Source organism: Anser anser (genome assembly GCF_964211835.1).
Source record: "Anser anser genome assembly, chromosome: Z".
In the NCBI taxonomy this organism is placed as follows: Eukaryota; Metazoa; Chordata; class Aves; order Anseriformes; family Anatidae; genus Anser; species Anser anser.
This window is the reverse complement of record NC_139723.1, coordinates 47,520,359-48,088,747: the sequence shown is the minus strand read 5'-3', so window position 1 is coordinate 48,088,747 and position 568,389 is coordinate 47,520,359. Positions and strand designations below refer to the sequence as shown.

Here is a 568,389-nt window from a genome sequence, read left to right as displayed (position 1 = left end):
TATTTCAGTTAAATAGAACAGGCAGTTTACATGAGACAGGCTTCCTGAAATTTCTGAGGGGAATATCTTGACTTTCATGGAAAATAGCATGTAGCATCAAGAAGTGTAGCTTTTAAAATATGTGATAAATTTGACAAGCATGTGATCACCACCACCTATAGCAATTGCAGATTTTTTGGGAGGAGCATCAATGGCACTGTTATTTAGAAGATATTGCTTTGGCAGGCAGGCCTTCATAAACATTTAAATATTTCTGTAAAAAGCACTGAAAATATAAGATTCATTCCTGGTTTGTATTTTTGTATTTTTGTTCCCAGCTCCTTGTGGTCAGAATGAAACAAGAGAAGATGGTAAAATAATCCAGCTGCCTCCCTGCAAAACAGGAGCATGGATTGTTCCTGCCATCATGGCCTGTTACCTCTTGGTTGCAAACATTCTTTTGGTGAACCTTCTGATTGCTGTTTTCAAGTGAGTGACACATTGCAAAGGATGGAGTTGGGGGTGGTAGGCGTTATTCATGGTCTAAGAAGGCAGCTAATCTGAAGACTTTGGCTGAAAGCCATTTTTAGAGTATGTGCAGGTGAGAAGATATAAAGTAGTAGCTTGTCTCCAGAGAGTGAGGGAAATGCCAGTTTTTTTACGTTATCTCATTTCCAAGGACAGACATCCAATGCGACTGAGAGTAGAAAATCCAAAAATTTGACGTTCAGTTATGATATTATTCACTCCTAATATAGAAGACAAGAATAAAAATACTTGCCTGTCTTACTGGGTTTGTTGAAAAACTAAGTGGTTGCACAGAGCAAGAATAAAGAGTAGTAACATTTTAAATGACTGATTGCCACTGTGCATCACTGAAGAACAAACTTACTAGCTGTTTTCTTTTGTTCTTCCTTTTTTTATATGACAAGGAAAAGTTTGCCACTATTAGTGAAATGTGTGTAATTAGGGTGCTGTCATATCATTTTTGGCAAAGTACTCAAAAACATTTTAATCTGATGTTATTTTCTCTTCTTGCCTCCTAGCAATACATTTTTTGAAGTCAAATCCATATCCAACCAAGTATGGAAGTTTCAAAGGTATCAACTAATCATGACATTTCATGAAAGGCCAGTTCTTCCACCACCTCTGATCATTTTCAGCCATATGACTATGATATTCCAACACCTCTGCTGTAGATGGCGGAAACACGAAAGTGACCCAGATGAGAGAGACTACGGACTAAGTAAGCCTTAATTTACAGAGTGGGACTTTCCAATTCTCTTTGTAATATCTGTTTTTGACATGAATGAAGGCTAAGCCCAGCACTTTGATAACCTTTTCAACAGAGAACTATTAACTGCAAGCTCCCACCTGATCACTTAGTTTTACTTCCATTCCTTAACACTCAGTTCTCCTCAGAGCATTAATGAGGCAATGTTGTTCCTGGATGTTTTGGGTTGTTTCTCTCTTCAAAACAAAGAGTTTTGTTTTGCTGTTGCTTGAAGACTGTTGTTACTGGAATTCTTACAGTTCTTTGAAGTTCCAGATCTTTAATTTTATTGCAGAAAACACAGAGATAGCATTCCTATTTTTTGAGCAAATAGCACATATGTCCCCTCAACACACTTTATGCCTAGATAAGATGAGAGATGGTGAGGAGTAATTGTTTTGTAGACACATGTTCTCTCCTTGACATTGATTCAAAGTGGAGGAGTGGTTTCTCCAGACACTTTAATAAGAACTCCCATAAGCATGATGGAAAACCTGACAGATTATTTTGATAACACTTTCTCCGCTCTTCCTTATCTAGTTCTTCAAAGTAGAAAAACTCCACCTCCCCCAGTGTATATGACAGAAGTAGGGAGCTAGCAGATGTGCATCTCTTCCCAACTCAAACCCATGCCACAGCCCACTTCTCCGCAAGAAAGGAGCTGGAGTCCTGTGATGGCATGAGAGATGCAAGTGCTCTCCTCCTAGTCACATCACACTGTGTCTGACATAGCCTTTGCTGCTGCCTGCAGATTTCATCTCTTGCCACGTCAAGCAGACCCTCTGTACTCTCCTACTTCTTTCTTACTAGTCTCCAAATATGACTAAATTTGTATTAGGTTACAGGTGAGGTTTGGCTCCCACTGTCTCTCCAGGTCCTGACCAACAGCTGTGTTTAGGTCTCATGTAATCAAAACGCATTCATGTTTGTACAGCATTTGCCTGCTTAAGTGTTGCTATCTCCAGAATCACTTATAATTGAAGCCACTAATTTGGAAATTAGATGCATCTCTTTGCTTTCATACCAAAATGCCAGATAAAATTGAAGCCTAATTTTGAAAGTTCAGTCTGTGAATTCTGCTATAAGAAAAGTGTACCTAATTTCACATGTTAATGCTTTGCCAAATTCACATTTTTTCCATTGTTTCTACAGAACTTTTCATAACTGAGGATGAATTGAAAAAAGTCCATGATTTTGAAGAGCAGTGTATAGAAGAATATTTTAGAGAGAAGGATGACAGATTTAATTCCTCCAATGATGAAAGAATCCGTGTCACTTCAGAAAGGTGCAGTTTGCTCTCTCATAGATCTAGAAATATGTTTTTGTTGCCTTTCTCACCCTTCCTTTCTTTTTCTTGAAAAGGGAAACATTTGAGGTAATTTTAAGTAAATCTTAATGAAAAAGTAGAGTGATGCAAGAGTGAATTTCTTTTCTTTTTTTTTTTTTCTTCACTAAAGCAAATGTTCCTCAAAATTTTGAAAACTTTGGATCATCCAACCAGTTACAATTGTATGCAAATAAAATAGTGAGGAAAATACAATTCCTCTTTGCATTTCACTTTCTGAAGCAGAACTTAGAGGCACAAGTGGTCAGAACACAGTGGGAGAGTGAATGAGAGTTCCTCAATAAAAACTAGAGCTTTAGCACTGACCTGATAACCATTTAGATAAAGAAAGAGCTTTACTTTGGGATGGTCTTGCTAGGTAGACTAGTTTCATTGAGAGCAACAGGGATCTTGCCATTAATTTCAAAGGAACTAGACATTTCACTTAGAATGATAACAAGCACAGAGGACTAAGATAATATATGAGTTTAGTCCACGTTTCTAGTCTTCAAATTTAACAGTCCTAAACTTAATGAATCTGTTAATCTCCAATACATGCTTTCATCATATAGCAGCTGAGCAACAGAGGTAAATTTTGAGTACAGAGCTTGTTGTTCGATGCACAGCACTGTTGCGAATAAATATTCTAGGGTGATATCCTGTCAAATACTCATGAAACTTAAGAACCACTGAATATTCTGTACACTGAATACTATGCTTTAACATGAATGCATGTAAAAGAAATCAGGAGAGTCATCGCTGTAATTGAGTACATGGGCATAACACTCTTCTATTTAATGTAAACTTCCGGCACAGCTCCTGATGCAGTTATGCATAAAATGTTTCGTGTAGGCAAGAAAATGTGCTTTTAATTTGTTTTTGAACTAAATCTATCCCAGAGCAGGATTAGCAAATATAATATCCTTTAATCATCTGTGTTCCTGAAAATAGTACTCTCAAGACACATATTTTAGAAAAGGGTGTTAGAAGGGAAGTGTGGTAAAGCATGGAATAGCTTCTTCACAAGGGATGGCCCGGTAATCCTCAAATAAAACTCTATTCTGTCTGGAAGGGAAAAATCAGAATGAAACCACAGAGGCCTATATAATTCTGCATGCAAGGAGAGGGTGAGTAGAAATCAATTGTTTGCTGTCTCTCCCAAAACAAGAACTAGGAGAGCAACAGATAAATCTAACAGGAGACTGTTCAAAATAAATAAAAACAAATGTTCTTTTCATGCAGTAAATACTAGAATAGAGTGAATTCTTGAAAGATTATGAGGTCAAAAAAAAGCTGATGATGACAGGTAAAAATCGACACTAGTGAAAACAGAGACTAGATAAGCTTATGGAAGAGAAATCCTGTCAGGACTACTAAATACATAGAAATCATTTTACTCCTAAGCTGAAGGTGGTTGAAGACTGGAGACTGAAGAATTACTTATGTTTCAAAGAAAGACAGCAGGCTAAATTGAACTGTGGTCCAAGGTTTCCTGTGTTCTGATACTCCAGAGATCAGAAAACTAACCTGGAAATGGTAGTTGTAAGTTCAAATCTCTGTTTGCTCATAGCTTTATTTTTGGTGGCCAAGGAAAGAAGAAGTCTGTATAAATAAGTGACCCTGCTGGGACCTCCCCTACATTAGGCAAATACTCTACGTACTGAAAAAATGAATTTGTAATAGTCTACTGAATTTATAATAGTCTTTGCTCTCTGTTTTGCTCCTGTTTTATAGGAAAGGAGTCCTTCTCTTTATTTTAAGTTAATGACTTAAAGCATTTCATTCCAGAGGAGGGTTTGTGATTATGAATCCTAAATGAAGACAAACACCTGAGCCTCACAGAGAAATAATTATTTAAACGTACATTTTCCTTAGTCAATAGTGTATAACCAGCAAGTCCCAGCTCTGTATGGAAGGCCATTTGTGAGGATAGGATAGGATTTGTGAGGATAGGTTACAGAGTCTACTTCCAAACCTAAACACAAGAAAGTTGGATATTCCACTACTATGACTTCCAGCAGTGAAGTCCTATCTCTTAACAGCTCTCCTCTAAACCCACTACAATACTCTACCCAGACAAGGCAAGTTTGAAAGCATTAGATTAAATATGCTCAGATCTGGGCTTTATAAGTATCCTAAATCTTGCTCACTAAGAACTACATTCCCAGGTCTGTCATTTGGTCTGCAATTATGGTCAGACTTGTGTCCCTTGAAATGCTCAGGATCTAAAATACCAAACTTCTTTTTCCCAAATTGTGGAACATTTAAATATTTAAAACCCAGCTTTGTACTTCATAGGTTCTATATATAAATGACTTTGTACAATTAGCAAGATGTAAAGCAAAGAAAACAGAGAAGATGCAATACTACAGTTTCTCTTCCAATGTCCAGTCATTAACCTGTAGTACTACATCAAGCACAGTATGTACATTATAGCCATGAGATCACCACCCTAGCCGTCTGGCCGATTAACTCAACTTTGCATGGTGTAAAATCAACCCAGAATATCCTGAGAATGTGTGTGGAGTTTCCCTTTGCACTGAAGACCTTCCTTTTCCAGAAAGCTGAGGATGCTGTTTAGCTGGAGGAGAAAGAAGAACTGGGATGAGGCCTGTGTGATGCATATCCACCTGGACTGCTCAGAGCCTTCCCTCTCCTCCAGGCATCTGTGATGCACTTAGCTCACAAGAATGTTTTCACCTCTTAAACATCCCCTTGAACATCTTCTACTTGCAGTTGGATCTACCAGAACGCCCCAAGGACTACTGTGGTGGTTTTACCATGCTAGGCAGCTGAACACCACAACCGGTCTCTCACTCCCCCTCCTTAGATGAGGAGGGGAAGAAGTAAAGGAAAGAACAACTCATGGGTTGAGATAAGGATAATTTAATTAAAGGGAAAAAAATAATTATTAAGGAAAGATTATTATTAAACAATTTAACTAAAGAGAAAAAGGGAAAGGGGAAAGGGAGGGGGAAAAAAAAAAAAAGTAAAGGCTATGTGGAAGTGCAGAGGAAAGAGATTACTCTCTACTTCCCACAAATGAGCGATGCTTGACCACGTCCTTGAAGCAGGGCCTCAACGCACGTAGCGGGTGTTCAGGAGGACAGACATTTTCGCAACGAGAGCCCACCCCTCCCCTCTTCTTCCTTTTTCCATCTTTTATTGCTGAGTGTGACATCATATGGCATGGAATATCCCTTTGGTTGGTTTAGGTCAGCTGCCCTGGTGCTGTTTCTTTCTCACTTTTTTGCCCACCCCCTAGAAGGGTTAGAGGGAGTCCTGATGCTGTGCCAGCACTGCTCAGCAGCAGACACAACACTGGTGTGATACCACTGCTGTTCTAGCTACAAGTGCAGAGCACAGCACTGTATGGGCTGCTGCAGGGAAAGTTAACATCCCAGCCAGACCCAGTACAACTACTTGAAGGAAAAGCAGCTGCAAAAGCAGGGTGCAAAGCCCAGTAATCCTGGAAGAAGGAATAGAAGTCTAGCACTGAAAGGACAATAGGAGATGGGAACAAAGTCTTGCCTTGAAGTTCAGCCTATATTGGTCCCAGAGGCAGGAAGGAGTTCAGGAAAGCAAAAGAACAAGAGATGTTGTTTCCTGATGTGTTGAACTGTACGTAAACCAGCAACTTCAGCCATGGTCTGAGTGGCTGTTCTGGATCAGGATCACAGTGCCTTGCCTGACTCCCCTAAAAGAAGAAGCAGTTTATACTCTCACATTGGAATAGTTCACCCTGACATCTTGTGTGGCCTCAGTGGGTTCAGTCTTACCATTCTCACTGCAAAAAACATCACAGAGGTATCCACAGTTGTTGTTACCACACAGAATGCCTCCTTTACCTGATCGTTTCTACATTCAGAAATCAAAAACATGAAACAACTCTTGATGTCTGTCCTTTTCTCTTTGCTAGGATCTAGCACAGGCACATGGAAGTAGGTCTGAGTTAATGATACAGATCAGAGGAAGTGATTATGGTGAGAAATACAAAGCAGTCCAAAGCTGTAAGGTGTTTTCTATAAGTGCATTTATGACAAAGGCAAATCTTAGTGAATCTTCTGGAGACCAGGGAGGAAAGTAGATTTGGACTCTACTTTCAAGACTCTTGGCCATATGGCCAAGTCTTGACCCAATAAAAACCTCTTGTTGATTCCAAAGGGAGGAGGGTCACATCCTAATAGTATTTAAAAATCAGATAAACTGGTTGGAGTAGACATTATGATGTCATCTCTGGAGTTCATAACTATAGTACCTTAACACTTTACAGTCTTCAGTGCAATTGCATTAACAGTGTCTGAGAATGAAGACATAGCTGTTATCCTGGTTTCAGAGAGATCAAAATGAAGTGCACAGAAAAGGGTCAATACTGACCTTACCAGATCAGGCCATATGTTCAAAGTGGGGCTAGGAAAGGTCTGTTAATCTCACTGCATCTCTCTTTAGTCAGAAAGAGTTTGGTGGTCTTAGGATCCAGACAGGAAGGCAGCCAGGACAACACAATATCCTTAACCTGCAAAAAACACAACACTTGGAAAAACTGGCTGTCCACTTAACACCAGAGATACCTTACCAAAAAATATCAGGCACAGTACCAATTGCCTATTACAAGCTTGCGAATTGCTTCCAGAAAAGTAAAAGCATTCTACAGTCACCTATAACAAGCAATGTGGATCCCCTCTTTAAGGGACTTTCAGCGTCTACAGTCTTTGCAACAGCTGAAAATGATTTTGCAGACATAAAGGATGCCTAAAAAATGGACAGAGCTCCACAAAGAGACTTGTGAACCCAATTCTAAAATTCATTTAATGGTTTGATTCAGTTAAGAGGTCTACTTCTGAAAAGAGTACCTTACTCCCATTAAATCATTGCTTCAATTAAATTATAGATGAACAGCTGTGCAGAGGTTAAAAATGACTATAACCAAAGAGAATGCCAGCAAAATCCTTCATCTTTCAAACCATAATTTAAAAGGTTGGTCATAGATAATATAACACCTTTGTCAGATTCCCAGCTCTGAGCTTGTATTTTTCCCCAGTTACTGAATAGTCTCTTCAGCTGGTCTGTGTTTTTCTATTAGAATTTTTTAAGCTTCAGCAAAACACACTCAATGCACATTTTAGATTTAGCCTTCTCTTTTTCTGTTCTCATGCCCATCTGCTAAGATGGCTTGGCACCCCCTCATACATGAGATAAATCTTGCTGTAAGGAAAGATACAGGTGCAATAGAGGCATCATACTAGGATATTGTGAGATTTTCCAAAAGGTTTATACTATCTCCAGCAAATATATATATTTGCTATGTATTTGGATATATATTATATGTATATATCCAGCGATACTATCTATAGCAAAAAAAAATAATTAAAAGAGAACATATGCAAGGCAAGGCACATGTGAGACAAGGAGGTGATCTGAAACAGCCAGTATGGCTTCACCAAGGGCAAATTTTGCCTGACCAATCTGGTGGCCTTCTATGATGGAGTGACTGCATCACTTGACAAGGGAAGACCAACCGATGTCATCTACTTGGACTTCTGCAAGGCCTTTGACACAGTCCCACATGACATCCTAATCACTAAATTGGAGAGATATGGACTGGATGGGTGGACCATGCAGTGGATAAGGAGTTGGCTTGAAGGTCACCCCCAAAGAGTAGTGGTCAATGGTTCTATGTTCAGGTGGAGGCCAGTGATGAGTGGTGTCCTTCAGGGGTCTGTCTTGGGACTGGTGCTGTTTAATATATTTTTCAACGATATAGACAGTGGGATTGAGCGCACCCTCAGCAAGTTTGCAGATGACACCAAGCTGAGTGGTGCAGTCAATACAACAGAAGGAAGGGAAGCCATCCAAAGGGACCTGGACAGGCTGCAAAAGTGGGCCCATGTGAACCTAATGAAGCTCAACAAGTCCAAGTGCAAAGTGCTGCACCTGGGTCAGAGCAATCCCAGACATGAGCATAGACTGGGAGAAGAACTCATTGAGAGCAGCCCTGCAGAGAAGGACTTGGGGATTCTGGTGGACAAAAGGCTTGACATGACCCAGCAGTGCATGCTTGCAGCCCAGAAGGCCAACTGCATCCTGGACTGCATCAACAGAAGGGTGGCCAGCAGGTGGAGGGAGGTGATTGTGCCCCCAGCAGGCTGAGGGAGGTGATTGTGCCCCTCTGCTCTGTCCCTGTGAGGCCCCACCTAGAGTGCTAGTCCAAGTCTGGGGCCCCCAGCACAAGGATGTGGGGCTGTTAGAACGGGTCCAGAGGAGGGCCATGAAGTTGATCAGAGGGCTGGAGCATCTCTCCTGTGAAGGCTGAGAGAGCTGGGGCTGTTCAGCCTGGTGAAGAGAAGGCTCTGGGAAGCTCTGCAGCTTTTCAGTACTTAGAGGGGGCTTACAGGAAAAGATGGAGAGCAACTTTTTGCTCAGGCAGAAAATGAGAGAACAAGGGGGAATCGTTTTAAACTAAGAGGGGAGGTTTAGATTGGATGTTAGGAGGAAATTCTTCTCTCAGAGGGTGTTGAGGCACTGGAACACGTTGCCCGGAGAAGGAGTGGATGCCTCTCCCTAGACGAGTTCAAGACCAGGTTGGATGGAGCATTGAGCAACCTGATCTAGTGGGAGGTGTTGTCAAGGCTGTTGGAACTAGGTGATCTTTAAGGTCCCTTGCAACCCAAGCTGTTTTATGATATGATTCTATGAAAAACTTATTTTTATTTCTTACGTTGAAATAGTCTTTTAATTCAAAACTATTCCTGAAGGAAACACAGCTCTGGCTGTCTTTTCACTGAGTGTAATATCATCTAACACAGGGCAATATAAATTTGCATTTATTGAAACATTTTAAGGACCAGATTATGACTGTATTTCTCCAGAGCCTATCTCCTTATGTCCTCAGTGTTTAGCTGATGGGATTTTATCACATTTCTAGTGGGAATACTCACAGAGCATGGTGCTATTGTGTGTGCTGAATGATTACAGAATTGAGCATAAAATATTGAGAATATCCCTAGTTAAAAGTATAAATATTTGTTGGAAAGGTCCAGGAGTGGACGTGTCATATGTAAAACAAAAGATGACTAAAGTCAGCTAATAGCTTTGAAATTGGAGGAGACTACTAATACTCAAGATTTCTTCCTTCTTTCCTTCCGTCCTTCCTTCCTTCCTTCCTTCCTTCCTTCCTTCCTTCCTTCCTGGGATTCATCCAGTATAAACACATGCATGTACCTCTCAGTTTTGTACCTCACAGTACATCTGTGGTTACCCTTTATTTCTGAACCCAGGCTGCACTCTCCTTACCTTGTTACATTTCTAAATAAATTTCCCACCACTATCAATGTGATCAAATTTGGGGCTTCTTCCATGGCAACCACCAGTCCAAGCAACCCAGAATCCTCTCTTTGTCTTGGCCAGCAATACCACTGGCTTTACATCTTGTGTCGGGCTCTGTTAATATCCAGGCAAAACACTTTTCTTTAGCTCAAATAGACCACGGGGTTACTCAGGATTTTCAGCATGTGTAACTGTACTCGAACTGTCAAGCTGTATCTGTCATCATCATCAAGAAGCTATTATGGAATCTGAGTGAGTGACCAGGTACTCAGTTATTAGCTGATAAATTTTTCAAAAGTATAATTTCTTTGATAAAATAGCAGTTTAAATAACTAATAACATGAGGGAAAATTCAACTGCTTCTTATACAAACTGCTCTCTTACTATGAAATTATATCCTGTGCTTGTAATAACATTAGTCTGTTTTGTTAGAGGAGGTTGACAGAAGAAATAGACTAGTGGCTAAATAATAATAAGCTGAGTAGAAGGAGATTGCTTGAAACTACAGGTTTATTTCTTTGCAGGGGTCTTAGCTTATTTGATCTTTCATCTGCTGAAGTCTGATGACAGTAATACAGTTGCTGATTCATGGAACACTTCAAATCTATAGATTGGAGTTTTTTACTTGTACTTTCAAAATTCATGGTCTTCAACGCAATAAGCCCGTATTTCTTGGGAATACGAGCCTTGCTGCAGGGTGTGGTGCCACTCTCTTCCTTCTCCTCTCTTGTACGGATGGATGGTGGCTGCTCAACACCACATGGTAGTCAGACTTCACTCCCTAAACTTCTGTTTCACCCCCTAAACTTCTGTGACATACCAGATATTAATGCTGCCCAATACTCATTCACTGCCTAAAATCTGATTTCCTTTTGGACAAGCAGGAGTGTTTGTGGTGTTTCCAGTTTCAAATCACTTGTCCTGTTGGAAATTTATCTACCAGTAGTAGAGTATGATATTTATCCCATCAGAAATCCCAGCTATGGTTGACAGAGTGCATATTAACTTTTGAGTATGATTTGCAGTAACAAACAGAGAATGAGAGACTTGAGAAAAGTGTGGAAAACCTGTCGTTTGGTATTTGTCACTTCACTGCTCATTTTCCAGTGTCAATAGGGAGAGGGAAACCCAGAAGTGCAACCCTAAAATAAGGCATATGTAAGTAAACAAACTACATAAATATGCAGCTTTTAATATCTCTTTGGCAGATAATGGAATTCCCTGGTCTCCAGGGACTACTACCAGAGAAATATAATTATAAGGAATTACATATGTGCTAAAGGCAATCTTATTTTATGAAATCGGAAAACTCCGTACAAAAGCAGTAGAGAAGTTTTTAGAAGTTTAGAGAAGTTTTAGAAGTTTTTAGGCCAGCAAACAGAAATGATTAAAAGCCACTGGCATAAATTAGTACACAGTTCACTTTACAGATGAAAACATTTTAAAATGAGCTAAATCAATCCTGTATATAGAACAGTTACACTGAAGTTTAAATTAAGCTCACACATTCAATTATTAGCCATTAGTACTTACTTATATATTATGATAGGGAGCTAATAAGTATCTTCATGGCCCATCATTTCAATCCCTAAACTACTAACACAGACTACAAAAGGTACAAACACAGGAACAGAACAGTCTTGATATGTGTACCCTGTTGTACACTACATTTTATTTGATCGGTGCTCACTCCTTGCAGTTTTCTTATATACATGTTACCTACATTCTGTACTATGCTGATAATCTTTTTCTATGTATCTGAGGCCCAAACAGCAGTAGCTGGTACAAATATGGGGGGAACACCAAAAGAATAATGTGGGATATTTCCCACCTTCTATAGTACATTACCCACTTCCATGACTTCATTTAATTCAGGAGTTAACTACAATAGTTCTGCCTGTAGTACAACTGAGAGCAATATCATGTGGCATGTGCGGGAAGTTTTATTCATTTGTAACCACCTAATTAGAAGTTTTGGCAGCAGAGAGGTAGCAAATCGTAATAACATTTCTGTAATAGCCCCTGTCCCTGGGATAGAGCATACCTAAAATCCCCTCTGTGTTATAATCAACAAGGAGCAGACACTGACTGGTTAACTTACTGGAGCAATTTCCTGAGCAAGCAGTATCCTTTGGTTGCTGAACCTCTTTTAGCAATGTTTGATGCACACGAGGTGCACATTGATTTTGAATGTTGAGACCTATTTATTTCCATTTGTTTCAATGACCTATTGGCTGAACATCACTGCTTTGTGGAAATCAACCCATTTTATTTTCCCTTCTTTAAGGGTAGAGAACATGGCCATGCGACTGGAAGAAGTAAATGAGCGAGAGCACTGCATGAAGGCTTCTCTGCAGACTGTTGACATCAGGCTTGCTCAGCTGGAAGATATGATAGGACGAATGGTGACAGCCTTAGAAAAACTGACTGGCATAGAGAGAGGTGAGACAACCAAGATACGATCCAGGACCTCATCTGACTGTACAGATGCAGCCTACATTGTGAGGCAGAGTAGCTTCAATAGTCAGGAAGGAAATACTTACAAGCTTCAAGAGAGCATAGATCCTACAGGAGAGGAGTCCATGTCCCCAACATCTCCTACAATCACACCCCGCATGCGAAGCCACTCTTTCTATGCAACAAATATGAAGGACAAGTGTGGGTTGGAAAAGTTTGAAAGCATTTTTAAGGAAAGGTCTCCAAGCCTGCACCGGGCTAGCAGTTCCCACTCGATAGCAAAAGAAGGAAAGGTTCCCTTAGCCCCTACCAGCACTTTGTCAATTGCCCCAGACTCCAGAAGGCCTTCGTCTTGTATAGACATCTATGTTTCTGCAATGGATGAGATGCATTCTGACACAGAGCCTCTTGACAGCTCCATAAATATTCTTGGTACTGTAGATGCAGCCCTACAGGCTCACATAGCCTCTTCCATTTTAGCTAACAGTGCGTATATTAGCAGTACACCTAGTGAAAAGATTTCTGGCAGGAGTCTTGATTATGAGGAAACATCTGGAATAGAAACAAGAGCATTTTCTTCAGACTATTCACAAATCACAGATTGCCAAATCCCCTGGGATTCGGACCCTCCCTTGTACCACACTTTAGAACGATCCAAAAGCAGTCGTTATCTGGCTACAACTCCGTTCATTCTGGAGGAAACACCAATTGTGAAATCTCACAGTTTTATGTTCTCACCATCTCGAAGCTACTTCAGCAGTCTTGGCGTCCCAGTCAAAACAGCAGAGTACACAAGTATTACAGACTGCATAGACACAAGGTGTGTGAGCGCTCCCCAGACCATCGCAGAGAGGGCCAGTTTTCCTGGAAGCCTTGGGGGCAAGGTGGAAGACTTGGGATGCTGCCACCCAGAGAGAGAAGCAGAACTAAGCCACCCAAGCTCTGATCATGAAGATATTGAGTCCAAAGACAAGAAGGGAATCCCCTTATCTCCTCAAGATGGCAATGCCACAAGAACTCTGACCAACAGCATCCCACTTCCAAAAATAGAGAGGGCCAACAGCTACTCTGCAGAGGAGTCCAACATGCTGTATGCACAGCACACACGGAAGAGCTATTCAATCAGTGATAAACTTGACAGACAGCGAAATGCAACGAGCCTGCGGAACCCCTTCCAGAGGAGCAAGTCCTCGAGGCCAGAGAGCAAAGGAGACAACATGTCTATGAGGAGACTATCGAGAACAGGAGCCTTCCGTAGCTTTGAAAGCAAGCACAGTTAGGCCCAGACAAAGCTTGCAGGCAGGATCATCTGCTCTCCAGTCCATTTTCCTTAGAAGAATTAACACACCTCATATCATTCCATGTCAACTCCAGCTGGCATCAGCCACCGGTCAAGGGAGCACATTTGTCAGTCTCAGCAGCTCCTGCTGAGCTACTGCATCTTGACCCAGTTGACATTTGCACTTAAGGAAAAAGGGAGGGATGAAATATTTATGAACACCTCAGTAAACAACAAGAAAAAAAAAAAGCCCCCTTTATGAAGTCTCAAGTAATAACTGAGTTCAGAAATCTGCCTTTTACTAGAAGACATCCTAAGATCTATTATTCACAAGTTTTTAGGACACAGGAATTAACTGGCAAAAAGAGATGTACAAATTAGATGTTCTAAACTTCAATCATGACTTCCTTTTCATCTGTTTCACCATTGTGATGACTGATGAAAAGCATTTGTTATTTCTGTAGGAACTGGCAGCAAATAAACCTAGTCTCCCAAATACCTTACTTCCCTCCTCTTGTGTAAATGAAGAAAGATGAACAAGATAACAACCATAAAGTTCACTTGTCTCTTTTTGCATCAACTTATAGTGTCACAAAAAAAAATAATAATAAAAATTAAAATTAAAAAAAAAAAAGCAGAAAGGGAACAGAAATACCTTTTGTAGTGCAACTTAAATGGAGGAAGAATTTATGTTAAAATATCAGGTGATTTCCTGTATAAAATAGGCATTCTAGATTCTAGGACAGCTGAGCAAGCTTAGGATGAATGTAATTAAGCGGAATAGCATATATTTATTTTTTTACCACATTTGTCATCAATATGTTGTCTCATTAAATCAAAGGATGTGATGGAACAGTAAGAATGGGGTGATCAGAGCAGAGCACAGCAATACTGTCAGGTTCTCACTGCTCTGTTTAATTAATTGTACAGACTGGAGAGGTTTACCCATGCGGTTGCCACCAGGCTCTTCTTGCTGTTCCATTTGAGCTGCCAATTTCTCTCACCTAAAACTATACACTTTTTTTTCTTTTTTTTTTTAATGATGACGTTGCTGTATTCGAACATTTCAAACTATATAAAATTTATCAAGATTTACCTGGTCTAAATCCAGATTAACCAAATTAGGCTGAGGTTGCTTAAATGAAAGCATTCTTGGCAGAATACTGTAAAACACTAAAAGGTATGTAGTACATGTTTTTAAGGTAAGTTAAAGAACCAGAATGAAACCGGAATTGTCTGTTAACAACAAATTACATCAGTTGCAAGTATGCTTCCACTGTTCACTGTTCAGCAACATATTACACAACACGCATTTTAGTGGGAGAAAGCATATTTGATCTGTAATATAGTTGTGGGTTTTGTTTAAAGACAATAGACTCCACTGACCTCACTCACATACTTTCTAAGGGTCCACAGTATCAACAGGAATTTCAAACTTATTAAGAAAAGATATCACTGTGGTCAGAGGAGAAAGGGTGTGCAGAAGACAGGAAAATGTTAGCAAAGCATAAAAAGCAACTGGACTAAATTTCACATCCTCTATGAAGGGACTTTTAAGCTTGACAAGAGTGAACCTAGTGCTATTAAAAATTAAAACATCTCTACAATGACCAACATCTGTGTAGAATCAGGTCCTTTTTGTTATTAAATAAGAGCACATGCAAGTGGGGTACATGCTTCCCATTTATTTAAATGGGAATTATCTTCCAAACCTCTAAGGCAGCTTTGAAAATGTAGGCTGACATTTTCTCACTAGGATCTCGCACTGGGAGACACTAAGGATCGTGTGAGAGTAAAGTCTGTAAGGCAACAAATGCAGACATAAAAATAATCATCTGGCTCAAGACAAGAGGCAAAGAAGGTGAATACCTTCAGGTACTGAGTCACTGCGTTGGAAAGTTCATTACATAGAGAACTGCAACATGAGAACTGCTAAGCACAATGTGTTTCGTGCTTCCTGCACCAATGTGTTCCTTTCTTTATCCTATTTGACCAAGCTTTCAGTGAGCTAAACTCCACCAAGACACCATGTTTATGCAATTGCCTTGCAGTCCATGTGCAGCATTATGGTCACATGGCAACACCAAGAAAGGTCAGAAACCTTTCTGTGCATTATGAAGCATGCTTGTAATAGGCTGATTGTTGAACAACAGCAAAAAGCCCAGGGACAAAGGAACTTGTGTTTAACAATCTGCTTCAAATGTGCCAACTTTTGTTAGCAGCCTTTTACTAAGGCTTCTCCAAATCTATCTGTCCTTGATGAGTATAGGGGGATCTTCTTGCTCTGTTTTCTTTGTTACTTTTACGAATGTCTTCTAAAACTATTCGTGGACTCTTCCACCTCCACCATATTTCTGGCCTACTCTAGAGGAACTTCAAATTCATTAGAAATTTGTCAACAGTGATTAGTTCGAGGCATAGGGCTCTCCTCTGGGGTAGATTTTATCGCTTAGTTTGTCAGGGTAAAGGAATTTGCCAAACCCAGAAGCTGTATAAACATTTAAGATACAGCACTTTATTGATCTGGAACACACATTCCAGGTAAAAGGAAACAGGACACTTTATTTACCTCTTAAAATTTGCCATTATATATAAAATGTAAATTCAGATGTTAAAAGTGTGATTGCAAGATGTCAGAACACTTCTTTTCCTGAATGTTTCCCATTTATTCTACAATGTGGTTTCTATAGAATATATTATGATGGATGTTATGTTATTTCATCGTCATCTCTTTTTTATGTATTGCATCAAACTTCTCCTTTCTGAATTTGGTGGTAAGACACCCATTTCTTGCAATGGGACCAGATTGCCCCCTCCCAATGTACTATGACCATTTAGTGACAGTAAAAGTCTTATCATCCATCATCATGTACCTATAGCTTGTGCCATATGACATATTCTGTATCAAGGGATAGCGCTTATGAATTATATATCTACACATATATACATATCTCCCATGTATAAACCAGTATAGTTGTGACATGTGATAATATTAGTGAACGTTACAGGACAATTTTAATATCACATTATAAGGTCTTGTTTGTAAATCTGTAACATTCAATAAAATAGCACATGTTGCATCAAGCATTAAGTTCCACTATCCAGTTATTAGCATACATATGGAATATGCATTTCTGGTCACAGTGTGTGAGTTAGGTATATTTCACACATTTCTCTGTATAGCTCCACTTAAATGTCTGTATGAGCTGATGTGTAAACCTCTAATGAGCCACTGTGGGTTGTTACAGGTGAGCTGTGGTAGTGTGAAAGATGAACTGGCATGTTATGCAAAAGATTATAAGATGAATGAACTTTAATAATATTTTGAAACTCAACTGAACTTAGTTGTTTGTTTACATATGCTGGCCAACTGAGGAAGCAGTGTACAGTATTTTATAAATATTTTCCTATAGTAATCTGTTCTGTTGTTACCAGTTTAAGTGATGCTATTCTACAGTTGGGGTATACACTTGTCCTAGGTATTGGATTATAGCACATTATTCTTTCACAATAATCGTGTGGTATGACTGAAATGGTTTCTCTTCCTTACAGTCCAGTCTTTTTTTGTGTCAACGAAAATGCATGCATTGTTCCATGAGTTTCTTTGGACTGCTATGAAACTTAACATTTTGCTATTGCCTGCCTGTAAAGACGAATCCAGTTAGGAATGAATTCAAGCTTTTGGATGTTTACATTATTTCCATTATGTTTGATCTTTAGCAAAGTAAGTGACTTTTTTATTATTTTTAAATGACAATTGTATTTTATGAAATTGAAATATTCAACACAAAATGCGAACCTACAGCAGTCCTCAGACATTTGGCTCTCTTTTTTGGAAGAGATAAGGTGCTACATTATTGTTCTTAGCACAAGTGCCAGTTAATAAATGGCAGTGTGGGGATAATTTAAAAATATAATGAACACCCAAAATATCCATTCATGCACATAAGAAAAGCCCTCTGGGTTCCAAATATAGACCGCTTTTTTTCATTTTCCATTTATAGATTTTTGGTAAAAAAAAAAAAAAAAATGATTTGTACCTTTTGTGGAATGGATAGCCTTTTGTCAGGGGATAAATATCTTAGTTAGGTATATTTTTTGTAAGAGAAGAAAATGATTTGTTTCCTAGAAACTGTCAGCATGTGGAAAATGCAACTACACATTTAACTACTAAAAAAATGTGCTGGTAGCAGCACACAGCCTTAGTCCAATGACTGCAGTCGGAACAAACAAGTATCTTTGTCCTGGGAACAGAATTTGTCAAAGGTATTAGTTTAGAGTGAGCCAGTGAAACAAAATTATCTATAAACTCATGGTGCAAATTTTTAAAACAAGCATAAATGTCTTGTTATGTTGCTCAGGTTATACAGTTAAGAGGATTTGATAATCACCAGAAGGGAAAATGTGAGCTTGTCATTCCTGGATTTCCCTAGGAATACTTAGGTAGTTGTGAGTCTCCCCCCTGCTTCAAAATAATAGTATATTTGCATTTTTGCACAAATATTCACAATTGTTTCAAAAAAGACAACATTTTCAGTTCTGTTAAATGATGTCATGTATAGATCACCTTCTTCAAAAGAAATAGGAAAGCTTTATAGCATTAATTTTCCCTCATCCACTTTAAACAACAGCATAGTCCAAACTGGGCAGAAGTAAAGCATTGAGGTGTCTGCTTATATAAGGAAACACTGCATTACTCTGGATGGTATTCACTGGCCTTGCCACACTTTTGCATAGAAACACTAGTGCTGAATGTGGAGGGACCAACTGTCTGCACCCCAGTAAGAGTTATGCAGGTTTATAGCTAATCACAGGGTCAACACTATAGGTAATATGATTTTCTCTTCTGCAATATTGACTACAGTTATGGTCTTATCACTGCTGATGCAAATCTGATGAAAAAAAAAATTCTAAGGAGTTACTCTGACATTTGTCAGAGAATGGATTTATTCTGCTATCTCTATATTACTTTGAGTCATGGCACAGCTTATCCTAAGTCATCATCAGGTGGCCAGTCTAATGACTGAGCCATTGAGCCAGAGCAGTTGTGAAAGTCTCTAACCTATTTATTTTTGCTATATGCTTTCAGATCTATCATAGAGCCACAGAGTACTTATTTCAAAAAAAAGGGATTAAGAAAAATGTTTGATTATGAAATTGCTGCTGTTTCTGCTGCAGGGAAGTGATAAGTCTTGTTTATTGTAGTATTTGGTAGGGAGGGGGAGGGGGGCAGAAGTGGGAATTGGCTGTGAAATACAATTTTATGCCTTCACAAGAGTAAATTATATTAAAGTTATATTCTTCTTCCACCACTGCAGTTGTTGTACATGAGGAGAGTCTATATGCTGCTACTGCTGTCTGGAACAGTGTTTGCAATATACTATACTAATAGCTATTTAATCGTTTATTATTTGGGTTATCATTTGTAAGTGTATAACAATCATTTATAAAGGGAGAAAAAATGATTAAAATGTCATTTTAAACAAATTCCTACTAATATGAAGCTTTTCAAGTATGATTTGTCTAAATGTATATCACTAGGGAAAATGGTATTTTCCAAAGGTCTACTGGATTCACAATGCACTTTTAGACTGTGTTTAGATATGTAATAAAAAGCAGAAGTTGGCAATTACTACAGTAGAACTTTCTGAAATTTCTGTAACAATTGTTTTGCAATAAAAGAAAAGACGTAGTTCAAAACATCTGTACTTACTGGTACATTTATTCATGGTCATTTACTTCAGAGCAATAAAACAGCAGTGTGATGGAAACTGCTTTTCTCTAAGACCTCCCAATGCTCTAGTTCTAACTTAACAGCTTTAAAAAAAAGAAAAAAAAATGGTTTGCTGCCTTGCACACGGACACTTTGAATGTTCTAAGTTACTTCTACCTCTGAGATGGGCTGTCATTCAGGTATCCCTTCTCCTGGTCATTATCAGACCCAAGTTTGAACCCAGACAGACAGACATCTTGATGTCTTTGTTGAAAAGAAGTGATAGTTTCTTTTATTTACAGCTACCACTTCAGCAAGCTGGGAGATGTAAGTATTGATTGCAGGTCCACTCTAAGTTGCTTCCACACAGTCGTGAAGAAACACACTCATTTGTATGGCACACTACCCAGATGGGTGGCATCATTGGCTCTTGTAGCTAAAGAAGGTTCATTGAAAACAACAGAAACCAAGGAAGCCACAAGTACCCATGACCTCCTCTGAACTTGTATCTCAGCTTCTTCAAGAAAAGTCATTACCTCTGTCTTCATGCTGCTCTACAACCAGCCCTGGTATTTCTTCACAAAAATGCTGGAAAAAAGAGGCACTCACACAAAGTAAGTCAAGGTCAGGATCTGCTCCTTCGGCAAGTGACTCTTCACTGGGATAATATGTATTTTAACTAAAAGCAAAAGAGACACAGGAAACAAATATCCCATTGAACACAAATGTATCAGATACTCAGGGTAGTTCTGCACAAATCAGTCACACTTCAGGAGGGGAATGGTTCAGAAAGGTGTTCTTTATTTCAGATTTCTCAGAAGGAAATGATAAATTCCTTAATCAGATTTTATCTAATCCTTTCTCCTAGAGTGCCATTCAGTAAAGACTGTAGGAGCTTTGAAGCCTTACACACACACATATGCACACAGATCTGTGCAAGACAGTTTCTTTCCAGGTAACACTATGCACCTGGTCCCTCCTGAGATTTTTCACAGGAAAAACCTTCATCTGAATTCAGACAGTTAGTATATGCCTGTAGAAAGTGATGACTTGATTTTAAAGCCCACAAGCCGCACTCCTATTGCTTATAGGGCAGTGGCCTGGTATCTTTTACTCTAGTTAACACATAATGGCAAAGAACTCCATTTGAAGTTGACCGTGACATTCAACCCTGATTTGTTATCCTCACAACTGAATACAGCAAAAACTTAGGGTATAGAAATGCTTCTACATCTTCACAGTCTTTGCATATCAACCTCAAATTTGACCCTGTTTATATTTCTGGAACAACAATGAAAAAAATTATAAAATTCCAAAATTTTGTGATTATGAAATTTTCAAATAATTGATTGCAGCATGAGTAGTTGCAGAATTTTATGAAACAATAATGACAATTAGTATCTAAGGGAAGGTTACTGTAGTATGGTCGTGCAAAATAACAATAGCAGCCCATGAACAGATATCCAACTGCAAATACAGGCAACTGCTGCAGAGAGCTAAGGGTGGGTTAAGATCTATGAAAAAAATGGCCTTTGCTAGTGTGCATTTCAAAACAAGAAGTTTGACAGCTATTCAGACAGCTAGAGAAACATACCTTAGACAGAGATAGAGATACCTTAGATAAAGAGCCTACCACCTTCAAAAACTTATTTTTTTTGCCACACCTTTCCTTATAACATAAACGGATAGCCAAATGTTAAACAGTCTCATGCACATCATTGAAGCAGCTGTGAAAGACACAGAATTATCCTCACAAAATATTCTGGTGATTTTGGTTCTCAGTGTGTAAAGCTAGAATTTTTTTTTAACAACCTCGGGAAAAAAAAAAAAAAAAAAAACATGCTGAGGTTCTGAAACATTAGCTGAAAATGTTAACAAATAATCTACTTTTCCTTTATTTGAAAGATTACAAAAATTCAACTGCCAAGCACTATCTGTTAATGAAAATTTTGAAATTTAATATACATCTTTTGCCAAAAATCAAATCTTCTGGAAATATCAGTAAAAATAGTAAATATGGTTGAATTAAAAAAAAAAAAAACAAAAAACAGTCCTTAAAAATAGGAGTCACACTCAAACTTGAGTTCTAACCCACAGCTGCTGAACTACAGTAACTGTATTATAATCTAGGGGCAGGAGAAAGGAAACAGTCTACTTAACAGAAAATATGAACAATGAACTCTAAAATTCACATCAGTCATGCTATGTAGCTAGAACCTGCTTCTTCCCATAGAGGATGTTTCAGGAACTACACATTATCTCTGAAAATAGTAATAGGGTTAGTTCATGAGTAACCCATTTCTACAATGCTATTTTACTAATACTGTAGTATGTTCATCAGAGAATCATAACTTAGGCATATAACTTAGAGCTACAATGATTAATTTGTGCTTATTACTGAATGAACAGTCCCCTTCTCAGTGGGGCTGTTGAGTGGCTTTTGATAAATATCTGAAAAGACGTTCTGTCTGTTTGCTCCAGTCTTATCTAAGGGATGGTGAATAGCTGCCCTGTTGCAGGAGCGGGCCAAAGATTAAGAAAATGTGACCTGTTTCCCAGTTCCCATGAAGTTCATTTTCTTCCTGAAGCATTTTGGCTTTCTAACCAGAACAGACTGCCTTCATCTCCACCCCAGACAGACAGGAGTGGCAGCAGACATCTTGGAAAGGGCATCACAATGTAATTCCCTTTCTCTTTCCCTTTCCTTTTCCTCACTATGTAGAGCCATAGCTAGGGTCTTCATTACCACTGCAGTCCTTTAAACATTTATCCCTAACTTTTATATGCTTGCTTGATTTATCAATAAGTCTAGAAAATAAACTAAGACTACCTTAGTCCAAACAATCCCTTCTAAAATATCTGGGTCTTTTCAGGCCATAAGGCACAGTGGACATTGATGGGAAAACAAGTTCTTCTCAATAACAGCAACTGATGCTACTCACTGGCCACTGATTAAAAAAAAAAAAAAAAACCTTAATCTATGTCTCAATTTTGTTTGAGACAGTGGAGGAAACAGTGCTGTGCAGCACCTGAGCAGTTTCAGCATGGGGCCTTAGTTCTAGGCTAAGTAGAGGTTGGAAACCAGAGGATTTTCTGTGCTCCTGTTCTCTCCTGTTCCTTCCCTTCTGAGATGTGGTGGAACTACATCAGTAAGTGAACTATAACATACAGGTCCATGCTAGGTAAGTCTTAACAAATAATTTTAGTCCAAAATGAAGGTCAAGGGTGTGATTAAAAAACTAAACAAAACAACAAAAAAAAAGTACTTTAACAGTACAAATCCTATAGCAAACAGACAAACAAGCAAATAAAATAAAAATCAAGTGCAGAGCAACAACTTATGGATCAAAAAGGGCTCAATATGAAGCAGACACTGAAGATTCAGTTTTACTGAGAAGTTAGTTCTGGGTGCACCAGGAAGTTAGCCATGCATTTTTTCAGTTCAGATGAGGTTGCACAGAATAATTATACACTAAAAAACTATTAATTAAAAAATGAAGACAACCAACATGAAGAGTTACTGTACTGTTGAAATTTGGCACTGGAATTTCTTTTTTACATGAACATTTTCCAGAGTGTACACTATGATAGAAAATATTGTACAGCATGTATTATTTGTTTAAACTGTCCTAATAATGTTTTCATGTTGCAGAAATGGCTAAGACTTTTGCCTGGCCTTTATTAAAAAAATATATATATATATATCCGTTTCTTTCTCTGCTGGTGGAGTTAACACCATAATCAAAATGTTATATTTTATCATGTTTTAAGAGAAACGCTAGTTCGACACAAATGAGGCAAAGCACTTGCAGCGGAGGCTGAGGTGCAGATGGAAATGAGCAGCCCAGTTGTGAGGAAGGTCAGTGTTATGCAGTGCTGTGCAAGAACCAGGTCCCACACCCCGATGGCTACGGGACACTCGGGGGTGACCACTACACCTCGTAACGAGGTGTTAAGGGCAAGCAGGTCCAGCTGACTCGCCAGTTTACTCTCCTATGCTGAGTAGAGCCTAGGATCCAAGTTGCATTAACAGCAACATGTCATGTGAAGTACTGCTGTCTGCAAATCTGGATAGCTTCCTAATTCGAAAGGGGCAAATTGGCTTGCTCCACCTGTGTCTAAAGTTATGTACACTGGAAGCTAGCAGCCTTCAAGAGCAGGATGGAGGAAAGCGTGTGTCCTGCATGGTAAAGCACAGGCACTCACAGCATTTCAAACCTTTCTCCGCTGGTTTTTCCCCCCTCCCAAGACGCGAGGGTCCCTGCTCGCCGCACCGTCCCGACAGCGGCTCTGGGACACGGTGACATTTCTGTCCCAGTGGCCGCTGGATGTCACTGTTTCTCATCCGAGAGGCACCCACGCTGACAGCATTTCTGTGACTCGAAATAAGGGAACTGAGGGCCTTAGGGACAAAGGAAAGAGCGAGATTCACAGCTTGCCCCAGGACAGCCGCTTGAAGCATCCCTTATTGAAGGCCCAGGCGGTGCAGGAGCCACGGGGGACCAGCAGTGCCCAGGCAGGCCCCGGCTGTAACCAAAACTGACCAAGCCACCCTGAACTTTGGTTGGCATGTACTACCAATTAGGACTGTGAACACGGGTAGGTTGAAGTGGGAAGCCCTCTGAAATAAATCCTTGGGGCTCTGTTGTAGGTAGACCTGGCACTATGCTAACAAGTGGTTTTTGGAGGAAGAAGCAGAGTGCCTGATCTATTTGTGTTACCCACAATCACAATTTCTCTAAGTCCAACATGAAAAGAATTGCATAAATAGCATAACTCCTTATGTGGAAAGTATCTGCAGTTTGAAACTTAATCATATATGGGGATGGTAATATTATTTCTTATAAATGGAAATGTCAGGCAACTTTAGTCATGTTTTAATTGTTCAGAATGTTGCTAAACATTGTAATTGTTAAGATTGAAGTTTTCTGGTATGATTCCTGGCTGGAGGTAAAGGTAACCAGGGAAACAAATGAAAAACAAACAAACAACAAAAAACTTACTCATACTAAACACAAACAAATGAAAAAATAAACAATCAAAAAAAAAATCTGAATTTTGCATGTATACTTTAAAATCAATGAGTAACAATGTGGAGTTTTTTTATTACTATTATTTTTCATTTTATTTTATTTTAACAGATATAACCTACAGATATTTTGTACCCATGCAGAACTGATGACGACTTACTTACACCTGCAGCACTGGGATATTGGATGCCTTTTTGGAACCAGCCACCAAAAGCAGAAACAGGAGGATTCTCACTACAATTCTTTATTAAATTATTTCCCATAACAGAGTTCTGCACAGCAGACACTGGAGAGTGTGATATTAAAAAAAAAAAAAAAATCACATAATAGTACACCACTTTAGACACAAAACCTTCCATGACAAAAACCTGCTCTGGCTTTACAGTGGGCCTGGGCGCAGAAAGCCTGGAGGGAGGAAGGTTGTCTGTGTGAAGAGCTTTTTCCATTAAGGGGCTTTTGCACATCTATCAAGGTGAGGAGCATCAGAAAGTCAACTGTATTGTACTGACCACACACCAGGCAACTGGCTGCTATCTTAGACTGTGGCACACTGTCTTTGGGAGTTGTTAATCAGAAAACAACATTCCTGAAGAACTTCAAGGTGATGTGATAATTATTGTGTCCTTCTCATTTTCTGAATTTTTGGGTTGGTTTGTTTGTGTGCCATAGGGCTGATCACACAGGACAGATAGAAATCAGTGGGAACCCTCTGAACATGCAGAGGACTCTATAACAACAAATCTCCTGAAAAATCAGGTCCCTAATTAGAACCTCAGTCCCCCTGACAGAGCAATTCTGCATCTGTCCTTCTGTTCCCTTAGACAAGTAGGAAAAAATGTGTTCATGCTATGTTCACCCTTCGCTACCAAGAACACTTCTTTTTGCAATATTCATACAGGAAAATTGGGTACAATCTCTCCTCTAAGTCCTCTCAACAGACAAATCCTATTCTCCCGCCTCCCCAGGGAGCAGTTAATGACTTTTCCATCTGTGAGTATTCCTGGGCAAACCACCCTCAGCCAGGAGACTGTTTGAAGCTGCTCATTGAGCCATAGGGCTCCAAAGCTCAGAGCAAAGCTAGGTTAAGAGCAAAGCTAGGTTAAGGCATTCCCCCAGTGCAGTTTGAAGAGTGTCAGGCAGAGAAAGGATCATAAAATGTGGGAAATCTTTCAAAGTTCAGAGTGCTTTTTATATGCTGTATAATAGAAGGGGACACTGATGACATAACCAGCTGTTTCTCTTGCTCCCTGTTTTATTAGGCATGTTCTGAGTTGACCTATTTTAAGCCTCCTGGGCTTGGAGAGCAAAAGAAAAAGGCAGAGAGAGGGGGAAACCTGTTTAATGATTCCAAAAGAGGTTTCATACATCAGCTAAGCCCACGGCTGTTTGGCAAAATCATGCGTAGAAAGTACGGGGTATGTATCTCCCAAGGGACTATGGGAAAATGTGGGCCGTTAGAAACTTTAAGCACCTACTGCATTAGGCAGGAGCTGAGCATCTATCGATCTAGCTTCAAGTGGCCATACCATTATGCTGTTTTGGTGATCTGGTGCTAAGCCACCATATCCTTGTTTCACATCCGCCAACAGAAATATCACACAGGGGAAAGCACTGGAAATTGTGAAAAATAACATTAAAGATATTAATCCCCTACTGTGGCAATGTCACAACTTCAGTCAGTCAATTAATCTGGAACTTAGGATGGATCTTCTGCTACCTTCTTTCTACTCCTTCCTATTTAATGTAGTGCAAAAGCTGATACAGAGGAAATCCAATGACTGCCGCCTTCACACAAGCGTCTCAAAGTGTCTCAGCAATCACAAGACTCCCAGGTTTGTTTCTCTCACGGCTCTGAACAGCATAGGACCACCTATACCACAACTGCTATTGCACTAAAAATTAAAAAAAAAAAAATAACAACAACAACAACAACAATAATAATAAAGTAAGACTACCCATGATTTTAAAAATATATATACCTTGGCAATCTCTGCCTGGTCTGTTCTTCTGAAACCTCTGAAGCCAGATCTAAGCTCTACCCACTCCATCTCAAAAAATAAAAAATAAACAGTACTAAATGAACATTCAGAAATATTAAGCAACCTCTGTTACATTGCTGTGAACCAGCTCATGTTCCCACTGTGGTAAGTAGAGCAGCCATAGCTCAATGGAAATGGGAGCAGAGTGAGCATGTCCAAGCCAGGAGTAACTATGTGTATATGAATAATAAATAAACCTTGCTGAAAGTGACCACCTGACAGGAATGTAAAGATCGAAAGGAGTATTTTTACTACTCAAATAAAACAAAACTTTGAGAAATAAACTTATCATTAAATAAAGAAAAAGTCATGGAGCGAAAGGAACATCAGTGTTCATGTTTTCTGAACAGAGCATCAAAAATGCAAACACACGGAGAAACAGATACTGAGAAGACTGAAGTCTCACATTGGCTAAGCCCAAACTGGTCAACTGCCTTCTCCATTGAAGCAACCAAGTTACCCAGACTGCATGCTTAAATGACTAGAAGCAAAACTTGATACAACAAATGAAACCACCCTGAGCCAGCAATACATAGTGTGATGGGTGGTGATGGCTCTCTGCTCCAAGTAAAGGAGTGTCTAAAATCACGTGAGTAATAGCTGCCTCAAATTTTGCCTTAATAGGATGTATCAGCTTTACATTTCTTATGTCTTTCTACAGAAAATAAAATAAAAATATTTATTTCTGCCCACTTGTCATATATGCTGGTTGTTCATAAACCCTGTAGGCTGCAATGATTCATCAGAATTTACATAGTAGCTGCATGAAAGGTTTTTTATCCCTTCTTCAATAACACAGGGCAACTTAACAGCTCTGAATTTCTGTGTAAAAGCTATTGTTAAGAGTATCAGGCCAAAACACTGCCCTAGCTGCCAGCACTACAGTCCTAGTAATCAGGGCTGTAAGAAACGGATTTATAATTGGCTTTTATTCCTGTTACAGCAGCACGCTCCAGAAACATACTACTTTTGCTGCCATTAGTATTGATAGCCACCTTTCCAAACCTCCTAAAGCCTACCTGTGCACAAAAATGGTAGTGATTCATAGCAAATGATTAGTCAGAGCTGCAATCAATGAAAAGTTAAGGACATAAGCCCCCTTCATTCAGCATTTCCATGTGATTTCCCCAGCCCAGTCTTGGAAATAAAAGAACTAGAACACTTACCCATTGACACCTGCTATCCCATGGCTGCCGCACACACAGATAGCACAGAGAGTCAGACTGCACTTGGTGAGGCCACCTCTGATGCAGGGGTGAACTCAGCCTGCCAGCTGCCACCTTTTCTCCTGGCAGCTTTGGGTGACGCAGGAGCTGGGGCAGGCTTCGGGTGAAATTGCAGCTATAGCTGTGCACCACACACTGCAATAATTTCAGCTAGCTGTAGCAATGGTTAAGTACAAGAGAAGCCATGATTATCTACCATCTTCCAACAAGGACAAGCTGAATCATCCCAGACCAGTGGTTCACCTGCTAGCAGCGGGCACTGCGTGGTACAAGGAGGTACTAAATTGTGATTAAGCAAGCTTCGGGGCTTCAACAGGTGAGGTGCTGAGTTCACAGGCCATTTGCTATAAAACGAATGGTTATTGTTGTTGTAAATGAGGGCATAACAAATGCCACAGTTGGCTTTCAGAGGGGCAGTGCCGTTAAAATATATAAATAAAAATCTTCCAAACCAAAGGCCCAAGGCAGAAATAGCAATCTGTAACAAAAGAGTTAAGTACTTGTTAAAGAGGAAATTTGAATAAACCCTAATTTAAAGGTACTCCCTGAGAGCAATACACTAACTTGCAGTTGCAATTGGAGTCCCACGGCTTCAGGTACCTGTCTGTGGGTACAGGCAATCCTTGCAGCTGGCTTCCCACCATGTTGTTGATTAAGATGCATTCACTTCTTCCAGAGCCACTAATGTGCACCACCACTTGTGGCATCACAGGGCCTCATTAAGCAGATTGCTGATTATCTTTTTTTGGCATAGATTTACTTGGATTTTGATGCACAGGAGTACAATTGTGCTGAGTGAGTGCTTCACAGGCCACTGACAGTGCCCTAACTGTTGTCATCTGCACCAGTGTCTGGTCCATGTACGGTCCTGTGAGTTTTCTGAGCTATGTACCTTTTTCTGTACAGACTGTAGATTATGAACACCAGCTGAAAGGGTCATGCCACTCACAGATCCCGCCGTTCTTCCCTGCAATTTTCTGGTCAAATATTCTGCAGTGCCCCCAACCCAGACCTTCTCTCTCTCCTGTAAAAGCACTGACACATCCATGTACTTCTGCAGGCACCTTAACTGCTTTTGTAGAAGAAAAAAATATATAAACAATCAAACAAACAAGATTTGAATAATGTCATAAAATTGATCATACATCTTGAAAACTTTCACTTTATTTTTTCAAAAAAGCACTGGAAAATGGGCAAATAACTAAAAGACAGGAAGAGCAATGCCCTATATAGTCTTACAAGAAAAAAGAAATCTCAAACAAGCTTTACATGATTGTAACATTTGAGGTCCATATTTTTCAATAATACAATAAATGGTCTTGATGAAATTCACATCTGTTAGTGAACATGAAGTTGTATTAGTCTTCTCAGATCTACTATCTGCCTGAACTATCTGTCAAATATTTAGAAAATGCTTTCTTTGTTTTTGATTATTCACCAGCAGTTCTTTCTCTCTGACCAGATAATAAGAGACCAGGACATTTTAGGTACTCTGACAAACTGGAGTATATCTAAATCCTTTTTTGGGGGGAAATTATTTCTTGTACACATGAATTTGAAGCATGTCTTGTAAAGAGTTTGCAATTAGCACTTGAACCACTGCTTCAATTAAGGCTTCAAGGAAAATTCACTTCTTAGTACACTTGAAACACACAGGTATTTAGGTGGCAGGAAAAAGCCAGTCTTCTCCCCACTCAAGTCTAGACAATAAGAAGATAATATTTCTACTTCTATTTAATCAGTCTGTGACTCAGGATCAAACATTCAAAGATGTTTAGCACCTAAATATGTTTAGCACAAAGATGTTTAGTACCTTCATGGGTGCTTTAATATCAGAATAATTAAAGAGCTGAGCTTTGCTCCTTCAGCCAGTATTTTTGTAATTTAGTTATCAAAGTTATTCAAAAGGGTCACACACTCACCAAAGTTACTTAAATTGTAAGCAGATATTTATTGACATTCGTCAGCTATCCGTCTAGCTCACTATGGGGTCTGCACAACAAGCCTGTTTCAATACAAGCAGGTCACTGGTTCCTGCACAACTCTCAGGTCTCTTAAAATTCTAACTGGTAAAATGAACACTATAATTTCTTTCATTATATTTTGAAGGTACAGGGAACTCTAGTAACAATCCTCAGTTTCTTTATATCCTATAATAAAAAGCAGGATTAATGTTGCAAAGCCCTAAAATCTTAACAAAATAAAGGTCATCTATGCATTCTCTTTCTGCACAAAGTGATAAATTTATTTACATATTCAAATACTATTGTATTCTTCCTCCCCAGGATTGGTTTAAATTGGTGAGCATCTACGTTGTTTTCTCACCAATCCATGCCTTATGCTCCTACTTTTTAAGATCAACTTTCAATTTCATTTTGGGGGTTTCTGTAATAGTCGTTGCTAAATTAACAAATGTTTTTACATACTTATGAATTAATTTATTTCTGCAATAACTCTGACGTGACTAAGTGTCGATAATCTCAGTTTACAAAACGGTTTGTAATGGTGGAAACTCAATTTGAAAAATTTGCCATCTAACATGTTTTATACTGAACGTTATCCATTTGAGATAATCTTGATAGATTTTTTACAGCTGTGAGCATACGCTGCCTTCGAAAATAGCCTCAGGTCAGGTATCTGGAAAATGAGAGACATTTAGTGGCAGTCAGAATTCTAATTGAAATAACTTAACCAAAATCCATTAGAACTTTGTGGCAAAAATGGTGACAAAGCCCCGTCCTTCAGTGAACATTTCTCCTTCATATTTTCTTTTCTATTCCTTCATGGCAATGACCATTGACTTGAAGCTTTCCACTGGGAAGTATTTTGTGACAGAAAATACCATAACTTAGGATGCAGAAAAGCTACGGAAGCCAAAACAATCCTTCTTCAACAGCCCACCTAAAACCAGAAAATTTTCCTCCCTGTCTGAGCATACTGACATCTGCCTGCTCAGCTGCCAAGGCTGAGCTCCCCCTCTGCCTCCTCCACCTCTTTGTGAAGCAGGCAAAGGAAGAGAGGATTCACAGTCCCCTACCTAATGGCACCAGGGCTGAAAGGGCTTTGTCATCATCAGTGTGTGCCTGCAGGAAGAATCAAAATTAAACTCAGGCAACCAGCAAGCCAAAATACTATTTCTGTTCCTTGGTAACTAAATTATTTATTAAAAAAAAAAAAAAAAAAAAAAGAAAGATAAAAAAAAAAAAGATAACAGATAACTGATAAGTCTCATTCCCATTTGAGAAGAAATTTTTTTTCAAAAAAAAATAATAATAATAAAAAAACACCAAAGTACGAATATATTTTTCCATGTATAAGGGGTTGTTAGATACTAATTGTCTTTCTACAGACTTTGGAAAGAAACAAAATCTGATTCCTACAGAAAAAAAAAAAATATTTATTCCTTTGTACCACACACCTTTTTATTGATTATTCATCCCCAAAGAAATTCCATCCTGTGCACTGAGTAAAAATTCTGTGGATAGGATGGTATGTAGTCATATAATTACAGACTGCTGAACACACAAGCCTCAGGGGTCTAATTGAGGTTGAATGGGCACCTGCAAAGGCAACCTTTCTCAACTTCTGAATGTGCAACTTCCAAAGATTAATATTAGCAGCTTGGGACCTTAAACTGTTTGCAGTTTTCCTAAAAGAAAAGAACAACCCACCCATTCTGCCCCACCAGGTACTCCTCGTGTATTTGTACTAGACCATAGTGGAGCTGGAGCTTCTAATGTGGCAGCTCTGTGCTTGAACTGAAGGAGTGAGGGGTGGCAGCCGGTGTCACCCACAGGGCTGGCAGCCAGGAGCACAGGGACTAAGTCATTCCCATTCCCCAGCCAGCCACAGAGGGGGTGCCCGCTCCCCACCAACAGTGTCCCAGTGCCTGCCCCAGGGCAGCTCCCAGCCTACCACTTCCCGCCCCTGCGCACCATACATCCTTGTCCCTGTGTCTTCCCTCTCAGATGCCAGAGATGGCCTGACAGCTGAAAGATGGTTTCCTCAGCAAAAATACTGTTTCTGAGCTTCTAGCAGTTTACATGAATTGCTAAATAGTGAAGGCTCTCCATGATGCCAAAAATATGAAAGGGAATATGCCTAAGAGGTCTCTTGTCTACCTTTAACTTCACAAGAGTTATATTTCATTTCTCTTCAGTGGTACTAATCCTGACTTACTAGGTTAAAAAAGACAAGAATTAGACCGGCATTTAACTTATGCAATACACAGACTCCATAAGGTGATTGATAACTCAAAATTTAGTTTTTGAACTATTATAATTAATTTTTAAGACTCAGTAGCTCCTGAATGCCCCTTTACCCTTGCACTGCTGTGAAAGACCCACGTAAAAGCTAACACACTACCCTGAGGAAAAAGTCAAAGGGAAATTAATCTACATGCTACACCTTACACAGAAATGTTAACAAAGCAGCACAGCTGCTTGAGCAGCTGAAAGAGTCATGTCTTTTATCTGCAGAAATATGGAAAAGTGTGTCAGAAGGAAAATCTGACTTTCAAGTTGTTTGTGACCTCTTTAATTTATAACCTGGTTTAAAATAATAGCCTGTACTGAAAGCATCTGATCTTATCCATCAGCAGAACGGGGGGCTGCACCTTCCTCCAGGTTACTGCTCTGCAAAATTATGAACTTCAGTAAAAAACACCACAGTGGGTATGGAGAGAGTTTAACTCTAACCTTCAAGCAATCCACAACCTCACAGACTCCAAAATCCAAATGGGCACAGTGGGCAACTATCTGTTGAACTGAGAAAAATTTGACTCACTGCCAACACAAGCTCTCAGCAGTGACTAACAGTGACTAATAGAGGACAGGAATATATGTTGTGGATGTAGCTAATACACTTTACTCTAGATAACACGTTTGTTTTTTATGTCATAGAATCATAAAATCATAGAATCATTTAGGTTGGAAAAGACCTTCAAAATCATGAAGTCCAACCAGCCACCTGACCTACCAGGTCATAGAATCACAGAATGGTTTGGGCTGAAAGGGACCTTAAAGGTCATCCAGTTCCAACCCCCTCCCATGGACAGGGACACCTCCCACCAGAGCAGGCTGCCCAAAGCCCCATCCAGCCTGGCCTGAAATACGTCCAGGGATGGGGCATCCACAGCTTCTCTGGGCAACCTGTTCCAGTGCCTCTGCACCCTCTGAGTGGAGAGGCATTTCTTGTGAATATCTCATGTAAACCTACACTCTTTTAGTTTAAAGCTGTTACCCCTTGTCCTATCACTACACTCCATCAGTCAACAATATCCCTTAGTGCCATGTCCATATGTCTCTTAAATACCTCCAGGAATGAGGAATCCACCACTGCTCTGGGCAGCCCATTCCAATGTTTGACCACACTCTCCATGAAAAAAATCCTCCTAATGTCCAAGCTAAACCTCTGCCATTGCAACCTGAGATTTTCCTTACATCCTGTCACTTGTCATGTGAGAAAAGAGACCAAGTCTTCTTGCTGGGACCTCCTTTCAGGTAGTTGTATAGAGCAAAGAGGTGTCCCTTCAGGCCCCTCTTCTCCAGACTGAAAAATAAACATTTCCCTCAGTCACTCATAAGTTCCATCTTCTAGTTCCATCATGAGTTCTGTTTTCGGTTCTTTTCTGCACATACTCACACAACTCAATATCCTTCTTGCAGTGAGGGGCGCAAAACTGAGCACAATATTTGTGGTGCAGTCTCACCAGTGCCAGGTACAAGAGAACAACCATTTCCCTAGTCCTGCTGGCCACCCTATCCCTGATGCAGGTCAGGATGCTGTTGGTTTTCTTGTCCACCTGGGCACCCAGCTGGCTCACACTCAGCCAGCTCTCAGCCAGTGCCCCCAGGTCTTTTTCTGCCAGGCAGCTTTCTGGCCACTCTTCCCCAGGCTTAAACTGCTGCTCAGGGTTGTTATGACCCAAGTGCAGGACCCATCACTTAACCCTATTGATTGATCTGTGGCTGGACACGGCCCAGCAATCCAGCCTATCCAGATCCCTCTGCAAAACCTTCCTGCCTTCAAGCAGGTCAACATTCCTGCACAACTTGGTGTCATCCGCAAACTTACTGAGGGTGCACTTGATCCCCTCATCCAGCTAATTGATAAAAATGTTAAAAGGAACTGGGCCCTTTACCGAGCCCTGGGGAATGGCACTGCTGGCCAGCTGCCAGCTGAGTTGAACTCCATTCTCTATGACCGTTTGAGCCCACCACTTCTTCACCCAGCAAACTGTACACCTGCCCAAGCCATGAAGAGGCTGTTTCTCCAGGACAGCACTGTAGGAAATGATGCCAAACACTTTACTAAAATCCAGGTAAGCAACATCTACAGCCTTTCCCTCATCTACTAAGCAGGGGAGGGGGTTGTCATAAAAGTGGGTTGGTGAGCACTTCTGCCAGCTCCTTCAGTACCTTTGGATAAATCCCATCTGGCCTCATAGGCTTACGAATGTTCAAGTAATGTAGTTGGTCACTTACAGTTTTCCATTGGATTATAGGAGTTTCATCCTGCTCCATGTCACTGCTGTACATCTCTGGGGGATGTTTACCCTGAGAACAATTGTCCTTACTAATAAAGACCAAGGCATTACCAATAAAAACTGAAATGCCCCTGCCTGTCCTCTGTTTCTCCAGTCAGTCAAAAAGCCAGCCTCCCTCACATGCTGCCTTTTATCCCTGGGAAGGACTCCACCAGAAATCTTGCAAAGCCCTGTGCAAGGCTAAATGCCCACAGAAAACTCAGCCAGCTGGGTTGCTGGTGGGGTGGTATGGTGCTGTCAGGTTGCTTCCTTGTACTTGTCTCCTTGTTTCCTACCCACCCTTGTAATATAAGCTCCCAGCCACCTCAGGCTCCCAGATGCTGTGCTAGTGCAAGCACAGAACAACCACAGCAGCTGCATCCAGCAAGGTAGCAAAAAGCAGCTGGGGACACAGCTGCACTGCTCCCAGAGAGGGCTCTACCAGCGGTGTAAGTCCCTGCAGTGCTTATTATCCATAGCTGTGTGAATGACATTGTATCTTGTTTTTGTCTTCATGTGGTATTTAAATAGGCAAGGATTTCTATTCTCCCTGTTTGTCAGCCCTCAGAGGAGCTTAGTACAGACTGTCCTGTTTGAGTGATACAGGAGAAACTTGGGAATTTAAAAGGGAAACCTTAACAGCGACAGGAAAAACAAAACAAAATAAAACAAAACAAAACAAACAAGCAAAAAAATCAAAGTTAGGATAGATCCATCTGTTCTTTTTCAGGCATACTTTGTCACTCGTTCAGTTTACTGAGTATATCTGTTTCATAGAAGAGTTTTCTCTATCATAGGGCAAGACTGTTAAGGAGGTCTTAATGACTTTTCTTTGTTCTTAAAAAAAAAAATACAAAATTAGCTTTATTTTCAAGGACAAACTTCCTTTTATCTGCAACTGCAAATAATTATAAACTTATTGGACAGCACAATTCAGCAGAAATGAAGAAAAATGGACAGTCACTCTTCTACCTTCTATTCAAAACTTCTGTGAGGTTGCCAGAAAAATGTCTTTGAAACTTCTTCCACCTACGATCACTGAAAAAGCAGGACACAAATCTAGTAGCCAGACTTGTAAACTATCACTACTTTAACATCTGGCTTGGCCAAATTAAATCTAAAATAAATAAATAAATAAATAAAACTACTTCTTTGTGATCTACAACCAAAAGAGAAGGAAAATAGCTCCAGGTGATTAGAAAATTATTATTTTACACATATGGCTCTGCTAAACAAGTCAAAGATTATAAACACCCTAAGTCAATCATCTTTAGTTCAAAGTCCACTCGACATTGCAGATCCATGGTATGGCTTGTAGAAATTCATAAGCTGACTAACTCTTAGCCAGGAATTTCAAAATTAGGCATCTAAATTCATATTCAGACATTTGAGTGAGTTTCCTGAATTTCAACACCCGTACCACCACCACCAGTATCAGTTCCTACTGACTGTTGCAGCCTCTTCTCAGGATGAAGAACTTGTCACAAGAAAATTCTGCTTTGCCAGACTTGTTAAGTCTGGTTTCATGTACATTTCACAGAATATACGTTATATATTCAACAAACCTGGCAGAAAAGAAAAATGTCCTTATACTTGTATCCAGGAGTTTCAGAAAAAATCATGATGATACATGTATTCATATGGAAACATTTATGTCAGAATGTCTGCCAAGAAAATGTTATTTACTAAGGTTTTTTAGAGTAAAATTTGAACTTTTAGGCCATCAATGATACCAACAGAAGCCTACTTAGCTGTTTTATCAAAAAAAAAAAATTGCTAATTTAACATTTAAATACAAATACAACCATTCAAATATAGGGTTACAACCTCCGATATTTTAGTGTTATTGATTTGTCACTTCAAATATGTGTAACATTTTGAAAAGCAATAAATGTATGTCAGGTAATTCAACACAAAATTTCAGAAAAACAGCCTTTTCTCTGATACATATCCAGATACCTTCATTACTAAATACACATATATTCCTAAAATACTCATCTATACTCAAATCACAGACTACATTCCCAATATGAGTCATATCCTCTGCATGTGAAAAAGCTACCCAAAAGTAGGCCCACCTCCAACTCAACTCCTTTTAAACAAGCAAAAATCAAAGCACTCCTTTTTGGCATCCAGATCATCCAGGGATGGGATGCCCTCAGCATCCAATGGTTTTCTCCTTCTACCAGAAACTTCTGCAACCATTCCCATTTTACCACCATGGCCTGCAAAACCTCTCCACAACACACCATTGTAATACATCCTGAGATAGCAATGGGGTCTGTTTGCCTTCCCACTCTGGACTAGAAAGACGTTTTGTTCAATGTATTTGCCTTTTCAATGAGCTCTTACCACTTTCATTCAACTAAATGAAAGCCACTTAACTACACAGAGAAATCAAATTCCATCCTACCAAAATCAAAGTTAGCCTTGCAGATTTCCACCAAACTGAATCTCAAATCAGACGTTTATTTTCTAAGTCCGTAGATAGCAAAAACCCACCACAGTAGGTATTCTTAAAGCACTTTGAGCTAAAAAGCTTCAGATCTCACAGGTAAAACCTTTGATCTCAACAGTTAAAAACACAGTCCAGAAGCTTGGAGTGCAGCAGAATCCAGAATTTCTATGTGTGGTCTAGCCTTTTTCTCCTACCCTAGGCACTAAACCCAGGTTTGAATGTATTTGGGGATCAGAACTTGAACCCTATTTTTGACTGTCCTTCTCCAGATGTAATTTGGTCTTAGGTACATTTGTGTATCATGCTTCCTCAGGGCGAACTGTAATGCTGCTTGGCCTCCTGAGAAGGGAGGGAGGGAGGGAGGGAGGGAGGAAGCAAGGAAGGAAGGAAGGAAGGAAGGAAGGAAGGAAGGAAGGAAGGAAGGAAGGGAGGGAGGGAGGGAGGGAGGAAGGAAGGAAGGAAGGAAGGAAGGAAGGAAGGAAGGAAGGAAGGAAGGAAGGAAGGAAGGAAGGAAGGAAGGAAGGAAGGAAGGAAGGAAGGAAGGAAGGAAGGAAGGAAGGAAGGAAGGAAGGAAGGAAGGAAGGGAGGGAGGGAGGGAGGGAGGGAGGGAGGAAGGAAGGGAGGAAGGAAGGAAAGAAGGAAGGAAGGGAGGGAGGGAGGGAGGGAGGGAGGGAGGGAGGCAGGCTAGGCCTGACATGACAAACAGTAACAGATTAACAGATTTAAACTAAAAGAGGGTAGATTTAGATTAGACATTAGAAAGAAATTCTTTTTCTTGAAGGTGGTGAGGCACTGGCACAGGCTGCCCAGAGAAGCTGTGGATGCCCCATCCCTGGAGGTGTTCAAGGCCAGGCTGGACGGGGTTTTGAGCAACCTGTTCTGGTGGGAGGTGTCCCTGCCTGTTTCCTGGGAGGCTGGAACAGGGTGATCTTTAAGGTCCTTTCCAGCCTAAACCATTCTCTAATTCTATGGTTCTATGTTAAAGTCGTCAGTTATAGGTTCTCAAAAGTATACCTGCATGTAGATATAGAGATAGGGATGTTTTCCACATATATATGAAAAAACCTAGGTGCACATAGATGTGTATGTGTACAGGCACATGTATTTAACATCCTAATACACGTATTACAATATAATACATGCATTCCCTATTACTGACATGAAATTTCACACTGTTAGGTCTTGATGAATCTTGATTCTTTGGCTTATCCAACTGTAGTGGGTTTACGTGGCAAGGTTTTGGTAGCAGGGGGCCATAGGGGTGGCTTCTGTGAGAAGGATCTAGAAGCTGCCCCATGTTTGGTAAGGGCCCCACTGCTGACCAAAGCTGAGCCAATAAGCAATGTTTTGCGCCTCTGTAACAGCATATTTAAGACGGGAAAAAAAAAACGCTGCGCCACACAGCAGCTGGGAGAGTGAGAGGAGTGAGGAACAGCCTTGCAGGCGCCAAGGCCAGTGAAGAAGGAGGGGGAGAGGTGCTCCAGGCACGGAAGCGGAAGTCCCCTGCGGCCTGTGGTGAGGACCATGGTGAAGCAGGCTGTCCCCCTGCAGCCCATGGAGTACCATGGTGGAGCAGGGTTCCACACTGCAGCCCGTGGAGGAGACCACGGTGGAGCAGGTGGACCTGCACTGACGGAGGCTGCGGCCTGTGGAAGACCCCTGCTGGAGCAGATTCCGGGCCAGAGCTGTAGCCTGTGGAGAGGAGACCACGCAGGAGCAGGTGACCTGGCAGGAGCTGCTGCCGATGGGGGATCCAGGTTGGAGCAGTTTGCTCCTGAGGGATGGACCCCGTGGTAGGGACCCATATCTGGAGCAGCTCTTGAAGAGCTGCTGCCTGTGGGCAGCCCACGCAGGATCAGTTCAGCAAGGACTGCATCCCGTGGGAGGGACCCCACAGCACAGGGCACGAGAGTGACCGAGACAGAGCGGCGGAGAAGAAGTGCTATAGACTGACCATAACCCCATTCCCCCTTCCCCTGCGCCACTCGGGGGGAGGAGGTGGAAGAGGGTGGATGGGGGGAAGGTGCTTTTGGTTTCTTTCCTTTGTTTCTCACTTCTCTAGCTTGTTAGTAATTAGCAATAAATCTTACTGCCTCCCTATGCTGAGTCTGTTTGGCCCGTCACGATAATTACTGTGCAATTTCCCTGTCCTTATCTCAACCCTTGAGCCCTTTTCATTATATTTTCTCCCTGTTCTTCTTTGAGGAGGGGGAGTGAGAGAATGGTTGTGGTGGAGCTCGGCCACCCACCCGATTAAAACCACGACAGCAACCACAACCCAAGGTGGAGGGGGAGGAGTTGTAGACAGCTATCAGGCTCTGACTTGGGCCTACAGCAGACAAGCTTGCAAAGGATGAAAAAGCCAGGAAAGGCCAGGAAAAGCAGAGAAGCACTCAGTTACTGATTGAAGTGCTGGAACCCCACAAGGAGGGAGGCAGGAGCTGACAGAACAGAGCTATGCTGGTGGAGGAAGGACGTGGTGCTCTCGTCTTCAAGTCGCATCAAAGCAGGCTGCACTGTGTGCATTCCTCCAGGATTCCCAGTATCTGAGTTCACCCTGACCACAATGCCGCTGTCTGGGGACTGCTGACAATATACATCTGCTTCCTCTCCAGACACAGATGAAAGACTGTAAAAAAATAAAAAAAAAAATAAAAAATTATTACCTTTTCATTATTTTACATCGGTGAACCTGTAGATAGAGACAGAAGGCAAGAGCAAACATTGTTCATCTAGACTTTTCCACAGTTTTCATTGCTTTCTGGTTATTTTTTTATCTATGCTCTAATACATGGAGGGCAGCATCACCCTCCACCTCCCTGGCTGCTCTGGAGAGCATCAGTTGTCATCACCATAATGATGACTAACTCCAAGTCTTCTGTCAGATTGTCTGCCTTGTGCTGACTGACAGCAGCACAATGACTGAGGAAGTGCTCATCCCACCTGGCTGGAGGTCCTGCCTGTAGAAAAAGTAATAGGCTATTGTGAACTGTCATTATCAAATGAATTGACGATAATGCCCTCCACTCCTCATCTTGCATGGTAACATTAGTTCACAGTCAACAGTGGAGCTATTCTTTTTTTGTGTCAACTCAGTAATGCACAGTAATGCACCAAAAACAACTGAAAATGGAGAAAAATAAGTTTTCTGCAACTTCCAAACTGGAAAAGAACATGACAAAATTGCTGGAAATGGTCATAACACTTTCCGTTATTGCCCGATAAGGTGGTACTGAAAGAAAATGATTCAGAATTAAATCTTCCACACTGCTGCATGCTGCAAGCCCAGAGCTTTTGGAGACCTATAATCTGTTCCCATGGGTGTGCAGAGAAAATTGCAAACTGCTGGAAGGGATTATTCAAAAAATAGTGGTGACTCCTGCCACCCATGCACAAGAATTCACTTGCAGAAGGTACATTGCCTTTGAAACAGTCACATGCCGGGTCACCCCAATGAATAAGGCTAAGTCTTCTGAATTTCAACTGCTATCAAATGGATTAATTAGGGATTAAATTAGTTTGTAGTGTAGCCAATGGCCAGGTCAAAGCAAAATTATTGTGACAAATGGCCATGGTTCTGTGAAGATTATTAGGCCTTTGCAGGTTTTGTGGAAACTGAGATTCTAAGAGGAAAGCACTGAAACACCAAGTCCATGCAATTGTCCTTGCTTCTGTGTGCACAGAAGCTCATGAAGGCAGACCAGAAGTGTAAAGAAACATACCATCCCATCTCCCAGTACAGAAGTGATCACAGTCTCCCTGATGGAAAAAAAAAAAAAAAAAGACCTCATTGCAAGTAGTAGAAGTACAAAGAACGTAATGAAACAAATGTTTTGCAAGGGCATGACCCTGTTTTCATAAACTACAAAGAGGCACCAATAAAAAATAAATAAATAAATAAATAAATAAAAGTTAAAAAGATGCAGCTAGTGGGAAAATCTTGAAGTCTAAAATAATAATAATAATAACAGTTCTTAATGAATTCTACAGCAGACAGAGTTAAAGTGGAACTTCCTGCAGAGCAGTGTCTCCAAACACAATGTAACTACAGTCCAGATTACCAAGGACACACGTCACATAATGTTAGAATATAAAAGCCAGCTTGTTTCACAAAGTGGTGTAAAAAGCTAAAAAAAAAAAAAGTAGTCTTTTAGTCTTTGTGCCAAGTCCATAGCTCTGTTATGCACGCTGACCTGCTCTGTAACATACGGAAAGCCAGGAAGCTTTCATAGGAGCCAGGGAGCAGTGTCAGGAGATAGGTAGATAAGCTGAATTAGCAACCAGTAAATAGATAGGTGTGTTTTAAACCATACTTTTTTGTGTGTGTGCGGGGCTTGCATTCAACACTGTGTAGTAACGGGAACCCAAATTTATGGCCTGTAGCCCAATGTGTCTCACCAAAGAGCCTCATTCATCCTACGGATTTGTTCCAGGTAGGTCACTTCAAACACACATGAGACAGGGGAAAAAAAGGCTGACCTACCTCTGTTAGCCATATCTCCAGTTCCTCTCCTTCCCACACCCCACGGTCTGTGGGCTCGGTCAGGTCACTGTCCTAATCTGGACAAAAAATAACTCAGAAAAGAGCACTTCTTAGACAGATCAACTCCCTGATCCAAGTTGTTGTGGTTTAACCCGGCTGGCAGCTAAACACCACACAGCCGTTCGCTCACCCTCCCCCCTCCCTCTCTGGGGTGGGGGAGAGAAACGGGAAAGTGAAGCCTGTGAGTTGAGATAAAGACAGTTTATTAAGACATAATAATAATAATAATAATAATAATAATGGTAATAGTACTACTAATAATAATGTGCACAAAACAAGTGATGCACACTGCAATTGCTCACCACCCGCTGACCGATGCCCAGCCTATCCCCGAGCAGCCGGCCCCCCACCCCGGCCAGCCACCCCTATATATTGTTTAGCATGATGGCAGATGGTATGGAATACCCCTTTGGCCATTTTGGGCCAGCTGTCCTGGGTCTGTCCCCTCCCAACTCCTGCTGCACCCCCAGCCTGCCCACTGGCAGGACAGAGAGAGAAGCTGAAAAGTCCTAGGCTTGGTGTAAGCACTGCTCTGCATCAATTAAAACATCAGCATGTTATCTGCTCTCTTCTCATCCTAATCCAAAACATAGCACCCTACCAGCTACTAGGAGGAAAATTAACTCTGTCCTAACTGAAACCAGGACACAAGTCACCGTTGAGCTGCACAGATGCTAGTGCTGTAGCTGAAGGGGGAAAAGACCGTTGTGTTTTGGGAACATCCGGCACACGGATCAGTTAAAGGTGACCACCATCACAAAAAGCTCAGGAGGTCTCCTGCAAAGTATACCCATCCACTTCCCTCCCTGTGAAACCACTCTGCTCTGCTGCCCAGTAACAACTGCCCACAGCTGTCCGTCATCCTGGTCCACAGCCTGAGCAAAGCAGCTCACCCCCATTTCACAGAAAGGAAGTGACCTTGGATTACTTTTGCATGGGTCTTGGATAGCTACATCACAGCAGCCTGGCAAAGCACAGTGGGAGAGGGCTAATGTAGCTCTGAAGTGCTGCAGATAAGATAAAATGCACCAGGCTGTGAAGCAGCCACATTAACTGCCAAGGAGCAGAGCAGTGTTAGGTGCTAGCACCTGAGAAAATAAGAAGGAAGGGCAGTTTTGAGATGAGACAAGAGAAAGAGAGGGAAAAGAGTATCATGGGGACATGGGACAAGGACATGTTTCCTGTGGAGGAAAGAGAACAAGGAAGACATAATGCCTCCACCCTGCCTACCCTTCTTCTGACCCATGGGCTGCACCAGCTGCCAATGCACAGCTGGGGAGCAGATGGCAAAGGGCACAGTGCAGACCAAAATGGGGCTGCGGGTTCACCAATTTTTGGAGCTATGCTTTGAGTATGTGCTACCTGGGAATTTGTTCTTGCACTGTCAGGGGGCATCTTCCAGGAGGCAGCCTACCCAAGTTTCAGAGGGGGCATGGTATAGCTTTCCTTGCAATACACAGGGAATTAACTTCAAAGTGAGACTGGAGGGGACTTTTTTGCATGTTTCCACATCTGAGAGTTAAGATTACCTTATGTTTTGGGGAAAAAAAGTTATAGCTCGCTGGGGTTGAACAGCAAACCACAAAAGGGTGCATCATCTAGCTATTGAGCAGGCTACAAAAAATATTCTTAAAGGATTTGATGAGGTGCTTAATGGAGTGGAACACACCACGGATATAACACATTGTAGTGATATAAATCCCAGTTTGCTGCCAAAAAAAATATATGCAGATGGTATCTAGTCAGTACTGAGAAATAAATTAGAAGCTAGTTAAACTGGACTAGGTGGTGAGATTAGCTACTGCGAAGAACACAGACATTGAGTGAGCGGGTTAACTCTGTGATCTCCATATGAAAGAAAATTAGAGAAAGGCAGAAAGTCTCTCAAAAGCAATGAATGTGTGAGATTTGCATGAAATACAAGAAATTATACAAAGGAGCTAACAAAGTCTCCTGAGATTCCTGATTCATTTTGATCCAAGATTGGCACGGGGCTGGCTGCACTAAACAAGAAGAATGCCCAAGTGTGCTGCTAATCCAGTCACTCCTTTCAACAATCCTTTTATAAGGACAGCCCGTGGCAGTGCAGTCCCTGGAGCACACCAGTGACAGCAAGGCTCTTCAGGGTGCTGGCGTGCTCACCTGTTGCAGGCTGAAACTCCTCGGTTTATTTATTCCTCTACACCTTCCTTTCACGGGCTCCTTTGGTCCCGGCAGCCCCCCGCAGCCTGGCCTGAGAACTGGACCACAGTGACACAAAACTTCTGAGAGACACCGGCTTTGAAGGTGTACTCTCAAAAAAAAAAAAAAATAGTCGTCTGTGGGGGAGAGGTGAGGTGTCCGTCAAACCTTTGGCCTCTTCTCTCTCAGGTGGAGCCAGACACACTTTCAATTTCCTTTGGGAAAGGAACTAAAGTGTGGCATTCAGGGCAGGGGGAGAGGTGCAGCAAAGCAAAGGGACGTGCTCGTTTAACAATGACATACAGTCAAAGAAACAATAGTGCCATAAATCTATTTCTGTGAATGTGGGTTTGCCTTGTCTTTTTTTTACATCTTTCCTCAAAGTATATTTATTTATTGATGCTGATTGGCTTTGTTTGTTTTTTTGCTTGTTTTGGTGGTGGTGGTGGTGGTTTTTTTTAACTTAAAAAAAAAAAACAAAACTAAATACTTAAGATGAAACAAACCCTTTGGGAACTTCCTCCCTTCCACCCCTCTTGCTTTTTTTAAAACTGGCTCCCCCTCCCTTCCTCCCCCCCTGCTCCCCCCCCCCCCCCAGCCGTATATCTGCGTGGTTCCTGAAACAAAGTGGGCTGGAGAAGTTCAACCTCAGTTCACGGGAGGGAACATTCTGTACTCTGCACAACAGTCAGGGCTGCTGTAAAACAAGATCAACAACATGATCTCAGCCGCGGCGCTACGAGAGGGACATTGGCAATATCTGAGCCATCCAGCGATCGCTCCGTGTACAGACAACACATGCTCGAGCGCTCAGGCACATGCATGTGGAGCAGGGATCGAGCCCGGTGGATTCCTCCATATTCCAGCCCAGGGTGCAAATAGATTATTTTTACCCTCGATCAGAAATGGTGGGGGGGGAATCCTTCACTTCTACACCACACCCCCCCGCTGGGTTTAATTATAGCAAAAGCATTTCCAAGGAAACCAGCCTGCCCGTCCCACTTCTCAGCTCCCTCAAACATGACTTGGCCGGGGAATGGAGAAAGTGTATGTGTGTGTCACCAGCACCCGGACCCCTGGACGGCAGCCCCGATCTGCTCCTGGCTTCACCTTGGCGCTGGCTTTGAGGGAACTCAGAGGATAAACTGGGAGCACCTCCTGCCCTGCCAGGCTGTGGGTTGGGGCAGCAAGCAGAGCCCTCGCTGCCAGGCCTCCTCCCGGCCACGAGGAGTGCGACCTCCTCATCTCCCAGCCTGCAGCTGGTTAACAGGATCTGTAACAGGAATGCACACATATCTGGCTGGAATTGGAGTAGTAAAGGAGAGTGTAGGCTTGGGGATGTTTTCAGCTGTGTGCTGATGTCCTCCGCTGACCTGTATATGTAAATCACAGTGATTCATTACTTCAGCAGTCACTGGATCATGTTATGCTTTAAATATAGAAAAGTAAGAATTGTACTATACCCTCATCATCTAATCTGGCTTTTTCTCCTTTTTCTGAAGAAATACAGAGGTGGGAGAAGCTGCAAAGGCCAGAAGCATTCTACGTACATAACAGCCTTGAGGCTTATTCTTGCATAATCACTTGTAATGAATCCTGGGTCTGAAAAAAAAAAAAAAAAAAAACACTAACAAATCCCAAATACACTTTTTTCTGACAGCTGGTTCCTAGCACAAGGGCACAGCAGTGAAATGAAACCCGAGGTCACTCGTGAAGGCTGAGATGGAGGAAAGGCCCTGAAGAGGGAACGTTTGTTCTTTCCTAGAATGGAGAGAACAACCTGAGGGTAAAGTTTCCTGAGAGCGGAAGGCAGCCAAGGAGGAACCCCAGGGGTCTGCAGTGCCTCTGGGGGCCCAGTGCCATGCCACAGGCTGAGAGCATTGGGGCACGGGGCGCTGGAGCAGTGGTGCTGGGTGCCTCCAGCCAGCTGGGCGGTACAAGGGGCTCTTCATCTTGGACGGAGGACAGGGCGCTCTGCCAGACATCGTTGTCTCCAGATTTACCATAGGCTTACCAGAGTTGTTGGTAGGTTAAAATAAATAAATAAATAAATAAATAAATAAATATTAATAATAAAAATAAATTAAAATTAAAAAAAAAAAAAGCATGCGTTACTCATTCTTAATATTTCTTTCCCTAAAAAACATGCATGTCCGGTCCAAACCTGTCATTTCTTCATTTTTCTCCTCCAGGACTGAACCTCTGGCTTATTGGTGCAGGGGTTTCAGAAAGGGTAGGGAAAAACTATGAAATGAATCATGAAATTCACAGCCAAAAGAAAATATACAAAGTCCAACTCAAGCATTGGCATTCTCATTTAGTGAACAGGCCTTGGACATTTTTACCATTTTATTGTACGTACATTATTTTTACATTGTGCTATTTTTATAACTGTCATGCTGAAAGCTGAAAACAACTGGATTCCCACAAATCAAGAGAGAAGTTTATAAGGAAACACATAGTTTACTATTTTCTGCAAAGCTGCAGAATTTTTGCATAACCTCCAGAGCAAATTCCTGCCATCTTTTGTATGTTCATTCCATGTTTCATCTGATATCATTATTTATTTTAAACTGTCGCCCTTTCTTCCCCTCGCTGACTGTCATATGTCTCCACAAATTTCTGCAAATATACTAAAGTTCTTTGATCATTTTAAGACAGAAAAATATTCCCCCTCAACTCATCCATGCTTCCCTCCTCAGCTGAATGGATTAAAGTCTCTATGCATATTGCCACTGCATTAGTATCCAGTTTTTCATAATTAATCTCCGGGTGTAACCATGTCTTTATTTCAGCTTCAAAGGAATGATTTCACAAGTGTTTTTTTTCTGTATCTTTTATTATTCACAGTTAATATGCTGCCCCAATTCTGCAGATGCTTGTGAAATACAAGAACGGTTTTCTAAATATTTATTATGTGTAGGAAAAAAAAAAAAGGCAATGAACGTGAAAGACAAGTACCTTCTCTTAAAATACTTTAAATTGTCAGTTTCACATAAAATAAATCGAAGAGACTGATACTTACCATACTACAGCAAACCCTCTTCATCATGTATGTGTGCACACAATACACACGCACACGTGTTTTCCATGAACCTGCACAGTGGCTGGGATAGCCTTAGCAGTGCTGCAAACAGAAAATAAATTTGTAGCCTACAGTAGACAAAGAAGGCCTCTGCATTTCATCATTTTTATTTTCTAATTCTGGCTTTCATTTTCGATGGTTCCTAAAACATTTGATATGCTGTATATTCCACTGTTGTTTCCTACAATTCTCATGTTGAGCTTTGAAGGCACAGGCAAAGCTGTTGCACGTTTGGCTCTCACCCTGAAATGCAGCTGGAACTGTTTCCCAACCTAGAAACTGCAAGGTGTGAATATACATGTAACTCAACAACCCAACTGCAAAGCAGGGAGGCGATGATAGCGTGGCATAGTAAATGAAAGGGAGTGTATGAGGCTGAATCACAGAGAAAGCTAAAAGTGAGCAAGGGTGTTTGAACTTGTTGTAGCTTGAAACAGCAAACCAGTGGAGAAACCCATGAACAAACTGAATTTTCCAGAAGTATGCTTGCACTGCCATGCACTGAATGGACTGGAGTAGAAGATAAAGGTAGAAGAAAGGCGAAAAAATTGGTGGTCACCCACAAAGCAACATTAGGACTTGTGTCGAAGCATTAGCAATAAGAGCAAATGTTGAGACTGGAGAACGCCCAGTCCTTTTCTCTATGAGGTGCAGACAAATGTTGCAACTCACCCTTCATCTGACAAACGAAAACTGGGAGAATATCTTCTTCTCGAGCATCTTATGTTGTAGGTATTTTATTTCCAGTCTTCCACCCATAAATCTCTGCTTAAGTAAATTATCCTTGGGCTTGCCTTTCCTGCTGGTGGGGTATAATCCTCCATTTTCCCTATGCTCATGGCTGAGCTCCCAGACACCAGATCCCTTCTTTTGGCAGTCTGTTACCATAGAGACAAATCAAAAGAAATATATAAGCATCTATCATGTCACAGTGCTAGAGAACACCCCTTGCCAACATCAGCATAAAGGAAAGGTATGGCTGTTATTCTCCCCAGTATAGATGCATGCCGTCATAACAGGTACTCCAAACATCCTCTGTTGATCTGCGTTTTCCAACAGGGACAGATGCAGCTGCAGTGGTGAAAGGGGAGGCCATGCAACAGTACGGTCTTTAAAGATGGAAATCAATCAGAGTCAACATGGTAGGGAAGACTGCAGGGATGCACAAGTACCATCTGGTAACACAGGAGCACGTGTTGTACTGGCCAGTGCTAATTAGGGGTTCAAGTTAGGTTTAAAGCCCTCTTAAAGTCAATGGCTTGGCCAGCTCTTTCTCTCACGACATAGATGCTGAGCTACACGGTGTTAATAAGCAGTTTACTGAGATCTTTTATCAGTAAATCTGCCCTCACACCCACTATTCAGGATCTTTCCCCATTATGAACAAATGCTCCCTCAGGACAACTACTTCTCTTCTTCCAGTTTTTATAGTCTAAGGACATCCTCCTCTTGGAATAAAAACTCTGAGAAATAGGTCTTGAGCAATTTATGTAAGTTATGATTATTTTTACCTCAATATTCATACTGTAGACAGGAAACAAATATTTGACAATCATCTGGAGCTGGTAAACATATCCAAATACTAACACACTCCAGTATTTATATATATAAATATATATATATATTATTTATATATATATTTTTATATATTTATATATATTATATTTATATATATATATTTATGTATATATATAAATATTTGGAAGAAATAATTTGCTATAAGGGTGGTGAGGCACAGGAACAGGTTGCCCAGAGAATTTGTGGATGCCCCATCCCTGGAAGCGTTCAGGGCTGGATTGGCCTTGCTCAGCAATTTCCTTGATCCTTAGAAGCTGTAGGAATTTGTTCAGCTGCATACTAAAAATATGGCAGGAGTTAGCTTTGACTTCTTCTATTCTGTTTCAGGGAGATCCACATGCTAGCCACAGGAGTAGAAGTAAGCATGTGAATGCTGCCACAGCAGCTACAGACTCCCCTTGCTCTTTTGCAATGACTGTGCCAGAATAGCTTGCAGTCAAAGTTTTATGAATGGCAGAAAGGTGTGAGGACAGGCACACATTTGCACTTGTGTGCTTGTGCATATGTCTGTGTACACATGCAGAAATATGACATACAGGTCAGAAACATTCAGCTGTTTTTAACCCTCCTGTTAGCACCATCTATTCCCAGCCATATAACCTGGCATTCCCATTTCCTCACCTCTTCGGCTACAGACTAAAACTGCATTTGCCCCAGGAGAACGAAAACTCTGGTTATATCAAAGATTTAATAAATAAATAAATAAAACAGATAAATAAATAAATAAAAGATGAGAAGTGAAGTAGAAATATTTGAGTATTAGAGACAGCTCTAAATTTTTTCATAAGGTGTGCTATATTCGGTCTGTCTGAGCAGACAGGAAGCTTATCGGCTACACTGCCTGTAGATAAGTAGACTGTTATCAATAAAAGTTTGTGGTTTTTTCTGGGAGATGTTTATGGGAGGGGTACCTTGTAATCAAGCTTTTTTTTTTTCCTCTCAGCTCTCTGCAATGTGAATCCCAAACTCAGCACTTCCTGCACAACCAAAAGCAAAATAGGTTATCAGTGTGTCAGATTTTGTCAGTATGTCTCTGTTACATATTTATTAAAGATCTATAAATACACAGTTATGTGGAAAGGTTATATGTTTTACAATCATAGTAACCATATGCAAATAGTTAAAATATTTGGTGACTCAGGTATCAGGTCACAGGCATTTTATCTCAGCTATTTATAATATGCTCAAGCCAATTCTTTATCATTTCCAACCCCACTGTAAGCAGTAACAGAGAACAGGGTTTCTGTTCATCAGCCAACATCCATACACTTTAGGTGTGGATGAAACAAAGATAAAGCACTAATTATTTTTTGTTTTCTTTTCCAAGTATAAATCCCTTGCTAGAGAAGAGCAACACTTTTACGTAGTTGTAACACTTGTTTGACAGTAACAAATGGCAGTTTATAGTGGTAGCTATCTGCACAAAGCTTCACGCATATCAAACACCCCAGTCTTCTCCAGGAACAGTGAAGACTCATTGTTGCTGCTACTGGTTTCACAGTTTCATCAAGAGCTTCATTATCAGGCTGATGGCTTAAAAAGGAGTGGTAAAATGAAGCGGGATGGATGTACGTGTACCACACTGTAGGCATAGGCTGAGAACACATGGGGTGGAGAGGGGGAAATGACCCAACACACAAACACACACACACACACCCCAAAAACAAACAAACAACAACAACAAAAAAAAAAACAGAAAAAAAAAAAGGAAAAAAAAAAAGGAAAAAAAAAAAGGAAAAAAAAAAGAGCATGAGCGTCAGAAGGTTAGGAGTTAAAAGTTGCTCTCTCCCCTGCCAAAGGCAGCCTGTTAGCACTGCAGAACCAGCCATATGCACACATCAGGAAAGAGAAGTGTTAAAACAATTTGAGCATCAAAATTGCATGCAATTTTTCAGTAAAAAGTGTCTTCTAGCAATACCAGTTTGATGAGTTCAATGGGGCTGATCAGCAATCAAACAAAATACTTTCAGAGAGTACACACGCCCTTTAGAAAAATAACTTGAATAATTCAAAAAGTTGCATTGTTCCTTATTGTTCAGAATAAAACTATTTGGAATTAGAAATCTGTAGATTTAGGAAATGTTGTTCAGCTGTCATTGAAGAAGAACTGTCCATACAAGGCAGCTAAAAAGTTGCCATCATCAAAGAAAGATTGGATAATTGAAATCTCCTGTTCAAAATCCAGTATAAACAGTTACTCTCTGAATGTATTACTGCAACTGCATAAAAGGCATTCCTCAGTTCTTGCCCTACGTTTCTGTGTTGCTTGAAAATTGACTTTTCTTCACTGCTGTGAAGAAGTAACTACTTTCAGCAAGGGATGAAATGAAGATTCCCTTGTCTGGCTCTTGAATTATTAGGAGATTCCTCAGGAGGGCACCATACAAAATGAATATCATGATCATCTCATAGTTCTTTCCTATCATGCATTTTGTTAGCAAATAAAAATATCTGCCTGCAACAGCAGAGGACTGACGCTTTTAACTCCATACATCAGCCCCCTACCAGCACTAACTACTACTGCCAACTACACTCACCCAGGATGTAATGGAGTTCATCACATCATGGGTTACTTCACTTTGAGTGACTATCTCTTGGACACTAGAATAAAGTAACTCAAGAAGATCACTTTCTGCTGACACTATAATTTACTGCATGTTTTCAAAGAGAAATAAGAAAATTGATATTAAATTGATGTATTACTTCTGAAGGTTACATTAATTTCTTATTTTGATAGATCAATTAGCATCACAGAAGCACAGAATGGTGAGGTTGGAAGGGACCTTTGGAGGTCATCTGGTCCGACCCACCTGCTGAGCAGGATCACCTAAAACACAAGATGGCCTCCAGGCAGGTTTTTTAGTATCTCCAGAGAAGGAAACTCCACAGCCTCTCTGGGCAAACTGTTCCAGTGCTCTGTCACCCTCACAGCAAAGAAGTGACCCTCATATTCATCCGGAGCCTCCTGTGCTTCAGTTTGTGCCCATTGCTTCTCGTCCCGTTGCTGGGCATCAACCAAAAGAGTCTGGTCCCATCACTTTGACACCTTCCCTTAAAATATTTGTATACATTGATAAGATCCCCTCTCAGACTCCTCTTCTACAGGCTGGACAGTCCCGTCTCTCTCAGCCTTTTCTCAAAAAAGAGATGTTCCTGTCCCCTCATTATCTTTACAGCCCTCCACTGGACTCTCTCCAGTACGTCCATGTCCCTCCTGTACTGGGAGCCCAGAAGTGGACATAGTACTCCATGTGTAGTCTCACCATGGCTGAGTAGAGTGGAATCAGTCAGTGAAACAAAACGTTTGTGATAAATAAATTAATCCGGGGGAGTTCCATGCCTACTGGCCTCTTTCAGCAAGTGTAAGGTTTTATTTTATTTATTGATTACATTAGGAATGTCCTGGTAGCTGACAGAATACCTCAGGAGTTTAATCTGGAGAAGTATACCCCTTTTTCTATTTTCCTAGGAGACTTTTTCACTGTACGCTCTTTCTGGGGAAAATAAAGAAATAAATAAAGAATGATGTTTATTACTTGCATCACCTAAAAATAAATTGCACTGCAAATCCATTGTGCAACACTGAAGAAAAGGATGAAAACATGAGATACTTGGCATGTTAAGTCAATTCAAAGTATTGTACCACATTTTTACAATGCTACAAATCATCCTGGACAGCACTGAAAACACCAGCCACTCACAGTGCAGTAGGACAAACAACCTATGGGAAGATATCAAGTGATCAGCAGACATGGTGACTACAGAAAAACTGCCAGGAATGTACATGGCAGGCTTTAAGAGAACTCTTGAGCGAGCTGTTCCCAAAGGGAGGACATGAACCATCACTAAGAGGATCTGCATTCCCGCAAACCTAGAGGACCAGAGGGCACTGTATATGTGATAATCCAGATAAGACAGGTAGTGTTTGTCATTGTTCCGGTGTTCACCACTGGTAGGAAGAGAAATATTGTCTTGAACTGGTGTCATGCTTTATCAGAGTGTTTCTACATTTTTTACATTCTTGCAGGACAGATTACTCCACTGTGAAATAATATTATCTATTAAATGTAGCAATCACTTTGAAACTATCGGACTGAGACGGAAGATCATTATAATAACAAAATGCCTTTTTGTTTGTTTGTTTTGTTTTAAATCATCTCTACAAGAACAGTGGATTGGAATCCTCTAAAAAATAAGGCTTTTATCTCAACATAGTAAGTACTACAAAATAAGGATGCTCTGTTATCTCCTATATACAAATTTCTCAATGGCAACTACTTATGCTCAGGGTCTCTAACAATTCTGTAAGATAAAACACAGTTTTAATCTGTTGGAAAGAATGAATCCTTTCTATATCCACTCTGTCCCCAATACTTACTTCATAAAGTGCATTTATTTTATAAGCTAAAAGGGGAAGAAGGTAATTAGGGAAATTCCAGCTGCTACCTTCAGCAACTTGAGCAGCAGATTAAATTAGCTCTCAGATTGTGTCCTTATTGGCACCTGCTGAGTATTATTGTTCTCTGTGGACCTTCTCTGTACAGCAGATTGAAAGTCAGCAAACCCTAATACATAAAAAAGGAAGAAAAGTCTTAGTGTTGGTCTTTTTTACACACGCTGATGGGAATTCAAAGTTACAATTCCCAATCACTTTTTTGTCATCGGAAATAGGGGCTGCAATAGAAGAAGATAGGCACTGAAATCAACAGCTGTGATTCTTAACAAGCACAGAGAGTAGGCTTCTCAAAGTTGTACATCCATGTAAATCTCCTGCCTAGAATAGTCAGTTGACTCCTGGGAGGAAAAATCAAGATTTATTCATTTCTGCAGAAATACCAGAACTTCTGTTGTCACTTAATAGCCATTGCTGCTTTGAGAGAAATAGAGTAGTAAATATTTTGTTTGTTTTGTTGATGAAATGTGTGCTGAAATTCTCAAAACAGCTGCTGGTGTAAACATTAATAGGCAAATTGAATTTCAGTCCACCGTCTTGCACAAAAAACAGTGTGATGGATACTAAAAGGAACATCATAGTTATTTAATGTCTTTTGCACAGGTAAATGTTTACCGACATTAACCTTCATCATTTGATCTTATACTGAATTCCAGGCAGGACGAGTTATGGATCTGAATGAAGCTCCTGACAGATCCAGCATTGTGAGCAATAAGTTCCTTGTACATGCAACTGCTGGGGGTAGCTTAACACCCACTGCATACCACCAAGTACCACTTGCTGTACGCAGATGACTACTTAATTAGTAAGCTAGGTCATTTAGATTAATATTTATAAAGAACTTCATGCGAAATGCTGGCAGCAGCTAAGTGATAATTTTATTGTAATTTTCTTGCAAGCAGTGGAAACGTGCTTAAATGTCTTTGGGCTTTCGGGTGCTGGAAGTCAAACGAGACAGACAAAATGTATGTTTTCACTATAATCCATCAGAAAACATTCGATATTTTCAATTCAGTGTTACCAGTTCTGGCTGGTGTGACTTCTGGTGTCACTAGCTAAACTAACTAATCTAACTAAACTAAACTAGCTAAATATATATGGACTTCTGACTCGCATACATTCGTGACAGGAGGTTCTCAGTCAGGTTGAAACACAAAAAGGTGAGGGGAGCTCCAAAAATTAAGAAAGCCTAAATAATAGATTTCTTCTCTCTCTCTACCCAACTCCTTCAAACAATAAGAAAGGGTATTTCATGCTAGCTTTACATTTGCAGCAGCAGTAGATGTTCCTTGGTCAGCATCAGTGAGGAAATAAGAACTTAATCACAGCGAAGGTTGGCTGAGTAGACAAGGCCAGCAGATGGCCTTGGTACTGGGAGCACTGTGTGATTAGTCCTAAAAGGTTCCCTTACTGCTGTCTTGTTGCCTCACCTGAAAAATAATCCTCTGCAGCCTTTACACTCTTTGATTTTGAGTGTCAGTAGCATTAACTGAACAGCGTAAAGTTACCCAAAATTGGCATTTTGACTGCTACACTCATTCTAAGATTTGTTCTCTTTTGTATCCTAAGGAAGAAGTAGAAAAGATGGTTTAGAGTCAGCTAGATTGACCTAAGGGTGGCCTGGCTACCCTTCAGAGTAGCAAAAGTTACTTGAAATGCCGAACAGCGTGTAACTAAACTCAGAGTCCTGCACTCTGACTTTCTCATGGAGTTCAGAGCCCTTAGCAAGATACGTCATCTCTCTGACTCAGTATTGCTATTTGTACCAAAAAAAAAAAAGGAAAAAAGTAGTACTCACCTTAATGCTCTATTATGAGTGCTAATTACTGTTCTTACTAGATTTCAAACAAGTGAAATGCACAGAAATAGTTGCACAGCTATAAAAATATCTACGTTAAAGAGGAGGAACACACACTCATAAGAGAATCATGTCCTTTCCCACTTTCTCGCCTCAGAAATCAAAGACCTATTAGATCATGTGTCTCTCCAAGTTCTTTTAGTGCAAGCTCAGTCAACTAGCTTTCCTTACAAGTTATAATTAAATCCAACTAACTGATAACTCTGTTCATCTCTTTTCCTGTAGCTGTACAGTTTTTTTCTCTACACATTGAACTACACAAATCTGCAGTGCTGCCATGCACGACAATCCACCATGGTGAAGTCGCAGACACAAAAACCTATGTATTTGAGCATGGAGCTTGTTACATTTGTGAAGTCAGAAGTCTTCCGGTGTTGGAGGCACTCATATTTGAGAAAATTAGGTGGAAATTATTTGACAGCTCTGGAAAAAAAAAAAAAAATCTCTCTGCTGTGTGCATCAGTGTAACTGCAGTGACAACTTTCTAAGCCCTGAACCTTTGCTTTGACAAGAGCCTGCTTTGCGAATGACTGAGGCAGCGGTGATGCATCATGTGACAATATCTATGCACTTTTCATAGACGTGTGGGGGTTGGAGCTCTGAGGTGGGCACTTCAGGCTCTGTACATCATGTGAAAGAGGAACTGTACATCTCAGGCTGTGCTACAAAGCCTTGCTCTAGTGCTGCTTGTGCTACGGAGCAGAAATTAGGCAGCTAAGTCAGCAGAGTGAACATGACCTAATATCCCCTTTAACCCAGCAGGATTTACCAGCTTATATTCAGCACTGTGACGACTGCCCACACCGGAGCTGACTTGCAGTCAGCCATCTCAGAATCAAGGGCAGGGCATGATTTTGTCTGCCCTGCAACAGTAGCCTTGGAGAGGCTCTCAGAGCAACCAGTGCACCGAGCAGAGCAACCAAGAAGAAAATTAGCCTCTAGCCATGGTTTTCTCCAGAAATTAGGAATCTCACCCAGCTAAACTGGGGACAGGCTTTGCCCAGCACGCAGTTTACAACCAGCCCCCCCACCCTGATGTGCTCTGAGGCTGTGGCTGACCCCAGCAGCTAAGGGAGCTGCTGTTTCCTGAGGGGATTCACATCCGCAGTTCCCACCTTGAAACCCAGTGCTCAGGCGCCTGGGCTGGGCTGGGTAAGGCGGTCTCCACCCTTCCTTATAAAACCCATCGACTGTGTATGAGAGGGTGAACCTCGTCGTCAGGACCTTGACTTGGGATTGGGCAAGGCCTGAACTCGAGGCTCTGCTCTCAGGGCTCCTGGGCATTTTGCAATCAAACGTGAAGTTGTCACAGCGCCTCCAACCTGCATATGGCCAGAGGCCTGGAAAATGTTTGAAGAAGGATGTCAAACTCTTCCCCAGGCCACTGCTACGGGCAGCATGTTTCGCCTGGTAGGTTTGATACAGCTGCCTTGGTGTTCTTAGCAGGGTCTGAAATCTAGGCAGATGTACAAACCAAAAGTTTATGTCTCGGGGTGTGCACGAGAGCAGAGTATTGGGGAAAATCAAGAGAAGTTAGGGTTTAAGCTCTCTTGGCACTAGAAACCACCAGGCCTTTGCAAATTCGAATTGGAGTAAAATCCAAGCGTCCGTATGCTTCTCTAGGTGCCTAAAACCTCATTTGACTCTCTAAATAAATAAATAAATAACACTACCTATGCTGATCTTCCACACACTTCAGAATAATTCAGTCAAGTCTCTAAAGTTGATTTTAAAGTAAAACTGACTAAAAGAGATTTTGCCTAAAACTCAGTAGAGGTTAACTTTAAAACAGTGGCATAAAAAGAAAGAGTGTGACCACGAAAGTAAATGGGTGACTTAAGTACAAAAGCATTTGTCAGTCTAAACTAACAATCCAATATTTTCTCCAGTTTAGGGCTATAATAGCATTTTTCACATTCTGGGGAAAATGTAACTGTTGAGATAACCTTAATGAGTAAGACAATGTTCTTAACTGATTACTACTAAAAAAAAGCTTGTGTTGGTACAACAAGACCACAAAACAGGATCTTCTGGCATATGTTTTTTTAGAATATAACTTTTTGAGGCAAAACTTTCTGGAATGGGATATCTTGTTTTAGAAAAACAAAGGGACTAAGAGGTTGGGCTTAGGGCACCAGAAACCTTTTTAGTCTCTCCCTTGTGATTAGAGATGATTTCTGATAATGTGGGACATATGTGCAAGCACAGGCACATTCGTTTTGCATTTCTCTTGAAGATTGTGAGTTGATATCTGAAAGACTGTGTCATAAGTAAATCCTGAAAGCTGACAAAGCAGTAGGGGAATGAGCCGTAGAACACTGCAGAGCCCACCAGACCCCTCCACTGGTACAAGTGAACACATGGGGATCAGTATAAGGACGTTACTCAGCAGTAGTCAAAATTGTGAAAGGAAATTAACGTGTTCAGACTCTTTGCTTTACCTGTCATGTGTTCCCAGACACCAGCTCTGAACCTGCACGGACTGGCCCATACACCGCTGAGGCCCCGGCATGAGAGAGACACAGACCTGTGAAGGCAGGCCCAGAGGAGGGCCACGAGGATGATAAGAGGTCTGGAGCACCTCTCCTGTGGAGACAGGCAGAGGGAGTCGGGGTTGTTCAGCCTGGAGAAGAGAAGGCTCTGAGGAGACCTTACAGCAGCCTTCTGGTATCTACAGGAAAGAGGGAGAAAGGCTTTTTTACCAGGGCCTGTAGTGACGATGGCTTTAAACTAAAAGGGAGTATATTTTGACTGGATATAAGGAAGAAACTCTTTACTGTGAAGGTGGTGAGGCACTGAAACAGAGAAGCTGTGGATGCCCCATCCCTGGACGTATTTCAGGCCAGGCTGGATGGGGCTTTGGGCAGCGTGGTCTGGTGGGAGGTGTCCCTGCCCGTGGCAGGGGGTTGGAACTGGGTGGTCCTTAAGGGTCCTTCCAGCCCAAACCGTTCTGAGATCCTACCCAACTATCAGATCCCAGAAGCACAGAATGGTTAGGGCTGGAAGGGACCTCTGGAGGTCACCTGCTCCAACGCCCTCCTCAAGCAGGTTGCCCAGGACCACATCCAGGAGGCTCTTAAAGGTCTCCACGAAGGGAGCCTGCACAGCCTCTGTGGGCAACCTGTGGCAGTGCCCGGTCACCCGCACAGCAAAGTGATGTTTAGTCAGAACCTCTCATGGTCCAGTCTGTGCCCACTGCCTCTTGTCCTGGCGCTGGGCACTATCGGAAAGAGCCTGGATGCATCTTCCCTACACCCTCCCTTCAGATATCTATACTGACTTAGATATCTCTGAGCATCTTTTGTCCAGGCTGAACAGTCCCAGCTCTCGGCTTCTCCTCACAGGAGAGGTGCTCCAGGCTCTGCAGAACCTTCACAGCCCTTTGCCGGACTCTCTGCAGTGTCCCTCTCGTACCGGGGAGCCCAGAACTGGACACAGCGCTCCAGGTGAGGCCTCACCAGGGCCGTGCAGAGGGGAAAGGGAAAGGTCACCTCCCTTGGCCTGCTGGCACCATTCCTCCTAACGCAGCCCAGGGTGTCGCTGGCCTTCTTTGCTGCAGCAGCACGTTGCTGGCTCACGTTCAGCCTGGTGTCCAGCAGGACCACCAGAGCCCTTTCTGCAGAGCTGCTTTCTGGGTCTTTGTTTTGTCCGGAAGGAATTTCTGCTGGGGATGAATTAAACATCCTAAGGAAACCTCTCACCACTGAACTGTGTGATGCCACCAGCAGCGGCAATTACAACATTACTGTAAATTTATTTACAAGTACTCCTGCCGTCACTGCACCCGGCGTGGCTTCCCAACGCCACGGTTCGGAAAGCTCCGGATCCAGCCCGCGCCGATGCCTCAGGACTCCCGCTGCTGGAGGGAGGCACTGCAGCCACAGCAGCACGGCAGTGGGAGACTGCAACAGATCCTCGCTTCCCGAGGAGAGTCAGCCGGGGAGAAAAACACACACGGCTTCGGCTCCAACCGTAATGCTGCAGAAGCCTCACGTAAGCCCAGACAAGCCTCCCAAACACGCATTTCGTTCCCGATACAAAACACCACTCACGGGGACGGAAAGGAGACAAATCTCCGCACGTAGCTGGAAACCCAGCGTTACACTGGAAAACGCCTGAAAAGTGATTTTGATCCCCGGGATAAGGGAGCACGGGCACTGCCCAGCCTGCCTCCCTGCCTCCCCCCCACGACCCCCAGAGCCCCCTTGGACGAGCAGCGCTGCCCCGTAGGACGTACCCCGTGAGAAGGCACCAGCGCTGCAGGCTGGTCGAGAATTAATGGTCTGGGGAGCCGTGCATGCGCCAGGGCCACCGGTGGTGGCTCTGCCCACATCGGGTGCAGGGGCAGCCCTGGCAGCCTGGCGGCGCTGGGCGAAGCCGGGGCAGCGGGAATCGAACCCGCGGCCCCCGGAGCGGCCGGGACGGGGCGGGCAGGGGGGAGCCGGGGCGCGGGGGTGCGGAGCCCGGGGGGGTCCGGGGGGGTCGCCCCCAGCAGACACCCGCAGACACCCGCACACACACCCGCACACGGAGCCGTGCGGGCGCGGGGGCGGACACGTTAGCGGAGGCGGCCGCGCTGCCTGTGACATCGCGGGGGAGGGCGTGAGATGGAGGCGGCGGGCGGGGGGACGGGGGAGGGGGGGACGGGGAGGGAAGGGAGGGGGGGAGCGGCGGAGGGCATCTGAGGTGAGGCGGGGAGGGGCCGGCGGGACGCCCCTCCCCCCGGGGGCGGTGTGGGGGGGAGGGGAAGGAGGGGAGGGGGCTGAGCACCCCCACCACGGCTCCCGCCCTCCTGGTGCCGGGATCTGGGCGCGCCCCCACGAAAAAAAAATAAAAAATAAAAAAAAAAGAAAGGAAAAAAATGAAACGAAACGGAATAAAATGAAAGAAAGTAAAATGAAATAAAGCAAAATGAAAAAATGAAATGAAATGAAATGAAATGAAATAAATAAAATAAAATAAAATAAAATAAAATAAAATAAAATAAAATAAAATAAAATAAAATAAAATAAAATAAAATAGTGAAATGTAATAAATAAAATAAAATGAAATAAAGTGAAATGAAATGAAATAAAATGAAATAAAATAAAAAATATAAATAGATATATTATATATAATATATGTAATATTATATTATTATATATTACAATATATATATATAAATAGAACACTGACTCGCAGACGTATGTAATGAAAAATCGTAAAATTTACGGAAAAGATCCCCCTCCCCCCCCCCCCCCGGGTGCGGGACGATGACAAAGGACTGCGCTGGCGGGGGCGCCCCCGGCCGCAGCCCGGCCGCCACATGTCACACGCGCGTGTCCCGCGTGCACGCCCCGCGCCCTGCACGCGCCCCGACCCCAAAGCCCAGACCCCAAAACCCGGCGGGACGGGGCTGGGCGCGGGGAGGGGGCAGGGGGGAGCACACAGCGGGGGGCACGGGGCCGGGGCCCCCGTCGGGGCTGGGGGGCTGGGGGCGGGGGGCGGGGGCGGCCCCGATGTAGGGCAGGCGGCGGGGCTGCGGTGCCGGAGCGCGATGTTCCCGCAGCGCGGGGATTTCTGAGAACTGGGGCTGTGTCCTCGGCTGAACCCGGCGCGCCGCCTCCCCCGCCCGCCGCCGAGCCTTAAAGCGGCGATGCCGCCGCCGCGCCGCACGTACGCCTGCAGCCCGCAGTGCGCAGCGGGGCCGGCGGCCGAGGAGCCGGGAGAGGGGCTCCGGGCGGCCGCAGCGGGAGCGGGGCGGCCGGAGGGGCGAGGAGGGCCGGCAGGGCCCGAGCTGTCCTCGCCCTGTGCTGCGTGTTGTGCCCCGGCTGGCTGCGTGCCCAGCCCCCCTCAGCACCACCACCATCAACACCGTCCTCACCAGTACCATCATCACCAGTACCATCATCACCAGTACCATCATCACCAGTACCATCATCACCAGTACCATCACCGTCACCACCGTAACCGCCGTCATCGCCGTCATCACCAGTACCATCGTCACCACAACCACCATCACCACCATCCATCATCGCCACCACCGTCACCATTACTACCACCACCACCAGTACCATCACCACCACGACCACCAGTACCATCATCACTACCACTACCGTCACCACCACCATTATCATCAGCATCATCACCACCACCCCCGTCACCACCACTGGCATCACCACCACCACTGTCATCACCAACACCACCCATCATCACCACCATCACCACCACCGTCATCACCAGTACCACCATCACCACCGTCATCACCGTCACCGCCAGCATCACCACCATCACCACCTCCGCCACCGCCATCACCAGTACCACCCCGCCCCCCGTTACCATCATCTCCAACATCACCACCCTCCTCCCCAACCTCACCATCACCCCCCCACCACCACCATTACACCAAGCGTTTCATCGCCCTGCCCGGGGCGCGCTCAGCCACCGGCGCTTCCCGCTCAGCACCATCCCGCAGATGCCCGTCCCTGCCGCTAACACGGGACCTGCGAGGCCCCACCACCGTACGGCAGCAGGGACGAGACCACCGCCGGGCGCTGCCCCGGTGCCGCCCGGCAGAACGGGCCGGGGCCGGGGCCGGGCTGGGCCCGCTTGGTGCGGCCCTGGGGGGGGCAGCGCCGTGCCCGGCCCCGACGGGGCGCACGGGAGGGGGGCGTGGCGGGGGCGTGGCCACCGGGCGGCTTCCCCGCGCGCCGCGCGCCCCCTCGCAGCCCGCCTGCGATTGGCGGAGGGCCGCGCAGTGACGTCAGCCGGCTCACTTCCCATTGGCCGCCCGGTTGCTGGGACGGCCGGGCTCCCGGCCGGCCGCTCAACCCGCCCGGCTCCGCGCCGGGGGCGCCATCGCCGCTTTAAGGCGGCGCGGCGGGGCGCGCGGGCTCGCACGCGGCAGGCGCAGGCGGCGCGGCGATTGGCGGGCGGGCCGGCGGGCGGGCACGCCCCCTGCCAAAAGGCGCCCGCGAGCGGCGGGGCGGGGAGGGGCCGGGCCGGGGCGGGGGCGGGGGCGGGGGCGGGGGGGGGAGAAGGTAAACACGGCGTCCGGCCCTGCCCGCTGACCAATCGGGGGGGCGGGCGGGGGGCTCCGAACCTGACGTGATGGGACGCGGCGCGGCCGTTCCCCGGCACGAGCGTGCGGGGCGCGGGGCGGGCGGCGCCAGGCGGGCGCTCTGCTCTCGGCTCCCCCCGCGCAGCCCCGGCCCCGCCGGGCCGCCGCCGCCGCCGCCGCTCCCTTCTGCCGCCGCCGCCCGCCCCCCGCCCCGCCGCCCTGTCCCGCTCGGCGCAGGACGCCCCGCCCCCGGCGCCCGACGGCGGGCAGCGGCGGGGAGCGGCGCCGGGAGCAGCGGCTGAGGGCCCCGGGCCCCCCGCGGGGCGCGGCCGCGGCATGTCGGCCGTGGCCTACGTGGACTTCGTGGCGGCGCAGTGCCTCGTGTCCATCTCCAACCGCGCCGCCGCCGCCGGGAGCAGCGCCGGGAGCGGCAGCGGCGGCGGCGCCGGCAGCGGCGGCGGCGCCGGCAGCGGGGCCGCCCCGCGGCTGAAGGCGGCGGGCGAGGGGGAGGCGGGCGCCCGGGACCCGCGGGACGCCTGGCAGGACTACTGCGCCCTGCTGGCCATCGCCAAGAGCCTGCTGGAGCTGAACAAGTACCGGCCGCTGCCCGCCCCCTCGGTCTGCAGCGACAGCCTCGAGAGCCCCGACGACGACGCGGGCTCCGACAGCGACGCGGCCACCGAGCCGGGCTCCAGCCCGCCCCGCAGCCCCGCGCCCGGGCCGCCCCCGCGGGCGGCAGCCTCCGCCGCCGCCTCCGCCGCCGCCGGCAAGGGGAAGCTGTCGGCCGAGAAGCGGCACAAGTGCCCGTACAGCGGCTGCGGCAAGGTGTACGGCAAGTCCTCCCACCTGAAGGCGCACTACCGGGTGCACACAGGTCAGCCGCGCCGGGCGGGGCGGCCGCGGGGAGCCGCGTGTCCTCGGGTGAACCCTGCCGGCAGCGCCGCGCCGCCTCCCGCCCCGCCCCCCGCCCCCGCCCGCCCCTTTCCGCCCGCTCCTTTCTTCCCTCATTTATTTTTATTTATTTTATTTTATTTTTTTATTTTGATCTCACTCCGACCCCTCCCCGGGCAGCACCGCGGGCAGGGGTCCCCGCGGGGGAGAACGTGGGGGGAGGGGGGGGGGGCGTGACACCCCCCCCCAGGCGGGTCTGCGGCAGCGGGGGGACAGGGACCGGGGGTGTGGGGAAATGGGTGTGGGGACCCGGGGGCTTTGGGAAATGGGGTGCCCGGGGGCCGCAGCGAAGCCCCGCCGGGGGGCGGCCCCGCTCCCGCAGCGCCCCGCGCCCGGCCGGTGCCCTTGGCACGCCCCCGCCGGGGATGCGGGGAGGGGGCGGGGAGGCACCGGGGACACCCGGTACCGGGGGCAGGCGGGGTCCGCGGGTGTTGTCCCGGCGGAGCGGTCCCATCCCGGCTCGTCCCCCCGCCGCCGTCGGGAACGGGCGCCCCGGGTGCCCCGGAGGGTGTGTCGGGGCGGCAGCCCGGCCGTAAGGCGTATCTGCCGCGGCCGTGGTCGTGGTCGGTCGTGGGCTTTTTTAAAAAAAAAAATATATATATATATATCATTTTTCGGCGTTCTTCAGCCCTTCGGTGCGAGGGGCTGAGTTCAGCAAACAGCACCGCGTGTCCGAGCCGCGGCTGGAGGCAGGGCGCAGCGCGCCGGGCTGCCCGAAAGCCGCTCCCCGTGGACGGGAGGGAGGCAGAGAGGGTCGGGGGAAGAAGCCCCTCGGCGGGGCTTATCTCGGTGCTTCGCACGGGTCTGTCTGGTCCTTTTCCGGACTGGCCTGAAGCACAAAGCGAACCTGCCCCCGAAGGGAGGGACGCGCCGCGAGGCAGCGCGAGGCGAACCCGGGCGCTGGGCGAGCTCCGGCTCGGCTCTGCCTCGGTGGGACGGGACCTGGGGCTGGCCGCCTGCCCCTGCCCCTGCCCCGCCGGTGTGGACCTGCCGCGGTCGGGAGGGGGATTGCCGCGGGCGGCTCGGCCGCCGAGCCGTGCCGTAAGGCGGTCCTGGCTGTGGCGGTGAGCCCGGAAAGGAGGCGGCCCGCGGTGCCCCGTGCCCGACCCCGGGACCTGTGCCAGGGCTTGCTGAGTTGTCAGCTCGGGGATTGAGCTCCGGTGCTCTTTCGGAGGCTGGATGTAACCGACGCCTCGCAAAAATTTGGCTCGCGAGTGACAAACGAAATGGGCTAGTATCGGTTCCACCTACTACCCAGCGCTCAGGTACCCACCCCGATCCGAAATAGACGTCGGCCGGGGTAGCGTTCTGGGTGCCGACGTGCAAATTAACGTACAGCACAGCCCACACGGCTTGCGGTAAGCGGCAGCGTTACAACAGGTACCTCTGGGGCGCGGGGGGCCTGAGCTCCGGGCGCGAGACGCCTGACTCGGGCACGCGAACGTGCCGCCGTGGTAGCCCTGTGTGATTAAGGGCACTGCAAACATGCAGCGGTAATAAACTTTCAGAGCTTCCTAATGTGAGCAGTTAATTGGAGCTAACCGAAATGCTGAATGATACCGCTAATGCTAATTATCGTTATAGATGGCAGAACAATTCCTTAGCAACAGTGGGGCTTGATTGGATCGCCAGAGTTATTCATAGCGGTGTTTTTGCAGAGCACTAATACTCCCTCCTTCCTCAGTACCGTTTTCTTCCCTTTTTGTATCAAGTTATTTCTGTCATTTCTGAGCCTTTTGAATCACTTCCATCGGGCAACCAAACTGCTTTCTTGCTGCTTTGCAGCCCTTGGTCGAAGTACGTGCACAGCCACTGGTAGAGGCTTCCTGGTCTTCAGTTGTTAATACTTACCCCTCAATCTCTTGATCTCGACTTACTGTTTCTGTTCGCACCCACGAGCGTGCTTGTGGCAACACCTGCCTGTACTCGTGGATACTCACTAAGCGGGTTGGAAAGCGCTGGTCTGTGTTGTGTAATGCTGGAACCTAAAAGCTCATTGGAACAACTTTGGTAAGCTAATGGAAAGTGAGACATGAAATACCAAATGAAGGTGGAAGAGTAGAAGACCAAAGACTTGATGCCCAGAGGTTGGAGGTCTGGATCTTATTAATCACACTTTAAACTTGCTGGTTCAGAGGCACCCCCACATCAGAAATGAAAAGTATCCATCTTTGTTTTCTTGAAGTTTGGGCCCTTGAGTGTAGTTCAGTTTCCAGAAGACCCAGGTTGGCCATCCATCAGAAGTTGCTTGCCGTGCTGACTTTAACAAGGAAGTCTGCTGACGGCACCGTGCATCCTACCTAGGTCGCCGAAACGAAGAAATTACCAAATTGCCTTGCCTGTCTCATCACTGCTATGCAAAAGTAGCTTGGAAGTTGTTACTTAAATTCCGAGGTCCTGAGCAGGAGCGCTGGTCCAGCTGAGTGTTTTGTGCAGGCCGCCTCCAGCAGCAGCTCTGAGGTGCATGGCACTTCATGTAGAAAAGCGTGGTGGTGACCCTGCCAGCTCACAAGCCAAAGCTGTTTGTCAGGAAGGCAGGTGGAGGAGTAGATCTACAAAGTGACCTTACCTTGGTCCCTGAAGTATCCATCCCGTCCCTCCTGGGACAGTGCTGTGGGAGCACGGGACATGCAAACTCAGCTGAAGTTTGCATGCAGTGGCAGGGATTACAGGAGCGTTGTCTCCGCATGAGAGGGGGTATGACCACGCCTTGCAGGTGTTCCTTTGGGGGCCTCCAGAGCAGAGGAAAAGGCCCAGGCTCATCGTCAAGATGTGAACAAGACCAGAGCCCTGGAAGCAATGCAGAGGCCAGGAGAAAACAGACGTCTGTGCCACACAAGAAAGCAATGAATAGCAGCAGATAGACAGAAGGTTACCTTGAAAATTCAGGGTCTTCTCGGAATAGCTTGATTCAGAGGTTTGGTTATGGTTGGTAATGTGCAGCATTATTATGAGCCTCAAAAATGAAGGGAGGCAGTAGGAAGCTTAGCGGAGAAGGATGTGAAGGGAGCCTTTCCTTAGGCAATGCGGAAAGGCAGGCGAGAGCAAACAAGCCACCTCGGTCAGAAGGGCAGGGCAGGGAGCGTGGAGCAAAGAGCGAGATACTGAAAGGCAGAAGCAGAAAAACTGTCAGGAGAAGCTTAATTTAAGGAACATACGTTTGCTTACAGCGTGAATGCAACCAGTTAAAGGGCTTGTGGCTGCCGAGAACAGGCCCTCCTGGTTAGGAGCAGAGAGGGTACCATGAAGCTGGTTCATGCGGTGCCTCTTACGGGACCCACGGGAGTTCACTTGCCTGGGGAGGTGAATCCCAAACGCTTCTCAACATTTGGTGTCGTGGTTTGAAGAGAAATTCACGTTTACACCAGTTGCCTCTAATGAAGAGGTTAGGCACTCAAAAACCAGCAGTCGTGCGTGAAGTCCTGCCTTGTCAGCCAGGCTTTTTGTCCAGCTTTTCCACCGTGGAGACCAGGTCCGAACCACACAAAGAGTTTCCTGACATCAGGCAGTTGGTAGACCCCGGAGCTCCCCTGGCTCTTGGCTCTAGTGGAGATTCAGCAGCAGGTTGTGGGCAGAGGCGTGGGGCCATGGGTCGGCGTTTGGCAAAGCGAAGCTCAGGAGCTGTCCTGGTAGAAAGGGGAGATGAGCGCTGCAGCTGCCTCGTGCTGTGATCTGGATGCGATGGTGTCGATCCAGCCCCCGTATCAGCTTGGTTTTGACTGTGCTGCTTTGTTAGTTGTGTTCTAGATTATCGCTAGCTTGACAGACTGTACGGATGATGATAGGTTGACAATCCTCTGCCTGCCGAGCGCTTTTTTGGGTGTTTTATGGGAGCGTAATCTGAAATTTAGCATTTTAAGCCCCTCTTTCCCAGCTCATGCAATGTCACGTTGCCAGTTCCTTTTAAAAAAAGACTGAAGAGCAGGAAAGTGGAGCCAGCAGGACACTTTTGCCAAAACCAGACCTCCATCTGAAACCCCCGTTCTCAAGGGTTCACAAAATGTGTAAATTGCTAGAGCTCTGCTAGGCAGACTTCCAGGTCTTGGAGAAACATGACTGTACTGACTGGAAGCCCTGCCAGCCGAGTAAGGTAGGCATAGATCCTCAAGATTAAGTTCAATGTTTGCTCAGTTGTTTTTATTTTCCCAGTTTTAAAAATACAAACACTTAGCAAGCGTGTGTGTCACGGTGTGAAAGCACCCCAGAAAGGTGTGTACGGGTTACATCAAACCAAAAGTGAAGATTTAAAGATGTGTAGGACAGAAGCAGTGAGCAGGACAGGACTCCCGTTTCTGGAGGGATGTGTTGGGAAGGCAGCTCTGCCGGGTTGTGCGCACTGTTGCTGTGCACGCTGTGGCATTGACGGCCCTGCGGTAGGTGTCAGCTGCTTCTGTTAGCTTGCACGTCTCGCAGTCCTGGCGGCGTGGATCCGTGTGGGAACAACCATTCCCCACCATGGGCGGCCGTGCTTCTGCACCGTGCTGTCGTTCCTCGCCTCGCCGAGCCCCCAGGCCCGTGGCTGGAGGAGCAGGGAGGAGGCAGGCAAAGGCCGAAAGGCCGGACTGATGGCAAGGCAGCTTCCAGTAACGTGCATTTGTGATGCGTAGTTCATCGTCCAGCGTCGAGCAAGGGCGAACAGCCGGGGAATGCTGGCTATAAATGCCTCAACCTGAGGGAAGAGTCAGCTGAATTATTGGCTAATAAATTCACACTAGATTAATGAGAATTACCTTCCCGAATGCATGTGAAGACGAGACCAGTGACACGCTCGGTTTAGTCAGGGTGTGCGCTAAGCACAGTGGCTGTGTGCATTGCCGGCCTCCAGCACTGCCCTCAGCAGCACGCGAGCAGTTTGGAAAGGCAGCCACCACAAAACTTCCCTCCCACGTGTCTCCGGAGAGCAGTGAGCGAGACGGGCTCGTGTCCACCTGGCCCCGACAGACCCTACAGACAGGTTGGCCGTGGGTGCTTTGGTCCAGCCCCACAGACGGTTGCAGCGCTGGTCTCTGAAGAGCCAGGTCGCCCAGTGGAGGCCAAAGAGAGTCCTTCGTCTGCCACCTGAGGGCACGGGGAGAGGCAGGGAGCCCCAGCTGTGCGCGGGGCCCTCATGCCAGCACGCCAGTAATTGGTGCCCGGCTGGAGAGGGGGGCTTCTCCAGGGCACAAACCTCCTCCTGACGCAAAGTGCCCGTGCCAAGCTGTTCCTTTCTGTGCTAGGGGGGAGGAGCGGGGAAAGTCCACAGTACTGCGGTATCCAGCAGCTCGGTAGCTGAGGGAATGGCTGTGGTCACTGGAAGACACGTTCCCAGGTCCCCGCTCTGCTGGCGTTCGGAGAGAGGCCGCTCTGACTGGGGAGAGTTTCTGCTCCTTCCTCTGTCAGAGCTGTTCCCCCTTAGCAAGTACTTAATCGCTCCGACAGGACAGCAGCCCAAGTCCAGTGCTCTGCAATCCCAGCTAAGTGCCCTGAGCACCAGAGCAGGAGTTGGTCTCCCTCCATTGCTCAGTTAATGTTTAAGTATTACTGTGAGATGCAGGAAGTTCAAATGGAGGTAAGATAGAAAAGGGTAAGAGTCAGAAGCTTATTCCAAGTACCCAGGAGTCTACTGCTGAGGACACTCCTCTCAGCTATGAGAAGTGTGTGTTTAACTCTCTGGTGAGACCTGAAGAGGTCTCTCACATCCCAGGTACCCTCCCTGACTGACAGATACAAGGAGGTACAATCGCAGAAAGCAAGACTTGTAGGAAGGGGGTGCTGGCAGGGAGGCTGCAGGGGCGTACCCCTTACACCTGGTGCTGTTATAAGGTGTATCGGTGGCAGGACTGCATCTTGCTGGGCTGTAGGCACGAGCTAGGGCGCTCAGCAGTGGTGGGTTTTAGCAGGTGGTTTTGCATCTGCTCTTTTGAAAGAGACTCAGGCACCTGCAGATACAAGCAGTTGTTGAGTGGTGGTTTTGAGGATGTCACAGCAGTGTAAAAACATGCTGAAAGCAGCATTTTAACACCCGAATTGTCCTGTGGTGTGCAGTCCTGGTGCACCCCTTGGTGCAACCCCTCTGTCCATCGTCTATCCTGTAGGCAGCGTCTGATCTTCTTGCCAGACTGGCTGGCCATGGTCGAAGTGTTCCAGGAACCCTTGTTCTGCACCTAGTGTCCTCTCTGCTGGACTTGCTCTGTGCTGTTTCTCACCAGCATCTCTACCCTGTGATTGCTCTGTGTTTTAACACTCCAGTTCTGGAATACCCGTCTTGGAAAAGCAAAAAGGCAGTTTGAAAGTCTGTCAGCCCAGAATTGGGAGTACAGATGTCTGTAAGAGCCATCTTCGTCAGAACACCTTGCGAGAGGACACTTGGTCAGAATCCAGTGTCTCACTGGAAATTGCTCCTTCAGGTACGTGGGGCAAGCAATGACACTCGAGGAAAAAAGAGGCCTGAAATACAGCTGTCTTGTGGCAAAAAGGAGAGACTGCCCTTACTGTTTTTTTTTTTCCTGCAATAAGCTGGACCATGTTCTTGACACTTATTCTTCTACAGGACCTGTGGTACTTCAGGAGACACTGAGACACTCAGGAGTGGTGGCTGAGTGGGGTCACAGAAGAGGGCTGTGGAGAGAAGAGTTATCGTTGTTGTATCTGAGTCAAGAATTGATGTTCAGGACCAGATCTTCCCAGGGTACCAAGATTGCTTTGGAAAGTTCAAACTCCAGCAGCCACAGGGGTTCAGGAGGATCTCAGAAGATGAAAGTATAGATTTATTTTTTTTTTAATTTGAATCATAAGGAGTTGATCATGCCCACTGAAGCTGTGGGAATGCTTTTTTTTTTTCCCCTATTTTTTCTTCTGCCTTCCTGCAAATGGCAGTCCTGTTTTCCTAAGTAGTTTTGCTCTTGCCTGATGGAAAAAAGAAAAATCATTCTTTGAGCTTTCTTTGTTTGTGTGCTTTCCCTTCTCAGTCTTTCCCCCCTCATCTCTGACAGGACGGGTCAGCCCTGCTGTCATGCCGTATGGCTGGGCTTTTGGGCAGGTGCCACAGGCAGAGGTGGGTGTTGCTGTGGCAGGAGATGTTGGCTAGCCGTGCCGTGTCCTGTGGCCAGAGAGAGAGTGGGAGTCAAGCACAGGCACCACATCCCAAAAGTCGAACTTGGACCCATTATTCAGTTTTGGTACGTTAGTGTAGGTGCTGCTTTGAATAGCTGGCAGAGCAGTCCTACCATGTTCCCAGTGGTCTCCTCTTTAATATGCAGGTCAGTCAGGGGTGTCTAATTAGCTGTCCATTCCTGCAGGTGTAGCTACAGTCCATTTGGCTTTCTAATTAATATGTGAAGCAGTATCATCATCATTATTTGATGGCAAACTGTTCTGTGTTCGCTAGCGTAGATCCCAGGCTCTACTCATGGCTGCATCTAACTTCATTTCTGTCAGCCAGAAAAACAATACAAGGCCAGCAAAGCGTTCATCTTGGCCAGACTTCCATCCGCACCAACAGCAGTCTCTGAGTGTCTTCCATAAAGTCAGTGCTCAAAGCGATTTAGTAATTCTCTTAAAATTAGTACTTCATCACAGAAACTCAGTTTGCTCCGCTCCTAGGACATGCCCTGTTAAAAGCCAAGAGAATAGCTCAAGTGTATGACAATCAACTTTGTCTTCAGCTTTGTCAAAAAAACGCAGCACTTTTTTTTTCCCCTGGGACAGAAAAGACACTCCAGACCTTCTCTATCACTCGTTTGCCTGAATGAAGTCATCTTTTCTAAAGCCAATACAAACTGCAGCTCCTAATCTCAGTCATCCATCCACATCTAAATCAGCACTTTTAGTGAGAAGGCAAACAACAAGTCAGGATACCAGTACCTATCTGCCCTGTTAATGAGTCTGCTAATGCCCGCTCCATGTTCTTTCTTTCAGAAACTCTTCCTGTACAAGACTACCATGTGGGAAAATCTGGAATGTCTCTGGGCAGGGCAAAAAGCTAAATAGTTTTCCATCTAGTCAGAATAAAATGGAAAAAGAATAACATTGAGTTGCCTCGGGTTTTACAAATCAGCCTAGATAGAGAGTTTAAACTCTCAAAAAGAAGTGAACCACATGCAGTGGAGAGTGGGGAGGATGAACGGAGAGAGAAGACTGGGTGAAGCAAGAGAGCACAGTTCGAAAGGATCTGCAACGGCCTTCACATTTATGTGGGATTTAAAGCAAGTCAGGGCTCAGGAGCAGGGAAGGCCTGTGAACAGCCAACATCAGCTTGTGCTGTTGTGCCATCTCAGTGTAAACTGTGCCTCCCGCTGCACCCCTGGTGTCAAACAGGACAAAGAACGGGAATGCTGCAGATGAGTCGATTCCTGTAAACCAGTTTGTTTCAGTGGTTAAATCTGTAAGCTGCCGTGGATACGTCTGGTGAAGAGAATTATTTACACTTTTTATCTCTGCGGTCAGATTCTATTGCACACAGTTTTAATGTCTTGTGATCCATCAATGGCCTTTCCTTCACCGATTGATAGAAATTCCCTCTCAGGCATGTCTTAAAATCAAAGTAGCATACTGCCACCAAAGGCAGCAGTGCATAATAGCACCCTGTTTTAATGGTTCGTTTTGCTCATTTCAAGCCTTGGCGATACTGCTCCCAAAACTAAGGGGGAAAAATCATATGGAAAAAATACTTCTGGCTTGCTTAGACATGGCACAGAAAGGGACGTCCCCAGGTGGAGGCAGCACTATGGGCATCACAGCTCTGTGTTGTGACAGCACGCCTCTGCACTTGTGTGCTCCTCTGCTGCTTTAAGAAATAGCATGTCAAATATAACCAGCAACTGCAAGGTCCAGCTCTGCTGAGTGCACTGTCATCGCGTGCCATCAGGCATCTCTGTGTTGCCTAAAAACCCTTCCAAATTTGTGCTCCACCACTGTGCTGCATCTGTTCAGTTGGTCGCTGAAGCACCATCTCTCTGGGCTCATGCAATGGGTTATGGCTTTGTAACCGAGGAGAACAGATCTTCAGGCTCGGAGACAAACACCCAGGGCCTGGAGAAGTCTCTCTCTTCCCCCTCGTCTCTCTGCTCTTTGAGTTTTAACACTTCCTGGTGTCACGGATTATGCCTGGCCTACTTTCTTTTTTTTTTTTTTTTTTTTTTCATGTGTGCGTTTCCAAAGCGTTTGTGACAGCCTCCTGGAGCTCGTACCGCTGAGGTGATGAGATCACTTTCCATCGCTGTACTCGGTGGCAGAAGGTGGCCTGCTGTGGGTTCCCATTCTCGCATGCTTCAGGAAGTGTGACAGTCCGTGTCCTTTGGTGACAGCCACTGCGCACAGCACCCCGAGCACCAAGCATGCCTCCACCGGGCAAGGCCCTGCGGCCTTCAGGCCTCCATGGCTGGGGTTTTCTGCAGGGAAGCTGTTTCCCCCTGCTCCCTGGGGGGCAATGATCTTGTCTGGGCACTGCAGTGCTGCGAACCGATGTGAGGGATCCCGGGTGAGTGCTGCCTCAGCCCATAGCCTCGTGGATGCCTCGCACCTCAACCGTTTCCCCACGGCAGGTGAAGTGGTTGTGCCGGGCAGCGATGGCGGAGGTCACACCGCTCCCCGTGCGTTTCAGGAGGAACCAGAAAGCAGGCTCTGTTTTTAATTCCCTTCTGCGAGTATTGAAAATAAAACACTGCTTTCGAGCAACTGGTTTGCATACTACAGTGCCTAACAAGTAGACACTGAGCACCAAAGATCCATGTTACCCAGCCTAGGTACTCAGTCTCTCTCTTGGTCTCTATGAGTTAGGCACTTTGGCAGGCTGAAGAGCTGTCCCGAGGCAGATGATGGGAATGCAGCTTCTGGGGAAGGGTCAAGATGCCTGAGCTGCCTCCAGTGCTCTGGATGGAGCTATATATGAGATGCCTCCACACATGCATGATGTACAGCACTTCTCCCACGTCCCCTAGGGATCTGGAAAGCTTTCTGCACCTCCCACTGCTGCCTGCTTCATGAAGCCGTGACAGAAACCATGAGATAGACAGCAAAAGAGTAGTACCAGTGAAATGCTTGCCTGGGAGGCCGAGTGCAGGCACTGGGCAGAGCAAAGGCAGATGAGATCTGTGAGACCATCACATGGCGCCTGCTGGTGCTGCACTGCCTCGTAGCTATGGCCATGGCCCTCGTGCACGTGTGAGTGAATGCACAGCTTTAGTTTCATTCACAAAGGCAGTGGTTGTTCAGAAAGGCTTCCAGCCATGTTTAAAGGAATACAGCAGGAAGTCTGTACTTAAAATAATAAAATAAAGCTCCATGGGTCAGGATAGCTTGCAGCTCCGTCTCCTCCGGGTTAACATGCAGGTACGGCTGGCATTGTGCTACTTTTGCTTTCTCCTTCCCTGACCAAGGGCAAGCACCGCCGCCAGGTGAGGAGAGAAAACGTGCAAGAAGCAGTTGTGCTGTGGCTGGCCTGGCCTGAGAGGCTGCTTTGATGCATGCGGTCTTGCTCATCTGCCTAAAATTGAACCAAAAGCTTGTCAGTATGGGACAGAGCAGTCTGCCTGGCAAGGAGCACCACATAATAGGAAGCTTAAGCCATTACAGTGTCTGCTTTATTTCGGAGACTTTCACTAGGCCTTCAGGGCTGGTTGTGTGGCATAATCTCAGCACATCTGTCCCGCTGTCATCCTCCTTGGTGTGGCGTCTCTTGGATGCCAGCAGACTAGCCCCCTGGCCCCCGCCCCACACCCCCATTCTCCTCCCAAGAGCTCTGCTGTACTTTCTGCTCATGGTCGTCTTCCTGGCTGCTGGACTGTTCATCCCAGTCTTCAGTCTTTTGTCCAGGCTGTTGTGTCTGGGGAGTTTTCCAAGCACACTTCCTTGTAAATAACTCCTTTTCTTGCAATCTGCAAATGTTAAGTGAGCTTGTGTGTTGTGCCAAATTGCACCGTACCAGGAAGTACCGGAGCTCTTGAATTTCTTTCCAACTCTTCCAAGCTGGAAATCTCCTGGGATAGTTTCTGTATTTCATGGTTGACTATAAATAGCTGTCACATAGCTGTCATTTATATTCCCTTCAGGAGGCTCTTGAGAAAAGGAATTAAGGCATCAAATGGCTCTGGTACATGATGTATCCTGAGCTTTTTTGATTTCCTTCTGTGACATGGAGTAGTCAGCTTTGCAGGTTGGGCGGTACTGGGCCCGTGGCTGTGCGCAAGGTCCAGGCAGCCCGCAGGGCTGAGCCGCAGGGATCTGGGGTGCCAGGAGGATGATGGTATCATTTGCTCCTCACACCCTTGGTTTTAAAACAAAGGTGTTCTAGGTTAAGGCATTTGGTTTGGCTCTTCACCACCACAGCAAACGTTTCTACTGATAGAGCTGCAAATAACATCACAGTTTTCCTGTCCTCAGATTGGACATGTAGGAGATTGAGGGGAGACCACCACCTGCTGGGGCAGCCCAGGGGAAGGGAGGAGGGGGGGGGGCAGAGGACCTCTGCCGGCAGGCACAGCCTTTCTGCTCTGCAGATTTGCAGCCCCAAGGCTGCAGTGCTCTCCCAGTTCTCTACCCCCTCTCGTCCCTTCCCAGGCAGGTAGTACTTCTTGTAGGTGAGTTTTTTTTTGGCTGCTTTTCTAATGGTTGTGGACGATTTTATCCAGTAGAATGGAAGCGCCAGAGGAGTAATAATGGTGTACTCCTCTCAAACTACCATAGTGCGTTTGACATAAAAAGTGTGGAGGCACGGGCAGGGCTCATCCACTGGGGTCGTGTAAGGCTTGGTGCGGTTGGAGGGTTTTTTGGCTTGAGGGTGGTGAGGCTGAAACCTGCCAAGCGAGTCGGCAGCAGCTCGGCAGACCCCGGCGCCCTGGCATAAAGCAAGAGCCATGTCCCTTCGGCAGCACGCTGCCCCCCTCCCTAAACACCTTGTTGTCCTTTCCTCCCCGCAGGCGAGCGTCCGTTCCCCTGCACGTGGCCCGACTGCCTTAAAAAGTTCTCCCGCTCCGACGAGCTGACCCGGCACTACCGCACCCACACCGGCGAGAAGCAGTTTCGGTGCCCTCTCTGCGAGAAGCGCTTCATGCGGAGCGACCACCTGACGAAGCATGCCCGCCGCCACACCGAGTTTCACCCCAGCATGATCAAGCGATCCAAAAAGTCCAGCTCTGGCTCCTTGTGAATGCAGGGCCGGCCCGGGGAGCGGAGCAGGGGGTGCAAGGTGCGTCCGGCAACTGGGGATCAAGCATTTGTAGCCGGTGTTCAGAACATAAGCACCTTGTGCTTCCCACTCACGCTCTCCCCCTCGCTGGGAGCAGCCGTCTTGATGAAGGGGATTCCGGGCAGAAGGACGGGACCACCGCCTTCTGCCATTCGGCGCATTGAGACTGGCGAACGTACGTCTCACGGGATGGTCCGGCCAGTGACACCACCGTAGCGTGACTCTGAGGTCTTTGTGATTGCTGTGTCATGAACATGTTTTGTTGAACAATGTAATGCTGCTTGTGTTTTAGAGTCTGTCGAGTAAAACCACTTTCCGAGTCACATAAGTAATTCTCAGATATAAAATCCATAGCACATTGTAGAAGTGGGTTTACTTCTATATTTCAGAATGATCCTTCATTTAAAAAGACTGTTAAGAGAAACATTACATGTTACTAATAGCATCTGATTGATACACTGAAATAAGGTGAATTTATACTCAAGAAGACCCATTAAAGCAAACGGGTCTTTTTAATTTTTCTTTGTATTAACTATACTTTTGAATATAAGCTGCACTTTTCCAGTAAAAACATGTATAATTCAAGCAGATACTTAAAGCAAAAAACACCAACACAACCACTCAGTCATTTTCTGACCATATGTGTATTTAGCTCTGTTATTCAGTTACCTGGAAAAATACAAGTCAGCCTACAAAACGTGGCGGGGGGGACGAGGGCAGAAACATACGTCTCTCAATTGATCTATATTTTCATTTGTCAATAAATACAGTACTGTACTAGAGAAATGCCAGTAACAGTTCGTTATTCTGCTGTGTTTTGTTTGACTGGATGGATTACAGCAGCTACCATCTTTATAAACTGCTGACATATATATATTATAAACTTTTTTACAAGTTTTTTCTCTTCATACACTTGCCTTAAAGATTTATTCTCTTCATACACGTGCCTAACTCCTGCCACATCCAATGGGAGTTCCGTGTGCTTATGGAGAGAGTAGACCTTTCCTTAAGAGCGCTAATGGAAACAGTTAAATTTATTGTAAAGAGCACTTCAGAAGGGCTCCCGTATCTCTTGATCACTGTTTCTGTAGAGTATGAGGGAAAACCATGAGCTAATTGGAAATACAACACACAAGGTGTGTCACAATATTCCTTCTGGCATCAGCTTCCCTAAGTACCTTGCAGTCATACCTGTGTCATGCATGACACACCAAATACCGATCAAGGCAATATTATGTTTAACTTAAAGCTATGTTTTGCTCTCTAAAAGGAGCAAAAAGATGACTGAAGTTGAACTTCCAAGTCATGGTCATTATGTATTTCATCTTTTTTCACGTTAAAACCATGCACCATACCAGGTTATCAGTGATTTTTTTTTCCCTTCCTAGCTACCTATAAGGGGATAATTATGTTTACACATTTCTTCCAGAAGCATTCTTCTGCTGTTCTGTTTTTACTCTTTCCTCCAGAAGAGGAAGGGGAGGTGCAGCCCTACTCTAGAGACCTAGGGCCCAATTCATCTCAGGAGTAATCACACTGAAATCCGAAGTGTTTCCACTGCAGATGAATTTAGGTCATCCTGTAAAATTCTGTACATAAAGATCCTGTTAGTACAGCTGCAGTTACCGTATCTTATTGTTTTAACTGATAAAAAGCTTGCTTCCTAGAAACAAATGTTAAAAAAAAAATGAGCTCAGAGAGTAGAGTATTTTCTTCTACAGTTGTATAAGGCTTTCAGCATTAGAAATCAGTTTGCATATAGTGTTTTTACCTGTGTAGTTCTTGATAAATTCTGTCTATGTGAAGAGAACTGCTTTTAAGGCATTAGGGATATTGAGCAGTCTGTGGAGTAAAAAGGGATGTGTTTTCTTCAGTGAAGACATCAGGAAACCAAGCACACTTTCTACCTCCGTTTCAGCTTTGTGAAACTTTTATTTTAGAAACCAAACTTTAATTTCTGGTGTTCAAATTGAGTTCCTAACAAAAAATAGGTAGCCTCAGTATTTCTACTGATATAGAAATACAGAAATTGTTCCGCTTACCAGTACTGTTAATGCTGCCTTGTTAAGCAGGGTTAGGGCCACGTGTAGCCCAGTGAGAGTGAACGGAGCATGCATATTCATCTTCCTTCTTCTCTGTGAAGATCACAATAACCTTTTTGAGTCTGTCCTACAGTCTGGATTGTTGCCATTTTGTAGGACAAATGCAGTACTGGGAATAGTAAGGCCTGGTCCTGTGAAGTACAAAACACCCTCACGTGCTGTCAACCACAATGGGAAGCCACAGTTGATAAGCAGCTCCTAAATCAATAGATAAATGGTTTGGTCACAGCTACTGGGATTAACCTACATGTGGAAGCAAATGGCCAGATTCATGGATCCCAGCTTCAATACTTGGGGTAGAATGCGCATCTATCATCATTAATTCTTCTATTTCTAAAAGAATTAACAGGCAGGGAGTTACCTTGGTCCACGGAACAAAGGGACATACAAACTCATGTCGTTATCACTGGTGACAAGATCTTGTTTCTGAAAAAAACCTTCCTAAGCCGTAACCAATTTACTCTAATGTATGCTGTATTTCAGCATAGGACAGACGGGACTAATGTGATTCTTTAACCACTAACAGAATACGTGGGGAATGATCAGGTTTAGAGATTTCGGTTTATTGTATTGATCATTTGGGTATTTTAGTTTTTCTTCTACTAAAAGCAAACAACGGATCTAATACATGAAACAAACTCTAGGTTAGTTTTCTGCATCTTCAAGTTAAGTTTCAAAGAGTGCTGCAAATGTTGGAAAAGAAAAGGAAAAATCGGGTTCTCTAATACCGTTCATACTTGTTGTACTATTTTGGAAATATTTAATAGTGCTGAAGTTAGGACAGCTCCTCTCCTTGGTTAAGAAAGCCCATTACTGTAGTGAAGTCACGGCTTTAAAGGTATAGCTATACATATTTCGACATACTACTTTTTCAAAACAGTTTCTCATAACCTTTATGACAGATCTGTTTTCAGTTTGCAGATGGACTTAGTTCAACATACACCAGACTGGACACATTCTTCAAAATGCTGTTTTACAGATTCATGATCTGTAACACTGTAAGATACAAACTTCCAACAGTTTAATCGGTTTTATTTTTGTACAGTATTCGTATCCTTTATAAGTTATTTTGCTGTCCTGTTTTGTAAATCATATGAAATTGTAAAAAAAAGAAAAGGAAAAAAAAAGTAGGCATAGATGTTTTTGTACATATGTATATATATATTGTCAAAATAAAAAAAATGAGTTAAAAAAACAAAGGTTGTTTTGAATGATTGGAGTCAAAGAGTGATCACGTAAACCAATCAATATAAACCAACCAAGTAATCATCCAGTTTAGATAATTATTTTAAAAAATTCTGCTGCACACAGTGAAATCCCTGAGCTAAGCGGCATATGGACTAGTTTCAAAGGTCCCGGCTTTGCTTGTCATTATTAAGCATAGGTCTTGTTTCTGTACTTTTCCCCAGTATTTTCAGAGAGATTCCTTCTCCCACTACTGCAGCGACAGAGACAGCTTGCGGTGGAGAAAGAGGGTCCCTGCACGCATTTGCCGCAGCACCTACGAGGTTTCCCACTGCTCAGTAGCTTTTGAGCTCAGACTGGTGTTCTCCCTTGCACCACACAGCTGCTCCGTGAGCTAACGATGCTGCAGCCTGTACACCCAGCGCCACTGCCTTGAGACTTCCAAAGGTCTGTGGGAGTTCACTGAGGCAAGGAAATAAAAACACCATAGCCGTGCAGCCTCCAACGGCCGGAAAGGCAAGGAGCCCTCCACCAAAACACTCATTGATGTTTACAGTCAGGACTAGCAAGAAGCAACTCCTTACACAAACTAACTTAACTTGGTGCGTGAGCACTTAAACCTGGCACCTGGGAACCACACTAGGGTGTAACTGCAAGATGGGTCCCTGGAACCAAGGGAACATGTAACCTGTGGCACCGTGGGCAGAGACAGAGGGGTAGATGTGTGCCCTCTGCATCTAGAACTAAAATCGCAGGCACATTTGGCTTCGATACTGCATTGGAACTTTCTGTCCTTGGCTGGACAGCCAAAAGACAAGCACAACAAACTCACCACAGTTTTCTTTTTTTAGTTTGTCATTGCTTCTAGGAATAAAGGACAGAGGGCTCATTCCCCTGAGCTTATTCCACTGCATTCCCATCATAAAGGATGTTCCATGTGTTTTTTAGTCTTCACCTTAAAGTATTTAATATTTGCCCTTGGTGCTCTAGTTGGAAAAGCTACCAAAATCTTCCAAGTGTAGACAATGCCATAGCCTGAGGAGCACGTTTCCAACTGTTGAGATCTAGTACACTATACAGAATAGTCTTTCCAGGAATGATGTAAATCTTGGCTGGAATAGGCAAGGTATGCAAAGACTGGAAGCGCCTCCATGGATGCTGACTGTAAGATTTCAGCAGTGACATGTGGAAGTGTGACCCTAAACACAGCCCAACTGAATCGTAGAGTACAATTATTTCTACAAGGAGAATTTTTACTACTTTCTGCTGAAGAGAGAAGAAAGGAAACATGCCATTCAGTATCATGGAAGTCCAGTTAAATGTCTGCAGAGTGGTTCAGAAAAGGTTCACATGCAACCTGCCTGCTAGGGTGACCAGGCTGACTTTCTTCTCCGTGGGAGTCTAAAACAATGTTGTTCGGCACTCACTCATTCAGGGCTAAGGAGTCAGGCAGGTTTCCTTTCTGCATCAGACCTCCATGAGAGCCGCTATTTCCTCAAGGGCTTTTGCTTTGGAAGCAAAATCTCTTCCAGCTTGAGCTCCTCACACCTGCCAGCCACATCTGACAAATTACATCAACAACAAAGCAAAGTTGCCATTGTCAGAACAATGTACTTACTTACCAAAGCCCTCTTTAATGGACTGCCTTAAACAAGCAAGGGAAGCTTTCCCAATGACAAGAATTTTGCAATTACAGTGTTTTCAGTGTCATGTTGTCCTCAACTGAGAAATCACGTCCCTTAAATTATCTCCCCAAGCACTTCCACAGGTAGTACAGAACTCTTCTCATTTCAACCAGGGATCTTCTTGACTGGCATCAGTTCTAATCCATAACAAACCCTTTTTTTCTGTATCATTATACACTTTTCCCACTTTATACATCTGTATATGGAGCCCATGTATTTCTTTAAGGGTGAGAGTGAGCAGAGCGTCCCTGCTGCATTCAGCTTGCATTTGTGAAGTTGCTGTTTTTCTAACCAGCCTGTTGCCCTCAGTTTACAACTAATTTACAACTGATAAACATCCTATTGCTTTCCACATCAAAAGCCATCCATCCCTCTTTCAGTATTGTCTGCTACCATTTAGGTGATACCCTGTTAATGAAATCAACACCTAGAAGACTGCACTGCTGAACAGAAGGTACAAAGGTAATGGAGTATATACGCCACAGGACTACAAAAAGCATCTAGTAGATGAGATCAACTTACCATCCCAACATCCAAAAAAAGCCCCGTAGGAATTCAGAAGGCACAGAAAAAGAAAGCGAAGTGCACAGACAGTAACAGAGCCCTCCTAACACTCTGCTGAAAAGGAGCAAAAAATTGTCTTAGTCTTTCCAAATGGCCTTTTCTTCTTCTGGCTAATGGGCAGAGGTTGGAAAGACATCAGGTGAAGTTCCAGGAGAGATAAGAAGGAGGAAGGTGTAAGTTAACCCAGTTCCCTGCAGAAACAACATTCAACATTTTGTATTCTTCTGCTGTTAACCACTGCTTCGGTGGTTTCTGACAGTGTTTCCAAGCAAAAAACACTTCAGAGAACCCAAGAAAAGGTGTGCATAACTCCTCTGTCAAGAAACACAGGGCCAGGGAAAACCACAATTATGTTATTAGCCTATGCAATGTTGATGGTAAATCACTGCATCCATTTTACTGAACCACAGAAAGACAATCTTACCTAGAAGCAAAGCTACATTCAGCTTCTACATTCAATGAATCATTTTTCACAGGGCTATCATTTTTCAACTGCTATACTTCAACTGGGAAAGCCTTACTGTAAACTCGTTCAAGCTGAAATAAAAGGAGATTCTCTCAATATAACATACTATGATAGTTTTTCATGAGAACAGCGATTTAAGGCATACTGAAGCTTGGGGAACTGTATGCACTCTGGAGCCTGTACCACTTTCATTACACCGACATCAAACCAGTGCATTACATACAGCAGAGAGTATTTTAAACACAAGGAGAATTCTGAACATAAAAATCCTTCATGAACAGCACAATCAGACTCAGAAGCAGACAGAAAGTGGATCCACATAGGGGCCCACAGGAAACCATTGCATCATTGGCTTTTTACCTAAGCAGACCTGTAAATATCATTGCAGCAGCACAGAGTGGGACTGATACTGTTTATGGTACCTGAGAGCAAGTCCCTTTCCATGCTCTCTACTGATCATCTGCTTTGGATTTACCCCGTGTTCTCAGTTTGTAATTCTTGGCGATCGAGGAGGGAGGAAAAGGAGAAACACATACACAAAAAAGAAAAAACAAAATATTTTGTCATCCATGAAGATAATACACAGACAAACTACTACTAACAGAGTGCAGTCACAATCAAGCAGCACAACTTTTTAAAGCTTTAGTTAGCAACTGGTGAAGGAGGGGAACTAGTTGACATGTGGAAGGTCGCCTCACAGAATTTCTTCCTGGAATCCCGTTTGTTCCTTGACTCTTCTTATGACCCCAGAGGACAGTAATTGCTCTTCAGTTGAAAACACTAGTTCTCCAGTTCTCCCAAAGACACCTGCCTCTTTTATGCTACCTATTGCATAGTGCTGTATGTCAAGTATCTGCTAAATAATATTGAGTTTAGATTTGCTCCTGCTCTAGCTTGTTTCCTCTGCTTGCCTTTCCCTCACTAATATCCTTATTTTCACCAGTCTTTTCTTTCTTAGGTGATTTCTCCACAGATGTCTAATAATATGCCTTCCCTCTTTAAATTATTTGGTTCTGATTACTTTGAAGCATATATTCACTTTGAGCCATCCATACTGCATGTTACCTGTATCGTCATCTGCTCTGTTCTTTTCCAAAGTTCCTGCATTTCCTTGATATCTTCTGCAACCATCTTCTCAGTTAGCATCTGTTCCTTTCTCCTTGCTTCTACCAAAGCCAACTTTGCCCACTGCCATGCATAGTTACTTATCCTCAACAAAGTTACTTCTGTAATTCTTTTTCGGCTTACTTGCAATGTTCTCATCTTCATGCTTCACAAAAGACTGTCAGTTCTCAAACAGGTGTCTTGCTTTTCTCCAAGTATGCACTGGAAATATATGCCAAGATTTGATGTAGCTCCAGATGCAACAGTTGATGCAAACCATTTGCGATACTAAAATCTAGCCAATGACACATATAATGTCATCGTTTGGGACTAACATACACTGTCAACAAAACATTGGATTTAATGGAGACAAGTGATCAACAGAAGCGATACCAGACAACTAGAAAATTACTTTGGGAGCAACTGTGTAGCAGAATAGTGAAGAAAAGCTGGTGAATTTGGTGGAAACCAGAGAGATGGGAATGGCTGGGGATCATGCTGATGGGAAAGGGCTAAGCCACAAGAGATGATGGCTGGCAGGCTGCTATAGTGCTGGTTATCACCTTTTCAGCCTTCTGCCTCTGTTCTTCCTTCTTGCCATTATTTTTCCACATTTTCCCTGCTGGGTTTCAATATTGCTACAGTGGCACCTGAAAAAAAAATTCAGCAGCTAAACACATTTGTTTCTTGAACCCATCTCCTCTCTCCATTTACCAGTTCAGCCTTGCCAATGACTAGCATGTTAGTAAATGACTTGCCAATGACTAACATGGAAGTAAAATGAAGTTTAAGTTCAGTAACTACTCCTAAATCACCCCATGCCTACAAAACCAACTTTTATCCAGGCTGTGCAGATATGCAAAGGACAGGTAGATAAATGAGCCACACAGGAGAAACTTGATTTTTAGCACACGTAATCTATGAATGCAATGGAAGAGAAATATTCCTGCCATTTCCCAATGTTCAGGCTGGGACAAGGGATTTTTCTTAGAACAGAGATGGATTTAATTCTCTTCCCCATCTCCTTCCTCCCCAGATTATGATGTACTGAATCCTGGCTTTAATCTGGTTTAGCAAGGCATTGGGAAAATGCTTCTGTAACAAAAAGTTCTAGGAAAACTTATTTTGGACATTATGTTTCTGTGAGTCAGAACCTAAGAGAGTAATTTTGGCTCAGAGTTATTTACAGTGAAGCTGGACTGCCAAGGTTCCCCCCTTGCTGTGATGTAGGCTCTCCCTAGACACCTCCCATCAGGTATTGTGCCAGTCAGACCAGATGAAACTACAGAGCACCTTTCAAGAATCAGGCCAACTAAAGCCAGAGGAGAAGACAGGGAACTGATGCACAGAACATCAAAACTTCCATAAAATTACAAAATATTTTGATGTATTTACTGGGATACTGCTGAGTCAATATAGCCCTTCAGTTCAGTGTGGTGCTCCTTTCCCAGCACAGGCACTGTTAAACACAGTGGATGCAGTGACAAGAGTGGGAATTTGCTTTGTCTGGGAATCGCATTAGCCACTCCCTGGGAACAGCCACAGAACCCCTGCTCAGCTTAGCAAACAGTGAGTATCTTTAACTACAGATCTACCTCCCCCATTTCCTTCCCCCCAACGTTAATCAAACACTAAGCATGGGAATGCATCAACACTATGACATCTTCACGTCATGCACATGTTTGTAAAAATAAAACAATATATTTCACAACTTACACATCTGCTTGCTCTAACACTTTGCTTTCAAGAAGACAAAGGAATGGCACAGGAATTAGTCAAGGAAGGTGAAAATTAAGACATACTACTAAGAGATGCTCACATAATTAACATGCCTTGCTAAGGGAACAAACAAGAAACTGCAGGCTCATGGAGGAAACCCAAGTCAATTTCCACAAACAAGAAGAAGCAGAGTTTGAAGATAGCCCAGAAGCTTCTAGGAATGGCGCATCAGCCAGAGAACATAGTAACTACAGAGGGCACTTGGCATAAACCATAAACAAGAGCCTCCCATAGAGTTAATTACAAGTAGTGTTAATTCTGAATAAAGTTAGCTATCAGGCCTAGAGCAGATGTATATTCTGGCCTCTAGTGAGCCCCTGCCATACTTGTCAGTAAGCACGCTGCAACACAGACCAGTTCTGTGTCTCTCACCACGTCTCACTAACTCCAGAGACCATAGAATAGAAGTTCTCAGATAGCAACAGCCTTAACACATTTAATTTTTCTTCCAATAAAAACAAGTATCAAGAAAGCATTGTAGTTATGCAAGGGTCCCTCTACGTTCTTGTCTGCTACTCCATTCAGCTACACAATCGTTCCTAGTTAACAACAACATACATGCACAAGTGACAATTTCAGTCAGGAAATACAGTACTAAAAGCTGATTCATAGAAGCTTTTCATTATTTTGTTTCTCAAAATTGTTTTATTTCTCCCAGCAAGTTACAATTTCCACGCCACTTCTCTTTATCTCGATACTTGAGCAGACACAAATGCCAGACTGGTAAAGATCCTTTTCCATAATCATCCACATAGTCTTCAGCTGGACTAAACAACAGGAAGGAGTACAAATTTTTGGAGAAAGCCCATTTTATACTTCAGCTGAAAGGACCATTTAGTGACTTTCCATTTCTACATTTTTGAGATACTGTCTAGTCATCAGGAAAAGCTAGATACTACATGTATATTTAACCTACACTCCTACCCATCTCCTCTTCCTCAGTTATACTGAAATTAATTTTACCTATTTTTATAGCAAGAGGGCCTGAGGAACTGAATAGCAGCAAAGCAAGAACAGCAAAAAAGCTGACAGCAATGAAGCTTATACATACAATATACTTAGACAGCCCAATACATAGGTAAGGAATGCTAACAAAGGCTATTGCTACCCTAAATCACTTAGTGTGGATTAGCATCCAGTCCAAAAAACATTTTGATAAGCCAGAGGAGCTCTGTACATGGACAAGGATGCAGCCGTCACATGAAGGAGCAGGGTACCAAGTGGAACATGTGTATGGGAGGCACACAGCCTCTACAGCCTGTTTGCAAATGACACTGGCTATACTGTACGTATATACAAATACGTTTTATAGGTCTTTTTTAAAGCCTTTAGCTAGCAGAGCTCCTGGATAACGATGCTCTATTGGTCAGTAACATGACAGTATTGTATGGTTTTGCTGCTTGTTACAATGTCTGGACAAAAGCAGTATGAACGACAGTGTCGTATTAGGACTGTAGCCAGATAATGTCGAAACTAGAACCTCTGGTCAGTAGTGACACATATCTAAGGAAGAAGCAAACACACAAGCCTGTCATTCTCTTCACTTTTGCAGTGAGGCAGGCACATATCCAGAAAGTGGGATTTTTGAGACAGGATCTGAAGTAACATTCTCTTGAAGGAAGTTAGATTTGCATTTCATACTTCACTTAGCCTGAAACATGAGAAAGGAACACAACTCTAGGAAGAAAACCCATGAACTTCTACGATGACAACATTAAGAATTGATAATCAGTGTTGTCTAGCCACAGATGAACCAAAGTCCTAACTCGTGTGCATGTAAGTAGTTTCATCTAATCAAACATTGAAAAACAAATTGCACTTTTCATATAGCAATCCTCACAGGATAAATGGAAGATATTTACATTTAATAATAATAGTAATTAAAAAAATAACCTTAAAAGTTTGGGGTTAGGAGAAACCAAGCATTCTGAAGATCAAAGAATACATTTAAATCTTAAATCTTTAGATCTTAAAATAAAGTGGACATATAGGCCTTATAGCCTCAATTAAGTCAAGGATACTCCACCAGCCCACTCAATATCTGGACTAGAGCCTGAGTTTCCACACTTGTTTACTACTTCTGTCAAATATTTTTGTAAGGACACTAATCCTCCTGGAGCTAATTCCAGGAACTCATTTCACAGTAGGAGCTTCACTGATCAACAGCAGCCAGTCTTTTGGCCAGTGATGTAGGAGTATGCAGTTCTTCCCTTAAAGACTCCTTTATTCAAAAATAAGAATTACTTACTTTTAATACATGAAACCCTTCATATTCTAGCTTAAGTTTTGCAGCGGGTAACTTTATTTCTAACATCTTATTCTCATGTAAAAAGCCTGACATCGATTTCACTGGTAAAGTTTGCTGGGCAGGATGCCGTTAAGAAAAACTCCCACTCAAATAAAGCGGACACTGAATTATGTCTTAAGTTCTATTGAGGGCTACTCTCCCACTGAAAAGGAGGATACTGTACATTTTCAGATGTTGTCCTGGGACTCTTACTTTTATGTACATTTTAGATAACAATCATAGTTTCCATTTCTTTACAGATCACACTCTTCACAATTCAGTGTTAAATTTATTTTTTAATACTTATCTAAATAGCCAGGACTTTATTTTAGGTATTCAATGGTCTATTGATAATATCTACTTAACTATTAAAGAGCTGTATTCAACATTCTATTGATAACATCTACTTTCAAATATTTAACAGCTATAGAGAAAACTCCACTAATGAATTTTAAAGCTATGTGTTAAAAAGCTATTATGTGTACTATCACTCCAACGCAGCTAAAGACTTGTAAAAAGCCTCCTGGTCACCTATGACCAAAAATATATCCAGTTTTACTTTAAAAAGTTAGACATTGCTTAGCTTTACCTCTGCAAGATAACTATCTCATTGTTTAATTATTAAAGTTAACACCTGGCTCTCTGTCACAGCCTCCATGCCATAGAAAAATAAAGATCTTATCCTTCCAGAAAAACAAAATGGAACACTGGCTAAAAAATAATCACAATAATAAAGTGTATTACTATAATTATAATATATTCCTTATATCAAATTCAGGTATGTTTTCACAAAACAAAAAAACAATACACAGCCACTTACAAACCGCTCTCTTCCTATACATCTTCTGCTTCATTAAAAAAGTTTTCCTTTCAATAGGAAAAGTTTGGAGAACAGTCTTAACTGTGTTAGGGGAACACAGTTTAATAAAAGCAAACTCCAGGTTTAGAAAAAACCAGACTTCGGTTTAATCCAATATAACCTAGAAGAATTAACTGTATTTTTGATGTAATATTACTGATAAAACAGCAAAATACAAGAAACTCCCTTTTTATTTAAAGATATTATTTAGAAAAAGTAGGTTCTTTGAAGAAATAAACTATTACAAAAGACTTGAAAAAAACATGCACTTCAAATCCATTGTGTTTTTACACAAGCTTTAAGAATCAAAGCTCTCAATCATCGATTTTTTTTTTACAGGTTCTCATCTTTCACAATTTCTGTGAGTCTTGAAAGCCTGATGTTCCAAAATATTCTACAAGAATTATATATTTCATATATACATGTACATACGTATATATGTATCTGTATGTATTTATATATGTGTATCACTGTTCATCCATCCTCCCAAGTCGCCGCCGCTGCCTACAGAAAGACTTTAAGTTCCATTTGTTTGCTTCCAACATATAAGGTCCATTGTAGACAAACAACACTGTCATCTTGTCATTATAAGTGAGATTCTGTAGGAGCTGCGGAAAAAACACAAAACCCAAAGTCAAAATTGCTAGAAAAGATGATGTTGCCCGTTATCTAAAAGAAGTTAAGAAGGTTAACATCAAGCCTATTGAAAGGTCAATACTGCAGGATCAATTTCATAACCTTTCTGGCAGATGGTGTGTAATTTGTTCCCAGATGCCCCCAAAGAAAATGTATTCATCCTTCAGGTAGTTTCCATGTTTCGCTATTCTTACTATGACAAAGTGTTTCTTCGTGCCTAATCTATACCTTCTTGCTGCAAATGACATCATAACTATTTTGCCCAATCCACTACAGGCAGAGAATATTGGTTGCTTTTGCTTTTTTTCTGCCAGGGCTAAGCAGAGCAGGAGGGGAGAATTACTTGGGGACAGTTATTACAGATTATCTCTCTCTTCAGCCTCACACTCCTCCGAGCCAAGCAATTTCCATTACTTGGAACTCAAAACTTTCAACACTTTTTACAAGTTAGTGACATCTTCTGAAATATCTCCAGCCAGTGTTCTGTTTTTTTGATGTGTAGCAACCAAAGCTGGACACCTACCATAGTTCAACTTTTGTCAGTGACAAGCCCAGGAGACTGACAGACTTCCTACATCTTACAAGCTGTAAGGCTGTCTTCAGCACTAAGGGTAACTTTTAGCAATTAACTTATAACTCAACTCGTCACCCACAGTAATTCCTCTCTCCAAAGTAATTTATACCTTAGACCAGATACTGTTGTTAATTATTTAAATCACAAGTCCAATGTTTATGTGTGCTGAAGTACATCCTGTTTTCAAATACAATTATCTAATCTAAGATTATTTGGAATTCTAATCTTGCTCTCCAGCAGACACACGTTCACTCCCTGTATGGTGGTTATTTGTATCAAAAAAATGCTGCTTTTCAAACCCGGGACTCACTTCTGAGGAATGCATTCAGTTCATCTACTCATTCTGACAGTGAATCACAACTACTCAGAAAAAAACTTCTGTAAACAACTCTACTGCATATTAATCTATGTCCCTTCTCTTCCGTAGTTCTCATAAAAAATAGCTGGAAAAGGTGTAAACATACTGAAACACATTGAAAAAAACAAGACTATTTTTCCTGTGTACAACAGATACACATAAAAATAACACAGCTTTGTATGGTAATTCATCATTTTTTTTAGTATGACATTAAGTACTTACTTTCTATGAAGTAATTATATATAGCTTAGGCTCAGGAACTGCAGGTAAGCCACTGAAAGTGCTGGTGCAGATTCCAGCCTTCTCCTCAGCCTGTTCTGCACAGCCTTTTAATCATCCTTGGATGAGGCCCATCTGAACCACCTTGTTTGCTAAAATCTTTACATGAAGTGCTATTTCAGTACTATTCTTTGCAGTAGGCCACTACAACTTTACCATGTTAACTGTGTGCATGGTTAACTCCTACTTGTGGAGGATCTTTCTGGAAAAAGTTATTAGATTATGCAAAAAAAAAGGTATTATCTTCAGTCAGTTCTTCATAAAGCCATCTCTTGCTGCTGAATAGGGGTCCAACATATTCCTTGATCTTCCTCTTATCAAGAGCATTAAATGGTTATTTTATTTTTATTTTTTTTTAAAGCCTGTGAAGCTTCTTACTACTTGTTTCTTGTTTTTGCTCTGATTTGTCTGTCTGGCTCTCCACACCCAATTTTCCTCCTTACCAATTAAAGCACTGATTTGACAGCAACCACAACCCTTAAAAGAGACTCTGAACTCCTAGACAGTCATCTTCTAAGGCCCCATTTTGGATATTTTCAATACCCAAATGACTCTATTGTTTCTTAAAAGTAGGAAAAAGGAAAGAAAAGCAGAGCTGGTGATAAGGAGACAAATCACAAAGAGACGAAAGTTGACAGATATACAAAACAAGACAAAAATAACCAAGAAGAAATAATGAAACTGTGTGGAGGTAAATAAACTGCAGCATCAGAAGGAATAATCGCAAGCATCACCTTCCTGCTTTCAGTCAGGTAAATGCTGTAAGTGGCTTTTCACAGGTCTTTCAACTGCTCTTTAAAGAAAAGTATAGCACATACCACCAGATTTTCTACATTGCAGTAGTAAAGTAGGAGATGTAAGAAAAGTGATACCGTAAAGCATACAAGTAATGATCATTTGCCTCCTTGGTGTACAAATAATTTTTTGTGGTTCTAGCTGTCTTGCATCAAGTTGAATGTAACATCAACCTCCATTAAAGGTGCAGCTGAACTGCCACCCAACTTACTAGTCCCTTCAAGCTACATCATCCAAACTCACTAAGTCAACTAAATTTTTTGTTGTTGTTGTTTTAACATACTACATGCATGATTATGCACTGGCAACTCCTGACTGAAAAATCCTCTTGAAGCCATTCTCCATGGAACACAGCACTGACCCTTTCTAAGCTTATAAGCCTCTAACAATCAACTTCTTGACAGTTTTCTTCCATTCCCTTGAGACTCCTCTAGTTCTTCCTATGCCAGCAAAACTAGCCTCTTCCACAATGGTTACTTGATGTGTTTGGAAATTGTCTCTGCTATAGTTACAATTCTTTGTGAGATAGAGTCATTACATTTGATAGCCTTGTTATATTGTATCCCTATCCACTGGTCCTTAACTTGCAATTCTTCCACACAAGCCACAATTCCAGAATGCATTTAAAATGGCATAAGCCTTGGCATAGGTTGTATTAATTCCTGGTAGGACCATCCTTACGATAGGCAAATTATGTTTCAGTTATCCATTTAATACTATGGTCTGGCATAAAACAAGTCAGACTTAAGTTATATTGTGCTTACAGGGATTCCACCACAGAAAACTCAAATGGCATTCACAGAAACTTTCATTTTTCAGCCACATACCTTCGGTGTAATAAGGAAGTACTGAGATGTGCTTTCTTTACAAGCAGTTTTCACAACCATTTCAAAAACTCTTCTCTCATTCACTGGATCCATTCCCTAAGAGAAAAAAAAAAGGCTGTATTCTCCACGATTTCATTAGCTTCTATATAATACGTGATTATTTACTGCACTAGATCCTTACCTGATTTATTTCATCTACAACCCTAAAAGGACATCTGTTGAGTTCCTGTAGAGCCATCAGGTACAACATAGTTGAAACGCTTTTCTCACCTCCACTCTGATGATAGGGAGTCAGTTCTTGAAGTCCAGTGCTGCTATGAAATTTAACTCTTATGCGAATCCCATACTTGTCGTACTCTTCCTATAAAAGTCAGTATCTGTTAAATTCAGCTGCTCTGTATTACAGCTTATTTGACAATGACATGCAAATGAAATGTGAAATGTTCTACAAGAGTTTACAAACAGCACAAATTCAGCTTAATATCGATATATTCTTTCTGCTTCATACAGTTTCTTTAACTTACATTTATTCTTGCTAGAGAGTTCTTCTACACAACTCTCACAACTCTGTCACTAAACAAGTGATTTGTTCATTTCCGAATTGCTTGTAAGAAAGACTTCGTGCACAATAAGGACACAGACAAGAAAAAAATAGTCTTTGCTTGAAAAAGGAGAAATCAATGACCCTATAAATTCCATTTTTAAAGAAAAATAAAACATCAGGGTGCATGATGCTATCTACCTAAACAGTGAGGTGAAAACCTATACCCACACATGTACGTATTTGGCTATGACCCCATCTAATGTTGTCCAAGTGCAAGCAGTGTAAGTAAATCCATCCAAATCTCTGCTCCAAAGTAAGATGGGAAGCTATTTTTCCTCCACTAGCAGACTGAGATACAAAGCCCCCAACAAAATGCACCATGACAGAAACTTCCCTTTCATTCACAGTCCAGAAAACAACACGAGGCTTCTGACTGGCATCTTCAAGAGAAAATTGACCCCGTCAACAGTTTGAGTTAATGAGACATGGGTGTGGGGGATAACACGTGGTTCAAAAGAAGGCCCATCCAATTAAATCTATTCATGATTTGAGGAAAAAATATCTTTGGGAGTACCTGCTAATCTTTCAGAAGTGAAAAGCAGTTGAAAGCAGTTTTCACCTGCTAATCTTCAGAGATCCCCACTGCAGAAAGTCTACAATGACTGCTTATGAAGTCTACTTATGTAGACTGTTCAGTCTACATAAGGCATGTTCCTTATCTGTACCTATCACATTAACACGGCCTACAGGGAACATTCAAAAGTTTCAGGAATTTGAGTTCTAAGAGGTCTACCTGTATTCACTATGGAAGCATAAATTCTGTACCTGGAAGTCACCGACTCCTGTTCTCATAATAGTACACAGCAGTGATGCTTAAAGTAGAAAAAAGGAGTGGAGGTGACTCACTGATGGTTACTTGCGGAATACATCTAGTATTAGAAAAGACAGGTGAGGTAAAGAGACAATGAGGAGCCCTTCTCACAGAAGCCAGCACACGCCAGATTGGTTTAGATCACCACATACCACAGATATCAAAAGGCATACAGAACCTAAGTGACCCAGCAGAGAAGAGTCACATTGTAGGGCTGGCTTCTGTGAAGCATAAGATCTAAAAACTGCTAAGAAGGAAACCACACCCTCTTAAAACTTCATCTTAAAACTGTCTTAATGAACTTGAAGCCTGTAGGAACAATGTTTAGCTTCTTTGATACCTTCAGATTTTGCTTTAGGATACATAATGCATAGATGAGATAGCATCTAACATTTGAGAGGATTTATTGTTTACATGCTAATCTGCTAAATCTGAACAACAACAACAGCTTTTGGTGTTCTTGGTGTTTTACTGTATCTGCAGGCCGACAAGCATCTTCAGGACTGAGATTGAGATGTGTAAGTTATACTGGTATTTACTTTCATGTACTACGAATCTCTGGTGCTGCTGGCGTACCGATACTGTAGAAACATGGAACTGTGAGGCTGAGGTCAACCCATATGTACTTTGGGAGAGACTGAAGGTGACTTGGCATAGCTGCATACCCACAACTGCAGTAGTGCAAGCTTTTTCCAATTTTTGGAGACAGGTCACCTTTCTTACCCTCCATGTTTTTTCCCCTGCTGGCAATCAGTTGGCACTTCAAAGACAAATTGAAGCCCTGCCTTGAGGAAGAGTGCTATGTGACTGACAGACATGCTGGAACAAAGCAATACTTACTGCAACAACTCAAACCATTTACAAATTCTTTTTCATTACCATTCCAATCTCTCCCACTATGGAAGAAATCTCTTCTCTAGCATTTAATGCAGCCTAGCAGAAGAGTAATTAGCTTCTCAGATTTGCAGATTGTACTTCCAATAGCTATGCCTGAGAGTCAGGAACGTAAGCGGGTAAATCAAGGGGCATAATTTCAAAACACTCAAATGCCGCTGCACTGACCTTCCTGAAGGTGGTATTTTGCTAAGGAGAGCTAATATGAGGCTCTCCTAATCAGTGGAGATAACAGCACTATTGCTTAGATGGTCTTGCTCCATCTTAGAAGGATTTGGTACTTGACTATCAGGAGCAGTCTCAACAGACCCACAGTCTTACTTGCTTAGGATCAAGACCTGTTATCACAGTGGAGGGAAAAATATGCGTAAGTGCACAATTTAGTTCCTGTTTGTTCTCTAACAGATACTTACAGAGCTTTTGCTGTACTCTTTGGAAAGTAACTGAGCTTCCTGTAGAACACCAAGAACACAACCATTTGAAGAAAGGAGAAATAAAAACCAAGACCTAAGGTCTCCAAGGCCCACTATATTTTCAGATGCACTGGCACAGGCTGAAAGTAGGATGGGGAAGTGTACAAGGTTCATTTTGGAGGCTTTGCTAGCCTGTAAGATCAGCCCTCCACTGCTTTACCGTTTTTCTGTGTACTCTCTCCCAACTTAGTTTTACACAAAAGACAGTATTTGCGTAATAGATTTGACTCTGAAATCAAAAGCCCATGTTTTAATGTCCTACTGTTTCTTAATACTAGTTTCTACGTTAACATTTTAATGCACTGTTCATGTAAAGAGCTTTCCCTGTTACTATTCTGTCCCCAGTAATAACTACCACTTAAAATATTTTAAAAGCTGCTTGAGTAATTTACAGAAAAAAAAAAACCTGTCAGCTATCAGTGTTATGGAACGTACGCATTACTTAAAAGTCTTCAAGATCATCATTACGGATGATCAGTTTAAAACAAAATAACCAACTTCTCTTCAGCCCACTGTGTAGAGCATCATTCCCCAAGGCACTACTGGTAATTCCCTCAGAGGTAAACTGTTCTTGTAACCGTTACTAGTGGTGTAACAGGCACCTTCAAGTGATTGCTACTGCCCCAGAACAGCCAAAATGCCAACAGACTTGACTAGAAACTACAGGTAAAACCAAATTATTACAATATTAATAGCAGCTTTTAGCTACTAAATGGTAATAAAACAGCACAAATTACTCAAAAAAAGGTAGAACTAAACCACTAACGTAACAAATGTGAATTACAGCTAAAGTAAACACAATGCTTCTAACTGTGCCTTGTAACAGGAAAAAATCAGAACTAAAATGCACACTTTCATCTAATACAAGAAAAAGAAGGAAACATGGACAATGATTTGAAATTTCAGATCATGATTCACTCAAGCAGTTGCTGCTTCTCTTGAAGAGTATTGCTCTGGCAGAAAGAGTAAGCATTTCCAAAAATGTAAAGTCTAAAAGGGCATTCCCAAAATCAATCTTTCATGAAAAGATGAAAAACAGCAATTTAGTGTTAGAAGAAGTTGAGTAGTTTATTCAGTTATAAGAAGCTTCCAAAAGTCAATGAGTTAAACTCCTATGCAACTGGACAAAGGCTCATTTTCCTTTAGTCAAACCAATCAGGCAGTTCTAGCACAAAGTGTATGCAACAGTTACAAAAATGAAGAACTTCTAATGAACATCTTTCCTACAATCCAAATGACAATTTGTTATTTTATCTATACCAATATATAAGATGTATGAAGACATGAATTCAATATTCTATATGAAAACTAAGTCATACCTCATTTTCCACATGAAGATCAACTTCACCAACACACTGCATAGAGCTAAAGAAGTTACTGAACTTCTCATTAATTTTCTCAATCAGGCTTTTCAAAGGGTTTAGCCACCTCTCTTTGATCTAGAAGTAGAAACATCCATGTAAAATTATTTTTAGTAAGCAAATTTTTCTTCAGAAATAGCAATTAGCATTAAAAATATGTAATTCTAGAAGCTACTACTTCACTTTACACTCAAGAGAACTTAGAATGTTACCGTTTATTTTTGTACGTGTTCTGTTCTAATGAAGATATTCTGAAACAGAAATACTAATTTCAGCTATTACCTGTGAAATGTTTCGCTTATAGTTATCCAATTCCTTTTTCTTTTCCTCTAGATCTTCCTTCAGTTGTTGTATTTCATGAGTTTGCTTACTGTACTCTTCAACAATCTGCCAGAATAAAAAAAAAGCAGTCACCAACCACGTTTCACAATTCTAACCTTGATTGTGAAAATATCACACTATACTGATCCTGTTCAAATACTATTATAGGATTATTGCACTGTACACTAAACAAAACCTGTTTCTAGCTTTAAGGCAGAAAAACTGAAGTATTTCTTATTTCAGGTTACGACAACTTTTTTTTCTTTAAAAGGCACAGAACACACTGTTCTTTTGGAAGAACCTACTTAAAATTCTAATAGATGCAGAATCTGGCATTTACAGAACATTGTTCCTGCTGTCTAGCTTATTATACCAAGAGATCTAGTACAGAGTGGGAAGCAAGTACAATACGGGTGGAGGGGGAGGAAAGGAGGGCGTAGAGAAAGCAGTGAACATACCGAAGCATTCAGGCCTGTGAAACAGGAGGCCCTGGATTTCTCTTCATTCAGAAGAGCATCTATTTCCTCCAATGTGTTCGGAATAGTCTGAAAAGCCTACAAGAGAAAAGATGCATGTGTTTTACAGCAATGCTAATGAAGAACTCAAGTTTGCTGAAAAGAAATCCAATAAGCCAGAAAATGCTTACTTTTATTCAGGATGTCACATGTTCAAAATTTAACACAGCAACATTCCTTCACAAGCTATCCAGGACAGAGAACTCTGCCTACAGTGATACTACAGATACATAAGCAATTGCTCTGTGCTTTCCTATTCTGTGTAGGTACAGATACTCAGACATGGCGTAAGCCAGGGCTATTCTAGTTAAGCCATATAAATACTTCTAGACTTTAGGAAGATTTCCAGGTAGGTAAGAAGATAGCCCAGATTTCAATATTTTTGTGTTACTCCATTAAAACAAGAAATTAGAAGAATATAGCCTTGAATTACTTTTACAAATACAAATATATGCATTTCAATTGAAATTTCAGATCAAGTTTTCTGTCCCCTATGCACAGAACTGACAGTGAGGGGATATCCCGTCTTTTATAATCTAAATACTGAAAGGTGCTTTTAAAGGTTAAATGACAAGATGCGAGCCAATTCTAAAAGAAATAGAAATGATCCTTTGCTAGTACCCTTACAGTATTAAATTTAAATATTCTTTGCTGGAAGAATTAGAATGGTATGTGGATCATCCAAAATTTAAGAGAAATAGGGAGATTTATTTTTGTACATACAGTTTGAAATTCTTTTGGAAGATGCTGATCCGGACTCATTTTGCACATCTGTCGAGCTTTTCTCAGCAATTCCCTGCAGTTTTCCGTAAGAACCCGCTTTTTCTCATCCAGCTCACGAAAATTTTGCTATTAGAAAAGATATTCAAAATACACATCTTTTTTACTTTAAATTTCCTATTGCTTTCCATTATGGTCTCTGATTTTGCATTACACTTCACTGACTCCTTAAGAATGTGCTGAACATCTAAATGTTACAAATCATTTTCACACAGTTGAACTTCAGTTCCAACCAGAGTTGACAAGAGCATATAAGCAACAAATGACATCCGAATCAAGGAATGTAGGTGAAATCATACTACTTAATGACAGAAAACTCATCATTTTCAACACACAGAACTCCTTCCGCCTTTCTGTTCAATGTCAACAAATGTCAAAGTAAACTGATGGAAAGCATGCTTTAGTAACACCACTACATTTATTTTTTTCCTGTAGATGTAGACTTTTGTAGGTTCAACATATGTCTAAAACCAGACAATTTTACAGCAAATTTGCTATAAGGCAAAACACGAGTACTGCGAGCCTTATTTGTTATTAGCTCCCATTTAACTGTATTTATCTACATGGTAGAGATTATCTGAAATTGTACAGTGTAAACTTTGTAATTACAATCAGAAGTTCTCCTTTGCTGTTTTACATTCTACCTCCTGTCATACAGTTTGCAAAATATAAAACAGGAACATCCACAATTTTTAAACCAACACTGAAAAAAAAAGTGAAAAACAGCTTCTGCTGTTGAACAGCTGTCTTGAAACTAAACTCCTTGGAATTCACTACAGGTAAATGGACAGCCAAGTCCTACGACTTTTGTAATGCAATTCTCCCACAACAGTAGTTATCTTTCAGGACAGTGCTTTATGAACGTGTCATATTTTCTGTATTGTATTTTATCTCAAAACAGCAGAATCCAGGCAAAAAAACTTGGAGAGATAAAAGTTTCACCGACCTCCCTCTGCACATGCAGCCTGGGCCTCAGGCCTGCCACTTCAATACATGGAGCAGGACAAGCTTGGGAGTAACTGCTTGTTAGTGATGCTCAGGTGAGTACTCAGATGCAGAAAGCTAGGAGCTGCCAACAACTCAGAAGTGAAAAGGAGTAGGTACCATGAGACTGGAACTTTACTCCGAGTTGTTTTACCATGCCTTTACTCAGTGACTGACTACACATGCAATGTACCTTTTAATAGGCAGTTACACTGTGGGCACGCACCATTTTCACTTTTTTAGAGACACAAAATCCTAACTTAAAAATCCATATGTATACAATATTTTGCTTCAGAACTTACTTCTAACAGTTTGGTACGTTTAATTTTATTCCTAAAATTTGGAGTGCTTTATCTCCCCAGCTTTTATTGTTTTGTGTTTTAGCTAAATATGGGAGCCCTCCAGTGGCAAAAAAAATGACATGTTCATCTGGAGATTATACAGTTGGAAGTTTATTCCTTATTTTTAAAATACAGGATACAGCCACTGTGTTAAAGTTTTCAGAAAGGTTAAAAAAAGCACCATTTACTTTCCTCCCACTTCTGTAAAGTCCATGCTAGAGAATGAGGGAAATGTCACACAGGCAAAAAGGGCTGGCATTGGAGCTACACTGATAAACCAAGGATAAGTGGAGGATGGCCCTCATTTTGGTCACAGCCAATATCTTATGTCTTCTGAACTAACACAAACAAAACTGTACACCACAACACTTATTTTCCATTACATACCTGCATGTGACCTGTAATACACTCAAAGAAATATTTTAGGAACATTTTAGAAGTTTCTGAATTAAAACTAGCCCATATCTTTGGCCCTAGAAATTTAAAAGCCAACTGACTTCATCTGAAATGTGTTTGACCTCTTAATAATGAAAGCAAAGGATCCAGTGAAAGGATCCACAAGTTGTGCTTTATTACACAGGAAACATCAATTTCATACTCAAGCATTTGATCATTCGCAGAGACAAAGTCAGTTCTGAAAAAATCTGAAGTGAGGAATCTCAGTTTTCAATTGCACATATTGCTCCCACTTGAAATCCTGCAGAGCTACATGAAACAAGATTTTGAGTTGAACTCTACGCACTGAAAATCTGAAATATATTCAACATTGAACAGGCCTAATTGAAGTCTGAGGCAAGTAAGTTTTTACAGGGCGTGAAAAGGAAAACATGTTTAGGCAGAAGAAAACCTTGACATTCAACAGAAAGACCGGAAAGCAATAGACATGTGGTTATGAAGCTAGAATAAAAGCAATGACAGCTCATCAGGAAGGCAAGTCTCAATTTTTGTTCAGTTTTGCCAGCTTGTTGTCATAGGCCTATGCTAAATCTAAGTTAAATAATAAAAAAAAAACCACAAGCATTGAATCCTGCTCCCTCCTATATACTCAGAAGTGCACTGCAATGTAAAGGTTCCTGTCCACTTTTGGAAGGTGCCTCAACAAAACCCATGTAAAAATATAACTAAGTAGAAAGAATTACTACTTTGAACAGAGAGGCTACCTTGAAAGACAATGTAGCCCACACAAAGCTTCAAATTTGCTTCAGCCAACAGCATACCAACGTGGAAAGAACTGTATCCTGGTCCTTCAGGAAAATACCACACTAGCGCAGGGCTGTGATTACAACTTATTGAAAGGCATTTACCAAGCAGCAGAACCCACTTACATTCTGTGTTTTGTATTGTGTTGCACTTACCAGTAATGCAATTGGTTTTGTGAAAAATGAGAAGCTGGTTAAAGAAAACAGTCACCAGCACCCAATGTTTTCTCATGCAGTAGTGTTTGAACACATGCCTGGTGACAGTACTTAATTATTTAAAGTTTGCAAATTTATACACAGGAAAACAGAACTTGCATTTTCTTAAAACTTGGCTTAAGGAACAAATGCTGCAATGTACATACTGAGTACTAATACCAATTATTTAAATTTACACCAAATGAACCTAAAAAGTTAGCAAGCTATCAAAGCAAGTCAATTTGCAACACTCTTTCTAACAATCACCATAAACATGCAGGCAACTATGCCAACTATTTAATAAGCAGATGGAGCTAACAATTCTCCCTAATGTTCAATATAGGTCACAAAACACAGATTTGCTTCTTAGTCTCATTAAATAGATTAAATACAACAAGTTGTTAAACTAACACCAAGGTTCCCACTTGAACTACAGTAACAAAATAAATGCCCCAGAAATCTGTTGCTGCTAACTTGATTTGTTCAAAAACATGTACTGTTTTGGCCTTTACACCTAAGTGGTTAAAAAGACACCCATTAAGCAACAAACATGCTGCTCTCTCCATGGTATTCCAGTGTCAAGCCCTCACAAAAGGAACATATGTGATCTTCTAGATGTAATGGGGGGGAGGGGGGGGTTGTGCTTTCTTCAAATCTTAATCAGATATTTACTTATATATTACAGAGACTCAAAATTGCTTGGGAGATAAACACCATAAATAAGTGCTAAGTTTCACAGTTTCTTTGGCTGATACCCACCATTTCAATTTTAATAAATGCATTATAATCAGCACATGACCTAAGAAAGCGTCTGATGATCAAATAGAGAATTAATAGCATTTAAATTTAAAAGCATAAAAAGCATTTAAAAGCATAACATTTAAATTTCAATTTAGTTTCACTTCCCAGATTTTGTTCAACATACTTATTTCTATTTCTGTTTGGGTCCCTACTTTTTGCAGGTTTATTTTATAAAAACATAAAGCAAATGTTAGCAAGACTTCTACACAGTGTTGTGATGGCATCCTCAAGGACAGCTTTGGAGCAAGACTACCTTAACGCAGAATTGATGTAGAAAAAACATCACAGCCAGCCACTAAGACATTAGAGTGAAGCAGACAGAAAATGAGAAAAAAACAGTGTGCACAACATACATAGCTCACAATGCAATACAAGAAAGAGAACCTTTTAAAAAAAGGGGGGCTGAAGATTTAATTGAAAGCACGTGGGGATGCTTGGCTTTGAACTTCTCTGTAAGAGAAAACTTACGATGTATTTGAATCCTCAAAGTTTTCCTCCAGAGCAGTTACATTTTTTCAAGTTCTAATACAGAGATTACTGATTTTAGGGTTTTGTTACTGTTGTGTTTTAATGTTCCTAAAATCAAGTAAAGCAACCATCAAAAATACAAGCTCTGATACAGCATTTCCTCTACTTAATTGGCTGAATATAATGCAGTAACAATGACTAAGGGAACCTCAACTGACCCAACCACCTTTTCACTAAGAAAGGAAGCAATTTTCGTTTAACTAAGAATTACCAGAATGTTCATCTTACACGTCCTGTATATTTATCTGACCAGACACCTACCTATGCACCAACCCAAAGCTAATCTCTAAAGGGTGAAAAAGATGGGGACAGACAGAACAAAAAATATTAAATAAATTTACCAGTGATGACACAGACTGTTCCCATATGGTTCATGGATTTGTAAAACATTCTTACTACTTACTGAGCTCCAGCGATGTAGCAATTTGCATTGGATTTTCATAGTCTGAATAACACCTGCATTGCATGAGAGGCCTGATGCAACCCGTGACTTTCCAAGCAACATACTGGACTTGTCTCCGCTTTCCAGACACTTTTTGCTCAAGTTCTCTTTTTTCTAATTGTCCTGCAAGTGATGATACCTATACCTCCAAGCAGTTTTCTAAATATATCCCAAGGTCATTTTTTCTAAAAGTGCTTTCAAAAAACAAATGAAAATCATTCACCTTTTGAATTGTTTTCCAACTTAACTGCAATTAATTTGTCTATCAACCTGAATTAGCATTAAACTACTGTTCACCTGAGTCTCTCGAGATAAGGAACAAACCTACCATCCTGCAGTTTTAGTTTTTTTCTCTAGTATGTTGAAAAATTGTGTTTACTAAACAAATACACAAACTGACCTCTAAACACTAATCCACTAGAAAGAACCACATCCTCTGTAAGAGTACTTTTTCCTGGGGAACCAGTTCCTCAAACTTTTTTTAAACCAGAATACAGCATAGCTGCCTAATACGATTAATCAAAGGACGAGTTATCACCTCTTCTCTGTCCACCAAGAGGCATTTAATTACAGTATGAGAAAGTCAGTTATGAAAGAAAGCTTAAAGTAGCTCTGCTGGACCCTAACACAGTTCTTTCTTGACTCTGCTCCTACCATGTGGATTGAGTACTGTTCTCTATGATAGGCTCAGAAGAAAGAGAACAGTTCCAAAAAACAGCTAGGCTTTTTACCCTGGCTAAGCATTAAAGTTAAAAGATTGAGGGAGGACATGATGACTGTTTATCATGTTTTCATGGCAGTTTAGACATCTTAATTGAAGAAGGAAAACCTCCTTTTCAGCTTTAAATGAAGATGCTGAAGTAATGAATCAAACCACTGAAATCAAGGCTAAGTATTTAACAATATTAATGCCCATTCCTAAAGAATGACACAGAAGCATGTTCTTCTACCCTATAAAGGCTTCCATAGAAGATATTTTCACAGTAGATATCCAATCATTCATAGAAATAGTTACCTCTGAAGCTCTTAGCTGCATACTTGCTGCTTTATACTCTGATTCTAGTCTGTTCTTCTCAGCATCCACCGCAGTGCTCTGAAGAACCAAATCTGTTTTGAGGATGTTCAGTGATACACAATGCTGCATAGGAAAACAGAAAATGTCTTTTTTTAACCTCCCCAGGAGAAACTCAAAAATAATATAATTACTATCAAGCTTCAGAAACCATGCATTTTTTTTTTAGTGATAGCATACAATCCCGTACTGTGTTCACCTTTTTGAAACAGTTATTTTTCAGATTTAATACAAAAAAGAAAGGTGACTTTTTGGTGACTCAAACTCTTCAAGGCGGAGTCCACCCACATTTTTAATCTGTAGGCATACAGATATCACTTGCAACTAAACAATTTTATACCAAAAAAGCATATACTGTCTCCCTACACCACGTACTTCCATACGAAGTGCCAGAAAAGGTAAAGCCATCTCAATTCTTTCTCAGAGACAAAATCCAACAGGTGGATTTTGACGGATTTCACGCGTCATACCCAGAGATAGAAAGAAAATCAAGAAATAAGCACGTAAAATACATGCCTCTCTCACTGGCAACGCAAGAGTGAGTGAATGCGAAGTACGTGGCAGGAACTGTGACATTCTCCCTTCATGTTCTTTTACCCATGAATATAAGGACATGGTCTTCACACAATCAAAATCTACTAAGTATCATAAAAGCTCTGGATGCCCCTCGGTTAGTACAGTAATCATTTAGAAGGGGTCCTTGAGCGTCGTAACTTGAACAAATGCACAAGTATAGATGGAGGCTCTGTTTTGGAAGTTTTATAACAGACTTTAGTGAGCCCCACTCTCTGGTTAGGCAACTTTGACATTAAAATGATCATTTCTGTAAGTGAGCTAGCCTTGGAAATGGTCTGGAAGACTTCAAAATCACCAACCTTTTCTTGCCTATGTAAAGAATAGCTTCAACCCTGAAAGTATAAAGCACTGAGAACCCAGGCTCAACTTTTTTTAAAAAAAATAATCAGCATATTAGAAAGGACCCCCCTCTCTTAAGGTAAGGGCACACGGAGTTTCCACTGCAGACCTATGGGACCTGCAGGATGAATATTTCAGTGTTAGCTTCCAAACGTAATAGTGAGCCAATATATGAGATCTTTACTACTTGTCATTTCAACACAAAGTTTCTACAGTGTGAACTTATTCTATGTCTAAGTTTCCTTGTTTCCAATCCACTTAAATACTTTTTAAATTATCAGATAAGCCAACTGAAAAGAGTTTTAATTAAAGATGATGAAAAATAGAAGTCTATTCAAGACAACAGCAGAAGAGAACTATATGCAAAATTTAAGCCAGAATTTGAAACAGTGGAACAACTCTGTTTCTGTCAACTGGTTGTAAAGAATTGACTTGCTCCAGGTCTACTCTGCCTTGTATATTTCTATAATTACACATGCAGACTATCACTCTTGTTGACTGCTCCATATAACCCGCAGAACCTCTTTAAAAAACAGCTCATAGTGCTACCATGCAAACACAAAAATCCCATAAACATTTTAAATTTCCTTCTGTGGCAGAAGTGAGTATGCTGTAAACATAAGAATAAAAAAAACTTTTGTCACCTTAAAAGCCTACAGCTAGCACAACTACAAAAACTATGGAACAAAACTGAAAGATGCCCATAAACTTGGAAGCATGCATGAAGTTTGGTTTGGGAATGAACAGAAATGCCTGGGTTTCAATAATTTTAATAAACCATATGCCGAAACATTTTTCTTGAAACAGAGCATTTTAATCTCTTCTGTAGGCGCTAGCACATATTTCCTAGAGCACACAAGCTGTAAAGATTAGGCTGATACACAAAATGATACAAAAATGCCTTTTGTGGTCAATAACTAGTTCAAGCAAATACCATCCATTCTGCCCTACACCCTGGTATACTAGGAAATAATACAGTATGTGTCAAATACAGTTTCTCATACCAGGGAAAAGAGACAATACACTCCTTCAGACAGGTTTTACAGCAGTCAATAAATTACTTCAATTGCCTTTACAACAGCAAAACCCTTGTACAGTTTACATACTGGGAAATGGGCAATAAACATAAAAGTGTCAAAACCCTTTTAACATGGCAGATGTTTTCTGCCATTCTTTGGCATTTTCAAAGTTGCTATGGCTAGCTGACTGAAAAAGATGCTCTCTCAGACACTCCAATCATTGCTGTCCAGGGCTATCAAACAAACAATCCATTTGGAATTTTTTTTTAAAATAAATAAATACCATCAACTGAAGAGTACTGAAATCGTCATCATTTCAGAGGGAATATTCAATTCTTTTCAGGAGTAAGCAAGAAAACATTTCAACATTAGAAAGACATGGCAAAAGAATACCATACAAGATCAAAGTTGTAGCCAGAATGGCACCATTTCTTGCCAAGTGCAAAGCCACAAGCAGATTCCCTTAGAACTAGAAGTAATTGTTTCTTGCTCCTGAGTTATTCAGGAAACAAACTAATGTAATTCACCTTCTGGCAATTCCTGTTATTCAGGCTTACAAGGTAAGTAACAATGTAAAGTAACAATTAAACACACAGGGTTTACTTTTTTTAAATTTTGAACTCAAAAAAAAACAAAAACAATTAACTCATGACACTAGAGCCTGAGAGTACTTTCCTGATTCTAGCCCTCCTTCACAGTCATGCGTCCTTACAGTTTCAAGACAGTTTTTTCATATGGGTAAAGGAAGAGTTCACATTTTCCTTAGTTTTAGCAGTAAGGCAGACTTTTAGCAGACTAATGACTATTCTTTTTCCAATAAAAACAACAATCTAAAAAAGTAGTTTATTAACTATGTGGAAGAAACAGCTCACATGAACAAGCAGTATTGTGAAAAAGCATAGACTGAAATGATTACGCAGTTCGTTCCTGTATTTAGTGAATCAGTCCACACAAGACTTGTCACCAACAAATAAACAGGTACAAGTTCATTAAAGCTTTAAAAGAAGTTTATCTTCAAGTAAGGTAGCTTGTAACCATTTACAGTAACGCATCCAAATGTTGCATAACTCCTTCTTACGTGAATTAGAATCTTCACACTGGTGGATCATATATCATGAAAAAACACGTACCTTTATGAGATGCATTAATTCAGAAACAAGTCTTGCTTTCTGAATATTTATTTCTTTGATCTTTACATTTGCCTGTTGAGATTCGTCTTCTAGGTTGATAGCATCTTGTTCCAGCTGTTTTATACTATGGGAGGAACCAATACATGATTAATCCTAATTAAAATAAATTGCAGAAAAATACCAGAAATCTTAATCTTGTATGTAATAAACCAGCACAAAGCAAGAATAGGAATTCGCATTTCTAAACATTCCAAACACATTAGACGCATTCCCTATACATGAACTTTATACCTAAGAAACTCAGAACACAAAAATTTTCATAATCAGAGAAACTCAGATTTAAGTTATTAAGGGCATCTCTCAGCAACCATATGGTTTCTATAAATTTCAGACTTAAAAAAAATGTCAGTGCAAGGATGACATTCTTCCTCTGCTACTACTTGCTCACAATGATACAGCATACAAGAGTTAGAGGTTTACTTAATTCTTTCTACACATACTAGTAAGTAAAAACTGCACCCTCAGCTTTCTGCACTTACTGCAGAAAATTAGAATTTTCACTCATTTTAAATACCCAAACTGCATAATTATGAAGAACTTCAAGTGAAATAATCATGCTGTTCAGGTAGCTGCAGGGCTCCAAATGGAGACATTCAGAAAAAGGCCAAACACATCAAGACAATAATCCAGAAAACTACAAACCAGTCTTCTCACTTTGATCCCTGGGAAAATGCTGGAGCAAGGTCCCCTTCAAAAACACTCCTGGCAGCATGAGAAGGTTATCAAGAACAGTCAACAAACACTAAACACTAACCAAGGGTATATACCTGATTGTCTTCTATGATGAAATGACCATATTTTGGATGACAGGAGATGAAGGGAATGTCATTTATCTCAATCTAGGCACACTTTCTGTTAGGCTGTATAATAAAAGCTCACCTGCACACCCACAAAGGAGTACAGAGAGATGATGGCAGACGGGGGAAGCTCAAATAATGCCCTATCTTGGCTACTCCCAGGCCCATCATAGAAGTCTTTCATCTGCCTATCAAAGGCCCATCTCCACAAGCCCCAAGGATCGAAGAGACACCCCAGCTGGCATGAACCCAAATTAAAGATGAGGAGGAAAGGATATCCTGTTCCAGGACAGCCTCAACCCCAATGTCCAGGTGTGAAAACCCATCAGGATGAGTCAATGTCTGAGCACTCCCTTGACTGTGACAAGTTCATGCCTATGGTTATGGCGCACATCATATGGTGCAGCAGAAAGCGTTTCACAGTTGCACAGGACTTATTACGGGATATCGAGGGGAGAAACTGAAGGCAGGGAAAGCAATGGATCTAAGTGACTTGGGGAGGATGAAGTGTGGAAAAATAGAGGGATATGGGCACCAAGGGGCCAGTTACACATGAACAGTTGGCTGGTTGATACACTTGCACAGTCATGTCCCAATTGCCCACTCAGCACAGTCTGCTCTTTCTTATCATTAAATTCCACTTGTCACTTTTCCTCGGTTGAGGGACTATTTGTTTGGCATTCACATGTGCATATGGGGACCTAAGTGCAAGCAGCTACTGTCAGGATCACAAGTCAGAGGACCTGATCATCTGTGGTGCCAGCAGCTATGGAGACCAGAGTGCATGGACTTTAATACCAGCCACAGGTGTAGCACCACAGGTTGGGGGCCCACAAGTTCATGGTGCTAGCACCTGGCACATAAGCGAGCATTTGGTCCTTAGCGAAGATCCAGCCAGACTAGCTGGCAACTAGGTGAAGTGGCCGGGGAGTCAAGGCCAGCTGCCAGAGAGACCATGGGGCCAGGCGTCTCCAGTGGTAAAACCCGCACTTACATATGCAGATCTAAGGATGAGATGACACGAATGTTGATAAGCTTCTAACCAAATTAATAAGGTCTACAACGAAATGACTAGCCTCATGGATGAAGGGAGAGCAGTGGTTATTGTCTACCTGGACTTGAGTAAGGCCTTTGACCTGCTGGCAGTACCTTGCCTAAGGCAGCCAAGAATACTGTTAACCTTCTTGGCAAGGGCACACTGCTGGCCAGCAAAATCCTTCCCTGGCATATGCTGCTCAGTACTGGCCTCCATGTATCTATGCTATGTGCCCTCCTCACTGCCCCAAGGATCTTAAAGCTGCCTTTGCCTTTCATACTACCAACAAGTCTCTTCTGGTGTGCCAAGGTAAGTGCTACCAAGCGAGAAGGCTATGGCAATCTCTAAGTAAATGAATGCATGCAATGACTTCTCACTGGAATCCCATTATTAATTATTTAGGATATTGTTATATGGCTTCTCAACTATCTTAATCCTTATTTCTAAGCACCCTCTTGATCTTGATTATGACCTATATCTGACGCTTAAGTACTTTTTTAATATTAAAAGCACGCTTCAGTAAGTGGAAGACAATATACATTCGTTATTAAAATTGTTCTCATTTCACACATAACACAATTTGTTTCCTACCTATCATACTTCACAGCAATTTTTGATTCCAACTGTCTCCTTCTGTTTCCTCTCTCCAAGAGCTCCTTCTTCTGTTGCCTGAGCTCATTGTCTCTGCGTTCCAGATGTTTCTGTCTCTCAAACAATGTTGTCAACTGCGTATCTAATGACTGTAACTTGCAATTGATACCCTGAAATAAGAGAAAACACATTAGCATTCTTGTTATAAACGTACCATACTAACACATGGAAGCAGGCTACACTTATTGCACAATAAAATGGGTAGCAGTTCACATCATACACAATCTGAAAACAAATTCCTACCTGCTGCTGTTTTTCCAGCTGCTGTCTTTCATCTGTATCCACCGAATTAGTGAGAAACTGGGCTGCTCTCAAACACACATTAGTAGAGAAGGTTAGGTTTGTATAAGCAGATACTTTAACAGTGTATTTTTCTTCTGCTGTGTACAGTTGCCTAAGTTTGGTTTCTTGTATGACCTAAAAAATGAAAAATATTCATTGGACAAAAATGTTAATTAAAGCAAATGTTTTTCAGAGCAAGCAAGGAATAAACTAGATGAAATCCAGAGTAAAGAATGTCAGCTTATGCAAAATTCTGATTTGCTAACAAGTTTTTGCAAAAATCTGATGTAATATTTAATGCATCATTATACTTGTAATTCATAACAGTCAGCAAAGAACTTTTAAGATCATACAGCCTATGCTACCATAAACAATCAAACAGCTTCCAATTATTCTGATGGATAAGTTACTTCTAACCCTATTAGGTGCTTTTATGGATTTCTCTAACAATATTACAAAAACGGGCTTTGGTGAAACCTATTAACGTTTGCACTTGTGCATTTGTTCATTGTACCATAAATGAGCATTGTACTAGGTGTAAATGCATGCAAACATAGCCTGTGTACCTAACAACTAAAAGCCCTAAAAAATGAATAGAGGAAACCATAAGGTGACCTGTAAAGCATGAACTTCAGTTAAGCAAGGATATTTGTAGGAAAAAACTATGGGGGATAAAAATACTTGAATAACTGTTTTTAAATGACTCGTGTCAAACAGGGTATTATAAATAACCAAATGTTTACCATAACACAAGGTAACACAGTACTTCAAAAGAATGTAGAGTGCCCAGTAAACCAAGAGCAAAAAGAGACTTCATAAGACAAAAATAAATTTGACTAATGCTACTTTCAGATTATATACAAAGCACCTCCAATGTTGTTTTCACTTGGCTCCAGGACACTGCAAACTGTTTTTATTTTGCTTTACAGCTTATACCATGGTTGATGACATTTCCAGCATAGTCCTCTTCCACATGTTCAGCTCTATAAAAATTGGTCTCCTTTTAAACTAAAACTTTCTGAGAAGTATAAAATACAATGTTGAAACACTGTATTTCTCAATCAAAAGTAGTAAAAGCAGAATAAAACTTCACACAGCTTGACTGAGAAAATGCCATGTGCAACACATTCCGAATATTAGCTTACCTTTCCTGCTGTATCAGTGATTTCACACTTGCTCGCTAAGCTGAGGAAAGGACAGAGTACCTAAACCAAGTAATTCTGAATGGTCTACCTAATGTAACTCTCAGACCTGTTACATAGGTACCTGCTTCATCAGGTAATAAATGGAAAACAGTGGAAGAAGTGACATTCTAAATAGGAAATTCTAAATAGGAAATGCTTAGAAAAAGCATGAAGAGAAAGGTGTTTTTTTTTTTTTTATCTAGGTCTCCCTCTACTTTTAGTTTCTTCCTCATTCTTAGCGCTTGAGAAACAAAAAAAGACAGGAAGGAGCAACAGCTATCCCAACAAAACAGGTAGGAATTGTTCTCTATTTAAAGAGACTGTTCCCTGAGACTTAAAAATACAACTTTCACTGTTCTCAGAGAGCCCAAGTAATTCCTTTTCCACTTCGAGAGTTCATTCTTTATACAAGATAGAAAACAGGAGTCCAGCATGGACAGATAAGTGAATAAGGATTAAAGTTGAAAACAGTCACGTATGTTACCCATTACAATCCAGTAATTATGAGCTTGGAAGACTATGTAAGAGTAAGGTAGGGAAATTACTCTGAATCTGAAGCCTTTTTATCTTATTTATCATATCAATTCTGACTGAAGTTGCACAGCTGTGGCAGCCAGAACCTGAACATCAGATGTAGAAGAAGTAAGAAAGAAGCATCTTCCTAATCATTGCTTTAAAACCCCATTGCAAGGGTGGAAGGGGAAGAGGTCAGGCCAAACCACAACTCTCCACCCACCCACCCATTTTCTTTCCAGGTCAGGTCTGTTATGTACTATTAACTGATTAGAATTTTGCCCACAATATTTCAGACACTTAAAGTAGAAGTTATTATAATAAGAACAACTTCATATAACTGACTTGGAACAACACCCAGGTGGAGGACATTGAGCTTTCTGCAAAGTAATGCAGTAAGCTTATTGGATTTGTTAAAATGTCTTGCAGTATCATGAACTGTTCTCGCTTGTGAACTCCAAATAAAAGGACAACACATTTTTTGTTATACCCACATTAGCTTGCCAAAGAATTCCTGAAGTAAAACTCTTGGTTGACAGGTGTGTTTGTGCTATTTAGTACATCTCACCTTTCCGATCATGTTTCTGGTCTTCTCTGTTCCCACAGGGACATCATGAATACGATACTGGGAGCAAAGATAACTCATCACAGGAAGTGGAGCATCAAACAACTCTCGTAAATATGAAAAAAATCCATATTGACTAAAGAGGAGAAAAAAAGCAAGCATCACTAAAAAGAATTAAAAGCAAGCTGAATTTACTAAAGGGTCAGAAAAGTCCCAATAATCCCAAATTGAATTGGTAAGAATTTTATTTGCATGGAAAAACCATAATACATAGCAATGACACCAAAACACTACATTTAAAACCCTTCCCCACTGATATCATCTGATACGTACTGTAATTCTTCAATAGGTCTTGAAGGTAAGTTTCCAGCACATGATACAGCAGGTGCACACACAGCATTCACTCTTAATTTCTGATGATCACGTATCTAAATATAGATTAGATTACATTATTTGGTTAAAAAGAACAGAAAAATTTGCTATGTGAAGACCATATATTATTCTTAAGAAGGATTTCACTAACTCAGAATTATTTTAAACTACTTAAACCTATGAAAGAACCTACAAAAATCTCCTCCTGTTCAAGAATGACTATGATCTCCAAAAGCTTATTTTTATATGTAAAAATACTACACATTATTTATAATAAAATCATTCAAATCCAACGCCATGTGCTGAATCTTAATAGCTAAGCTAGGTGGTAGTCTGTATGGATGTACTAAGACAGACCCCTCTTTCAGGCTGCATGGCCGTTTTGCACAGACAATGGCAGATCGCTGGCCACAGAGGCTCTGATCTTAATAGGGCAGAAAAGATTTGAGTATACACACGAAAGATAAGTTTAGCTACCTAAAGCAGCCCAGAACTTCAGACAAAAACAGCTCACATAAAAATGACTAGCTTCTGAGAAGAGCCAATAGGTCTTCAATAACTGCAGAGTAGTTTGTCATTAATCAAACTATTCTGTGCAGAGTAGCTAGGAAGCACTATGACAGTTAGTGTCCTGTCTTGTGATTTTTTTTTTCCTCCTACGTCATCCGTCTGGCTCTCAATGGGCACAATTTCCCCACGGCTCCAGGAAAGAGCAGCATTAGAAAAATAATATGCCTGATTTGTTGCTTGGACCACTATCTTCAAGAAAGATATTCTCTTGTCATTTTAGTCAGGAGGCACTGGAAATACTTGGTACTTAATTATCAGCTTCCTGCTCTTGTCATTTCCTTTTATCAGTACTTTTTCGCCTCTTCAGTGATTATTACATTGTCAAGGAAGACAAAAGCTTTTTCTAAAGAGAAACATTTTCCTAATATTTCTGCATCCCTCCGGTTGGTATAGGTTTTGAAAAACATCTTACTTATTACTTAATCTAGATTACATATGAATTTTTGAATATTCTGTATTAGCTACTGCAGTGATCTTATCAATGTTTAATAACTCAGACTCAGTACCTTCCTGCAATCCTAAACCCCTCTATTAATTTGAAAGAAAAACTAATCAAACTTTATACCATGCTTTCTTTCCCAACTTAGGTCTGTAGGAGAATGCTCCTAATGAAAGGGGCTACTGCAACCAGCAGCAAAGGTGGACGGACGGATGTCTACTAGCCAACATGGCACAAACACACAGCAAGTGGATGCCTTTTCCAAAAAAGGTTCCAGATGTTGAGTTTAATCATGCTTGGAAGAGCAGAAAAAGCCTCATGCCTCTCATCATGGGCATATTCCAAACTAGCTGAAGCATCCAGATGCTTTCAAGGATGCTTCAAGTACAATAAATACAGATTGTACTTCTATGCAGCTAACACAAAAAGAGTAGTAGACTCCACAGTATGTCTCCTAATTATTATTCAATCAACTTTTAAAATTACTGCCTACTTGCCTCCACAAGAAACACTTCCATATCTTCTTGACTCTCAAAAACGAAAGCCTTCATGTCATTGGCCGAAATGTGATTTTCAATATATTTAGCGTGTCTAGTGTCTTTCAAATTGATCTGCTCACATATGAAAAAAAATCAGAAAAGGTAATGATAAGAGACTGTTTTAATACAATTGAACTTAACAACCCTTCCCACCCAAGCACTCAGATGATATCTAAGCCTACAGTTAATGAAAACAAAGAAAATATTTAAATATCTTGAAAGCATATTCCTGATCTTTCTGCAATCAATTTTCTCTGGATGGAACCTACACTATCTCACATCATTGTGTTTAGTTTTGAGCATTCCTGGAGTTGCCACTGTCTCTAACACACTGCCTTCCTCTTCTCTCCAGCTAATAATTGCAGCCACCACCATTTCTTGTCTGGTGGCTCTGCTCCAGCACTAGTAAAGATATCATATTGGTTAGAAGCAACTAGGCTAACAAGTCAAATACAGAGAACTCCATGCTTCACAAATTATTCACATGCAGTTCTCTTTGACAAATATGAATAAAGAATTGTGAAGCCCCAGAAAGACAAAGATTGTCTTTGAATTCTTAAATAAAAAAGTTAAAAAATAATTTAAAGATAAAATATGAATGAATCTTTTAATATCTGAATAAAATGTTAATATTAGAATTCTGCAGTAACTCACCAGTATTTAAGACGTTATATCCGTGATAAATGAAGACAAAATTACACAGAACCACACAATTTAATAACCTCAAGACAGCCAAAGGCTGGATAAACTTACTAGCAATTTGAAAACTAAAATTTATAAGTAAATGAGACTAATTTACAATACAAGTTCAGACATTAGTGGATGTTATAGATATATATAATGAGGCCTTAAAGTAAAAGCAAAGGCCATCATATTAACGTATCTGCAAAATTGATTTGATGTGATCTTACAAAAAGAATTGGAATATCTGGTAGTAAGAGAAAATACTAGGAGTAGGCTTTTCCTGTGCTTGTAGCTGGTTGTGCAGAGCACACCACAAAACATCTGAGGAGCACAGTGATATGGTGAAATATTTGCTGAGCAGATTGTGCTTTAAGGGGGAGCACTCAGTTGCAACTAGCACTATATTTTTAGGAAGCCACTTAAACCTAAGTAATTAGATATACTTTTGAGGAAATCTGCAGCACGCACCTTAAGAAAGAACTTCTTACTGGGGAGGGAGAGGGAAGGTGTGACCTCATCTTACTCAAAATTAAGTATCATTACACTACATAAGGAACGAAAAATACACAGAGTTCACCATACCAATACATACTGCATGCAATTGGCGGCTAATTTTAAGGTGTCTTGAAAGTTCTGAACTAATTCTCAAAGTCTTGCAAGCATAAATAGAAATTTAATTGTTTAGTGATATAGATGTAAGTTTTCTTACCACAAGCATAATGGGCTCACAAACTGTTCTTTTAAACTTGTCTTTGTTCTTTCTTAGCCACATAAGGGCAGAGTGTGTATCTTGAGATTTCCCTTTAAGAGTCTCTTCTTTCATACTCATTATATTATTAAGCTGTCCAATGCGATCAATTATTCCTGTGATTTAAGACAGTTTCTTAAACAGAGTCCATAGTGAGAATACATTACAATCAGTATTTTCCAATATTTATTGACTATGTTACCACAGGTATAGGGCTAATGGGAGAATATAAGAATTCAGAGTTTCTATTCCCACATTCAAAATCCCACTTACTTATTCTAAAGGAATTTTAATTACTCAAACTTAGACTCTAGAATAAAATGATAATTATCCAAAGCATAATGAAATGTGTTAGTATTTATTCATATTAAAGAACATAAGAATTTAGTCCTAAAAGCATCTCTCTTCAATTCATGTTCTACTGTTATATTTAGAACCAGTAATACCCCAAGAGGAAAGAAACAGTGGGACTAGCAACACGAAATTTCTGAGCGATATTTCATGTTTGCAGAAAAATGAACATGTGACAGTAGACTGTGTAGGAAAGCATTTGGTACTGAAGAGAAGCAGAGGTTGAATACCTTCTACGCCTCTTGAAATAAAATAGATAGCCTCTCTTCCTCTAGGTCACTTGGTCTTTCCCCAGGACACTTTAAAGTAATTTACTGAAATTAACATTAGCTGAAGTTCATCCAAAAAGGACAAACCAGCATCAATAGCTAATATACTGCCATAGAGATCATTTTAAGCAATACATCTACAAAACAAGCTTTTCCCCCCCTTCATCCTCCAAGTACACACTTCCATTTACAAACAAAACTGGCAAACCAGTTTCTTTACTCAAGGACCAAGGGAAACTAACTTCTTGTAAGAGTAGTTTTAATGTCAATTGCTACTTTTGAATTTAAGTGTTCTTATTTTTAAAGATGGTTTTGTTACTTTTAATAAAACAGTCAAGAGGGCTACTAAAGTAGCTATCTACAACGTTGAGGCTTGAGGTAAACGTCTCAAATTATTTTACTATAGCAGGACAACAAGCAGATGCTGTAGGAACAGTCTTAAAATTACATCAACAAAGAAAAACAAGTAACTTACTTTTCTTTTCCCGTTCTTGGTTATTTTTCTCTGTTGTTACATCACTAATATCGCTCTCAATGTTTGCCCTTTCTCCTTGTAAATGTTTCAGTTCCGTATTAACAGCATCAATTTGTGGCTGAAGATTCTCACAGTCGTTCACTGTACTGAGTTCATCGTTCCATTCCTCTATCATCTTATGAGCACTTATTATTTTCTTCCGTCTATCCATTTCTTCATCTTTTTTCATTCTGAAAGCTTGATTAATTTCTTCAATCTAAGAATTTTGAATATTTTCAACATTAAGAGAGCTTAGTACGCAGTATTATGACAAATAACTAGTATATCACTGAGACAGGTATTAAATAGAGATGTAACCATGCACTAAAACTGTATGTTCTAGTTCCAATAGCCCTATGACAATTTAAAAGCTGAAAAGATTTTGTTAAGATTTAAGAAAATTTAATCTAAACTAAAATCAAAATTTTAAATCATTTTTGAAGTTCCTTTATTTCTACAAAAGCAGAAGCTTAAAGCATAATATCTTTAACATATTTGAAGGCTAGTCTAGGTTACATAAAGCCTACATCACAAAACACAGTGTGCAACTTGAATTCTGCGCCTTGATATGTAACTTAGAAATTTCTTGACAGACTACTTAGGTGAAGAACAGCAATTCTTTGCAACAGATTTTTGCAGCATCTTCTTTAAAAATGCTGGATGTATGCATTTAGTTAACAGAAGCAATAACCAAAGCCTCTTACAGAGTATTTGAGGGAGTTTTTAATACTGTGTGCATTATTGTACTACCAAGTCTGTAACTTTTCAAGAAAAGCCTGTAAAATATTGCACATATACATACAGTCCATTCTAAAAGTTCATTGCATCAAGGTAACTGATTTTATGTATCGCACAACTGTCTAATAGCAATATGTGTTCGAGTAATAGGCATTTGATTCTCAGGAGATTCTGTTCTGCCCAGAAGGCGCAAAGATTCATTGTATACTACAAGTGAAGTATAAAAATGCTGCTAGTGCTTGCAGAAAAGTCTCCCTGACCTCTGACTGAAGAGTAGACAAAAAAAAGTTTTACTGCAGAATTTACGGAGTAGAATTCTACCCGTACACAGGATGTGCCACAGCCAGTACCAAATTAATGTATTAAACAAAAAAACACCAAAAAAATCAAACATCAAGACTTACTTGCTTATCTTTCATCTCCAAAGCATCTTTCTTTTGTTTACATTTTTGAGAAGCCTCCTTGATTTCACCAGCCTGCATTCAACAACATATTTAAATTAGATAGTAATAAAATGTGGAATAAATCCTTAGTTATGTATATACTTAAAATTCCTTCAAGTTTGACTGATTTTTACAGATCAAGCTATAAGTGAATTTTTATGACTGACAAAGACAAGCTCATCATCTTATTATTACTCTTCTATCTGTAACAGATCCGTTTTCAGCAATTTTTACAGAACTGAACATAATCTGTTCACAATCACTAAAGATCAGCTATGGATCTGCAAACTCAGGCACAACAGAGGAAGTATCCTAACCTAACCTTAATTAAAATAACTCCACCTTTGATTTAAACAAACAAAAAAAGTTACATTCAGACCCTTAAACTGAAAAAGGTTGCTGTCTTTTTTTCCAAATCGACTTTATAAATCAAAGTTTCTACTTAGAGACAAATTTACAGTAGGGAAGGCTTAAATCCTTAGGCACAGGACAGCAAAAACCATTTATCATAGCCATCCTGCTTCTGAAGTGCATTGCGCTAAAGCTATATTCTACACAGCTGAGAAATTGTTGACTAATGAATAGGATAGGAAGGGACTTACAAGGATCATAAGGTCCAACTGCCGGACTACTTCAGGGCTAAACAAAAGTTAGAGCACATAAACGATAGCACTGTCCAAATACCTCTTGAACACTGACAAGCATGGGACATCAACCACCTCTTTAGGAAGCCTGTTCCAGTGTTTGACCACCCTCAAAGTAAATAACTTTTTCCTAACATCCAGTCTGAACGTCCCCTGGTGCAGCTTTGTGCCATTCCCACATGTTCTGTCACTGGTTATCAGGTAGAAGAGACCAGCACCTCCCTCTCCACTTCCCATATTCAGAAGTTGTGGACAGCAATGAGGTTGCCTCTCATCTTTCTTTTCTCCAGACCAGGAAAGCTAAGAGTCCTCAACCTCCCCTCACAGGACATGCCTTCCAGCCCTCTTACTAGCTGTGCTGCCCTCCTCTGAGGCTTTCAAGGACCTTAACATCCTTTCTGTATTGTGGAGCCCAGAACAGCACACAATACTCAAGGTAAGGCTGTACCAACACTAAATATAGTGGGAGAATCATCATTTTTGACCTAGTGGCTATGTTGTGTTTAAGGTACCCCACAATGTAGTTTGCCCTCCTGGCTGCCAGGGCACACTGCTGGCTCACGTTGAGCCCACTGTCGACCAGCAGCCCCAGATCATGCTGTGCTGCTCTCCCACCACTCGCCTCCCAGTCTGTACTTGTGACAGGTGTTACTCCAGTCCAGGTGCTGCACCCAGCATTCACCTTTGTAGTATTTCATGCCATTGCTGATTGTGCAGTACTCCAACATATCCAGATCCCACTGTAAGGCCTGTTGTTCCTCCAGGGAGCCAACAGCACCTCACAGTTTACTACCACCAGAAAACATTCTAAGGATACATTCACCTCCTGCATCCGGATCACTGATAAGAATGCTGGACATGACTGGCCCCAGAACTGAGCCCTGGGGAACACCACTAGTGACTGGCTGAGAGCAGCCTCATTCACTACAGCCTTTTGAACTCTGACATTCAGTCAATTCATCACCAGTGTGGCATGAACCTGTTCAACTCACGGTTGGACCATTTTTCCAGAAGAATGCTGTGAGGAATAGTATCAAAGGCCTTACTAAAATCCAGGAAGATTACACCCACCCCCTTCCCTTCATCCACCACCTGAATGACCTTACCATAGAAGGAGATCAAATTACTAGGTAGGGCTTTCCTTTCATGAACCCATTTTGTCTACACCCAATAATAGCTTTGTTCTTTATATGCCTTTCAATGACACCCAGGCCAATCTTCTTCATAACTCTTCCAGGGACTGAGGTTAGACTAACAAGCCTGTAAGTTTCCTGGGCCTTCTCTCACGCCCTTCTTGTAGATGGGTATAACAGTGGCTAGCTTCCAGTCAGCAGGGACCTCCCCAGACTCTCAAGACCTTTTATAAACTGTTGACAGGGGTCCAGCTATAACACCTACTAATATCCTTCAGTACTTTGAGGTGAATCCTGTCATGCCCCATGGACTTAGGAACATCCAGCTGATACAGGCACCATTGCCTCTACTCTTTGTCTATTCCCAGATTCCAGAGAGCTTTAGAACAATACAGGTTGGTAGGAACTCCTGGAAGTCAAGTCACCCTGTGCAATCCCTTGCTCAAAGCAGGTCTTACTAAACCGTGTTACTAAGGCACATGTCCACTTGAGTACTGAAAGCCTCCAATGACAACAGACTTAGTTACTTATTTGGACAATCTCTTTCACCATCCCCCAACCCCCCAAACCTTCCCGAATTTCAAATTGTCTCTGTTACTTGTCATAGCAAGAGGAATAGGAGCAGTGAAGGCCCATTTGTCTCAAGAGGCTACCTAGGAAGTGCAATGAGAGGAGAAGAAATGAACTTAGCAACCTTCAGACTCCTCACGTTACCTCATTGCCACATCACAAGTCTTGAGTTGTGGTGTGGCTAAAATTAACAGGTTTAAAAGATTCTCAGTTGGAAAAAGTTAGAAAAAGCTACTAATTGCAAGTTGCATAATCAAATAGAATTATGATTATACAGAGGAAGCGTGCTGTGCTTTCTGTACAAATTCAACTCCTTCCCTAAACCAAAAAGGCTGAAGGATGGGAAGCCTGTGGGTAAATTCCAGTGCAGACAGGGAAATAAAAACAGCACTCCAGCTGGAAGAAATTTCTTCCTACAAAATAAATCACACTGAAAAGCTAAGATGCACAGAGAACAGGAAATAAAATTGTGCAGATTCTTTTCCATCTCACAACATGAAAGGTGAACACAACTTAAAGGCCTTGACTCTGCAGTTGTTTGCGCAGAGACAAGATGGAACACTGCACCTTGGTCCTGCAGTTGACCGCAATACAGTACTGACTCCACGGTGCTGTCTGAAAACACCTCAGGCAGGCACTACGAAGAAGAAAACCTTTCCTGGGAAATTGATGCAAAATGTTCACAGAAAAATTTTGAAGTGTCTCAAAGTCAGGAGAGTATTAAAGAACTGGAATCCAGTTTTTCAATTATCATTACATGTTCAGTTATCATATATTTATATGTACTAACTTACTGAATAGATTAACAACTATCATCTTCTTTAAAGTTTTTGCGGTACAACCAAAAAACTCTGCTTTATACTACAAAATACTACCCAAATTGCATTGCATAATCCACACTTTTCAAAGGTCCAAGAGCCTGGAGCAGAAACTATTCTAGTATTCTCTCACACAATTTTATCAATCTCTTCCTCCAAAATGGGCAGATTTATTTTCTTCAGAATCTGCACATCCCACCCACCCTAAGCACAAAATTTTACTCACACTTCTTAATCTAACCAAAAACTTACAAGGGTTTTAACACAGAAACAACAGAAATAGTCATGCACTCTCTGGGTACTTTAATTTCTTTCCAGATTTAGCACTGCCTTTACTTTCATACTACGGGAAATCTGTAACACCATGACCAGCTTTCTGCCAACAAAATGCGAACAAAACATACCGAAGAGGGATTTTTGCTCTCACATGCCTATCTTCAAGCCAAGAGTAAGATCCCAAGAAGTAGTCAGGATTACAGTTATTTGATAACAAAAATAAGCCTGGACCAAAGGGCCTGGACATAGTCACATTCTTACAGGTCTGTGTCTGAAAGAGTCAACTTCAAACACTAAACTGCTTTCCCTTAATGCCCAACTAAATGTTTACTTAAAAACAAACAGACAAAAAACTTCTACACAAATAAAGTTATACTGCTTTCATAATAAAATCACTCAACTCATGCCGGCTGATAGTATAATTATCCCTGAAATACTCAAATTCTTGCATCTATAAGGACTAAATTTTAAGCTATAATGAATTCAAGCACTGTCTTTAAAGAAGTGAAGAGTTTCTGAAGAACTAGCAATTGAAGTAATTTGAAGGTATGTGCTTAAAGCCATTGAGGTTTTGCCTTGGGTTAAAACTAGTGACAGCACTGGCAGCACACACCCTCTTTCAAAAGAAACTAGAAAGCAATATTAGAATATCTCAGTAAGTCTTCTATAGATAATTTACTTCAAATGTCACATCTCTCCTTCTTTGCATCTTTTTGGCTTCTGGAATTCTGTAGAACAAAATGCACCTAATACATTCTCTGAGCCCAAAAGAAGTGTGACTTCAGAATAAAGCTAACCTTGTGAATGTGTAGTATATAGCACTCCACAGGTTTATATTCAGTAGAAACAAGTTGATTCAAGACTTAGTCAATCAAGAGTATGAGTTAATCAGGTAGCACATTCCCCCAGTTCCACTTTTACAGTTCTGTAGTGAACAGCCTATGTAAGAACACTCTTTGCAAGTTAAAGCTAAAATGTTCACTATTTTTCCACAGGCTTCTGATACAAACAGAGCGTAACTTCTAAATGAGTATAGACCAATACCTCTAGGAACTGTGGAAGCAGCAGTTTGCAGCAGAACTCCTTCTTGTTCTAAACATATATATATATAAGCATTAGTATAACATTAGTTAAAAATGAGATACGACTAAAACATAACACAATAACACTAAGCCATGAAAACAAAGCACAAAGGCCCTTTCCACATTATGAAAATCAATTGAAGCTTCCAGCCATCAACTTTCCTCTAAGGAAGACCACCTACTTTTTAAAAACAAAAAACAACAGCAACGAACAATAAAAAAAAGCCACACCCAAAATCACCACTTCAATGAAACCAACTTTAAGAAGTTTGTGTATTTTTTATAACAGTATAATAAACTCTTGCAGCACTGTAGAGCTCAGAACCCAAGTCTGGCTACAACTGTTCTTAGTAAGATTTTTGAGAAGTGGTACTGGTGTGAACAACAATCTGTTTTTTGCTTGGTTGCGATTTTGGGGTTTTTCATTTGTTTTGTCTTTCAGAGAAAGCACATGGAGAGTGTAGTAACTCACAGTGCACTAAATGATATACAAGTAAAGTTTCAGGCTGATTCTACAAGCTGCATCATGATAGCAGTGTCACAGGTACCTTCACACCAAGTTATCTGATTTGAATTAGTTATCTTGAAATAGAACTCACTACAGTAAATATTCTCATGTTATCAGATAACTTTGATTATTCATCAAAAAATTTTTACAGCCTATGCATACAATGACTCCTGCAGTCTGAACAGTACATGATAGTTAAGTCCTGCAGGGAATTACAGTACCTTTATTGACATTTTCCACACCTGTAGAGAGAACAGCTATTCAAAGCCAGATACCAAGCTGTAAAGCATAGGCAGGCTACCCATTTAAATTCTTCAATGCATAATGTTCACAACTGATGGAGGATTACTGCATACTAAAAAGTAAATATATAAATACGCTACTTACAAAAGTAGATTAAACATTAGAAAAAAGCCCTTAGGCCAGAAAAGTTGCAAATTAGCTTAAATTAACCACACAAACTGACCACATTTTCTTAAGATACTCAGTTCGCAAATTCTCCAACTTGGTGTAAGTTTTGCAAAGAAACTACAGAACAGATGAAAACACAGGACTAATTTAATGCTGTTACCTAACTTCAGGAAACGGTAACATGATAACTCTGAAGATACCAAGTGTTCCTGCTCACCTAATACAAAGACAGTGGACTTTCAGAGTGGCTACTTAAGGTTTATTAAGAAACACAATCCTTAAGTTTTATTGCTTTTAGTGGAACACCAATGTGCAGAACTCAGTGAGAACCAAGGGCAAGAGAACTTCAGAAAAACTTCTAAAACATATTACGGTACATTAGAAAGAAAGATGATACTCTTACACTTTGCAAATCTGAACAAAGAACACCTGAATATTATAACTGAACTTAAATTACCTACCATACATCTTATTTTCCTATCCAGACTCTTAAAAGATCCTTCAATTTCTTCCATTTTTTTCATCAGTGGAGACTGCATTTCTTTCAGACTCTTCAGTTCTTCCCTGGCCTGGTCTCGGATTTGTTTCACTTCCTCGTGCTGCTTACGAACAGTTTCATATTCCTTGGAAAAGTTGCAAGTAAAATAATTAAAGACTTCTGTCTTCCTTTCCAGTATTTTATACTGCTTTAACATTTTATGTAATTGAACACAGGTTTTAAGAGAAAAATCTCATTCAGAAACTAGTATTAGCGTGACTACTTAAGTAATCCTCCTGTTATTACCATGAGCAGAAGATACAGAGATCATTCAATCCCCACTGAACAGGGCACACATTCAGTGGTTCTAAAGTAACAGACAATGGAAGTAGAAGAAGATATGACCAACAACTTTGCCTTTAAACCCATCTTGGATCAGCGTGGAAAAAGTAATTTAGCCCCTTCTGTCTATACTTTGAGCATTAATTAGGCAGAAGTCCTCAAGCTAAGGAGCAAGAAACCACGGAAAACTTCAGGAGAAAGAAAAGGAAGAAGTTACACGGATCAGAGCTAGGAACAGCTATAACACTGAAGTAAACTGAAGGGGAGAAGGGAAGAACAAAACTTTTGGGAAGAAAAAAAAACACACGCATATAAATCCTCCACCATACACTACAATAACAAGTCAGTATCTATGGAGCCCTGAATTATTCCAAGCTTTAAAACAACACAAAACCAACAAAAAAAAGGGATGGCCTGCAAGCTCCACCCATTTTGCGCTATCAACCCAGTACAGGGGTAAACATAACAAGGCTTTGGTAGCAGGAGATGGGGGGGAGGGCTGTAGAAACCTGCAGACACCAAAATGTGTGCAGAAAGAGGACAGGAGGTGCAGCAGAGCAGCAGTTCCCCTGCGGCCTGTGAAGGGAGAGGCCCCTGGTGGAGCAGGCTGTCCCTCTGCAGCCCATGGGTCCCACACGGAGCAGATCTCCACGCTGCAGCCCATGGAGGAGCCCCCGGTGGAGCAGGTGGAGGTGGCCTGGAGGAGGCTGCGGCCCATGGAGAGCCCCCGCAGGAGCAGGCCCCGGGCCGGAGCTGCAGCCCGTGGAGAGGAGCCCACGCGGGAGCAGGGGGTCTGGGGGGAGCTGCCACCCATGCTGGAGCAGTCAATTCCTGAAGGACTGACCTGATGGTACAGACCCATATTGGATTGGTTATTGAAGAACTGCAGCCTGTGGGAAGCCCACATAAAATCAATTCAGGAAGGACAGCATGCTGTGGGAGGGACACCAGGCTGGAGCAGGGAAGACAGTGAGGAGGAAGGAGTGGCAGAGACAAGGTGTTAAGTACTGACCACAACCCCCATTTCCCTGAGCTGCTCAGGAAGAGAGAGGAAAAGTATTTTTAGTTTGCTTGTAGTTTCTCACTGCTCTCATCTGTTAGCAACAGGCAATAAATTACATTAATCTCTCTACACTGAGTTTGCTTTGCCTGTGATGGTGAGTGATCTCCCTGTTCTTATCTCAACCCATGAGCCTTTTTTTCACCATATTTTCTTCCCGTCGTTTTTAGGAGGAGTGAGAGAGCTGTGTGATTGAGTTAGCTGCCCATCAGTGTGAAACCAACACAACCACTTTTTCCTAGTTAGTAATTTAATCACCACACTTGTAAACATAAAAAAAATAATCACAAATATATCTATTTAGGCAACTGTCAAAATTCTTTCTTTATAATATCTTTTCTTATAAAGCAGAAAAGCATTTGAAGAAAGATACAATAATCCAATTTAAGATTAAGAAATCCCTTCAACACGACATAGTTTTAGTATTGCAGTTGTAAAAAAAAAACAAAACATGTCAGGTAAGAGAAACACTAAAAATAAAATTAAAACTTACCACCCAAGGTCTTTTTCTCTCAAGCATCTCAATTAGGTCTAGATGGCGCTTGCGTTCATGGTATCTCTCGACATCTTGTTTGTATCGTTCAACCCTCTGTTTCATTTTCTCCAATGAGTTAGTTTTGTCTTTGCACAAATTCTGTAAGAATAAACATTTCATAATTTACAGCATCTACTCTATGAAAACACTTTTCAGAAATTATCCATACTTGGACCCCTTGCTACAAGATGGACATCAAGGTACTAGAGCGTGTCCAAAGGAGGGCAACAAAGCTGCTAAAGGGTCTACAGAACAAGTTTTACAAGGAGCAGCTGAGGGAGTTGGGGTTGTTTAGCGTGCAGAAGAGGAAGCTCAGGGGAAACCTTATTGTGCTCTACAGTTACCTTACAGAAGGCTATAGCAAGGTGGGGGTTGGTCTCTCCTTCTCCTAAGCACCAAGTGGTTTGACAAGAGGAAAAGGCCTTAAGTTGCACCAGGGTAGGTCTAGGTTGGATATTAGGAAAAATTTCTTTGCTGAAAGGGCTGTGAAGCATTGGAACAGGCTGCCCAGGGAAATGGTTGAGTCACCATCCCTGGAGGTCTTCGAAAACCGTGTAGATGTGGTGCTTAGGGACGTGGTTTAATGGTAGATTTGGCAGTGCCAGGTTAAAGGCTGCACCATCTAAAGATGATCTTAGAGGTCTTTTCCAACCTAAATGATTCCATGATTCTACAAATAACTATGCAGAAATTTAACATTACAGAGGACATTTTAGTACAGCAGTAATTACAGAAGTGGTTCTGGTTCTTAATCCAATCAGAAGAGCTGTCCAGCGTTTTCAAGTAACTATATCACACACTTTGCTGTTTAAATTCAGTTTGTTTTCACAGAATCTTAACATGAATAAAACCTTTTAAAATAAATAAAAATAATAATTTCATCCCTACAGCTCATGGACTGATTAATCTAGAAGTTTCTAAACAACCATGACTGATTTTGCTAAATACAAGTTGTAAAAATACTTCTGAAAGGTCTTGTACAGATCTGTAACAGAAATATTAAGGTTGGTATTTGAATGTAGTACGTATGAATGGAAATGCATGCGTTTGCACAAATATAAGAAACAGCAGAACAAAGAATTAAAATGGCCTGCACTGATAACAACAGTCACTGTTCCCAGAACAGTGCTCCCAAGACACCATTGCCAGCAGTAACATCTCTGTAGAGATTACAAAGCCGGCCCACTAGCAAGTTCATAGCACAGGTGAGCGTCAGGGAAAGATCCTGCACGCTAACATAAGGACAAGGTTGCAGCATACTGCTTACAATTATTTTCTTTTCTGTTAGTATGTGGCTATTCCAAACCAGGAAAAAGAAGTAACAGGCAAAAATCTCATCCATAATTTATAGAAAGCAAGGGAACACCTCCTAACAGTTGACAACTCTTAAAGGGCAAAAAAAGATATGTTCAGATAGCAGTTACTGCCAGTAAAGAATCACAGGAAAGTTATGAGGATGTGATAGAAGGCATCTGTTGTACTGTGTCCAGAACACTTGCACCCATGTGTCTTAGTGCTTGCAAGCTGGAGAATGAATGAGATCTGAGAGAAGATATGTGCTACTGGGCAAAATCTACTTACCACAACTTCATAAACAAACAAGTGTGTAAGAACTCACATAAAATTTTATTATGTAAATTCTCTGTCTGTACAATGTGCATGTTTACCTCTAGTTCTCTTTCTTTTTCTCTGAAGTTTTTCAGTTCACAGTGAAATTTGTACATTTCTGGAGGACCAATGGATTTTTCAGTGGCTTCAAGCAATTCAACCTTACTCAGTCTTGCAAATTCTCCAACTCTGTCCTATAAAATAAAGGAGTTTTAACAATACAGTTTTAGTTGGAATAGTGTAGGACAGTAATACTGGATTTAAATAGTCTCACAAACATCACCTGACATACCGTTCTTTGATAGTTCTGACATAATTAAGCATAGGACAATCACCTCTGGAAAAGGCAACCCAACTCTCTTTAATATTTGTAAAATTTCATACAAGGTTTCCCTGGAGCTGTTCTGGCATGATTTGAGCTTAAACCTTAGCTCTTGGCTTTTTCAGCAGCTCTTGAGGGTATCTGTTGAGGACAGAGGTTAGTTCATTGTTTCTGAATTGGCTATCATTCTTCTGAATGAACCAGCTCAGTTCAGAGAATTTACTTTTTTCAGCCTTTCTTCATGAATGCACTTCTCCTTGAAGAGGATAATAAATGCATGACTGGCTAGGCTCATGATCCCCATGAGCTGGAAAGGTCTTCAGAAACAACCTACCAACAAATTTGTTTTTAAGGGTGTAACTGTGACCCAACATAGCTATCTGCACAGAAACCCTAACCTTCCCAAGCATGGATTCGGCTATCAAAGCAGCATCTGGCATTCATTAGTCTTCTCCTTCCTTCATGAGCTATTTTCCATCAGGATAATCTTATTTTTTTACAAAATTTAATTCTGTATACCTTTAAGTCCTACCTTACGCTCAAGAAACTGTTTGAGCCACTGGAGTTGATAAGAAGGCTCTAGCAGTAGTCTCTGTTGCAACTACAAGGTAATTTAATAGGGCTACTTCCTGGATCTCAGAGAAAGAAATCCAGATAACTCTTTGCCTTCGCTTGCCAATTACAGGATCTAGTGATGAGGAACTGACTGGATATAACTAAAAAGCACATGCAGACAATGACTGGGGAAGGCAGGGATGCAGGAACCATGGATGCAGGAACCATACCTAAAGGCATAGAGATGGTGCTAGATCTCAAAACCTTATTTATCTAAATTTCCCTACAGATTTGTTGCAGCATTAGTGGCAGGACAGAGAGATAATACTGATAGCATTGCTACCCAAACAACATCAGCAGCTTCCCTTTCAGTCTCAACAGACAGCATGTACAAAACTGTCCAGTTAAGAAACCCTAAAGGCCACAAAGTTCCTTTCTTCTTTCAACATCCCACCAGTATGGCTACATTCCCACACTCATCCTTTGTGTGGTCCCATTAAATTGCTGAAATGACGCAGGATTTGGAAATAAACTACAAAACCCTCTCACTGAAACTGCAATACCTCTCAAAATTCTTTCATACCTGAGGAAGAAACTGGCACAAATTGTCCACCTGGATGTTTAAGGCTGCGATCTGTTCCTCTACTGTTTTCAGAGTTGCTGGTTTTCTGTTGATAAACCATGCTGATGTGTTGTTCACCACTTGAATTTCACGTGTGATAATGATATTGTCAGGTGTCTTAGACCTGATTAACAAAAAAAGTATTTACGTTTTTTGAGAGCATACAAGGGTCACCAGATGTCAGAATAAATTAGTTACCATGTTAAAAACTTATTTGATACTTAAATATTTAAAAACTGAACAGCAGAGACAGATTCACATTGTTTCACATAATGTACAATATTTTAATGATGAATGAACCCCACCATGTCTCCTGTGCAACACTGATAACATCACAAATATCTGCAAATCTTAACTCAGAGGTAGCTATTTATATATATATGCTATATTCTTGCTGAATGCATGAATCATTTAAAAGTTGTTACACATGAAAGAGTTTATATATAAAAGTATTTTTAATTTGAAAGAGTAAGCTTTAAACTTGGTATGCAGGAGCTGTACCAGCAACAAGTTCTTAAAGTTAAAAATATTCATGTACAGAACTCAATCAGTAAGCTGTGTATACATATTCCACCTGAAAATACGAACAACATCATACTGAGTGAAAAATAATAATTTCTTTTTCTGCTTTTAAAGAACAGTAAAAACACATCAATTGCCCACAATTTACTTTATATACAATTTGATCAAGGTGGCCAACTTTTATACAAATTAAGGATCTAAATCATTTTATTAGCTCTACATTCTATCTAGTTTAGGCACAGATCAGGTTAAGGCTTATCAAGACAACCTGTGCTATGGCACTGCTATCGCAGTTTCAAGTTAGGATCTCTACCCAAAAGCAGCTACTGAGGAACTCTGTAAGGATAGTTTCTCTTTAGTTTAGCACTAAATACTGGAACCATGTAGTATTAACCCTGTAACTGTAAAATAAATGCAAGTTACTAACCTAATTTTACAGACTAACTCCAAATGGTATTTCAGTTTCTCTGTCTTGTATAAGCTTACCTAGAAGACTTTATTACCCAGAGTTAGTCAGATCTACATTTTTTTTCCCTTCAGTAACATTTGCAGTAAGAAAGCAGAGGAACCCCTCACGTCAGGGGTATCAGTACAAGAAAGCAAAGACAGAACTTTTTTTTTTAGTTTAGACTCTGACTTTTTTTTTTTTAATCCTTTTTAAATATACACAATCTTTTTCCATGTATTCTTTTTGCACCAAGACAAGGTAAAACACTTCAGAAAGTGAAATCAGGACAAACTATTGCTGCTTTTTTTTTTTGAGTGATTTTTTAAAAACTTAAAATTGTGAAGTTCCAGGGAAACAACAACAACGAAGAAAAAACAGATCAGCAGTTTAAAGAAAGATCTCTGTACACTCCGTACAGATTTTGTTCTACAGTTTTGTGAGCAACTGTGTGGGGAAATAATCCAATTAAAAATGAATAAGAAGATATAATTTTACTACTTACAGTTCAATTTCTACCACACCTTTCAGGCACCCCTGCTTTACAAAAAGACTAACCTACAAAATGAATTACAGAAATTATTATTGCAAAATAACTCTGTATTAAGATGTCATCTCTTACAAAAATACATATTTGTATTATAGAGTTGCAGTAATTGTGTATTTTATTGAAAACTGACAATAACAACAAAATATTATTTTGTCTACTATCCCGCAATAAAGGAAGATGGTATTAACTTCCTCATTAACTAGCAGCATTAGAACTTCCTCCACAGATTAACAGTTCCTCATCAATTTTACCTTAAAAGTTCATACTCATTGGATAATAGTATATTAGCATGAAAATACCATCCAGGCAATTTCCATACTTAAGATTTTCTCAAGACAGAGCTGTAATCACAGAATATGTAGTGATCATTTAGGTAACCAGATTTACAGCTCCAAAGAACTACCGAAATATGTTCCACCTAATCAGAATATCCATGGAAATAAAAGCAAAAGCTTAAAAAAAAAGAGACTACACAAATACACTTCCTCCTATAATATCACTATATAATCTTTTGGGAACAAAAAACAACAGATGCAATGAAAAAATACTATTAGCACAACCCAAAATCATTTAAGTCATTACATTAAGCCATTAATGGCTGCATGCCCCTATAAAAACTCTGTCACATCAAGAATATGTTATTTCTGTGGCTAGCATTTTCCTACGCAGCATCTAGTCTACTCCAGGTTCTTGTACAATTCAGGTGTTTCCATTTAATAATTCAGCCAAAACAGGTGTAGCTAAGTAGTAGCTAAGTAGTAGCTAAGTAGTAGCTAAGTAGTAGCTAAGTAGTAGCTAAGTAGTAGCTAAGTAGTAGCTAAGTAGTAGCTAAGTAGTAGCTAAGTAGTAGCTAAGTAGTAGCTAAGTAGTAGCTAAGTAGTAGCTAAGTAGTAGCTAAGTAGTAGCTAAGTAGTAGCTAAGTAGTAGCTAAGTAGTAGCTAAGTAGTAGCTAAGTAGTAGCTAAGTAGTAGCTAAGTAGTAGCTAAGTAGTAGCTAAGTAGTAGCTAAGTAGTAGCTAAGTAGTAGCTAAGTAGTAGCTAAGTAGTAGCTAAGTAGTAGCTAAGTAGTAGCTAAGTAGTAGCTAAGTAGTAGCTAAGTAGTAGCTAAGTAGTAGCTAAGTAGTAGCTAAGTAGTAGCTAAGTAGTAGCTAAGTAGTAGCTAAGTAGTAGCTAAGTAGTAGCTAAGTAGTAGCTAAGTAGTAGCTAAGTAGTAGCTAAGTAGTAGCTAAGTAGTAGCTAAGTAGTAGCTAAGTAGTAGCTAAGTAGTAGCTAAGTAGTAGCTAAGTAGTAGCTAAGTAGTAGCTAAGTAGTAGCTAAGTAGTAGCTAAGTAGTAGCTAAGTAGTAGCTAAGTAAAGTAAAGTAAGGCCACCACTTTGATAAAAGCCTTTGTCCCTGGAGCAGGCTATTCTACAATTCCCACACCTTATATTCTTACAAAAGAAAGCAAATCAAGAAAAACTTCATCCATCCCTCCCCCTGGACAAGGCTCTCGATAAAATTCACATTAAACATGAGAATTAAGGAAGTTTATAGTCACCTTGTCAGCTCGCCCTATGAAGGAAGGTTTTCCAGCCAGTCCCAGACAGATGGCACAAACAATGCTTGACTTTCCTGTTCCATTAGCACCTACAATCATGTTCAAGTTGGGGCCTGGATGTACTTCACAGATGTCGTAAGTTCTGGAAAACACAGTATTTTCTTGAACACCATACACAGTAAGTCACCTCAAAACCACTTTTTGACTATACTAAATATGACAGATTATGATTTTATCAAATCTAGACTCATTCCTCAACCATTACCATCAACCATTAAACCTCGAGAGTGAAAACTGGCACTCCATTAAAACACTTGGGAATAAGTTCCTACCTGCCAGAGCATTTACAACAGCATTCTTCACAACAAATGGTTATAAAGAATGAAATCCAGACAAACATACAAAAAGAAAAAAGACAATTCCTATTGACTTTGCTAGGGCTCCATATTATCTGACATTAAAACCAACCACACACAAACAAAAGAGACCACAGTGAGTCCAGTCAAGCCTGTCGAATTTGATGCCAGTTGCCGCCTGCACTGCAGTCAAAGGAGATTCAAGTCGAAACCATATGATGCAAAGAGGTTTTGAGCTCTAAAAGAAGCCTGTGGATTCCGTGGTACCTCGTATCGATAGGCTGGACATCGCGCACTAGCGTGTTACTTACAAGAACCTGAGACGTCAGCCGGGAATCAGTGATTTATACTTTTTAACCCGTATCAGACACTAGCTTTCAGCATGTGCATACAGCACGCTTAGTAATAGCAAGCGCAGAAGAAATACCAAGGCCTAGCATGTAAATTCAGGCAAACTAATAACACTGGTATAACCCGAAACACCGTATGTTTATAATAAACCCCACTGTTCGTTGTTTTGTCCACACACTGCACCATGCAGAGAGGGAGTTGGTGGGCACTAACACCAAAAAAATAAGTCTTAACAATAGGACAATTCGTGTGCTACTGGAAAAGAACGTATTTGAGTGCCTAATCCTGAGACTGAAAACAAAGGTGTTTTAGGTTCGTTGGCCCGGGATTTATGCTAACCAAAGCTGCCCGCTGCCTGCAAGGCTGACGAGAACCTCTCAGCACACTAGCCGCAAGAAAACGAACTGAAAGCTTCTACCGGTAGCACAACAGCTCCCCCCCAAAAAATATACATATATTAAATATATACACATGTATTATACATATATACTATATATCGCCAAGGGGCGAGGAGAGCCCAAAGCCCAGGCAGCGGGCCGGGATCAAGGCGCCGCCTTCCCAGACGCGGAGCCTCCCGCCACCGTCCCCTCACGGCTCAACGGCCGGCCCAACGGCCCCCCCCGCAGCCGCTAACCGCCGCGGGAGGCGGTGAACCCTCCGCCCCCGACCTCTGTCGCCGCTCTGTCGCGACAGCCGGGCGGGCGGCGCGCGCCCGGCGCCCACTCACAGGAAGTTCTCCATTAAGATCCTGACGATGGAGCCCTCCATGAAGCGGGACCGCTGCCTGGCGGCCCGCGGCGTTCCGGCGGAGCCCAGTTGCGAGGCGCCCGCGTCCCAGCCCCCGCGCACCGCCACCGCCGCCATCTTGGGACGCGGCCCCGCGCGCCGCGCGTCCCTTGTCGGGCAGGGAACGGGAGCCGGGACTGTCGCCCTGGGGCAACGGGAGCGCTCATTGGCGGGGTAAGCCGCCGCGAGGCCTCTTATTGGTCCGCAGCGCGCCGGGTTGGTGCCTATTGGCTGGGAGGGAACGGGGCGGTACAAGGGGGGCCCTTCCCTGAGTGCTTTCGCATTCAGAGAAGGAGGGGAGGAGGCGGGGCGATGGTAAGCCCCGCCCACCCGCGCTGCCCGCGCTTTCCCGCCGCGCGCCCGCAAGATGGCGGCACAGCCGGAGGGCCGAGGGGCAGCCTCAGCTCGCGGGGGGGGCCGGTGGGCTTTGGCAGGCAGCAGGGTGGCCGCTCAGCGCCGCTGGAGGGCGGAGACAAAATAAAATAAAAAATAAAAAATAAAATAAACAAAATAAAATAAAAAATAAAATAAAAAATAAATAAAAATTAAAAATTAAAAAATATAAAAAATAAAAATAAAATAAAAAACTAAAATAAAATAAAAATAATATTTTTAATAATAAAATAAAAATAAAATAAAAAATTAAAAATATAAAAATAAAAAATAAAAAATAAAAAAATAAAAGTAAAAAATGAAATGAAAATTTAAAAAAATAAATAAAATTAAAAATAAAAATAAAATAAAAATAAAATAAAACTTGTGCTCATGTGGAACTGGGCAGACAAATCAGAGCACCGATACACAGGTTGTCAGTGAAGCTGACCTGCCTAGGATGAGGGGGAGCAACTTGGCAACCCGCAGGACTCTCCGTCAGGTTCATATCCAGAAGGGCCGGTGTACAAGCACAACGAACAGCAGCACATGCTAGTAATATGCCGTGTGGCTGGGGAAGGATAACAAAATTGAGAATATTTCTGTGCCATTCATAAGATTTGTGATAATCAATAGCTTTGTGATTCTGTGTAACAGTGTAAAAAGAGTTGTAAACCTGTAACACTGTTATATTTCCTTATTATATTATTTGTTGATTTATTAATTTCTGGTAATGTTCTGTATAATAAATACTGCCTCTTAAATCAGTTACGTCTCGAGCTCGCAGTCTAGCGGGGTAGAGTTGGACCCAGGAATGAGCAGTTAAGGCTGAAAGAGAAGGAGGCATAAGAATAAAGAACAATTTCAGCATAACTCCTGTCAGATTCTGCTGAAGAGATCTGCTTTTCCCAAAGTTTGTCACGGAGCATTTTCAAGGGTCTGATGAGCGTGGATGCTAGTAAGAGCTAGAAAAAAAGAGACTCTGAAGGCCACAAGGTAGACAGTGCTCGGGGCTAAGAGTTCTTGAAAGAACAGAGGGAAGATTTAAGGGCCAATACAGAACGTCAGAGCAGTGAGCTGGAACACAGTACTCAGTGGTGAGAAGTATATGCAGTTAGCTAGCAATGAGAGCAAAATGCTGATGATATTCACAAAGACCATGTGCAAGCTGGAAAAAAAAGGGCATTGGGTGGGTGGGAGTGGCGCAGGAGATGGACAGGAGAAGGGCAGAGAAAACATGCAGGGATATGGGGATAAAACAGCAAGGAGATGAATACAGACCAGAGTGACATAAAGGAATATTTAAGGTTTCTTCATTCATTCCTAAGTAACTAAGAAACTTGGAAAAACAAACTGATGGTTTCTTGCTTTGCTTTGTTTTGTTTTGTTTTTCCAAAGGAAATGTTAAGATTAAGTAAAATTTACATCTCATGTCTAGTGTTTGTCTGAGGGAGGATGAGACTGTTTCAAAGTGTGAAGGGTAGAAGATTCTGACAGTGTGCCATGTTGCATGAAAAGTGTGCTGTCCTTTGTCCTTAGCATTTTACCCTACATGGTAGTCCTTTTGGAGCAGTGGGTCTCTTGAGTGCTGGTACTCACACTTATGAGCTGTGTTCAGATCTAGACTGATAAAATACCAGGTCTTTTAGTGCTTAGCTTGAGCTGTCCAACTGAAGCTTCATGACTGCAAGCTTGGATTTACGTTAGGTTTATGTTGATGTGATAAAATATTCGTCCAGAGTACAGTTTTGTATATGTTGGTATAAAGCTAGAATAACAGTGATATTTTATGTTGTTATTCTGGATTTCTATTGGTGCAACTGAGATGAGAATTTGGTTCTCTTTTCAGAAGGATAATCGCAAAATGTCAACTAATGGAAAATATTTAAAGAATAAAAAGAGTATTAAACACAAGGACATTAAAAGGCCTTTTCCTCTGCTCTCAAGTTCAGTTCCACAGCAGCACAAAGCTATGTTTAGAGCAAATATGAGCCTTTTAGTGTCTGAGGTGTTATAGTTGCTTTTGAAGGCTTTCTTTTCATAGTTGTTCTATGGACTGTGCCATCACTGTGCTCAAAGCAATTACTTGTAGGTTCTCCAATCACTTTTGAAGAAATTTTCAGACAGTGAATAGGCCTAGTGCAGAACAGACTCAGAACTGCTCTTTGCCATGCTGTGATCCCTGTACAGCTACTGCCACAGTGAGAGGGGAACAAACAGCACACAAAAACATGGATCCTGGGCAGAAATTAGGAGCACAGGGAGTTTCCTAATTGAGAGGAGCTGATGGAATGTTTTTTATATCACCATAAAACCGAAGTTTGCCAGCAGAGAAAATTTAGTACATCTTTCCTGTTTGTCAGGTGCTTTAAAACCCTTCTTTTCAAGGGACTAGTCTGAGAATTTGCTATTCTATGGACTGATATTCACTAGGCACTAAAGTAATTCAAAGCCACCTTTCAAATCCTCCCTCTGTCCTTCAGTTCTTACAGAAGCTGAAGTTGAGTGGAAAGGTGCTGTTGTTCCCTAGTGGAGGAATTTTTAGAGTTTTTATTTGCAGTCAGGATAGTGCTTCACACCTCAGGGATAAATGTTACCCTCAGTGATACCAACAAAGTCATCGTACCAGTGAGGTTCCTAGAGAACTACTATGAGCAGAATAGAGTAATTTGCTTATGTTCTTGTCCATATCAGTCTAAATCTAATTACTTTGGTGGAATGAAGCCAAGCTGCATAATGTTGTTAGAGATAGGAGTACAATGGTTATATCTTGTGCTTCATTTCAGTTATAGAGAAGTCCCACCAAATGTATGGAGAAGCAGCAAGCATGGTGGTTTTAACCACTTAATTTTCACCTCTTTTCTGTTTAAATAATTTGATCTGCATTTGGTTGATACCAAAACGTAAGCTTTACAGAACAACTGTAAAACTGTATTAACCCTTAGGAAAGAGCCCATTGATTCTGGTTGATTTTTTTTTCAAACTATAATAGCAAGAATGATGTTTGGTAACCAGCAGGTAGCTAGGATAGGCAGTTAACATGTCAGTTCCTTGGGGCTCTTTCTCAGTCTCTAGGAAATAATAAACTGCCTATGTCAGTCAATAAGTAAACATAGATGTTATTACTGAATGTATGTAATTGAACAACCTCTTTAATTGTTTGTGCCACCAAAATGAAAAACCTAACAGTGATGCAAAGGGTTAGATCTTGTTTTTTTCTAAATGTACAGCTGAATGTAACAGGGTGAAGCCAATATAAAGCATTCATAGAATCATTAAGGTTGGAAAAGACCTCAAAGATCATCTGGTCCAACCGTCCCCCTACCACCAATGTCACCCACTAAACCATATCCCTAAGCACCATGTCCAACTTTTCCTTGAACACCCCCAGGGACGGTGACACCACCACCTCTCCGAGCAACCTGTTCCAATGCCTGACTGCTCTTTCTGAAAAGAAATATCTCCTAATTTTCAACCTAAGCCTCCCCTGATGCAACATGAGGTCATTCCCTCTAGTCTTATTACTAGTTACCCGTGAGAAGAGGCTGATACCCAGCTCCCCTCACCTTCCTTTCAGGTAGCTGTAGAGAGCAATAAGGTCTCCCCTGAGCCTCCTCTTCTCCAGACCAAACAACCCCAGCTCCCTCAGCTGCTCCTTATGGGACTTGTGCTCCAGGCCCTTCACCAGCTTCGTAGCCCTGCTCTGGGCACGCTCCAGGGCCTCAATGTCCTTCTTGTACTGAGGGGCCCAAAACTGAACACAGTACTCGAGGTGCGGCCTCACCAGAGCAGAGTACAGGGGGACGATCACCTCCCAATTCCTGCTGGCTACACTGTTTTATAAAAGCCAGGATGCCTTTGGCCTTCGTGATGACCTGGGCACACTGCCAGCTTATGTTCAGGTGAGCATTGACCCCCAGATCCTTTTCCTCTGCACAGCTTTCCAGCCACTCTGCCCCAAGCCTGTAGTGCTGCATGGGGTTGTTTTGACCAAAGTGCAGGACCCGGCACTTAGCCATGTTGAACCTCATCCCATTGGCCTCTGCCCATCGATCCAACCTGTCCAGGTCCCTCTGCAGGGCCTCCCTACCCTCTGGCAGATTGACACTTCCCCCCAGCTTGGTGTCATCTGCAAACTTACTGAGGGTGCACTCAATTCCCTCATCCAAATCATCAATAAAGATATTAAAGACTATGGGCCCCAACACTGACCCCTGGGGAGCAGCACTTGTGTCCAGTTACCAGCTGAAGAAAGCTCCATTCACCACGACTCTCTGGGCCCGGCTATCCAGCCAGCTGGCAACCACATCGGCCAGCTCCCTCAGCACCCTTGGGTGGATCCCATCTGGCCCCATGGACTTTTGACAGTGGACGTGGAGCAGCAGGACTCTAACTGTTTCCACCTGAATCGTGGGGGATTTATCCTGCTCCCCATCCCAGACTTCTATATCAGGAGGCTGAATACCCTGAGAACAACGTGAAACCTGATCTAGCATGTCCCAGGTGCTGTTGATTCTTAGAGCCCATTAGAAATGCTGCATCCTTTGTTCTGAAAGTATCAAAGGCTGTTCCTATTTTTCAGGGCTCACATCTTGCAGAAACTGCTTGAATGCTGTGGCCGTAAGAATCACCTGTATGAGTCAATACTGGTGCTTCCTTCTGCTTTCTGTCAGATGTCTTACATGATGTGACCCATTTTCTTCATATTCAAATTAATGAATGTAGGCTGTTATATTAGGTTCAGTTGTTTCTCATTTTACCAATAACTAGAGTCTGAAGCAGACAATTTTCAAAGTTATATTTTATTAGGAAGTTTTAATAGTTTCAAAACAAAACCTTAAACACAAACACATTAAAAAAATCCTAAAAATTAACAAGTTGTGTGAATTCAGTATCTTATCAATATAATTGCAAGGCATTTGTGGTTGGGTAAAGTGTAAGTACATTCTCTGTGCGCGTACAAACGAATTTATTTAGAAAAGAAGATTTGTATGCCAGAAAACATATGGTTTCAAAGGGTTTTGTTTCATGTAGTTCAAAATGGCAATAGGTTACACTGAATTATACTGGAATACTAAAGGTGAGCTTATTATTGGTAAGGATGACAAAGATATTTGTTATAGTAAAAGAATACAAAAACACAAAATATTGCCTGCAAAGTGTTAGAGTTTCCCAGAAGGAATTGTCTCATTAATAATTGCACTTAACCTGTAGGATATTAGTAGCATCTAATACAATTATCTTTATTACTTAAAAATATTTATAATTTCCTTAACAAAAATCCATTCTGTACCCAACACAAAACATTCACTGAATGCAGATTTAAGATAACACAATATTGGGTTTTAATTGTGTACCTTTACTTTCCCCTTTTTACCTATATACCAGACAGATTTACACACAAAAATAAAGCACTAAAATACTGTGTTGAACGATCTGTGCAAAATGAGAAGCATTTATATAATAATTGATACCTCATGCAGAAGAGAAAAAAATAACAACAACAACAACAACAAAAAACAGTCTAAGAAGCCCTGAGTCAATAATTTCATTGCAAAGGCGAGGAACATGAGTGCTCTGAGTTCTTCCCATACATTGTTGCATATCCAAACCAGTCCAGTATTTACTTAAAACACATTTAAAATAGGCAGTTTGTGCAGTTCCTCATGTAAAAACATTCTATGCACTCCATTCCTTTCAGCAGACTGTATTGTATTTAATACTCAATTTCATTTAAGCTGTCGGGATAGCCTGATGAGAATTGAATTTCTTCCACTTCTAGAATAAAAAAAAAGGGGGGGAGAGAAATACTGTAATTTTTTTTATTTTTATCATACATAAAAAGACATAACAGAGAGTATAATTATCTTGTTGGATTTAAATGGAACTGCCATACAGCTAAAAGTGCTGTAAGATTTTTACTGGTATGAATTCTGAAGGATGGTCTCACATCTTAGTAAAAACTAGAAATTCTGTACTAACACAGCAGCGTGATATTAAATGAAGATCCATCCACTGGGGATTCAAGGGAAGACATATCACCTGTATAAGTACAAAAAATACTATGTGACTTGCTAGATGTCTCCTAGGAAAAGTAAAGTTTAAGCTTACCTAAACAGGGTCCTGCTTGGAAAAGAATATCATCAATAGCCATGTCACTTCTTATCGACACCCCACGGATTGCTTCAAAAATAATCTGTAAAGATAAGACATAGCTTTTCATGGATCCCATGCCTCAAAAGAAGAGCTGAAAAAGAAAACCAACCATGCAGTCTATTCAAGGATCCAGTGTGTCCTGAAAGCCTGCTTCTTGGAAAAAAAAAAAAAAGTTTTATACTCCATCACTGGATTGATTTCTTTGGTCAGAGAATTTGGAGATGTATTCTGCTGAAGGGAACAGATTTGCTTTCACAGTTTGATATGACATTGCTGTGTTATAGACCACTGGTAAGTTTACTCCAATGATTTAGTGTGTCTATCTTGCTTTTTGGCCTAAATATATTGCCAGGTGTTGCCCAAGTGAAGCAAGACTTGAGGAGGAAAAAAAAAATACAGTATTCTGTTGTGGTCTTACTGATGAAGCTAAACTTGCTTTTCAGTAAGAGTTATTTTTTTTAAATTAATTTCCAGAGTCTTAAGGCAAAGTGAAAAAAATAAATACATCTTTGGTTAGTGATCATTGCAGTTTTCTAGCCAGTGCTGTTTCAGTCAATAGCAGTTTAGCTTTCTCTTTGACAGAAACAGAAGCAGGCTTTGGCTCTGGCAATACTGAGATTCTCACACTGTTGAAATCAAAGGCAGAGCTCTAAATTTGCATCGTTCCTTGCCTTTTTTGCCACCTCAGAAAGATCAGCCTGCAAGATGCAGGTTTTTTTATCACAGCTTATTGATAATATCAAAATTAGACAAGGCTTTAGACAGCAGAAGGAAAAAAAATGCACAAGTGACCTAAATAAAAACTACCACTACTTGCAAGAAGTAATGAGAAAATAGAATTTAAATAACTTAAAAAATAATAATTTTGAATTAATGAATTCATGAACTATGTTCAACTGACTTTACCGGGTGGGTTGCTGAACACTGGAACAGGCTTCCTGGAGAGGTGGTTGATGCCCCATGCCTGTCAGAATTCAAGAGGCACTTGAGTAATGCCCTCAATACTATGCTTAACTTTTGGTTAGCCCTGATGTGGTCTAGAGGATCTCTGAAGGTCCCTTCCAACTGAACTATTCTATTCTATTCTATTCTATTCTATTCTATTCTATTCTATTCTATTCTATTCTATTCTATTCTATTCTATTCTATTCTATTCTATTCTATTCTATTCTAAATTCCATTCCATCCCATTTGTAATAAATTATGCATTACTTCAGCTTGTTGAGATGTCCATTTAGTGCTGCGTGTATTTTTTTATGCAACCCAAAACTTGGCTTCTAGCACATATTCAGCTTAATCACCATTTTGACTGCACTGTGTTTGTTTTTTCTTACCTGGTAGGTTCTATCACTTTCATATTCTATCAGTGCCCTTAGCCATGAGATGCTTTGTTCCCCTGTCCTCCTCCATAACGGAATCTCTTCATCATCACCTTCTTTTTTCAGATAAACACTTAATAATCCAGTCCCAGCTCCATACATGTGATAGAAAAATGTCAAGCACTGTTTTCCAGAGACCCCTCTTAGTGATCTTGAAATTAGGTATGCTCTCTGTCCATAGACCATGTCGGATGCCTCTATGTACATGTAGTATCCTTAAAAAGACATAAAATTATTAGCAAAATAAAATACATTCTCTCGATCTGTTCATTATGCTCAACATGCTCACTATATACAAACCTATGACTGAAACTCTTGATAAGGAATATTTCATTGTAAATGACATATTTGTTTTTTATATTTGTAAACTGCAGTATTAGTGATATTATAATAGCTGTGTATTGTTATTGTAATGTTTGTGAATGCTAATATAGGAACACTTTAAAAAAAATATGTATATCTGATGAAATACATAATAGAAAGTAATGCAAAGTAAGAAAAAAGAATGACATTTATTCTTAAATCAGGAATGCACTCTGACTCTGACTCTGGTCTATTTGCAGATCTGGAAAGACGGTTGCACGTACATCTGAGGGTACAGCTTAGGCTATGTTTAGAGCCACTACTATTAACAAAGCAAATGAACTAAAGTACCTCTTTTAAATCACATATGACATCATTGACATTTCTGTTCTGTGACACAAGTGAGGAAAACAAGATTATCTAGAATCCATCAATGAACAAGAGATTGTCATGAACTCAGATCTGTGGAAAAATCAGTCATTAACTAGTGGTGGAAAAATTATTTCCCCCACCTCCCTGAGATCCATCATTTAGAGATTTCCAACTGGAGTAAGCTCTATCAGAAGGCTGAGAAACATCCCCACATCCCATCTGCTGCACATATCAGCTGTTTTGTGCTGTGAAACATACGCCCCACGAGCAGGTGGTGATCCAGCAGCCCCTGATACAGTCCCATCGCTCCCTGTTTGTCGTGTTGGAGTGGGAAAGCTGCCCTTCTGCCACTGTGAGTACAGGAAGTGAGATGGTTTCCAGGAGAGTGAGGGGATTTCTGAGGATCAGTGAGGCAGGAGAAAGCCCGAGAGCAGCCAGAGCAGCTGGTAGATGTGTCTCTCAGGACATTCAAAGCCCTATTACCTAAACAAACCCATGCTGAAGTCATCCTCTCTAGCCAGGGATGCAGTTTGGTGGTCTACAGCACTAAAGAGAAAGAGTGATATAAGGATGATTATCTACAGCTGCAGATCTGTAAAGGAAAGATCATTTGGTGCAGTCTGTTGGAGAATTCCGGAGGCTTTTTATTCCAAATCTAGTGCAAGTGACTGCAAGAATTTTGTATTCACTATGCTTGAAAGTTACTTCAGTTAAACATCAAAACCTACAGCTTACACTGCAGCATAATAAAGTAACTTGCCTTTAGCTTTTAGGCCTGAATCATATTATAAATTTATTGGAAAGATTAGATCAGCTCTTGATTTTGTGAATTCAAATCCACATTACTTCTCAACACACTTTGCTGCAAACAGATGTGTGTTACCAGGAATAAATATTTACATTGCTGTAAACATATTTTCCTGTCACAGGCCAGGCTTAAAGGATTCTCTTGCTTCACCAGAAACACAAACTGTCAGTCTCAGATCTCAGAATACTTAGCAAAGTACATAAACTGAAAATGGATCTGAAGACAGTTTGTCTTAGAAATTAAGAAACACATGCTAAAATTCCATTCCTTTTCTTTGGCAAGAAACTCTTTTAAGCGTTACTTCTATGAGGAGAGGGATATTGTCCTTGGAAACATGAGAATCAAAAAACTGAGTATTTGAAAGAGGAAAAAAATGATATTACCTAGGGAATGTCCACAGGGAAAAAAAAAAAAAGGCAGCAAATAAACCTGAATGTTGAATCTTACTATACAATTGAGCTTAGTTTCTTACCAAAATAATCTGCATTTTTAGTGTGATGTACTCCTTTTAGATTTTATTATGGAGAAGAGTCTGGCAGATAGTACAGAGAGAGCCTACAGATGCCTCTCCAATATTGTCACCCACATTTCAAAAAACCCCTCTCAAATAAACTTTAAAAAACACTAGGAAAAATCCTCACTTATTTCAAGGCTGGTTATCATACACCTAGTTGATGCAGAAAAACTGGACAATAAGGGTAACAAAGAGACAATTTGTCATCTAGTTAACTTCCTAAATATAAGTTTTTCAAATATTGCATTTACACCTCTTCTTTACTTCTAAATAGAAAATGGACAAGAATTTAAATTATCCCTTTTGAAAATCATTCCACAGCACAAAGGTATCATTATTGGGAAAAAGTTCTTGATTTGTACATAGACTAAATTTTTTATTTGCATAACTTAGCTGATAGAGCTGGTCAGAATTTGCTCAGGTTTGTAAGAAATGCTTCTTGTTTTTTATTTCAGAACATGTAAGAGGAATTTCAAGCTTTAAAACTCCCTTATCTCTGAAGGCTATTCATATTTCTACCTAGAATCTGCACCTTTTAGAACTGACAGTGGAAGAAAGTAATTTCTTTGCAGCCTGATATTTCGTTCTTAAATGAAATATTCCAATCTGCACTCTCAATTTCATGTGCAGGATTTTGGCCGTACAGTCCCACACACCACAAATTTGTCTTTGCAACTAATCTCCATGCTCTGGATGCAGCTATTCCATAAATTTTACTAGGGAGTAAGAAATAAACTTTTTGCTGAATGTGCATAAAGCCATGCTTTTAGATAAAGTGATCAGAAACTGAGCAAAACATGTATTTCCTTAGCTAGAAAGAAAATCCTTTTCCACAATATGTTGAATTAAGCTTGCACAGAGCAAGATTTCATATGCACAGCTGGAATAACTATGCTTGATAATGCTTATTCACAATGCTCAATCACAGTTGACATACAATAATAGTGAATAATAATAATAGTTTTTGGTGAGCCTTTTAAACAGGTCAACTGCTTTAATGATCCAGCTAAAAATTTTAGCAGACTGCATTGGATTGCTACCATGTGTAAGCTAGCTTGTCTGCAAATGACTTTGTTGAATGGCTTGTTGAATGAATACTGTCCCTTGTGAATGAGGGCAAATCTAAAGGCACCAAAAATATTTTTAAACCCATATAGGCATTTAAAGTTCACAAGCCTTAGGGCAGTTTCATTTGTTATACCGGAGTCAGTGGAATTGATGTGGAGGTCTTCTGTAGGAACCCAAGTGCCCAACACAGCAATGCAATTCATCATTTCCAAAAGTCAGTAGATACTATGGTTGGGAGAGTTGCAGGGGGGGTGCAATTTGGATGCAGTTTTGTGTGAGTCGATTCATGGTAATGGGAGCCCCACTCACCTACATCCTTCATGGAATAAAATGGCACAAGTGGTGTGATGGAACAGATTTTCAAGGTAAAAGGTCTGCAGGACTGCTTTTGTATTATTCATGTTTTGTTCTAAGTTCAAATAGGAAGTTGTTTATGTGGAAGAACTGAGCTCCCACCCATTTGCATTTTTGTTTTAGGGAATATTTGCAGAATCTAAGGGCTTGGGAGAGGGCTTTTCTGCAGGGCCCAGGGAGTCACCCTGTCCTTTTTCTCCCAAGGGAAAGGGCTACTCTGGGATGTGAAGATTGGATTCTTCACTTGGCCCGCACACAATTTTGATTAAACACCACATTCTCAAACTATTGGTGGTTCTCTAAGAAACTTACTTACTTCATTTGATTAGTAATTGTTCTGAACAGGAGGGTAAAAAATTTTTCTGTGTTCTAGGTTATCATGTCAAAGTATTTTGATTAACTCTTAATAACTGTTCTGAAAGTTCAATGTGAAGATTAACTCACCTACCCCGGTAGTGTGGTCTCCTTTTGGTCCAGTGTAAGAGGTGGGAGTTGGGCCCCTTCTCCTGTGCCAACTTCCACGACCTCTCTTCTTCTGGGTAAACATACACTCATCTTTTTCAAAAGTACACTTTCCAGGAGAGGGTGGCAATAGATCTATAATGAGATGTCATTGTTTAAAACTGTAAATATATTAGACAGATGTATAGAGAGATTACACAAACAATACATTGCATATGTTCACCTGCTGAGATCATTTATATCTACCTAGCAACACTTATGGCTGTCACAAGCCTGTAAAATTTAGCTTAAAACTGAAGTACATGATTTCATTTCATTTTCTTCACAACGTTGAGAAAATCTGTGCCTTAGTCTAGCTCACTAACATCTACTAACATTCTTTAAAACATCTCGTATAGTTTATTGTAGTTCTGACTCCGCAAAGGGCTCTACCAGCCTTGTATTCTTCACTACTGTAGCACCCAAGGAAGTTTAATGAGCTCCAGCACGTGCAACATGCATATTAATAGATCTTGTCAAATATTGGTGTCTTCATGATCTGAAATGAAATACCACATTTAGCTCTCCTGTGTTGCCTTGGCATCTGATTCCACTATCACATACAACAGACTGCTACAATTTGAGTTTTTACGACAGGAGTAGACACCATAGAAATGTGTTCACCTTTTAAAAAGGAGGAAGCCTTTGAGCATCTCTCACTCAGGAGCTGATTTTCTGCTGCCATCAGTGACAATAGTCACTGTATGATTATATGACCAAAGTCAAGTCATAGTCCTAGTATGACTATACATTCAAATACCAGTTCTTCACCCTTCATTCATTTACAAACCCCTTAAGAACTACAGAGAGGCAAAATCAGCAACTTTTGGAAATACTTTAGAAAAATGGCAATTTGCTTTATATGTGTGACTTGTCTCTCTCTGTTCAGTAATGGCTAGCTGCCTGAATGCATGAAATCCAGCCTGAAGAAGTCATAAAATACTTATTATTACATGGCAATATAAATGGCATGGTAAATCTGCCTCATCACCATTTCAAAGGCATGGTTTTGTTCCAAAAAATAATGGGATTATAGATCATGCCTGTCTTATGAGAATGGCTTCCAAATTAAGATACAATCATTGCACTGTCAAACCTCAAAAAGCCCCAGAAGAGAGAGTTTGGGTGAGTTCAGAGAGGTTAGCCTGTGCATGTCAGAGTGTAAAGTCTCAGAAACACTGAATTCCTCCCACTATGGGAGGGAGAGTTAGGCTTGTCTTATCTGTGTACATTTCAGAGCTGCAGCTCAGATAAGGGACTGTATCTTGGCCTCACACAACTGTACTTCTGGACAAAAAGAACAATGCTGTGTTTTGAAAATGTTGCTTTTGAGTCTATCCCCAGTTCTTTTATAAATGGGTGTGCCCCACAAGTAATGAGCCCTGATACACAACCGTACTGAAGTCAGTGAAGTTAATTAGGAGTTAGCCAGTACCCCTGAGAACAAAACCTGGTCCTCACTCTATGTATGATACTCCAAAAATAGGATTAATGCAATACATATTGGAAAAAGAAAATACACCACAGTGGAACGAAGTCAGCTGCTGGAAAGGTTTGGAAAATGAAGGTATAAGATGTGCCCTTATTAAAAGGGGAACGGGGGGTAGCAGCTGTTGAACAACAAATACACATGGTCTTACCAGCAGACTGGCAGCTTCCCAGGCTCAGAGTTATATCATCCAGTGCCACAAGTCCACAGTCCCAGAAGCTTTTGCACCAACTCACAAAGACAACCTGCAATATATGAAGGAAGTTTCATATATCTCCAACAAAAGCTGGCAATGCTACGAGCCTGAAATTTTAGATTTTTCCAACTACGCTACTGATTTAACATCTACAGTATAGAAATGATGAATTAACTTTGATTTGGCACATACTAATACTGCCAATGACTGACATTTAAATCCAGTGGGTTTTAGATGTTTTCATTAAATAGAAAGTGTTTTCTCATTTTTATAGGCAAATGATGTATCTCTGTATGTAGCTGCCATTTTACTAGGAAAGTGTATTTTTTAGTGCATGTCAAAGAATAACTCACTAAAGTTGTTTTTTGTTTTTGTTTTTTTACTTCACCAACAAAACAACACTAAGAGTTAAGTGTCCTCAGCCAACCCATCCGTACAACCAGGAAGTTTTATCTATGAAAAAATAAATTTCAAAGAGTAGTGCAGTGTGATGGCCAACAGGAATGGCCCAGGCAAAGTGCAAGCAAAGAACAAGGGAAAGATGAAACTACTGCATAAAATGGGCTTCTTCAGAAATGATGCAAGGCCATGATGTCATAAGGCAGGAGACTGAAAATGCTAGGCATCATTCACAGTGTTTATCTGGCTTTTAAGAACATTAAGAACAGAGCCCAAGGTGTTTTATTTGACTACACATTAATTCTGCCATGGAAAATCCAAGTCACTCTCAGGATGGCAAAATAAAATACAAAGAAACCACTGAAACCGTAAGATTCCCAGCTGCTGTCCCAAGGTTGACACAGAGCTGTTTGAATTACACAAGACACAATAAGCTTTATTTTGTGAAAATATACTGCTGACAGTTTTCTATGCGTTAACTACTGCAAACAACTGTCTGTCCATTCAGGTTATGACCATGATTTGTGTGGAGCTTTTGAAAACAATTCTTTTGTGATGAGGTCTGAGCTAGTGACTAGTGACAGGTAAATATCACTTCTAAAATTTAATATTCTGGAACAACTGTAAACACCTTGGTTACATATTTGAGGTTGAATGCTGATTGAGAGTTTCATGCTGATAGAAAAAGATTTTTAAGAGTACTTAATGCACTATCTGTTATATCCTCTATTACCAGTGACAGGAACATCTTCAATGTAGTCATTATACAGTAATTTTCTAGATTGTTTTGCTTAGTTGTATTTATTTATCTATCTGCTTATAAAACAGCCTTTTAAGAATGTGTGGGTTATGCTGCCCAGCATGGAGCAATTTTCAAAACCATTTTACATTCCAATCATCCATACCATTCATTCCAAACTATTTTACATACCAATCCTGGTAACAGGGATTATCAATCTTGCAAAATGTTAGAGGTACAGACTTGTCAGTTGCCTCTTCATAGCACGCACAGGTGCTCAGTGTATAGTAGCCTAAGAGTGGTCTTAGATGTTTTTCTGTAGAGCTGCTATCTCAGTCTTAAGGTTTACCAGGGCAAAAATTGTTTCCTAATTTGTATGGCCATTCTCAAGAAACAGATGCAATTTTTTTAAAAAGTGGTAGCATTTCTTGGAATAAAGAATACAATAAATACTGACGTTGAGTGGACGTCATTCCCTGTATTTTTAATAAATGCATTCTGGTGAACATTTGTAATAAACTAAAGACATTATAGTTCTAAAACCAAGAATATTCAGAAAACCACACATGAAAGGGTGAGGTCAGTTCTCGTTTGTGAAACAACATTTCCGCACTGTGGTATCATGTTCTAAGCAATGTTTTCCGATTGACATCACTGGGACCAAGATCAAGTTCTTTATTCTTAAATTGCAATAATTTGTTCCATACAAGGTATGCAATTACCCATTGGATCCTGCAGAAAGCACTACATTTTAAAAGCATCACAACAATGTAAGATGGTCGGACAAAGGCCATTGAACAAGTTTCCTTTCTGCAAAGGATCGACCGGTTTCTGTGACACTTGTAAACTCGTTCAGTTTTGTCATCTGCAGCTTTAGCATTACTGATTCTCTGCTTGCTTTTTGTGGTACTGGGTGACATATCGTCATGAGCAGACTTTATAATTGCACGGGGTGGGGGAGGTGTGGGGGGGTGCTCCAGTATGCAGAATTTCCAATATGAGCTATAGCATTATATACTGTAATTGTTCATTTTCCTCTTGGCTTATTTTGTTATGTTCTTGATTTACTTTAAGCAATGGGGTAGAAGATATTTTTCTTCACAGGTCATCTATTCACTCTTCTTTTGTCCTAAATGTCCCATTTTTTGTCTTATATATGACTATTTTGGGGTATTTGAACTTTACTTACCAAAATTACATCAATTTGGATTGCACTCAGACAGTATTTTTCACCCTATGTCAGAACTCAATCCTTTCTACATTCTCGACAGCCCTAGTGTCTCATGGTGCTTTACATTTGCTCTTGTTTTGAATGAAAATATTTCCTAGGTCAATTGTTCCAAAAGAAATTTTTATGAAGTTATCTCATGCCTTGGAGAAGAAAACAGCGGGATCTTTGTGCTCAGCTCACACTTTTTTTCAAAAACCATGACAAATGAACAATATGCTAATTGTTTCAAACTAGGTAACAAATCTTTCTGGACTAGCATGCTATCTTGCAGGCTAAATTAAAAAGATCGTGAAATGCAGGCAGTTCTACTGAAACTGCCTGAATACTGAAAAATAAAACGTATTTTTCTCTCATGTCTCTTTTTCAATAAACAGACATAGCCAGAGCATTAGTTTCCTTCCATATCATTGCTCTGATTTCTGGAGGATGATTTGTTTATTTTCCAGTGCTTAATCAATGTTCCTGGCCTGCAGCCTCAAAGATAACAGTGAGCAGGTCTTATCATTTATCCTAGATTATATATATCAGCAATGAGTAACACCAAATGAGAACTGGTAGATTTCACTTCTCCTATAACCTGCTATTGGGTTGTGCCTCAGACATTGAGTCACGTAGAACGGACTTCTCATCCTTACCTCTCTGCACCTTTACGAGTTGATGTGAGCTGAATGTATGCATATGAAGTGTGTATCAGTGTGTATCTGCTTTTGAAGGAGAGAGGAGTAGGACATGAGAAGTACAGAGAGAGGAATAGGGAAGTTTGTAAATAGCAGCTTGAGGGTAGTGGATTGAAAACAGAAAACAGGAGAAAAGAAGATGTCCCTAGATCCCTAAGGGTCCAGTACATTTTCTTTCCTGCTTGTTTATCCCAGAAAGTATAGCTGTTGCTCAATTAAAGAGCAGGAGCAGCTAAAAATAATAATAATTTTTTTAAAAAAAAAGGGGACAACAGCCAAATCTGGTGTCTCAACAGCAGGCTATGCCTCTGCAGCAAATTAATTTACCTGACTTTATCTCACTGAATATTACTATGTTTAATCTATGTACTGTATATCTGCCTCGACTCAAAACTCATTCTGGCAGTTAGACGCATATTTAAGACAAATATTTTTGAAAACCCTTCCTGTCCAAGGCCAAACGGGTTGCAGAAACAAACAATGAAAGAGAAACATACTAAGAGAACAAGATGAGGCCACAGGCTTCAATATTTATTGTAGTTATTGCTACATCTATATTCAATGGATTGCACTGTCTAGTAGAGAATACTGCCTGCATAGTGATGTATATAGGACACTGATATCATGCACTGTCCTCCAGATCCTTCCTAGATTTCCAGTAATGTTCTATTATAGCTCTATTTCAATGAAATTGGTTCCTTGGCTCTTTTTGTTAGAGGCAAAGGTTCTTGCTTTTAGGCTGAATAGTCTTCAGGTGGTGTGTCACAGTAATATCACAATATTAAGTACCCAGAACAAAAGTAGAGAAAAAAAAAAAAGAATATCAATTAAGTACCAAATTTAATTGTGTAATATTTAATGCAACATATTCCCTTGCTTAGCTACTGTGAAGTTGCAGGCCACTTAGGAAAAACTTTCTAATGCATTCTGAGTAAGTTTTACAGTTGTTTACAATATATAATTTCCATAACTGTATATCAAACACCACAGACAGCAAGGTACACATTTTGCAAGTATTAATGCTACAGTTTACAGACCCTAATATTGTTATTTCCAGTGACTGTTCTTTAAGACGTTTTTTGTTTTAGACGTCAGAGAAGGTAGGACAGAGAAGGGTCAATATATAAAATGCAGCTAATTCAAACAAAATAATCAACCTTTATTTGACACAAGTAAGAGATTTTCAGAGGAACAGTTGAGGACCAGGACGTCAGCCCTCCTTCACCTGGTACCTAGCTGGAAAACTGTATCCTTCCATACTGTTGACTTGGCCATGGTGATACAGGTTTTTATGGTATTCAAGACAACATTAGTCATTTACCAGTGACTTTTGTGGACAAGTGGGAGACACACTTTTATCAGTAGTAAAGAGAAATCTCAGAATTAATTAATTTAATTAATACAGGCTTTAAAAGACTACTCGTTTCATTGAGCATTTAGAGGAAAAAGTGAGAAGGTCCAAGAACACTCATACCAAGCCCTAGGATGGTGGAGAGTGGGGTGATAATGGATGTTTAGGGAAAACAGTAGAAGAAACAAATCAACCATAAAGGAGATGCCCTCCCCTTCCGGCGCCGCCTTCCCAGGTGCCCTTGAACAATAGGTTTGAGGCCCTGGAGCTGGAGAGACCGGTGGGTGAGGATGAGGTAGGAAGCCTACCCGGGAGGATGCCTGAGGTGAGGAAGTTGACTCCACGCCTCAGGACTGCCTCCACCAAGAAAGAAAGAAGGGTGATTGTTGTGGGCGGCTCCCTCCTCAGGGGAACGGAGGGCCCTATTTGTCGGCCTGACCCCACACATAGGGAAGTCTGCTGCCTCCCTGGGGCCAGGGTCAGAGACGTTACCAGGAAGCTTCCAAACCTGGTTCGCCCCTCTGACTATTACCCGCTTTTGATAGTCCAGGCTGGCAGCGATGATGTTGAAAAGAGAAGCCTCAGGGCCATCAAACAGGACTATAGGGGGCTGGGACGATTGGTGGAGGGAGCGGGAGTGCAGGTGGTGTTTTCGTCCATCCCTACGGGGGAAGGGAGAGGCACGGAGAGGACATGGAAAGCTCATGTGGTTAATAGGTGGCTCAGAGGCTGGTGCCAGCATAGAAATTTTGGGTTTTTTCACCATGGGGAGCTTTACTCGGCACCCGGCCTGATGGCCCCAGATGGGTCTCTATCTCCAAGGGGAAAATGGATCCTAGGCCAGGAGCTGGCGGGGCTCATAGAGAGAGCTTTAAACTAGGTAAGAAGGGGGACGGGGCTCAAACAAGGCTTGTCGGAGCTGTGCCGGGGGAAACAATGGCTAGGCCGGGGAAGAAGGCGATGGCCCAGCTGAAGTGCATCTACACTAATGCACGCAGCATGGGTAACAAACAGGAGGAGCTGGAAGCCACTGTGCAGCAGGCAGGCTACGACTTGGTTGCCATCACGGAGACGTGGTGGGACCGCTCCCACGACTGGAGTGCTGCAATGCCTGGCTATCGGCTCTTCAGGAGGGACAGGCAGCACAGAAGGGGTGGTGGCGTGGCTCTCTACATTAGAGAATCTTTTGATGTTGTGGAACTCCAGGCTGGGAATGATAAGGTTGAATCCCTGTGGGTTAGGATCCGCGGGAAGGCCGGCAAGGCTAGCATCCTGGTGGGGGTCTGTTATAGACCGCCGAACCAGGATGAGGAGACGGATGAGGAGTTTTATAGGCAACTGACAGAAGTTGCAAAATCGTCGGCGCTTGTCCTCGTGGGGGACTTCAACTTCCCGGACATATCCTGGAAACACAACACGGCACAGAGAAAGCAGTCTAGGAGGTTTCTGGAGAGCGTGGGAGATAGCTTCCTGACGCAGCTGGTCAGTGAACCTACCAGGGGTGGTGCCCCGCTAGACCTCCTCTTCACAAACAGAGAAGGACTGGTGGGAGATGTGGTGGTCGGAAGCTGTCTGGGGCAGAGTGACCACGAAATGGTAGAGTTCTCTATTCTTGGCGAGGCCAGGAAGGGGACCAGTAAAACTGCTGTCTTGGACTTCCAGAGGGCTGACTTTGAGCTGCTCAGGACGCTGGTTGGCCGAGTCCCTTGGGAGGCGGTTCTGAAGGGCAGAGGAGTCCAGGAAGGCTGGGCGCTCCTCAAGAAGGAAATCGTGATGGCACAGGAGCGGTCCGTCCCCACGTGCCCAAAGATGAGCCGGCGTGGAAGAAGACCGGCCTGGCTCAACAGAGAGTTGCGGCTGGAGCTTAGCAGAAAAAAGAGGGTTTATAATCTTTGGAAAAAAGGGCGGGCCACTGAGGAGGACTACAAGGATGTAGCGAGGCTGTGCAGGGAGAAAATTAGAAAGGCCAAAGCTCATCTGGAGCTCAATCTGGCTACTGCCGTTAAAGACAACAAAAAATCCTTTTACAAATACATCAACGCGAAACGGAGGACTAGGGAGAATCTCCATCCTTTACTGGATGCGAGGGGAAACCTAGTTACTAATGATGAGGAAAAGGCTGAGGTGCTTAATGCCGCCTTTGCCTCAGTCTTTAGCGGCAATACCGGTTGTTCTCCGGACACCCAGTGCCCTGAGCTGGTGGAAGGGGATGGGGAGCTGGATGTGGCCTTCGCTATCCATGAGGAAATGGTTGGCGACCTGCTACGGAGCTTGGATGTGCGCAAGTCGATGGGGCCGGATGGGATCCACCCAAGGGTACTGAGAGAACTGGCGGAGGAGCTGGCTGAGCCGCTTTCCATCATTTATCGGCAGTCCTGGCTATCGGGGGAGGTCCCGGTTGACTGGCGGCTAGCCAATGTGACGCCCATCTATAAGAAAGGCCGGAGGGCAGACCCGGGGAACTATAGGCCTGTCAGTTTGACCTCAGTGCCGGGGAAGCTCATGGAGCAGATTATCTTGAGGGTCATCACGCGGCACTTGCAGGGCAAGCAGGCGATCAGGCCCAGTCAGCATGGGTTTATGAAAGGCAGGTCCTGCTTGACGAACCTGATCTCCTTCTATGACCAAGTGACGCGCTTGGTGGATGAGGGAAAGGCTGTGGACGTGGTCTACCTTGACCTCAGTAAGGCTTTTGACACCGTTCCCCACAACATTCTCCTCAAGAAACTGGCTGCTCGGGGCTTGGACTGGCGTACGCTTCGCTGGGTTAGAAACTGGCTGGATGGCCGGGCCCAGAGAGTTGTGGTGAATGGAGTCAAATCTGGTTGGAGGCCGGTCACTAGTGGAGTCCCCCAGGGCTCGGTACTGGGCCCGGTCCTCTTTAATATCTTTATTGATGATCTGGATGAGGGCGTCCAGTGCACCCTCAGTAAGTTTGCAGATGACACCAAGCTAAGTGCGTGTGTCGATCTGCTCGAGGGCAGGAAGGCTCTGCAGGAGGATCTGGATAGGCTGGAGCGATGGGCTGAGGTCAACTGCATGAAGTTCAACAAGGCCAAGTGCCGGGTCCTGCACCTGGGCTGCAACAACCCCAAGCAGAGCTACAGGCTGGGAGATGAGTGGCTGGAAAGCTGCCTGGCCGAGAAGGACCTGGGAGTATTGGTGGATAGTCGGCTGAATATGAGCCAGCAGTGTGCCCAGGTGGCCAAGAAGGCCAACGGCATCCTGGCCTGCATAAGAAGCAGTGTGGCCAGCAGGTCGAGGGAAGTGATTGTGCCCCTGTACTCGGCTCTGGTGAGGCCGCACCTCGAGTACTGTGTTCAGTTTTGGGCCCCTCGCTACAGGAAGGACATGGACGTGCTCGAGCGAGTCCAGAGAAGGGCGACCAAGCTGGTGAGGGGTCTGGAGAACAAGTCTTACGAGGAGCGGCTGAGGGAGCTGGGCTTGTTCAGCCTGGAGAAGAGGAGGCTCAGGGGCGACCTCATCGCTCTCTACAGTTACCTGAAAGGAGGCTGTAGAGAGGTGGGGGTTGGTCTATTCTCCCACGTGCCTAGTGACAGGACGAGGGGGAATGGGCTAAAGTTGCGACAGGGGAGTTTTAGGTTGGATGTTAGGAAGTACTTCTTTACCGAAAGGGTTATTAAGCATTGGAACGGGCTGCCCAGGGAGGTGGTGGAGTCACCATCCCTGGAGGTCTTTAAAAGACGTTTAGATGTAGAGCTTAGGGATATGGTTTAGTGGAGTACTTAGTGTTAGGTCGGAGGTTGGACTCGATGATCTTGAGGTCTCTTCCAACCTAGAGAAATCTGTGAATCTGTGAATAAAGGAATTTGTCTCCTACTGTAACATGCTCAGCTCCTGGAGATCTGAAGAATTTGCTGAACTGGAGGTCACACCGATACCACCCTGTTTACTGGTCACTGCAATGTCTATTTTCCATGAATTTGCCCAATCCCTTCTGAAATGCAGGTATACTACTAGCCTCCACGGCATCCTGTGGTAAGGGACTTCATTGTCTAGTTGTTCCTGAAAAAGTCCTTCCTTTTGTTTTTTGTTTTTGTTTTTGTTTTTTTAAATAAATATTGAAGTGCAACACTCAGTCTATTTCACTTTCTCACAACTGTAACTAAAATTAGTTATGGCAAAGGGCTGAAAACAAACAGATGAACTCATAGAAAGAGGATGAGAAAAAAAAAAAAGACATTAAAGAAAAGCACACTAAAGAGGAAGAAAAATAGACTGAAAGAATAAAAGCCGAGGAAGTGCTGCCACAACTGCTCTGAGGAAAGTAGGGTAGATGGGTTATGATGCCAGCTACCCTCTTGAGGATTTCTATCTTAACTCTTTGGGTGGTATTCAGACACTACAGTGGTGGATAGCATCATACAAATCTGTATGAACGGAGGAAAAACAACATGAGATTTTTGCTTTATAAAATCAGGGGATCAGAATGTTGAATCAATCCAGCAGAAATAAACAGAACTGATGTGAGCAGACCAAACGGCACTCAAACCTTTATTTTAATCTAGGCATTAGAGATTTATTCCGTAGTTTCATAGAAGCAAAATCTTTCCATGGTTGCTTATGCACGCATAAATGCACACAAGCACACACACACAATATTAAAAAGAAAACTCATGTTCCATGGTGCATGTGAGCATCTCCAAGTTACACATGGCATAAGCAAATTGGTCTTTCAGTTAGCACTGACCTTTCCCTGCCGTGTATTAGCCTGGTAGATCAGATTCAGTTCATTCAGTGAGATGGAAAGAATCTACATATTTCAGAGTCAGATTTTTACACTGTCCTTAAAGATACTTATACAATAAGACAAGGAGGGTTTCATTTATTTTAATAAATGATAGGACAATCTTATTTTGTATTATCTGTCTCACATTTATTTGCTGGATATAGAGAGTATAAACATACTTTTTACGTGTAGGACTATAGGTACATACACTCACTTAAACAGAGTGTCTCAAATGCAGAGGGAAAAATTGGAATTTAAATTTCCTGCCTTCTCACTAGCTTCATATAAAATATATATTTGCAGTATTTACATATATAAATATGCAAATATATGTATATATGTATTATTATATAAAAGTATATATAAATATAAACATTTATGACTTACTCAGTTGGATCATACCCACCTAACCTTTTCAAAGTGGTATTTTGAAAGTGTAATATAAAAGCCTGTTGGCCAGCTTCAAATTTCCTGCTCAAAGAACTCAAGCCAACACTCTGTGCCAGACTGAAGTTAGCTAATTCCAAAAGAACTTGCAAAAACCATTACACGAACCAAAGGGTGAAAGTCTGAGACTTTTTACTGGCCTGACACACACAAAAAAAAAATACATTATCGAAATTAAAACTTATCAGATGGATTTTAAAGTATTGTTTTCAAAGCTTTGAGTGTAATATTCATAGTGAGAAGAAAGATGAAAGACATACACATTCAAGTATTTTAGAAAAATTGTCTTCTGGCTGCAAAATCTTTATGACCTCCAGGACTCTCCAGCCAAAGGAACATAACGTCTGCCTTGCTGACCTAGCGGGCCATTAAGGAGCAGCCAGGAGACTGTTTGCTCTTTCCACAGACACTGAGCCAACCTACAAGTCACCAGTAACCAAGAACTTAATCAGCCAAACTACTGTGCATGCCTACAGCTTCTTATCATTTATATCCCAATTTGATGCACCTCAGAAAACAATGTGATAGTTACATCAACCATCCCAGAGAAAATGCCGTAGCTCCACCTTATTTTAGGAACACCTCGCTCCATTAAAAGACTGTATTTTCACTTGTTTATAACATTGCCAAGTTGCAATGATTTTAGCTCAGACTTTCCATTCTGGGTGCTTGCTTAAAACTTCCAAAACAGTTCCATCGTTTCCAAGAACAGGGCTAGGAAAAAAGGCATTATTTTGCCCCTATTTTAAAAATTCTTTGAAAAGCTTGGTCACTCCGAGACTTTGGAGTAGGACAATGAAATGTTTCTGGGTTTGGTCTTTGTACCAGAATTGTGCTTTTTGTCAATTCATTACTTTTTGAAAACCTAAAATTTGTAAGAACTTGTACAGGCAGGGGAAAGAGAGTGGGACATGGACAGGATCTGAGGAACTGACTGGAGCTGAGGAGCCAGAAGTAAGATGGGGAATATGAGTGGGGTGTTGCTGCCTACAGGGCAGGACAGAAAAGACAAAGATGCACCCATGAGGCACCAAGAGACACAAGTACAGGTTAGAGGAGACAGGACAAGAGATATCGAGCTTCACTGAGCAGATAAGGGCCTTGGATTCACCATCTCTCCCTCCAGAACCTGCAGTGTAATCCCTGAGCTGCTGTCTCACACCACTCCTTACAGTCAGTCAAGTGTGCTCTGATGCACTTTGACCAGCTGCCTATACTGAAGATGGCAAATGACTATCCCTTGCCAGCTATTTCATTAGGTCCTTGGCAGATATCTTTACAGATATCTAAGTGAATGCTTACATAATGCCACACCATGCTCTTTCACTTCCTTCTGCCAGTTTTCAAAAAAAAAAAAAAAGGAAACAACATAATTAAGCATGAAATGACTTTTTAAAGTATTTAAGTGGAAGAGATGGGCATGAGATTGCAAGGAAAAGACAGAATCAGGCTCACTGTGCAACTTAATTCAAGCATATTTGTGAATATTACAAGCAGACAACCCATAACTACACCAGTTTTTCACCCTCACCTTATGGCAAGAAAGCACACACTCAAACTTTGGCATAATTTGTATTTTTCATGTGATCTTCTCATACTTAAAATAATATACTGATACGTTTTCCTATGTATATTTCATGCATGTACTTTTTCATGCATATAGTTTTTCATGCATATTTGCCTCTGCTTCAGAACATTGCCCATTGTCTTCCATGTACTAATTGTCTAACGAAGACTTAATAAACTAATCATAAATATACATATGCAACCATCATGGAAACCATAAAACAGTCAATCCATTATACAAAGTTCAAGACATTACAGCTTGTTCATGATTGATTATGTACCAATGGCCTCTATTACATATTTAAAGCTGCAACTTAATCCCTATTCTAAATCTAATTTAATCTTCCAAGCCAGGAAAAAAAAAAAATTGTAAGGTAATAGGTTTCAATCAATGTTAAGGCTTACTCCTCCCCCAAATACATAGTTACTTGGCTAAGGGATGTCTGAATTGTGAAATGCTGAACACAGTAGTCTTCGAAAGCCTAATAAATCTCACTTTTTGTGATATTTAAAGAATGCAAACTCAACAAGGATATTTTGCAACTTGTTTCTATGGAAAAGAGGGCCTTCTCACCGCAAGACCTAAAGTGGTACAGTCAGTACAACAGCAGGAAGGGAAGCCATCCAAAAGGACCTGCACAAGCTTGATAAGTGGGCCCACGTGAACCTAATGAAGCTCAAGTCCACGTGCAAGGTGCTGCACCTGGGTCAGGGCAATCCCAGACATGAGCACAGACTGGGAGAAGAACTCACTGAGAGCAGCCCTGCAGAGAAGGACCTGGGGGTTCTTTTGGATGAAAAGCTCGACATGAGCCAGCAGTGTGTGCTTGCAGCCCAGCAGGCCAACTGCGTCCCGGGCTGCATCAGCAGAGGGGTGGGCAGCAGGGGAGGGAGGGGATTGTGCCCCTCTGCTCTGCCCTTGTGAGGCCCCACCTGGAGTGCTGCGTCCAGGTCTGGGGCCCACAGCGCAAGAAGGACGTGGGGCTGTTAGAGTGGGTCCAGAGGAGGGCCACAAAGATGATCAGAGGGCTGGAGCACATCTCCTGTGAAGAAAGGCTGAGAGAGCTGGGGATGTTCAGCCTGGAGAAGAGAAGGCTCCAGGGAGACCTCATTGAAGCTGTTCAGTACTTAAAGGGGGCTTATAAAAAAGAGGAGGGCAACTTTTTCCTCAGGCAGATAGCGATAGGACAAGGGGGAATGGTTTTAAACTAAAAGAGGGGAGATTTAGATTAGAGGTTAGGAGGAAACTTTCACTCAAAGGTTCGTGAGGCACTGGAGCAGGTTGCCCACAGAAGCTGTGGATGCCCCATCCCTGGAGGTGTTCAAAGCCAAGCTGGGGCTTTGAGCAACATGATCTTGTTGGCATTGTCCCTGCCCATGGCAGGGGACTTGGAACTGGATGAACTTAATGTCCCTTCCTACCCAAGCCATTCTGTGATTCTATGAAACCACTGAAGGTTTTTGAGAATTGTCAGAGGTCAACTTAACCCCCCTTCTGCAGAGCACAGGGTTCGTAGAGCCCCTTTAGGCTCAGAAACAGAAATTATATTCCCTTGACTTCTCTCCTGTACCACTCTCCCCATCTATTACTGCCCACAGGCAGACTGGTAGCTACAGACGTGAAAGCTGAATTTCAAGAAAAGTTTTACAAGCTTTCCATCCTAGGCAAGCTTCTTTACAAGTTTTTTAGATACACTAATTTCTAGGAAAACATAAAAATAGTTCTTCATAAATCCACACTGGAAGAGATTTTCCATGCAAATGTCAGATGCTAAAAAAAAAAAACTGCCACCTCTGCGGCTATAAAACCATTTGTAAGCAGTCATGTTGAGCTGTCATCACTACTCATACATTGTGTTACACTGCTCAAGCTACTGAGCCTTTTTAGAAGTAATAAAAATATATGGAAACAGGAGATGGCAAAAGTATATTATAAACTTGCCTTTTTGACCAGTATCTTTTCATGTTTTAAGAAAAAGAAATATATTTTTCTGCAAATATTTTGGGTTGATATAAGAGAGTTTTCTATTGCTCACTTGCTTGGCAGTAATAAAATTCAGAAATTGCTTCTTTCTATACGAGTTGAAAGGACATTAGAAATTAATGTAAGTCTTATGTGTAAAAAATATAGACATAAGATTTTTTTATTATTATTTAACATATGTCTAGAGAAAACTACCCAACAATTAGGACTGAAATTTTCTGTGTATATTTCCTTTTTAACACATTCTAGCAACTTTTCTTTTTACAGTGCATTTACTTCCAGACAAAACTTTTTTTTTTTTTTTTCCCCCCAAGGAGTTAAACTAAATAATTCCTGTCATTTCAAAAATTACTTTATTGTGGGGAAAAATGCTTAAGATGCTTATCTATAATTTAGAAATACTTTTATTTGAAGAGGTACTAATCACAGAATCACAGAATGGCTGAGGTTGGAAGGGACCTCTGAAGATCATCTAGTCCAACCCCCTTGCTGAGCAGGATCACCTGGAGCACATTGCACAGGATGGCATCCAGGTGGGTTTTGAATATCTCCAGATAAGGAGACTCCACAACCTCTCTGGGCAACCTGTGCCAGTGCTCTGTCACTCTCACAGTAAAGAAGTGCCCCCTCATATTCAGCTAGAACTTCCTGTGCTTCAAGCAGCTAACAAAAGCTTTCATTCATAAGCAATATAGCATTATCACATTCTGTAAAAAAAAAAAAAAAAAAAGCTGGATTTATCTCAGTGTCCTCAGGTAGTGATCTATCTGGTCCTCCTCTGATGACTCAGAGATAGTAAAAAAACATTACAGAAATCGGGATAACTGCAGAAGTAGCTCCTATGCAAACTTGAGCAAGTCACCTGAGAAAAGCAAGTCTTTGTAAGAAGAGTGGAGATGAGGAATAATAGGAGTTTGAAGACTTATTCAGGAGCTGATATGAAATATATCATTATTAACGTGGTGAGCTATTAAAATGACCTCTCCAACCAGACACTGCAAATACTTTATTGCTCTAAATTACACTGACTTCTGGTTTTATATTTTAACCTACTAGCTTGCTTTAGGAAAGTAGGATCAACGCCCCATTTTGACCAGAACTTTGACTGTCACTGAGTTTTTTAAATAATTACAATCTGTAATTCACTAAGGTAATTGGAATCACACAGGAAATAAACAAACAGAAATATATAAACATATAGAGCACTGAGAAACCAACATACAACGAGCTGTCGTTCCATGTCCTCCAGTGAACTCTCTGTGAATACTGTGGCTGTGCTTCAGGGCACCATCCTGTGCCCCATGCAAAGCCCCTTTACTGGGGCTCACTTGAGAGCTAGAGTGCAAAGAAGGCTCCTCCCCACTCTACTGCCCAGGGACCTTTATTTCACTTTGCAGGTATGGCTCACTCAGGATTAGTCACGGGATAAGAGAGCTCCCTGAAAGGAAAAGGCAAGGAAAACCTCCATCTATAACTCTGCAGATGTGAAGAGCTGGCTCTTACCTTGCAAGGCATAGGCTTTTTGAAGGAGATTTCAGCTTGAGTCCAAACTCCCTTTGGAGAGTCCAACACAGACCAGATTTTCTCTTGAACCACGTGATTCTCCTCAAAAATATAAACAGTGAGGGTGCCGCTCATTTTGAAAAAACCATACAAGGCATAATAAAAACGTAGGCAAAACTGCAGGTTTCCTGGCAGGGTTGGGCCGTACAGTCGTCCAATGTACCCAGGCTGTGATGTAAACTTGGTGTTTGCCAGCAAGTAATAACCTGCAAGACATTGCAATTATTGAGTATTTCCAATAGACAATTAGCACAGCTTATTTGCTATTAAAGCAGCTTCCATTACTGCAGCAGACTTCGGATGTAAAAGCAAATTCTACTGGCAGGAAACAGGTATTGAAAGGAAATAAGATTTTTTCTAAAAACATCCCTGCTATTTCAAACTAAACTGGCACACAGCTAAGTTACTAGAAATAAGTACTCTTCAAATACACATGGAAATATTCTCTGGCCTGCTGGAACCCTCACTATTTCAAAGGTACTGTTCTGAGAACACAGAATGAGGAATGGGGCACCAAGCACATTATTCCCCGCAATGAGTATGAAAGAGATGAAGCTTTAGCACACACAAGTAATAACCACAAATATTCTACATAAGGGGATGTGTGAGAAGCACTACATCAGTGCAAAAGACATTTTCAGAGCTTATTAGCAGGCCTTTCACTATGTGGTTTCACTACGCAAAATTTGACATTTTTCCTTAAAAATGCCAACTGCCCTATGCCTGGAAGAGCTAAGATCCCCATCTCTCCTCTATATGAAAAGCAATTCATTGAGCTACTATCATATTTGCTTGCATGTTTTTGTGGAGTCATGTCGTTAGTGACTGCAGATCAGTGCAGCCTGGTGACAGTACTCTGATTTATGTCCCTGTGTGGCCATTCAACATGACATTGCCCCTGCACACGCAGGGCCACGCACAGTCTGAGTCCCAGCTAGGGCTCAGCAGCCTGCACTGATCTTTCACAGCAGGGATTTACAGCGAGGCAGTCTAACCAGTGTGCCAATGATGTTATCTAACTGAGTGAAAATTTATGCAACAGGTTAAGCTTTATGCAGTTTGATTCTTCTAGGGAAAAGTTTTGATTTACCAAACCCAGTAGTGTGATCTCCTACTCTATACACATTGCGCTTCACTTTCACTCTGCTCCATCCTGGGCCATCCTTGTGATCCTGGTAAAAATTACACAGATCTTCCTCAAAATTGCAGCTTGCCTCTGCAGGATTGAAGGAAATTCCTAAAAGATAAATGCATATGTTCTGTTAGGAAAATTGCAGTATAGCAAGCACAGGCATTTGAAGCACAAGTATGTCAAAGTATACTGTTTCATCTTTCTTTGCATTACAGAAGACAAGAACATATAAAGATGTTACACATACACGATGCAAAGTCACACTAACATCAAGCTATCAATTTTCTATCACAAGTGGATGTTATTATTATTAGCATCAACAACTTCATTGACCAAAACTTCTTTTTTTTAAAAAAAAAAAAGGAAATAACTTACCGCTGTAATATACACCTCTGTGTTTGAATACAAGAAAAATGAAGATCTCTTGCTTGTTAAAAACCTCTCTACTCAAAATAATTTCAGATGGAAATGGGAAATAAGTCTGATGAGTAACCAGCAGTTAAATGTATTTCAACAAAATAACAAGCAAATGATTGGCATTCATTTGTCAAAAATCAGAATTGAGGCAGAAAATACTACAAAATATCACATAGCTCACTCCATGTAATCCCTCTTGAAGCTTACAATGGGAAACACAGATAAGCACACAGTTCCTATCCATGGCATGCTGCAAACTTAAATCAGTATTTTTGTTGCAAAACAAAGCAAAAATAGAACAAGCATTGAGGAGTTAATGAAACAACTATATTTACTAAGTGAAGTGTAGTGGATTTATAACATATATAATATAAAAATATAATATATAAATGGCATAACATAACATGCAGTGCAGGTAAAGCTAGCAGAGACTTAAAGCAGATAAAAAAGGGAAAAAAAATCTCTTCTCACTCAGACACTTTAAAACACTAGCCAAAAATTCAAACTTGTGGCCAAAAAGAATGGATGGGCTCAGTGGGAAACCACTAATCTACTTTTGACTATAGCTTAGCACTAGCAGTAGAAGGCAAGCAACCAGTACACAGTGAATTAAGAGGCTGCATTCACAGATGACAAAGTCCTTGGTGCCACATGCCTCTTCAGCAGAGGTCATGTGGACCTAGCTGATTTCTGCTGCTGTCAGAACCTAATAAAATCTGAAAGATGTGACTGTATCTGAGACAAATGATACCACCCAGAACAGTGGAGACAGGAAGGCAAGGCTCCTGTTTTGGTTCTGAAGAACACCTCAGAACATGTGGCATGGTGGAAGATATTCCCTGCGCTGGCAAACATGGAAAGCCCAGGACATTTGCTTCCTCGTATCTTGGGAAACCCCTCTCTCTTTCTGAGGCAGGTCTGCATGTGGTAACTTGTTTTAGCACTGGGGAGATGCAAATTCAGCATTCAGTCCAGCAAAGTGGTTGCATATACCTGAGGCAAGGTAACTGGAAAGGAAGCGTTAGGGATTGGTTTCTAGATCAACTGATCAAGTGAATGGCCTTAGTCTTTATCTGCCTTACACTGCTGTTTTGTCACTAGGAGGAAGAAAAGCCCAATGGCATTGCTCAGCTAAGGAGGCAGCATCTTCACATCACTACAAAATATTGCAAGTACTGACACAGGCACGTCAAAGGGACAGAGCGAAGGGAGAAAATAAGGATGGTAGATAGCAATAAGAACTCATACCTGTCTGATTGCTGCAGTAAGACGGAGAGAAGGCAATGTCATCAAGGGCAACATAACCTCCCTTGGCACTATTGAAAGCAACTTCAAATACTACCTGGAAATAATAAATATTTGTTATTCATTTACCATCTACACAACAATGATTTTGTTGCACACTGTCATATTACAGAATTCTGACCAGATCTCCCAGACAGACTTCATGCACCTCAGATAGAACTACAGGTGTTGGGACAAATTGAATTATATCACTTACTCATTATATAAATCCGGGTCTGGCCCTTGCACCAGATCTTTGTCCATTTAAGGTCAAGGAAAAATCAAGGAGAACAGAGCTTTTCTGCTGCTTTATGAAACATTTTAAAGATGAAGTCAGGCTACTCTGTGGATAGTATTCCAAGCTAGTATTCAGGGTTATCACCTTTTATTGACCATAACTCCAATGCTGCCTCATTATGACTGTATCTAGCATCTATCTTAATCAAGAGCTAGAACAAAACTGCATGGATTGTCCTGCATGAATTGTTGTTGTCACATTAACTTTTCACTAAACATCCTCAGACACTGAAACCTATGCCTTGGAATCAGCTGGCAAGGAAGTTTTCCTTTTAAAAATTCAGTTAAGAACCAGAAAAGCTATCTTTGTATTTTGTTTACAAGAAAATCAAACAGTGTGTGTACTTTGGCACTCCCAAGGGAAATTGTTTCCTCTAGTAAGTGGAGGACAGTCCATAACTCTTGAGGAAGTGTGCTAAAATTTATCTGAAGTATCAAAGCACTGAGATACAGGAAAACTTTGAGAAAAGGCCTGAATCACAAGACAACCCCAGGGACAAAACAAGGATATAAGGACAAATGCTTCCAGATTGAGATTCTCTCCACTGATAGCAATGTCTGTGATGTGTTGCCTACAGATGGGAGCCAAACTAGAAGAGCTGTGTAAGAAACCTGAAACATTTCCTTAAGCCGGATGAAAAAAGAGAAGGATCCTCATGAAGCAACTGAAAAAAATATATGCAAAGTTTAATCTTATTTCTGTAAAATTATATCTAAAATAATGAGAATGATGGATTACATAAAAATTCCTGGAGCAGAATAAACACATAGTTTTCCCAGTATCTTGTTTTCAGCAGAGGTCACCTACAGAAAGAACTGTATACGATGACAAGCATCCACTTCTTCTGTCACACCTCATTCCCAATGGTTTCTTTTCTTCCATGTATTTGTCTAATCAGCTTTTGAATCAGCACAGTAATGGTATCTACAGTGTGTTGTGGAATTGATTTCTACAATTTAGACGTGCTATGTATGAAAAAAATCCCCCCTTTAGTTTATTTTTGGAACAACAATCTAAATTATGAGAAGCAGTGAACAGTCAAACTTTTCTGTGTCATGATTTTTATAAACTTCTACCGTATTCTACTTTAGTCATGTTTTTTGAAGGCTGAGAACTCTTACTTTCTTCATGTAAATTGGTTATCCCCATCTCCCTCTTGTTATTCTAAGGATATTCATTGCTAACTGAAAGGATTGGAGTTGTGAACTCTCCTGAAGGCAGGGATAACCTGAGCATTAATTCATTTAGTAGTATGACATCCCATGGTTTGCTGTATATTCCTATAAAATAACTTCCAGCATTCCAGGTGGCCAGTAAGAAGTGAGGTAATGTTTTCATAAAACCAACCACACTAACTCCAAGGTCTAAGTGATCATTAACGAATTTACAGCCAGTGATGCTGTAGTGGCCACGAAATAATGGCGCCAGGTATGTGAGAGGAGTGAGGGAGGAAGGCAAGTAGCAGGGCCAGGCCCTGGGCTTCAGCAGAGCAGATTTTGGCTCATTCAGGTACTGATAGGTGGGATGCCACTGGAGGCAGCTCTGAAGGGTAAACGAGCCCAGGAAAGCTGCTCTGCCTTTGATTGTTTTGTTGTTTTTTTTTTTTACATACACACGCACTGACACATTAAGACAGTTCCTCTAGTAAAGAAAGGCTGTAGTGTAGGAATTCCTTCACAGGACACACCTGCAAAAGATGCATTTGTTTTTTCTGCTGTGGTTCAGTATTCATGCCCTTCCTATATTTCACCTTGATTGGACCACCAGATACTTAAACATATTTTCAACTTCCAGTGTTGCTAAAGGCTTTGTAGTTCATTTCACTGATGTAGAATGACATTCCCACGCATTCTTTTCTGCCCGCCAGAGCATGTGGTCTCTTCTGTTTTTCCCATTTGCACACAACTCCTGTTTTTTGAAGATTTTTTTAAAATCTTCTCTCTTCACTTCATTGTTTAATCACTCCAATTTTCTGACCCTTTTAATCTTTTTTCTTTATATATAATTTGTTCTTAGCTTCAAATATGGTGTTTTAAAATTATGACCATTACATCAGCAAACGTTATACATCTTCTTCTGTTCCTATTGTTCTGGGTTGAAGTGTACTTTGCTATCAGATCTCATCTCATTTCCCATACCATTTGAAGTCTGACTGTTTCAACAGATGACTTGGTCACTGACATTACTGTGTATGAACCAAATATGTAACATTTAATAAAAATTAGCTTTACCCCTAATATTTTCTGAAAATCTGTATGTTTACACTGAATTGATGAATAAATTATGTAGAGTTAAAGCAAATACAGTTGACTCTGGCTTCTCTGTAATCTTAGTATTATATATCTATATATCTATAGCATATACAGACATAGGAATATCTGTGCTATATATATAAATACATATGCATAATGTGTATAATATATATATTATATGTAAGTATATATAATATGCATAAATAGCCCACTGTTTATTCCAAACTTCTTAGATATTTATATAAGTATTATATATACTATATATAAAATATATACATATACACACACACTGTTTATTCCAGTCTTCTAAGGTATTTGTTTTTCAGTAAACATTAGGGAGTAAAAAAATCTGCTTCTTTCTGTAATTTGGTCATTAATTATAACTACCATAGAGAGCTAGCTTTCACATCTAAGGGCTATTGCACTATTAAGACCCAAGTTTGGACTCTGTCTCATAAAAGCAAAAACAGATTATATAAGGCAGATAAAACATTTAGAACATTTTTAAAAGTTTTTCTTCTACAGTGTGAGGCATGCATAATTTTATGATACTCAGCATCTTCAAAAACAAATTATCAATTCACAGAAATATGGGACTGAAAGGACTATGACATTATTTGGTAGGAACCGAAAGATCTCACATTAGTAGGACTCTACAACCTCCCATGACAGTCGCTTCAAGCAGTTAACCACCTGACTTCATCTTTATTGAAAAACAGCAGTATGAAAAGTGATTTTTCCTTGACCTTTATACAGTGGACTAAGGAAAAAACAAAGGGAAAGACAGATCAGGAGCATCGTTACTAGCATCTTTCAGATACTGGAAGGCCACTGGAATGTTCCCAACTTGGTCTGAGTCAGCACTGATGTCTGACGAAACCTGCAATTCATATCTGGACTGGATAGGAATGATTGTTTTACCTCCATGGGGTACGGTGCGCTGAAGTCAACCTCTGCTAACTCCCAGCCTGCAGACAAGGCACTGTCTGTTTTCCAGATCTCTTCATAAAAGCCATTCATATCTCTCAAGTAAAGGGTAAAAACAATGCTGCTCTCCTGCTTAAGTTGATAATAAAAAGATAAGCAGCCGGACATTGGGGCTGTGGTCTTTGGTGAGATTAGCTGCGCCACTTCCTGAAAATGTTTGACGTAAACAGAGTCCACATACATGTAGTGACCTAAAAGTATAAAAGAAACGTGGCATGAGGACACCCTTTAATGGACACCACTTAAAACAAATTGCAAGAGGTGGGCAGGGACAAGGTATGTATCACTGTGGCTTGGAAAACGAGTAATTCAAATATATATTTTTTTCTCCCTTCGTTCTATGTACAGCCCAAAGTTGTTTGGCTGATACCACGGGCAAAACAGCTCAGCTCTTCTTAAGTCTTTAATCAAAACCTTCACATCAAAGAAAGTAATAAACTCTCTGAATTTTGAGATTCATTCATAAATGGAAAAAAAAAAGTTACAACTGAGCAAATTCTCTGCCTCTCAACAGCTTGGTATGGTATTTAGTTTATCCAAGTGCAGCTTTTACTGAGGTAAACTAAGTAAATGAACAAGAATATGAGCTATGTGTTTCCTCACAGGTTTTATTCAGCACATCATTCATTTAAAGTAACAAATGAATTGGAAAAAAACCTTGTAATTCTGCACATTTCACTGCCTGTATAAAGCTGTTTGATCTACCTAAAACTTGGTTTCTAAATGTTTTATATTTACTGAATGGATTGTTATTATTTTTTTCCACAAAATCCTTAAAAAAATACTTTTAAGAAAGATTCTTTAACAGAAATACGCAATGCAGATGAGTAAACACCCTTCCCCTCAACAGACAATATGATATACTAGGCAGGATTTTCAAAGGGAACAGATTCTCAGACTGCGATTTTGGGAGAGCTATCTTAATATAAGCAGGATATGTGCACGTTCATGAATATCCTGTGCAATTGTAGTTTTTCCTTTTCTACAGTCAAGAACACAGGATCAAACAGTACCCATTGATCAATGGAAAAATGGTTCTTCACATGAAGAAAACTCATAGGAGAATGAAGTGCTAATTGGCAGGATGCTTCAGCCTGGACATTGCAATCTCTGACGTTAGGTTTGTATCTGCTTCTATATACACAACTACAGCCAATTATCTAACAGTGTTCTCAGTCCTGGATATTTCACTTCTCGTTTCACTCCAGTGGAACAAGGGGAAAGGGTTCCCTTGGCTGTGGGTCTCCTCCAGCTTGCCCACTGTCAGGGGACTGGTGACACTGCAGTGGAACTTGCCTGAGAAGTTCTGGGCTTCATTTTCTTCTGCAATTTCCATATATCAATTAAAGTTTTCCTTACAAATGGCTGCTGTATCTTCATAACACACTTCTTGCAAAATGAAAGTTCTTCTGTGAACTTTTGGTTCTTGGAGTCTTCTCAGTCAATGGTCATCAGTGAGGGTTTGGTGTGAACAAGAAATAGTGTGGCTACGAGAAAACAGATCACTCCCAGCTGCCAGCTTTTGCTGTCTCATACAGTACTTTCTAATACGTAGAACCACTGTCTACAGTGTTTGAAGTTGTGGCAAGTTCAACTTCCATCAAAATTTTACCAGTATTTAAGTGACTTGGGGTTACGCAGGGCTAGGCTGACACTCTGTACTCAACTCACACAATTGTGAAATAAAATAAAAAGGCACAGCGGCATGAGTTAAGGAAAGAGTACCGACCCCACTTTTCAGGATGCAATTCCTTGCACCATCAAAAACTCCACATTGTCTGAGATGCACGTTGTGTTGCAGCAAGCCAGATCTCTTGAATCATCTGCTATGGTATTTTATACAACAAAAACTACATCAAAGACTAAGATATCCACTAGACTTTCTCCACGATGATTTAAAGTGTTCTCTCAGCAAGGTGGCCAGAACAAGTATTTCACATAGGGACAGTGCTAAAAAAAAAAAAAACTTTAAGCCAGTGTGCTGGACAGCACTAACGGCATCCCATTTGACTGAAAGAAACACCACTCCTAAACCCTGTGCAATTTAAAATGAGATTTCCCAAACATGTTTCAATCCCTTAGCTTTCCTACTCACTTCCAATGGCCACTGAGAAGAAAATCCCTGCCAGATGCACAGGCCAGTGGTACCAGTTTTTGACATACTGTGGCCCATACTTTTATACAAGCCACCGTAAGACGGATTCTCCCTCCCTCCCCTGCACCATACAAAATTTTATCACAGAACATCCTGAGTGGGAAGAGACCCACGAGGATCATCAAGTACAGCTCCAGGCTCCACACAGAACCATGCAAAAACCAGACCATGTGTCTAAGAGTGTTGTCCAAAGGCTTCTTGAACTCCAGCAGGCTCGGTGCCATGACCACTGCCCTGGGGAGCCTGTCCCAGTGCCCGACAGCCCTCTGGGTGCAGAACCTTTCCCTAACCCCCAGCCTGACCCTCCCCTGTCCCAGCTCCATGCCGTTCCCTCGGGTCCTGTCGCTGTCCCCAGAGAGCAGAGCTCAGCGCCTGCCCCTCCGCTCCCCTCGTGAGGGAGCTGCAGGCCGCCATGAGGCCTCCCCTCAGCCTGCTCTGCTCTGGGCTGAGCAAACCAAGGGACCTCAGCTGCTCCTCATATCTCTTTCCCTATAGACCTTTCACCATCTTTGTAGCCCTCCTTTGGACACTCTGATAGCTTTATGTTGCTCTCATACTGTGTCACCCACAACTGCACACAGCCCTTGAGGTGAGGCCGCACCAGCGCAGAGCAGAGCAGGACAATCCTTTCCCTCGACCAGCTGGCAGTGCTGCGCCTGATGCACCCCAGGGTACAGCTGGCCCTTTTGTCTGCCAGGGCACTCTGCTGGCCCATGTTCAACTTGCCACCAACCAGAACCCCCAGATCCCTTTCCGTGGGGCTGCTCTCCAGCCTCCCGTTCCCTAATCTGTATGTATAGCCAGGGTTGCCTCATCCCAGATGCACAATTCAGCACTTGGTCTTGTTAAATTATATGCAGTTGTTGATTACCTCTGGTCTGTCAAGATCTCCCTGCAATTCCTTTCTACCCTAGAGGGAATCAACAGCTCCTCCTAATTTAGCGTCATCTGCAAACTTACTTAGAATGCATTTGAGTTATGCGTCCAGATTATTTATGAAAACATTGAAGAGAACTGGCCCTAAAATGGAGCCCTGGGGAACCCCACTAGTGATTAGTTGCCAGCCTGATGTAGCCCCATGCACTATAACCCTTTCAGCCTGATCCATCAGCCAGTTGTTCACCCATCACATTATGTATTTGTCTAGCTGTATGCTAGACATTTGGTCCAGAAGCATACTGTGAGAAACAGTACTGAAATCTTTGCTGAAATCCAAAATATTACTTACTGACTTCCCTTGGTCAGCTAGATGGGTAACCTTGTCATAAAAGAAAATTACGTTTGTTAAAAAGGACTTTCCCCTCATGAACCCATGTTGTGTAAAAATAATGACTATACTGTCTTTCAAGTGATTTTCAGTACTCCCAGAATAATCTTCTCCATCATTTTAACAGGCACTGAAGTGAGACTGACAGACCGGTAATTACCAGGTCTTCTTTCTTACCCTTCTTGAAAACTGGGACAACATTTGCCAGCTTTCAGTGGACTGGGATCTCTCCAGACCCCCATGACCATTACAAAAATAATTGGGAGAGGTCTCACAATGACCTCAGGCAGATCTCTGAGTATCCTGGGATGAATAGAGCCCTATAGACTTCAGGGCATTCAGCTGGAGCATCCAGCTCCTTCTCCTTATTTTGAAGCAGAGAGAAAGGCATAGGAACCATATTATAAAGCATATGGGAAATTTTGTGTGACCTTCTGCAAGTTCTCTCCATCTCTTTCTGACCTCTATTTACACATAAGTCATTCTTTCTTCCCCCACCTAATGCCAGGATAAAAGAAATAACATATAAGTATACATAAACAGTATAAGAGTCTTATATGAATCCACTATATTTCTGTTTTACATTTGTTGCTTACCCAATTCACTGTTAAGTGTGTGGTCTTTGGGAAGGATGGACTGGGAATTGCGAATGTTTCCTCCACCAACAAACCAGTTCACATTGGGGTTCCAGCGGTTCACAAAGCCACAAAGATGATTTTCTTCAAAGTCACACTCTACAATTGCAAACACCGGTTCAATGCACACATTTTCACTACAGAAACTAAAAGAAAGGCTAAGCATTGGGCTTGTTTTACATATGGTGGTGCAGAGAATACCTACATTTATAAGACTGGACGCATTGCGTAACAGCTTATAACAAATAAAAGCAAACTAAGGCACAGTTCCTGATCACTGCTATCCTCATTTCTGTCCTGATTAGTCCAATCTCTCTGTTCATTACATCTGCCGTAATTCAGAACCAAATACAATAGATTTACAATATACCACCTTCTGTACTGAAGAGTTGGAGCAGAACACCGACTTGCAAAGCAGGGATGGCTGGAAGTAAAACAGGATTTCCTAGTGGTGATAAAGTTGCTTTGTTTCTTTTACAGAGCCAAAGGTTTTTAACTGTTTGGTTGGGCTCCACCAGAGCTTCCCAGAAATGGAAAGGTCTCCCAGCATCCCAGCCACTGACACTTTTTTTAACTTAGCAGGTTTTGGCAAATGTCATGAGAAAATAACAATGAGTGTAAATATTGACACTCTGTGGCCTTAAAGGTGCCTCTGTAAGGAAATGTGAGGCAGCAGACAGCAGACATAATGTTGCAGCTCTTATGCTTAATGTTTGCAGAAGTCTATTTTTGTGAAAATATAACACTTGGTCCTGTTCAAACAATAAATAGTTTAAGAACAGAATGGGTTACTGAAATTCCATATGAATTTATGTGAAATGTGTATATATACTAGAGAGATAGGTAAATACATACACGTTTTAGTGTGCACAGTCTTAAATTAAAAACAATGAAATATCTGTATCAAATGTGACAGTCAGCTTTTCATTAAGAGAATACCCCTTGCCTTCTTCATAAACTAGAATCTTTAACTCAGTTTTAAAACAGCCAATGAGGCATTTTGTGCTATGCAGAGAATATGAAAGCTGAGCAGACAGTACTTACCAATGCAATACCCAGGAGTTATTTTAATTTCAAAGATGGCTATACTGGCAGATTTATCTTGTCCCATTTCACCTTCTAGTACAATCTGCACAATATAAATCAAATTGTAGACTTTAGGATGTCAGAATGACCATTATCAACTTAAACATTTAAACCAGATAAACAGGTGAACTAACAGAACATATGTAGGGACCTCATCACTCTTACAGTCAGCAGAGGTACTTTTGCTGAAAGGCTTGACGGAATTATTAAAGACAGTTAATACCCTTCTCTGTGGAAAAAAAGGCACATGGAAAGACAATGAAATGAGGTCAAAATAGCCTGCATTTCATATCATCATTGCAAATAGATGGCTTTATATTCCTCGTCTTTGGCTATACAGGAATTTACTGTGAGAGACACATCATAAGAGGATTCGGGTAGAAATACTCTCCCCTAAGCTTCTGATCCTTGCTTCTTCCAGAAGGGCACAGAGGACAGCAATGAGAGAGCACATCTGCAGAACTAAGGCCTGGCAGGTCACGTATCTCCCATGAGACAACTGCAGCTATGTCAGGCTGCCAAGAAGTATCTTTGCTGCTTTGGTTCAGTCAGCTGTGCTTTCCAGTGAGACAGCTGATGCCTTTGCTTCGAAGAGTATTAACTGCCTGACTCAAAACAGCATTAATCACTGATTTTATGGATAGAAGGGGACAAGTGACTCACATGCTGCTAGCCCACATCAGTTTTAACCCAGAGATTTTAGAAGAAGCACTCAGCATCCCATCAGTATGGAGCGCATTTCTCTTCCGTCCAGGAAGTGTATACAGAAGACCACATATTCCATGGAGTCAGAATAGGAAGAGTAAGGCCAAGAGTGGAAATGCTTGAGAATTAATCCATACACCATAATGCATACACAAGAAAGCTTGTGGTATCTTCCGAAATTGGGCTTACCTTGTACTTCTTTGTGCTGTTTGTTAAATCTAAACTAGCTATGAGCCAGCTATCTGAAGGCTCCTTGGCTGACCACATCAAACGATCAAAGCTCTCTCCTTCTTGCCTTAGATACAGGTTGAGCCTGGCATGATCAGATGAAGTCCCTGAAGTAGTTGCTATCTGATAAATCAGTCTGATGCAGCTCCACTCTTCAGAATATAGGTCAGGACTGAAAAGCACTGCTTTCTCACCCTCATAAGATGTGTCCACAGAAATGTAATGTCCTAGGAACAAAGACAGACACACATCAGAATTTTTATTTAAGTATTGCCCTCCAAAACAGGTAGCTGTAGACAAACCATTTGATTAGACATTCTTAAGCAGCAAAACCAACAGGTATAACTATATTGATTCAAAAACAGTGGTCAATGTAAAGTTACATTCAAATGTATCAAATGTCAATGGGAGTATTTCAAAATTAATCTCCAGATGGATATTTTAGGAGCAGGGCCTAAAATATCAGTTCCTCTATAAAAACAAATGAAAGGAAGTGATGAAAGGCTAAAAAGGCACAAAGAGGCTAAAATATGCCAAAGAAACAATATGTAGGAAAACTTGACAATGATAAATAAATCACAGTAGAATGGATGCCTGTTTGTAGAGAGTTTGTTAACACATCAAAACCAAGATCAGCAGTGTGCAACGGCATACAGTAATCATAGGAAGCTGGAAAACAGTGCCAGAAATAAGTGAAACAGAGAGAGAAACAGAATTTCAAGGGGAAAAAAAAAAAAAAAAAAAAAGGAAGAGGAAGGGAAGGAGAAGAGAAGGGGAAGGGAAGGAGAAGAGAAGGGGAGGGAAGGGAAGGGGAGGGAAGCTAGGACATGTATAGCTAGAACATTATCCCAGAGATGATCTGAAAAACAATCCTCCTAACCTCACAGAAATGTATATCAGATAAATCAGAACTGATACCAGTTCTTAACAGCTACACTGCATGCAAGAGTTGCAAGACCTCTTGAGGACTGTGTCATGCCAGTCCTTCACACAGCAGGGCATCACACCTACACTCTTTTCTCTCCTTAAGGCATATATTTCTTCAATTTTATTTTACTTGACCACAGAGACCATTTTTGGTTCCTACATATGTGTAAGCATTTGCTTAACTTACACACACGAAGAATTAGAGTGATGTGATACATATTGTTTGCCTTTGAGGCACACCCTCCTCTCATGAATCCTGCCTGAACCCTCCAACTCAACAAAACCACCCTGGGGTTTCTTCCTAGGAGCTCTCCTATTGCCTCTCAGATTCACAAGGTATTTTCTCTGTTGTGAAAAAAATCGTAAGCATGGACAGTCACCACCCCGCAAGGCAAACTGCAGGCACAGATTTGGTCTATGCAGTTCCCAAAGTCCTCTCCCCACTGCACTCACGAAGATGCCAGGAGCTCTGACAACCCCTGGTTCCTTGAGCAGTGTATGCTACAGCATCCCACTTTATCTGCTCCCTCTCTTACCTGAGGACACTGCATAGGAAATGACCTAACGCTTTGTACGGTGCATTTTTGTTTAGCAGATGTAAGATAAATGATCGCTACTTACTTATGGGATAAATGTAGCCCTAAGCAGTATAAGGGGCTGTGTGGACACAGAAAAGCTGCATTTTCTTTCCCTTTTTAGGTAATGGAATGTTTATTTTTGCCTCTTACCAGAACTTCTTCTTATATCTGCTGTGCCTGGTTTTAGTCTCTTGAAGGAAAACACAAAATCACTGGTCAAGTGCAAGTAACTCATTACTGCAACAGCATATCAAAGAAAAAATAAATAAATAAATACATATTTAGAAATAGGCACCTAATGCGCCTTCCGAATACTTCATCTGCCACTAACTGCAATCTGAGTGTATAAAACATCCGCCTGCACACAGCTATCAAGTTAGTCCACAAAAGATTTATTTGCATTTATTTGCTGGCATGATCTAGTCCAGGACATGCATGCTTTTTCATGAGGGTGGATGATACAGGGAGATTACTAAGGCTCTACCAGAAGTCAAATGCTTCTCACACGACACTTGTTTTACATTGATTTAAGTGGCATTATCCGATTCAGACACAAAATCTGTGTTTTTAAGCTAGTCTGAATTTGGATCATTTTGCCTGCAAAGAAACCTGTAATTCAGAATCCATGCCTGGCAATTTCAGTTTAGATTTCAACCCTATTTTTGTCTAGACATCATGAGAAACCCCACAGGAAACAGAACATTCTTATAATATTCACCTTTTTTTCAGAAATAAATTAGTGTTGACATAGAAAAACATTCCCATGAATACCTCAAATTACCAGCTGTGAGGTTCAAATGGCTGCCTGGCTTTAAGGCTTAATTATAAGTAGACTTATGTTCTTCTACAGAAGTAGTCATTTCAAAAAAAAAAAGAAAACCTCTTAAAGTTTCCAGTCAGGATTGGTCTGAACCCCCACTGATATGAAAGTAAAGATCATTAACTCTTTTTAATCAGAATCTCTTGGCTCTTTTTGTTTTAAAGATTATTTTAACTTATTGATTAAAGTCTCCAGAAAAAGTGTTCTCACCCCCAATTTACTAATCCTTTTAGCCTGTTCTGGAAAGATCAGAGTGTGATTGGCTCCACTGAAATCAATGGGACCACTGATAGAGAATTTTAAGTGTATGTTAAAATGCTTTGCTAATGAGGATCAGAGAGCCTGGCACTTTGCAGAATCAAGCACAGAAAATGCTAATGGTAAACTTCTTACAAATGAATGCTGCCATTGACTAAGTGGCCTTTAAACTAAATTGTGTTTCAATAATAGCAACGATGTGCCGTTGCTGCAGAAGGGAAGGTCTCACAATGCAGACCTCAAGAACTGACACAGAGCGATTGTGAGAGCAAATCAATGCAAAGAGAGGGCTCCTTGGAGTAAAGAAGCAGATAACTTTCCACACTTGTCTGTGGGAGTAACAGAAGGATATTTAGCAGTCTATGGAGAACTCGATGAATGCACACTGATGTACTCAGAAATCTCATTAAAAATGCAACATGCAGCTTCATTTGCAGCATGTCATAACGGATTTGTGGGTTTTTTTTCCTCAAAATCCTCCTCCTTCCAATCACCTACAGTCACTTAGTTGAATTCACTCAGGAGTTGTCAGAAGAGGGCTACTTTTCAAAACCACAGAAAGTCACAAAATGCTGGGAAAAGTCTGATGACGCAGAAACACAAACATATGATTTCTTGCAATTTCTGTCAATGACTTGCTTAGGGGGTAGATACAGCCCTAATCAGTATAAGTAGTTATGTAAATACAGGAAAGCTGCACTTGCTTTCCTAGTTTATGGAATGGCTTTTTTTTTTTTTTTGTCGTTATGGTAAAGACACCTTACAAGCTATTTTACAGGTGACAACAGACAGGGACGGCTACCTACGTTTAACTGCTGGCAGTTAGCAATTACCTGGTGATGGCAAACATGTACAGCTGAGAGAAGAGTTGGGAGAAAGGGGACTCTCGGATGTATTTCTCTGGTGATGCACTCACTGTTCCAGCTGGCAAGTAATGCACTTTTCAACCCAGGTTTCTGTAGTGACTGCTTACCTACTGTGTAACTTGTCTGCTTTCTGCCTGGCAGCTGAATCAAACTCTGTACAGGACCAAGCATGTGCTCATTTTACATTTCTGCTTGTCCAAGCAAAATATTGAGCCCCGGGGGGGCTTAGGACCCAATACTGCAAACCCATCCTCAGTGTGACTATGCATTGCAACTGTAAGACTTGCAAAATGAGACCTTTAAAATCTTTCTGTGTGCAAGTCTCTGATCTTGATGCTGTAATAAGTAGTTCCTTACAAAATCTCTCAATTACAGTTGGTTATATTGTAACTCTATGAATCATTCACTCAGATTTTCCTAATCTATATTTAACCTTTTATTTATTTATTTACTTACTTACTTACTAAATGGCCATCTCTACATCAGTCAGCAGCAATTATATCAATGGCTATACCAATGGGGGTTGGTGCGAGACCAACAATACTACTTTTTCCCCCAGTTCAGTAAGGAAATGACAGTGATTGCTCTCCCTGTAAATAACACAAACAAGGCACAAAGCCAGACACTGGCTAATAAACTAAACCAAATCCCATTAAGAAAAAAAAAGGAGGGGGGGCGGAACTAAAATCACCAGCTAGCTTTTCACATTTAGAAGCAAAACCACAGAAATTTTACACCCTTCATGGGGCTTATGTCTGACACAGCTGTTTGCTCAGTTCAGCAACAGTGAAGCTTTACAAGAAAAATGTATATAAACAGCAAGTTCCAAGAGAAACATTATTAAGGAAAATATGAAGCAGAAAAAGTCTGGAAATTTGCATTTGATTAGACACTTATTTATAGACAAAATTTGCAAGAAATGCCAGTTATGTTTGGATTTCCTCTGTACTTTCCCTATCGAAACAGAAAAGAATATTACCAGGGATTCTTACAACAAAAACTGATACTTCTTTGGAATATCAGTGTCTGGATTTTGGGGAGTGCCTTTAGGGTGTTTTGCTTGTTTGTTTGTTGTTGCTGTTTTTTTTTTATATTCTACTCCAAGAAAAAAAAAATGGAAGCAAAACAGTTTGTTTTTTAGGACCTATTATTCCTTACTATATCACCAGGAAAATTGGTTAAAAATATTAATCATAAAAACATAAATTATATTAATGATAATTTTGCAAATTAAGTTTGTAATTGGAGGCTATCCTTGGGTGCAGATTATGTTTAGATGACAGTTCAGACTTTGAGGTAAGAACACAGAAATTCTCCCATATATTTGAATGAAATTTTGGTTGAAAAGGAGAAGGCTTGTGGATATTGGATACAAAAGCCTCAGACTAAACACACTGCTTTTGGGTCAATTCCTTGTCGATATAAAGGAAACTTTTCAACTAACATGGGCATTTTTTGCTGACCTGGCAGTTGTCTTGAAAAACAGAAGCATGTGGATCATTGTTAAATTTGTTTAACCTATGAAAAGCTGAGATTTTCTGAAGAAAACTTTTCCTCTCCCCAGGAAGAGTTACCATGCATTTTGGTAAGGCTCTTTGGAGAAAAGTGGAAGAGAGGAGCTTTTCAATTTTTTTTAGGTAGTGTCCTGGGAAAGCAAAAAATGGCATGAGTAAGTGAGCTTTCAATAGGAGGAAAAACTTTTCTTCTGCAATCCTATGAAAAAAGTCAAAGAAACCTCCAGACTGATCAAGCACACAAAAGCCTTGGTCAGGGTGTTACCCTACAGCAGTCTCCAGTGAGCAAGGCCTCTCGCGTGACCAGCATCGCTGGGCAGTGTCAGCAGCAGTTCAACACAGGCTGCTGCAGAAAGCAGCACTGCTCACCATCGCTGCCCAGCCAGGGGAGGAGGAGGAGGAGGAGAAGGAGGAGGAGGAGGAGAATGAGAAGGTGAAGGAGGAAGAGGAGGTCTGTCCATCTGTCTCATGTCCCTGGCCTCGGCCACAGCAGTCAGATGAGGCAGAGCAGCAGCAGGGGCAGTGCTTGACCAATTCTTCTTGGTCCCCAGAGGATTTGCACAGCAGTTTCTGGCCCAGGTGGACAGAAGCTCACACAGCGTGCACCGGGCAGAGCAGCAAAGCCAGCCCATGTTCACAAAGGTATAAGTTCAGTCCCAAAATGTCTGAAACATCTGTGATTAAAGCTAATTGACAAGGCAGAACATAACCGGTATTTCCATTACTGCTAAGCCACAGTGGAGTTCATTTCTGGTAAGCTGTTAGATTCGCACCAGAAGAAATGCACTGTTCCACTGGGACCTATTGCTGTAGGAAAAAACTTTTTGGTCTTTAAACATCCTTGTCTCATCTGCGGTTTCTTAAAAGCAGTTCTATGAAAACAGCTGAGGGAAAGAGATGCAGGAGGTGGTCTGTGTTTGCTGTCTGCAGTGACTGATGTCCAGCATTCACCACAAAACTGGACAACATAGGCTGTACTCATGCACAGCTGCTGTCAGGGGATTCCCCCTCTTGTGTGTCCGTAGGGGCACCTTAAGACTAAGGCTGCTGCTTTCCTGCAGCAACCTGTGGTCCTGCCTGGCCACTGGCACCCCTCTTGTTGCTCATCAGGGAGGACACTTGAGGAGGACCCCCTTAAATTTACCTCTGTACTATTCCACTTCTTCAGGAGGAACTATGGAGTTTCCAGGCAAATTTTACACAAAACAAGAGCATTTTGTAGGAAAGCACAACCTGGGGTTATAAGCAGACAGGTAGCTCTTCCCAGCAGCCACACACCTTCCTCCACTGCACCGACAACCCTGATGGCAGGAGCCCTGGCAGCAGGAGCTGCCCCCAGCAGCTCTCTCCAGGCACAAGCTCATTCTGCTTTACAGACTGAATCTGTCTCTGGGAAGAGAAACTGATTACTGGGACCTTTGGTGGTCAAGGGTACCAAAGCAGTCAGAGAAATGGTGTGTTCAACCCAGGGGAAAGAAGTTTCTGAAGGCTTGTTACTGACGCTGTTTCCATGCAGAGGGCTTGGAAAGGGGGAAAGGGGCTAACTACCAGCCCCTTATACTGCACTGTCCTTTGCTTCTCCAGAAAGTGCACAAAGGCAGCTGTTAGTGAGCCTGTCATAAAAGGTCAGAGTAGTACAATGGCCCTGAAGCCCTCTGTGCTTTTGGGATCTGGTCACAGCTACTACCATACTGGCAATGCCTTCTCATCTTGATCCATCAGCATGGCTGCGAGCTCCTGGCAGGGGTTCAGCTTGTGCTGCTGTTTTCTGTTTTTAATTTAGAGCAGTTGCTCCACTACAGTAGTGTCACTGGGGATGCTTTAACTGCAAGAGTTTTTGGCCACAGATGGGTTGTCTCCTCACCCTCCCTCTTCGAGTCCCAAGATCCTGACATCATGTACCAATTACACCAGATTTTCTGTTTGTTCCAAGCACAACCATGTAGGCTTGTTTTCTCTCACAGTGACCTCACAGACGCTTATACACTTTTCAAGTATTCTTTCTGCTTGTTCCAAACACAACCATGTAGTCTTGTGAACAATCCACCAATTCCAGTGAGCAATTGTTCAAACCGCTCACATCTCCCTTTCACATTGTACATTATATCATTTTGACACCTCTTTAACTGCTGACATAAAGAGTCCCAGATTATAGTCTAGTATTTCTGCCTTTACTTGCAACAGCTCTTTCAAAAGAGCTGTGTGATTCTTATTAGCTGGTACACTTGAGCAGAACACAAGTAAGATTTAGGTACAAGATACTCTGCTGTGAATTTCCGAACTGTAAAGAATTATTTTAGAAAAGCCTTTCCTTTATTCTTTGGCACCCTAAACCGGTTTCCATTGTTCCATAGGTAATATCAGAGATAAGAACCAGGTAAAGCAGAAATCATCAGGCAAGTGTTTGCTGACAGCGCTCATCTCCCTCATTACGAGTTCCGCCCCTTTCATCCATCATGTTTCCCCAGGATCAAACACAGAGGAAAGCGCTGCAACAGCTCCTTCAGCCCAGCTGTTTCTTCTGGCAGAGCGTAGTGCGGGGCTGCCTTCCTTCAGAAAAAGAGGATGAAATCTTGCTCCTACAGTATTCCCTTGAGTTATGCTGCTTATTTACGTTGTTGATGTGTGCCATGGATGCTTTGGGGTGTGCCCATGGCATATCACTAGCTCTGCTCTGTGTTAAGCACTGCCCACAGCCAACTGACTGACCCCCAGTCCACGCTGCAGTGGCTCCTTTTTGAAGGAAAAGCCATCAGATTTGCAGCCCAGACCAAGCTGTTGGCTCATAGCCCACAGGGCAAGCAACAGGACGACAGCAGTGGCCCAGGAAGAGAGAGGACGAGCAAGCCTCGGGGCTGGAGCCTGTCAGAGAGCAGAGCAGGGCCTGCCCAGGCTGGCTTGGATATTGTGGGGTCAGGGTGAGCAGTGGGGTCCCAGGCCAGGCCACGTCACATCACTGCCCCTGGGGAAAGGAAAAAACCCATCCGGCAGCCTCCTGGAGTGTGTCTGCAAACCACAGGGGTGCGCTCAGTAAGAGATTATAAAAGCAAAGCTTTTCTACTGCACAGATCTGCGCTCTCAGCATCTGCCAAATCACTTGGCCTACTACATTACCCCAAAAAATAGCTCATCTGCCTAAATACTTGCCTGTTTCTCCCAGCTACATCAGATCAACTAATAAAATGTAACCTTTGCCCACAGCCTTGTACCTCCAAGAGAAGTTGTAAATGTGCTCGGCCTAGACAAATTACATTTACTCTGATGTTCACCCAGGCGCTTGCTTTTGCAAAGACTGAAATATTATTTAGTTTTGAAATATTTGAAATATTTGTTTGGTCTCACTGGCTTCAAAAGTTGAACTCCTGTGAGTTCAGTTTCCTGCTTTCTGTAAGCTTAGTGTTTTTATAGTTCTTGTGTATTCCAGGATCATTAGGACAACTGGCAGGCTCCTGGTGGAGTGATCATTGCTCTCACATCAAAACACACAAACAGTACTACTAACAGACCAGGTTTGTATCTAGATCCAGGCCTTGAAATAGCTGGCTACAGGAACTGCCTAAAGGTATGCTAATCAGATCCCGATGGGTGCTAACAGTAACCTGGTAGAAGGGTGCCCAAGCAAGCCAGCCTAGCTACACCATCACTTTTGAAAAGCTGCTGACAGTCACTGGCTCCTGACTTGTTTATTGTTGGCAGCCCCTTAGTTGCTGCCATGTTTACTCAATGGCTACTCTCAAGTAATCCACTCTAAGTGAGAAAGCAGCCTCAGTGACTCATTTTCTGTCTCAGTAAGACTCATCCTGGACTGGGAGCATATAACAGTGAAGATTCAGCATCTGCAACCACAAAACCTGCAGCCAAGGAACATATCTATTGACCTTGAACATAACAAACACCAGGACCACTGCTAATACTTCCTGAAGCTCTGCAAAACTGCATCCAGTGGTTATCCACTTCAAAGATCAATATCTGGGGCTTCAGTTTACCAGGGATGCATCTATTCCTACAGTCCTGTACACGAATCCTGTCTGGCAGTCAGCTGGTTGCAGTTGAGGTTGTTTGTGAATGTGTACAGACTGACTGAGCCAAAATCCACAAAATCAGAGAACGAGAGTTTTCAAGGGATTATCAAAATAGCTTCAGGTTAGATAACTGTGATCCCTAGAGCACACGCACATTTTACATAAATGGAAACTAGTTGTACAGTTAATCCTGAAATACACATTTGCCATTTGAACTTTAACTATAACCTGCTGTACAATTACATTCCTTGGGTATCAAATCCCCTATGTCCAGAGATGTTTAACAATGTATTTTTCATTCAAATATAGTGCATGGGGGTTCTGGTCACAATCCTGCTCCTGCAAGGGAGCTCCTTTCCAAGAACTTGAGCAATGGCTTCTGGCTGAGTACCCTGAAACAGAAACTGTTAAAACTGGGAAAATTAAGCTAGAGGTGGATTTAACAGCCCAGGAAGACTGGAATTCAACCTGTCAGTGCTACTGCAATCTTTGGTTGTTTTTGTTTTTTTTTGGTTGGTTGGTTGTTGTTTTTTTTTTGTTTGTTTGTTTGGTTTGGTTTGGTTTTGAGTTTGTTTTGTTTTTGTTTGTTTGTTTGTATGTATGTTTGTTTGTTTTTTCCTCTTCAATTATTACTCTCTATTCCTTTTTGTTAAGGGAATGGCTTTAAAAATACGAAACACTACACATCAAAAGGCATGACTGAAAGCTTGCCATGTTTTTTTTCCAGAAACTTGGATGCATTTATGAACCCCAGAATGACTTTCCAAATTTTACAGGGATTATAGACAATAGTACATTTATAAATTCCCTGTTGGTCTCAAAATTCAGAGGATCCCAGAACATTTTCCAGGATGGTGTGGTCCTCTGTGGCAGGGGCTGGTGCACTATGACTCCCTCCCTTTTGCCTCTGTGGTTCCAGTACCACTAGAAGGAGACTCAGTCAGAGAGCTTTGGCTCCCAGTGAGACTTTTGGATTATCCAGAATCACATTCATAAGCATCAGTTGGTACCAAAATCAAAAGAAACTTCCTTGTGTAAACTCCAGTATGAAGGGAACAGGAAGAAAATGGATGCCAATGAATGTTCAGGAATTTAGGAGATTAAGAAAACAGAGCCAGTGTTTTGCTTTCCACAAGGTATCTAATTACTGACCCTAGCCAATAAGGGTTTGCTACATTTTTTTGTTTCTTGTGCTTTGTATTTTAATTAAAACAGCTAATCAAATTCTTCATTGGGACTGCATCCAACTGAGTGAATCACCTGATATCTGAAGTCCTCTCAGGCCACCAGTCATCATGCAGAATCCGCACAGGACCCTGCCATCTGTCTGACCCCCTCCACTTCTCACACATTTGTCATGTCATGGTGGCCCCTGTGCTTCCTCTCACTCGGTGATGACCAAGAAGTGAATTCTTTCCACCAGTCCCTTCTCATGCTCCCCCAGCTGCCCAGGGGCACCTGTCATCACAGATGCTCAGGCTTTATTCTTGACAGAGGCCCCAAATATTTCCCTTTCTTTCTAGATGACTTTGGAAGTGAAATGATGAAACTTTTGATGAATTTTAGCACATGCTTACTGCAACTTCATTCCATGAATAGCCAGTATTAATTATTCTGAGGCACTTGTTTGCAAGGGTATTTAGCATATGTCATTTGAGCTGTAATACACATTTATCAAGACAGAAATAACACTTGAGAGATATACTGGTCATTGGAAAAAAATCAGTCTGGTCCTGCCAGTTCACAACACCATTTCCTTCAGGATAGCCTCACTGAATCTTATTTCGCAGCAAAAGTGAGTAAAAGTTTGGCAAAACTTTCCAAAGTATTGGAGTATATGGGTCCTCGTTAGAATTTTATTTTCCTCTAGCAGACAATTAAAGCTATTAGGCCTCATTCTACCTACTCGACACCTTAAGTATCCTAGGGTGGTCACACAGATTAGTGAAGTTGAGGTGATCCATAAAACACTATTCAGGTGACCCTACCTTGGTGCACCTAGGCTACCAAACCTCACTAGACACTGAGCACCACTCACAGGGAAAAGTTCTCTTGCATGTGTGCACCTGATTTATAGCTCAAAACATAATAAAAGAACCCTGACTGGCTCCCACAGATCCAACCCTGCATCCACCCACCCTGGTAGAACCTGACTGTGGTCACAGATGGACACCTGAGAAAGAATTAAGTGCAAAACAAGCTTATTTAGATACTTCTGCCTGTGCCCTCCCAGTCTCGGCCACTTTTTAGTTCGGAAGACTTGCTGAGCTGGTTGTGGTATCAACTGTATCAACAGATGAGTCTCTGCTCAACTTAGCAGCATGTGCTCTGTACACATTCTAAATCAAAATAAACCGTGTATATAATAAACTCTACAGAAATTATTTTGCTCTATGTGCCAAACTTTGTGTGGTCTTTTTAAAAGCAGCCCATAGTCTAGTTTTACTAAGAAAGCCAATTTCTGAGTGTTGTATTTGCCATAAAATGTAGTTCAGAAGTCACTTGAGACAAGGAGAATATTGGAATATTTGAAGGTGTTAGAAAAGTTCATAAGCAAATGCAAATAAACACATTCATCACCAGTCCCAACACATTTTCTGTATTTTTTACGATCTCCCCAGGAACAGTGAATTCTGTACTGGAAAAGTATTTTATGCAAACAGAATACATTTTGGGGGAAAATGAAGCCAAGAGCTAGCATCTGGCACATGCGAGTGCTCCAATACATTGCTTTCTGCTCTTGACAACGCCGGCTGGAGCTCTGGTGTGTCTGGCTGGTCACTGACAGTGACTCACTCCTTTGTTTCTGATGTCAAGAAACAGATTTTCAAGTCTCAAACTGTCCCAGCAGCTGATCCCAAAAGGGAAAGAGATTTTGCCTGTTGCCCTGCAGAGTCGGAAACTTGTGCTGCCTGCAGAGAAAGCTCATTGTTTATTGTAGAATTTTGTAGCTGTGCTTGCCTAAGAAGTATCAATGGGAATCTTGGGGATTATGGAGGCAATTTACTAATTATTAAATGTTAACAAGTGATGAGACTAACTCCGTAATTTTCGTTTCAGGTTCAACTTCACATATACGGAAAACCCTGCTGCAGGCCATCTCTCAAAAGTGAAGGTGTGGAATTGTCTTTTCCAGTCACTGTTCCAAGCTATAAACCCAAATAACATTGACAGCTGCTCCACAACTCACATACAAGAAATATTTGTCAACATGTTATCAACTTCCTTACGCTGTGCCCAGACTCTCCCTTTACTGTGGAGCAAGAGAAAAGACCATTTCCACAGCACAGTGGGGGTGAAATTCCCACTTTTTCTGCTCCTTCTCCAAACCTCAAAAACTCAGATTAAACTAGGCCACAAGAACAGCTGCTTGCCAAGTTTTATCTTGGAAAACAAGGAAAATATTTATGGCTGTTGGGAACTTGGAAAAAAAAAAAGACAACTTTTCAATGTGTGATACTGAAGTAACCCCAAGTACTGAGCCAGAATTCGTATAACTGGAGTGTTCTGAAAGAGGAAAACACAAGGTCTCACACACCAGCCTTCAAAGTCTGGTCTCTAACACTACCAAGAGGCTGATCTAAGCTGACCTAGTATATGGCAGCGATCTAGGGCCAAAACTCTTCACATTCAGAATTTAGGTAGATGTTATTTCATAAGACTACTGCAAATACGCACTTTTTTTTTTCAGTTAAAAAGTGTTAATGAAGGGGGGAAATGAATAAGGTACATTATGTAAATAGTTAACTAACTTTTCTGTAGTGCACACTAGATTTTTAAGAAGGAAAAAATGTACAAAAAGCTTTAGAGAGCAATGGATACAGCATGCAACACACACACACATACAAGCAGGGCTATTCATATACATGGCTATTTCCTTGCTTTTAAAAGTGTTCTACTTTCTTTTCCACAGAAATTTATTTTCATAGGATTTTAAAAATCTGCTTGAAAAAAAGAAAAAAAAAAAGGAATTAGAGTTTGCAATACCTTTACATTTTGCAAATAAAGGAATTGTTTCCTTGTTATGGCTCAGACTCTTTGTATCAGAGAAAAGCAAAGTATAGGACTATTAACAGTCAGGAAACTGGCCTCAAGGAATACCCATGGTTGTCCTTGCAACCCTCTGGGGAGGAAAATGGCTCTGCTTTCCAGCTGTTCTCAGGAAAATGCAGACTGGTTCCAACAGGGGAAGCATACAAGGAATATTAAACCTGCCTTCCTCCTCTACATCTCTGTGCCACGTGAAACCCAGTTAGGAGAGAATTAAACTCGCAGTGCCTCACTGAAAACAAATCTAACTGTGTAACTTAGCATCCACACAGCTATGTCATGACGGAATAAACATGTAGGTACTTCTTTGTATCTCCCTGCGTAAGTACCTCAGTAATATACGAGGGCTTAATTTCTGTATCAGTTACAAGAGCAGAAAGGTAAAGGTATCAACTCAAAGTTTTGTTTATCACTGCCCAAGGGACTGCTGATGGACCACTGGATAGGAACTATTAGCACAAGCTAAATTACCTCTTGCATTAAGCTGTGTCCGCCTGCCACTGGGTGCCATAAGAAAATAATATATGGCAAAGAGGTCTGCAAATATGCAGGTCAGTGGCAGATGGAAGGCAGGCAGCTAACAAAATGCTCTGCACCTCTGTATAGATCTCTTGGCATTTAGCACTTTTTCTTTGGCATGGAGGAAATGTGTCACAAGAAGCTGCTGGCAATCCCGTATGGACAGGAAAGGAGTCCTTCAGTGCAGGATCTGAGGCAGACATGCATTCCCTGCTGACTAATTCTCGTGGTTGCCACAACTGATGATGGCACTCCCCAGTAGGCACACAACTACAGCAGACAGTGAGAGAGTTTGCTGTTGCTGGTGTGATCTGCCCAAATGCAGCTTCTCCCATCAGGGCAATTATCTTCTTTACTGGTTTGCTGAATCCCCAGGAGACAGAAAATTCTTCACATCTAAATTTCCTGTTTCTTCTAGGCACATTTTCCCTCTGAAATGTATATCCTTTCTTTTCAGGAAAAAAAAAAAAAAAGGGACAATAAAATAGTTTAGAAAATCCTCCTTATTGAAAAACAAATATGGAGCACTTTTTAAAAGATAATAGCCCGCCTTTTGGGAGTGCAAGATTGAGTTTCTGGCTACATCACTTGAGATTAACCAAACCGGGCACACTTTGACACTGGTTGCTTACTATTATCATTTATTTCTCTTGTGGAAGCAATGATGAAGAAGATTCCATCGCTTGAATTTTCAAATAAAATCAAACCTCACCTTTCTGAATGCCCTTCCACAACAGCTCAGGCAGAGATAGCCACTAGAACTCATCATCAGGATGGCCTTTTAATAAACATTAATTGAAAAGGTGAAGTATACTCTCTGCTCCAGGAAAGCCAAAACTTTGATATCAGTTTGTATATTGTGCATTGGCACAAGCGCTGCCGTAAAATTACAATTGTTGGCAGCAACACACGGAAACCCGGGCAACAAACCATGCAAACAGACAATAATCTGAGTAACGAAGTATGTAAACAAACACAAAGCGATTTCCACTTCAACCAAGCTGTACTTATCAGACAGACCTGTTTTACTGCACTTCTGTGCCAGCTGTGAAAGAAAAAAGGTGGCATACCTGAGTACAAAAACATAAAATTCAGAGGCTATTCAAGATAAGTTAAACATTTATTATGATATTCATAACTAGCCAGCCTTAGTTAACCTCTGAAAATTGTCAGATATTGAGTACAATCTTTGATGTTAAGTATAAACTTAGTTGCACAGTAAGCTGCTAGAGCAGGGGAAAATAGCAATTAATATAGAGTACTTCACTACAGTCTGCATTTCAAAATCAATTAATTTAATTAATGCTAGTTAAAAACTCAAAATATGTGTGACCACTGTAAACAACCACAAGGTCAGCTATTAGGAGTAATACTTATGTCATTAATTTGACCAGGGAATGAGTTCACATACTTAACTCCAGAATAGCAGTCTGGAGTTCAACATCCCATTTCAAGCTCATTTCTGATGGTTGCAGAAGATGTCACAGAGTGGATCCATCCTCTCCCTGCCCTCAGATTATTGCTCTTTGGCTCTGTGTGCTTGCAGACACCAGGCTATATTATAAACTAAAGATGGTGGGCAGCAGATGCAACTGGACTGGACTTGACATTTCATAGCTTATAAAATTCTCTCAACTTTCTGGTAAAATTTTAAGTTTTGTCCTTTGGCAACTCACATCCACAAAATGTTGAAGGAGCTAAAGAAATTGTAAAGCAGAGCCATGGCTGTAGATTAAGTTTAAAAACTTCATGGTGGATACCAATTCCTATTTGACCTGAACTTCTTCTTCAGCGTCCCTCTCAATGTATTTACTATAATCTAAACATCTAACACATTCAAGACTTGGGACAATGCCTGTCGCTCTAGACCCTCATCAGTGCCCCTGCAGGGCTCTATTTCTTGTGGCTTTCAGGTAGCCCAACGGATAACAGTGACCATAGGAGCACTAATGGAAACCCTACAGCAGGTTTCCCATATACATCACATAACCCCCTCAGCAACACGTGAGTAGAATCACCAGTAAAATGTACAGGGAGAACTGACTTCACCCAGACCCACCATACAGGTACAGCTTGCAAGTATATCTTTGCAGAAGATCTGACAGGCTGCCTTCTTCCATCAGCCTAGAGAAAAGCATTATTATAAGCACCATTCAGACGACCACCTTCCCCTCTCAGGGAGTTTCTTGTTCAATATGGGTCATACAGATGCTGTACAAACTAGGATGGTACAAGCACCAAATTAGGAAAGGCCTCAAGAGGGAACTTCATCTAGTGCAGTTGTCCAGCAGGCAGCAATACCATTTTCCATCAAGTTTCAAAGATTTAGTTTTGTTTTCTTTCCATAGAACAATTTGAATATTTTCAAACCATGGACTTAGTCTGAAACTTCCACTGCTCTGGGCTTCCACAGCTTAAGCTCTTCCTTTGTCTTGCACTTTCTCCCTCTCTTACAAGTAGGAAATTTCTCTCAAGAATAGTGGATTAACTTGCGAGTTGACTAATGGCACAGCACTGAATAACTAACAGAAAATTCAAAATGATCCGTCATAAAGAAATAACACAAAAACTAAACAAGTCTGGAAAGGCTATCAGAAGATCTAGCTGACCCAGCACAGGAGGAGATTATTGGGATTCCTCTGCTAGTTAAGGGCGATTGATCATTTTAACTATTTTTGGCTTCAACACCCATCAGCTGTGAAGTCTACTCCAAATTCGTGAGTGTGTTTTCATACAAAAACAAACACTGATTGCAACTCTTTGCTTCTTACCTACATGTGGTGGTCCAAGCTACACATACCACTCATCTTATTTCCATATATGACAACTTTGCTGTGCAAAGTTCTCTCTTCTTTTTCAAACAAACTACAGTTACTGCCCTAATAACTCTCCAGTTTGACACTTAGTTTAAAATAAGCAGTAGAAGTGGCTATATTTAGAGAACAATCTGGTATTGATATAAATCCTCTCATGTTTCCACTTAAGTACACAAGGATATTATTGGCTAGGAAAGAAATCCCTCTGCAAAAGGCCTCACAAGAATTAAAATTCAAAGCAATGACTAAATAGGATCTAGTTAAGATTCATGCATTTAAACTCCTGCTGCATGTTACTAAACATCAACTAATCTTATACAAAGCAAAAGCTTACATCAGCATTGCCTCGCTATAGCTATATGTATGCATATTTCGTATGTTACAAGTCATCCTACTTGAAATACTAAAGCAACAGCTTAAAATGAAGCTTTCATACAGTTATATATAAGTTTTCAAGGATGCATATGAAGACACTAATAACTGGATTTCTAACAGTAAGTACTGCGATGATGAATATGCAACTGCACATTCAGATGCAAGCCAGTATACTGACACAGACCTGTAATTAGACATTCCTCACACTGACAGAGTTTATCATTTTATATGCCCTGGACCTTTTCTTGTCTCCAAGACATATCTCTAGTGGATAAAGATCAAGTGAACTGTTTTTTTCTTGAATGTATTTATTGTTGCTATGTTAAGTATACTTTAAAAATCTGTGAACCTAGATGCTTGTATTCCCAGTTTGCATTTGTGTATGTGTATGCACACTAGCACTCAAGGCACCCTTTTCCTCCCCTTATGAAGACTTAGGAATTTAAACAACCAGAGATGAGTTTTACACTTAGGAAGACTGTAACCATAAATCTTCTGCTTACTGGGTGGGCTCAAATTTGTTCACAGCAATAGAATTATATTGTTGCCCAAGCCATGTCCCAAAGCCTGAGCAGTACTAAAAGCTCCACATTTTCTTGCTGCCTGTTTTGAATATCTTCCCCACTGAATTCTTAAGGAGAGCACCAAATTACAGGGCTCTAGAATAGAAAATCATAGAGTCACAGAGTCATAGAACAGTTTGGGTAGGAAGGGACGTTAAAGACCACCCAGTTCCAATCCCCTGCCATGGGCAGGGACACCTCCCACCAGACCAAGTTGCCCAAAGCTCCACCCAGCCTGGCCTTGAACACCTCCAGGGATGGGGCATCCACAGCTTCTCTGGGCAACCTGTTCCACTGCCTCACCACCATCACAGTAAAGAACGTCTTCATTATCACTGGAGCTTTCTCTTCTCCAGGCTGAACAACCCCAACTCCTTTAGCCTGTCTTCACAGGAGAGGTGTTCCAGCCCCTTGATCATCCTCATGGCCCACCCACTCCAACAAGTCTATGTCTTTCTTATGCTGGGGCCTCAGAGCTGAATGCAGTACTACACATGGGGTCCCCAATGACACTTAGTGTAAAGTAGAGGCAAGAGATAAAAACAATAGCATTATCCCAGCTCTGGTACAAATTTCCACTGTTTTTCTGCTGTAATCATGCAGAACAAAACTGCCTACCACCTGACGCTTGGGCACTCAGCTATGGTTTTTCTTGGATGAAATGGATGTCTCAGTCTCTACGACACTAAGTTAGTGAAGCACGGCTTGAGGCTTTTGTCTTTAAGCCCCTCTGGTTTTCTGGTTTGAGTCCCTACTTAAAAATTTAAAATTTTTGTGACTGCTTGACATAAGTGTGTACATGTTTAAGGCAGGAAATATACTTTCTGTATGCTTGGCATCCAGCATGTGGGGGAAGGAGAAAAGAACAGACTCGCTAAGAGCAAAAACAGTGATAAATAATGATAATAAATAAATACTGATAATGCAAATTAGCTTGGGGATAGATGGCCAAGGAAAATAAAGGCCTCTATTTCCAGAGCAGATGCAAGACAGACAGCACAGACAGCTACATCTGCTTCATCGCTTGCTTGAACCTATGCTCATCTGCTGGGAGCAACCCATAGCTCCTACCCACCCATTCATCTGCCTCCCTGCTGTATCCACTAAACATAGATGCCAATTAATGTCCAGGGACGTAATGCCAGCACCAAGCCTGTCGGAGTTTAAGAAGCGTTTGGACTGTGCTCTCAGTCATATGGTCTGAATTCTGATTTTTTCTCTCATGTGTCCTTAAATGAACTCAGCTCACTTTGACTAAACAGCTATGAGATGGCACTTTCAGTCAAGGTGTTTCATTTGCAGAAAGATCTACAAAGGCCGATTATATGCAACAGAAGTATTTTGCTAAACCTTCCTCAGCATAACAACTATGTCTAAAAGAGTACACAACAAAGACCAAGAAGTCTTCAAATGGAAATTACTAAAAAGTAGGAAATGATGAAGAACAGACCCTTCTGCAAAATGCAGCAGAATGCTGCATTTAGCTTATCTGTTTCCCATGAAATCTTGCAGTCATGCATTAGAGAAACTCAGCTACATGATAATCAATCCTGAAAAATACCAATAAGGAAAAAATTATCCACATCCTGTTAGTAACAATTGAGAGATCTCTTATCCAACAGGGTACCTGGAAAGAACTTTAATTCTCTCTCTCAAATGAGGTTGCAGACTTTATACACATGTACATATACTCTGTTTAATTCTTACCTTTAAAAGTACCAGAAATTCTCACATTCCCTGATGTGTATGGAGTTCTCTGCACACAAAACATGACTACAGATGGGCTTTTCTTATCTTTCACTTGAAAAAGTGAAGATACCACAGAGTCACAGAATGATAAAGGCTGGCAGGGATCTCTGTTGCCCAGGACCATGTCCAGGTGGCTTTTGAAGATCTCCAAGGAGGGAAAATGCAGTCTCTCTGGGAAACCTGTTCCAGTCCTCAGTCACCTGCATAGTAAAGTGTTTCCTGATGTTGACACGAAAGCACGTTTCAGTTTATGTCCATTGTGTGCTGTCCATGGGCACCAATAGAAAGTACCTGGCTCCGTCTTCTAGGCAGTCTCCCTTCATGTATTTCTATACACTAAAAAGGTCTGCCCTGAGCCTTCACTTCTCCAGGCTGAACAGTCGCGTATCTCTCAGCCTTTCCTCATACGAGAGATGCTCCAGTACCTTCATCAACTTTGTGGCCCATCATTGGAGTCTCTCCAGTATGTCCATGTCTCTCTTGTGGTGGGGAGCCCAGAACTGGGTGCAGTACTCCAGCCGTGGCCTCACCAGTGCTGAGGAGATTATTTCCCTCAACATCCTGGCAGCGTTCCTCCTAATGCTGCCCAAAATACCACTGGCTTTTTTTGCCACAAGAACACACTGCTGGCTCATGGCCAACTTGATACAGCAGGATCCACAGGCTCTTTTCTGCAAAGTTGTCTTCCAGCTTGTCAGTAGTGACATGCACTGGTGCCTGGGGTTGTTCCTCCGCATGTGCATGAAGTTCCCCTTATGGAACCTCATGAGATTCTTGTCAGCCCATTTCTCCAGACTGTTGAGGTCCCTGTGGAAGGTATCACAACCCTCTCACATATCAGCCACTGCTCCCAGTTTTGTGTCACCAGCACACTTGTTGAGGGTGCACTCTAACTCATCATCTAGATCATTAATGAAGCCAATAGAGTTAGTCGCAGTATTGATCCCTCAGCTATAGCTCTAGTTACTGGCCTCCAGATGGACATTGTGCCACTGACCACCACCCTCTGAGCTTGGCCATTCAGCCAGTTTTCAATCCACCTTACTGTCTGCTCATCACCCAACCCATACTTCATCGGCTTCTCTGTGAAGAACTCCTCTGTGAAGAACTGTGAAGATACTTAAAGTCAAACAACAACAGCGACAAAACAAAAAAATAAAAACCAGAGAACTTCCAGGTGCAAAAATATGCAGTATGTGCTAAAAGTATTCAAAAAGTTTCAAATTAAGACTGGAAGCCCTCTTTCCCTGTTCTTCAGTTTCTCATTGCATAGAATGCCACAGCCTCAGCAGCTAAGTTTCCAGTTAATTCATCATCAAAAGAAGCCGGGACTTCATATTTCTAAACTGGTTACAACTAAAGTGCCTTAGTACACCAAGACAGAAATCATTTTTCTCCACTTTGAAAACAGTTGTGAAGTATGCCTTTGACCGTTTCTACTGTTCACCTGCGGCACACATCCAGTGAACGAGCAGCCATGCCACAAGGCAGATCTACTTCTACATCCCCCACACCTTGGCTGCAGCTCTTGTTGCTTTCCCCGTAATATAGAATTATTGAATCACAGAAATCATTCAGGTTGGAAAAAGACCTCTAAGATCAAGTCCAACCTTTAACCTAGCACTGCCAAGTCTACCACTAAACCATGTCCCTAGGCACTACACCTATATATCTTTTGAATACCTCCAAGGATGGTGATTCAACTATATCCCTAAAGCAACTACACCTCTAAGAATATAGTCTTGCAAATATCAACAGCACTAAAAACAATAATAGTAATCTCTGTTGCCTCAGAGAGAGTTTTAAATACAGAACACAATGATTATTTCTACCCTCCCTTATGAGAGGGTACATTTCTTTAACAGAAAATGAAGCAGATTTTCCTGCTGTCTTTTCCTATTGTATTTTCCTCCATTCAGATTTTCTAGATTAGCCCTTAGCACCCAACTCTGTATTTATGCATATTCTCTACAGTACGTATCTGAACTTCAGCAAACCAAGATATTTCTGAAACAGAAAAAGCATATCAGCAGCAGCTCAAAAATCCAAATGCTAGCCAAAGTTTTCTGGCTGGGATGATGTTATACCCAGTCATAGCAATAAAGCTGTGCCATCCAAGATCTGCCAACATCTGAAACAGGAAACAGAGTCAGGGAAAAGTCAGAATGTTATTTATAACTCCCCGAGAAAGTCAGCATTATTGATTTCCAAAGAAAATATGCCACAAACCTTATCATTCTTTTACAATATATACATATATAAAGAAAGGAAAAAATAAGGCAGAACTCATGGGTTTTAAATCTGACAGGCTCAGGCACATTCTCTCTCCTGAGGGGAGGAGATTCCTGTGAGGTTTAGTGGTATGGCACAATAGCCACATAAACAGAGAAAAATATCTATTGTCCACTCAGACTTTCCACAATATTTCTCAAACATATCTTAACCCCATCCCATGCAATGAAGAGTTTGTGTTCCTCCTGTTATAGCTCCTGGGTCTACGGTTTCCTTCCACCCTGCTATTCTCAGATTATGCCCAGAAGAACTGATGACTTCTCTGCAACACACTGGAAAATAATTAGAGTACTTCAGTTTATCACAGCACAAAAAAAACATGAAATATGTTCCCAAAGGACTTCCCAGAGCTCCCAATACCCATGAAGATTTTAACTCAGTAGTGACTTTGTTTTATGGCTATCTATATGAATATGAGACTAGCCTGGATTCTCATAGCCAGGCACCAACCTCATCATCTACCTCAGGAGTGAAGAGAGAGCCATAAAATCCCAATGGCATCCTTTCCATATTTCACAGCCCCCTATTCCAAACAGTATTCATCCTGCCTGCTGACAACAACCTTATTCAGTGGGTTTCTCAAATCATGCTCATGATAGCTACTGAAATGAAAATAAAACAAAAAACAACAACAACAAAAACTCTACATGTTCCAGGCTGGAAGAAATACAGCTCAGCAACTGTAAAATGGGCCTATGAAAGGAGACACATTCTCATTGCAAGATCTACTAGTGAATCAGAGAGTGACACTGGAAAGTTTAGTTTATCCATCTCTACATCTGATGTAGAGATGAGTAAGTGTTCACCATGACTAAGTGCTCTTAAAAGCTTTTTGAAGCACTTAGAGCTTTATTGAAGTGTTTACATAGTTAATCTAAATTTTGTTCTTAGATACAGTGTATTAAAACATGATCTTTAGAGTTATTATCAGAAAACAATGAAATACCCTGCTTATTCACAGAGCGAGTAGGAGGACTGTCTGGCCTCCTTGCCTTCTAGACCTGACTTTTTACCACAAATACATCTCCTTAAAAACTGAATATGATATCATTCACACTGTGACACCGTTGTCACACAGAAGTTTGCTTTGACCTCTGTCCAACCTGAGTGCTAGACAAGGCAGCAGTCATACCCTCAAATCAGTTTTGGTCAATTGTTGTGATGTAACAGCAAAAAATTAAGAATCGGTGGAGAATGACTTCCTTTGAAAACTACATCTCACTATGGGTTTCTGTACAACAGATGTAATCTGCCCTTTTCTGAAGCTCTTCCAACATTTTTAATACGAAATACTGTTTAAGGTCCAGCAAATGTGAAGAAACACCTGCAGTCATAATAGATTCTCTTTAAGTATTTTAACTGTTTGCTAATTAAAAACTGGGAAGTCTGTGTTTTCTAAAAGACTTTGATTTCAAATGGAAATCTAATTGCTATGATTCATGGATCTTTTCATACTAGGACTTGTAAGCTTTTCAGAACAGAACAACATGTTAGCAACATGCAGCTCACACTTTATCAGAGAATACATCTATTTAAAACAGCTTCCACAGTACACCAACACAATTACCCAAATTACAGGAGTTGTCTAATAAGCTGACCTTGAGCCATGTCTGCCAAAAGAAAATGTGTTGCAGGAACAGCTACATAGTCTAGGGAGAAATAATCTGTTTATCAAAGAGCATTTTTAAGGTGGCATGCACTATATTGTTACATAATATTTTAGGAATCTTTGTCTTTATTATCATTCAAGAAAGAGCTATAATAATCAGACTTGAATCTTTGGCTGACTGGAACCATGGGGAGATACAGGGCAAATGATGATCACTCTCTTAAATGAGAGTAATAAAATATGTTCAAATGATACAGAGGCTTCAAAGCAATCAAAGCATTGTATGAAGTTACATGGATGACTACACTGCCCTTTTATCTGGCCTTCTGTTACACTACTGTTACAAAGTTATATTAAGACAATGAAAACTGAAAGATTAAAGGAAAATATCCATTTTTAAGCATATATTCTTCAGATGTGACCTTCTTGAGAAGGTTTGACCTTGTCTGATAGATTTAATCAGTCATCCAAATAGCATTGCCTGTACTGCTCTTGCAAATGGTGGCTGAGGATGAAAAATCTCAGAATATAATACTACAGAACTGCAAAAAAAGGATGAAAAGTAGAAAGGAAGGCAGACAGGAAGGCAGGCGGGAAGGAAGGAAGGGGGGATGAAGGCAGGAAGGGAGGAAGGAAGGCAGGAAGGAGGGAAGGAGGGAAGGCAGGAAGGAGGGAAGGCCAAAAAGCAGGAAGGCAGGAAGGCAGGAAGGCAGGAAGGAAGGAAAGAAGGAAGGGGAACAAGACAAGTAACTGTCACTTCATTTGGCTTATTTTTTCAACAAGTTTTTAAAGTTTCCCACTCAATATCATTCTGTATATGACTATTAGAACATTTTCAGGATGATTCTGTTACAATTCTGCACAGAATCTAAACCATACAGAAAGTGAACAAGTTTTTTTTTGTTCCTAGTAGAAATGCTTCTGAAAAATCTGTGGTAATCCTTCCATGCAAGTACAAATTTTTTTCCTCACTCACTACAGATCTTGACCCTTGTTGACTTCATAATTTATTGTGGAATTTGAGAGTTCTGAAAATACTTCCCCTTCTGTCCAAAAAATGAACTGGCAAATGGTTGGCTTTCCTCTTCTTTTTCAAGATAATTACCTATGTAGAGTAATAAGCTCAATGACCACAAAGCGGTTTATACTGCCTGTCAGCAGTTTCACTGATTGCCTGTATATAAAAACTCATGCCATGCATGCAGCCTGAAATTGCAAGAAAGAAACTTTAGTTCAAATTGTTTAAATCTTACATTTTTTCAGAAAACTGAAAACATTTCTAGCTGTTTTCAGCAAATGATTTTACAGATTTGTGCATGTATTTTGTCAGTTTCAACAATATGTACAAGGTCAATATCCATCCAGTTTCACAGAATCTCAGAATTGTAGGGGACCTCAGGAGATCATCAGGTCCAACCCCCCTGCCAAAGCAGGTTCCCTAGAACAGGTTGTCCAGGCAGGTGTCCAGACGGGCCTTGAATATCTCCAGAGAAGGAGACTCCACAACCTCCCTGGGCAGCCTGTTCCAGTGCTCCATCACCCTCACTGTGAAGAAGTTCTTTCGCATGTTGGTGTGGAACTTCCTGTGATCCATTTTGTAGCCATTGCCTCTTGTCCTGTCCCCACAAACCACTGAAAAGAGGTTGGCCAAATCCCTCTGTCTCCCACACTTACAATATTTGTAAACATTGATAAGATACCCTCTCAGTCTTCTCAAGGCTGAACAGACCCAGGTCTCGTAGCCTTTCCTCATAGGGAAGATGCTCCAGGCCCCGTATCATCTTTGTGGCCCTCCGCTGGACTCTCCAGGAGATCCCTGTCTTTTTTGTACCGGGGAGCCCAGAACGGGACACAATACTCCAGCTGTGGCCTCACCAGGTCTGAGCAGTGGGGGAGGATCACCTCCCATGACCTGCTGGCAACACTCTTCTGAATGCAGCCCAGGATACCGCTGGCCTTCTTGGCCACCAGGGCACACTGCTGGCTCATGGTCAACGTGTCGTCCACCAGGACCCACAGGTCCTTCTATTTCCTATCCAGTTTATTACAGAAGCTGAAAATATATTGTTTAAATATTCTTAAAATATATTATATTATATATATAATTATTATATATATATTAATAAATTGAAATTGTATTTTATTAATATATTTAATTAATATAGTAAGATCTAATATTGCTAGTAATGGAGAACAAAAACACACAAAGGTAGACGAATTTCCTATTACTGGTCTCTATCCTTCCCCATCAGTCAGCCACAGCAGCTGTGACTTCAGGCAGGAAGTCATGCCTCACACTCCAATGTTCAAATGAGACAAGCCCAGATCCTGCAGCCTCTCGAACAGACTCTGGGCATGGTCACCTTGCCTACACACACAAGCTGCAGTGGTGTGACACTGGTCTCTCTGGGCAGGTTGTGCAACCGACACACACACTTGCATTGTAACTTAAAGCTAGCCCAGGTAACGTCCGAATGAGCTGGTCTTATATGGATTGGCTGCTGGTTTATGTTGCTGCATTGGTGGTAGAGAACCATACAAGTTGTCCCATCCTAGTAGTGAATTACAAACCTTCTTACTCAAAGGGAATCAGTTTTCCTCTGGGTTGCATGCCAATTATTTTTTGACAGAGTTGCTTTGACCTACATCACCTCTCCTAAACATTCTTTTGACCTCATCCAGTTTTTTGTCTCTCTTTTTTTTTCCAAATTCTAGTGGTATATTTTACCTATTTTCAGTTGTTTCCAAGCTAATTAAAGTCTAGCCCATTGTCAGCAGTTGCAGGTATATTCATTAAACAAGATTTTTTTAACAGCTGTCCTCCCTCTCTTGTCCTCCACAGCTCGGTGTAAAATACACTAAAATAGTTCGTTGATTCTCTAAGTGCTGAATCACTAACAGCTGTAAGCGAAAATACACTTCTGAAGACATTTCTGTCCTGTGGAGGAGGAGGAATGCTTTGAAACTCATCTCTCATGCAGTGATTCACTGATAACAACTTAGGATTTGTTTGTTCTCCCATGAAAATGGAAAGCCAAAACTTATCAAAAGTCTCATGCACAGCCAGCTGATGATGAAGACCTCCATGAATGTGAAGTACACTTGGCCATCTTTTTCCACAAGATGATCAAAAAGCATACTAATAACCCTTATTTGGACATAGTCCAACATAAATGCTATTACTCAGAAGCCAAGGACAGGAAGCTATACCTGGGCGAGCAAAATGTCCTATTCATGTCTGAAGACAAGGGTGAGGCTGGAACAAGGCTGAATCCTACTCATATATAGTACTATTAATCTGCTGTTGACAGACTGAGCAAGAGATAGGACAAAAAAAAAGAGAGAGAGAGAGCTGTTAAGAGAAGAATAGCAGCTGAGCAGTCAAAGTGAAACGCACAGGAAACACAGCACCAAAGGTAAAGGAGAAATAAGAAGAATGGGAGAGTCTGAATGTCGCAGAAGTATGTGAAAGTGTCCTCTTTTTTTTCCCTCAGCAGTGACTGGAAAGGAGAGTTGTCACTCAAAATGCAATTATTTTGGCCATAAAGACAAACATTTAAATTATCAGGTCAAGAGAAAACAGACCATGTGCCAGGCCTTCGGGCTTCTCCGCTCTGCAAAGTGGCATTCAGTGAAGAGATGCCCAGGCTACAAAAATGGGGGACCCAAAACAACAAGCTCACATGGCAGGGTGGATTCACCAGCTGAAAACCTTGCCAGTGAGCTAGCATATGGTATGCCATCCTGGTGCTGCTGCAGCTAGGTACAAGCTGGTGCAAGTCTCCCTAAATTACCCTACTTTACTCCCAGTTACACAGTTATCGTGAACTTGTCTCATCTGAGGATTGCATAAAGGCAGAGATATTACAGAGACACCTTAACATTTCATACTGCCCCATGTACAGGAAAGTACTGCAGGTAGATGTAAAGAAAACTGAGACTACTGACGAGCCAATGTATCTGCCAGTGGGTTTGTCGCTGAGCAAGAGGTAGTACATATCAGACATGAACTGTGTTTGCTGTGCAGCAACATCTAGGACCACTACTAATGACCTGTTTCATTACTCCATGTGTTACATCCAAATGATGTGGCATTCAGGATAACAGAGCTTAGGTCAGAAAAGGTCAGTTTTAAGTCATATGGCACAGCTGTGAATGCAAGCTATTTAAATGGTATGCGTGCCGTGTTTAGATTAGAGATTCTGTACGCTACTGCTCTCGTGCCTGGGTTACTTGATGCCCTGGAAGAGTGGTCTGCCGCTTGAAATTATTTTCCATCTCAAAACCATTTTAAAGTGTATCTAAATGACAAGTACGTCCCAAAAGGTAGTGTCAGTTTCCTGACACTGTTGCTCAAGATGTTGCTAGCTAACCTGCTTACTGTAAACCATTACCTGACTGATGCTCATTTAAAGTATATCACAGAAACAGAGCCTTGGACTGGTGCAGCAAAATGCAGGCATAATTTATGGAGAAGAAAACCAGGCAATTTTTAAATATGTTGTAATTTATTACATCCCTTTTCTGAATGAAAACTTCTCTTTTAGGGATGGGACCCTTTGGAGTACCACAGAAAGAGAAAATGTTATTCTAAAACTCTGAAGTGCATGTTATTAAAAATATATCCATGGAAACATGAGATTTGAAGTAATTTACACTTCCAGAATTTAAAAAGGAAAGCAACACACGTTATTTAGAGCAGTCAATGAGCCTAAGAGATGAATTATGGCTATATCAACTACCAGTCACAGCCTCAGCAGCTCAGTACCGCATAGCTCACTATACATCAACAGTGAAAGTTGTTTGACAACACTGCACAGAAGAGCAATGGTGATAAGGAGACAACTGTACAAAAACTACTGACACTACTACTAAAATAGCTCCAGGTCCACTGCAGCTGGCAGCGCATGGGCACATTTAACAAAGATCACATGCTTTTCAGAGCACTTTGCTGGGATAAAAAGGCTCTCTTCCCTGTAGTTTGCAGGGGTAACAGACACATTTCTTACCTAACGCTTAAATCTAGGCAAACAGATGTAGCACAACAAACCCTCTGAGGGCAAATTTGAGCTGACAGCCCAAATACACATTAATTCTTGCACTATTAAAATGGTCCCCATTAAAATAAAGGACGATTGAGAACAAAATATACCCACAGACACAGGTACACAAAATACTGCACAGCTATTCTTGGTAAAAATATAAACAGACCATCCAGAGTCACAAAAGAGATGTGCCGTGGTTATTGTGTCTAATGAAACTTATTTACAATATTGCCGTGAGCAGGATGTTCTTACAGTCAGGTTATGGCTTGCTCTGCGCTGGACAGAGGTGGGACAAAAGTAAAAAAGGCCCAGCCCAGCCCTGCAGAATGGCTGGGACAGGCTGGAGACCGTGTTTCCTGCTCCCATTTCAAGCAGCTTTACTTACTACTCTGCTCTGGTTTATTGCCTATTACATATGTTATCTTTGTTTTAAAGCACAATAAAAGAAAGTAGTCTTATGCTTGGTAAAGAGGATCATTACATTTACAAAAGACATGTGCATTATGAAATAGTACCTGATCTGGTTAAACAAAATCTCAAGATCATTTGATGAGATCCTACCTCATGAAGCTTTACACTATGCATTAAAATTAACTATGTCTTTCCCTCACAACTCATCTCTAATTCTGACACATCCACTGCTGACACAGAAGTAAGTGTCTGTGGAAGCTGGCCACTACACTTCTGCAAAGCTCTGTGCCCCAGCATAACTGGGCACGAACTCATTCTAAATTTACCCATGGATGTTTGTGGTGAGTGGCATGGTATTCCAGCTGTCCTAAAATAGCACAGTGGTGATGAATACAGATCTGCTTTCTAAGTTTCTCATCACTTAATTGACTCCAACGAGTTTTTTCACTGTCTTATACCTAGTTTTTATTATTGTTATTATTTTTTTTTTTTGATACATAAACTTCCTGTTCAGAGGACTCATGAATTAAGAAATATTTATTCTAGAATGGGATCATACCTACTTCTCTGAAGCTAAAGTGGCCCATTGACATCTTGGTTTATCTATGCTACTAAGTGACGTAAAGTCTTCAGAGTTTATTGCTCCATCCATCATACCTGCACACATTCATCTTCTGCTCATCAGGTTTCAGATGCATGCTCTACATGATGCAGCCCTTTTCCAGAGCAGCCACATCACATGCTTCTTGTGTAGCTGTTATCCTACAAACACCTCCCTCATGAAGCACACCATGTTTGCATGGGATTTCCCCATTCTTCCCACAATGTACACTGAAAGCAGAACTAGCACATTAGGAAACATGCTGCCACAAGCATGATGCTATATTTACCCAGCCTGGGCTCTGGACCTCAGCTGGGCATGCCTCTCAGTCATAGGTAAGATTGCAAGAAATCTGTATCCTCAGCTATTTCTAATTTTTTACATTTTCCTTTGCGCAGTGATTGTCTGCTAAAAACTTTTACCATTCTAAAATGTGAATACTGGAGAGGTTGGCAGATGACTGACTCAAAAAGCTAACGCCTAAAGACAGTATCTTGGTGGTCAGACTTGAAGGCCCTTTTCCTGAATTCAGAGCCACATGAGAGAGCATGAGCTTACAGAGGGTTTCAGTGAAGCAGAAGTTTATGGGAACACAGATCCATTGGACAGATATTAAGGGAAGATGTCCTAATCATTTCTTGTGTAGCTGGTATCCTACAAACACCCCCTTTGTTAGGGCCCAATTCAGCAGTTCTGAGTAAAACAGAAGAGCTATCCATTTTAGCATTGAGCATTTTTGTTTTGATTTTCTTTTTTCACTTACACAAAAATGGACCCTTAAAAGTCAGTCAACTACAGGTGTCAAAGCTTCAGCTAAAAAAAAAAAAAAAAACTTTCCAATTATATAAACTATACTATTAAACAAACAAAGGTCTCTTTCCCCATTACTACCAGAATACTAAAGAGAAGCCAGAGATATTTATAAAAAAAACTAGTCCAACCTTAGAAACCTGCTGGTTTTAGTGGGAATGCACAGCTGTAAACAAAAGCAAAATTCAGCCTCCTACTTCCTACCTGTGCCTGGCCGTTCAGAAGATACTGGCTTCCTTGGCAACAGGGCAAAAAACTTTCAAGTATGGAGTGGAAATTTCTGGGCAGGATTTTAGTTATATTTACATCATCTTGACAGTTTGGCACAGGACCACACTACTGAGAGATTTATAAGATGAAAGAATTTACACTGCAAGTCAGATAATCCCTAGAAGAGATTTGCTCTGTATATAACTATATTCCAAATCATATTTTAAAATTATAAAACAATTTTGAAGCAATGCGAGGAGACGTGGAACAATTCAAAGCTAAGCTGCCACTCCTATCCTCAACTTCCTCTGTTGTACCAGCAGATTGCCACACGCACATACACTGACCTGCAAATACCAGAGCCTGGCACTACAAAAGAAGCACAATTTTACTAAGTAAAAGAGTAAAAGAGACTTGGTTTGCACACCTGCCACATAGATCTGCATCGTTTAGATTTACAGTTATGTGAATGCATTTCCAAAGAGGATAATACTTTGTGTGCCAAACGTTTGCATGGAATGACATACTATGATTAAATATCAGACTGCAGAAAAAGGGTTTATAATGGAAATACTGACAGTATACAGATTAGGAGTGCTGGTATGCCACATGTCCTCCCAGAGCATGACAGTTCAGTTATATCTCTCTGAAAAACAAGATCTACAGTGACAGAAGCTTAGCAGTAGTATTAGCCTCTGGTATGCTGATGGTCAAACGCAAGAAGCAAACTACAACAACCAAAGTACGGTTCTGCAGGCCAAAAAATGCCGGCTGTTGATGATCCAAACCTCTGACAAAATTTCCCTGTTTTCTGAAGCACTGTAGCATGAATGGGCACAACACTGTGCTCACTTATCTCTGTAGATACTGCTCCCAGCGTCCCACAGCCCCATGGAGCTGAACCAGTACCCTGACCGTGTGGCTTCCCATTAATCATGAGCGGTGCTGCTGCCGAGCCGGGTGGCTTGAACGGGCATGAGGTTAACAGGCACAGCAGGGAAAGCAGAGATGGGCACTAAATTTTCAGTAGTATCCTCAAAAGTGCAGGAAAACCTACGTATCTTTAAATAAACGAGAAGACAAGAATTATTTTAACGGGAAATTGAGACATCTTCACAGCCTGTTCTCAGTTGGCACTCTCTGGGCATTCCCAAACACTAATGACTAATGATTAGGGTGACTTGCTTTGCGTATGTGGGAACTTTAAAAAAAAAAAAAAGGCACAAAAAAAGCTCATTATAAACTGAGTGACAAGTAGAATGACCAGTCTGGACCATCCTGCTTTGAATGGCGCACTGACAAGGAGTGATGGAGGGTGTCAACCTCTTTGGTACCTGTACTCACCTCTACGTTATTCTTGGTGCTTGCTTTGGAGCTTAGGAACGTTTGAAGCCCATAGTTCCTTTTACTGTGTGAATGCAACTTTCACTTTATGTATGACATTATGGCCATAAAATAATCAAAAGCAATTAAAAAAAAAAAAAACAATGCCCAGTTATAACAACATTGTGTTTATATTTGTTTATCTTGTTTGCTCACATTGGTTCTGTCAAAAGTAGGAGCCTACACTAAAAACTTACCAGGTAAGAGCTACAGTTGCAAGGAAATTCTGAATATCACCTGAAATTTGTTCCTTTGAATGGCAGGCAGTCTCAATAAAGTCTAATACAACTTGAAATGGTAATGCATGTTTCCTATTGAACTGTAGGTACCATAAAGTGGATTAAAGCCTTAATACAGTAAAGATACTCTTCATGCAGGTTGCCTTTTGCCCTGAAAATGCACCCACTTCTACAGCAGAGCCCAAGATACACTTAGGGAAAAAGCGGTGCTGCTCAGCAGGAATTTGACAGATGTGTGGGGTTTGGAGGTGGCAGGGTTTTGTGTTTTGTTTTGTTTTGTTTTGTTTTGTGGTGTTTTTTTTTGGTCTTTGATAAGCCTCCTATTCCCGACAGGGACCGAGAGCCGAGGCAGGGCTGTTTCAGAGGCATCCCGCGGAGAGCGGCGGCGGAACCTGCGCGGGGCGGCGCGCACCTCCGCGGGGCGCACGGCGACACGGGGCGAGCGGGGACCCGGGGCTTCCCCGGGGGGGCTTCCCCGCTCCGGCCCCGGCAGCGGGATGCCGGCAGCGCCCCGAGGGGGAGGTCAGCGTGCCGGGGTGCCAGCGGCGCCCTTACCTTCGCCGTGCAGCGCCCAGGGCAGATGCGCGAAGTCCCACTCGTATCCGCAGGCGCTGTCCTCAAAGGCGCACGACCCGGGCGAGAGCAGGGCGGCCCCCGCCAGCCGCAGAGCTGCAAAGGGACAAAGCCAGCCCCGGTCACGGCACGGCCGGCTCGGGGGTTGGGGGGGCTCGGGCTCCGCTCCTCCCCGCCCCCCCACCCCCCCCCGCGGGCAGCGCCCCCCAGACCCCTGCCCGGCCGCCGCTTACCGTGCGCGGCGAGGAGGCAGAGCCGCAGCATCTTCGGCGCCGGGGGAGCCGGGGCTGGCGGCGGCGGCGGGGCGGGAGCGCGGCGGGGCGGGGAACGAGCGGGGCGGCGGCGGGACCCAGCCCCGGATCGGGGCGGGGGGGGCTCGGGTCGTGTCGGGGACGGGGGCGCCGCAGCCCCCGGGGGCGACCCGCTGGGTGGGAGCGAGCTCCGAGGAGGGGGGGGGCGGTCCCGGTTTTCGGGCACCGCGAGCGGAGCCCGGCTGTGCCTCGCTTTCCTCCCCCGCCGGGTATTTATGCCGCTCGGTGCGGTGCCCCCTCGCACCCGTCTGCGGAGGACAAAGCGGCTCCCACCCCCTGTGCCGCCCCGGCCCGCCCTGCCCCTCTGCTGCCCCGCAGGGCTGGCCGCCCCTTCTGGTACCCCGCTCCTCTGGGACCTCCGCCTCTGGGCTGTCCCCGTCGGGGAAAAGTTTCCTCCTCGCCGCCACCCCGAATTTCCCCTCTCTGGCGTGCGCCCCGCGGCTCTCACCTGCACCCGGGCACGCACCGCTGGGCACGGGAACGGCGCAGGGCACACACACACACGGGGCTTTTCTTCAGCCCTCGTGGAAAATGCGCTGTCTGCACTGCAGCCTGCACAGGCTGCTTCAGTTACGTGGCTTTTACTTTTCTTATTGTTGGCAAATTCCGGCGTGCAACGCCGGTTTTAAAAGGCTCCTAGCAAAGGCACACGAACCCGGTAAAAATATCTCTTGCAACCGGTGATCCCTAAATGCATCCCTAAATAACTGTCATGTAGCCTCTAATACACTTGTCATAAAACCATTCCTGAATCCCATGCGGTATCTAGAACCTTTCCCCTTAAATTGACAGGGGCACTGCCTCCCCGTAACCGTGCTAACAGCCTCGGTGGTGATATCTTGCACAATCGCTCCAGCCCTCACACAGTTCATACCTGGTCTGAGAAGGGTTTTGGCTGACAGACTTTTTTGTTATTATTATTTGTAATATCAGATTACCCACATACGTAGTCTACCTCTTGAATAATCCCTCTCAAATGTGTTCTGTTTTAAAGGCGTGCTTTTGTACCCAGAAGAACAGACTTTGTGCTCTCATGGGTAGGACACGCCTGCTTGCTTTGGGGAATGGCAGAGAAAGGTTCATGGCCCATTTCATAACAAACATAATGATACTCAATATTTTTTGTGCATGCAAGATGCAGGTATCTAACTTTCAGTCCTTCCATTGTAAGGGGACTGGAGCAGCACCTTGGGGATAACCATTCACAGTTTAATTTTGATATTGCTGGGTATTAATTAGTGCAATCCCTTCAGTTTCCCACAGACAATTTAATAGTGCCTGCATCCCTCATTCATTTGTTCACACAGTGGAACTCTCAGGTGTTTTTTTTGCTCAACTAGCTGGGTAACACAGCATTTCCTGCACAATTCACCTTCCAAAAACTCTTTGTCCCCTTTCCTTTCCTTTCCTGTAGGGGCCAGGACGGTGGCAGCGCCCTGGGTTCCTCTGCTGTGACATTTACCTGTACGCTTTGTGGTATTCACAGTATTTCTGTAACACAGCATTCACAGTTGTTTGTTTAGCTTTGCCTAGAAGCCAAAGATATAAACTTTCTCCATCCCTTCAATCAAGTTTCTCTGCCAGACAGAGGCCGTGTGTGTGCAGACCTGAGCGCCCACAATAAAATCAGGAAGTTGTGATTTCCAGTGAAACACTTCCCACCTGAGCAGCAACCCAGCCACAGAGTGTGGAAGTGGTCTGTCCGGAAACAGACTGTGAATGCCCACACAAACATGTTCTCTGCTCCTCCCAGGGACACATGCCAGGCCTCCCTGGAAACACTGTGAAATGAAAATCGTTGTCAAAAATATCTGGCACAGGCTTCTTCCAGAATGCTTCATCTCAGGTAGTAGAAAAACCTTCCCACTTTGAAATTCACTCAATTCATGTGGGTCTTTAATAAAACCATTGGTCTTGACCAGAACAGGTAATCTCTTTTTTTTAATATACATATCTTTTTATTTTATTTTTTTCTCTTTGACCTGTGGTTTCCAGATCAAGGAGCCTTCCAGCTTCTCCTAGTTCCTATTTCAGGGAAAGTACAGGGGTATAAGCAACTCAGAAGAGAGGGCTCCCCCAGCTCTGCTCTGAATTTTGGTGAAAGCTGCATTATCCCCTTGAAAAAGTTCACAAAATCTTCCTCTATTTTCAGGGTTCCCCATTCCATCTCCTCCTTCAAGGGATGAAGCCTTGATGAGATCCAGGACTTGGACCATTCTAACTCAATTTATGCCCTGCTTTTAGCATGTTTTGTATTTTCAGGTTTGTTTTTATACATTTCAGGCTCCTTGGGTAGTTTCTTGCAGCATGGTCTTCATCAGACTCCAGGCACGAGCTGATCTTTTCTCAGGGATTTGACAAATCCCAAAAGTGGCCCTTCAGGCACAAGATCATCATAAACATGATGTGTTTTCTGTCTTCCTTTACATTCTCCATCTAAAAACCTAACATTCCCATAATTCATCCTTTTTGCTGTGTGCAGAACATCAAAACTTCTTAGACAAATTAAGTGCTTCAGAACCAAGTGCTTCAGAAACGTCAGCTTTCTTTATTTCTTTTATTTTCAAGGCTCTGTTCTTCACGCATGTATAATTAAGGACTCTTTTCCTTGTTTTCATGGTGTTCCCTCTTTCCTATAACTTCCACCTGCCCCAATCCCTATTTTCTATTTCTTAGTCTATTTTTATTCCTGATAGTCTAGACAAAAGACCCTGTTAGGATGTAGAGAAATCCTTTTGGTTCCATGCTTTCCATCTTCCATGAATTAGATTTTTGTCTGAAAAATAAGTACAGGTAGAGATAGGTCTAAAGCTGCCAGTTTTTGCAGCAAGTTAGCTCCTCCAGAGTTGAAATGGTGCCTGTGTAGGTGAAATGAGTTGAAATGGTGCCAGCTTTTTCAGTCATCTCTTTTTCTCTTGTGCCTTATCATCTCTACCTTGGTGTGAGCCAAGCCCCACAAACACACGAACTTAAAAGCAAGGAGTTTATAGGCTAAAATCTAAATGAAACAATAACAACAACAAAAAAGAAACAAATTCCACAAGACAAAATGTAGCACCTTACAACTTTTTCCAGCTGGCTGGAAAAATTATGTGGCTTCTCATCAGAATTAAGTCTATAGGACTACAGCAAAATGGTCGTTTGTTCAGAAATATAACTAACTAATCACAAAAATGAAACTGTCAAAGATTTTTCACAGTATTATATACAAAGATTTTTTTTCCTATTTTTAACAGAAGGAAGCACCACGTTTCTTTAGCCTTTTTACATTTTTGATCTGTTACAGCTGCCAGTTGTATAACAGTGATGTCTCACTTGAGATGACCAAAGCATTTTCCGACTGCTGCAGGAAAAACAAAACCTGACACACTGCATGCCATTACGTTTTGTTATAAGGCAGCAGCAACAGATTCAAAATGACTTCTCAAGGGATAAACACAGAAACTCCATGCTTGAAGTAAGAAAATTGAAAGAAATACCTTGCTTATTGTGATTATTTTTTTCTTCCTCTGTTCCAGCACTGTTGTTGCCAGTTTCCTATAACACTAATTGTTCAGTTAAGACTGACTATTTTCTCTCAGTTGTAACCATTGCAAGTGCTACAACAAAGATCAGTTACCTAGGTTTGACTGTGACACAGCTCTCTTCCCAAATCTCCATTAGCTCTCCTCTCTCCTCCTGTTAAACATAAACTGCAGGTTTTCATTTTCAAAGCCTTTCATAGTCTCCTTCTCCCAGAAAGATTTTTCCTCCACTTTGACATCAGCTTCTACACCCTCTCACATGTAAGAAGGTCTCCATAATCATCCACATTGTTTCTTGTTTATACTTCTTCACGTTCCTCCTTAAAAGACAGTTGTTTTTTTGTTTTGTTTTGTTTTGTTCTGTTTTTTTTTTTTTTTTTTTTTTTTGTTTTTGTGATACCTATAAAAGATTGACAACAGGAAACTGTTGTGCTGAGACCAACATAAGTCGTGCAGGGTAGTTGCATTATATTTACTGTCTCTGTCTCTGTTTATCTACCATCCCTTTTCTTAGGCAGAAAACATTTGGGAGAGGCAAAGATTTTTTTTCAGGGTGCAGTTTAATAGAGGTACTGATCTTTGATGATGTTTCCCAATCGTTATGGTAACACTCAAACAATAAGAAATAACAAAGAAATCAGGATCACTTCATTTGTTACATTGCAAGTACTGAAATTCTACATTATTTGTCCATCCAGCCTGTAGACAAAGCAAACTTTGCAAATCTTACTAGTGGCATACAAAAATGTTTAATATACTGACTTGCATTTTAATAGCACTCTCTTGCCTTCTCTGTAAGAAGACCGTACCTAGGATTTATCTAGACAAAGCCATACACAATTCTGATTTAGGTTTCACTCCCGGGCCAAACTCTCATAACCAAAATCTTCAGAGATTTGAATGATCCCATTTCTGGCATATCTGCTGCAAAGTGTCTTTGACAGATGGCTGACTGATATCTCTGTCTAATCTTTTAGAATAAATGGATTTATTCTTGATTCAAAGAGCACCAAGCTCAAGCAAGACAAGTGGTTCTCTCAGCATACATTTTAACAAAATATTCTGAAGCCAGATAAACACACCTAACATGAATTAACTGCAATATCAAGTCAGCTGGTTAGCTAAATGTCTCCAACGGCTTTGAAAGATGCCCATATTTAAACTTTATATACATATAGAACCGTGTATAGTGCATTATGCAGTATACACCAATTTTGAGGAGCTCATTGCCCAAATAGGCAGCTGATGCTGGTGACTCACCACTATCAGTACTCACCAAGAGCTTCTCACCTGATTTCCCCACCAGTCTTGCAGATGGTGTGGTTCTTATCAGGAATAGCAGAGCCACACTTCCCACAGCTCTTCAGCCACCAAAGTTTATGTCCCCCTGTATTAAACTGGTTATTAATCTGGCAACTCCAGGTTGCTGCAAGCTCTCAGGAGCCTGGGAAGTATCAGGAGAAGTGTGTGATGGCAGTGGTGGGTGTGGACGGGCTGTTCTGAAGGGCAAAGGGAGAAGGTGAGCAGAAATGTAAATAGGGATTTTTATTCGGAAGGCAAAGGGATATGTGGTAGATACAGATTTTGTGGAGTGATTTGAGAAAATATTTAAAGCAATGAGAGCAATGGTTAGGTCAGATATTTTGGGGGGGGGGGTTAAATTAGATTTACAGATTAATTTAGAGGACTTGGAGGAGAACGATAGAGAATTTCTGCAAGTCTAGTTAAGTGAAATAGTGACAGGTAAAATGCATCAAAATCTAGCATCAAAATCTAGCCAAGGGTCTTAAGAAAGTCAATATTAAAATGACATAAAAATTCCTGAAACTGGTGCAAACCCTCAGAGTGTCCCATTGGGCTTTTACTTCCAAGAAATGTGTGGAAGAGGACAGAATATTTTCCTCTATAATGAATTCATAAAAGCAGTTTGCACCTTATTAACTCAGATTTCCTGAAGTCCCACCCTGTCCTCTCCTGCTGCTAAATGAATTAGGTTGCCCTCTTCATGTCAGGGAGGAGTGTAATCCTGTATATGTTAACCAGACTCCCTCACAAGTGAGAACAAATATCAGAAGTGCCATTAATCATTATATATGAGTGCTTGAGGTGTACAGAAGCCCTCTACAATGGCAGGGTTTAATTCCTTTGGCACTTCCCCAGCTCACTCCTCACCAGCTTGCAAAGTGTCAGGCAGGCCACATTTGTGCTTGTTGCATTTTAAGACAGGGAATGCAGAAACACACAATAAGGCAGAAGGCCAATTACATCTTGGTAAATCATATTATTAAGTGAGCTCGCTTTAAGGGCTAATTTAATTCACAGGCCTCAATTTGCCTTACTTTAATTTGACTCCTTTTGTACTTCCAGATTAACACCAGAGGAGCAGAAGGACGATGATTGCATTCTAAGCTTTTCCATATTTTCTGCACCCCTAGCTACAGATACTCTCCTCCGCAGTGTTTGTTTTGAAATCCTGGAAAATACACTTTGTAAAAAGATCTCACCAAATGCCCAGGCACATCCAAACTTTCCACTGGATCTCAGACATTGGACACCGGTACTGTTTTGAGTTGGAACAGGATATCAGGGCTGGACAAGGAAATGAGGTCTTGTCAAGCAGTTCAGTGTTCATATTTCAGTCTCCTCACACACATGTGTTACTGTTATTAATATGCTCTAATGTACTATAATCACACATGGCACTTCGCAAGCCAAATTAGACAGAAAGCCTGGCATCTACTTCCTTTCATATTTATCTTCAGTATGAAAAATGCCAGTAGTTTGAGCTAAGGTCATCTAATCCAATTATGCCACGACAATTAAACTGTGTAACTGCTGTGGTGTATCTGCAATGCCTTGTGCCCATTGTCCCCAGTGTTTCACAGTGCAAATTGGTTCTGATCTGGCTTATGAGCCAGTTTCTGCAACTGCTGTCTTCTCCCTTCTCTGGAAGAACCTCATGCCGTAGGAATATTTCCTCTGGTTTTCACTGGGTTTCTCACAGACTAAGGCACAACTCCACATAAGGGTCTAGGTCTGTCTTTGTTAGGATGTGACTGCAATGTACCACAGGGCAGCGTGAACAGAGCCGTGCGGTCATACCCAGTTCAGTGTCGATATCTGGCTTATTGCAGCCCTTGCATACAGCACACTTCTTGTTCCAGGGGCTTAGTCCTGGTTAGCCCCTATGGCCAGAGCTATGTCATAAATCAAGCAGAAAGTGCTCAAAGTTTTGCTTCCCTGTGAAGGCAATTCACTACGTAGATGCAGTAAGATGAATAAGGAATCCCCTTTTGTGCTGCTTAGTAAGTGATGACAGATAGTGGGGATAGTGACTAATGGGAGTATACATATGCAATATTTTTCTGGTTCCTAACAGAAAACCAAAATGAGGTTGGGCAGAGGGTACTAGTATCCAGTGACCGTGCTGGTTATTTCTGCTGCCGTAGAGCATATGTGCCATTTGGGGAAGTAGAAAGATGAGCAGGAAAATGTCCTGACAGTTTTATTTGGTTTTTCTGATTGCTGTGATGTTGCACTACTGGCAACAAACTGCAACTTCCAACTGAAGTAGTGGGGAAAGCTCCTGCCACTGCCATCTGTAGTATGAGCCATATGCATACATCAGAACAGCAGATACATCTCCATGCTTTTTAGACTAGATTAGAGAGGAATTTTTTTCTTCTGTTCTGTTGGACTGGTTCTGTGTAAAGTTTTGGAGGGCTCTGCTCTGAGCAACCTGGTATGGTTTAGTACTAACAAAGTACATGTTTTTGGCAAGTTGTTCTGGAATATTGTGTCTTCATTCAGTATATTTACTCTTCCCTGTTGCTTCCAGTGATTAATGCCCCAAAATCTCATGCAGAGACCACGGAGCTGCTGCTACTTGGTTTGCTGGAGGTTGGTAACTGGTCTTATTGAGTAGAGTAACAGAGGCACCTGAGGTTTTTAAGGACCTTGTGGTCGATCTGGTGCTGATTCATCAGCAAGCACTTCTGGGACTCAGCACAGGAACTGTCCTGTGGCTGAGCTCAGCAAGATCAGCTGGTCCTGAAGCTGGTCATGCAGAACCATGAGAACAGACCAGAGGGGATCATTCTGCTGTGTGTATGGAGTCAGCATCAATCTGCACTGCTGTATTTAGGTAAGTATTTAGCTAGCCACTGAATTGAGCAATTAAAAAAATAATAATAAAATTAAATTAACAATTCTTCAGTTTGCAGGTTGTCAATAGTATGGAAAAGAACAGGAGGCCAGTCTCAGAAAAGGTAAGCCTGGGCATGAGGTCACAGAACACTAAAGCAGGCTCTTCCTTTGTGGGTGACAATGAAAAGACTCCAGGATCCCTCTGTCACATTAGAAGCAGCAACCTACTTTATTTGATTGTTAGTGTTTAATACATTTCCTAGGCCTTATTTAATTCCCTGTAAAGGAAAGCCAGCTGCTATAAGTAAGCAGGCTCTAGCTGCACATCACCATGATTTCATGAAGAGGAGTAAAAGAAACAGTCAAGAACGACATCTTCATGTGAAGTTATAAAACAAACTAAATCCCAGTGATTTGTTTCTCTGTTTGTAAAAACTCTACTGGCATCAGCAAACTTCAACTTTCTTTGCAGAAGAAAAAAAAAAAAACACATATACTGGAGAAATAAACTGAGCATAAAAAGCTCAGTTTTACAGCTAATTAACTTTTTATAATAGCTATCAGGTCTTCTGTCTGTTTTTTTAAACCAGTGGGTTAGCAGATATCCTACAGTCCTTAAACATCGGCTACGAGCCTTGCTAGTGGTCTGGTAGCCAACTGTTGGCCTCTGAAGGCCGAGGGCATTGAACATGACTTTCAGCTGCTAACTGTCCTTTTCCATCAACACAAAGAGTGCCAGCCACTGTGACTTTTCAGCTGGTAAAAATGGTCAGGTGGAGGGGTCTGAAGAGGATATCCATGCTTGATACATGCCAGAGGATACATTTTTCCAAGAATTACTTCTCTACCTTCATGCTTTGGGGCTTGTGACTCACTTGTGGAAGAGAGGAAGCCAGTAGGTACAGGACAGAAGGAGTGCAAAGTGAGATGGGCAACCTCGTGGTTGTAGTTACTTCAGATAATCCTGCTGGAAACCATCCTTTCCACACACACACATGTCTGAAGGAGTTTCCTCACATAAATCAAAGGTACTTTGCCTGTAGACAGAAGATATCACAGGAGAAGATTTGGCTTCACAGGGCAAAGAGTGGACCTTATGTGGTGCAGCTCTCCTGCTGCTCTGCTAAAGATAATCATGAAATAATATTATCCATTTTCCATATCCAAAGTTGGTTTTGGTTCTGGTCAAAACCACATAGTAACATTAAAAACAACCAGTTCACCAGGTGTTTGGTTTTATGGACTCAGGCCAGAAGTTGGTGAGTCTTGATTAGAAGAGCACGTGTTCTAGACTATTCTGTTTTCTTTAGGCCGATCAAGTCTTGTTATCACCCTCTTCTATACCTGGCTTCTCCATAAGCCCTGTGGAATTTACAAATGTCAGTCTGAGCTACAACCTTGTGGTTAGACAAGCTGATTAGGCTGTTGCAAAATTTATTGTTATATACAAAGCAAAATCTACTACGACAAACCTACAGAGTAGCCTAACTCCCTCAGACTAACCCCCTCAAACCTACAGAGTAGCCTAACTCCCTCTCCCACACTAGAAATCCATTAAGTCTCATCATCCATTATCAGTTCCATTATTTTATTTTATTTTATTTTATTTTATTTTATTTTATTTTATTTTATTTTATTTTATTTATTTTATTATTTTATTTTTTCCATACAGGGGCAGTGTTTGGCCAGTGCTAGTCAAAGACCAAGAGCCCCCCTGTTCCAGAGGCTGGCGAATAGAACTGTTTTGAGGTAAGCACGATGATTTTGTTATTAACTTTAAGACAGGAACACAAAGAATGGAAAATACTAATGGGATTTCTAAAGAGGATATGGGGCTCCAGTAAACAGAAGGAGAAACAACATAAATCATATTCCTAAAACCTTCCTTCTAGTGCATTATCCATTCACTTCAGTGAAAATATCTCTGAGATAGGATGTGGTATATATTGTTCTGTGTATAACTCCAAGTACATCTTTTTTTAAATGGATTTGTTTTCAGATAAATGAACAAAAGCAAAACATTGGCTTAATTCAGTTTAAAGAGTTTGAAAGTGCATAGGAGCAAAGTTTCCCCTAATTCTAACCCAACAGCTGTCTTCCAGCTTTTCATCTTTCCCTGCTCTCAGCCCTGGCTGGGGCCAGAGACAACACAAAATTAGAAAGTGAACTCTGTTTTTTGAATCATTCAATAACATTTTGAATGTGTCTTCTGATTTATATTCTTCAAGTACCAATATACTTCTATGGTGAATCATATCTTTGAACCCCTTTAAGGTTAGGTATGTTACTGAATGGTATCTCAGCTATTCAAACAAGAACAATAATAAACACTTCCATTAAAGCTGTACTGTAAGAGTCAAATTATTGAAGGTCATTCACAACCTGCCTGGATGCCATCCTGTGCAATGTGCTCTGGGTGATCCTGCTCAGCAGGGGGTTGGACTAGGTGATCTTCAAAGGTCCCTTCCAACCCCTGCCAATTCTGTGATTCTGATTCTGCGAGATTAAAAGAAACTCTTTGCTGCTTAAGGTCAGCGATCAGGGTAACGATGGTTTCATCACCCTTTTCCAGCTGGGTGTGTTTGATATGCACACTGTTGCAGCATAACATTAGGGTTGGAGCTAGGGAAGCCAGTATATTTTTGGTTGGAGTAAATCTATCTCCACCCAAAGAACTGCAGGAAGATGTGCTCAGGATGGAGCTGTAGCTCATCACACATTTTGAACTAGGAAGGTTTATCACCTACTCTGCAGAAGAGCAGGGTTAAGATTAGGCTTAGGGCTAGGGAATTTAAAAAACCTTGGAGCTGAAATGCCAACAACATCCTGCTCAGCCCAGAGAGCTGGAATGACAGCTGGACTCAGAACAGGCATGTAGCTCAGTCTACATCTGGAGTCAGGAACTGGTCGTATATCCTGCAAGGAAAGCTGAGCTGTAATGTCAGGGGTAAAGTTAAGTGGCTGAGTGCCACTGTATGATCCTTGGAGTGATGTGTAATTAAAGAAAATAAACTATTCTTTCCAATAGTCTACATGTAGTCTACTCTGAGAATTTAAAAAATTCTAAAAAAAAAAAAAGGTATTTTTTGTTTAAATTACATATAAATTAAATTATTCACATGCCATTATTGTCTTTGGACATTACAGAATGAATCAGGTGAGAGACAATGAGTATTTTGTAAGAGTCCAGAATGAACAAAATACTATGAACAGAATTCTCTGCTAATTTGTATCAGATGCTACACTATAGGTGTAAATGAAAGCAAAATTACCCCCCTTAACAGCTAAATAACATGATCAATCATTTATAGATAAGTAAACTCTTAAATCTTATATGATTTATAAATAAGTACCTCTTACTTGTAGACATGAACAAACCAAGAAGCCACTGACAATTTCAGAAAACCTTTTGAATGGATGAAGTCTCTTTTCCTTATTGTTTATGTTCCTATCACAATCCATAGTTAAGATTTCTTTGAGATACCAGCTGTAAAAGAAGCTGGAGAATGCCCACGTGCTCAAATGCAACTTCATCATCCAGAGGACTGCATAATGGAAAAAAATGGAGGTTGCCATGGTAAAATATTATTTGTGTACAAATAAATGCCCTGCGGTCAGTTTCTCCCTCAGATGACAGTGCTTTTGCAGAACTTGGAAGAAAACAGAGGAGAAAGCCAAATATGAGGAGATGTGCAGAAATGGAAAATGGAAAAAAAAAAAAAAAAAAGGAAATGAGACAGAAAAGGATGATTTGTTCAATATTGTTTAAAACCTTTAGATCCTATTTTTTCAGACTTTTTGAAGTCTGAAATAATCCTTTGACATCTGCATAATCCTTACATTGCTGTAACGTAGCTTCCCAAGGACTTCTTCATAAGGCTGTCACTGGAGTAACAAATCTGCCTGGCGGGGGCAAAGTAACTGCCCAAAACAGTGCAGAAATCCTGCAAGGGAGGGTTGCCATGTTCATGAGCCTCCAGCAGATGTTCAGGAACTTTGTACAGCTCAGTAGCTCAGCTCCTGTGTCAGTAGTCTTCTGCTTCCTGAGTCAGCAAAGCTTTGGCAGATACGATGTCTGTGCTGTATCCTTGGATTTTGGAGTCCTAGAGCTGGTAGGTACTGCACTCACCTGGCTGCCAGGCTAAGATTTTGTGTGGCTTGAAGTAATCTGTCTCTTACCTGGGTATCTCCTCCTGCTTTTCCCAGAGCATTCTCTTTGCCAGCTCTAGCACCAACTCTCCTTTTGAAATATACTGAGCAGAGCGAGGACATATGTAAAAAGGGAAGACATGGTCTTAGCAACAACTGTTACAAATGCAATATTGAATAGTAAGTGTATGACAGAAAAGCACAAAATAAAGCATATAGCACTTTTCCAAGGGGGCTATGGCTGAAGTTTTACAAATTCATGTCAAAGTGAATAATAGTCTATCTGACTGCAACAGGAAAGGAATACTTACTTACTCTGGAGATCATCGATTATGACCAAAAAAAATAAAAATAAAAAAGTGCAGCTTCACTTCTGCAAACATTATGAATGAGGCAGCTCCAGCTGCTCCCTGGTTTCTAGTTTGATGCATACCATCAATGTACAGAACACAAGGCAAATTTACACCTAAAGCTGTACAGGCAAGTATTGCCACGGGGTTCCCCCCCACCTGTTCAAGTTACATGCCAGCATTTCAACAGATTGCATACAACAAAGAAAAATCTCTGTAATGTATCACTTACTTTGATTACAGGTCACAACTTGCTACTTACCTAACGAAAAACCTGAATGGCAGCACAGCAGTGCTCCTGCACAACCCACCGACACTGACATTCTGCTAGCTCCACCAGGAAAGCTACCCCTTTGTTTTCGTGCTGCAGTGATTTGTTTTGATCTGTGAATTTTGCAGCACTGAAGCAGCATCAAAAGATCTTTAAGAAGGCAGCTATTTCAATGGCATGAGAAGGGGAATTCATGGAATAAGAAAGGAGAGGGAAAAAAGAGGTGGTTAGTTATTGTTTGGAATAATCCATTTCATTTCTGAGCAAGAAGAAAGCATGCTAGTGAACGCAGATATTTATATTTTCATCTCTGTTTAAACATTGAAGGCCTGATTGGGGCTTTATGTCCAAGTTTTGTACTTCAGCACAGTTATTCCTGATTTACCCCGCTGTTGGTGTGAGGAGAGTGAGGATCCTCAGCTTGAGACATTGTATAGTCCAAGATGAGTGGGCTGTAATCCAAATAACAGCTGTAAATATCTTAAACCTTAGAGGTATAGAAAAATCTTTATATGTTCTGATCCTTAAAAGCTGGTCATCCCCCGTTCACCTTCCAACCAGGAAGCCCTTCCAGTTTAAAAATCTGCAAGGATAAAATTGCATTCCTTAGGTTAAAAAATTTTTTCCCCAGGAATTACTTAGATGCAACTGTCGGACATTATGAATTCTCACTATTTCTGACTCACACTGATCAAATCTAAACAAAAAAAAGACAGCCAAAAAAAAAATCTAGAAACTTTAGAGGCTCTCCTTCCTGTTTTTAAAGCTAGCAAACAGATGAGGTTATTTCTTCTAAACTTCTTCACTCGGACAAAAAAAGCAAAGCCAAAATTACACCCCTTCTTGTGGCTGCGGCTTGCACTGTCAGCTGGTTTGATCGACGTCTGCAAACAATCTGTGCCTGCACGCTGGGCATCTCACTCCAGGCCAAAACGATCAGATGTGCAGGGAGCGCTCTTTGCACCAAACGCTGCGTTTTGTTTTCCTTTTGTGGCAAACACGTTTCAGTTGCCAGCAAGATGACAGCTCTGTGGCTTCCTTGCAGCCATGGAGAGACAAAAGCAGCAATGGTTACAGTCTATAGTAAGGTCCAAAGGGGAAAGTGACTAATAATGACACTGGGTATGATATTGCCACAACAGTGTGTTGTCATGGACTGAGTCCTATGGTTGGCTTACAAAGTATGTTTATTTCTCTTTGAATTGTGCTCTGCTCTGATTAGGACTATCCCATTCTTTATTTCCAGCATCATGACAAGATGGATTCAGCATCTGGCAAGCTGCCAGATTCCGTATTTCCATTAGTTTCTAGACATGAATTGTTTCCTGATCTTCTTCTGAGACATGCTGTGTGCTTCACTAAACTTCGTGCCTAGCCGGCAGGCTCTTTATCTTGTTTCCCCTGTATCACCCCATGGCTAAAGCTCACTCACAGATTTATGGTTATGATGTGCCATTTTCTGTTACCAGCAAGGGAACAAACCAGAATAAATGATGAGTTATAAAGTTATAGTTGAATCAACAAGAGCTGGTCTTCAGCAGAGATCCAGAGCAGGGGTCCCACTCAGATTTGACATAGCTACCATTTCATCAGCTTCTCCAACATGACTGTGGGCCATCTACTGCTTGTACATGCTCCACCTTTGCCAAACACTGGAGCACTTAATTCTTTGTCCAGACCCAGCGGTATGAAAAGGGAGAATTGGGCTCTGTTAGCATAAATACAGCGCAGTAACTTTCATCTCCTAATTAACTCTCCATTGACTTCCTTTGTACAGATGTGGCCTTATCTAAGAGTCTGGAAAAGGTCACCCTCAGTGACCAGTGGCTGGTTGGTCCTAACAGCGTGAATCGATGGTGCACATCACTCCAAGTTGTATGAGAGCTGACTGTCACCCAAATCACCCTCCACAGATCAGAGAATCCATGGGGTGAAAGGGCCGTAGCAGTGTTCCCTCTGTTCAAGTGTGACACGCTGGAGAAGACAGCAAGCAGGAGCCTGTACTGCTGCTGCTTGTGCTGCACTGTGCACAGAAAGCAAAAGAAAGGAAAGCCAGCTTGTGGGTCATCAGCATTAAATTTATCTCTCGCATACCAGGCCTTCTGTCAGAGCAGAATCAATATTAAATCCCGTTTCGTTCCTCCTTCATGTCTTCTACCTGCCTTTTGTGGCTGTGGCTGCAGATAGACCCCATTCAGCCACAGGTGGAAGCAGTACGTGCTGAAGCACTTTAGGTCAGGCCTCTCAGACTATCCCAGCAGAAGCTTTCCCAGGCAGAAGGGGAGGAGCACGTGCTGGGAAAGCTCATTAGAGTATGGTAGCCATTACATAGAAAATAGTTGAAATAGAAAATAGCATGAGGTGAATCTTTTTTTTTTTTTTTTTTTGGCAAATTATTCTTTTAATATGTCCTGGTTCCAGTTAGGACAGAGTTAAGTAGCTCATAGTAGCTGGTAGGGTGCTATGTTTTGGATTAGGATGAGAAGAGCGCTGATAACATGCTGATGTTTTAATTGTTGCAGAGCAGTGCTTACACCAAGCCAAGGACTTTTCAGCTTCTCGCTCTGTCCTGCCAGCGAGCAGGCTGGGGGTGCAGCAGGAGCTGGGAGGGGACAGACCCAGGACAGCTGACCCAAACTGGCCAAAGGGGTATTCCATACCATCTGGCGTCATGCTAAACAATATATAGGGGTGGCTGGCCGGGGTGGGGGGGCCGGCTGCTCGGGAATAGGCTGGGCATTGGTCAGCGGGTGGTGAGCAATTGCATTGTGCATCACTTGTTTTCTTACACATTATTATTATTGATACTATTATCATTATCACTATTATTATTATTATTGTTATTATTATATTCCTGTCTTAATAAACTGTCTTTATCTCAACTCACCGGCTTCACTTTCCCGTTTCTCTCCCCCATCCCAGAGAGGGAGGGGGGAGGGTGAGCGAACGGCTGTGTGGTGTTTAGCTGCCAGCCGGGTTAAACCACAACAAATAAATAAAAATTTGCTGGCCAAGCACTTGTGTCTTTGCAAAAACAACTAGGTATTGCGGGCACCACTAACCTTCCAAGTTTGGTGACTGCCAAGCTGGGTTTTTAGTGTTGTCCTGGGAAATGAAGTATCTCAGCTCATCCTTCTGATCTGAACCGGGATCATCCATGCCCTGGAGGAATGCCTTAGCCACTGGGACGTGGAGTATTTTGGATCTAAGCACCTCTCAGTCTGTTGCCTCTCCTCACAGGTTAAGATCTCCAGCCCTTGGCTATCTTCATCCCTCTCTGCTGTACTAGCTCCAGTTCACTGGTGTCTGTCCTGGGGGAGATACAATCAGACACAGCATGATGGACGTGGTCAAACAAGAGCTGAGTAAAGGGACACTATGCTCCAGGAGGTGGGGTCTTCCCTCATTTCCAGTGACATTTAAGAGTCATCCAAGGGAAGGTCTTTGTTCAAGACCATGGACTGGGTTCAAAAACTTTTGGATTTGACCTTCAGGATTTGAACTTCAGCCTGAACTTCAGGATTTGTCACTTCTGGGTTACTGCACACAGATAGGGTGTGGACACTTCCTCCTCCTCTGTTTTGCTAATCCAGCCTTCTGTTTCTGCTTTTCCTGTGTTTGTATAAAAATACCCCAAAGCAAAGATATTAAATTTTGATCAAATCAGTAATCTTATTCAGTTAAAAAAAAAAATCAAATCAAATCAAATAAAGAACAAGTTCTCCATTTTGGGAGTGCGGGAAGTGGGTGGGAGAGGTCATTAAAAAAATGCAACCCATGGGACCTCTGTTTGCCAGCTCTGTGGAAAAGAGTTTGGTGACTGGAGACCTTGCTAAATAGACTGTGAAGCTCTGTAAGACCCCCTGAAAATCCTTTCTGATTTTCAGAAAACAGTAGTAGAGCTAATTTCCATCACCCTTCAAGTTCCTCCTCCTGTTCTCTCCATCTGTGGCAGCAGTCTCTGCGAGAGCCTGGAGTGCACCTTGCTGTACACTTGCAAAGCAGTTTCCATACCTCTCACATACCCTGTCATGCACCTGCTTCACACTCAAAATGAGTACTTACACTGTATAACTTAGTGCCTTTCATTAAACAATGGAGTAATTGGAACCCACTGTGCTAAAGTTCCTGCCAAATTAGTCAGGAAGCATCATGTAGCAACTCATGAATTTCCCAAAATTTCCTTTAATCAAATTATTACAAAGAACTTCAAATAGCTATGTTAAACAACTGTGTCTTGAAGCTGATGTTGCTATAATCTTAAACAGATCACCCTTTAAAATTTGTTAATCAATTAGGTTTCCTCCTTGCAACTTCTTTATGAATAAGCTTTTTGAAAGCTTGCTGTGAAGTCTGTTTTGGAATATATTATGATTTTGATGGCAGATTCATATCACAGAATCACAGAAGTTGGCAGGCACCTCTGGAGGTTATCTACTCCAGCCACTCAAGCAGGGTCAACTACAGCAGGCTGGCCAGGATGGTGTCCAGTTGCGTTTTGAATAACTCCAAGAACTGAGACTGCACAGTCTGTCTGGGCAACTTGCTCCAGTGTTTAGACATCCAAACAACAAAAAGGGTCTTTTTCTTCTGTTTAAGTGGAATTTCCCATGTTTCTGCTCACATCCATTTCCTCTTGTCTTATCGTTGACCAACATCAGAAGTCTGACACGGATTTCTTTACTCCTCCCATCAGGTAGTCATGCATACTGAAGCCCACCATCTTAGTCACTGCAGCCAGGCTGCTCCCAACTTCCACACTCCTGACCTTATTTTCTTTGGAAATATGAGGTGCAGCAGAGCTCCTCCCCTCCCTGGTTCCACAGTCTCTCTGTGTTGCCATCAGTGTGGTCCAGAAAGCTCCTGGAGTGCCCGTGCCCTGTGGTGTTGACCCCCCAGCAGATACCAGGTGGTTGGAGTCCCACATGATGACCAGGGCCTGCAAAAGCGATGCTTCTTCCAGGCATCTGAGGGAGTCCTCATCTGCTTTTTTTTTCCTGAGCATATGTTCTACAGCAGAAACCAGCCCGCAGCATCACTCATTTGTGTCTGATGTCCCAAGGTACAGCTCCACACTTTCCTGCTGCTCTCTTGTATAAGGGGAAACTCCATCTCTTCACACACCTGGCTGCCTTTCATAATGACCCTGTATCCGTGCATCGCAGCACTCCAGACGTGAGCTCACTCAGTACATCCCTGCAACTGCAATGATACCATTGCCCTGCAGCTACACACAGACCTCTAACTCCTCCTGTCTTATCCCCATGCTGCAGTGGATTATTAAATGGTAAAGCTGAAAAAAAAAATCTCATTTTGTGAAAAACATGAAAAAAAATCTTGTGAAAAAATTTCTTGTGAAAAAAATCTCATTTTAAACTCCTTATTATTTATTCTTATTATTTATTATTATTTAAAATCCTTGTTATTTACAAGCCTTCAAGAAATAAAATATCATAACCAACAAGCAAACAGCTGTGATTTTCCCCCAGCTTAATTCAAAGACTTCTGGAAGCACTAGGCATTATACAGAAAGAGGTCTGCTCGCACAGGCAGGTGAGGGGGACAGAAGAGGAAGATGAGACTGGCTGCAGAAGTGAAGACATTCAAGCATGTGCCGCAGCTATTTTTTGTAAAGTGCAATCACATGTAGCAGCCTCACTTTCCCTTGTGTTATTAATTGGCACATTGTGATGTTTGTAAAGAAGATTGGCTTTTGAAGAGATACAAAAACTGAGATATTTCTGCCCTGATGGAAAAGATGCAGCTTGCAAGAGAAACCTGCGCCACAACGGCAGCAACTGTGGGCAAAAGCAGATGGAGAATAACCCCAATTGGCATTGTTCCCTACATAGATCCAGCAGAAGTTTATTCTAGATAACCACAGGGGCCAATCAACAATGCCAGGTTTCAAAAAATCAGCAGGCCTTGGTTATCTCTGTAGTGTACCAGCCTCATGTTTGCAGCCACCTAATCCGTCAGAGCTTTTGCAATCAACCTCAACTGCCAGTGCTGTTTGCTATTGTATTTGCTATTATACAGCATCATTCCATTTCCTGGTACTCCATTAATTTTGTACTTCATACAGCTATGTTATTCACTTCAAAAACTGTCTTATGTTCTTTAATAATATATTATGATGCTACTTAAAATTTGGGAATGGCAGTTACAGACAGCTCTATAACCAAAAAGGCAATCTATAAACAAAATGCCAGTGACTGGTTTGTTTCATTGGAGATCCTGGAAAGCGGGTATGCACAACACAATATAATGTATTTTATTAATTCTTATTCAGCAAAGCCCCAATACAGAAGCTAGAAAGAAAGCCAGCATCTAAAGAATGAATGTTATCTTTTTTTTTTTTTCTTTTCTTTTTTCCATATCCAATATTGAGGTCAACTCCCACGTTTAGATAAGTGTGTTCAACATTCAGAACAAGTGCATTTTAATTTGCAGTTTTGCATACATTCAGAATGCCAAAACCTAGCAAATTCTAAGCTAAAGGTGTCTGGTCTTAACTGCAGCTAATGTTTCTGTGACTGAAGTTAAAACCAGCAGGAGAATCATTAGGTATATATATAACCCATATATTTTTATGGCTATGTAGCATGTGTTTAAGTGGGTAGAAAATGTTCAGGTAGAGATTTTCTCTCCCGCTAGGCCAACTGGTACAGTTGAAAAACTTAAATTTTTATTGTCCTGCCTGTGTCCTTAGACCACCTTAGCTACAGCACTGTTGCTCTAGATCATCTTGTGGATGCAGAGTTAGAATAGACATTAGAGCACAGGGAAAAGTCAGCACTTTCAAATTTCAGGGATTCCTATTGATATTATCTCTGCCTTGGATTATCATGGACTGATAATTTTTATTTGTGGTTTAAGATTTGAACAGCCTCTAGATGGCATGTGACCAAGTGTGACAGATGGAAAAAAAAAAAAAAGTCTTCCGAGCCTTTTTAACGCTGCAGTTTAATAAAAACACTCATACAGCAAATGATATTTTCCTGTTTTCAGTAACAAACTGAGCTCACTATCAGAAAGGCAGCCTGTGGCCTTTTTCCAGGAGCTTCCTTACTCATAAAGGACTGCTAATACAGCCACTAAATTCTTGGAATCTGAAAAAGATATTGGTTATCTCTAAGTAGCTTCAGAGGCACGCATTGCATTACCTTATTATTGCAGGCATATCTGTGAATTTGAAAACACTTGATACCCTGTTACTTTGTTATATAAGTAAATATGGCTTATTTTGAAACCGCTTAGGGTGTTTGGTGTCTCTATATCCAATTATTTTAGTACTATCTCTAGGAGAGTAAATCACCCACTGCTAGAGGAAGTGATATGGCACTTGTGTTAGCCTTGTTTTCTCTTTATGTTAGGTACATCCATTTAAGGGATTATTTCAATAGCCTCTTTGTATTTCATAGTTACTCTTCCAATAATGAAATTATTTGTAAAAAAGAGGTTTAAATAAGTGAGGAATTGTTGTTGTTGCTGCTTTTTAATTTTTATTAAGTTTACATTTTGTGGACAACACCATTTTCATTTGCACTGATGAAAACAAAGATCCTTACAAATTTATGAGGTCCTAACTCCTCAAGAAAACTAACTTATATGCAAAAACAAAACAAAACAAACAGAAAAAGGGATTTAGGGCACACCACACATTGCAAAAGACTTTTGGGTTTTAAAACATTTAATGTTCGTGTATCTGAGGGCAAGCACCAAGGGCCTGAAGATTAAACCCCAAAAGGTATTTTGGGTGGCCACCTCCTGTCTGTGCCCTCTGCATGCCTGTGTGCCCCTGGCCCCATTGCTCTGGGGACAGTGCCTGCCTGGCCCCATGTCTCTTTTTCTTGTCCCACACCTCTCTGCCTGGTATGGTATAGCCATCATGTCACATGCACATGGAGCAACACCTTGCACTGCTCCACCTTGGTGGGCAAAGCCACTGGCCATGTCACTTTCACAAGCACACCAGAACTTCCCTTATTCCGGCTTGCAGCAGGCAGCCAAACAGCCACGTGAGTCAACCAGCAAGAAGGGAAGCAGGGCCGGAGCAAGGACCACAGAAACTGTCTGGTAAGGAATTAATCACTTTATTTTCTTACATAAGTTGTTGGGCCCTGACAGCACGGAGTGACAGGGGCTCAACGGCGTGAGGTGCTGGAGGTGAAGAGGAGTCCCTGTACATCCCTGCTCAACGGGAAGTCTTCAGAAAGGACAGGGCAGCAGTGCAAGCGAGAAGAGCAACAACAAACAAACAAACAAAAAACAGCAGAAACAACAGAAAAAGAATGGTTTCAGTGTAATCAAAACACCACAGGAACAAATTCCATTTAAAAATAAAAGGCTTGGATTAACTACTCATGCTTCTATATGTCATCTTACCTCCATGCACAATTATCTGCCTGTTAGATGGGCTGAAGGCTATGTGCTCAACCTGACCAGGAATAACACAGCCCATTCCTGCTGTTAACACAGGCGTAGAAAATGTCACAACGGGACCTGTTTTTGCATCAAAGTCTCAACACACTGGATTCTCCTTCCCTAAAATCAGACACTTTCAAGTCACGGACTGAATATGCATCATGAATTCCTGTTGTGTTATGTGTATGTATATTAAAGGAGACACCATGGTAATCATTCGACACAGTAATCAGCACTGTAAACACTTGCAGACTTTGGTCTGTAGAGTCTGTAGAATCAGAGACAAAATATGCCAAAGGAAGGAGTGAGTTAAAGTAAAAGTGAACTGTGTTTAATGGTGTAATGCCATGCAAAGATACTGACAAGTCTGAGCTGAGCTGAACTGAAAAGATCATGGCTAGCTTAGTATTTGGCATGGATGTGGCAGCAGTAAAGTGAAATGGTTATGAAAAGCTACAGTGAGTATGCAAAGTGAGTTTATTTCTACTGAGACAAGCTGTCTCATTTTGAAGAAGCCAGAAATTCAATGGAAAAGACATGTGCAAATCTATGCCAAAAGGTATGCCATGATCAACAAAGTCTTCCTGCCTGGAGTCCTCAGGTTCAGTGTTGCCAGGAGATTTTCATTATTGCTGCAGACAGCTTCACACACAACACGAGTGTGAAAACAGCAGCTGCTCTTTCCTCCAGGCTCTTGGGGAAATTTGGTACCCTTTGGAACATAAGATCATTTTTGTATTAAAGGCATTATGCAAAAAAAAAAAAAAAAAAAGCACAATTCTTCATTGAAATCATTTATGCCTAAGACCTACCTACTCTAGTTTTCTTCAGACAGAGGAATTCCCAATCAACAAGCAGAGCAGAGACTTATGTGGAGAGAAAACATGAAAGCATCTGGTTTAAGGACAGACATATAGCATGTGAGTCTTCATAAATGTTTATAAATGTAAACCACATACAGATTCTAATTCTGATCTCCCATATACTTATGAAAACTAGGAGAAAGCCTTCCCGAGCCAGTGTAACTACTTTTCATGAGGAAATCCGGGAGAATTTAAGAAGAAAGTACAAGTAGAGTGGTGTAAAACAGCTGGTGAACATAAGGGCTGTCGAATTTAGACCACGAACTCATTACAGCAGGAATTGCTTCTTTGTTTGTGGCTGGTGTCTTATTCCTTAATTGCCAGTGTTATTACCAAATGCAAGTAGAACTGAAAGCTCTGATTTTTGCTAATTCAAAGCAGAAATAAACCGTATGAGTCTCTTAGAATTGGAAACTGAAGTTTATGAGCCTAAGTAACAGAAACCCTATTACAACATGTCAAGCACTAGTCAGTCAGTCACATTTAACTTTGCTATGGTCATACATTGCGTCCAATGCTACATTTTTACATAATATCCTGCTTTTGAAAATGTTATTAGTCATTCATGTATCTCTGTGTATAATTTTATGAAGATTCAAAGACTCTTGATGAGCATAAATGAGAAATACATCAGTGTTTCAATAAGCATACTTTGAAAATGTTGGCACAGGAAGAATTAAGTAGTCATCCTACTTCAGTCTGTCTTACAGTGATATATCTCCTTGCCTCTGTTTGTAATGCTCTCTGAATGTTATTAACTAAGTCTTTCCACAGTTCCAGTGTGGCAAAACATCACATCAAATGCCGTAAGTGGAAAATGAAGGTCATAAAAGGCCAGAGAATAATAGAATATCAACTCGTATTTGATTTCTGTAGTAGCCACAAAGAAAATGGTAAAATGACAAAACAAAACAGGATCAGATCTTAATTTCAAAAACTGATGATTCATTTTAATTTAAAAAATACATGTGATTAGTGATTGAGCTATGCACCTACTGAAGGAAGAAACAGACTTTCTGTATCTGCTAATGGAAACAGGTGAAGGACTTCGGTCACCTAGAAATGCTGCAAACTGAAAAGATGTACAACCACGAAAGCTACATGGGAAACGAAGAAAACATTAATTTATATTGTACTTTGCCTTGTTCACCGCTATTTGACACTAAAGAGAGAAAAGCAGTCCCAACTGCACCAAAAACTTTGTTAGCCACTAGTACATCTAAACACAATGTTGTGGTTTAACCCGGCTGGCAGCTAAACACCACACAGCCGTTCGCTCACCCTACCCCCTCCCTCTCTGGGATGGGGGAGAGAAACGGGAAAGTGAAGCCAGTGAGTTGAGATAAAGACAGCTTATTAAGACAGGAAAATAATAATAACAATAATAATAATAATAATAATAATAGTATTACTAACAATAATATGTACGAAACAAGTGATGCACAATGCAATTGCTCACCACCCGCTGACCGATGCCCAGCCTATTCCCGAGCAGCCGGCCCCCCCACCCCGGCCAGCCACCCCTATATATTGTTTAGCATGACGTCAGATGGTATGGAATACCCCTTTGGCCAGTTTGGGTCAGCTGTCCTGGGTCTGTCCCCTCCCAGCTCCTGCTGCACCCCCAGCCTGCTCGCTGGCAGGACAGAGCAAGAAGCCGAAAAGTCCTTGGCCTGGTGTAAACACTGCTCTGCAACAATTAAAACATCAGCATGTTATCAGCGCTCTTCTCATCCTAATCCAAAACATAGCACCCTACCAGCTACTAGGAGGAAAATTAACTCTGTCCTAACTGAAACCAGGACACACAATAATAAAGATTTGTTATTATTATTATTTTTCCCTCTGGCATCCAGTGGAGGTGTCTCTTAAACAAAAGCTGCCAGGACCTCTTAACAGCTCATTGAGTTGTTTGCCACATTTCTGATGGAAAAACTGGTCAAGAGTTTAGGAAGAAACAGCTGTGGGGGGAAAATTTTAAAGTGTGAATGCCCATTAAGAAACCACACTTTCTTTTCAGATCAGCCATACTTTGCCAACACACCCAGATGGCCACATCTCTTTCTCTCTGCTCAGCAAAACTAGGCAAAGGAAGAACCTGGCTCAGTATGCTATTTCTTCTGTATCACAAAATCTGTCTGGGTCATGAGTAATGGAATCAGCGAACAACCCAGAGGCTATTTGTTTTGAAAACACTGTTAAATGCTGTCTTCATTTTTTAAAGAATTTTACCAAACTGAAAGTGCACCTCTCACTATAAATCACAAGCAGCAGCATTAACATCATCAGAGCTACATCATGAAAAAATCACACAAGATCAGAATTAGATCCAGTAAATTTAAGCTAATGACTACCTAAGGGCCAAACAGAGACTTATGCAATTGCTACAAAGACACTGAAAATGAAAAAAAAAAAAAAAAAAAGAGATCCTACCATAGACATCTGTGATTAAAAATGATGCTTTGAGCAGCATGCTTTGAGAATTGTCTCCAAAGAAGGATGAAAAGGATGAATAGGGAAATTTATCCATGATTATTTTGAAAGACATCTTAACTCACCTCATCCTTAACATCACAGCAGAAAATAAAGGTTTCTAGTTTCAAACCAGCATTTTTGAAATACATTAATATGTGAATAGGTTATTTTCTTTACAACTGTCTACTTTCATTTCTAAACAGGTTTGAGCTTCAAAATTTCTAATATACCTTAAAGCAACAACAACAACAAAAACATAACACAGAATAAAATTTCTCCTCCTTTCTCTGTATAGATTTATATTCACATTCACATTCAGAGTTTCGCTTCAGCTGAAGGCAAAGCAGCCTCTAGCTCAGTGGTATGCAGACTTAAACCCAGTTCCTGTTCCTATGCACAGTGCCTTAAATTTTCTTTGTGACCAAAGCTGTTCTGGAGGTAAGGGGTTGAATTCCAGTTCAATCCAATCAACAAATGATAGCAAACCCCTGTGAAATCAAGGCAGGCAGAATAACACAAACACACACCACAACAGGTCTTTTAGTCAGAAGCACTAATCTGTCCAAAAAGCAGCCTTGCATATTTTTCCCTTGGCTTCCAATCAGTTTGAGGACAGCTGCAGCAGCAATTAACCACTTCTGACACGCGTGTCTTCAGGGGAACCACATATTTGCAGCAGGAACCTCTGTCCTCCTCTGCCTTAACCAGCTGCTACTGACTGGGGAGCTCCGGCACCCCGCTACATTCAGGCGGTGTCCCGAAGGCAGAGTTTTGATTTTTTGAGTTTTTGCATCTGGTAAGCTTTCCTGCGTTAAAAGAATCTGCAGGGTGTCTGCAGCTGAGGGCAACTTGCACTCAAACTATCCATTTGTAGAGAGTGACTATGCCAGCTTCAGACGTAGATTTAACATTGTGGGTTTTGCAAGCCTTTGAAGCTAACCCCAGAACAATTGTCAGCATTTATAGTGGTGATTTCTAACATGCCACTGGGGATTGCTTCATAATCACAAAGAAAAGAAAAAGAACCACAAAAGCAAAAGCCCTGCCAGAAAAGTAGACTAAATCAGGCAGATGGTTAATATTAACTGAAAGGACATCCAGATTTGTGATTTTCTTTTTCCTTAACAGCAATATCAACAAACAAGTTAAGAAAGCTCCTAATATTCCTTCAATTAACCACTGAAACACTTAATCTTGTAATCTGTAGGAGATTTCTCAGCACCAGCTTTGCCGGTCGTACCAACAGTGCAAGTGGGTTCCAGAGATTTCTTCTTTTTAAATAAGCAAAATTTTTATACCCACTAAAGATACAGGCAACCCGTGTTCTCCGTCTTTGATCATTTTTCAGATGAAGAATACTTTTAGGCATTAACCTTATACCAGAGGACATGGATTATCTGTTCCTCTGTGATTTACATACAGCTGCACGAGAAAAGGAGCGAGGCAGTCCAAGCAGTAACTAAAACAACTGCTCCAGTGTTCAGAGAAACCACTAAACTCTCTTGTCACAGAACATATCTTAGGAGAAAATTGCAAAAGGCCTATTTTTCTACCCCAGATAAAAAGTGAAGAGAGCAAAGGAAAGGAGGATTCAGCTATGGACCTGACTGTCTACTATAATTATGTTATAAAAATAAGAATGTGGTTCTCCCCTACAACCCAAAAACAGACCAAAGATGTTACCCCATCCCCCTACTCAGGGTCACACCAAGGCAGATCTAAAGGAGACTTACTTCTAAACTTAGCAAGACCTCTGCCACAGCTATGACTGCGTCTCCAGTCCCTGGCGACTGCTTTGGGAACAGAACCACAGCCTCTAGGTCGGTTTGGTGAGGAATGGCTTTTATCCAGCCTGCTCAGGGCTGGCAGCCTATGGACCAGCACAACTGCCTCCAGAGCACAACGCTGGCCTGAGCCTGCCCTGCTCCATCTCTGTGGTCCCAATCATAACTATTACTTTCTGGTGACTTCTTAGTTCAAAGTACAAAACCAAAAGGCCATGTGCACACCCTGCCACTGCTGAATTACTGAAACATCACACTAGTGATGTGGTGTCCACATCCTAGCAGAGCACGCAAATGCATGCACTAACCTCCTGGGACTGCATGTGCTAAGGCATGTGCTAAGACATGTGCCCCATCTCAGAACAAACTAGCATATGTACATCCTGAATGATGAACCACAGGATAAGGTCCCTGCTGCAAAGCAGGCAGTATGATAAACTGCTTTTGTTTCTCCCATACTAGTGTACACTCTAACCAACCAACCAAACAAACAAACAAATAAACAAACAAACAAAAAAAAAACACTAGAATTTGTGGCCACTAGGCTGTTATCTCCAGGGATCCAGGGATAGGAGCCATGTATCCATCTTCTTGGGTGGCTTCCACAGTCATATACTATAATCAGGTTCAATTATGGAATTATTTCCTACAAAAGCAACCACTTCTCATGGTTTATTCAGCCTTTTGGGCCAGTACATGAGACAACTCAGATTCCTGTGTCCCGGGCAGAAAAGAAACTTGCAGAAGAAATGGGAGAAGTTTTAGGCAGATAGGATTTCTTGGAAATTCTTTCTACATATAGTAGGTCACAACATAGGCAAAATGTGTCATCAGAAAGTTATTACTAGGCCAAGAGCAACCCTCTGAAAGTCTTTGGACCATTTATGTGAAAAACTTTCAAAATATCTTAAGGTAACACTTAAACACCAGATCAAACAAGTACATAGATAAACAAAAGAAGAGGGAAAACCCTTTATTTTTTTCATACAAGAAGCTTTGCCTATGCAGCAGATGGAGATACAGGCTCCTACTGTCCAAACCAGTAAAGCATCCCAGAAGTTACAGCTTCATAAAATACCACTTCGCTGGAGTCACACATTCATCTCCATGCAACAGCCCAGTATAAACCATCAGGTGCCTGGGAGGTGCAAAACCCCTGGTGCCTCAGCCTCAGCAGGGCAGGGGGATGCACTGTAGGCCCATGGACCACCAGACAGAAGAATTTTTTCTTGCTGGGTTTCTTTGTCAAAGTCTGAATTACAACAGTGCATTAAGATGACAGGTCCATGCTGAAATGGTCAATGTCTGTAAGAACACCTCACCCACATGATAAATTACTTCAGCAAAAGAGAGGCAGCCAGGCTACACTTCTTTTTTTCCTACTCAGATGCTGGTCTCTGTAGTTCTGGTCTATTCTACATGCCATGAAGGGCACAGCCCCAGTATAATCACAGCAGGAAAGGCTTGCTCCCATGCAAGAGCCCATTGATGCTCTTTCTGCATGGAGCAGCAGGAAGGCGTGTTCTCCACACCAGCATCTCATAGGAAACATGCCCTGCTGAGTCAGCCGTCCCAGTATTCACCAGGAGAGACATTCACGCTGATTCATACTAATTGATACAGCTGTGAAAAATACCAGATATCAGGATTTTGAAATCTTTATTTGCCACTATTTCCAGATGTCAGAGTAATTGTTATCTTAGACACTAGTGGTATCTGAGATGCCTGCAGCGAGGTTATGGTGACCCACATAAACACTCTCTGCTCACATTCCTGTGGTCCAGGGCTGTAGATGAGTTCTATTAGCAGATAATTCCTAGATTTAGTAAAAGTTTATTTGTTTCTAATTGTACTTGAAACTCTAGCTAAAGTATCTTCAAGACCTTGACAAACTCAGGCATGAACCAGTAAGCCATAAGAACAATAAAGTGTTCTTCGCTGTCATACCACAGTTCATTTTGAAGAAACATTTTTACAGCTTGTTCCTTTGTTCAAGTTTTCCCTGCACACTTAAAGCTATTCTTCAGTTGTTTTAAAAAGAAGGTTACTGCAGTAACAACCACTTCAGTTCAACTCTTCCCTGAACTATTGGGGGGAGGTGGGAGGGGAATAATGGAGACTCAAAAGGGGTAAATCACCACTGTAGTGTTTTGATCTGCACCATTTGTGTCATATAACACAAACGTAGCTTAACAGCTACAGCATATCCCTTTAAGAGAAAAGCTTTGGCTTTCAAATCACAATGCTTTCTAGAGTAAGAAGTAACAAGGAGCAGCACTGGGATTTCCTGTCTGCAAAATGCCCAGATTGAACAAACTCAGTTTACAAATGCACGATGCTTAGCTACCTACCCACCTCATACATCTGTGAGGGTTCTTTCTGCCTCGTGTGCCATTGCCACAAACACTTCAATTTCAACACAAAATGAAACACACAATAGGAATCGTCCAGTAGAATAGAAGAGAAGGGTAAGAATGGACACAGAGGTGGCTTTCAGAAGTTCTGTCTGCCTAGGGCTCTTCTGGAAAGGCTATTGCTGCATGTGCTATCAGTGTAACATGGGAGTCAGGGTGAAAAAGTCCTTCTACACCTTCTCTATGAGCTGCAAAGAGCAAAGAATGGAGTAGGAGACAATAACACTTTTGGTTAGAAACATTATTTGTGTCCTCTTAGCTGCATTCAGAGTGGTGGAACTGCTATTATTAATATTTTCCAGTTTAATAGGAATTGCTCCAACTCTTCATATTCATTAGCCTAAGAGCAAAATAAATGTTAAACCAGATTACAGCTTAAGCAAATAACTGAATTTTTAGTGTTTATTTTTAGTGAAAAGCTGCAGCTAGGGTAAGAATCTATTTGCAACATTTTTCCACTTTTTTAACTAAAAAAAAAAAAGTCATAGCTAACACATGAGTCTAAAATGAGAATTTGGCCCTACTTCAATATCCAAATTTAGAACTTGTCCTCTATATGAGGATAGCTTGGATAAAACAGTAAATTTTTGAAAAATGTTATAATTACTTGTACATAGTTAGAGACAGAGCTAAATTTTGTGTAAAGATAACTTGTAATTTTAGCAGCAAAATTCCTTTTTGCACTTTCTTGTTCCCATATAAAAATTCTTCTGAGTTCCTTCAGTTTAAATAACTATGCTCTTTGGACTTTTTCTCAGCTGAAATACAAAAAAATCATAAAAAATCACTGTCATTGAAAATTTGCAAACAGACCACTGTTTTTCCCTTTAGAACTCTACATGTTTTTTTTTTTCTAGTGGGGAAAAAAGAGAAAAGAGTGTGTGAGGTCAGCAAAAGCACTGAAAATTTAAAATAGTGAGAATGGTAAACTGAAATTTGAAACGAAAAGAGAGAGAGAGACTGTGTCCAAATAATAGTTGAAATTCATATTCATTTTTAAATCTGTCCACTGGAAAAAAAAAAAAAATCAAGTCTGAGCCATTACTATCTCATGGAAAATGCCGAAGTCATCAAAACCACACTTTGCTGGGGTGCATTGGTAGGTAATGTATTGAAGAAAAAAGAAGCATTGTGCAACTATTATAAGATGCCTCAAAATCTGTGAGGACCACACCACCGACAAAGCGAATAAGAGGCAGCCTGGACTCACTCCAACAGGTCCGTGTCATTCTTACGCTGGGATCCCCAGAGCTGGGCACAGTACTCCAGGTGGGGTCTCACAAGAATGTACAGACGGGAATAATCACCTCCCTCAATCCGTCAGCTTCCCTTCTTTTGATATAGCCCAGGATACCATTGGCTTTCTTTTTGGGCTGCAAACACACATTTCTGGCTTGTGTTGAGATTTTCATCCAACAGTATCCCCGCCCCACCTCGGTCCTTCTCTGCAGGGCTGCTCTCTATCTATGCTCCACCCAACCTGTATTCATGTTTAGGATTGCCCTGACCCAGATGCAGGACCTTGCACTTGGCCTTGTTGAAGTCCATGAGGTTCACACAGGCCCACCCCTCAAGCCTGTCCAGGTCCCTCTGGATGGCAACCCTTTCATACAGCTTGTCGACTGCACCACAGAGCTTGGTGTCATCAGCAAACTTACTGAGGGTGCACTCAATCCCACTGTCCATGTCATTGACAAAGATGCTAAACAGTGCCGGTCCCAGTACAGACCTGAGGTACACCACTCCTCACTGGTCTCCATCTGGACATTGAGCCATTAACCACAACTCTTTGAGTGCAACCATTCAGCCAATTCCTTACCCACCAAACTGTTCACCCATCAAATCCATGCTTCTCCAATTTAGAGACAAGGACATCATGAGGGACAGTGTCAAATGCACAAGTCTAGGTAGATATCAGTTGGTCTTCACTTATCCACCAATGTTATTTCCCCATTGTAGAAGGACAACAAATTTGTCAGTCAAGATATGCCCTTAGTGAAACCATCTCCGTTTTCTATGCCTTGGAAGAGGTTTTGAAAATATGAAATGTTACTGCATGGAAAAAAATAAAACAAACAACAAAAAAAACACCTTTGCCCAGAGGCAAACACTCTAAAACCTTCTAGATAAAAGGAGTTCATATACAGATATTCATGTAACAGTTAACCTACAGAAGCAAAATATGTATCTGTGATTTCCCCTTTTTAGGCAACAACCACTCAAAGAAAGGATACCTAGCAGCTTTCTTGCAGCTGAGAACTTCCATTGGGACTTATCTTTATTGCTCTCTACAACTACCTGAAAGGAAGGTGTGGGGAGATGGGGGTCAGCCTCTTCTCGCAGATAACTAGTGATAGGACTAGAGGGAATGGCCTCAAGTTGCACCAGAGGAGGTTTAGGTTAGAAATTAGGAGACATTTCTTCTCAGAGAGAGTGGTAAGGCATTGGAATCGGTTGCCCAGGCAGTTGATGGTGTCACCATCCCTCCGGGTGTTTAAGGAAAGGTTGGACCTGGTGCTTAGGGACATGGTTTAGTGGGTGACATTGGTAGTAGGGTGATGGTTGGACCAGATGATCTTGAAGGTCTCTTCCAACCTTAATGATTCTATGATCTTCAAGTAACCAACATGTAGGAATTGTGTGTCACTAACAGCTAATAGGTTATCCTGTGTCTCCACATTTCACTCCTAAATTGAACTCGAAAGCAGCATTATGTTCTCACAGTATGGCTAGTGATTGAGATACTCCAATTCAGACAGCACAGCCAAGCTACTTGTGCCTTTTCAGCCCCTCCCTTAGCATACCTATATATTATAAATTAAAATACCCCTTATTGCTCTCTGTGACTGGAACTGCAGTGAAGCATTAGTTCTAAAGCCTAGTGGTTGCTGTAAATAACATCCGACTTTGTAATTCTCAGAGAACCAGAGCCAGAGCCTACAAATTTTCCTAGGAAAAAGGAAAATGACAAAAAGGCCTCTGACTCTCTTTTCCCCAGCATCAGTCCATAATTACATTATTCCTTTCTACCCAATTAGTAGGGTGACAGCTCAGAGAAATCCCTAAAGCCATACTTTAGTTTCGGAAAAGTTACAAGATCAAGTTCAACCATCATTCCCTTTTCCAGGGCAGGAGAAAACAAACAAATATACAAACTGCTTTAGACCAGAAGATTTCTCTTCAGCCATTCCCAATTTCACAGGATTGAGTAAGACCATTTGCCAACTCTTTGTTCTAAACAAGGAGGAGAAAGACTGGCTTATGGCTTCCTGGCAATATAGTCACAAGTGAATCAATTACATCAAGTTTTAAGTGAAATGTTGCAAGTAAAATTCCCTTAATCACAAACAGAAGAAAAATGATAGCAAGCCTAAGAAGTCTTCATTCTTCTTTGCCACCCTATTCTGTCCCTCTCCTCCCATTTAAAAAGAAAGATTTTCTAAACTAGGAATAGGGACAAAGGTATCTACAGATGTAGATAAGGCCTGATGCAAATACTCCAAGAGATTTTGTTAATGAATAAATCCTAAGGCTCAACAGAGACACCTTTCAAAAAAGGCTCAAAATAGACCTTTCAAGATCACGCTATGGTAACATTTACTATTTGTTATCTTAGGCCCTCGTCTGTGGGGATAAAACCCCACTTTTCAAGTCAAGGAGGGGCTTTCCTTGACTGAGAGCAAGGTCCTGAGGTGCACTCAGGAATACAGTGCATTCAATAAAGTGCTTTCCTTAAGAATTTTTATAATTTTGTGACTATTAGACCAAAAAGGTGACAGCTAAGTGGTCTTTTAGGATAGGCTGCTACAGGCAGTGATCAAAAATTAAAGAAAGTGTGAGACTTGGGTTATCTAGTTCTTTTTTGAAACACCTGATTCACTGAATCAAATATAATCACAAGTAACACATACTGCTTGTGATAAATCTGTTCTCATGGCAATAGTAAATGACCCATATAGAAGCACAGCTGACCAGAACTGAGAAACTAAATAATTTACTGTGCACTAGATTAAAAATGAAATATTTCAGAAAATTCAGTGCAGGTGAACCTCTTTAAATGACAGTTAATTATAATTCATTAGCCTTTACTTTGCTTAATTTTTATGCCTATTACATGTCCATTTATCATATCATCAACAATTGTATCATCAACAATTTCATCATCTGTCATTACTAAAACAGTAACTGAAAGATCAAAAAACTGACAATTGATATGCTAGCATGAATATTCTGATGTGATTAAGCTCTAAATACATGGAAGAGAAATTAAGCCCATGAAGTAACAATGGTAGGAAATCTGCAACTACTGTACCCATAGCAACTTAGCCTTCATTGACAACCAAGAGGAAGATTTAAATAATTATATACCAATCCTTTGCAATATTCTCTCAAAACTACCAATCTATTTTTATCTCTCAACTTTGGTCTTCAAGGAAGACATATGAAAAGATGCGGCTGTTAAACAAATTCATTCTGCTGAAACAAAACACACTGATTCAGGCAAGACACTTTTATTTTATGATCTTTTACAATCTTTCCAAACCTCATCCATCCTCTGCTGACTTCTCTGTTTTACAGATGCTAATTATAGATTTCTTTTGCTCCAAGAGGAATAACAGACTTCAGCTCTCTCCCTCATGGCACTCCATGTTTCCAAAATTTTCTGCTCATTTTACATTTTTCACAGAAATCCAGCCACCTGATTAATATAATTAGTAACTCAATTTCATCACCTTCATAATGAAATAAAGATTATGTAAAACTGCAGTCACAAGGAATACCTGTCCCTGAAGTACCATGGTCATCAATAGGTTTAAAGAAATGTTGAAAACACACCATATGTGCTATTCTAAATTATTTTAGCTAGGATTTTGCTACATCTTTGTTAGACCAGATGTGTCTGAAAACTTTATTTTGCTCCCTAAATACGTTATGCAATTCTGCAAAAGCTAAAATCTACTCTTTTTAAATTTTGCTATTATGAAAGTTGACTCAAGAAAGAGATAGCATGCTTAAATTACCTGCTCTAATTAACAGCAAATAACACCTGAATTACCTGTTCTAATTAGAGACACAATCTGTATACAATCATCGTTTCCCATTTGTCCTTAGATCACTACAGCTAAAACGCTTTCATTAAAAGAGCCATCATTCTCTTAAATATAATCACAGCCTTGATGACACCTCTTTAGCTATGAATTGCCAAAGTGAACAACTAAGTCAGCATTTTCAAAAGCACTGTCATGATATGCAGTTAATCCCACTGAAGCCTTTATAGGAGATCAATTTACTTTAAAGGAAAAATAAGGCCAATACCGAAAACTCTGAAATATCTTTGCCTTTCATAACTAAGTCCCAATGAAATCAAAAGAGTTAGGCAGGTAGGAACTTTCAGGAGGTGAAAATGAGTAGTTAACATATTTCTTCCTTCTGCTCTATATCATTCTTGAGCAATGACTATGTAAGATCTGGCTCTCAAGTGGCCATTCATCTTTTTGAAAGAGGTTATTTTACACAAGAACAGAAACATCAGCTGTCTCTCCTAGTGTGTTCGGTTCATCACTATGAATTATGAATGGTAGTTCCATTCACAGGGTGCTCCAACAGAATTAGGATATTGCATCTCTGTGAACGAAGAAAGGGAGGGACGGGAAGAATGAGAAAAGCACACGGCTTTTCCCCCATGTTGTACTTGACATGCACTATAGGCATTATGCACACTCAGTTTTACACATTTTCTCCTTTTCTATACTGCTGGCAAAGCAGACTGTAACCAGCTTAAAACTTTACAAAATGATCTAAAAAACAGGATACAGCTCTGAAAGTAGTGTTTGCCACAATGAGTCAAATGTAAGTATAACAGGAGCTATTTATGAAAATACGAATGGCTTATTACATAAGGCCCCAGAGCATCCTCTGAGTCCAGATGTAGCTTTGCATCCAGATTCCATAGAACTTTTGTTTTCTCACTTTTCTGGATCCAACCCCCCAAAGAAAGATTAATATATATATATACATATATAACATATATTCTGTATCTAAGAGTTTATTTTCAAGGTATGACCATGACAAATATATGACAGTTTACATTCTTCAGTTTTCCTGAGATAATAATTTATTGTTCATCTGGAGGTATAAAACAGTTAAGTATGTGTCTATGCTAATTTACCAAGACTTGCTTTCTTCTATATCTAGAAGAATATTTTAGAGCAATAGTTGCAAGGTTTTGTCAGTACTTTGTTTAGTCTCCAAAAAGTTGTCAACAGAAGCTGTTACACATTTTATCAATAACCTCTAGTTGATCTATGAAAAATAATGTATAGTTCAAACACCATCAGTTTTGCTTACATAGAGAGACAGTAAAAGAAGTATGAAAATAAGTGAGGATAAAGCAAAGAGTGTTCCATCTATTCTTGCTTTATTTTTTCTTTCAGTAACAATTCCTTTTTATAGCTGGGCTAGTTATAAAGCATAGTAAATACCATGAGAAGGATATACACCATGCACAAATTTACCAAGTGTGACTACCATTGTAATTCAACTGTAAGAAATTCCAAACTAATAAGATGTTTAAAATTAAATCTAATTCTCTCTCTCTTTTTTTTTTGACAGTTACATAAGCAATGGAAGAAAATATTTCATACAAGTGGTATGTCTAAAGGTAACTGGACAGACAGCATGCAGCAACAGAAATGACTAAAAATCTTCCACTTAATGTGTTACACTCTTTTTGTGAAAACTTAAATCAAGTGTCTATGCTTAGAAGAACTCTAGCAACTCAGTACAATCACATACAGAGCTCTCTAGGTTTCATCTAATTGCATTGCTTCACTGTAGCTTCATACACAAAATACTGCAATAAAAAAAGAACTGAACAAAAAGAAAAAGTAAAAGAAAGAAAACCCAAGAGATTAAAAGAAGCAAAAACAAGACGGCTATGCAGTTCTACAAAAATGCATTTTGAAAATTCTTTCCTAATAAGATTTGTGGCTGCCCTGCAGCTGGAGAAACCTAACAAGACATTTTCTTGCTGGGTTTTACAGATGGATGTGGCCACACATAGCCTAGACTCGTGGGTATCCATTTAGGTTAAAACAGCAACCATTCACGGGTTTTGTAACATTTTCTACAGTTCTCTGTAGTTTTCTAATGATGGGACATTCAAGGTTGACTATATTCTAATTAACAAGACCATGAAATGTTGACATTTTCATTCATTGACATTTACTCAAATGAGACCATTTTTTTATTTATGTCTGCAGATCCTCAACTAAGATAGATCTTTGCAACTCTGCTGAGTTCAGTGAAATAATTTCTATGCCATTTGAAGATACTGTATCAATATGTCATAACATTTTTAAGAGATAGCCATCAATGCTCTTATCAAATATGTATCCCTCAAATTTAACTCAGTGGTATAAATATAATTCCCAAAGGAATATTTAACCAATTTGGGGTTTAACTCTGAAGAAGTGAAAAAAGAAACACAGAACAGTTGAGGTGGGCAGGGACCTCTGGAAGACATCTGGTCCAACTACCTACTCAAGCAAGGGCTACCTAGAGCAAGCTGCCCACAACCATGTTTTGAAGAACTTCAAGGAGGAAAAATCCACAATCTCTCTGGGTGTGGAATCCACAACCTCTGCAACCTGCACCGGTTCTTGGTTGCCTCCACAGTGAAGTGTTTCCTTATGCTCAGATGGAACCTATTGTGTTCCAGTTTGTGCCCATTGTTTCTTGCCTTGTCACTGGGCACCATTACCAAAAGCCTGGCTCCATCATCTCAACAGTTTCTCTTTGGGTATTTATATATGTTGATAAGATCCTCTCTGAGCCTTCTCTTCCCCAGGCTGAACAGTCCCAGCTCTCTCAGCCTTCCTTCACAGGGGAGATGTTCCAGTCCCTTCATCATCTTCATGCTCTTTACTGGACTCTGCCCAGCAGCTCCTTGTCTTTCTTGTACTGGGGAGCTGGACCCAGTACTCCAAGTGTGGCCTTACCGGCACACTACATCAAGCTTTAAAAGTTTGAGACTTTGTTTATAAGGCAGTGCACAAGTACATTTGAACAACTAGGCCAAGACAGTGCAAAACATTTGCCACTTAGACTTTCAAATGAACACCAACAAGACACTTACTGGCCTCATGTCAATACCTGGAGTACACTTGATTGGACATAAACCATACTTTACGGTTAGTAGATGTTTGTATGAAATAAGAACGCAGCGCTGGAGAAACTTTCCTCCCTCTCCTCACAATTATCAGACAAAACTCTTGATGTGGTTTGCTGGATTCACTTTCCCAGTTGTACATTCTCTTGTGAGTTGTAGAAGATCTGTAATTCCACATAGATTTAGTCTTGCTTATCTATTTTTGATTTGACAGTTAGCTTACCACAAGATGAGGAAACCTAAACAACTGAAATGCTCAAAGGGGTAAGAGAAAAAGTGCAGTTAGATAGAAAGTACGTCTGGGATACTACTGAGAACAAGATCAAGTATCTGACCTTCTTAATTAATGTCAGACTCTTTGCTTCTGGTGGTATTAGGTCAACAAAATATATTTACCACCATCTGCTGTACTAGAGGGAAGTGCTTTAAACAAGAGTATGCAAGAGCCTGGACAGTCTAAAAAATATCCTCCCATATTTCTCTACTGAACAATCACATAGGAGAGGACAAGAGGGACAGTTCTTATTTTGCTCAGTGTTTCAATGACATGGGGAATCACTGGTCATTCATTTCTTTGTGCACACAGGAAACAATGCAATCACACTCATTACAGCATGTTTCACTATTTAAAAAATCTCTGAATAGTGATCCTATCCACTAAGAATAATTTTAATTTCTATTTCCCAGCTATAGAGATGATCTAGTTGAAGAATTGTGTGAAAACACATTGTCTGTGGAAGGTTTATCACAAACACCCAAAAGAAGTCCAATGGTACTTTCTCTCCTCCATTTCTACAGCTGTGTTGGATTTATTATCCATTGCTACTCACCTGGAAATCAATGAATACACGAAACTCAGTATAATTAAGCTGATTAAGCTTTCTATGCTTGTGGGAAAGTGGGTGGTGATAAGTCTATTCCATTAGCTACAGTCTTTGGGGACATTTAATTATTTGTTACTAAAAATATTATAAGTGACTTTTGCCAAAATCACCCTTCTTTCTAACTTGTTTTATCACTATTTCTGTTAGCATGATGATCAACAACAAATTTATTTTTCAGAGAGTTGCCCGTACATCATTTATCAGTGGCAAATTAGCAGTCCCTGAGAAAGCAGCATGCATTTTTAGAAGCAAACATTAGTGTTCTTTGGAAGAGAAATGACATTCAGATGCAACATCAAGATGCATTTGAGCAATGTTACTAACTGTTTCCTGGCCTGGATTTATTTAAGCATGAATTATTTGGAGGTGATGGGGAAGTGGGAAAGGAAAGAAGGAAGAAGAAGAAGGTAAAGTGTTAGAGGTAAGTCACCAACATGACGTTAGCGGCAGTAGAGGATTGTCCAGTGTAGATACCTGAACTGTGCAAATGAGTTTCAAAAAAAAAAAAAAAAAAAAAACTTTCAAAATTCAGTAGATTGAGCAACACCCTTTAGATTGAGAACCACTTAAATGACTCATTTTAGCAAGACATATATATATACTGACTCACCAGTAGTGCCTTAAAGAGGCTTATATTACCTACATCAGTGATACCATGAAGTCACAACCCTGCATACAAATGGTCTCATGTGGGTAAGGAGCAATCACATGAGTGATGCCCCTGCTCTTCGGAGTGGGGTATCCCAAACATCGGCAAAACATTCAGAACGACACTTCTGGATATGTGGAATAGAACAAAATGTTAAAAAATAGTCTTAGAGTTAACTAATTACTTCTGAGGATTTAAAATGTATGCATGTATTTAAAATGTATTTTAAATGTATATAATGTTCCATTAAAAGTTTAAATGATACTGCATACAAAATGCCCCCAACAAAGTTGCCCCCGAACAAGTTAGAAATCCCAGCTTTTCTGCAAAGTGTTAAACAGTCATAACTGTATGCATTAACTACTTCAAAGTTAAGACAGTGCTTTCAGACTTAAAGACTGTACCCATTAATTTATTTATTTTTTTTTTAATTATAACTGTATTTTCATACTCTTGTAGTAGTATACAGCAGTACCTCTTTCAGACTAGCAGAAGTTTTTGGCAGTATTATAGGCAGTCATGCAGTCACACTTCAATATTATGTTATTTGAACATTCAATAAGTTATGCAAAAAGTACACTGACAGAAGTTTACCAAAATGGGATATATTGTTTCAAGGTGAAAGATCCCACTTTTATTTGTTAAATGCAGTATAAGGTACTAAGACATCTCTGACAAGAGTTGCACTAGAGCATCTGATTGTTGAAGCCCAGTTATGAAATTTGGGTTTTCCTCAAACTATATCTGCAAAAAAAACATTGAAGGCAGATGTAACAAAGAAGTGAAATAAGTACACGGACCCTCTCTGCAAGCTACATCTCGTGCTCTAGCACCTCAGTTTTCAGTTAAACTGCTTTTCTATTTTGTACCTATGCTTTTTAGCATAAGTATCTGAGGGAATCAGTTTGAATATCAACATGATTTTACAGCTTTTTGCTAGTCTTGGAAGTGAAATTTATACATGCTGATAACCAAATACAGATGAAAAAGCAGTTCTGTGTTGAACTTTTCTGTAATATTTAACTCTCCCCCCCCAAAAAAAAAAAAATCAGCACAGTATCTGCCACCATACATATCCCTAATGTTCCTTACCTGAAGGAAGGAAAATTAAAACCATGATTATTTTCAATGGATCATGATGACATCCTGAGAAACAACTCCAGTGCCTGTCACAGGCAGTCCTGTCGCCCTGAATTATTAGCAATAAAGTATTAGTGCTCCCCCTTGTGTCCGAGTACAGACTTACTGTGTTCAGAAGTGATTCTCTCGTAGTCGTTATATCAAATAATTTTGTAGCAGCCACGGTTAAACTCATATGAAAAACATATGAAGTGCAAGCAGTTTCTACCATAAACTCTCTTCGGTTTTTGTTGTTGTTGTTTGTTTTGTTTTTGTTTTTGTTTTCCCTCAGACTATATGAAAACAGCATTTAGCACTTTCAGGGCAAGATCTGAGTTTTGAGTGACTGCTTATGAAAATAAGCAGAGAGGAGTTACTCTGAAAACTGCAATCTCATAATATAGTTAAGCTGAAGTTTTAAAAGGTTTGAAAAATGTGGGTAAGAACTAAAATACATCGGTTTTCTACAGTTGCAGTAAGAACAGCTGCCCTCAGTGGAACACAGGCACATAATTTCTTCTTTTTCTTGTTTAGAAATGGCAGCATGTTACTGAAATTTAACAAAGAAGGAATGCCACTTATATACTATCTCTGTTTGAGCTGGACTTGAGCAAGATTTAACCTCTCCCTTCTGCAAAGAATGCTAAATACTTTTTCTGTGAGTCAAACGATTTCATATGAAACTGGGCGTTGTCAGCCCTACCTGAGAAATGAAATCAAAACAATTGTGCCACAATCTCAAGTAATGGTTAAACAAAACAAAAGAGTTCTTTCACAACATTTTACCACCACTCACACTTTAAAGCATATTTTCTTAGCATAGGAATAGGAAGATGCTTGATGCGAAGTTTTGCCATGAAGAACAACAATGTATTAATATAATCAACTGATATTCTATATTTCAGACAAATAAATTTAAATAAGGCTAACACAATTCCATAATCCTGTAGTTTAAATGCTAGTCTTCAGTAAAGAATGATAGTGCTGCTAGATCAGTAGAGTGATTTTAAGCAGCAATTTAAAGCTTTTTTTTTTAATTGTAAAAACTCTTCGCATCAAGTAGCACTAGCTGTGTTTTGTGTTCATTTCATGCAAATGTAGTCTAATATGGAATCCAACACTTTAAAAGCTCTCACACCTATTGTAGATTTACTGATACTCTTTGTATTCATCAAAAATTACTGTTCTATATGACAGCTATACATTTAAAGTGAACATATGCAAAAGCATGCCGTTAAATGATATTAGTGCAAAACAGTAAACAGGTCAGGATCTATTCTCACATGTAGCTGAATTTAGTTTGCACCCATCTGAGTGGAAATGGAAATTGGTTTTCTGCAGGCAAAGTGGAGGATGGGTTATGAAATCCCAAAGTACATGGAACTGTAATCTGTTCTCCTTGATTTTATTCTAACGTGTGCTTGTCAGTTTGGGGCAGTGGGAGGGAAGATTTGCTAGAAAATGCTTCAGAGATGGTCCAGGCCTGACATTTTTTATGCTAACATATTTCAGATATAAGAATATTTCTAAAAACATCATCACACAATACAACCTTGTTGGCAACTGAATAATGATAAATAGTTTATTTAAAGATGTCCGACAAAAACCCAAAACATATAGATGATTATACAGAATCAAAACACATTTTAATTCACATGTGATGCGCTGAAGTGTTTTGGTTTGATTATTAAAAGGGTAGCTAATTGAACTGTACCAGCTTTTGATGCTTAGTTCACCAAGCTTAGGAGATTCCACAGAGTAACCTGGATCAAAAAAAACAGGAACTACTCTTAGGATGTTGTCTTGGAAACTGCCCCATAACCAACTGCAGTTTCTTGGAGGTTGATTTCTATACAAATACCTTTGTTTATCTAAAAAAGTGTTTAGGATAATGGTGTTTTCTCTCTCTCCATACTATATTTTCTGGGTAGAGAAACCTGCTTGGACAGCATAGAGCAATGTAGACCTCTTCTTCATTTTGTTCTACTGGCGTTTATATGTGTCAACAGGTTGTTATAAATGAAGATACAACTCAATCTGAATTTAGTAATATTTATAAAAGGCAAGTAAACAGCGCTGGGTGCGCAGGGAGTCTGCACTCTACCAACACACACACACAACCATCCAACTTTCTACATATATAGAACATTGCTTTTACATATTCATAAGAAACCCGAGTACGCCTATACATATGTATGACCTATCCCCGCTTCCTATTATAATTATCTCATCCAGACACCTGGGGCGGCTTTGACCGGCTCCCTCTTCTTCTGCGCATGCTCTGCCCTCCACAAGGTTCCCAAAGTAACAAAATGTGATCGACACCAACCCATGCGAGGCCGTCTTTTCCCGCGTTTCAGTAACCCTTGAAACCACACTAATAATATGATTATCATATAACATTAAAAAACAAATTTTAACAGTTTACTCAGTGTTTTTCACTGTTCTATATCAGTAACTGCTACTTCTTTATTGGTGACATAACTTCATTATACGTGTGTTACATCCCATATTGAGGACAGGCTCCCTTCTTATAACATTCGCCCCACAGCAGTGCTTTTCCACTCACTCTTCATTGGTCAACTTTGCCCGGCAACCAGCAAACCCCCAGCAACTTCCATGCCTTAAGGGTGGGAGAACCAGCAACCCAGTCGGCAAGGTGTCTCCTGAATCACCCTTCTTTGTTCCCTCTAAACTCTTTACATTCCTGATGGCCTCATCGTTAAGAGTCTGATGTTATCACCAGCCAACCATGGGGCTTGTCGACCCCCATGGCCACACTCCCACATCTCCCCCTTTATTAACGTCAACAATCTTCTAGATATGAATTATTACTCCGTATATCACAATCCCTCCTCTTCTTTTGAATGTCATTAATTCGTCTCTTGGCTTCGAATTTGGCCAAGGCCAATTGAATCTCCGTTGGTTTTAGGGTCTTATTATGAGCCTTTACAACCATAAGAGAGTCTCTGTCTTCTTGAGGACTTTCCACCGGGATTGTGGTAAACTGCATTCCTTGGATTATTCTCCATACAAGGAGTGTAATACACAGAATTAAGCACAGGATTGTTAGTAGTCCCAGGAACAACCCTCCAATTATAATTCCCAGTCTTTCTCCTTGAGCCAGGAGTAATAGGAAGAAACTGGGCCTAATTGTTCCCAATATGCATGATACCGTCCAATTTTTAGTTAATTTAGTATACACTAGCTTACCACAGATTCAATAATACCTATCGGGCGGCAGCCACCCATTTGGTATTTGGTTACCGTCTGTCCAATTTTTCAGGTTTCCCGGCATTTCTTGAGGACTTCCCCAGGAGGTCCAATTTAATATTGTCTTATTCCATTCATATCCTCCTTCACAGACTAAATCCCCTACTGATTGTTTCCCATTCTGGTTTTGCCAGCAGGTTCACCCAATTATGCTTGTTTGTAATACCCATTGTGTCATTATATTACCCTTTGCCGGTTTCCAAATTTCTGGGTCCGAAATGTTTGCTTCCATCGACTCCCAAGGCCAGCATTCCCCTTGATTAGTTCCTCCACAGACTAAACAGTTTGTTACATTCAATGCCTCCGCAATATTCTCTGCAAGATTTACAAACAAGTTTTTAGCAATGGTTGGAATCTCATATTTAGTTCCCGTTTCAATTTCATGGTAAAATGACTGGAATAATAATCGCTTTGTGGCAGATTCCCTAGCTCTTTCGATAACCCTTGTATCTATGATAGCCCCAGGATCTTTTCCCTTTCCTCCAATTGCAATTCCACATTGGGTTTCTCTCCTCTGCTTTAACTCACCCGGGTTATAAATAGTAAGGTTCACTGGATTACAGTCTCTTGAACTACATTCTTTCTTTATTTCTCCCTTTTTAAGATAGGCCTTTAATCCAGTGCACAAAGGAGGTTCCTTCTGCCATGTACCCCAGAATACACAGCTCCAGTCCCCGGGCGCATGCCCACAGAAATAATGACTTTTGTTGACCTCTCCACCACTACTGATACCTGGAAAACACCATGTCAACCTCGCCCTATTTTTTGGACATATATTTTTCTTGTTCACTGTAATATTTCACCCAACTCATTGTTCCACAGGGTGTATAATAATCGTCACTAGCAGCATCACACACATCAAATTCAATTGATAATGGCTTACTAAAACTTGTGGTGATGCGACTTTTCCCAATTAACCATCCTCCTTCGTTATTAGTTCTTACCTCTATCCACCATTGATAGGGGACCTCTTTGGGATCATAACAGGCTATCTATTACTTTCATTACATCGAGCATACTCTGTTTGGTTTACATAGCATGGGTTTAATTCATCCCCTTTACAGGCATAGATAGTATGATATACTAGTGTTCGTTCCTGAATTCTTCCTCTCCGGGTGTTAACAATACATTCACTACAATTCTGAGAATGTCCCTGGACCAATAGAATTATGCATGTAATTAGGAGAGGTCCGGTAAAGGCCATGCTACCCGGCGGTTATTACCCTAAGGGGTTGCAGCCCTTGGTAAACCTTCTTGAGCCACGGTACTGGTCCCTTCTCCGGTCTTGCCCTCTCCCTGATGCCTTTTAGGAAATGGTCCAGGCTTACACACCCGATGGCTCTCCTACCTGTGTTCAACTTTTCCACGAGTTAGCAGGGGCTCGATTCAAAGTAGATAACCAATCCTCTAGGTATATTTCCCACCTAGTATTTTAAATTTTCGGGACCAGGGTAATTCAAGATGTTTCAGGTATTACACATACTATCTTACCTCTACCAGAGGTGGCACTACCCCTACGGGGTTTTGGGATCCCCAAATCCTTCTATTAGGGCGTTTATATGAGTTTCCAATGATCGCTAATATTCTAATCAATACAAGTTTTAATATACATACAATTAGCATCCAAAGGGTAGCTATGCCCCGATATACTTCAAGTTCTTTTAAGCTTAACTTTCAGATCTCCAGGAGTAGACTCAACCTTCCAGGTTCCTGTTACAGGTCCCCAAAAGATATAGCCCCTGACACCCCTAGTCTTCCTTAAACATTTTTTCATCCTGTTTCTTTTTTCTACAATTCCTCTGAAGATGTCCCTTTTTGCCACAATAGTAACAGATAGGGATTCTGTCTTGTCCTTTCCGTTTGTCCTTCGGTTCTCTTTCACCCTGCTTTTTCCCTGATCCTTCCCTGCTTTCCCGTCCACTTGGTTTTTGACTTTCCCTTATCGCTGCCACAAAAATCTTTGCTTTTGCCTTCTGTTTTTCCTCATCTCTCCTCACATAGACCTTCTGCGCTTCCCTCAATAATTCTTCTAATCCTTTTTCCTGCCAATCATCAAGTTTTTCCAATTTCTTTCGGATGTCTTCCCAGGATTTTGCTACAAACTGGGTTCTCAACAGCGCCCCTCCTACAGGGGATTCAGGATCTATCCCCGAGTACATCTGAAGGCTTCTTCTCAGCCTTTCTAACCATTCAGTTGGAGATTCGTCTCTATGCTGATACTCGTTAAAAGCTTTATTTATATTTTGTCCCCTTGGAACTGATTCCTTTATCCCTTGTGTCATTATGGTCCTAAGATCCCTCATATTTTGCCTCCCCTGAGCAGCCTGATGATCCCAGTTAGGGTTGGTATTTGGCCATTTCACATCCCCCGGAGCGCCTTCCTGATTTTGTCTTTCCCACAGTCTCATTCCTGCTTGTCTGATCATTCCTCTTTCCTCCGTAGTGAAGAGGATCCCTAATATGGACTGCATTTCTTCCCAGGTATATGTGTTCGGACATAAGAACTGGTCTAATCTTTCGGCAACTCCTAAAGGGTCATCCAAAAGGCTTCCCATTTCCTTCTTAAAATTTCTTACATCTGACGTGTTCAAAGGAACTGCCACAAACCCTATTCCCCCCTGGTTCCCTCCAAGGGGTACCTCCCTCAAAGGGTTGAATATTTGGGTTGGGGGAAATGAGTTTGAGGCTCCTATCCATAGAGCCGCATAATCAGTTTCTTCTTGGTTAAAAGGCTCCTTAGAGTTAACATAGAGGTTCAATGCCTGACATACCCAGTCCTCAAAGGATCCGAAAACTGGCCAAAAAACATGTGGCCTTAAAGGTTCCTTTGGCCATTTTATCATACAAAATTGAGCCATTTTCTCTTTATCTTTTCCTTTCCTCAATTCCCAATCATCCCAATATTTTAACATTATCCCTAATGGGCTTTCTGGTGGAGTGTCCAGGCTCTTTGAGCCTCTCAGGTCTGAGAGTCTACTTTTCTGCTGACGCATCCTGGAACCTTCAAAGAAGTTCCGAACCCCTAGAACCCTTAAAAAGGTTCCGAATCCCTGGAACCCTTAAAGAGGTTCCAAATCCCTGGCTGTGCCTGTGTCTAGAGGTGTCTTGCAACTGGCTGACCCACCCACGAATTCTTCAAGCAATCGCTTCGGTCCTTCACCGGCCGAGTCCCTCACGGGAGATCGGAACCACGGTTAGAAGACCTCCACACTCGCTTCGGAACTAAGTTCCGTCTCAGTCACACCCTTACACACAGTCACACAGCCGAATCCCACCCCAACCGAACGGTATACTCATAAATCCCCTTCGTTCGGGTCTTCGCGCGCAGAATTACGGGTCACGAAAGGAGAGCTCCTGGTTCTTTACTTGCCTCTTATGTTCAAAATCTTGTTGGACTCTAGCGCCGCTATCGGCAAGGGCCACTAGGTGGGGCGCCTCCCTTTACCGGTCGCAGATCCAAAGTACAAGAAGATCACGTCGGGTTCACCAATTTGTTAAAAATGAAGATACAACTCAATCTGAATTTAGTAATATTTATAAAAGGCAAGTAAACAGCGCTGGGTGCGCAGGGAGTCTGCGCTCTACCAACACGCACACACGACCGTCCAACTTTCTACATATATAGAACATTGCTTTTACATATTCATAAGAAACCCGAGTACGCCTATACATATGTATGACCTATCCCGCTTCCTATTATAATTATTCCGTCCAGACCGCAGGGGCGGCTTCGACCGGCTCCCTCTTCTTCTGAGCATGCTGTGCCCTCCACAAGGTTCATCATCGTTAAGGGTCTGATGTTATCATCAACCAACCATGGGGCTTGTCGACCCCCAAGGCCACACTCCCACATCTCCCCCTTCTTTATTAACATCAACAATCTTCTTGACACGAATTATTACTCCATATATCACAAGGTCCAACCCAGAAAGTACACAACAGTGTTTGCTGTACTTGAAAACCCTTGTTTTCTGTATACACCACATGATTATTCACAGATTTAATACATTTTTAGCCTTATATATAAAGAGGAAATGGTACTTAGTTGAATGAAAGTGAATGTGGATTTAACCTTCTCAATGAAAACTGCACATTTAAGTGTATGTCTGCTAAATAAACTGAACCTAAAGGCCGCAAGATGCATGTTTCGTTAATCAAAGTTACAAGCATGTTACAGATGTGCACACTGAAATTTCTGAGCTATAACAAAAGAGAAGGAGCAATTTCTTACAGCACTTGTCTTTCCTTCTGTTATATAAGACCATCACAAATTCTTTGAATCCAAAGGAGTCTTATTTACATCCTAGTCTTCGGGGTCAACCTCTTCATGCCTTAAAAAAAAAAAAAAAAAAAGTACAACTCACATTTTTTGGAAAGACAATGTGAAGCATTCTCCACTTTCAGAACCAAGAAATCTTATATTTAATCCTGTTGTCTTACTCCCTCTCCTGCTATTACCTTTAGTTCAGATGAGGTTTGCAGTTACATCTCATTGCACTTGAAAGATGATGAATAATCTTTCTGCTTCGTCTTCAGAGAAAACAAAACATTTAGTGACCATACTAAACAGGATTTTGCACATTAGTGGAAGAATCATCAAATCTATTTCCTTATCACTAAACTAATACAGAACTAAACAGCAACAAAGCTAGCTAAAACGTATGCAGTCATAGCATATTGCCAGAACTAAGTCCTTTTTTATCTACATTAATGTTCACGTAGAAGAGTTTCTCTCTAGCAATATGCTTTAAACATTCTCCAGATTAATGATTACCATTAAGTGAGGTGCAGCACACAGCAGCCTCCTCCAGCTGCTCTGGCCCAGAACCATTCCTGCCTGCTGCTGGGGTCCAGCCCCATGACTGTGGACTCGCACACTCATCCCTCAGGCTCACCATATCTGCAAGTCCCCCTGGGCATACCAGCACACCCCTGAGGCCCCACTACTTGCTGACTGGTCCAGCTTAAAGTGTGCTGGTGAATACACACGCACACACCCCAGGCTGGGGAAGATGCATGCGCTCGGCACCCCACCAGAAGCACCAGGCCCGCGGGCTGTAACCTGTGGCCCTGCTCCAGCCAGTGGTGCAGAGCCCCCTCACTCACCTTGCTCACTGGTTTGGGAATGTAAACCCACCTTGCCCCATGGCTGGGGGTAGGGAACCCCACTCGCCCTGGTAGCTGGCACCACAGTCTGTAGGGCACCTGCACCCCTGGTCTGACTCCAGCAGCTGGCACTGGCATCACTTGCACACACACAGGTCCCACCAGGAGCTGGCATGCAGTCTTTCGGCATGCACACCCACAGGATAGAGTGCAAATATGCAGAGAGAAAAGATTTAATGAGGAGACATAAGACAAATTCTGGTGAAAAGGCACAGCCAGACAAGTGCGCTGAGCAGCCCTGTTTCACACATGACCGTCCCTTTTATACCCTTTTCTACTTACTCTCCTTCTACATACTCTTACCTTCTCATATTCACCACCTCAAAGCGACCTATCTAAGAATCCCTAATAATATGATTCTGAATGTCAGTCATCAACAGCACTGTGAAATATAACTGAAAAAGATGCAAACTGCAAGATGCAGCAGCTGGAGCTGTCAAAAATGATGACAAATTCCAAGAATCCATTTTTTCTTCCCAGTCTCCAAAAGAAAAGCATGGCATCATTCATTCATTCACACTTTGTGGGTATCTTGCCATCAGCTTAATTAAAACTGTAATTTCACTGCTTAGAATACAGAGGAACAAATAAGTCCCTGATTCAAAGAAAACTTCAGTCTTGATATCAGCTCCCTATTTCTAGAAATCCATGTTAATAAATTCATAATGCAATATGGCATTCTAAGTTGCAAGTACAGGACTGAGTATTGCAGAATCTGAAGGCTTCGGAGGTGACAGCTGATATTCTCAATAGCCATGTGCTTATAAGGGTTTTTGCATTATCTAGCCTGATTGAAGTGTTTGAGACTTGCATTCATCACCCTTAAACGAAATTGGTTGTTCTTTTCTGTCAGATCAATATGCTTTGAAAGCTTAAAAGGGAAACCTTGGCCTGTAGGGAGGAGAGAGGGGGACTTAAATAAATGAATAAATAAATAAATAATCATGTTATAAACTTTATTTGTAATCACTGACAAGCAAGTTCCTGAACCACAAGTATTTAGTTTGCATATAACATAGTTTTCTTCCACTCTTGAGCATTTGATCTGAACAGCATTATCTGACTTCTGAGAGCTGTGGATTCACAAGTTTAACCCTCAAAGTTAAAAAAGGATCTTTCACCCGGAACAGGAGAGGTGGTCCACATATTTGTGGACCTCACAAGGTCTTCAACCTATTTGGTAACTGCATTAGAGGTCAAATTTCATTTTAATATTGCAGTTATTTTGGACATTTTATTAAAACAGTTCAAGAAGCCAAATCAAATGAAGTATTCTGTGCCTAAAAGACAATATTCTGAGTACTGTGTCCAGTTTGGGGGTCCAGAGAATAAGTAAGACATTGAAATACTACAGAGAGACCAGTAGAGACCATCAAGCTAGTCAAGGACCTGGAACAAGTGTTGTGTGAGCAGAAGCTGTGAGAGCTGAGTTTATTCAACAATAAGGAGAAAAATCTACCAGGCAGCCCTACTACTGTCTTTAAGTACCTAACAGGAGTATATCAAGAAAATGGAGTAAAGCTCATCTTGGAAGAGCACCATGGTAGGATGGGAAGTAAAGGACAAAGGAAGATTAGGGAAAATGCTATTAATTGGGGCAGAGGGTCTGGTGACAAAGAACAGAGACAAGAATGATGAACTCAATGTCCTCTTTGCCTTGGACTTGCCCTCAGAAATCCCAGGCCCCAGGGGCCTATAAGAAAGTCTGGAGCAAGAAAGAAGACCTTTGTGGAAGAGGGTCAGTTTAAGGAGCTTTTAAATGGATTCAACATACTCAAGTCCATGGGTCCTGACAGGATGCACCCATGAAAGCTGAGCGAGCTGACCCTTGTCATCATAAGATTAATCTTAGTTATCTTTGAAAGGTCACGAGAACTGGGAGAGACTCCTGTGGCCTAGAAGAGAACTAGTGTCACTTATGCCTTGAAGGAGGTCAAGAAAGAGGACCCAAAAAAGTAGACTGGTCAGCCTCAGCTCAATCACAAGAAAACTGACAGGGCAAATAATTCTGGAAACTATTTCCAAAGATATAAAGGGCAGGAAGGTGACTGGGAGCAATCGGGATGGATTCACAGAGGGCAAATCCTGCCTGACCAACATGATAACCTTCAAAATTAGATGAGTGGGTTTGTAGGGCACAAAGATGATTAGGGGACTGGAGCATCTCTCAGATGAGAAGAGGCTGAGAAAGCTGAGACTGTTCAGCCTGAAGAACAACCCCCCTGAGCAAGGAAGTAGACTAGGTAATCTCCAGAGGTCCCTTCCAAACTAAAATTGTGACGCCACAATTCTAAGTGCTCATCCTCCTATACTCCTGCATGCATAATGTTTTTTTTCTGAATAAAATATTACACAAGATTTCAAGAATTGTGCCTTGGCCTTCATGGTTTCAATAAATAATATTTGCCTTCATATTTTTCCTTAGGTCACCTAAGATGCTGTTGTTATTCATGCTTTGTTAGATGCATCTATCACTCTGAAACACACCCAAACCTAGAAACATAAGAGCAGACAGTGAAATTCCAGAAGCATTTCCATTTATTACTTTGTTTAAGTGGTGTTAAAAAAGTGCCAGAAAAGAAGTCTTGTGACAATTCCCTAATAACAGCAGTTAAACATCCCCACTCGCTTCTCTCATTGGGTCACCTGATTTCTACCTGCTAAGAGCAGAGCTTTTATCCTGAAATCAGTCTGGTATCCCAGATAATGAGATACTTGATAACTTTGGACAGTCACATCAGTCACTTCTGTAAACACAAAAGCCCTAGCATATTCATGTTAAATATTTACAAATGCTACTTTCTCTGAACTTGCATAACTTTACTGCTGACTGACATGTCACAATGAATTGTTAACTTGCAGTATCATGACATTAATAATTCAGAAATTCCTGAACTCTGACATCAAAAATCATAGTGAGACACGAGAATTTATTCTTCACATGCTTTGTCTAATTCGCAAATTCTCCTTTGTGTACAGGAGAACCTGAACTGCTGTTTTACAGCCATCCTTATGAAAGAAGAGCAAAGTTGTTTGTGTTTAAAAACAAATTAAAAATGTATTTAACAAAGGTAGGATTGAGGAACTCAGCTGCATGCAGAACCTCACTTTTAATTCTGTGTGTCTGATGACATTGCAACTGATCTAGAGAATGTCAATAACATTAGTTAAATTTCACCCAAATTAATTTTACCCATTAATTAAATTTCACTCCACCAAAAAAAAAGGTAAACAGGTAAAGTTACCAAACTGTTCATTAATGATCCATTCCTAGCTATGCTTTCACTTTTTTCTTTTTAAATGGCTTTAACAAAAGCAAAGCAAAACAAAACAGAAACACTGCATGAGCTTTTAACAGTGCAAAGGATGTCTGACAACTTTGCTAATGACTTGGGTGAACAAGAACTGTTTTTTGCCCACCAAAATTTATATAAATAGGTACACACACTGACTTACCAGAAGGGGACAAAAAGCTAGGAGTGGAGGATGATGCGAAGTTTCACATTTCAGAAATTGTGTGCAACTAAAAACAGCCAATATCCAATAATGGACACAACGTAACCTCAATGGTATAACCTTTCTTGTTCCTCCCAGCAAATACTAAACTGCTAACCTTCCTGAAAATGAGAAATCAGAGACTACAGCTCACATATGCAGAGACGTCAAAGAATTTATATGGGTTCAAGGGAAGACTTGAGAATTTTTTAGTGAGATCTTTTGAGGGTTACTTAGAAAACAAATCAGGGAGGAGCAGCTGGTACTCCTGGAAGACTGTGTTGTCATACAGAGGGACCTGGACAGGCTGGAGGGATGGGCTGAGAGGAACCTCATGAAGTTCAACAAGGGCAAGTGCAGGGTCCTGCACCTGGGCAGGAGCAACCTGAAGCACCAGTACAGGCTTGGGGCTGACCTGCCGGAGAGCAGCTCTGCAGAGAGGGACCTGGGAGTCATGGTGGAGAGCCGCCTGACCATGAGCCAGCAATGTGCCCTTGTGGCCAAGAAGGCCAGCGGTATCCTGGGCTGCATTCAGAAGAGTGTTGCCAGCAGGTCAAGGGAGGTGATCCTCCCCCTCTACTCAGCCCTGGTGTGGCCACAGCTGGAGTATTGTGTCCAGTTCTGGGCTCCCCAGTACAAGAGGGACATGGAGCTACTGGAGGGAGTTCAGAGGAGGGCTACCAAAAGGATGAGGGGACTGGAGCACCTGTTGTACAAGGACAGGCTGAGAGAGCTGGGCCTGTTTAGCTTGGAGAAGAGAAGGCTGAGAGGGGATCTTATCAATGTCTACAAATATCTGAAGGTAGGGTGTCGAGAGGATGGGGCCAGACTTTTTTCAGTGGTGCCCAGCAATGGGATGAGAAGCAAGAGGCACAAACTGAAACACACGAAGTTCCATCTGAATATGATGGGTTTACTGTGAGGGTGACAGAGCACTGCAACAGGCTGTGTAGTCTCTCTCCCTGCAGATATTCAAAACCCACCTGGACATCATCTTGTGCAATGTGCTCTAGGTGATGATGTTTGAGCAGGGAGGTTGGACTGGATGACCTCCAGAGGTCTCTTCCAACCTCAACCATTCTGTGATTCTGTGATGCTGTGACTTTTTGATTAGTCTTCCCTAGGTATCCAGTTGTGTCCTCTGAGCAGTGACATACTATTGGAACTAGTCTGAACCACCAGAGTCACTTGTGTGTCTTGAAGATTTCCAGCTTTGTGGGGCAAAAACATGATTTAGTCTCATCACTGGAGAGGCTTAAGTCAGATTCCTACTTACTACCCACAACAACAACTCCAGCTCCCCATAAAAGGTAGAAGAGGTAAACAATTTCAGAGAATAATTGATCTCATCATGTCAATACTTTAACTGTTGGAGGAGGGTACTGACTTGTGAACAGTATTTCTAAGAAAAAAGAAAAAAAATAATAATAATAATGCCACAGGTTTCCAGCACATGCTCCAGAGACATTAATCACCAGCAAAATCCCATCTTAATCAGCAACATGACCCTTGTCAACACAGCAATGCAAACACCTTGTCGTGTTTCAGGGGCAGGGCTGTATCATCTGATCTTTCATTTTCAAGCACAACAGGAAAAAAAGAGAAGATAAACTGATGGGTATATTCTGAATCTATGGTAACTTTATTCTTTTTTCACAGTCTGGATGTGAGACAGCATGTGTTTGCACTGAATCACGTAACTAAAAGCATTCACCCATAATTTTCATTTTATTAAAGCCAGAAAACATAGCCTTTCAAAATCTAAAAAAAAAATCAAAAGCTTTCAAAATCTACAGCCTTGTGAAAGGGCTTCTGGAAAAACATTCTGGTCTCTGTCAATATTAATTGGGTGGAACTCATCCATAGGAAGTATTTCAATCAAGAAACTCAGCTCGTACTTTCTTGTTAGCAGCAGGGTTCCCTAGGTAACTCTAAGAGCATTCAGCCATTAAAATAAAGATAGAAATAGAAAAATATCAGAAGAAAATAAAGCAGGGTATCAGGTTCAAAAAGTCAAAGAAGTTCTCATTCTTTCCAATCTTTCAGAAAAGTTTTAATAAACAAGGTTCCTGATCACATAGTGAATCCATGATATTGTAAGTTAAAAACAATAACAACAACAAAAGTTTTCTACATACTAGTTAGCTGAATTGTCATTAAAAGCATTAACAACTGAAATTCACATATAGTCAGAATACAGATATTTATTCTTGATAGGATAACAGATTATGATTTGAAATACTGATGTTCAAACAAGGATACTAGGCCAGAATGCAATGCAAGACAACACCAAGAAACAAAATGTTGAAAGCAATGCTGTACCCATTACACTTGGGGATAATACACCAGGCCATTCTCCAGTGAATGTATGATTGTCATATACATGAAAACTGACAGAAGTGTCCTTAGTTAGCCTTTTTTAACTTAAATTTTCCTTGTGGTATGTGCATTAAAGGAACCAACCATATATATCTGTGACTTATTGGAAGTTTGGTCTCAGTAGACAGCACCATTTTAAATACTATACAACAGAAATAAGAAAAATATTTAATAAATAAGAAGAGGTAAAATTTAAGGATTAGATTAAGCAGAGCAAAATATTTGAATTTGGGAAGATGAAAGAAAAAGGTGTTTCCTTTGGAATATATCTAGCCAGTTCTCTGAATGCTTATGTCCTCCCATATATTTACCATTAAGAAGGACTGCAACTGGAAAAAAATAATGCAACAGCTGAAAAATAAATTAAGAAAGAAGGTGAGTTGACTGCTAGTACCAGTTTGGACTAATAGAACAAATTAAGTGGCATTGGTATAGGCTAGCATTAGGGTTTGTGAGTAAGGCAAGGATTCAGACTGACAATAGTTAATACATAAATTCAGAATAAAAAGTCCAGTTAAGCTAGTTGCTGCTGTTACCATCATTCAGTGGGCTATGGTAATACACGGTTCAACTATGAGGGAAAATTATATACTATGTGAGCAAAACCTGTGGGGCTAGCCTGGTGTCTTGACAGCTTGTACCAAAACAGATCACTACACCTACATTTAACTTAAGATGCAATCATCACAGGAAGACAAGGAATAGCAAAACGTTCATGAGATAAGCTGACAGTTGCAAGAAGCATGAGTCACCAGGACATTATAAATGTTGCTGTCAGTTTGCCTCACATCTTAAGACCACTGGCAATATGACTATTGTTTGTGTTTATATGGTGAGGGGGCAGTCACATTGGTTCAGAGAAAGGTCAGAGCTGTAATCTGCATTATGCGTTGTGCTAGATGAAGCCTGCAAGCTAGCTTTTTTCAGTCACAACTGTAATACACAAGAGTGAGAGCAACTGATGAGCATCCTGATGGATGGACCCCGTGGTACGGAGCCATGTGGGAGCAGTGCTTGAAGAGCTGCTGCCTGTGGGCAGCCCCCGCAGGCTCAGTTCGGGAAGGACGGCATCCCGTGGGAGGGACCCCACGGGGAGCAGGGGCAGAGATGGACCGTGAGGTAGCGGCGGAGACAAAGCGTTTGGGACTGACCGTAGTCCCCATTCCCCATTCCCCAGCACTGCTTGGGGGGAGGAGGTAGAAAAGGGTGGATGAGGAGAAGGTATTTTTAGTTTGCTTTATTTTCTTGTTTCTCCCTGTTCTAGTCTGCTAGTGAGAGGCGATAAATTTTATTAATTTCCCTATGCTGCGTCTGTTTTGCCCATGATGATAATTGTTGAGTGATCTCCCTGTCCTTATCTCAACCCTTAAGCACTTTCCATCATATCTTCTTCCCCTGTTCCTTTGAGGAGGAGGAGTGAGAGAGTGGTTGTAGTGGAGTTTAGCTGCCCAGCTGGGTACAACCACCACAGTCACAGAGGTGGATTGAGGTAAAAAACTTGGAAGGCTCTTAAATCACAGAATCACAGAATGTTTGGGGTTGGAGGAGACCTATGGAGGCCATATGATTCCTTGCCCCTGCTCAAGCAGGGACACCTCAAGCAGGCTTCCCAGGCCTATGTCCAGGCAGCTTTTGAAGATCTCCAAGGAGGGAGACTCCACAGCCTCTCTGGGCAGCCTGTGCCAGTGCTCCACCACCTGCACAGTGAAATGCTTTCTGATGTTCAGAGGGAACCTCCTGTGTTCTACTTGGTGCCCCTTACTTCTTGTCCTGTCACTGGGCACCACTGAAAAGAGCCTGGCTCCGTCTTCTTTGCACCCAGTGTGAATACAGGCACTCATTACTGTGTAATGAGCAAACTAAAAACAGTATAGTTGTTGGGGATACATAGAACCTGACGAGTTTTTGAAAACTGACATGACAGACTAACTTCTTTGAATGGACATGGCCAGTGTACTTAAGACTTTAGCCATTATCAACAGCAGTGTGTAAAGTGCCATCTGACCAATGGTAAGATTTCAGGCAACTTGTATATGTTATTCAATGTGTAATGGTGAAGTAGAAATAAATTTTGAAATAATTTGGTATCTGACAGGCCTGAAACGTTAGCCATGGCTTGCTGTCTGATAACACACATTCTATAAGAAACAGTTATAACAATTATTACTTTTTTTTTTTTTTTCCTTCGGAAGAGGAAAAAAAGTAACAAACATAACAACAAAAAGCAGTTCTTATTACAAGGTATCTTCAGAGTTTGAGAAGGACAGATGTAAGGGGAAGAAAAGCATGTGTTACAATCATTTCTAAATATATCTGTGAGAAAGCATCCCTGCTATCTTTCCCTTCACACCTTGAATCCTCACGCTGAAGTCAAGGTGTTACTCGCCTGTACCAGCTGCTTTGTGGTCAGAATCCTAGCACCAGTTTGAAGGTGTGAATAAAAATTAAAAAATTAAAAAAAAAAAATGTTCTGTTTGCAGTATTTACACCTACAGAGGTTCTATTAACACAAGCTGAAGATATTATAGACATATCACAAGAAGGGAAGGGCATATACATGCTTTGTTTGCTTGAAGAGAAAGCAGAACAACAGCTGTACACAACAGGGTTAGTGTTTTATCCAGGCAGACACTTCCCACTCCTACACATGCGCGCCACCTCACCTGCAAGCACTCGAACTTCACTTTATCCTGTGTGGTCAGCAACTCCTTGTGCACAACCAGTGACATATGACAGTTTTGGGGAGAAAACAAGATACCCATATCAAGTTATGCTCAGCTTTCCTCTTTAAAGAGAGGCTACTAGATCTCTGCTGTTCATTCTGGGCCCTGGAAGCCATGACCAAGGCAAAAAGCCAGCCCTAGTTTTTCGGTTACTTACTGATGTTTTGGACACAGACTTCCACAAAAGAATACCTTTGACAGCCACCCAAGCACCCTTAACTCTCCCATTAAGAATAAGCCCTTTCAACTGGGGGTAGCCAGAGCACCCTGAAAGTAACAGCTGAAGAAGCACTGCCAGAGTGGTGCCTGTCAGAGGGGTGCCTGAGGGGGCCGGGGCAGGAGAGAGCAGCAAGGCCACACGGAGCCCTCTCGCATCCCCACAGCAGATGGCTGTAATCCTCACATTTATTTGCTGAGGATAGTGGCAAAATCTTTCATATAGTTGCCATTTTTAAAATTACTGCACAAGGTTATACCTTTAGTTTATAACACCTAAGAGAAATAACATATCACACAAATAATGTACGTATCATTTTAATCACAAAGTAGTTTCAAACATTCAAAAACATATATCTCATAATTAAACAGTAGTATACCCAATTAATGTTATACAAAAATATTAAATAAAGAATAGATTAGAAAGCTTATTAAAATGTCAGTTTTTCCAATTTTTTGGTGTTTCTATTAACACAGTGTATCACCTTCCTTCTCCCTCCACCAAGAGTAAGTGCTAAACAACTCTGTCCTCGTATAGAACTGAACACTATTCTTAGTAACTGTGGTAAGTCTATAGGTGTTAGATGATGAAATGGAACTAGCACAAATTATTTTGCATTTCTGAAGCGTTCTGCTCCTCTGTGACCTCTTTCTATGTCACCGAAATGAAGTATTTCCTCCGTTCTTGTCAGTATAGACATAATGCTTTTCTTCTTTCTTAAGTACCAAAGTCCATCTTTCAGATTTCTATGTTATAGTCTATAATATCTTTTATAGAATAGGAGATTTTTTTTTTGAGTAAGAAAATCTATTCAGTCTAATAAAAAATGCATACTAAATCACTGTAAAAAGTAAATTTTTGTACTTTGTTTTTGCATGCAGTCCTTATCCAGCAGTCCACTACACACACATCGACATGAGTAAGGAATTTCTTCCTTGTCCCTTCAGTTTCCAGATGAAGGCTCCAAGTCTCTTCAGTTTAAACCAGTCAAGCCCACCTGCCACTGATTTACATACTTTCACTTATTGCAAGACTGTTGTGAAGAATAGTAATATTACGTATTAAAATATGTAAATATACAACAAAGTGAAGTCAGGAAGTCACAGAATTCCATTCTCTATCATCTGTATCCTAAACAGAAATTAATGCTTTTACATATAAAAATTAGTGCTCTTACATATAAGGAAATATTCTGAGACTGACTTCTGACTTTCCCTAAAAAATAAGAAAACATTCTCAAAAGCAGTCAAATGTGGCCTCTGGCAGTAAGGAAGAATGTTTCAAGATGATCTAGGCACAAGATAATACATGCTCATTTATAAAACCAAGCAATCATCCCACCTTCATGCTACAATAGGAGGGAAAACAAAAAAAATAGTCATATATATTACTTGTCTGCATCAGTCCTTAAAAATCATAAGTAAAATCATGATGAAAGCAGAGGTAGACTGTACAGTTATCTAGGTAGAGAAACAGTTTCAACATGAGTTTGCTGATATGGAAAACTATATAAAGATATCTCATCTTTGTCTTAGCTAACATTGGACTAACGGTATGTATAATAGTACACACCCAGCACTAAAACAGTTGTTATTCCTTCACAGAACTTAAAACAAATAAATCACATTTAAAAAGAGGAAAAATGTGGTTACAGACTTATCTTAATTGATTCTGTTGATTGCGCGTGATTAGCTGATTCAAGTGTATATTTGAATCAATTGCCACCATTTTGCAGCAGACAGGGTAGGTGTACTCAAACCACTTGGCAGCACACATATATATATACAAGTGCTGCTGGAACAGCTCCAGATTAAAAGTAGATCTAAGTGAAAATAAATGCAGTTTGATTTTCAGAAAAAAAAAAAAAACATCACTTGGCATATTAGAAACACTTTCATCGCATTAAATATGTATTAATAAAACACAAGTATATGTTTTAGTAATTTAACATTTCCTGCCTAAGGTTACTCTAGAATTAAAATCAATTTAGCTTCAACTGTTACATGGATTAATATTATTCAACAAAAGAGAGTAGACAGTTTAGTATGCATGAGCACCTTTTCTTGGCGCTTCAAATACATTTAATTTAGTAAGAATGGGGAAAAAATTAATGTGGAGAAACACAGAAAACCTAATAGCCTCAATTTAATTTCATTAAATCAAAATTATAGAAAGTATGGGATGTTTCTGAGAAACCTTTTATTCAGATTTTTCTGCACATTTCAGTGTGAGGTTTGCTCCCCTTTTCTAGCCATTCCTTTTCTCTTTCATCCAGCTGAGGGCCATGTCTGCACTGTCCCTCTACAATGCCATTTCAACTAGCCCACTGATACATTGATCACATTATGAACTGAGCCACACCACAGTTCCTACAGTGTTTAAGAAACGATTATAATAAAACACAATTTATTGTAGCTGAAGAATTATATTGGCATATTAAATTTTGACTCAGCAATAACTTAGGACAAATTTTTCATACGAATTATCTGGTTTTGTTGCAAGGAAGAAGCAATTGACAATATTTGAGTACCACTGTAACACAGTTACAATCTGACCTCCAGTGTAAACTAATAACTAGCTAATGTAAGAAAACAACGAACAACAAACTTTCTCCACATGTATTACAAAGAAAGTAATACTTTTTATTATTTCTCAGGCACTGCACTAGGTTGTTTTGTGTTTTGTTGTTTTTGCTTTCTTTTCTTTTGTTTTGAATCTAAAAATATGTATTTTTAAAAGGAAAATCCATGTAATTTTTAGAAATTCTGTTGTGGGGACTAAAATTTCCAACTGTCAGTATCACATCACAAACTGATATTTTAAGATTTTGGTCAAAAATGTTACAATGTGTTAAATTAAAAAAAAATAATAAAAAAAGAATTAGTCACTTATCAAAGTTGATATTTCAGGTTGCACATCAATAATCTCTTTTTGGTCATTAACTGTTTGTCTGCCAACTTTTGCGATGCTCTACAAAAAGCTCCTTTCTCCATAAAAGGAGAGTTCAGGTGTGTCTTGCATTTATAAGCTATTTCAATAGCTAGAACCTATTTTGTTTCCAAGTCCAAGAATGAGAATGCTTAGAACTGTTCAGAGTGACCATGTCCATCCATGTGACAAGTTCCCGAATGCTTAGGATTAAAAACCAACATCATCTTTGCAGAAAAATGAAATTAAGGTTATCCATTTCAAACAAGTAAAGCAGGAAAGCTAGGAAAAAACAGTCAAACAAAAACAAGGCAGGCATAAACCCAAATAAAACATGCAATGTGACTTTAACAGCCTTTATTAACCCATAAAAACTGCTTCTTTCCCATGTAGTTTCTCTAAAATGTGCTGCTTCATTCAGCACCAGAACTCTATTGGTGGAACAAAAAATGACGCTACATTCTAAAGAAGGTATTTGCCCTTACAGATGTCAGCTTCACAAAGTTTTCCATTTGAGAGATTTTTCCAAAATTGTTTCCTATCAGTATTGCTATAACAGATAATGATGTAATCTCCTGCCTCTGTAACCTCTCCTTTTATCAAGGCTGAGAAGACTACTCAAATGATAAGTGTCCTGAAGCACACTGCTGGATATATTTGAAAATGAGGGGCGGGGGGAAGGAAAAAAAAAAAAAAAAAAAGGATGTAAGGAAAAAAAAAGTGAGAACATACACTGTTTCAGTATTAACAAACAATTACATTACCAAGATTCAGAAATATACAGGAATGTTGAGGGACATTTTCAATCAAAAATAATGTCAGGCACTGAGAACTAAGTATATTTCCTGTGTTACTATTAAAATGGAGAAGGACTTTCTATCAGGGAATGAAGTGATAATAGGAGGGGTAATGGCTTTAAACTAAAAGACACGAGATTTAGATTAGATATTAGGAAGAAATTCTTCACTGTGAGGGTGGTGAGGCACTGGCACAGGCTGCCCAGAGAAGCTGTGGATGCCTCATCCCTGGAAGTGTTCAAGGCCACGTTGGATGGGGCTTTGGGCAACCTGTTCTAGTGGGCAGCATCCCCACTAGATCATGCCCAGGTGATCTTCAAAGTCCATTGTAACCCAGCCCATTTCGAGATTCATTCTATGATTCTAAATCCTTCAAAATAAAACAATTCAAAAAAAAAAAAAAAATCCCGGGAAACTGGATCATCCTTGTTCACAAGTTGTTTTTTTTTTTTTTTTTAATGTTTGCAGTTTTCTCAGCTCAGACAGAGAAAATTTAATTTAAATCTATATTATCTCTTTGCATATTACCATTTTCTCTTTCACACGTTTGACTGGAAGGCCCGAGTTTCAAAAGCTGTAAGGGAAATAACAGTTTTAAATAGTGAATAAAGTGGGCTAATCACTGAAAACCTGATTTAACAAGACATAATTTTAAGCAATACAGCATCCACTAGTCACCCAAAATGGACATAAGCAAGTGTATGTCAAACCAAGGGGACTTCCCAAACAGGCTGGTACACCACCTCTGTTAATCTCCGTTCAAGTAGTGCCAGAGAGAGTAACTGGCAGGCTTGTCAGGGAACGATGGACAGGGTTGAGGAGCAAAGTGCCTGGGGTGATGTGACAGGAGAGAATCCCCCAAATCAACAAAATAGGGTTCACCTCCAGCATTTGCACGTACTTAAGTGCCCACAATGCACCATTACGGAGAAATCCTCAGGGCAGTTTGTGGGAGATCAGGATGGTGCAAGCTAGCAACCTGCGTGCAGCTGCAAGGCTAGGGTCTTTCTGGGACCACAGAGATGTGGTGGGATGGCTCCCATGGTGAGGGCTGCAGTGAAGGGACACAGGCTCTTCAGGAGAGACAGGTTGGGAAGATGAGGAGGTAGAGTTGCCCTTTCTCGTGAGAGGAAGAATACTACAGCAGGCTTAAAGAGACATCCATAAAAACTTAAAATATTATTTCAGGGAGTATGTGGAAAGCAACATAAAACACAGTAAGCTATCTTTCAGCAATTGCTGCAGAAGATGTCTCTGACATTCATTTTAGCTTTTAACCCTGCACTTCCATCAGTGTCTTGCGTCGCTTGGGGTTCCCTGCACTCCTCAGCATCCGTATTTGTCACATCCGAACATATATGGTACTGTTTAACTACTGAAAAAACAAGCATCAGCATGAAACGTATGTCTGCTTTAGGTAAAGATTAACTTATTTACAAACCCAGCAAAAACCTGGCAACCTGAGCATGTGAGAACACATTCAGCGTTTCTCTAGGGGACATCCACCTTCCTCTTCTACACATTTCCTTGACAGAGCTCCTTTTCTACACAGAGTCTTTCCCTCCTCTTTTTTGCCCTGGAGAAGGGCATACACTGCCAGGGCCTCCTGGCGGTGGTGCGGACGATGGTGAGGACGGAGCAAGCTTGAAAACGAGAGAGAACTTAAATAACGCACAGCTAGCGTTTTGTAAAACGGCTTGTTGGGGAGCAAGGCATTATTTTTCAAACAATGAAATACCGCAGCTAAGGCATTTTTCGCACAACCATCGGACACCTCAGTTATGTTTCAGTTACAATCTGTTCTTCACGCTTCGTGCCCTCGGCCGAAAAGGACGCGGCCACGGACCCGCCGGCGGCGCCTCAGCGGCCGGGGCCGAGCCGAGCCGGGCCCCTCAGGGCGGCGCCGGCCCCTCCGCCGCCACCGGCCGCCGGGGGGCGCCGAGCCGGGGCCGCCCCAGCCGCACGGAGGCCCCGCGTTGCCGGCCGACCCGGAAGAGCTCGGCTCGGCTCGGCACGGCCCGGCACGGCCCGGCTCGGCTCGGCTGGGCTCGGCGGCGGAGGCGGAAGATGGCCGAGTCGCCGGAGGAGGTGGCGGTGCTGGTGCAGCGGGTGGTGAAGGACATCCGCAACGCCTTCGCGCGGAACCCGCACATGTGAGCGGCGCCGCCGGGCCGGGAGCGGGCACGGGGACGGGGCCGGGGACGGCGACGGGGCCGCGGAGGGTCCGGAGCTGCCCTCCCGGCTCCGGGGGAGCCGCAGCGGCTGCCTGTGGCCGGGCTGCCCGGGGAGGGCCGGGTGTGCTCAGCGGGCGGTTCTCGGCACGGCGGGGCCGGCGCTGCGAGCCCGGCTCGTACGGAGCCAGCCCCGAGCCCCCGGTTGAGGTGGTGGCAGCCCCGAGCCCCCGGCCGAGGTGCCTCTCCCACCCCGGCTTCTCCTCCCGTCCTTTGTTTCGAGACACACGGCGTGTAAGGGGAGCGACTTTCTGCCCGGCCAGCCTCCATGTTAGCTACGGCAAGTGAGACAGCAGATCGCGGGGAGCAGCTTTGTGACTCCGACGTGTGTGTCAAGAAAGGGCTGCAGTCCCTGGGGTGGCGGCCTGGTAGTCTGCCCCAGAAAATGGCACGCCGAGCAGTTACTTAGGAGCCCTGCGTGTGCTTTTTTAATTTGCTCGAGGGAGAGGATCAGGACGAGCATCCTCACGCTTCTCTAAAAGTAGCTAACCACTTGGGTAGGTGGCCAGGTTTTAAAATACAGCATATGGGTGCTGCCTAAAAAAGAACTGCGTTTTGCCATGGAGTTTCATTTTTAGGTTGTGAGCCGTAATATGCTGTAAACAGACAGTATTTGTGAATGAACGCTGTGAGCCTTTCTAGTCCCTACTCGTTCTCCAAAATTCTTTAGCGATGGCAAACTCGGAGACCGTGTTTTGGAAGAATATGCTGCTGTTGCTGTTTTCTTTCATACAATCCAGGGGGTGAAAGTAGGTTATAAGAGTCATGTGCGCCGAGACCGATGCGCTGTGTCATGCTTGGAGTGAGGAAGCACGGGCTGGTGTACCGCTCACCTGAGGTGGAGCAGGGGGAATTCAGCCGGCCAGGCTTCTGGGCCACAGCGCCCGTGTGGATAAAACAGGCTCCAGGCCCTTGGCTCCAGGCCTTCTGCCTCTGGAGCAGCGGATTGCAGCCCCGATGGTCAGGCGTCCTCATAGGTCCGACACCCTGCCTTCCTCCTGTGGGCCAGGACGTTCGTGATCCTTTGCAGTCCCTGTCAGACTTTATCGTCTTCAACTGAGTGTCCCGTTTGTGTCACAGATCCAGTTTTGAATTCTTTAAATCTGGCTGCACAGAAAATAAGTGGCTTGCCCAGTGCACAGTGTTCGTTTAGGACCTCATACTTTTGTCCCCGACTCTAATCGCTATTACAGCATTTGTTGTCCCATGTCTTTGACTCTTTGTTCACTTGCCCCCGTTGCTTCTGTTGGAATGGATGCTTTGTTCTGGCAGGCTCCCCATTTTCTAGGGTTTAAAGGGGGCGTTGTCTCTGGTCAACAATAAAAGCATGTAAAAAATCAATTTTGGGCTAACTAGAACATTGTTCTTTCTCTTTTATTTATTTGTTTTGAATTAGATTTGGAGCAAGCTTGCATAAGGCTATGAAGTTTACTGGAAGATACTTTTACCCAGTCCCTACAAGCACAGGTTCCAATAAAATCATTGGCATGAGTTGTCCCACTGGAACTGGTGGATTGCCAACACTGAACAGATCAGTGCATGTCTTCTTTTTGAACTTTGCTTTTCTGTGCACGTGAGGTCAAACAGAATATAAGATTCGCTTGTCAAAAAAGTACGTGAGTTTTATGGGTGTAATTGGAAAGCTGAACTCTTAGATGGTAGCCCAACATTTGTGTGTGAAATCAGAGGATGCTTTCTAGTTTGCTGACAATGATCTATATCACTTTAGCTCAGATCACTTTTTCTGTCTCAATTCACTACGTTCTTACTGTGTTTGTTTAAACAACACGCTTCGCTTTATTAGATTTGAAACTCTAAATCAAGGCATCTTTCGGTATGATTGCAAATTTCTCTGCTGGGGGCTGAGAAAGAAACTTGCTTTGTTAAGTCCTTGCTGATACGAAATTTGTCTTGCTGCTGGCAGAGCTCAGCAGATGGTTGCACCTAACTTCTCCAGTCTCGATGCAGGTTGAAGAAGCTCTGTAATGACTGAGGCCTTCAGTGACAACCTCAGTTAAATCATTCACTGAGTTCTAGCAGCTTCCATTGTGTGTTTTAGGAATGTGAGTTACTGTGATACATTGATAACCCGTAAATCCAAAGGTAGTTCATGCGTTTTTTGGAGCATGACCGTAGTACTTGCTTTTAGGAAAATAAATCCATGCACACCAAAAAAAAAATCATAAAATTCAACAGACAATAATGGAAAACCAGGGAATCTAGGGAGTGAAATATTACTTTCACAGTAGGTGGTGCTTCAGGTGCTAGCAAAGAACAGCAGCCCTCGATTGCTGTTTCCTTCAGTGTTGTGAGCAGCTTGTATCTTGACCTAAATGTGTGCATCCTCCGTCCTGCAGCTGGTTTGTGCAGTCATGTCAATATGACCGAGCTGTGCCCACGCCTGGGCCGGATCGATGGCTGCATTCATCAGGGGTAAGTGCCAGGTCCTGCTCTGGGGTCACAGCAACCCCAGAAGGAGCTGATGGTTGGTTCTTTTCCAACCTGGATGATCCTGGATGATCCTACAGTTCTGTGACCGGAGGCTGTCTGCAGAAGATTAAGGGTATTTCAGTCATTTACTTTTACAAGCGCTAATTGGGTGACTGGTGCCTGCGCGTGAGTCCTGCTGCAGAAGCGTTTTTTGGGGTGTGCGATGGAGCAAAGGCTGCAGGTGTTCTCAAGCAGTATCTGTTGGACTGACAAAATGAACGGCCTGCCCTGTTACTTGTTCCTTTTGCGGACCAGGGGGGCCTTCAGGAGCAGCCAGCTGGAATAGGTGGTGGTTTGTATGAATTGTTTTGGCCGTAAGTTAGGCACCCTGTTGTGGATAAGTCTGTTCTTCTGGTATTTTAAAGTATAAATTCTGTTCCTTCTCAGGAACTGAAAGCCACATATGGTTTCTGAACCACCCAGGTCATCAGAAGCAATACCAGGGTGTTGTAGACAACATCTCTACCAGATGACAAGTCCTGGTTTGCGTCTTGGGAAAAATGAGCAGTTACCAGACACACCATTTCTTGTGTTGCATTGTATCTTCACAATTTTCGTTGTGCCATGGTATGGCCCCCTGCCTCTTGGCTTGCTGAGCATGACCCCAGAGTTGGGGTGTTTGGCTTGTCAGCTCCGTGCAAACCTTACCTATCTGTCATCGTGGCATCTTCAACGCAGTGTTGTGAAATTTAGCTTTCCCAAATCAGACCTTTTTTGCTTGGTAAGAACAGAAGGTGTGGGTGTGTGGTTCTCTTTGTTTTTTGTTTTTGTTTTTTCCCCTTGCTGTTTACCTTTGGTGTACTGTCTATAGGCATCAGCTGGCAAATTTTATTGGTTATTCACAGAATTAATTAGCAAAGCTGCAGGTAACTATCTTTCTTGTAGCTGAGGCCCTGTGTGTCCCAGTATGCAAGGCCAGGCAAAGTTTGGCCAAGGACTAGGTTTAAGATTCATAAATGAAATGGAGCCAGCAGGAAGTACCAACTTCAGTCTATAAGGCACCTTCTTGAAAGCAGCAGTCTGGAATGACGTTGTAGGTCTAATCTGACTAGCTTTGTGAAAAGCTTAACTTGTTTTTTCAGTGGAGCAGCAAGCATGAAAATCTTCCTTTTGATATTTACTGCTTGCGGTGTAGTGGGTAGTAAAATATAGTTTTCCTCTTCTGTTCCCAGGTGACGAGATGGGTAGGGGACCTGGCTGTGCGTTTGGAGACAGAGCCAAGCTATTTGGGGATGTCTTCCCTCAGGTTGCTTGTGCTCTTTGTGGCTTGTTGCAGTCTGACAGAATAAATCAGTTTTCTGAAAAAGCAGATATACTTGTTCTTTAACAAGCACGTGGTGTCACTTTTGCTTTTAGACACTGAACTAAATCAGTGCATTCAGATTATCTAGTAACAAAATTAGTTTAAGGTAACTGAGTTAAGGTTACAGGGTCGGAGCGTATCTGTAGGCCTTGTACTGAGAAATTTTAAGGTGGTTCTGAAAACTACAGCAGTTTTTTTTTCCTGTCTGAGACCTGAGGAGCTCCCTTCTCAGCAACAGACATTTTTCTGTGAAACAGGGCATAATGGTGAAATCGTTCATAATAGCAAGTATAAAATAATGTTGCTTTCGGTCCAGGTGAGTGTGAAAAATTGACAGTCTGTTTGTTTTTAAGAAGCTGTTAAAGCCACTCTTCCAACACCCATGTATGCTAAAAGCTGAGGAAAAAGGGAAAAAAATGTTGCCCCTTGAAACCAAAAAGCTTTTAGATACTGCAGCTGTGTTTGCTGGTATGAATTTTTGTGGCCATGTTTTATTTATTTGACTTTTTTTTTTCTAGAGGCTTGGTTAATGTTGGTAATGTGAAAATACAAAGCAGGGACCTTGCCCATTCAAGATTTTTGGGAAAACTTAGTGTAGCTTTTCTGAATGTGTTCAGAAAAGTGAGAATCACCAGAAGGAATCTTCCTAGATAGCATTTTAAAGATTTTGAATTCGTTCTTGTTCATGCAGTCATGGTTATTACATTGAGGCTGTTCAGCATGTCTTAAAATGTCCCTGTTTTTCTGTTGCTACAGCACTGGGGAGCTAAAATAAAATTTTGTAGAGGCTCTTAACCAAAACCACAGCTAGCTTTTATATTGTGTCTAAATAAATTTTGTGGTGATAAAATATGTTTAGGCTTTTTTTCTCTCCCCCCTCAACTTAAATCTTTATTCGCACTTTAAAACATGTTTGAATAATTTATTTACTGAGTTAATTTGCTACATAATTGTGCAGAGGTTGTCTTTCTCAAAACACATTTTATAATACCTGAAGTCTAGGAAGAAACAGGAGGATGAGTTGAGAATAATGAGCACAGACCTCTGCAACGTCAGGGAAAAAGGTGATGAATGGGCAGGAAGCACTGCTTTTTGAGAAAAATAATTGGCAAATACTGGAACTAAGTTTAATTATATTTCTTTCTGTATTTTTTTTTTTAAGAGATGAAATTGGATTAATACCCTGTCCTGAAGCCAGATATAACCGGAGCCCTATAGTCCTGGTAGAAAACAAGCTTGGTGTGGAGAGCTGGTGTGTCAAGTTTCTTTTGCCATATGTCCACAATAAACTTCTACTCTACAGACAAAGAAAACAATGGCTGAACAAAGATGGTAAGTTACCCAGTTGGAGAATAGTATCTTACCTGATTCTTAACACACATTTTTTATTTACCTTTTTTGGACACTACACTGCCCCTTCTTGAAGGCAGTTTAACCTGTTCTGAAAGAACTGAGTGCAGCTCTCAGGCTTTATGTTGTGCTTCATGGCGACACGAACGAGTTGTATTGTTGCTTGGTTGAAAATGCAAATCCTTCCTCTCTTGCCACACTGGAAGGTTTAGAGAGAAGTGAGTTACTCCCATTTCTGTGTATAGAAGGAATTATGCCCTGAGACAGAAGGGCAGTTATGGAGATGTGTGGATTTAAAGAAAGAAGTGCAATATTTTTTGGACTTAGGGGTACCAGGAATCCTGTGTCCAAACAACTTGGTAATTGTAAAACTCTATTCCCTTTTTCTTTTTTTGTTGTTGTTGTTCTGTTTTTTAATATGTTTTACTTTCATGAAAAGTACTTTTGTATGTATTGTCTATTTTGAATGTAGTGTTTTTTTTCTTTTTTTTTTTTAAGAATTATAAACAAGTGTGACATGGGATATACGACTCTTTACAAAGTAACTTATTTTGTTTAAAACAAGAATGAAAAAGGGTGACTGTAGTTTAGGAAACTAATTTTTCTGCTTATGGCTTTAGATCTCTTCTAAATGGCAGACAGCTTAAAAATTTTTCTTCCTGTATGCTTCTCTCAGTTGGATTCAAATTTACTGGCACACTGCTCATTTTAGGCAGGTTCTTGTGCTTTCTTGTGGTGACACCGTCTGTCTGGTGCATTCCTGTCTGTCCAGCAGGAATGGCAAGGGTGTTCTGACTGTTCAGAAAGCGTTCCTGCTTTCCTCACAGTTGAAGCATCTCAGAATCTCTTCTCTCAAAACACAGGTCATAAAGTTATGCATCAGAAAATACTGGACCACTGTGAAGTTTAGATAAGTGCCTGTTTGTCTATTGAATCTTGTTTGATTTTCTTCCTTTGAAGAGTAACTCTCTTCTCCTTTGTTTCTTTAATTATGAAAGCCAATGTCACATGTTTGAGAAGAGATGACCAACGGTATTTTTACGTCTTCTGAGTAACTCCTGTAAAACATAATCAGGACCTTACCTTGTTAGTAGCATGCTTAGAAGCAATGTACAGCTTACAGCATTTAGCATGCTGTACCCTTAAAAGAGTCTCACATATGATAGGAAATTCTAGTGGAAACTGAACTGCAGTGGTGGAGGAAATGAAGGCAGAAGTCTTTCCCAGACAGACCTACATAATTGTTTTTAACATAGGTTAAGCAGGCATACTATATCAAGAGACGTTACCTTTTCTATATTTTCTTGAAATGTAATATCCTCAAGGATTTGCCTCTGAATTCTTTTTTCGTAAATAAGACTTCATAGTGAGAATTTGGCAAGGTAGTTGTTTTCTTTTGAATGTAGCAGAAGTATAGATTTATTGCTGCTGCAAACTCAATTGCGTATTCTCTCAATATTTGTAATAAACAGTGATTGCAAATACAGTCTCCTGTTACCTCTTCTGTATTGTTTGAGTTACCATAAGCCATTTTAGATAGAACGAAGAAGAAGAACAGGGTCCTGATTAAGGTGTATGATTTTGTTGGTAATAGAAGATGAAATATACATTTATCTAATGAATATTGCTGAATATGTGTTACATTTGCGATGTACTGTGCCTGGGCTGCGCTTGGAAGGGACAAAATATATGTGCAAAGATAGCATGAGTGAATGCACCAATTCATGATGAGGAGTAAGGAGGAAGACTAAAAGAATGCGAAATTGCAAGACATCTAGATAACTGGGGCCCCTCGGACCCTGGGAACTGGATCAAACCAACCTTATGGTTTGGACTGAGACCAAGGGCTCAGAGAGCATGCGTAAGAAGAAAAGGTAAAAAAAGTTCAACTCTGATGAAGACATCTTACTTCATCCCAACAACCACCCGGACGACCACCAGAGAGTGATAGCAAGTGCAGAAGGACTGATAAGATAATTAGCATATGAAGCGGGGCTAGGTGGAGCTAGGAAATGAATATGCATAGATGTGTTGTAAAACTTAATGCATATGTAATATTTTAGGAGATAAAAGAGAACTGAGTGAACAAATTGGAGGAAGGTAGATTTGGGCAGGCATGCCCCTAACTTCCATCACCTCATAAAAGCACCTTCATATAATCACTTTGTAGATTATGTGTCTTCATGAATGCTAACAATTTCATCTGATATTCTTCTGGCAGGATCCTAGAAGAAGCCAGTTCTTTATAATCAGTCCTTAATAACTTTCTGAGAGATTTTTAATTTCATCATGGCTTCTTTTGAAAGCTTGAAGGTTTCTTGGGATCCAGGATCAAGAGTACTTCTTGCTATTGTTCTAGTTTAGAAGTCCCAATTTCATAATATGTTTTTATCGTTTCTCCAAATTGTTTTAATATATGTATGTAATTATTTGTGTATGACAACAAGACAGTTGTCTGAAATTGTTACACATTTTCTCTTTATGCAGAGTATCATTGTGCATATTCCCAGAATATCCTTACTTCCCATAAACCTGCATTTCCACTTCTATAACAGTGGAATTTTTTCTTCTTCTAAATTCTTCTAATTTCTTTCCTTCTAAAACAGTGGAATCCTTTTTTCTTCTGAAAAGCGCATTAGTGTGATACACGTACAAAAATAAAAATCTGGATACAGTCATATTTGCAAAGAAAACAAGCTAAAAATATAGAGTCATTCTTTTCCTCTTGCATCTGGGGAAACTTTTAATGTACAGAATGATACCTATTTTGTGAGCATCTGTGATGCTGTATTTTGATTAAAACGTATCCAGCAGAAAGTGCTTTTAAAATTTTAAATAAAAGACATGTTGATTTTTGTTATTGACACAAAGAAAACTATCTGGCAACTACTACCTATGTGTGCCAGATCTCTCACATGACATTGCATGGAAAAACTCAGAGGTTACTAAAATTGTGTCATTTGAAATCTCTGGCTCAGAATTCCTATTTCGTGAAATCTACATGTGCTGTTACAGAAAACGTCAAAGTAAATTGGACTGAAAGAAATGGTTATTGCTTGGAGATTTTCCTTTTGTATGCTTCTTTCCTGTGATTATGTTCAGGATACAGTGATTTTTTTATTTTTTTTTCAAACACTTCTATAAAACAGACAAAATGGTAGATAAGCTAGTGCTTAAATTGTGTATGTCTTGGTGCTGTTTCAAGCCTTGGGCAATACCAGAATAGTCACATTAATGGGAAATCATGACTGTAGGACAAACAAACTATATTCTTCTACGTGGAGTTATGTAGTCTTTGAAAATGGTTTCTAAAAAGAATTTGAAAGATCGATACAGGCTGTAATAAATTTCATTTAACATATCCTATCTGTCATAGACTATATAATGATGGTATCTAGTAATTACTGAAACAATTAATAAAATTCAGCACTCAAAAGTTCAGATTTTTTAATGTCTAAGTTCAGCAGCTCTGTGTTGTCTATAATGATGTTCTTTGTCACAGTACTCTTGTTTCTCTCCATTTCATCTTATCCTGCATTTTGCAGTCCCATTTACCTTTCACTTCTATAGCTAATACCTTTTCCTCCTATAGCAAATAAAAAAGGTCCTGAAGGCAGATCTCCTTTATTATTGCGCAGTCCTGGTGCCTTGATGCTTTTGTGATTGAGCAGAAGCATTGGACCCTTTAGAAACAGCCTGCAGACTTGTTTGCAAAGTGATAAGCAGCTGAAAATGAAATGCATGATAAGTGTCAGTCAACCTAGATTTGGTGGTTGAAACTCTTCACAATATGTTTTAAAAATTGTACTAAGCCAGCAATTTGCTGGCAGTTTAGTTTAAATATAAGAAAGCAAGACTAAGATGGGTGTGGCTCTCTCGTCTAGGGGAAAAGCAAATACTAGAATTTTGTGTGGGGTTCCTTCTTTTGTGTTTGTGTTGTTGTTTTTAACAAACACCAGTTGGAGAGAAGGTTGGTTGAATGGGGTAGCAATGCAGTTACTTAAATAAAGGAGAATCATTTTCTGAGAATCATTGGTTTGTGTTTAGCAGCTAAGGTGGTAATTGCTGGATTTGTTCCTTCAAGAAACTCTCAATTACCCTATAGTAGGTATGTGAATTTGACATAAAGAAGATTTATGTTACCTTGCATAACATAGTGAGAAGTGATTATTAGCTGTTGGCCCGTTGCATTTTGAAAGGCAGGAAGTTTTCTATGTTTGTATTGTTTATGACTTGAGGTAATAATAACAGAATAATTAGTGTTTAATTGTGTTTATTGATGACACGTACAATCTGTAGACTTCCGTAAAAGGTAGAATAACTGCTAATATATTAAGAAGGTTAAATGGAAAGTGTAAATGAAACAACCACAGCTCACAATTTTACTTTATATTTCTTCTTACACATCTGCTTTTGATTTGCTGAGTGTTGCCAATGCGACTTTTTGAGTGTACAATTAAAACCATAGCCAGCAAAACACTTACTAGGTGTTAAATTTTACATATGTGAGTAATCCTGAATATTTTATTGTGGACACCTGCAATTTATCCGTGTAAAATTAAATAGGTGTTAAATAGGTGTTGAAGTACTTTACTGTCTCAGAGGTTGAATAAGTCAAAGAAAAAGCTGTGTACGTTTAGGCATCATATTAAGAAAAGTGTTTGCACATCTTAGATGCGTTTCATACCCCAGCAACAAACAGGTCTTTAAACAAAAAATTTTAATTAAGAGAAAAAAAAAAAAAAGGAAAAAAAAAAGAAACCTGAAAAAAACAATTCAGCTTAATTCTTTGAGGTAATTTTTAAAATATCACCGTAACAGCTCAGTTAAAAATTGTCACAGTGCACTAAAGAGGACTTTTTTTTTTGCTTGCATAACATATAGATATACAAATATCTGTATATATATATAACTTATATATAATATATATATAAATATATAACATAACTATAGGTAGGAGCATCATGAGGAGCACAGATTTGCTCTGTCAGACATAAGTGAACAAGTAGGTATGCAGTTATAAACAAACATATTCTACTTTTTCACACAGTTAAATAACAACTGACCTCTCTGAGAAACATCTTGGTTAAAATACAAATTAAGTAATTTTCCTGCCCATCTCTGAGAGCATATGATGTGTTTGAATCTGTCTATCTAGTTATTTATATCTCTATATAGATATATCTGTGTATCTATCTATCCATATGTCTGTATACCATCTATCTAGTTAGATAGACAGGTAGCAGTCAGAAATTCCCAGCTGCAGACTTCTTAGATAAGAGTAGGTAACAATACAGAAGTCCATTATTTCAAATAGCCAAAAGGGAAGATATGGCTGATTTTGCTCCCTCTTAAATTGTCATTTTTTCTGGAATGAGATATAGCAGTGTTTTGCAGAGGCAGGCATCCACAGATACAGCAGCCATGGGAGGAGAGAAATTAAGGACAGGTGGGGGCGAAGGGATTTCAGAGAGATCACTGCTCTTTGTGAACCATTGCTAATTTTTGTGTTTTTTTCCTATACTCATTTTAGAGCTGATAGATATCACGTGTACGCTGCTGCTACTGAACCCAGACTTCACCACAGCTTGGAACGTGAGGTAGGTTGCCCTGAGCAAATGACATAAGAAAGACCTGGGCCTTAATATGCAAGTCAGCCATAAGGTCTGCTTTAAGTGGTAATTAATGACACAGCAACAGCTTCTCAGCTAAGGAGTGCTGAAGGAATGTTGAACATCTCTTTTATCCTGTATGCCTCACAGATAATTTCATACTGGTTTTGGTTTTTGTTTTTTTCATGCAGACAAAGTTTACGTTGCTGCATGTGAATACAGGAGTTAGGTTTTTTGTTTTTTTTTTGGATAGAAGTCCCATTTAAACTGCCACTTCTCTTTTTGTCCATCGCTTGAGGCAGGCTTCAACTGAGTTGTAAACCTGAGATGGACATACCCTTTTTGCTGAATCACATAGCGCCCAACAGACGTTTGCTGTCTGATTTCATTGTTCCCATGTTACCATTCGTTCAGTATTATACCTGAGTCCTTCTGAGCTAACTGTTCAATTTACTACCATTACCAGTGCAGCTCATCAAAGCCGAATAGCCCTTAATAGATATATACTGCAAGAGAAGGGGAGGAAGTTGTATTCATAGCGTTGTGAAGCAGATCATTTTGTGTAAATCCTGCAGGTGGGGGAATATTCTTCTGCATCCCAGGTAAGATATGACGCAGTCTAAAAGGAATAGTTTAAGAGTGGTTAGAGGGCTGGCAGGAAGTTGTTAATGTCCAGGAGGGCTCTTGTTTAAAACAAAAAAAAAAACAAAACCAAAAACACTCTTTGTAGTTAAACAAAGTAGTAGTTTAATTTCAGTAGGAAAAAAATGAACAAAATGACCTAGAAAAGCGATGGCTGTGGGTTGCTGTCAGCCCTATATATTACAAATTCAGATTTTTTTTTTTTAATTGATGATTCAGTTCTGAAGGATTCTGCTGGGATCTGTAACTCTCTAGCATCTTGGGTGTAAGAAAGGCAGGTGGAAGTGGTAGCAAAGGGCTTAGTGTCTTGAAAATGTATACCCCCAAGTAGCTTTCAAGTAACAAAATGGAATTATCAGCATGTATAAACACTAGAGCTATTAGAGTAATGTAATCTTGTATATAAAACTGAATTCAGGTTTTTGCTTTGTCTTTTTTTTTTGATGCAAATGTGTCCATCCTTAACAGTCTGTGCATTTTTTTTCTGCCTGATAGCTGAAAGAGTTTGTTTGTACATACATGAGAGGGGTAGTTTAAAATTGCAAATAGAATAACAATGTTAAGGAATGTAGATGAAGATCATCTCTTTTATGGCCTTTATGGTTTACCACAGTGTGCAAAAAACTTGAGAGGATGTCTGTGCTCCCCTAATTTTTCGTGCGGTGGCCTGGTTAGTGGTTTGTCTTTGAAGCACTGTGTCACATTCGGAGAGAAGCTGATGTCATACCAGCCATTCAGTAGCTCAGGAATTTGCCTCTGAGTGCCCTAGATGAGGTTTTGATGTGCTGAATATAAACCTTCCTTGGTTTAGGCTGCTGCTGGGCATTGGCCCTTTCAAAGGGTAGATGCTTGATGGCAAAACCCAAGCCAAAGCACAACACTTCAGCCTCCCTACTATGCTGTGTAATTCCTATTTCAGCATGCTACAGATCAAGGCAGACAGACATGGATGATATATGCAGTCACAGAGTAGAAGACAGGCTATGTTCTGCACAGATACCGGAGATAAATTTGTACTGTGGATTATTGTAAGCTGGGAACTAATTGTGTGGGACTTGCACTCTGCTTGCAGAACATGATGGATCAGCCGTGGGATGATTGTTTTCATCTTGCAGAGGATGTTTTTTGTGCCAGATTCATCGTATGCTCTTGACACACAAATTCCCTGTTTTATTTGGAGAGGAAAAAAAGCATCATAGATTCGGAGAAGCCTAAAATAAAAAGAATAAGAGTTATTTACTGAATAGCAGCCCATTCCGCAGAGTATTTTGTGTACAATCTAATAACTTTATCATTTTAGGCTGAGATAATCCATGTTTCTTACATTGTATTCTCTGCTGAGAGCTTCAGAAGTAGTGATTGACCCAACAGTGTTGAGTGTGGAGAGAATGTGGTTGTTTGAGAGTAGGAAAAGGAAATCTCTTCCTTGGAGAGGAGACAGGACTTCGCAGAACAAGAAGAGAAGTGGTGATATGGAAGGCTAATGAGTATTTGAGCTCAAATGACCATCATAGAAAGTTGCAAGTCATTAGTGAAGGACAGGAGAACATAAAACTTTAAATATGCTATCTGCTAGGAACAGGTAATATAATATGTCTGTCTTGACTTTGGAGCTATTCTAAACGGTGTAATGTGCCTGCACAGGTTAGTCTTTTATTTATTTATTAGATTTATTCATTATTAGAAGAAACTGGGAAGCTACAGAATGGCAGAGCCTATAACCTAAGCAGGGAGAACTGATCAAGAGCCAATTGTGTGGTGTAGGAGTGCATGGTAAAGAATAGGAGATGTGTCATTTCTTAGAACTTATAGGGAAATTCCTGTCGTACAGAATGAGCAAAGAGGCATTTGCAGTTACTAATCATAACTTATTTTATGTTTTTAGAAGTTGAAAAATCTTTCAAGCTACTATGACCAAAATCGTTATGTAAGTTATTACGAAGGAAATCGTCATAGGCATCATTGTTGTTGATATCATTGCTTACATGTATGATTGATCAAATGTCAAAAGGCATCAGATAACAAGAAGCTCTGAAAGTTCAAATATTTTCCCATGAGATATCAGTGACTTCAAAGATGTCATTAAAACATGAGGCAAGTGAAGAGCATTTCAGTTTATCCCTTACAGGAGTTAGAATTCTGAAGGTTGAAGAACTAACAATGGTTCATGTGGCAAAACGTGAGCTGGAAGTTGTATATCCTAAATGTGACATTTGCTTAAAGAGACTGATAGAGGTTTATTTGGAGTTTATAATACCTTAGTCATACGTATGGTTGAAGTCCCTTACTTATGAATGAGTGTATCTATTGAATGTAAATCTGTGAAGCTAAAAACTGTTTTTCTACCACAGCAGAAAAATTAAATCTTGCCTGTGATGTTCCTCAACTTTGTAAAACTCAGAACAAATTTAAGAGTAAATACGTTTGAGCCTATTTATTTACAGTTAAAACTTTAGGATAGAAAGGGCAATTTCCCCATGAGGAGTCTGTATACTGGGAGGTTGCTGTCCTGGTAATCCATAACTAATCTAAACCTGTACATATTGCTTTTTTTTTTTTTTAAGTGCTGGACTGATCTAGACTGCTCTTTCTCTGTCTATGTACATGTTTTTTTACCAAAATGTCGCCTTTTGCATAGCAATAATAGACCAGTTCTTCCACCTGCCAGAGTGTTGCCATTCTATGTTATGTTTCACACCACAGAGATGTTTTGCTTGGTATGTAGGAGTTGTTTTCATAGTGTATTTCTTTCCCATCCCACCACTTCTTTTTTTTCTTTTCCTATGCCCTTCACCGACTAGCACTCCTCTTGTTTAACCTGGTGCCATGCATATGATTGTGGTAAACAACACGTCGTTTAAAAACAAACAAATGAACTAAAAGCCAAAATTGCTACAGCTTTATGCATGCTGAGATCCTGGAAGAGGCATGTTTCCTGAAATCAAATGGTAATTTTGGATCTTACCGTATCTTAACTTCAAAGCAGCTATCTAATAAGTAGATTGGAGAATAGGAGATGGAGGCTAATGTTCTTGGAGTGACAGGGTGATGTCTACACCTGTCACCCAGTGACAGGGTGATGTCTACAAACATGCTTGAGAGGGGCAGGAAGAGTTGTAAATCTGGAAAGGCAAACAGGGTGTGGAGCAGGGAATTCTGTGCAAAGATGGCAAAAAAGGTAAAATACAGACTTTCACTCTGCTGTGTCTGTATAGAGGGTGCTCTGGGAAGGCTTTTGTTAGCTGAACAGTAAGTTTTGTTAGGGCAAATCCTTTTTTTTTTTTTTTTTTTAACCAGAAGGTGTTTTACATATGAGTAATTGTAGTAATTTCTGCCTTTCTGGTAAGTTTGAAAAATACTTTACACACACAGAATATTTCTCCCTTCCTTCTAAATTTAGGAATCAGTGATACTGTACCTTGAGACATACTTAAAAATTGCGTGTGAAAATAAAATGGGGGGGGGGGGGAAGCTGTATGGAAGAGTGACTGTATTTTCAGATATACAGAATAATCTAAAGGCCTACTTTCAAGAAAGATATTTCATCATATATGTAACTCTATTGGCAGTCCTTGAATCAAAAAAAAAAAGAAGCAACTTTTGTTATTAAGACTCTTTTAGAGTGTGCGGATAAAAGCAACATTACTGTTAACAGGCATTACATGTAGCCCAAACTCCTTGGCTTTCTGATTAGTAATAGAAAATGTGGTAGAGGCCACACTCAAAAATACAGTTGATTCAGTGGTTTTTGGTGGTGGTTGTTGTTAGAATTGAGAACCAACAGATTGAATGTATTAAAGTTCTTTGATTTGGATTTATTTTGTTGGGCCTGGCTGAATAGTGGTGCCTCTATATAGTAAGCGGAATGGGTCAATCCACCAAAGCCTTTTAATTTGACAGTGAAATTGTACTTTAATGCAAACAAAATGCCATGCTGTTTGTTATTGGGATTTGTGTTTTGTTTTCAGGTTACATCTTTTATTCATACAAATTTATTTTATCTTTTGTAGGAAAGAATTAATACTATCTGGCACTTTAAATCCACTTAAAGATTTGCATCTTGGAAAACTGGCGTTAACCAAGTTTCCAAAGAGTCCAGAAACATGGATTCATAGGTTTGTTTCCCTTGCCTTCTGTTGCTACCCCAAACTTAAACATTCTTCCTAGGTGTTTTTTGTTTTGTTTTGTTTTTTCTTCTGTGATTGGGTTAAGCAGAGTGCTAGATGTAAGAGGACAACTAGAAATACAGCAGATTCTTTGAGCCAGTCACTGTAAAATTCAGTGCTTTAGCTTTTGAAGATGCTTCGCTCATTCTACACTTAGAACTACAATCATATGCAATATGATATACACAAAATATACAATCATATGCCAATATATGGCATATTTTTAATGAGCTTTGGAGATGGGATCATTTTTTTCCTAAGGGTTTATCATGTCTTGCAGCACCTAAAATTCTCATCCTGAGAATTTTGTTTCCATCAGTAGTAACTATTTGAGCACTGTGGGTTACTGTCCCCTAGCCCCCCAGCCTATAACTCTATTGTTTGTCTACAGACACTTTGGAAAGAGAAGAATCTATAAAAGCTAATCTCTGTAACTGAAGGTGTCTTCCTTTCCATTTCTTTTCTAGTCTTTTTTGGTTTGGTGAATATGTTTTTATCATTTCTAATTTACGCAATGCCATTAAATCACCTATGCTAAATATTAAGACACCAGACCACATTTTTGAAAAATGTAACTCCAGAATTACTGAAACACAGAGCTAACCATTTTAGTCATGACTGAGTGTATGTAAAATTCCTGTAGCACAGCTGAGTGAAGTATAGACACATTGCTCAATTTTGTGATAAAATTTCTTGGTATGTGTGTTATTTTTTTTTTTTTACATTTTTATTCATCCTTTTACAAACAATTTTCAAGAGATTTGAATGGAAAACATTAGAAAGCAGTTCATAATGTTTGCATTTCACATGCCCAGTATTGAGACAACCGTGAAGTTAATATCCTATGAGGGGATTCATATTCTATCAAAAACATATACAAGTTTCAGTCTTAAAAGTAACATGGATTTTGGGATGAGGGAGTTGTTGGTAAACTCTTTTTTTTGAGTGGATGTGCTCAAAATTCTTGAAGTTTACACAGAATGCAATACATGGAATATTACTAGGTGTTACTTACTTTATAGGGTATTATTACCTCACTTAGTTTCTGTTAATTTCTTAGTGGTATTGATTTAGCAACAACATTAATGAGTTTCTGCAGTGTTGATTTTTAATTTTGTTACCCTTCAATGGCTTTTCAGCATCTTCATTCTAACTACTCATGCTGCTTGATTGCTTTGTTTGAAGCAAAAGGACTAGATGGATATAATGGAAGAACACCCCGCAGTTTGTCATGGTTTAGCCCTTCCTCTGTGGTAGCTAGCAGTGGAAAACTAATTTTAGCATGTAACTAGTGCTGAGCTTGGTGCCATACATATCGTTATGAGGACCAACATACTTTTATGAAACTAGTCAGAAGTTTGACTACAAGCTAAGTTGTAAGGTTCTTAGTATTTATTTACATCTTAGAATTAATGAAAATGTCTGTCTCTAATGCAATCATAAATTAGGAATATTTTTATTAGTATTATAATTTGTTGTTCTTTCTTGTGTTTGCTCAGAATAAAAAAGTAGTTTCAAGAATGATTGAGATTTTCCCATTTCTTGCATATCTGGTGACTGAAGTTAAAAAATAGTAGATGGTAATGTTTAGATTACAGTTGTTCATATTGTCTTCCAATAGTTTAAATCTTGTTTAAAATAACTAAGAAAAAGGCACAGTTTAAATAAATACAAATGAATAAGAATGTTATAAACATTCTTCAAACGAGACAAAAAGAAAACGGATTACTCTTTTTTCTGAGTATTATGTTTTTTACAGCTGCTATTTTATGTATGATGGAACTGCAAAGGAGAATTCTCAATTTATTTATTTTTTTTTAGCTGACACTGTCATGAAGTAATTATTAATTGCTTTTGTGACTGATGTGAGTCAGTACAAAATAGAAAAAATCCACTGCACAAACTGAAATGTGTCCAGCTTTCCAGACCACTCATTTCCACGTGGTCTCATTGGCATTCTCTTGACGCTGCTGCATGAATATCTGCCATCATTTTCAGTTCTCTGTAGAGACTGCAAATGTACGTTTTCTGTAGCATTGAGGACACCTCTCAAAATACAGTCGTCATCTAAAAATACTACTAAAGCCAGTCCAAAATAAAATTGAAAAGCCATTTAGGAATCTGTATGTGTCTCAGTGACTTCAGATCAAATATGTTTTATTCAATAGTAAAGACATTTGTTTCAGTTAAGCCCATAGCCACTGAAACCTTCAGTCTTTTGCATTTTCTTTCTGCTAGTGATGTACAAAAACTGATTTTGCTTGCAATGTACAGTACTGAGAAGTGTAAAAGATGCACAAGAAGCACAATTAATATCTTTATTGAGTCACATTTTTCTGCCTAATTTTTTAAACTTTATTTTAGTGCTATACGAGCCTCTGAAAGGAACTCATGAGAAACCATATGCAGACCTTGAATTGTTTTCCTTATTTGCTGTTTCTTTTTGTTTTCTTCCGGTAAGTAGCCATGGCTACTTACAGTAAGCAAACAGACAAATACAGCTAAAGTTAAATTATATTGGAATATGATCATAAAGTCATAGTTCTCAGTATGGGAGCAGTTCAGGTGGTTGTGTTTGCTACGTTTTCTTATTCAGCCTCTAATTACAGCATAATTCAGATAATAGAAATTTCAGAAAAGCTTGATTGATTTATATAAATGCAAAAAAAATGTTTTTCTCTAAAAATTGGTCTCTCGTCATTAACACTGTACATCGTTTAACCAGACGATGGGTGCTGCAACATCTAATTCAGGAAAACTCCTTGCCCACTCTTGTGAATAAAGGAAACTTGGGAGCAGCACCTGTGGAGAGAATTCATCGACTAGTGCAGGAGGAAATGAATGTCTGCTCTGAAGCTGCTGGGAGATACCCAAGTAACTACAATGCCTGGTCCCATCGCATCTGGGTTTTACAGCATGTGGGAAAGCTGACTGTCAAGGTATAACGCAATAGTGAATAAAGTCTTAAATTTCCTTGTTTAAAAAAAAGAACTGTTTTGCCAAGCAGATCCTCTGACATGGGTGGATAGTGTCATATTAAGTGAGTATAGACAGCTAAGCATGTTCTTAAAAAACAGGCAAAACACTGCAATACATACTGGTTTGCATTTTTCTTGCCAGCATAGTCAAGTTATGCTCTGCAGAAAGAACAGATTTTTCCTGTACATGTACAGGAAAAATTTTCCATGTACAACGTTCTGTTCGTTTGTTGGTATTTAGTGTTGGTGAACACGTAGAGGATAGGTAGGACTACGTGAGCTAAAACAAAGAAGGAACAAAAAATGTTTCATAACACTAATCTTGAATTTCCTAATAGAAAAAAAGACAACACACGATGGATATTATTTTGATAGTGTAACATGATGTCTTATTTTCCTACACTTACTCTCCTTCTCTGTCAGGTCAGAATATTGATGTATTGAGTTAAGACAGCAGAAATTACAGAGAACGCATAGTAGTTCCAATAGCTAGTTTCTTCAACTCCAACAGCATCTTTTGGCAGCCATGCTTTTGGCATCTTATCAGGCCATTCCAGCTCCAGCAGTCTTATGTGGTGGTGAATATTTGATAGCACATGGTAGTATTTAAAACTTTGAGACCTATGGAAAATTGAATTAATTCAATGTGACACAATCTAAAATTATATGGGTGGTTTTGTAATATTGTGGTTCCTAAAATGACAGGTGAATTGACTGTGAATTGTAGGCAGATACAGTGACACATCATTTGCATTTCTAACAGCACTCACAGTATTTTACTGTAAATCTGTAGCAGAAGTAAGGGAGGAATTTAGAGAAGGAGGTTGAGTCTGTAGAGCTCTTACTGTTAAGTCTTATGGGCCAGCTATTGCTAGCAGTGGATGTTGTTTTGCTTGTTTCCTGTTAATTGTCACCTGAGAAAATTTAAAAATAGCTGTGTCAGATCAGTAGTAGGTAGCAAGTATGTTCCAGGCTCCTTGAGGGAGACAACACAGAATTTATTCATCTACCAAGTAAGATGTGAAAAGATAGGTACGGAAAAATCAGTGATACAGGATTGGGATAGCCTGGAGGTTAGAAATTAAGGTTAAAGAAATAATAGGAAATAGGCACTTTCACGTAAATCTTTGATAGCTTTTTTAAAAGCTTGGGGGAGAAGGAGGCAAAAAATGGTAGCACTATTAATTAAGACTCAGTAATTTTATGCTTTAGTTGACAGTAGTTCAAAGATTGGGTTAAAACCTTAAATGTTTTTTGCACCTGCTTTTCCTTAATAATTAAAATAAACACAGATAGTTGCATCTTGCTAGAGTTCTTCTCAGAGTTGGAATTTTTGTGGTGGTTTTATTCATTGGCAGTTGTCAATGTTTTCTGTGACAAGTCACAAGTGTGCCAGTGCAGGAAAATGCTGAAATCTGTTAGATCACTCCCAACTCTGTTTGCCTTGGCAGCCATCCCAGTTTCCCTATTGGTCTTTTCTTTAGCCTTGTTACTAAGGTAGTGATAGTTTTCTCTGGTTTTGCCCAACTGGCTTTCATAGCCTTTGGCAAAATTTCACCAGGGCTGCTGATCGTCTAAGTGGGTTTAACCCATTGAGAAAATCTCCATATTGAATCTAGGTATTTTTCATGGCAACACTGATGCTCTCTTCAGAGACAACACTCTTTAGATGGCCTAGCATTAGATGTTTCAGATGCAAGAAAAGTAGGAAAGTGTGGAACAAGAAAGATACAAAGAATCTTGAGATAAAATTTGTATCTATGTAGATTTAAAAGGTAGAGTTAGAAAGTGATTATTTGCAAGATGTGTCATGAGAGGGGGAAAAAAAGGAACAGTAAAAGTGGATGTTACAGAATTTTACAATATAAATGTGTTTTTTTCTTGCTTGAGGTTTCATTTTGTATGTTCAGCCAGTTGTGTGCTTAAGAATGATAAATTTCATTGAGATTTGAGGCTGAAACTGTGCTGAAAAAACAGCAGATAAAACAGATATTGTGGTTCTTTAGCCATTTAGTTCTTGCAAGATTGCCTCAAGTTAGAGGTCACTGTTTTATTTAGTGCCGTATTTCTGCTATGATGAAAACTTTGCCAGTAGTATTAGGTTATTCTTAATGCAGTGTACAAGAAAATAGATTCCCAGAAATATAATGTATATGTTGTATTATCACTGAAATAATACTTTGCAAAACCAATTTATCATTTATGAATTTATGTTGGCTAACTTTGGAGGTTTTGGGGGCTGGAGGCTGTTTGGTGCTTTTTTTCTTTTTTACCTTTGGTTTTGTAAACCTAATGATTCTGCAGACAAACTCAATTCAAGCTCAGGAAAAAATATATGAAATGCTAGAGAGGAAAGTTTGAAACTCTAAGAAGATTTTGTCACAAAATATGGATGTTTCTTTATTCTTGCACTAGACGTTAAAAATACTGTTTTGTTTGAATATAGAAATCTCAGTTCGTTTTTTCTGCAGAACTTGAACCATAGTAGCAAGTTTACAGTGTATTTGAATAGTCTTCATTAATATTCATTACAGATCTTTCAAGAACAGATTGTTCCAAGCCCATCTTATCTTTCTGGTATTGGAATACATAACTCAGAAAAGGAGGAGAAAGCTTGACTTCAGTTTTTTCCCTTGACAGTGCAATTAGCTAATGGGGAAAAACATTAACTCCAAGTACCTAGTAATAGATGAGTGTGTAATTAGTTGGAGAACAAGTGTAAGAGAATAGTATCAGTATAGTCTGTTAAAATTCAAACCCATCATGGTGCATTAGTGTGCAAGGACAAAAATAGGATATTATTCAGGAACTGTGGACAAATTTTAATTTTCCTTAGACAGAAATAATCAACTTCGTAATTAGAGGGTGGAGAGTGACTGTTCAGGTAAAAAAAAAAAAAAAAAAGTAAATGAAAAATACACAAAATAATTTTTTCCTGTAGTCATCCCCAGTAAGGCCTTGGATTTTCCTTAGATGACTGGAACTCCAAAAATGCTTGTCTTTTGTGTGAGAGGACATTGGCATATTTATGTGGTTGTCGTTAGGAAGTTTTTTCCCCAGACACAGTCCCTTTTCATTTCCCCAGTGTACCAGACCAAGGAGGAAGTTTTGAGTTGCATTTTATGGTTGGTAAGCACATTAAAAAAGAAAGAGGGTCAGGGAGGGTGTAAGAGGGAGTGCAAACCCAGAGGTCGAGGCAAAGGTCGGCATGTGCGTCCTGTTCTGGAGCAGGGTGCCAATTCCATTGTACTCGGCTTACCCTATATGATAAAAGAGGTTTTCAAGAATGGAGGGGGAGGTGTTTTCATGTTATTTCCAAAGAATGGCAAAGGAGTTGCTCTGTTTGGTGTTGAAGTGGAGAAAATTGAGTTGTTAAGAAAAATTCCCAGCTAAAATTCATCTGGGAGAGAAAAAAAAACACCTCCAGTTGTTTGAAGCATCTTCCACTGTTACTCTGATGTTCCTGGAAGAGACACCCTTAGTTTTGTTGTAGATCTCAAGAGGTTTAATAGAGCTCTTCAGTCTTGCTTTTCTGAACAAGATTTTCTGTTTCAGATAAGGAATGATGCTAGGGATCATTCTGTTTACTCTGCTTTATTTGAGGAATTAAAATATTCAATTATAATGTTCCTTGGTATCTTTGTAGCTCATGAACGTGTCAGTTAAATTAATCAGATTAACCTGAGATATAAGCTCTTCATAATGTGCCTAGTATCAGTTGCAGCTGAATGAAGGCTGGTCTGATTTTTCTGATTTCACTATTAAACCTTATGTTGTTTTTAATAGGATATTACATTTTTAATGTTCAGAAATTTAGATCAGTTAAGTTCGGTTCAGCTGAACAGAGAGAAATTAATCAAGTTTCAAGTGGAGAACTGGGAATGGGGACTATTAGCCCCCTTAAGAATTCCAAGCCTGGAATAGAATCCAAACCTTTATAGAATCATAGAATATCCCGAGTTGGAAGGGGCCCAAGAGGATCTAACTGCTGGCCTCACACAGGACCACCCAAAACTCAGTCCATGTGTCTGACAGCGTTGTCCAAAGGCTTCTTGAACTCCGGCAGGCTCAGTGCTGTGCCCACTGCCCTGGGGAGCCTGTCCCAGTGCCTGACAGCCCTCTGGGTGCAGAACCTTTCCCTAACACCCAGCCTGACCCTCCCCTGTCCCAGCTCCATGCAGTTCCCTCGGGTCCTGTCGCTGTCCCCAGAGAGCAGAGCTCAGCGCCTGCCCCTCCGCTCCCCTCGTGAGGGAGCTGCAGGCCGCCATGAGGCCTCCCCTCAGCCTGCTCTGCTCGGGGCTGAGCAAACCAAGGGGCCTCAGTCACTTCTCATACGTCTTGTCTTCCAGACCCTTCACCATCTTTGTAGCCATCCTTTGGACACTCTCTGATAGCTTTATGTTGCTCTCATATTGTGTCACCTAAAACTGCACACAGCCCTTGAGGTGAGGCCGCACCAGCGCAGAGCAGAGCAGGACCATCCCTTCCCTCGACCAGCTGGCAGTGCTGCGCCTGATGCACCCCACGGTACAGTTGGCCCTTTCGTTTGCCAGGGCACGCTGCTGGCTCATGTTCAACTTGCCACCAACCAGAACCCCCAGATCCCTTTCCGTGGGGCTGCTCTCCAGCCTCTCTGTACGTCCAACCAGGGCTGCTCCATCCCAGGTGCAGAATCTGCCACTTGCTCTTGGAAAACTTCAAATTGTTGGTGATTGCCCAGCCCTCTAATTAGTCAAGATCTCTTTGCAAGGCCTGTCCACCCTGGAGGGATTCAACACCTCCTCCTAATTCCATATCACCTGCAAACTTTGATGGTATGTATTTGAGTCCTATCTGCCAGTCATTTATGAAAACACTGAAGAGAACTGGCCCCAGAACGGAGCCCTGGGGAACCCTACTAGTGCCCGTCTGCCAGCCTGATGTAGCCCCATGCACTCCAACCCTTTCAGCCCCACCTGTCAGCCAGTTGTCCACTCATGGTATTATATTCTTGTCTAGCTGTATGCTGGACATTTAGACCCAAAGCATACTGTGAGAAACAGGACTGAAATCTTTGCTGAAATCCAAAATACTACATTTCCTGACTTCCCTTGGTCAACTAGGTGGGTAACCTTATCATAAAAGGAAATTACATTAATTAAACAGGACTTTCCCCTCATAAGCCCGTGTTGGGTTCACTGCACTACAGTGACTACATTGTCTTTGAAGTGTTTTTCAGTAACTCCCAGAATAATCTTCTCCCATCGTTTTACCAGCCACTGAAGTGAGATTGACAGGCTGGTAATTACCAGGGTTTTCTTCCCCACCTCAGTGGACTTTGAGGGGACTGGGACCTCTCCAGATTCCCAAGACTATTAAAAAAGTAATTGAGAGAGGTCTCACGATGACATCTGCCATCTCTCTAAGTACCCTGGGATGAATCCCATTGGATCTCATAGAGTTATATGCATCCATGTAGAGTAGCAAATCCCACACAAGTTGGGGTGGGCTGGAAGTTTATCATTAATACAGTTGTGATCCTCCAGCTCAGGGCTCTGGGGATCTCAGGGCCCATCACTGGTGTTGAAGACAGAGATGAAGAAGGCATTAAATGTCTCTGTTTTGCTTATGTCTCTATTTGTGAGGTTACCATCGTCATCAAGTAATGGACCTTATCAGTGCTATTATTTAAAAGTGCATTTCAGTTTGCTGATTTATAAGGTGCAGCTGGTCTGTCTTTTCCAGACCTACCTCAGGTAGAAGGTGATATTTGCATTGTTTGTATTTGCTCTCTTGTCTTTTAGAATAGGTGCACCACAAAAGAGGTGTATTGCTAACTTTGTGCATATCTTTTGTTTTCCTTCTGGGAGGCTGTGCCTCCTGTGCTGCATGAGGAAAAAGACAGACTTGTGCCTATGCAACCTGCTTTGCATCAGTCAGCCCTCTCAAATGGTGGAGGTAGCTTAGAAAGAGTGTTTAAGGCTAGATAAACCATTAAGGTTATATACAGTTCTTCAAAAGTAAGTGAAAAAGGTACAGCTTTAAGTTCTTTGAGAGTTTAAATTCCAGAGAGGGAGCAATGCAAGGCAAGTATGTAACCATTTCTTCTAGTAAGAGAAAATAAAGTGAAAGAAGTTTTGTCCAGTAGTCAAACTCACCTACCTAGAAATGAAAAAAAGTCCACAAATTAAAATTCTTAGGTGTCAGCTATGTTATAAGAACAATTGCAGTCATTAATTTAAGTTGTTTTGAAAGCCTGTCTGTGACTTCACCAATTAGCTATTTTAAGTCAAGCATCTTAATTATAGACAAATAGTCTTCTATGCCATAAGCTCTAAGATTTAGAACACGTCAGTGGTCAGCATTCTGTTTTGAAAAATTGAAGTGTAAATTACTTTGAATCTTTTTTCCTTTTTTAATCTCAAATACCCATCATTCACTAGGCAAAAATAAAATAATTCTAATGAATAATATCCATGTAGTTTGATGTACCCTCTACCTAGTATTTATTCCTAGCCATTTTGAGGTTTTAACAACTGCTTATTTCTTGTCATAAGAGTTTTGTTGTTGTTGTTTTCTTTTTTGTTGCTGTTTGTTTCTTTGTTTTCCTGATCCTGTGGGTTGCTGTGACACCTATCTTTTCAGAGTTTGAAATAAGTATAATTTCTTTAGGGGAATACCTGTCAGCACACAAGGGAAAAGGTTCTGTGGTTATTTTGTTTTTCTGTGTTTGTTCTTAAATTAAACACATTTTTCTGTGTTTGTTCTTAAACCACACTGACAATAATCTGTGAAAACACTGGAAGAGAGGGTTGCCCTCAACACAGAAGCAATGGTGGTAAATTCCTCTTTTATACTGGTTGATGACTGTTGCTGCTTTTTGTTTCAGATTCTCCTTGATGAACTTACTTCCACTAAATATTGGGTATCCATGCATGTCTCAGACCACAGTGGATTTCATTATCGCCAGTTCTTACTCAAATCCTTGATAAGCAGAACTGTGAATGATGATAATACACTGGTACAAAATCAAATGGTAAATGAGCAAAACCCTAGTCTTCAAAAGGAGGAAGAAGGTGAAGGGGCAGAAGCTGCCTGTGCGGAGGAGCAGAGCGTGGATATCCCCCACTATTTAGAGGAGGAGTTGGATCTCTGCACTGATCTGATTGACACTTACCCAGGGCATGAAACCTTGTGGTGTCACAGGTAAGAGGACTTTGTCGACGGAGTATCTTTCTGATTGTTGGGTTGTTCCTTGCCTGATATTTCCAGACAAGTAGTTTTTCTGATTTTTAAAGGTACCACTCAACAGAAGATTTCTAAGCTACCATGTCTTGAGTCTTTGGAAAACATTCAGGAGAATAATCAAAGCTCTTCAATGGAAAATTTGATTGGGTTAAATTTCTTGTTGGCATAAGCTCTGCCTGTCCGTATAGTTTGTGCAAAAGACGCAAGATGCTATTAGCTGGTCTTATCATACACAAAAGGTATAAAGGGCAAAAGATGAAGCAAAAGATGGCTGAAGGATCATCTGCAGAACTTCTGCTTTGCTAGCCATGCGTATATGCCTAACAAGGTAACAGCAGGTTTGCCAAAGTGACACTGAGACTTTTTTTTTATATGCTAAGCAAAATGAATGAATATGTATCATTTTAGTTTTTATCTGCGCTGTGTTAACTAGCAGGCTTGGCTTACTTGGAAAGCACAGTGGCAAAGCTGCACAGGGTGTTTGTGTGCTGTTACAGTAATGAGAGCTAAAGATATATATGCTGTATGAGTTGATCTGGTACCCTTCCTAAGTACAATATCCCTTATTTTTCTTAAAATCTAAGATCGGTTGTTTACAGGATTGTATTCCTACTGTTTAGTAATAACAGAAGATCATTTGTGGGGTTTGAGGGAGACCAGCTGTTACATACATGCAATTATATGCATGCAACAGTTGCTTTCCGTAGTTAAATTTCTGCTGGTTTCTTCAACAAGTCTTGTCTAGGCTGAACAGAGAGGCTGTGTTGAAATTTCTACAATTTGATAAAGAGTTGGGCTCTCTAACCATGAGATCTGACAAGATATGAGAATCCGTACATGATGCATGTCTGTGAAGTTCCTAGATTAAAATCATTCTGGAGATACAGAAGCTGTCTTTTTGTTCAGCTTTGGCACAGCTACAACACAGGCATGTGTCCCTTTCCATTGCCTGTGCGCTTTATCTTCATTCCTGCATAAAGTTACTTAATGCGCAATGCCTCAGATGAGCTTGTTTTGTACAGTCTGACTGTGACAGCAGATTTTGTGCAGTGACACCTATTTGCAAGGGAAAGAGGTGAACTTTACATGTCCTTTGACGGTGCATGAGGAATGACTTGCTGGATGGTAATGCAAATTTTATTATTGAGATAGGCATAGAAAAGTACAATGGTTCCTTTACAGTCATTCAGCTTGAGGTTATCACACTCTTTCTGCTTTCAATAAGCAGCTTTCCTGTGTGTTTGTGGAGAAATGTGGTGGGGTGGCAAATAAACTGGTTCAAGAGCAAGAGCATATTGTTTTCAGTGTATGACTTTTTTTTTCTTTTTCTTTCTTTCTTTTCCTCTGAAGAAGGCGTGTGTTCTACCTTCAGCACCACCTAGGCAACAGACTTCCTCTTGTGAGTGCGGTTGTGTCATCTGTGGACAGCAGTGATGAAGCTTTTCAAAATTCACACCCCTGTCCTGCAACACGTCACATGGCACAAGCTATGGATGTTGATGGTTTGAGTGAATCCAGCAGCAAACAAGGTTATACTCAAGAAACAAAACGGCTGAAGCGTGGTCCTTTGCAGGACTGTATTGGGCCAGAAACAGAATACCGGTTCATTGATAAAGTTTTATCAACTTGCAGAGATGCGGACCAAGCCAGGTTTGCTACTGCTTATAGGAAATGGCTAGTTACTTTTTTAGGTCAGTGAAGGAAGTGTTTAAAGCCTTCAGGGTTGTTCTTTTAGTGCAATATTCTCTTTTCAGACACAAACGCATGTCTTCATTGCAAGCGTTAGCTAACCATGTGTTTCTCACTCTTTTAATGGTCAGTCCTAAAATTGATACTCAGAGTAGAAGTTTGTCACTTTATTTATTAAAGAACTGGCATACCTTTTTACTAAGCAACTACAGTTTGTCGTTCTTTAACCTTTTAAGAAGTCACTCTTTTTCTACCTGTGTGCCAGCTTCCTACCATGCCATTGTCTTATTTTTTAACTTCTGCATTAAGGTGGACTCTGAATCATGTGGCTTTTAAGAAAAAAAAAAAAGTCTGCTTTTGAAACAGAGTGTCTGGAAAAAGAATAAGAGGATTTGTCAGTACCAGCTTAACCTGTTTCCAGGTTTTTCCTCTTTACTATACTGGATCGTGCTAAAACTGTATTGGATTCAGACTATATTCAGTGAGTGCTATTACGTTTGTATTAGCTACCTTTGGCAGAACACCAGACTGCAGTGTTTCTTCCTTGAGGAAGTAATGGTGTTGGAGTCATACCTTTTATTATTGTAACTTTTTTCCCCCATTAGTTGTCACAAGTTTGATAAGAAAGTATATGAAATTGAAATTTTGAAAAGCAGATGCATGAAAATTAACTATTTTCTGTCACAAGCACACACACACAGTCAGAGCTATATTTGGAAATATTTTTCATAGAACAGACTTCTTTACCTTCATTTCCTACTTTGTATTTATTTATTTATTTTACCTCAACAATCCAGAATTAATGACACTTGATATACATTTCTGAATGTATTACGTACACTACAGAATATCAGCCTGCTAAGTCACAAATTGATAACTTGTACTTAACCAACACCATACAAATCCAAAAGATGGTGGACTAAAAAGTAATTCTGCTGACTGGTTGTTGAGACTGTACAATTCAAAAAAAGACAGCAGGAGGGAGCTGTCTCTTCACTTTTGTTCTTCTGCAGGGCTTCAGTGGTTTGTTTTGTTTCTGTTTTTTTTTTTTTTTTTTTTTTCCCCCTTTGGAACCCTCTTTCATTGCACTTCTCCAACCGTAGGACCTCTGTTTACATAACTATAAATTTTAAGGGGATTTGATATACATTTCTGTTCTGGTGGAATTAAACATGAATGGTTTATTTTGTTGTTTCTTTAGGAGTTGTCTATATAAGGGATTTTTAAGGGGAGAAATATTGTACAACTGTAGAGGTTTGTACAATGGCAACGTCGCCTCTGTTCCAAACAGAGAATATTCACTGAGGGTATTAGATTTTCAAGCTAGAGTCTTCGCCAAAATTGCTGTATATTTCTCCTGCCCAAAGTGCCTCCTGACTACAATAAGTTTTAAGCTGCTGTTTCTGTTGGGCGGAGAGAGAGAGCACAAACAAGGGACTGAAAGATAGGTAGCCTGCTCAAAAAAGTTATCACCTGAAAAGAAAAAAGGCACTTGAGATGTGGAATTCGAACAGTCCTAAATAATTTGGTGGATAGAGGTTACTCATGCATTTCAGAATAAAAATTGACTTCCTCTGGTCTTAAAGAGGATGTTCATAATCCATTTCAGCCACAAAGTAGCAAACAGAGACATTTCTAAATATGTGCTCTTCCGTTTGTAGTACCTAGATACATCTGACTTAGGCTTGAGGATCTGCATGGCAAAGCTTTGTCTCTGTCAGTGTCTACATCTTCCTCTGTAAAGGCAGGGAAATTATGGCTGTTTGTTTTGAGATGATCTGAGATGCCATCTTGGTTGATGGTTTTAGTTGCAGAATAATGTAGCTGATGTGTGAAAGAGGTGTGGGAATGGCTTGAGAGGGTTATTAGGTCATAAGATGTTTTCTGTGTGACCACTGAAAAGTGGGTACATTCAGGTACAAACTAGAGTCAACCCAACTCTAGCAAGAAGCTACACCCATCCCAGAAGATACGATATGTTTTGCGTATGAAAGATACACTAAGGCATGTGCAGTAGCCTGGGTCAGCTTGATTACAGATATCCCATTAACGACTAGTATGAACTTGCAAAGTGTGACATCATCTGGCAGTCTATTAAGGACCATATTTGTGGTCCTTGGTTAGTTAGACAGTAACTTAGTTGCATTTTCTTTGTTTACCTTTGCAAAAATTACCTCCTCATAAGAACAGAAGCAGACAGAAGATTGAGAAGTGGGAGCAGGATAAGAAATGTTTCTGAAACTGTGGGAGGGAAGAAATGCGCCCTTCTTGCACTGGAGTGATTGAGGCTTTTAGAGGAACTTGCAAGATTTATGCCAGACCCTGACTTGAAACCCATAGTATATTTCTTCCAGCCTATAATCTGGAGTCTTGGCTTTCTTGGAGCTAAATCATGGAAGTACTGTGCTATTGAATTTGACAGTCTTCCTGACATAAACGCTTAAGATCAAACAACTGCCCTCAAATGAATCTGTGCAGTTCCTATTTTTGTCAGCAGGAGTTATGCATGCTTGTATGAAGACAAGATTTGGTCCTACATAACTGAATAGAGTTTCATTGTGCTTTTGTGCTTGGAAGATGTTCTGAGAGCTCTGATTAGAGATGGTGCTCATATTTTTATTACTTGCACAGAACACTGGTGACTGTAGAACGAATCCAAAGTGTGAATTTTTAAAACCTATACCTGATGGAAAAATTCCTTTTTTTTTTTTAATCCAATGAGAATTGCTGCTTTTAGAAATGTTTTCAGAATAGACTGCCACACAGAAAAGTAAACAATGGAAATGAATTTGATTGAAACAAGTCATGTTTTCCATTTGGAAAGACATGCAAACAGTAAGCTGACAAAAAAAAAAGGCTTTAATTTTTTTCACTGTAACAATGTAAGTTATAGGGATGAATAAAATAGATAGCTAAATTATTTCTTGTTGTCAGTGTCTTGAAGCCTCCTACATGAAATGAATGAAGAGATACTTCCAGCAAATTGTATTAAACTCACAATGGTATAATGTTCTGGAACTATGATCTTTGGGACACACCTATTTGGCCATTCAATATTAGTTCAGAGTCCCATTTGGGCATGACTTACAGCAAGAAAAGTAGCTCCAGGGCATTGGCAGTTAACATGGATAGAGGTTACTGTGTAAAGATCCTTCAGATAATGCATTTCAGTCACTTTGTATTTCAGAGGTCAGAGCATTTTAATGTTAATCTTCTCTATTTCATGGAGCAAATGTCCAACAGAAACTGCAGAACACAAGGCTCTAACTCTCTATTGTAAGTTCCTTCAGTTATAAAATCAAACCTTGTACATCTTCAAACATCTTCATATAGAATTCAGCATCTTTACTGAACTTATCTTCTACTGTAGTAGGTCACTTGCATTGATGCACGTTCTTTTTGTTCACTGGATTAATCCTTCTAGAAATTTATTTGTGCTAGAAAGAAAGGGTTTTGAGGAACAAATATAATTTGAAACTGCAGAAATTAGAATGGAAGGAATCACGGTTTTAATGGGTTGAATTTGCTGCTGCTACATACATTAGCTATTATTTCACTGGCATTTGGTATCTTGTGTGTTACAGTCACTGGAGCAACATGTGCAGCATTAAAAATAGCTACAATAAACCTGTATAATGTTAATGTTGGAGCACATCACTATAGCTGCTCTGATTAATATTTGTTAATCTACTTAAACCTGCATATTAGAGTTTTGTTGACTTCTTACATTCTTTATACAATCAAATCCTTGTGTCATTTAAATATGGGGAAAAGTAAATAGTTTACACAGTTTAATTAACTTATATAGAACTTATTTTAAGACAAATAAGCAAAGTGATAATATGGTAAGAAAGCTTAGAATCTGTTCTACAATCAAAATTTCTGGCATTTCTAGTTTTGTGCTAGTCCTACTTCACTAGAACATGTAGCTAGTCTTTATGGATAGGATCGAATTTTTTACTAAGTAGATAATTAATTTTTAAGCAGTATTGTCTAATATTGATGAGCAGAAACAAAGGATCTTGGAGAAGCTTGTCTGTCTAGCCAGACTTGGCAAGCATACTTTTTCAGAATAACATAGTACAATGAACAAAATGTGACTACCACAGAATAATTTAAGCAGTGAGTCTTCAGAGATTTGATGGACTGAATTTTTGGACGAGGCTTTTTGCTTTGTTTTGCCTTCAGTGAGGGAGTAATGATCCTTAGATTTTATTTGTATTTGGTAGAAAGTGAACCTTTGCACTCTAGTGTAGGGACAAAAAAAAAACCACAACTGTTGGGTTGTATGTTCTAGAGCAATTCTGGAAATCAAGCAGTGAAGTGAAATGTAGATGTGACTTTTAAATGTATGTTTGTCTTGTATTCATTTGGGGATAAGAGTTCTTTACAATTGGAACTTACTATTTTTTAATGTTAGATATAAGAGGGGATAAATCACCTATTCTCAAATGCACTTAACACTCAAGTTAGTTTCAAAGGAAGGTCAGTGTCCCTGTCTAAGAAAATTTTCCTTCTTTTTTGCCATGTGTTCAGACGTATGTTTCCTTCAGAACTTCTTGTCTATTCTTCCAACCAGCAAAAGAAGAATGTAGCAAAGCATTGGTGAGGTGGCCTCATTTCATGTTTAGATAACTCTGTCTACCTCCCAAAAAGTGCTCTGATTAATGTCCTTAAGGGGAGTTCATCAGGCTCAGTTTTTTTGAAAACCACATGCCAGGCCTAAACCCTCGTTCAGAGGTGAAAAGCTTTATCTATGAAGCCATCTAGTTTCCCCAGACCAGTTTAAGGGTGTGTTGGGAGGGGTGTTGAAGGGAAAAAAAAAAAAAAAAAACAAAGGGTGCGGTGGTAGATGCTTCAGGTTGTAGTTAAATTTGGGAAAACTAGAATTAGCATAAGCTTTCATTAGTCTTTTCCTCTGAAAAAGCGAAGTATTGCTAAAAAAAAAAATGGAGGAAATATGTGCTTCCAAGAAATTTCTTGTAGACAGTTTATGCTTTTCAAGTATAAACCTGACACTTTCTAGTGGCTTTTACTTAGTGTGTAATGTTACTTCTCAGGGCATAGTCAATCATAGTGAATTAGGGTACATTTTTACAGTTTATAATTATTGATTTAAAAATAAAACCTGAATGCTAAACGTGTAGTAACCGGCTTTTGACATTTTTTTGTCTGGTGTAGTGTTTTATATCTACCCACACACTAATACTGTACCTTACCATCTCATCTACATCATATTTTTATTCTGTATCTTAAATTACTGTTGTAGTCTTGCAGGAAGCTCCTGGGAGTTGCTGTGTTTCTTCTCTAAATTTCCTAGTACAATTCAGTATGCTATTCAGTGTACCGCTGAGTATCTTACATGGGCATAGTTGTAATGATGGTAAGCTTTTTACTCTGTATCTGTGTTGACATGCTACGTATCTCAGTTGTTGTTTTTTTTTAAAACTTGTTAGGAGCCAATATTAGAATTAACAATGCTTTTAGTTGTTGGTAGCTGGCGTATGTTCATTGATGATGTAAATACTCAAAGGTTTGACTAGATGATCTTCCAACCTAAATGATTCTATGATTCTATTCTGAAGAGCGGAACTCTTACCTGAAGTCTAGTTTATTAAGCATCTTTTTCGGCACCATCTTAAACCTGCTGCTAATCCTTCTATATAGGTGGAGGTGGGGAAGAGCCCACAGCAAATAGGAGGCGTGTATTTTGTTCACAGGACATGTTCTGAATAGAATGTAATTATGGTGAAACAAAGAGCTTTTCTTGGATGAGGTATTCCTGTATGTTCCTTTGGGAATTGGTATGTCACTAATACATTATGATTCCCTGAATGAATGGCTGTGTAGAATGAATAGATAAGTTCGGTGTGTTTTTTGTTGTTGTTCTTCTTCTTCTTTCTGTTGTTTGTTTTAAGCAGAGTATAGATTACGTTATTACCTGTTGAAAAGTCACATAAATGATGCAAGGTACCAAAACTTGTTGTTTTTTTTTTTTATAAGATAAAATATGTTTATACCTACTATGTTAATTCCCTTTTGTTCCAGTTCTTTTTTGAAGCGTCTACATTTAAAACTGGGTAACTATCTTGTAAAATGTGTTTGGGAATGTATTGTTTAACTTCATGTAATAAAAAATAGTGGATGTCTTAAATGGTTTTAAGTAGCATTAAGATTCATGATAGTGATAGCACTACAGTATTTAAGTATGCCATTAAGCACTAATTTTGTAGCACTCTCATGTACATCAAAATACTATTCTACGTAGGGCAAAATGTTTATTTTATCAAGATATGTGAAAAAGTATTTAATTCTCACAGCTTTCATATTAGGAAAAACGGTTGTTTTTAAACACTATTTTGCAATATTTTTCTATAAAAATTTCTCAGATGCACATTTGTGACCATTGTAAATTTTTTTATTTCCAATGTTGATAAATTAGATAAATGGTAAGTTTTGTAGCAGAAAGAATAAGAGAACAGTAAAACACTGGAAAGTAATCCAATAAGTGAACAGTGTTCTACAGGGTAGTGATTATAAAGCATTAAGTTCATTTTTCACTGGTCCTACTTTGTTATAGAATTAATTATTTTCAGGGATTTTTTTTTCATTAGTAGAGATCTGGGAACAAATTATAGATATTTATTCTCCCACAGTAAGCATGTGTATATGTACAGGTGGATGAATGGCAGCAGAGCTGTGTTCATGTAACGTCCTGTAAAAAAAAAAAAAAAAAAAAAAGGCAAAGTCTCCCACCTATGGCTATTTTTGTGTAATGCTGATGATCTGTGAATAGAACTCTTCCATGGAAGACCTGTCTTAAGTCTCTGATTCCAGAAAGATAATTGCCAGTGTCAAGGTTTTCTGAAAGCAGCAAGATCTCTCTTCCCCTCTGTGGCTTCGTCTTCCTTCCTTTTATGATTCTTGGGCAAACGTGTACATCCACAGACCAAATTATTCGTGGTGGTGTTTGTTCCAAGTGCTTATAGCTAATGTTTGAGACAGTGAAAGAACTGGCAAGGTTCTGCAGACTGGGAGGACTGGGAAGTGTTCAGTTGGTGTCCTACTTGCCAGATAGCTTACAAGAGCGCCCCGGGAGGAAAAAGGCACATTTTTGATGAACTGCTTTAGCATCAGAGGAGAATAGAAAGAGGATGTGAGACACAGGCTGGCAACTGAAATTGATATTTGAATTACAGACATCAAATAGTTCTTTTGGTACGTTATTTTCAATGTTTTCTCATATTGTCTTTATGATAAAAAAAAAAAGTCACATCAAAAATTCTTTAAGTTACTCATCATTTTGAATGCCTTCTGGTTTTGAACTACGGGATTTGAAATATCTCTCTTACGGGGCTCTTTTTTTTTCTTTTTCTTTTTTTTTTTTCAAAATGCTAGCACCTTTACTCTTTTCACCTAGACAATGCCATTCATTCCAAATGTTCTAAAATGAGCACCTGAAATCACAAGGCATTATTGAAAATACTGCTTATCATTTTACATTCAAAATTTAAAGCAGGGGCATTTTCTGCTCATATATGTTTCTTTCAGTTTATCTTATTGGTGGGGTGGGAAGGCAGAAGGGATTTATAGGAAGCCCTGAGCAGATATGTACAATTTTGGTTCACTTAATTTGGGGTTTCATTAGATCAGAAGGTTTAGTATGAGCAAGTAATAAAACCTTTAGAGTCATTTCACAGAAACAATTTGCAGGATATAGTAGTTTGTTGCCAGTTTGCATGCTTGATTTTAGAATAGAACAGAACAGAGTAGTTCAGTTAGAAGGGACCTACAAAGATCGCCAAGTCCAGCTGCCCAACCACTTCAGGGCTAACCAGAAGTTAGGGTATATTAATAAGGGCATTGTCCAAATGCCTCTTGAACACTACGGGAGAATCAGCCACCTCTCCAGGAAGCCTGTTTCAGTGTTTGACTACCCTTGCAGTAAAGAAAATTTTCCTCATGTCCAGTCTGATCCTCCCCTGGCACAGCTTTGTGCTGTTCCTGTGCATCTTGTCATTGGTTACGAGGTAGAAGAGATCATTTTTACTTCTGTTAAAATGAGTGACAAAATTCCCTCTGATTTCACTGGCAAAGAATCAGGCCATACTGCAGAGAGGGCATCAGTCACTGCATGGTAGCTTTGACATACTTACTGTGATGGATTGTAAGTGACTTCAGATCGTCATATTTACAACGTCAAAAATAAAAGCTGTTAGGGTAATGTATATTCATTAGTGCTGTGGTTGAGGAAAAACTGTTCAGGTTCTGGACTATTATTGGTTTAAAAGGGCAGCTAGAGACAAACATGGCTACTACCCAGGTATCAAGAGCTACGAAAACTTTTCTGTTTTTGTAGTTGAAAAAAGTTTCATACTTTGTACCTGTGTGCTAACACAGTAACACATAAAGAGTTCTAGGAGGTATTGCATATAGGTCAGTGACCGTGTGTGCAAAATTCTTAGGGACAAATGGTAAGCTTTTAGGTGACATGTAATAATTAGTGCAACACTGAAGGAAGAAAGTCTTAAATAAATAGTGAATGGCTTAAGTTTTACTGTTCTCAAAGTGTGCTGTATACGTTTATGGTGCAACAGTAAACTGCACGTTTGTCACACTGTCATCTCACAGATGCTTATAATTAGGTAACAAATTTACTTTTTAAAATACATCTACTTAATGTTGATTTGAGATGTTCTAGAATTATTTGTTGTTATCTAGTACTAGATCTTTTCCTCTTTTTAATCCTTCTCCAGTGGAACCTAGCCAGATAACAGATTTTCATCGTTATAAACCTAGCTTTGCTGTAAAGGGAAGTTGAAATTCCGCCATATAAAATGTTCAGATCTCTGGTGTCTAGTTAGAAACATAGGAGGACATCCTAACATCGCTTTCCAGTTGTGCACACAGGGTTTTACCTTGTTTATCTTGAGTATTTTCTATTGCATGTTAATTATATTTTTACATATTCTAGTAGTACAAAATATATTTTAAAAAAGAAAGAACTTCCCTAGAGCCCTAACCATTCTATGCAGATGTCTTCCAAAATTTACAGGTACAATTTTAGTGGTGGTGGTGATAAATGGATTTTTTTTCACTTATTTATCAGCAGACTTGGTTTTATATGTATTAGTGATAGAATGTACTAAGCACAGCTGTAAGTTATTGTATTTCTGTAGAAAATGGAAAATAGTGTAAAATTGGTTTTGTTACGTGTTGGCAATTTTTAAATAAAGTTTTCATCTCCTAAAAACTCTGTTTTCTGTGTCAGTGTATTTACCATGGAGTCGAATATCCTTGTTAACAGATACCCTTCCTACTTACTGCTTATCTCTTTTTGGTGATAAGCTTCTTTTAACAGGAACTGCACCATCTTCCATGAATTTATGTGATGTCAGCTGATTTAATTTATTGTTTATTTGAGCATCAACGAGTAAGGCTTTTTCAGTTGCATTCTTACATATTTTGTTTGAGCTTAGTTTATGAAAGGATGAAGATGCACACTAGTAGTACTTGTTAAGAAATTTGATTTTGACAATAGACATCTGGCTATACTGTTTAGAGTTCAATGAACCTGGGCAGCTGAATGAAGTTCGTGTTACTGTAACATCTTCAAGTTTCAGCATGCTGTTTACTGAAGTGCTTCCCTTTTTTAAATGCTTTTATAATTGAATGGAATAAATTTCAGAGAGCTTAAAATCTTGAAACTAGGTATCTGCCTTTTTACGTTCAAAAAGTACGCTTTGCTTCATTCAGAGACAAGATAGCTGTAATATAGAACTGCATTACATTGATCCCAGTTGGTTGCCTTTAGAATATAAAATTTACTGCACAAATTTTATGGAACTCCCTGATGAAGAAAACGCAGATGACCCCTAATCTGGTCTGGCTGAAAAGGTGCTTGAGGGTATACTCATTATTTTTGTAAACTTTCTAATTCTGTAAATATATGTGCATTAAGACGGTATGAGTTTTTAGATCTGCAGTTATGCTCCTCAGATAGCATGCTACTTTATGTATAGTTTTAAGCTTTCATTTATCAAAAAATGCTCTTTTTTCATATCAAAATTGTCTTCTATGTTAAGATGTCTTTCATAGACTTCAGTTAATGCTGTAAATTTCTTTTCATTCTTTGTGTATCAGGGCAATCAATAGCTCTTTAAATAGCTTTCATTTCAGGCTGTTATCCAAATAAGTGAGATTCTTGCTGTGTAAATACATTATTATTACCAGAATGTTGTGGGTTTTCCTTTTTTTTTTTCCTTTTTTCCCCCTCTCTCTATTTTATTTTTTTAATATATGACATGGCTATTAGGTTATTTCAATATAACAGCTTATGTGAAAGATTCTTTAAATACGGTTAGACAACTGTATATTTTAAATTTTTTAGAGGGCATGACTGGAATTCAATGTCCAAAAATTGTTACGTTTACTTAGATGTTTCTTGGGTCGTCTCGTAATCCTGATACCATGTTCATCAGATGCATGTGCAAGGAATGAATTACTGATGTGAAAAGAGTTGAAAAATGTAATGTGTTTGCATCATCATCTCTTCTACTTGCACTCTATAATATTTGTTGTTGTTCTCTGGTGTAGGGCTTCAAATCTTCCACTATTTTCCAGTTGTAATAAACGTAAATGCTACCCAGCTACTCATAAGCATACAAAAACCTTTAGAACTCACTTGATTTGTGTCAGAAAACAGTGGTGGCATTGTCTGTTTTCTCAAAGGTATGGAGCACCTGGCTGTTCCCCTGCAGTCTGGATTTCATACTCTTTTAAAAAGCAAGCCATGATTCACAGCTTTGTTTGTAACAAAATATCTGAAGGACTTATTTTCTGCAGTATGTGGTAGAGGAAAAAAAAAATAAGAAAGGAAATGGAAATGATGTGTCAAGATGTGTCTAAGGGAAGAAGACAACCTTTGGAGGGTAAGTGCTTTTCATCATTTAAAGTGGAGCATTCAGAAGGGAAGGACATTTTTTTAACGTGGGGCAGCTTTTCTTTTATTTCTTTTGCATGTATGCTATCTCACCTCTGACATGCTCTGCAGTATCAGTATTTCTTTGACTAAAATAACTTTTCCTGGTGGCTTATGTCACAAAGGACAAGGTAGATAGCAAAGATTTTTAGCTGCAGAGGTTTCAGAAGTCAATGAGGTTTCAGAAGTCTTGCTTTTGTTCTCCTTCTAAATATAAGTGTTCAAACACAAGTATTAATCTCTCTGCTAGGTCCCTCTGATTGGAAAAAGTGAAGTAATTGAAAGTGCGCTTAGTGATTTCCATGGCAATGAGTGATTAGCAAGAGAAGAGTCAGACAGAAGGCAGGAAGTGAGAGATCAGTCCAGCTGTTTATCATCATTATCCATCATAAAGTTAAAAGCATACATCTTTAATTAAACTTGTGCAGACATGAAACAAAGTAAGACTGAAAGACATCACAGTTCTATAGTGTCAGGTCAGGTGAGTACATCCGTGTGTGTGTTTGGCTGTATTGCAGATGATGTGATTTTAGACAGGGAGATTTATCACAGCTGCAGATATATAATTGGAGCTGAGAAAATTTAGTAGCTGATGATGATCTGTTGACCTAATTTCATTCCTTATGGGGACAGCTTTGCTACTGAAAAGCAGTATGGCTGTTTCTGAGGTAAAAGTAAATAGGAACCTTACTCTCTGTGCATAAATCCTCCAACACCCCTCAGATATCCCAGATCCTTGCATCCTTCAGCATATCCAAAGTTCTGTTTTGCCTGCAGTTCATTGGTAACCCATCGATAGGTGTGACTGACCAGGTATGTTTCTTGGGTTTGGTCAGATTTGCAGCTCTGTATGTTCTTGATAGAACCATACAATCACAGAATATCCTGAGTTGGAAGGGACCCAAAGGATCAACAAGTCCAACCCCTAGATCTGCCCGGGACCACCCAAAACTCAGTCCATGTATCTCAGGGCATTGTCCAAAGGCTTCTTGAACTCCGGCAGGCTCAGTGCTGTGCCCACTGCCCTGGGGAGCCTGTCCCAGTACCCGACCACCCTCTGGGTGCAGAACCTTTCCCTAACCCCCAGCCTGACCCTCCCCTGTCCCAGCTCCATGCCGTCCCCTCGGGTCCTGTCGCTGTCCCCAGAGAGCAGAGCTCAGCGCCTGCCCCTCCGCTCCCCTCGTGAGGGAGCTGCAGGCCGCCATGAGGCCTCCCCTCAGCCTGCTCTGCTCTGGGCTGAGCAAACCAAGGGACCTCAGCCGCTCCTCATACGTCTTGTCTTCCAGACCCTTCACCATCTTTGTAGCCATCCTTTGGAGGTGCTCTGATAGTTTTCTGTCCTTCTTATACTGTGGCGCCCAAAACTGCAGACAGATCAAGGTGGGGCCGCACCAGCGCAGAGCAGAGCAGGACCATCCCTTCCCTCGACCAGCTGGCAGTGCTGTGCCTGATGCACCCCAGGGTACAGTTGGCCCTTTCGTTTGCCAGGGCACGCTGCTGGCTCATGTTCAACTTGCCACCAACCAGAACCCCCAGATCCCTTTCCGTGGGGCTGCTCTCCAGCCTCTCTGTACGTCCAACCAGGGCTGCTCCATCCCAGGTGCAGAATCTGCCACTTGCTCTTGGAAAACTTCAAATTGTTGGTGATTGCCCAGCCCTCTAATTAGTCAAGATCTCTTTGCAAGGCCTGTCCACCCTGGAGGGATTCAACACCTCCTCCTAATTCCATATCACCTGCAAACTTTGATGGTATGTATTTGAGTCCTATCTTCCAGTCATTTATGAAAACACTGAAGAGAACTGGCCCCAGAACGGAGCCCTGGGGAACCCTACTAGTGCCCGTCTGCCAGCCTGATGTAGCCCCATGCACTCCAACCCTTTCAGCCCCACCTGTCAGCCAGTTGTTCACCCATGGTATTATATTCTTGTCTAGCTGTATGCTGAACATTTAGTCCCAAAGCCTATTGTGAGAAACAGGACTGAAATCTTTGCTGAAATCCAAAATACTACATTTCCTGACTTCCCTTGGTCAACTAGGTGGGTAAGCTTTTAAAAGTTAATTAAACAGGTCTTTCCCCTTGTGAAATTGTGTTGGATGCAATCAGTAACTGCACTGTCTTTCAAACGTTTTTCAGTAACTCTTATAATAATCTCCATCATTTTACCAGACACTGAAGTGAGACTGATAGGCCAGTATTTACCAGGGTCTTCTTCCTTGCGTTTCTTGAAATTTAGAGCAACATTTGCAAACTTCCCATGGACTGGGGCCTCTCCAGATTCCCAAGACCATTGAACAGTAATTGACAGAGGTCTCACAGTGACATCTGCCATCTCTCTGAGTACCCTGGGATGAATCCCATTGGGTCCAATAAAGTTACATGCATCCATGTGGAGCAGCAAATCCCACACAACTTTCGGGTTGGCAGGGAGTTTATCATTACCACAGCTGTGATCCTCCAACTCAGGGCTCTGGGGGTCCCAGGGCCCATCATTGGTGTGATGTGGTATCAGTCATTGGTGAAGAAGGCATTAAACATCTCTGTTTTCTCTACATCTGTATTTGTGAGGTTACCATCCTCATCAAGTAATGGACCAGTGTTGTCTCTCTGGTCCTCATTTTGCTGTTACCATATTTAAAAGAGCTCTCTGTATTGTCATCCACAGTACAGGCCAGCTACAACTCTAACTGAGCCTTGGCCACACAAATTTTCTACCTTATGTCCGTTTTCCCCTTTTTTTTCTACCTTTTTCTTCTTGATTATGGCTTCCCCTTCTACTCTTCCCTTTTGTTTCAAAAAGGTGCTTGACAAGTTAAGGGAGCAGAAGTTCTCTCTCTCCACGTACCCTTGCACAAACAAGTTTGCATGTTTTCAGGGAAGATGAAAATCTTACTTCAGCGTAGTTTATTGTATCCCACAGCAGCTTTATTGTTTTTACTCTGAAACCTTTTCAGTTTGACTGGAAATGCAAAAGCTTTCAAAAAGCCTTCAAGATGGTTAGATTTCATAATTTCTCCTGTCCCAGCAGTTTAGCAGTTCTTGACTTGAATGAATGCAGAAATTAAAAATGCTTCCAGCTGATCCATCTGTGATTGCACCATCTTACAGAGATACTGCAACTACTGCTCTAATCGAGAAATCAGTGAGGACAGTGGGTGTCATCAGAAGTAGTTTCTTAGGGGCTAGAACAGGGATGGAAACTAAACAACATGAAATATAAATAGTTTAATTCCCTTTCTGTCTTAAAAGATTGGGTTTTCTCAGTCATCAGTCAACTATAATAGCCCAGATCTTATGTAACGGTTTTGTTGTGGTGGTGGTGGTGGTTTTTTTTGTTTGTTTTTGTTTTGTTTTGTTTTTAAGAGGAAGAAAGAGAACATAATTGCATTAATGAAGTAGATGTTACATGGTTAACAAATAGGAGATCCATATTTAAAATGCTAACTACTACCCAGCATATCAAAGTCATCCCTGCCCTGAGTGGTATTTAGGAAAAACAAAACGAAAGTGGGGAGTGAGATGCAGGACATCAGTTCTTTGCTATCCCTAGTAGCAATACTAATCACTGCAAACTTATCAGTACATGGGGGAAACAGTCAGCTCACCTGTGGGAGGGAGCTGGCAGGAAGTAACACTGGAACTGCTGTGGGTGAGTCCTGTCATAAAGGAGAGAGAAAGGAGACTGCCTATCTCCATTCCCCTCCTTGTTAAAAGTTTCCGTAAGGGGAGCAGAGGTACCAGCTTATTTTCCCTTTAAACTGGAGGGCAACGGAGGGCAGGAGGAGATACCGAATGGATTATTTAGGTCTTCTGTGTCACACAAAATGTAAAAGAGTCTCACTACCCCAAAGAAGAGAGCAATCATGAAGTGTGAGAAACCTGCAAAACCGCTCCAGTTAAGCAGTGAGGGGAGCCAAAGAAATTCCTTCTCAGATTTCCAGCTTGGACTGTCCATTCTGTGAACTGTAAGGTATTTTATGCTGAGTGTTTATGGGAATCTGGCAGTGTCAGTAAGAAAACCTGCCTTCAGGTCTTCCATAGGATCAGACTAGCATTAAAAGCCTGATTGACACAGAGGCAGATGGCAGAAATTGAGCCTTCTTTACATCTTCCTATGTGACAACTAGTCTGCAAGACATTATCCTACCCCCTTTGTTATTTTCTGTACCGGTGAATAGGTTTTTTTTTTTTTTTTTTTCTTTTCTGTAGTGCCAAAGGCACAATAGAAGTAACAAGGACTACAGGACTATGTCCCCACTCAGGCAAAAAAGAAAACTGTACTTGAATGCAGCATGTGGTAGCTAATTGTGGTAAGCAGTGTTCTCTGGCACAAAACAGGAGTGAGGTTTTTTGTTTGCATTTTGATGAATCTGCAGAGGGAGAACAGGATTTCTCCCGTGCTTTTGTGTTTAGCACCTGACTTTCATTCTGAGAAGTCAGGTAATTCTGAAAGATCTTGTCAGTGATATTAAAGCAGATTACTAGCAACTAAAAGTAATGAAGAAAAAAGGAAATAAAGCTCTTCCATCTTTCAGCTGTTAATAGCCAGAGGTCTGGCACTTAATAGTTAGTGATTCGATAACCAACATTACCATGGTGGCATCTGTTCCTGAGGAAGTTTACAATCTATTTATTTCATACTGGAATGAATGTGATTTTGATAGGTATTGTTTAGTGCTTTATTTCAGCATTTTGTAGGTTTCTCTGTTTTCCCGTAAAATATGGCCTGTTTGGTTTTTTTTCTTTTTACATAGGTTTAAAGGATCTTTCTATATTAAACATAATAGACATATCTGAACTCATTTTAAATAAGCAGGCCTCCTCTGAGCTGATTTTCTTTGGTAAGGATGATATTCTGGTTTCACCATACAGAGGAACACGTTCAACATCTAGAGACTGATTTATCTCTGTACTTTGATATCATCTTAATAGAACATGTTATAGCAGACTTCTGATACATTGTAATGTGCTCTTATAATTTGAATGAATGCAGATATTAGCGTAAACACATGACTAGACAGGCCACTGATTTTCATTTAGCCTGTTCCTTCTGTGTTTTCACAGGAAAACTATTTCATTTCTCCTCACGACTTTATTATCCAGCTGTATGCATTATTAGGATCACATATATCCCTGACTTTTATGGCAGCTTCTCTTGTGTTGGTTCTGCATAACTCTTGCATACCTCAACTGCTTCATATTTCAGTAAAAACTGTTGGCTTTTTCATTCCTGCAGTTCGAATGCAGGCCTCCATCTGGATGATTTCTTTGCTGACTCCAAATAAGTAATACGGGGATGGAGTTTTGTTTTACTTCATGTATTCACTGAGTTTCAGGTGAGACACCGACTCCCTCAGATTTACATTACATTTTTTCAGTCAGTGAGACCCAGGTATCTCAAGTTATCACAAGTGACACTTGAAAAGGGATCCCATAGAATTAGTGGCCACTTTAAAAAGCAAAAGAGGAAAAAAAAAAAAAAAGAGAAGGATTTCACTGGCACTTCTGTTTCAAACAGTGTTTACAGGAACATTTCCAGTCCTGGTAGGCAGTGTGGCTTAAACAGTTGCAAAGCACCAAGTACTCCAACAGCAGGCGTGGTATAGCATGATGCATTTTTAGCATGGGATAGCTAATGCTGTGATAGTTATGTGCCTCAAAGAAGAAGCAGTTAAAGATCACACCTGATAACTGACAAGAGCTTCATCTTGAGAAAATAAGCCTTGCAACACGTCCTGAAAGCCCTCTTGGATCCCACAGATTGCTGGTGGAGGAAGTCAGACATCACAGTGATCCTCTACTGGGAATATCTCCTTTCACTGTCTTTGCTTGGCTCCTGTTGTGCAAGTGCCTCAGCTGAGGATCTTTTCACTTGCTGAAATGCAAGGACAAAACCACTGTAAAGGATACAAGTGCCAAGTCATTAACGTAAAACCTGGAGTTGCAGGCAGGAAGCTACAGATTAAAAAAACACTGGAGCCATGCCTTTTCTTTTCTTTTCTTTTTTTTTTTTAACTGCAGTGGCTGGTTTCTACGGCATCAGCCCTTCAGTGCTGGCAGTATCTGGCTCCAGGAAAAGGCCCAGAATGGAGGGTGCCTTTGGGCTTGTTGTTGAAGAGACAAAAAAATTACAATAACAAAAAAAAAAATCCAGTGTTCAGATGAATTATACTTTCTTTTTTTCCTTTTGCAGTCTGCAAAACAAACACTCCTACTCTCTGCACTACCTGCAAGTGTCCTTGGCAAGGCTTTTTGAGTGCTTCACCAACAGATGGAACAGGCACTGACCCTGCCAAATCCTCTGCTTCTTTCAGCCTTGCAAACCAAACAGCGCTGCTGCGTTCTCTGAATGAGGCTTTAAACTCCCTTTGTGCCCTTTCCTGGAGACGCCTCAGAAACAGCTTGCTAATGAAAAAATGAAACAGAGGTGAAGCTATTGGCAACGTCATGCTGCCAGAACACACACAGCCTAGAATGCCTCCTCTAACTGTTTTGTTTGTTTGTTTTTCCTGCTGGATAGGTGAATGTGAACCACAGGCTGGGACTATGCAGAGTCGCTGTTTGAGAAAGGCAGAGAAAGTCATTTGGGTGACTAGCGATGGCCCAACTCCATCTGCTGATAGGTCTTAGGCAGCGAAGAGCAAGGTAGTGTTGAATTGTTCCATCTGCTATGAAGATCTCATAAGCAGGTAAATCAGTGTGTGAAAGCTGCAGTGGAGCTATTGGGTTCACTTTGGCAGCATGCTGGAGGAGATTGCTCAGGGGAATAAGGTATTTTTGTGGCATCTGAAGATCTGGAAAGAAAGTCCTAGAAAATGGGAAGTCAGAGAATTACAAGCAGCATTGAAATGTCCTTGCTAATAAGATCAAGACAAACAATATTCAGATAGAAAATGCTCATGTCACAGAAGTTCTGCAGACGGAGGTAGCTGAGGAGGAGTATAAGGTTTGGTCTTCTCCAGGCTCCCTAAGCTCCCTTACCCACCATTTGCAAGTGCTGGCTTGTCTAACCTGCTAAAGACCCCTGAGGTTAAGACTACCAGGGCAGCTGCCGTATTTAATTCAATCTTTCTGTTCCTTCTGTGAGGTTCCTGATGTGTAGGTTTCACTAGAGATTCCCTTGTACACCAGTGGGAACAAATATGAAAAACCTCATCTGGGTGTGCCAAGTGCAAGATAACGATCTCTGAATTCATTGGCTTCAGTAAATATCCCATTCTGTTCAAGGCTGCTCTGAGACAAAGCAGCCAAAATACAAAACAAAACAAACAAACAAAAAAGGTATTTAATGTAGATAAATTCTTCAATATGATTATAAATTAATGTCTTTTATACTCACTACACACAGTTTTTCTGACTTACACGAGAAAAAATATATTTTACTTTCCGTCACTGGTGGTCATTAAATGTTCTAGAGTGTTTATGTCATGGTTGGAATGTGTAACATAAGCTATAAGACACAGGATGTTTTCTCACACTGCCTTTAAACTGTTACAGCCTTTTGGAAAAAGATACACTATGGGTTTATTCAACAGTTCTATATAAAGCACCATCATCAACTCGATTGCTTTGTCTATGTTCGTGTCGCAAAAAAACCTGTCTAAACTGCAGGAATAGTAATCGATTCACTAGTGAAGGGGAAGAGTTAAAAAAAAAATTCTCTACATTGTGTCAAAAAAAAGAAAAAAGGGATAGTAAGTTGAGGGTGACCTTCAAGTAGATCACAGTCCTTTAACATTTCTCCACACTTACTTACAAAACTGCCTACTTCAATGAGTTGTTGCTGAATTCCCCAAATACTACCATATATAATATTACCCATATGACTGATGAGTGATGATTTTTAATTTTATTCTATCTCAGGTTTTCAGATTTGCGGGGCAGGGGGGCATTTATTTTGTTATGAGGTCTATTGCCTAGTGTTCCAGGGGGCACAGATGTTTTCTCCTGCTATACCCTGAAGAGTTTTCTCCTTGCCATCTGTCTATTTAAAGGCCTCTTCATTAGATGATGCTGCATTCTTTATAATTTAAATTAATGAAATATTTATGTATGTAGTCCCTCAGGCAAAATAAATGCTTCAAAGCATTTATAGTGCTAGTGCTATATTGTTCCCTCAGATTGTTAAAATATTAGAAAAGGGGCAACCTGTTTCTACAGGTAGGCAGGCTGCAATAATTGCAACCCAAGAGAAGTGCACTTTTCTGTTGCTGTATGTGGGATGCTTGCTCCAGTGGAATGATGGGCATCATCAGAAGATAAGATTTGTAGAAATTTTCAGTCAACTTTTTGGGAGCAAAGACTAATATTTGAAATAGGATGGAGAGGATTCAAGAGATATTTAATCCTGATTAATGAAGAGGCTATCTGTCTAGTGTCAGGATGACTTGAAGGTGTTATCATTCCCTGACATGAGAAACTAATTTAAGAAGGAAAATACCCACAGGACCTAAGTGTTTTTAGTTCTGCAGATTAGTGGCAGACTTGGTGTAGACAAAACTGGGTGAAATTTTATCCATGTGTTATACAGGAAATCAGAATAAATGATGATACTGGTGACTCCCAGCCTTGAAAACTAGCTGTGACTCTGCATTCCTGACGTAGCTATTTTAGACCAAAGTAAGCAAGAGGATAGGATGTGTAAGAGACTTTATCAATAAAACTATGTTCTCATTAACTGGGCCTGGATATTGCAAAGGGAAAGAAGTTACATTGAAGATTTCTCTTTTCAGAAAATAGAATAGAATAGAATAAAATAGAATAAAATAGAATAAAATAGAATAAAATGCACTCATTGGTCCAGCATCAGAATTAGGAAACATTTCCAGTTCTGAAAGGCACCTCCCTTAACATCAGGAAGCACCTCTGAATCAGTCCATGCTTTCTAGCAGCAGATGCTTCACAAACACTAGTCAGAGCTTAATGTTTTTTGACATATAAAAGCTGTAATTCCAAGCTTTCAGACAGTAAAAAGCACTCATTTCTGTCCCTAGTGGATCTTGAGCTATCTGACCTTAAAACCATGTCAAGCTTACACTGGTCTTTTCAGTCTGGGAGAGCTATTTTGCCTTTGGCCCAAGGCTGAACCCAAGATCATTGCAATTTCTAGATCCTGAAAATACATTCAGGCTGACTAGATTAGTACAGCAAGGTAGTAAAAAAATGTCTGAGCTGCTACTGCCATGGTTTTTATGTAGGCTAATGGATATAGGCACAGAGGTGGAATGTAGACATGCTGAATCCAATTAATGTACTTTACAGAAGTTTTTTTTTGTGTGTGTGTGTTGGGGGGGGGGGGTGTTTTGGAAAAAGAAGCCCTCAACACAATTTCTTCCTGTTTGAAATATCCAGGCCCAGTTAATTAGATGTCTGTGTGAAATCCAGACCAGGCTCTTCCCTGTGAAAGAGATGCTTTACTGGCACTCCCACGCAGTGGCTTATGCCGAATGAGCCTCAAAACCCATTGATACATGGAATGATGTAAATGCTTGTCCATAAATTGAAATACTGGGGGGGAGCATATACAATGGAAAATCAGTTCAGTGTTAATAGCACTATTTACATAACTAAAGTGTCTGAATATTTCAGAATCTGGTTGATTTGCATTTTTTACAGATTACCACAATGATTTAGAAAACTGTCACTCTTACAACGTTACAACTTAAGGTCTAGCAGATTGTACAGATCCACCCTTAGACTTACATCATTTAATAAATTTTGCAGGTTTTTCATGGAACTTGTGACACCAGTGTTTTGGCTAGGTTTTACTTACTACATTTAAATGTGACCTGGTCAGTTTTAAAAGGACGTTTTACACTTGCCCAGGAGATTAATTACATCTAAGTGTGGTTTTACAAAACCCTAGAAGTGTTTCTACATTTTCAGAAAGAGCAAGAGCAAAACTGTGTTGTCTAAATTAAAGCTTCATTTCTAAAATAAGAAGACTATAATTTCCAGCATTTAAATTGCAAAAATTTAAAAAGAAAAATATTGACATAAATAACGATCAAATCAATAACACGTTAGAGCTGGACAGTCAGTGCTTAATGCTAGCATACTAATGCTGTTGTGTTAACAATAGCTTCTCTTCAGGTTCACAAGTAACTTGTACCCTAGAAGACCTGTCATGATGAGTGGTGAAATAAATGGAAAAAAAATGGAGCTCTGGGAGAAAAATGGATTTATAATACTGCATACTTCTTGGACATAATTTAGCAATCATGAAGACTGCTATTATTAGTCTTTTAAAACTGTAAGACTTTAGCAGAATAAGATAGGTTGGGAGGGACCTCTAGAGCTCAGCCAGCCAAATCTCCCTCTTAAAGGAGGGTAGAGCATATTCAGGTCTTAACTGCTTGATTATTTTGTGATGGAGGACAGAAAGAAGTAAGTCAATCATAACTCAAGTGGTTTACCTAATGCAACTATTCAGGAACGAACAGCTTTGGATGTCTCTCATGCACATTCTGAACCTGCTAAATTGTAACCTGGGGCCTTAAGCAGGGCCATATACCAGGGCCACAGAAAAGAACGTGCAGAGATCTCCTCCGGGTTTTATTTTTTACTTCATAAGTTATCAGGCTGGAAGATGTCTCCAGGATGAGAAAGAACAACAACGATAAATAAAAACTATTAGCAATGGAGAAAAAAGAGGAAGTGTTGCAATGTGATAAAAATAGAGGAAAGGGTAGCAGTTGTCTAAACAGCACAAGTCACACATATTTTGAGATTTTTTTCTTTAACAACATGTATTTTTGTACTCTCCTCTTCAAAGTTCGCACTGGCAGAGTACTGCAGCGTTTTGACCAGGACATAGAGTTGTGCTTACTGAGTGGCTGACGCATATCACAGGCCCCATGTTACTAGCAAGAACCTGAGAGTTTCTTTGGGGCATGTTTTTGGAAGGCAGTAAAGAGGACTACATCCCAAACTAACGCCGCGTTATCATAGTAACCAACTGCAAGCCCACGTCTGTGCTGCAGTTACTGAAGATAGCTTGCATCGGGGTATGCCTCAGCCCTTCACAGATGCTTATCACCTTCTCCGGAGAGACAAATTTGCAGTGCTGTCAAAATGTACCAATTTAGGATGGAAAACACTCTAATTCTGCATTAGTTGTTAGGCACCTTAGTATGTCTCCCCTCCTTCTTTTTCAATGGACAACTTTGATTAGATATCGGTCTGGCCGTGACTAAAGAAGCGTGCTCCTCCGGATGTTTTATTAATCACTGTCTGGGCACCTTGCTTTGAGCACCACGGGAGCCGCGGCGTTCCCGTGAGGATTTCGGGGCGCAGCACCGAGGGAGATCGGTCACCACAGCTGCCCGCAGCCCACACCACGCAGAAGAAAGCGAGCCCTGCGGAGCCCCTGGCAGCAGGGACGCGAGCCCCGAAGAGGCGCAGGTACTGGCAGCTGTCTCCCCGGGTGAGGACGCCCACGGGCTCGGCACCTCGGGGCCGCCATCTCCGGGCCCTCGGCCGCCTTCCCCCCGGCCCGGCCCGGCGCGGCGCGGCGCGTCCCGTCATGGCGGCCCCGCCGAGGGCGGCGGCGGGCGCTCTGACGCGGAGGGCGGCGCGGAGCCGAGCGGCGGGAGGGGCCGGGCCGGGCCGGGCCGGGCCGGGCGGTGCTGGCGGCGGCCGGAGGAAGATGGTGGCGGCTCCGGAGGCGGTGGCGGCGGCGGGAGGAGAGGTGCGGGGCGGCGGCGGCGGCGGCGGGGGGCAGCGCTCGCGGGTGCCGGGCAGCGCTGCGCGGAGCCCCGCGGAGCAGCCTCGGCCCTCACCCGGTGCCGGTGCCCGGTCGGGCCCGGCCGCAGGAGGGGGAGGCTGTGTCTGGGCAGGGCAGGGCACGGCCGGGCAGGGCAGGGCAGGGCAGGGCAGGCGGCCGCGCCTCCTCCGTCCTGGGGGGGACCGGCGGTGCTGCACCGGGGGGCGTGCAGAAATCCGCCTCCTCGCGGGGCTGGGGGTGGCCTGGGCTGCAGAAACCGCAGCATCTTCATTTATTTGTTTATTTTATATATATATATATATTGTTTTTTTTTTTGGGGGGGGGGGGGTGTTGGGGTGTGCTGTCGCCAACGGAACCGGCGGCACCTGCCTCGGAGCCAGCCGGCGGCGGCGGTGGTGACAAAGAGTGTGTGTGTTCCCCAGGTGTTACATCCCGGTGGGGGATGAGGGGAGGGGGGGTGGGAATGACAAAAAATGACAAAAAAAAAAAAAAAGAAAAAATCGAGGTGCGTGTTTGCTTTTTGCTTTGGCGGCGGGGAGGGGAGGGAGAGGAGGCTGCCCAGCGGCGCTGGGAGGGGGGGAGAGGAGCTGGTGCCCGTGCCTCTGCGCATATTTGCGCTGGAAGATTTAAGTCTCTGCTGAAACACCGAGGGAGACCGTGCAGGAGCAGAAAATACAGCGTTTGGGCGCGCTGTGGGTGTTGAGGGACCAAAACGTAAAGCACAGCGAAAGGCAGCTTGCTTGGTTGTTGGTAAAATACTGACCCGGGCCGGGATGTGGGAGCTGCGAGGCCGAACCGCTGCTTACAAAGGAATGGCGCTGCCATGGAGGTGGGCTGTGCGGCACGGAGCGGGCGATGCGTCCCTCCAAGTTTCTGCTGGGCATCGCCAGCCGTGGCTCGAAGCAGCACGCCTGTCTTACATCGAAGCGCTGTCCTCGCTTAAAATAGAAATAATGCTTTTCGGGCTGTTGAGCTGTCTCCTAACAGACACAAGGCCGGCCGCCTAGAAGCCTGAAGGTGTTCACAGACTGGCCCTTTGGTTGTAAAATGTAAGGATGCTGGGAAGGTGGGTTTGTGCATACAGGTGCTTAGAAAATGTAGCTCTGGTGTGTCAGAGGAGAGCCACCAAATCTACCTAGTATAACTCCATCCGGTTACTTCAGATGAAGTAATTTTCACAATTACTTGATTTAATAATATATATACCATTATGTTATTACATATATTCTCAAACATCCCTTCATGGTAAGTTTGCAGTTCTTTACATCTTGGGAAGAGTAAAAATACATTCCCATTTTTTTTTTTATTTGTTAAAGGCTGTCTTCATGTGTTTAAACAATAGGAAGTAATGCCTTGGAAGGTGCTCCGCGGTGCTGGATGTGGTGGCACGATGGATGCCAGGGTGGAGATCTTGGTATTGTCCGGTGTACCTTTGTTCTTGTGGGGCAGGGAGAGCGGGTGCGGATTTTTGGAGATAAGCCTGAATATTCCGTTTGCTGTATGCAGTTGTTAAGAACGCGTAATGCTTTCGGATCGGGGACTGCTAATTTTGAGGCTGACGTTTGTTTGATTTCTCCGATAAACAACACTGATCAGAAGCAAGCGATCGGAGGCGAATGGATTTTAACTGGGCAAGGAACTGGCTTCTGACTTCTTCGATACCATTTTAAGCCACAGTCATATACGAAGTTTGCATTCTTAAGCTTAAAAAGGCTTTAATATGAGAATTATGTATGTCATTAAAACACAGGTAACTTTCACTTTTTATAAACAATGCCTATGAATCTGGAGCTGCATGAAAGACGTGTAGGTGTGAAGAAATGGAAGCTCTTCTTCAGCTTCTTTGTGTTCTTCATAGGTCAATAAGGGTAGTCACTTACAGTGTTTGAGTTGTTTGGCTTGAGGGTGTCTCACTGTGCAGTAGTGTTTATGGCAAACAAAATCAGGAAAATGGAGCAGTAAATCTAGAAACGTTATTTGGCAGGTACACACTAGGTTGATTTTGGGGTGTTACTGCACCTACAAAGTGAGTTCAGGGTTAGTATCCAAAGCTAATGATCACTTAAAAAAAAAAAAAAAGACCAATAAACTTTTGAGTCATGAAGTAGACAAAATTAAGGAAAATCAAACTAAGAGCTCAAACATTCACCTTGCGTTTGTTTGCCTGGACACTTCAGGATTAGATTCATCATTTTTTCCCTCAGCACACAATTTGATGGCTGTTGACAGTAGCTGTTCTGGATTTGCACTAGGTTATGAATTAGAAGAATCAGACCTTTTCCACTAAAAAAGAAAAAGAAATAGAGGCGGTTCAGATAGTTTAATTCACATTGTCCATAGGCTACGCAGCTTGATTAATTGAAGCTTAACTTTGAACAATATCCTATTACTGGCGGTTTAAGTCAGTCATTGATGTTCTGGTAATGCATTTTTAGATATGTTTTTCTCATTTTACAGAAGATGAAGATTCCTACTTAATGAGAGGTCTAGCAGGCGGCCCTCTGCTCATTATTTCTAATAGATTATGTGTAATACATATTGCATAGGGTTAAAGGTTTCTGAAAAACAGATTGATTGGTTTTGCTTCATTGTATTGTCTGGTTTGATAAGCCAGCTGCTCAGAGCACTGTGATAGTATTTTTCTGTTTCCACTGCATGACACTGTGTTTTTCTAAAAAAAAAAAAAAAAAAAAAAAAAAAAAGCTGTATGTTTGTTGCTTTACTGAAGGGACCTGTGGAAACATTTTTTTTGCTGCTTTCACATCTGTACATGTATAGTGATACCTGTCCCAATTCTGAACAGCGCTTCCTATACATATAGGAAGTGAAATGAGGAGCAGCTGTAGGTGGCAGAGGACTTAGTTCAGGGCACCGTAGCGCTGTAGGATGAGACTGGACCCTTTCTGTTGGAGAGGGTCCATCAGGGCAATATCAGGACATCGGAGGAAATAGAAGTCAAATTTCCAAGGAGCCAGCAGGGAGATGGCATTGGGAAGATGGCGTGCAGCTCTGTCATGTCCGTCTTGTCCATCTTGTTGTCATCACATGGCTATGTCTACATAGTCAGGTCCTACATACTGTGTCCTACAGGCTATTTCCTATGCTTTGTTCAGGCTGATTTCAGACATTACTGGAAGAATTTTCTGTCTAACAAGACTGTATAAACAATTGTTTGTTGATAAGCAGTGGGGTTTTGTACAGCATAAAAGAAACTAGTGAAAGACATGGATTACAAGTATGTAAAGCAATAAAAAGTCTAGGTGAGGTAGGCCACAGTAGGAGCTTCTGTTTTTCCTGTTGTCCAGCAAAAGGAGCAGATGATCTGTGAAATCTAGACGATGAGTTCAGAATCATTAAAAAAAAAAAATTGGGATGTTCTAAATTCTTTTTAGATGAAACAGATAATCCAAGAATATATGACAGTAGGGGAGAAGGGCACATGTCTATGAAATCTTGCTCAAAAGCCAGCATTTTTTTTTAAATTTATTTTTTTAATGAGGAGTTCAATAAAAATTAAACTCTGTAAGTAGAAGACCACCTTATCATACACATAAGGAGTATTTGAGAGTTAGGAGTGAGGGACATCATAAAAAATCTGTTGGCAAATGTGACAGATTAGAGCACGTCCTTAGAATGTTTGGTTTAATCCCTTTAATGGTAGTCCCTTTAATTTAATCCCTTTCTTTTATCAATTTATTAAACTTTTCTGAACCTCTGTGTCACGCTTTTTAAGCATCAAGAGCATTCATGCTGATTTTGGTATTTAAACTTTCAACTCTAAAAGGTGAGCACAGATCAGGAAAACATCAGGGCATTAGAGCCATGGACTCTACAAAACTTGGCCATCTGCTACCAAGATCGATTGAGCAATTACCCTAAATTAACTTGCTGTTGCTTTATTTTTTTCCGTGCTAGTGATGTATACAAGGGGAAGAACCGCTTTTCTGTATATATGGTAGGGGTGTTGGACTGATACCTAGGAGATAAAGTTCAAGTACCCTGAATTGATCTGGATAAATCATTTTCTTTTTTTTTGCAATTATTCTCATTTTTGCACATAAGAGAGAAGGTTTCTGATTGTTCCACTTTTGGTGGTCATTCAGAACTTCTTTTCTGACAACATTTTGCTCACAGAATAGTGGATATTGGGATGAGCAGGAAGTTAGGGACTGGGTAATATAAAGTATTTTTAAACGAGGCAGAAGAAAAAAAATCAGGACATAATGGAAAATTGAAAACATACATGAATGCTTAGGTTTTATTCATGATTTTTTGTTTAATTCTGATATGTGAGTTGCAATTCTTGACGATAGTTTTACTGTTACTGTGCATTTGTATAATGCATATTCTGCTGGGACTTTGATCATGTTTGAAGTCTGGGTGCTTCTGTAGTCTTAAATATAACTCTTCCTTAGACCAAATAAATACGAATTGGTAAAGTATTTTTCCAAGAATAAGCTGACAGTAATATCTTAAAAACATCCAGACAATGATGGGGGAGGAAACGGAGGGCAGAAGTTCTTGCTCTAGGTCTTCCCTAGGCTAATGTAAAAACAGGGTTTTAGGTAACAGGCTTTAAATCCAGAGTTTTGGGAGGGCTGGTGGCGCCTTGCAGGGGCAAGTTGGCCTGTTCTGCAGGACATGCGTGGGGAGCTGTGGGGTTTTTATTTTCTCTTAACAGCTTTCTCACACCAGCTCTTTTATGATCCCAGGAATAATTTAAGTTGGAAAGGATCCCCGAACGCCATCTGATCTAAACCCTGCTCAAACTGGGTGACTGAGACAGGAGTTGCGCATGCGATGCATGTACACGGCTTGGCTCGCTCGCCTCCGAAATTATGAAACCGAGGTACCGCTTCTCCGGGGGCTTCACAAGGCGATGCTGCGCGAATGGTTTTGCTCACAGCGCAGGCAGCAGGAGGCAGGGCTGGCCTCCCTCTGACCCGTCCTGGTCTGCCTGCAGAGGCTTCCTGCTGATGGCAGCTCCCGGTGCTGGGAACAATGGTTACCTCGCGATGGGCTCTGCCTTGCAGGTCCCTCGTACCGTGGTCGTTCCACCCAGCCTGAAACGCAGCTGTGTTGTCTTAACCAGTGACCTGACAGTTCTCTGCTTTTTAAAAAAAAGATAAATTGGATTTTTAAGACGATAAAAAGAGAGAAAAGCAACCTCCATAAATTCAGAAAACATTTTCGTGTTAAATGACGTTGCAGCAGTTTCACAATTTGATTACCGTTTTTAAAAAACGGAAGATTTACTAAGCAGCCTTCCTACTAATTGCATGTTGTGCAGTTACCTTTTAGCTGATGAAGAAAATCTCCCCTGATAATTTTGTGGTGACCTGACAGAAATGCAAATGTTTTGTGTTAAATAAAAGATTGTATGTGAGCCAGTCCGGAGCTTTGTAATTTCAGTACATTTCAGTGGGCATTTTAAATACCCTTTCCATGTGCTTTATTTGTATTTTTGATATCCTCAGCTGTAGTACCTTTTGTCTAGGAGTGAAGAATAGGGGTGAGCTCAGGGTTCTGCTCTCGCTCAAGAATTATCTTGCCTTGCTGATAAATGATTAATGTAATCCACTTACTGGATTGCCATGACATCATTCAGATTTTGGCATGCTTAATTTTATTTCATAACAACGTAACAATGAGCAAATCCCAAAGTCCTTGAAAGCTTCTTCCTGCAGGAGCGCGCTCCAACGGCGAGGGCAGCGGGAGAGGTAACGGAGCTGCCCGCGCTCCTAGCGGTGACCTGGGCATCGCTGGAGGGGGCTGCTCTGCCCTTAGTACTGGTGCTTCTGCCTGAATCTTAACTCCTGGACTTCCTAGAGTTCAGCCTTCTTGCTACAAGCTGATGACAATTAGTCTGATCGATTCAGCCCCGTTTTAAAGTCTTGCAGGAGCCGTGCGGTTTTCTCCCACTGTGTTTTGAGTGCGGCACCCGTTGGGCCGTGATGGTTTTGGCATCAGCAGTTTCACTTGTAGGTGAAGTTGACACGTGAGTCCACTCTTCTCTCTTTACTCACTGGGAGGGTACACTCAGTTAATCAGCTTAACACACACTCGGATGTCTTTTTATTTCTTCATTTTAAAAAGCTATGCAGACTGAATGACTGAATTTCAAGTTAGGCCAAGCTGGTTTTGAATGTAAATTTAGATGTAATTAAGGCTACAGAAAACACATCTGTGTTTCAGCAGTTACACACATTTAACAGTTTGGTGTACAATTCATCAAAACATGTTCTGGATACACTTCCAACTACTTTATTAAAAAGAACTATTATTTCTAGTTAGCTGCTGATCTCATTATTTCTGGTCAGTGGTTTGCAGCCAAGATATCTCAGTATCTTGAATATAAAATTTATGCCTCATGGAAATCTAAATGAGTAAGCTACAGAGCAGGATAATTAAAAAAATATTGTGATATTTTTAAAATATTGGCTGCATGTATCACTGCTTATATTAGATCAAAAAGTCTCAGAAATGTATGAGGTTACTCTGCGGTTTACTTCAGTAGCATGGAACATCACCTCATGTCCTCTGGCGCATTGGTTATGAGAGCACCCCGGGATCTAGTCATTAGTTGTCCTTGACCAGCAAATTCCAAAATGTTTCTTAGAGGAGACGGTGCAGCCACCGGTAGGATGAATTATCCCCTGGTAGTCCATAGAAGAATTTTGAACTGAATGGCAACGTGGAATTACAGTTGAATGAAAGCTATATATTAAAAGCGCAACCATAGCTTTTATACAGTTAGTACAGTAAATTTTCAGAAAAGTAATAGGTTCTTTACTTTAAAATGCTTGCCTTTTGGTGATTCCTCAGAAATTAAAATTCCAGTGGAGAGCATATTTGTGTGTGGAACACAGGCAGTTATTGGACCTGGCATTTTTTGTATGCAAATTCATGTTCTGTTGAACATAGTTTTTCTTCATCATCTCTAACTATGAAGATAATGACTTCTGAGGTAAAGGCACAAAGATTACGTATGTGTATATATATATTTTTTCCAGTATGTAACTAGGTTGAAACCCAAGCAGGTCACAACTCAATTTTGATCGTCAGTGATCTGCGTATCTGTCTCTTAATTGTCATTTTGTAAGCAGCAGTCTCCACAGGCACTATGGTGCAGGTTTATATACATACGCTAGATACCCTCCAGGTTATGGAATAGCACACACACTATTAAAATAAGACTTCCTCTTTTTAGTAAGAAAAAAACGCTTACTTGAAAAAGGAAGACTTTTTCAGCTTTCTGCCCAAGAGCCATGACATTGTAGAAAAAGTTATTTTGGGGCCACGAGACATTCAGAACACTTAAGAATTTGTACTGGTTTTGTGGTGTGGTGGTTTTTTGTTTTGTTTTTTTTAGAAGGTGTCTTACATGTGAAATCAGAGGGCTAAATTACAAGGAAAGAAGAATTTAGAGTGTTGCACTGGATAATTCAGATTTTTTTTGTGTTACAAGGAAGATGAGGATATTTTTTGTTAAGATACCTTCAAAGTCAGTCTGAAGGTTTAATAGTCACATGAACAGCAAAGAGATAATGGCAGTACACCAAAAAAAAAAAAAGTTACTCTTTTTTAAATAATATTCCATGTTGCTGTTATTAAGGGTTAGAGTATTAAAAAAATCAGACAGACACCACTGAAAGATTGGCCTTCTCCAACTAGATGCACGTATGCTGTCGATTTATTTACCCCACTTGTTGAAGTCTTTACCTCTCAGATGCTTAACACGAGTCCTGCTGCATTATGGCATTCTGCAATATCTAGCACTGTTATTATGGCATAGGAACAGACAAGCCACAGCTCTTCTGTGTTGCCTTTTTAGCTGTGATAGGGTGCTGAGCAGTGGGCATATCTGATAATCCAGATAAAACTCTCAGTTCTAATGGCTCTGAGTGAGAATCCAACAAAGCCTGCAAAGCCTTTGTGCGGATTTCATTGGTCTTTACCTGGCATCTGTGAGGGACAATGGCAGAAAGAAAAGACATTTGTAAGTATGTCATCAGATCTTCCAAGTTGGTATGGAGTGGTACACTGTAATTGTAATTATCCGTATGTAGTTCGAACAGCATGGAAGACTCGTTTGAAACACTAATGGGTTTTAGGAAGCGGACTCTGCTTGTAGAGGAGAGGATGAATATAAAACAGTGATTTATGGCTGCAGTTTCACTAGCAGCCAGTGGGGAGGCCACTTGCTGGAGTCCCCAAATGTGCCGTAGGGAGACACATGTTGTGTGTTGGAAGCAGGGTCAGGTTTTGTGGTCTGTCTTGTGGCAGTGTTTTAAAGGTGAGGTGGAAAGTAGAGCAGTGTGAGGACAAGGGAAAGAATATGGGAAAGGGGGGAATCTAGTTAATTTTATTTTTTTCTGTAGGAGGAGAAATTGGGATGCTAAAAGTGCAGAGAAGTACCAGTAGCCACCAGTTCAGTCAGTCTGAGGGAAGTGTGTGTTGGATTGGTGGCAGGGAGAGATTATTTAGAAAAAAATCAAACTTCTCTGAAAGTTGTGTGTGATTCTGTCTTTGCTGGGGTAAAACTAAGCCTTTCCAAAGCCTTGCAAATACTGCAGCAGTACAGCTTTGTAAATAGTTTTGGGACCGACACCAAATTTTACCATTAAATTTGACTAAAGTAATTGGAGTAGTGATTATGCTCAGGTAAGTAAGTAATTATCAGGACAGGATTTTCAGTGTTGGCACCTGTCATTGCTCTTTAAAAATTACATCCTATTTGGAGGAGAGGAACGAGGAAGGGAAGTGACTTTGTGTAAGTGCAACATCCATCTGGTGTGTTTTGATGACACAGCATGTCAGTGAGTTGAGTTATCTCATATTTGCTGTGACGTTTGCGAGTGCTAAATACATAATGAGGACTTGGCATACAGTATAAAAGTACCTGCTATTTTACTTGAATTTTGTATGTTCAGACTTACATTATTTCTGAAGTCTGTTCATTCTTTTGCTCTTGTTTATTAAGTGAATCCTTTGAAGTCAGCCTAAAATCCCATGACCTCAGCCCTTTAGGGGCCTCAGCCCTTCAAAATTCATGAAGTAAGAAATTTATTTTACCAAGAGGGAAAAATCCCCCTGAAGATGACCATGATTTTGTTGTACAAAGAGTAAGTCTGCTATCTGAAGTCTTGTCTGAAGGGAAAAAGGATGGATTACATGTTAATGGTCGAGGATGGAAATCTGGAACCCATTTTTGCTGAGGAGAGACTAAAACCCGTGAAGTTTTGTCATCTTCTTCTGTTGCAGAAGAGCAACTGAAGGTATTGCTTTCCCCACAGGCAGTGGTTTCTGAATTCTCTTTTACTCCCAGATCTGTTCTTGTAGATGTTCATATCTTACCAGGCACGGACACAGAGAACTGATGAAGTTTTTGACACTGTCACTTGTGTGGAAGCATTTGAATGCCAGGAGCAAAAATGGAGTGAAAAAAAAGCACTGAATTCAGCCTGCTTTTTATGAGATGTCAGTGGTACTGTTGCAAGTTTTTGCATCCGGGGACTCAGGGTGGTAGCAGTGCTTCTATTTGCATTTCTAGAATTATCTTTATGATCATCATTCTTTCACTCTCAGTCCCAGATACGTGAGAGGAAACCTTCTGCTGTGCTAGTTAAAATTGTTTTTTTTTCCTGTCCCAAAGTGTAGTATGTGAAAATTGAATTGCTCCTTGCAAGAATTAATAGCATTGTCATCCTTCTGGTTCATCTCCACGTGTCGCATGCTTGTGACAAAGTCCGGAAGGTAATCTCACATACACATTTAATTCTACATCTGGTGTATCTGTTCTTGTTTTGCTGTGGGTACCATGTATTTTAAATGTGTTTGGATTGTATGTGGTGAGGATTTTTAATCCTCTTCTTTTTTTTTTTCTCTTCCCTCCCATCAGTCTCTGGCTTTTAAGTTACGTCATCGTTATGTCCACTTGTTCCTTTTTGTCCTGAGGAGGCTAACTCTTCCCCTAAATGGAGCCCCGTTCACAAGTGCCCTTTGTGTGTGATACGTTCCCCAAGAAAAAAGTGAGGGATAGTGGGTTTTACCTCCGAGGGCTCATGATCAGAAGGCTGTGGAGGACACGCGGGAAGATTTGAGTGGGCTCACGTGTCCGGGTGTGCATTTCATCTAGAAACATCTCCATAAAAAAAATAACTTTATCTCTTGGGAATTGTGGGAGAATCATGGACTGGGTTAATGGGAAGACCTGAGAGCTTAGAAATTGGCAGGCGCTCCCCTGTTGTGGCCGGAGCTGTGCCACAGCCCTCCGTCAGGAGCCAGTGGCCCAGTGTCTGAATGAATCCTTGTCTCCTCACGGCAGCGACCTGGCAGCGCGTGGTTACTGCTCTGCATGGCCTCGGTACTCCGGAACAGGGGAAAGTCTTCCCGTTCTCTGAGCCCAGCTGAATTAACCGTCAAAAAATAAAATTTTCTCACTTTTACATTTGGATCTTTTTTTTTAATAATGTTTAGCGTATTGGGATGATGTCTGTACGTACTTGCGTGTGGCACGAGTACGATGGTGTTTGCTCCTTCCCTGCCACGCTGACAGGGATGCTCAGTGACTTGCAGAGATAGAAGGCCTCTTTGTGACGGACGTGAACACAGTTTCTCTTGTCAGCAGCTGCACGTTACGTACATGGCACTTTTGTAGTGCTTGGTTAGCAAAGGGAGTTCCCTCTGTTGTTGCTGCCGTGGTTGTGTGCTGGTTTATACGAAGGTTTTGTTGTTTCATAAGGGACAGACGCGATGCAAGAGTGCAGAAACAAGCTTGCTTCGTTTTTCTTTGTAAAGCTTGTACTGTCAAGAAGAGAACAATACTAATTCTGAGCTGAAATTAGGTTATCAGTCTTCCCCGTGAAAATTACGTTTTGTTTCAACCTCGGTAAAAGCAATTTTATTTTCTTCAATTTTTTGAACCGAAACACCTCAGAAGTCCAAGTTTGGTGTTTTTTAGAGTCTCTTGTGAGAAAAAAGTTCTTGCTCTGCCAGTTCTTGACCTATCAAAGAGACAAAGCGAGGAATGCAGGGAGCGATGTTAGATGGCAACGTTGGAGTCTCAGCAGCAGGTCTTGGAGCACAATTTTCCATTAAGGCTTTTGGCTTCAAATGGACCTATGAACTTTTCATCTCGGCCTTAGTTGTGTGCCTCTTACGGTATGGGTTGCTCGTCTTGAAACAAATACCACAAGGATGTTCCAGGGGTAGGGATTATTCTTAGTACTTTGAGCAGACTGAAATCTTATTTCCCTTTTGTTAATTAAGGGGAAGGATCTTGCTGAAAAGCTGCAGCCCCCTGACAGAAGCAGCAGGAAACAAAACTGTGCATGATAATGAGGGCTTAACTGTGAGCGATGGGATGAGAAACAGGAAGAAAAAACTAAGCGTTGGAAAAATCAGCTTAACTCTGAGGTCTACTAGACTGTGAAATAGTCTCTCAGGGAGAGAGGGAAGGTGTACCGTTTTGGAGAAATCAGTCTTCAGTGGTACATGGACCTCAAAAATATGGTAGGGTGTGGTCCTTAATTTGAATAATCTCTTTCTGAGGGATTTTGACCCGACTTTGCATTTCATGATCAGGGATGACTTCATCCTTGAAACTAATGTAAACAGATCCTCCCCTCCCCTCCACTCCCCTCCCCTCCCTTTAAATTTGTATTGTTTGTTTCTCATCAAATGTGATGTTCTGATACTGTTTTTTACATGAGCATAGCCATGTGGTGATGGAGTAAATTATTTTCCATTTTAGCTAAGCTGTTGAAACAGCATTCCTTGTCTTTTTCTGTCGCCAACTGCTTTAGCTTGATATTTAAAGTTTGATTGTAAAAAAGGTTAGGAAAGTACATCAGTATATTTGACCCTTGCAAAAGAAGATCAAAATTAATCAATAAGTTGGTATCACCTGTCTTAACAGGTGGTCATAGCAGAATTGCATAGGGTCATGCTTTGTATGATTTTTATTTTTTCTATTTTATGACCTTTGCAGGTCAGAGGAATGTGTCTAAATAGTGCGCCCTGTACCAACGGATGTATCTTTGATGTAACTCTGAACATGACCACAATTTGAGCAACTTGCCTTTCCTCTTTTAAAACATACAGGGACAGTGAAATCTGTAGAAAAGTCAACCTAAATTGTAAGGAACAGACAGAAGTACAGTGAGTGGCAGAGGGAGTGCAATATGGGCTGGGTAAAAAGAGATTAAGAGAAAAAATGGGAACACTGTACAAGTACCCTCACTGTAATAATGTACAGGGTGGGAAGGGGGTTAGTTAACTTTTTTCAAAGTGGTAAAACAAGGAAGGATGTTCCAGAGTTGAAGGTGTTGGAAAAAAAAATCATAGTAAACATTACAAGAAATTGTAATGGTAATGCAGGATTAATGGAAACACTGCTAGGGATTCTGACTGGAAATGATTTATCGGATTCAGAAGTTAATGTAGATCAACAAAAGATGCTTTACAGGCCCTGTGGGTCTGTGATGTAACCATTTCCCTTCAGGGAAAATATCTTTCCTAGCTGAGTTTCTTTTGTTGCCACAGCTGGCTATGACAATAATGTGATGTGCATTTGTATGTAACTTTTTTCTTTTTATTCTGAAAAGACAGAGTAATTTTTATGATTGCAAAGTGTCTTTAGCTATTTCAGCTGCTTTGGTCCTTTCTCTTTGTGTCCCTGTAGGTGGTTCAAAGGATGCCATTCTAGCTCTGAGGATTCTCATTGTCTCGTATCACTGAGTCATATTTTCTATGCTCTTAAAATCCTTCATTGTGCCAAATGCTCTTTATTAATTGAAGAGTGATTATCATTACTTCTGTAGACTATTGCATTCTCTTTAATGATCCTGAATTTCATGGTATTCTGTCTAATATACCCCACTTACACATTTTACGCATCACCATAATACCTTCAGCATGTGAAGTGGGCAGTGGAGCCTCTTGAGCAATCACAACCTGTACTTGCACATGATCAAAAGATCATAATGAGGCATTAAGCCTGACTCTGCTGAATGATCACGCCTGCAAATGGTGTGACTGCAACTGTAGGACTGGTGTTGTGGCTTCCGTGCTACTCAGAATTGAGAAAATTATTGTACATCATCTCATTGAATTGACTAATTTCCTGGATGTACTAAAAATGGAACAGTTTATTTTTTCCTTGCAAGTATTTAATAATTTGACAGATTTTAAATACTGTTTCTCTTTCCTTTCCTCTCTCAACTTTTTTTTTTCCCATTTTTACCAAAGAAGAGCCTGAGCTTTGAATATAAAGAACTCTGCAATCTCCAGGAAAGCAGTGTCCATCAGTGAGATGCAGCATATACTGTTATATTTTGTCTCTTTTAAGATCTTTCTCCTGCTTGTCAAGGCTGTGTGAAATCCATTAATTTGCCAGACTTCTGCAGACCTCCAGGACTGGAACAGTGGTGAAGTGGGGTGGAGAAGGTAGTGTGGTCCCCCTAGCCACGTGCCCCGTGTCGATCGCTCGCTCTGGTGAGGTGACCCACGTGGCTGTGACAGTGATAGCTTGTTTTGTGGAAGCCTGCTCACTGAAACAAAGAGAAACCTGTCTCTTGTGCATCCTGACTGCTGTATTCCTCCTGACTTGTGTTAGCAGGTTGAGGAGACTGAGGACACACTACATTTTTATGGCCTGAAGTTCAGTGACGACATCCTGGAAGTCTTCAAGTCCAAGTCCATTAAGCTGTATATGCATAACATAGTACAGCAATAGCCATTCTTCTGTATGAATTTTAATTGTGATTGGAAAATCAGCCAGGGAACTGTCAATGTTTGTTTGTTTGGTAATAAATTGCCAGTGTTGTTTGCTGCTGTGTGTATAATGCAGACCAGAAATCATTGAGACAGTGGAGGGAAATGCATCTTCAGTCTTAAGCAAATGGGCACGCAACTCAGGTACAGGGTTTGTGACTCTGAGGAACCTAGTAAGGTTTAGATTAATGTTAACTTTTGTTTCTCAATGAATTCAAAACATGTAATGAAGCGATTACTGCCTGATGCCCGGGGCTTGTTCTTAAAAAAAAAAAAAAATCAGTCTTCTGTGACATTTGGCTAATTTCACTGAAGCTTGTGCAAAGATTTGGCTTCTCTGTGTATTGTGTGCAAAGTGCAATCAATGTCTGGAAAAAGGTAATGAAAAATATTTCCAAATGCTTTTCTACTTTTTTTTTTTTTTTTTTTTAATATGTGGAGCAACCAAAAAGATTAAGGTGACATTGCTGCTTTGATGCTGGGGGTGTAAGGGTAGAAGTAATGAATCGATAATCCTCTCTGCATGTAAGAGATTACCTTTTTTGTTTAAAGCAGCATTTACTTAATTTTGATAGTATTTATCATGTCGCATGCTTCTGTTTACACTTCCACTAATTGCTTGCTCTAGAATAGCTCCCAGAAATGCCCCACAGAGACCAGTGCACAAGCACTTTCAGAGCAATGAATAGGCGAGCAGAGGATGGCATTGTGGAAGCCCTGAATAGCAGTTGAGGCTGTGCATTTGAGCAGCGACATCCGAAATCTCTGAGGTGGAAATCAGTGCAAGTGAAGGGTATTATCAGTGGCGTTCTTTATGAATTTAGCTATAGCTTCCCTAAGTGGGATTTTCTTGCTGGGTATCCCAGGATTACAAATCCTTGGGAATTTGGAACAGTACATGAGTAGGAAGTAGAAAGGGCCTGAAAGATCCTTCAACTTAGCAGGTCTCACGATCTGTTTCTAGGGTAACTAGCTAAGCCCCTAACAGAGATTTTCATTTGCACCAAGAATGTAGAAAAAGCAATAATTTTAATGAGGAAAAAACATCTAGAAACAGCTGATTTACATCTTTGTAGCTCTGCTATAATCCTGTCAGTGATGCAAAGCTATTTTTAATTTTGTGGAGTTACATATATTTAGAACCAACTGGAGGTCTATCCTTAGTATTTAATCCATGTGTTTGTTACTGTTGAAAGGCTTACTTGGGAACTAAACTGAGATGTCATTGTGGCTTTGTGGACATCTCTGAAGGATATGCCCATATGCTGTTTGGAAGCTATTTTGGAAGCAAGTTTCCACATTTCATTTTTGGTACTGTTCTCAAACAAAATCTGTTTAAGTAACTCTTAGTTCTTATTGGAAGCCATTTACCATACTCTTCTCATACTTGCTCTCTTTTAAATTCAGAATGTCTCAGTTGATCAGTGGCATTTTCAACTCAATATTTGCATTGATGTAGCTAAGAACAAGGGGCAACCTGTAGCCATCAATGATTTATGGCTAATTTTGTATTCTAATTTTTTGGTTTTTTGAAGATACAGTGTAAGATGTGGAAAATAAGTTTCAGAAGCAGGTGAGCTCAAAAGCAAAGATAACTTCTTAAGATTTTGTACACTTGCTTGTAACTGGCAAAAAAAAAAAAACCATCCACCCAAAGGAATCTGTAAGAGAAAAACATGCTAAATAGGCTGTTTCTTAGGTAATATTCTTATTTAATAGGCTTTTTAATTTAATTATTTAATATTTAATTTTTTATTTTTTATTTAATTCAGGCTTCAGATAGCAAAGCGACTATCACTCTTCTGTCTGTCTTTTCATAATGTAGGTAGCTTTGATTATATTCTTGCTGGAAGAATCTGCTATCAATTTTTCTTTGTGTTTTTTTTTGGTTAAGAAGTGAATTGGGTGATATTTTAAACACAAACACAACATAGAAAAAAAAAATGCAAACCCAAACCCCATAAACTAGTTAGTTTGGACTCTGCAGAGCTGTTTTAATGTGATTTTTATATTAATGAGGTATTTTTGGTTGAAAACAACTAGAAATTGTTCTCATCTAACATAGAAGTTTATGAAACTTGAGGGAATTAAAAAGAAATACTGTTTCCTAATCAGATCATATTTATGAGCATATAGATAGGTTTAAAAATATTCTAAATAACTGGGATGGGAAACTGCATGTTCAAGGAATTGTCACTTTCAGATCTGCGTTTCTGTATTTGAGAAGTGCTTGTGAAGTTACTCCAGCACTTAATATTTTGCTTTCTGTCACAGTTCATCTTTGTGTGGTTATAATGCCAGAAACTGGCAAAGTTCAATACGTGTGTTGCAAAATTTAGAAGAAATCAGTCCTGGAGTAATGCCAAGCAGGACCATAATTTATCAAAGAAACGGTTGCTGAGTAGGTGGATTCTGTACACAGGGAAAGAGCTAAATTTCTGGTTTGTTTGGACCCTTCTGTAGAATCCTTTGTACTAAAACTGTAATCAATAAAATTGCAATAGGCAAATGGAATATCTTTCCTAGAGAATGAGCACAATCCCTTCCCAGGGATCGAATGACCTTTCTGTGTCTTGGACGTGTCCCATGCAGAATCCCTGCGTGGCTCATGAATACAGCTTCTTCATGTCTTTTTACATAGGATTTGAGCAGTTGTTTTGTAATATGTAGCTGTCATATCTATCTCCAGAGTGCTTCTGAGAAGAAGAAAAAAAAATTAAGAAATTATACAAGGACTGGGGCACATGGAAACTGATTTTTGAAGGATTTCAGAAGTCTGCCTTTCTTAAACTGCTCTATTTCTTTCTTATCCCACTCCCCATATCTTATCTACGTGTCTCCCAAGAAAAGCAGGGAATTGGTTAAGAAACAGGATAGGATGAGGATAAGGTAAAGGTGAACACATGCAGCATTGTTGACCAGATCATGTCCACAGGTTGGTCTGCTAGCAGCTACCAAACTTGTGCTTGACTTTCCCCAAGTGGGAAGATGAGTTGGGATTGTCCATGAAGCTTAGAGAAAATGTACTGTCTTTGAGACTCCTGCCCTTATTAATTTAAAATTGGTCAGTGGTTAAAAAGTTAAGGATGAGAAATAAGAAATGTTTAATCACTTTAACATACTGTTTATGTACCAGCCTAATAAAAAAGTACCTTCCAGGCCATTTCATCATAGCATTTTTTTTCACTGTAATATTATGCGTAGGTTGTAAATCTTACAAACCTATGTGGTTCTTTGTTTTATTTTTGGTAAATGGTCATTGAAAATGAAGCTTTAATTATGCCTATCCATTTCTGTTCCAAGAGAATCAAGCTGTGTGAAAACATCAGGTATACTTCATGAATGTGATGGCCTCTCCACAAAACTGCTTACGTGCAGATCCATAGCATTCATCTGCATTTTGTTTTATAATGAGCTCATTCTTGACTGTGGTTTTGGTGAACCTTTGTGTTAATTCTGGTGCAGTATGGGTTCTTAAAGAGTTAATGTTGTATGAAGCGTAGAATTTGGATTCATGTATCTAAAAGTAGATTTAAATTGTTATGCTTTAAACAAAAATAACATTTCATTTGCAATTCTGAATGGACTGTATGCCAGACCATGACTACTTCTTTTCCCTTGTTTACTTTGCTTTTTCTTTCACACAGAAGCTTGACTTATGATTAATTGAATAATTGATTACTCAAGGAGATTATTAGAAGCCTTAAATTTGGCTTCTCTTAGTTTCAGCACTAACCATTTTGCAATTGCAGTGATCATTCAAGAAGAGATCATGCTGCTAATAACACTTATGTTTGCCCAAACAGTTTCTTACAGATGGATGAGCTCTTCAGGACAGTATTTTTGATTACCTTAGAAGAGATACAGAACTTCATAGTAATCACTTTTGTGTGTTTAAAGTATTTTCTTTTGACATTTTTCAACAGAAGTTTGAAATAATTTTGAATCCCTGCTATCAGTAGTGGTTGTGCATCAACCAGTTGCTACACAATGAAAAACAGTGGGTTATGGAAAGCAAAACTCATCTGTTTCTCAGTTATAAATAGGTTTGCTAGACAGTTGGCTGATTTCATGTATTACCTTTTCAGTGCCACAAAAGAGAATTGAAAGTGTCAAAAGGAGTGTATCAGCATGACTTATTAGGACAGAGATACCATTTAGATTTTTTTATTTTTAATATTTATTTCTCTATTTTGTCTGAATTTCTTGGATATTATCTGAATTGACAAATGAAAATATGGTGGACATTTTTTATTGTCTTGGGATGATGATAACTGGTGCATCTCTAGCCAGCATTTTTATCTACCTTCTAAGCCAGCACAGTTTCTCCATGGTTATCCTTTCCCTAAAATACAGTGGTATTTTCAGCTGATAATTCAGGTAGACGATGAAAGGAAACTAAGTATTGCCTTTTCAGAGCTTTTCTAAGAGGTACTATTTTTAATTCTGAACATATTTAACTTGGAAATTGACATTGTAACTTTCTTCTGCTTTAGATTTTTAGTTGTTTTCAGATGTGTAAACAATATGAAGTGTCTGTTTACAAATGAGTGGATTATGTCCGGCCTTCAACTCTTGCTTTTATTAATCTCCCTTTCCACCTCTCTTTCCACATGCTTTTGGTATATGTGACCACCTTAAATAGCAAGAAGGCTAGAATTTGTTTATCTTCTTCAATCCAACAATGTCAAATATCAGTGTTACAACAAAATGAAGAGAAAGGGTTGCTTCTACAAACATTGACTGCTGTAAATTCTGCCGTATCAGAAGGTACGCAGTTGCTGCTAAGGCTTTTTTGTTTTGTTTTGTTTGGGTGTTAGGAGTTTGGTGCTAACCTTTGGTTTGAAAACAAAGCTTCTCTGGGTTTCAGGGGATTTTATTTTTATTTATTTTTTAAAATTTTCTAGCTTGTGCTTTGGTCTTCTACTGAATTTCTCATTATTCTTTCTCAGTTGTTATTTTTCTTTCAGAAGATAATCACTGTTAATTCCACTGTAACAGGAAGCATAACAGGGCCAAACAATATTCCCACTTTGTAGGAAGAGGTAACAGTCTGCCTTCAGAAGTATACTGCCTTCTGTGACACTTTTCCTAGCATTCCAGCCAAGTATCTAGATGGTGCATAGTGTATATAGGGACATGTAATTTTGTGTACTTCACTTGCTGAACAAAAAGAAAAAATTGAGTGATTTGTGTGTATATATGTATTAGGGAGGCACTTACAAATGAAACTGTGGCTAACAGTATGATTTTCTTAGCTTTTTGTCTCTCTCCTGAGAAAAGTTATCCGTAGCTTAACAGTAAGGGCTACTGAGCCCAGAATCTGGTTATGGAATAGCAACTTTATTCTGAAAAATGACTGTTGGAGAACAGAACCACTTATGTAATTTTTTCCTTTGTATATTTCATGTGGGTCATTTTTGGGGATAAAAGACCTTGTTAGCTAAGTTGATTCTTCTGTTTAACATTACTGCATAGTTACGCTGAATTTCATGTTTGATTTGAAAAATGATTTGCTGCTTTTTTTTCAGCATCCTCAAAGGACGCTGTTCAAGGTCATGTATGGAGGAGGTTGTACTTCATTACAGCTTAGCAGTCCAGAATGCCCCTTGGTGATATCACGTACTAGTACTCTGTGAGTACCTGGGGGTTTTACTGCTGGAGCACAGCACCAGATGAATACGTTATGGTAAGGTTTACTGGCTGGACCTGCATTGTGGTATTTTGTCTCTGTTTTCTCACTTGTTTCATTGGTGCAAACTTGATTAGTGGCAGAAGAAGGTCTTTTTTAGTCTGCTGCTTCTTGTTGTAAATTAGAGTTTGTTCTTTCAAGTGCTGGTGTACTGAAGTAATGGTAGCTCTGTATGTTGTTACAGTGAAAGACTGATTCAGTCTGTAGGAGTTTTAAAACATTGAATGCATCGTATTCTGTCACATTTATCACTGTGTAAAATTACACAGGCCTTACATTGGTATGATGTGGTGGTTTCAGAGGTTATGAACTTTGGAAGAAGGTTAAGTAGCTTAAGGAGGTGCGTGTGTTCTTTGTCAATGCTGAAGCAAGAGATTTACTTTGAAAAGCAGGTTAAAGAAGTAGAAAAGAATCTAATTATAATAAGTTCTCCTTTTTTCCTTTTTTAAGAATTGTAAAGATTTGGCAATACGTTTCTATCAATCTATTGTCTTCTGCATTTTTCATTCTGCTTCCTGGGGAGGAATTTTTCAAGGACTGTGATTCCTTTAATGATTGATTATTTTGGTCATTTATTTATTTATTTATAATATTTCTCTGGTAAGTGTGAGGTACAAAGGTCTCTGTGAGAAATATCTCAATAATTTTCTCAGACAGGATCTTCTGTGAAGCTGTTTTATTCACGATTGCAATGGCAGGCATCCTGCAAGCAGGAACGCACAGTAAAAGTATATCGTAACCTCATATTCCCTATTACTCGATGCTTGATTCCTCCTGTTTCTTCATTGGCTGAGCACTACAGGTTCACAAACTACTAAACACTTACTACTATACCATGTATGTACAATTTTATTTGACCAACCTTTAATTTCTCCTTTTCCTGGTTTTTTTTTTTTTTTTTCCTTCTTCTCTCTTAACTAGAGGGCCTGTGATTTTTGTTTTTACTGATTTCGCACTGCTCGTTCTGTTTTTCTTATTTTGGGACAGTGGGACCTTCCTCTTACCTGCTTAACATACTCCCCACTGCTATGCTACTGTCATGCCTGCACAATCACTTTTGAATATGCAAGGTCAGTGGAATTTTCCACTGCAAAAACACCTCCTATTGCAAAAACACAAATTTGTTTCTCACAGTCTCCTTGTTCTAAAAGCAGAGCCATCTTCTATGGAGATGTTTTGTTTTGCTGTTTGTGTTTAATTTAGTATTCTTTTCTCAGCTGTTCTTACATTCTCAGCATTTCTGAGGAAGTCAGTGAAATAAGAGCAACCACATACCATTAACTCAGTGCTGAATTGGAAATCTGTATCAGGATTTTGTAGGATTTTGTCAGTAATACTCAATATTTTCATTAATGGTGTGAAAACTTGAGTGGAGATGCTGCAGCCTGGGAGGAAACACCAGCGTTTTGGAGGACAGAAAACAATCATGACGAGTTTTCAGAGGGTGAAGGGAGAGGCTGGTGCTATTCAGCAGGGTCAAGGGCGAGGTGGATGGGAGCAGCGGGCTAAGCAGTAGGTCTGCAGAATCGGTCTGTGTGGGTTGCAGCTGTTCAGAGTGTAAGAGGAATTGTCAGTATTGTATTGTTACTGAAAGGCAAGTGCTGTACCAAGGGTGCAGGAGTGTAGCCCTCGGAGACGCATGAAGGGTTCTTGGAGAGGACGTGGATGCTGTGTCCTTTTTGCACTCTGCATTGGAATGAGTTTGGAAGAGAGCACTTACGTGGCTAGGGAAGATTGTAAAGAGTGAGACAGGTGGGGATTCTTTCAGCCAAAGAAGAGAGGGGCTTTGCAGGATACTGAAATATAGCTGCAGTAAAGAGAAGGTGGGCAGTCTGTGCTTGGTTTGGCAGGAATGGTATGACTAACCAGCTTCCACTGAAGCAGTGCAGAGTCAGGCTAGATTTTGGGAAAACCATGCTAATAGTAAGAACATTGAAACACTCAAACCGGACCAGGTGACCACGGATGCTAGGAGGCCTCTGGAATCGATAAATACTTTTATCAGAAATGCCACAGGTGTCATTTATGACAGGGACATTGATAACGATTTTATGTAAAACAACATCTCAAGGTATGAATGACTAGTGATTGTAGAGTTTTTGGTATGCCACCATGTAACTGTGCAGTTTGATTGTTGGTCTTTTTTTGTCACAGGCCTGAAGTTAATCCACTGGGGTGAGGATGGGCTTAAACATGCCCACCCCTTCTTTTCTTTTTGTAGCCCAATATTATAAAGAAAAAGAAATTTATACAAGTTTCAGCCAAATTTGGAAGACAAGTAGAGATCTAAAATAAATAAATCTGTTCATATTTCTTGATATTAATGATCAGATAATGGGAAAAAGTTTTGAGTACCTACACAGAAAAAGAGGAGCTGAACTTCTTTACATATAAATTTGGCAGTAGCCATTTGACTTGGCAGATTTGTGTATTGGACAACCATTGCATGTGTAGCTCTGGACTCATCACAAATTGTTCTATTTGGTAAAATGTAGAAACCCATAGGAATTTGAGCTTTTCTTGAGTTGTCTGAGTAACAAAGTTGCTTCAATTTATGAAGCAACCCCATGTGTTCACACAAAGACTGCTTTCATCACTATATTCATATCTATTATTTCAGTACTGCATTTCATAGAAATATAGAATCGTCAGATTATTAAGCTTGGAAAAGACCTCAAAGATTATCTAGTCCAACCATCCCTATACCACCAATGTCACGCACTAAACAATGTCCCTAAGCACCATGTCCAAACTTTCCTTAAACACCCCCAGGGATGGTGACTCCACCACCTCCCTGGGCAACCCGTTCCAATGCCTGAACTTCCCTTGGTGCAACTTGAGGCCATTCCCACTTGTCCTGTCACCAGTTGTCTGCGAGAAGAGGCCAACCCCCAGCTCCCCACAGCTTTTTTTCAGATAGTTGCAGAGAGCAATAAGGTCTCCCCTGAGCCTCCTCTTCTCCAGACCAAACAACCCCAGTTCCCTCAGCCACTCCTCACAGGACTTGTGTTCCGGGCCCTTCACCAGCTTCATAGCCCTTCTCTGGACATGCTCCAGGGCCTCGATGTCCTTCCTGTAGCGAGGGGCCCAAAGCTGAACACAGTACTCGAGGTGCGGCCTCACCAGAGCAGAGCACAGGGGGATATGGTTTAGTAGAGAACTTGTTAGTGTTAGGTCAGAGGTCAGAGCACAGGGGGATATGGTTTAGTAGAGAACTTGTTAGTGTTAGGTCAGAGGTTGAACTCGGTGATCTTGGAGGTCTCTTCCAACGTAGATGATTCTGTGATTCTGTGACAATCACCTCCCTGGCTCTGCTGGCTACACTATTCCTGATACAAGCCAGGATGTTGTTGGCCTTCTTGGCCACCCGGGCACACTGCTGGCTCATGTTTAGGCGAGCATCGACCAACACCCTCAGATTCTTTTCCTCTGCACAGCCTATCAGCCACTCTGCCCCAAGCCTGTAGCGCTGCATGGGGTTGCTGTGACCAACGTGCAGGACCCGGCACTTAGCCATGTTGAACCTCATCCCCATGGCCTCTGCCCATAGACCCAACCTGTCCAGGTCCCTCTGCAGGGCCTTCCTAGCCTCTGGCAGATTGACACTTCCCCCCAGCTTGGAGTTGTCTGCAAACTTACTGAGGGTGCAGTCAATTCCCTCATCCAAATCGTCAATAAAGATATTAAAGAGGATGGGCCCCAACAGTGATCCCTGGGGAACACCACTGGTCACCAGCTGGATTTCACTCCGTTCACCACCACTCTCTGGGCCTGGCTGTCCAGCCAGTTTTTAACCTAGCAAAGAGCGTACCTGTCCAAGCCTTGGGCTGCCAGCTTCTCCAGGAGAATATAATATTTGTGTAAATTATAACACTTGACTTCTTCCATTATCTTTTCCTTTGCACTAATTAGATTTAATATGTAATCTGTAGCAGGCAAGATGAGAACCATGTATGCATTTGGGAAAATACCAGAGACCTTGTCATAATTGTAACTGGTGATTTCCAATACATAGTTTAGATGCTAAGCTGAAATCTTACAACATATACCCAAGGGGCTTCTTCTGAACAGGGAGTCTGTTTATTGTTCATGGTTTTAAATGGGGGGTGTAGACCCAGTGTAATGGCTCTTTACTAGTGTTTTAAACATGTTAGTATGTATTCTATATTGAATGCTAGCTGTCCTCTCCCATGTTGATTAGAAATTGTAACACATCTAAGCATCCTTTTTCCGCAAGTAGTCAGTGAATGGAGTAGAAGGAGTTTGGCTTTCTTGCTTTTCAAGTAGATTTGAGATCCCAGAAAGCTCCAATTGGATGAGCCTCTCTCTTTCAGAATTTGAAGCCTCTACACTTGCTTGTATGTGTGAAGTATTTTCACCTGGGTTGGAAACCATGCGGCTGATAGTCTGACAAGAAACTTCGGTTTAAGATGGAACACGAACTGGGTTAGGACACATTTTCTCTGTGAGCTGTGATTATGGCATGTTTCCTGCCTGTCTTCTGAATGCAGGTTCTGTGAGGCAATGTAACAGTACAGTGGGTGTTTGCAAATTAATAATGTCAAGGCCACAATTGAAGCTTGGAGTAATCGGTTTTGCAGGCTGATGTTGCTTTTGCTCAGTTTTCCTGGGTGTTGTCTCTAAGACCAGCTCTGCTGTTTCTTTTTGCTTACTGAATGATTTTACATTGGGGAAAATGTCTAAAATAATTCCCAAAGGAAATGAAGGAATTTGGAGGAGGTCTGCTTGGTGCAAAATACTGTCATATCTCTAACTAATTGAGAATAGAAATATAATTTGGTTCATGTCACAAATAGAACAGTACGCCTGAGAGAACACAAATGGAAATTGCTTATGCAGTAAGGAAGAGTGAACTGCATTACGCTGGGTACTATTTTGCGTGTATAATCTGCAAATCCATTCTGCTCAGATTCTTATCCTATGCGTCTCTCTGTAGAATTAGAGTGCTTCAACATAAATGAATGGGCAATGTAATTAGTTTATCTCAGCGTTTATCCGTGTTGAATTTCAATCCAAATTGTACCTTGGGACATCTTGCTGTCCAGTTTGGCCTAAAGCTTCTAGAGCTTGTAGAGGGAATAGTACAGATAAATTTATGAAAGTGTTTCAAATTGGAATTAGTTTTTTTACACAGTAGAAAAACAAGACAATAATAAGATAGATAAAATCAATACAGATAAAGTAAATGACTTCTGAAGGTGAGCAATCATGAATTATTCTGGTTCAAATACAACAGTTTTCCTTTTTTTTGTTTTTGGTTTTGGGTGGTTAGTGACTATACAGAAGTCATTTATATTGTCTGTGTTCTAGAAATAAAGTTTTAATCTGGAAGGATTTTCAGGATTGTTTTCTGTCATCTTTGAAAGGTCATGCATATCGGGGAAGGTCCCCCTCCATTTGAGAAAGGCAAATGTTGCACCCATCTTCAAAAGAGAAGGACTTCCGGCAACTGTAGTCTGTTTAGCTTTACTTTTGTCCCTGGAAAAAATCCTGGAGTGAGTCCTGTTGGAACACCTTTCTGGGCATGTGTGGTAGAAGGCAGTGACTTGGAGCAGGTAGCATGGATTGACCAAGCGTGTGGATCATGCCTTATCCACCTTATTATTTTCTGGGACAAAATGACCATGGGAGAGCAGTGGGTGTTACTTACCTTTACTCTAACAATGTTCAGCCACTGTATGCTATAATTTTCTTTTATCCAGTTCTGACATTACAGTCTGGGAGGGAGGACAACCAGAAGGGTAAAAAACTGGTTGACAGTAAATGGGTCATGTGCTGCATGGAGGTCAATATCCAGAGGGATATCACAGAGCTGTGTCCTGGCACCTGTTGCATTTAACATCTCTTTCAGTGACTCACCTGGGAGAACAAAAGACTCCTAATTTGTGCAAATGACGCTGTAGTAGGGAGACTGGTCAATGTGCTGGAGGGCAGGGCTGTCATTCAGAGGGACCTAATTGGGCAATAGAAACTGAACAGGTTGAAATTTTTTAAAAAAAGACAAAGGCTGATGCCAGCTCCTTGGATGGACAAATCCCTGGTAATGATACAGGACTGGACAGACGGGGCCAGGGAGCAGCTCTACAGAGATCATGAGCTACCCTGTGCCAGTAAGGTGGGTGGACCTTGGTTGGCAGCTGCACTCGCACATGGCTGCTCTTCTATTCCCCCTCCTCAACAGGATGGGGAAGAAATAAGGTGAAAAAGATTATGGGTCCAGATAAAGAAAAGGGAAATCATGTACCAATTATTGTCACAGGCAAAGCAGACTTGACTTGGGAATAATGAATGTTTTGCCATTTATAAAAATAGGGTGGAATGCTGAGAAACAAAGACAAAGCTAAACACCTTCCCCACAGCCCCTTCTCGGGCTCAACTTCACTCCTTCATTCCTGACTTCTGACTTCTCCTCTGGAGCAGCACAGGCAGAACGAGGAATCAGGGTTTGCTGTCAGTTCATAACACTTTGTCCCTGCTGCTCCATCCTCCTCACACGTCTCCCTCACCCTCTTCCGCCTCCTCCCCCTGAGTTGTGCAGGGGAATTGGGGCTGGGGGCTGCGGTCAGACCCTAACGCTTTGCCTCCACCACTGCTCCTCTCTGCCCCTGCTCCCCGTGGGGTCCCTCCCACGGGATGCCGTCCTTCCCGAACTGAGCCTGCGGGGGCTGCCCACAGGCAGCAGCTCTTCAAGAACTGCTCCCACACGGCTCCGTACCACGGGGTCCATCCCCCAGGAGCAAACTGCTCCAGCACGGGTCCCCCACGGACGGCAGCTCCCCCCAGACCCCTGCTCCTGCGTGGGCTCCTCTCCACGGGCTGCAGCTCCGGCCCGGGGCCTGCTCCTGTGGGGGCTCTCCATGGGCCGCAGCCTCCTCCAGGCCACATCCACCTGCTCCAGCGGGGGCTCCTCCACGGGCTGCAGCGTGGAGATCTGCTCCGTGTGGGACCCGTGGGCTGCAGGGGGACAGCCTGCTCCACCAGGGGCCTCTCCACAGGCTGCAGGGGAACTGCTGCTGCGTGCCTGGAGCACCTCCTGCCCTCCTGCTGCATTAACCTGGGGGTCTGCTGGGCTGCTTCTCACTGCTCACACCTCTCTCTCACAGCTGCTGTACAGCTTTTTGTTTACCCTTTCTTAAACACATTTTCCCAGAGATGCCACCATCTTGGCAGCGTGGCCCAGCTGGGCCCTGTGGTGGGGCTGTTGGAGCTGACTGGAACCAGCTGTGCCCAGCATGGGGGAGCCCCGGCCTTTCCCTGCAGAGATCCCACCAAAACCTTGCAATGTAAACCCCATACAGCCAGTCACAGCCACTTTAGCCAGGCTTAAAACTGAATAAAACAACCCATTGTGCACCAAAATGTCAGCCAGTCATGGAAGCACATGGTGTTGCTGCTCAAACTTAGTTAAAGTAGTGGTTGCTGCATCAAGAGATCACAGCTCTTGGAGGATCCACACCAAGGTGGTGACACCCCTGTCAGAATGCAGCCCATGGAGGAACAGAGGCCTGGAACAGAGAAAATGCGTTATAAGGAAGGAGCAGTGGAAGGAGAAATGCAGGCAGCAAGAAGCAGTAGAAAAAGTACACAGTATTAAACCCACCCTCCTACACTACCTGTTGCCTTACCGTAGGAATTGATGACTAGGCATAACATGCAGTGAAAACAAGGAAAGCTGGGAGTAAGAAGAGAGAAGAAGGGGTGTTGGACCAAATCTCAGCTTGAGCAGGGAAGAAGGATATTTCACAAACTGTCTAGTTGTTTATGTTGTTGTTTTTTTTTCCAGTTGGTAATCAGATATTTGTACTAATTGGATGTGGACATATAGAAATGAAGTAAAATTCCCTGTGTCAAGATGTTTTTTCCTGTGGCAGTGCCATACCTGTTGTGTGGTACAGCTGCTGAAAAGCCAGCCTGTGATTAGTGGAAAACAAAATTTCATGTTGTGAAAATGTTGATTAGTTAAATGCTGGTCAGTTAAACGTAAGCTATATGCAAATACACTGTGTTACTGTAGCATTTTTGCTAAATCTAACATAACTGCATTGATTAACAAAAGTTTGCAAGAACAGTACTACAATGTTAGTCAAAGTCCATTATCCAAGTGTCCTGTTTCTGGCCACGAACACTTAGGAAAAAGTGTAAAAACAAAGAGTATGTTATGGTGTTTTCTCAACCTTACAGCATTCCAAGAATTTCCTCACTCAGAAATGAGGTACAGTCATCCTTACAAAATGAGAGAAAGGTGAAATGTGTAGAGGAATACCCTTCTACAGAAATTGGTGTGTTTTCACCAGTTCCTGATGTCTCAGATAATCCTGTGCATAAAAATTTGGTGTTTTAAGAACGGCTAGGCTTGAAACTTTTTTATTGCTTTCCCCAGAACCCCAAATTTGAAAGCTGTTGCGAAACCAACTTACTTCCTTACTAGACTTACGCCTGTTAATCCTTTCACCAACAACGTCGTTCAGTTTAAAAAATGTTGATTTTTTTTTTTTTTTTTACTTCCAGGTTTTTTGGTTTTTATTTTGTTAAAATCAAGATCAGCTCTTTTAGACTTTTCTAGGAAACTAGAAAGCTTGTCCTAATTATCCTTGTAAATTGTTCCGGTACCTGTTCCAGTTTCTGTACCTGTTCATTGGTTCTGATTGAGATTCCAGCTGAGGTCTCAGTAAGATCTTGTGGTTTTGCTGCTTGTGAACTTGTTTGGTTTGCTGCCTGAATTCTGATCTTGATTCCTGGGAACTCTGAACAGAAGCAAATCTGGGCTTCACAGACTGAGACCTCTGTATTGAATATATGTAACTATTTTTCTTTGAATAATACATGAAGGAGCTCTCCAAAGATGCAAGTGTCCAATGAAGATGCATTTACAGGAATTAAAATTGATGCCTTGTTCTCAAGCAGTAAATCTTAAGATGCTCTAGACTAAAGGGCATTAGAAGTATCTTGAAATAAGCAAAAAACAAGAAATCTATATGATGAAATCAATGCAATTAGATAATTTGTTGATTTCAATGGTATCTTTACCTTGATTATCCTTGTATAAGCTTGTTTTTACATTTCATTATTTGTTTTTGAAGATTCTATATTTTTTCCTCTTCCCTGCCTAATGACCTTACATGAAGTCTAAATTTTGATCTTTAGGGTTTTCTTTTGTTCAACACTGAACAAGTACATAAAATTGTATAATGGAATGGCAAAACAACTCTTTTATTCAGAAAAGCAGTCTTTAAAATATTCCAGAAGTTAGAGCCAAGAAGGAGAAAGCAAGAAACTTTGACAACATTTTCCACGATGCTATATTTAAACTGTTCCATGTTAACAGTATTTCAGACTGAGGTCTTGGTGTTAAACTATCTATTCAGTCTTCCTAGAAAACCTTTGAAGTGTACACTGTCAAGGTACACTTAAAATTAGCCCAAACTAATCAGAATTTGTTTTTGGCAACGTTTATGTATTCATCTCATGTAGAGCCAGGTGCTTTGCAGGTTCATACCACATTGGTCCCTTAAATCAAAGGGAGGACTGCAAGAACGGATCCTTCTGTACATATACAGGACCTTTAAGATTTGCTTGTCTTGTAGCATGGGCCTTTAAGTCCACTTTCAGAAAAGATATAATCAGAGCTGGAGTTAGTCAGACTGAGGTTACTTCATCACAGAACTTGTTTCCAGCGTAGCATTCCAGAAATATGAATGATTAGCCTTGGCTTTGTAAGTTTTTTCTGTATAACATGGTTGTCTGTACACCACCCCATTCTGTAAGTTTTTCTCCTTCAGCCTGCTAGTGTGCCTGCAACTTTTGATCCTAACCAGTTAAAATATAAGATGTTTTCCATATCTCCGTGTGCATTCAGCTCTGGGGCTGTCTGCTGAGAAGCCAAACAGAGATGGCAACCTGTAGTTTGCACCTTGCATAGTTGAGTGCTATCCATGGACACAGTGCACAAAGTTTGCCTTGTGAAATAACAACTCATGTTTCAGGAAGCGAATTTAGTTCATGTTTGTATTGCTGCCTGTTATGGGTCTACTGAAGTCCAGTCCCTTGGGATTACATAGCTGAGAAGATACGATTGATGTCTGTGATTACCGTTTGGAAGGAAATATCTGATCCTTTTTTCCAGGAACAAACTCTTAAACTTGACTCGTCTACTTGGGATTAAAAAATAGATTGCTTAAAGGAGGTGAAATTAATCCCTTACAAAATTCAACAGATTTAATTTGGGCCATTGTTTGAATGCCAGGTTGTGTCTGTGAGACTACAGGTTTTTCGGTCTTATCTCTTGGAAACTCTGCAGGTATTTCTTAATGGGTTGTAGGATGGCATTGTTAACGCAAAACTTATGTTTGGAAGGTTTTTCAGCCTTCTCTCTGTTTTTGTCACCCCACTGTCAAGTTGAGTAGGATTAATAAAGCACCATTATTGAATCCTATCAGAAGAAGGATTTTATGTTTTCCTGCTGTTTTTTCAAGCAATTTTTAAAGGATAAAGTACTGAAATTTTAAATGTTTTAAAGGAGGTGACAAAGCTTGTGGGCATCCTTAGAGCCCTTGTTGAAGGCACTGACAGTTTTCCTTCCACAGTAGTTTCAAGATTAGATAGACAGCATATGCGGATTAAAAGGATCAGTCTGTGTCCTGGCCTGTGAACAGAATCTGGGTCTGCCCTGAGGTAGTGCTGTGAAACTGCTGAATTGCTCTCTGCCTTTAGAAGTGTTTCCCATAATATTTTAGGACATTTGCAAGGAATCTTCTGACCTCTTTGTGATGCGCATTTGCTGCAGCGAGGCTACAGCAAGTAGGACTTCCCAGGCAGTCCTGAACCCTGTAAACTGAAAAATTATGCAATTATGCTGAAAAATATAGCATCCATTTCAAACAAAAAAAAAAAACAACATACCACTTCAGCTTGCTGCCAGCCACTTAGTACCTGGAAGACCTTACAATCTTACAACATGAAGAACAACTCGGCTCACTCTACTTGTAACGTCTCTTCACTATAACACTTGATTTTAAGTGCTGTCCCGTTTGATTTAAAGGAAATAAAATGTTCCTGTTCTTAACCTCTTGCATCTCTGTGGCAGTGCACAGAAAATTTGGTGATAAATTTTACAGTTAAATTCACAGCCTTTATTTATAGATATTTAAATCTCAGTCAGCTGCAGTCAGTAAGCCTGATTTAACTCGAAATGAAAAATTTACATGATATATAATTAATGTGCTTGAGATTTAATTACCGCTGTTGCATTCATTTATGTACCAAGTAGACATTTCTCATAAATTCTCCAGATAATTATCTTCAGGAGATGTGTTGCAGGTTTACACTGTTTTTTTTTTTTTAATTTATAAATTGAATTCTTAAGTAGACTCACTTTATTTTGGTCCCTGGTACAAAAATAAAAAATAGGTGAAGGAAATAGGGTGTGACTGTTACCAATGCTTATAGAAGTTGACTTCTTTTTTTTTTTTTTTTTTTTATTTCTTCCTCCTCCCCACTGTATTTCATGTGGCTAGTTCTGTGTCTGTGATTTTAGGACTAGCTGACAGAAATTGTCCTTTTCATTTTCAGAATTCACTGCAAATATTCACTGATTAATTTTCACTGCAGTCTAGTAACCTGAGTTTTTTAGTGTCATGCTATTTGCCTATTGTAGACAGACAGGGATACTGAAGGAGATGTTTTATGTGACTTGCCCACTGCCAAGAAGGGTTTAAATAGAAATCAAGAATTTCTGGATGCTAGCTGTGTTCTTGGAGCATCTCTTTCTGTCTCAGTACAAAATAATCAACATATTATAAGCTTGAAGCAGTGGCACAAGGTTTGCCATCAAACTTGTTTAATCATTTCAACTGTTTAGTGCTTTGTTAAGTTCAGTGCAGGAAATTGAACCCTAACATTTTTTCAAAAACTTTTCTAGTGGTGATTAGGAGAAAAAAATAACCATTTTGGTTAACACTATTTTTATTTAATAATTTTTTAACTGAGAAATGTTTTAGTCAACCTGTTTCGGGTTTAGTTTTGTAGGATTGCATCACTTGCATATCAGATGCATAGAGCAGGGAGTGTCTTGTCTGTGTCTGTCTTGGTGCTATTTCATTGGAGCAAAATGTTTTGCTACACTCATGCCCAGATTTCCTGTTTCTGATGCTATACAGACAATTTAGGCTTTATGTAGTGTTATCAACAGGACTGCCTCAGTGTGAGTGGCATGGCAGCCTCAAATTCACCTATTATTACCGTCTTGGAGTGGTTGGATTTGGTTGACATTGCTCAGTTACTAGCCATTCTGATCTCCTTCAGCTTCAGCTCTCTGCCTATTTCCGATTCATCATGATCAGGTTCTCATTGTATGTGCGTGCTGGTGGTTCACATGCCAGGGCAGCAAAGTTGTGTGTTTTCACACCTCTGCTGTGGGCTGCCACGTTTACTTACTGGGACGTTAGCTGTTGTGAAGCCTTGTGCTCCAGTTTGACTTCATACTCACAACTTCCTTTACATACAATCCATTTCTTCTTCTTACTGAAGTCTTTCTGTTTAATTAACTCGGATTTAAATGAGGACCTTGGTGAGAGATCTAGACCTGAATCTCTTGATTTTCTTGCCATAAAGAAGCCAAGATATGTTTGAATAAGCAAGGAAATCTTACTGCTATGAAATTGCATATAGCCGATGTAGAAGTGTAGGGCTAGAAGCTCATTCCAGATATGAATCTAATTCATTCCTCTAGATACGAATCAAGTTGGAACAGGCTGCCCAGGAAAGTGGTTGAGTCACCAACCTGGGAGGTCTTCAGTGAATGTGTAGAGGTAGAACTTAGTAGCAGGGTTCAGAGGCGGACTTGTCAGTACTAGGTTAAAGGTTGGACTAGATGTCTTAGAGGTCTTTTCCAGCCTGAATGACTCTGTGATTCTCTATGATACTTACATTGTTCCAAATTAGATACTTTTCTGGGCTTTTCTTGGTCTCCGGCTAAGGAAAGAGAGATTCCAGAGCCTCCAAAATTATTCAGAATAAAAGAATCATTATCCTTTAAAGTTACAGGTGTGTGTTTCTTTTTTTGCTTTTTTGTTTGTGTTTGTTTTGTTTACCCTAAAGTATGATCTCAGTATTTCTAGTTGCCTTTTTAAACTGGTTGTGTTTTGTGTTGTGTTTTTTTTTTCTCTTTGTCTTCCAGGGGACTAAATAAAGTCATTTCCTTCAGCCTTTTCTCAAAGGTCTTATATTCCAAGCATCTTGTAATTATTTGTTTGCTGGTGCCTCTCCCAAGTCTAGTATCCTCATCCTGTCACTCACAGAATCCTGCTGTTCACACAAACCTAAACTTCATTGTTTTGTAATTGGGACACAAATATCTACCACATCTTATTTTTCAACAGTAATTCCTCTGTATTTAGCCAGAATAAAGTGTCCTTTCGTCATAGCCTTCTCAACTTTCTGAAGCAGCAAAGACCCTTGTATTCTTCTAGGATTAAAGTACTTAAATTGGGATGGACCTACAAGGATCAGATCCAACTGCGGTAACTGTATCTTGCGTAACTTTCTCACCCATTGCCTGAGTTAATGAATTCTTGTATTTACCATCCCAGGCTGTATATTGGGTAGTCGAGATAACTAGTTAGGAAATAAAAAAGTCTTGTCTGTAATTGCCTCAGAATTTGAGAATCTGTTTCACCTGTAGCATTTCCTTTATGGTCTTCTTCTCTGCCTTCCATCTTAAATTCAGTTCAGTCTTTTTTCTTGAATTTCAGAAAAAATGGACTACTTTCAAAATTCAGTGTAGGACTTTGTTTCTCTTAACTCCTTGCCATGGTTGTCCTTCATGAACAATCTGTCTTCTGTATTACTGTTACGGTTAGTTGTCTCACAGAGCTTTCAGGATGGTGGATAGGACATAGAACAGAACTTATCAGACGTTTTTCTATTTCGGGGATTTTGTGAGGACATCTTCATTGTTTAAGGAACTGTCTTGTGCTTTGTCTCAGTTTCTTCTATAATCCTTTAGGAACTGTTGCAAGTTCCAACTGCATCCTAGATACAAGTGCTAAGACAAAGCTACTGTTGTCTTAATCTGTCTTTTCCCATGAGTTTCCTCAAAAAATAGTTTAATAACTTTTTGCTGTTGCTGAGGTAGTATTCTTCATCTGTGCATTTTTGGCCATCCTTCATTTGCCAGACAGGACCTCTCAGTTGAGAAAATTACAACCCTTCTGTTTGTGTAGCCGTGTGCTCGTTTCCAGTTGTGCATCTGCCCCTACTTGGGTCTTCACACATGAGTAGGAGATTGAAGAGGGAGCCACCTGTGTCCCTGACGACTTTAGCAGTCTCACAGAAACTTGGCATTTCTGACCTGTTACAGCCGTATCTGGAAATGTCATTACAGCATGTGACTAGGTAGCATAGGGAAGGAGGGGCCCCAGAGGGGAGAGTGGAAAGGTAATTAAACTCTCTAAAGCCAATAGTCTTTTAATATTACGGAACAAAATGTTACAGGTTTGTCTGGAAGCCTGTACTCACTTGAAATCATTTATTTAGTATTTAAGCTTCCTGAATTGCTTTTGAAAGTCAGGCAGTAACATTCACATGTGCTTCTGGAAGTGTCTGTGGTCTTCATCTGTATTTCAGAGCATGACTGCAAAGGAAATTGTGTTACCTTATGCTCTCAGCCTGTCCTCTGCAGACTGATCGTGCCGTCACTGCAGTTTCTCTGCCAGTTTGAATTGCAGAGACCTGAGAACATCAGCCAAGAGACCCCTTGCAGACAGGATCATGTGCAGTCATACGCAGGGATCTGTCAATCTGCTTGGTGCAAGAGTTATTAGTGAGTTGCTCCAAGGTGTCCTATAAACCATATTTTACCAACTGAAGCTTTTTAGAAGAGGTGTTTGTTTCTGGTTTGGTTTCTTTGTTTGTTGGTTTGGTTTGTTAGTTTTTCTCTTGCTGAAATATTTTTCATTTAGTCATAGACTAATAACCTCTTCTTGCTTAGAGAAATGCAGCAGCATAGAACTGTTTAGGAATGCATTTTAAGGAGAAGCTAATTTCTTAATGCAAACTGGGTAATGCTTCTTTCTGAAAGTTAAATATACTGGTTTAACTTCAGCGTACCACATATTAGCATAATGACAAGTAAGTGTATTTTAGATAAGCAAACTGTAAGTTTGTTCTAGCTGCATGATGACATCCGTGATTCGGAACACTGTACTGGTGGTTCTTTACACTGTTAAAAAAAAAAAAAGTAAAGAACTGAAGTTCTGCTTTTAACTGAAGTTAGAACAGAATTATATATATATATATATCTGTTATATATATATTATAATATATATAATATATATATATTATATATTATATATATATATATTATATATATAACAGAATATATTATGTATTGTTCGGTTTAAATGAGACGTTGAGTAGTTCATCAGATTTGGACACCTATTTAGCATTTTGTACAACGTGATGTTCCTTATAAGAAAAATTGAAGTAAAGTTACCATGTTGGACTTCTGTGGAATTCTATGCCTAGCTCCAAAGGACATCAAGAAAGTTTTACTTGGTAGTCATTATGTTTACTGTTAGCTTGACTGTACTTTTTAGTTTCTGTAGAAATCACAGTTTCATCAGTACCGGGGACAAAAAGGTATTCTCAATTATGCAGCTAGTTTAAAAATGAGAGAGCTCTCACATGAGAGAGCTTGGTGGTGGTGTGCCTGCTCCTGGTGTATTTCTCATGTTTGTGGCTGGGAGTAGCTCACAGCTAATTTAGTTAGGTTTGCAGGGGTGCGCGTTGAGAACAGCATGGCAGGGCATCACGAGATTCCTTTGCTGGTGGATGTTAGCAGTTTTGTGATGGAGGAGTTTGTCCCTCTGTTGCATCTTCACTCCACTAAATCCCTAGTTTGAAAGTTTGCAGTAAGAAAGGTCTGTTCCTCTCCAGAACTGCTTTCCCAGAGTCTGGATATGACATCATTTGATCCATTCCCAATCTCTGACCTATGGTGCCCTGCAGCTTTTCCTGCATGTGTTGGGATTTTTCTCTCATTTGATTAAATTAACCTTCCATGTCAAGCAGATTGACGAGTGCCTTCCAAAGGTCTGTTACGTGCTTCTTGTCTTTTGTGTTGTCCATTTAGCTTTTAGCCTGATCTGAGGTTTATATATGTCTCTTCATTTACCGTGGGTTTGACACACTGCTTATCTTCATTTTGGGGATGATAATCTGTTACAGTGTGTGGAGCGGTTGGAACTTAGATAGTTGAACAAAATTTGATGCTGAGCTTCACAATAGCTGAATGTTAGTAAGTCAAAGACTAAAAATTTAGTTTTTTTATGGAACATCTCATTTTCTTTGTAACTGGAGATAATTCTGAAAATACGACTTAGAAGGAAATAGGCCACAGGTTTTCGGAAGAATTTTTTTCAACAAATGTAATTTTATAAACAAGCTACATAAGGATGTTCTGCATTTGCAGTGGTAATTTCTAGATGTTAGCATCTACAAATACAAATTATAGACAAGTCTTAAGTTGGCTATTCCTACTCTGAATACAGTTTCATATGTTGCTCCATTTTTTCCTGCTAAAGGTTTACACATTTAACAGTCCCTCTTGTGATGCAGCTGAAATTATGATTCCAGTGGTTGCAAAACCAATCTGCAAACTTGATAAGAGGATTTTTGCCTGGGATGGGGATGCAGAAGCTACATCTTCAGCTTTTAGCTTATTTTTAGCCCTTTTTTTTATATTGCCACCAAGATCAAGTAACCTGGGGACTTGACCCGTGGACAGTCTTAGCTTGTTCATGTTGCCCAGTGATACTCTATCGTAATTTTGCTTGATAAGAATGAAGATTTACTTGCCCTGAAGAGCTATTTATATGGGTTTCTTAACACCACACATAGAAAAGAAAAAGTATTCACACAGTACTTGTAAAAAGTAAGTGCTGTTCAAAAAGAAGACATGCATCTTTGGCAAATTGTGCATAATATTAAAAGAAGATAGTGGCGTTAGTCCTAATCTGCTTCACAGGCAGGTCTTTCTACTTGTGCTTTTTCTGTTTGTTTCTTCAATATTTGGTCTATTTATATAGCTATTTGGGACAACTTGTGTGAAAACGTATTTTGCTTTCAAGCTTTCATCTAATGTTGAATGTTTCTCTCTGCTAAAGTGCAGTCTGTTTCTGATATCCTGTTCGATTATTTTGGTACAAAGTGGTAGGAATTTCAACTGAAATGAAATTGTAAACCCTTGGAGCCTATCCACATGCAAAAAGTACTTCTGTAAAAATAAGAGATATAGAAGGTGAAACTCACAGGAAAACATTTTTGTGCATAAAATGTTTGTGAAAGTCCTCCCATGTCCATCAGTGAAGAAGGCTGGTAAGTAAAAGAGGAAAGGGTTTTGAGGAGTTGTGAGTGATGTTGTTTAGCCTCATGGCAAGGCATCACAAATTGTTTCACTTTCTACCCGTCTAGTAATGCTCCATTGTTCTGGCTTAAGTTGTGTGTGGATATGAGAGTGATAGAGCAACTGGTGTGGTTGATTCTGGGGTGAATTTTGTTCTGCTGGTTATTACTACATTTCTGTTAGTCCTGTGGTTCCTTGAAGCAGTTTCTGTCCAGTAGTTCAAAGGTAAATTTATTTACAGAACTGCAGCATTGAGAGGTGTTAGATCAGACCCTTCTGGCAAAGTACAATGCCCTACTGAGAACTGTGGGTGTTTTTTTGAGAATTGAAGCAAAGTTGCTATGAAAGCCGTAATTTTGGGTTTGTACAAGTCGAAAAGTCATTAGACTGCGCTGCAGCCTCATCTTGCCAACAAGAATAGTCTTTCTAGGTATTGGTCCCTCAGTAGCAAGAGAATATGCTTGGGAACCAATAAACAAATAAATACATAGACAAACAGAGTTGGTCTAGAAATAAAAGACAAAAAGTTTTGGCCTGCATTAATGTAGGAGGACATGCAAAATGGTTTACTGGTCCGCTTGGTCCAAGAGTAATTCTGTGCATGTGGATACAGACTAGTGCATACCTCACAGGAAAAGCAGGGTAAGATGTCACTCAAAAGGATGTTTTGTTCTTCAGTTAAATGGTGAAATTGCCTTCTTAACCGTAACTACACTGCTAGCATGGGTACTCTGTGCTCAGGTACCTTGGTGCATAAAAGAAGAGTCTTTTAAAAGCTTCTTCAATTGTGGTTACATGAAAGTTGCACTCTTGGTTAGAAAACACAGAATGCATACAGAGATACTGGAGGTGTAGAGTTTCACTTAACAATTCTGATCTAAAATAAGTCATTTTTACAAGTCATTTTCACAGGTCTTTTTTAAACTGAATTAGGCTATTGTGATGCTGTGATTTTATTTTTTTTTTGGTGCCACACCAGATAAATCTTAGCCAATATCTAATGATACCAGAAGACGAAATTCACAAAGTATATTTAGGAACAAAAAATGTAATTTCTAAATACACTTTAAAGAAGTTAAAAGCCAATTTTTCCTCTTTCTTCTGTGACTCCTTATTTTTTTTTAATAACTTACAGGACTTTATTTTGATTCTTCATGGGTTTTTTTTGGAAACATTTTTTAAAGGGAAAAAGTGTCAGTTTATATGCAAAGAAAATGAAAGCAATGGCTTTAATAATAAGGAAATATCAGTGAATTTCATGTCTTGTTTATCCTTTCAAGAGTAAGGAGACCAAGCACTAATGTGGAGAGTAAAGCAACATTTAAATTAAAGAATCAAAAAGGATGCCACTGGCAAGGTTTTAAAACTGACTGCCAGATCTTCAGCTCTGGTACTCGTAACTGTTTGAATTGCAGAAGGCTTTGTTATGAAGCGGTTCTTGCCTTATTTCTTACTTTCTGTGTCACATGCCCTTCTTTTTTGCTGGCCCTTCACCCTCCCCTTTCAACTCTTAGTTCCTCCAGGCCCAGCTCCTGTGATGTTTCTTCCCAGGTTTATATTCACCTGTATGAAAGGTGTATGTATGTATACAGGTGTATGACATGTATGAAAGGTGTATGTATGTATACAGGTGTATGACATGCACAAACGAGAAATTTGCTGGTAAGGTCACTTCTGAAGTTCAGCTGCAACAAGTTAGTACAGTAAGGGACATCTAGATAGGACATCATGTAAGAATTCCTCCCCATAAGGCCAGTGCAAAACCAGAACAGGTTGCCCAGACAGGTGGAGGAATATCCCATCTGCAGAGGGTTTTGAATTTTGGCCAGAAAAAGTGATGGCAAACAGAGTCTGGTATGGGTGTTAGTTCCGCTTTTGGGCACAGAGGATCCATTACGCGATCTCCAGGTCTGCTCTGCAATGTGAACCGAAGCACGTGGTGGGTTCGGACCATCAGAGGCTGCCCTTCAAAAGTGTTCTTCAGAGTCAGAGTGAAACATGAATGTAGGCCCACCCTGAGAAACTCACAGTGACGAGCGTGGGTGCCAGTCTATGCATTCTTGCAAGCTGCAGATTTATTGATTTATCTGTTGCCCCTTCTCTCAATTCACCTTTAACTTTACTGGTTACCATGGGCCTTTACAACATCTGCAGGCATAAAAGCTCTATTTGTCTAGTGATGCCCATGTAACCTAACAGCAGACGTCTGCCAGATTGATTGGAAACACAGAATCAAATTCCATAGTGAAGTGGTGATGTTAACATAATCCTGTAGCACCCACCCTACAGAGCTGTGGGAAATACCTAATTCTGTGTTACTTCCCTATTTTTTTCTAATCCACTTCTATATTTAAAGTTAATTCAGTGGCATCCTACGTTCATTTTAAAAAAGTTTTTTTTTTTTTCCTTCAGAGAGGTCACGTCTTCAGTACTTGTTCTGACTTTAAGAAGTTAAAAACAAAAGGATGCCGAAGTACAGCAAAGAAAAGTGAAATTAGTGTGTGCATGTTTATAAGGTCACTCAGGCAAAGGTCTGGTATTTGAAGAGAGGTCCAAACTGTTCTGCATGATGCAGAGCAGAGACCAGACCAGCATGGTTTTTAATTTTAGTGAAATACCACTGGAGAACAGTGGCATTTAAGCCTGGATATCAGAAGAGAAAGACATCCTATTGTAGGAGGGATGATCCGTCCTTGAAAAGGAACAAAAAGATAACGCGGAATAACTTTAAATGCCCATTTTTGTAGAATGGAGCATTTAAGAGGCCTCTTATTTTTCTCTTTATAATAAAGAGCATAATAAAGCAAAATAACTAGGACTTCCATTTCCAGGAAAGAAAGGGTCATGAGCGTCCGTGCAATACATGGCCTTTGCTAGAGCTTCTAAGGATAAGTGAAAGGAGCCATTGACTCTCAGACTGTCTGTGAGCAAAATAGAGAAAAAGAGTTAATAGATGGATACCTAAATATTTTAATTACTTTAAGTATTGAAACATTTTAGACTCATATTGTTCCTCCTGTAATCTTACCCGTGTGAAATGTGTTTTACCTTACAGCTACCCCGTTTAGTTGCTGCATTTCTCTGCTATAATTTCACTACCTGGATGTGTAATTATTTTTAAAAGATAAGGTTAATAATCCGTAATAAAAATATTTTCAGTGGAATTTACTCTTCTACTAAAATCTAAGTGTTGGTGCATAAAAAGAGAAGACAAAGTAACCTACTTTTACAAAAATGTGGGTCATCTGAAGTTTGTTTTGAAATAATTTTTATTTGGAATGGGGACAAAAGCACTGGGGGAGGGAGAAAAAATGATTATGAAAGTAAGACAACCGGCACCCCACCTTGTGCTTAGAATATCCTTTATTCGTGTTCTTGTTTGCCATATGACTAACACGATATCCTTTTTTCCCATAGTCTGCACATATGGCTTGACTTGACTTGTCTGCATGGAAATAGGGGGGTAAGAAGCGTATGTTTGGGTGATTCCCCTCATTATTCTTTGTTTTATTCTGAACTCTGCGGTATGCGGTTTGGTTCTGGTAAGCTTGTTTTCCTAGCGGGTGGAGACTGGCAAAAGCTTTGTGTTTCTGATGCAACGCATCTGGTTTTGATTTTCTTGATCTGGCAGCGCCGTGTGATCTGGGTAACTCGATTAGCACCGCGTACGTGTATGTTTTTCGCATCCTGATGGGACCCTGCAGCTGCAGGCAGGCTCTGCCCTCCCTCCCACCCGCCCCGCACCGCCCTTGCCCAGGCCGAGCCTTTGAGCGAGCTGCAGCCGCAGGAGACGTGGAGAAATGCCGGCCTTCATTAGGGGCTAATTGTGTCTGAGGAACAGATTTTGCGTGTTGCTGTCTCGTAGCACTACCGGGAGCGTGCTGGTGCTGAAAGCAGGTCTCGGTCAAGGTCTCAGGTCAGGGCAAGGAGAGCGGTGTCGGTACCCGCCCCGTGTGCATGAACGGCTGCCCCTTCTCATCAGCTCTGGGCAGGAGCACGGGGCTGCCCTGCTTCCTCGGCCACCGGGGATGCGGAAATGGTTAAAACATCAGGCTAGGAGAAGGAGAAATGCTTGGCATGGCTAGCCTCCTGAAAATCTGGTGTGTGGCGGTACCTCGGGGCGCATCCGCGCCGGTGCTTCCTGCCAGGAAGGCCGTGACAGCGGCAGGGCTGCTTGTGGGGTGTCCAGCTTGGCCATCCCTCTCTGACCACTCGGCGCTACGCTGGGGGAGCAGGTGCGTGACATCCTTCCACCTGGTTTTGGCGAGGGTGACGGGGCTGCCTTTACAGCATAGCTCCGGAACACGGTTGAGACTCTGTGAGAAAAAGAAAGCGGCAGAATAGGCTCCCTCGAGCCTTTGGAGCTGGTCTCTGCAGATACTTGGGTTTTATTTATGTGTGTGTGTTTTTGGTGGTTTGGTTTGGTTGGCTTTTTTTTTTTTTTTTTTTTTTCTTGGTCTTTTTTTTTTGACTTGGTTTGGTTTGGGTTGTTCTTTGTTTCGTTTTATCGTGGAGTAAATCAGCAGCTTGTCCTTGAAACAGAAGAAATAAAAGGATCTGCAGGTGCTGTTGGAATGTGATGGGTGGAGATTAGAGTGGGCTCGCTCTGAGGGATAAAATGGTAACAGAAAATACAGTAGAAGAGAAAGTTGTCTGTGTAGGGGGGATAAAAAAAGTTAATTTTAATCTGCTGTAACCTACATTATGCATTCCTGCTTCCTCCTCCTTTGCATCTGTTTTTTTCTCCATAGTATTTGTTTCTTGTGTTGTTTTTTTTTTCCTGAAAAAAAGTTACATAGATACAAGCTCTAACTGTCCAATGTAGCATTTAATTCCGTGAATATTGCAGCTGAAAATCACTAAGATCTTTTTTTCTCTCTTTCTCTCTCTTTTTTTTTTTTTGAGGAAAGAAAGTAAATTTGGTTTTGTTTTTTGGCTGTGACTATAGCTTTAAATGAAATCTGTTTGTTAGTGGGATTTCACATTTTCTCCACAAGGTTTTGGAAGCGTGCAGCTCCAGCTCCTACATGATCTTTCTTACCTAATTTTTGGTGAGTGGAAGCAGATACAGGCTCTGTCACTTGCTGTCACACTAAAAGAAGAGACAAACCGTCTAATACTTAAAAACTGCATCTTAACAACACAATCCAAACATACATCAAGTCCATGAAAAGGAGCCTAGGGTATGAAAGCTAGAAAGTGTTAACTCAGTTGTTTTGAAGGCTGAGATTGGGAAGGAAAAGAGCTGATATACCCACCATAATCAAATAATTGGGAATTTTATAGGTACCACATCTCCCCATCTTCCTTACTCTTCCCCAGTCTGAACATCTCTGCATCTCACGTACTGCACTTTTCAAGCCTTTCTAGAAAAAGTCTTAGCCAAAAAAGTGTGGGCTTAAGTGTAGGTCTAATTGAAATAAAAGTCGAAAAAAAGAGTTGATGTTTTTTAGTTTTTTTGTTTTGGGGGGATGAAAGAGATGGCAGGGGGCTGTAAGATGTGGTGCTTTCAATAGCTCAGTGTTACAGTTTCCAGGCAGTGGTACATTTTTAACTCCCTGTACCCCCAGGAAAGGTAAAGCAAGTTCTGTACCCTACCTGTCCCATTGGCTTTTCCAGCCTGGCTCAGATACAGCTCCTTTGGCACTCGTAAAGTAAATGAGAAATTAAGGAAGAATCAGGTCTCTTATTTGCTGTCTGAGCCCTGCTTGCTTTCCATGAGGGTGTATCCTTACCTGGAAGCCCTCAGGTAGTTACGAGCACCTGAGAACAAATCCTTTTACGGATCAAATGAGACTGAATGTAGGAAGTTACTGGGGTTTGAGCACAACTGCTGTACCTGTTCAGTGAGTTGATCTTGTACATTTAGATTTGGGAAGACAGAAGATGTTGCTCTGTTGTCTTGGTAACTGCTAGATTTGTCACAGATGCCTTTAAGAAATAGAAAGGGTATTGCTTAGCTGTCCTAGGGGCTTTTTACCCCTCTGTATGTGCACTATTCTATTACTCTAGCCTTTTTATTTTTTAAGGTATTCCTGGAAACAGTATTTGTCAAGACATTTCTGTCTGCTGAAGGACACCAGTTCGACTGAGGTGCTAACCGGTGGACTTCCCTCTCTGTTGTTTCACTTGGTTTTCATGGATGCTGAATATTTGCTCAGGAGCCTTCTCTCACATTCTACCAGGTCCTTCTTTTGCTGAAATAATCTCAACACCGTCCAAATGTTTCTGTGTATCTGACACAACCCGTGGCTTGTTCACATTAAAGAATTCAAAAATGCAACGTGTAACTCACTTTAAAACTTTGCTTTCCATAACAAAATTGATGAAACTGATTTTCCTCTCATAGTATCATTTCAAGGATTAAATCTGAAGGACTAAATGACTCGAAATTTTTCATAGGTGCAGAGAGTTTTGAATGTTGATTCTTCTCTGGTACATTTTCTGTCTCAATTGCATCAAAGAGTAGTTGCTGCATGGCAGCTATTTGTGTCAAGACTGTAACACTAACCAAGAATACAGCTGAGTAAGATTGTCTCGACCAGAAAGGTAGGATTAAGTCTTTATTTGTGGGCAGGGGAGGAATATCCAAGGATTTATTGAACATTCTAGCTTACTCTCTGTGAGCGAAGACTGGGGTATTGTTACTCACCATGAGGATAGTCATGCCCTGCAGTTTACCACATCATATTTATGAGCTCTGTTCACAGTTGTTTGTTGTTACACTATTAATGGTACCTAAAAGGAGATGGAAAGTTTATTGGGCTTGTTGTGTCAACTTTATTATCTGTTTTTATTTCATTTTGTAGCATAGATCTTATCCCCTATTGTTTAGAGAAAAATATGTGTTTTCATTGCTTACAAAAGTGTCGCTAGTGTGAAGATAATGTCATTTGCATTCAGAATGGATCACTGGAGTGTCACTGTTTCCCACTGTACCCTTTCTTTTTTTACACAGAGGAGGAAACATTGTAGATTACAGGTAATTATATGCCCAGATTCAGTAAAGATTCATTTTTAATAACTGTACCTCTAACAGAGACTGAAATTAGTCTCACGTTGTAATACTGATCTTAGATGTTGTGCTTTGACATTGCTTATCTACTGTTTTAATTTCTCTTTCTCACTTGGAAATTGATTTAATTAATAATTTAGATTATCCAGTTGCAAATTAAAGATGCAATCCATAATACATCCAGAAATAAGAACAACAATAACCTGTCAGAAAATCCATGTTTCCTTAGCTTTGCTTTTAGAATAGCACTTTTATTTATGTTGCTTTGTCATTCTGGTTGGTGAGAGCAATCAGATTTATCCCTTAACCAATTTCAAACTGGGATTTATGATTGATTATTCTTTTTTAAGCATCTTTGGTCTAGTGAGTATAATTGTTGTACCTCACTGCACAGGTTGCATGTGGGTCCTTGTCAAGATTTTTCTCTAGTGCTTTTGGCTTCTCTCTTCTATTTGGACCATAGTACCAGGTATCGTTTCTCTGGCAGCATCTGGATGGCTTCAGATACTCCCAGAGTCCTTTGTGTCTGTTTCTTCAGGACTTCAGTGACAAATGTGATGGGAAGGATCTGCTTTTTATTGCGATCAGACCTCTGCAGTGCCCTAAGGCTTTATCGGCCCTGTGCTCAAGAGACCTCTGTCTCTTTGTTCTTGCTTATAGGAAGTTGGTCTGTCGGCACCAAAGGTTCCTGACTATTGTTCCTTGCTCAAGTTTAAAGCTTAGTTTTGAGTAAGATGGGGATTGCAAGAACATGGAAGGCATGGTCGCAGTACTCTGTTATGTGTTATCCAGGGAATAATGACATTTCCGGACTCTACAAGGCAGCTGTGTGACTTGCTCAGGTTCTTTAGTTATGATGTCAATTCAAATTAAAAGAGATATTTAGGATCTGTTGTAAACAATTTTTAGATTGAAAGCAGAAATTTAAATTTATTCCCTGTAATCAAGGGCTAGCCTGAGATGACATGGTTTAGAAAGTCTACTTCTGATGCACATTCATCCTTCCCACCACAGAATTTTGTTCCCTGGATAGAGCCAAAGTGGAATTAGAAACAGTGGGAAACTGAAATCTGACATATGATTTGCTTTTGAGTCAATTAATGTGCATACGGCAGCTTAATCCAATTTACTTCCATCCCAGTGTGGCTGGAATACTGATCGTTCCACGTGGATTTCTTATGTTAAGGGCATTTATTGTGTTAAATATGGGGAAACTTATAGTTACTTAAATCTACATAATACTTGTAATTATGCCTTCCCAAGAATTTGGGGGTTTTACTTATTTTTCTGCCACAGAATTAAACCTCTCGACATTCCTATTCAAGCAGCTCAGTGTTCCTTTGGCCATAAATTCATGGTTTTGCCTTTTTTTTCCTCCATTATGCCTGAAGTTCAGCTTCTTTTGTGCTTTCAGCTGTGGGCAAACCTGAAGCCAGGAAGCCGCCGAGTCTTGTACCACAGCGGCTAACTCCAGTTCTCTGTTAGGCACCGCATTTGTGGGCATACCACACCGATGCTGTAAGCACGGGCTGGTGTACAGCTCTCTCTTAATAAGAGTGTTGCCTTACTTTTTGTTAGAAATTTGCATACTCTTTTAGGCTAGTTGTGATCAGAAGAAACTTCTGCAGTTAGGATGTAGCTCCTCTTGAAATTTACATACCTTGTTCTAATTAGTAAACATGTCAAGAAGGAGAAAATGCTGTATTCAGCCTCTCCACACCTAGTAAGAACAAGTTACCTGTTTATTTGTTGGCTTAGACTAAGGCATATTTACATGCACGTGTAGTGTAAGTGCCTCTGCATATGGATAATAAATGCACCTGCAGTTTTTAATTTTGTTTAGTTCAGTGAAATAGTTGATGTTTGGAGGTGGGTGTTTTTTAGTGCCTTTTCTTGAGCTGGAGATATCCTTTCTTAATCCCCTAAACATTTTTGCAGAGAAGGAGCTTGGAAGTCATGAACAACTGATGTAGTCCTAGGAATAGGTGACTTGAGAAACCTGGAATACAAAATAGGTTAAATAACATAACTTTGGATTATTTTGCTTAATTTATGAGTACTGTGGTGAAAACATTTTTGATTTGGGATTGTGACTAACTGAAGACGACTCTCTTCTTATATTTTTTTCTCACCAAAGTTACCCCTGCCAAGAAACATGCACATGCTACCAAATAGTACAGTTCTTAGGGCTCTGAAGGAATCACGCTGTATTTAAAAATGTTATTTGACCTTCTTTTGAACCATTGTATGTTCTTGCAAGTATTTTTTTTTTTAACTGACTACTAAATTTTATTTTCTCTTTCCTTCTCCAAATAATCTGCAGTGTTTGTGATTTTGCTTTCCAAGGTATCTTTTCTTTTCTTTTTTTTTTTTTTGTTGCTGTAGCTCTCACCTTGTATATCATTTTGAATACCAAACTCTGCAGAAACCTTTAAAAAACTGCCTACATGGAATTAGGGTTGATGACTAGAAGACAAAAGGCTTTTCTGTTGAACACCAAGTACTGCAAGTTTTAAACTGGGCTCTTTCTGAGTTCATAAGCAGGCCTTAGAAATGGAAGCATCCAAGATTATGATGAATGAAATTGGAACTAAAAAGCTTCCCAGCAAATATTCAAGTCATATTATAGTGATAAAACTAATGTGATTAACTTGTTTAGAACATTGCAGTGTTATTGCAAGGATTCCATGAGGGCTTGTAGAAAATGTTGTACGCTGGGTAGGTTTTCATGTGTGGTGTTCCCGCTTTACAGTTGCAATACGGTGAGTGTTGTGGGATACTACAGTTGTCCATCCTTGTCAGTATGAGACTGTGCGTGTATTCGTGTGCCTGCCGTGTGGTGTTAATGGCACTTTCCAGGTGCTGCCTTCACTGACTGGCATTAAACATACATTTCACAGCTTCTTCTGTTTGGAGCTGTTCTGGGTGTGCTTGCTCAGCACGCGGCAGGGAAAGCAGTCAGGTTTCCCAGACAGGTTGCAGTTCAGAAAAGAGAGAGTCGTCTGTTACAGGAGAGGTGGGGAGTTCTCTCTAAGGAGGCATTGCTTGTGCTGTTCAATCCTCAGCCATTTCATACCAAAGAGTCCCTTAAAAATTGAAAAGGTGGCATATGTTTCCTAAAAGAACGTACAGGATTTTTTAGAAGTAGCTTTTATCCACGTCTTTTCTAGGTACCCGTACCATACAAGTGGAACATTGGCGCATTGCTGAGTCTGGCAAAACATGGGCGCTTTGTGCAGTTCCTCGGGGAGCGTGCCAAGACAACTTGTACTCAGAGCCTGTGGCCCTTGCAAATTCAGCCTGAGGTTTCTCTGCTTCAGGTGTGACTTGGAGGTGTGGGTAAATACACCCAAAGAGTAGCAGATTTTTGCTTGCAAGCTCAGCTGGCACACTAATTTTTCTCTTTTGGAAGCGGTGTGAAATGAGAGGAAATGGTCAGGGCTCTCACACTTGAAAAGATCAATTAAAAGGCGTGGGCACAAAGGTCCCTAGCAGTGACAGTGGCCGGGAGCTGAGCCTGGGCTGCATGCCCGGGTGGTGGCAGAGCAGGGCCTGGCCCCACTACACAGCAGACACCCACGCACCGGAGGGGGCCGCATGCGGGAGAAAGCAAGTGATTATACATCTGGATGTGGGAAACGAGTAATAAGCCAAGTTGGAAGCTCTCACATTTTCACCTTTTCTTACCGCATGCTTTCCTGAGCGTTAATGTTGTGGTCTTGCTCCCTGTCGATAGTATGCCCTTGGGTAGTATCTTAAGTACTTCATTTTCAGCATAAAGTAGCAGAGAGAAATCCTCAGACTTAAGCTGTTTCTTACTGTTGCTTGAAACATATGTGGAGAGGGTGTTTTTGTTTTGTTTTTCTTCTTTTTTACAGGCAGAAGCTAGCTTAACCTTCAGCAAACAGCTGGTTGTTCTAGTAATCAGCCTCTGATTTCTCTGTTTTAAAGACAGGCTCATCCATCAAGTCCTGAGTGCAGAGCTAGGAGTGCTTAGAGAGCACTTTCCCATGTATGTGTGATTACTGAAGCACAGCTGCTGTTCTGGGTAATTAATGTGAGAGTATGATGTATTTCAGATGGGTGCTGCGTCTCTATTTCCAAGGTCAGATGACCTTTTTTTGCTTATATTCTCTTCTGTCTATGGCATTTTATTTAGGATATTGATTTTGGTTGCTTGCTGGAGATAAAGTGCTCTTGGAAGGCTGGTGAGAAAAACTGTGTCTGCATGAGGAAAATGCTACTAAGAGTAAAAACAACAAAAAAAACATTTTTAATAGTCTTCAGTTGCCACGTGAAAAGGGATATAGTTATTCACCGCCTTAATACATGGTTCTTCAAATTACTGTTTTAAAGACTGATTATTAAATAGTCAAATGGAGGTACTTGACTTAGATGCTTACTTTTCTTCGAAGGCTGTTGGGTCTTAGGTGAGCTAGGGGCATTTATTCAGATGCCCAGTTCTATATGTAAACTCTATTGAAATAAAAATACATTTGTAAATGATAATTTGTTATTTGGAAAGTTAAAAAGTGAAATTTAAATGAAATTATTTGACTGGAGTTGTAGGCAGTTTTCATGCAGTTGAGTCTTACCATCTTTTCTAACTTAACATCGTTTGGTCAAAGATGTGCCAGGATACGTGTGGTAAAAATTTTAGAAAGCTGGTCGTCATCCTGTGTTTGTGTGTGGCTTCATTTCGTTCAGCTAGTGCTGCCCTTTCGCTGTGAACGACACTTAGGTGCAGGCCGGGGGCTGCTTTGAGTGTGACAGATTTAATGCAGAAATTTTAAGCAATCCTCCATTTCAGCACAATTCTGTTTCCATGCAAGTTGTTGAAGAGTTTCTAACTGACTTCAGGGAACATTGTTTGGGATGGGCTTTTCAAAGGGCTGTTACGCATTAACATCTTTACTCTTCCCTTTGTGGGCTTAAAATTGAAAGCTCTGCAGTGCTGTTTTTCTTGTTGCCTAAAATAGTATATTTTTTGTCATATGCTGGGGGGAGGAGAGTGGTTGGTTGGTTAGTTTTGGCATACACCTGTCCATTCTTTCCAGATTTCTTACAAGTCTTAGCTGGAAAAGACCTTACCTTGTCATGGAAATTTTCTTACTTGCATACCTTCTTTAGGTGGAAAAGACAAACTATCTTTGTTGGATCTAGCTGTCGTATGCTTCCCTAGGGAGATGAAACAGCTTACTTCTGATGCAGCCTGGGAACCCCTATTTATCTCTGCTGATTTTAAAAGTGCATAGGGTGACTGCCTCAGCTGAAGAGACTGTGGTGAGGGAGTGTAGTATTCATAGGACCGTGTATCTTAGCAATTGCAGACTGCAGTGTTGGAACTGTCTGTCATTTTACATTACGACATCCTTCCTTTGTGCTGGGTTAGTGAGGTGTGGGGAGAGTGGTGGAATATTTCTGTTATACCTCTCCAATGTTTGAGCCTATGGCAAAGTTAATTTTTCTAATGCATACCCGCAAGCGTCACCGAAATGCTGCAGCTGTCCATAGGAGTACATCCAAGGAGCTGCTCGGAAATGATTTTTCTACAAAGAATTCATTGATAAAAGTGAGAAATGCTGTCCCCAGGGGATTCATGGTTGGTGCTGTTGAAGGTCATTTGCACAGGTCATACTGCTGTCCTCTGACTTCAGAGCTGATGAAGTCAAAAGTTTGCTCGGGAAGGAAGGGTGCATTTTGTTGCTTCTGTTTATTGACTCCGCTTTTTCTAAGAGTAACTTCAGAGTTTTTTTTTATTATTTATTTATTTCCAGGTGTGATTGACGAAATGTCAACAGAGTAAGTGACCTACCCACCAGAACTTGCCATGAACCATTTGGTTGGACCGCCTGATGGGGAGGTAAGCGAAGAGCCAGCAAATGGGGCAGTGAACGAGTCGGTGGAGGCTGACCTGGAGCATGCGGAGGTGGAAGAGGAACAGCGGTATGCAAGTCACTACCCAAGGCGTACAAACAGCAGCCAAGGGGGCCTGTCTGGGCAGGAGGAGGAAGGGATGTTAGCTCGGTCAGCCAGCACTGAGAGTGGTTTCCACAATCACACAGATACCGCAGAAGGGGATGTCATAGCCACGGTGGAGGACAGCTACGACACGGAGAGAGTTCAGGAAAATGAGGATGAGAGCGCCTATGCAGTGCAGTACAGGCCTGAGTCTGAGGAGTACACAGAGAATGCCGAGGCTGAGCATGGCGAGGCCGTTCATAACCGAACACTGCCCAACCACCTACATTTCCATTCCATCGAACACGAGGAAGCCATGAATGCAGCCTACTCAGGTTACGTCTACACACATCGTCTCTTCCACCGAGGTGAGGATGAGCAGTATGCCGAGCCTTACGCTGACTATGGACTGCAGGAGCACGTGTATGAGGAGATTGGAGATACACCAGACCTGGATGCTAGGGAGGGGATCCAGCTGTATGAGCGGGAGAGGGAGGAAGCTGACAATTACCGCAAGGAGGCACTCGGTGCCCGCCTTCACCATTATGATGAGCGGTCTGATGGGGAGTCTGACAGCCCAGAAAAGGAGGCAGAGTTTGCGCCCTACCCAAGAATGGATAGTTACGAACAGGAGGAGGACATTGATCAGATTGTGGCGGAGGTGAAGCAAAGCATGAGCTCCCAGAGCCTGGACAAGGCAGCTGAAGACATGCCAGAAGCTGAGCAGAGTTTGGAGCAGGCTCATACTCTTGCCGGTGGGGGGCATGAAAGCAATGGCCAGCTTCCACCTGGTTCTCGCGTTACGTCCGGCTCAGGAGAAACTGTGCAGAGGTACAGCAAGGAAAAGAGAGATGCAATTTCACTGGCCATCAAGGATATTAAAGAAGCTATCGAGGAAGTGAAGACAAGGACCATCCGTTCTCCTTATACCCCTGATGAACCTAAGGAGCCGATCTGGGTGATGCGGCAGGACATCAGCCCAACCAGGGACTCTGACGACCAGAGGCCACTAGATGGAGATGTGAGTATACAAAGCTTCCAGCTCTCTGTTATGTATGTCCTGTTCCTTTAATTGTGACATACATTGCAGTGAGAGAGGGTGGATTTTGTTTTTGTTCTGTGACTCATTCTTCTTAAATTATGTAGTGCTTTGCCTATTTTAAATTTGTACTCTAGAGGGCACAGAAGAGATAAACATGTACATCATCAGTGGACCAAAATCTTCCTTTGAAGCACTGACTGTTAACCTGTACAAGAGTTTGACACGCAAAACTCTTCACTTTTTTTTTTTTCTGAAACAAATCCCATGGGATACTTAGAGTAGCTACTGAACAGAACACTTTGTCTTACATAACATAGCCGTACGTGTTTCTGTTAATTCTAGGTTTTTATATCTCAGTTTTTGTCACATAGCAATGCTTATGATTCCATCAGAAATCTGTTAATATTATTTATAGTGGTATCACATATCCAGATTCAGATTCCAGAAAACCTGCGTGGGCTTTGTCCACCTCCACGGTCTAGAAATGTGCTATGAAATTCAATATATTATCATTGTAAAACTTATTTGATCTCCAGCAGTATAAGTACTGAAACTCTTGTTCGGGTTTACAGCATTAGCATTTCTCAAATTCTGTACTTTTGGCATGAGACTTAACTTGGATCAGAATCAGTTCACAGTTTGTGGTTCCAGATGTCTATATGATAATCTTTCCTTGAAGTTTTACGGGTTTTCTATATTTCTAATAAAACAAACTCATAAACAACTAACTAAGTTAAATTTATGCCTGATGTGAAAATGGCTGATATACTAGATGTATTGAACCAAAAATTATCTCTAATACGGAACCATGCCATTAGTTCATGGGTAACTGCACTACAAACATCTGCTCTATCCTTTTTATTGCTGTGGAATGTTTTTTGTGACCTTTGTTTTTTTTGTTTGTTTGTTTTTTGAAAAACACCAAATGATAGAACTGTGGGGTTTTGTGTGTTTTGGCCTTTTAAACTGAATTACTGAAAACTTATAGGAATGCATCAGAACTATCCTAAACACCTCAACCTTTTCAAGGGGAATTCAGACACTGAAAAAAGATCACATGCAATGCAGATCTGTGACATGCTTCTGCATTTTTCATCTGTCTTCAAAGCTATGAAGGCTAATATTCTGCAAGTGGAAAGAGATTTTTGGAGTACGGGGTTTGAGTTGTTGACAAACATGCAAGTTAGCTGTGAGAACTAGCTTTCAGGTTTTATTTTTGCTTGAAAACAGAAACACATAGCGATGAGCGTGTTTAGGTTTGGTTTTTGTTTCTTTATTGCTAAAGAATTTCTGAACTAATTCAGAAATTTTCCAGAAGCTTTGATTAAGTCTCTCCTATTGTTCGAATGTGGGTGGCATTACTCTCTTGCTGTACGTTTTGGTCACCATATTGTCTGTGCATCTAAGTGCTGTCTTTTTCTGGGAGGACCAAAGAACTTGCTGTTGCTTCCTGATTTTTCTGGTCATAACACCCAGTACCAGCAATGGTCTTGCCAGCGTTAGGCTGGGGATCCTTGGAGCACTGAGTCCTTTCTGCAGGTGCTCCAGCTGCTTTCCAAAATATTGCTGCACCTTGCAGGATTCGACTTTCTAAGTATGCTGGTAGGTCTCGGCCTGGTATGTTCATATAGTAATCAAAACAGGTGTTTCCATCAGTCTGCATCAATAACAATACCCATAGTGAAGTACGCTGGGGCTCTGGTTTTGTACCAAAAGGTAATTTCTCATTCAGCATTTCTCATTGCCTGTCAGACAAGAGCCTGACTGAGATTTTCAGTTCTGGCAGCAATCAAAGCAGTGATGTATCATGACAGTAAGTATAGCTCAGTGGAAATTGAAATGGTGATTGTAGATGTATAGACGGTCTATGTTCTTGGAAAGTTAGTTGAGTGATAGTTTAGCAGACCAGGAGCAGATTGAAGGGAATACGTATTGCAGAAGAATAATATAATACAAGATTTGGGATGGTGTAGGGTTTTTGTTTTTCACTGAAGACTACATCTATGCCTTACCGTACTCTTTAAATCAGATTTCACGGCATAGTGTTCTGAACAGTCTGCTTTCTTAAACAGAGTATTACTACAATTGCTTAGCAGTAAATTGGGCAAAATTGGATTTTGCTGTCTAAGTGGCCATGAGTGATCAGTTACACTGAAAATACAGTTAGAGCCTGTTTATCTGAATGTAGATTTTCCTTCTTTCTCCCTTCAGAAAGAAAAAGGATCTCAGACACAAGCTTTTCAGTGCAACCAGTCTATGCCAGAGAAGTAATTCAATCTAATTAGTGGTATTGGTCTTGAAATAAGAAGGAACTACATGGGCAGTGTTTTACCTTTAAGAAAACACCCTTTTCTTCCCCTAGAAGTATTGTTGCCTGATGTAAATTGGGTCTTTTATTACCTGGTCTGCTTTGGAAATTGTACCCACATTGTTTTTTATCAAAACCATTTTGATTTTAAAAGTAATACTTGTTTGGAAATATTTGTAAACGTTCTGTGTATTATAAGATACTGAAACTGGTAAGGCCTCTTCAGATCTAAGGACTGGTCATGTTTTATTTAGCTAGGAGCTCTGCAAGAGGGAGTGGTGAAGCCAGGGAGTCAGAAGAATGATTTGCGGTTGAGAGTCATTAAATATGCCAACCTCTTCTGGCTTTTTCAGTAGAAAGTGACTGTCACTCCTCAGCACTGAGCATTTAGATGATACGTTCACAGTAGAACGTTTGGAAGAGGATGAGTTTGAAGTATCCAGAGACTATTTTGAGAAGCTAGCAATCAAGACGTGTTTGGCTAGCCTACAGCTGGGTGTAGTTTGGGACTTAGGAAAGACTTATGCAACGAGCATGACAGAAAGATACAGATCACTTCAGAATTCTGCTCCTTTTTAAGAAGGTCTGTTCCCAGATTTATTCGAGGTTTAATTTACAGGAATTTCTATTCATTGGTCACTCCTACGTATTTCTCCCCAGACGAGATGTTTTGTAGGTACACAACGAAAGAAAATTTACTCACAGACATGGACAGTTCTATTGTAATAAACGATAGTAGTACCATGATGTAAATAGCAGACTTCTGTGAATAAATAAATAGTATACTTGAGTATCTGCTTAATAGTTAACAGTGGAGAGTATTTGCTGCCACTGGCCTTGTGCACCTTTGTTAGTGATGCTTTCACTGGGATAAGAAATGTTCTGGACCATATGTGGGAAGGTGTAACACTTGTGTATTTGATAAATGCTGAAAAATTATCTCAGTGTCTGTGTAGTAAATGCAGTAAGATTTTTTGTAGTTTGACGCTTACAAGAGATATGAGCAATTGATACATATTTCTAAAATCTATTTATCTGAATATTTTTTGTTTAAACCAAAGCAGAAAATCACTTGGATTTAGCTTCACGTGTTTATCTTTTTCAAATACAGTAGCAGTTAGAGCTGCACAACTGTGTGAAATGTGACGTCAGGAAACTGACCCATGGTGGAAAAGGACTGTGGAGCTGCAGTTAGGTTTTGTTTTCTGAGTGTGAAACTGGAGATGGTCTATTCACCTCCTACTGAATCATGTTCATAGCTTGAGACCAACATGAAGCTTGTGGTATGCACATGTCTGGGAGTGGTGGACAGAAATACCCTTTAGACAATACTGTTCCTCTAAATGCCTGTGGTTATCTCCCTGGAAGGGAAGGCCCATGCTCTTTTTACATAGTTCATGCCTATTTCTCTTTTCAGTCAGATTGTCCATCAGAAGTTGGTTGTGAGTGTGCCTAGCCAAGCACAGGAACAGCGGTGTTTGCAGGTCTAAATAGAAGATATCTGTAGTGCATGGATACAGAGAGGATGAGGGAATAGTTCCATGTAGTAGGGATCTCAGAATATGGTGGAATATCCTGGTATATAAATCATACAAAAAGTCTAAAAAGCATCTTTAAAATGTCACAGAGCTTTGAAAAGAGTGGCTACTCCAGTTGTGGAAATACAGGGAACCTGTTGAGAAAAGCAGAAAAAGGCACAAACACTCAATTAGGTCTTTTTTTTTGGCAAGGATTTAAGGACCAATTCTGTCCTCTCATGACCAGGGAAGACAAGCAGGCTGCCTACTTCACTTCTGCCATAATCAGGAGAAAACAGTGGTTTCGGGGGAAAAATTCCCTGCTCCCAGAACTAAATACCATGACTTTGTTTTGAGGTCCATTCAGTTATTTATGGAATTATAGATCTCAAAGCTAGATCTCGCATTTTGTTGACCTGCAAGGCATGTTTTGTTGCTGTGTTCCAAGACTTCGGTTTTGTAAATTTTTCTCATCGGTGGCCACAGTCTCTGTTCCTCTGCAGACACTTGAGGTGGTGGAACATAAAATAAAACCTAATAAAAATTTAAACTACATACATGGGTGGTGTGGATTTGTGAAGTGGAAATTCACAGCTGAAGACAAGCCTTTCAGGTCGAACAGAACTGAGCTGTGTTGTTTTGCTTCTGTTCTTTTTGGTTATCTATATTTAATTTCAAGCCTTGACTTCTCAGTTGTAGGATTTTCTCCATCGTGATGACTCTAAAAATGGAGTGTCTTCATGGAGATGAATTTGCTTCACTTTTTCCGGAGCAGGACTAATGTATTATTAACAAAGGAATAAAGAAGTCTGTTTTAAATAATTAAGCAGGTTTCAGTAATAGATGAACTGGGGGAGAGGAAAATAGGAGGGGGAGAAGAGAAATGAAATAAAGATGAGTTTGTATTAATAAGATATCATGTTTTTTCTCTGAATGGACCCTTTAAAACTGTTTGCTGAGCACAAAGAATAGAGGTAATCTTTCTGTCAAGATCACAGTCTTAAAATTAAAGAGTAAGCCCAGTTAAAAAAAAACAAAAAGCATTTTAATCCCCAGGGCAGAAAGTTTTATGGTGATTCATCAATCACATAGAAGAAAGCGTATGTTTATCAATTAGTGTGCTCGATAACAGGCACTCACCCGATGACTTACTGGCTTTAAAATTACAGTGAGCATTGCATTCGTAACTCCTTGCTTTGTTTCTTTTTGGTGGTGGTGGTGGTTTTTATTTTGTTCTTGTTATGTTTTCTAAGCTATGGAAAGCTGAAGGCAATGCCAAGTGATTTTTTTCCTGTGCTCTTGAAAGCTGGAACAGCGCTTGTTAAAGTATTTCAGTCTTTTGAAAACACAGGAGGGGTCTGCACTAATTTTTTCGGACTGACCCGTGAAGCTGCACGCAAGCTGCAAGTTCAAGTGAAAGTACGACTGGGGAGGTCCGTAGCCGAGAGAGAAGCATCCGGCGCCGAACCATCCTCCAGGAGTCCCGCTGTGCTGGCGGCCTTCCGCCCAGCGCGCATGCGGCAGGACAGACCCCAGCCCTCTTAGCATCAGTGTGATCTGGCGGACAGAGTCCGTACAGCCTGAGGTTTTATTCAGAGAGAAGTTACAGCTCTCAGAGTGTGGCCGTGGTGCTAAATGCTCACTGCTGCTGATTCCTGTGGCTGGGAGGTTCTCTGAAATGGACAAAGTGAAGGCCCATCTTCCCTTAACAGGCTCAGTTACTTTCATTACTAGCTCACCCTGAGTTTTCTGTGTCAAATCTAAACCCCTTCTTATTTGTACGTATATTTTTATTTTGTATCTGGGATTCAGTAATATAAGCAGCGGTGGATAGGGGTCTTAAAAGGCTTTGGCATAGGTACGCAGTTATGGCTTAGGTCAAAATCTCCATTTTTGTAACTTCTGTGAATTTTACTGCAGAATTACATACAACTCAGTGTTGCTGTACAGACGCTCGTGGACAGTGTTTCAGAAAGTTAGTTTATTCAGAGCTTCGTAGGACCACTGTGGACATTCGGATCTCTCAAGTGGGCCTGCCAGTCACTATCCAGGCAGTGGGAAGTGGTGGGAGGCCCCCATGTTGCAGGGCACCCTCAGCTGAGCTGTGGGGACTCCTCAGACCAATGCACCCCAAACTGCTGATGTTCTCAGCAGGTGACGCGTGCACAGCAGGAGTCACCGGGGGGAATGCCTGCAATTCCTGTATGGAGAGGTGCTACAGCAGCTAACCAAACGCTTTGTTCTGAGCTGAGCAGCTCAGTCAGTTACCTTGTCTCAAGTCAACCTGTCATTATCATCTGTGCATAAATTAGCCACGTTGAGGGGGGGGTCCTGGACCACACAAGGAAACTGATGGGTGAGTGGGCAGCACAGGGCTGCAGTTGTGCCATAGGTTTAACTACAGGACAAACTGCAGTTTCATCCTCATGCCACAGCAATGAAATAAATTCCACAGATTGTGTCACAGTATGCATGTATGTGTATAATAGTTCAGGGTGTTTGTGTTTGTTTTTTTTTTTTTCAAAGCCTTTATTTAACACTACAGTTACTGCAAATTTATACAAAGTAGGACAGTAGCGATGATTAGTTACATCATAAGGAAAGTTAGTTTCCAGCTCTATTCTTTACAGGTGCTTGACTTCGTCTAAAAGCTATGAACATTTGTTGATGGTCTCAGTTTATCACAGCAGATATTCTGCAATGATGCCTTCCATGTGATAGACTTGTGATCAGGTCCTGAAATAGGACAGCTGTGGTGGATTGCTTATTAAAGATCTTGGCTGTGGGGTTCAGGTGCATTTTCTTTCCTCCTCTCCTGAAGGAAAGAAAAACAGCTTTAACAGTAGCTCATAACAATACATAATGTGTAATGCATAATAAGACTATATACAGTGTGCAAGGAACATAGTCACAGTCAGAAAGTAGCTTCTATACCAATAGCAAAAACTATTTTGATAAATCACAGTCGATAGACAAGTTCACTGGCTAGGCTACAGCTGCTTGTGAAATTATGGGTCTAACTATAGTTACATGCTGGACCTGAAAACGTTATAGACCTTTGACCTTTGCCTAATATATGGGGGTACCTCTGAGAAGACTTTTTATCACTGAAGTCAGTTAAATTAAAAACCCTTGCTTTATCTAGTTGTCTCTTATGGGCTAATGTAGAGGAAGAGTATCTTTGCCATTCCTCTGCCAAGAAGCCTGTACGTGGACGTTACTGTCATGTAAGTAATGGTCTTTTGTTTGAGTCCATCTTGCTTTGCTGAAGTATTTGTTGATTTCATCCTTTCTGTCCCAGCTTTGTATGTCACCCAAAGTTATACTGTTTTCAGATATGCTGCTGCCAGAAACAGGTAAAACAACATTGCTTTTATGAAGCAAAAGCAGGTGGTTGCATTTGAAGATGTTTCAGGGTCAGTTATGTTTGTCTTCACAAGTTATTCAGCAGCCAGGTGGGTTGACCTGGATAGGTTAGATGCAACACGATACTCCTTCCTCTCCAGTTGCCAGTTCTGTTATTGAATTCCGATGCACAAGAGCAGGGAAGGCTTCTCAGGTGGAGGGAGCTGTGTGTCAGACAGAAGCAAACAACACCAAAATTGAGATGGAAAACTTTTGGATGTACCAGGCTGAATATCGTAAGAAAAATGTAAGTAGATGTTCATGACAGCAACTGGTACTTTTTTCTTACTGCACGTCAGAGAACAAACACTTTGTAGTTCTGCTGCTGGACCTCTCCATGTAACAACAGCGTCCCTCACATGCATTTACATTTTCTGTTCTGAGAGTGTTTTCTTTAGGCTTTTAGAATTAGTTTTGTTAGGAGACAATGAAGCTGTTACTAAGCATTTATTTTAGACTTCGGTTTGTCGTGCTTTGAGGAGCTGTGGAAGTAGTCTGTCAAAGTATTTCTTGATACTGGTGTGAAAGCTACTCACAGACTGTGACCGCATTCTTTCCTTGTGCGTTGTAAGTGAACATACATTTTCATGTGGAAGAAAACCGAGTGTTATTCTTCAAAGGCTGAACTTTCTCTTACAAAATTTCTCAGGGAGAGCTCTCGTTTCTTATTATGTAGCAAACTTGGTAGCCAGTTTGATATTTGATGTTAGTGTTTTGGTCAGGGCAGAGGATTTTCTTTTTTTCAGGAAAAAATGAGTGAATTTTGAAACAGCACATGGGAGGGAGGCTGTGTAGTTACTTTGGTGTTTCCTTAATACTGATGTTTTGTAGATGAAGATAGGCCAGTGAAGTTATATGTAGTGCAACTGGAGTAACTGTTAATACATTTTAGACGGTGCAAAGTTCCTAAATGTCAACAACTAACTGTTTTAAATGAGATAATTTATTTTAGTTGCTAGTTTTGTGTGTCAGTAAGAAAGCTTTCTGGCATTTTAAATAATGTTGTGTGTGGAAACAGTCGATGCTAAAAGATTATATGCTTTACTTTGTTTCTTTGTTTACTGTTTAAAGTTCAGTCCTGCAATATACTGATGCCGTTATTAGGTTGATAGCGGTGCTCCCCCTTTATATTTAATCCTCGTGCAGAAATATTAGCTAGCTAGTGGGAATGGGAACACTGTGGGGGTACATCCTTAAGGAAACAGAAGTTGCCACTTGCACAGTTGAGTCACTGTGGTATTGTAACTCTTGGTAGTTACACAGCAAGTCAGGAGAGCCCCTGCGTAAATGCCGGTGGTGTGAGGAGAAACCATTCAGTCTGACAGTGCAAGTACATGCAGCAGCCTAGGCACCCTTTCACAACCACATCTGGTCTGTTCAGTAACCATCAGTCTCATTTTTGCCCTCCAGTTATGAATCAAAATGTAGGGAGATGCAAGGACTGCTGTTTTACCCTGGAGATATCCCTAAAAGCCATGGCTTCCTAACTGGGGGAGCCTTCACTAGGTGGCTGTACTTCTAACATTTGCTAAGCATCCAATATATTTCTTTGAGAGGAATCGGGGTAAGAAGAAAGAAGAGGAGGAGGGAATTCTATTTTCTTGTTTTATCTATGAAAATGAACTTGCAAAACTTTGAGTTTTTGCACACTATTTCATAGAGCTTAGCACTTTAGCTAGAGCAGAGGCATAGCAAGAGGGAACTCCTGGACTGGAGCTGCTGCCAGCTCAGAGCCCTTTTCTGGTATGACTGATATGTCACATAATTGTTTATGAAAACAGAACAGCGTTTGGCTGTTTTGCTGTCAGTGATGTACTGCTGAGCTGGCAAAGGTGGGGCCAAACTCCTGGTGTCAAAGGAGATTGTAGAGCTCCAGTGCTGCTGGGTTACAAACCCAGCTTGCGTAACTAAACGCTCAAGCTTCCTTAGAGGGTTCACCTTTTGGCACGGACATATTTTACAAGTACCTTCTTAAAATCTGCCTTCAAAATGTGTGCCGGGTTGAAGCTTTATTCTCTCTTACAAGTTGGTCACCTGCATTAATTCAGCTCAGTGTTCTTGTGTCATATTTGCATTCCAGTCTGCCCTGCTCGGGACCTTAGGTACCTTGCTGTGGCTTTTTAGCAACAGTGTGCTGTGTGCTAGCAGCATCCATCAAGAGCTGCCTGTGATTAGAACAGCCTTTCCAAGAGCGGCTTACCAAAATACTTGCGGGCAGATCACACAGAGCTAGAAATTCCATGCTGCTCTTCTTGTATGCCGTTCCCGTTGGTTTTCTACTATGATGTTTGTTATGATACTGCCTGAATTGCTAGGAAGTGATACCAGAGACAGCTTCTCTGCTAAATTGTGTATGGGTGAAAGAAGAAAAGTGAGGAAATTTCATCTAGAGAGCATGTATGATATTAAGATGAACTGCGTGAACTGTGAAATTTTTTCAAAGTTTGTACTGTATCTAGGTTGAGGAATTGTAGTTCTTGGTTACACTGGTACTGAATAGCCCTTGAATACCTCGAGAAGTCCTTGAATATGTTAATATTGCTCTGTACAGTTTATTAAAGGTGTTTTTATAGATGACGGATAACATATATGGACAACCACTGAAGCCCATCTCTGCTTAGATGAGATTAGTTTGCCACTTTAGGTTAATCATACCTGAAAGCCTATATGCTTGTATAGGAAACCACAGGCATTTCTTCCCCCTTCCCAGTTTGACAGTTAAGTAATCTTTACAGAATCCCTCTTCTGTTCATGGTCAATTCGCCTGTCTGCCATCACAGCTTACTTCTTCTTAATGACATTACCCTTTCTTTCCTAGAATGCCAGAATTCTAGGACGTGGGTCTGTGCTGCTTACAGCTTTCAGCAGACTCGGAATCATTTGCCTGCATGCCACAGGCATGTATTCATGCAGCTGTAAGTCCTGTAACTGCAGCTTAGTTGAATGCTGACAATAAATGGAAGCAGGTGGCCCAGTACCACAGACAATCTTCCATTTATCCCATAAAAGTGTGGTGTTATGACATACTTTTTGGCTCAGTCTTGTTTGCCACTGAGTACATTTTTTTTAAGTTTTCCACTTCTTTCATTTCATACATACGCATTTTTTTTAAAGATGTAGATGTTCAGGTTGAGTCCAGCGAGATACTGAGTTAGTTACATCTGATCATTGTGATAAAATCAAGGGTTACAACATTTCAAAAAGTGTTTGTCCTGTTTTGTTTTTTTTCTTTTTCACTTTCATCTCTTATTTCCTCTACCAAGTTAGAGGAAAATATGAAAGAAGAACTTCTACATTGGTCACTCAGATTATTATTTAATTTTATTTCCTTGCCATGTCTAGTCTCCATCTCCAGATTCCTCTTCACCTCGGGGTGCTGAGTCGTCAAGTAGGCAACATCACCAGGATGTCTGCAGTACAGCAGAGCCCTCCACTAATAAAGAGGTAGAGTGAAATCTTTTTAAAAGCCACAGTCTTGTTCATAATGCTCATGCCTTTTTATTTTCCTTGCCCCATTATACCTGTGCAATCCCTTCTCTTTTACTGAAATTGGAACAAACTTGAATAGCTGATTCGCTGCTCCTTTCCTTTATGCTTGCCTGGCTGTCTGACTGAATTTCTAACATTCTTAAGTCTGTTTGTCGTGGCATTTCTGACTCTGTGTTTGGCTGCCACAAAATTTACTTAGCAGGCTGGGAGAAGAACAGCCAACATCACTTCTGTAGTAGAGGCAAATTAAGTCCTTTTCCTTTTTCTGTGCAGAATGTCCTCCAACAAAGAAAGTAATGCTTGTCAGTGAGATGAATAATCCTCCTTAAATAAAATTAGTTAGGTAGTAATTTATGCTGCTTACTATATTAGCATTGTACAACCTGAACTGTTGGAAGAACTGGATGATTTAGTGATAACCTGTCAGTGATTTACAGTCAGAATATAGGAGTTCCTTACCCCGTGCTCCTCAAAATAGAGCTGCTTATTTATTTATCCATTATTTCGCCCCGCAGCTTTTTACAGTATTCTAGCTCTACCAACACAAAATGAGAGTTGTGAGTAGAATTTCTCACAGCGCAAGAAGAAAATAATTCAATATAAAAAGTATTTAGATTAGTGTAGACTGTCTGGCTTTGTAAACAGAAACGTGCAAATATTTGGTTTATTTGCTTTAAAAAAAAAAAAGAATGTCAAAAAAATATGGAAACTGTAGGCACAGTAGCTAACAGAGGACCACAAAAGACCGCATTGCTACTGATAACAATGCATGAGTTATCTTCCATACTGAAAGAAATTGACCTACTGTGACTGGAAGTACTGATTAAAATTGAAACACTAATTAGTAATTCTTTTTTTTTTCTTTTTCTGTTTTTATTATCAAGAGTGTAATAAAGCTTGTATCATGTATGTATTTCTGCTAACTGGTATTTGCATTTAGAAGAAAATGGAAGGATTCAAAAGGCTTAAGAAATTCATAATTTTTCATGGGCTAAAGCCTTCAGTAGCGGGTTGCACTTTTGCCTGCAATATTTTTAGCTTATTCAAGCCTCTGGCTTTCTTCAGCTTACAGATTTTATCACTTGATGTACATTCTGACTGTTAACAGTTTTTAGGCATTACTGTATGTGCTCACACATAGCTTCAGAGTTAATCCTGGTAAACCAGGATTCACAGTAGGATGTATCAGGCTGTTTCGTTTCCCTCAAATGAGCAGTAACACCTGTTTTAGGACCTCCATGCAAGAACGACAGTCATAAAGAAGCCTCATAATTTGGGGAAATTACTTTAAGGTCTTAATAAAACCTTTTTTTTAATACAAATTTTGTAATAGTAGGCTGAAAGGCAACAAGATCATTAACAAGAGTAATCAAATATTAATACCTCAATATTTCATTATTCATGGGTATCTAAAATTAAAAGGTGTAGATTTCCTCTTATCAGCAACTTTATCTGTTTCTTTAGTATTCTTGTGGTCTTAGTTGAATGTCCTTTGACCTGGGTTAAGGACAAAAAAAAATGAATAGTGTGCAAGATTTTGTAGCAAGAGCATATATGATGACAGTTTGTTGTTTTATCCAAAGAAGTGGCATCAGTTCGTCAGATTGCTGAAAAATTGCCAAATCTGTATTTATAAACTTTGGGCACTCAGTTTAACATGAAAGTGCTTTGGAAAATGCATTTATATGCATAAGCTGTCGCAGGCATGCATTGGATTTGTCCTCTGTCTCCTGTCAGAGTCCAGCAGTTGAATATCCCTCTTAGGTCCACACCAGCAGCAACTGCAAACCATTGTTGAGTCTGTATAGGTAGGTGGTCTGGTAAAAAAACAATCTGACGAGATGAAAGAGCCACAGGTCTGAAAAGGAATATCTGTACCCTCACAGGAACTGATATGCTTTTGCAGCAGGAGAAGATCGTTTATTTATGCTAGTACTATCTCTGATGGAGAGCCTTCTTGGTTTTGCAGTAGAGCTTAGTCATTTTCCTAAAGAACAAGAAGTACTTAAAGGCTGCACAGGCTCTGCTGTCTGTCATGCAACTGTTGTTTTACTTTCATGGTTGTTTTATTTTATAGCAAGACTATCATCATTCCTTGAAAAATATTATTACGTTACATATATTTTCCATTCGTTGCAATGGAAAAAACTCCCTGGGGTTAGTCACTCAGCCTGTCACTTAACCTTCCTAGTTTGCCTGTTTGTTTTTTTTTTGTACTAACATACAGAACCTGTGTTGCTTGCCACAAAGGAAAATAATTTGGCATATATGTATAAGTGTATGTTTGTATAAAAGCAGGTACTATTAAGATACTAAAAAGATACTATACATTATTCTGATCACACACAGAGCTTTTAATACAATTGTATTGAGCAGTCATTGGAGGAGTTACTGCTGATACAATCAGTTGTAGATTCATGAAAGTTTTGTAGTCCTTGGACTATCCAAAATTCTTACCTATGACATGTATGATAGCAGCATCTGTTTCAATGTCGTCTATTACCACCTGTTACCATCTATATGTTGACACACCAAATTTTATTTGGTGTATTTTCCTGTGTGGGGATGTTACTGAATATATACAAAATGGTGAGTCTTGCTGCATTTGTAGCTTTCAGGTGTTTGAAGTGTTAGCCACAGTGTCTCTTGTGGAAGGATGCAGTTGAAAGGTCTTACTTTACACTGAGTATTTACATATACAAGGCAGGACTTTTTTGATTCATTTATATTTTATGAATTTGAAACAGATGTTTTTGTGGTTGATACCATATAAACATAGCTGGTGGTGAAGTGTTAGAGAATTCAGTTATGCTGTAGAACATAGGTTGCTACCTGACTTGTTAAAATTTGGGAAGTTTCTTATAGGCTGTATTAACATGAGGATACATCTAAGAACAGTCCTAATGAATAACAAAATTTAGGTAATGAATAATTAACAGCTGATAGTTTCAGTCATGAGTAATAACAGTAAGGGGTAATTTTGTATATTGCTACATATACTTATTTGTGTATGGAAAATTCAGTGTCTTTGAGATACCACGTTTTCCTGCATACCTGTTGATCAGTAAAAGGAGAGCACTGACTGATAGACAGTTAATATACTACCAAACACCAGCAAGTAACTGAAAAGTGAGCTTAGCATGTTGCCTGATAGATAAACACTCAAATGGAACACACCGAACTTACCTTAGGTGGTTAGAGTTTGAAACTACTGGATAGAATAATAAATATTAATAAGCAATTATCTTCCTTTGGTAATAACTGATTTATTTATTTGATTTATTTATTTTTTTCTACTTGGCATGGGGAAATTTTTAATGCATATATGCACATGCTTTGTTTTGTTTGAAATCCTTTTTGTCTTAATTACAGTCCAGAAAAAGCTTGGCTTCATTTCCAACCTATGTTGAAGGTAAGATGGTTCTACGATTTCTAAATATTTTTATATATGCAAAGAACTCCAGTATTTATAAAGTATAATTTTGTATTTTAATTTGCTGAATAGAAAAACTGCTAGGGTTGCATATACTGATTTAGATAAAATTGTGTTCAGTCTGGAGCCTGAATTAAATTGTACTAGGCTCTTTCTGAAGTTCAGAAACATGCATATTTTATTTTTTTTAGTGTTCTATTCATGGTTTCTGTCTCAGGTCCTTTTTTTATGGTGGATGAGGAAAGGAGGTTAGGGAAGATGACTAGTGCTCTCTCTAGCACTGATTTCAAACGGCATCTTCAATCCAGTCTCATTTGTGTTAATTGGCAGGAGTGAATTAATAAGATTACTTGGCAGGTCTGCCAGAGGAAATCTGCACTGTTTTACAGCTACTTGTCCTCTAATTAACTAGCACTTCCTGTGTTAGAGTTAAGGTTGCACTTGTATTTGTGCTGAGTTTATTTAGAACAATGTCAACAAACAAGTTAACTGCTACCTGAACTGCTTTTGTAGAGTCTGCATTATGTGCATACAGAAAGAATGCATGCTGTAAAATTCACTTATTTTGTTATGAGAGCATGACAGAAGCAGAAAATTCTAATTTGCATTTGTTGTTTTGCCCCAGCAGTGGTTGTGCTATGTGCTTTATGAAATGCCAGAAATACAGTTGATTTGGTGCTTCATTTGGACTGTCTTGGAACTCCTTGGATTGCTTTATAGTGTGCTGTGTTTAAACAATTACATGGTCATTCTCTTTTGACTACAAATCGATCACTCATTTAGTCTTCAGTATATGTGCTGCATATTTTGGAATCTATAGCCAGATCATCAAGTAGTGTAAATCTCAGATGTTGTTTCTAAACTAGTTGAACTTTGGAATTTTGTGGCAATGAATGACCTGTCTTAAACTGAAATGAGTTTGCTGGTTGTAGCCCTCTGTCAAGGGCTATCTAAAAGAATCCTACTCTCCAAAAAAAAAAAAAAAAAAAAACCAAAAAAAAAAACTAGTAAACTAAAATTTTCTTAAATCTTTGTCCAGTGGAAAATTACTTTTTTTTTTAAAAAAAAGGACTTTTTTTTTAAAAAAAAAAAAAAGTCCTTTGTGAACTAGTAGTCCAAAAAAGCTTGCTAGCACTTATGCTACACTTCAATTCAACAGATAATAATTTGATATTATCTGTTGTCAGAGATAATAAATGGAAGGGGTCTTTAAAAAAGCAGCGTTGTATGTAAGTTCACCTCTAATGAAAATAGAGCACATGCCTTTTTTTTTTTATGCTTTCTGGGAATCTTATCTACACCTTTACAGAATGTCAGACTAAATTTGTGGGGATTTTTTGTGTTTTAATCAGGAATAGTACTATAAATTGTTTGGTAATAGAAGTTGTGATAAGGCCTTTACCATATAGAGTAACAAAAAGCAGCACTTTAAAATGCTGTGTGGTTTCATGACTGGAAGAGTTTGTAAACATGTAGCACTTCCAGATGCATAAATTTCCCTAAGGGAGAAATTCCATTTTTTTGGTTTTGTGTCCTTGAAAATGACTTGTTCATTTTGAGGGTCTTCCAGACACTTAGTATCTGAACAGCTTCTGCCAGCACGCAAGATGAGCATCTTAAAATGACTAGTCCTAAATTTTCATATTTAAAGAAACCACAAAAGAGACTAGCTTCCTTATAAGGTTTATACATCTACTTAAGTCTGTGTGTATAATTTGAGTGTGATATTTATCTTCAGCTCTTGCATTTGTTATCTTATTCTTAAGAATGACTTGCATTTCTTCAGAGCTGAAGTTTCTCATGCTTGTTCTAAGTGGTTGTTAACCTCTTCCTTTAAAATTAAACTAGGGTTGGCATTCTGAGTAATGTCAAACTTTGAGCCCCATCGTTTCATTTCTCAAGATAAGCTCTGAACTAATGAAAACTACATTCTGTTTCTGTAAGATTTTTTTGCTTTGTTCCCAGAATAATGAAAAAAAAAAAACTGGGGTATTTTTTTGTAGTTCGGTCAGTTGGTTTGTTTTGTTTTTGTTTTTGGTGATAAAATGTGGGCACTTTTACCAATAGAGTTCTTTAGGATGATTTGCATTCTCAAAAAGTCTTCAACATCAGTTGTTTTTTGTCACTTGTACAAAAACAGAAAGCTTAGCTAAACCAATCACTCTGGATCATGACAATTTTAACATATAGCGAAGTGTTAAAATACAACTTTTTAGCTATACAATTTTTAGATACAGTTGCCTAACACTGAAAATGTTATCAATCATAAATGCTGCATTATAACAATTAAGATTGTTAGGCATTGGACATTTCATCACCCTCTAACTTTCCACAGAAGCTAATGGGAGTCAGATCATTAAGAGTCTTTGGGGACTAAAAGTTGCTTTTTCCAGTGGGACATCCTGTGCTCTGAATGTTTAACCACACTTTTACTGAATTCTGAAAGTACTGAATACTCCCCCTCAATATCCTTGTTGAGACTAATAATGATATTTAAAGGACTGTGGGGTAACAGCAATTTGTTTAATTGGGCTCTCAGTCTCAGTAAGGGGAGCAGTGTAGTACCTGTAAAGCATTGCCAGGGAGTTTCCTCTACCTGTGTACTAACTATGGCTGACACCAAGTGAGAAAGTGGCTGATGGCCGTTCCTAAATTTCACCCTTCCTCTTACTGTTTATGACTGTTTGCCTTAGAATTGCAAGGCTGCTTTTGGTGGGTGAGGGAAGAGCTGAGTCCCCATGTCTCTTCATAACAGCAAAACCTCAGAGAGATTGTTTTGCCCTGGGGTGATCCTTGCTCACAAAAGGATGAGCTATTGCAAGAGACAGGCCGGATTAACAATTACAGCTTCTGCTGGAGAGATGTTGAGAGCATTTTCTTGATGTTTTGTACCTTTGAAATTACTGGTTACCATGTCATCATGGTAAACTGTAGTATTTCAAAGGAGCATCTACAGCCATCAGGTGCAGGCTCAAATTGTTAGTGCTGCTGTCTTGCCATTGTTCAGTATGATTTTCTGCAGTGATTTCTTTCCTGTGTTACAGTTCCTGGACCTTGCGATCCTGAAGACTTAATCGATGGAATCATTTTTGCAGCCAATTACCTTGGCTCAACTCAACTCCTTTCTGATAAAACTCCCTCCAAGAATGTGAGAATGATGCAGGCTCAGGAAGCTGTCAGCAGGATCAAGGTGAGAAGTGATTCCTCTTGCTACTTCTCATACTGGTACCTTAAAATTGCAGATACGAACTTCTTACGTATGTAGTAGTACTCTCGTATTGTGTTATCTGTGGTTTCAGGAACATTAAGTGCCTCATCTTTCTCTCTGCAAGATAAATCGCTTGTATAATGCTGCTTTTGGAACAAGGGTGGTAGGTAAAAGCTACCAGATCATTGTAATTCCCTGTAGAAATCCTTGTGCTGTGTTCTCTAAGCCAGAATCCGAAGTGAGTGGTGGTCTCAGTTTTATTTTACTGAGTGTTGACAGAAAACAGGTTTAGAGGATAACTAGCAGGTATTACAGCTGCTTCTGGCTTGGTGCTTGAAGGGAACCTGTACTGTGGTAATGTCTGCAGTTATTTTTGACCATGCTGTGGATTCTATTTTCTCTACCTAGTAATAGCTGTGAGCTGACTTAAAAAGAGAAAGAAAAGTGCGAGACAGTGCAGGGATGTATAGAAAAACATAGTTTGTCCTGGAATATGGTATGTTCATGTCATTTGTTTGTTTTGTCACAGCATGACGGGCGTGCTGCTGTATTGTGAGTTACAATGATGACATTGTCAACTGAAATGAAGGTGTATGGATGAAGTGTTGTAGTCATAGAAGATGCTATAACATTTCCCCTACCCATACATCACCGTGTTAGGAACACAGCTTCATCTTCTGCTAAGTCAGCTAACCAAGGCAATCTCATCTCAACATTTTCTTTAGTTTAACATTTATGCATTTTTCCTTTGTATGGTTTATTTTGGATTCCAACTCAGACTCTGTACAATCATTTAAAACAGAGAGGAAGAGATACAGCATATTATCAGGAAGGCCAATAGCATTGTCTGTTAAAATCAGCTTATGCTTCCTAATATTACTACTCCTTTCAATACTTCCATGCCAAGTGCTCAGTTCAGTTTGTGCATGAAATTCTCAGATGAATGCTCCAAATAGAACTATTGAGACACTTCCAAAAATTTTAATGTTGCTGGTGTTCAAATACAGAAATTTTTGTAATCTTGTCTCTAAAAATCTCTAGCATGGTAGCATTGTAGAGAAGGCTCTATTTGGCAGGGAAGTAGCATTCCTGTCATCTTTTGCATCTCTATGGAAAGTCTCCACAAACTTAAGAAACTTTTGAAAAGCAGTGGTTTATCTGTATTCAGTGGAGACTCTAGATTCAGTGGAATTTTTGTAAAAGATATTCACTCAGCTTTCTCAGCCCTCACAGGTCATAGTCTTGTGGCTTCTTCCCAAAGCTATAGTGGAGACTTATCCTTCCACTGTCTTTTCCTTTCCTGCTTTGGATGTGAGTAAAGCTGTGCCTTGTCTGCATGGTAGAAAAGTTGTCTGATTTGAATGCACAGGAAACAAAAGGTAAGCTACAGGAAGGAAGGGAATAAGGACTTCAGTGAGGCTGGATCTAGGAGGGACACGAGGCCTGCCTTAGTAGAGGCAAAGACTGAACAGATGTGTTACAGAAAACTGAAATAGAAACATTGATTCAAAGTGGGTTTATGTAGTAGAAAAGAGTAGAATCTTTCTCTGATACTAAATATATTTCTAGGAAATTATTAGGAAAATAAAGTTCTTCCTGAGGTTTCTGTTATGCCTCAGCACTGCTGTGCCTCAGCACAGAAGGAATCTGTTTAGCTCATTTCACTCATCAAGCCTGTAATTTACACATCCGTGTAAATGAGCAGGCATGCATATTCTTGGTTATAGAAAATTTGTTTCAGCGTGGAGGTCCAGGCAGTTGCATGGTTGACCTGGTAAAACCCTAGCTTGCACACATAATTTTCTGAAACTGTAAGTGAATTTCAGAAAATGGTTTGCCTACTGAATGGCACACAATACCATGGTACACTTCCTTGACAGTACTCTCCTGCTTCTAGGTGAAGTTCGGGAAATGTAGGTATGCTTCCCTGCACTGTAGGGTCACTGTTGTTGATTTTGGCTCTTTTTTTTTTTTGGTGATTCCCATAAAAAGCAAACTTTTTTATTGAGAACTTCATTATGACAGAGTTCTGGCTGCTAGATTCATCACTGCTCAAGGCAGCCTGTAGGCCAAATGTGTAAAATATTGCCCACGCGATGCTAGTGATACCTGTGCCCTACTCGTCCTTGTTTATGGAGTAAATTAGGTGCTGCATATGAAACATTTCTCTAGAGTTAAAGAAAACAAAGGTTATGAATTAAGACTGAGCTTTTGAAAATCTACAAATCTGAAGTTAAAAGTATTAGAAGTGGGAAGGACTTTAAGGCCTGCTGCATACTCATACCTCCCATGTGAACGTGTTTCTTTTGAATTTAATGATCTGTTTAATGCTTACTTGTAGCAGAGCCTTTAGACCATGCACTCGTTCGTTCAGAATATGAACTGATTTTGAAAACAATTCTCTGTGCTTTTTCTGTAAACACGTATCTCTACAGTTAGAAGTGGAAGAATTGAGGGTTTTCTTGCTTCGGCAGTTATCTCTGTGAAGTCAAGCTAAGTTACAACAGAAACAATTCTTTGAAGACATTCATCAAACTTAGTTGATTTCATATTCCCATGAAGAGGTACTTTTAGTGTTATGAAAGGTATTTCACTATTTTCTGACTGTGGTCTCATTTTTCCAAATAGTGTGGGGAAAAAAAATCTTTCCATAGTTTACTTGAAATTAATCCATTTAATATTTATAGCAGTATAGAAAAATTAATGTTCATGATTACAATTCATAGCTGATCTGTGGAGAATTGCTGCTACATTTCACCTATAGAATTACAGCTTTCATTTTTTATTTTTCACCAGCAGATTTGAGCTGTGTGGCAGGTTTGAACATTTTTAGGTAACAACTGGTTTAATTGCTGATTGTAATTTAAGAAGCCATATGTGAAAATAGTTTAATTCATCATATTTCATCTACCAAGTGTCATCTGGGTGTTCACTGATTGCAGTACATTTTTTGTAGAAGTCAAATGGGTTGACTATATTTAAGCCATCCATGGAGCAGAAGTGAGTGTGCTGATTTTGAAAAATCTGAGATTTTGGAAATCGCAACTAGCCACATAATTAAATCTCAGGTTAAATGAAAATTCCAGACTCTGCATATTTTAAAAAAATACTATTTTGTGTATAGTAGGTAGTTGCTGTTCTTTGTGAGAATTCTGAAATGATCTTCTGATCTACATCAGAAAAATAACTCAGTGATGAAGAGGATTTGAATAATAAAGTCACGTGTATAGAATTATCCTAAATTGGGGAGGCGTTGGTGCTTTTTTTCTTTCTTTCTTTCCTTTTTTTTTTCTGGACCATATTTTCTTTCATGCCATTTCAGTGTAGTGCCAAATCACTTCTTAAAATTGTTTGTTCCATGTCATCACCTTAGTTCTATGAAATATTTTGGAGAACAGTTTAAATGCTTTATCTCATGCATGTCTCCCCTATGCCCATTGTATGCCAGGCAGCTGTTATTCAAGATAACTATAATATTTCTGAGTACCAGTGAAAATTAATATCAATATAATGCACAGCCTGCAGCATGAAGCAGTTCTAATTGCTTTTGCAATAGTTTGTTATCACCAGGCTATCAAATATTAATCAGTTTGAAAAAAGTGCCTAAAAGTTGGTGTGAGAATGTGTTCATATTTGTAAATAAGCAGTATGGTCTAAAGCTTCAGTTGCTGCTTTCAGATTTGTTTACATTAAAACTGGCAGATTTTAAGTTGTGAGCATCAGTATAAAATATTTTTCTTCTTGTGATTCTACAAAGCTTGAAATAGTAAGCCTCCTTCCCTCCACAAAAACACTTGTCAATTTAATTAGCTAACACTAATTGTTGGAGGTAAAAAGATATCTGCCAGCCTGGTGAGTATTGAATTTCTTTAGCAAGCAGGTCCATAAGTTCAGTTCACTTTGGCTTGAATAATGATTGCAAGACTGTAAGAATGATGTTGCTTATTTATGTTGTTATTGTTATCACAGTAATAGCACATAAAATATCAATTTGTTGCAATGGGGTGATATCTCTCTGGATGTAAGTCAATTAAACTAGTGGCAATTAAATCAGTGACAAGAGACTGTTTTCAGAGGGGTTGTGGACATGAAGTATGTGCTCCACTGCCTTTCTTGAAAAAATATGGTGGTATGCAGGTGTCGCAGGGAAACCTGTTCAGAAATGCAATGTGAACGTTGGCGTGGGCATATTTGCATAGAAGGAGGAGAAAATGGAGGTGACAATTAGCTTCTGTCACTTTGTATTTCGAAGAAAAACTAGTGCAGTTTTAGTGGTTTTTTTTTAAAGATGGTTCATGTGTGACAGCATTAGGCAACTTGAATTTAAATTCCTTAATTCCTAAAAAAGTTGGAATAAAAATAGTTAAAATTCTTCTCTTGCTTTTTACGCTGGTGTTGCTTCAAAGAAAGTAACCTCATGGGTCATGCATGGTTAACCTGCTGCAAATGAGGGGAAGCTCTTTTTTTTTTTCTTCCTTAAAAACAAAGAAATAAAGCCTGTTGTTTGAGAGTAGAATTTTAAATGGAAAAAAAAATCCTTTTGTATTTTTCCAGTCTCTTCTGGTGTGGTTTCTTTTCATTTTTTTACACTGGTTATGCTGAACATGAAACTTAAAAAAAATAAAAAAAAAATAAGAAAGAAAAGGAAAGAAATTAATCTAAGCAGAGACTAATTTAGAACGTCTAGTAGTCTGTGAGCCCTGTCATTAGCATGCAGATTCCTTCTTGACTTGGAGTCTCTGTAAAGTCTTCTCTAACTATTCTCCTGTCTCTGTTTATTCCATGCTAAGCAGATGGCCCAGAAATTAGCCAAAAGCAGGAAGAAGGTGCAGTACAAACTCCATCAGCTTGATGTTATGCCTGTTCTTTTGTTTTCTGGGAGTTTTTTTGTTTGTTTGTTTTTCGATTTTTTTTGCCTTTATTTTGAGTTATTTTCTGCATCCAGCAAGTTTTCTTTAGATTTGTTTCTGAGCCACCATACAAGTTGACATTTCTCAGAAATCAGTTGCCTGGTTGGCCATTTTTTGTTGCTTATCATTAGCCATTTCATGTTACAAATAGAGTAAAGATTGGAATTATCAAATGGTTACAGGCAGTACCCAAAATCCATGCTAAAGAAACAGGACTGACATGGCAAAGGTTCTAACTTTGTAAAATGACAGATTAAAAATAAGTCTAGTTTTTATTTTATCTTTTATCAGTAAGAACGGTCTGTTTGATTCACAAATGTGTCAAGTTGCTGGATGCAAAAAAGAAAAAAAAGTTTATGTATATATACACAGTAATATGCTGAGTGACTTATTTAAGTGATAAGTTTTGTTCATGGAGGTTGTCAGTACCCTTTAACACCTCTAACTTTTTTTAAAAATTACAAGCATTGGTTTTCTATTGACAAAGATATGAGTTCTAAAGTGGGTTAGTGCTTGAATGGTATGTCTGACTGTGAAGGCCTTTTTACCAGAACTGTATTATGAATTGCTTAAACCGTACCTACCTGTGGTACAGGTTTTTCCGTGGGTCTGAGCAGTCACTGTAAGCCCATATAGAAACTACTCAAGCAAGAGATACTGTTAGGCCATTTTATGGCATGTGTGAAAAACTTCTTTAAAGTGGGATTCCTAATGTGGTGAAAATGAGAGAATCGTTTTGATTTTCATAAAATCTTTAAACAGTTCATGTCACAGTCATGTGTAACTTTACTGGATCAGTAAATATATCAGGGAAGCTTTTATGGGGTTAGAAATTGTTCAAATACTATCCAGTTCACTTTCATATATCTGTATATTGTTTCCATATCTTTGTGTTTAGCTTCTGCAGTCTAATACTCTATCTTGCATTGCTGTTCTGGTGACTGTGTTGTAGTATACCCCTGTTTGTGAGCTAACATCATTAGTAAGGATGTTACCTTATGTTTGTGTTTGACTCTAATCCATTTATTTGCAGGCTCCCGAAGGTGAATCTCAACCAATGACTGAAGTGGACCTCTTCATTTCTACACAGAGAATTAAAGTACTGAATGCAGACACACAGGTATAGACAAGGATGCCTTTGTCAATATTGTGATAGTAGGCCACTGGAATAGTTTCATCTACCTGCCAAATTTTATCCTTCAGAAAGTGCTGGGTCTTGTGCTTCTCCCCAGGATTTCCTAGGTCAAAATCCATTCAAGGGCCGTGTCAATTACTCTGCCATATCTGTAGAAAATGATTAGAATTTATCAGTAAACTAACTGCATTCAGCTGGCTTCTTACAAGCTGTGATGTGACAAGTATCGATTGTGCCTAAAGCAGCCCAGAATGTTTGGTTGTGATAATCTGAAGTTTATACTCCTTTGCGTGTTGGTCCCATGCATGCTCAGCATGTTCAGGATCTTATATTGAGGTCTTTGTACTTTTCAACAGAAAACAAAACTATAATTTGTAAAACTTGTTCTTTGCTTTACTTCTGGAAAGTGTAACTCTTGTTTTCTATTGGCAACTCCCTTCCTGCATGACTCTTTACGTGGACTTAACTAAGGTCTTATGTTACCATTTGTGTGTTTTCATAAGACCAGGAGTACAATAAGAAGAAGCACCTGCTTGTATTGTTTTTTTTTATTCCACAGGAAACCATGATGGATCATCCCCTGCGGACCATTTCTTACATTGCGGATATAGGGAATATAGTTGTTCTGATGGCTCGTAGGAGAATGCCACGGTCTAACTCCCAGGATAATGTGGAAGCATCTCACCCTTCCCAGGATGGAAAGAGACAGTACAAAATGATTTGCCATGTCTTTGAGTCTGAAGATGTAAGGAATTACTCTGTCTCATAATTTTCTAGGGGTGGAAATGTAAGCACATTTTGGTAATCTTGAAGTCCACGGCAAGTGGTCCTGTTTATTCGTTAACTGCAACAAGGTATTTCATCTTGCTTTTTGTTGGCATGTTCAGACCTGACATTTTACTCAGAAAACTGTTGTAGAAAAAATTCCCATTTTTAAGCTCATACAGTACCTTTCAGTAGCAATGAGAAGAAGGTTCAGCTGCCACAGTTTACATATACCAGCTCCTAATCTGCCTGTGAGAGTGAATGTCTATCAAAGAAGCTTGCTTTCCTAGGGAAATTGTAATCCTAAATACTACATCAAGGATCATTGATACATATCAGAAATGTGATTGTTGTTGTTGTTGTTGAGGAGATCTGAGTTAGGGAGTAATTGGTGACGTTGTATTAAAAGCCAGCAAGGAAAATTGATAATTCCAGTAATCCTGAAGTACCCTGAATAGAGACAGCTGAGGGAATGTCTGTGGTGTAGGTCAACTAAGTTACCTGTTATCAAACTTGATAGCCTGTCTTCACGATCAGTGTACAAAACATGCTGTTTTTATACACTTTTTAAAGGTCTATAAATGAAAGGTAAAATCAAACACACAGACATCAGATTGAAGTGGCCAGATATATAGTTGTCAGTCTCCTAATCAGGTTAGCCCTAGGTGAAGTGATATCACGCAATGTTTCTAATAATTTGGGAAGGCAAAAATTCCCAGTTCTAAACCCTCCACATACCTGTGTCTGTGGCAACTGACATATTAATACTAGTCAACTCAAATGGTTCCTGTAGCAGGAGGTGGAAGAAGGGGAATCACTCCCATGTGTAAATTATGTACACATTACAGAGGTGATGTCAGTTAGGGAAGGCATCCGGCACAAATTAGGGAGGATGACATAAGGACTTTCTTCCTGTTCTTGTGGCTTGCACATCACTTAGTCTGAAGAAAGTCTTTGCAGTGCAACGTCAGATATGCTGAACTAGTTAACAGAAGTAAAGTGAAAATACCAGGTTCTTTTAATATCCTCATATGCCTTCTACTCCACGGTGTGTCAGCAAGGTCTTCAAGATGGGAAGGTTTACTTGAATAAGCAGCTGATTTTATGTAATGGTGAACGTAGTCTGAACCCATGATCAGATAAATTATGTGGCTGCAGATGCATGTGCATACTATCACCCCCTGCTGAGGTTAAAAAGTAAAGGCAAAAGCGCTGATATAAGTAATCCTCTACAAAAAATTTAGTAAAGAACATTTAAAATGGCAGATTTTTTTTTCCAGAATAGCATGTCAGCCAGTTTTGCAGAGCCTTTCAAGAATCTGGTGCAAAAAAATGAAAAGAATAGCCATTGTTTTTCATTTAATATCATTTGATATGTTGCCTGTTTTAAGACTGCTGTTCCTGTATTTCTGGTTCCAAGTTTGTACAGTAGTAGCTCTCTTACTGACCAGTTGGAAAAGCAAAACTCAAACTGCCAGATGCTAGAGGCTGTGGCTTGCTTTCCTTCAGCACGCGGTAGTTTGACTCTGATCTAGATCTCCTGGATCTGATTCCCAGGCTGTTCTTAGTACCTTGACTAGCTGGAATCTGTGCTTCTTCCTTCTGATCACTGGCATTACTTTCTGTGGTTTGTTTGGGTCAGGGCATATTTGTGTTGGATGTGATCATCCATCCCTGTGCCGCCTGCTACTGGCTTAGAAAGGACCTGTCTGTAGTTCCAGCAAAAGCATTGTTCAGTGGCACGAAAACAAGCTGAGAAATTGCAAGAGATCATTTCAGCTTTCCTTAGTCAAGGTGTAGTTCACAAATAGTGTACAAAATTTATCTCAAATATCCAAGTGACTAAGAAAGAGAATGGATACACCATAGTTAGTACCTGTTAGCAGGAAGGAGATGGTATCTTGAAAGATCTTGTACACCTAATGGAATAGTACAGCCTGCCTATGTTTTAAATCTCATACGTGTCTCATTGTTATCTTTTCTTCTGGGACAGCTGGGTATTTAGAAGAATTTACACAGAAACTGTCACAGAAACTCAAGTGGATTTTAGCCAAAATGCGTACCTGCTTGGAAATGTCCTTATCTAAGGAGCCTAGCACCAGATTTTCAATTCTGTCTAGGGCTAGATCTTCAAAAGAGCTAATGCTTAGTGATGTGTCCAAATGCTGGGTGTCCGAATGGGAGTTGATCTCTTCTTGGAGATGAGATATATCTGTGTGAACATAAAGTCCAGTTGTCTACTCTCTTAGTTTGTGGAACTGGGGAGATGTAGTTTTCCTGTTATCTTGTTGTCTTGTTCTTGCCATTAAGCTGGATTGATCTGAGCATTGGCAAAGTAATAGCTTGTCTGGATTGTGACCTTTTCAGCACCAGCATTCATGCTGTTCTCATCAGCAGGTTTAGTGCTATCTTGAGTTGCTTTAAAACGCAATCAACAATTTATTTCAGGGTTGGGAACCTTTCCCTTATTAAGGACCAAACTGGACCTTAAAATACAGCTGGTAGGCTGTATAAAAATACACCTTAGCAGTGTTCATTCATCACCAGCCCCCCGAAGGCCTAGGCTATTAGCTGTGGAGCTCTGACCTTCTCTTCCCTTCCATCCCCCTACCCAGTACTGCACTCCAAGGGACTGTTTCAGTACACATCAAAGCCAGCTCCTGTGTGCTGCACAGTGCTTCCTGCACATACCACCCCAGTTATGCACAGCAGTGCTCTGCACCGTGCTGTGCTGCTTTCCTCTCCTGTCCCGCACCTATGTCATTCTAACCTCACCTTGATCACCGCCACAAAGGGAGACATCCCGGTTGTCTGCTGTTTCCAGCTCCACCCACACCTTGCGTGACACAGTGCTTTACCTGTGTTTGCCTTTGTGCCTTATTTCTCTCCCACAGCTGCAGTTGTTGAACAGCTCGTGGTGGGTCAGTGCAGTTTGGTGACTGGTGCATTTGGTGGCTTGAGGCGCAGAGGCTACGGGAAGTTGCATGTGCAAGAGAGTGCATACATAGGACAGGCTGAGAAGGGAAGGGGTAGGAAAGTGGAGGGAGATGGAGGGAAACAAGAATTGTAGGGGGGAGAGGTTGAAGGAGGTATCAGGGTGGGGAAGGAGCTGCACATGACCATTTCTCATAACTTCACGTGCTGGTTACTTCAGTGAGTCAGCAGGTGCTGCCCTTTTCCTCCTTCATCTGGGATGAGGTAGGAGCTGCCAATACAGACGTGATGATTTTAAAAGAGGGGGAGAAAATGGAAAGGAAATATCCTTTTCAGTATGGTTGTGTTTTCTAGAGAAAATTTTCATTTTCTCTGCTGGCTTGTCAGAGAATGGCATTGCCTCTACTAGAAGGGAGAGCCACCTTGGAGCTGCATGTATGAGAAGAGTTGTAGGTGAGAGGTAGAGTTGTCTTTTGCCATCTCTGCTTCAGTCACTGCAGCAAGTATACCCTTACATTTATGCTACCAATTCTTACCTGTGAAAGGATAGCTTTATTTATGCTTCTCATATAAACGTGTTGACATTTTTGAGCCTTTTAAATTAATTTCTAATGCAGAAATATTTTTAAACTGTAACTTGACTTGTAGGGATAAACCATTTTACAGTGTGATTGTAACAGAGAAAGTGGCAGTGCACAAGACCATGAGTATGTTTGACTTCTTTTCTTTTCTCTTCTCTGGAACTGCTGCAGGCACAGCTGATTGCGCAGTCCATAGGTCAAGCATTCAGTGTGGCCTACCAGGAGTTTCTGAGGGCAAATGGGATCAATCCGGAAGACCTTAGCCAGAAGGAATATAGCGACTTGCTCAATACCCAGGACATGTACAATGATGACCTCATTCACTTCTCCAAATCTGAAAACTGCAAAGATGTAGGTCTCACATTTTTCTCCATGACAGCATTAAGATTCTCTGTACCAGCTGCAGGCCCATGCTGGCAGAAATCAGAAAACCATTAATGCTTCCTATAAATGACCTGAGTGAGTCTAGAATATCTTCCCCAGTAAGTCAACCTGTCATCAGTTCTGTATCAAAGGCAAACAGTGAACCCGAAGTCTATCAGCAGTGAAATGATCTTCCATCTGTGTTTGTTTTATTAAACAATTTTCAAATGTTTCAGATTGTATTTTAATGAAATGAATGTAAAACGGATTAACAATTAATACGATTTACAGATTACAGTAAATAACATTTATGGAAGAACTAGTGTCAGTGAAAGTGGCTGATTCCAGATTTTAAAGGATTGTAGTTGCTGAAAGGATTTGCTGCTTGGTTCTTTTAATAACAAGGAACCTGTGCACCACTGCAATGTACAGCTGGTAGTCTTCCAATGTGCTGTCATAAGCTCCTACAAACTCCTCCTATTTAGCTTTGTCCACTGAACCCCCGTCATACAATGATTTCTTCCCTTCCAGTTCCCTCTGCTCATAAGCAGAAACAAGTTGTGTGAGGGCATGTTCAGCCCTAAGCAAAACCTGTATATTTTGTGTTGATTACCTCATGTTTGAATGCAACTGAAATGTAGTACCCTGTTTGTTTTGCACTAGGAAGTCAGGTTGCAAATAATGAGGGGGTATGTGTTTGTTGATTCATGAAATATGTGTTTTTGTGGTTGGGGGGAGGCAGGATTGCAGGGGGAAGGGGGTCAGTTCCGTAGTTGAGAAAAAGCTTTTGTTTGAAACACTTTTTCTTATGATACAGGTTTACATCGAAAAGCAAAAAGGAGAAATCCTAGGTGTAGTGATTGTGGAGTCTGGTTGGGGATCCATTTTGCCTACAGTTATCATAGCCAATATGATGCATGGAGGACCAGCAGAGAAGTCTGGGAAGCTGAATATAGGGGATCAGATCATGTCGATCAATGGGACCAGTCTAGTTGGCTTACCACTCTCAACATGTCAGAGCATTATAAAGGTAAGGAGAATGTTTCTGGATGTTTTCAAAGGGTTACGTGATAGGAGAGGATTATAAGTACAGAACTATTAAGTAATAATTCTCATCGAATGTTTGTATAGCACTATCCATTTAGTGATGTTCAGATTATGTTGCAAATTATGCTCCACCAAGTTTTCTGACTCCCAGAAAGTGAGCTATGTATTTACTTGTATAGCCAAGGATTCTGTGCTGAACCTCACACCATGAGAATATTTTGTTGAAAAGGAAGATACTACCAGATGCACATCTGAAGGCCCTTAACATTTTACACGACAAATGGAGACACAGGTGCCAAATACTGCCCTAAACCATATTAACTGTTTAAATGACTCCTAGTGTCTGGCAGAAATGGAGCTGAGGCTTTCTTGTTTTGTTTTATTTTTACATATTTTTAACTTTGAACTAGAGACAAAGGAACATGCTTATCCTTTGTAGAAACTCTGCCCGAGTTATTTGAAAGTGTGATGCTTCTCTTGACTTGGTTAAATGGGGTCTTTTAATTCAAAGAACTTCCTTCTAGTTGTCAGAGAAGTATGTAACTGCAGAAAGCATGCAGGTCAACTGGAACTGTCGGGGTTAGCTGTAGGGAACAGGTATTTTAAACATCAGAGTTTCAAGAGCTGGAAAGGTACATCACGGGGGAATGCTGGAGATGAAGTGAAATGGACTTGGTTGTTTATCAACATACCTCACAGAGCTCCGAGCAGACATGTAAATCTGGTGTCGTACTGTGAGAGAAATCCTTCTCTGATTCCTATGTATATGGCTGTTAAAGTTGCTTTACTACACAACTTCCTGGTGACTGGTTGTTTCATGCAATATGTTTCTTTGCATTTTGTGCTTTTGTATTTCACAAAGTACATTTTTATGTTTTTGTCCTCGAATCAGTTTTATAATACTTGAACTCAGATTTTTGCTCTAAAGACTTCCTTCCTATTCTGTTTTCCAAAAACATGAATTCTGTGCTCTAATGAGTAATAGGTGCACAGATATCTGAGCCAGCCATTTTAGATTCAGGGAGTGGAAATTACAGCCCGAAGTGTAGTATACTAAAAATGTGGCAAAAGCAGTCTTACATTTGTGATGTATGAAAAAAAAAAATAATCATATTAAAAATCTCTGTGCCAACTTCAGTGGAACTAAACCCACCATGAATTCAGACTTTTCATGTTAGCCTTACTTGTTTCCTATCTCACATCAGTTTTATCTCTAAAACAGTGATGAGTTGTGCTTCTCTGATTCAGAGCCTTTTTAGGTAGAGTTTCATTATGATGGGCCTTACCTGTACTTTCTCAAAACAGAAACAGTCAGCTTTGCTCTCTCCAGCTTCTGTAGACATTCCTCTTCCTCACTGGTACTTATGGCTGTTGCCATAGGAACTGGTAGCCATTTATTTTGTCTTTCTAGACAAAAGCAAAGTCTGCATATTTTCATGTCTTCATAACCATACATGTAGACCTGTTTGTATGGCAATTCTCATATCAAGTAGAGGAACCACTGGATGATCTAAGCACAAGTTTAAATGTGGCAGAAATATCTCAGATTTCAGGTTTATTTAGCATGTCCTAAGGGCTCCTATGAAAAGATGAGTGTTATATAGCTTAGAAGATATCTTGCAAGCACTTAAATAAGGTAATTTTAGTATTACAGATGTAAGCTCTGCTACTAATTGACTGAAAACCACAGAGCTAGAAAGAAACTTCCCACATGTGGTGGCTATTCCCTGATTGTATTGCACTACTTGTCTCTTTTTTGGAAGCCTCTGATGATGGCTATTATCTGAAACAAACTCAAGGACTACATAAGCAACTAAATTGTTCAAATGATACAGTTGCTATTTTTCTAATAAGCATATACTACCATTCTGCGTAGTGCTAGGAGCTAGGTGTTGTTGCAGTCATTGTACTTTCTGTAAAATTACTAAATTTTTTGTTGGGGGCCACATTAGTGCTTTTTGAAGGAATAGATTTAAATAAATTGTGCATGCTTCAGGGGGAGTAAGAGAGCATTGATTTCAACTCTGTTGAAGACATGCAGCCTGAATTAACTCAGATGACCCTAGTTAGACACCTAAATTCCTCATAGATACAGTCATCTCTGCAAGACTCCTGCCCTCCTGGATTTAGAAAATTAAGGCAAAATCCCCTCAGACTTTTGTCTAAACATTACAGCCACAGCTTAGTATGGTTTAGTTCCTCCTATCTTTTACTCTGTGTGTTGATTTGAAGACCTGCAGGAAGATGTTGAATGGCCCTTGAGCACTGCAGCTAACTCCATTGAGGTAAATACAGTCACAGAAGAGGTGGAGTTTGGACCTTCTTTCTGCTGAGAGTGGAGCTGAGGCACTTCCCACAGTCATGTGCTTTGCCACTTCGTGTTCACATGCACTTTCTCTTGGAGCAACCTTGAATAACGAGCCAAGCTGAGCCCAGGATTGTGTGGAAGTGCGGCCAGCTGTTGCCCATGTGATGGCTGCATCCAGACAGTTCAAGGCATTGACAAGAAAAAAGATTCTGAGGCAGTTAACACTGGCTGGATGCCATTTCAGTTATTTAAGTCACTGCAGAGTCCAGAGTCAGCAGAATCGTTAGCAGTAAACGGAATGTAAAAACTTCATTGTGTTACCTTAGTTGTGGTGGAAATTAACCTTTCAAAGTCAGGGTCGGACATCCATTAGTTTCAATGGGACACAGATTTCAATTGTACATATAAAAAGAATTCAGAAAATTTGGAATTGATATGTATTGTATAAAATAAGGTGGAAGATGCTGTATTCTTTATAAAGCATTTATTTCTTGATGTGGATTTATTTATTTATTGAAGGCTAATCCTTTGTGTGAATTAAGCATTTAAGAGTAGAAAAATCTGTGTCCACTTCTGTGTTGGACAGAAAAAGGATCTTAACAGTCTACAAGTAAGAGATCTGAACACTTGAAATCGTACAAGGGGTCAGATTGCAGTTATCTGCATTTTAACATTTGATTTTTCATGGAGTCATACAACGACAGAGACTCCGAGACTAGCAAGCACCTTGGTTCAAAGCAGCGTCAGCTAGAGAAGGTTGCTTAGGGCTGTGCCCACTGGGGTTTAAATAACTCCAAGGATGGACACTACACACCTCTCTGGGCAACCAGTTTTAGTGTTTCACTACCCTCACAATAACATATGTATATTATTTATGTGTATATATATATATATTTCTTCAGTTTTCTTCTGGTAACAAGACACTCATGATGATATGTCTAGGTGATATATCTAGAGAGAAGAAGGAATGGGAATTCTATGATTTTGGTATGAGTAGAACCCTCCATTTGTGTGGCAGAAAGCAATCCCATTAGAGATGCCACTTATTTGTTACTATCTTAGCTACCTATTTAAAATTTCATTTACCAACCACAGTCAGCTTTTTTGGTGGGCTGCATAAAGCGGTTTCATATTCTTTTTGTATGTTACTTGTGTTATGAAATGAAGAAATTGCCAACAGGAAGCTATATTTCTTAAAACAACAGTGCCAGCTTCTTGGCAAGAACATTTGATGCTGCATTGCTGATTTGACTGAATATTCACATACGTATGTCTGGTGTTCAGTGATTTGGTTCTGTTTTAGAGCATACAAAGAACTGTTTATTCAGGACTGTTCCCATGCCAATGTTTTAACACTTACTTTTTTACCCAGTGTTTGTGTTAAATGTTTCACCCTATCTCTGTCAGCATATTTCATGGTGATTTCTTTTTGCAGGGTTTGAAAAACCAGGCCCGGGTTAAACTGAACATAGTTAGGTGTCCTCCAGTAACAACAGTCTTGATCAGGAGACCGGACCTCAGATACCAGTTGGGCTTCAGTGTGCAAAATGGGATTGTAAGTAGCTTCCAGACTCCCTGGTGAAGCTTTAATATACATGAAACTTCACATCTATTTGTGACAGTGTGGGAAGAGGGAAGCTGCCATTTTCTTCTTCACAGCAAGCAACACTTTGCACACGTGCGAAGTCTTAGATGTAAAAGTTATTTTTGTCTTTGGCTCTACTTAGTCCACAACTTCAGAGTTAGTCAGGGGAACAGACAAGCTCTTTCAGGTTAGAGAAACAAAACTGTGTACCGAAACTGTTCTCATCTGCTTCATTCCTGTCTAAGCAAGCTATTGTATGTTCTCAAAAGAAAAAGACTGTTCTTAATCCTCCTCTGTTGTAAAGCGTTTACATCCTGAACATTATTAAACTGTGGTCCTTCATACACTTTTAAACTGCCAAACCGTAGCGTATCTGACATAAAACACAAAGAGCCTTTTCTGACAGTTTTGTTCTTGGAAGAGAATACACTGCAATTATTTGCCAGTAATAAATTTTACTTTAAATCTGTGATGGATTGTATTTTAGAATTTGTTGCAAGTCTGTATTGTTACAACTTAGAGGCAAAAATGGGTAATCTAAACCCTCTCTTCCGTATCTAGACCCTGCTAAATTTGTCCTTTCTCTTCCAGATCTGTAGCCTTATGAGAGGTGGTATAGCAGAGCGAGGAGGTGTGCGTGTTGGCCATCGGATCATTGAAATCAATGGGCAGAGTGTTGTGGCAACACCCCATGAGAAAATTGTGCACATTCTGTCAAATGCTGTTGGTGAGGTAAGAGCAGCGCCCCTAGGCACCATAACATGTTTCATCATTGTTACTTCTTTTGGCCTGTTGCTACTCAAATCTAAACAATGGAAGCCAGGGTAAAGACAATCCACCATTTCTTTTTTTATTATTTACTGATAGTTCTCAAATGTTTTAGATGAACCCTAGGCAGAAAATATTTGTGTCCACAACTTTAGATGTTGGTTGATGCTAATCACACGGTTCCATAAAATCACCGCCTGCAATACTTTAATAAGAGTATGAAAACTCTCAAGCTTTGCTTTTTGTTTCTGTCCTGTATCCTTTTAGCTAGTTCCTTCCCAAAGTATGGTACATGTTAGGAATATTGATTCATTTCTTTTATTTTCCCTAGATTCATATGAAGACTATGCCAGCTGCCATGTACAGACTGTTGACTGCACAAGAGCAACCAGTTTACATCTAAAGCCGACACCTCACTGTCACAATGTGCATGGAGGATGTTTTTCCTCATTAGTGCTTGTCTCTCTAGTGCTGCATTTCTGTGTCCGCAGAGACATTTCTTTCTTTGTCTCACAAAAAAAGAGACTTTATATCTCTTTTCCCTCCCTTTCTCCCCTTCTCCGTAACATTTTCCTGTATTTTGGGAAGGGGCAAAATATACGGGACAATTTTGGTTGCATCTCTTTACAAGTGAAACTAAATGCAGTTCCACATGCAAAACAGGAAAATAGCAGCAGCATTGTTCACAGCAGGGTTCACAAAAAGGATCGACTCTGATTCATTCTAATAACCAGTTTTATTTTTGTGACTATTATTTGGTAAACTGAATAAATTAAATGTTGCTAAATGAAAGATGTCTTTTACCAAACAAGCAGAAGTGTAGGGTGCAAAGTGTTCTCTTGGACATCCTGCACGTGGCTTTTCTTTTCTTCCCCTATTTTCCCACAGGCACTGAGCTCTGTTTTAAAGGTTTATGTCTGTAGGAAAGGTAGAATACCAAAAAGATATTTTTGCCCTCAGGAAGAATACCTGCTTATGAAGAATGAGTAAATGCTGCTGTGGTAAAATGGACTGTCCAAATACCTTTTAATTACCTTCTGTTACCAGTTTTTGGACCCTAAAAGGTACTCTGCGAGTTGCTGAAACACATTACAATTGCATTAATTACACCAAGTAATCAGGGAGGCATATTTTACAACTGCCTCTCCTTCTCTACCCCCAGTTTCTGAACCCTTTTGTTCTACTTCATTTTTAAATGCAACATGTCTTCTATAGTCCCTTGCCTATTTTAGAAGTTAAAGGAAAGGGGAGAGAGGGAGGGGAGAACAAGAGAAACAATATGGGGATTTGCTGAATAGCTACACGTTTTCTAGGCTCTTAATTCTGCATTTGATGCACACAGCAATGTGTGCCAGTGTATATAGATGTTTTTAAAATTGTGCTTGCTATTTATGAAGTTTGAATATAAGAGATCTGCATACTATTCTAAGTAATATTGTTCTCTGAGCCAGTTCTAACATATATTTTTGTCCAAAGACCTGTCTAATTTTATCCTCTTTAGTTCATGACATAGATAACAATGGGAGGGATACAGTGGGAATAAACGTATTTATTTTGTTATATAAGTTAAGTTGTTATATTTTTTTTCCATTTGTATGGCACTTAACAGATATATGTGTGTACTATATGCACTTGTATGAAAAAGACGTAGGAAGTATAGGATTTGATTGGCCTGTAACTTGCATGCTAGGGACAAAAGGGGAAGGGGAAAAATGGGTTGGTGGTTGTTTTTTTGTTTGGTTTTCTTTTTTTTTTTCCTGTTTGTTTTTAATTTAAAAAAAAAGCTTTTGTTTGTAGTGAGAGGGAAATTCTCCATTCTTTGTAGTTACTTTTGGCAGGACTGTATACTGGTGTTTACATTGAAATTGAACCATGCATTTAGTCCAGGCTGATAACGCTGATTTTCTTTTAAGGAAACAGTTTCTGCTCTGTCTTAGTGCGATAGGAAGACCCAGTGAGATGAAGACAAGAACAGGTCACACACACACACGGACGTGTCCCTTCTGTTTTGAGAATGTGTTGATGGTCACAGTCACTTGTTTTGCTATTGCTGCGTGGCGGACTGTGCAAAATAGGCAATGTTTGCAGTCCAGTAACGGCACCTAGAAGTGACCCCAGGGATTCATGGAAGTGGATGTGTCTGTGTGTGCTCACGTGTGTGCATGGGCACAGCTGGTGCACACGCTGCTGAGAGCCATCGAGTACTCTTACCAGAGGTCTGCTTTTGGCTTTCAGGAATAATGGGCGTCTGTGGTCTGATCAGAGGGAACGGGTAAACTTTGTGTTTCAGTGGGTAGTAAATATTTAAGGGAGGTAATGAAGTGGTGCATAAACTATTGTAGTAAGTGAATATGTTTTAGTGTTGAGGTTAATGTACGATGACTTGATTTTACTGCAGTTCTTGTTGTTATATCATTTAATCCCAGTCTCTGGAATAGCAGACTGCACGAGAGCGTGGTGTTGGTATTCCAGTTAGTGACTTACCTCTGCTACCAGACTGATGCAAGTAGATAGTGAATGACTTGTGAGTATATTGTTTAACTGTAGACATCTAGTTTATGATGATCATTTGAACTTTTTTTTTCCAGAACTTTCCATATATATAGTAATATATGTAAATAAGATATATAACCATGTACAATTTAGATTATATACAGTGCAGCCTTTCCATAAGTTGCCTGAGGAAACTCAGTGAACTCTTGTAGACACAGTTACTGTGCTTCTGGTTCCTGCTATGTTTACACTCTCAGCTTCACTTGTTTCTGTGGCTCTGTAAAACTTACATGGTAGGGTCTTTAACTGGCTTCACTGGGAAATGAGGAGGACCTGAACATGCAAGGGTATTGAGGGATGAAACAACTGCAGCTTTTTTTTTTAAATCTTCCAGCCAAGATTCTGCCAAGTTTTTGGCACTCGAATGCTTCCGTGGTAAATAGCCACTTAACATTAAGCGAGTGAATGTTAGCAGGATCAGGGTCTAGTAAAGAATCTGTTGTTCCAGTTAGGATGTGTGTGTAAGGCTTTTGAGCTGGGAGGCCCATGGTGTGGCACAGGCTGCTGGTAACTGTCTTCTAAGCAATCCCTTTTTAATTCGTAGAGTGAAGGACTTCCAAAAAATGTGCTGAGAAAGGAGAGCTGACAGTTCTCTAGACTGTTGCAGCGGTTTGTTAGATGATGTGTGAAATCTTAACAAATATGGTGGAACAAACAGCTGGTTTACATTCCCTCTTCAGTGACGGATCTGATTTTTTTTCTCTTTCTCACTGCTTTGTGCAGTCTGATTCTTCAGTGTTTACATTAAGGATGAAACATCCATTCTGTTTTTCTTTTTTTTTTTTTTTACTGGAAAGTTTCACACATTTATTTTGAGTTGTTCAAATCTGAGGTTCAGTTGGGGTTTCCAGGTTTGCTTGCTTTCCTTGTTTCTTTTTTTAAATAAAATAAATTTCTGAAGACAGCAATGTGGTTGAGATCTCTTGTACATATTTAGCGCAGTACCTAGACTATGAAGTTATATTATTGTTCTGTAAAGAGGGTGAATAGAAATTATTGTAAAGCGTTGGGAGAAGTATAGTATTGTATTTGTAACAATATTGTTCTTTGTAAACATTTAATGATCTCTATATAAAAATATAAATATATATATATAAATACATGTGAGCCTGGAATGTTGATACTGCACATCTACTGAATGTAATTCCTCTGATGTTTTTTGCCACAGGTCTCTGACCTCTGTAATGAAGCTGCTGTGGTCTGATATGGGGGGTGGGGGGTGCGGAGGAGGAATGGGCTTTTAATTTGGGGGGTGGGGGGATGGGGGAAGGAGTTCTGGCCAGCTGTTTTGTTGTGATGTATTTACTGTGCTACATTCCTTTATTTAACAGAGCGCTAATGTCTGTAAGATTTGCAACAATAAAATACAAAACAAAAATACCTCAGACAAGCCTGAGAGTTTGCTCATACTGATTTAGGAGTTGGCTTGCCAGTACTGAATGCATGAATGCTTGGAAGGTAACTGGATTTCCTTGTTGTCGCATAGCTGGGAGTATGAGTACCTGTATTTCTGCAGATGTGAACCAGTGCTATTAGCTTTGTTGTTAAAACAGCATTATGTTCAGGTTACACATGACACTAGTGCTCCTAAATGAAACTGATTTCTTATCTAGTGTTGCATCCCAGTTTTTACCATATGAACTGTCACCATGTTTGAACCTTCCAAAAATGCATTATTTCAAGATGCTTTCTACATGACAGAAATACTATTTCATTGTCTGAGTATCTTTAAATGTTGTGGGGTGTTTTCCATAAGTGAGATTTTCAAAAAAACCAACCAACTAAACAAACAAACAAAAAAAAAGCCCTCACTTATTACCATTTCTGAAACCACTGTTTTTCTTCAAAGGTCATCAGCATGGTTAATTCCTAAAGACCTCACATGATTTGAATAAACAAACTAAAATTAAAAGATGTCAGTCCTTAGAATAAATCCTGGAACTACCTGTGACAGAGTTTAAATAAAAAAGAAAGAAAAGGAAATACTCGTATAACCAGAGATTGATTATGAATGGTATCTGAAAGTCTACCAGCAAAAGCCAACTTAGGAGTATTTCTTCAAGTAAGGCTTCATAGGATTTTCTGTGCTCTATAGGTTGTCATAAATACTTCGAGAGTACAGAAATGAAAATACACGCCACAGCTGATTCGTAAGAAAAACTAAATGGGGGCCTTCAGCCACTGAGTGGCTCTCCATAGCATGAAATACAAATATTGCCAGCAGGAGAGAGTGAAGCAGTTAACCTTTCATGTTATTTGCCTAAATGATAGATTGGAGAAATTCTGAACCATTTGGTAAATGGTGCAGCAGACAGGCTGAGCCTGTTTTCCTTGTGTCCCTGTACACCGCCCTCCATCCTTCCCCTGCTTGTTATCCTTTTTGTTAGAACTTCTTGCAATGTAGAAACTGGAGTGTACTTTTCTACATTTTACAGGATAAGCCTAAGTATGACTTTTCCTTCAGCAGTACAGACACGAACCTCACAAAATCTCCCAAGGATTCGGTGATCCAGGTTATCAGTCAGCCTGAGGAGGCCCCGTCCTGTGCATGCACAGCCACAACACGTTTCCCTCGGCCACAGGATGAACTTGGCTGGGTGATTGCAAGCGAGGAGCCTTCAGGCAGCTCCTGCTTGGTACCGGTGGTGACACAGCTTGTGTGTCCTTGCCTCTATCAGAAACAGCATCCAGAATTATGCGAACATCCTTTGTCTTTGATGGCAGAAGGGACAAACGGTGTTGCTTTCTTTGAGAAAAATCTCGTAATAAGTCAAATAACCAAATGGGGTAATCCTTGCGGGGATGGGATCTGCAGAACATGCTTACACCCTGCTCATAGCCTGCCAGATACTGCACAGCTTGTGGGTCCCACATCTCAGGGGACGTGAGGTTGTCAGTACGGTCTTCACTCTTTATAGCATTGCTTCTAATAAGTAGCATTTTAAAGGGTGCTTTACAAGACCATAAGTGGTTGTTGTTTTTTTTACTGAGATAATAGTAAATCAGCACCTCATGGTGCATAACACACACGCTTTGGAGTTTTGACACTGTTTCTGTCAGCAAGGCAAGAATAATGTCCCACCATTACATGAGAAGGCTTCTAGGCCAAAAGAGCAGAATGCAGAGCACTTCTTTCAGTCTGCATTTTAATTACAGATTGCAATTAACAAAGAACCTTCTTTTATAAGGGATACTTTTAGAACTCTCCAATACTGTTTTTTACTGAAAGGCAATTTGTATCTGAACAGCTGCACTTTGCTACTGAAGCTTTTGGCTTAAACCACAATACTGAAAATTGCAGTTTTCTTAGTTCCTGCTTTTGACAATCGCTTCTGGAACAATCATACATGTTTTCTGCACAGGTTACCAAACATAAGAGCCAAGAAAACATTTCTCTTTTGTAACTTCAAATAGGGTGGTACATAAAATGTCCAGATTGTAACAATGCATCCTAGTAGATTTTCTTCCTTGCTTTTCATCAGTGTGACAACGATTGAACAGTGATTTCGTTGGAAAAAGAAGCCCATACTATATGTTATATGTAATAGTCGTAGTGCATTAGAGAAACTGTTCACATGGAGGCTAGGCTATTTATGAGACTAGCCTACAAGAATAAGGTGTATTTATAATTTTAGCAAAAAGAAATATGGATAAAGAGATTATCTACGACTCTGCGTGCTGACATTTTTTTGAGGGTGGGCAGCACCAATTCTTAAGGGAACAAAATAGTCTGAACAGGTAGCATGCTAGTTAGATGTTTCTGAGACCCAATGCACAAATAAATAACTGCTGTACATAGAGGAAGGGAGATTCGGTTAATGCTCGAAGAGGTGGATTTGTGCTGTAAATGTCAATCCTAACTACAGTTGTGTCCAGATAGTTTTAATCTTCTCCCGTACAATATTTTTGAATACCCCCATTTTCTCTGCCACAGACCTTGCATGACTGCTCTCCTAAGTATCGCCTTCTCAGCAATCCAGACTTCTTGTTGGCATATGAAAATTTATTGTCTATTTTAAATGTTTGTATTCCATCTCAGCCAAGCAACATATCTGTGTTTTATGCTAACTCTCATGCTTTCACAGTAGCAATTTGTGGTGGTTTTACCCAGCTGGGCAGCCAAGCTCCACCACAACCACTCTGTCACTGCCACTCCTCAAAGGAACAGGGGGAGAAAATACAATGAAAAGGGCTCAAGCATTCAGATAAGAACAGGGAGATCACTCAACAGTTATCATGGGCCAAACAGACTCAGCATAGGGAGATTAATATAATTTATTGCCTATCACTAGCAGACTAGTACAGTGAGAAACTAAAAGCAAATTAAAAACACCTTCCCCCCAACCACCCTCTTCCACCTCCTCCCCCTGAGTTGTGCAGGGGAACTCGGGCTGGGGGCTGCTGTCAGTCCCTAACGCTTTGCCTCCACCACTGCTCCTCTCTGCCCCTGCCCCCTGTGGGGTCCCTCACACGGGATGCCGTCCTTCCCGAACTGAGCCTGCGGGGGCTGCCCACAGGCAGCAGCTCTTCAAGCACTGCTCCCACATGGCTCCGTACCACGGGGCCCATCCTCCAGGAGCAAACTGCTCCAGCACGGGTCCCCCACGGGTGGGCGGCAGCTCCCCCCAGACCCCCTGCTCCCTGACCACTTCCCTCGAGGCCATGCTGACAGCCCCATCCCTGGGGATGGCTCTTCTCTTTAGGGGAATCACTGTCTGTTTTGGAAAAGCCATTGCAGGGGAGTGAGGCCCTTTGTTGACCTACACGCCTCTGCTCGGTCTCTGTGGGCAGAGGAAAGCTCTGGACCCCCAGCCTTCTGGGAGTCCTGCAGCAATCCAGCAGCAGCCTGCCCTTCAAGCAAAACACAGTTTTTCCACAAGTGGAAGCAGCAGGTGAATCTGTGGGTTGCTCCTGCACAGCCTGCTCCAGGTGACCCTGCTTGAGTAGTAAGGAGGTGGCTCTTCTGCCCACCCTCAGTGGAAAGGTGCCAGCGTAAGGGCCCAGAGCGGCCCCTGTGGCTGAGCTATGACCTCCACGTTGACAAGGCGGAACCAGGCTCTTCACAGCAGTGCACTGCGATCTGAAAAGTGTGTGCCCACCTACACTGAAAGAAGCCAAGTTCACACTGGAGAGAAAGGGAAACCTTTCTGTTCGTGGGGAATCTCCAGAAGGGAGCAGGTTGCCCTGAGAGGTTGCGCCACCTGCATCCTTTCAGCTTCTCAAGACCTGGCTGCAGGAATCGCCAGGGCCATGTGGTCTGACGTCCTTGCTGGGGCTGCTTTCAGCAGCAGGTTTTCCTGGGGACCTCCAGGGCTCCTTTCCAACCTCAGCTTTCCAAAATGTTCATTCCCATATGTTATAGCCTCTATTACTCTGGAGGATTTTGTGTCTTCAAAGACTTTGTGGGTTCTCCTCACAGTGTCTGAAGGCCTTAACTCTCAAGGAGTTCTTCTCTCAGTCTGTGCTCATGTCCGGGATTGCCCCAGCCCAGGTGCAGCACCCTGCACTTGGACTTGTTGAACCTCATTAGGTTCATGAGGGCCCACTTCTCCAGCCTGTCTGGGTCCCTTTGAAAGACACCTCTTCCTTTGGTATCAACTGCACCACTCAGCTCGGTGTCATCTGCACACCTGCTAAGGGTGCTCTCAATCCCATCGTCTACATCATTGATGAAGATATCGAAAAGCACCGGTCCCAAGACAGACCCCTGAGGTACACCGCTCGTCACCGGTCTCCACCTGGGCATAGGGCCATTGACCACCATAAAAGGCCGCCATATTGGTCAGGCATGATTTGCCCCTGTTGAGGCCATGCTGGGTGTTCTGGATCACCTCCTTGATTGGACAAGGTTAGATAGATTAGCGGGCAGTGAGCTGGTAAGGGTTGTGCAAAATAACAATTTTCCCCAGGGGACAGTACTGCTCAACATGTCATTAATGACCTGGACCATGTGCAGCCTCAGCACATTGGCAGATGATACAAAAATGGGAGGAGTGGCTGGCAGACCAGAAGGCCATGCTCTCGTCCAGAGAAACCTTGACAGGCTGGAGCAACAGGCTAACAAGAGATTTATGGTGGTCAATGGCCCTATGCCCAGGTGGAGACCAGTGACGAGCGGTGTACCTCAGGGGTCTGTCTTGGGACTGGTGCTTTTCAATATCTTCATCAACAATATAGATGATGGGATTGAGTGCACCCTCAGCAGGTGTGCTGAGTGGTGCAGTTGATACCAAAGAAGAAAGAGATGCCTTTCAAAGGGACCTGGACAGGCTGGAGAATTGGGCCCACATGAACCTAATGAAGTTCAACAAGTCCAAGTGCAGGGTGCTGCACCTGGGCTGGGGCAATCCCGGACATGAGCACAGACTGAGAGAAGAACTCATTGAGAGCAGCCCTGCAGAGAAGGACTTGGGGATTCTGGTGGACAAAAGGCTTGACATAAGCCAGCAGTGGGAGCTCGCAGCCCAGCAGGCCAACTGCGTCCTGGGCTGCATCAACAGCCCAGGGGTGGGCAGCAGGGGAGGGAGGTGATTGTCCCCCTCTGCTCTGCCCTTGTGAGGCCCCACCTGGAGTACTGCGTCTAGGTTTGGTGCTCCCAGCACCACCAGAAGGAAGTGGACCTATAAGCATGAGTCCAGAGGAGGGCCACAAAGATGCTCAGAGGGCTGGAGCACATCTCCTGTGAAGAAAGACTGAGAGAGCTGGGGCTGTTCAGCCTGGAGAAGAGAAGGCTCCAGGGAGACCTCATTGTGACCTTTCGATACTTAAAGAGGTTTTCCAAAAAGGATGGAGTAGGTCTCTTTACTCAGGTAGATAATGATAGGACAAGGGGAATGGTCTTAAACTAAAAGGGGGTAGATTTAGACTAGACATCAGGAGGAAATTTTTTCTGTAAGGGCAGTGAGGCACTGGAACAGGTTGCCAAGAGAAGTTGTGGATGCCCCATCCCTGGAGGTGTTCAAGGCCAGGCTGGATGCAGCCTTGGCCAGCCTGGTCTAGTGGGTGCCATCCCTGGCTCTGGCAGAGGGATTGAAGTTAGCTGGTCTCTGAGGTCCCTTCCAACCCAAGCCATTCTATGATTAGTCAGTTTGTTTCTGAGGATGTTAAGAGACACGGTGTCAAATACCTTACTAAAGTCAGGCTAAGCAGAATGAACTGCTCTTACACCATCCACCAAGCTGATCACCCCACAGAATCATAGAATCACAGAATATCCTGAGTTGGAAGGGACCCACAAGGATTATCGAGTCCAACTCCTGGCTCCATGCAGAATGACCCCAAAATCAAACCCTATCTATGTCTGAGCGCGTTGTCCAAACGCTTCTTGAATTCTGTCAAGTTTGGTGCTGTGACCACTTCCCTCGAGAGCCTGTTCCAGTGCCTGCCCACCCTCTTAGTAAAGAGCCTTTTCCAGATATCCCTCTTTCTTGCTGATGAACCGTTACCTAGCAAAAGGGGTTACTGAAATTACTTTCACCCAGAGTCCCACTGCTAGGAAGGAACTCCGCCTTGGACAGAAGATCTGAGGCAGGAAACGACCTCCTGAGATCACCTGGTCCAGGCTTCTGCTCAAACAAGGTCAGCTAGTGCAAGTTGCCCTGGACCATGTCTCCTTCTATGGCCTTCTCCTTCTATGACCAAGTGACGCGCTTGGTGGATGAGGGAAAGGCTGTGGATGTGGTTTACCTTGACCTCAGTAAGGCTTTTGACACCGTTCCCCACAACATTCTCCTCAAGAAACTGGCTGCTCGGGGCTTGGACTGGCGTACGCTTCGCTGGGTTAGAAACTGGCTGGATAGCCGGGCCCAGAGAGTTGTGGTGAATGGAGTCAAATCCGGTTGGAGGCCGGTCACTAGTGGTGTCCCCCAGGGCTCGGTACTGGGGCCGGCCCTCTTTAATATCTTTATCGATGATCTGGATGAGGGCGTCCAGTGCACCCTCAGTAAGTTTGCAGATGACACCAAGCTAAGTGCGTGTGTCGATCTGCTCGAGGGCAGGAAGGCTCTGCAGGAGGATCCGGATAGGCTGGAGCGATGGGCTGAGGTCAACTGTATGGAGTTCAACAAGGCCAAGTGCCGGGTCCTGCACCTGGGGCGCAACAACCCCAAGCAGAGCTACAGGCTGGGAGATGAGTGGCTGGAAAGCTGCCTGGCCGAGAGGGACCTGGGAGTATTGGTTGATAGTCGGCTGAATATGAGCCAGCAGTGTGCCCAGGTGGCCAAGAAGGCCAACGGCATCCTGGCCTGCATAAGAAGCAGTGTGGCCAGCAGGTCTAGGGAAGTGATTGTGCCCCTGTACTCGGCTCTGGTGAGGCTGCACCTCGAGTGCTGTGTTCAGTTTTGGGCCCCTTGCTACAGGAAGGACATGGACGTGCTCGAGCGAGTCCAGAGAAGGGCGACCAAGCTGGTGAGGGGTCTGGAGAACAAGTCTTACGAGGAGCGGCTGAGGGAGCTGGGCTTGTTCAGCCTGGAGAAGAGGAGGCTCAGGGGCGACCTTATCGCTCTCTACAGTTACCTTAAAGGAGGCTGTAGAGAGGTGGGGGTTGGTCTGTTCTCCCACGTGCCTGGTGACAGGACGAGGGGGAATGGGCGAAAGTTGCGACAGGGGAGTTTTAGGTTGGATGTTAGGAAGTACTTCTTTACCGAAAGGGTTATTAAGCATTGGAACGGGCTGCCCAGGGAGGTGGTGGAGTCACCATCCCTGGAGGTCTTTAAAAGACGTTTAGATGTAGAGCTTAGCGATATGGTTTAGTGGAGTACTTAGTGTTAGGTCGGAGGTTGGACTCGATGATCTTGAGGTCTCTTCCAACCTAGAAATCTGTGATACTGTGATACTGTGATGTCCACTCAGGGTTTGGTTGTCTCTAACCAAAGACAGAGGCTCCTCATCCTCTCTGAGCAACCTTTGCTGATTTTTGGCCACCCCACAGGAGAAAAGTGTTTCCTTGTGTTCAGATGGAATTTCATGGTTTTTAATTTTTGCCACTTCCTCTTTAGCTGTCAGTGGGCACCACTAAGAGTCTGGCTCCCTCTTTCCCATTCTTTCCCATCAGGTATTTACACGCGCCCTGAGCCTTCTCTTCTCCAGGCTGAACAGTCCCAGTTCTTTCAGCCTTTCATCACAGGAGAGATGCTTCATTCCCTTCATCATTTTTGTGGCCTTCTGCTGGACTCATTCCAGTATATCCTAATCTCTCCTGTACTGGGGAGCCCAGTACTAGACACAGAACTGCAGATGTGTTGTGGTGGTTTTACACAGCTGGGCATCTGAGCTCCACCACAACTGCTTGCTCCCTCCCGCTCCTCAAAGGGAAAGGGGGAGAAAATACAATGAAAAGGGCTCAGTGGTTGACATAAGGACAGGGAGATCCCTCAACAATTATTGTCACAGGCAAAACAGACTCAGCATAGGGATATTAATACAATTGATTGCCTATTACTAACAAGCTAGAGAAGTGAGAAACAAAGGAAAGAAGCCAAAAAAACCTTCCCCCCATCCGTCCTCTTCCACCTTCTCCTCCTAAACAGTGCAGGGGAATGGGGAACGGGGGCTGCGGTCAGTCCCTAACACTTCATCTCCGCCGCTCCTTCACGGTCCCTCTCTGCCCCTGCTCCCCGTGGGGTCCCTCCCATGGGATGCCGTCCTTCCCGAACTGAGCCTGCGGGGGCTGCCCACAGGCAGCAGCTCTTCAAGCACTGCTCCCACACGGCTCCGTACCACGGGGCCCATCCCCCAGGAGCAGACTGCTCCAGCACGGGTCCCCCACGGGTGGGCGGCAGCTCCCCCCAGACCCCTGCTCCTGCGTGGGCTCCTCTCCACGGGCTGCAGCTCCGGCCCGGGGCCTGCTCCTGCGGGGGCTCTCCATGGGCCGCAGCCTCCTCCAGGCCACCTCCACCTGCTCCAGCGGGGGCTCCTCCACGGGCTGCAGCGTGGAGATCTGCTCCGTGTGGGACCCATGGGCTGCAGGGGGACAGCCTGCTCCACCAGGCCGCAGGGGAACTTCTGACCTTGGTGTCTGCTTGGCTGTTTTTCTCGCATTTTCTCACTCCTCTCTCCCAGTTGTTCTTGGGCAGCACTTTCTCCCTTTCTCACAATGACGCATCCAGCGCCGTTCACTGGCTTGGCTCTGGCCAGCAGCGGGTCCTTTTTGGAGCTGGCTGGAACTGGCTCCGATCTGATGTGGCAGCTGCTGGGCTCTGCTCATGGCGGACACCCCTGCAGCCCCCTACAAACCTTGCCACATAAACCCAACGTAAGAGCTCACAAACTTTGCCAGACATACAATGAATTCTTCATATTTGACTGGTTAAAAAAAAAAAAAAAAAAAGTAATGTAAGGCGCATGTCAAATATCATCATGCAGAATCGTAGTATTTCTTTCCCACTAAAAATGTGCAGCAAAATAAATTATTTTCTTCAAATATAGTCATAATGTTTCAGCAAGTTTAAATTTGTTAGTATTCCAGGTTGGCTGACAACTCCAGAATGCTCCCAACTCTAGAAGAGATCAGTTTTGACATCCTATGAAAATGTGGCCCATAAAGGTGGTGTCAGAGTATACTCAGAGCTATCTTGCTGGGTCTGTGTGGTGGGTGAATGCTTCGTTTCATTCTGTGACGCAGTTTAGATCCTCTAAATTTTCACCTATCCAAACTGCAAGTTGAATTGTTGTCTTTTCCAACTAATAAAATCTGTTACGTACTTTTGAACCTACTAATGTGTTCCTATGCAGAACAGTGGTTGATTAAGCTTTTGTTGAAAAAAAAGCAACTCAAAAGTAGTAACCAAAATTATTGTTTGATTTTATTTTGCTGAAAGGAGTTAGACAACAATCTCTCTTGAATTGGAGAGAATTTTATTTTTTTTAAATAAGATTGCATTTCAGAATTCTTCATCCTTCCTTTCTTCACATAAACTTACTGACATCAATTTCAAAAATATTGTTCTCGTAACTATTTTACGATTTCCCATTGTGTGGGTTATCTTTTTGTTGTTGTTGTTGTTTGTTTTAAGGAGCTTTGAATTTACACAGCTGATGCAGTTCTCACATTCCTTTCAGGCTTATTGTCATCATACCTCTCTCTGTTCAATATTACCAACGCCGGCCCACTTATCACAATCCCATTTGAATCAAAGGCAACTTGCTTCTTGTTGGTGAAAGCTTTCAAGCTTCCCCCTTGGGAACATGGGTCTTCCTCGCTGGGCAGCCCCAGAGACCCCTGTGATGTCGCCAAGCAGCGACTGTGACTGCCCGTGACCTCAGTGCTTTTCAGCAGCTGTAGGCTCTGTCCCCGTGCCTTTTGTCCAGGAGCTCCTGCGGGTGCACACGCGAGGCGTGACAGCTCCTGCAGGACCGTGGCTCTTGCTTCGAGCTGTGGCTTTTGGAGAGCAGCGGCTCTGGGCGCAGAGCAAAGGCAGCCTCTTGCAGCGCTCCTCTCCACGCTGACAGCTGCAGGGTGCTGCGTGTGGGTCCCACACGGCGGCTGTCCCAGGAGGGGGCCAAGGTCTTTGGCAGCGCTGAAGATTCCTGGAGAGTTTCTCCACCGTCCCTGAGCGCCTCTGTCAGGTACCTCAGTTCACCCCAGTCATACAGGGCCTCAGGGAGAGAGCACGTGGAGATCAGGGGTCGTGGACACCCCGGCTCTTCCCCAGAGCCCCAGAGCTGACGGGGGAAGGCAGGGCTGGAGGGTAGCCCCTGAGGCTGGCTGTCCCACAGGACTGCTGCTGCTTCTCAAGCCACAGGGAGCCCCTTTGGGAGGCCCTTTCCTACCCTCTCCCTCAGCTGAGGCTCCCTTTCTTTTTCCCCTGCTAGCACCAGACAAGGTTGACACGTGGCAAAGATGTCGGGGCAGGACATGGCAGCGGGTGCCCAGAAAGCTATGGAGGAGTGCGCCTTAGACGTGACTGCCGGCACCAGCCAGCAGCAGCAGGCCAGGCCGTTGGAGGCAGCAGAAGACCTCCTGTGTCCCATCTGCATGAATGACATCGAGAACGCAGCCTACGTGGCCTTCTGCTTGCACCGCTTCTGCTTGGAGTGCATCCAGCAGTGGGCCGAGAGGAAAGCCACGTGCCCCATCTGCAGGCGGCCCTTCCACCGGCTCCTGCACTCGGTGCGAGCGGAGGATGACTACCAGGAATACGTCGTCGTCTCTCCCACCCGTCGCCGCAGGGACGTGGCCAGAGAGAGGGACCGGAGCAGGTCCCCGCACCGGCAGTCCAGCCCACACAACTCGGCCGCTGACCACAGCCCTTCAGCACCCGGAAGGAGGCCTGTGGGACGTGACCCAGCATCCGGGGAAGATGCCATTCGGGGGCCCTCCAACACCACCTCCCAGCAGGCTCCCACATCCAGCACTTCTGGGGAGCCAACCCGGCTGAGTACAGGGCAGCACCCGGCCGGCCCTACGGCCGCACCTCGCGCCAGCTTCAGAACAGTGCTGCGGCGAGCTCTGCGGCTTGACTTCTGTCGCCTCCAATAAACATCTGGGTGACATTCAGGGGAGTGTTTTTTAAACTAACAGAACAACCCACACTAGGGAATGGTTTCCGCCACTGACTCAGCAGGGGAGGAAATTTCCGGGTCTGAGTGCTGACTTGGTGTAGCATAAATGCCACAACAGAGCATGTCTCCATGCTGCTCTCCCAGACTCCTCCTTCCCAGCACCGGCCCAGTGGTGCACAAGCCCTCTGACCCCACAGGTTGGTGGCAGGTCCTCAAGACCTGCACACAGCTCAGCTGCCATAAACACGGCCATGCTGACAGCCCCATCCCTGGGGATGGCTCTTCTCTTTAGGGGAATCACTGTCTGTTTTGGAAAAGCCATTGCAGGGGAGTGAGGCCCTTTGTTGACGTACACGCCTCTGCTCGGTCTCTGTGGGCAGAGGAAAGCTCTGGACCCCCAGCCTTCTGGGAGTCCTGCAGCAATCCAGCAGCAGCCTGCCCTTCAAGCAAAACACAGTTTTTCCACAAGTGGAAGCAGCAGGTGAATCTGTGGGTTGCTCCTGCACAGCCTGCTCCAGGTGACCCTGCTTGAGTAGTAAGGAGGTGGCTCTTCTGCCCACCCTCAGTGGAAAGGTGCCAGCGTAAGGGCCCAGAGCGGCCCCTGTGGCTGAGCTATGACCTCCACGTTGACAAGGCGGAACCAGGCTCTTCACAGCAGTGCACTGCGGTCTGAGAAGTGTGTGCCCACCTACACTGAAAGAAGCCAAGTTCACACTGGAGAGAAAGGGAAACCTTTCTGTTCGTGGGGAATCCCCAGAAGGGAGCAGGTTGCCCTGAGAGGTTGCGCCACCTGCATCCTTTCAGCTTCTCAAGACCTGGCTGCAGCAATCGCCAGGGCCATGTGGTCTGACGTCCTTGCTGGGGCTGCTTTCAGCAGCAGGTTTTCCTGGGGACCTCCAGGGCTCCTTTCCAACCTCAGCTTTCCAAAATGTTCATTCCCATATGTTATAGCCTCTATTACTCTGGAGGATTTTGTGTCTTCAAAGACTTTGTGGGTTCTCCTCACAGTGTCTGAAGGCCTTAACTCTCAAGGAGTTCTTCTCTCAGTCTGTGCTCATGTCCGGGATTGCCCCAGCCCAGGTGCAGCACCCTGCACTTGGACTTGTTGAACCTCATTAGGTTCATGAGGGCCCACTTCTCCAGCCTGTCCGGGTCCCTTTGAAAGACATCCCTTCCTTCTTTGGTATCAACTGCACCACTCAGCTCAGTGTCATCTGCACACCTGCTGAGGGTGCTCTCAATCCCATCGTCTACATCTTTGATGAAGATACTGAAAAGCACCGGTCCCAAGACAGACCCCTGAGGTACACCGCTCGTCACCGGTCTCCACCTGGGCATAGGGCCATTGACCACCATAAAAGGCCGCCATATTGGTCAGGCATGATTTGCCCCTGTTGAGGCCATGCTGGGTGTTCTGGATCACCTCCTTGATCGGACAAGGTTAGATAGATTAGCGGGCAGTGAGCTGGTAAGGGTTGTGCAAAATAACAATTTTCCCCAGGGGACAGTACTGCTCAACATGTCATTAATGACCTGGACCATGTGCAGCCTCAGCACATTGGCAGATGATACAAAAATGGGAGGAGTGGCTGGCAGACCAGAAGGCCATGCTCTCGTCCAGAGAAACCTTGACAGGCTGGAGCAATAGGCTAACAAGAGATTTATGGTGGTCAATGGCCCTATGCCCAGGTGGAGACCAGTGACGAGCGGTGTACCTCAGGGGTCTGTCTTGGGACTGGTGCTTTTCAATATCTTCATCAACAATATAGATGACGGGATTGAGTGCACCCTCAGCAGGTGTGCTGAGTGGTGCAGTTGATACCAAAGAAGAAAGAGATGCCTTTCAAAGGGACCTGGACAGGCTGGAGAATTGGGCCCACATGAACCTAATGAAGTTCAACAAGTCCAAGTGCAGGGTGCTGCACCTGGGCTGGGGCAATCCCGGACATGAGCACAGACTGAGAGAAGAACTCATTGAGAGCAGCCCTGCAGAGAAGGACTTGGGGATTCTGGTGGACAAAAGGCTTGACATAAGCCAGCAGTGGGAGCTCGCAGCCCAGCAGGCCAACTGCGTCCTGGGCTGCATCAACAGCCCAGGGGTGGGCAGCAGGGGAGGGAGGTGATTGTCCCCCTCTGCTCTGCCCTTGTGAGGCCCCACCTGGAGTACTGCGTCTAGGTTTGGTGCTCCCAGCACCACCAGAAGGAAGTGGACCTATAAGCATGAGTCCAGAGGAGGGCCACAAAGATGCTCAGAGGGCTGGAGCACATCTCCTGTGAAGAAAGACTGAGAGAGCTGGGGCTGTTCAGCCTGGAGAAGAGAAGGCTCCAGGGAGACCTCATTGTGACCTTTCGATACTTAAAGAGGTTTTCCAAAAAGGATGGAGTAGGTCTCTTTACTCAGGTAGATAATGATAGGACAAGGGGAATGGTCTTAAACTAAAAGGGGGTAGATTTAGACTAGACATCAGGAGGAAATTTTTTCTGTAAGGGCAGTGAGGCACTGGAACAGGTTGCCAAGAGAAGTTGTGGATGCCCCATCCCTGGAGGTGTTCAAGGCCAGGCTGGATGCAGCCTTGGCCAGCCTGGTCTAGTGGGTGCCATCCCTGGCTCTGGCAGAGGGATTGAAGTTAGCTGGTCTCTGAGGTCCCTTCCAACCCAAGCCATTCTATGATTAGTCAGTTTGTTTCTGAGGATGTTAAGAGACACGGTGTCAAATACCTTACTAAAGTCAGGCTAAGCAGAATGAACTGCTCTTACACCATCCACCAAGCTGATCACCCCACAGAATCATAGAATCACAGAATATCCTGAGTTGGAAGGGACCCACAAGGATTATCGAGTCCAACTCCTGGCTCCATGCAGAATGACCCCAAAATCAAACCCTATCTATGTCTGAGCGCGTTGTCCAAACGCTTCTTGAATTCTGTCAAGTTTGGTGCTGTGACCACTTCCCTCGAGAGCCTGTTCCAGTGCCTGCCCACCCTCTTAGTAAAGAGCCTTTTCCAGATATCCCTCTTTCTTGCTGATGAACCGTTACCTAGCAAAAGGGGTTACTGAAATTACTTTCACCCAGAGTCCCACTGCTAGGAAGGAACTCCGCCTTGGACAGAAGATCTGAGGCAGGAAACGACCTCCTGAGATCACCTGGTCCAGGCTTCTGCTCAAACAAGGTCAGCTAGTGCAAGTTGCCCTGGACCATGTCTCCTTCTATGGCCTTCTCCTTCTATGACCAAGTGACGCGCTTGGTGGATGAGGGAAAGGCTGTGGATGTGGTTTACCTTGACCTCAGTAAGGCTTTTGACACCGTTCCCCACAACATTCTCCTCAAGAAACTGGCTGCTCGGGGCTTGGACTGGCGTACGCTTCGCTGGGTTAGAAACTGGCTGGATGGCCGGGCCCAGAGAGTTGTGGTGAATGGAGTCAAATCCGGTTGGAGGCCGGTCACTAGTGGTGTCCCCCAGGGCTCGGTACTGGGGCCGGCCCTCTTTAATATCTTTATCGATGATCTGGATGAGGGCGTCCAGTGCACCCTCAGTAAGTTTGCAGATGACACCAAGCTAAGTGCGTGTGTCGATCTGCTCGAGGGCAGGAAGGCTCTGCAGGAGGATCCGGATAGGCTGGAGCGATGGGCTGAGGTCAACTGTATGGAGTTCAACAAGGCCAAGTGCCGGGTCCTGCACCTGGGGCGCAACAACCCCAAGCAGAGCTACAGGCTGGGAGATGAGTGGCTGGAAAGCTGCCTGGCCGAGAGGGACCTGGGAGTATTGGTTGATAGTCGGCTGAATATGAGCCAGCAGTGTGCCCAGGTGGCCAAGAAGGCCAACGGCATCCTGGCCTGCATAAGAAGCAGTGTGGCCAGCAGGTCTAGGGAAGTGATTGTGCCCCTGTACTCGGCTCTGGTGAGGCTGCACCTCGAGTGCTGTGTTCAGTTTTGGGCCCCTCGCTACAGGAAGGACATGGACGTGCTCGAGCGAGTCCAGAGAAGGGCGACCAAGCTGGTGAGGGGTCTGGAGAACAAGTCTTACGAGGAGCGGCTGAGGGAGCTGGGCTTGTTCAGCCTGGAGAAGAGGAGGCTCAGGGGCGACCTTATCGCTCTCTACAGTTACCTTGAAGGAGGCTGTAGAGAGGTGGGGGTTGGTCTGTTCTCCTACGTGCCTGGTGACAGGACGAGGGGGAATGGGCGAAAGTTGCGACAGGGGAGTTTTAGGTTGGATGTTAGGAAGTACTTCTTTACCGAAAGGGTTATTAAGCATTGGAACGGGCTGCCCAGGGAGGTGGTGGAGTCACCATCCCTGGAGGTCTTTAAAAGACGTTTAGATGTAGAGCTTAGCGATATGGTTTAGTGGAGTACTTAGTGTTAGGTCGGAGGTTGGACTCGATGATCTTGAGGTCTCTTCCAACCTAGAAATCTGTGATACTGTGATACTGTGATGTCCACTCAGGGTTTGGTTGTCTCTAACCAAAGACAGAGGCTCCTCATCCTCTCTGAGCAACCTTTGCTGATTTTTGGCCACCCCACAGGAGAAAAGTGTTTCCTTGTGTTCAGATGGAATTTCATGGTTTTTAATTTTTGCCACTTCCTCTTTAGCTGTCAGTGGGCACCACTAAGAGTCTGGCTCCCTCTTTCCCATTCTTTCCCATCAGGTATTTACACGCGCCCTGAGCCTTCTCTTCTCCAGGCTGAACAGTCCCAGTTCTTTCAGCCTTTCATCACAGGAGAGATGCTTCATTCCCTTCATCATTTTTGTGGCCTTCTGCTGGACTCATTCCAGTATATCCTAATCTCTCCTGTACTGGGGAGCCCAGTACTAGACACAGAACTGCAGATGTGTTGTGGTGGTTTTACACAGCTGGGCATCTGAGCTCCACCACAACTGCTTGCTCCCTCCCGCTCCTCAAAGGGAAAGGGGGAGAAAATACAATGAAAAGGGCTCAGTGGTTGACATAAGGACAGGGAGATCCCTCAACAATTATTGTCACAGGCAAAACAGACTCAGCATAGGGATATTAATACAATTGATTGCCTATTACTAACAAGCTAGAGAAGTGAGAAACAAAGGAAAGAAGCCAAAAAAACCTTCCCCCCATCCGTCCTCTTCCACCTTCTCCTCCTAAACAGTGCAGGGGAATGGGGAACGGGGGCTGCGGTCAGTCCCTAACACTTCATCTCCGCCGCTCCTTCACGGTCCCTCTCTGCCCCTGCTCCCCGTGGGGTCCCTCCCACGGGATGCCGTCCTTCCCGAACTGAGCCTGCGGGGGCTGCCCACAGGCAGCAGCTCTTCAAGCACTGCTCCCACACGGCTCCGTACCATGGGGCCCATCCCCCAGGAGCAGACTGCTCCAGCACGGGTCCCCCACGGGTGGGCGGCAGCTCCCCCCAGACCCCTGCTCCTGCGTGGGCTCCTCTCCACGGGCTGCAGCTCCGGCCCGGGGCCTGCTCCTGCGGGGGCTCTCCATGGGCCGCAGCCTCCTCCAGGCCACCTCCACCTGCTCCAGCGGGGGCTCCTCCACGGGCTGCAGCGTGGAGATCTGCTCCGTGTGGGACCCGTGGGCTGCAGGGGGACAGCCTGCTCCACCAGGCCGCAGGGGAACTTCTGACCTTGGTGTCTGCTTGGCTGTTTTTCTCGCATTTTCTCACTCCTCTCTCCCAGTTGTTCTTGGGCAGCACTTTCTCCCTTTCTCACAATGACGCATCCAGCGCCGTTCACTGGCTTGGCTCTGGCCAGCAGCGGGTCCTTTTTGGAGCTGGCTGGAACTGGCTCCGATCTGATGTGGCAGCTGCTGGGCTCTGCTCATGGCGGACGCCCCTGCAGCCCCCTACAAACCTTGCCACATAAACCCAACGTAAGAGCTCACAAACTTTGCCAGACATACAATGAATTCTTCATATTTGACTGGTTAAAAAAAAAAAAAAAAAAGTAATGTAAGGCGCATGTCAAATATCATCATGCAGAATCGTAGTATTTCTTTCCCACTAAAAATGTGCAGCAAAATAAATTATTTTCTTCAAATATAGTCATAATGTTTCAGCAAGTTTAAATTTGTTAGTATTCCAGGTTGGCTGACAACTCCAGAATGCTCCCAACTCTAGAAGAGATCAGTTTTGACATCCTATGAAAATGTGGCCCATAAAGGTGGTGTCAGAGTATACTCAGAGCTATCTTGCTGGGTCTGTGTGGTGGGTGAATGCTTCGTTTCATTCTGTGACGCAGTTTAGATCCTCTAAATTTTCACCTATCCAAACTGCAAGTTGAATTGTTGTCTTTTCCAACTAATAAAATCTGTTACGTACTTTTGAACCTACTAATGTGTTCCTATGCAGAACAGTGGTTGATTAAGCTTTTGTTGAAAAAAAAGCAACTCAAAAGTAGTAACCAAAATTATTGTTTGATTTTATTTTGCTGAAAGGAGTTAGACAACAATCTCTCTTGAATTGGAGAGAATTTTATTTTTTTTAAATAAGATTGCATTTCAGAATTCTTCATCCTTCCTTTCTTCACATAAACTTACTGACATCAATTTCAAAAATATTGTTCTCGTAACTATTTTACGATTTCCCATTGTGTGGGTTATCTTTTTGTTGTTGTTTTTATTTGTTTTAAGGAGCTTTGAATTTACACAGCTGATGCAGTTCTCACATTCCTTTCAGGCTTATTGTCATCATACCTCTCTCTGTTCAATATTACCAACGCCGGCCCACTTATCACAATCCCATTTGAATCAAAGGCAACTTGCTTCTTGTTGGTGAAAGCTTTCAAGCTTCCCCCTTGGGAACATGGGTCTTCCTCGCTGGGCAGCCCCAGAGACCCCTGTGATGTCGCCAAGCAGCGACTGTGACTGCCCGTGACCTCAGTGCTTTTCAGCAGCTGTAGGCTCTGTCCCCGTGCCTTTTGTCCAGGAGCTCCTGCGGGTGCACACGCGAGGCGTGACAGCTCCTGCAGGACCGTGGCTCTTGCTTCGAGCTGTGGCTTTTGGAGAGCAGCGGCTCTGGGCGCAGAGCAAAGGCAGCCTCTTGCAGCGCTCCTCTCCACGCTGACAGCTGCAGGGTGCTGCGTGTGGGTCCCACACGGCGGCTGTCCCAGGAGGGGGCCAAGGTCTTTGGCAGCGCTGAAGATTCCTGGAGAGTTTCTCCACCGTCCCTGAGCGCCTCTGTCAGGTACCTCAGTTCACCCCAGTCATACAGGGCCTCAGGGAGAGAGCACGTGGAGATCAGGGGTCGTGGACACCCCGGCTCTTCCCCAGAGCCCCAGAGCTGACGGGGGAAGGCAGGGCTGGAGGGTAGCCCCTGAGGCTGGCTGTCCCACAGGACTGCTGCTGCTTCTCAAGCCACAGGGAGCCCCTTTGGGAGGCCCTTTCCTACCCTCTCCCTCAGCTGAGGCTCCCTTTCTTTTTCCCCTGCTAGCACCAGACAAGGTTGACACGTGGCAAAGATGTCGGGGCAGGACATGGCAGCGGGTGCCCAGAAAGCTATGGAGGAGTGCGCCTTAGACGTGACTGCCGGCACCAGCCAGCAGCAGCAGGCCAGGCCGTTGGAGGCAGCAGAAGACCTCCTGTGTCCCATCTGCATGAATGACATCGAGAACGCAGCCTACGTGGCCTTCTGCTTGCACCGCTTCTGCTTGGAGTGCATCCAGCAGTGGGCCGAGAGGAAAGCCACGTGCCCCATCTGCAGGCGGCCCTTCCACCGGCTCCTGCACTCGGTGCGAGCGGACGATGACTTCCAGGAATACGTCGTCGTCTCTCCCACCCGTCGCCGCAGGGACGTGGCCAGAGAGAGGGACCGGAGCAGGTCCCCGCACCGGCAGTCCAGCCCACACAACTCGGCCGCTGACCACAGCCCTTCAGCACCCGGAAGGAGGCCTGTGGGACGTGACCCAGCATCCGGGGAAGATGCCATTCGGGGGCCCTCCAACACCACCTCCCAGCAGGCTCCCACATCCAGCACTTCTGGGGAGCCAACCCGGCTGAGTACAGGGCAGCACCCGGCCGGCCCTACGGCCGCACCTCGCGCCAGCTTCAGAACAGTGCTGCGGCGAGCTCTGCGGCTTGACTTCTGTCGCCTCCAATAAACATCTGGGTGACATTCAGGGGAGTGTTTTTTAAACTAACAGAACAACCCACACTAGGGAATGGTTTCCGCCACTGACTCAGCAGGGGAGGAAATTTCCGGGTCTGAGTGCTGACTTGGTGTAGCATAAATGCCACAACAGAGCATGTCTCCATGCTGCTCTCCCAGACTCCTCCTTCCCAGCACCGGCCCAGTGGTGCACAAGCCCTCTGACCCCACAGGTTGGTGGCAGGTCCTCAAGACCTGCACACAGCTCAGCTGCCATAAACACGGCCATGCTGACAGCCCCATCCCTGGGGATGGCTCTTCTCTTTAGGGGAATCACTGTCTGTTTTGGAAAAGCCATTGCAGGGGAGTGAGGCCCTTTGTTGACCTACACGCCTCTGCTCGGTCTCTGTGGGCAGAGGAAAGCTCTGGACCCCCAGCCTTCTGGGAGTCCTGCAGCAATCCAGCAGCAGCCTGCCCTTCAAGCAAAACACAGTTTTTCCACAAGTGGAAGCAGCAGGTGAATCTGTGGGTTGCTCCTGCACAGCCTGCTCCAGGTGACCCTGCTTGAGTAGTAAGGAGGTGGCTCTTCTGCCCACCCTCAGTGGAAAGGTGCCAGCGTAAGGGCCCAGAGCGGCCCCTGTGGCTGAGCTATGACCTCCACGTTGACAAGGCGGAACCAGGCTCTTCACAGCAGTGCACTGCGATCTGAAAAGTGTGTGCCCACCTACACTGAAAGAAGCCAAGTTCACACTGGAGAGAAAGGGAAACCTTTCTGTTCGTGGGGAATCCCCAGAAGGGAGCAGGTTGCCCTGAGAGGTTGCGCCACCTGCATCCTTTCAGCTTCTCAAGACCTGGCTGCAGGAATCGCCAGGGCCATGTGGTCTGACGTCCTTGCTGGGGCTGCTTTCAGCAGCAGGTTTTCCTGGGGACCTCCAGGGCTCCTTTCCAACCTCAGCTTTCCAAAATGTTCATTCCCATATGTTATAGCCTCTATTACTCTGGAGGATTTTGTGTCTTCAAAGACTTTGTGGGTTCTCCTCACAGTGTCTGAAGGCCTTAACTCTCAAGGAGTTCTTCTCTCAGTCTGTGCTCATGTCCGGGATTGCCCCAGCCCAGGTGCAGCACCCTGCACTTGGACTTGTTGAACCTCATTAGGTTCATGAGGGCCCACTTCTCCAGCCTGTCTGGGTCCCTTTGAAAGACACCTCTTCCTTTGGTATCAACTGCACCACTCAGCTCGGTGTCATCTGCACACCTGCTAAGGGTGCTCTCAATCCCATCGTCTACATCATTGATGAAGATATCGAAAAGCACCGGTCCCAAGACAGACCCCTGAGGTACACCGCTCGTCACCGGTCTCCACCTGGGCATAGGGCCATTGACCACCATAAAAGGCCGCCATATTGGTCAGGCATGATTTGCCCCTGTTGAGGCCATGCTGGGTGTTCTGGATCACCTCCTTGATTGGACAAGGTTAGATAGATTAGCGGGCAGTGAGCTGGTAAGGGTTGTGCAAAATAACAATTTTCCCCAGGGGACAGTACTGCTCAACATGTCATTAATGACCTGGACCATGTGCAGCCTCAGCACATTGGCAGATGATACAAAAATGGGAGGAGTGGCTGGCAGACCAGAAGGCCATGCTCTCGTCCAGAGAAACCTTGACAGGCTGGAGCAACAGGCTAACAAGAGATTTATGGTGGTCAATGGCCCTATGCCCAGGTGGAGACCAGTGACGAGCGGTGTACCTCAGGGGTCTGTCTTGGGACTGGTGCTTTTCAATATCTTCATCAACAATATAGATGATGGGATTGAGTGCACCCTCAGCAGGTGTGCTGAGTGGTGCAGTTGATACCAAAGAAGAAAGAGATGCCTTTCAAAGGGACCTGGACAGGCTGGAGAATTGGGCCCACATGAACCTAATGAAGTTCAACAAGTCCAAGTGCAGGGTGCTGCACCTGGGCTGGGGCAATCCCGGACATGAGCACAGACTGAGAGAAGAACTCATTGAGAGCAGCCCTGCAGAGAAGGACTTGGGGATTCTGGTGGACAAAAGGCTTGACATAAGCCAGCAGTGGGAGCTCGCAGCCCAGCAGGCCAACTGCGTCCTGGGCTGCATCAACAGCCCAGGGGTGGGCAGCAGGGGAGGGAGGTGATTGTCCCCCTCTGCTCTGCCCTTGTGAGGCCCCACCTGGAGTACTGCGTCTAGGTTTGGTGCTCCCAGCACCACCAGAAGGAAGTGGACCTATAAGCATGAGTCCAGAGGAGGGCCACAAAGATGCTCAGAGGGCTGGAGCACATCTCCTGTGAAGAAAGACTGAGAGAGCTGGGGCTGTTCAGCCTGGAGAAGAGAAGGCTCCAGGGAGACCTCATTGTGACCTTTCGATACTTAAAGAGGTTTTCCAAAAAGGATGGAGTAGGTCTCTTTACTCAGGTAGATAATGATAGGACAAGGGGAATGGTCTTAAACTAAAAGGGGGTAGATTTAGACTAGACATCAGGAGGAAATTTTTTCTGTAAGGGCAGTGAGGCACTGGAACAGGTTGCCAAGAGAAGTTGTGGATGCCCCATCCCTGGAGGTGTTCAAGGCCAGGCTGGATGCAGCCTTGGCCAGCCTGGTCTAGTGGGTGCCATCCCTGGCTCTGGCAGAGGGATTGAAGTTAGCTGGTCTCTGAGGTCCCTTCCAACCCAAGCCATTCTATGATTAGTCAGTTTGTTTCTGAGGATGTTAAGAGACACGGTGTCAAATACCTTACTAAAGTCAGGCTAAGCAGAATGAACTGCTCTTACACCATCCACCAAGCTGATCACCCCACAGAATCATAGAATCACAGAATATCCTGAGTTGGAAGGGACCCACAAGGATTATCGAGTCCAACTCCTGGCTCCATGCAGAATGACCCCAAAATCAAACCCTATCTATGTCTGAGCGCGTTGTCCAAACGCTTCTTGAATTCTGTCAAGTTTGGTGCTGTGACCACTTCCCTCGAGAGCCTGTTCCAGTGCCTGCCCACCCTCTTAGTAAAGAGCCTTTTCCAGATATCCCTCTTTCTTGCTGATGAACCGTTACCTAGCAAAAGGGGTTACTGAAATTACTTTCACCCAGAGTCCCACTGCTAGGAAGGAACTCCGCCTTGGACAGAAGATCTGAGGCAGGAAACGACCTCCTGAGATCACCTGGTCCAGGCTTCTGCTCAAACAAGGTCAGCTAGTGCAAGTTGCCCTGGACCATGTCTCCTTCTATGGCCTTCTCCTTCTATGACCAAGTGACGCGCTTGGTGGATGAGGGAAAGGCTGTGGATGTGGTTTACCTTGACCTCAGTAAGGCTTTTGACACCGTTCCCCACAACATTCTCCTCAAGAAACTGGCTGCTCGGGGCTTGGACTGGCGTACGCTTCGCTGGGTTAGAAACTGGCTGGATAGCCGGGCCCAGAGAGTTGTGGTGAATGGAGTCAAATCCGGTTGGAGGCCGGTCACTAGTGGTGTCCCCCAGGGCTCGGTACTGGGGCCGGCCCTCTTTAATATCTTTATCGATGATCTGGATGAGGGCGTCCAGTGCACCCTCAGTAAGTTTGCAGATGACACCAAGCTAAGTGCGTGTGTCGATCTGCTCGAGGGCAGGAAGGCTCTGCAGGAGGATCCGGATAGGCTGGAGCGATGGGCTGAGGTCAACTGTATGGAGTTCAACAAGGCCAAGTGCCGGGTCCTGCACCTGGGGCGCAACAACCCCAAGCAGAGCTACAGGCTGGGAGATGAGTGGCTGGAAAGCTGCCTGGCCGAGAGGGACCTGGGAGTATTGGTTGATAGTCGGCTGAATATGAGCCAGCAGTGTGCCCAGGTGGCCAAGAAGGCCAACGGCATCCTGGCCTGCATAAGAAGCAGTGTGGCCAGCAGGTCTAGGGAAGTGATTGTGCCCCTGTACTCGGCTCTGGTGAGGCTGCACCTCGAGTGCTGTGTTCAGTTTTGGGCCCCTCGCTACAGGAAGGACATGGACGTGCTCGAGCGAGTCCAGAGAAGGGCGACCAAGCTGGTGAGGGGTCTGGAGAACAAGTCTTACGAGGAGCGGCTGAGGGAGCTGGGCTTGTTCAGCCTGGAGAAGAGGAGGCTCAGGGGCGACCTTATCGCTCTCTACAGTTACCTTAAAGGAGGCTGTAGAGAGGTGGGGGTTGGTCTGTTCTCCCACGTGCCTGGTGACAGGACGAGGGGGAATGGGCGAAAGTTGCGACAGGGGAGTTTTAGGTTGGATGTTAGGAAGTACTTCTTTACCGAAAGGGTTATTAAGCATTGGAACGGGCTGCCCAGGGAGGTGGTGGAGTCACCATCCCTGGAGGTCTTTAAAAGACGTTTAGATGTAGAGCTTAGCGATATGGTTTAGTGGAGTACTTAGTGTTAGGTCGGAGGTTGGACTCGATGATCTTGAGGTCTCTTCCAACCTAGAAATCTGTGATACTGTGATACTGTGATGTCCACTCAGGGTTTGGTTGTCTCTAACCAAAGACAGAGGCTCCTCATCCTCTCTGAGCAACCTTTGCTGATTTTTGGCCACCCCACAGGAGAAAAGTGTTTCCTTGTGTTCAGATGGAATTTCATGGTTTTTAATTTTTGCCACTTCCTCTTTAGCTGTCAGTGGGCACCACTAAGAGTCTGGCTCCCTCTTTCCCATTCTTTCCCATCAGGTATTTACACGCGCCCTGAGCCTTCTCTTCTCCAGGCTGAACAGTCCCAGTTCTTTCAGCCTTTCATCACAGGAGAGATGCTTCATTCCCTTCATCATTTTTGTGGCCTTCTGCTGGACTCATTCCAGTATATCCTAATCTCTCCTGTACTGGGGAGCCCAGTACTAGACACAGAACTGCAGATGTGTTGTGGTGGTTTTACACAGCTGGGCATCTGAGCTCCACCACAACTGCTTGCTCCCTCCCGCTCCTCAAAGGGAAAGGGGGAGAAAATACAATGAAAAGGGCTCAGTGGTTGACATAAGGACAGGGAGATCCCTCAACAATTATTGTCACAGGCAAAACAGACTCAGCATAGGGATATTAATACAATTGATTGCCTATTACTAACAAGCTAGAGAAGTGAGAAACAAAGGAAAGAAGCCAAAAAAACCTTCCCCCCATCCGTCCTCTTCCACCTTCTCCTCCTAAACAGTGCAGGGGAATGGGGAACGGGGGCTGCGGTCAGTCCCTAACACTTCATCTCCGCCGCTCCTTCACGGTCCCTCTCTGCCCCTGCTCCCCGTGGGGTCCCTCCCACGGGATGCCGTCCTTCCCGAACTGAGCCTGCGGGGGCTGCCCACAGGCAGCAGCTCTTCAAGCACTGCTCCCACACGGCTCCGTACCATGGGGCCCATCCCCCAGGAGCAGACTGCTCCAGCACGGGTCCCCCACGGGTGGGCGGCAGCTCCCCCCAGACCCCTGCTCCTGCGTGGGCTCCTCTCCACGGGCTGCAGCTCCGGCCCGGGGCCTGCTCCTGCGGGGGCTCTCCATGGGCCGCAGCCTCCTCCAGGCCACCTCCACCTGCTCCCGCGGGGGCTCCTCCACGGGCTGCAGCGTGGAGATCTGCTCCGTGTGGGACCCGTGGGCTGCAGGGGGACAGCCTGCTCCACCAGGCCGCAGGGGAACTTCTGACCTTGGTGTCTGCTTGGCTGTTTTTCTCGCATTTTCTCACTCCTCTCTCCCAGTTGTTCTTGGGCAGCACTTTCTCCCTTTCTCACAATGACGCATCCAGCGCCGTTCACTGGCTTGGCTCTGGCCAGCAGCGGGTCCTTTTTGGAGCTGGCTGGAACTGGCTCCGATCTGATGTGGCAGCTGCTGGGCTCTGCTCATGGCGGACGCCCCTGCAGCCCCCTACAAACCTTGCCACATAAACCCAACGTAAGAGCTCACAAACTTTGCCAGACATACAATGAATTCTTCATATTTGACTGGTTAAAAAAAAAAAAAAAAAAAGTAATGTAAGGCGCATGTCAAATATCATCATGCAGAATCGTAGTATTTCTTTCCCACTAAAAATGTGCAGCAAAATAAATTATTTTCTTCAAATATAGTCATAATGTTTCAGCAAGTTTAAATTTGTTAGTATTCCAGGTTGGCTGACAACTCCAGAATGCTCCCAACTCTAGAAGAGATCAGTTTTGACATCCTATGAAAATGTGGCCCATAAAGGTGGTGTCAGAGTATACTCAGAGCTATCTTGCTGGGTCTGTGTGGTGGGTGAATGCTTCGTTTCATTCTGTGACGCAGTTTAGATCCTCTAAATTTTCACCTATCCAAACTGCAAGTTGAATTGTTGTCTTTTCCAACTAATAAAATCTGTTACGTACTTTTGAACCTACTAATGTGTTCCTATGCAGAACAGTGGTTGATTAAGCTTTTGTTGAAAAAAAAGCAACTCAAAAGTAGTAACCAAAATTATTGTTTGATTTTATTTTGCTGAAAGGAGTTAGACAACAATCTCTCTTGAATTGGAGAGAATTTTATTTTTTTTAAATAAGATTGCATTTCAGAATTCTTCATCCTTCCTTTCTTCACATAAACTTACTGACATCAATTTCAAAAATATTGTTCTCGTAACTATATTACGATTTCCCATTGTGTGGGTTATCTTTTTGTTGTTGTTGTTGTTTGTTTTAAGGAGCTTTGAATTTACACAGCTGATGCAGTTCTCACATTCCTTTCAGGCTTATTGTCATCATACCTCTCTCTGTTCAATATTACCAACGCCGGCCCACTTATCACAATCCCATTTGAATCAAAGGCAACTTGCTTCTTGTTGGTGAAAGCTTTCAAGCTTCCCCCTTGGGAACATGGGTCTTCCTCGCTGGGCAGCCCCAGAGACCCCTGTGATGTCGCCAAGCAGCGACTGTGACTGCCCGTGACCTCAGTGCTTTTCAGCAGCTGTAGGCTCTGTCCCCGTGCCTTTTGTCCAGGAGCTCCTGCGGGTGCACACGCGAGGCGTGACAGCTCCTGCAGGACCGTGGCTCTTGCTTCGAGCTGTGGCTTTTGGAGAGCAGCGGCTCTGCGCGCAGAGCAAAGGCAGCCTCTTGCAGCGCTCCTCTCCACGCTGACAGCTGCAGGGTGCTGCGTGTGGGTCCCACACGGCGGCTGTCCCAGGAGGGGGCCAAGGTCTTTGGCAGCGCTGAAGATTCCTGGAGAGTTTCTCCACCGTCCCTGAGCGCCTCTGTCAGGTACCTCAGTTCACCCCAGTCATACAGGGCCTCAGGGAGAGAGCACGTGGAGATCAGGGGTCGTGGACACCCCGGCTCTTCCCCAGAGCCCCAGAGCTGACGGGGGAAGGCAGGGCTGGAGGGTAGCCCCTGAGGCTGGCTGTCCCACAGGACTGCTGCTGCTTCTCAAGCCACAGGGAGCCCCTTTGGGAGGCCCTTTCCTACCCTCTCCCTCAGCTGAGGCTCCCTTTCTTTTTCCCCTGCTAGCACCAGACAAGGTTGACACGTGGCAAAGATGTCGGGGCAGGACATGGCAGCGGGTGCCCAGAAAGCTATGGAGGAGTGCGCCTTAGACGTGACTGCCGGCACCAGCCAGCAGCAGCAGGCCAGGCCGTTGGAGGCAGCAGAAGACCTCCTGTGTCCCATCTGCATGAATGACATCGAGAACGCAGCCTACGTGGCCTTCTGCTTGCACCGCTTCTGCTTGGAGTGCATCCAGCAGTGGGCCGAGAGGAAAGCCACGTGCCCCATCTGCAGGCGGCCCTTCCACCGGCTCCTGCACTCGGTGCGAGCGGAGGATGACTACCAGGAATACGTCGTCGTCTCTCCCACCCGTCGCCGCAGGGACGTGGCCAGAGAGAGGGACCGGAGCAGGTCCCCGCACCGGCAGTCCAGCCCACACAACTCGGCCGCTGACCACAGCCCTTCAGCACCCGGAAGGAGGCCTGTGGGACGTGACCCAGCATCCGGGGAAGATGCCATTCGGGGGCCCTCCAACACCACCTCCCAGCAGGCTCCCACATCCAGCACTTCTGGGGAGCCAACCCGGCTGAGTACAGGGCAGCACCCGGCCGGCCCTACGGCCGCACCTCGCGCCAGCTTCAGAACAGTGCTGCGGCGAGCTCTGCGGCTTGACTTCTGTCGCCTCCAATAAACATCTGGGTGACATTCAGGGGAGTGTTTTTTAAACTAACAGAACAACCCACACTAGGGAATGGTTTCCGCCACTGACTCAGCAGGGGAGGAAATTTCCGGGTCTGAGTGCTGACTTGGTGTAGCATAAATGCCACAACAGAGCATGTCTCCATGCTGCTCTCCCAGACTCCTCCTTCCCAGCACCGGCCCAGTGGTGCACAAGCCCTCTGACCCCACAGGTTGGTGGCAGGTCCTCAAGACCTGCACACAGCTCAGCTGCCATAAACACGGCCATGCTGACAGCCCCATCCCTGGGGATGGCTCTTCTCTTTAGGGGAATCACTGTCTGTTTTGGAAAAGCCATTGCAGGGGAGTGAGGCCCTTTGTTGACCTACACGCCTCTGCTCGGTCTCTGTGGGCAGAGGAAAGCTCTGGACCCCCAGCCTTCTGGGAGTCCTGCAGCAATCCAGCAGCAGCCTGCCCTTCAAGCAAAACACAGTTTTTCCACAAGTGGAAGCAGCAGGTGAATCTGTGGGTTGCTCCTGCACAGCCTGCTCCAGGTGACCCTGCTTGAGTAGTAAGGAGGTGGCTCTTCTGCCCACCCTCAGTGGAAAGGTGCCAGCGTAAGGGCCCAGAGCGGCCCCTGTGGCTGAGCTATGACCTCCACGTTGACAAGGCGGAACCAGGCTCTTCACAGCAGTGCACTGCGATCTGAAAAGTGTGTGCCCACCTACACTGAAAGAAGCCAAGTTCACACTGGAGAGAAAGGGAAACCTTTCTGTTCGTGGGGAATCCCCAGAAGGGAGCAGGTTGCCCTGAGAGGTTGCGCCACCTGCATCCTTTCAGCTTCTCAAGACCTGGCTGCAGGAATCGCCAGGGCCATGTGGTCTGACGTCCTTGCTGGGGCTGCTTTCAGCAGCAGGTTTTCCTGGGGACCTCCAGGGCTCCTTTCCAACCTCAGCTTTCCAAAATGTTCATTCCCATATGTTATAGCCTCTATTACTCTGGAGGATTTTGTGTCTTCAAAGACTTTGTGGGTTCTCCTCACAGTGTCTGAAGGCCTTAACTCTCAAGGAGTTCTTCTCTCAGTCTGTGCTCATGTCCGGGATTGCCCCAGCCCAGGTGCAGCACCCTGCACTTGGACTTGTTGAACCTCATTAGGTTCATGAGGGCCCACTTCTCCAGCCTGTCCGGGTCCCTTTGAAAGACATCCCTTCCTTCTTTGGTATCAACTGCACCACTCAGCTCGGTGTCATCTGCACACCTGCTGAGGGTGCTCTCAATCCCATCGTCTACATCTTTGATGAAGATACCGAAAAGCACCGGTCCCAAGACAGACCCCTGAGGTACACCGCTCGTCACCGGTCTCCACCTGGGCATAGGGCCATTGACCACCATAAAAGGCCGCCATATTGGTCAGGCATGATTTGCCCCTGTTGAGGCCATGCTGGGTGTTCTGGATCACCTCCTTGATCGGACAAGGTTAGATAGATTAGCGGGCAGTGAGCTGGTAAGGGTTGTGCAAAATAACAATTTTCCCCAGGGGACAGTACTGCTCAACATGTCATTAATGACCTGGACCATGTGCAGCCTCAGCACATTGGCAGATGATACAAAAATGGGAGGAGTGGCTGGCAGACCAGAAGGCCATGCTCTCGTCCAGAGAAACCTTGACAGGCTGGAGCAATAGGCTAACAAGAGATTTATGGTGGTCAATGGCCCTATGCCCAGGTGGAGACCAGTGACGAGCGGTGTACCTCAGGGGTCTGTCTTGGGACTGGTGCTTTTCAATATCTTCATCAACAATATAGATGACGGGATTGAGTGCACCCTCAGCAGGTGTGCTGAGTGGTGCAGTTGATACCAAAGAAGAAAGAGATGCCTTTCAAAGGGACCTGGACAGGCTGGAGAATTGGGCCCACATGAACCTAATGAAGTTCAACAAGTCCAAGTGCAGGGTGCTGCACCTGGGCTGGGGCAATCCCGGACATGAGCACAGACTGAGAGAAGAACTCATTGAGAGCAGCCCTGCAGAGAAGGACTTGGGGATTCTGGTGGACAAAAGGCTTGACATAAGCCAGCAGTGGGAGCTCGCAGCCCAGCCGGCCAACTGCGTCCTGGGCTGCATCAACAGCCCAGGGGTGGGCAGCAGGGGAGGGAGGTGATTGTCCCCCTCTGCTCTGCCCTTGTGAGGCCCCACCTGGAGTACTGCGTCTAGGTTTGGTGCTCCCAGCACCACCAGAAGGAAGTGGACCTATAAGCATGAGTCCAGAGGAGGGCCACAAAGATGCTCAGAGGGCTGGAGCACATCTCCTGTGAAGAAAGACTGAGAGAGCTGGGGCTGTTCAGCCTGGAGAAGAGAAGGCTCCAGGGAGACCTCATTGTGACCTTTCGATACTTAAAGAGGTTTTCCAAAAAGGATGGAGTAGGTCTCTTTACTCAGGTAGATAATGATAGGACAAGGGGAATGGTCTTAAACTAAAAGGGGGTAGATTTAGACTAGACATCAGGAGGAAATTTTTTCTGTAAGGGCAGTGAGGCACTGGAACAGGTTGCCAAGAGAAGTTGTGGATGCCCCATCCCTGGAGGTGTTCAAGGCCAGGCTGGATGCAGCCTTGGCCAGCCTGGTCTAGTGGGTGCCATCCCTGGCTCTGGCAGAGGGATTGAAGTTAGCTGGTCTCTGAGGTCCCTTCCAACCCAAGCCATTCTATGATTAGTCAGTTTGTTTCTGAGGATGTTAAGAGACACGGTGTCAAATACCTTACTAAAGTCAGGCTAAGCAGAATGAACTGCTCTTACACCATCCACCAAGCTGATCACCCCACAGAATCATAGAATCACAGAATATCCTGAGTTGGAAGGGACCCACAAGGATTATCGAGTCCAACTCCTGGCTCCATGCAGAATGACCCCAAAATCAAACCCTATCTATGTCTGAGCGCGTTGTCCAAACGCTTCTTGAATTCTGTCAAGTTTGGTGCTGTGACCACTTCCCTCGAGAGCCTGTTCCAGTGCCTGCCCACCCTCTTAGTAAAGAGCCTTTTCCAGATATCCCTCTTTCTTGCTGATGAACCGTTACCTAGCAAAAGGGGTTACTGAAATTACTTTCACCCAGAGTCCCACTGCTAGGAAGGAACTCCGCCTTGGACAGAAGATCTGAGGCAGGAAACGACCTCCTGAGATCACCTGGTCCAGGCTTCTGCTCAAACAAGGTCAGCTAGTGCAAGTTGCCCTGGACCATGTCTCCTTCTATGGCCTTCTCCTTCTATGACCAAGTGACGCGCTTGGTGGATGAGGGAAAGGCTGTGGATGTGGTTTACCTTGACCTCAGTAAGGCTTTTGACACCGTTCCCCACAACATTCTCCTCAAGAAACTGGCTGCTCGGGGCTTGGACTGGCGTACGCTTCGCTGGGTTAGAAACTGGCTGGATGGCCGGGCCCAGAGAGTTGTGGTGAATGGAGTCAAATCCGGTTGGAGGCCGGTCACTAGTGGTGTCCCCCAGGGCTCGGTACTGGGGCCGGCCCTCTTTAATATCTTTATCGATGATCTGGATGAGGGCGTCCAGTGCACCCTCAGTAAGTTTGCAGATGACACCAAGCTAAGTGCGTGTGTCGATCTGCTCGAGGGCAGGAAGGCTCTGCAGGAGGATCCGGATAGGCTGGAGCGATGGGCTGAGGTCAACTGTATGGAGTTCAACAAGGCCAAGTGCCGGGTCCTGCACCTGGGGCGCAACAACCCCAAGCAGAGCTACAGGCTGGGAGATGAGTGGCTGGAAAGCTGCCTGGCCGAGAGGGACCTGGGAGTATTGGTTGATAGTCGGCTGAATATGAGCCAGCAGTGTGCCCAGGTGGCCAAGAAGGCCAACGGCATCCTGGCCTGCATAAGAAGCAGTGTGGCCAGCAGGTCTAGGGAAGTGATTGTGCCCCTGTACTCGGCTCTGGTGAGGCTGCACCTCGAGTGCTGTGTTCAGTTTTGGGCCCCTCGCTACAGGAAGGACATGGACGTGCTCGAGCGAGTCCAGAGAAGGGCGACCAAGCTGGTGAGGGGTCTGGAGAACAAGTCTTACGAGGAGCGGCTGAGGGAGCTGGGCTTGTTCAGCCTGGAGAAGAGGAGGCTCAGGGGCGACCTTATCGCTCTCTACAGTTACCTTGAAGGAGGCTGTAGAGAGGTGGGGGTTGGTCTGTTCTCCTACGTGCCTGGTGACAGGACGAGGGGGAATGGGCGAAAGTTGCGACAGGGGAGTTTTAGGTTGGATGTTAGGAAGTACTTCTTTACCGAAAGGGTTATTAAGCATTGGAACGGGCTGCCCAGGGAGGTGGTGGAGTCACCATCCCTGGAGGTCTTTAAAAGACGTTTAGATGTAGAGCTTAGCGATATGGTTTAGTGGAGTACTTAGTGTTAGGTCGGAGGTTGGACTCGATGATCTTGAGGTCTCTTCCAACCTAGAAATCTGTGATACTGTGATACTGTGATGTCCACTCAGGGTTTGGTTGTCTCTAACCAAAGACAGAGGCTCCTCATCCTCTCTGAGCAACCTTTGCTGATTTTTGGCCACCCCACAGGAGAAAAGTGTTTCCTTGTGTTCAGATGGAATTTCATGGTTTTTAATTTTTGCCACTTCCTCTTTAGCTGTCAGTGGGCACCACTAAGAGTCTGGCTCCCTCTTTCCCATTCTTTCCCATCAGGTATTTACACGCGCCCTGAGCCTTCTCTTCTCCAGGCTGAACAGTCCCAGTTCTTTCAGCCTTTCATCACAGGAGAGATGCTTCATTCCCTTCATCATTTTTGTGGCCTTCTGCTGGACTCATTCCAGTATATCCTAATCTCTCCTGTACTGGGGAGCCCAGTACTAGACACAGAACTGCAGATGTGTTGTGGTGGTTTTACACAGCTGGGCATCTGAGCTCCACCACAACTGCTTGCTCCCTCCCGCTCCTCAAAGGGAAAGGGGGAGAAAATACAATGAAAAGGGCTCAGTGGTTGACATAAGGACAGGGAGATCCCTCAACAATTATTGTCACAGGCAAAACAGACTCAGCATAGGGATATTAATACAATTGATTGCCTATTACTAACAAGCTAGAGAAGTGAGAAACAAAGGAAAGAAGCCAAAAAAACCTTCCCCCCATCCGTCCTCTTCCACCTTCTCCTCCTAAACAGTGCAGGGGAATGGGGAACGGGGGCTGCGGTCAGTCCCTAACACTTCATCTCCGCCGCTCCTTCACGGTCCCTCTCTGCCCCTGCTCCCCGTGGGGTCCCTCCCATGGGATGCCGTCCTTCCCGAACTGAGCCTGCGGGGGCTGCCCACAGGCAGCAGCTCTTCAAGCACTGCTCCCACACGGCTCCGTACCATGGGGCCCATCCCCCAGGAGCAGACTGCTCCAGCACGGGTCCCCCACGGGTGGGCGGCAGCTCCCCCCAGACCCCTGCTCCTGCGTGGGCTCCTCTCCACGGGCTGCAGCTCCGGCCCGGGGCCTGCTCCTGCGGGGGCTCTCCATGGGCCGCAGCCTCCTCCAGGCCACCTCCACCTGCTCCAGCGGGGGCTCCTCCACGGGCTGCAGCGTGGAGATCTGCTCCGTGTGGGACCCGTGGGCTGCAGGGGGACAGCCTGCTCCACCAGGCCGCAGGGGAACTTCTGACCTTGGTGTCTGCTTGGCTGTTTTTCTCGCATTTTCTCACTCCTCTCTCCCAGTTGTTCTTGGGCAGCACTTTCTCCCTTTCTCACAATGACGCATCCAGCGCCGTTCACTGGCTTGGCTCTGGCCAGCAGCGGGTCCTTTTTGGAGCTGGCTGGAACTGGCTCCGATCTGATGTGGCAGCTGCTGGGCTCTGCTCATGGCGGACGCCCCTGCAGCCCCCTACAAACCTTGCCACATAAACCCAACGTAAGAGCTCACAAACTTTGCCAGACATACAATGAATTCTTCATATTTGACTGGTTAAAAAAAAAAAAAAAAAAAGTAATGTAAGGCGCATGTCAAATATCATCATGCAGAATCGTAGTATTTCTTTCCCACTAAAAATGTGCAGCAAAATAAATTATTTTCTTCAAATATAGTCATAATGTTTCAGCAAGTTTAAATTTGTTAGTATTCCAGGTTGGCTGACAACTCCAGAATGCTCCCAACTCTAGAAGAGATCAGTTTTGACATCCTATGAAAATGTGGCCCATAAAGGTGGTGTCAGAGTATACTCAGAGCTATCTTGCTGGGTCTGTGTGGTGGGTGAATGCTTCGTTTCATTCTGTGACGCAGTTTAGATCCTCTAAATTTTCACCTATCCAAACTGCAAGTTGAATTGTTGTCTTTTCCAACTAATAAAATCTGTTACGTACTTTTGAACCTACTAATGTGTTCCTATGCAGAACAGTGGTTGATTAAGCTTTTGTTGAAAAAAAAGCAACTCAAAAGTAGTAACCAAAATTATTGTTTGATTTTATTTTGCTGAAAGGAGTTAGACAACAATCTCTCTTGAATTGGAGAGAATTTTATTTTTTTTAAATAAGATTGCATTTCAGAATTCTTCATCCTTCCTTTCTTCACATAAACTTACTGACATCAATTTCAAAAATATTGTTCTCGTAACTATTTTACGATTTCCCATTGTGTGGGTTATCTTTTTGTTGTTGTTTTTATTTGTTTTAAGGAGCTTTGAATTTACACAGCTGATGCAGTTCTCACATTCCTTTCAGGCTTATTGTCATCATACCTCTCTCTGTTCAATATTACCAACGCCGGCCCACTTATCACAATCCCATTTGAATCAAAGGCAACTTGCTTCTTGTTGGTGAAAGCTTTCAAGCTTCCCCCTTGGGAACATGGGTCTTCCTCGCTGGGCAGCCCCAGAGACCCCTGTGATGTCGCCAAGCAGTGACTGTGACTGCCCGTGACCTCAGTGCTTTTCAGCAGCTGTAGGCTCTGTCCCCGTGCCTTTTGTCCAGGAGCTCCTGCGGGTGCACACGCGAGGCGTGACAGCTCCTGCAGGACCGTGGCTCTTGCTTCGAGCTGTGGCTTTTGGAGAGCAGCGGCTCTGGGCGCAGAGCAAAGGCAGCCTCTTGCAGCGCTCCTCTCCACGCTGACAGCTGCAGGGTGCTGCGTGTGGGTCCCACACGGCGGCTGTCCCAGGAGGGGGCCAAGGTCTTTGGCAGCGCTGAAGATTCCTGGAGAGTTTCTCCACCGTCCCTGAGCGCCTCTGTCAGGTACCTCAGTTCACCCCAGTCATACAGGGCCTCAGGGAGAGAGCACGTGGAGATCAGGGGTCGTGGACACCCCGGCTCTTCCCCAGAGCCCCAGAGCTGACGGGGGAAGGCAGGGCTGGAGGGTAGCCCCTGAGGCTGGCTGTCCCACAGGACTGCTGCTGCTTCTCAAGCCACAGGGAGCCCCTTTGGGAGGCCCTTTCCTACCCTCTCCCTCAGCTGAGGCTCCCTTTCTTTTTCCCCTGCTAGCACCAGACAAGGTTGACACGTGGCAAAGATGTCGGGGCAGGACATGGCAGCGGGTGCCCAGAAAGCTATGGAGGAGTGCGCCTTAGACGTGACTGCCGGCACCAGCCAGCAGCAGCAGGCCAGGCCGTTGGAGGCAGCAGAAGACCTCCTGTGTCCCATCTGCATGAATGACATCGAGAACGCAGCCTACGTGGCCTTCTGCTTGCACCGCTTCTGCTTGGAGTGCATCCAGCAGTGGGCCGAGAGGAAAGCCACGTGCCCCATCTGCAGGCGGCCCTTCCACCGGCTCCTGCACTCGGTGCGAGCGGACGATGACTTCCAGGAATACGTCGTCGTCTCTCCCACCCGTCGCCGCAGGGACGTGGCCAGAGAGAGGGACCGGAGCAGGTCCCCGCACCGGCAGTCCAGCCCACACAACTCGGCCGCTGACCACAGCCCTTCAGCACCCGGAAGGAGGCCTGTGGGACGTGACCCAGCATCCGGGGAAGATGCCATTCGGGGGCCCTCCAACACCACCTCCCAGCAGGCTCCCACATCCAGCACTTCTGGGGAGCCAACCCGGCTGAGTACAGGGCAGCACCCGGCCGGCCCTACGGCCGCACCTCGCGCCAGCTTCAGAACAGTGCTGCGGCGAGCTCTGCGGCTTGACTTCTGTCGCCTCCAATAAACATCTGGGTGACATTCAGGGGAGTGTTTTTTAAACTAACAGAACAACCCACACTAGGGAATGGTTTCCGCCACTGACTCAGCAGGGGAGGAAATTTCCGGGTCTGAGTGCTGACTTGGTGTAGCATAAATGCCACAACAGAGCATGTCTCCATGCTGCTCTCCCAGACTCCTCCTTCCCAGCACCGGCCCAGTGGTGCACAAGCCCTCTGACCCCACAGGTTGGTGGCAGGTCCTCAAGACCTGCACACAGCTCAGCTGCCATAAACACGGCCATGCTGACAGCCCCATCCCTGGGGATGGCTCTTCTCTTTAGGGGAATCACTGTCTGTTTTGGAAAAGCCATTGCAGGGGAGTGAGGCCCTTTGTTGACCTACACGCCTCTGCTCGGTCTCTGTGGGCAGAGGAAAGCTCTGGACCCCCAGCCTTCTGGGAGTCCTGCAGCAATCCAGCAGCAGCCTGCCCTTCAAGCAAAACACAGTTTTTCCACAAGTGGAAGCAGCAGGTGAATCTGTGGGTTGCTCCTGCACAGCCTGCTCCAGGTGACCCTGCTTGAGTAGTAAGGAGGTGGCTCTTCTGCCCACCCTCAGTGGAAAGGTGCCAGCGTAAGGGCCCAGAGCGGCCCCTGTGGCTGAGCTATGACCTCCACGTTGACAAGGCGGAACCAGGCTCTTCACAGCAGTGCACTGCGGTCTGAGAAGTGTGTGCCCACCTACACTGAAAGAAGCCAAGTTCACACTGGAGAGAAAGGGAAACCTTTCTGTTCGTGGGGAATCCCCAGAAGGGAGCAGGTTGCCCTGAGAGGTTGCGCCACCTGCATCCTTTCAGCTTCTCAAGACCTGGCTGCAGGAATCGCCAGGGCCATGTGGTCTGACGTCCTTGCTGGGGCTGCTTTCAGCAGCAGGTTTTCCTGGGGACCTCCAGGGCTCCTTTCCAACCTCAGCTTTCCAAAATGTTCATTCCCATATGTTATAGCCTCTATTACTCTGGAGGATTTTGTGTCTTCAAAGACTTTGTGGGTTCTCCTCACAGTGTCTGAAGGCCTTAACTCTCAAGGAGTTCTTCTCTCAGTCTGTGCTCATGTCCGGGATTGCCCCAGCCCAGGTGCAGCACCCTGCACTTGGACTTGTTGAACCTCATTAGGTTCATGAGGGCCCACTTCTCCAGCCTGTCCGGGTCCCTTTGAAAGACATCCCTTCCTTCTTTGGTATCAACTGCACCACTCAGCTCAGTGTCATCTGCACACCTGCTGAGGGTGCTCTCAATCCCATCGTCTACATCTTTGATGAAGATACCGAAAAGCACCGGTCCCAAGACAGACCCCTGAGGTACACCGCTCGTCACCGGTCTCCACCTGGGCATAGGGCCATTGACCACCATAAAAGGCCGCCATATTGGTCAGGCATGATTTGCCCCTGTTGAGGCCATGCTGGGTGTTCTGGATCACCTCCTTGATCGGACAAGGTTAGATAGATTAGCGGGCAGTGAGCTGGTAAGGGTTGTGCAAAATAACAATTTTCCCCAGGGGACAGTACTGCTCAACATGTCATTAATGACCTGGACCATGTGCAGCCTCAGCACATTGGCAGATGATACAAAAATGGGAGGAGTGGCTGGCAGACCAGAAGGCCATGCTCTCGTCCAGAGAAACCTTGACAGGCTGGAGCAATAGGCTAACAAGAGATTTATGGTGGTCAATGGCCCTATGCCCAGGTGGAGACCAGTGACGAGCGGTGTACCTCAGGGGTCTGTCTTGGGACTGGTGCTTTTCAATATCTTCATCAACAATATAGATGACGGGATTGAGTGCACCCTCAGCAGGTGTGCTGAGTGGTGCAGTTGATACCAAAGAAGAAAGAGATGCCTTTCAAAGGGACCTGGACAGGCTGGAGAATTGGGCCCACATGAACCTAATGAAGTTCAACAAGTCCAAGTGCAGGGTGCTGCACCTGGGCTGGGGCAATCCCGGACATGAGCACAGACTGAGAGAAGAACTCATTGAGAGCAGCCCTGCAGAGAAGGACTTGGGGATTCTGGTGGACAAAAGGCTTGACATAAGCCAGCAGTGGGAGCTCGCAGCCCAGCAGGCCAACTGCGTCCTGGGCTGCATCAACAGCCCAGGGGTGGGCAGCAGGGGAGGGAGGTGATTGTCCCCCTCTGCTCTGCCCTTGTGAGGCCCCACCTGGAGTACTGCGTCTAGGTTTGGTGCTCCCAGCACCACCAGAAGGAAGTGGACCTATAAGCATGAGTCCAGAGGAGGGCCACAAAGATGCTCAGAGGGCTGGAGCACATCTCCTGTGAAGAAAGACTGAGAGAGCTGGGGCTGTTCAGCCTGGAGAAGAGAAGGCTCCAGGGAGACCTCATTGTGACCTTTCGATACTTAAAGAGGTTTTCCAAAAAGGATGGAGTAGGTCTCTTTACTCAGGTAGATAATGATAGGACAAGGGGAATGGTCTTAAACTAAAAGGGGGTAGATTTAGACTAGACATCAGGAGGAAATTTTTTCTGTAAGGGCAGTGAGGCACTGGAACAGGTTGCCAAGAGAAGTTGTGGATGCCCCATCCCTGGAGGTGTTCAAGGCCAGGCTGGATGCAGCCTTGGCCAGCCTGGTCTAGTGGGTGCCATCCCTGGCTCTGGCAGAGGGATTGAAGTTAGCTGGTCTCTGAGGTCCCTTCCAACCCAAGCCATTCTATGATTAGTCAGTTTGTTTCTGAGGATGTTAAGAGACACGGTGTCAAATACCTTACTAAAGTCAGGCTAAGCAGAATGAACTGCTCTTACACCATCCACCAAGCTGATCACCCCACAGAATCATAGAATCACAGAATATCCTGAGTTGGAAGGGACCCACAAGGATTATCGAGTCCAACTCCTGGCTCCATGCAGAATGACCCCAAAATCAAACCCTATCTATGTCTGAGCGCGTTGTCCAAACGCTTCTTGAATTCTGTCAAGTTTGGTGCTGTGACCACTTCCCTCGAGAGCCTGTTCCAGTGCCTGCCCACCCTCTTAGTAAAGAGCCTTTTCCAGATATCCCTCTTTCTTGCTGATGAACCGTTACCTAGCAAAAGGGGTTACTGAAATTACTTTCACCCAGAGTCCCACTGCTAGGAAGGAACTCCGCCTTGGACAGAAGATCTGAGGCAGGAAACGACCTCCTGAGATCACCTGGTCCAGGCTTCTGCTCAAACAAGGTCAGCTAGTGCAAGTTGCCCTGGACCATGTCTCCTTCTATGGCCTTCTCCTTCTATGACCAAGTGACGCGCTTGGTGGATGAGGGAAAGGCTGTGGATGTGGTTTACCTTGACCTCAGTAAGGCTTTTGACACCGTTCCCCACAACATTCTCCTCAAGAAACTGGCTGCTCGGGGCTTGGACTGGCGTACGCTTCGCTGGGTTAGAAACTGGCTGGATGGCCGGGCCCAGAGAGTTGTGGTGAATGGAGTCAAATCCGGTTGGAGGCCGGTCACTAGTGGTGTCCCCCAGGGCTCGGTACTGGGGCCGGCCCTCTTTAATATCTTTATCGATGATCTGGATGAGGGCGTCCAGTGCACCCTCAGTAAGTTTGCAGATGACACCAAGCTAAGTGCGTGTGTCGATCTGCTCGAGGGCAGGAAGGCTCTGCAGGAGGATCCGGATAGGCTGGAGCGATGGGCTGAGGTCAACTGTATGGAGTTCAACAAGGCCAAGTGCCGGGTCCTGCACCTGGGGCGCAACAACCCCAAGCAGAGCTACAGGCTGGGAGATGAGTGGCTGGAAAGCTGCCTGGCCGAGAGGGACCTGGGAGTATTGGTTGATAGTCGGCTGAATATGAGCCAGCAGTGTGCCCAGGTGGCCAAGAAGGCCAACGGCATCCTGGCCTGCATAAGAAGCAGTGTGGCCAGCAGGTCTAGGGAAGTGATTGTGCCCCTGTACTCGGCTCTGGTGAGGCTGCACCTCGAGTGCTGTGTTCAGTTTTGGGCCCCTCGCTACAGGAAGGACATGGACGTGCTCGAGCGAGTCCAGAGAAGGGCGACCAAGCTGGTGAGGGGTCTGGAGAACAAGTCTTACGAGGAGCGGCTGAGGGAGCTGGGCTTGTTCAGCCTGGAGAAGAGGAGGCTCAGGGGCGACCTTATCGCTCTCTACAGTTACCTTGAAGGAGGCTGTAGAGAGGTGGGGGTTGGTCTGTTCTCCTACGTGCCTGGTGACAGGACGAGGGGGAATGGGCGAAAGTTGCGACAGGGGAGTTTTAGGTTGGATGTTAGGAAGTACTTCTTTACCGAAAGGGTTATTAAGCATTGGAACGGGCTGCCCAGGGAGGTGGTGGAGTCACCATCCCTGGAGGTCTTTAAAAGACGTTTAGATGTAGAGCTTAGCGATATGGTTTAGTGGAGTACTTAGTGTTAGGTCGGAGGTTGGACTCGATGATCTTGAGGTCTCTTCCAACCTAGAAATCTGTGATACTGTGATACTGTGATGTCCACTCAGGGTTTGGTTGTCTCTAACCAAAGACAGAGGCTCCTCATCCTCTCTGAGCAACCTTTGCTGATTTTTGGCCACCCCACAGGAGAAAAGTGTTTCCTTGTGTTCAGATGGAATTTCATGGTTTTTAATTTTTGCCACTTCCTCTTTAGCTGTCAGTGGGCACCACTAAGAGTCTGGCTCCCTCTTTCCCATTCTTTCCCATCAGGTATTTACACGCGCCCTGAGCCTTCTCTTCTCCAGGCTGAACAGTCCCAGTTCTTTCAGCCTTTCATCACAGGAGAGATGCTTCATTCCCTTCATCATTTTTGTGGCCTTCTGCTGGACTCATTCCAGTATATCCTAATCTCTCCTGTACTGGGGAGCCCAGTACTAGACACAGAACTGCAGATGTGTTGTGGTGGTTTTACACAGCTGGGCATCTGAGCTCCACCACAACTGCTTGCTCCCTCCCGCTCCTCAAAGGGAAAGGGGGAGAAAATACAATGAAAAGGGCTCAGTGGTTGACATAAGGACAGGGAGATCCCTCAACAATTATTGTCACAGGCAAAACAGACTCAGCATAGGGATATTAATACAATTGATTGCCTATTACTAACAAGCTAGAGAAGTGAGAAACAAAGGAAAGAAGCCAAAAAAACCTTCCCCCCATCCGTCCTCTTCCACCTTCTCCTCCTAAACAGTGCAGGGGAATGGGGAACGGGGGCTGCGGTCAGTCCCTAACACTTCATCTCCGCCGCTCCTTCACGGTCCCTCTCTGCCCCTGCTCCCCGTGGGGTCCCTCCCACGGGATGCCGTCCTTCCCGAACTGAGCCTGCGGGGGCTGCCCACAGGCAGCAGCTCTTCAAGCACTGCTCCCACACGGCTCCGTACCATGGGGCCCATCCCCCAGGAGCAGACTGCTCCAGCACGGGTCCCCCACGGGTGGGCGGCAGCTCCCCCCAGACCCCTGCTCCTGCGTGGGCTCCTCTCCACGGGCTGCAGCTCCGGCCCGGGGCCTGCTCCTGCGGGGGCTCTCCATGGGCCGCAGCCTCCTCCAGGCCACCTCCACCTGCTCCAGCGGGGGCTCCTCCACGGGCTGCAGCGTGGAGATCTGCTCCGTGTGGGACCCGTGGGCTGCAGGGGGACAGCCTGCTCCACCAGGCCGCAGGGGAACTTCTGACCTTGGTGTCTGCTTGGCTGTTTTTCTCGCATTTTCTCACTCCTCTCTCCCAGTTGTTCTTGGGCAGCACTTTCTCCCTTTCTCACAATGACGCATCCAGCGCCGTTCACTGGCTTGGCTCTGGCCAGCAGCGGGTCCTTTTTGGAGCTGGCTGGAACTGGCTCCGATCTGATGTGGCAGCTGCTGGGCTCTGCTCATGGCGGACGCCCCTGCAGCCCCCTACAAACCTTGCCACATAAACCCAACGTAAGAGCTCACAAACTTTGCCAGACATACAATGAATTCTTCATATTTGACTGGTTAAAAAAAAAAAAAAAAAAAGTAATGTAAGGCGCATGTCAAATATCATCATGCAGAATCGTAGTATTTCTTTCCCACTAAAAATGTGCAGCAAAATAAATTATTTTCTTCAAATATAGTCATAATGTTTCAGCAAGTTTAAATTTGTTAGTATTCCAGGTTGGCTGACAACTCCAGAATGCTCCCAACTCTAGAAGAGATCAGTTTTGACATCCTATGAAAATGTGGCCCATAAAGGTGGTGTCAGAGTATACTCAGAGCTATCTTGCTGGGTCTGTGTGGTGGGTGAATGCTTCGTTTCATTCTGTGACGCAGTTTAGATCCTCTAAATTTTCACCTATCCAAACTGCAAGTTGAATTGTTGTCTTTTCCAACTAATAAAATCTGTTACGTACTTTTGAACCTACTAATGTGTTCCTATGCAGAACAGTGGTTGATTAAGCTTTTGTTGAAAAAAAAGCAACTCAAAAGTAGTAACCAAAATTATTGTTTGATTTTATTTTGCTGAAAGGAGTTAGACAACAATCTCTCTTGAATTGGAGAGAATTTTATTTTTTTTAAATAAGATTGCATTTCAGAATTCTTCATCCTTCCTTTCTTCACATAAACTTACTGACATCAATTTCAAAAATATTGTTCTCGTAACTATATTACGATTTCCCATTGTGTGGGTTATCTTTTTGTTGTTGTTGTTGTTTGTTTTAAGGAGCTTTGAATTTACACAGCTGATGCAGTTCTCACATTCCTTTCAGGCTTATTGTCATCATACCTCTCTCTGTTCAATATTACCAACGCCGGCCCACTTATCACAATCCCATTTGAATCAAAGGCAACTTGCTTCTTGTTGGTGAAAGCTTTCAAGCTTCCCCCTTGGGAACATGGGTCTTCCTCGCTGGGCAGCCCCAGAGACCCCTGTGATGTCGCCAAGCAGCGACTGTGACTGCCCGTGACCTCAGTGCTTTTCAGCAGCTGTAGGCTCTGTCCCCGTGCCTTTTGTCCAGGAGCTCCTGCGGGTGCACACGCGAGGCGTGACAGCTCCTGCAGGACCGTGGCTCTTGCTTCGAGCTGTGGCTTTTGGAGAGCAGCGGCTCTGGGCGCAGAGCAAAGGCAGCCTCTTGCAGCGCTCCTCTCCACGCTGACAGCTGCAGGGTGCTGCGTGTGGGTCCCACACGGCGGCTGTCCCAGGAGGGGGCCAAGGTCTTTGGCAGCGCTGAAGATTCCTGGAGAGTTTCTCCACCGTCCCTGAGCGCCTCTGTCAGGTACCTCAGTTCACCCCAGTCATACAGGGCCTCAGGGAGAGAGCACGTGGAGATCAGGGGTCGTGGACACCCCGGCTCTTCCCCAGAGCCCCAGAGCTGACGGGGGAAGGCAGGGCTGGAGGGTAGCCCCTGAGGCTGGCTGTCCCACAGGACTGCTGCTGCTTCTCAAGCCACAGGGAGCCCCTTTGGGAGGCCCTTTCCTACCCTCTCCCTCAGCTGAGGCTCCCTTTCTTTTTCCCCTGCTAGCACCAGACAAGGTTGACACGTGGCAAAGATGTCGGGGCAGGACATGGCAGCGGGTGCCCAGAAAGCTATGGAGGAGTGCGCCTTAGACGTGACTGCCGGCACCAGCCAGCAGCAGCAGGCCAGGCCGTTGGAGGCAGCAGAAGACCTCCTGTGTCCCATCTGCATGAATGACATCGAGAACGCAGCCTACGTGGCCTTCTGCTTGCACCGCTTCTGCTTGGAGTGCATCCAGCAGTGGGCCGAGAGGAAAGCCACGTGCCCCATCTGCAGGCGGCCCTTCCACCGGCTCCTGCACTCGGTGCGAGCGGAGGATGACTACCAGGAATACGTCGTCGTCTCTCCCACCCGTCGCCGCAGGGACGTGGCCAGAGAGAGGGACCGGAGCAGGTCCCCGCACCGGCAGTCCAGCCCACACAACTCGGCCGCTGACCACAGCCCTTCAGCACCCGGAAGGAGGCCTGTGGGACGTGACCCAGCATCCGGGGAAGATGCCATTCGGGGGCCCTCCAACACCACCTCCCAGCAGGCTCCCACATCCAGCACTTCTGGGGAGCCAACCCGGCTGAGTACAGGGCAGCACCCGGCCGGCCCTACGGCCGCACCTCGCGCCAGCTTCAGAACAGTGCTGCGGCGAGCTCTGCGGCTTGACTTCTGTCGCCTCCAATAAACATCTGGGTGACATTCAGGGGAGTGTTTTTTAAACTAACAGAACAACCCACACTAGGGAATGGTTTCCGCCACTGACTCAGCAGGGGAGGAAATTTCCGGGTCTGAGTGCTGACTTGGTGTAGCATAAATGCCACAACAGAGCATGTCTCCATGCTGCTCTCCCAGACTCCTCCTTCCCAGCACCGGCCCAGTGGTGCACAAGCCCTCTGACCCCACAGGTTGGTGGCAGGTCCTCAAGACCTGCACACAGCTCAGCTGCCATAAACACGGCCATGCTGACAGCCCCATCCCTGGGGATGGCTCTTCTCTTTAGGGGAATCACTGTCTGTTTTGGAAAAGCCATTGCAGGGGAGTGAGGCCCTTTGTTGACCTACACGCCTCTGCTCGGTCTCTGTGGGCAGAGGAAAGCTCTGGACCCCCAGCCTTCTGGGAGTCCTGCAGCAATCCAGCAGCAGCCTGCCCTTCAAGCAAAACACAGTTTTTCCACAAGTGGAAGCAGCAGGTGAATCTGTGGGTTGCTCCTGCACAGCCTGCTCCAGGTGACCCTGCTTGAGTAGTAAGGAGGTGGCTCTTCTGCCCACCCTCAGTGGAAAGGTGCCAGCGTAAGGGCCCAGAGCGGCCCCTGTGGCTGAGCTATGACCTCCACGTTGACAAGGCGGAACCAGGCTCTTCACAGCAGTGCACTGCGGTCTGAGAAGTGTGTGCCCACCTACACTGAAAGAAGCCAAGTTCACACTGGAGAGAAAGGGAAACCTTTCTGTTCGTGGGGAATCCCCAGAAGGGAGCAGGTTGCCCTGAGAGGTTGCGCCACCTGCATCCTTTCAGCTTCTCAAGACCTGGCTGCAGCAATCGCCAGGGCCATGTGGTCTGACGTCCTTGCTGGGGCTGCTTTCAGCAGCAGGTTTTCCTGGGGACCTCCAGGGCTCCTTTCCAACCTCAGCTTTCCAAAATGTTCATTCCCATATGTTATAGCCTCTATTACTCTGGAGGATTTTGTGTCTTCAAAGACTTTGTGGGTTCTCCTCACAGTGTCTGAAGGCCTTAACTCTCAAGGAGTTCTTCTCTCAGTCTGTGCTCATGTCCGGGATTGCCCCAGCCCAGGTGCAGCACCCTGCACTTGGACTTGTTGAACCTCATTAGGTTCATGAGGGCCCACTTCTCCAGCCTGTCTGGGTCCCTTTGAAAGACACCTCTTCCTTTGGTATCAACTGCACCACTCAGCTCGGTGTCATCTGCACACCTGCTGAGGGTGCTCTCAGTCCCATCGTCTACATCATTGATGAAGATATCGAAAAGCACCGGTCCCAAGACAGACCCCTGAGGTACACCGCTCGTCACCGGTCTCCACCTGGGCATAGGGCCATTGACCACCATAAAAGGCCGCCATATTGGTCAGGCATGATTTGCCCCTGTTGAGGCCATGCTGGGTGTTCTGGATCACCTCCTTGATCGGACAAGGTTAGATAGATTAGCGGGCAGTGAGCTGGTAAGGGTTGTGCAAAATAACAATTTTCCCCAGGGGACAGTACTGCTCAACATGTCATTAATGACCTGGACCATGTGCAGCCTCAGCACATTGGCAGATGATACAAAAATGGGAGGAGTGGCTGGCAGACCAGAAGGCCATGCTCTCGTCCAGAGAAACCTTGACAGGCTGGAGCAATAGGCTAACAAGAGATTTATGGTGGTCAATGGCCCTATGCCCAGGTGGAGACCAGTGACGAGCGGTGTACCTCAGGGGTCTGTCTTGGGACTGGTGCTTTTCAATATCTTCATCAACAATATAGATGACGGGATTGAGTGCACCCTCAGCAGGTGTGCTGAGTGGTGCAGTTGATACCAAAGAAGAAAGAGATGCCTTTCAAAGGGACCTGGACAGGCTGGAGAATTGGGCCCACATGAACCTAATGAAGTTCAACAAGTCCAAGTGCAGGGTGCTGCACCTGGGCTGGGGCAATCCCGGACATGAGCACAGACTGAGAGAAGAACTCATTGAGAGCAGCCCTGCAGAGAAGGACTTGGGGATTCTGGTGGACAAAAGGCTTGACATAAGCCAGCAGTGGGAGCTCGCAGCCCAGCAGGCCAACTGCGTCCTGGGCTGCATCAACAGCCCAGGGGTGGGCAGCAGGGGAGGGAGGTGATTGTCCCCCTCTGCTCTGCCCTTGTGAGGCCCCACCTGGAGTACTGCGTCTAGGTTTGGTGCTCCCAGCACCACCAGAAGGAAGTGGACCTATAAGCATGAGTCCAGAGGAGGGCCACAAAGATGCTCAGAGGGCTGGAGCACATCTCCTGTGAAGAAAGACTGAGAGAGCTGGGGCTGTTCAGCCTGGAGAAGAGAAGGCTCCAGGGAGACCTCATTGTGACCTTTCGATACTTAAAGAGGTTTTCCAAAAAGGATGGAGTAGGTCTCTTTACTCAGGTAGATAATGATAGGACAAGGGGAATGGTCTTAAACTAAAAGGGGGTAGATTTAGACTAGACATCAGGAGGAAATTTTTTCTGTAAGGGCAGTGAGGCACTGGAACAGGTTGCCAAGAGAAGTTGTGGATGCCCCATCCCTGGAGGTGTTCAAGGCCAGGCTGGATGCAGCCTTGGCCAGCCTGGTCTAGTGGGTGCCATCCCTGGTTCTGGCAGAGGGATTGAAGTTAGCTGGTCTCTGAGGTCCCTTCCAACCCAAGCCATTCTATGATTAGTCAGTTTGTTTCTGAGGATGTTAAGAGACACGGTGTCAAATACCTTACTAAAGTCAGGCTAAGCAGAATGAACTGCTCTTACACCATCCACCAAGCTGATCACCCCACAGAATCATAGAATCACAGAATATCCTGAGTTGGAAGGGACCCACAAGGATTATCGAGTCCAACTCCTGGCTCCATGCAGAATGACCCCAAAATCAAACCCTATCTATGTCTGAGCGCGTTGTCCAAACGCTTCTTGAATTCTGTCAAGTTTGGTGCTGTGACCACTTCCCTCGAGAGCCTGTTCCAGTGCCTGCCCACCCTCTTAGTAAAGAGCCTTTTCCAGATATCCCTCTTTCTTGCTGATGAACCGTTACCTAGCAAAAGGGGTTACTGAAATTACTTTCACCCAGAGTCCCACTGCTAGGAAGGAACTCCGCCTTGGACAGAAGATCTGAGGCAGGAAACGACCTCCTGAGATCACCTGGTCCAGGCTTCTGCTCAAACAAGGTCAGCTAGTGCAAGTTGCCCTGGACCATGTCTCCTTCTATGGCCTTCTCCTTCTATGACCAAGTGACGCGCTTGGTGGATGAGGGAAAGGCTGTGGATGTGGTTTACCTTGACCTCAGTAAGGCTTTTGACACCGTTCCCCACAACATTCTCCTCAAGAAACTGGCTGCTCGGGGCTTGGACTGGCGTACGCTTCGCTGGGTTAGAAACTGGCTGGATGGCCGGGCCCAGAGAGTTGTGGTGAATGGAGTCAAATCCGGTTGGAGGCCGGTCACTAGTGGTGTCCCCCAGGGCTCGGTACTGGGGCCGGCCCTCTTTAATATCTTTATCGATGATCTGGATGAGGGCGTCCAGTGCACCCTCAGTAAGTTTGCAGATGACACCAAGCTAAGTGCGTGTGTCGATCTGCTCGAGGGCAGGAAGGCTCTGCAGGAGGATCCGGATAGGCTGGAGCGATGGGCTGAGGTCAACTGTATGGAGTTCAACAAGGCCAAGTGCCCGGTCCTGCACCTGGGGCGCAACAACCCCAAGCAGAGCTACAGGCTGGGAGATGAGTGGCTGGAAAGCTGCCTGGCCGAGAGGGACCTGGGAGTATTGGTTGATAGTCGGCTGAATATGAGCCAGCAGTGTGCCCAGGTGGCCAAGAAGGCCAACGGCATCCTGGCCTGCATAAGAAGCAGTGTGGCCAGCAGGTCTAGGGAAGTGATTGTGCCCCTGTACTCGGCTCTGGTGAGGCTGCACCTCGAGTGCTGTGTTCAGTTTTGGGCCCCTCGCTACAGGAAGGACATGGACGTGCTCGAGCGAGTCCAGAGAAGGGCGACCAAGCTGGTGAGGGGTCTGGAGAACATGTCTTACGAGGAGCGGCTGAGGGAGCTGGGCTTGTTCAGCCTGGAGAAGAGGAGGCTCAGGGGCGACCTTATCGCTCTCTACAGTTACCTTAAAGGAGGCTGTAGAGAGGTGGGGGTTGGTCTGTTCTCCTACGTGCCTGGTGACAGGACGAGGGGGAATGGGCGAAAGTTGCGACAGGGGAGTTTTAGGTTGGATGTTAGGAAGTACTTCTTTACCGAAAGGGTTATTAAGCATTGGAACGGGCTGCCCAGGGAGGTGGTGGAGTCACCATCCCTGGAGGTCTTTAAAAGACGTTTAGATGTAGAGCTTAGCGATATGGTTTAGTGGAGTACTTAGTGTTAGGTCGGAGGTTGGACTCGATGATCTTGAGGTCTCTTCCAACCTAGAAATCTGTGATACTGTGATACTGTGATGTCCACTCAGGGTTTGGTTGTCTCTAACCAAAGACAGAGGCTCCTCATCCTCTCTGAGCAACCTTTGCTGATTTTTGGCCACCCCACAGGAGAAAAGTGTTTCCTTGTGTTCAGATGGAATTTCATGGTTTTTAATTTTTGCCACTTCCTCTTTAGCTGTCAGTGGGCACCACTAAGAGTCTGGCTCCCTCTTTCCCATTCTTTCCCATCAGGTATTTACACGCGCCCTGAGCCTTCTCTTCTCCAGGCTGAACAGTCCCAGTTCTTTCAGCCTTTCATCACAGGAGAGATGCTTCATTCCCTTCATCATTTTTGTGGCCTTCTGCTGGACTCATTCCAGTATATCCTAATCTCTCCTGTACTGGGGAGCCCAGTACTAGACACAGAACTGCAGATGTGTTGTGGTGGTTTTACACAGCTGGGCATCTGAGCTCCACCACAACTGCTTGCTCCCTCCCGCTCCTCAAAGGGAAAGGGGGAGAAAATACAATGAAAAGGGCTCAGTGGTTGACATAAGGACAGGGAGATCCCTCAACAATTATTGTCACAGGCAAAACAGACTCAGCATAGGGATATTAATACAATTGATTGCCTATTACTAACAAGCTAGAGAAGTGAGAAACAAAGGAAAGAAGCCAAAAAAACCTTCCCCCCATCCGTCCTCTTCCACCTTCTCCTCCTAAACAGTGCAGGGGAATGGGGAACGGGGGCTGCGGTCAGTCCCTAACACTTCATCTCCGCCGCTCCTTCACGGTCCCTCTCTGCCCCTGCTCCCCGTGGGGTCCCTCCCACGGGATGCCGTCCTTCCCGAACTGAGCCTGCGGGGGCTGCCCACAGGCAGCAGCTCTTCAAGCACTGCTCCCACACGGCTCCGTACCACGGGGCCCATCCCCCAGGAGCAGACTGCTCCAGCACGGGTCCCCCACGGGTGGGCGGCAGCTCCCCCCAGACCCCTGCTCCTGCGTGGGCTCCTCTCCACGGGCTGCAGCTCCGGCCCGGGGCCTGCTCCTGCGGGGGCTCTCCATGGGCCGCAGCCTCCTCCAGGCCACCTCCACCTGCTCCAGCGGGGGCTCCTCCACGGGCTGCAGCGTGGAGATCTGCTCCGTGTGGGACCCGTGGGCTGCAGGGGGACAGCCTGCTCCACCAGGCCGCAGGGGAACTTCTGACCTTGGTGTCTGCTTGGCTGTTTTTCTCGCATTTTCTCACTCCTCTCTCCCAGTTGTTCTTGGGCAGCACTTTCTCCCTTTCTCACAATGACGCATCCAGCGCCGTTCACTGGCTTGGCTCTGGCCAGCAGCGGGTCCTTTTTGGAGCTGGCTGGAACTGGCTCCGATCTGATGTGGCAGCTGCTGGGCTCTGCTCATGGCGGACGCCCCTGCAGCCCCCTACAAACCTTGCCACATAAACCCAACGTAAGAGCTCACAAACTTTGCCAGACATACAATGAATTCTTCATATTTGACTGGTTAAAAAAAAAAAAAAAAAAAGTAATGTAAGGCGCATGTCAAATATCATCATGCAGAATCGTAGTATTTCTTTCCCACTAAAAATGTGCAGCAAAATAAATTATTTTCTTCAAATATAGTCATAATGTTTCAGCAAGTTTAAATTTGTTAGTATTCCAGGTTGGCTGACAACTCCAGAATGCTCCCAACTCTAGAAGAGATCAGTTTTGACATCCTATGAAAATGTGGCCCATAAAGGTGGTGTCAGAGTATACTCAGAGCTATCTTGCTGGGTCTGTGTGGTGGGTGAATGCTTCGTTTCATTCTGTGACGCAGTTTAGATTCTCTAAATTTTCACCTATCCAAACTGCAAGTTGAATTGTTGTCTTTTCCAACTAATAAAATCTGTTACGTACTTTTGAACCTACTAATGTGTTCCTATGCAGAACAGTGGTTGATTAAGCTTTTGTTGAAAAAAAAGCAACTCAAAAGTAGTAACCAAAATTATTGTTTGATTTTATTTTGCTGAAAGGAGTTAGACAACAATCTCTCTTGAATTGGAGAGAATTTTATTTTTTTTAAATAAGATTGCATTTCAGAATTCTTCATCCTTCCTTTCTTCACATAAACTTACTGACATCAATTTCAAAAATATTGTTCTCGTAACTATTTTACGATTTCCCATTGTGTGGGTTATCTTTTTGTTGTTGTTTTTATTTGTTTTAAGGAGCTTTGAATTTACACAGCTGATGCAGTTCTCACATTCCTTTCAGGCTTATTGTCATCATACCTCTCTCTGTTCAATATTACCAACGCCGGCCCACTTATCACAATCCCATTTGAATCAAAGGCAACTTGCTTCTTGTTGGTGAAAGCTTTCAAGCTTTCCCCTTGGGAACATGGGTCTTCCTCGCTGGGCAGCCCCAGAGACCCCTGTGATGTCGCCAAGCAGCGACTGTGACTGCCCGTGACCTCAGTGCTTTTCAGCAGCTGTAGGCTCTGTCCCCGTGCCTTTTGTCCAGGAGCTCCTGCGGGTGCACACGCGAGGCGTGACAGCTCCTGCAGGACCGTGGCTCTTGCTTCGAGCTGTGGCTTTTGGAGAGCAGCGGCTCTGGGCGCAGAGCAAAGGCAGCCTCTTGCAGCGCTCCTCTCCACGCTGACAGCTGCAGGGTGCTGCGTGTGGGTCCCACACGGCGGCTGTCCCAGGAGGGGGCCAAGGTCTTTGGCAGCGCTGAAGATTCCTGGAGAGTTTCTCCACCGTCCCTGAGCGCCTCTGTCAGGTACCTCAGTTCACCCCAGTCATACAGGGCCTCAGGGAGAGAGCACGTGGAGATCAGGGGTCGTGGACACCCCGGCTCTTCCCCAGAGCCCCAGAGCTGACGGGGGAAGGCAGGGCTGGAGGGTAGCCCCTGAGGCTGGCTGTCCCACAGGACTGCTGCTGCTTCTCAAGCCACAGGGAGCCCCTTTGGGAGGCCCTTTCCTACCCTCTCCCTCAGCTGAGGCTCCCTTTCTTTTTCCCCTGCTAGCACCAGACAAGGTTGACACGTGGCAAAGATGTCGGGGCAGGACATGGCAGCGGGTGCCCAGAAAGCTATGGAGGAGTGCGCCTTAGACGTGACTGCCGGCACCAGCCAGCAGCAGCAGGCCAGGCCGTTGGAGGCAGCAGAAGACCTCCTGTGTCCCATCTGCATGAATGACATCGAGAACGCAGCCTACGTGGCCTTCTGCTTGCACCGCTTCTGCTTGGAGTGCATCCAGCAGTGGGCCGAGAGGAAAGCCACGTGCCCCATCTGCAGGCGGCCCTTCCACCGGCTCCTGCACTCGGTGCGAGCGGAGGATGACTACCAGGAATACGTCGTCGTCTCTCCCACCCGTCGCCGCAGGGACGTGGCCAGAGAGAGGGACCGGAGCAGGTCCCCGCACCGGCAGTCCAGCCCACACAACTCGGCCGCTGACCACAGCCCTTCAGCACCCGGAAGGAGGCCTGTGGGACGTGACCCAGCATCCGGGGAAGATGCCATTCGGGGGCCCTCCAACACCACCTCCCAGCAGGCTCCCACATCTGGCACTTCTGGGGAGCCAACCCGGCTGAGTACAGGGCAGCACCCGGCCGGCCCTACGGCCGCACCTCGCGCCAGCTTCAGAACAGTGCTGCGGCGAGCTCTGCGGCTTGACTTCTGTCGCCTCCAATAAACATCTGGGTGACATTCAGGGGAGTGTTTTTTAAACTAACAGAACAACCCACACTAGGGAATGGTTTCCGCCACTGACTCAGCAGGGGAGGAAATTTCCGGGTCTGAGTGCTGACTTGGTGTAGCATAAATGCCACAACAGAGCATGTCTCCATGCTGCTCTCCCAGACTCCTCCTTCCCAGCACCGGCCCAGTGGTGCACAAGCCCTCTGACCCCACAGGTTGGTGGCAGGTCCTCAAGACCTGCACACAGCTCAGCTGCCATAAACACGGCCATGCTGACAGCCCCATCCCTGGGGATGGCTCTTCTCTTTAGGGGAATCACTGTCTGTTTTGGAAAAGCCATTGCAGGGGAGTGAGGCCCTTTGTTGACCTACACGCCTCTGCTCGGTCTCTGTGGGCAGAGGAAAGCTCTGGACCCCCAGCCTTCTGGGAGTCCTGCAGCAATCCAGCAGCAGCCTGCCCTTCAAGCAAAACACAGTTTTTCCACAAGTGGAAGCAGCAGGTGAATCTGTGGGTTGCTCCTGCACAGCCTGCTCCAGGTGACCCTGCTTGAGTAGTAAGGAGGTGGCTCTTCTGCCCACCCTCAGTGGAAAGGTGCCAGCGTAAGGGCCCAGAGCGGCCCCTGTGGCTGAGCTATGACCTCCACGTTGACAAGGCGGAACCAGGCTCTTCACAGCAGTGCACTGCGGTCTGAGAAGTGTGTGCCCACCTACACTGAAAGAAGCCAAGTTCACACTGGAGAGAAAGGGAAACCTTTCTGTTCGTGGGGAATCCCCAGAAGGGAGCAGGTTGCCCTGAGAGGTTGCGCCACCTGCATCCTTTCAGCTTCTCAAGACCTGGCTGCAGCAATCGCCAGGGCCATGTGGTCTGACGTCCTTGCTGGGGCTGCTTTCAGCAGCAGGTTTTCCTGGGGACCTCCAGGGCTCCTTTCCAACCTCAGCTTTCCAAAATGTTCATTCCCATATGTTATAGCCTCTATTACTCTGGAGGATTTTGTGTCTTCAAAGACTTTGTGGGTTCTCCTCACAGTGTCTGAAGGCCTTAACTCTCAAGGAGTTCTTCTCTCAGTCTGTGCTCATGTCCGGGATTGCCCCAGCCCAGGTGCAGCACCCTGCACTTGGACTTGTTGAACCTCATTAGGTTCATGAGGGCCCACTTCTCCAGCCTGTCTGGGTCCCTTTGAAAGACACCTCTTCCTTTGGTATCAACTGCACCACTCAGCTCGGTGTCATCTGCACACCTGCTAAGGGTGCTCTCAATCCCATCGTCTACATCATTGATGAAGATATCGAAAAGCACCGGTCCCAAGACAGACCCCTGAGGTACACCGCTCGTCACCGGTCTCCACCTGGGCATAGGGCCATTGACCACCATAAAAGGCCGCCATATTGGTCAGGCATGATTTGCCCCTGTTGAGGCCATGCTGGGTGTTCTGGATCACCTCCTTGATTGGACAAGGTTAGATAGATTAGCGGGCAGTGAGCTGGTAAGGGTTGTGCAAAATAACAATTTTCCCCAGGGGACAGTACTGCTCAACATGTCATTAATGACCTGGACCATGTGCAGCCTCAGCACATTGGCAGATGATACAAAAATGGGAGGAGTGGCTGGCAGACCAGAAGGCCATGCTCTCGTCCAGAGAAACCTTGACAGGCTGGAGCAACAGGCTAACAAGAGATTTATGGTGGTCAATGGCCCTATGCCCAGGTGGAGACCAGTGACGAGCGGTGTACCTCAGGGGTCTGTCTTGGGACTGGTGCTTTTCAATATCTTCATCAACAATATAGATGATGGGATTGAGTGCACCCTCAGCAGGTGTGCTGAGTGGTGCAGTTGATACCAAAGAAGAAAGAGATGCCTTTCAAAGGGACCTGGACAGGCTGGAGAATTGGGCCCACATGAACCTAATGAAGTTCAACAAGTCCAAGTGCAGGGTGCTGCACCTGGGCTGGGGCAATCCCGGACATGAGCACAGACTGAGAGAAGAACTCATTGAGAGCAGCCCTGCAGAGAAGGACTTGGGGATTCTGGTGGACAAAAGGCTTGACATAAGCCAGCAGTGGGAGCTCGCAGCCCAGCAGGCCAACTGCGTCCTGGGCTGCATCAACAGCCCAGGGGTGGGCAGCAGGGGAGGGAGGTGATTGTCCCCCTCTGCTCTGCCCTTGTGAGGCCCCACCTGGAGTACTGCGTCTAGGTTTGGTGCTCCCAGCACCACCAGAAGGAAGTGGACCTATAAGCATGAGTCCAGAGGAGGGCCACAAAGATGCTCAGAGGGCTGGAGCACATCTCCTGTGAAGAAAGACTGAGAGAGCTGGGGCTGTTCAGCCTGGAGAAGAGAAGGCTCCAGGGAGACCTCATTGTGACCTTTCGATACTTAAAGAGGTTTTCCAAAAAGGATGGAGTAGGTCTCTTTACTCAGGTAGATAATGATAGGACAAGGGGAATGGTCTTAAACTAAAAGGGGGTAGATTTAGACTAGACATCAGGAGGAAATTTTTTCTGTAAGGGCAGTGAGGCACTGGAACAGGTTGCCAAGAGAAGTTGTGGATGCCCCATCCCTGGAGGTGTTCAAGGCCAGGCTGGATGCAGCCTTGGCCAGCCTGGTCTAGTGGGTGCCATCCCTGGCTCTGGCAGAGGGATTGAAGTTAGCTGGTCTCTGAGGTCCCTTCCAACCCAAGCCATTCTATGATTAGTCAGTTTGTTTCTGAGGATGTTAAGAGACACGGTGTCAAATACCTTACTAAAGTCAGGCTAAGCAGAATGAACTGCTCTTACACCATCCACCAAGCTGATCACCCCACAGAATCATAGAATCACAGAATATCCTGAGTTGGAAGGGACCCACAAGGATTATCGAGTCCAACTCCTGGCTCCATGCAGAATGACCCCAAAATCAAACCCTATCTATGTCTGAGCGCGTTGTCCAAACGCTTCTTGAATTCTGTCAAGTTTGGTGCTGTGACCACTTCCCTCGAGAGCCTGTTCCAGTGCCTGCCCACCCTCTTAGTAAAGAGCCTTTTCCAGATATCCCTCTTTCTTGCTGATGAACCGTTACCTAGCAAAAGGGGTTACTGAAATTACTTTCACCCAGAGTCCCACTGCTAGGAAGGAACTCCGCCTTGGACAGAAGATCTGAGGCAGGAAACGACCTCCTGAGATCACCTGGTCCAGGCTTCTGCTCAAACAAGGTCAGCTAGTGCAAGTTGCCCTGGACCATGTCTCCTTCTATGGCCTTCTCCTTCTATGACCAAGTGACGCGCTTGGTGGATGAGGGAAAGGCTGTGGATGTGGTTTACCTTGACCTCAGTAAGGCTTTTGACACCGTTCCCCACAACATTCTCCTCAAGAAACTGGCTGCTCGGGGCTTGGACTGGCGTACGCTTCGCTGGGTTAGAAACTGGCTGGATGGCCGGGCCCAGAGAGTTGTGGTGAATGGAGTCAAATCCGGTTGGAGGCCGGTCACTAGTGGTGTCCCCCAGGGCTCGGTACTGGGGCCGGCCCTCTTTAATATCTTTATCGATGATCTGGATGAGGGCGTCCAGTGCACCCTCAGTAAGTTTGCAGATGACACCAAGCTAAGTGCGTGTGTCGATCTGCTCGAGGGCAGGAAGGCTCTGCAGGAGGATCCGGATAGGCTGGAGCGATGGGCTGAGGTCAACTGTATGGAGTTCAACAAGGCCAAGTGCCGGGTCCTGCACCTGGGGCGCAACAACCCCAAGCAGAGCTACAGGCTGGGAGATGAGTGGCTGGAAAGCTGCCTGGCCGAGAGGGACCTGGGAGTATTGGTTGATAGTCGGCTGAATATGAGCCAGCAGTGTGCCCAGGTGGCCAAGAAGGCCAACGGCATCCTGGCCTGCATAAGAAGCAGTGTGGCCAGCAGGTCTAGGGAAGTGATTGTGCCCCTGTACTCGGCTCTGGTGAGGCTGCACCTCGAGTGCTGTGTTCAGTTTTGGGCCCCTCGCTACAGGAAGGACATGGACGTGCTCGAGCGAGTCCAGAGAAGGGCGACCAAGCTGGTGAGGGGTCTGGAGAACAAGTCTTACGAGGAGCGGCTGAGGGAGCTGGGCTTGTTCAGCCTGGAGAAGAGGAGGCTCAGGGGCGACCTTATCGCTCTCTACAGTTACCTTGAAGGAGGCTGTAGAGAGGTGGGGGTTGGTCTGTTCTCCTACGTGCCTGGTGACAGGACGAGGGGGAATGGGCGAAAGTTGCGACAGGGGAGTTTTAGGTTGGATGTTAGGAAGTACTTCTTTACCGAAAGGGTTATTAAGCATTGGAACGGGCTGCCCAGGGAGGTGGTGGAGTCACCATCCCTGGAGGTCTTTAAAAGACGTTTAGATGTAGAGCTTAGCGATATGGTTTAGTGGAGTACTTAGTGTTAGGTCGGAGGTTGGACTCGATGATCTTGAGGTCTCTTCCAACCTAGAAATCTGTGATACTGTGATACTGTGATGTCCACTCAGGGTTTGGTTGTCTCTAACCAAAGACAGAGGCTCCTCATCCTCTCTGAGCAACCTTTGCTGATTTTTGGCCACCCCACAGGAGAAAAGTGTTTCCTTGTGTTCAGATGGAATTTCATGGTTTTTAATTTTTGCCACTTCCTCTTTAGCTGTCAGTGGGCACCACTAAGAGTCTGGCTCCCTCTTTCCCATTCTTTCCCATCAGGTATTTACACGCGCCCTGAGCCTTCTCTTCTCCAGGCTGAACAGTCCCAGTTCTTTCAGCCTTTCATCACAGGAGAGATGCTTCATTCCCTTCATCATTTTTGTGGCCTTCTGCTGGACTCATTCCAGTATATCCTAATCTCTCCTGTACTGGGGAGCCCAGTACTAGACACAGAACTGCAGATGTGTTGTGGTGGTTTTACACAGCTGGGCATCTGAGCTCCACCACAACTGCTTGCTCCCTCCCGCTCCTCAAAGGGAAAGGGGGAGAAAATACAATGAAAAGGGCTCAGTGGTTGACATAAGGACAGGGAGATCCCTCAACAATTATTGTCACAGGCAAAACAGACTCAGCATAGGGATATTAATACAATTGATTGCCTATTACTAACAAGCTAGAGAAGTGAGAAACAAAGGAAAGAAGCCAAAAAAACCTTCCCCCCATCCGTCCTCTTCCACCTTCTCCTCCTAAACAGTGCAGGGGAATGGGGAACGGGGGCTGCGGTCAGTCCCTAACACTTCATCTCCGCCGCTCCTTCACGGTCCCTCTCTGCCCCTGCTCCCCGTGGGGTCCCTCCCACGGGATGCCGTCCTTCCCGAACTGAGCCTGCGGGGGCTGCCCACAGGCAGCAGCTCTTCAAGCACTGCTCCCACACGGCTCCGTACCATGGGGCCCATCCCCCAGGAGCAGACTGCTCCAGCACGGGTCCCCCACGGGTGGGCGGCAGCTCCCCCCAGACCCCTGCTCCTGCGTGGGCTCCTCTCCACGGGCTGCAGCTCCGGCCCGGGGCCTGCTCCTGCGGGGGCTCTCCATGGGCCGCAGCCTCCTCCAGGCCACCTCCACCTGCTCCAGCGGGGGCTCCTCCACGGGCTGCAGCGTGGAGATCTGCTCCGTGTGGGACTAATGGGCTGCAGGGGGACAGCCTGCTCCACCAGGCCGCAGGGGAACTTCTGACCTTGGTGTCTGCTTGGCTGTTTTTCTCGCATTTTCTCACTCCTCTCTCCCAGTTGTTCTTGGGCAGCACTTTCTCCCTTTCTCACAATGACGCATCCAGCGCCGTTCACTGGCTTGGCTCTGGCCAGCAGCGGGTCCTTTTTGGAGCTGGCTGGAACTGGCTCCGATCTGATGTGGCAGCTGCTGGGCTCTGCTCATGGCGGACGCCCCTGCAGCCCCCTACAAACCTTGCCACATAAACCCAACGTAAGAGCTCACAAACTTTGCTAGACATACAATGAATTCTTCATATTTGACTGGTTAAAAAAAAAAAAAAAAAAAGTAATGTAAGGCGCATGTCAAATATCATCATGCAGAATCGTAGTATTTCTTTCCCACTAAAAATGTGCAGCAAAATAAATTATTTTCTTCAAATATAGTCATAATGTTTCAGCAAGTTTAAATTTGTTAGTATTCCAGGTTGGCTGACAACTCCAGAATGCTCCCAACTCTAGAAGAGATCAGTTTTGACATCCTATGAAAATGTGGCCCATAAAGGTGGTGTCAGAGTATACTCAGAGCTATCTTGCTGGGTCTGTGTGGTGGGTGAATGCTTCGTTTCATTCTGTGACGCAGTTTAGATTCTCTAAATTTTCACCTATCCAAACTGCAAGTTGAATTGTTGTCTTTTCCAACTAATAAAATCTGTTACGTACTTTTGAACCTACCAATGTGTTCCTATGCAGAACAGTGGTTGATTAAGCTTTTGTTGAAAAAAAAGCAACTCAAAAGTAGTAACCAAAATTATTGTTTGATTTTATTTTGCTGAAAGGAGTTAGACAACAATCTCTCTTGAATTGGAGAGAATTTTATTTTTTTTAAATAAGATTGCATTTCAGAATTCTTCATCCTTCCTTTCTTCACATAAACTTACTGACATCAATTTCAAAAATATTGTTCTCGTAACTATTTTACGATTTCCCATTGTGTGGGTTATCTTTTTGTTGTTGTTTTTATTTGTTTTAAGGAGCTTTGAATTTACACAGCTGATGCAGTTCTCACATTCCTTTCAGGCTTATTGTCATCATACCTCTCTCTGTTCAATATTACCAACGCCGGCCCACTTATCACAATCCCATTTGAATCAAAGGCAACTTGCTTCTTGTTGGTGAAAGCTTTCAAGCTTCCCCCTTGGGAACATGGGTCTTCCTCGCTGGGCAGCCCCAGAGACCCCTGTGATGTCGCCAAGCAGCGACTGTGACTGCCCGTGACCTCAGTGCTTTTCAGCAGCTGTAGGCTCTGTCCCCGTGCCTTTTGTCCAGGAGCTCCTGCGGGTGCACACGCGAGGCGTGACAGCTCCTGCAGGACCGTGGCTCTTGCTTCGAGCTGTGGCTTTTGGAGAGCAGCGGCTCTGGGCGCAGAGCAAAGGCAGCCTCTTGCAGCGCTCCTCTCCACGCTGACAGCTGCAGGGTGCTGCGTGTGGGTCCCACACGGCGGCTGTCCCAGGAGGGGGCCAAGGTCTTTGGCAGCGCTGAAGATTCCTGGAGAGTTTCTCCACCGTCCCTGAGCGCCTCTGTCAGGTACCTCAGTTCACCCCAGTCATACAGGGCCTCAGGGAGAGAGCACGTGGAGATCAGGGGTCGTGGACACCCCGGCTCTTCCCCAGAGCCCCAGAGCTGACGGGGGAAGGCAGGGCTGGAGGGTAGCCCCTGAGGCTGGCTGTCCCACAGGACTGCTGCTGCTTCTCAAGCCACAGGGAGCCCCTTTGGGAGGCCCTTTCCTACCCTCTCCCTCAGCTGAGGCTCCCTTTCTTTTTCCCCTGCTAGCACCAGACAAGGTTGACACGTGGCAAAGATGTCGGGGCAGGACATGGCAGCGGGTGCCCAGAAAGCTATGGAGGAGTGCGCCTTAGACGTGACTGCCGGCACCAGCCAGCAGCAGCAGGCCAGGCCGTTGGAGGCAGCAGAAGACCTCCTGTGTCCCATCTGCATGAATGACATCGAGAACGCAGCCTACGTGGCCTTCTGCTTGCACCGCTTCTGCTTGGAGTGCATCCAGCAGTGGGCCGAGAGGAAAGCCACGTGCCCCATCTGCAGGCGGCCCTTCCACCGGCTCCTGCACTCGGTGCGAGCGGACGATGACTTCCAGGAATACGTCGTCGTCTCTCCCACCCGTCGCCGCAGGGACGTGGCCAGAGAGAGGGACCGGAGCAGGTCCCCGCACCGGCAGTCCAGCCCACACAACTCGGCCGCTGACCACAGCCCTTCAGCACCCGGAAGGAGGCCTGTGGGACGTGACCCAGCATCCGGGGAAGATGCCATTCGGGGGCCCTCCAACACCACCTCCCAGCAGGCTCCCACATCCAGCACTTCTGGGGAGCCAACCCGGCTGAGTACAGGGCAGCACCCGGCCGGCCCTACGGCCGCACCTCGCGCCAGCTTCAGAACAGTGCTGCGGCGAGCTCTGCGGCTTGACTTCTGTCGCCTCCAATAAACATCTGGGTGACATTCAGGGGAGTGTTTTTTAAACTAACAGAACAACCCACACTAGGGAATGGTTTCCGCCACTGACTCAGCAGGGGAGGAAATTTCCGGGTCTGAGTGCTGACTTGGTGTAGCATAAATGCCACAACAGAGCATGTCTCCATGCTGCTCTCCCAGACTCCTCCTTCCCAGCACCGGCCCAGTGGTGCACAAGCCCTCTGACCCCACAGGTTGGTGGCAGGTCCTCAAGACCTGCACACAGCTCAGCTGCCATAAACACGGCCATGCTGACAGCCCCATCCCTGGGGATGGCTCTTCTCTTTAGGGGAATCACTGTCTGTTTTGGAAAAGCCATTGCAGGGGAGTGAGGCCCTTTGTTGACCTACACGCCTCTGCTCGGTCTCTGTGGGCAGAGGAAAGCTCTGGACCCCCAGCCTTCTGGGAGTCCTGCAGCAATCCAGCAGCAGACTGCCCTTCAAGCAAAACACAGTTTTTCCACAAGTGGAAGCAGCAGGTGAATCTGTGGGTTGCTCCTGCACAGCCTGCTCCAGGTGACCCTGCTTGAGTAGTAAGGAGGTGGCTCTTCTGCCCACCCTCAGTGGAAAGGTGCCAGCGTAAGGGCCCAGAGCGGCCCCTGTGGCTGAGCTATGACCTCCACGTTGACAAGGCGGAACCAGGCTCTTCACAGCAGTGCACTGCGGTCTGAGAAGTGTGTGCCCACCTACACTGAAAGAAGCCAAGTTCACACTGGAGAGAAAGGGAAACCTTTCTGTTCGTGGGGAATCCCCAGAAGGGAGCAGGTTGCCCTGAGAGGTTGCGCCACCTGCATCCTTTCAGCTTCTCAAGACCTGGCTGCAGGAATCGCCAGGGCCATGTGGTCTGACGTCCTTGCTGGGGCTGCTTTCAGCAGCAGGTTTTCCTGGGGACCTCCAGGGCTCCTTTCCAACCTCAGCTTTCCAAAATGTTCATTCCCATATGTTATAGCCTCTATTACTCTGGAGGATTTTGTGTCTTCAAAGACTTTGTGGGTTCTCCTCACAGTGTCTGAAGGCCTTAACTCTCAAGGAGTTCTTCTCTCAGTCTGTGCTCATGTCCGGGATTGCCCCAGCCCAGGTGCAGCACCCTGCACTTGGACTTGTTGAACCTCATTAGGTTCATGAGGGCCCACTTCTCCAGCCTGTCCGGGTCCCTTTGAAAGACATCCCTTCCTTCTTTGGTATCAACTGCACCACTCAGCTCAGTGTCATCTGCACACCTGCTGAGGGTGCTCTCAATCCCATCGTCTACATCTTTGATGAAGATACCGAAAAGCACCGGTCCCAAGACAGACCCCTGAGGTACACCGCTCGTCACCGGTCTCCACCTGGGCATAGGGCCATTGACCACCATAAAAGGCCGCCATATTGGTCAGGCATGATTTGCCCCTGTTGAGGCCATGCTGGGTGTTCTGGATCACCTCCTTGATCGGACAAGGTTAGATAGATTAGCGGGCAGTGAGCTGGTAAGGGTTGTGCAAAATAACAATTTTCCCCAGGGGACAGTACTGCTCAACATGTCATTAATGACCTGGACCATGTGCAGCCTCAGCACATTGGCAGATGATACAAAAATGGGAGGAGTGGCTGGCAGACCAGAAGGCCATGCTCTCGTCCAGAGAAACCTTGACAGGCTGGAGCAATAGGCTAACAAGAGATTTATGGTGGTCAATGGCCCTATGCCCAGGTGGAGACCAGTGACGAGCGGTGTACCTCAGGGGTCTGTCTTGGGACTGGTGCTTTTCAATATCTTCATCAACAATATAGATGACGGGATTGAGTGCACCCTCAGCAGGTGTGCTGAGTGGTGCAGTTGATACCAAAGAAGAAAGAGATGCCTTTCAAAGGGACCTGGACAGGCTGGAGAATTGGGCCCACATGAACCTAATGAAGTTCAACAAGTCCAAGTGCAGGGTGCTGCACCTGGGCTGGGGCAATCCCGGACATGAGCACAGACTGAGAGAAGAACTCATTGAGAGCAGCCCTGCAGAGAAGGACTTGGGGATTCTGGTGGACAAAAGGCTTGACATAAGCCAGCAGTGGGAGCTCGCAGCCCAGCCGGCCAACTGCGTCCTGGGCTGCATCAACAGCCCAGGGGTGGGCAGCAGGGGAGGGAGGTGATTGTCCCCCTCTGCTCTGCCCTTGTGAGGCCCCACCTGGAGTACTGCGTCTAGGTTTGGTGCTCCCAGCACCACCAGAAGGAAGTGGACCTATAAGCATGAGTCCAGAGGAGGGCCACAAAGATGCTCAGAGGGCTGGAGCACATCTCCTGTGAAGAAAGACTGAGAGAGCTGGGGCTGTTCAGCCTGGAGAAGAGAAGGCTCCAGGGAGACCTCATTGTGACCTTTCGATACTTAAAGAGGTTTTCCAAAAAGGATGGAGTAGGTCTCTTTACTCAGGTAGATAATGATAGGACAAGGGGAATGGTCTTAAACTAAAAGGGGGTAGATTTAGACTAGACATCAGGAGGAAATTTTTTCTGTAAGGGCAGTGAGGCACTGGAACAGGTTGCCAAGAGAAGTTGTGGATGCCCCATCCCTGGAGGTGTTCAAGGCCAGGCTGGATGCAGCCTTGGCCAGCCTGGTCTAGTGGGTGCCATCCCTGGCTCTGGCAGAGGGATTGAAGTTAGCTGGTCTCTGAGGTCCCTTCCAACCCAAGCCATTCTATGATTAGTCAGTTTGTTTCTGAGGATGTTAAGAGACACGGTGTCAAATACCTTACTAAAGTCAGGCTAAGCAGAATGAACTGCTCTTACACCATCCACCAAGCTGATCACCCCACAGAATCATAGAATCACAGAATATCCTGAGTTGGAAGGGACCCACAAGGATTATCGAGTCCAACTCCTGGCTCCATGCAGAATGACCCCAAAATCAAACCCTATCTATGTCTGAGCGCGTTGTCCAAACGCTTCTTGAATTCTGTCAAGTTTGGTGCTGTGACCACTTCCCTCGAGAGCCTGTTCCAGTGCCTGCCCACCCTCTTAGTAAAGAGCCTTTTCCAGATATCCCTCTTTCTTGCTGATGAACCGTTACCTAGCAAAAGGGGTTACTGAAATTACTTTCACCCAGAGTCCCACTGCTAGGAAGGAACTCCGCCTTGGACAGAAGATCTGAGGCAGGAAACGACCTCCTGAGATCACCTGGTCCAGGCTTCTGCTCAAACAAGGTCAGCTAGTGCAAGTTGCCCTGGACCATGTCTCCTTCTATGGCCTTCTCCTTCTATGACCAAGTGACGCGCTTGGTGGATGAGGGAAAGGCTGTGGATGTGGTTTACCTTGACCTCAGTAAGGCTTTTGACACCGTTCCCCACAACATTCTCCTCAAGAAACTGGCTGCTCGGGGCTTGGACTGGCGTACGCTTCGCTGGGTTAGAAACTGGCTGGATAGCCGGGCCCAGAGAGTTGTGGTGAATGGAGTCAAATCCGGTTGGAGGCCGGTCACTAGTGGTGTCCCCCAGGGCTCGGTACTGGGGCCGGCCCTCTTTAATATCTTTATCGATGATCTGGATGAGGGCGTCCAGTGCACCCTCAGTAAGTTTGCAGATGACACCAAGCTAAGTGCGTGTGTCGATCTGCTCGAGGGCAGGAAGGCTCTGCAGGAGGATCCGGATAGGCTGGAGCGATGGGCTGAGGTCAACTGTATGGAGTTCAACAAGGCCAAGTGCCGGGTCCTGCACCTGGGGCGCAACAACCCCAAGCAGAGCTACAGGCTGGGAGATGAGTGGCTGGAAAGCTGCCTGGCCGAGAGGGACCTGGGAGTATTGGTTGATAGTCGGCTGAATATGAGCCAGCAGTGTGCCCAGGTGGCCAAGAAGGCCAACGGCATCCTGGCCTGCATAAGAAGCAGTGTGGCCAGCAGGTCTAGGGAAGTGATTGTGCCCCTGTACTCGGCTCTGGTGAGGCTGCACCTCGAGTGCTGTGTTCAGTTTTGGGCCCCTCGCTACAGGAAGGACATGGACGTGCTCGAGCGAGTCCAGAGAAGGGCGACCAAGCTGGTGAGGGGTCTGGAGAACAAGTCTTACGAGGAGCGGCTGAGGGAGCTGGGCTTGTTCAGCCTGGAGAAGAGGAGGCTCAGGGGCGACCTTATCGCTCTCTACAGTTACCTTAAAGGAGGCTGTAGAGAGGTGGGGGTTGGTCTGTTCTCCCACGTGCCTGGTGACAGGACGAGGGGGAATGGGCGAAAGTTGCGACAGGGGAGTTTTAGGTTGGATGTTAGGAAGTACTTCTTTACCGAAAGGGTTATTAAGCATTGGAACGGGCTGCCCAGGGAGGTGGTGGAGTCACCATCCCTGGAGGTCTTTAAAAGACGTTTAGATGTAGAGCTTAGCGATATGGTTTAGTGGAGTACTTAGTGTTAGGTCGGAGGTTGGACTCGATGATCTTGAGGTCTCTTCCAACCTAGAAATCTGTGATACTGTGATACTGTGATGTCCACTCAGGGTTTGGTTGTCTCTAACCAAAGACAGAGGCTCCTCATCCTCTCTGAGCAACCTTTGCTGATTTTTGGCCACCCCACAGGAGAAAAGTGTTTCCTTGTGTTCAGATGGAATTTCATGGTTTTTAATTTTTGCCACTTCCTCTTTAGCTGTCAGTGGGCACCACTAAGAGTCTGGCTCCCTCTTTCCCATTCTTTCCCATCAGGTATTTACACGCGCCCTGAGCCTTCTCTTCTCCAGGCTGAACAGTCCCAGTTCTTTCAGCCTTTCATCACAGGAGAGATGCTTCATTCCCTTCATCATTTTTGTGGCCTTCTGCTGGACTCATTCCAGTATATCCTAATCTCTCCTGTACTGGGGAGCCCAGTACTAGACACAGAACTGCAGATGTGTTGTGGTGGTTTTACACAGCTGGGCATCTGAGCTCCACCACAACTGCTTGCTCCCTCCCGCTCCTCAAAGGGAAAGGGGGAGAAAATACAATGAAAAGGGCTCAGTGGTTGACATAAGGACAGGGAGATCCCTCAACAATTATTGTCACAGGCAAAACAGACTCAGCATAGGGATATTAATACAATTGATTGCCTATTACTAACAAGCTAGAGAAGTGAGAAACAAAGGAAAGAAGCCAAAAAAACCTTCCCCCCATCCGTCCTCTTCCACCTTCTCCTCCTAAACAGTGCAGGGGAATGGGGAACGGGGGCTGCGGTCAGTCCCTAACACTTCATCTCCGCCGCTCCTTCACGGTCCCTCTCTGCCCCTGCTCCCCGTGGGGTCCCTCCCATGGGATGCCGTCCTTCCCGAACTGAGCCTGCGGGGGCTGCCCACAGGCAGCAGCTCTTCAAGCACTGCTCCCACACGGCTCCGTACCACGGGGCCCATCCCCCAGGAGCAGACTGCTCCAGCACGGGTCCCCCACGGGTGGGTGGCAGCTCCCCCCAGACCCCTGCTCCTGCGTGGGCTCCTCTCCACGGGCTGCAGCTCCGGCCCGGGGCCTGCTCCTGCGGGGGCTCTCCATGGGCCGCAGCCTCCTCCAGGCCACCTCCACCTGCTCCAGCGGGGGCTCCTCCACGGGCTGCAGCGTGGAGATCTGCTCCGTGTGGGACCCGTGGGCTGCAGGGGGACAGCCTGCTCCACCAGGCCGCAGGGGAACTTCTGACCTTGGTGTCTGCTTGGCTGTTTTTCTCGCATTTTCTCACTCCTCTCTCCCAGTTGTTCTTGGGCAGCACTTTCTCCCTTTCTCACAATGACGCATCCAGCGCCGTTCACTGGCTTGGCTCTGGCCAGCAGCGGGTCCTTTTTGGAGCTGGCTGGAACTGGCTCCGATCTGATGTGGCAGCTGCTGGGCTCTGCTCATGGCGGACGCCCCTGCAGCCCCCTACAAACCTTGCCACATAAACCCAACGTAAGAGCTCACAAACTTTGCCAGACATACAATGAATTCTTCATATTTGACTGGTTAAAAAAAAAAAAAAAAAAAGTAATGTAAGGCGCATGTCAAATATCATCATGCAGAATCGTAGTATTTCTTTCCCACTAAAAATGTGCAGCAAAATAAATTATTTTCTTCAAATATAGTCATAATGTTTCAGCAAGTTTAAATTTGTTAGTATTCCAGGTTGGCTGACAACTCCAGAATGCTCCCAACTCTAGAAGAGATCAGTTTTGACATCCTATGAAAATGTGGCCCATAAAGGTGGTGTCAGAGTATACTCAGAGCTATCTTGCTGGGTCTGTGTGGTGGGTGAATGCTTCGTTTCATTCTGTGACGCAGTTTAGATCCTCTAAATTTTCACCTATCCAAACTGCAAGTTGAATTGTTGTCTTTTCCAACTAATAAAATCTGTTACGTACTTTTGAACCTACTAATGTGTTCCTATGCAGAACAGTGGTTGATTAAGCTTTTGTTGAAAAAAAAGCAACTCAAAAGTAGTAACCAAAATTATTGTTTGATTTTATTTTGCTGAAAGGAGTTAGACAACAATCTCTCTTGAATTGGAGAGAATTTTATTTTTTTTAAATAAGATTGCATTTCAGAATTCTTCATCCTTCCTTTCTTCACATAAACTTACTGACATCAATTTCAAAAATATTGTTCTCGTAACTATATTACGATTTCCCATTGTGTGGGTTATCTTTTTGTTGTTGTTGTTGTTTGTTTTAAGGAGCTTTGAATTTACACAGCTGATGCAGTTCTCACATTCCTTTCAGGCTTATTGTCATCATACCTCTCTCTGTTCAATATTACCAACGCCGGCCCACTTATCACAATCCCATTTGAATCAAAGGCAACTTGCTTCTTGTTGGTGAAAGCTTTCAAGCTTCCCCCTTGGGAACATGGGTCTTCCTCGCTGGGCAGCCCCAGAGACCCCTGTGATGTCGCCAAGCAGCGACTGTGACTGCCCGTGACCTCAGTGCTTTTCAGCAGCTGTAGGCTCTGTCCCCGTGCCTTTTGTCCAGGAGCTCCTGCGGGTGCACACGCGAGGCGTGACAGCTCCTGCAGGACCGTGGCTCTTGCTTCGAGCTGTGGCTTTTGGAGAGCAGCGGCTCTGGGCGCAGAGCAAAGGCAGCCTCTTGCAGCGCTCCTCTCCACGCTGACAGCTGCAGGGTGCTGCGTGTGGGTCCCACACGGCGGCTGTCCCAGGAGGGGGCCAAGGTCTTTGGCAGCGCTGAAGATTCCTGGAGAGTTTCTCCACCGTCCCTGAGCGCCTCTGTCAGGTACCTCAGTTCACCCCAGTCATACAGGGCCTCAGGGAGAGAGCACGTGGAGATCAGGGGTCGTGGACACCCCGGCTCTTCCCCAGAGCCCCAGAGCTGACGGGGGAAGGCAGGGCTGGAGGGTAGCCCCTGAGGCTGGCTGTCCCACAGGACTGCTGCTGCTTCTCAAGCCACAGGGAGCCCCTTTGGGAGGCCCTTTCCTACCCTCTCCCTCAGCTGAGGCTCCCTTTCTTTTTCCCCTGCTAGCACCAGACAAGGTTGACACGTGGCAAAGATGTCGGGGCAGGACATGGCAGCGGGTGCCCAGAAAGCTATGGAGGAGTGCGCCTTAGACGTGACTGCCGGCACCAGCCAGCAGCAGCAGGCCAGGCCGTTGGAGGCAGCAGAAGACCTCCTGTGTCCCATCTGCATGAATGACATCGAGAACGCAGCCTACGTGGCCTTCTGCTTGCACCGCTTCTGCTTGGAGTGCATCCAGCAGTGGGCCGAGAGGAAAGCCACGTGCCCCATCTGCAGGCGGCCCTTCCACCGGCTCCTGCACTCGGTGCGAGCGGACGATGACTTCCAGGAATACGTCGTCGTCTCTCCCACCCGTCGCCGCAGGGACGTGGCCAGAGAGAGGGACCGGAGCAGGTCCCCGCACCGGCAGTCCAGCCCACACAACTCGGCCGCTGACCACAGCCCTTCAGCACCCGGAAGGAGGCCTGTGGGACGTGACCCAGCATCCGGGGAAGATGCCATTCGGGGGCCCTCCAACACCACCTCCCAGCAGGCTCCCACATCCAGCACTTCTGGGGAGCCAACCCGGCTGAGTACAGGGCAGCACCCGGCCGGCCCTACGGCCGCACCTCGCGCCAGCTTCAGAACAGTGCTGCGGCGAGCTCTGCGGCTTGACTTCTGTCGCCTCCAATAAACATCTGGGTGACATTCAGGGGAGTGTTTTTTAAACTAACAGAACAACCCACACTAGGGAATGGTTTCCGCCACTGACTCAGCAGGGGAGGAAATTTCCGGGTCTGAGTGCTGACTTGGTGTAGCATAAATGCCACAACAGAGCATGTCTCCATGCTGCTCTCCCAGACTCCTCCTTCCCAGCACCGGCCCAGTGGTGCACAAGCCCTCTGACCCCACAGGTTGGTGGCAGGTCCTCAAGACCTGCACACAGCTCAGCTGCCATAAACACGGCCATGCTGACAGCCCCATCCCTGGGGATGGCTCTTCTCTTTAGGGGAATCACTGTCTGTTTTGGAAAAGCCATTGCAGGGGAGTGAGGCCCTTTGTTGACCTACACGCCTCTGCTCGGTCTCTGTGGGCAGAGGAAAGCTCTGGACCCCCAGCCTTCTGGGAGTCCTGCAGCAATCCAGCAGCAGCCTGCCCTTCAAGCAAAACACAGTTTTTCCACAAGTGGAAGCAGCAGGTGAATCTGTGGGTTGCTCCTGCACAGCCTGCTCCAGGTGACCCTGCTTGAGTAGTAAGGAGGTGGCTCTTCTGCCCACCCTCAGTGGAAAGGTGCCAGCGTAAGGGCCCAGAGCGGCCCCTGTGGCTGAGCTATGACCTCCACGTTGACAAGGCGGAACCAGGCTCTTCACAGCAGTGCACTGCGGTCTGAGAAGTGTGTGCCCACCTACACTGAAAGAAGCCAAGTTCACACTGGAGAGAAAGGGAAACCTTTCTGTTCGTGGGGAATCCCCAGAAGGGAGCAGGTTGCCCTGAGAGGTTGCGCCACCTGCATCCTTTCAGCTTCTCAAGACCTGGCTGCAGGAATCGCCAGGGCCATGTGGTCTGACGTCCTTGCTGGGGCTGCTTTCAGCAGCAGGTTTTCCTGGGGACCTCCAGGGCTCCTTTCCAACCTCAGCTTTCCAAAATGTTCATTCCCATATGTTATAGCCTCTATTACTCTGGAGGATTTTGTGTCTTCAAAGACTTTGTGGGTTCTCCTCACAGTGTCTGAAGGCCTTAACTCTCAAGGAGTTCTTCTCTCAGTCTGTGCTCATGTCCGGGATTGCCCCAGCCCAGGTGCAGCACCCTGCACTTGGACTTGTTGAACCTCATTAGGTTCATGAGGGCCCACTTCTCCAGCCTGTCCGGGTCCCTTTGAAAGACATCCCTTCCTTCTTTGGTATCAACTGCACCACTCAGCTCAGTGTCATCTGCACACCTGCTGAGGGTGCTCTCAATCCCATCGTCTACATCATTGATGAAGATACCGAAAAGCACCGGTCCCAAGACAGACCCCTGAGGTACACCGCTCGTCACCGGTCTCCACCTGGGCATAGGGCCATTGACCACCATAAAAGGCCGCCATATTGGTCAGGCATGATTTGCCCCTGTTGAGGCCATGCTGGGTGTTCTGGATCACCTCCTTGATAGGACAAGGTTAGATAGATTAGCGGGCAGTGAGCTGGTAAGGGTTGTGCAAAATAACAATTTTCCCCAGGGGACAGTACTGCTCAACATGTCATTAATGACCTGGACCATGTGCAGCCTCAGCACATTGGCAGATGATACAAAAATGGGAGGAGTGGCTGGCAGACCAGAAGGCCATGCTCTCGTCCAGAGAAACCTTGACAGGCTGGAGCAATAGGCTAACAAGAGATTTATGGTGGTCAATGGCCCTATGCCCAGGTGGAGACCAGTGACGAGCGGTGTACCTCAGGGGTCTGTCTTGGGACTGGTGCTTTTCAATATCTTCATCAACAATATAGATGACGGGATTGAGTGCACCCTCAGCAGGTGTGCTGAGTGGTGCAGTTGATACCAAAGAAGAAAGAGATGCCTTTCAAAGGGACCTGGACAGGCTGGAGAATTGGGCCCACATGAACCTAATGAAGTTCAACAAGTCCAAGTGCAGGGTGCTGCACCTGGGCTGGGGCAATCCCGGACATGAGCACAGACTGAGAGAAGAACTCATTGAGAGCAGCCCTGCAGAGAAGGACTTGGGGATTCTGGTGGACAAAAGGCTTGACATAAGCCAGCAGTGGGAGCTCGCAGCCCAGCCGGCCAACTGCGTCCTGGGCTGCATCAACAGCCCAGGGGTGGGCAGCAGGGGAGGGAGGTGATTGTCCCCCTCTGCTCTGCCCTTGTGAGGCCCCACCTGGAGTACTGCGTCTAGGTTTGGTGCTCCCAGCACCACCAGAAGGAAGTGGACCTATAAGCATGAGTCCAGAGGAGGGCCACAAAGATGCTCAGAGGGCTGGAGCACATCTCCTGTGAAGAAAGACTGAGAGAGCTGGGGCTGTTCAGCCTGGAGAAGAGAAGGCTCCAGGGAGACCTCATTGTGACCTTTCGATACTTAAAGAGGTTTTCCAAAAAGGATGGAGTAGGTCTCTTTACTCAGGTAGATAATGATAGGACAAGGGGAATGGTCTTAAACTAAAAGGGGGTAGATTTAGACTAGACATCAGGAGGAAATTTTTTCTGTAAGGGCAGTGAGGCACTGGAACAGGTTGCCAAGAGAAGTTGTGGATGCCCCATCCCTGGAGGTGTTCAAGGCCAGGCTGGATGCAGCCTTGGCCAGCCTGGTCTAGTGGGTGCCATCCCTGGCTCTGGCAGAGGGATTGAAGTTAGCTGGTCTCTGAGGTCCCTTCCAACCCAAGCCATTCTATGATTAGTCAGTTTGTTTCTGAGGATGTTAAGAGACACGGTGTCAAATACCTTACTAAAGTCAGGCTAAGCAGAATGAACTGCTCTTACACCATCCACCAAGCTGATCACCCCACAGAATCATAGAATCACAGAATATCCTGAGTTGGAAGGGACCCACAAGGATTATCGAGTCCAACTCCTGGCTCCATGCAGAATGACCCCAAAATCAAACCCTATCTATGTCTGAGCGCGTTGTCCAAACGCTTCTTGAATTCTGTCAAGTTTGGTGCTGTGACCACTTCCCTCGAGAGCCTGTTCCAGTGCCTGCCCACCCTCTTAGTAAAGAGCCTTTTCCAGATATCCCTCTTTCTTGCTGATGAACCGTTACCTAGCAAAAGGGGTTACTGAAATTACTTTCACCCAGAGTCCCACTGCTAGGAAGGAACTCCGCCTTGGACAGAAGATCTGAGGCAGGAAACGACCTCCTGAGATCACCTGGTCCAGGCTTCTGCTCAAACAAGGTCAGCTAGTGCAAGTTGCCCTGGACCATGTCTCCTTCTATGGCCTTCTCCTTCTATGACCAAGTGACGCGCTTGGTGGATGAGGGAAAGGCTGTGGATGTGGTTTACCTTGACCTCAGTAAGGCTTTTGACACCGTTCCCCACAACATTCTCCTCAAGAAACTGGCTGCTCGGGGCTTGGACTGGCGTACGCTTCGCTGGGTTAGAAACTGGCTGGATGGCCGGGCCCAGAGAGTTGTGGTGAATGGAGTCAAATCCGGTTGGAGGCCGGTCACTAGTGGTGTCCCCCAGGGCTCGGTACTGGGGCCGGCCCTCTTTAATATCTTTATCGATGATCTGGATGAGGGCGTCCAGTGCACCCTCAGTAAGTTTGCAGATGACACCAAGCTAAGTGCGTGTGTCGATCTGCTCGAGGGCAGGAAGGCTCTGCAGGAGGATCCGGATAGGCTGGAGCGATGGGCTGAGGTCAACTGCATGAAGTTCAACAAGGCCAAGTGCCGGGTCCTGCACCTGGGCTGCAACAACCCCAAGCAGAGCTACAGGCTGGGAGATGAGTGGCTGGAAAGCTGCCTGGCCGAGAGGGACCTGGGAGTATTGGTTGATAGTCGGCTGAATATGAGCCAGCAGTGTGCCCAGGTGGCCAAGAAGGCCAACGGCATCCTGGCCTGCATAAGAAGCAGTGTGGCCAGCAGGTCTAGGGAAGTGATTGTGCCCCTGTACTCGGCTCTGGTGAGGCTGCACCTCGAGTGCTGTGTTCAGTTTTGGGCCCCTCGCTACAGGAAGGACATGGACGTGCTCGAGCGAGTCCAGAGAAGGGCGACCAAGCTGGTGAGGGGTCTGGAGACAAGTCTTACGAGGAGCGGCTGAGGGAGCTGGGCTTGTTCAGCCTGGAGAAGAGGAGGCTCAGGGGCGACCTTATCGCTCTCTACAGTTACCTTAAAGGAGGCTGTAGAGAGGTGGGGGTTGGTCTGTTCTCCTACGTGCCTGGTGACAGGACGAGGGGGAATGGGCTAAAGTTGCGACAGGGGAGTTTTAGGTTGGATGTTAGGAAGTACTTCTTTACCGAAAGGGTTATTAAGCATTGGAACGGGCTGCCCAGGGAGGTGGTGGAGTCACCATCCCTGGAGGTCTTTAAAAGACGTTTAGATGTAGAGCTTAGCGATATGGTTTAGTGGAGTACTTAGTGTTAGGTCGGAGGTTGGACTCGATGATCTTGAGGTCTTTTCCAACCTAGAAATCTGTGATACTGTGATACTGTGATGTCCACTCAGGGTTTGGTTGTCTCTAACCAAAGACAGAGGCTCCTCATCCTCTCTGAGCAACCTTTGCTGATTTTTGGCCACCCCACAGGAGAAAAGTGTTTCCTTGTGTTCAGATGGAATTTCATGGTTTTTAATTTTTGCCACTTCCTCTTTAGCTGTCAGTGGGCACCACTAAGAGTCTGGCTCCCTCTTTCCCATTCTTTCCCATCAGGTATTTACACGCGCCCTGAGCCTTCTCTTCTCCAGGCTGAACAGTCCCAGTTCTTTCAGCCTTTCATCACAGGAGAGATGCTTCATTCCCTTCATCATTTTTGTGGCCTTCTGCTGGACTCATTCCAGTATATCCTAATCTCTCCTGTACTGGGGAGCCCAGTACTAGACACAGAACTGCAGATGTGTTGTGGTGGTTTTACACAGCTGGGCATCTGAGCTCCACCACAACTGCTTGCTCCCTCCCGCTCCTCAAAGGGAAAGGGGGAGAAAATACAATGAAAAGGGCTCAGTGGTTGACATAAGGACAGGGAGATCCCTCAACAATTATTGTCACAGGCAAAACAGACTCAGCATAGGGATATTAATACAATTGATTGCCTATTACTAACAAGCTAGAGAAGTGAGAAACAAAGGAAAGAAGCCAAAAAAACCTTCCGCCCATCCGTCCTCTTCCACCTTCTCCTCCTAAACAGTGCAGGGGAATGGGGAACGGGGGCTGCGGTCAGTCCCTAACACTTCATCTCCGCCGCTCCTTCACGGTCCCTCTCTGCCCCTGCTCCCCGTGGGGTCCCTCCCACGGGATGCCGTCCTTCCCGAACTGAGCCTGCGGGGGCTGCCCACAGGCAGCAGCTCTTCAAGCACTGCTCCCACACGGCTCCGTACCATGGGGCCCATCCCCCAGGAGCAGACTGCTCCAGCACGGGTCCCCCACGGGTGGGCGGCAGCTCCCCCCAGACCCCTGCTCCTGCGTGGGCTCCTCTCCACGGGCTGCAGCTCCGGCCCGGGGCCTGCTCCTGCGGGGGCTCTCCATGGGCCGCAGCCTCCTCCAGGCCACCTCCACCTGCTCCCGCGGGGGCTCCTCCACGGGCTGCAGCGTGGAGATCTGCTCCATGTGGGACCCATGGGCTGCAGGGGGACAGCCTGCTCCACCAGGCCGCAGGGGAACTTCTGACCTTGGTGTCTGCTTGGCTGTTTTTCTCGCATTTTCTCACTCCTCTCTCCCAGTTGTTCTTGGGCAGCACTTTCTCCCTTTCTCACAATGACGCATCCAGCGCCGTTCACTGGCTTGGCTCTGGCCAGCAGCGGGTCCTTTTTGGAGCTGGCTGGAACTGGCTCCGATCTGATGTGGCAGCTGCTGGGCTCTGCTCATGGCGGACGCCCCTGCAGCCCCCTACAAACCTTGCCACATAAACCCAACGTAAGAGCTCACAAACTTTGCCAGACATACAATGAATTCTTCATATTTGACTGGTTAAAAAAAAAAAAAAAAAAAGTAATGTAAGGCGCATGTCAAATATCATCATGCAGAATCGTAGTATTTCTTTCCCACTAAAAATGTGCAGCAAAATAAATTATTTTCTTCAAATATAGTCATAATGTTTCAGCAAGTTTAAATTTGTTAGTATTCCAGGTTGGCTGACAACTCCAGAATGCTCCCAACTCTAGAAGAGATCAGTTTTGACATCCTATGAAAATGTGGCCCATAAAGGTGGTGTCAGAGTATACTCAGAGCTATCTTGCTGGGTCTGTGTGGTGGGTGAATGCTTCGTTTCATTCTGTGACGCAGTTTAGATTCTCTAAATTTTCACCTATCCAAACTGCAAGTTGAATTGTTGTCTTTTCCGACTAATAGAATCTGTTACGTACTGTTGAACCTACTAATGTGTTCCTATGCAGAACAGTGGTTGATTAAGCTTTTGTTGAAAAAAAAGCAACTCAAAAGTAGTAACCAAAATTATTGTTTGATTTTATTTTGCTGAAAGGAGTTAGACAACAATCTCTCTTGAATTGGAGAGAATTTTATTTTTTTTAAATAAGATTGTATTTCAGAATTCTTCATCCTTCCTTTCTTCACATAAACTTACTGACATCAATTTCAAAAATATTGTTCTCGTAACTATTTTATGATTTCCCATTGTGTGGGTTATCTTTTTGTTGTTGTTGTTGTTTGTTTTAAGGAGCTTTGAATTTACACAGCTGATGCAGTTCTCACATTCCTTTCAGGCTTATTGCCATCATACCTCTCTCTGTTCAATATTACCAACGCCGGCCCACTTATCACAATCCCATTTGAATCAAAGGCAACTTGCTTCTTGTTGGTGAAAGCTTTCAAGCTTTCCCCTTGGGAACATGGGTCTTCCTCGCTGGGCAGCCCCAGAGACCCCTGTGATGTCGCCAAGCAGCGACTGTGACTGCCCGTGACCTCAGTGCTTTTCAGCAGCTGTAGGCTCTGTCCCCGTGCCTTTTGTCCAGGAGCTCCTGCGGGTGCACACGCGAGGCGTGACAGCTCCTGCAGGACCGTGGCTCTTGCTTCGAGCTGTGGCTTTTGGAGAGCAGCGGCTCTGGGCGCAGAGCAAAGGCAGCCTCTTGCAGCGCTCCTCTCCACGCTGACAGCTGCAGGGTGCTGCGTGTGGGTCCCACACGGCGGCTGTCCCAGGAGGGGGCCAAGGTCTTTGGCAGCGCTGAAGATTCCTGGAGAGTTTCTCCACCGTCCCTGAGCGCCTCTGTCAGGTACCTCAGTTCACCCCAGTCATACAGGGCCTCAGGGAGAGAGCACGTGGAGATCAGGGGTCGTGGACACCCCGGCTCTTCCCCAGAGCCCCAGAGCTGACGGGGGAAGGCAGGGCTGGAGGGTAGCCCCTGAGGCTGGCTGTCCCACAGGACTGCTGCTGCTTCTCAAGCCACAGGGAGCCCCTTTGGGAGGCCCTTTCCTACCCTCTCCCTCAGCTGAGGCTCCCTTTCTTTTTCCCCTGCTAGCACCAGACAAGGTTGACACGTGGCAAAGATGTCGGGGCAGGACATGGCAGCGGGTGCCCAGAAAGCTATGGAGGAGTGCGCCTTAGACGTGACTGCCGGCACCAGCCAGCAGCAGCAGGCCAGGCCGTTGGAGGCAGCAGAAGACCTCCTGTGTCCCATCTGCATGAATGACATCGAGAACGCAGCCTACGTGGCCTTCTGCTTGCACCGCTTCTGCTTGGAGTGCATCCAGCAGTGGGCCGAGAGGAAAGCCACGTGCCCCATCTGCAGGCGGCCCTTCCACCGGCTCCTGCACTCGGTGCGAGCGGACGATGACTACCAGGAATACGTCGTCGTCTCTCCCACCCGTCGCCGCAGGGACGTGGCCAGAGAGAGGGACCGGAGCAGGTCCCCGCACCGGCAGTCCAGCCCACACAACTCGGCCGCTGACCACAGCCCTTCAGCACCCGGAAGGAGGCCTGTGGGACGTGACCCAGCATCCGGGGAAGATGCCATTCGGGGGCCCTCCAACACCACCTCCCAGCAGGCTCCCACATCCAGCACTTCTGGGGAGCCAACCCGGCTGAGTACAGGGCAGCACCCGGCCGGCCCTACGGCCGCACCTCGCGCCAGCTTCAGAACAGTGCTGCGGCGAGCTCTGCGGCTTGACTTCTGTCGCCTCCAATAAACATCTGGGTGACATTCAGGGGAGTGTTTTTTAAACTAACAGAACAACCCACACTAGGGAATGGTTTCCGCCACTGACTCAGCAGGGGAGGAAATTTCCGGGTCTGAGTGCTGACTTGGTGTAGCATAAATGCCACAACAGAGCATGTCTCCATGCTGCTCTCCCAGACTCCTCCTTCCCAGCACCGGCCCAGTGGTGCACAAGCCCTCTGACCCCACAGGTTGGTGGCAGGTCCTCAAGACCTGCACACAGCTCAGCTGCCATAAACACGGCCATGCTGACAGCCCCATCCCTGGGGATGGCTCTTCTCTTTAGGGGAATCACTGTCTGTTTTGGAAAAGCCATTGCAGGGGAGTGAGGCCCTTTGTTGACCTACACGCCTCTGCTCGGTCTCTGTGGGCAGAGGAAAGCTCTGGACCCCCAGCCTTCTGGGAGTCCTGCAGCAATCCAGCAGCAGCCTGCCCTTCAAGCAAAACACAGTTTTTCCACAAGTGGAAGCAGCAGGTGAATCTGTGGGTTGCTCCTGCACAGCCTGCTCCAGGTGACCCTGCTTGAGTAGTAAGGAGGTGGCTCTTCTGCCCACCCTCAGTGGAAAGGTGCCAGCGTAAGGGCCCAGAGCGGCCCCTGTGGCTGAGCTATGACCTCCACGTTGACAAGGCGGAACCAGGCTCTTCACAGCAGTGCACTGCGGTCTGAGAAGTGTGTGCCCACCTACACTGAAAGAAGCCAAGTTCACACTGGAGAGAAAGGGAAACCTTTCTGTTCGTGGGGAATCCCCAGAAGGGAGCAGGTTGCCCTGAGAGGTTGCGCCACCTGCATCCTTTCAGCTTCTCAAGACCTGGCTGCAGGAATCGCCAGGGCCATGTGGTCTGACGTCCTTGCTGGGGCTGCTTTCAGCAGCAGGTTTTCCTGGGGACCTCCAGGGCTCCTTTCCAACCTCAGCTTTCCAAAATGTTCATTCCCATATGTTATAGCCTCTATTACTCTGGAGGATTTTGTGTCTTCAAAGACTTTGTGGGTTCTCCTCACAGTGTCTGAAGGCCTTAACTCTCAAGGAGTTCTTCTCTCAGTCTGTGCTCATGTCCGGGATTGCCCCAGCCCAGGTGCAGCACCCTGCACTTGGACTTGTTGAACCTCATTAGGTTCATGAGGGCCCACTTCTCCAGCCTGTCTGGGTCCCTTTGAAAGACACCTCTTCCTTCTTTGGTATCAACTGCACCACTCAGCTCGGTGTCATCTGCACACCTGCTGAGGGTGCTCTCAATCCCATCGTCTACATCATTGATGAAGATATCGAAAAGCACCGGTCCCAAGACAGACCCCTGAGGTACACCGCTCGTCACCGGTCTCCACCTGGGCATAGGGCCATTGACCACCATAAAAGGCCGCCATATTGGTCAGGCATGATTTGCCCCTGTTGAGGCCATGCTGGGTGTTCTGGATCACCTCCTTGATCGGACAAGGTTAGATAGATTAGCGGGCAGTGAGCTGGTAAGGGTTGTGCAAAATAACAATTTTCCCCAGGGGACAGTACTGCTCAACATGTCATTAATGACCTGGACCATGTGCAGCCTCAGCACATTGGCAGATGATACAAAAATGGGAGGAGTGGCTGGCAGACCAGAAGGCCATGCTCTCGTCCAGAGAAACCTTGACAGGCTGGAGCAATAGGCTAACAAGAGATTTATGGTGGTCAATGGCCCTATGCCCAGGTGGAGACCAGTGACGAGCGGTGTACCTCAGGGGTCTGTCTTGGGACTGGTGCTTTTCAATATCTTCATCAACAATATAGATGACGGGATTGAGTGCACCCTCAGCAGGTGTGCTGAGTGGTGCAGTTGATACCAAAGAAGAAAGAGATGCCTTTCAAAGGGACCTGGACAGGCTGGAGAATTGGGCCCACATGAACCTAATGAAGTTCAACAAGTCCAAGTGCAGGGTGCTGCACCTGGGCTGGGGCAATCCCGGACATGAGCACAGACTGAGAGAAGAACTCATTGAGAGCAGCCCTGCAGAGAAGGACTTGGGGATTCTGGTGGACAAAAGGCTTGACATAAGCCAGCAGTGGGAGCTCGCAGCCCAGCAGGCCAACTGCGTCCTGGGCTGCATCAACAGCCCAGGGGTGGGCAGCAGGGGAGGGAGGTGATTGTCCCCCTCTGCTCTGCCCTTGTGAGGCCCCACCTGGAGTACTGCGTCTAGGTTTGGTGCTCCCAGCACCACCAGAAGGAAGTGGACCTATAAGCATGAGTCCAGAGGAGGGCCACAAAGATGCTCAGAGGGCTGGAGCACATCTCCTGTGAAGAAAGACTGAGAGAGCTGGGGCTGTTCAGCCTGGAGAAGAGAAGGCTCCAGGGAGACCTCATTGTGACCTTTCGATACTTAAAGAGGTTTTCCAAAAAGGATGGAGTAGGTCTCTTTACTCAGGTAGATAATGATAGGACAAGGGGAATGGTCTTAAACTAAAAGGGGGTAGATTTAGACTAGACATCAGGAGGAAATTTTTTCTGTAAGGGCAGTGAGGCACTGGAACAGGTTGCCAAGAGAAGTTGTGGATGCCCCATCCCTGGAGGTGTTCAAGGCCAGGCTGGATGCAGCCTTGGCCAGCCTGGTCTAGTGGGTGCCATCCCTGGCTCTGGCAGAGGGATTGAAGTTAGCTGGTCTCTGAGGTCCCTTCCAACCCAAGCCATTCTATGATTAGTCAGTTTGTTTCTGAGGATGTTAAGAGACACGGTGTCAAATACCTTACTAAAGTCAGGCTAAGCAGAATGAACTGCTCTTACACCATCCACCAAGCTGATCACCCCACAGAATCATAGAATCACAGAATATCCTGAGTTGGAAGGGACCCACAAGGATTATCGAGTCCAACTCCTGGCTCCATGCAGAATGACCCCAAAATCAAACCCTATCTATGTCTGAGCGCGTTGTCCAAACGCTTCTTGAATTCTGTCAAGTTTGGTGCTGTGACCACTTCCCTCGAGAGCCTGTTCCAGTGCCTGCCCACCCTCTTAGTAAAGAGCCTTTTCCAGATATCCCTCTTTCTTGCTGATGAACCGTTACCTAGCAAAAGGGGTTACTGAAATTACTTTCACCCAGAGTCCCACTGCTAGGAAGGAACTCCGCCTTGGACAGAAGATCTGAGGCAGGAAACGACCTCCTGAGATCACCTGGTCCAGGCTTCTGCTCAAACAAGGTCAGCTAGTGCAAGTTGCCCTGGACCATGTCTCCTTCTATGGCCTTCTCCTTCTATGACCAAGTGACGCGCTTGGTGGATGAGGGAAAGGCTGTGGATGTGGTTTACCTTGACCTCAGTAAGGCTTTTGACACCGTTCCCCACAACATTCTCCTCAAGAAACTGGCTGCTCGGGGCTTGGACTGGCGTACGCTTCGCTGGGTTAGAAACTGGCTGGATGGCCGGGCCCAGAGAGTTGTGGTGAATGGAGTCAAATCCGGTTGGAGGCCGGTCACTAGTGGTGTCCCCCAGGGCTCGGTACTGGGGCCGGCCCTCTTTAATATCTTTATCGATGATCTGGATGAGGGCGTCCAGTGCACCCTCAGTAAGTTTGCAGATGACACCAAGCTAAGTGCGTGTGTCGATCTGCTCGAGGGCAGGAAGGCTCTGCAGGAGGATCCGGATAGGCTGGAGCGATGGGCTGAGGTCAACTGTATGGAGTTCAACAAGGCCAAGTGCCGGGTCCTGCACCTGGGGCGCAACAACCCCAAGCAGAGCTACAGGCTGGGAGATGAGTGGCTGGAAAGCTGCCTGGCCGAGAGGGACCTGGGAGTATTGGTTGATAGTCGGCTGAATATGAGCCAGCAGTGTGCCCAGGTGGCCAAGAAGGCCAACGGCATCCTGGCCTGCATAAGAAGCAGTGTGGCCAGCAGGTCTAGGGAAGTGATTGTGCCCCTGTACTCGGCTCTGGTGAGGCTGCACCTCGAGTGCTGTGTTCAGTTTTGGGCCCCTCGCTACAGGAAGGACATGGACGTGCTCGAGCGAGTCCAGAGAAGGGCGACCAAGCTGGTGAGGGGTCTGGAGAACATGTCTTACGAGGAGCGGCTGAGGGAGCTGGGCTTGTTCAGCCTGGAGAAGAGGAGGCTCAGGGGCGACCTTATCGCTCTCTACAGTTACCTTAAAGGAGGCTGTAGAGAGGTGGGGGTTGGTCTGTTCTCCTACGTGCCTGGTGACAGGACGAGGGGGAATGGGCGAAAGTTGCGACAGGGGAGTTTTAGGTTGGATGTTAGGAAGTACTTCTTTACCGAAAGGGTTATTAAGCATTGGAACGGGCTGCCCAGGGAGGTGGTGGAGTCACCATCCCTGGAGGTCTTTAAAAGACGTTTAGATGTAGAGCTTAGCGATATGGTTTAGTGGAGTACTTAGTGTTAGGTCGGAGGTTGGACTCGATGATCTTGAGGTCTCTTCCAACCTAGAAATCTGTGATACTGTGATACTGTGATGTCCACTCAGGGTTTGGTTGTCTCTAACCAAAGACAGAGGCTCCTCATCCTCTCTGAGCAACCTTTGCTGATTTTTGGCCACCCCACAGGAGAAAAGTGTTTCCTTGTGTTCAGATGGAATTTCATGGTTTTTAATTTTTGCCAATTCCTCTTTAGCTGTCAGTGGGCACCACTAAGAGTCTGGCTCCCTCTTTCCCATTCTTTCCCATCAGGTATTTACACGCGCCCTGAGCCTTCTCTTCTCCAGGCTGAACAGTCCCAGTTCTTTCAGCCTTTCATCACAGGAGAGATGCTTCATTCCCTTCATCATTTTTGTGGCCTTCTGCTGGACTCATTCCAGTATATCCTAATCTCTCCTGTACTGGGGAGCCCAGTACTAGACACAGAACTGCAGATGTGTTGTGGTGGTTTTACACAGCTGGGCATCTGAGCTCCACCACAACTGCTTGCTCCCTCCCGCTCCTCAAAGGGAAAGGGGGAGAAAATACAATGAAAAGGGCTCAGTGGTTGACATAAGGACAGGGAGATCCCTCAACAATTATTGTCACAGGCAAAACAGACTCAGCATAGGGATATTAATACAATTGATTGCCTATTACTAACAAGCTAGAGAAGTGAGAAACAAAGGAAAGAAGCCAAAAAAACCTTCCCCCCATCCGTCCTCTTCCACCTTCTCCTCCTAAACAGTGCAGGGGAATGGGGAACGGGGGCTGCGGTCAGTCCCTAACACTTCATCTCCGCCGCTCCTTCACGGTCCCTCTCTGCCCCTGCTCCCCGTGGGGTCCCTCCCACGGGATGCCGTCCTTCCCGAACTGAGCCTGCGGGGGCTGCCCACAGGCAGCAGCTCTTCAAGCACTGCTCCCACACGGCTCCGTACCACGGGGCCCATCCCCCAGGAGCAGACTGCTCCAGCACGGGTCCCCCACGGGTGGGCGGCAGCTCCCCCCAGACCCCTGCTCCTGCGTGGGCTCCTCTCCACGGGCTGCAGCTCCGGCCCGGGGCCTGCTCCTGCGGGGGCTCTCCATGGGCCGCAGCCTCCTCCAGGCCACCTCCACCTGCTCCAGCGGGGGCTCCTCCACGGGCTGCAGCGTGGAGATCTGCTCCGTGTGGGACCCGTGGGCTGCAGGGGGACAGCCTGCTCCACCAGGCCGCAGGGGAACTTCTGACCTTGGTGTCTGCTTGGCTGTTTTTCTCGCATTTTCTCACTCCTCTCTCCCAGTTGTTCTTGGGCAGCACTTTCTCCCTTTCTCACAATGACGCATCCAGCGCCGTTCACTGGCTTGGCTCTGGCCAGCAGCGGGTCCTTTTTGGAGCTGGCTGGAACTGGCTCCGATCTGATGTGGCAGCTGCTGGGCTCTGCTCATGGCGGACGCCCCTGCAGCCCCCTACAAACCTTGCCACATAAACCCAACGTAAGAGCTCACAAACTTTGCCAGACATACAATGAATTCTTCATATTTGACTGGTTAAAAAAAAAAAAAAAAAAAAAGTAATGTAAGGCGCATGTCAAATATCATCATGCAGAATCGTAGTATTTCTTTCCCACTAAAAATGTGCAGCAAAATAAATTATTTTCTTCAAATATAGTCATAATGTTTCAGCAAGTTTAAATTTGTTAGTATTCCAGGTTGGCTGACAACTCCAGAATGCTCCCAACTCTAGAAGAGATCAGTTTTGACATCCTATGAAAATGTGGCCCATAAAGGTGGTGTCAGAGTATACTCAGAGCTATCTTGCTGGGTCTGTGTGGTGGGTGAATGCTTCGTTTCATTCTGTGACGCAGTTTAGATTCTCTAAATTTTCACCTATCCAAACTGCAAGTTGAATTGTTGTCTTTTCCAACTAATAAAATCTGTTACGTACTTTTGAACCTACTAATGTGTTCCTATGCAGAACAGTGGTTGATTAAGCTTTTGTTGAAAAAAAAGCAACTCAAAAGTAGTAACCAAAATTATTGTTTGATTTTATTTTGCTGAAAGGAGTTAGACAACAATCTCTCTTGAATTGGAGAGAATTTTATTTTTTTTAAATAAGATTGCATTTCAGAATTCTTCATCCTTCCTTTCTTCACATAAACTTACTGACATCAATTTCAAAAATATTGTTCTCGTAACTATTTTACGATTTCCCATTGTGTGGGTTATCTTTTTGTTGTTGTTTTTATTTGTTTTAAGGAGCTTTGAATTTACACAGCTGATGCAGTTCTCACATTCCTTTCAGGCTTATTGTCATCATACCTCTCTCTGTTCAATATTACCAACGCCGGCCCACTTATCACAATCCCATTTGAATCAAAGGCAACTTGCTTCTTGTTGGTGAAAGCTTTCAAGCTTTCCCCTTGGGAACATGGGTCTTCCTCGCTGGGCAGCCCCAGAGACCCCTGTGATGTCGCCAAGCAGCGACTGTGACTGCCCGTGACCTCAGTGCTTTTCAGCAGCTGTAGGCTCTGTCCCCGTGCCTTTTGTCCAGGAGCTCCTGCGGGTGCACACGCGAGGCGTGACAGCTCCTGCAGGACCGTGGCTCTTGCTTCGAGCTGTGGCTTTTGGAGAGCAGCGGCTCTGGGCGCAGAGCAAAGGCAGCCTCTTGCAGCGCTCCTCTCCACGCTGACAGCTGCAGGGTGCTGCGTGTGGGTCCCACACGGCGGCTGTCCCAGGAGGGGGCCAAGGTCTTTGGCAGCGCTGAAGATTCCTGGAGAGTTTCTCCACCGTCCCTGAGCGCCTCTGTCAGGTACCTCAGTTCACCCCAGTCATACAGGGCCTCAGGGAGAGAGCACGTGGAGATCAGGGGTCGTGGACACCCCGGCTCTTCCCCAGAGCCCCAGAGCTGACGGGGGAAGGCAGGGCTGGAGGGTAGCCCCTGAGGCTGGCTGTCCCACAGGACTGCTGCTGCTTCTCAAGCCACAGGGAGCCCCTTTGGGAGGCCCTTTCCTACCCTCTCCCTCAGCTGAGGCTCCCTTTCTTTTTCCCCTGCTAGCACCAGACAAGGTTGACACGTGGCAAAGATGTCGGGGCAGGACATGGCAGCGGGTGCCCAGAAAGCTATGGAGGAGTGCGCCTTAGACGTGACTGCCGGCACCAGCCAGCAGCAGCAGGCCAGGCCGTTGGAGGCAGCAGAAGACCTCCTGTGTCCCATCTGCATGAATGACATCGAGAACGCAGCCTACGTGGCCTTCTGCTTGCACCGCTTCTGCTTGGAGTGCATCCAGCAGTGGGCCGAGAGGAAAGCCACGTGCCCCATCTGCAGGCGGCCCTTCCACCGGCTCCTGCACTCGGTGCGAGCGGAGGATGACTACCAGGAATACGTCGTCGTCTCTCCCACCCGTCGCCGCAGGGACGTGGCCAGAGAGAGGGACCGGAGCAGGTCCCCGCACCGGCAGTCCAGCCCACACAACTCGGCCGCTGACCACAGCCCTTCAGCACCCGGAAGGAGGCCTGTGGGACGTGACCCAGCATCCGGGGAAGATGCCATTCGGGGGCCCTCCAACACCACCTCCCAGCAGGCTCCCACATCCAGCACTTCTGGGGAGCCAACCCGGCTGAGTACAGGGCAGCACCCGGCCGGCCCTACGGCCGCACCTCGCGCCAGCTTCAGAACAGTGCTGCGGCGAGCTCTGCGGCTTGACTTCTGTCGCCTCCAATAAACATCTGGGTGACATTCAGGGGAGTGTTTTTTAAACTAACAGAACAACCCACACTAGGGAATGGTTTCCGCCACTGACTCAGCAGGGGAGGAAATTTCCGGGTCTGAGTGCTGACTTGGTGTAGCATAAATGCCACAACAGAGCATGTCTCCATGCTGCTCTCCCAGACTCCTCCTTCCCAGCACCGGCCCAGTGGTGCACAAGCCCTCTGACCCCACAGGTTGGTGGCAGGTCCTCAAGACCTGCACACAGCTCAGCTGCCATAAACACGGCCATGCTGACAGCCCCATCCCTGGGGATGGCTCTTCTCTTTAGGGGAATCACTGTCTGTTTTGGAAAAGCCATTGCAGGGGAGTGAGGCCCTTTGTTGACGTACACGCCTCTGCTCGGTCTCTGTGGGCAGAGGAAAGCTCTGGACCCCCAGCCTTCTGGGAGTCCTGCAGCAATCCAGCAGCAGCCTGCCCTTCAAGCAAAACACAGTTTTTCCACAAGTGGAAGCAGCAGGTGAATCTGTGGGTTGCTCCTGCACAGCCTGCTCCAGGTGACCCTGCTTGAGTAGTAAGGAGGTGGCTCTTCTGCCCACCCTCAGTGGAAAGGTGCCAGCGTAAGGGCCCAGAGCGGCCCCTGTGGCTGAGCTATGACCTCCACGTTGACAAGGCGGAACCAGGCTCTTCACAGCAGTGCACTGCGGTCTGAGAAGTGTGTGCCCACCTACACTGAAAGAAGCCAAGTTCACACTGGAGAGAAAGGGAAACCTTTCTGTTCGTGGGGAATCCCCAGAAGGGAGCAGGTTGCCCTGAGAGGTTGCGCCACCTGCATCCTTTCAGCTTCTCAAGACCTGGCTGCAGGAATCGCCAGGGCCATGTGGTCTGACGTCCTTGCTGGGGCTGCTTTCAGCAGCAGGTTTTCCTGGGGACCTCCAGGGCTCCTTTCCAACCTCAGCTTTCCAAAATGTTCATTCCCATATGTTATAGCCTCTATTACTCTGGAGGATTTTGTGTCTTCAAAGACTTTGTGGGTTCTCCTCACAGTGTCTGAAGGCCTTAACTCTCAAGGAGTTCTTCTCTCAGTCTGTGCTCATGTCCGGGATTGCCCCAGCCCAGGTGCAGCACCCTGCACTTGGACTTGTTGAACCTCATTAGGTTCATGAGGGCCCACTTCTCCAGCCTGTCTGGGTCCCTTTGAAAGACACCTCTTCCTTTGGTATCAACTGCACCACTCAGCTCGGTGTCATCTGCACACCTGCTAAGGGTGCTCTCAATCCCATCGTCTACATCATTGATGAAGATATCGAAAAGCACCGGTCCCAAGACAGACCCCTGAGGTACACCGCTCGTCACCGGTCTCCACCTGGGCATAGGGCCATTGACCACCATAAAAGGCCGCCATATTGGTCAGGCATGATTTGCCCCTGTTGAGGCCATGCTGGGTGTTCTGGATCACCTCCTTGATTGGACAAGGTTAGATAGATTAGCGGGCAGTGAGCTGGTAAGGGTTGTGCAAAATAACAATTTTCCCCAGGGGACAGTACTGCTCAACATGTCATTAATGACCTGGACCATGTGCAGCCTCAGCACATTGGCAGATGATACAAAAATGGGAGGAGTGGCTGGCAGACCAGAAGGCCATGCTCTCGTCCAGAGAAACCTTGACAGGCTGGAGCAACAGGCTAACAAGAGATTTATGGTGGTCAATGGCCCTATGCCCAGGTGGAGACCAGTGACGAGCGGTGTACCTCAGGGGTCTGTCTTGGGACTGGTGCTTTTCAATATCTTCATCAACAATATAGATGATGGGATTGAGTGCACCCTCAGCAGGTGTGCTGAGTGGTGCAGTTGATACCAAAGAAGAAAGAGATGCCTTTCAAAGGGACCTGGACAGGCTGGAGAATTGGGCCCACATGAACCTAATGAAGTTCAACAAGTCCAAGTGCAGGGTGCTGCACCTGGGCTGGGGCAATCCCGGACATGAGCACAGACTGAGAGAAGAACTCATTGAGAGCAGCCCTGCAGAGAAGGACTTGGGGATTCTGGTGGACAAAAGGCTTGACATAAGCCAGCAGTGGGAGCTCGCAGCCCAGCAGGCCAACTGCGTCCTGGGCTGCATCAACAGCCCAGGGGTGGGCAGCAGGGGAGGGAGGTGATTGTCCCCCTCTGCTCTGCCCTTGTGAGGCCCCACCTGGAGTACTGCGTCTAGGTTTGGTGCTCCCAGCACCACCAGAAGGAAGTGGACCTATAAGCATGAGTCCAGAGGAGGGCCACAAAGATGCTCAGAGGGCTGGAGCACATCTCCTGTGAAGAAAGACTGAGAGAGCTGGGGCTGTTCAGCCTGGAGAAGAGAAGGCTCCAGGGAGACCTCATTGTGACCTTTCGATACTTAAAGAGGTTTTCCAAAAAGGATGGAGTAGGTCTCTTTACTCAGGTAGATAATGATAGGACAAGGGGAATGGTCTTAAACTAAAAGGGGGTAGATTTAGACTAGACATCAGGAGGAAATTTTTTCTGTAAGGGCAGTGAGGCACTGGAACAGGTTGCCAAGAGAAGTTGTGGATGCCCCATCCCTGGAGGTGTTCAAGGCCAGGCTGGATGCAGCCTTGGCCAGCCTGGTCTAGTGGGTGCCATCCCTGGCTCTGGCAGAGGGATTGAAGTTAGCTGGTCTCTGAGGTCCCTTCCAACCCAAGCCATTCTATGATTAGTCAGTTTGTTTCTGAGGATGTTAAGAGACACGGTGTCAAATACCTTACTAAAGTCAGGCTAAGCAGAATGAACTGCTCTTACACCATCCACCAAGCTGATCACCCCACAGAATCATAGAATCACAGAATATCCTGAGTTGGAAGGGACCCACAAGGATTATCGAGTCCAACTCCTGGCTCCATGCAGAATGACCCCAAAATCAAACCCTATCTATGTCTGAGCGCGTTGTCCAAACGCTTCTTGAATTCTGTCAAGTTTGGTGCTGTGACCACTTCCCTCGAGAGCCTGTTCCAGTGCCTGCCCACCCTCTTAGTAAAGAGCCTTTTCCAGATATCCCTCTTTCTTGCTGATGAACCGTTACCTAGCAAAAGGGGTTACTGAAATTACTTTCACCCAGAGTCCCACTGCTAGGAAGGAACTCCGCCTTGGACAGAAGATCTGAGGCAGGAAACGACCTCCTGAGATCACCTGGTCCAGGCTTCTGCTCAAACAAGGTCAGCTAGTGCAAGTTGCCCTGGACCATGTCTCCTTCTATGGCCTTCTCCTTCTATGACCAAGTGACGCGCTTGGTGGATGAGGGAAAGGCTGTGGATGTGGTTTACCTTGACCTCAGTAAGGCTTTTGACACCGTTCCCCACAACATTCTCCTCAAGAAACTGGCTGCTCGGGGCTTGGACTGGCGTACGCTTCGCTGGGTTAGAAACTGGCTGGATGGCCGGGCCCAGAGAGTTGTGGTGAATGGAGTCAAATCCGGTTGGAGGCCGGTCACTAGTGGTGTCCCCCAGGGCTCGGTACTGGGGCCGGCCCTCTTTAATATCTTTATCGATGATCTGGATGAGGGCGTCCAGTGCACCCTCAGTAAGTTTGCAGATGACACCAAGCTAAGTGCGTGTGTCGATCTGCTCGAGGGCAGGAAGGCTCTGCAGGAGGATCCGGATAGGCTGGAGCGATGGGCTGAGGTCAACTGTATGGAGTTCAACAAGGCCAAGTGCCGGGTCCTGCACCTGGGGCGCAACAACCCCAAGCAGAGCTACAGGCTGGGAGATGAGTGGCTGGAAAGCTGCCTGGCCGAGAGGGACCTGGGAGTATTGGTTGATAGTCGGCTGAATATGAGCCAGCAGTGTGCCCAGGTGGCCAAGAAGGCCAACGGCATCCTGGCCTGCATAAGAAGCAGTGTGGCCAGCAGGTCTAGGGAAGTGATTGTGCCCCTGTACTCGGCTCTGGTGAGGCTGCACCTCGAGTGCTGTGTTCAGTTTTGGGCCCCTCGCTACAGGAAGGACATGGACGTGCTCGAGCGAGTCCAGAGAAGGGCGACCAAGCTGGTGAGGGGTCTGGAGAACAAGTCTTACGAGGAGCGGCTGAGGGAGCTGGGCTTGTTCAGCCTGGAGAAGAGGAGGCTCAGGGGCGACCTTATCGCTCTCTACAGTTACCTTGAAGGAGGCTGTAGAGAGGTGGGGGTTGGTCTGTTCTCCTACGTGCCTGGTGACAGGACGAGGGGGAATGGGCGAAAGTTGCGACAGGGGAGTTTTAGGTTGGATGTTAGGAAGTACTTCTTTACCGAAAGGGTTATTAAGCATTGGAACGGGCTGCCCAGGGAGGTGGTGGAGTCACCATCCCTGGAGGTCTTTAAAAGACGTTTAGATGTAGAGCTTAGCGATATGGTTTAGTGGAGTACTTAGTGTTAGGTCGGAGGTTGGACTCGATGATCTTGAGGTCTCTTCCAACCTAGAAATCTGTGATACTGTGATACTGTGATGTCCACTCAGGGTTTGGTTGTCTCTAACCAAAGACAGAGGCTCCTCATCCTCTCTGAGCAACCTTTGCTGATTTTTGGCCACCCCACAGGAGAAAAGTGTTTCCTTGTGTTCAGATGGAATTTCATGGTTTTTAATTTTTGCCACTTCCTCTTTAGCTGTCAGTGGGCACCACTAAGAGTCTGGCTCCCTCTTTCCCATTCTTTCCCATCAGGTATTTACACGCGCCCTGAGCCTTCTCTTCTCCAGGCTGAACAGTCCCAGTTCTTTCAGCCTTTCATCACAGGAGAGATGCTTCATTCCCTTCATCATTTTTGTGGCCTTCTGCTGGACTCATTCCAGTATATCCTAATCTCTCCTGTACTGGGGAGCCCAGTACTAGACACAGAACTGCAGATGTGTTGTGGTGGTTTTACACAGCTGGGCATCTGAGCTCCACCACAACTGCTTGCTCCCTCCCGCTCCTCAAAGGGAAAGGGGGAGAAAATACAATGAAAAGGGCTCAGTGGTTGACATAAGGACAGGGAGATCCCTCAACAATTATTGTCACAGGCAAAACAGACTCAGCATAGGGATATTAATACAATTGATTGCCTATTACTAACAAGCTAGAGAAGTGAGAAACAAAGGAAAGAAGCCAAAAAAACCTTCCCCCCATCCGTCCTCTTCCACCTTCTCCTCCTAAACAGTGCAGGGGAATGGGGAACGGGGGCTGCGGTCAGTCCCTAACACTTCATCTCCGCCGCTCCTTCACGGTCCCTCTCTGCCCCTGCTCCCCGTGGGGTCCCTCCCACGGGATGCCGTCCTTCCCGAACTGAGCCTGCGGGGGCTGCCCACAGGCAGCAGCTCTTCAAGCACTGCTCCCACACGGCTCCGTACCATGGGGCCCATCCCCCAGGAGCAGACTGCTCCAGCACGGGTCCCCCACGGGTGGGCGGCAGCTCCCCCCAGACCCCTGCTCCTGCGTGGGCTCCTCTCCACGGGCTGCAGCTCCGGCCCGGGGCCTGCTCCTGCGGGGGCTCTCCATGGGCCGCAGCCTCCTCCAGGCCACCTCCACCTGCTCCAGCGGGGGCTCCTCCACGGGCTGCAGCGTGGAGATCTGCTCCGTGTGGGACCCGTGGGCTGCAGGGGGACAGCCTGCTCCACCAGGCCGCAGGGGAACTTCTGACCTTGGTGTCTGCTTGGCTGTTTTTCTCGCATTTTCTCACTCCTCTCTCCCAGTTGTTCTTGGGCAGCACTTTCTCCCTTTCTCACAATGACGCATCCAGCGCCGTTCACTGGCTTGGCTCTGGCCAGCAGCGGGTCCTTTTTGGAGCTGGCTGGAACTGGCTCCGATCTGATGTGGCAGCTGCTGGGCTCTGCTCATGGCGGACGCCCCTGCAGCCCCCTACAAACCTTGCCACATAAACCCAACGTAAGAGCTCACAAACTTTGCTAGACATACAATGAATTCTTCATATTTGACTGGTTAAAAAAAAAAAAAAAAAAGTAATGTAAGGCGCATGTCAAATATCATCATGCAGAATCGTAGTATTTCTTTCCCACTAAAAATGTGCAGCAAAATAAATTATTTTCTTCAAATATAGTCATAATGTTTCAGCAAGTTTAAATTTGTTAGTATTCCAGGTTGGCTGACAACTCCAGAATGCTCCCAACTCTAGAAGAGATCAGTTTTGACATCCTATGAAAATGTGGCCCATAAAGGTGGTGTCAGAGTATACTCAGAGCTATCTTGCTGGGTCTGTGTGGTGGGTGAATGCTTCGTTTCATTCTGTGACGCAGTTTAGATTCTCTAAATTTTCACCTATCCAAACTGCAAGTTGAATTGTTGTCTTTTCCAACTAATAAAATCTGTTACGTACTTTTGAACCTACCAATGTGTTCCTATGCAGAACAGTGGTTGATTAAGCTTTTGTTGAAAAAAAAGCAACTCAAAAGTAGTAACCAAAATTATTGTTTGATTTTATTTTGCTGAAAGGAGTTAGACAACAATCTCTCTTGAATTGGAGAGAATTTTATTTTTTTTAAATAAGATTGCATTTCAGAATTCTTCATCCTTCCTTTCTTCACATAAACTTACTGACATCAATTTCAAAAATATTGTTCTCGTAACTATTTTACGATTTCCCATTGTGTGGGTTATCTTTTTGTTGTTGTTTTTATTTGTTTTAAGGAGCTTTGAATTTACACAGCTGATGCAGTTCTCACATTCCTTTCAGGCTTATTGTCATCATACCTCTCTCTGTTCAATATTACCAACGCCGGCCCACTTATCACAATCCCATTTGAATCAAAGGCAACTTGCTTCTTGTTGGTGAAAGCTTTCAAGCTTCCCCCTTGGGAACATGGGTCTTCCTCGCTGGGCAGCCCCAGAGACCCCTGTGATGTCGCCAAGCAGCGACTGTGACTGCCCGTGACCTCAGTGCTTTTCAGCAGCTGTAGGCTCTGTCCCCGTGCCTTTTGTCCAGGAGCTCCTGCGGGTGCACACGTGAGGCGTGACAGCTCCTGCAGGACCGTGGCTCTTGCTTCGAGCTGTGGCTTTTGGAGAGCAGCGGCTCTGGGCGCAGAGCAAAGGCAGCCTCTTGCAGCGCTCCTCTCCACGCTGACAGCTGCAGGGTGCTGCGTGTGGGTCCCACACGGCGGCTGTCCCAGGAGGGGGCCAAGGTCTTTGGCAGCGCTGAAGATTCCTGGAGAGTTTCTCCACCGTCCCTGAGCGCCTCTGTCAGGTACCTCAGTTCACCCCAGTCATACAGGGCCTCAGGGAGAGAGCACGTGGAGATCAGGGGTCGTGGACACCCCGGCTCTTCCCCAGAGCCCCAGAGCTGACGGGGGAAGGCAGGGCTGGAGGGTAGCCCCTGAGGCTGGCTGTCCCACAGGACTGCTGCTGCTTCTCAAGCCACAGGGAGCCCCTTTGGGAGGCCCTTTCCTACCCTCTCCCTCAGCTGAGGCTCCCTTTCTTTTTCCCCTGCTAGCACCAGACAAGGTTGACACGTGGCAAAGATGTCGGGGCAGGACATGGCAGCGGGTGCCCAGAAAGCTATGGAGGAGTGCGCCTTAGACGTGACTGCCGGCACCAGCCAGCAGCAGCAGGCCAGGCCGTTGGAGGCAGCAGAAGACCTCCTGTGTCCCATCTGCATGAATGACATCGAGAACGCAGCCTACGTGGCCTTCTGCTTGCACCGCTTCTGCTTGGAGTGCATCCAGCAGTGGGCCGAGAGGAAAGCCACGTGCCCCATCTGCAGGCGGCCCTTCCACCGGCTCCTGCACTCGGTGCGAGCGGACGATGACTTCCAGGAATACGTCGTCGTCTCTCCCACCCGTCGCCGCAGGGACGTGGCCAGAGAGAGGGACCGGAGCAGGTCCCCGCACCGGCAGTCCAGCCCACACAACTCGGCCGCTGACCACAGCCCTTCAGCACCCGGAAGGAGGCCTGTGGGACGTGACCCAGCATCCGGGGAAGATGCCATTCGGGGGCCCTCCAACACCACCTCCCAGCAGGCTCCCACATCCAGCACTTCTGGGGAGCCAACCCGGCTGAGTACAGGGCAGCACCCGGCCGGCCCTACGGCCGCACCTCGCGCCAGCTTCAGAACAGTGCTGCGGCGAGCTCTGCGGCTTGACTTCTGTCGCCTCCAATAAACATCTGGGTGACATTCAGGGGAGTGTTTTTTAAACTAACAGAACAACCCACACTAGGGAATGGTTTCCGCCACTGACTCAGCAGGGGAGGAAATTTCCGGGTCTGAGTGCTGACTTGGTGTAGCATAAATGCCACAACAGAGCATGTCTCCATGCTGCTCTCCCAGACTCCTCCTTCCCAGCACCGGCCCAGTGGTGCACAAGCCCTCTGACCCCACAGGTTGGTGGCAGGTCCTCAAGACCTGCACACAGCTCAGCTGCCATAAACACGGCCATGCTGACAGCCCCATCCCTGGGGATGGCTCTTCTCTTTAGGGGAATCACTGTCTGTTTTGGAAAAGCCATGGCAGGGGAGTGAGGCCCTTTGTTGACCTACACGCCTCTGCTCGGTCTCTGTGGGCAGAGGAAAGCTCTGGACCCCCAGCCTTCTGGGAGTCCTGCAGCAATCCAGCAGCAGCCTGCCCTTCAAGCAAAACACAGTTTTTCCACAAGTGGAAGCAGCAGGTGAATCTGTGGGTTGCTCCTGCACAGCCTGCTCCAGGTGACCCTGCTTGAGTAGTAAGGAGGTGGCTCTTCTGCCCACCCTCAGTGGAAAGGTGCCAGCGTAAGGGCCCAGAGCGGCCCCTGTGGCTGAGCTATGACCTCCACGTTGACAAGGCGGAACCAGGCTCTTCACAGCAGTGCACTGCGGTCTGAGAAGTGTGTGCCCACCTACACTGAAAGAAGCCAAGTTCACACTGGAGAGAAAGGGAAACCTTTCTGTTCGTGGGGAATCCCCAGAAGGGAGCAGGTTGCCCTGAGAGGTTGCGCCACCTGCATCCTTTCAGCTTCTCAAGACCTGGCTGCAGGAATCGCCAGGGCCATGTGGTCTGACGTCCTTGCTGGGGCTGCTTTCAGCAGCAGGTTTTCCTGGGGACCTCCAGGGCTCCTTTCCAACCTCAGCTTTCCAAAATGTTCATTCCCATATGTTATAGCCTCTATTACTCTGGAGGATTTTGTGTCTTCAAAGACTTTGTGGGTTCTCCTCACAGTGTCTGAAGGCCTTAACTCTCAAGGAGTTCTTCTCTCAGTCTGTGCTCATGTCCGGGATTGCCCCAGCCCAGGTGCAGCACCCTGCACTTGGACTTGTTGAACCTCATTAGGTTCATGAGGGCCCACTTCTCCAGCCTGTCTGGGTCCCTTTGAAAGACACCTCTTCCTTTGGTATCAACTGCACCACTCAGCTCGGTGTCATCTGCACACCTGCTAAGGGTGCTCTCAATCCCATCGTCTACATCATTGATGAAGATATCGAAAAGCACCGGTCCCAAGACAGACCCCTGAGGTACACCGCTCGTCACCGGTCTCCACCTGGGCATAGGGCCATTGACCACCATAAAAGGCCGCCATATTGGTCAGGCATGATTTGCCCCTGTTGAGGCCATGCTGGGTGTTCTGGATCACCTCCTTGATTGGACAAGGTTAGATAGATTAGCGGGCAGTGAGCTGGTAAGGGTTGTGCAAAATAACAATTTTCCCCAGGGGACAGTACTGCTCAACATGTCATTAATGACCTGGACCATGTGCAGCCTCAGCACATTGGCAGATGATACAAAAATGGGAGGAGTGGCTGGCAGACCAGAAGGCCATGCTCTCGTCCAGAGAAACCTTGACAGGCTGGAGCAACAGGCTAACAAGAGATTTATGGTGGTCAATGGCCCTATGCCCAGGTGGAGACCAGTGACGAGCGGTGTACCTCAGGGGTCTGTCTTGGGACTGGTGCTTTTCAATATCTTCATCAACAATATAGATGATGGGATTGAGTGCACCCTCAGCAGGTGTGCTGAGTGGTGCAGTTGATACCAAAGAAGAAAGAGATGCCTTTCAAAGGGACCTGGACAGGCTGGAGAATTGGGCCCACATGAACCTAATGAAGTTCAACAAGTCCAAGTGCAGGGTGCTGCACCTGGGCTGGGGCAATCCCGGACATGAGCACAGACTGAGAGAAGAACTCATTGAGAGCAGCCCTGCAGAGAAGGACTTGGGGATTCTGGTGGACAAAAGGCTTGACATAAGCCAGCAGTGGGAGCTCGCAGCCCAGCAGGCCAACTGCGTCCTGGGCTGCATCAACAGCCCAGGGGTGGGCAGCAGGGGAGGGAGGTGATTGTCCCCCTCTGCTCTGCCCTTGTGAGGCCCCACCTGGAGTACTGCGTCTAGGTTTGGTGCTCCCAGCACCACCAGAAGGAAGTGGACCTATAAGCATGAGTCCAGAGGAGGGCCACAAAGATGCTCAGAGGGCTGGAGCACATCTCCTGTGAAGAAAGACTGAGAGAGCTGGGGCTGTTCAGCCTGGAGAAGAGAAGGCTCCAGGGAGACCTCATTGTGACCTTTCGATACTTAAAGAGGTTTTCCAAAAAGGATGGAGTAGGTCTCTTTACTCAGGTAGATAATGATAGGACAAGGGGAATGGTCTTAAACTAAAAGGGGGTAGATTTAGACTAGACATCAGGAGGAAATTTTTTCTGTAAGGGCAGTGAGGCACTGGAACAGGTTGCCAAGAGAAGTTGTGGATGCCCCATCCCTGGAGGTGTTCAAGGCCAGGCTGGATGCAGCCTTGGCCAGCCTGGTCTAGTGGGTGCCATCCCTGGCTCTGGCAGAGGGATTGAAGTTAGCTGGTCTCTGAGGTCCCTTCCAACCCAAGCCATTCTATGATTAGTCAGTTTGTTTCTGAGGATGTTAAGAGACACGGTGTCAAATACCTTACTAAAGTCAGGCTAAGCAGAATGAACTGCTCTTACACCATCCACCAAGCTGATCACCCCACAGAATCATAGAATCACAGAATATCCTGAGTTGGAAGGGACCCACAAGGATTATCGAGTCCAACTCCTGGCTCCATGCAGAATGACCCCAAAATCAAACCCTATCTATGTCTGAGCGCGTTGTCCAAACGCTTCTTGAATTCTGTCAAGTTTGGTGCTGTGACCACTTCCCTCGAGAGCCTGTTCCAGTGCCTGCCCACCCTCTTAGTAAAGAGCCTTTTCCAGATATCCCTCTTTCTTGCTGATGAACCGTTACCTAGCAAAAGGGGTTACTGAAATTACTTTCACCCAGAGTCCCACTGCTAGGAAGGAACTCCGCCTTGGACAGAAGATCTGAGGCAGGAAACGACCTCCTGAGATCACCTGGTCCAGGCTTCTGCTCAAACAAGGTCAGCTAGTGCAAGTTGCCCTGGACCATGTCTCCTTCTATGGCCTTCTCCTTCTATGACCAAGTGACGCGCTTGGTGGATGAGGGAAAGGCTGTGGATGTGGTTTACCTTGACCTCAGTAAGGCTTTTGACACCGTTCCCCACAACATTCTCCTCAAGAAACTGGCTGCTCGGGGCTTGGACTGGCGTACGCTTCGCTGGGTTAGAAACTGGCTGGATAGCCGGGCCCAGAGAGTTGTGGTGAATGGAGTCAAATCCGGTTGGAGGCCGGTCACTAGTGGTGTCCCCCAGGGCTCGGTACTGGGGCCGGCCCTCTTTAATATCTTTATCGATGATCTGGATGAGGGCGTCCAGTGCACCCTCAGTAAGTTTGCAGATGACACCAAGCTAAGTGCGTGTGTCGATCTGCTCGAGGGCAGGAAGGCTCTGCAGGAGGATCCGGATAGGCTGGAGCGATGGGCTGAGGTCAACTGTATGGAGTTCAACAAGGCCAAGTGCCGGGTCCTGCACCTGGGGCGCAACAACCCCAAGCAGAGCTACAGGCTGGGAGATGAGTGGCTGGAAAGCTGCCTGGCCGAGAGGGACCTGGGAGTATTGGTTGATAGTCGGCTGAATATGAGCCAGCAGTGTGCCCAGGTGGCCAAGAAGGCCAACGGCATCCTGGCCTGCATAAGAAGCAGTGTGGCCAGCAGGTCTAGGGAAGTGATTGTGCCCCTGTACTCGGCTCTGGTGAGGCTGCACCTCGAGTGCTGTGTTCAGTTTTGGGCCCCTCGCTACAGGAAGGACATGGACGTGCTCGAGCGAGTCCAGAGAAGGGCGACCAAGCTGGTGAGGGGTCTGGAGAACAAGTCTTACGAGGAGCGGCTGAGGGAGCTGGGCTTGTTCAGCCTGGAGAAGAGGAGGCTCAGGGGCGACCTTATCGCTCTCTACAGTTACCTTAAAGGAGGCTGTAGAGAGGTGGGGGTTGGTCTGTTCTCCCACGTGCCTGGTGACAGGACGAGGGGGAATGGGCGAAAGTTGCGACAGGGGAGTTTTAGGTTGGATGTTAGGAAGTACTTCTTTACCGAAAGGGTTATTAAGCATTGGAACGGGCTGCCCAGGGAGGTGGTGGAGTCACCATCCCTGGAGGTCTTTAAAAGACGTTTAGATGTAGAGCTTAGCGATATGGTTTAGTGGAGTACTTAGTGTTAGGTCGGAGGTTGGACTCGATGATCTTGAGGTCTCTTCCAACCTAGAAATCTGTGATACTGTGATGTCCACTCAGGGTTTGGTTGTCTCTAACCAAAGACAGAGGCTCCTCATCCTCTCTGAGCAACCTTTGCTGATTTTTGGCCACCCCACAGGAGAAAAGTGTTTCCTTGTGTTCAGATGGAATTTCATGGTTTTTAATTTTTGCCACTTCCTCTTTAGCTGTCAGTGGGCACCACTAAGAGTCTGGCTCCCTCTTTCCCATTCTTTCCCATCAGGTATTTACACGCGCCCTGAGCCTTCTCTTCTCCAGGCTGAACAGTCCCAGTTCTTTCAGCCTTTCATCACAGGAGAGATGCTTCATTCCCTTCATCATTTTTGTGGCCTTCTGCTGGACTCATTCCAGTATATCCTAATCTCTCCTGTACTGGGGAGCCCAGTACTAGACACAGAACTGCAGATGTGTTGTGGTGGTTTTACACAGCTGGGCATCTGAGCTCCACCACAACTGCTTGCTCCCTCCCGCTCCTCAAAGGGAAAGGGGGAGAAAATACAATGAAAAGGGCTCAGTGGTTGACATAAGGACAGGGAGATCCCTCAACAATTATTGTCACAGGCAAAACAGACTCAGCATAGGGATATTAATACAATTGATTGCCTATTACTAACAAGCTAGAGAAGTGAGAAACAAAGGAAAGAAGCCAAAAAAACCTTCCCCCCATCCGTCCTCTTCCACCTTCTCCTCCTAAACAGTGCAGGGGAATGGGGAACGGGGGCTGCGGTCAGTCCCTAACACTTCATCTCCGCCGCTCCTTCACGGTCCCTCTCTGCCCCTGCTCCCCGTGGGGTCCCTCCCACGGGATGCCGTCCTTCCCGAACTGAGCCTGCGGGGGCTGCCCACAGGCAGCAGCTCTTCAAGCACTGCTCCCACACGGCTCCGTACCACGGGGTCCATCCCCCAGGAGCAAACTGCTCCAGCACGGGTCCCCCACGGGTGGGCGGCAGCTCCCCCCAGACCCCCTGCTCCTGCGTGGGCTCCTCTCCACGGGCTGCAGCTCCGGCCCGGGGCCTGCTCCTGCGGGGGCTCTCCATGGGCCGCAGCCTCCTCCAGGCCACCTCCACCTGCTCCAGCGGGGGCTCCTCCACGGGCTGCAGCGTGGAGATCTGCTCCATGTGGGACCCGTGGGCTGCAGGGGGACAGCCTGCTCCACCAGGGGCCTCTCCCTTCACAGGCCGCAGGGGAATTTCTGCTGCGTGCCTGGAGCACCTCCTGCCCTCCTGCTGCACTGACCCAGGGGGTCTGCAGGGCTGGTTCTCACTCCTTCCTCTGCCAGCTGCTGTTGTCCAGCAGTTTTTTTTATTTCCCCCTCACCCTGCTTTCTTCAGCCTGCTCTCCCATAGACACAACCAGCATCGCTCACCGGCTTGGCTCTGGCCAGCAGCAGGTCTTTTTGGTGCCGGCTCTGATCTGACTTGGGTAGCAGCTGGGCTCTCTGCTCACAGAGACCACCTTTGTATTCCCCTTGCTATCAAAACCTTGCCCCATAAACCCAAAATACAATTTCATGCAGAATTATTCTCCACTGTATGATTTTTATGGCTGAGCAAATAAAGCTAACAGAGTAAATGTCTCTGCAGCCTACGCAATTGGCTAACGTGCCTGTGCCCTCTCCCTCCACTGGTCATTTCTGATAGTCTGTGTAAGAGTATATTAATGTAGGGGAAATATGTACAAGACATGAGTTTTAGGGAAGTAAACTGAAACCACGTACAGATGTTTTTTTTTATTATTATTATTCACTTTACGTCCATCCTTTATGCTTAAGCATCCTTTATGCTTAACCTTATGAGCATTGATGCTTCTTTCCTGCTCTGTCTTTCACAGTCTGTATGTACTCTGTCTTTCCTCCCATACTTCATCTCATGCTTCTTTAGTGGCTTCTTTGAATTTCCCTGCTGAATGAGATGTGCATTCTGCTCTTTCTCCAGAAAAGCCTCTTCATTGAAGACCATGGAAGTTCAGGAGATTATATATATATATATATATACACCCTGGCAGCAGGAGGAAGAGACAGTATGGCAGCACTGAAATTTGTATACCACCCCCACCCCCATTTTAGAATGAGAAAGTCTGGGGCTATGAGGGCAGCTTCTCATCCACCACTAAGTTCCCATGGTGGCTTCTTCATTGGGTAAAGAGTTGGAGGAAGACCAGTAAGGCTTCTGTGTTTGCAAGCGTGCTACCCATCCAGGGGGGCTGCTTTTCATTAGGTTTGAAGGCTGCCTCAAATGGAAATGAGACTGAATTTGCAAGTGGGAAAGGGCATGAAAAGTTTATCTCTTCAATGTAAGAGAGCTCATAAAGCTGATAATAAAAATAAAATTAAAAAAAGAGAAACTGCTCGTGAGGAAATTGGTTCTGTGGAAGAGGTTTCCATAAACTTTTCTGTAAGGGAGAAAAAACTATGAAATGTACATGATTCTTCTGTTGTTAAGGGCTGCACTGTCACTGGAACTTGGTGATTAAAGTTAGCTGCTAGAGACCTTGTAGCTTTTCAAATCTTGGCAAGTTTTATACTTCCTGGAATAGCATTAAACGTGGTAAGTACGGGTATGTGACTGGTAACTCCATTGTCTCCGACAATTAAATTATAAATAATATAATTTAACTTACTACATTGGGAATCATTTTTGATCATTTTGTAAATCACTTTTTTGGAACTGTCAATGTCACTTTCTAATACTTGGGGAGAAATTTAACTTGTATGTTGGAAAATTATTCAGGTTGCAACACCATTATTTTGTAGTAGATCTGCTTACTATCTTCAGAGAGGAAGGTAACTATTCAGATTAGTCTTGTTTTGTTGGGATAACAAGCAATTAGCTGAAATCTGATCAAGTTTTCCAAAGTATAAGCTTATGGTCCTGACTTAGAGCCCAGGGACCTTGCAGACTTTTCCCCAGGCAGGGTGACAGGGAGTTACATAGAGCGTAACACCAGGGTAAGAGCTGTTAAGAGCTGCTGGAAGGAAAATGTGTGTTGATGGAGCATGTAACTCTCTCTTATTCCACAACCTGCTTTTGGAAGGGGAATGTTAACTGGGAAAAGGAAGCTGATACTGAGGCTCTGAAAGAACTCCCACATCAGGTGATGCATATAGCAAGAAAAGTTGGAGTTCTAAATGTAATGGAATTGCAAAATATTTAATACAAGTGAGGTAAAAGCCAGCATGTTCTTGTGATGCTTGCTTTCTTCTACAAGACACGATCCCTCAATTTTGACTTGCTGTGCTCTTATTTCTGAGAGCAAAATTTACCAATAAGCCAGTGATCCAGCAATCCTCAGAGCCTTATTGTATTTCCTCTACCAGACAGTAAAAATAAAACACCAATTCGAGAGTAGAGATGAGCATTTTATTTTACTCAGCTTATCTTTCATAAGTGAAACTGCACAGTTTCCACTTCTGAACAAGCTTAATTAAAACTCACTGTAAAGCTTTTTGGTTTTCAGTATGAAAGCTGTTTAATAATTGTTAAATGAAGCATTAACATTAGAATAGCAGCAGGAGTATTTATTCATCCTGCTGAGACACAGAAGGCTGCAGCTAGCCTTGCAAATCAAAATTTTGTGCCTGATCCCAGCCTCTGGAAACACTTAGTGTATTCCCAGTTAGCAGCATAGATATAGAACACAGCTTGACAAACTATCTGCAGTCAACAGCTTGAGCCAACTGGCTTCTACATTCGTTTATTAGCTAAAGAGTGTAAACTCAGGGGTCACTGTGGCCTAGTGGTTAAGGCTGCCAAAACGATATTAGGTAGTCACCTGCAGATCTGCAGAGGATTTGAGATGGCTGCGTAAATGCTTTCAGCATATATGTCAGCTGATACATAAAAAGCACCTCTATGAGGAAGTAAGTTGGAACAGGCCAGCTAAAAATCAATGGAGCTATGGTAATTTACACCAGATAAACACAGGCATTGGCTCTGCCCTGTGTTCTTCACCGAGACATAAAGTGCACACTCACGGTAACTGTCCTTGCCTCAGCCCAATGAACCAAGGCACAAAGCTCTTCTGCCGCATCTAAGTTGAGGAAAAAAACAACTCTGTCCTAAGTGGCAGTAGACTACAGAGGTGCAACAGAACAGTGCTATTTCACAAACACTAGTTGCACCTGAACAGCCCAATTTGCAGGTCAGCTCACAATCTGCCTCTGAGGGCTTGTAGAAAGAGCTTCCCATTGGGAGTCTGAGCATGAGGGTAAAAAAATAGGATGGCAACACCCTCTTCCACCTACTTGTCAGAGATGGTTTTTGTGTGCAGCATGAATGCCTGACAGAAACGCTCTCCCAAGGAACAGAAAAGAGAGAAACCACCTCAAAGTACAGTTTCCCTAACAACTCCAATAAGACTGTGAGGCCGCTCGTGCTCTGCTCTCTGGATCCTCCTCTCAGCTGACTGACCTTCACCTGCTGTGAAAGTACTCAGGTCACCACAGCTCTCCAGGTGCAGCAATCCAGGACGCTGCCTGAAAGGGAGCACGTGGGCCTGCAGTGACATGACTTGCTGGGCAGGCGCCATCACCTTTGAAAAGAAAAAACGTAAATCAGGTTTGTTTTCAGGCTGTTGTTCCATTAAGATGGTTTCTTACCCAACTAGGAAGAAATTGTAGTGTTGCCTGTTTTCAAGAAAAAAAATATATATATATATATATCTGAGAGTAAAACTGGTATTTGTACAAGAGAGATAGGAAAAGTCCCACTGAGAAAAGGCATGCGTTGTCATTCCTCAGCTGGTTTTTTTTTTTGTGTTTTTTTTTTGTTGTTGTTGTGAAAGCTGCACAAGAATTAGCTCACCCCACACTATGGCACATCAGGTAGAGTTTAATAGGAATCTAAGTGTTACTTCCTGCTGAAGCCACTGGACTGTAACAAGCTCTAGGCCAGTATGAAAAATAAAATTCTCCTAAATAAAATACTTTTCAGCTCTCTTGTGTCAAATCTGTTGAGGCTTCTGTTGCCTGTAGGCTGCAGTGGGAAAATCTCACTGTATTTCCAGAGCCTAAATTAAAATTTTTGGAGTGTTTTGCATGACAATTCAAACCAAAACCAGTTATCACAGCAAATCACTCATGCTGTGCTTGAATCAACTCTTTTTTCCAACTGCTGTATAAGCTGCCGAAACATTTGTTTGATGACATCTGCAATGTCTGAAATGGCTGAATATTCATTCCACTGATGTAAGCATATCTTTTCTACTTTTTTTCATTTAGTACTAAGTCTTATATTTATTCAGGCCTTATTATGGCAACAAATCACAAAAAGTTGCTGCCAGTGGGTTTACATCAAAATTTTCTTGACATCCTCCATTCGTGCCAGTTGCTTCTTTTCCCTCTCACCTGCCACCTTCACTATAAAACATTGCCATGTCATTTACTATTCATGATTCTACTACAAAAGACCATCGCCTTCAGCTTTAAAAAATACTGTGTTCAGCCTTCTGACCTGCCTTGCTCTGTCAACCACAAGGCCAGAGACATCACACATGCACAGCCTCACCACTTCTCATACATTCCCAATATGAAGCTAAAATACCACAGAATTTAAATTGCATTCAAAAATTTTGACACACAAAGCAGAGTTGCAAGTGTAAACCTAGACTCCCAAACCAAGGCCAGCTTATACATAACAAAAGTACCTGCTCAAGGAAGGTGGCACTGGTGATAGCTTCAGCCATATGTTCCTCATCTGATTTTAAAACAGACTTGATGTTTTCCACCAATTCATGTATGTCAGGTGTCATGCTGCAGGAGGACTGCTCAAGGAACCGTGCCACGAGCATCTTAGTGTCTATGTAAGACTTGTAGTCTATCAAAGATCGGGGTCTTGATCTCAAAGGTCTTGCTCTCAAGCTCTTCCGCAATGTGACAGTGTCAACTTGTGGTTTCATTTCAGTTTGAGTTGCAGCCTCACAGCTGAGCACTGGGCCTGAAGACAAAGATCAACAGAGCAAACAATGTACTTGCCTCACAGTACTTTTCAACAAGTGTCTCGTGAGATTTCAATACTGATTCAGTGACGATGCAGTGCATGGTTTAACCAACAGTTTAACAGTCTGGCACGGCCAGAATGGCATGCAAGGTTCACCCTGCATTGAATTTACATTACAGAAAATGCTTGTAAAACAGAGTACATAGCTATGGCTGAGTGCATATCACACATCAAAGGGCTTGGAGGAACATTTCTGTGAATGTTATGTGCCATTTTCTATACATCAGTTACCTTCTCTTCTGCTTCTGCTCTGATTGGTGAGAGCTGGAATGAGCTTTCAGTATTAATGTTAAGATACAAAGCAGGCTGAATACAGTTTGCGGAGTTTTATGATCCTTCCTGAACTTTTTGTAACTCTCAGTTATCACCAGCCAAAAGGTCTGTTTACAAAATAACTGAAAATAATTGCTTCTCAAGCTGGAAGCTAGTAATACCACAAACTGGAAGTTTACTTCAAAAAGCATTCAAAATGACATTGCAAGGACTAAGCAAAGGTCAGCAGGGCATCGACTCCACTGCCTTTAGCCCAAATAAAAATCCACTGCCTCTGGTCTAACAATCACTAACTTTTGTCGCTGTTAAAAAGAGGACACCTACGGGTTGTTCAAGCAGCTCTTTAACAATGGCATTATGCCAAGTACAACAATAAGAGGAGGAGATCCAAGGCTTTCCAGCAAGAAGCAGCACAAACTAACTTGAAGCAGCTTCCGCTGCTACAGCAGCTGACTTCCCTTTAGGAAGCAGTTGTGTATTTAGCTTTCAGCTCCAATGCTGAGCAGGCCTAACCAATTACACACGGAGCCTGAAGAGCCCAGACACTTCTGGCTGATGGATTCCCTCCACCCCAGAAACGCTCTGCTCTGCTTTCCCGGCTCTGAATAGGCTCTGTGTCATTCAACTATTGCTTCAGCAGCAGATTCTCTGGGGTGCTCCAGTGGAAGTTGATAGGCAGAAAAGAGAAAACAGATGATGCAGTGGAGACATGAACACATTCCACAAAACAGTAAGCATAATCCAGCGTTCAAAACAAACATTTATGGCTAACACGCCCCCCCCCACCTCTGTTCCGTGAGTGACAATATGTATTAGCAGCTATTACAGGGTTCCAACAGCCTGTAATGAAAACCACAAGACTATTGACTAGTGGGTTTTTGAGACTGTTGACAGAATGAAGGGCTGTGCAGCTACACTAGCAGTTTTCCCACAGTGACTGCATTGGATCACTGACACCACAGTATCTGCAACAGACTGCATCAGCTCTCTGCTCTGGGTTTATTTATTTATTGTGCTACGAGGAAGGAGAAAAGGGGGAGGGAGGAGAGTACATTTAGAAGCTAATACCAAATACCCAAGCTAATTTTGCTGTTAATTGCACAATGACATTGCCTCTGCAAGCTTTTAGATGCTACTGTGCGAGTACACTAAGCAATCCTGTATGTTATCTCCTCCTCTTCCACCATTCTCCCCTCTCCCTGAAGTAGGGACGCCTGCTGCTGCAGACCCTGTTCTTAGAGGTGAAAGCCTACAGAGACAGCGAGACTAAGGCGTTACACAGAGGGGATGTGACAAAGCACAGACTGTTTGCTGTAACCTAGGTACTCTGCTGGGAGGCAGTAGCTGACGTTTGCAGGTATTGGGTTCAGGGTACTGACCCCCTCTGACAAACAGAATCACAGAATGGTTTGGGTTGAAGGGACCTTACAGATCATCTTGTTCCAGCCCCCTGCCATGGGCCCGAACGTTCCCTTAAGGGTTCATTAACTAAGCATGGACAGAGAAAATTAAGTCACCTTGGGGCAACTGGCAGTGCAGCACAGGGTCACTCTTGGAGCGCCTCTGCAAGGGGTTGAAGGCTCTCTTGTACGCTCCTTCTGCAGGCATGGGGCTCGCAGCTGAAGGTGAAAGGCTCACTCTGCTGGAAGACTTAGGAATTTCATCACCTGCGTAACCAGGAATAGTAAAGGAGAAGTCGTTAGAATAAAGCAGATCTGCAGGCATCATTATTTCAGGTTATTACCTTTTTTTTTTGTTTTTGAGTAATGATTGGACACAAAGGCTTAGAGGTGCTTGTATGTGTGCACATGCCTACACTCACCAGAAATACTCATCTAAAGCCTGCTTAATTTTTTACAGAAACCTGTTCAGCCTTATACAACTGGAGCAGCAGCAAATACAGCTTTGCCTAACAGAAACCTCATCTTGAACTACCTGTTCAGAGAATAAGGTAGCTTCTCAGAGAGAAAACTAAACCTCTTAGAGCTTGAAATGCTTCTGCATACAAGCAGCAGTACCAAGATACAACAGCATCTGGCCACAGAAGTCAGTCACTGTTTGCAATTATGTGGCTCACGAATCAGTCACCAGTCCCTACATAGGAATTAAAGACCTTGTTTCATAAGATTCTTTGTTAAAATAAAGACTTCCCTGAATTCTTGTTACCTGTATCATCTTTCCAGTTAACCAACATTCCTCCCTTTGCTGAAGGTGGGATTATGTGGTGTCACTCCTGCAAAGTGAATAGGACTGGATGAAGATACGCGTTTTGCAGCTCACCTGGTTCTGTGCCTCCATCTGATGGCACCTGGCATTTTACAAGGAAACAATTTTCTTGCTCACACAAAAGCCAAAACCAAAATGAACACAGATAGCGTCTTATTCAGAACATGGAAAATGTTCATGCTATTACCCTACCAGAAAACTGCCAGTGGCTGAAGCCGTCAAGAAAATTAAGTCTTGGATGATGTGTACTTGTTAAAGATAACACCTTATCTCCCACACAAATACAACCTAGAATCTTCTGAAAAGAAGAAGCCGTGGCAGAGCCTATATAAAGCAGACACCATCCTGACAAGTCAGGAAATAGGACCTAGCAACAGCGCATGGCAGACCAAGAACCAGGCAGGATTAAATCCATCACCAATAAAAACACTAACTCTAGTGGAGCTCTGCTACCAGTCAGTTCTTCAGGTACAGTGGTGCTCGTATTCTGGTGAAGTTTTTTTTTTTAAAAAAATACTAATCAGAAGAATAACCTGATTTCATGATCTTATGATAATTCTTAATAATGTTACAGGTCTTAGAGCCTGTAAGTGGCTTAGAGGTTAAGGTGTGAGTGGTGTAAAGCTGGTGCATACTGGAAATGCATCAACCCAGTACGTGATGACACAGGGCAGCTGCCAAGCATCCCCAGGCACCAGTAGGTTGTCTTCATACTACATTTGGCGTGGAAAATACTATTCTGCTGGATAAGAAGGCTTCTGAAGCCAGTAAAACCATTTCAGCTGGCACAAAGAATGTCTCAGGTCCTCCTGCAGCCAGCAGCTAGGTTTCAGGTAGCTAGCAGGCAGCCTTCGCTTCCACTGGGAGCTACGCCTTGTCCTCCAGTCCTGATGATGCCAAGGGAATCACGGCGTTGAACACAAAATGCCCTGGCACAACAGACCACCAGCATGAACCATAAGTTCAGCACTTATTTATAGATTGTTACTCGACATCAGCTGAGACTGCTGGTGGAGTTACTCTGCCCCACGTGTAACACGCCTGCCTCCTCACTGTGTGTCCCTGCCCTGGTGCCTTACCCCCAGCAGGCAGCCAAGCCCCACACAGCCACCCCCTCTAACCCCCCCAGAGCCAGCAGGCTGGGGACAGGCAAGAGGAGAGGAAGGAACATCACCAGGGCAGCTGACCTAAACCAACCAAAGGGATACACCATACCATGTGGTGTCACACTCAGCAATAAAAGGTGGAAAAAGGAAGAAGAGGGGAGGGGTGGGCTCTCGTTGTGAAAACGTCTGTCCTCCCAAACAACGGCTACGTGTTGAGGCCCTGCTTCAAGGACGTGGTCGTGCACTGCTCGTTGCTGGGAAGTAGAGAGTAATTTCTTTCCTCTGCACTTCCACGCAGCCTATGCTTGTGTTTTGTTTTGTTTTTTTCCCCATTCCCCCTTTTCCCTTCAGTTAAATACTTTAATTAATAATAATTTCCCCTTAATAATTACTTTTCCTTTAATTAAATTATCCTTATCTCAACTCATGAGTTGTTTCTCTCCCTTTCTTCTTTCCCTCCTTTTCTGAGGATGGGAAGTGGGAGAGCGGTTGTGGTGGAGTTGAGCTGCCTAGCAAGGTAAAACCACCACACTGACACTGCTCAGCATGTGTCATCAGCACTGTTTTGGACACAAATCCACAGCACAGCACCATTCAGGATGCTATAAAGAAAATTAACTCCATTCCAGCCAGACCAAGTACACCTCCACAAAAATAAATAAACGGAGAGATACTGCTCAGTGTATTTTCTTTTCTTAAATTCACTGCCCCTAGAAAGCCTTGGCATCTAGAAGAAACAATGTTAATTTTCTTTACCAAAGTACTCTCTTCTTGCATATGAACATAATAGCCAAGCTGAGAGGTAAAATTCACTTTGCAGGCCAATTAATAAAAATAGGATGGATAAACAAGCTAAAAAGATGGGGAGGAGAGTACAATTTACCACGTGTGATCCAGTCTCCTTGCTTAAAAGGAAGTTTTTAAATACAAACAATGCCTCAAACAATGCCTTATCATGCGTTTTGGGTTTTTGGGTGTTTTTTGTTTGTTTGTTTTTTTGGAAACTTTCCCGACTCTGTTGCCTCTCTATAGTTTCCTTTTCCTGTTTTCTGTTCTCAGAACTTTAAGCAGCCACCATGCAGTCTCACATCTGATATCAGTTTGTATTTAAGGTGTGCGGAGAATGCAACAGCAGCTTTATCTACCACAAGGCCTTGAAAACTAAGCTTTGTGTTGCCACTCCTCTGAATTTCTTTCTGGCCATCACAACTGATGAGATACCAGAAGCATGCAGGTGTTGGTTTTCAGCAGTTTCAGGCAGACCGCTGGAGTGTAAGGGAATTTTGAAAGAATTGTTATTTGATTAAAGCACAGATCTGTGGGGAAAAAACAAACAAACAAAACCCCTATTTATTCTCCTGTCATCACTTAGTAGGGACAATTTCAACTGTTTAACTTCACAAACCAAGGAGGAGTCAGAGTCATTTAAGAAATTTGGGATGTTGTTTGTTTTTTTTTTCATTTTATGTTTGTTTGTTTTTTAGTGTTTTTTTTAGGTGTCTTTACTCTCCATATTCTTGTGTTGTAATCACTGTGCGGATAAGCACACAACCATCTGTTGAACAACAGAAAATTTGTGCAGCAATAGCAAGTTAAAATGAAAAGCAGAAAGGATTTTCACCAGGGCTATACTGGAAAAGCTGCCTGTTGCTTACCTGGGAGCTAACAATATTTTAACTGCAATTGTACAGCACAGCAAATGGAAAAGCTAGGTTGAAAACAGCCTGGAACAATTTCCATGGTTTTCTGAAACAATGCTGAAGAAAGTCTGATGTAACCTCTACTTGTCGTGTAGCCACATCCTGTACCAGTATGCAGAAACTCATTAGCAATTCTTCCAGTGCAAGCTCAATAATGGAGGAAGTCCCACATTTAGCTCAACACATTATTTTTTTTGTTTTACTCTTTTCACCAGCAATAAATTGTCAAACAGGCACCATTGTCTGTACAAAGACATGGAGACACTGGAGCTGGAGATCATTTCTTACAATGTATGGATGCAGAGTCAGCAACTTAACTTGTAGATTGCTGAGAAGGGAATATATCTTTCTTTCTGGATCTTAACAGTGAACAACATTTTTTTTTTTTGTATTTTAAAGGTTAATCTCTGTTCCTGCTGCCCAAGACAATTGTAATTCTGCATCTGTGGCTTGAAATACGGTGAGTGGCTTTCAAAGAAATATTAATGCTGCTGCAATATTAAGCCATTTGGATTGGGAAGAACTGCTGTACAGCAAATTCTAAAATGTTCTTTTTACCTTGAGAGGCCTGCCTGCCACTTGTTTCCACTGAATCAGCAACAACTTCCACCACACCTACTTGCAGTGCAGCTTCCTGGAATAAAACAGAGAAGTTGAAAATCAGAAACCATCACCATTTTTTCCAATGTTTTCCAAGAGCTACAACATCCATCTTAGAAAGTGAGCAGTTAAGTACATGGTGACTATGCTATAGGGGTTTAATTCCATTGCAAAACCAAAAGTGGTATATTTCTAAAATTAATTTTCAACATCCACTTCAGACTATTTCATCCTCCCAAGTGTTTTTTGGGGGGAAGCATCTGTCTTGTGAAAACAGCAGTGACAAGGGATCAGTGCACATGGTAAAAGTCCCCATGTTGTCCAACATGGGAAGACTACAGGTAGAGAAGGGAAGCAAAGCAGGGAGGCAGCATGACAGCCCTCTAGGACAACTACTGTGCTCCACTGTGTATTCTGCTCCTTCTCCCATCCTCAAGTAGTTTTCTCCCATAACACCCAACTGGGAAGAAGTTGTTAAGCTCTAAAGGTGAGTTGCAGATCTTACCCTTACAGCAGACAGACATATTTCACTTTGAGACCGCTATGGATCATACCTGCTCGGAGCTGATCTGGCTCACCACAGCTTCGTATGGAGGAGGTGGATCCAGGGGACAGAACACTTCAACTCCTTTAATCCTCGCTCCGTAAATGTGTGGCAGTGGAATCACATCAGAGCCGAGCATCCTGCAACACAGGACACCACGCAGCGCCTTCAGCACAGTGTCCCACTGGCAGGAGGACACAGCCAGACACAGCTCTGCTGGTCTCCCTGCGCCAGCTCCGATCTGGGGATCTCAGCCACGGCTCACAAACTCGACACGAGCTGCCAGGTCTCCCAAGAGCAAAGAGGACACTGCTCCTGAGGAGGTGCCTCTCCTGTGCAGCCACCAGAGCTTCAGGCCTCCTCGGGCAGTACCGCACCCAGGAACCCGCTGCAGCTGCACAGAGGCTCAGGTTTACCTCGCAGAGACTCAAATACGGGTGGGCGTTGAAAACATGATAACCCAGCTCTGATTTTTATGAACTATTAAATTCCTAATTATAACTGAAATTCAAGATACTTCTGATCTCACGTTTCATGTTTAGTTAGATATGGCTGCGCAGAAAAACACTAGAGGCTGTGATGATGCTCGCCTACGGATATTACAGCCAATCCGTGTCTGAGGCACATATACCCCATAGATAGCCTTGCTTCTCAATTTACTATAAAGAAGCCTCAAATACAGCTGAAATGCTGAAGATGTTTTCCTGCATTATCTTCCTCTCAGGTGGCAGAAAGGGAAGAAATCAGAACAGTGTCTGAAGAAACTCTTTTAGGCAAATGTTGCTTTTGGCAATGAGTTTTTACCTTACCTCATTTAACACTGGGGCAGGGTGGTGATGGACTGCCCAGGGAAACTTCCCTATACAACCTTCAAGTCTTTGACCCAGGTCAGCTAAGTTTTTCTCTGCTTTTCCTTACATTTTAAGCTACTGATTTGGCAGTGAGCAGGCGCCTCATGCAACCACAAGTTTTGCTCTCCAGATCCATTTCAGGCTTCTAGCTACCAGGGCTGGATGTAGACTGTCTACAGAGACACACTGCACAAGAGCAAGACCTTCCCTGCAGAGCTTAGGATTTCTCTGGACAGTGTCTAGAGGGAACAAAGATGGCTGTGAAAGAATATTTTTTTTTCATGCCAGGATCTGAAAGTGCAGAGGGAATGGAACTATCTACAAAAGGTTGCTAAAACAGGAAAGGAATAAAACTTGCCAAAACAAAAAACAAAACTTTTTGTCAATTGGTCATTACTTTTTTAATTTAAAAAACAGAAAATATTTCAGCCTATTTCATCTGTCCCTATAAGCTCCAAAATCATTTTCAAGTACAATGGAAATTGATGTTCAATTGATATTAATTCTTCACATTTTTTTTAAGTGTTCCACATATGTGCTGAGCTTACAGCCACTGCACACCCCAGAATCATACAACTCTTGAACCTTAGTTTGACTTCATTTTTAAATATGCTTGATCTGGTCTACCCAGCTCAGTCACACTGAAAATTAATGCTGCATACAAGAATTGTATCACGTTACATCTTATTAGAGACTATGAAACTAGAAAAGCATTCCCCTAAGTGCTAGGGCATAAAGCATATAAAACTTTAATGAAAGAACGTGCGTGTTTGTCATTCTGTTCTTTATCTCTTAATGTCCACTCTCTCTTTTTACACAAGGGGAGAAATTCATGCATTAGTCCTGCAAGCTGCAGTGGACAACAGCGGGCAATGTTCCTCTAACCTCTTCTCTAGGCAGGTGCTCTCTCTCCAAAGTTGACCCCTGCCACTATCTATCTTTTCCAGCAATCTCAACACAGACTTCACTCAGGATATCAGAAGGCTGTTACTGCATGGGTAAAAAGCAATTACAGATTACATACTCCACATACTTTTACAGAGATTGTAAGGGTCTAGGTGCAGATGAGCAGCAAACAGCGAGTGGCCTTCTTAATGACAACATGGGGAGGTAGGGAACAGTAACGAAGGCTTTCTCTGGGCAGCCACGGGCTATGCAGAGCGCTCTAGGCATGGGGAAGGCAGGTGCCCGCCAGCACACCGACGGGGAAGGGCTCGTCCTCGCCCATCTCCCACCCTCATGCCTGCTCTGAGAGGCGGCTCAGAGCTCCAGGCTCACAGCATGGCTCATTAGTAGGGGTGTGCTGAGCTGCTAAGGAACAAGTGGCACGTGGGGCCAGTCTGAGACACGTATCGAACTGGGAGTAACCTGAGCAAACAGATCTGCGTTTTGGTAAATGCCTCTTATTCCCAAATCGTAAATACTTTCAACCAGACTAAGGTGTATTTCTGGATCCCAGGTAACTGTTTTGCTGCCCTAAATGGATTCCCTCTTCCTAATCTGGAAGATTATTATATTTCAATTCCTAATCTGGAAGCTCAGCTGTACGTCCTACTGCTGCGCCAGTCCTGAAAAGTAACTGCTCTTCCCTTCTCTGTAAAACAACAAGGTGAGACGTAGGAGTTGAGCAGACATCTGCAATGCTAGTTTGTCACTGAGCAGGACAAACACTGAAGGTTTCCTATGAATAAAGGAACATTTCCTATGAGCAAAGGAACAGACCACCAATCTAGCTTTGCTGGCAGTGCCTCCAGCTCTGCAACTCAAAGGGTGGCAGAGAAGGGAAGCAGGATCCTAACACACCCCTAGCATGCATTTCAAAGCCTGCAATGCTTGCTTTCTCATCTGGACATGTCTGTCTGGGAACAGCCCTGGGTGCAGTTGGCAGAGGGTGCCTCTCGACCCTGGACAAGCTCCGCAGCCGCCCTCTCTCCTCAGAAGAGGCCCTCAGCTCAGAAGGCAGGTGACGGGCACGGGGCGCGGAGGCCGGGGGAGAAGAGGCCCCCGTCACACCTCAGCCCGGGGTGAGTCAGTTTCCCTGTCTGCCAGGAAGGGAAATGAAGGCTGCCTGCTGCTTTCACTTCTGCCCTCAGCACCTTTAAACGAGCAGGCAGACTTTGGAAAGACGTCGCCTTCGCTTAGATGTTATTATCAGCAAGTTTCAGCCCAGCAATGGGCGAGGCAGCCACCCTACACTAGGCTGCAGAAGCCTCAAACACTGCCCAGCAGCCCCTGCTGTGCTGAAAATAGACAAAGAGAAACACTGCTGCCGGGAAGGAGATAGCCATCTAGACTGACATGCCAGACAAAGAACGACAGCCCCGCTGGAAAGCAGGGGAACTGTGACAAGCACATTTCAATAAATACCTCATCTGCCAAAGAGATCACTGCGCACGCCGCTCTGTTTTCACACCGCTCTGTTTTCCTAATGAGCATGTTAGATGCTGGAACCGAGACTTGCATAGCAATGTTTTTTAGTAAAGGCTGGAGTTTTAGATGGCTTTCTCATTCCAAATCTATTCCTGTACCATTTTACTTTTGCAGCCCCACAACAGGAACTGTAATTACCTCAGCAAGGACCACAGAGTCACGCGCAGTGTTCCTGACGAAACATGGAAATAAACAAAAGAGTCCTGCACACAGCAAAAAGCAGGAGTTTTAAAGAAGAGTTAGATCATTCAAACTGCTTGGGCTTCGTGGTATTTTTACCTATAAGCACTGACTGTTCACAGCAGAGTAATGCAGCCCCACCAGAATCATAAGCTAATAAACAAAGCTAACCTGCTACCTACTGTGAAGAGTGTGTAACTACCTGGAAAATGATGGGTAACAAACCCCAGATAGAAATAATCCCCACCACCATCAAATTTACATTTTAATTTTTCATAAGACTACTTATAACACAGAAGGCAGCCTTCTGCAACAGAAAATTTTTCTGCACCTTTTCTGTCACTCACAAGAAGATTAATACAGCTATTATTTTATCATCCTCCAAATCCTTCTTCCCTTATCTTTGTAGTACTGAATCTCCCTGCTCAAAAAAAAGCAGGGAAAAAAAAAGAGAGCGATTACAATGACTTGTGACTATCCCGTTTGTACTCTGATATGTTAACTCATCTCTCCCTCCTTGCTCCCACTCCAACGCCATCACATGGCTACAGATGAAGAAAAGCCCAGCAACAGCAACAGGGACAGATCCTGCCCGATTGCTCACACTGTGAAGGGTTTTCCCAGGTATGGAGATAAGGGCAGTGATTACATGGCGTATGGGCACAATAAAAATATACTCTTTGAGCAGCCCTGTCTGCCAAAGAGAAAGGACTGAATTATTCTGGCAATGGGGGCCTCTGGGTAAGGAGTCTCTCTCTCACACAAATTGTGCCTGGCTTTCAGTCACTGGTGTGCTCTTGACAGCATCGTACAAGTTTTCAGTCATGTCAAATTGCAGCATTTCTCTTACCCAGAAACAGTTCCTACACAATTTGAAGTGAAAACTACAAAATTATAGTCCTCCATTCCACTGTATTTACACTGCCTCCTAACTCATCAGTTTTTCACCTTTAAAAAAAAAAAGCCACCAACATTTTTAAACAAGTAACAGAGAAAATAGTCTTAAACAAATGAAGATTACATAGGTTTCCAAAGATGCTAACAGAAAGGAAGAGAGTCTGGGGATTTACCTGCGACTCATTCGTGGAGTATACGAATAAAACGTTGCAAAATACGAAGGAGGTGGCACAGGCGGGACGAAATCTTCAGGATCTGAAATGTGACCTTGTTCTTCAATTTCTTCTGCAGAAATCTGAGATTCATCCTAATCAAATGCAACTTCCGTTAACAAAGCTTCCAACTGCAATCTAACGTTACTGAACCATGTAATCTAATAATACTGTTAGTACCACCGTTTATATTAGGCAGTGCCTTGCACTCACGTACTATGCAGGATCTTCTTGTTGCAAATATCTGTAAGTAACGCAGAGCAGCTGCTACCAAGCAAACTGTGGTGGTGAGAGCATTCAGGGCACAAAGAGCAAAGAGAACTTTCTGAAGAACATGAAGATTATGGAAATTAAAAGATTAAATCAAGGTATTTGTAAATGTCAAAAAAAATAAATCAAAAACAAACACAGAAAACACAAAGATGACAATGACAATTACTTCTTAAAAATGTATGTGATGCAGTCTTTGGGATAGATAATCTCCGAGACTGGAAGAATTTGCAAAAGCTTATTTTGCCCTATTATGTGTCTTTGACAGAGAGATCCAGGAGGGTTTAACACTGCTCAGATGTGATTTATAGGCCATCTATTCTTCCAAGAATTTTAACCTTTCTCTTAGCTTTTCTGTGAAAAACCTGAATCTGAGATAGTTAAAGCACTTTTTTATTTGGAGATGATGCTGTCTTGAAGTTCTATTTTAGCTTTTTTGGAAGCTAAGAAGGGCTGAGTATACCAAGAGAGATGACAAACAGAGGCCTCTAATTATAAACTTAAATTTACATCATCCTTACCCATGCAGTCTTGTCTGAACTGAACTGTAGCTGTGGTTGTATAAACCACAGAAATGATGAAAAACACATGCCAGATCAGCAATGCACTGGTCAAGACTCAAAGACGAGCAAAAAATCTTCTGTGTAGAAGACCAGAAGATAACAGAATTTTTCATAGTAAAAACATTACTTCAGTATTGCGTTTCTACCCAAGTATGGACATTATCCAAGCAGTCATTTTAGGCAGCAAGTGCAGGGTACCTTAAGAAGGAGGTGAACAGCACTGCATGACTTCACTGGGTAGAGCTTCAGTGCATTCTCTTTTTCTGTGCATTTAGTGGGATGAAATTCTTCACAACAGAAACAAATCTTGTTTTCACCCACATCCACCTTTAAAAACAAAAAGCACACTTTTAAATTTATTACCTGTTTTACACAACGTTTTCAGTTGCATAATACAGAGCCTGTGTTAAACTGTATCTCAGACAGTGCAGACTGGAATACAGGCTTCTAAAATGAAATTCGTACAGTTCAGTATGTACAATTCACCTATCACAGAGCTGTATTACACATACCTCTTATTTGAAAGAGCATTACTAATAAGCTCAAGACATTTAAATACATCTTAAATCTAATCAAAGCTGCAGTGATTACTGAACAATTTTAGTATCCAAGCTCCTGCAATACCTAGCAGCCTAGAAGCTCTTGACCAATACATAAGCCACATTCTTTGATTCATGGGTATATATATTCTGCATCTCTGTGGGACAGAATAGTATCCACAACTGTAACTTCAACCCGATCAAACCAGTAACAGTTAAACCTGTACAGCACTGTTTGCAACTTTTGGAGTAATGTCGTTATCTTGGTTTTCAAGTAGAAATTCAACATTGGTGTGCCTTGAGATAATTGTTTTATTAGCTGTCAAATTCTCTAGAGTCACTGCGTCAAAGGTTTTCCACTTACACAAGTCAGTTCATGGAGTAATTAATGATTTTCGGAACATCTTTTCACTGTACCCTATGTTTCCAGCCACAGAATGCTCCAAAAGTCCTGAAATGTTTAACCACCTTGTCTTGAAGAACACTAACAGTTCTCCACGCTGCTTCAGTAGGTTGATATTGATTAAGTGCTTGTAATCTTGGACTCTCACTGCACTGGGCTGACTGGCATGTTAAGGAACCAACAATAGCTTTCTGTGAAGCAGCAAGTGTATCAAAATAAATAGTCAAAAATCTTTCCATTAACCCTTAAGATTTCCTCTGGCCCTTATACATGATCGTCTTTATTACTAAGTGATCCTGTATCTTTCTATTTAAATTACTGCACTGTTTCTCATTCAAAAATTCTTCTGCTTCTTATGACACCCATTTGACAAAAATCCTTTGCAATCCGTCCTTTCCTGTGCAGATAGCTTTTTCCTGCAGTAGAAGTGTTCTGAGAACACAGAATGGTTTATCTACCTTATTTTTTTTTCTCATGGCTCTTTCTGTAAGTAACAAACATATGTTGTTCTGAACAGGTATAGCAAAACTGTATAAACTCTCACCCACTATATTGACTGGGCTTTTTCAGTTAGCTCATCAGTACCTAGTCATGCTTTTACCAATGATTTATCTTTGTCAGATGACTATAAAAATCCTTTCTGCTAATTCTTAAGTGACTGTTATATTAAAATTCGTGAACAATGCTGGCAAGAGGAATTTTCTAAATATGTGTTTGGAATTATCTTGCACACAATCAGCTGTGTCTTCAGATGCTGAAGACAGAGCCCAGCTATCAATAAAATCAAATAAAACCATTTCTGGGCCAATTATGCTTTCTTAAAACCCTCACAACATACTCTTTTGGGGTCTTTACCCTAGAGAGATTAACAGTTTATGAAGACTCCAACCCCACCCCAAAAGCAAATGTTTATAAACACAGATAACAAAAACACTGTTGTGGATTTCAGTGAGTGTGTTCACAATTTGAATTGAGTCTAGGCTTGAAAGAGCAAGCTTTTTTTTTGTTTATTTGTTTTTTTACCCCCAACACACTGTAGCTGTATTTTTACCACCTGACATGCATTACTTGCACCTCAACATTAGCACATTTTGTGAGCCCAATTTGAGAGATGATGCTATGAAGAAATGTGTAAATCTCTACGTCTGCTCACCAGATCACATCTAGGAACGCTGGACACAAACTGAGCACCTTGACATCCTAGTATAAATCCAGCCAGGTTCAGCAGCACACAGATGACGGACAGCAGAACAAATAGGTTAACCTGAAACAGGAAAGACAACAGCAGATGGAACAGGATCACAAAACTGATACAAGAAACCTATGGCAATGCAAATCCCATTCCCAAACTCAAGACTCTTTCCTTCTGGGCAATTTCCAAAACTCCCTGGGACTTCACTGAAGTGCCCCTGGGTGTCTAATCTTAAATCAGATCAATCTTAAAGCAGATTATTACTTTGAACACATTTACTGTCTCTCTCTCTCTCTCAGCTTATCCTGCACTAACTGTGCAGTAATAAAATGCATGCAACTACTGAAAAGCACAGGTAGCTAAAGATTTTCTGGAGCCCTCAAAAAAGTTCTATTTCTGATCCAATCAATTTTTAAAAGCACTTTTCTACCCAGACTGTTTTCCAAAAGGTCCTCAAAATTGTCCAACTGCCACGTAACCAGCACCCCAATGAACTAGGGCAAGGCACGTAGAAAAGTGCAAAGCATCTTAAAAAGTTTGCAAAACTTCTGAAATCCACAGTAGAGTAGAATCATATCGTGTCATAGAATCGTATCATGAAATGGTTTGGGTTGGAAGGGACCTCAAAGATCATCTGGTTCCAACCCCCCTGCCATGGGCAGGGACGCCACCCACTAGATCAGGTTGCTCAAAGCCCCATCCAACCCAGTCTTGAACACCTCCAGGGATAGGGCATCCACAGCTTCTCTGGGCAGCCTGTGCCAGGGCCTCGCCACCCTCTGAGTGAAGAATTTTCTCCTAACGTCTAATCTAAATTTTCCCCTTTTAGTTTTAAACCATTCCCCCTTGCCCTGTCATTACCTGCCCGTACAAAAAGCTGCTCTCCACCTTTTTCGTATGCTCTCTTTAAGTACTGAAAATCTGCAATAAGTTCACCCTAGAGGCTTCTCTTTTCCAGGCTGAACATCCCCAGCTCACTCAGCCTTTTTTCATAGGAGAGGTGCTCCAGCCCTCTGATCAACTTCATGGCCCTCCTCTGGACCCACTCTAACAGCCCCATGTCCTTCTTCTGCTGGGGGCCCAGACCTGGACGCAGCACTCCAGGTGGGGCCTCACGAGGGCAGAGCAGAGGGGGACAATCACCTCCCTCCCCTGCTGCCCACCCCTCTGCTGATGCAGCCCAGGACGCAGCTGGCCTGCTGGGCTGCAAGCACACACTGCTGGCTCGTGTCGAGCTTTTTGTCCACCAGAACCCCCAGGTCCTTCTCTGCAGGGCTGCTCTCAATGAGATCTTCTCCCAGTCTGCAATCTGTGCTTACATGAGACTCTGTTGATATGGATTTTAAACATATGCAAGAACTTCTCCTGTCCCAATTCATACATGCAAATATTTTTCCGTACTTCTTGAGAGAGACAAGGAAGTTCTTACTATAGGTGAGAAGAATACTTCAAAGGTAAATAAAAATAACAGATTCACACCCCAACACATTTAAATTTTAAGCACTCAGTCCTACAAAGCAAGCATCAGGTCTTTTATGTCCAGAAGAGTCCTTGTTAATAATGATCTGCTCACTCAGATTCCTTTGTATTAGGAAGGGCTTAACTAAAAATGCAAGAGATGACAAAAAGCTGTGGAAGAAAAAGGAGATTGTGATGGACACGGGCTCAGTTCTGCTCCAGGTAGTTTTACAGTAGGCCCACCAACAAGACCTCCCCAAACATTCACAAAGACAGTGATACCATTCCAAATAAATTTAGCTGATGTATCATGGTTAGCTACCTAGACATCTGGACCAGAAATAAATCAGAGCCACTGCACCAATTTACGATCCTGTTTACTTAATTTCAGGGAAAAATAATCACTCCTGAATGGCTAAGAGCTGAAGAGCTTTACTGTTCATGCTCATTCCTTAAATTACAACGTCATCTCTGTACGTTTTACAGAATTGTAACACTACCACATAAGGTAAGTTTTAACCTCAAAAAAAACAACAAACAAAGTAGCTTTTAGTACTTCTCTGAAGTGAATTGTGACTATTGTGTTCTAGACATACTGAGAACAATCAATATTAAGGGGAACAGCATTTTTTTTACGGGGAACATCTAGTTTTATAAATACGATAAAACCACAGATAAGAGGTTTTTAATGACAGGAAGCACTTTGAGTGTCATTTGTCTTTATGTACAGACATTTAAACCACAGATTTTAATCTCTATTTTTAAATTAACTCTTTTCTCAGCACTCAAGTGAATCAATACCTTTTCTTACACTTTTGTCTAGATTATCCCAGTTACCCAAGTCTGTCAGAGTAGTTCTAAGGGTATCTCATGCAAAGAATGTTTTTCATCTACGTTCAACTCAAGGCACTGTAAACCAGAAATTTTATGTAAAAATAAAAACACAATCTGTTTTTTATTATATGCATAGCCTATTTGTGACTGCAAAATTTAATATACAGAACTTCCCATTAAAGATGCAGAAGATAAAAATAATTCTTCCACATACAACCTAAAACATTATCAGGATCTGAACCCTAGTTGATAATACATTTACATCCCTTAGTGGACAGGAATGAGCATTCAGCTCATTTGTCAAGCTCTTGTCAAGAGAAAAGACCCTTTTTCTTTCTGCCCCATCACTGGTTAGTATTTTTACAGAATGGCTGAGGTTGGAAGGGACCTCTGGAGGTCATCTGGTACAAGCCCCCTGTTCAAGCAGGGCCACCTACAGATGGCCGCGCAGGACCATGTCCAGCTGGGTCCTGAGAGCCTCCATGGATGAACACAACCCCTTCGGGCAACCCGTGTCTGTGTCTGACTATCCTCACAGTACAAAAACATTTGTCCTACATTCTGATGGAATTTCATATATTGTGACCACTGCCTCAAGTCCTGTCAATGGGCACTACTGAGAAGGGTCTGGCTCCCTTTTCATTATTCCTTTCCATCAGGTATTTACGCAGATGGAAGCCTCCTCTTCTCCAGGCTGAACAGTCCCAGCCCTCTCAGCCTTTCCTCACAGGAGAGGCACTCCAGTCCCTTCATCTCTTGGTGGCCCTGTGCTGGACATGCTCCAGTATGTCCGTGTCTCTCCTGTACTGGGGAGCCCAGAACTGAACCCAGCACTCCAGACGGGTCTCACCAGTGCTGAGTAGAGAGGAAAGATCACCTCCCTTGGACCTGCTGGCAAGTCTCTGACTAACGCAGTCCAGGCTGCCATTGGCCTTCTTTGCCACAACAGCACTTTGCTGGCTCATGGTCAGCTTGTTGTCTGCCAGGACCCCTGGGGATATTCTCCAGAAGGGCTTTCCAGCAGTTAATTCCCCAGCATGTACTGGTGCCTGGGGTCTCTGCAGGGGCAGAACTCTGCATTTTCCCTTGCTAAACTTCGAGATTCCTCTCCACCCACTTCTCCAGCTCTCCAGGTCACTGTTTGGGACGCAACAACACCTGGTGTATCAGCCATTGCTCCCTGTTTTGTATCATCTGTGAACTTGCTGAGAGTGCACTCTGTCCTGCTGTCTAGATCATTCATTAAGATATTAAATAGCATTGTCCCCAGTAACCACCCCTAGGGTGCAATGCTGCTGACTGGCCCCTGGCCAGCCTTTGTGTCACTGATCGCCACCCTTTGGATCCAGTCATTCATCTAGGTTTCAACCCACCTCGCCGTCTGCTTATCTAACCTGTACCTTGTCAGCTTGCTTTGTAAGATATGTTCTACTGCAGATGCAAATTTAAACACCTTCTCCATCGCTACTCACCTACAAGTAAAAGCAGGTGGTCCACTTTATCCCAGTAAAAGAAGAACCCCTCCATATGTGAACGAGGAGAAAAATATTGCTTCCCTTAGAATGAGCAGTCAAAGGCAGGCAGGCTATTTTAAAAGTCAAAATAGAGGTAACTAGTCTTAACTGCAGCGATAAAAATAGAAACAACTCAAACTATGAGCTTAGTTTGGCCCACTGCCCTTCATCTTTTGAGCATTAGATAGACATGGACTGTGAACAGCTGCAGAAAGTCTTGATGAACATTTATATGAATTAAACTATAAGAAAGCAAAGTGTATTCTAATGTCAGAGACAGTATTTGCTAATCTCCTGCATGTGTGATCTTTTCCACCTAAAAAAATCCTCATGCCTTTTGAGGACCCCGTCTAAATGGTGTCAGCCAACCAAGCTAACTCTGCTGAAGTCAGTGGAGTTTTCTCATTAGTGTCAATGGGAGCTCCAGCAGCAGCAGGACAAACTTACACGGTAAGGCCCTGACCTTATAACTCATTCTGTACAGGCAGGCTGTGTGCTGTCCTGCTGCTGCCACTGTTGAAGCCAGTATCTAACGCCAGGAGGAATTGCTTTAACATGCACTCACATGACTCACGCATAAGCAGGCACTTAAAAAGCGAGTGAAAGAAAAACACGTGCTCTGCACTCATTAACTCTTATACCTGTTTACGTCCTACGTATAGTCTTTATAAGCATCCTTCTAGGAAAAGATAATCCAGTGTATTGATTTTCCATACACACAGCAGTAATAGCAATAAATAGGCATTAATTATATGACCTTACTAATTTTCTATCAGTTTATTTATTGTGCCATATGGAGACCTGCAATATACCTGTGAACAAAAAAATGACACAGAAGTAGAAGACAAACTACCTCATTTAACAAAAAATTGCCTCATACTTTTAACGCAGCATTAAAATATCCCATATGACTAAGTAAAAGGCTTTTTCAGCATCAAAATAAATGATAACAAAATGAGAAGAAACCTGACTTATGCTACACATAAGGCTTTTTATAGAGTCTCACAACTAAAAGTGTATTTCTTTTCACTGGTGTAGACTGACTTTAAAACCTTTATATGAATGCCATTTCTTGAATTAATGGTGAAGACCTACATGTGGGTCACGACATTAACACTGAGCTGTTTGACTTCAGTTTCAGTTTTGTTCAGTTTTGGGCCCCTCGCTACAAGAAGGACATGGAGGTGCTCGAGAGAGTCCAGAGAAGGGCAACGAAGCTGGTGAGGGGTCTGGAGAACAAGTCTTACGAGGAGCGGCTGAGGGAGCTGGGGTTGTTCAGCCTGGAGAAGAGGAGGCTCAGGGGAGACCTCATCGCTCTCTATAGGTACCTTAAAGGAGGCTGTAGAGAGGTGGGGGTTGGTCTGTTCTCCCACGTGCCTGGTGACAGGACGAGGGGGAATGGGCTAAAGTTGCACCAGGGGAGGTTTAGGTTGGATGTTAGGAAGAACTTCTTTACTGAAAGGGTTGTTAGGCATTGGAATGGGCTGCTCAGGGAGGTGGTTGAGTCGCCATCCCTGGAGGTCTTTAAAAGACGTTTAGATGTAGCCTTTAGTGATACGGTTTAGTGGAGGTCTTGTTAGCGTTAGGACAGAGGTTGGACTAGATGATCTTGGAGGTCTCTTCCAACCTAGACGATTCTGTGATTCTGTGACTTCTAAAATGCAGAGAAAGAGGCACCACTACAGTAATTCTCACTGAAACCAAATGACTTTGCCCACTACAAAGCTCATGGCTAGAGACAGATTGTTGTGTTGTTAAGGTCATGATCTGCAGCTTCTGTTCACAGTCCTTTCTACTGTTGCTAGCAGAGCTAAAATTTAAGAATGACAGCTCATGAGGAAGTAAATAATATATATTTTGGCATAGACATTAAATCTTAGTTAAATCTATGCAATTCAGTCAGTGTGCAGATGTCAAGAACACAGTAGTTACCCTTAAAAATCTTGTTTTTTAAAACTGGTTGGGAAACATTTTTCTTCTAATAAAATTTTTCAATTAAATAAAAGGTTTACTGGAAATTTATTCTTCACAATATTTCAAGGTTTTAAATATATACTTGAGTTCCATAAGCTCTTCTGTTTTGCAGTAAAGACCCATCCATTTTTGCCATAAAAATAGAAATATTAACACCTTTCAGCGAAGGAATGTTTCAAACAGAAATTCCAAACCCCCGTGATTACCACAGTTAGGACAGCAGAAGAATACAGAATCACACAGAGCACACAACCTGTACTTTCCAAGTCAAAACCCCACTGTCTTTCACGCAACAGCTGACCACGTCTGTAACAGTGACACAAAAAGAAGAGCTTGCCCGCTGTCTGACCAAGGAACCATAAAGTGCTTGAAGCCGCTGAAAGACAAACACACTCACCCCACCTGCATCCACCATGTTAATGTCTGGATGGTGGAGGAAGGGCTCCAGAGCACAGGCAGCCACCACCGAAGCTCTCTGCCCCATGAGCAGCCTGCTTCTGATTGCTCTGTGCCATGCTCCCCGCGGTGCTCCTGCCTCCCATGGGCGACGACAGCCAAACCTTCCTCCAGCAGCAGAAACCCAGTACAGAGCAGCTGGCAGAGATGTCCTTAATTCAAAGTTGGCATTACAGTTATCTGGGCACAGCGTCAAATCCAAGTGAGTTGGTGTATTGGGTTTACAGGGCAAGGTTGTAGTAGCGGGGATCTGCAGGGGTGGCCTCTGTGAGAAAAGTCCAGCAGCTGCCCCATGTCAGATAAGGGCCAGCATCAGCCAGCTCCAAAAGGACTTGTCACTGTCCAGAGCTGAGCCAGTAAGCGATGTTTGTGCTTCCATGACAGCAGATTGAAGAAAGGGAAAAAACTGCTGGACAACAGCAGCTGGGAGAGAGATGAGTGAGAAGCAACCCTGCAGACCCCTGGGTCAGTGCAGCAGGAGGGCAGGAGGTGCTCCAGGCACTGCAGCAGAAATTCCCCTGCGGCCTGTGGAGAGGCCCCTGGTGGAGCAGGCTGTCCCCCTGCAGCCCATGGGTCCCACACGGAGCAGATCTCCACGCTGCAGCCCGTGGAGGAGCCCCCGGTGGAGCAGGTGGAGGTGGCCTGGAGGAGGCTGCGGCCCATGGAGAGCCCCCGCAGGAGCAGGCCCCGGGCCGGAGCTGCAGCCCGTGGAGAGGAGCCCACGCAGGAGCAGGGGTCTGGGGGGAGCTGCCGCCCACCCGTGGGGGACCCGTGCTGGAGCAGTTTGCTCCTGGGTGAAGGATGGACCCCGTGGTACGGAGCCGTGTGGGAGCAGGGGCAGAAAGTGACCATGAAGGAGTGGCAGAGACGAAGCGTTAGGGACTGACCGCAGACCCCACTCCTCCGTTCCGCTGCACTGCTTGTGGGGAGGATACACAAGAGGGTGGATGGGTGGAAGGTGGTTTTAGTCTGTTTTTATTTTTTCACTGCTCTGGCATGTTAGTAATAGGTAATTAATTTTATTAATCTCCCTATGCTGAGTCTGTTTTGCCCATGACGATAACAGTTGAGTGATCTCCCTGTCTGTGGTTTTACTCAGGTGAGCAGCTGAGTTCTGCCATGGCTGCTCTCTCACTCCCCCTCCTCAAAGGGGAAGGGTGAGAAAATACGATGAAAAGGGCTCAAGGATTGAGATAAGGATGGGGAGATCGCTCAGTGATTATTGTCACGGGCAAAACAGAGTAGGGAGACAGTAAGATTTACTGTCTACCACTAACGAGCCAGAGAAGTGAGAAACAAAGGAAAGAAACCAAAAGTACCCTCCCCCCATCTGCCCTTTTCCACCTCCTCCCCCGGAGCGGTGCAGGGGAAAGGGGAATGGGGGCTGCGGTCAGTCCCTAAGACTCCTTCACGGTCCCTCTCTGCCCCTGCTCCACGCGGGGTCCCTCCCACGGGATGCCGTCCTTCCCGAACTGAGCCTGCGGGGGCTGCCCACAGGCAGCAGCTCTTCAAGCACTGCTCCCACATGGCTCCGTACCACGGGGTCCATCCATCCCCCAGGAGCAAACTGCTCCAGCACGGGTCCCCCACGGGTGGGCGGCAGCTCCCCCCAGACCCCCTGCTCCTGCGTGGGCTCCTCTCCACGGGCTGCAGCTCCGGCCCGGGGCCTGCTCCTGCGGGGGCTCTCCATGGGCCGCAGCCTCCTCCAGGCCACCTCCACCTGCTCCAGCGGGGGCTCCTCCACGGGCTGCAGCGTGGAGATCTGCTCCGTGTGGGACCCATGGGCTGCAGGGGGACAGCCTGCTCCACCAGGGGCCTCTCCACAGGCCGCAGGGGAACTGCTGCTGCGTGCCTGGAGCACCTCCTGCCCTCCTGCTGCACTGACCTGGGCGCCTGCAGGGCTGGTGCTCACTGCTCTCTCTCTCCCAGCTGCTGTTCTGCAGCAGGTTTTTTTTCCCCTTCTTCAATCTGCTCTCACAGAGGCACAAACAACATCACTTATTGGCTTGGCTCTGCCCATCGGCGGGGCCCTGATGTAACATGGGGCAGCTTCTAGATTCTTCTCACAGAAGCCAGCCCTATGATCCCCTGCTGCCAAAACCCTGCCTCATAAATCCACTACGCTGTCCTTACCTGAACCCTTTCCATCATATTTTCTCCCCCTGTACCTTTGAGGAGTGGACATGAGAGAGTGGTTGTGGTGGAGGTCAGCTGCCCAGCTGGCTAAAACCACCACCACAGTTGGCTTGGTGTGAACCAGTGCAGCAGCAAGGACCGAGGTTACCACAGCAAGCACGGCCTGTCAGAGATGTGAGCTGCTCTTAATGTGGATGCAAACAAACAAGCAACGAGGAATCAGTATGCTTTTTGAAAAAAGATAGGTTCCTTCAGTTGAAAGTAAGATTTACAGGTGTGATGACGGAAGGATTTTCAGAGTGGATGGGAAGAAACCAGCTTCTCTGCAAGCAGAAAATTGCATGCAGCCCTGAACCACTGACAGCCAATATCCAAACAACTTAAGGAAGAAAAAAAAATCCCTTTCCCCATAAACACATTCAGGCAGGCACACACAGGAGGAAGCTTCTCCTCAGGAGGAAAAATCAGCTTCAGAGCACAAGTGCAATAAGCTGACTTCCGAAGTGGCTTGACAACGGATACCCAGGAGAGAAAAGCCTCAGACAACCACAGGCAAGGTAAGATTTCAGAGCCACAGCTTCTCAGCTGCTCTGCCACTGAAAGCCATGCTGGCCCTGCAAGAACGTCCTTCGAAGGAGCCGATTACAATGCAATTTTGCCTCACAGCACCCTGACTCTGCAACCTGTTATTCACTCATCACCTTCCATTGCTCTGCTACAGCCACCCCTCTCTGGACTGACTGGAGGCCCACCATCGCCTGCAACCGACAGATTTCTCTACCCTTTTCCAAGCACAGCAGTGACCGATACACAGCCACCCCCTCTGCCATCTCCTCTCCCAGCACCCTGCAGGGAGACAGAGGGGAAATCTTTGTAAGCAAAGGCACTGCCTTTTCATCGGAGGAACCAGACAGCAAAGGAGATGCAGACAAATGGATGCACTCCCACAGGTTTTTCAGGCTCTGAAATCCCTTGTCAGAATAGCAAACAGGCTCCTTCTAGAAAGGCTTGGTATGCTTTAAAGGGGGTGAAGTAAAGTGTGAACTCCATTATAAAGTCCCTTAAAAACTGCAAACTGACAATAAAAATAAGCTAACACAAGAAGTCTCAAGAAACACCGTGTTCCTACTGCAAGCTCATCTGAGGAACGACACCTCCTTAAAGACATTCTGCAGCACCCACCCGGTATTCAGCTTAAGTGCCAGCTCCGGAAATGAGGGAGGAATAAATAATGGAGTTCAACTGCAGCCTCATCTGAGGCTCTCAGAGCACACAAAGACAAATTAAAATCTATATGTAATTACTCAACTTGGGCTAGAAACAAAATGATTTGGGGGTTTGGATGCATATGAAGGATTCTAGAGGATACTTGGAATGCGTAGTTACATGAAATTATGAAAGCTAGCTGAGCAACTGACAACAGCTCTGCATAAGAAGAAAGAGGCCTGTCCTTATGAATAGAAGAGCATTTGTAGATTAAGACATAACCAGAGATGAAAAAGGATAATGACCACTGCTAGTCCCACAAACTTTATGCTGTAACTGTTGAGCACAGTCCAAAGGCACTTCATGAACACATCTAAACGCTAGTATAAATTGCAGCACTGCAGAACGTGGTAATTCATACCACATGCCCAGAATAATCCTCACTCCTCAGATTTCAGGCATGGGTCTAGCACAGGTACCCAACATGCCCAGTACCCAGGTTCTGCTGCAATCTTATAAAACCACCTTCATGTGAAATCAATCCTTTCTGCATTGCTTATTTGCCGCATAAAGGAAATTTCTACACCTGGCACCTGCCTGAGCTAAGGCCTGTCAGGAGGAGAGACGTGTGATCACTGCAGCCTTCGCGCCAGGGACACGGCTCTGCGCTATTTCTGAACAGGCAAAGAGATCAGGGACCCAGTCCAAGCCTGGTGAGAGGAACCCATGACAAGTGTATTTGCAAGGAGTAAGTGCAAGAGGCTTGCGTAAGGAGCAAAAAGGAGAGGGCAGTCACAGCTGGAAACAAATCTGTTTTAGCTCTGAATGCATTTTCTGGTCTTATTTATGAATGTTCTAACTCTAAGCCATTATGTACAATGACTGTCATTACCTAGGTCTTTAGGAAACCTGCTTTTACAACTTACACAGCAACTCAAAACTACCAAGAGAAAATGTTCAGGTTACAAGAGGATGGGTATATTAAAAATTTAGCCCAAAATGAGTTTGCTCATAGAAACTAACATTCTTTACTTGATAGGCCATAGCTAGTTCATTCAATGCAAGACTCCCTTTGAAAGTTAGTTTCTTCCTGTTAATTTTTATTTTTACTGAAGCCCTGTGAACTGTTTAGCACTGGTTTCCTTTTTTGCATTTTATTATCTGACTTTCAAAAATCTTCTACAAAACATACATAAAATTAAGGGGAAAAAATAGGTTCACAATATCATCTACTCATAGAACAATTGTAATTGAAGGGACCTCAGGAAGTCTCCAGCATATCCTCCTGCTCAGCACAGGGTCAGCTATGAGATCAGAGCAGGTTGCTCAAGGCTTTAATCGGTCTCATCTCAGAACTCCCCATCTGCTGCACAACATCCCCGGGCAATTTGTTCTTGCCTGCTCGACCCTCCTAAGATCAGTGGAAACAAATGAAAGGATCAGAAAGAGTTTGCTGCTTTTGTATTTCAGTAAGACGAGAAGGGCCCACAAAGTTTATGCTCAGAAGGCCTTAAAGAAAAAAAGGAAATTACAGCAACAAGAAACAACACAGAACACATGTAATATAGAAAAAGGCGACACCCTGCAAGCCTCAGGCATTTTGAGAGAGATGGCGCTTACATTTATTTTCATAAAAGCATGGTCCTTCCAGACTGGGTGCCCCAGAGACCAGGCTCCTCCTTGTATCCACAGGACCAGTATAAAGACTTGTTCTGCTCCTGTTGTGCTAAATAATGCATCATGAAGACACCACAGTTGATCCACAGCTCGCTTCTCTGATCCTCGGTACCTCCTACCAATGACAATGTGGATACCTCACACATCCCAAAGAAGCGTTGCATAAAAACAAAACAATTGCTTTGTCCTGGAAACAGTCTTGAGAAGCGACGATATGGTTTTTTTTTTAAAAAAAAAAGGAAAAGAAAGAAGAAAAAGCACCTTCAAATGCTTTTTTCAAATCCCATCTCTGAAATGTTGAGAGATGCAGAGCTTTAGATTTCACTTACAAACAGAAAGAGCTTGCACACCCTGCACATTGATTTACTTCTCTCAGAACATTGTAATGTCAACTGTATTTGAAACAGTAACGCTGGATACTGCAAGGCACCAATGCTTAGGTTAGAGCTCAAACCTGCTATCAGACACTAGCAAAGGACAAATAAGCAAAGCTTTCAAACCAATTGCCTTATTTCAGCTCAAGCAGCACTGCCTCAGAGAGCCGAATTATTTATACTAAACTAGTATTTTCTTATACCTACACAAACACAAAAAGTGCTCTGTAAACAACACGAGCACATCCTCCAGACATGGTCTACTCCTGCCCGTAACAGAGACTCCGAGAGGGAACTTAGCCTTTTGCGGGCTTTGACTTCTCCCTCAATAATTATGGCTCTACAATCTGAAAAAAGAGACCCAATAGTATAGTCTATGTTTTCAAGGAGAAAGAAGTGGATTTTTTTTAAACTAATGACTATTAAATCCCAAGTATCTTCTGATGCTTAGGTCTTTATACCCTTAAAACAAGTTTTAATCCGTGCTTACCAGAAGTATCATTGGCCTCTTCCATGTTGTTAAGCCTATGATTCCAGATAAGATTACCTGTAACATTAAAAAAACAGTATTACCAAGAAGTCAACAACTGTTCAGAAAATGCCATTTATGTATTCATCGTTGCTCTGATGAAAGGTCCTTTGGAGTGCTAAAGCAATGTTGGGATGATGTGAAGATGCACTTTGTGAAGATGCAGAGACTCAGAGCCTGTGCTGACGAGGTTCTTCACTCCTAGGTTTATCCTGTGAAATAATACAATCAGAACTGACACTTTCATCTACTATTTTCTTGTGTTTTCCACCCAGAAAACATCCGCGGTGGCAAAAAGTTATAGCAGCAACTCCCACCTCATCAACTGCCAAAATATTGCTTTCAGCCGAGGACGTGTTTTCCTGAAACATGGCTAAGCAAATCTAAAAACTGTCTACGCCGTCCCCGTCCATGGTCACCCACTTCCAACAGCTCATCAGGTGTCCACGACTGCCCCTTCCTGCCGCTTCCCTCGTGCTGCTCTGCCCGCTTCTGACCTTTCCAGTGAACCTTTGGTTACCTCTTTAACTTGATGTGACCGATCTGATCTAGCAAGCATAACACTCGTTTATGACTTAGCTGAAACACCTCGTGTTATCACCGCCAGTGTTGCAAAACCACATACATAACTCTGCAGTTTCATAACTAAGTATTTTTTGAATTCTCTGAGTGCAAAATAGTCACATGGTTTTAAAACTGAGCGCATCAATACTGATGCGAATTGGGGCTTTGGATTAAGGACAGCAAGGCTGATTTCAGTACATTTGTTAAAGCTTTACGGTGCACGAAAACAAAGCCTTCCTCAAAGTTTTCCTGACCCGCACTTAACCAGTGCATCGCAATCAGGATGTCGCATCTGGAAAGGAAAAAGCAGACGCATCCTCAATTCCAGCTCTCAGCTGCCTCCTACCTTTCCAACTTGCTGCTGGGCTAAATTTTTTCACTCATGCTGTTGCACCTGAAAGGCATTCCTGGTAATTTTTCGAGACCGAACACGTTATTGTTTCAGAGCATTAAGAAAGCGAAGTTTGTTTGCTGCTGTTATTAAAGCAATTGGACTTTCCCAGTCCACACGTGTGTTTTTAAAACCCTTTGAGAGCACAAGCATAGGTTAAACAGCTTACACAGACGTAAACAGGCTCGTCTGGAAACCAGGTAACTGTCCGGAGGGACACCAAACCGGCACCGGGGCGGGCTGGGTCCCCGTCCCCCGGTTAGGGCTGCCACACTTCAGGGACGAGCCCGGCACCTCGCTCAGGAGCTCCCCAGCCCACCCCCGGCACTTACCGAGGAGCCGGCCCAGAAGGGGCAGGCGTTCTTCACCTGCGGGGCGCCGCTCAGCGACAGCGCCCCGAAGCTCAGCGCCACCATGCAGCAGCCCAGGACGAGCTGCAGCAGCCCCAGCGACAGCAGCGGCCGGGCCGGCAGCAGCTCGGAGCCCGGCGCCGGGGCCGGTGCCTGGAGCGGGGCCGGGGGGCGGCGGGCGGGCGGTGAGCGGGCGGCGGGGCGCGGCGGGGGGCCGCCGACGCCGGGCCGGCAGCAGCGGGAGCGGAGCGGCGGCAGCGAGGGGTCGGCGGCGGGCAGCGAGCCCGGCACCGGAGCCGCCGCCGAGGCGGCCGCCGCCGGAGGGGCGGCGGAGAGTCCCGGCACCGGGCAGCAGGAGCCCGGCAGCACCACCGGCAGCGACATCGGGCACGGCCGCCCCCCGCCGCCGCCTGGGCCGAGCCGAGCCGGGCCGGGCCGGGCCGGCGCCCGCCCCCCTGTGCCAGCCCACCCGGGCGCCGACTTCCTGTGGCTCTGCCCGGCCCGCCCCGGGCCGCGGGGTGTCGGTGGTGGCCGCCCTCCTGTCCCCGCCTGGTTCCCCCCGGGGGTGGGGAGGTGGGGGCGGCGGGGGCTCGTCGTTGTGCTCCACGGCTGGAAGTGGGCCGGGAGAGGAAGCTCCGGGGTTGAGTTCTGTGCTGCTGCTTTCCTTATCGGCCCGTGTGGTTGTGTACCTGTTGGGCTTGTCTGGACGTGAACTCAAAAAAAAAAAAAAAAAAACAAAAACCACGGAGAATCTCAGTTGTGAAAAACAGAGCTTTTAGTACTGCAGGGAAATAAGCTGTGTTAAAGGGGTCGGCTCATACGACATAGGCAATGTATGTTGTGGTAATCACAGAAACATTAGGGTTGGAACCGATCTCCAAGATCACCTGGTCCACCCATCCCCCTACCACCAATGTCACCCACTAAACCATGTCCCCAAGCACCACGTCCAACTTTTCCTTGAACACCCCCAGGGACGGTGACTCCACCACCTCCATGGTCAACCCATCCCAATGCCTGACTACTCTTTCTGAGAAGAAACGTCTCCTCATTTCCAACCTGAACCTCCCCTGGCACAACTTGAGGCCATTCCCTCTAGTCCTATCACTAGTTACCCGCGAGAAGAAGCTGACCCCCACCTCCCCATGCCTTCCTGCACATTAGAGATGGTGCTTTTGGAATTAAACACTTTGTACATTTCTGTTGATTTTCTATCTATATATTCAGGACTAGGAGAACTCCTTACCAAGAAGAGTCACCTACCACCCTGGACCACCCTCTTCCCATGAAGACTTCAGAAATCAACTTATACAGCAGGCTTTATGGACCAGGGTTTGGAGCAATAGGTTTTAATGCCCAAGACTCTGTAAGTGGGCTGAGTGCTACTGCCATCGCGTATGACTATATGCCCTTCAACTCTGTCATTAGTCAGTAAACGTATAATTTCAGCCATCTGTGTGAGACTAAAGGCTATCATAGAGACGCTTACTGCTAACTTACCTGACTGTTTATAAGATTTTGCCTTTTATGTGGTTAAATGAAAACAGAATTACACATACCGTATGTCGAAGGCTTGCTAATACTGAGCCCCTGGCAAATGCTACATCCATGCATTTCAGGGCTTCAGAGTAGATGCCCTAATGCTACCGTGTCAAACCCACAAAACACAGTCAAAGATAAAAGATGCTAATGCACGAGACAGACCTTAGCTTTATCCAATGAGCATCTTAAAAATATAAAATCAGTATCCGCACTTCATCATGTGAATGGAATCTTGTACATCTTGCCATTTATTTCCAGTTTGTTTGAACATGCTTTTCTTTTTAAGTTTCATAAGTTCAGGCTGGAAAAGGCACTTACAACAAAAAGTTATTTTCCGTCTAAACCAAGAAGTTATTACTTCATGTCTCAAAAATGCAAACCTAGAATGTTTTCATCCACCTCACATGCTAAAGGGTCTCTGTCTTCTGGATGTGCACATTGCTTTCTTTGTAGACTTTTACTGTCTTAAACTGGGAAATAGAAAAGAACATGTAGATCCTTTTTCATCATGTTCCGTGCCACTCCAAGTAGCTGAAACTCCAAAGAATAAGAGGGCTGAACTAAAACAGACACATTTTACATGGTGGTCACATTTTAATCCAAATCAGGAATGTCTGTGCTTATGGCTGAGATGTGGTGGGACAGCTTGCACAACTAAGTTATCCAAATAAATACTGGATGGGCCAACCAGGGGGTACGCACAGCGGGTGATATACAGCGGAACCTGCTGCTCTCTGGCGAGGAAGAACTGTCTGGGAATGCGTTAGTAATGACAGACTTTGTAGTAGTGGAGGTCAGGTTCCTCAGGAGAATGCAGGAGGCAGGAAGTATCAGAGCACAGACCCTGGGCAGTAGGAGAGTAGATTGGCCATCTATCTTTGACCTTGACCATGAGGTTTTTTATATGTCCATCTCAAGCATCTGGCAGTGTTTGCTGATAAACGACAGGCTCTTCTACATCAGACCTCATCTGCCATGTCACCTCCTAAATTCTTATCATCATCAATTAAGTATTGGTAGCATTTCTTATAACTAGGACATTATGCGTGATAACTTTGCTTCTTTTATTTATTTTGAAGCAAGAATATTTTCCACCAGGACACCTGTAACAAGGCTATTTTTTCTGCCTGGTGTTTCTGAAGAAAACTCTGTCTGCTTTTCTGTAGAGTTTATCTTTTTACTCATTGTAGCCTGGCACATACTATTCTGAGGAAGTAATGTGTGTCATCAAACCCAAGACATAAAATGATGTCTAGTATAATGCACTGTACCAGCTTTTGTGCTTTTAATAGTGAGTCCGTGGCGATGTTTATTTCTCCTTACACACAGGCAAACAGAGATGTTCAAATTAGATGGAGAAATCATCTTCATGCCATCTAAAAAATACGAGTTTTATTAAATAAAAAGAGTGGAAAGAAGTCATACAGCTATAAAATAAATTTCTATAAAGTTTTTGTTTTTCTTTAAATAACAGAACTATGCAAGAATTTGCTGACTTTATTCATAAGCAGATGATAAACATGCAGATAAAATGACTTTTATAAAATCATAATGTGCCCCACAGTTGTCCCTTCTTTGTTTAGTTAATGCACTATTTTTAAGATCCCATATATTTTTCAAAAATAAACGCAGTCAAGTAAAGTTACAAAGTATGTTTGAGTTCGTGAGATTTTATACTTCAAGTGTCTGAAAAACAGTAAGCTTTTGTTTATAACCTGTCATGGATGAATGTATCCCTGAGTATGCCACATTAGAACACAGTCCATTGAAACTGATTTTTGAGATAACAGATTATTTTATATGATTTATAATCTTTAAAATCCATCCCTTTAACAATGGCAAAAAAAAAAAAAGATGCTATCTTCAATAACGCTGAAGTATCTAAAAGAAAGTTAATAACCATGTATAAAGATCATATGTTAGATTTGAAATGGTTCTGCTTGCCAGCCCTACAAGAGTCTTCACCAAAGATCTTACAAATCTGTTTGAAATGCGGAAATATTTTACATACACTTCAATAGGGGTCCATGCTAGCTGCTTTTAAAATTATGACTGTTGCACCCAGTTTTCAGCATTGTAGCTTCTCTGGGTCTCTGTTGAGGATTGCACTGATAAGTAGTGACATTTGGGTTGTTATATTATTAGACAAGGAAATCCGGATCCTTCTTCAGAAAAGCCATGAAGACAGAGCACTACTAATTTTGGAGGACCACATTCAGGAGAAGAGACCCAAACTTTCTGAAATGTAGAAATAAGAAAACTCAAAAACGGCAAGCAGCAAAACCAGGAGCATGTCTTTGTCTTTAAATACTGAAACATCCTTTTGAATACCTTAGCAGTTTTTTTCTGTTGTTGCCTCAGCCACATGGTAATAACAGTTAACAGCAACCTGCGTGTGGCAGCAATATGGTATTTCAGATGCTAAGAGTTTTCTGCAGAAGGCTGTATCAGGACCTTGGTCTTTGCTGTCTGCATTAAGCATCCCTGAAAGCCATTATCAAAAGGCACATTGTATATCTTACTCTTCTGATCTCTCGACTGAGAAAAACCTTCACAAATTCATGCCTTTATTAAAAAATAAATAAAAATAAATGCATCAGTAGCTCTTCCCAGCTCTGTGTTTTTTTTTTTTGTTTTTTTTTTTTTTTTTTTTGGCGGGGGTGTAGGGGCAGATGGGGAAGGAAGCAAAACAACTCAGAGGTCAGTTTTATGAAAACAACTCTGAAGCCAGAGAAAATGGAGTTGTCCTATTCTTATGATTCGGGATAAGATTTAAACCTCCTTTATAGCCATCAAGGAGTTGGAGACAATTAATGTGATGACTTTTTTCAGGGTAATTAAAGAACTTTCCTATATTCACCCCAGGTTCTGATCTTGCTGCTTCCTGGGTTGAATAACTGCTACCTGCATGCTAAATTTCGGGGAATGCAGTCATTGAAATTATCCATCAGTGAGAAGATGCCGTCTGAGTCTGACCTTCACAGAAACCAAAAGGGGCATACACAGTCCCAAGCTGTAACTTGGTAGATTTGGAGAGAGATTAACTGTCACCTGCTAACTAGGCTGGTTATCTACCTTTCTTCTCAGTGCAACTTAAACACTCTGAGTCTTTGAAAGTATTTGTATTGTGCTTCATGAGACACGAGGAGCATGTTAATCAAATACAGACATCAAGACAAGGTGCTTTGCGAGTGCAGTGTAAGAGCTGCAGCCAGATTTCATCCACTGAACAGAGAGAAAACAAGCTGTATTTAAAATGACCCTTTCTGCTAACAGGGTTTCTATATCCATGAAGTATAGTTGTCACGGGAAGGGAAAGAAGAGCTTCTTCCACAGCTGAACCAGGAGCTTGATCAGTTGGACCTTTTTGCCCCGATCTCCCTTTTCTCTGTTGACAGAGTCACCTTGATCCCCCTGTCCTACACACTCAAATAGCAGTGCTGGGCTAAAAATAGAGGACAGCTTTTCTGTCTTTTCCCAGAGAGGACTCCGCTGGGTCTTCTGTCTCTGCAGAGGCTCTGGGGCATTCCTGCCACACACTCACCCCAGGGTCGGTGCTTTCACAATCAGGGAAAGCAACTAAGAGCTGTTCTATGAAGTGGTAAAAAAGCACAGTGCTAAATCTTCTACCTCCTACCACAACAAAGCATTTCAATGTCTTTTGTTAAGTGCACCATCCACTTGTTTAATCCTTTCTTCAAGCTAATGTTCTGTGGCTAGGCAGAACATTACAAATGAGGTCACAGCTGGAAGAATTGTAACATGTCTGGTATGTTTTTGTTCTGTTTTCATACACTGTAATATTGTCTGTTTGTGTGATGCATCAGGTGCAAACTTCTGCATCATCAGGCATTCTGTATTATGGGGGGAGAAAAAATCTAATTAAGTTGAGGAAACAGCAATTTCTTATCAAAGATAAAATCCCTCTTTCCTTAGCACTTTGTCCAGACTATCACTGATCTTGTTGCAGCTGCTGCTGCAGAAGAGATGCAGTACTAGTTGAGATACAATCTCTGTCCAAATATTTTTCTGAGCAATTGTCTCCAGAGGACAAACATTATGCAGCTCCACAGTTCAGATGACAAGAATACATTACTATCACAAAATTAAGGACATTCTTAGGACTTACATGAGAACAAATGGATGCTCCCTTTTGGAATAAATTGTATCAGATATCAGTTATTGATTATACTGAATTATTGATAATCCTAAACGTCACTGTAAAACTGATTTGTTGATTACTGATAAGTAATGATATCTCAGCATTTCTCCATTCAGAGACTAATGTTCAAACATTATTTGACGGGTGGACAATTTGGTGGATAAGGAATTGTCTGAATGGCTCCACCCAGAAAATGGTGGTCAATGGCTCCATGTCCAGGTGGAGGACGGTGACGAACTGCATCCTGGGCTGCATCAAAAGTGACCAGCAGGTGGAGGGAGGTGATTGTGCACCTCTGCTCTGCCCTTGTGAGGCCCCACCTGGAGTGCTGCGTCCGGGGCTGGGGCCCCCAGCACAAGAAGGACGTGGGGCTGTTAGAGTGGGTCCAGAGGAGGGCCATGAAAGTCATCAGAGGGCTGGAGCACCTCTCCTGTGAAGAACAGTTCAGAGAGCTGCGGATGTTCAGAGAAAACCTGGAGATGGGTTGAAGAGAAGGCTTCAGGGAGATCTCATTGCGGCCTTCCAGTACCTAAAAGGAGGCTCGTAGAAAGATGGAGAGCAACTTTTTGTTCAGGCAGATAATGACAGGACAAGGGCGAATGGTTTTAAACTAAAAGAGATGAGATTCAGATTACCTGTTAGAGGAAATTCTTCACTCAGAAAGTGGTGAGGCACTGGCACAGGCTGCCCAGAGAAGCTGTGGATGCCCCATCCCTGGAGGTGTTCAATGCCAGGCAGGATGGGGCTTTGGGCAGCCTGGTCTGGTGGGAGGTGTCCCTGCCCATGGCAGGGGGTTGGAACTCTTTTTAAGGTCCCTTCGAAACCAAGCCATTCTATGATCATCTATTATGTGTTAATTGCTTCATATTTAATATACATATTCCTCAAATACAGTTTTAATTGCAGTGCAAGTTAAACATTTAGTTTCTAGTGTAACTTTGCAATGAGATTTATGACCTTGAACAAACTATGAACAATTAATTCATCTTACTTTAAATAATAGTACTGAACATAATCCATTCATGCCAATTAAATACCCATCAATACCAATTAAAACCATACAAAATAAATATTTCTAAAGCAAGAGCAATCTATCTAATGACATGTTGAGATACATATGATAGAAAACATCAATACATTCTTCAAAGTCTTTCAAAGTCTGTCTTCAACTCAAACATAAGCTTATGCCAGCTTAAAAGAGACCATGGCCTCTACCAGTGTTTCTCTAGAAGCAGAAACAAACAAACAAACAAAAAATGCATTACGCATATCATATAAGCATTTTCTAGCCACTCAGAAATGATACTTGAAACCAGCTCTCTCGCTTCCTTTTCCTAGTTTAGGTAAATATCCACAAGTCAGCTCAACCTCTGTACTCCTGTTTCTTTGTCTAGACAAGGCCTGGCTGCTCCACGCCGTGGGGTGGCTGTCTGATGCCCTGTGGCCACCTGCTCAGCAGTGACAGAGCAGTCTCAGTTCCTCAGCAGTCTGGCACAGGTGGAAATGGGAATCTGGGCACTCCTGAGGAGAGGAGAAGCACACTCAGGGATGACAGCTGAAGAAGCAAAGTCAGCAAAAATTGCATGTGCTGTTCCTGTGAGGGATTACAGACCCAGTCATACTCACCTAGCCTTAGATAAATCATACCGGTAAGCATTCAGAGAACTTACATCCCTCATAGCTGGGTGAAAGGAGTGCAGGCCCTGTGGTGTGAGGGGATGGCCACTTTGTGGTGGGGGTGAGTAGAGAATAGTCGGAGAGCAGTGAGTGACTTTTTATGGCCTTAAGACAGTGTCATATGAAGTTTGCTAATGTTGTTTACTACTAGTATCAATAGTATTAGTGGTAATAGTGCTATTTGTTAGTATGATTATAGTTTATTTATTAATTAGATCATATTAAACAACTCATTTACAGAAGCATAATTGTTTGGTGGTATGTGTGCTTAATGGGAGGATTATAAAGAACTGTGTTCCTACATAGGTGTGGTTAGCTGGATCCCTCTGTTAGACAACTGCAGCTCATAACTAAGTGCGTTTAGAGTGACTCATTAGGTGAAATAGTTATCAGCTACTGATGTCTGTATCTCCAGATACTGAATCTCCATTATTACTGGGACCACTACAAAGAGGTGGAAGTGTAGAGTATGTGGTAGATAGAAGGATCTAGGACAATGGTTTATAAAGAAGGGATATGACATTCTGCACTAGGGTATTGAATGTGTAGAGGAAAACTGTACTCACCCCATGGCAATTTGGTCAGAGTTTGAGAGATGGAAAAATCAGACTAAGCTGAAGAAAGGAAAAGGCAAGTTGGGAGCATATTGTTTACCTGGAAGTTGCCCATGCCCAGTGGTAGATTAAGAGACAAACAAGGTAAAATCTTGTTGTTAGAAGCTGAGAAAGAATATCTTAGCCAAAGCAATGCAACTCAGACAAGCAGAAATAGCCAACCGGAAGCACAATACGAATAGAATAAATTAAATTACAACCTAAAGTCTTTGCCAAAGTTCTGCAGTGATGGTGGTCCTACTGAAGAGCCACTCCTGAAGAGAACAGAGGTCATGTGGACTACAGATTGTGGGGTCTTCGCTGTCCATACAGGGGAAACCCTTCTGGGGCCACTCCTGAGAGCCTGGAGATGATCACATCTGAGCAGTTTGTACCACTACTTGGGTATACGGTGGGTATTAGGCACACACTACTTATGAAGCCCTGGACCCTAGCTTGTCTCCCATGGCAGAGTTTGAGGAATTGAGGCTCTGGGTGCAGGGGATGCTGAAACAACCTGCACGGCTGTAGTCTGCCTCTGCAGGACACCTTGTCCTCATATAATTCCTTATTTTCAATTTCTTATCAGTTGAAGAAATTGGATGCTTCTTACCCCATTCCTGTTTTATCATGAAAGTAATTGCTAATAAACTCCTATAGTTCATAAGAAATCATCATCAAGAGCACTAGTCCATCTCATGTCATGTCTCTATTGTTCTTCTCAAACTGTGTATTTTGACTAGTCTTAGTTTCAGCAGAACGTCTTTGGGCAGCATACCAGGTTTACAGAAGTCGCTGTCACCTGGATCTGCTAATCCGGGCTGCTGGCTGCTCACCAATGCAGACATCCCATTTTGCAGGCATAATATATATGATGCTGTGAGTTAATATGACCATTACTGTATCAGCTGCAAAACGAACCCCAACAAACACCCACCCACACAGCAGGCACGCTCCATTGCTTCCTGCTTCTGCTGTGTTTGTAAAACAGGATGCGAGAATTTGTTGGTGGATTCATCAGCTGTGCCTGAGTGAGAATAACCTCGCAACGAGGCAATAAACTGAGCCAAAAGGGAGTAGAAAAGCTCTTCCACAGTTCTGGGGACATGAAGGGCTCCCAGCATTATTTTAGAGCAGTGATGGCCTTGCAGAAGCCTCACTGAGCACAGATCTATAGCAACTTTATCCCAATGTCTGGATCCTGCTATAATGGTACTGCAAGGCTGCATGCTAACACTAAAAGTGGGAGGGAAAAAAGAAAAGAAAAAAAAATAAAGAAGGAAGAGGGATACAAACGGTAAAAGCATAATATCCATCTGTAACTTCAGCACTGTTAAGGAAGCTAATTTGATGAAATTCCCCAGAGATTTCATGCAGGCTGCCCGTCTCAGCTCACAGCTCAGTTCTCAGCTCCCAGTCCATCGGGGCAGCAGATTTCCCTCTGGTGTCCCCAGGCCGAAAACGGCGACACGGTTATTTCCAGGAGCAGAGGTCTCCGCAGAGTAGCTGGCACCCTCTCGTGTTCACGGTGAGCAGAGCCATGGCCATGGTGTGCATTTTCTCTTCTGTTCAAAAAGCCTCTCTATGAGAGAAGTCGGTCCCACTATTTTGCATGAGTATAGCCATCTCTTAATAATTCTGTACTAATGCAAAATTAATAATTGCATTTAAATATTTAACTTCTAATTAAATTTATTAATGTATTTTTTATATACATTTTATCCATTTCACTAAGTTTCAGGTAATCTTTCAGTAAAGTAGAATGAGTATAATGAAGTAAATTTATACAAAGCTTAAAATCATGAGATGTCATGTCAGACGTAAAAAACAAGTTTGTAATAGGGGAGTTGTGCATGGAGAATTATGAACAGATGTTGAGTAAACATATTCAGAAGAATACAACCATAATGCTGAATACACTCGTGGAGAGCTACATGCATGATTAATTCATCATGATGAAAAAGATTTTTGTGAACCTGGCACTGTCTCCTGATCGCCATCAAAAATAATGAAAGCATCTAAAAAAAATTAAAATTGTGGGGGTTTATAAAACTGTGCTGGTGATGATCTCCATGCTACCAGGGTAAGATCCATGCCTGTCCTGTGAAGAACAGAAATGTGACAAGATTTGTTTTCTGCTCAGAGAAAGAATAAATAACGTGGCCCTGTGCCTGGTCCCAAAATTGCCTTCAGGGACTGCATGCAGGATGGTATGGCCACGGCATAGCTGGCTGAGTCACAGAACCTGGAGAAAGGCTGAAACAATGACTGGTTTTGACCATGTTGGTAAAAGTTTGATATTTCTGCATGAAATTGAATGGCCGTGGTCAGGGGAGAGCAAGGAGAGGGAAGGAGGTTTTGGTTTTATTTTGTAGCACTTTCTTTCTCTTTACCCTTTATTCTGCTAGATAGTATAGAAACTCTTGAATGGAATGGTAATGTTTTTTGTTTTGGTTTGTTCAGGTTTTTGTGCTAATGTAATAGAAAATACATTGATCTTCTAATTCGCTCTTAAAAAAAAATAATATACAAAAGGTAGAATTTCCTTGTTGGAACCAAAGGAAAGATACATTTCAGATGAGGAAACTTGTGCTGCTCACCATAGATTACTTTCATTGAGCGTTTCTACCCTCCACCGAAAATAATTTGTTTGCATTAAAACTTTTGTGTTCCTCCTATATGTTGTTACATGTGGGTCCTTCTGAATTTCAGTACTACAAATCTTAACTCTAGAACAGTCAAGTACTGCATACATTAGAATGTAGTTTAAGTACAGTTGTGCAACGAGAAAGCAAAACTAAGAGATAGTCACAACCAACAGCTCTTTCATGTAATTTCCCCCCACCCAGGATCCTTGTGCCATTCAGTCCATGGACCATTCTCGTTTAGTGGGTAACTGTTTGGATCTTTTTTATTCTGGTATCCAGTATGTGGCCCTACCCTTTATCCCAGTCAATAAGTAGTTGGAAAAAATGCATTTATTTACTCCATAATTTCAGACAAAACACTCAGTGCACTCTAATGGCCTTAATTATCTCTGGAAATCTAGAGAGAAGCACCTATTGAAATACAGTGCTTCCCAATCAAGCTGCTTTGGCTTGCTTGCTTCTGAGTGTCTCTACACACATTAGACACTAGACTTTCCAGGTGGATTTGTAGCATGGGTGAGACACAAAACTAAGTCTTGGGAGTTAAAACCAGTTGGTGGCTGGTCACAAGTATTGTCCCCCAGAGCTCAGTAGTGGGGACAGTTTTGTTTAATATCTTTATCAATGATCTGGATGAGGGGATTGAGTGCACCCTCAGTACATTTGTGGATGAGACCAAGTTGGGCATGAGTGTTGATCTGCGCAAGAGTAGGAGGGCTTTACAGAGTGAAATGGCTGTATTAATAGACTGGATTAACAGGCTGAGGCCAACTGTATGAGGTTCAACAAAGCTGAGTGTCGGGTCCTGCACCTGGGGCACAACAACCCAATGCAAACCTACAGGCTGGGGAAAGAGTGGCTGGAAAGCTGCACCGTGGAAAGGGACCTGGGGCTATTGGTCAATAGCAAGCTGAACATGAGCCAGCAGTGTGCTCAGGTGTACAAGAAGGCCAACAGCATCCTGGCTTGTATCAGAAATAGCATGACCAGCAGCACTAGGGAAGTGATTATCCCTTTATACTCAGCTCTGGTGAGGCTACACCTCAAATACTGTGTTCAGTATTGGGCCCCTCACTATAGCAAGGACATCAAGCTGCTGCAGCATGTCCAGAGAAGGGCAATGAAGCTGGTGAGGGGTCTAGAGAACAAGTCATAGGAGGAGCGGCTGAGGGAGCTGGGGTTGTTTAGTCTGGAGAAAAGGAGGTTGGGGGGAAACCTTATCATGCCCTACAACTACCTCAAAGGAGGTTGTATTGAGATGGGTGTTGGTTTCTTTTGCCAAGCAACAAGTGATAGGACAAGAGGAAATGGCCTCAAGTTAAGCCAGAGAAGGTTTAGGTTGGATATTAGGAACAATTTCTTCACTGAAAAGGCTGTGAGACACTGGAACAGGCTTCCCAGGGAAGCGGTTGAGTCACCATCCCTGGAGGTCTTCAAAAGACATGTAGATGTGGTGCTTAGGGATGTGGTTTAGTGGTAGACTTGGCAGTGCTAGGTTAATGGTTGGACCAGATGATCTTAGAGGTATTTTCCAAACTGTGGAAACTATTTCTATGATTCTATCATATACTGTAGTCAGAGACTAAATTAGAAAATCTAAAGCCTTTGAGGGTATATATACTTACTTCTTATTTTCAAAGACACTTTTATCTCACCATTTGTTCTAAAATATCAGAATTTTAACAAAATGAAAAATTGGATGAGAAATATCATCCCATTTGATGGGTTCATCATCCCAGCTGATGAACTGGAACATAGAAAATCCTTCAAGATATGAAACTAGTGACTTGAGATGACTTTGTTTTGCCATACTGCTTGACTCTATCTCCACTTCTCTACTAGCTAGGTTATTGCATTGCAGGATTGTTGGCTATCTGAAATATTCCTTTTATTTATGTGACCTAATATTTGCATATTTGTGCATTCTGTCATTAATCAGTGTAGGTACACATCTACAACTACTGCATGTAGAAGGTTGTGTTGACTTCTGAGGTAATTATCACAAAGAGGAGTCAGAAGCAGAAATGTAAACTGTGGATGCCCATATTTTTTCCTCAAACAAGTTAGATTATTTTTTATTTTTTATTTTTCTGTAAGGCTGTAACCACACACCCTTGTTTTAGACGTGTCAGCGGCATTTTGTGTGTGGCCTGGTTTTTTGTGGCTTCAAAAAACAAAAAATTTGAACAGTCATGTGCTGATCTGAAAGACTGTGCTTCCAGCCTTGTGATATCTACTAGGGATTGAGATAACCTTGGAGGTAAGTCAGTAGGGTATGAAATACCTCCTTCTTTTACTTAGCTGTCACTGGAAGCTGTATGGAAGATTAAGTTCAAATTCCATTTTGTTCTCCCCACCTAAACACATACATTTTCTTGTGTAACATGTAATGAACATCTAGTAGAAAGTAAAAGCCACAGTGAGGAGAGCAGCATAGGGAAGTATCCTTAAACTGTGGCATTAGCAGCTTACTAGTAAAGATACTAAATCTTTCTAGAGCTCTTCAACACACAACTCATTTACTTGTGCTAGCAAGACAGATTAGGAAATGATAAATAATTTAAACTCACAATAGCAGTGGACTCCAGAGACCTCTGCTGTCTCAAAGCTATTAAAACTTGCAGGAAAAAATGGCTCCACCTGTTTTTCAGGGCAGTGGAAATTGTATTTAAATTGGATTCTGATAATAACTAGACATACTATCTTGAAGACAAAACTGAGTCTTCCTTTTAAAAGTTTCTGGGGCTTCTTGCATCACCTAAAAAGTGAAGTATAGGTTTTCAGCATTAAAAATAAAATGAAGTTTTATTTTTCTATACTAAAAGCCAAATATTATATGACAGTGTTACAGGAAAGCCAAAAGCTAACTTCACCCATTCCATTTTCACAGGTTGAGTTTAATGCTAATCTCATCATTAAAAAGCTAGAAAAGATGGTATAACCTCACAGCCACCTGCAAACACTGCATTTCTGCTTACCATCTGGAGGTCAGGCTGCAAATGACATGTATAGGTGTTCATAGAAAGCTCACGTGCTGAGTTAAAAAACATCACAGCAGTTAGGACTGATTTTTTTTTTTTTTTTAGAAAGCTCAGTATGTAAAGTATTGCCAAGTCCCACAGAACTCTTTGATAAAGAAGAAAGAGCAATTTTTACTCAGTGAGAGTTAAATTCTGCCCTAAATAGTTGCTAATTTTGGTAACAGATTGTTTTATCTCCTAATACACAAGTACAAGGCACTTTTTCCCATGCAAGCGTTTTGCAGTAGTATCGGATGTGCATTCTGATGGGGAACAGTTGAAATAAACATTAACTACATAATATCTAGACTGCATCTCAATACCTAAAAAGTGATATTTTACTTTATTTTAGGGTGTATGTATTACAGTGACTAAGGAAAACTCTTCTTAGAGTATATAGGTGCTGTTCTAGATATTGTCTGGAAATCATTGCGGATTCTTATAGAGCTTCAAACTAAAGTTAAATAAATTCTAGTAAAATAACTCGTTCCCTGAAAAACAATTGCAAGATTATTTGGTAAGTGATGTTGGCCTGGTCCACAAGTGGATTTCCAAATATACAAGGTAAAAGTAGAGTGGAAACTATTCCTGGTCCCTCAGATATATTGTGGTTATATATCCCAGATGAAATAAATTTGGTTTGATTTGTTAAAAAATCTGTAACATTTTTGTTCTTCTGAAATTAAAATTTAATTAGCTCCAAATCAGGCAGAGATTTGGTATTAGGAGATAATGTTTACTGCGATCTTTTGTATATAGAAGGCACGGTATTGTTTTCCCCACATATGGGCTCCAGGCCAATCCAACTGGTATGAAAGCAGACATACCAGAGCACACCATAAGGATGTCTGATACTGCCTTATTTTTTCCATCACATGATTTTTTGGATTTTAGTATAGAAATCTCATCTCAGTAGTACTGTTGCATATATTTGGGGCATGGGGTTGGGGTCCAATCACCCATTGGTTTTGGGTCTGATTAATAGGTGAAATGTTGGAGCATGGCATAGATTTGACTTTCACTATAAATTAATGGAGAACTCCCAGAAAACACACTACATTAATTAATTACAGGAAGAAAAGGAGATGGTGGGTTTGTTGTGAGTGTGTCTGCTAGTTTGAAAAACTGGCATTCCCTTTCCCATTTCAATTTTTTTTTATGCCTCTGCCATTTCATATTGATTCCTGTAATGATAGAAAACAAGTCTTGGTCTTAGAGTTTACCCAAAACTCATCTTTTAATAATTATTTCCCATTAATTTTATTCAAAGCTCCTTTCCCTGTTTGCAAAATAAGGTAACTCCATGGGCTCCTAGTGCAGGGTGGATGGCTACCATTTTGTCTCCTGTCCTCCATGTAGATTGGAGCTGGTGTAAAGGGCTTGGGTAGCTATTTGAAAAAGTGAGAAAAATCTCAATAATTTTCTTCAGACAGGATCTGTGAAGCTATTTTATTTGCAAAATTTGCGATATTTTCTTTGTTGGGCACCCTGCAAGCAGAAGCACACAGTAAAAGTGTATCATAGCCTTGTATTCTCTATTACCCAACACCTGATTTCTCCCCTGTGGTTCACAACCTACTCGATGCACTTCTATACCATAAATGTACAATTTTATTTGACTGACCGTCAATTTCTCCTTTTCCTTTTTTTTTTTTCTTTCCTTCTTCTCTCGTGACTAGAGGGCCCATGATTTTTGTTTTTACTTATTTCATACTGCTCATCCTGTTTTTCTTAGCTATCCTCCTTATTTTGGGACAGTGGGACCTTCCCCTTATCTGCTTAACATACTCCCCACTGCTATGCCACAAAATCACTTTTGAATATGCAAGGTTAGTGGAATTTTCCACTGCAAAAACACCTGGTATTGCAAAAACACAACTTTGTTTCTCACAAAAATTCAGGTGTTTGATTAGGGAAGCTTCTTCTGGATGATCATTCAAATGGCTTTAAATTTTCCATGGGAGTTTTCCCAGCTTGGGTTATCTTGTCTGTGATTATTTATTTAAAAGTTTTAATAGGCTGTTCTGTCTTTATACAGCACCATTACTCTGCAGCTGATATGGTAGACAGAGAGTCCATCACAGCCCTCTTGATAGACACTGTCCATGTACCTCTTTGTTTTTAAAATGGAATCCATTATCAGATTGTGTTTCTTGAGTCAATGGGAGTGTAGCAAGCCATTAATTTAATGCTATTACTGGGGACAGTGCTGTGTAACTCCATACTGGGTATGCATTTCCCAAACCACTTATTATTGTTCAGGATATGCTGCCATCACTTGACAGTTCTCTGCATAGGGCCTATGCAATCTCTTTGCCAGGTTTCCCATAACACTTTTGCTTTTCTCAGGTTAACATATTGTTGGCCCTGGGAGATGTAACAAGCCACAGTTTAGCAAAATTGGCAAGATTCTACTTACTATTCTTTTAGCTAGAGCATGTGTTCAAGGCCATGCTGGTTTGTCTGCACATGGGAACAGATCCAAGCTCCCATCATGTCTTAACCATTTATGTAGCTGCCTTCCCAACCTCTCCTCACATGCTTATTGCACAGTATTACTTTTAGCCAAATTGTTGGTGTCACAAGCAACATGGAATTTCATTTAATATAATTTATGGCTAATTAAGAAACTTTTAATTGTGGATTCTGTTTTTGAGAAAAAAAAAAGAAAAAAAAGAAAAAAAAGAAAAAAAAAGAAGAAAAAAAAAAGCAATTAAATAAGAACTTAGGAAAACGCACCTCAGCTTCCCTCTCCTTGCCTCCCTCTTCATTCTCCTCTCCTCTCCACTCTCCCTGCTGGTCTCCTGTCCCCTTGCTGCATACTGCATTTCCCCCCGTGGATGACAAGATGGTGGTGCAGGAGGATGAGGCTGGGCTAGTGGTGTGCTTTGCTTTTGCTGCTTCTTGTTTCCTACTTAGCTGCCCTTGCACAGGCTCCTGCACAGGCTGCAGGCCCTCAGGGGTGCACCACCTTTGTCTTCTTTTGTGCTGCATTGCTTGGGTGGCTCTGCCCCGTGACTTGCTATTGTGTCTCTTTCCTCCAGCCTGTGCTCAGGCATCTCTTTCCTCTTTCCCTGCTCAGGTGCTTCTTTGCTCTGCCCCAGTTCAGGCCTCTCTTTGCCTTGCCTCTGCTCAGGTATCTATTTGCAGCAATGTCTCTCTTGCCCCTGCCTGAGTGTCTGCTCCTTTCCTCACCACCTCTTTCCCTTAGCAGCTACCGTCATTCCTTAAATATGTGCACTGACAGGTTTTCTGCTGCTGACTGAGAGCAGCCGTGAGCATACCCTGCGGCTGCCATCACTTGAAGCCTTTTTCTCAGCCTTTCTGGTTTCAGGCTTTGTTGACAGATGTTTTTTGTATTTTTGCTTCGCTCAAGCCTTTCCTGTGGTGGTGCTGGTGTGGCAGGCTGGGGTGGGGGCAGATCTTTTCTGGGTTTACATTATTTGGATCTCAGGTGTCATTTTTGGTCTGTAATATAATGATAACACAACCAGCATCTGCTGCAGGACTCCTGGCAACTGGCAACCACGCCTGCCATGCTCAGCAGTGCTGGGGGTTGGCATCTGGGGCAGCCCCTTCTGCCATGGGACAGAGTCCTTCTGCGGTGGCATCCTGCTGCCCTGGGTTATTCACAGCAGGCTGTCCACCACCCTACTGTATTCCTCTTTTTAGAAAGTCTAAGAGGGCATTTGTTTTACTTTGGATTTGACAGACTTTGTAAGGATCAGAAAAAAAATCCCTTAGCTAATCAGAATTTAAAGTACAACCTTCAAACACCTTTCCATGATTATTTCCATATCCAAGCAAACAACAACAACAAAAAAACGTAAGAGGCAGTCTGAGGCTCCGTTTGGGAGGGTTACATCTTACTAACAATAATCATTAGGAAAGCTGCAATGCTGAGAAATGCTTCTGCTTTGCAGCCATTGTCCAGGAACGTGGTGGCAGGTTATTGCATTAACAACTCCGCCTTCTCTTCCCTGCTGTTTGCAGGATCTCTGTTTTGAACCATCCACACAGTCACTGCAATGCAGACAAGAAACTCTAAATGCTCACCCGGTTGTGAAAACTGCTGGAGGCCATGGTGACTAGTGCGTGACCTGTATATCTGGATACCACCTGAATAAAGGAATCAGTAGATATATTACCAACTGCTCTGATGGGATTTACCTGGGTAAAAATTAGTATTTCTTATTGTTTCTTTATACAGGGCTTCAGTATGACACCTCTCTTCCCTTACTCTTCTTTTACTCCTCTTATTAAATTATTAGGTGGCAAGTGTGATCAAGAATGTCCTCAAAAATAGAGCTGGGAGTCTGACCTGATTTTATAAATCAGTCTTTGTGGCAAGATTTCTTTTCTGCTTAACAATAACACTAGCAGAAAGAGGGCAGTACAAGCAGGATGCAGGACAGAATGGGTTACCACTACTCCAGAAAAGGATGGTCAGTATGCAAAGTCTGAACACGAAACATTCCCCCAAATGCAAATGTCATGGGAGCATCATGACCATGTGTGCATAGAAAAGACAGCTGAGAAATCCCGCATGGCTGATGGGTTTTTCTTAGACCTAGTGGTCTATTTTTCCTAGATTCTAGGTGCAGAAAGTGGTTGTAATTATGTTTCTGACAGACTTAAGTACCTGCAGTGATGTGATGATTCAAGATCAGTAATTCTCTGCCATGAGAGACACCTGGCTTCAATTTCCTCCTGTGATTGGCAAGTACAGTGCCCACATTTAATTTCCAACTTTGGCTAGCAAAAATACATGGACATATGTTCAAGCATGTGGCATGTGCTTAAACTGCACTGACTTAAGTATGCTTAAAAGATAAATATTTGCTCGTGAGCTTTGTTCTGACAGACTCCTTACTTTTTGCTCTTTGTTTCACGAAGCTGTGTGTTCATTTCAAGAGCAAGTAGCAGGTTTACTTTTTCATTTTCACTTTGTGAAAATGATAGTGAAGGGAATTATTTTCCACTCAGTCAAGGTGGATAGAGGGAAATTTAGGAATAAATGAGACTGTCAGGTTGTTCTTCTCAGAGAAGTATGTGACAGTGCATCTCAAAAGACAGGAAATTTGATGAGAGAAGGAGAGAGAATTTTAGAGATGAAAAGGCAGGTGTTAAGTAATTTATCTGTTGATTTTGTTAAGAGCATAAGTGTTCATGCAGGTGTGTCCTTGAACACAAAATCAGCTAAGATAGAACAGGCTGCTTGTATGGAAGGCATAAAAGGTAAATTGCAGGATGGCCACAGGAGTACATTGTTGATGTAAGGAAAGATCATTTATGTCTGTGTCAGAGATAGGTAATATAAATTAAAAATATCTGAAGAATTTTTAGCAACTTCTATGCATGGTCATATTCTAAGGGTCCAACTATTATTTCAGATGTTTAGAAACAGTTTAAATGATTTGTTGATTGATGGAAAAATGTATCAGCATGCAGAAAGTTGCAGTTGTAGTGCAGCTTGCTGCTTCCATTCCTGATGTTAAACTAGAAATTGGTAATAATATAATGTAATAATACAGCCATGTAATTTTCTTAAACACAGTTGACTAGGGTTCTCTGGGATGTTTTCTTTCATTCCTTTGTAGATAATATCATTTTCCAAGAATGCAGTGAAAGCTGTAAGATGTGTTGAATTCCAAATCAGCATGAAAGGCTGATGAGATACACCCTGTTCTTCTCCAGGCTGAACAGTCCCAGCTCTCCCAGCCCTTTCTCACAGGAGAGGTGCTCCACTCCAGAACTGGACACAGTACTCCAGGTGTGGCCTCACCAGGGCTGAGTAGAAGGGAAAGGTCACCTCTCTCCACCTGCTGGCAGCACTCTTCCTAGCGCAGCCAAGAATACGGTTAGCCTTCATAGCAGCACTATCAGATTGCTGACTCGTGTTCAACTTGGGGTCCACAAGGACAAAACCAAGAGTGGATGTGTTTTGTTGATAGAGGAACTCATCTGTTCTTGAAACTGATGGGTAAAACCCACAAAGCAGCAGCAGGCATTTCAAACTCCTTTATGAATGAATGAATGATTTTTTATCCAAGAAGCAAAGGCCAAAAATCTTATAGAATTTGTAAAGGATTGAATGTTTGGTTTATGCCACAAAAAAATATATGAGTGCTCAATATCTGTAGGCATTCTTCTTTCAGGACACAGGTCTTCCATAAATGTGGCAACAGTTAAATTCTACCCTCCATCAAAGTGGATTTTCTTCTTTCATTTGGTAGAAGCTGCATGTTGTTTGTTTCCAGGACAAAATATAGATTCCTTTACATTTTGTAACTTTTTTTTTTGTATATTTATGTTGCATTAATTATGTTGCATTTATTTCAAGTGCCTGCATAATTCTTACTGCAAGTGACCTTTTCATTGAGGTTGTATGTTCTATGATGGAAAGAACAAAAGCTTCCTGTTTTCTTGGGTAATATTAGTAAGCTGAGACAATTTCTGATAATGTTTTGAAAGAACACCATCTGTGCAGGGGTGGCAAGTAAGTGGAGCCTTTCAGGACACGTGTTTCATAGGCATCATTTCAGTACATGCTGCATTTTCTTGGCAGTGTTACATCTATGGGCAGGGGCTTACATGGCACTTGGGAGACAGGGATTTGAGTTTGGATCCTATTACTGACCTTTTTTTAATAAACTTGGGGAAACGAATAGGTCTCCTATGTGTAAAAACGTGATAATGCTACCTGCCTTTTAAAGCTCTTTGAGAAGTATAGCTGAGGAAAAATAATAAGCAAGTAGGTGTTGTTACATTTGATGAATTACTAATTTCAGCTTTTTTTTTTTCTTTCTTTCCTTTTTTTCTTTTTTCTTTTTTTTTTTTCCAAACTGCAATTGTGTGCACTCTTGAAAATAAATACTGGTGCTGATCACATGTGAGTTTTAGTGGATTTGATCTGTAAAAGAGGATTAACACATGCTTTGAGTGGTACTCCCTAGAGCTGAAGAGCATTTTTTTGAGAAACAGCTAAATTGGTTGAAAGCAGAGGTTCCACAGAAGATGCCACATGGCAGAGAAGTCTTAGCTGGGGAAAACAAAACAAAACAAACAAAAAAAATCTAAAACAAAACAACATACACCCTCCTCTAGGCACCTTACTATGTGAAAGCATAAAGAATTACTTATAGAGAAACATGGAAAGGTGATTATGCTATTTCTGTTTCCTCTGTTACTCACTATTTTCTGCTATCATGTGCAAGTGCCTGCAGGCAGAATACCTCTGGCTGCAGCCTAGGCAAATCTCCCAAGCCATGCAGGACTGGCATTCGGTTTGGAGATTTCAAAGGAAACTGCCACTGGAGAAAGAGGTGGTGTTTTCCTTTGTAAATCTATTCTTAGCCTGGTGTATAGCATAGTACCAGGGGAAGCTGGCCTTTCAAGAGAAGCATGAGGTCTTCTTAACAAGACTCTTAGCTTGTTCTTAATGCAGTGGTGCTGACCCAGTGCCAAATTCCTCACTGGCAAATGTAAACGTGCCTGATTTTTTCAATACCCTTTGGCAATGTTCCTTTGTAGTATTTGCTATAAGTTCATAAACAGCTGCTATTTCCCCATGGGCAAAACTGCATTTCATTTTCCCTTGAAGTTACTACTCTCTCTAAATGTGTAAAATTAGATCAGCAAAGGAAGCTGATGAGCCCTAAAATTTTAGTCATTCCTTTATTGAAACAGAACATGGGTTTGTGAATGACTTCATTGTCCTCTGTTGCTGTTATCTGCTCAGAGATGAACCTGCACTTTTGTCCATTTTATAGTAGTTTGCATGGCACCAAATGTGTGATTCACTGTGAAAAAGTAAAATACCATACAGAATGTGAATCAAGCTACTGATCCTGTGCAACATGCATGCAGACACCTCACTGACATTTATCTGGATCTTTTTCTTTCCTATGTACTTTATCTCTGATTTTACACTGCTATATCGAATTTCCAGTCGAACATGGTTGCTGACATGTAAAACCTTAGTTTTCTTAGGAGTTCTTTAATGCATTTCTGATATGGCAGACTTCTTTCACCTGACATGAAAAACTAAGTTTTCCAGATGAAAAAAACAAATATACTGATTTATTTTCTTTTAATGGAACTAGTAATTTTTTATCATGCCCTCCATTTTCTTTCCAGAAAGGGGGAATGACTGACAGATTTTGTGTCAGATTTACAACTACCAATATCCACATCCTTCAGAAAAAAATAGAAATAAATAAATAAATAAGTAAGATATACTGAAATTACACAATGTAGTTTATTCTAACCATGTACCTTTGTTGCTTGATATTACTCTTCACAATATATAGCAGCTGAAGGGAATAAAAGCACGTGAAATGTGACCCCTAAATTAATGATAATGTTTTATTACAGTTAGAGGTAGTAGGCAATAGTAGGATAGTAGGAATAGTAGCCAGTAATACAGTGTATTTTCTCTCTGTTTTGAGGAGCTGGAGCATATACTTGTACAAACTATGTACAGGGATATTTTGTGAAAGGTGGAGGATGCGTGCAATCCTGTCAGAGTGGTCATTACCTTGATCATGCTACTAATTTGGATGCAGAAGTTGCTAAAGATATGATCTCTTCTTCTGTGGCTAATGTATCTCTTCTGGCATTTGACAGCTTACTAGTTATTGTGCAAGAAAAGTAACTATGATAACATAAAATACTGCTGACTTCAAAAAAATCAGGGAAAATATATTGCAAGCTAAGCTAATGAAAGAAGATATTTTACTTTAATGTGAGTTATATTCATAGAAGTATCTATTTTCTTCTTGTGCACATTTGTGTCTTTTGCTTTAAAGTGCTTGTATTGAGAAAGTGATTAGATAGATATAAAAATGTAGAATTTACAAATCTAGCAGAAAAGCTGTTTCTCAATAACAAAATGAAAAAGGCCAAACCAGGATTTTTAATTGCAAACTAATTCCTACTCACAGGGACTGCTTCAATTCTTCATCTGCAGACAGAGTCATGGTATAAATAAAACCTCAGACTGCTTTCTAGAATGGTTCCAGAGTGGATAGATGTCGAACAAGTTCATCCTGTATGAGGAAGGCACTATGTTTTTCCATTCCATTTTTTTATTAAGCAAACACCACAGATGCTTTGGAATCATCTATCACCGGCTTAGATTGGGTTCAGGGCAGGAAATGAATCAGCATGCATTACAGTTTTCCACATAAAAAAACAATCAATACAGAAAACATGATGGAGCCAGAAGGGTGATGAAAGGAATGGGCAGTAGGTCAGACTTTCTATCCTGTGGCTTTGAGTTCATTGATGTATCCTTGATAGTGCACGGATACATAGTCCATGTAATACCTTCATTGATTATTTCTCCATTGTTACAAAATAACGATATTATGTGGTTATTGAATAAAAATACTGGGAAGAAAGGGTCGTCAGAGGCAGGAATGAAGACTGGGTTGTAGGGAGAGGTGAATTTTGTTACCATTGTTATTAGAGCATCAGGTATAACTGGAAACAGCCAGCAAGCCCTTTACAGTACACAAGAGGTCTCTCGGGAACTCTTGCATTTGTTGAGTGGCTGGGGCACCTTCTGCTGCTCTTTCAGATGCGATGCCTACTGTGTGGATTGTAGGAGTCAAAGAGACAAAACCCTACAAGTTGACCAAGCCGCTATAACCTAGGCTCTGGTGTCTGCATAGTGGGGACAGTCTGCAAGGGTGGTGAGTGCAATTCTCTGAAAAGATGTGTTTTACTGCTGCCAGCTATTTATTTTATATGCATTGAGTTTGGTCAGTACCTTTCTTGTCTTTTGTTATATCCTTCATCTGAAGTCAACACTATTTCTTAATGTTTTCAGGTTCGTGAAAGAAGGAAAACCAATGTTAGCATGTATTAGTAGGATTAGCCCCATTCACTTTATATGAATTTTCCTAAATAACTTCCTTGCCAACAACTGACTTTTTCTTTCTTATCTGTTTTTCAAAAGCCTTTGCTTTCAGAAGAATTTTATATAAAGACCCTTGTGTAGTTAATAGGATCACATTCATCTATTTTGACACTTCAAACTGTGAAAATGCTGATAAGTACCAATGTATATTGGTAAAAAATGCCAGTTTGGATTATCTACAGTACTACCTGAATTATGTTAAAGGGTAGCAAGTTTAAAAAAAGGAATTATGAAGGACATCATTTAAGAGTCCATTGGTTTTATTTAAGAGGTTACTGATGTAGGTGACTCCCTTCTGAGGGAAACAGAGGGCCCAATCTGCTAATCAAACCCACCATTTTGGGAAGTTTGCTTGAAAAGATCTTGGAGGTCTTTTCCAACATTAATGATTCTATGACTATTACCTGTTCTTGCTTTTTCATGTGAGTAATGATGAAGTTGTAAAGAGAGGTCCAAAAAAAAATAGTAGCAACCCAAACAAGAGTCACTCTCCACAGAATAAAAACAAACAAATAAACAAAACAATTAAAAGCAAATTAACAAATAAATAAGAACAGAAAATTCATAATTCTAATTTTCGCATTTCCTCTAGGGAGCAAGACCAGGTTTTCTCAACACCACATTGAAACTTCTTGATTTCATGGATTCAGAATAGATCCCTAAATCATTAAATTAAATCTAAACAGATCTTTAAATCATTAAATTTGCCAGCATGGTTTGGTGCTTTGTAATTTATTTTTATTATTTTAATACAGAATATTTTTCTGAAATACTTTTTATGCCTGGGGAGTATCTTCACTGTCAGTTGTGTGAAGCATACTGCCAGAAGTGCACTGGATCTGAATCGGACAGCTGCATCAGCTGCCCGGCCACAAGACTTCCTTTGTCAGGGTGTGTGGTGACAGGACAAGCGGAAATGGCTTTAAACTAAAAGAGAGGAGATTTAGATTAGATATTAGGAAGAAACTCTTCACTGTGAGGGTGGTGAGGCCCTGGCACAGGCTGCCCAGAGAAGCTGTGGATGCCCCATCCCTGGAGGTGCTCAAGGCCAGGCTGGATGGGGCTTTGGGCAGCCTGGTCTGGTGGGAGGTGTCCCTGCACATGGCTGGGGGGTGGGACTGGACCATCTTTAACGTCCCTTCCAACCCAAGCCATTCCATGATTCTAAGAGACATCTCCTAGCACCATCTGCATTTAGGGAAGCGCCTGTACAGTTTTCAGCACCAGGTTGCAGAGCTGAACAAAGAAACAACAAATGATTATGGCAAACAAAAGCAAGACAGAAAAGTGTTACGTGAACAAGACAGTTGGTTACACAGATAGTTGATGTTTAACCATGTGACTCCTAAAGACACAGAAACATTTATTTGAGAACGTGGCATACACTTTCCTTCACTCTCTTGCACTCGAAATCATAACTGCTGGAGCCACCACAGGGATGAATCCAAGTGACAAAAGTCCAGACTGTCTGAAGCGTTGCATTTAGCCAATTTTGCATCTGATGCAGTGGTTTTTTGCTTTTAATCCCATGTCCTATGAATGGTTTTATTGTCACACCAATATCTCTGGTTCAGTTGCATTGAATTGCATAGTACCAAGCTGACATTCACACTGGTAAGAAAATGGAATAAGGTCCTGAAAGACATTTTCCTGTATAGAAAAAAAAAAAAAAACAAACAACAACAACAACAACAACAAAAACATGAAAAAAACCCTACGCTTTACAATTCAAATGTCTATGATAAGACTATGTCACACCCTAGTGGAGTCCAAAAAAATTAATAGCTGAGGAAAACAGTACTGATTTAGTATGTGTTATATCTGCAGTGGAATGATCACAGGAAGTCTGGACAGAATTTTGGGCAGGGAACTGAATTTTTCCAGTTCTGATTGCATTAAATCGGACTGCGTTTCTTGTCCCCTGTTTTGTGTGTTTGACACGGGAATATCTGCACGACAGAGATGGTGCAGAACAATCTGTCACTGTAGTTACAATGCCATTGGGCAACACCACTAGACGTTTGCAGCAATAAAATCTTTGTGACCTTTTGGAAGGGTGCTGCTGTCTCAGCTGTAACAAATCCTCCAGTAGTTGTATCAAAGCTTTCCAAGGAATTCCCATGGTCCTGTATTTTATGAGAGACTTTTAGGAAAGCTCATGATAGTTCAGTCATTATCAAGAGAAATAATAATAAAGAAAAAGTTAGAAGCTAAAGAATAAACCCTTCCAATGGACATTATTTATTAAGTACTAAAATAGACCTATTTAAATGACAGAGTCTCCTAAAACCTATAGCTCTTGGGAGCTTTAAATGATGCCTATGATGACAATAACGAGTAGCATTAAAATTTGGAAGTGCTGCTTTCCAAGAGGGGAACACTGTTGGCACAGCCTCTTCATAAAGGATGAAAAGATTGGTGTGAGAGTATTAGTGAAAATCTTGTGAAAGTGAAAACGTTGAGCAATATCTGCTTTTTCTGTGAGAATTCAGTACCAGCCACCACCTGATTTCATAGTAAACTAACAGACAGCCCAAAGAGGTTGCATATGTGTTAATAGGAACTCTAATAATGCAGTTGCAGGATTAAAAATTATAAAGGAAGGATCATAAACTACTTCCAATACCACAAGTTATGTATAAAATCATGTCTCTTTAGTTATGTCCTTTGCTCTACCAATATATCTTCAGGCTTGAGATGTCATTTTTTTTTTTTTTTAGTTTAACAAACAAACAAAGAAAAACAAAACAAACATACAAAAAAAGCAGGGGGCATGTGAAGAGGACCACAATTTTTTTGCATCTGAATTTCTCATCCTAAATATTTTGGGGACTCATTTAATCTGTTTAAAAACCCATACAAAGAAACTCTGGAAGATGGTTCAAATTAAATTCACCTAAGTAAAAAAAAAGATAAAATATTGGGAAATTGTTTTAAGTGAATCAAGAATTTTGTTCATCTTCTTAATTCTGTTTGGGGATCACAGCTGAAGTCTTAGAGCACTAGTTTTCAAGGAACTTTGCCATTGTCTGATTCATGTTGAACAACTCCAGATGAGAAAAAAAAATATATCAGTCTTTCTCAGTCTTTCAGTTTTTTAAGTGCTGGAATAGACTGCGTTGTCAAAGCACTATTTTAGCTTCAGAGCTACACAAAACCTCAACTCAGGAAAGGGCAAAATATGATTCAGTTTCTCAGTTTCTGGAAAAGAATAGGTGAGATTGAGCTGGGTGTCTGTTGAAGTTGTTACTCGTTCTGACAGAGGCAAGAATCAATGTGACGTTGAGTCAGATTCTGGTCTGAATAGAAGTTTAAATAGAAGGCATTTTAGTTTGGAAAGCAAAACAAAACAAACAGGGTAGAATATACACATAATAACAAAAACAGATCAGTAGGTTTAAAAAGGTCATACATTTTTGCCTATAAAAAATAGCAGAACACTATAATGAGAAAATACAATGTTTTTCTTTCTTTTCTTTTTTTAGCCCAACAGTCAATGCTCCATCGTTGGAATATGGTTGGTTCACACTTCTCTCTGATGCTCTGGTTCATAATGTCTTCAGAATCAGACAACATCATGTATATTACTTTTAAATTTACAAACTTCATGTGCAACCATAACAGCTACAGACAAAATATATATATATATATACATATACAGGAAAGCTTATAGGATCCTCAAGTACAGGATTGTAGTCTTCGACAAAGAAAGAAACACAACAAACCAGCTCAACAGCAAGCCATGAACCCCATTTGTTCTTATTTGAGACTCATTTTTACATGAGGAAAAGTGATAGGTCAAACATAGGGCTGAAGCCTCTGAGCTGGCAATTCTTCCTATGAAGGCAAGAATGTTGTCATTAATTAGTTTTCATGCGCTGTTACACAAGCCCAGTTGTCATACTATCCTGAGTAAAGTTTTTTTGATGAGTGAAAGATCTTTCTATGGCTAAAACCAGTCATTTGCTGTTTTCCTTTATCATAAGTTCAAGGGCCAAATATATGTATTTTGCCTTTCACATGACCAATGTTCTGACGTATTTGCAAGGCTGTTCTTCAGAAAGCTCTGGTTATGCTAGTGCAAATACCTTGAAGAGGTTTCTGTAGCAAATCTTCTGCATCATATCTGTGCATTCTAGGAATTTTTTAATGTGAAAAGGATTGCTTTTTTTTTTCTTTTTAAATAAAGGAAGGCATGATTTCACTCCTCCTGTAGTCAATAAGAGCTATGTCATGGGAAGAATTTTCATTTTAACTGTCCAGAATTAAAAAACAAGATGAGTTGTAAGATTTTTATATTTCTTCTAGAACTACTCAAGTTGGGACCTTTAAACATTTGTATCTGACTGTAAAGGTAAAGGTAAAGGTGGTCTCCCATGACAAACATCCGAGGCCCACCTGCTTGTGTACATTCCCCTCTGGTGGTGACTGGCAAGTATTACAGGAAATGACAAATGATGCCAAAGGAACGAAGATTAAATGGAAAAAGGAAAGTACTTCACTGAAAAAATATGTATTTTTAATTGTAAAGCTTTACATGTTTTTGAAATTACTAGCTTCTATAAACATTCTTCAGCAGTAGTTTTCAGTTTCTCTGTTTACCTTTATCTTACTGCTCTCTATATTTTATACTGCATCAATTCTCTTGTCAGAATCAAGGTCTCTTTCAACACTTCAGCAATATTTATGGCTTGTTTCATTACATACATAACTGGTGCTAAATCACAGAACTTAAAACTGCCCAGGACTGAAATAATAAAGTTGGATGCAAAGCTGCTAAGAAAGAAAATGAGAATTTGGATACCTTGCATATTTAGAAAAAGTCCATAATCAGTTTTAATGAAAAAATTGGAGTTCAGCCTTGACAACTTCTGAAGGCTTTTAGAAGCAACTAAAAGAGGAATGGAAGATTTTCTGATTCTTTTTAATTATTCCTAAACTAAGACACACAGCTGTCCTACCAACCCCCTCTCTGCTTATATCCCTGTACCATCACAGCTAGAATAGCACAGCTGTGGTACTGGAAGCGTGAGATATTAAGTCTAACACATTAATAATTTTAAGCAGGCCTAAATGTTCGACTGGGTCATTTAAAACAAAGATCACTTGCACCCGACCTCATATAATTTATGTATTTTTTAATTTCTATTTTCAGATGATATTTGTATTACATATATATGTACCAGATTACATATATGTTGATGTATTATCAGATGACAGAATGTATTATGATCCACTCTACCACCTGAAAGCAAAACCAGACCACTTTCTTTAATGTTATCTGATTTTACTTCTCATTAAAGCCATTATATTTTTCTGGAAGAAACAGTGAACCATAGATGCAGCTGTTAATAAAGGTAGGTAGGAGAAGCTGACAACTCACTCCAAAGCCTTTCCTTCCCCCATGAACAACAAAGAGCACAAACTATTGATGAGATCAAATGATAGAGTACAGAAGTTGGTACTGGAGATGAAGATGATAATGAAGATGATAGTATGGCATATATGGGACAGGAAGGCAACAGTCTACTGTAAATTTAAATGCAGGCTCTTGAAGAACAATAAAGAATATGAGCTTGAATACAACAGAAGTTATTCTTTTAGATAACTAATTCACAATTTTCTGCTCTGCTGCCTTTGTTATTAAATTACAGCAATTTAGTTAAGTATGTTTGGTTATTTCTTAGCATGCTGAGCTCAGGATTTTAGCCAATAGATATTGTGAGAGGAGAATGTTTTCTAAAAACATACTGTTTTCCTAAAGCTTTACATAAATCTGTTCTAGGCTTTTAAGTAGCACTCCAACTGTAGGCCACTTAAGAGATTACATTTCTGTGTATTGTGCAGAGAGTGAATCCTTTCCCAGTATGCATGTGTGTGAATTATAACTAATACAAACACTGATTCCAACTGTGCATTCACAGACTTATTGAGAACCTTAACAATCACTACTGAAAAGGTGACAAAGTAAATAAGATGAGTGTATTTATCTGCATGGCAAACGTCACTGCATAAGGTGTCAGTAGTATAGTACTATGCAACTATAGTTGCACAGACATTTGTAGTACAATAGGTGATTTTGCTTGATTTTATCAATTTTTCTGTGTTGATATTATCTGGCATATGTGTGATCCTCAAAACTAACATATTTTTTCCTCCTAATCTTTTAGCACATTTTCCAGAGAAACTGTCCATCTATAACATGATGCTAAAGGTTTGTGACTGTAACTCTGTTCCAAGTGCTTCCCCTATATTCATGGTTCATATGAAAAATATCTGAAATATTGTATGCTTCATCAATGTCTGATTAAACTTAATTCTGGTAGTTGTTAAATAACCTTTCAACACACACACAGATTCTGGGTTTACTGCAAAGTGAAATATGGTCTATAAGTATACCTGCAAAAAAAGGACTTTGTCTTTTTAACTACCTTCTCAGAATACAGGGAATTGAAATACACAGCAAGCATTTACAAGAGAAATTTTCCACTTTTGCTGTACAGGGTTTGGCATGTGCAGACTATGCCAAAGGGAAAAAATATTACTCCTTTTGTAGTTTAACTTAAAGAAACACCACAATGTTGTTTTTGTTGTTGTTGTTTGTTTGTTTGTTTCTGTCATTACATCTATCATTGCATACGATATATCATACTACAGTAAAGGATTCTCTTTATGACTCCTTGCTGTGGAAGAACAAATTCTTTGCACAAACCTACCTTGAAAGTGCAGTTATTCATCAATAGTAGGGCCAGGTGGCTAAGAGAGCAGACTGAGCCTTAGAAGTCTGGCTTTGGTTGCCTGCTGTCTTGCAGAGTTCCTTTAGATTTCCAATAATCAGGTCTAGAAATGTAAATCACATAGACTTGCCTTCTACAAAGGAAGTAAGTGTGAGAAACCCTAATTGTTATGGCCCAATTCCTTAGCGGATTATTTATTTATTTGTTTGTGTTAAGTGTTCCTGAAAACCTCAGGCTCTTTCTGTGGGTAAATTTAAAAGAGTTCAGTGGATAGGTGTAAAGCCTCCACTTTGAATTTTAGGCTTTTAGCTACTGCACCTTCACTAAGGAAGGAATTCAAAATCATGTGAGGGATTACAAAGGACAAAACAATGACTTGTATTTGTTAAAAGCAATATAATAACAAGGCACTTTGGAAAAGCACATCTGATCTGTTCAGTCAACTCATGTTCTTATCTGAAGGAGTTCTCCAAATAAATAAATAAATAAATATTTTCTTTTGTTGTCTTTGGTCAAAAAAAAAGAAAAAAGAAAAGAAAAAAAAAGGAAGAAACAAAGAGTGAAAATTCAAAAGGCATTATTGAAAAAGGTTATTTGTGAATGCCCTCCTACACTTGTTTGGATTAACATTACACTTCATTATTGTTGGTGGTTTACATAACCTGACCCTTATCAAATTTCAAAGGTTTAATCCAAGCTAAACCTGAGCTTGAAATCACTGCAAGAAAGGCACATGGTGAGATTTTGTTTTATGGGCTCTCTGGCGAACATTATCATTATTTTATGAAAACTTTTGTATATAAAGTTACCCTGAATGGTAAAACAACAACAACAACCAAAAAAGTGTTTCTTAAAATAATTTTGCCCAAATTGCAAGTAAGACTGGAACAAAAGTATCTTTCTGAATATGTATCTGAAGTCTTCTCAAATACCAATTTGGTTCAGAGATACTTTGGTTTGGACATAACATTTCAACCATATTTTGAAATTTTTAGCTGTACGTTCTTTCATTACTCCATGGTGATTCTTTCCTTCTGGCTTTCAGAGCTTTTAATGTACTGTCACAGACCCCAGATGTCACAGAGCAGAAGAGATGCTTTTAGCACCTCGTGGAACTAAAGCTGCACGGGCAAAGCTGAGCCTTTTGCTAGGAGAGACAGCATTTGTTAGGAGAGCAGCAGTACTGACATCTCCTTCCCTAAAAGTCGTGTGTTTGGTGGGATTCAGATGGCTGCTCAAATGAAAAAACTGTTCCCAAAACACTGCAGGAAGACGATTTTATGCTGATGTTATATGATTTTATGATCAGGCCTAAATGTCTGTGTTTTATGAGATGGCAGACAATTGCCTACAAATATGTCTTCTTGATATAGCAAGAAATAACTGATGAAAAACATTAGAAAGAAATTATATGAGCAAGAGAATTGTGAGAAAGAGTTGCTTTGTTTTGTTTTGTTTTGCTTTGTTTTGTTTTTAAAGCAGCAGTTTAAAAGTGTAGAATTTTCTCCTAAAAAAAATAATTTTCTCCTAAGACTACCCCTTTGTGTCAAGGCTGCCCAAACAAGCTCCCTACAGATCCGTATCAGCTTCATGGTGTTTTCAGTAAGAACTGCCTGCTAAGAGTGCACGTTTGCCAAGAATGACAAACTTTGTAACAGGTCATTGGGCTCAGAGCTACTGACTCTGACTCAGACTAACTGACACATCTGAAGAAACTTCACAGAAAACAGTACAACAAAGGAAACCAGTAATAATTGTGCAGAATATAGTATAAAGGGATCTGAAATAACGCCTTTTACACTGTCCTGGAAGTAAAGGTAGAGAAAGTCAAATCCACAGCTGTTTAAATCCACAGATCCTCAGATGTCCAAAAGCCAGCACTATTTCTGTTTTCCTGCCTTCTCCTTCACCCCCTGTACTGAGAAAGATAACCTGAAGGAAACATATATTAAAAACCAAAACTGCTATGGCGTCTCTTTCATCCATCTGTTTCCTGAGTTCCAGCCTCAAATTCCTTTTATCTTAGGTAAATTTCTCTCACCCTCTTGCTTCTCAGGCTTTTCTTCATCTCAAGGCCTTTTTCTGTTTTCTTCTTTCCTCACCTTGTACCTCACTGATAATGATCTTTCAAAAGGATCTTGTAAATTCATATCTCCTGCACAGTTTTACCATCCATTTACCTCTCATATAATCCAGTATAAAAATTGATTTCAAAGGGAAGTGTGGGTTACCAGCGTGCTTTAGCCTTTCTCTTTCCCATGGAGTTCTATGTAAATAATGACAAATTTCCTTCTTCCTTGACTCTATTCAGAAGTTTTGCAAGAAAGGAAGTGAAACAGATCATAGGAGTTACAGTTTAAGTGCCTAGAGGCCAAAGCCACCTTCCATTACAGGCTACGCCCTAAGTCAGACTACATTTTAGCAGTGTACTATTCAACTGACTCTGGATCTTGTATGACTATTACGTGACTTCTGGCTTAGGACTCAGACTAGAATTTCAAACCAGAAAGAGGTATGAAAGTAAGACAAACTTAAGTACATAAATTACCACAGACTAAAATAGCACTTGAGATGTTTTTCTCCTGATGAATCATAGGTATTTGTGGTGGTTTTACTCAACTGTGCAGCCACGCTCCACCATAGCCGCTCTCTCACTCCCCCTCCTCAAAGGGAAAGGGGGAGAAAATACGATGAACAGGGCTCAAGGGTTCAGATAAGGCCAGGGAGATCACTCAACGATTATTGTCATGAGCTAAACAGACTCAACGTAGGGAGATTAATGAAATTTATTAACTATTACTAACAAGCTAGAGCAGTGAGAAACAAACAAACAAAAATAAAGCAAACTAAAAACACCTTCCCCCTCCATCCACCCTCTTCCACCTCCTCCCCCCATGCAGTACAGGAGAACGGGGAATGGGGTCTGTGGTCAGTCCCTAACGCTTCGTCTCCGCTGTTCCTTCATGGTCACTCTCTGCCCCTGCTCCCACACAGCTCCGTACCACAGGGCCCATCCCCCAGGAGCAAACTGCTCCAGCACGGGTCCCCCACGGGTGGGCGGCAGCTCCCCCCAGACCCCTGCTCCTGCGTGGGCTCCTCTCCACGGGCTGCAGCTCCGGCCCGGGGCCTGCTCCTGCGGGGGCTCTCCATGGGCCGCAGCC

The 568,389-nt window shown here is 43.1% G+C and overlaps 9 protein-coding genes and 3 long non-coding RNA genes across 44 annotated transcripts in view; 5 read left to right on the top strand and 7 right to left on the bottom strand.

Annotated features, from left to right (window-relative positions):
- The window catches only part of TRPM3 (transient receptor potential cation channel subfamily M member 3), a 436,512-nt gene extending 417,172 nt beyond the window's left edge, over positions 1–19,340 (top strand). Inside the window, exons 21-24 of the mRNA XM_083817139.1 lie at positions 318–468; positions 1,026–1,225; positions 2,405–2,537; positions 12,190–19,340. Of these exons, the coding sequence (XP_083673265.1) occupies positions 318–468; positions 1,026–1,225; positions 2,405–2,537; positions 12,190–13,639 (1,934 nt within the window). The 3' untranslated portion in view covers positions 13,640–19,340. The remainder of the gene's footprint in view (positions 1–317; positions 469–1,025; positions 1,226–2,404; positions 2,538–12,189) is intronic.
- Positions 19,341–37,259: 17,919 nt separating this feature from the next.
- Positions 37,260–43,931, bottom strand: LOC310890229. The gene is made up of 3 exons (XR_014577118.1): positions 41,114–43,931; positions 40,353–40,389; positions 37,260–39,259 (listed from the first exon to the last, which is right to left on the bottom strand). It is a non-coding gene; the product is annotated as an uncharacterized lncRNA (long non-coding RNA).
- Positions 43,932–43,957: 26 nt separating this feature from the next.
- On the bottom strand, positions 43,958–58,945 carry LOC310890228 (uncharacterized protein). 7 transcript variants are annotated; one of them, XR_014577114.1, is made up of 7 exons: positions 58,566–58,945; positions 57,826–57,989; positions 56,770–57,001; positions 47,112–47,317; positions 46,380–46,481; positions 44,818–44,956; positions 43,958–44,727 (listed from the first exon to the last, which is right to left on the bottom strand). XR_014577114.1 is itself a non-coding variant. In XM_083818990.1 (5 exons), exons 1-4 carry the CDS (start codon positions 58,915–58,917, stop codon positions 47,115–47,117), a joined length of 951 nt encoding a protein of 316 aa, XP_083675116.1. In that variant the 5' UTR covers positions 58,918–58,945; the 3' UTR covers positions 46,273–46,481; positions 47,112–47,114. The 7 variants fall into 7 exon arrangements, 1 of the variants encoding a protein (XP_083675116.1); XR_014577112.1 differs by adding an exon at positions 48,929–48,994 and having other exon boundaries at positions 56,770–58,945; XR_014577113.1 differs by having other exon boundaries at positions 56,770–57,989; positions 58,090–58,945.
- Positions 58,946–61,568: 2,623 nt separating this feature from the next.
- Positions 61,569–77,782, top strand: KLF9 (KLF transcription factor 9). Its single transcript, XM_083818814.1, has 2 exons — positions 61,569–62,241; positions 74,213–77,782. The coding sequence occupies exons 1-2, from the start codon at positions 61,704–61,706 to the stop codon at positions 74,440–74,442; spliced, it is 768 nt and encodes a 255-aa protein (XP_083674940.1). The 5' UTR covers positions 61,569–61,703; the 3' UTR covers positions 74,443–77,782.
- Positions 77,783–81,791: 4,009 nt separating this feature from the next.
- On the bottom strand, positions 81,792–131,049 carry SMC5 (structural maintenance of chromosomes 5). 6 transcript variants are annotated; one of them, XR_014577080.1, is made up of 27 exons: positions 130,574–130,803; positions 129,140–129,281; positions 127,558–127,610; positions 126,047–126,209; positions 124,646–124,780; positions 122,937–123,077; positions 121,025–121,186; positions 119,607–119,654; positions 115,083–115,154; positions 113,902–114,157; positions 112,768–112,922; positions 111,333–111,446; positions 109,788–109,882; positions 109,458–109,590; positions 107,154–107,327; positions 106,851–107,020; positions 104,367–104,490; positions 101,246–101,368; positions 95,684–95,809; positions 94,904–94,999; positions 94,407–94,511; positions 94,083–94,202; positions 90,163–90,342; positions 89,982–90,077; positions 86,945–87,120; positions 82,151–82,237; positions 81,792–81,809 (listed from the first exon to the last, which is right to left on the bottom strand). XR_014577080.1 is itself a non-coding variant. In XM_083818809.1 (26 exons), exons 1-25 carry the CDS (start codon positions 130,708–130,710, stop codon positions 86,980–86,982), a joined length of 3,261 nt encoding a protein of 1,086 aa, XP_083674935.1. In that variant the 5' UTR covers positions 130,711–130,803; the 3' UTR covers positions 82,099–82,237; positions 86,945–86,979. The 6 variants fall into 6 exon arrangements, 5 of the variants coding, with proteins under 5 accessions (XP_083674935.1, XP_083674936.1, XP_083674938.1 ...); XM_083818809.1 differs by lacking the exon at positions 81,792–81,809 and having other exon boundaries at positions 82,099–82,237; XM_083818810.1 differs by lacking the exons at positions 81,792–81,809; positions 82,151–82,237 and adding an exon at positions 85,003–85,017.
- A 4,741-nt stretch (positions 131,050–135,790) lies between these two features.
- Positions 135,791–204,616, bottom strand: MAMDC2 (MAM domain containing 2). Of its 4 annotated transcripts, none has more exons than XR_014576761.1 (14): positions 203,761–204,237; positions 203,510–203,623; positions 171,259–171,524; positions 170,323–170,407; positions 169,240–169,377; positions 165,156–165,412; positions 161,649–161,742; positions 159,942–160,088; positions 158,792–159,057; positions 144,100–144,193; positions 142,407–142,555; positions 138,495–138,754; positions 137,116–137,200; positions 135,791–136,782 (listed from the first exon to the last, which is right to left on the bottom strand). XR_014576761.1 is itself a non-coding variant. In XM_083817742.1 (14 exons), exons 3-14 carry the CDS (start codon positions 171,334–171,336, stop codon positions 136,721–136,723), a joined length of 1,719 nt encoding a protein of 572 aa, XP_083673868.1. In that variant the 5' UTR covers positions 171,337–171,524; positions 203,510–203,623; positions 204,287–204,616; the 3' UTR covers positions 135,791–136,720. The 4 variants fall into 4 exon arrangements, 3 of the variants coding, with proteins under 3 accessions (XP_083673868.1, XP_083673866.1, XP_083673867.1); XM_083817742.1 differs by lacking the exon at positions 203,761–204,237 and adding an exon at positions 204,287–204,616 and having other exon boundaries at positions 142,403–142,555; XM_083817740.1 differs by having other exon boundaries at positions 142,403–142,555; positions 203,761–204,223.
- Positions 204,617–205,746: 1,130 nt separating this feature from the next.
- LOC310889897 lies at positions 205,747–219,451 on the top strand. Of its 2 annotated transcripts, XR_014576877.1 has the most exons (5): positions 205,747–207,295; positions 209,730–209,919; positions 211,201–211,506; positions 213,181–213,257; positions 218,056–219,451. It is a non-coding gene; the product is annotated as an uncharacterized lncRNA (long non-coding RNA). The 2 variants fall into 2 exon arrangements; XR_014576878.1 differs by lacking the exons at positions 213,181–213,257; positions 218,056–219,451 and adding an exon at positions 211,579–211,917.
- Positions 219,452–224,495: 5,044 nt separating this feature from the next.
- On the bottom strand, positions 224,496–251,813 carry LOC310889110 (uncharacterized protein). Of its 11 annotated transcripts, XM_083816143.1 has the most exons (6): positions 251,443–251,479; positions 250,795–250,866; positions 243,037–250,667; positions 241,935–242,071; positions 225,518–225,571; positions 224,496–225,417 (listed from the first exon to the last, which is right to left on the bottom strand). In XM_083816143.1, the coding sequence occupies exon 3, from the start codon at positions 249,327–249,329 to the stop codon at positions 248,085–248,087; it is 1,245 nt and encodes a 414-aa protein (XP_083672269.1). In that variant the 5' UTR covers positions 249,330–250,667; positions 250,795–250,866; positions 251,443–251,479; the 3' UTR covers positions 224,496–225,417; positions 225,518–225,571; positions 241,935–242,071; positions 243,037–248,084. The 11 variants fall into 11 exon arrangements, 10 of the variants coding, with proteins under 10 accessions (XP_083672269.1, XP_083672273.1, XP_083672275.1 ...); XR_014576385.1 differs by lacking the exons at positions 224,496–225,417; positions 225,518–225,571; positions 251,443–251,479 and adding an exon at positions 238,807–240,575 and having other exon boundaries at positions 241,906–242,071; positions 243,037–246,651; positions 249,707–250,667; positions 250,795–251,133; XM_083816147.1 differs by lacking the exons at positions 224,496–225,417; positions 225,518–225,571 and adding an exon at positions 238,807–240,575 and having other exon boundaries at positions 241,906–242,071; positions 251,474–251,813.
- Positions 251,814–265,999: 14,186 nt separating this feature from the next.
- Positions 266,000–302,982, top strand: PTAR1 (protein prenyltransferase alpha subunit repeat containing 1). The gene is made up of 7 exons (XM_083818808.1): positions 266,000–266,194; positions 271,228–271,397; positions 276,949–277,015; positions 281,680–281,784; positions 284,561–284,774; positions 291,682–291,998; positions 293,391–302,982. Exons 1-7 carry the CDS (start codon positions 266,109–266,111, stop codon positions 293,737–293,739), a joined length of 1,308 nt encoding a protein of 435 aa, XP_083674934.1. The 5' UTR covers positions 266,000–266,108; the 3' UTR covers positions 293,740–302,982.
- Positions 302,983–314,788: 11,806 nt separating this feature from the next.
- Positions 314,789–405,031, top strand: APBA1 (amyloid beta precursor protein binding family A member 1). Of its 7 annotated transcripts, none has more exons than XM_083818803.1 (13): positions 314,789–316,112; positions 366,117–367,321; positions 377,915–378,016; positions 381,434–381,473; positions 384,539–384,684; positions 389,496–389,528; positions 390,646–390,732; positions 391,307–391,492; positions 395,199–395,378; positions 396,208–396,420; positions 400,181–400,300; positions 400,922–401,062; positions 401,430–405,031. In XM_083818803.1, exons 2-13 carry the CDS (start codon positions 366,170–366,172, stop codon positions 401,499–401,501), a joined length of 2,472 nt encoding a protein of 823 aa, XP_083674929.1. In that variant the 5' UTR covers positions 314,789–316,112; positions 366,117–366,169; the 3' UTR covers positions 401,502–405,031. The 7 variants fall into 7 exon arrangements, with proteins under 7 accessions (XP_083674929.1, XP_083674930.1, XP_083674926.1 ...); XM_083818804.1 differs by having other exon boundaries at positions 314,789–316,134; XM_083818800.1 differs by lacking the exon at positions 314,789–316,112 and adding an exon at positions 316,285–316,398.
- On the bottom strand, positions 319,116–335,836 carry LOC310890164. Its single transcript, XR_014577079.1, has 2 exons — positions 321,580–335,836; positions 319,116–321,366 (listed from the first exon to the last, which is right to left on the bottom strand). It is a non-coding gene; the product is annotated as an uncharacterized lncRNA (long non-coding RNA).
- Positions 405,032–504,824: 99,793 nt separating the features above from the next.
- On the bottom strand, positions 504,825–535,400 carry ENTREP1 (endosomal transmembrane epsin interactor 1). 2 transcript variants are annotated; one of them, XM_083819225.1, is made up of 11 exons: positions 534,907–535,353; positions 533,581–533,637; positions 521,423–521,533; positions 519,526–519,654; positions 518,712–518,819; positions 518,456–518,589; positions 513,935–514,064; positions 513,339–513,414; positions 509,266–509,415; positions 507,123–507,412; positions 504,825–506,009 (listed from the first exon to the last, which is right to left on the bottom strand). In XM_083819225.1, the coding sequence occupies exons 1-11, from the start codon at positions 535,306–535,308 to the stop codon at positions 505,803–505,805; spliced, it is 1,794 nt and encodes a 597-aa protein (XP_083675351.1). In that variant the 5' UTR covers positions 535,309–535,353; the 3' UTR covers positions 504,825–505,802. The 2 variants fall into 2 exon arrangements, with proteins under 2 accessions (XP_083675351.1, XP_083675350.1); XM_083819224.1 differs by lacking the exon at positions 518,712–518,819 and having other exon boundaries at positions 534,907–535,400.
- Between the last annotated feature and the right edge of the window lie 32,989 nt (positions 535,401–568,389).

Coding starts and splice junctions, on each gene's coding strand:
- LOC310890228 (XM_083818990.1), bottom strand. CDS start 58,917: ATGTCACAGGCAGCGCGGCCGCCTCCGCTAACGTGTCCGCCCCCGCGC. Junction 57,990..58,565: donor CGCTGGTGCCTTCTCACGGG/GTACGTCCTACG, acceptor CATCCCCAGCAG/AAATTCCTTCCGGACAAAAC. Junction 47,318..56,769: donor TGTCTGGGAACACATGACAG/GTAAAGCAAAGA, acceptor CTATGGTAACAG/ACTGCCAAAAGAAGGGATCT.
- KLF9 (XM_083818814.1), top strand. CDS start 61,704: ATGTCGGCCGTGGCCTACGTGGACTTCGTGGCGGCGCAGTGCCTCGTG. Junction 62,242..74,212: donor GCACTACCGGGTGCACACAG/GTCAGCCGCGCC, acceptor TCCTCCCCGCAG/GCGAGCGTCCGTTCCCCTGC.
- SMC5 (XM_083818812.1), bottom strand. CDS start 130,710: ATGGCGGCGGTGGCGGTGCGCGGGGGCTGGGACGCGGGCGCCTCGCAA. Junction 126,210..127,557: donor GGTGTGGTAGAAATTGAACT/GTAAGTAGTAAA, acceptor TTTGTTAATCAG/GTCTAAGACACCTGACAATA. Junction 107,328..109,457: donor CCAGAAACATGATCGGAAAG/GTGAGATGTACT, acceptor TTCATTTTTTAG/GTCATACAAGAAACCAAACT.
- MAMDC2 (XM_083817740.1), bottom strand. CDS start 203,791: ATGCTGCGGCTCTGCCTCCTCGCCGCGCACG. Junction 170,408..171,258: donor ACAGCACAAAGAAGTACAAG/GTAAGCCCAATT, acceptor TATATTGTGCAG/ATTGTACTAGAAGGTGAAAT. Junction 138,755..142,402: donor AGACCACACTACCGGGGTAG/GTGAGTTAATCT, acceptor TGTCTTTTTAAG/GATACTACATGTACATAGAG.
- LOC310889110 (XM_083816147.1), bottom strand. CDS start 249,329: ATGCGTCAGCAGAAAAGTAGACTCTCAGACCTGAGAGGCTCAAAGAGC.
- PTAR1 (XM_083818808.1), top strand. CDS start 266,109: ATGGCCGAGTCGCCGGAGGAGGTGGCGGTGCTGGTGCAGCGGGTGGTG. Junction 271,398..276,948: donor ACAATGGCTGAACAAAGATG/GTAAGTTACCCA, acceptor TACTCATTTTAG/AGCTGATAGATATCACGTGT. Junction 281,785..284,560: donor CCAGAAACATGGATTCATAG/GTTTGTTTCCCT, acceptor TCGTTTAACCAG/ACGATGGGTGCTGCAACATC.
- APBA1 (XM_083818803.1), top strand. CDS start 366,170: ATGAACCATTTGGTTGGACCGCCTGATGGGGAGGTAAGCGAAGAGCCA. Junction 389,529..390,645: donor TAGCCAAAAGCAGGAAGAAG/GTGCAGTACAAA, acceptor ATTTATTTGCAG/GCTCCCGAAGGTGAATCTCA. Junction 390,733..391,306: donor TACTGAATGCAGACACACAG/GTATAGACAAGG, acceptor TTTATTCCACAG/GAAACCATGATGGATCATCC.
- ENTREP1 (XM_083819225.1), bottom strand. CDS start 535,308: ATGTCGCTGCCGGTGGTGCTGCCGGGCTCCTGCTGCCCGGTGCCGGGA. Junction 518,820..519,525: donor CTGTTCACCTCCTTCTTAAG/GTACCCTGCACT, acceptor CATGTTCTTCAG/AAAGTTCTCTTTGCTCTTTG. Junction 507,413..509,265: donor GCACTGCCAGTTGCCCCAAG/GTGACTTAATTT, acceptor CTTTGTCTTCAG/GCCCAGTGCTCAGCTGTGAG.